At 45.8% G+C, this 534,706-nt stretch overlaps 17 protein-coding genes, 1 long non-coding RNA gene, 2 other non-coding genes and 2 pseudogenes across 49 annotated transcripts; 11 read left to right on the forward strand and 11 right to left on the reverse strand.

Annotated features, from left to right (window-relative positions):
- Nucleotides 1-3,983: 3,983 nt before the first annotated feature.
- On the reverse strand, nt 3,984-4,056 carry TRNAK-UUU (transfer RNA lysine (anticodon UUU)). The gene has a single exon. It is a non-coding gene; the product is annotated as a tRNA-Lys (tRNA).
- Nucleotides 4,057-8,903: 4,847 nt separating this feature from the next.
- LOC137211656 (transcription factor CP2-like protein 1) lies at nt 8,904-17,213 on the forward strand. Its single transcript, XM_067714218.1, has 15 exons — nt 8,904-8,986; nt 9,480-9,631; nt 9,767-9,840; nt 10,586-10,691; nt 10,800-10,906; nt 12,998-13,150; nt 13,389-13,499; nt 13,976-14,070; nt 14,286-14,340; nt 14,624-14,717; nt 15,111-15,201; nt 15,657-15,739; nt 16,191-16,336; nt 16,481-16,532; nt 17,176-17,213. The coding sequence occupies exons 1-15, from the start codon at nt 8,904-8,906 to the stop codon at nt 17,211-17,213; spliced, it is 1,440 nt and encodes a 479-aa protein (XP_067570319.1).
- A 2,132-nt stretch (nt 17,214-19,345) lies between these two features.
- Nucleotides 19,346-132,146, reverse strand: FBXL20 (F-box and leucine rich repeat protein 20). Of its 5 annotated transcripts, none has more exons than XM_067716533.1 (15): nt 131,900-132,146; nt 84,513-84,574; nt 55,344-55,398; nt 52,647-52,721; nt 50,857-50,951; nt 50,294-50,362; nt 40,573-40,668; nt 38,810-38,936; nt 37,452-37,526; nt 33,942-34,072; nt 31,951-32,011; nt 30,776-30,820; nt 28,959-29,015; nt 27,742-27,954; nt 19,346-26,273 (listed from the first exon to the last, which is right to left on the reverse strand). In XM_067716533.1, the coding sequence occupies exons 2-15, from the start codon at nt 84,572-84,574 to the stop codon at nt 26,166-26,168; spliced, it is 1,269 nt and encodes a 422-aa protein (XP_067572634.1). In that variant the 5' UTR covers nt 131,900-132,146; the 3' UTR covers nt 19,346-26,165. The 5 variants fall into 5 exon arrangements, with proteins under 5 accessions (XP_067572634.1, XP_067572632.1, XP_067572635.1 ...); XM_067716531.1 differs by lacking the exon at nt 131,900-132,146 and adding an exon at nt 131,754-131,887; XM_067716534.1 differs by lacking the exon at nt 131,900-132,146 and adding an exon at nt 131,199-131,275.
- On the forward strand, nt 96,286-96,604 carry LOC137212749 (small ribosomal subunit protein eS27-like; annotated as a pseudogene).
- Nucleotides 132,147-135,784: 3,638 nt separating the features above from the next.
- MED1 (mediator complex subunit 1) lies at nt 135,785-166,218 on the reverse strand. 2 transcript variants are annotated; one of them, XM_067716520.1, is made up of 18 exons: nt 166,090-166,218; nt 158,616-158,868; nt 156,533-156,639; nt 154,004-154,082; nt 152,462-152,516; nt 152,225-152,357; nt 151,489-151,517; nt 148,762-148,833; nt 148,169-148,243; nt 147,297-147,370; nt 146,602-146,691; nt 144,976-145,087; nt 144,328-144,452; nt 143,957-144,075; nt 142,978-143,179; nt 141,417-141,512; nt 141,188-141,293; nt 135,785-139,545 (listed from the first exon to the last, which is right to left on the reverse strand). In XM_067716520.1, the coding sequence occupies exons 2-18, from the start codon at nt 158,638-158,640 to the stop codon at nt 136,305-136,307; spliced, it is 4,740 nt and encodes a 1,579-aa protein (XP_067572621.1). In that variant the 5' UTR covers nt 158,641-158,868; nt 166,090-166,218; the 3' UTR covers nt 135,785-136,304. The 2 variants fall into 2 exon arrangements, with proteins under 2 accessions (XP_067572621.1, XP_067572622.1); XM_067716521.1 differs by lacking the exon at nt 156,533-156,639.
- On the forward strand, nt 165,232-229,630 carry CDK12 (cyclin dependent kinase 12). Of its 8 annotated transcripts, none has more exons than XM_067716525.1 (18): nt 165,232-166,893; nt 171,010-171,891; nt 177,848-178,024; nt 178,963-179,102; nt 180,095-180,265; nt 183,584-183,773; nt 188,984-189,040; nt 189,462-189,563; nt 195,428-195,505; nt 196,753-196,869; nt 197,348-197,479; nt 199,504-199,715; nt 200,782-201,234; nt 205,106-205,523; nt 216,963-217,073; nt 218,610-218,754; nt 222,593-222,691; nt 224,476-229,630. In XM_067716525.1, the coding sequence occupies exons 1-15, from the start codon at nt 165,845-165,847 to the stop codon at nt 216,976-216,978; spliced, it is 4,194 nt and encodes a 1,397-aa protein (XP_067572626.1). In that variant the 5' UTR covers nt 165,232-165,844; the 3' UTR covers nt 216,979-217,073; nt 218,610-218,754; nt 222,593-222,691; nt 224,476-229,630. The 8 variants fall into 8 exon arrangements, with proteins under 8 accessions (XP_067572626.1, XP_067572627.1, XP_067572623.1 ...); XM_067716526.1 differs by having other exon boundaries at nt 216,963-217,002; XM_067716528.1 differs by lacking the exon at nt 205,106-205,523 and having other exon boundaries at nt 165,233-166,893.
- Nucleotides 173,869-173,941, reverse strand: TRNAW-CCA (transfer RNA tryptophan (anticodon CCA)). The gene has a single exon. It is a non-coding gene; the product is annotated as a tRNA-Trp (tRNA).
- Nucleotides 229,631-230,385: 755 nt separating the features above from the next.
- Nucleotides 230,386-231,107, forward strand: LOC137212748 (large ribosomal subunit protein eL19-like; annotated as a pseudogene).
- A 19,581-nt stretch (nt 231,108-250,688) lies between these two features.
- LOC137211870 (uncharacterized) lies at nt 250,689-261,943 on the reverse strand. The gene is made up of 3 exons (XR_010937249.1): nt 261,489-261,943; nt 252,140-252,238; nt 250,689-251,076 (listed from the first exon to the last, which is right to left on the reverse strand). It is a non-coding gene; the product is annotated as an uncharacterized lncRNA (long non-coding RNA).
- Nucleotides 261,944-268,476: 6,533 nt separating this feature from the next.
- On the reverse strand, nt 268,477-272,722 carry NEUROD2 (neuronal differentiation 2). Of its 3 annotated transcripts, none has more exons than XM_067714458.1 (2): nt 272,395-272,722; nt 268,477-271,264 (listed from the first exon to the last, which is right to left on the reverse strand). In XM_067714458.1, the coding sequence occupies exon 2, from the start codon at nt 271,257-271,259 to the stop codon at nt 270,111-270,113; it is 1,149 nt and encodes a 382-aa protein (XP_067570559.1). In that variant the 5' UTR covers nt 271,260-271,264; nt 272,395-272,722; the 3' UTR covers nt 268,477-270,110. The 3 variants fall into 3 exon arrangements, with proteins under 3 accessions (XP_067570559.1, XP_067570560.1, XP_067570561.1); XM_067714459.1 differs by lacking the exon at nt 272,395-272,722 and adding an exon at nt 271,737-272,269; XM_067714460.1 differs by lacking the exon at nt 272,395-272,722 and adding an exon at nt 271,498-271,715.
- Nucleotides 272,723-290,548: 17,826 nt separating this feature from the next.
- On the forward strand, nt 290,549-299,244 carry PPP1R1B (protein phosphatase 1 regulatory inhibitor subunit 1B). 2 transcript variants are annotated; one of them, XM_067715467.1, is made up of 7 exons: nt 290,549-291,091; nt 292,729-292,789; nt 293,075-293,097; nt 293,550-293,628; nt 296,756-296,953; nt 298,238-298,357; nt 298,448-299,244. In XM_067715467.1, the coding sequence occupies exons 1-7, from the start codon at nt 291,011-291,013 to the stop codon at nt 298,495-298,497; spliced, it is 612 nt and encodes a 203-aa protein (XP_067571568.1). In that variant the 5' UTR covers nt 290,549-291,010; the 3' UTR covers nt 298,498-299,244. The 2 variants fall into 2 exon arrangements, with proteins under 2 accessions (XP_067571568.1, XP_067571569.1); XM_067715468.1 differs by having other exon boundaries at nt 290,551-291,091; nt 293,553-293,628.
- A 200-nt stretch (nt 299,245-299,444) lies between these two features.
- Nucleotides 299,445-321,300, forward strand: STARD3 (StAR related lipid transfer domain containing 3). 7 transcript variants are annotated; one of them, XM_067715460.1, is made up of 14 exons: nt 310,768-311,039; nt 313,942-314,019; nt 314,404-314,481; nt 314,605-314,658; nt 315,056-315,173; nt 315,364-315,462; nt 315,679-315,734; nt 316,102-316,194; nt 317,922-317,984; nt 318,144-318,239; nt 318,621-318,700; nt 318,802-318,906; nt 320,035-320,128; nt 320,577-320,824. In XM_067715460.1, the coding sequence occupies exons 1-14, from the start codon at nt 310,818-310,820 to the stop codon at nt 320,679-320,681; spliced, it is 1,341 nt and encodes a 446-aa protein (XP_067571561.1). In that variant the 5' UTR covers nt 310,768-310,817; the 3' UTR covers nt 320,682-320,824. The 7 variants fall into 7 exon arrangements, with proteins under 7 accessions (XP_067571558.1, XP_067571557.1, XP_067571556.1 ...); XM_067715461.1 differs by having other exon boundaries at nt 314,404-314,468; nt 315,056-315,172; nt 315,350-315,462; XM_067715457.1 differs by lacking the exon at nt 320,035-320,128 and adding an exon at nt 299,445-299,870 and having other exon boundaries at nt 314,404-314,658; nt 320,577-321,300.
- A 1,792-nt stretch (nt 321,301-323,092) lies between these two features.
- Nucleotides 323,093-324,344, forward strand: TCAP (titin-cap). The gene is made up of 2 exons (XM_067715469.1): nt 323,093-323,252; nt 323,499-324,344. The coding sequence occupies exons 1-2, from the start codon at nt 323,143-323,145 to the stop codon at nt 323,890-323,892; spliced, it is 504 nt and encodes a 167-aa protein (XP_067571570.1). The 5' UTR covers nt 323,093-323,142; the 3' UTR covers nt 323,893-324,344.
- A 466-nt stretch (nt 324,345-324,810) lies between these two features.
- On the forward strand, nt 324,811-327,701 carry PNMT (phenylethanolamine N-methyltransferase). 2 transcript variants are annotated; one of them, XM_067715466.1, is made up of 3 exons: nt 324,811-324,937; nt 326,842-327,049; nt 327,174-327,701. In XM_067715466.1, the coding sequence occupies exons 1-3, from the start codon at nt 324,883-324,885 to the stop codon at nt 327,613-327,615; spliced, it is 705 nt and encodes a 234-aa protein (XP_067571567.1). In that variant the 5' UTR covers nt 324,811-324,882; the 3' UTR covers nt 327,616-327,701. The 2 variants fall into 2 exon arrangements, with proteins under 2 accessions (XP_067571567.1, XP_067571566.1); XM_067715465.1 differs by lacking the exon at nt 324,811-324,937 and adding an exon at nt 325,635-326,326.
- A 618-nt stretch (nt 327,702-328,319) lies between these two features.
- On the reverse strand, nt 328,320-342,253 carry PGAP3 (post-GPI attachment to proteins phospholipase 3). 3 transcript variants are annotated; one of them, XM_067715462.1, is made up of 8 exons: nt 342,010-342,251; nt 340,693-340,790; nt 339,743-339,895; nt 331,886-331,948; nt 331,112-331,173; nt 330,662-330,798; nt 330,183-330,387; nt 328,320-330,033 (listed from the first exon to the last, which is right to left on the reverse strand). In XM_067715462.1, exons 1-8 carry the CDS (start codon nt 342,188-342,190, stop codon nt 329,970-329,972), a joined length of 963 nt encoding a protein of 320 aa, XP_067571563.1. In that variant the 5' UTR covers nt 342,191-342,251; the 3' UTR covers nt 328,320-329,969. The 3 variants fall into 3 exon arrangements, with proteins under 3 accessions (XP_067571563.1, XP_067571564.1, XP_067571565.1); XM_067715463.1 differs by lacking the exon at nt 339,743-339,895 and having other exon boundaries at nt 342,010-342,253; XM_067715464.1 differs by lacking the exon at nt 330,662-330,798 and having other exon boundaries at nt 342,010-342,253.
- A 9,400-nt stretch (nt 342,254-351,653) lies between these two features.
- On the forward strand, nt 351,654-374,286 carry ERBB2 (erb-b2 receptor tyrosine kinase 2). 2 transcript variants are annotated; one of them, XM_067716489.1, is made up of 27 exons: nt 351,654-351,980; nt 358,027-358,178; nt 359,092-359,305; nt 360,066-360,200; nt 360,486-360,554; nt 360,739-360,854; nt 360,980-361,121; nt 361,989-362,108; nt 362,373-362,499; nt 364,540-364,613; nt 364,703-364,793; nt 365,033-365,232; nt 365,584-365,716; nt 365,803-365,893; nt 366,584-366,744; nt 368,218-368,265; nt 369,596-369,734; nt 369,817-369,939; nt 370,227-370,325; nt 370,607-370,792; nt 370,927-371,082; nt 371,199-371,274; nt 371,574-371,720; nt 372,096-372,193; nt 372,392-372,580; nt 372,863-373,115; nt 373,257-374,286. In XM_067716489.1, the coding sequence occupies exons 1-27, from the start codon at nt 351,908-351,910 to the stop codon at nt 373,610-373,612; spliced, it is 3,768 nt and encodes a 1,255-aa protein (XP_067572590.1). In that variant the 5' UTR covers nt 351,654-351,907; the 3' UTR covers nt 373,613-374,286. The 2 variants fall into 2 exon arrangements, with proteins under 2 accessions (XP_067572590.1, XP_067572591.1); XM_067716490.1 differs by having other exon boundaries at nt 369,817-369,903.
- A 489-nt stretch (nt 374,287-374,775) lies between these two features.
- MIEN1 (migration and invasion enhancer 1) lies at nt 374,776-376,112 on the reverse strand. The gene is made up of 4 exons (XM_067716491.1): nt 375,954-376,112; nt 375,753-375,850; nt 375,313-375,389; nt 374,776-375,225 (listed from the first exon to the last, which is right to left on the reverse strand). Exons 1-4 carry the CDS (start codon nt 376,040-376,042, stop codon nt 375,142-375,144), a joined length of 348 nt encoding a protein of 115 aa, XP_067572592.1. The 5' UTR covers nt 376,043-376,112; the 3' UTR covers nt 374,776-375,141.
- A 5,351-nt stretch (nt 376,113-381,463) lies between these two features.
- GRB7 (growth factor receptor bound protein 7) lies at nt 381,464-390,416 on the forward strand. Of its 3 annotated transcripts, XM_067714505.1 has the most exons (15): nt 381,466-381,661; nt 385,770-385,926; nt 386,041-386,194; nt 386,378-386,534; nt 386,661-386,782; nt 386,875-386,952; nt 387,348-387,485; nt 387,823-387,933; nt 388,129-388,227; nt 388,526-388,606; nt 388,719-388,835; nt 389,001-389,061; nt 389,188-389,275; nt 389,380-389,473; nt 389,695-390,416. In XM_067714505.1, the coding sequence occupies exons 1-15, from the start codon at nt 381,598-381,600 to the stop codon at nt 389,839-389,841; spliced, it is 1,668 nt and encodes a 555-aa protein (XP_067570606.1). In that variant the 5' UTR covers nt 381,466-381,597; the 3' UTR covers nt 389,842-390,416. The 3 variants fall into 3 exon arrangements, with proteins under 3 accessions (XP_067570605.1, XP_067570607.1, XP_067570606.1); XM_067714504.1 differs by having other exon boundaries at nt 381,464-381,661; nt 388,719-389,061; XM_067714506.1 differs by lacking the exon at nt 388,719-388,835 and having other exon boundaries at nt 381,465-381,661.
- A 9,111-nt stretch (nt 390,417-399,527) lies between these two features.
- IKZF3 (IKAROS family zinc finger 3) lies at nt 399,528-488,355 on the reverse strand. The gene is made up of 8 exons (XM_067714569.1): nt 488,264-488,355; nt 466,875-466,928; nt 464,391-464,492; nt 429,899-430,159; nt 428,594-428,761; nt 425,772-425,888; nt 416,267-416,383; nt 399,528-406,453 (listed from the first exon to the last, which is right to left on the reverse strand). Exons 1-8 carry the CDS (start codon nt 488,268-488,270, stop codon nt 405,750-405,752), a joined length of 1,530 nt encoding a protein of 509 aa, XP_067570670.1. The 5' UTR covers nt 488,271-488,355; the 3' UTR covers nt 399,528-405,749.
- A 3,831-nt stretch (nt 488,356-492,186) lies between these two features.
- ZPBP2 (zona pellucida binding protein 2) lies at nt 492,187-499,938 on the forward strand. Of its 2 annotated transcripts, XM_067717597.1 has the most exons (8): nt 492,187-492,431; nt 492,563-492,628; nt 493,868-493,993; nt 494,649-494,810; nt 495,475-495,693; nt 496,259-496,341; nt 497,553-497,733; nt 498,774-499,938. In XM_067717597.1, the coding sequence occupies exons 1-8, from the start codon at nt 492,383-492,385 to the stop codon at nt 498,866-498,868; spliced, it is 981 nt and encodes a 326-aa protein (XP_067573698.1). In that variant the 5' UTR covers nt 492,187-492,382; the 3' UTR covers nt 498,869-499,938. The 2 variants fall into 2 exon arrangements, with proteins under 2 accessions (XP_067573698.1, XP_067573699.1); XM_067717598.1 differs by lacking the exons at nt 495,475-495,693; nt 496,259-496,341 and having other exon boundaries at nt 498,774-498,908.
- A 1,829-nt stretch (nt 499,939-501,767) lies between these two features.
- Nucleotides 501,768-517,965, reverse strand: GSDMB (gasdermin B). Its single transcript, XM_067714219.1, is given in 10 exon segments — nt 501,768-504,970; nt 504,972-505,039; nt 505,476-505,548; nt 505,909-505,990; nt 506,315-506,715; nt 506,913-506,997; nt 509,390-509,474; nt 510,137-510,361; nt 512,181-512,362; nt 515,689-517,965. Coding segments are annotated over 10 exon segments (1,545 nt in total). The 5' UTR covers nt 515,960-517,965; the 3' UTR covers nt 501,768-504,897.
- Nucleotides 517,966-518,077: 112 nt separating this feature from the next.
- Nucleotides 518,078-525,494, reverse strand: ORMDL3 (ORMDL sphingolipid biosynthesis regulator 3). Of its 2 annotated transcripts, none has more exons than XM_067717600.1 (4): nt 525,342-525,494; nt 520,966-521,165; nt 520,100-520,251; nt 518,078-519,674 (listed from the first exon to the last, which is right to left on the reverse strand). In XM_067717600.1, the coding sequence occupies exons 2-4, from the start codon at nt 521,137-521,139 to the stop codon at nt 519,539-519,541; spliced, it is 462 nt and encodes a 153-aa protein (XP_067573701.1). In that variant the 5' UTR covers nt 521,140-521,165; nt 525,342-525,494; the 3' UTR covers nt 518,078-519,538. The 2 variants fall into 2 exon arrangements, with proteins under 2 accessions (XP_067573701.1, XP_067573700.1); XM_067717599.1 differs by lacking the exon at nt 525,342-525,494 and adding an exon at nt 524,457-524,612.
- Between the last annotated feature and the right edge of the window lie 9,212 nt (nt 525,495-534,706).

The following is a 534,706-nucleotide window of genomic DNA, read 5'->3' on the forward strand; positions in this document are numbered from 1 at the left end:
GATCTCAGCCTGAGTCACTGTCTCAGTGCCAACAGTTCCCACTGCAGTGGCTCAGAGATGGGGCAGGAGCAACTGGGCTAGCTTCTCTGGGAGGAACATCTTAGATTTGGAGGGCAGAAAGGAGGGGTTGTCAGAGCAAGTGGCAAGGTGGTCCAGGAGGATGAGTGGCAGCCGTAGTCTCAGAAGGGCTCTCAGACCAGACGTCATGATAGAACTACCAGGGGGCCTCTTACTAGGAGAGCTGAGTGAATGAGCATGGGCGCTGGGCTCTCGGGAGCCTGGGGACAGAGGAATGGATGGAGGGATGGACAGATGGCTTCAAATCTGCATATGGCACAATGTCCAGCACATTAAGAGCACCTGGTCCTCATCCTGGTCTGCCCTTTTTTCCTGCTCTGTGACCTTGGGCAGAGAGCTATCCGCCTCTGGAGGGTCTTTGGTTTCCTTGTCTTCTGATTGGCAGAACTGGACTAGATTAGTTTGAAATGGAGTTGGATTAAATGGGGGCAATAATTGTATATCTCTTAGTGTTCTTTTGAGGATTAAATGAGTTAATATATGTAAAGAGCTGGACAGAGTAAGTGCATGATAAATAGTTATTATTATTATTTTATTTTTAAAAAATATTAAGGATTCTTAGGACTTCCCTGGTGGTCCAGTGGGTAAGACTCTGCACTCCCAATGCAGGGGGCCGGGGTTCGATCCCTGGTTGGGGAACTAGATCCCACATGCATGCCGCAACTAAGAGCCTGCGTGCTGCAACGAGGATCCCTCGTTCTGCAACTAAGACCCGGTGCAGCCAAAATAAATATATAAATAAATAAATATTTAAAAATTTTTTTTTAAGGATTCTTAACCTTGGGCTTGTAGGTAAGTTTCAGGGAGTTCGTGAACTGCTTGAAGCTGTATCAAATTTTGGAGGATAAGCATTTTCTGGGGGAGAGTCCAGAGCGATCATCTGCTCCTCAGAGAATCTTAGATCCCCAAAAGATTAAGAACCACTGGCCTAAATGACCCAGGGCCCCTCCACTAAGGTGTTGAGATTCTCTAACGTGAGGGATTGCCTCTGCCGTAAGGACTGACCTATTTTCTCCCACAAACACCTTCAGTTCAAGTCCCTCCCTGCTGTGGCCTCTGCCCCCATGGGATACCAAGGACAGCCCAAGCTGAGCACATGAGTGGCTGGCCTCTCCCTCCAGCTTTAGAATCGGGGCTCCTAGGGTAGGGGGGTTCATCACGGTTGAGGTCAAGTCTGGGTTCTCATCTCCCAGTTGGGGAGAGGAAGAGGACCCAGCCTCAGTGGGGCTGGGGATGCTGAGAACACAGTGAAAGGTCTGGCCTTGCCCAGTCTCCCCTATGTCCCTCTGCCAGCCCACCCCAGGGCCTCAGAGGCAGATACCGCTCTAATGAGCTAAGGCCCACAGCAGGCATCGGTAATTACGATTTTACAGAAATATAGAAGGCTCTTATGCAAGTGCCTGACATACTTCCTGGCTGTGGCATCTGCGACAGCTAGGTCCCCAGAGGCTGGAGAAGGGCCCCTCCACCCGCTGCTGCCAACAACCCTTGGAGCTTGGGACACTGGCATAGAGCCGCCTTCCCACTGCCTGTGGCGCTGTCCCTAACACGCCCTGGGTGAGCTGTTCCCTCTCTCTGTGCCCCAGGCTCCCTGGAGCGGAACAACATGGGCTCCAGTGTGTGCACCCCTCTCCCTACCCTGCCAAGTCGAGGCTGTCCAGGAGACTTGTTTCCATGGGAGGGGGATAATGGTTTTGGGGATGTTTCCCTTTCTCTCAGTAAGAAAACCTCTCTTTCCACAAAGATGTCCCCTTCTATTCTATTTCTTTTCCCCTTGAGGCTGGGGACATAGGGATGACAGCAGCCTGTGGTGGGGGTCACAGCCCCTGGCTGCCCCTCCCCAGGCCCTATGCCAGTTTGCCCACCCCCATCTCCCATGCCTCTGATAGTGTCCTGAAGCCACCCCTTTCTTTCCCTGGTCCATTCCCCATACCCACCCACAAAGCATCTGTTACCAAGGTAACAGCAATGTCATCACTTTGGGGTGAGCAAGGAGGTGGAGCCCAGTGGATGGGATGGGGCTGTTAGGGGTTAGAATTTTAGAGATATGAGCACTGAGGGCCCCCAAACTCTTAAAGGAGGATCTTTGGCTGCAGAGGGGCCCTGGGCACAGACTGGGCTGCAGGGTGCTGCTGAGAGCTGGTGGAAAAGAGGGAGGATGAAGCCTGGAAGCAACTGGATCTGGGTGTTAGGGGTGAGGGTGACTGGCTTACTAAGTGGGAGAAGCGTGAGGGTGATGATGCCAAAGAGATGTCGAGGCAGGGAGGATGGAGCCTGCCTGTAACTCCTCCTTTGGGATTCAGCTTGTTAACTCCTCCTGGGGAGAGGTTTTCTGGCTGGGAGAGTCTAGACCCAGTGGAAACAGCAGCTGGGGATCCTGGGGCCAGCCTGGGTCCACACTGCCCCCTGCAGACTACACAGAAAACAACGTTGCATGTCTTCCAGGGAGGAGTGTGTAGGTGGGGCCTTTGAGGGTCTACATTTGAGACATCTAAACCATGTGGTCCTACTAAGTGCCTAGAGAGGCTCTGGGCACCCGGGGTGCCAGTTTCCTGCATTTGAGGCCCTCCTGTAAATCCTGACCCAGAGAGTGCCCTCCTGCCCAGAGGATCCCTCTGAGCAGACTTGGGGGTAGGAAGCAGCGGGGACAGAGATGCGCCTTCAGCTGAGTTGACAGAGGCCATCAAGAGGACTAGAAGGCAGAGGGGCCAGAGTATTCTAGGCAGATGCAACAGCCTGGGCAAAGGCACCGAGGTATGAAACAGAAAAGACTGTTCTGGAAGTTGCCGGTAAGCAAGGGAGAGAGGGAGTGGTGACAGGGAAAGGCAGAAAAAGGTGGACAAACAGCCTTGGATGCTGGGCCAGGAAGATGCGTTTTCCTGCACAAACGGGCTTCTCAGACTTGCTCATTGGAACCCAGGTGAACCATCCAGGGGTACCATGGAGGCATGCGGGGCGGGGGGCAGGTAGGCAAAGTGGTTCACTCAGAAATTGAAAGGAATTTAAAAACATGTCTCTAGGGCTTCCCTGGTGGCGCAGTGGTTGAGAGTCCACCTGCCGAGGCAGGGGACACGGGTTCGTGCCCCGGTCCGGGAAGATCCCACATGCCGCGGAGCGGCTGGGCCCGTGAGTCATGGCCGCTGAGCCTGCGCGTCCGGAGGCTGTGCCCCGCAACGGGAGAGGCCACGACAGTGAGAGGCCCGCGTACTGCAAAAAATAATAATAATAAATAAAATAAATAAATAAAAACAAGTCTCTATATTAAATGTTTGTGCAAGCCTTGCGTTTGAGTCCAAGAATATCTATACTCATATCTTTGAGTCCAAGGACTGTAACCCGGTGGCCTGGGTTCAAACCCTGGCTGTGTCTTCTCTTAGCTGTGTGACCTTGAGATAGTTACTTAACCTCTCTGTTATATAAATAAACCAACAAATGATTTTAAGCACTAACTATGGTGTGCCACAGATGCCCTGGAATATGGGCATGGTTACCCAGGTGTTTCCAGAGCCCAGCTTGAGAATAGCGCTGCGAGTGATTATGGAATGGTCATTCCTGTGTCTTAGGAAGATCCCTCTGGCTCCCAAGGGCAGCCACGTGGAAACAGAGCCAGAGTAGTGGGCTCAGGGTCTTCTGGCCAAAGGCTTCATTGCAGGGATGGCCTGGAAGGAGTCCTGTGTCTTGGTCTGGGTGCATGGCAGTGAGGTGACTCAGGTTCCAGCCCACCCTCACTAGCTAATAACCTTGGACAAATTGCATAGACTGTAACTGGGGACCTTCTTACTTCAAGGGGTGGTTGTAACATGCAGTGGGACCTGGAGGATCACATACCCCTGAAAAGCTGCTTCCCTTGCCTGCAATGCCTTTTTTTTTTTTTTTTTTTTGCCACGCGGCTTGTGGGATCTTATTTCCCCGACCAGGGATTGAACCCGGGACCTCGGCAGTAAAAGTGCAGAGTCCTAACCACTGGACCGCCAGGGAATTCCCTCCTGCAGCCTCCACTGCTGCTTATCCCAAGGGAATTGTCAAGCCATAGCCATCCTTGAGGAGACAAAAATCCCGTTTCCTGCTCCTCCTGCCGTTATTAATACCCCCCCCCGCCCCCATCTATCAAAACCACAGCAGACCAGCCACTGTCATTCATATTTACTCATCCTCAGGGCTCACAGCCCAGGACTGGAACAGAAAGTATTTTTCTCCATTTTGCAGTTGAAGAGGCTGTAGCTCAGAAAGACCAGGGGTCCCTGCCATCCAGGTTCCGGGGTCTGATACTTCTTTGGGAGCCGTTAAATAAATGAATGCATGAACGATGAACACTGCCCCCCATCAGCCCCTCTTTCTTTGGGGGAGGGGTGGTAGACCTCATTCTCCAGCTCCCCAGGTTGGACTGTTGCCTGGTTAATTTCAGAATTCCACACACATTTGTCCAGCAGAGTGGTCATAGTACAGTCATTAGGAGCAATGTAACCTGGTGGCCTTGGTTCAAACCCTGGCTGTGTCTTCTCTTAGCTGTGTGACCTTGAGATAGTTACTTAACCTCTCGGAGCCTCAGTTTCACCATCTGTATAATGAGGGGGGCGGTGATAATAGAATAATAGAAAAAAAATAGCATCTGTCTTAGAAGATAGACTGAAAAGCACTCTGGAGTCATACTGAGCACTGAAGAACTGCTTGCTAAATAAGAAGACCCTCTACATTTATAAGTGTTATATAAATAAACCTACACTTTTAAGTGTTAAATAAATAAACCTGTATGATATACTAGGCACTGGAGATATGTAGAGAAAAAGACACCTACATTTACTGAGGGCTCATTATCTCATTCATTATTATCCAGCCCTGTGGGGCAGAGGTTCTCACCATCCCCCCCCCCTTTTTTTTTTTTTTTGCAGTACGGGCCTCTCACTGTTGTGGCCTCTCCTGTTGCGGGGCACAGCCTCCGGACGCGCAGGCTCAGCGGCCATGGCTCACAGGCCCAGCCGCTCCACGGCACGTGGGATCCTCCCGGACCGGGGCACAAACCCGCGTCCCCTGCATCGGCAGGCGGACTCTCAACCACTGCGCCACCGGGGAAGCCCACCATCCCCTTTTTATAGTTGCAGCACGAAGCTCAGAAAGGCTAAGTTACTTGCCTAAATCCACCTAGTTGCGCTTGCACTCAGGGTCTATCGAGAGGTATGTTTACCTCTTAGTCCCTACCTTCAAGGGGCTTCCACTCTGATGGGAAAACAAACATTAGACAAAGTACATTAAGAATAAACTGCACATCAGACGACTGCTGTGAAGGAATTTGGTGAAGGGCAGAGGAGGGACATGGGGAACATAAATGCCAGCTGGCTGGGTTGCAGGAAGGGTTTTAAGAAGGAAGCAGTAAGTTTGAAGTGTGAACAGAGTACCTTTCCAAGGTGAGACTTACTGGTGGTGAGAGGGACTCTCAGGAATAAAAGATTGGAGACTTAGAGCCAGGCCTGTGCATCCTCGAACTCTAGGGGTGCGCTGTTTAGTGTGGTGCCCTGTGGAGCTGCACACCCAGAGGCCTCGGAGACAGTTTGCTGGAAAAAAGGACCCCCCTCCTAGGGTGGGGGCATTCGTGTACACAGACACACAGAGCACACAGGGATTGCCATATGGTATTGCCAGCTTCCTGTGTGTGTGCATGTGTGTCTGAAAAATTGTGCTCTCATCCATTCCTTTTAGGGAAGGGGAGGGTGGGACGAATTGGGAGATTAGGATTGGCCTGTATACACTACCATGTGTGAAATAGATAGCTAGTGGGAACCTGCTATATAGCACAGAGAGCCCAGCTCGGTGCTCTGTGATGACCTAGATGGGTGGGAAGGGCCGGGGGTGGGGTGGGAGGGAGATCCAAGAGGTAGGGGATATATGTATACATATAGTAGCTGATTCACTTCATTGTACAGCAGAAACTAACACAACATTGTAAAGCAATTATACTCCAATTTAAAAAAGATAAAAAAATAAAAATCATTTCCCTGGAACTCAGTGCCCAGACCTTTTGACCACGAATGTAGGGGTAACAGCGGTGCCTGAGCCCTGGATAGGTTAGGATTCCACCCACCCAGGTACCCTGCCCCAGGTCCCACACACCAGGGAGGGAGGGAGGGAGGGAGAGAGAGCCTGGTACATAGTAGGCACTCAATAACATTTTGTTGAATGAATGAATGAATGAGGAACACTCCCCTCAGCCTCTGTTTCTCTGTGGGAGTGGTAGGCTTCACTCTCCAACTCTCCGGGTTGGAATGTTGCCTGGGATAGAAGACAAAACAAAACGATACATTTTGGTTAGAGGAGAAAGACACTGACTTATTTCTCAGCAATTTTGACAGATAAAAACTTACTTCCTTGGCTCAGGGAACCCCGAGGGTATTATTAGGATCGTGTTATGCCGTGGCCTAGAAAATGATAGAGCATTTGGGGTATGAAATTCATCTGTGTTGGGGGAAGTTTCTGGGACAGTCATGTCTGTACCTCCAGAACTAGCGAGGGACACCGCCAAGGAGGCTGGGGCCCTCAGTGGTGTCCTCGCTACCCCAAGGGAAGCTCCTGAGGGTTAAACACTGGGATAAGGTGCAACTCCACAGAACTTCCTTGGATCCTCACGGCCACACTGAGTGGGAGGGAGGCCTTGATCCTATTTTACCGATGAGGAAAGTAGGTTCAGAAATGTGTCCCTGCCTCGTGGGGGCCTCAGACCACCCAGAGGCTGAGACTCCTCTGAGAGTGGGGAGCCTGGACCAGAAATTTCCTGAGGCCTCTCTGGGCCTTGGATGGGCTGTTTATACCCTGTGCTGTGCTGGCCCGGGAGGTACAGCGAATGGGTCTGGTGGGGGCTCTCAGTGACCAGGTTCTGTCTGCCTCAAGCCTGGCTGCTTTCCTTGGAGAGACAGAGCCAAGGAAAACCAGCAACAGGCCCAGGGACACCTCTTTGGGGACAGAAGCCCAGAGACTCTGAGATGGGCGGAAGGAGGGAGTAGCAGCAGGAGTAAGGGAGAGGTGGGCCTTCCCTGGTGGTCCAGTGGCTAAGATTCTGCGATCCCAGTGTAGCAGGCCCGGGTTCGGTCCCTGGTCAGGGAACTAGATCCCACGTGCCGCAAGTAAGAGTTCGCATGCCGCAGCTAAAGATCCCTCCTGCCAGCAAAGAAGATCCCGCACGCCACAGCTAAGACTCGGTGCAGCCAAATAAATAAGTAAATATTTTTTTAAAATATGAGTAGGAGAGAGGGGGTGCTCAGAGGGGGAGGTAGAGGACAGGCTGGGGGGCGGTGCAGGGGGTGGGACTGGCTTATGGAGCAGGAGTCCCCTCCACTGGTGTCCTCGAAGGGGGCCCGCGCCAGCCTCCACCTTTCCCACCTCCATCCCCCATAGCAAGCATAACAAGCCCCGCCCCCCCACCTACCCCCATCCCCTCTGCCCCACTGCCACCCTTACACCCTGCTCCCCCGAGGCCAGGGCCAAGCCCTCCCTCTGGACCCCTCCTACTCCCCTTCCCCTGGCCTTCCTGGGATCTTGCTCTGTCCAACCTTGCAGGGTCCCATGGGGGGCCTCCTGACCTTGGATCCAGCTTTGGGCAATGGGTGAGTCTTGAAGTCTTGGGGGTCTTACTGCAGATCTTGGGGACTCAGGTTTCTTTGGCCCCCATTGTCAGGAATGTTCCCATCCCCTTTTCCTCCTTTTGTCCGGCTTCATGAGAGAAGACCAAGGGCCAAGGTACCTGGAGGTACCCTGCCTGCCCATTGTGTGTGTGGGCATACTCTTTGGTTTTCCCTCTCCCTGCAAGGGAGGCCCCCCAGAATCACAAAGCCTAGATAGTTAGGGTCACATGAGGTCAAGCCGCATCTTTAGAGCCCCATCTGTGCTCTCTGCAAGGCCCTTATCTATTTACACCCAACACAGTAGTGGGGGGTGGGGGCAGGGGGGCCCCTGAGCTGACTGTGTACAGTGACAACAGGGGCTGAGCCTGGGGAAGGGGGTCGTCCCCCAGGCAAACTGTATTTGTCCATAAACACAGTGCACCCCGAGCCCCAGGGCAGAGGAGGGGCAGAGAAACCAGCCCAGCTGGAGCGCCTCTCCTTCTACCTCCCTGGGAGGGGGGGCTCTCCCGGGCCCACCCCCTCCTCCTCACAGGCACGCTCTCTCTCCCAGCACCACCCCCCGAGTTGTTTCCACAGCAAGCTGGACTATGTTCTGTAAACTCCAGTCCCCTAGCCAGGTAGCCCCCAGCGACAGGACAGGTGTCAGGCCATCACTGCACCTGTGTGTATGGGGGCGGGGTAGAGACAAGGAAGGAGGCCAGGGGGAGCAAAGGCCCTTTGTTGGTCCATGTGATGTTGTTTGTCGCTCTTCCCGTCCCCTGGAGCGGTCAGGCTCCACCCTCCCCCCATGGGGTCCTGTGAGGGGTCTGGGCCCATAGGTCTCCAGGACTCTCTACGTGGCTTATGGATCCGGGGCCAATCTTTTAGCCTGAGGGTGCCCCTCGTTGTTCTGGGCCTCTGGGGGAATGGTGGGGCAGTGGATGTCCGTCCCGGTGACTTGTTTTGCTGCACCACCACTTCCCCTTTGAGTTAATGATTGGTGGGGAGCCCTAGGGATGCCATTTCTTGATTCCTCTCAGCTTGGGCTGCCTAATAGGTCCTGAGTTTCCTAGAGCCCCGGTTGCTCAGCCAATAAGAGGCTGAGGCCTTGCCCCACCCTTTTGGGGCTATGCTCTTGTATATAAAGCCCGAGGCCCCGGGTGGATGGCCCAGTGGGTCCAGCCCAACCCGGTGCTGAGCCTTCTGTGACACAGCTGGTCCTGCTCTTTTTCCAAGATGCTGCTTTGGCACAGCCAGCCGGAGCACCTGTGGCCCAGCCCCGGGGAACTGTACCCCGGGCCACCAAGCAGCTTGCTCAGGTAAGGGCCACATGCCCTTCCCACAGTCCCTGCGGAAGGCCCTGCTCTGAGTTGAGATGGACACGTCAGGGCCCCCTGTTTCAAGCGAAAGCTTATGGGCCTCCTGATCTTGAGTTCCTCTGGGGGTGGGGAAGTGGTCAAATGTACCTGGAGTTCAGTGGGTCCCAGGACGTCTCAAAACATCCTGACCACCCACCCACTCAGGACACTTGCGGTGGGCATTCACTGGGTGTCAGGCAAGCCCTGAGGGTGCAAACGAGTGATTAATAGCAGATGTTTGCAAAGGTAGTATCTGGGATCTGTACCTTGAGGGAGGCCTGCCGGAGGCCAGAGGAGCTGAACAGGGGCCCCTTAGGCGCCGGCTGCTGCAGCGGTGCCTGCTGCAGCACACTGTGGGCTCCCTGAAGGGAGGACCTGGCAGGAAGAGTCAAGGCCTCTTAGAGGATGGGGTGGACAGGGCAGAAAGCCAGCAGTGCCCTCCTCTCCCTGGCAGGGAGGCCTTGCCCTTGCCCTACCTGAAGCAGGAAGAGCCGCCCAACATCCCCCGTGCGGAACCGCCCTGCCCCACCTTCCAGTACGTGCTCTGTGCAGCTACCTCGCCAGCTGTGAAGCAGCAGGAGGAGACCCTCACCTACCTGAACCAGGGTGAGCTGGGCCTGGGGAAGGAGAGGGGCTAGCGAGGCAGCAAGCTCTGGAGGCTGGGCCCAGGGCAGGCTGGGGGTGGCAGGCAGCATCTCTGCCCCTCAGAGTGGGTCTCACACATCCCTTAATCTCTCCCAGGCCAGTCCTATGAGGTGAGGATGCTCTGCAACCCCAAACTGGGCGATGCCACCCAGGGGCCCCGGCTGCTGAAGGTAGGTGCATTCCTTCCAGAATTGGCAAAAGCTGGCTATGACTATCCCTCTGGGCAGGAAGCCAGTGTCATCACTATGATGTCATTGTCAAGTAGAACCCTCTCAAGTCCACCTTTCAATCTGACCTTCACTATAGCTCAGTGGTGGGCAGGAATTGTTGAGGAAACAGGCACAGCGAGGTTAAGTATTTTCTCAAGGACACAGAGCCAGTAAGTAGCAGAACCAGGACTTAGAAATACATTTACATAGCATTACTCACACACATGATTCCTTCTTTCTCAAAAAAAAAAAAAAAAGTATTTAGCTCCCATTCTTTGCCAGAAACTGTTCGATGAGCTAGAGATTCAGGGGTAAAGAGACAGATGCAGTTTCCTTCCTCAGGGGGCTTGCATTCTGCTGAGTGAGACAAACATGTAATTACACAAATTATTAATATATGCAATTACAAATTGATTTACAAATCGCAAACTGATAAGTGCAGCGAAGAAAAGAAATGGGTAGAGTGACTACGAGTGGGAAGGGATTAACTCCTCCATTTTACAGATGAGGAAACTGAGGCTCTAGGTTACTTCCTCAGTTTCACAGCTTGTGAGTGGCAGGTGGCATCTGGACACGGATCTAGTGATTCTAAGTCCTTCTGCCCCTGGAGGGTGGGAAGCAAGGTGGGGGAGAGGCTGGAAAGGTTGGCCTGCCCCAGGTGTGGGAACTGGTTCCCAAATGCCCAGGCGCCCTCCTGTGCCCGCAGAGTGTGGTGCGTGTGGTTTTCCACGACCGGCGCCTGCAGTACACGGAGCAGCAGCAGCTGGATGGGTGGAGGTGGAGCCGGCCTGGGGACCGCATCCTGGACATAGGTGAATGGGGAGGGACCAGGGACCCTTTAGGGCTGCTTTCTGTCTTAGAGGCCCTTGTGGATGGGGAGGGCTGAGCCCGACTCCCTGCCTGCAACCCTGTGCCTGCAGATGTGCCACTGTCCGTGGGGGTGATAGAACCCCAAGTGCTACCCTCACAACTCAACACGGTGGAGTTTTATTGGGACCCGGCCAAGAGGACCTCCCTCTTTCTGCAGGTGAGTCTGAAGCTGAGACAGGGAGGAGGCTGGAGCTCAGATGTGGGTGGCAGCAGCCTAAGTGGGAAAGGAAGGTGATTTTGGGTGGTGGTGGGGGGCGTGATAAGAATGAACCACTTCTAGAAACACCTTGAGGAAAAAAAGACGGATAAATGTTGATCGAATCTCACCAAAGGCAAGGACTTGTTAAACATTAAGGCAATGGAAGAAATGAAAAAACATAGGACAGAATTTAGCTTCATAAAAAGTAACGGTCTGCAATACACAGGCAAAATTAAAAGGAGACATCAAATGGGAAAAATAGTTGCCACATATGACATATAATGTGTTATATAAAATGCTAATAATGCTAATAAAATTATATATGTGTGTGTGTGTGTATATATATATATATATATAACTGGCAAAGACTTTTTAAAAACTGTTATTGGTAAGGTTTGGAGAAACAGACACCCTCATATCCTGAGAATGCAAATTGGTGCACCCATTCTGTAGGTATGTGGCACGTGGGCAAATTTTATTAAATTTAATGTTCATACTCATTTACCCAGTAGTTCCGCTATCGCAGTGTTCAATAAGTACACAGAAATATATTTACCAGCTATTCATGCCAGTGTCGCTTTATATATTAAAAGATTTTAAATAATCAGATGTCCATCAGAAGAGGATTGACTTTGATATAAGTGTTTAGTACAGGTTTATAATGGACATTGTGTAGCCATTAAAATGATGTCTCTGAGAAATATTTCATGACAAGAGAAACTGCTTTCCCATAAGTAAAGGCGGAATATAGACTTGTATTTAAAGTTTGATTTCTATTTTGTAAAAATAAAAGTGTGTGTGTATACAAAAGTTGTGGGGTTTTTTTCCTTGCCCAGAGAAAAGATAGGAAGAGACAATACTTGAATGTTAACAGTATTATCTCTGAGAGGTGGGGTGATGGGAAATGCTTGTATTCTTCTTTATACTTTTTCAGTGTTCTCCATATTTTCTATGCTGGAAGATTTCCTTTTATAATCGAAAAATATTGTCAAAACTCACCTGTAAGTCCCTTTTCTGAGTGTCCACTATAGTCTAAGCATCTGGATTTGGAGTCAGGTGGATGTGGCACAATTTCAGTTCCACCACTTCCTGGCATGGACCTTGCCCAGGTCACATGATCTCTGTGAGCCTCAGCTTCCCTACCTTTACCTGTTCTTCACAAGATTTGGGGAGGGCTACAGTGGGTGTGCAGGTCAGGAAGGCTTCCTGGAGTAGACTGCTAGATTTAGCAAATAAAATACAGGACACTCAGTTAAATTTGAATTTTAGCTAAAGAATTTTTTTTTTTTTTTAGTATCAGTATGTCCCATGCAATACTTGGGAATACTGATGCTAAAAAATTATTTGTTTCTTATCAGAAATTCAGATTTAACTGGGCATCCTGTATCTTAACTGGCAACCCTACTCTGGAATGGGATGTATTGGCTCAGATGTGAGCAGAGAGAGCTTTCCCGGTAGAGAAAAAGCTATGCAGGTGTATTGAGGTGATGATTAGGCTGGATCGGTAGGTCAGCGGGTTCATTGATGGGGGAGAGAGAGCAGCCGGGCAGAAAAGCTTGACTTGACTCTTTAAGATGCTTGAATGCCAGCCAGGGTCAGGGACTTTGCTTCTCATCTCATAACCCTGGGGAGCTGCTGAGGGATTTTGAACAAGGGAAAGAACCTAATAAAGTTATATTTTAAGAAGAAAGTAGATCTTAAATGATCTCACCACCAAAAAAAGGGTAATTATGTGATGGGGTGTTTCTGTGATGGAGGTGTTAGCAGCTAATGCTATGGTGGGTGGTAATCATTTTCCAATATATAAACGTACCATATCAACACACTGCAAACTTTAAACATACACAATGTTATATGTCAAGTATATCTCAGTAAAGCTGGAAAAAATTGTTCCCCTTAAAAAAAAAGTTATGCTTCAAGAATAGACACTGGTTGGGGGTGGGAAGTTGCTGTGATTAATGGCTGACAGGTGACAGACAGGTAACAGCTTTCAGGTGAGATCCCTTGAATGTGGGTGGGACCTGGAGTCACCCTTCTTTTCCACCTCAGGTTCACTGCATCAGCACTGAGTTCACTCCTAGGAAAAAAGGTGGAGAGAAAGGTGTTCCCTTCCGCCTTCAGATCGACACTTTCAAGCCCTGTGACAAGGAGCTTTCGCCGGAGCACCTGCATTCAGCTGGCTGCCTCATCAAGGTGTTTAAGGTACATGCAGCACGGGGGCCCTGTCCCCTCCCTCTCAGGGCTGTCACCCTGCCTTGCTGGCTGTGTGGATCTGGCTCTGCTTTGCAGCGGACCCTCAGCCTGCGGTTCCCCTCTCTGGGACTGTTTCATTCTCCGTGCACAGAGGGATGGGGCTTGGTCTCTTTCTCAGAGCCCCTCCTGTAATGAGAAGTGGGCAGGTGAAGAAGGCCTCTGAGGTTTTCTTGTCACCCTCCTGCAGCCCAAAGGAGCTGACCGGAAACTGAAAACTGACCGGGAGAAGATTGAGAAACAGCCCGTGCATGAGAGAGACAAGTATCAGACAGCCTGTGAGAGCACAGTCTTCATGGAGGTGTGTGTACTGGGTGCGGGGGCGGGAGGGGAGGTCTGGAGAAAAGATCCTCGTTGTATACGCTGGGAAACTGAGGCCTCAGGGGCTGCGACTGCTCCAGGATCATCACAGCCTCCCAGTGATTCCACCTGTTTCCTGCGAGGACAAACTGCACTGCCTGTTGTTCAAGACTCCCAGGAGATGACGCCTTGCCGGCTGCCTCTCCTTGCCCTGCCGTGGCCGCCCCTCACTTCTGCTCCCTCTGCCTGGAGCACCTCCTTTCCTGCTGTAGCTCCTCCAGGAAGCCTTCCCCAAATCCCCCAAACAGAGCTGCAGGCTAGTTTACTCTCTTCTTTGTGTGGAAACTTGATCTACTTGTCAGGGACTCCTGGGGCAGGGGCCAAGTTTGGCCCAAGGCAGGCCAACAGCCACCACTGCCCACCGCCCCCACACACACCCGAATGTCCAGGCTAACCTCACTGCTTGTCTACCTGCAGTGTTCACCGTGGCCAGAGCCCAGTTCGGGACCCCACCCGCCTCTGAGCCCTCTTGCTCTGACCTCCCCCAACTCCTGCAAGCTCCCCCCGGAGAGGTGAGGCAGGACGAGCACCTTCTGTCAGCCCTTGGGGGTGAGAATGAAGAGAAGAGCCCCTCAGCCTAGGCAGCGGGGGAGGGGCCGGCCTGAGGGTGCAGCTGAGGCAGCTTCTGGGGAACACGTGGGTGACACCGGGACAGGCCTGGGGAAGGATGAGGGGGCAGGAGACTGGCCGCACTGTTTCCCTGAGCCTGACTCCCTGCTCCCCACAGGCTCTGCTCCTCACCACCATTCGCCTTGGACACCTTGGGGGGCAGCCCAGCTCAGGTGAGTCTTTCCTTTCCACACTCCCACACCCCCTATTGCAAAGCCTTCTCAGCAGTGTCATCTCACTCTCCAGAATAGGGTGGCCCTGCCCCCTGGTGGGGAGATGTGGTATGGCCACAGATAGTCAAATGGTTCGCGGATGGCGCTGGGCACTTGCCTCCGGCAGGACGAGCCTCCCGTCTCAGACTTGGGACCTCCAAGGGCAGGGGCCATGTTTCCCCTCCACCTTGTTCTCAGTCCGTGGGTCCACGGTGTTATCTGGACCGCTCTCTTTATACCTCAGGATCTGAACCCTGGAGCCTCCATCCTAGAGACACAGCAGTGGTTGCATCGGCACCGGTTCTCCAACTACTGTCGGTCGCTGGCCAATTTCACTGGTGAGGCTGGGGTCTGGTAGGGACCTGACCTGTAGGGGACTGAGGGCAGACAGTCGGGCAGGAAGCCTGTCTCTGTCCTGGCTTGCTGTGTGACCTTCAACTAACTTCTAGGTAGAACTAAGAGTTGGCAAGCACACTATGCTGGCTAGGCTCTCTTCTCGTGTATTATCCCATACAATTTATACACTACCCCTGAGGACAGGGCTCAGAGAGGTTAAATAACTTACCCAAGGACACACAGCTAGCAAGTGGCAGAGGTGGGATTTGAATCCAAGTCTGGTTCCCATGTCTGGGCATACCAGGGCTATTTGTAGACTAATGTTGGATTGTATCCCTTGCCACCCTTGATCCCAGTGCTCTCTTCCCCTAATCTAGCCCTGTCTGACTCTGCAGGCACTGATCTGCTGAAGCTTACCCGCCAGGACCTTATCCAGATCTGTGGAGCTGCCGACGGGATCCGCCTTTTCAATACTCTAAGAGCCAGGTGCTGGGCACTGCCAACCAGGGTCCCCTTCCCACTGTAGTGGCACTTACCAACTCAGCTGACACTCACGTTTCATAGACTGTTCAAGCCAAAGGCTCCCAAAAGACCACTTAGCCCCACTTCTCTCTTTTTACAAAGGAAGAAACTCAGGCCCAAAGGACAGCGACCTGCCTGAGGTCACAGAGCAACAAGGCTAGCAGAATTGGGCTTAAAAGTTAGGCTCCTGTGACTTCTTCCTGTGGCCAGCCCATCTGCATCACTCAGTTTCTGGGGACAGAGATGGATTCTTCTCATCTTCTCTCCCCTAGGGTCCAGCATTCACTAAATACCTAAGAAAAGTTTGGTGACCCCCTATCCGTAGAGACCTGGGAGGACGCAGGGTTTCTCCCAGGGATGGGGGCTAAAACTGGAACCTGTTAGTTCAGGTATGAATGTAGACTATTTTCCTGGCCCAGGCCCATGCGTCACCGGCTGACCTTATATGTCGCTCAGGAGGCCTCTAGGCAAGAGAACGAGGTTCCTAAGAACCCTGACTCAGGTGAGGTTCTGGCCTCTTCAGAAGACAAGAAACTCAGGTGTGGTTGCATGAAACCTCTTCTGGGCTGGGGAAGGGGTGATGCTCCACCATTCCTGGGACCCAGGATGCCCTTGGCATTCTCATCTTCCATGACTAGATTAGTCTTCTTTCAGGATGACTCCCTGGGTTTATTCCTCCATGCTCTATACTCTGACTCCATCTGATTCTGTCATTCTATCATTCGGTGTCCCATCTCTTCCTTAAACTGGGGGTTCCTCTCAGCCTAGGCCTCCCCAAAGGTGAGGAATAGGAGGTGAAAGTGAAGAGGATTTGTAAGGTTTTTTCCTTCTTCCCTGACCCGGGCCCTCCCAATGAGCCTGTCGCCTTGTCTTCTCCTTTCTCCTGATATCTGGGGCTCCCTCTGGGCCGCAGCCCCCACTGACTCCTGCCCCTGTGCTGCCCACACCCCCAGGCTTTTATCAAGAGATCTCTCTGGATGAACTCAGTGCTGTAGAGCTCATGGGGAAACTGGCTGAACTGCTGGCCCTCCCAGCCAATCAGATCCATCGGCTCTTCCACCAGGGCCCTGGGGGCATCCTCATTCTCCTCAGTGACCAGGTAAATCGGGAGCGGTTCCCTGCAAGGCCCCACAAAGGCCTGGATCATTCTCCCAACACCAGGCCCAGTCTCCCTCTCCCTGTCCTAGCTTATTCCGTTTGGTTCTAAGAACAGAATCATCTTAGTGACCCCTCTCCCTTGCAGGTGGTTCAGAATCTTGAGGATGAGTCGTACTTTGTGGCTGTGGTGAAGAAAGGTAGGGCTTTGAGAGGGAGAGGCGTGTGTCTCACAGGCCCTAGAAAGGGTAAGACTGTTTATAATACTGTCTCCTAAATGAGATTAAAAGGTTCCTTGAAGGTGTGTTGCGGGTGCTGTGTCCCAATCAAGGGGTAAACATCTGCTCAACACCAGCTTTGTGTCAAAGGGACAGGGTCATACAGCTAAGAGACAGCCATTTATTGCTCAGGAAGAAGGAACTGAATAAACGCATTCTCATGAGGGAGACATGCCCTAGTTTCAGGGAGCTTATCAGAAGGGAAGGAAAGGCCCCTACCCCTCTTCCCGCACTCCCCCCCCCCCCCCCCCCCGTCATACAAGTCAGAAGGGCAGGTGCTTGCTGGACACCACCTGGAGCAGAGCACTTCTGATCAGCATTTCCGATCAGCTGGCTCGTGGTCCTGGTTATTCAGATGCCTGCCCTCTATCCCTCCTCTGTGCTCCGGTCCCCAGGGAGGCTTCCTAAAGCGCTGGATCCAGGGTGGGGCTGGAAGAACACTCAGGTGTGGCAGAGGCGCTGCAGGCCGCTTGGAGGTTCAGAAGCAGCACAGTAGTTAGTGGTGGTTGGGGCCCGTCTCATCCCGGTGGTGCCCTTTCTTTTTTTTTTTTTTTACTGCTTTCAGTGCAGAATCCAGATGGCTACTACCTGGTTCTGACCTAGGCCCAGGGGTGCCCTGCTGCAAGAGGAGGAGACTGGTGCCAGCCTGGTTCTCTGGGGTCCTGTGCTCACCAGAAGCCTTGTTAACATCCTCAGCTGCTTCACCAGGCTTCAGGTGAAGAGCCAAATCGTCATGTGTCCTCCTACCCCTGGGGAGGAGCCAAGCAGCCCCCAGGCTCACGTTTCTTTCTGCTCAACAGCAAGTTGTTGGAATCCCTGAGACACAGCCTTCCCTGCTGAGCTGAGCTGGCCAATCCTGTGAGGCAAAAAAACCCTGGCAATATGGATAAGGAGCTTTTGCCCCAAGCAGTGCTGCTGAACAGAGTGCATTAATTCATGTTTATTTAAAATTTTATTCATCCCCTTTAAAAGTAAAGATACATATATATATATATATATATATATATATATATATATATATATATATATATATATATTCAATGTGTTGTCCAATTCTCTTGGTGTTATGGTCCTCTCGGGGATATGTCCCCTGCTTAAAGAGACCAGGGCAAGGGACGGAGTCTGGGACAGAAATATAAATAAATCCGACTGGACTCTTTTCCCAATTAGTTTGGGCAAAAACTAACCACTAAAGCCTCCAAAAGATTATTCAACTATTAAATCACTTATTTAAAACTTCAGTTCTAGAGACTTGGGAATTACTATAGCTCTCTTCTTGAACAATGAGGCTATAGGGCTTTATTATTTTTTATTTAAATGTAGTTGAATTAAAATTAATCTTTTAATTTTTAGGTCTTAACAAATCTTTCCGTACATTAAGGTAAATATAATTTCCTATGAATGTCTTCCAAAGTTCAAACTTTAATTTTGTGTTTCACTTTTAGGCCTATAATCTACCTGAAAGTGATATTCTCTGTGTATTTTTTTCTGTGTAGAAAACCAATTTTATATTAAAGTACTTTAAAAAAAGATAAGTGATTTGGGGCCATATTTTATTCCACTCCTCTTTTTTCATCCCCTTCCCTCAAAATTTTTATTATGGAAAATTTCAAACATACTGAAAAGAGAAAACCCATTTGCATGCACTGGGAGATAGGCCAAGATGCCATTATTAATCATTTACCCCATTTATCACTTACTGATCATCTTTGTTGAGTCCTAAACCTGGTGGCCTCTGGCTAGGGAAGGTAGGAAGGAGGAAGGCTCTACACTGGCTGCATTAACAGGATTAAAGCACAGGGGAAGGGAAAGTCTGCTTACTGAAGTTCAAAGACCTCGAACTTGCCTCCCTCAAAAGCCAAGGCTGTCTCAATATGGACAAGGAAGCAGGCTTGCTTCCTTGCACCCCTGGAAGGGACTGTGGGACCCCGCTGGCCCCAGATGACCAATCCAGATTAGGCATTTAACTCATGCAGGATGAGCGGATTTCGAGTGAGGCCTCCGATTCCACAGGGCTCCCCAAAGGTGTTTCAGGGCACGGCAGATACCCTGAGATTTAAATCGAGGTTGCTGGTTTGGCTCCACTGCTCGTCTCCACCAAAAGGATAGGGACCAAAGGCATCAGCCCTTGTGCATCTCTCAACCTAGGAGCCTCTGGCACAGATTAGATACTGAAATATACTGAAATGAAGCGAATAAAAGCAGGTAACATGTGAGCGTTTACTATGTGCCACTCTTATCACTTTTAATCTTCACAACTCTAAAGCAGGTACTGTTATCCCCACTTTACCAACAAAGAACTGAGATAGAGGGGTTAACTGGCCAAGGTCACGTGCAGTGAGTTTGTTTAACCATTACACAGCTCCCTCACTCCTTCCTAGTCCAGGTAAGGGCAATGCTTTGCACAGATAAGGGACTCAGGTTGAATTGTTATTATCCAATTAAGACAAAAGCTTTTTAGAAACTCTGATTTATATTATGTCTTCTGTTTTTCTTAGAAGCAAGTGGAGTGCAGGGTATTAAATAAAGGCTACTGAAAAGGTACTAAGTAAAGATTATTAAACAATTAATAAATAAATAAATAAAGGGTACTCACTAAAGGATATTAAAAAAAAATAAAGATGCCAAAAAGAAGTCCCTTCATTCAGCCTCAGGAGCCTTTACAGATCAAGGGTTCAAGGAAGTTAAGAATCACAGCTCCAAGTCAGGCTATTTCCACAGTAAAACGAAAAGTCTTCACAGCTTATTTCCTTTAATTACATCATAAACCAAAAATTAGAACATACAGGAAACAATAATAGTTACATAACAATTTACTTTATATATTCATATATAAAAAAACATTTTTTTAATTTTTTTTATTTTTTTAGTCCAAAGATTTTTAAAGCAAAAGGAATCCTCTACTGCCACCTTGGATTTTATTTATTTTAAATAACCCTCCCTCCCTCCCCCCATCCTCAAGCGCCAAAAGTACTGGGTGGAAACGCAGTCGCTTGGACAGCTAATGGAGGCTGGTGTTAAGTCACCATGTAGGGAACTGTGTTGGCCCCAGGGACCGGCTAAGTGTTGGGGCAGGCCTGGTGGAGAAACAAGCAAGCAGCAGCTCCCACACACTGAAGCTCTCACTCCAGAGCAGGCCGAATGGCTGGACAAGGCTTAGGCCAGACAGCAATGTTGGGGATCAGACCCTGCTAGTCAACCATCCTCTGCACTTTACCCCTTCCTCAGGGGAGTGGGGATGGAGGCGGGGCAGTGCAAAGGGCGAAACAGCCTGGTTTGAAGATAAAAATTGCTCCCGCAGCACCATTTACCCATCCATCTCTGTCCCCAAGTAGAGTCTGAAAGGCAGGGGTAGTCCTCACAGTTCTCTGAGCTCTGCACAGGCCCCGTCTCTCAGGTCTGTGCTCTCAGGGTCACTGGAAGGTGGGCAAAGGTGAGGAGAGCAGTTGGGAAATGACAGAGGCAGGTTACTTGGAAACAATTCCTGGGAGGAAAAAGGAGGCCGCCAGAATGGGAGGCATCTGAAGGGTGATCACAAAACAGGAATGGAGAAAGGCAAAATTAAGAAAGCCTTTCTCTGCCTGTAGTAACCCTTCGGACTGGGTAGTCACAGATCCTCAGGGGCCAGCTCTGAGAGCTGCAGCATGATGAGAAAAAAACCCCACAAGCATCTTATGATGGGCCCCATCTCATGGATCTTATATATGTTAGAGGTTAGTGTGTAACTTGGGGGTAGCGTGAGGAGGGGGGTAAGAGGAGAAATCTCGGGTTCACCTCTTCCTGTACTTACTAGAAATTAACAGTCATAAGAGAAGCGCAGATAAGACATTATTTTTAAGGGAAGGAAAAAACTGACGTAAACCCAGAAAAGTAGCAGCAAAGGTTTCACTTATTACAGATCTATTATATAGCACTAGGGAAGAAAATCATTCAAGTCTTTAGGGGGAAAAGGTAAAGTAATTAATCAAACCATGCCAGTTAGAGACTCCTTTTCAAGTTAGGATTTTCTAAGACTTTAGGTTCTCATTCGCTAGTGCCATAAAAAAAAGAAAACACAAAACAGAAAAATGACTTCAGGGGCTGAGAAGGGTTAGGCTAAGGTAAGAAACACATACATGTATGTGAGCAGCAGTGTAGTACAGATTTGAATGAATAACAACAAGTAGTATAAGAGACAGTGACAAGCTAAAACTTAGTGGGGTAAATCTTTCTTCATCCACTTTAATTAAAAAAGAGAAAAAAAATCACTTCAAAGATTTCCCTGGGTTCTTGGGGATATGGCAGAAGAGAACAGGTATGTGTCTGAACACCTCTCTTCTCTTATCTCTCCCTGGGGTGGGGATTCTCATTTACTGCCTACTTGCTCTTGCCCTGGTGAAAATCATGCCCAGAAGCCGATGGGAAGCACTGGTGGTGTTCAGTGGTGCCAATCCCCACCTGGATGACACTGGTTAGGTGTGTAGAAAGTAGAAGCCCTCCTTGCCACTAAGAAGGGCATGGAGTTCATTACACGGAGAGGAAAGTAAACCTACTCACATGTGAGGCAGCCGTTTCTACATATTCAGGACAGATGCTTGCACCTGAAGCAAAGTACCCCAGTTCCAGAACCGATTCTCTCCTCTACTTTGAATGTCAACTACCATTTCCCCACCCCAATTCTTCAAAACAAGACACTGAAAAACACAGAAAATAAACAATGTCAATTGATACAGTTTTGGTTGTTCATGGTTCTTTTTCCTAAAAGGGCAGTGAACTACCCTGGCTGAGGAAGCACTAGGTCTCAACACCTATGAACCAACCTCTACTAAGGGGTTACTCAACAAACACAGAAGGCAGAGACGGAGGAAGCACATTATGGAATTTTCTTAACACACACATGATTTTGTCCAACAATTTTTTTCTCTGCTGAAAATTAAGGGTAACTCTCTTGGGCTCCAAAGATTCACTCAGACTCAGCTGAGAAGGTCTTACTGACTTTCCAAAGGATCAAAGGCTTCAGAGATGCAGAACTGATGTTTTTAAGAATAAAAATGGGCAAAATAGGTAGACTTGCCTTGGGAGGGCACGGGGCGGGGGGTGGTGGTGGCAGGGGCGGTGCCGCAGAAGCCCTTCATGCAGAAAACTCACTTGCCTCAAATGGTAGTTTCTGGTAGGTAGAAAGTTTGTCACAAGTGAGAGGGCAAGGTTAGAGCAGCACGTTCTTTGCTGGAGAACCAAGATGTTAAGTCTGGGCATCTGGATATAGCAAATATAAGCCAAATTTTATTCCCAAATTACCTGGGTTAATTATACCCTATCGACATGGTTGTGTACAGCTCTCTGTAACTTCCAATCTTACAATTAAAATTTATGAGAGAAATAAAGGTGAGGAGAGGCTGAGACTATTAATTCCCCTCACCCTCCTGACACTTTAGCATTCTTTGGTCCAAGATCATTGTAAGCGGGAGGGTTCTGCCTCAAGACCTCCAATGAAACATCCTACATGTCTTCTCAAACAAGATTTGACTAATTCACATGGCCTGGATTTGAGGTGGTTAAAAATCCTAGAACTGGTGGGCAGACAGAGAAGGCAATCTTTGTATAAAATGTTCCGGAAGCTCAGAGCATACCACTGAAAGAGTCTGTCAGCCAGGATGCACAACAAGGATAGAAATCTAACCTTAAATCATGTACACAAGGAGGGAAAAAGCAGAACAGTCCAATTTTCTTTAAACCCTTCCTCTCTCACTAGTGGCAACTGTCATAAGCAATCTGACTTTCAATAAACATTAAATGGACAAGGGTCCACCATGATCAAGTGTTCCTCCCCTCTAAACAATACAGTCACCAAGGATACGCTGCCCACAGGCAGGCAGGAAACCACCTCTTCTTTCCAGGGACACTCTCACACTTCCTAACAACTTCAAACCAAGACAGGTTCCAACTCATACTTTGTTTAGCCCCCCCATGGCATTAGTGGGTTATCAGACCAGTAACAATGCATTTTACAAGGCAATTAGAAGAAATAAAAGAACTTGACTGCTATATAGCATTGTAGCTATACTGAACCATTCAAACAGTTTGGAAAGCCCCAAATAAAGCATTATAAAAATATTTACCAGGTTGCCCTCTAAAATGTGATATAAGGCATATGAAAAATTTCTGACTTGTATGTCTGCTAAATCAACTTAATGGATGTGGAAATTTATAAAAACCACTTAATCTGAAATACTTTTACATCCACTAAAGAGCAGAATAGGAGGAGAAAACATTTTTTTACATAAAGCACGATGTGCTTTCACATTCCAAATATTGGAAAAAGGATGAGGGCAGATTCTCTTACTCCTCATGTCTAACAGTTTGATTTCAAATCCAGTAAGCAAACATCAAAGATCACCCAGTGAAAAATGGCCTGAGCTACCTGACAGTTACTGAATTCAAGGCTGCCCAGGATAGTTTGCCCAGATCAGGACAAGGATCCAAAGAGGAAGCTAAACTGAAGACACGAGAATAAATTAGCAGCATTGCTGGGAGTGAGATGGAAGCTTTCCAAATAGAGGGCAAGGATGGGTATAGAAAGGACATATGAGAAGTCAATGCAAAAAAAAAAAAAAAAAAAAGCTGGAATCATCACCTTGCTGGGGCCAATGAAGGTGTAAAAGATACTGATGATGCTAAAACATGTAAGGGGAAAAGGCTGCTTAGGAAAGAGATGATCCGGATGCATAATAACTTTGAGGGCACCTTCTTACTTATCCCAAATCTCTTCTCTCCGTTCCCTCTGTATTTTTTTTTTATTATTGAAGGCATATTGTGGAGTGGCTCTGGAGTCAGACAAATGGACCAATAAGCTTTTCCTATGGAAGAGTTTCTCCTACATCAGTAAAGCCTTATTGGATTTTCAAGAGTGTCCCTGAAGATGAGACAGGAAATACTATGTTCAGATGGCAGGGCCCTTCCACCTGACCAAAACTTACCATGTTCTGCGTTCTCGAAGTCCTGGTACATTTCATCAGCTGACATCGGTTTTAGATTGGCATAAAAAATACATGCCCTTCCAAGCTTGGTGGGCCAGAAGTTTGCTTCAGAAAGGAGCAAGGTTCCTGCCTGACCACATACATGCCAGTGCTGCACACTCCAGGGCCTTTATTCCCTCTCTTGACTCTGTTCTTGGCCCAGACAGGCAGGGCTCGCCTCCACATGGACCTGCACATGGGTACACTCTTTGAGAACAGAAACAGCATTTCTAAGATCTTCATGTACTGGTGAATAGGGTTTTTTAAATAAAGAAGTACCTCAAGAGCTTCAACTATTGGGAAATCCGAATCCACACTCACTAATAAATCAGGGTTTTGTTCAGACACTATTTTTTTTTTAAACTTGTACGTTAAAGCACCTGCACCCTAAATATTCTTCTTTTTAGTTTTATTTGAGTGAGGACCCAGGGATCTGAATATTATCAACCACATCTGGAAGTGTGTGTGCACATGTGTGTATCTGTATATGTGGGGTATAGCCAGGAGAGTGGGTCTCACTTTAAAAAGTATATTCCTTATATGGTAATCTGAAAAGAGGATAAGGGAAGGGAAATGAAAAACACACATAATCTGAGCTTAAAAGGGCACAATGGGATTTAAAATAAATTAAGCGCTAAATAATGGTGGATAGTACAGATTCCTAGGACCTTTTCAACTGATCGCTTGTGGAAAAACAAATCACACTTTATTCTTACATATGCTGGTAGAACCAGCACCTACAAGCATTAAAACAAGCCTGATAACAGCCTGGATCATGCAGAAGATGACCTAAGATTATAGTGGACTGGACATTAATGTCCTAAAAGACAAAAAGTCACCCTACTAAAAATCACACAAGGTCTCTAACCTTGATATTTAGAAGTCTACTTCTCGTACTTCAGAAACTCATTATATTTCCCTCATCCTCCATGATTTTTCTTTTTTCTTTTTTTAGTGGGGGGAGCTTCTTCTTTGACTCTGAGTCACGGGCACTAAATTCCCTGCCCTCAGCTCTGGTGACCAGGCTGGGAAGAGACACTGAACCCCCTACTTCCTCTCAATGTTCTCTTTCTGCTGCCCCAATGCCTTCACCTGGCTACTACAGTATTTCATTCACAGAAACTCTGGAGCACAAGAGAGATATGGCTGACAGGTTCTGGTCCTTTGAGGCTCCAACATTAGATATGATACCATCAACAATGACATACAGTTGACCAGCTGTGATAGGGTCATTCTTGAACCCCTGATAGGCTGAAATGGGGGGGGAAAAAGAGAAACTACCCGGCTCAACCGCACAACTCCTCTAGCAGCATTCCTGCTAACGCAGAACAAACCTCAGAGACACAAATCTTAGATGCCACTGATCACACCTAGATTTCGGTGAACACACAACACATCTGAGCTTGGGTGGCGGCAGCTTTCAGGTTCAGTTTTGGGATTTGCCATTCCACCGTTTCCTAATAATGCATTTCTCTCTCCTTATTAAGTTAGATGGAAGGAAAAATGTGCAGGGGGAATACCGGGCGTATCATGCATATTATCATTTATCACAAGATATAACAGAAACCAAAAGGCAAAGTTTGTTTTCATCAAAATAGTCTTAGCTCAGTTTCTTCTCAGAATTTTTCTTGCTTTTGTTATAGTTTCCCTTTAGACTGGCAAAGATTCAGGCAGGGTCCCCTAACGGTAAAATTTAGAATTAAAAAAATATTTATTGATAATGTCTCTCTTAAAAATGTTTGGTAACCCCAACTAATCATCCAAAATGCAAACTGTAAACATAACAACAGTGAAGGAGTAACAAGTGTGAGTAAGCAGACTGTGCACAGACGACAGACTGAGCAAGAGTGCAGGAGGGAGCAACAGAGAGTGAAAGACAGGTACACAGTGTGCTACAGAGAGTGACAATTTGAGTGAATACGTCATCACTTTTGGACCACAGCGATTTCAATGCAACCATTTAGGAAACCTCTGGGCCAAATACTAAAACACAGGAGGAGGAATGGACAAGCCTTCTTTGTGAGCACGCTCGGCATGTTGGCATGGGAACAAGGAAGCACAGAAGCTCTGCAGTCATCTTACAATGGATGGCTACCATTGATAGGATGCAAAGAAATCTTCTCTCTGGTCCCTGGATACAACATGTATTGTTTTTCTATGCTTTCCTTGACCCTGGAGGACTGCAGCTGCTGTTCCAAAACTGCCAAAGAAACCCCTTAACAAAATAAAGAAACCACAGTAGCAGTAACACTGGGTTTGCTGGAATGCCCCCTTCCGTCTACCTTGCTTCTGATTTTCTTCTGGGCACATCCGACAGGAATGGTGAAGTTTTACCAATCCGCATGATAAAGCCAGCACAAACCCAATCCCCTGGTCACAGAGACAGAGTGGGTGGGGGTGAGAGTGGGTATGCGTATGTATGTGTGGCTCTGGGGATCTGGACGCTGCCCTCACTTTGTAACCTTTGCCCGGAACACTGGGGTCGCTTCCAATGGAGATCCATGGTAACTCTAGAAGTGTCATTAAATACTCAGTTCACCAAGGTTGACCACCTCCATTGTCATAGGATGATGCAGCATCTGCAGAAGCGCTGTCTGCTGCCCCCTACTGATGGGGGTGGAGTGACAGGTGCGAAGTAGGCGTGGACTTTAATATTGGGTAAATGGGTCTGAAACAAGACAGAAACATTACTAAGAGAGAGGGCTTAAACAGAAAGAGCGATCTTGCTTTTCAGAAAAACCACTGAGGGACTGAGTGTACATGAGGGCAGGGCAGAAGCTGAGCACAGACGGGATGTTGAGAGACCTGGGTTCTACTTTGTACCATCCCATGTTATTCTAAAAGACCAAAAAAGCTCACATAACTGCTTCCATAATAATAAAACTGGGGAAAAAATTCATGCTAATCTCTTAACCTGTCCCAAAGGGGTTCCCAGAGCTGGAAGAAATTATATAAGCTTAAAAACTCAATTTTTTCCAAGCCATTATGGACAATGTTTCTTCTGATATTTAAAAAAAACCTCATTATCCTCTTTTAACAACATGCTTCTAATTTTTACTACATAGTTTCTAAATTCCTACTATGTTCAAGGCACTGTGCTAGTTATGTAAAAGGGCTGCAAAGATGGTCAAGATGGAGATCCTGCTTTTAGGGGACTTATAGTCTAGACATGCACATAAATAGCTAAATTAAGAGTGTCAAAGTGCTAAGTGACTCTTGAGGATTCAGAGGTGGAAGAGACTCCTGACAGCCAGGCAGGTCCAAAAACCCTAATGTACGTAGGCCATAGAAGACGCTCTGGTTGACCTGTGGCTCTCTTCCTCTTTTGGTGTTGAAGACATATGGGTACAAGGCCTCCCCATTGCAGTTATGTTCTCAGTCCTCTAGGTCTGAAGGGAGAGGCGGAACTGAGGTCAACTGGAACTCAAGATGAAGTGTGCTGCTCCTTTATGCACTCAGATGCCATAAGGCCAACATGGATATTTTTAAAGGTTGATTGTAAGGGCCAAATTAACACAGTGCCTTTCCCACAACAGGCGTCAGGCAGATGTTCCAATAAATGTCTGTTGAGCTGAATAATTCAACATATAGATTCATCCAGTCTTTTATAAGCTCCTTGCTGGCGATCTGTCTTTTAGTCATTTGGCTATACATGGGTCTCTCTATTATGAAGGATGGGGCAAAAGGAAAAGGTAAAAAACTACGTGATCCATTTGTTGCCTTAAAAAAATATGAACCGCAGCAAAACACTTTGATATGAAAGGAAATACAAATTAAAAATTTAAATCCCATTTAACTAAATATTTTCTTTATGTTACTCCTTTTTTTCCTTTAGAACCAAAATCTGACATTTGCTTTTCTGACTCTGGGCATGTTATCAGAGAGACTCTGCTGGGAGGAGATCTACTTTTCGTCCCTTCAGTGGGTATTTTCCTACCAAATATCCGGAACAACAGGTAAGAACTATCTACCCTTAGGTTTGCTCTCCATCTTTTTTTCTCTTTGCTGAATGTCCACATAAATATAAATAATCACAGGAATCTAAATCTAAAAAAAGGAAATGGAGGGAAAAAATAAAGAAAGAAGGAAAGCGTGCTGAGAACACTAGAGCCAGAGGGTGATGCCACCATCTTTACCCTGAGTCTCTTGATTCCAGCCCGTGTGATTTGCTGGCAGTCATAGAGTTCTATCCGTTCAAGGCTGTGACAGCTCTTCAAGTGCTCCAGGGATGCATCTGTAATTAGGGGGCAGTTGTCCAGTTCAATCACCTCCAGCTGGTCATGGGCGCAGGCCCCGTTCCCCAGGTGACGAATTCCATCGTCTGTGATCAGCTCACAGTGAGACAGACTCTGCAGCCAAACAGAGCAAGGAAGGACACTGAAATATTTAATGGCATTCTTCTACCCAGAGGCCTGTGTGCAACCAAAAAGGAGAATTTTCTCGTTTGAGTCTGAAGTATACGGAGCCATCACTGGAGCCATGTGGTGAAATAAAGAACGCATACTGGAGTTGCTTGGGTTCTGCTTTTGACAATCAATGATCAACATTTCTCTGTGTGATTCTAAATATATTTTGTGAATTCCTATAATGACTGTGAAATAGTTGATAAACAAAATATCTCCCCCCACGCTCTCCACACACAAATTATTGATACTTTTCTTCTCTACAGGGACAAGTGGGGCTTAAGCTTTTCCTGTAAAAAATTTTCTGGAATTTGGACTAAATGTTGAATACCTGGTGCAGGGGCATGCCCAAATAGTTAATTAACCTAAGATAACTCTTACAGCTGTAAGATGTGGTCATCTCTTCACTTTACGAGTTTTCCTTAAATCCCTGGTTCCTCCGTGTGAAACTCAGAACCCTCGACCGAAACATAGTTTAATGTGCCACAAAACACCAAAATAAGCCTAGGTACAGAACAGTCAACCAGAATGCTTTCCCACAGTGTTACTGGAAGCAGTAGCAGAGAACGACCCCTAGTAAAGCCTTGATTGGTTCTATTTTATAGGAACACTTGGTCCCAATGGGAAGCAAACCGTATTTCAGGCCATCTCATCTCCTGGATCTCTGGAAATTTAAGCACTGTTCAGGCTGGAGTGTAATTCATGTGGGAGCGAGAACTCATACTCTCCATGTCAGTTTTCAAGCTCCAAGCATTGATACAGAAAATGTTTAACTTTTCCAGTTTCTATCTCAGTTTCTCCCTTCACGCAGGTCCTCCCTTGGTCCTCTGTAAGTTGACAATTTGGAGAAATATGCTTTCCCCAAATGGTAGCCAGGCACCAAGATGAAAGTAAGAGCTGGGTTTTGATTAAATCCAATAGATACATAAAACTTCCACAGTGAAACTCACCAATACTTGAAGTCGAGGACAGTGTATAGAAAGTTGGATTAATGTGCTATCTGTTATCTGAAAGAAACATATAAGTTTATTTTAGGTATTAATCCCAAAAAACTCATAGGTCATACGTCATTCTTGACTACACTAGTATTTTAGACTGATATCCTGATATCACTCATCAAATAACAGAATCGTAAGGTTGAAATCCCATCAGCTACCAGAACCTGTTCTTCTTCTTTTTTTTTTTTATAAATTTATTTATTTCATCTATTTTATTTTTGGCTGAATTGGGTCTTCGTTGCTGCATGCGGGCTTTCTCTAGTTGCAGCAAGCAGGGGCTACTCTTCATTGCGGTGCACAGGCTTCTCATTGCAGTGGCTTCTCTTGTTGTGGAGCACGGGCTCTAGGTGCACGGGCTTCAGTAGTTGTGGCTCGTGGGCTCCATAACACAGGCTCAGCAGTTGGGGCGCATGGGCTTAGCTGCTCCGCAGCATGTGGGATCTTCCCGGACCAGGGCTCGAACCCGTGTCCCCTGCATTGGCAGGCAGATTCTTAACCACTGCGCCACCAGGGAAGCCCCAGAACCTGTTCTTTGAGAACCTATCCAGGCTGGGCTTAAACTCATCTAGTCATCTTTGAACAGGTCTGTCGAAATTGTTTGTTTTTGAAACAAATGAAAATGTGTTCCCTCATAACTTCCACCCACTGGACTTTGACCTCCTTAGAACCATCACAAAAGTGAATCAGAAGACACTGCTCCATGAAAAAAATTAATGTAGGAACATCCTCAAATTTTTAGATATCTGGCCCATATTTTTATAAGCCATGTCATAACTCAGGATTGATAATTGGCATGTCAGTTATTTTCCCTAAGGGTGGCAGAAAGAGGCTGCTGCTGGGTTAACTACGAACATTCGGTAGGAAGAACTCCTGAAGGAAGAACAGTATTTTATAGTTATCTTAGGATGGAGAGTAAATCAGCATTTCTTTTCAAATTTCTCTCCAATTCTGAGATTGTTGTTATAATACACATAATTTCACAGGGGCTAAGAAATGGCAGAGGTGGGGGACTGGAGTGGGCAGGCGTGTGCACATCACTCAGAAGGACTAACACTGGAAAGGACACACAGGACATTTAGGCATGTGCAAGAAACAGATGGATGTGAGTAAGTTTTACTTTAATAAGAACTAATAGGGACTTAGTGTCCGGATAACAAGTAATTTAGAAAAATTGGCGTCTATAGTTATTGAAGTATGTTCTCTTCTTTATTTTTACCATTAAAAAAATTCACTGTTCTATCTTCTTTTTAGGAGTCCCTCTTTAAAATTTCTCCCCAGCCAACTAATAAGCTGAAAGCTCTTAAAATTGGTAATAAAAAAAAACTGTTGATAAGAAGCTAAGTCTGCCTGCCTGAAGGGCAGGGTTCCATACAGAGTTGGGTCTCCAGGGTTAATGATGTAAGGGGCACTGGGTCCAGTTAAGCTAAAAAGGGGCAGTGATATCTATCAGTGTGCTGGGCCTTTAATTGTTTATTAGCATCATAACCCTGTAGGTCTAAGGAAATGTCTTAGTATCTTTATGGTCTAAATGCCTGAGCCATCTTTCTTTCCAATGGCAATCTTACTGATGGCATGTGTTTTCCTAGTTCCTTAGCAAAAATACCATGAGCACCTCTGCTGGTATGCCTGGAGGACACCTCAATAAATGGAGAGTCAGCAGTGCTGCAGGCTCCCCACTATACTAGGGTAGGGAATTGAACGTTCTGACGTGCATGTATTGTGTAAGTCTCTACCGTACTATATTTCTGAGTAAAAATCCACAATCTTACCTGAACACACTCTTCCAGGTCCATCTTTTCAAGCTCATGGCAATTCTATAAGATATAAACCCAAACATTACAGTACAAACATTTAAAATTGGGAAAAAATTAAGGTCAGAAAACTAAGAAGTCGTATTAAATAGACTGATGAAATCTTAAGAGCTTCAGTGTTGGTATCATTCTTACATCACTTCCTGCCTTATTCCATTAATTACACATTTTTTTAAAAATTTATTTTTATTTATTTATTTTTGGCTGCATTGGGTTTTCATTGCTGTGTGCGGGCTTTCTCTAGTTATGGCGAGCGGGGGTTGCTCAGCAGTTGTGGCGCAGGGGCTTAGCTGCTCTGCAGCATGTGGGATCTTCCCGGGCCAGGGCTTGAACCCGTGTCCCCCGCACTGGCGCTGCGCCACCAGGGAGGTCCCTAATTACACATTTTTAAAAGGCCTTTATCACCGTGAAATTTCTCAACTATTCCACACTTAAAAGTATCTAACACCTTAAAAGTCCAAGGGAATAAATTTCCTGAACATGGATACTGAACTAATACAGAGATCCTTTCAACCAAAAATAATTTAATGAAAATGATTTCTTTGTAAGCACAGAAGGGGAATTTGTATGTCCTCATCTAGTTATGCCATGGGCTGCCCCCGCCCCCATTAGTATTCCACTGACCTGCCTGAAAGCAAATGCCCTTCCCATGTTCCATTACACTGGTCAAAGACGGTATAATTTTAAATACTATTATTATACAGTGATTTACAAACCACTCCATGTATTAAAATCTTGTGGAGAATACAGAAAATCTCTTAAAACCTCTCCATTTAAATCAGGCTTATATGTTTCTTTCAACATTACTCTCATCCACCAGTTGCATACCAAATAACCAAATAAGCTTCTTTCAAAAGCACTAGGAAATTCCCACTTAGTTTAACATAATCTTATGAGGAGGCGGAAAATCAAGTCTCACGAAGGAATGTCATGGTCTCCAACGCACGTCTGCCTTTCCAGAGCAGCTGCCTGTAGCTGCAGCCCAAGGACGCTCAGGAACACCAGCCACAGAGACGTCCCCCCACATCCTACACCCTCAATTCTGCTGCCATCCCACATTTCCCTCATTGCTCATTCTTCTGAAATAAAACAAACCCTGAACAAAACCTACAGAACCTGAAGAAAACACTTACCCTGGCCAGAGTGGTAAAGCCTACATCTGTTAGTTGAGAACACCTTGCCACTTCTAATATTCTGTTAAAAAAACAAAGTGAAAGTCAACCCATTGGTCCCTGAAAACTGGGTTTATTAAAACAGCCAGAATTTAAGAAAACAACCTCTTATTCCCTAAGGACTATATAACACGGAGTTACATTCACAGCTAAGCAAGTCTGTATACAGATCTTGCTATTCATTTTCATGGAGTCATCATAAAGTGGTCCTGTAAATACCACATTTTAGGGTGATGCAATCAGAAGAATATAATAGAAGCTTGTAGTTAATGCCAAAATGCATGAGAAACGCATTTAAAAGCCTTCTTGATGGCATACTGCTTACCCCCAGAGGGCAGCCTGCTCCTAGAAAACAAAGGAGATGGAGATAAATACTCTGTCTCAGTTAATCTGTTGCTAAAGTAAATTATTCTCTTTCCCTATTTTACATGTAGGCTCACTAAGATTTAAATAGCTTTTCGAAATACTATGAAGGGACTGGTTAATCATAGACCTGTCCCAAATATGAAATTCCATACTTATGAAAAAATACCCTTAAGCTTCCTGCCTCCTCCCACAGGCTCCCAGGGAGGCCCAGTGGAGAGGGCAGCTGAGCCCCTGTCGGAACTGCTGAACACCACCCTAAATATCAACCACAGGGCTGGGGAATCAAAAATAGTAGCTCTTCTTTGTGAAAAGTCTGGTGGTGCCTGCACAACAGTACCAAAGAACACTGTATGTTTGCTTACAAATTACTATAGAAGTTGAAAAAAAACATAAAGCTAAAGTACAAGGAATCATTATCAACTGACAATCAATTAAAATACTGTATCTAATGGGAAAGTATGATCTGACTGAACCCAACTTTTAAGTATCACATTTGAGAGCCTTTCTTTTCTAACAATAAAATAAACCATGAAGGAGAATGGAGCTGAACATCCCTGTCTTTAAAACAGAAAAAGGTAATACGTAATGTTTTTTAGAGAGAAGACTGGCTACCTCCTCAGCTCCTGGCGCGTATTCTACTCTAGGCTTCCGAGATTACGAAGGCCCGTGGCCAGGTGATTACAAAAAAGTTTTAAGAAAGTTTTTATTGGTTTACAATGATTCTTATGTGTAAGACAAGTGGTTTCATAGGTTCTGGAGCTAGACTGCCTGAGATGGAACACTTGCTCCTGCACTTACTAACTGTGAGACCTTGAACAGGTTACTTGACCTGTGCTTCGGTTTTCTCACCTATAACACAGAGATAATAACAGTGCTTGTATGGTGTTATGATGATTAAATGAAGTAATATTTGTAAATAATTTAAAACAGTGGCTGACATGTTTACTATATAGTAAATACAATGTAAGTTTTGTTTTAAAGAACAAAAAAGGTATACGGGGATTATCCCTATTTATTACAAATAGTGTGCTGTGTGCTCTTACAAAATCAATACGGGCTTGATACCATGTGCATGCTAACACTGCATTCTTAGTGAATAGTCAGCCAATCCTGTATTTAGGTAGAGAAGAGGAGCCACAGAGAAATAAAGCTTGCTTTAAAAGACCATCAGCACAAAGGAAGAGCTGTTTTTTCTCTTTAAATACTCCCTGCTATGTACCTGGCATCATTACTACAATATAAATGATCACAGGGTGGGCTTCTCAAAACTTTCTTCAGAAAGGAATTATATGAAAGCATTAATAAGAGAAAATGCCTTTATTTCTTTTCTCAAGTAATGTGATAAAATGTTGATATTTTTCTAGTATGGATAGCCAAGAAGCAGAAAATGAGGACTATTACCCCCTGGTTCAGGCCAATTACATGGAATCAAATGAGGTACAAAGCAAGTAGGTGCGCATCTGAAAGGGTAGTAGTGGCCTTGTAGTGTCTACCTTAAAAAATTCAAGGTTCCAAGGAATAAATATGAGTGAAGGAGGCCACTGCTCCTTTCCCCTGATTTTTTGAGATAAGCAAGAAATGTTTACCTAAGCCGTGGGCAGTTCTGACCTAAAGCGTTCAGGATGGCATCTGTGATGTTGGAGCAGCCAGAGGCACAGAGGGACTGTAACTTATGGCACCCTCTGCATATAGTAATGAGACCTTCATCTGTGATTTGCTAAAAAAAAAACAAGAGGGAAAAACCCATAGTTATTAGTAACTTGGCAGAAGATAAAGACAGAAAAAAGTTACCTCTGTGAAACAAGTGCCAAAAAGAAATAAAAGCAGATTTGATATTAACCATGTAGCAGACCTAAAAGAAAATGAATACACTTTGTTTCTTCCTTCCAGTTCCTTTTGATTTAGCTTTCAAGAGAATCTGTGCTCATTTCTGGTGCAAAGGGAAGAAGCTATAACAGGGTTCTTTTAACCTAATGGGACTGACAAGACTGGGAACAGATGGGGTGCATCATGGTGTAGGTTCAATTAAATGATTTTAAAACCTAGAAAACAGATAAAAACAGCAGTATTTTAATAGTATAAATGCATTTACAAGTTCAAAATTGATACTGATATTAAGGTACTTTAAAAAAATGAAACAACCTGTGGATCACAGCTGTAATCTCATATCAACCATAAATCCATTTATTTCTAAATTTTAGTTTTATAATATAAAGACTATCCTACCTGGAAACAACCTAAATGTGCATTGACAGACGAATGGATAAAGAAGATGTGGCACATATATACAATGGAATATTACTCAGCGATAAAAAGGAACAAAATTGAGTTATTTGTAGTGAGGTGGATGGACCTAGAGTCTGTCATACAGAGTGAAGTAAGTCAGAAAGAGAAAAATAAATACTGTATGCTAATGCATATATATGGAATCTAGAAAATTGGTACTCATGAGCCTAGTGGTAGGGCAGGAATAAAGATGCAGATGTTGAGAATGGACTTGAGGACACAGTGGGGGAAGGGGAGGCTGGGACATAGTGAGAGAGTGGTACTGACATATATACACTACCAAACGTAAAATAGGTGGCTAGTGGGAAGCTGCTGCATAGCACAGGGAGATCAGCTCAGTGCTTTATGACCACCTAGAGGGGTGGGATAGGGAGGGTGGGAGGGAGGCTCAAGAGGGAGGGTATATGGGGATATATGTATGCATACAGCTGATTCACTTTGTTGTACAGCAGAAACTAACACAACATTGTAAAGCAATTATACTCCAATAAAGATGTATTAAAAAAAAAGACTATCTTAATTTAATGGAGATAAATAGTTGTATCCAACTCAAATATAATTTTGTATGTTTTAAATTATTATTTTATATTATTTTAAAATGAAAAAACACAAAAGATGTTACATTGAAAAAAAGATGTCATATATAAAAATCTTAACATGTTGGATATGATCAGCATTTTAATTTGTCCTGATAGATTTGCTAATTTTGTGTAAGCCTCAGAATAAAGCTCTCCTGTCATTTCTGTTTAATCAAACAGTATTCTTAGGTTACAAGGACAACTGAAACAGAAATCAAACTTTAAATATTCACTGCCTAAATCAGTATGTTCTCAGTATTATAGAACTGAAACAACATACAGATGAAAAATGGATGCTAAGGCAGATGCAAGATCTGTCATGAGAATAAACCGATGAGGCATATACACATGTAGAAGTACCTTAAAAAGGTGCCACACAGGGGCTTCCCTGGTGGCGCAGTGGTTGAGAGTCCGCCTGCCGATGCAGGGGACGCGGGTTCGTGCCCCGGTCCGGGAAGATCCCACGTGCCGCGGAGCGGCTGGGCCCGTGAGCCACGGCTGCTGAGCCTGCGCGTCTGGAGCCTGTGCTCCGCAACGGGAGAGGCCACAACAGTGTGAGGCCCGTGTACCGCAAAAAAAAAAAAAAAAAAGTGCCACACAAATGTGACGTATAGTTATTACTAAACAAGGATAACTGAAAGAAATGTAAATAAAGAGAGAAGCAGCAATCCATAAACCTGCATATTTAGCAGGCCAATGGAGTTTGCGTCACACATTATTAACAAAATACTGGGAGGGCTGTGCTGCCTTTTCTTTCTTAATGTTTTGAAATCTACAAGGGATTACTGAGGAAGAAAGTCATATTACCAATACTTTAAATTGTTAAAAGAGCAAAATCTACTAAACTTTTGTGTTTTCAAATTAGTCAAGAAAAAGAGACTACATTAAGTGTGTACTTTGGTCCCTTCAATAGTTCTGGGCAGACACTTCAAGAAGTGTCACGAATGCTGAGAATCATTTCATCACATTGTACAGAATGACAGAAGGAATGACTCATGCCCTATGATCTGGGTGAAGGTAAACAGTAAAATAAACATGACAGAGCTGGTTCTTTATGCTTACTAATTGGTTTCTGTCTGCTGGAAGGGTAAAGGAAATGAAACTAAAATGGCAAACGGTAGGTATGGTATACATGTATTTATATGTATGTATGTGTGTACGTACGTAACATACACACACACATATACAGAGTGCACGTGTGTATATTTATGTATGTATATAAATAAAATCTGAAGATGTGCAAGAACAGTTTTTCCTGCCACTGTAAGATGACGGTTTCGTGTTTACAATAGCTGTGTAAGATCTTTCTTTCAGGCCAAATATTTGTTTCATAAATGAAAGTAGGCAAATTCTGGTAGTTAGCAACTATGGAAATCAAAATATCATTCCTTTAACTCAGTCTCTAGGAGCCTCTGAAACAGATCGCTATCAGCACCATCCCTTAAGGGCTGGGAGGCCAGGGTGCTTAAATTGCACAAAACGTGGCCCTATATGTGTCACCTTTAAACTAAACAACCACTATGCTCTAAAGTTTCAGGTGACCAAACAAGAAGGAGAGAGTATTATTATACACAGAAGGCTTAGCAAAAACAAAGAAAACCCTCACCAACTTTTTTCATTGCTATGAGAGGCTCTCACTCCAAGGCAACACATATATGCAATTTTCAAGGCAAGAGGCAAAAGCTAAAGGTGTATTGTCAATGTTCTAGGATCCTGAATAGTTTCAGCAAATTCTCTGGACAAAATTCAGGGGGTTTGGGATAGACACAAAAAAGCTGATAGTCTAAACAAGCCAAATGTGAACTACAAATACTACTTGAAAATAATTTAAAGGGTACATTTTGCTTGTCATCTGCTTATATCAATGATTCCCAATAGTCATTACTCCCTGATAAATGTTAGTCGGTGTGACTGCAATTAATTTACCAAAAATATTTTAAATGCCGTAGTCTGTGAAAAATTTACTTCTAAAAAGTAGAGTTTTCTTAAGTAGAAGAGAAAGGGGTGGAGCTACAGTTTAGCTTATTTGGAATTCTGTATAAGCTACCCTCTATCTCATCTACGTCAAAGCCCCTAGGGGCGAGCACTGTTGAGCATTTAAAAAGTCATCTATGATTACTGCATCCCCAGGGTTGAAGCAGACAAACTGCTGGTCTTTATGACTGAAACTCTTACAATAATATTATTGAAATGAATTACTAATACAGAAGAGTTGTGGGAAGGACTGCTTACTAAGCAAGTCTGCAAGTTCAAAGTCACCAGTTCAGGACAGTGTGCACCTATGTACTTGAGAGCTTCATCTTCTAGCTAGAAAGATTAAAAAGAGAGAAGAAATTATTACTGACATTGTTTAAAATATTAAAACCTTAAATCTTAAAGATTTAAGAGTGTACACATTCATCAACACATTCTAAGTATAGCCAACCAACTTTCAAAGGAACAAATGAACCAGAAACAATGAACTATGATCATATAAACGTGTAATTCAAATGATTAGTACAGTTATCAGTATTTGTTATCAGTTCTGACCACGTCAAATTCATATTATCACCAAATCAAGGGAAAGATAAAATAAACATTGCCTAATGTTTATGGATTTTTCTTCTGATAAATTAAAGATGCCTTGCAGCATTTTGCTGAGGGATTTTGAAACTAAAATAACTTTCACATTGCTACACTCCCTGTAAAGTTTCTTAACAACAAACTTTTGGGAACAGGAGCTGAGAAAAATCTGTAGTTTATCTGCTGCTAGAAGATCAGTGCTATGCGTACAGTGCGGAGAACAGATCACAAGTAATTGACTATAATGACGCACCCCAATCAATATTTTTCAGGATTCCATAAATAACCAGGAGCTCAAGTTGTTGTTTTAAGGTGGTCATACTTTCAAAGCTCTGTTTCAAACCGTGGAAATCCTCCCATCATGGTGAAAGAATGAGGGCATTTTTGAATAGAATACAAGGCATGGTTTTAGCAACCATTAATAAAATAAGGTAATAAGAGCCTAGCCCTACTTTGTCAGTCACTTCTAAACTCACTCTTGATCATTTCCTTCCAGGTGTTGTTACCATGTCAACTCCTTTTTTTTTCCCACTGTAAAACACTGTGATATTAAAAATTTTAATGACAAAATATGTTGGATTTGTGATGTGACTGGCAGGAAATTAGCATCAATACTATAAAATGTAGCTTGCTGTATACTTGGCACATTTAAGAAAAGCTCTTGGTAGTTAAACTAGTGGAAACTGCCAAGACTGTCTTCCTTGCCTATCCAGTTCAAGGTCTCAGGCAGTGACAACATGACAAGTTGTCTTTTCAGATTAAATTACATGAAACCCTTCTTGCCTGTGGCACCTGTTCCGTATTATGGTTTTGTCTTCCCATCTTGCCTCCCCTCAAAAATTTATCTTTGGTCAGGCAGATGTTAATTCTTCTATTTTTTCACTCTAGGGAAAACCCTTTAATTTTTGGTAAGCATGGGTCTTTGGTCAGTAATACACAACTACTACGTATCTCTCAAGCCAACATCTTGGGCTGCCCACCAAGTTCATGGTGCCTCTATCATTCACAAGTAAGACAGGGAGTATTACCTGTGTGCAGCCTTTTAAGAATAAGGCTTTAAGACCTCCACAGCCTCTCACTAGTGCTTGGATACCATCCTTGGTTACTTGGTCACACCAGGAAATGTTTAATTGCTCCAACAGTGGACATCCCTCACTTAGGATAAAACAAAATGAAACAAACATATGACTAAATCCAATTCCAAAGGCACCAAAGTCTCATTTTATTGGCCATCTAGTTGGGGACATATTTACTTAATGTAGATTTAGAATACAGGCAATTCTGTAACAAAAGGGGCATTTATCAACGCTCATGGTGTTCATGTCCTACATCACTAGGAGGGCTAGCTCAAATCCACCTTAACTAACAAGCGCAGGCACAATGCTGTTTTTCAGATACATCAGATTTTTATGGAGGTTTATACTTTTCAAAGTATATTCTTTTTGCACTTATCACAAATGTAACGGTCTCTATATAGGAAATGGAAATTAAGCGACTGGTTCAAGTTAACAGAGTAATTAATGAAGAGTCAGATTCAAACTCAAATTCTCTATCAAATAATTCAAGTACTTATCAAAGTAATAATGAGGCCATTTAAACTGTTATTTAAAAACTTACAAAGGATCTGTAAATTCTCTCTCTTGGGAAGTATCTAGGGTACAGTTTCCACAGGCTGAATTTAGGATATATTGTATTATGAGATCTCTGCCTTCTATCAAACACTAGCTTCATCTTTGATCTTTGATTTCACATTTAAACTATGGAAGAATCCCAAGCTCTGTGGCATTCTTTGGAAAATACTGCTTTAATTGTTTTATAAAATAAAGCCAGGGGATCTTAGTTCAAGTTTATTCTTCAACATTAATAGTGTGACTTCAGGCAAGTCACTTCGGGAAGCCTGACAGAACCTCTCTTAAACCAAGATTAGCAGTAGCCCTTCTATGTTCTCCCCAAACTAATGCACTCATTTCTACCATAGCACTTATCCCGCTGTAATATGACAACACATTTAGTTTTTTTTTTTCTTCTACGAGACTCTGAGCAACTTAAGGGCAGCAACAATATCTTATTCAGTTACCTCCCATGGTGGAATCACAGTACCCGGCATTCAAAAATGTTTTAGATTTTCTTATCTGTAAAGTGTCTGTCCTATCTACCTCACAAGATTTCAAAATAAATGAGATCATTTATGTGAATTACTTATGAACTATAAACACTGTTATACTATCTTATTTACTATCCTACACCAGCCTTAGATACATGTGTTCAGTGCTCATACGGAAGGTATAGAAGGAGACACAGTTTCAGATTACTTACACTCTACTTAACTAAATTTACATTTCATCTTTTAATGGCTTAATTCTTACTATTCATAAATGTAACTAATACATGGCACCATGATCTTTTATAAAAGGCTGATAAAAAAGTAAAAGTACAAAGACATTGGGCATTTCACCCTCCTTTTAAGATATACCTTTTTGTAATGCACTTTTAAAAAATACAGTAACATTAAAACAATGAAAACTTACTGAGCACTTACTATATATACAGAATCCTGCTAAGCACTTCATTCATGTACAAACTGTACTATTCTGTTCAGAAATCCTAGTTACCTCTATCATTTCACCTGAATGTGTCCTGTAATTTGGGCAAGTAGTAAAACAAAAGATCTATTTTGAACTACAGTACGTATCTATAAAACATAGTTTCCTTCAATTCCAACTTTATTTTAGTTAATAAAAAAATAAGTATCTGTTCTGATTATTGGACATTCTTGTTGTAAGAAATTTACCTCAGAGCTTTTAGAGACATGTTTGTTATTGATGTACAGGAAGCCAAGTCAAGGTGCCTGAGTTTGGAACAGAACTTGCTAAGGCTAGTACATGTACTGAAAAATGGAAAAAGGAGAAAATAATGAATAAACAAATAAGAACACATCCTACTAAGGATATTAGTATGATATACCAATATCATACACAATTCTCAATAAACAAATACGAACACATCCTTGGAATATCATACATGACTCTCACATGTTACAAGAACTGTAAAATTTCCACACCCCAAATAAAAGCAGTTATAAATCCAGGGACCTTTCATGCTGAGGAAGAGGCAGGTTTACGAAGGATAAAAAAAGCTGTGCTGTTTATGAGAATGTGCATGAGGGGAAGATGGTGCCTGATTCACATTTGGAAATGTTAGTAGCTACTGACAGCAAACTACATTTGTGCTGATAAGAGATCTACATGCATTTTGTAAATTCTGGAACACCAGAAAGATAGCTAGTACCTGCCAGCAAGTGGTGAAACATGAAGCCCAAAACCTCTGTCTCTGCTCTTTCACTTAAATCTCTTTCTGCTCAGATAACCTTTTGCATGGCAGTAATGAAAAAATAGGATTTTTGCAAGGTATACAGAGGATGGACCAGTGTCCGGCTGAAACAAACTAAGTTATGTAAATTACTGCCTGCTTTCCTCTATGAATTCCTTAAAGGCTCTTTTCCCACAGTGGTCAAGTTCCTCATTTAAAATTTTTTTTAATTACAGACAATCTCAAATATACTCAAGGATGAATAACAGAGAATGCACATGTACCATCATTAAGCTTTGACATTTATCAATATTCTACTATTGCTATTTCATCTATTTTTCTCCTTTGTTTGTTTCAGTATTTTAGAGCGAATCCCAGACATATTATTTTACCTGTAAATATTTCAGGACATATTTCTAAATAAGGATTTTAATTCCTTAATGTCTGACACCCAGTCTGTGTTCAAGTTTCCTCAATTGCCTCATAAATGCCTTTGTCAAATTGCCTCTTGTGGTTTTATTTTGCAATTTTGTAATGAACACTCTTTCTTGTGTTTGTTAGCCATTCATCTCTTTCCTTGGTGAAATGTCTAAATGCTCAGGCTTTTTTTTTAATTAATTTATTTTTTGGCCATGCAGCACGGCATGCAGAAAGAACCTTAATTCCCCAACCAGGGATTGAACCCATGCTCCCTGCAGTGGAAGCATGGAGTCTTGACTACTGGACCACCAGGGAAGTCCCAGGCCTATTTTTAATTGGATTGCCTTGTTATTGATTGTAAGAATTCTCTATATATTCTTGATACACATCTTCTTTAATTTCTCTCAGTAATGTTTTATGGTTTTCAGAGTCGAAATCTGGCATTTCTTTTGGATTTATGTTATCTCCAAAAGAGACAGTCTTCCTTCCTTCCTATTGGTATGCTCTTTTTTTTTTTTTTTTTTTTGTAAACTTATTGCATTGGCTAGAATCCCCAGCAGAATGTTGAATAGAAACGCACTTTGCTCCTGACTTTAAGGTAAGGCATTCAGTCTCTCACCATTAAGTACATTGTTAGCAGTAGGTTTTTCATGGAAGCTTTTGATCAGATTAAGGAAACTCCCTTCTATTCCTAGTTTGTTGATTTTTTTTTTGGCTGCGCCTGGAGGCTTACAGGATCTTACTTCCCCAACCAGGGACTGAACCCGGGCCCTGTCAGTGAAACTGCTGAGTCCTAACCACTGCACCTCCAGGGAATTCCCTGTTTAAAATTCTGATCACGAATGAATGTTGCATTTTGTCATGTGCTTTTACTGTATCTAAAGATGTATTAGTTAGCTACTGTTGCACAGCAAATTACATCAGAAATGAGCAGCTTAAAACAATAATTATTTATTATCTCATGGTTTTCATGGATCACGAAAATAGGCACAGGCAGCTTAGCAGGGCGACTCTGACGCCACGTCTCTCACAAGGCTACCATCAAGGTACTACTGGCCACAGCTGCAATCATCTCAAAGGTAACTAGGTACAGATTCCCTTCCAAGCTCATTTAGGCGGATGTTGGCAGACCTTAGACGATCTAATTCCAAGCTTACTCATTTGGTTTTTGATAGAATTCAGGTTCTTGCTGGCTGCTGGCCAGAGACCTCAGTTTCTTGCCACATGGACCTCTCCACAGAGCTACTCACAACAGGGCAGCTTGCTTCCCCAGAGCTGGAGAAGAAAGTAGAGCAAGATAGAAGTCACAGTCTTTTTGTAACCTAATCTCCAAAGAGATATCCAATCTCTTTTGCAGTATTCTATTGTTAGAAATGAGTCACTAGGTCCAGTCCACGCTCAAGGGGAAAAGATTACACAAAGGTGCAAATATGAGGAGGTAGGGATTATTTGGGGGTCATTTTAGAGGCTGCCTATCATAGTGAGATGATCATGTGGTTTCTGTCCTTTATTCCAGAGGGCAGTAAATCTCACCAGCTGCCTATTTTTATATGGCCACAAGTCAAGAATGGTTTTGGCATTTTTAAATGGTTGAAAGAAGATACTATTTTGTGACATGTGAAAATTAAATGAAATTAAAATCTCAGCACCATGCAATAAAGTTTTATTGGAGCACAGCCATGCTCATTTGTTTATGTATTGTCTGTGGCCACTTTGTAAAACATTGGCAATGTTTGTAAAACACTGGCAGAGTTGAGTAGCTGTGACAGAGACCATATGGCCAACAAAGCCTTAAATATTTCCTTATCCAGCCCCATACAGAAAAAGTTTGTTGATCTCTGCTTTATTCTACTAATTATGATGAACTATTACATTAACTGATTTTCAGATGTTATACCACACTTGTATTTCTGGGATAAATCCCAGTTGGTTAAGATCCAATCCTTTTATATGTTGCTGGATTCAGTTTGCTAAAATTTTGTTAAGTATTTCTGCATCTCTGTTCCTGAGGAATACAGTAGATTTCCTTTTATTGTGAAATCTTTGTTTGGCTTTGACATCAGATATTTTTGGTATCAGAAAAATATTGGCCGGAGAAAACAAGTTATGAAGTATTTCTTCTTTTACTTTATGAGTGAGTTTGAGTATTGGTGTTATTTTTTCTTTAAATATTTGATGGACTCACCAGTGAAGTCATCTGGGCTTGGGCTTTTTTTGTGGGACAATTTTGAATTACTGAATGTACTTGCTATCGATCTATACAGATTGTCTATTTTTCTGTTGAGTCAAATTTGGTAATCTGTGCCTTCCCAGGAATTTGTCCATTTCACCTAGGTTGTCTGATTTGTTAGTATGAGGTTATTTATGGTATTACCTGATAAACATTTCATCTGTCTTTTGGCTACTTAGTTCTCTCCTTTATTCGTGCTTTTGATAATCTGAGTCTTCTCTCTTATTTTCTCAGTCTAGGTTTGTCAATTTAAAAAACTTTTTTCAATGAACCAGCTCTTGGTTTCATTGATTTTATTACTGTTTTTGTTTCCTATTTCTCTGATATCCAATCTAATCTTTATTTTTTCCTTCTTTTTGCTTTGGGCTTTGCCCTTCTATTTTCTTAAAGTTGAAGGTTGTTACTGATTTGAGCTTTCTTTCTTTCCTCTTTTGTGATATAGGAATGCAGAGTTGTATCATTACCTTGGCTGAATCACGTAAATTTTGGTAGCTTTTCATTTTCATTCAGTTCAAAATTATTTAGAAGCATGATGCTGAATTTCCAAATACTTGAGCATTCCCCACATTTTGTTCTGTCATGAATCTCTAGTTTAATTCTCTAGTTCTGGTCAGAGAACATATTTTGAATGATTTTAATCTTCTTAAATTGATTAAGACTTGTTTAGTGGCCCAATCTATGCTCTATCCTGGAGAATGTTCCAGTATGTATGTGAAGAATGTCTATTCTGTAATCATTGGGTGGAGTGCTCTATCTGCATAGTATGCATTTTTCCATCTGTTTACTTTCAACCTATTTGCGGCTTTGAATCTAAAGCATGTCTCTTGTAGACAGCACACAGTTGCGTCTTGCTTTTTGTTTTTGGCTACATTGGGTCTTCGTTGCTGTGTGCAGGCTTCTCTAGTCGTGGCAAGCGGGGTCTACTCTTCGTTGCAGCGCATGGGCTTCTCATTGTGGTGGCTTCTCTAGTTGTGGGCCACCGGCTCTAGGCACATGGGCTTCAGTAGTTATGGCACGTGGGCTCAGTAGTTGTGTTGTGGGCTCTAGAGCGCAGGCTAAATAGTTGCGGTGCACGGGCTTAGTTGCTCCGTGGCATGTGGGATCTTCCCGGATCAGGGCTCGAACCCACATCCCCTGCATTGGCAGGTGGATTCTTAACCACCACACCACCAGGCAAGCCCCGGGTGTTGCTTTTTAATCCATATTGATAATCTGTCTTTTGGGTGAAGAGTTCAGTCTGTCTACATTTAATAAAATTATTGATATGGTTGGATTTTCCCTCCCATTTTGCAATCCTTTTCTGTTTGCTTCATGCTTTTTCTGAGTTTGTTTTTCTGTGTCTCCTTTACTGTTTTCTTGTTTTTAAGTGTACTGTTTCAATTCCTCTGTTGACTTTTTACTTTTTCTTTCTCTAATTATTTTCTTATAGTCTGCTCATGGAATACCATATGTATCTTAATTTACCACAATCTATTTCAAAACAATAACTTAGGGACTTCCCTGGTGGTCCAGTGGTAAAGAATCTGCCTTCTAATGCAGGGGATACAGGTTCGATCCCTGGTCAGGGAACTAAGATCCCACATGCCATGGGGCAACTAAGCCCACGCGCCACAAGTACTGAGCCCATGAGCCTCAACTAGATAGCCCGTGTGCTGCAAACTACAGAGCCCATGTGCTATGGAACCCACACTCCACAACTAGAGAGAGAAAAAAACAACCCGCACACCACAACTAGAGAGAAGCCGGCGCACCACAACTAAAGATCCTGCACACCTTAACAAAGATCCCACATGCCACAACTAAGACCCAACACAGCCAAAAAAATAAAATAAATTAAACCAAGCATAAAGCACAAGCATGTTGCTTCAATACATAATGGTTCCCTCCTCTCTCCTTTGTGCTATTATTTTCATATGTTCAAATGTATTTCATATATTACCTCTCTATATATATTATAGACCTAACAGTACAATGTTATAATGATTGCTTTATACAATCTTCTATTTTCTAAAGAAGTTAGGAGAAGATATGAAAAAATCAGAGTCTTAGATTTACCCACATATTTACCGTTTCCGATGCTTTTCATTTACCAATTCCTATGGATCCGAGTTACTGTCTGGTATTTATTTCCTTTCATCCTGAAGGGCTTCCTTTACTATTTCTTGCCAGGCATATTTACTAGGGACAAATTCTCTCCCTTTTTGTTTATCTGGGAATGTCATTATTTTGCCTACATTTACAGAGGACAGTTTTGCTAGATACAGAATTCTTGTTTTGTTCCTTTCAGCACACTGAGTATGTCACATGGCTCTGGTTTCCATTATTTCTGATTAGGTCACCCATTAACCAAATATTCTTTTTGTATACATGAATTATTTTCCTTTTGCTGCTTTCAAAAATTTCTGTGTTCAATTTTCAACAGTTTGGCCCTCACATGTCTAGGTATGGATATTTTTATCCTTCTTGGGGTTCACTGAACTTCTTAGATCTGTAGATTAACGTTTTTCATCAAATTTGGGAGGTTTTCTGCCATTAATTTCTCACTTTTTTTTTTCTTCCTGCCTCTTTCTATCTTGTCTGGGATTCATTCACATTCTACTCTTGATGTTGTTCCACAGGTCTCTGAGGCTCTGTCCATTTTTCTTTAATCTTTCTGTTCTTTAGACTGGATGGATAATTGCTACAGATCTCTAAATTTATTACTTTTTAATATTTGTTTATTTTTGGCTGCATGGGACTTCATTGCTGCGCAAGGGCTTTTCTCTAGTTGCGACGAGTGGGGGCTACTCTTTGTTGCAGTATGCAGGCTTCTCATTGCGGTGGCCTTTCTTGTTGCGGAGCACAGGCTCTAGGCGCGTGGGCTTCAGTAGTTGTGGCACATGGGCTCAGTAGTTGTGGCTCACGGGCTTAGCTGCTCCGCGGCATGTGGGCTCTTCCCAGACCAGGGATTGAACCCGTGTCCCCTGCATTGGCAGGCGGATTCTTAACCACTGTGCCACCAGGGAAGCCCTACAGATCTCTAAATTTATTGATTGATTACCTGTTTTTCTGGGGGGTTTTTCCCCCTAGCTTTACTGACATGTAATTGACATATAACATTATGTAAGTTTAAGGTATACAATGCGATGATTTGATACACATATATGTTGTGGAATGTTTACCACAAGAAGGTTAGTTAACACACTGTTTACCTCACATAAATACCATTTTGTTGTTGCTACAGTGAAAACATTTAAAATCTACTCTCAAGTATACAATACAGTACTGTTAACTATAGCCATCATGCTATGTATGTTTTAGATACTGTATTTCCAATTCCAGAGTTTCCATTTGGCTCATATTTTACAATTTCTTTTAATTGATATTGTCTATTTAACAAGTTATTATTACCATACTTTGCTTTTGAAAATTGGGTATATAATTAACATGTAACATTATATTAGTTTTAGGTGTACAACAAAATGATTCAATATACACATATATTGCAAAATGATTACCACAATAAGTCCATCCATTACTACGCACGGCTCCAATTTTTTTTCTTGTGATGAAAACTTAAATTTCTTTCTTTCTTTCTGGCTGCGTTGGTTCTTCATTGCTGCGCACAGGCTTCTCATTGCAGTGGTTTCTCTTGTTGTGGAGCACAGGCTCTAGGCGCACAGGCTTCGTAGTTGTGACACTCAGGCTCAGTAGTTGTGGCTCTCAGGGTCTAGGGCTCAAGCTCAGTAGTTGTGGCACACAGGCTTAGTTGCTCTGCGGCATGTGGGATCTTCCTGGAGCAGGGCTCGAACCTGTGTCCCCTGCATTGGCAGGCGGATTCTTAACCACTGCGCCACCAGGGAAGTCCATGAAAACTTTTAAGACCTACTTTCCTTTAATTTTTAGAAATCTGATTTCAGTGTATGTAACGTGCACATATTTTTATTAAGTTTATCCTTAAGTATTTTATGTTCTTGGATGTTACCATGAATGTTGCTATATTTAAAATTTCATTTTCCATTTGTTCGTTGATGGTTTACGGATACAGAATTAATTTTTGCATATTGGCCATGTTTCCTGTGAACTTGCTAGAACCCTATCATGCCATTTAAAAATTATTTTCTAATCTGTATGACCCCACTTTTTCTTCCCTTATTGTACTAGGTGGACTTCCAGTACAATGTTGAATAGATGTAGTAGACCTAATATCCATGCTTTGACCTTAGGGGGAAATGTTCAGTATTTTATGACTAAATACAATGTTAAAATTAGGTTTTTCATATATACAAGTTATCAGGTTGAGGAAGTTACCTTCTCCTAGTTTGTTTAGAGATTTTATCCTTAATGGGTGTTTAATTTTGTAAAATGCTTTTTCTGGATCTATTGAGATGATCATGTGATTTTTCTTCTTTGATCTGTTATTAAGTTGGAACTTAATAACACTGACTGATTTTGCATGTTAAAACAACCTTACATTTCTGAGATAAATCCAAACTGATTATGATTTATTACCCTTTTCATATGTTGCTGGGTTCAATTTGATAATATTTTGTTACGGATTTTTACAAGTGCATGTGGGATATTGGCCAGTAGTTTCATTTTCCTGTAATTTTTATTTTATTTTTGATATCATGGTAATGATGATCTCATATAATGAATTAGAAAGTTTTCCCTCGTCCTCTATTTTTTTGAAAGATTATTCCTTTCTAAAATATTCGATAGAATTCAGTACTGTCCAAGCCTAGAGGTTTTTGTTTTTATTTTTTGGTGGTACGGTTTTTAATCACCAATCCAGTTTATAAAGATATAAGGCTATTCAGATTTTCTATTTCTTTATAGTTTTGGTAATTTGTGTCTTTCAAGGAAATTATCTATTTCATCTAAGCTGTCAAATTTATTGGCATAAAATTGCTCACAACATCCTCTAATTAACTTTTGAATCTGTGTAGAAACTTTAGTGATATTTCTTTTTACAGTCTTGGTACTGGTGATTTGTGTCTTCTTTTTTTTTTTTTTTTTTTTTGCAGTACGCGGGCCTCTCACTGTTGTGGCCTCTCCCGCTGAGAAGCACAGGCTCCGGACGCGCAGGCTCAGCGGCCACGGCTCACGGGCCCAGCCGCTCCATGGCATGTGGGATCTTCCCAGACCGGGGCGCGAACCCGTGTCCCCTGCATCAGCAGGCAGACTCTCAACCACTGCGCCACCAGGGAAGCCCCTGTGTCTTCTTTCTTGACTAATTTCGACAGAGGTGGATCAAGCTTATTGATTTTATTTCAAAGAAACAGCTTCTGGTTTCATGGATTTTTCTCTACTCTATGCCCATTTTTTATTTCATTGATTTCCACCATTATCTTTTTTATTTCCTTCCTTTTACTTATTGTAGATTTACTTTTCTTTCTCTAGTTTTCAAAGGTGGAAGATTTGATTTTAAACCTTTCTTTTAAGATAAGCATCTACAGGACTTCACTGGTGGTACAGTGGTTAAGAATCCGCCTGCCAATGCAGGGGACACGGGTTCGATTCCTGGTCCGGGAAGAGCCCACATGCTGCAGAACAACTAAGCCCGTGTGCCACAACTACTGAGCCTGCGCTCTAGAGCCCGCGAGCCACAACTACTGAGCCCGTTTGCCACAACTACTGAAGCTGGGGCGCCTAGAGCCCGTGCTCCGTAACAAGAGAAGCCACCAAAATGGGAAGCCCGCACACTGCAACGGAGAGTCGCCCCTGCTCGCTGCAACTAGAGAAAGCCCGCGTGCAGCAACAAAACCCAACGCAGCCAAAAATAAATTAAATAAAATAATTAAAAAACAAAAAAGTTAACCAGTTGTAACCTCAAAGAAAGCAATAAAATAAACAATGTGTACCCTGTGCTTGGACTGTCTTCTACTTTCCCTCATTCAAGCAATTCTAAAGAGCCCATCTCTTTCATGAGGCCTTTTTGAAAAACAGGAGGATCCACTGACTAACCCTGGCCACTCCCTGTGTAAACATCTTCTTCACCTTCCAATAGGCAACAATTTCCCTACATAATATTTAAATGTTATTTGATACATGTTATTACCAATAGATCCTTAGGCTGAATGTTTTTTATGTCTACCTTCTTATGTCTATTGGGTCTGTGACAGTAAACTCTGAAGGATGGAGGATTATGCTTTCTTTCTTTTATATTGTGACTGACACAAGACACTGTACTTTTAAAGAGTCATTTAATAAACACTCTCTATATTGATTACTCTAAGCTATGTTTAAGATTTTACATCTTTTTATAGCATCACCTGTTTATGTGTCTTTTGAATGATAGCTACTAGTGTCTTTTTGAAATATAAGTAGTCCTATATTAGTATTCCCTACTGCACATTCACTGACTACAATTTTAAGTTTTCTTTTAAAAATCAAAACAGAATTTGAGCCGAATTCTAAAATAAGTATCTTATTCTATTTCTAAATTTAAACATCTTTCCTCTATAAAACCAAAATGAAATTTGCTAAATATATTTAGTAGTCTGCATTAAAGCTAGTATAGGCAGGACACAAGAGGCTAATGACTTACCCTTCTAAAACATAAAATACTTACGCATCTGTAGTCTTTGTACACCCATTGAGATTCAGTACTTCAATGTTCCTACAGTTTTGTGCAAAGGTCCTTTACAGGAAAGAAAGTAAAGGGTTTGAGGTAAAACGGGCACAATTCTCGGCATTAAAAAAATAATAGAATATACCAATAGTGGTAATAATGGATATTACTGGTACAAAATGGTACAAAAAGTTGTTCACAATTACGAATAAATTACTTTTCAACCATAAACTTTTAAATATCAATCTTTTTGTCAACCAAAGTTAAAATTATCCTAACTTCGAGTAAACAAACTTAAAACAATTTACTCAAAGCTCCAAACGAACCATTTATAATATGGGGAATCTGGCTTTTTGGGGGGAGCACTTGTTCTTGTTTTATTCTCAAAACCACACATCCCACTACTGGATATTTGTGTTGTAAGCAGTGAACGTGTATTTGGGTTCAGAATAGCTTAGGAATATGAAAACTATTCCAGCCTTTTCTGGGTGAGACAGTGCTGTGTTAGGTGTTGTTCTTCACTTCAGTCAAGAAGATGAGTTAATCGATAGCTATGTTTTTACCTTAACGCATTGTCTCCTACTCCGAGACACCCACGAAGACTTAACTTTCGTAAAAAGCCCCCACACCTTTTTGAAATATTCTCCACTACCCGGCCCTGTAAAAAAAGAAGACAGGTATACAAAGGTAAGCCACCACATCGTTTTTGAAAAGACCACATCCTCGTTTTTAAGAGACTTCTACTCGTTTTAAAGACCTAATTAAATCAATATGAAAATTTCAACTTACTGGGAGAAAGCTTTCCTGATTAACCCATCTACTTGAAACATACCTAAACCCTATATTGTTATTTACTTTGTTCCTCTTGTAAGATACCCTGCATTTGAGGAAATGGTGCTCTGTAGTTCTCTTATGCCACTACATCAATGTAGATTCCCCTCCTGCAGCCACAGGACATTAACTCTCTCTATTATTTCTGTGTATTTACTATAGTACTCTAAATACAGCAGAGACTCAATGAACACTTCACAAAAGCTTGCTGAATGGTTTTGTAGGCCAGGCTGCTTTAAATATTTACATCCATGAAGATCAGAGAATTGTGAAAAACAGAAAAATCCAGCACGTCGGTGGGTATCATTTTAAAAGTACTTTATGGGACTTCCCTGGCAGTCCAATGGTTAAGACTTCGCTTTCCAATGCAAGGGGTGTGGGTTTGATCCCTGGTTGGGGAGCTAAGATCCCATATGCCTCGTGGCCAAAAAACCAAAACATAAAACAGAAGCAATATGGTAATAAATTCAATAAAGACTTTAAAAATGGTCCACATCAAAAAAAAAGTCTTTAAAAAAATATTAAAAAATAAAAGTACTGGGCTTCCCTGGTGGCGCAGTGGTTGAGAGTCCGCCTGCTGATGCAGGGGACACGGGTTCGCGCCCCGGTCCGGGAAGATCCCACATGCCGCGGAGCGGCTGGGCCCGTGAGCCGTGGCCGCTGAGCCTGCGCGTCCGGAGCCTGTGCTCCGCAACGGGAGAAGCCACAACAGTGAGAGGCCCGCGTACCGCAAAAAAAAAATAATAATAAAATAAAATAAAAGTACTTTATGAAGATAATATAAAGTTCATGTGAGGTTTTTTTAACTTCTTACATGGATTCTCAAGACCACTAAGTTCCACTAGAACTCAAAAAAAAAACAAACCCAACAGAAAAAATAGCTACATCTAAATCTAATTTAATCCTTATAACACAGTGAGGAAGCTATTACTTCCACTCTCCAGATGAGAAAACCAAGGACTACAGAGCTCAAATTCAGGTTAAAATAATTTAAGCTTAAGCCATTCTTCTGCATTTTAGAGAAAATAGGCAATACTAAGAGATAAAATATGGGGGAGAAGTGAGAAGGGAAAAAATCTCTCCCCAATAAAAGTAATCCAATTCATTCTGTACAAAAACTATCTGTAGGCTCCCCCAGAACCCAGAATGCTCATCAAGAAGAATTTATGCAGATATCATGCTCCAGTAAATTAACTCCACTTATTTTTAAATAAACAAATATGAAAAGACTTCCTTAAAAAGAGCAAACAAAGGTTCACATTTCCACCACAAAAATAAAAACAAAAATGAGTCCTATTAAAACTAAATAACTCAGTATTATTTCAGTAAAATAATTCTCCTCATTCTCAAAAACTGAACCAGTTCTTGGGAAAACTGCAAGCTCCCATGAAGTTCAGATGCGCTGAAATGAACAGTCTCTCTCTCCAGGGAAAGGAGATTTATGTGGTTGGGGCTAATCTGTCCTATATGCTGCAATTACATTCTAACGAGAGAGATGGGGCCACACACCATGCAGTCATACCTCGATATCCCTCTGGAAATCAAACAGGTCAATTCGCTGCCAGTTACTGCCATCCAGAGCCAGAACATTCCAGGCCTATTTTGAAGAAGAAGAGACAGAATGAACAGAAGCTGAAATGAAGGGGAAAAGCTAGCAAAATTCAAGTTCACAATTCAACCTACTAATGATTGAAATTGACCAAAAAATTTCTTAGCACCTCCACCATTAACTCCCCAAAAGTCAGTCTTATTTCTGATTTATACTTTATTCTCCAAGTAGATTATCTCATAAATGAGTGGGTACAGAAATTAGTAGCTACGAAAGATCTTACATTAGCGGGCTGGGGAAAGAACAGGTTGTGATAAGTATCACAGCCGGAAACTGTTTTCTAACTTGAGTTTCCAATCTCAAAATGAGATAATCCAGCTAATGAAAAGCAAGTCTGTTACTCTATCCCTCAACTAGGAACGAGGTGAGTGTGAAACCAAAGAAAGAAGATGGCACTCTGAATGTAGTGTGTTCAATACATATGCCATGTTCAATAAAAATATGCTATTCATAGCATCACTTGTTTGGACCCAAAACTGTGATATGGTGACCTGGGATTTACAAAAGACACTATCATTTCTCAGTATACATGACAGAGACTTAATGCTTTCCTCATTACCAATTTGCTCACTCAGGCATGTTTTTCAATTGGTCATCTTTTCCTTCAACTTGATTCAGTGGTAATTTTAAACACTGAAAGTTTTAAGACTTCTCATACATTTCTTTAATTACCTAAAGGGAGGCAAGAAAGCTTCCAAGATTTTCAACCTTTCAGGATAAGGTGAAAAATGACTCCACTAAGAGTTAACCTTTTGCGGATCGTTCTGTATTTTAATCAGAAAGCCTTTAAACGTTTTCCCTACTAAATTTAAAGTGTAAACAAAAGTCTTAACACTGTTAAGTTATAAACTTAGAATATTATCTCTTACTACAACAATTCAAAACACAGATTCGATACTGAAATTCTAAAACGGAAATTAAAGATACCCTTATAAGCCCCAGGTAACTATCACACAATCAGTAAGAAAGATGTCAGGGGTATGAGGGTTAACAAAGTTATTATTATAGAAATCTTTAAGGTTTTCTCAGGATTTCGATGTTACTTTTCTTTTTGTGGCTTCATATTTTTCCAACAGTTTCTTAAATGGCTCCATGGGAGACAAGAGATAAAACCTTTAAAGATCATATGTTTACTAGATTCTTAGGCTAACTCTATCTCTGATTTGATACTTCTCATTTCCTTATACTATTTTCTTCAGCAAGCAGGACACATGCTAAAGTGAGACTAAAATTAGGAATGACAGGTTCCTCTCTAGAGTTTTTGTTGTTGTTGTTGTTTTTTAAAGCAAATTAACTAAATACTTCAAGTACAGAGAATAACAGGCTAACTACCGATGTTCCAATTGTACAGATGTAATGAAAATTGGCATTCTGCTTCCTTTTAAGTTAAAACACATTAAGAAGGAAGAGGAACCTGAACATGAAAACAACAATTAAAACTCACTCAAATCAACATTCTTGAGATGAGACTCTGCAACCAAACAGGTTAAGACACTGGTCTGGGAATTTTGTTTCTCAATGATGACCTCAGCTTCATATGGAGACAAAAAAGAAACCCCACTCATTTGTACCAGCCATGACTAAGGCAACCACTCAGGTACCAGGAACAGAACTGTCATGAATAGAAATCATCAAAATATGCCTGATTGTTTCTTAAATAGCTGAGATACAGATTTAGTATGGCTTTTAGGATGTAGAAATTACATTAAAGTTAGCAAGATGAGGTGGATTTTCTATGGCAAGTTTTGTGGGGGTTTTTTTTGAAGGAAATTGGTGATGGAAATTTGAAGGAAAACCTGGGTCCACTTAACAGAGGTAAACACAATACTCTGATGCTGAGTATTGTGATATAACCATATTACATACTCAGCACCTAGGACTATACCTGGTACATAGTAGGTTCTCAATAAGTATTTGTTAAACATCAAAAAGCCATTGTCCAGTTTATAAAAAGATGATAACTGTATGTACTCATTCATTTTATTAATTATTATATATCTGTATTACAAAAGAGACTATGAATGATTCATAAAGCAATTTTCCCACAACAGAGATTCTATTCTTAATATTAATGGCAGCAATAAGATTATGTCTCACTGTTTTGTCATAGTAATGTCAATTGACAAAAATGGATAAGTAAGAGTAATGCAGAAACTGACTTTGAGAATGGAATTTGGTTTGCTCTACAATTTCTTAAAAATTAAATTCTAGCTATAACCTTTTGAGAAAAAAATATAGGGAGATATCAAGAGCCTTCCATGTATGTACATAAAATGAATAAGGGAAACATAATGAAATACTATATTATTACAGTTCTGAGTAAAGCCTATTCTTTTAATTTGCATGTTTAGTGCTTTTTCCTTGAAAATGTTTCTTCTGTTTATATTACACAAATAGTCAAGAATTTCAAAAAATTAAAGTTAGAGATAGTACATATAGTAGAATTCCACTGTAGAATTAACATGGGTTTGGGTATCCCATGGGTGAAACCACAACCTTGGAAACATAACATACAACTACCATCTGAAGTAAATAGTCGGCCTACTACAGAAGCTGATTATCATTAATGTCAGGAAGGGATGCTCTTGTAATCATGTCAGCCATTCTTACCCTGGAGACCTGAGCACAGCGACACAAGGTTACAACATCCAGAAAAGAAAATATCCTAAAAAGAGACGGAGGAAAACTTTATTATATGATGAATTACTTTCTCTTGATTTTTCCTTATAAATAATTGGCGATGTTAACACATGCACAAAAGGGCAGATGTTCTTTAAACAATAACACAAAAAGCTCTGGCAATTTACAATACTGCCCATAAAAATGTAGGGGGAAAAGGTAATCTTTTACTTGATAATGTACGTGTAAGTACCATGACGAGTTCATTTATTCACATCAAGGGATGATAAAATATTTCTGATACTTTTTAAAGTAAAAAACCAATTTCCACATTCTGGTTATCAAAAGAAACAGGCTAGGGGATGGTTATGTTTATAAAGAATTTTACAGCTATGAAGGAAAAAAGATAAAATATTGGTAAAACCTAAAACTGAGCAACTATAAAATGTTAAATCTCTATATATTTAATTCCAATTTGGGAAATTATAAAACTCAGTTAACACATCAATGTCAGGACACACCACCTAAAATTCTTCTCAGTCTTAGAGAGGCTAAATATTTATTTTGTAGCGTTATTACTTGAAATAATTAATTTGCCTAAAGGACGATAACTCTCTATACCATAAACCACCTGTAAAAACAGCTCAGGGCATCCTGGGAATAAAGTGAACGGGTTACTTGTGCCTACAGTTCTCCTTACTCATGAATGCCCTTAAAGATCATTTTGATCTGAATAACAAGTAAAGCTCTTGTGCAGGTGGCAAAAGGTACAACATAGCGTATACTTTAAAGATGATATTCCTTGAGATAGCTGGAGTGTTACAAAATGGAGGTCAGGAAGCATTAATCTGGAGACGAATGAAAGCTACACTTTCTTTTCCGTTATTACTCTGAGTTAGCTTAATAGAGCAAAATTTTGTTATTTAGTGATTAGAGGCTGTCAATCACATTTTAGAACTTGGAATAAACTGAGTTAATAATTACATCAGACAAAGTTATATGCATTTTGTAAATAAAGTTTTTTGAAACTCTTTAAAATTTGGGTAATATACATAACATTAAACTTACCATTTAACCACTTTTAAGGGTATAGTTCAGGAGCATTTAAGTACATTCACACTGTTGTGCCACCACCACCACCATCCATCTCTAGAACTTTCTCATCTTCCCAAACTGAAACTCTGGACACAGTAAACAATGACTCCCCGTTTCCCTCTCCCCCAGCCGCTGGCAACCACCACTCTACTTTCATTCTTTACGAATTTGGCTACTCTAGGTACTTCATATGAGTGGAATCATGGTATTTGCCCTTTTGTGACGGGCTTATTTCATTTAGCACCAATGTCTTCAAGGTCCATCCATGTTGTAGCATGCAGTATCAGAATTTCCTTCCTTTTTAAAGCTGTATACCACATTTTCTACATCTGTCCATAGACGGAAACGTTGAAACTTTCTTGTTCCCCTGAGGCGGACTTGCTACCACCCTGATGGCTCTCTTTAATAAAATAAATTTCAAATGGCGGAGGAGGAACCAAGTTGGTGGAGTAGAAGGACGTGCTCTCACTCCCTCTTGCAAGAACACCAGAATCACAACTAGCTGCTGGACAATCATCAACAGGAAGACACTGGAACTCACCAAAAAAGATACCCCATATGCAAAGACAAAGGAGAAGCTACAATGAGACGGTAGGAGGGGTGCAATCACAGTAAAATCAAATCCCATAACTGCTGGGTGGGTGACTCACAGACTGGAGAACACTTATACCACAGAAATCCACCCAGTGGACTGAAGGTTCTGAGCCCCACGTCAGGCTTCCCAACCTCGGGGTCCGGCAACGGGAGGAGGAATTCCTAGAGAATCAGACTTTGAAGGCTAGTGGGAATTGATTGCAGGACTTCGACAGGACTGGGAGAAACAGAGACTCCACTCTTGGAGGGCACATACAAAGTAGTGTGCGCACTGGGACCTAGGGGAAGGAGCAGTGACCCCAGGGGAGACTGAACCTGACCTACCTGCTAGTGTTGGAGGGTCTCCTGCAGAGGCAAGGGGGTGGCTGTGGCTCACCGCGGGGACAAGGACACTGGCAGCAGAAGTTCTGGTAAGTACTCCTTGGCGTGAGCCCTCCCGGAGTCCGCCATTAGCCCCACCAAACAGCCCAGGTAGGCTCCAGTGTTGGGTTGCCTCAGGCCAAACAAGCAACAGGGAGGGAACCCAGCCCCACCCATCAACAGTCAAGTGGATTAAAGCTTTACTGAGCTCTGCCCACCAGAGCAACAGTCAGCTCTACCCACCACCAGTCCCTCCCATCAGGGAACCTGCACAAGCCTCTTAGATAGCCTCATCCACCAGAGGGCAGACAGCAGAAGCAAGAAGACTACAATCCTGCAGCCTGTGGAACAAAAACCACATTCACAGAAAGAAAGACAAGATGAAAAGGCAGGGAGCTATGTACCAGATGAAGGAACAAGATAAAACCCCAGAAAAACAACTAAATGAAGTGGAGATAGGCAAACCTTCCAGAAAAAGAATTCAGAAAAATGACAGTGAAGATGATCCAGGACCTCGGAAAAAGAATGGAGGCAAAGATCAAGAAGATGCAAGAAATGTTTAACAAAGACCTAGAAGAAGTAAAGAACAAACAAACAGAGATGAACAATACAATAACTGATATGAAAACTACACTAGAAGGAATCAATAGCAGAATAACTGAGGCAGAAGAACAGATAAGTGACCTGGAAGACAGAATGGTGGAATTCACTGCTGCAGAACAGAATAAAGAAAAAAGCATTAAAAGAAATGAAGACAGCCTAAGAGACCTCTGGGACAACATTAAACGTCAACAACATTTACATTATAGGGGTCCCAGAAGGAGAAGAGAGAGAGAAAGGACCCGAGAAAATATTTGAAGAGATTATAGTCAAAAACTTCCTTAACATGGGAAAGGAAATAGCCACCCAAGTCCAGGAAGCGCAGCGAGTCCCATATAGGATAAACCCAAGGAGAAACACGCCAAGACACGTAGTAATCAAATTGGCAAAAATTAAAGACAAAGAAAAATTACTGAAAGCAGCGAGGGAAAAATGACAAATAACATACAAGGGAACTCCCATAAGGTTAACAGCTGATTTCTCAGCAGAAACTCTACAAGCCAGAAGGGAGTGGCAAGATATACTTAAACTGATGAAAGGGAAGAACCTACAACCAAGATTACTCTACCCAGCAAGGATCTCATTCAGGTTCGATGGAGAAATCAAAAGCTTTACAGACAAGCAAAAGCTAAGAGAATTCAGCACCACCAAACCAGCTCTACAACAAATTTGCTAAAGGAACTTCTCTAAGCGGGAAACACAAGAGAAGAAAAGGACCTACAAAAACAAACCCAAAACAATTAAGAAAATGGTCATAGGAACATACATATCGATAATTACCTTAAACGTGAATAGATTAAATGCTCCAACCAAAAGACACAGGCTTGCTGAATGGATACAAAAACAAGACCCATATATATGCTGTCTACAAGAGACCCACTTCAGACTTAGGGACACATACAGAAAAAGTGAGGGGATGGAAAAAGATATTCCATGCAAATGGAAATCAAAAGAAAGCTGGAGTAGCTATATTCATATCAAATAAAATAGACTTTAAAATAAAGAATGTTACAAGAGACAAGGAAGGACACTACCTAATGATCAAGGGATCAATCCAAGAAGAAGATATAACAATTATAAAAATATATGCACCCAACATAGGAGCACCTCAATACATAAGGCAACTGCTAACAGCTATAAAAGAGGAAATCGAAAGTAACACAATAATAGTGGGGGACTTTAACACCTCACTTACACCAATGGACAGATCATCCAAAATGAAAATAAATAAGGAAACACAAGCTTTAAATGACCCAATAGATCAGATAGATTTAACTGATATTTATAGGACATTCCATCCAAAAACAGCAGATTACACTTTCTTCTCAAGTGCGCACGGAACATTCTCCAGGATAGATCACATCTTGGGTCACAAATCAAGCCTCAGTAAATTTAAGAAAACTGAAATCATATCAAGCATCTTTTCTGACCACAATGCTATGAGATTAGAAATGAATTACAGGGAAAAAAATGTAAACAACACAAACACATGGAGGCTAAACAATACATTACTAAATAACCAAGAAATCACTGAAGAAATCAAAGAGGAAATCAAAAAATACCTAGAGACAAATGACAACGAAAACACGACGATCCAAAACCTATGAGATGCAGCAAAAGCAGTTCTAAGAGGGAAGTTTATAGCTATACAAGCCTACCTCAAGAAACAAGAAAAATCTCAAATACACAATCTAACCTTACACCTAAAGGAACTAGAGAAAGAAGAACAAACAGGACCCAAAGTTAGCAGAAGGAAAGAAATCAAAGATCAGAGCAGAAATAAATGAAATACAAACAAAGGAAACAATAGCAAAGATCAATAAAACTAAAAGCTGGTTCTTTGAGAAGATAAACAAAATTGATAAACCATTAGCCAGACTCATCAAGAGGGAGAGGACTCAAATCAATAAAATTAGAAATGAAAAAGGAGAAGTTATAACAGACACTGAAGAAATACAAAGCATCCTAAGAGACTACTACAAGCAACTCTATGCCAATAAAATGGACAACCTGGAAGAAATGGACAAGTTCTTAGAAAGGTATAACCTTCCAAGACTGAACCAGGAAGAAATAGAAAATATGAACAGACCAATCACAAGTAATGAAATTGAAACTGTGATTAAAAATCTTCTAACAAGCAGAAAGTCCAGGACGAGATGGCTTCACAGGTGAATTCTATCAAACATTTAGAGAAGAGCTAACACCCATCCTTCTCAAACTCTTCCAAAAAATTGCAGAGGAAGGGGCTTCCCTGGTGGCACAGTGGTTGAGAGTCCGCCTGCCGATGCAGGGGACACGGGTTCGTGCCCCGGTCCGGGAAGATCCCACATGTCGCAAAGCAGCTGGGCCCGTGAGCCATGGCCGCTGAGCCTATGCGTCCAGAGCCTGTGCTCCGCAACGGGAGAGGCCACAACAGTGAGAGGCCCGTGTACCGCAAAAAAAAAAAAAGTTGCAGAGGAAGGAACACTCCCAAACTCATTCTCTGAGGCCATCATCACCCTGATACCAAAACGAGACAAAGGTACTACAAAAAAAGAAAATTACAGACCAATATCACTGATGAATATAGATACAAAAATCCTCAAAATACTAGCAAACAGAATCCAGCAACACATTAAAAGGATCATACACCATGACCAAGTGGGATTTATCCCAGGAATGCAAGGATTCTTCAATATATGCAAATCAATCAATGTGATACACCATATTAACAAACTGAAGAATAAAAACCATATGATCATCTCAATAGATGCAGAAAAAGCTTTTGACAAAATTCAACACCCATTTATGATAAAAACTCTCCAGAAAGTGGCCATAGAGGGAACCTACCTCAACATAATAAAGGCCATATATGACAAACCCACAGCAAACATCATTCTCAATGGTGAAAAACTGAAAGCATTTCCTCTAAGATCAGGAACAAGACAAGGATGTCCACTCTCACCACTATTATTCAACATAGTTTTGGAAGTCCTAGCCACGGAAACCAGAGGAAAAAAGAAATAAAAGGAATACAAATTGGAAAAGAAGAAGTAAAACTGTCACTGTTTGCAGATGACATGATACTATACATAGAGAATCCTAAAGATGCCACCAGAAAACTAATAGAGGTAATCAATGAATTTGGTAAAGTTGCAGGATACAAAATTAATGCACAGAAATCTCTTGCATTCCTATACACTAATCATGAAAAATCTGAAAGAGAAATTAAACACTCCCATTTACCACTGCAACAAAAAGAATAAAATACCTAGAAATAAACCTACCTAGGGAGACAAAAGACCTGTATGCAGAAAACTATAAGACACTGATGAAAGAAATTGAAGATGATACCAACAGATGGAGAGATATACCATGTTCTTGTATTAAAAGAATCAATATTGTGAAAATGACTATACTACCCAAAGCAATCTACAGATTCAATGCAATCCCTGTCAAATTACCAATGGCATTTTTTACAGACCTAGAACAAAAAATCTTAAAATTTGTATGGAGATACAAAAGACCCCGAATAGCCAAAGCAGTCTTGAGGGAAAAAAAACGGAGCTGGAGGAATCAGACTCCCTGACTTCAGACTATGCTACAAAGCTACAGTAATCAAGACAATATGGTACTGGCACAAAAAGAGAAACATAGATCAATGGAACAAGATAGAAAGCCCAGAGATAAACCCATGCACCTATGGTCAACAAATCTATGACAAAGGAGGCAAGAATATACAATGGAGAAAAGACAGTCTCTTCAATAAGTGGTGATGGGAAAACTGGACAGCTACATGTAAAAGAATTAAATTAGAACACTCCCTAACACCATACACAAAAATAAACTCAAAATGGATTCGAGACCTAAATTTAAGACCAGATACTATAAAACTCTTAGAGGAAAACATAGGAAGAACACTCTGACATAAATCACAGGAAGATCTTTTTTGATCCACCTCCTAGAGTAATGGAAATAAAAACAAAAATAAACAAATGAAACCTAATGAAACTTCAAAGCTTTTGCACAGCAAAGGAAACCACAAACAAGACAAAAAGACAACCCTCAGAATGGGAGAAAATATTTGCAAACGAATCAACGGACAAAGGATTAATATCCAAAATATATAAACAGCTCATCCAGCTCAATATTAAAGAAACAAACAACCCAATCCAACAATGGATTTAGGCAGAAGACCTAAACAGACATTTCTCCAAAGAAGATATACAGATGGCCAAGAAGAACATGAAAAGCTGCTCAACATCACTAATTATTAGAGAATTGCAAATCAAAACTACAATGAGGTATCAATTCACACCAGTTAGAATTGGCATCATCGGAAAATCTACAAACAACAAATGCTGGAGAGGGTGTGGAGAAAAGGGAAGCCTCTTGCACTGTTGGTGGGAATGTAAATTGATACAGCCACTATGGAGAACAGTATGGAGGTTCCTTAAAAAACTAAAAATAGAATTAACATATGATCCAGCAATCCCACTACTGGGCATATACCCAGTGAAAACCATAATTCAAAAAGACACATGCACCCCAATGTTCACTGCAGCACTATTTACAATAGCCAGGTCATGGAAGCAACCTAAATGCCCATCGACAGACGAATGGATAAAGAAGTCGTGGTACATATATACAATGGAATATTACTCAGCCATAAAAAGGAACGAAATTGAGTCATTTGTTGAGACGTGGATGGATCTAGAGACTGTCATACAGAGTGAAGTAAGTCAGAAAGAGAAAAACAAATATTATATATTAACGCATGTATGTGGAACCTAGAAAAATGGTACAGATGAACCAGTTTGCAGGGCAGAAGTTGAGACACAGATGTAGAGAACAAACGTATGGACACCAAGAGGGGAAAACCACGGCGGGGAGGGGGGTGGGTGGGTATGGTGGTGTGCTGAACTGGGCGATTGGGATTGACATGTATACACAGATGTGTATAAAATTGATGACTAATAAGAACCTGTTGTATAAAAAAATAAAATAAAATTCAATAAATAAATAAAATAAATTTCCCACCTTTTAAAATACTGATTACAAATCATTCCCAAATAAATATATATACCCCCAGGTACCTCAATTCCTAAAACAGTAAGTTTATCTAATGCAACAAACCTTCTTACACTGCTTAAATGTTGCTGCTTTTTCCTGTCATCCACTATATACTGCCTTTATGTGGAGCTTCATGGTCTAAAGATCCTGTTTCTGCCAAATTACCACTAATCCCTGAGCAATCTGTATAAATATAGTATTACACATGGCGGGGGCACAGGAGAGAAATTTTAGATAACGATCCTAGTTAGACTTTAGTAAACTTTCAACAGATAGATTCTTTACAAAATAAAGATGGACATGAAACCTCAGGCTATAGATCAAATGCAGACCTAGGAGACTCTCTGAAGCACATGCCCCAACAATCATAATTTCATTCTTAGAATGTACTGCCTGGGGTACTTAATGTCAAAATTCCCATAAGTTGGCTTTTCACCTGGATTTGACATTATGATACATTAAAAAGAGAGAGAGAAGACAAATACAGTCGCTGTGCTCCTCTATCAAGCAATAAGAGCTTGGACTCTCCACTCCTGATTTGGCTCCCTGGTATGTGATAAGCCTCTGTGCTTAAATCCCTTCTACCACTCCACAAGCAGTCTGTCTAAATGTCTGCTATTATTTAGTAGCTTCTGACTTCTATTTATTCTACGTACTTGACAATAGAGACAATTACCTTTAGAAACCTAAATATAAGGATTGACGGGATAAGTTGCCAGAGTTTTAGTTACAGTGATTGGGGGGGTGGGGGTGGGGATGGAGGATGGAGAGGAGGAGGTTCACAGTGACCATTTATTCTTCTAAATATGGTAACATTAACTTAAATAAAAAACATCACTATAAGTATGTATTTGTAGGATAAATCAAGGGGGAACGACAGTGACATTTCTATATGATAGGCCAGAACAATAAAACATTATACTTAGAACGTTCCTGCTTTTCATCATCTTCAGGCTTGGTACCTTACACTTTAACCCTTTACATAATTCCTTCTTGAGGACACCTATTATCCATAACCAGAATGGTTATGATCAAAGAGATAAGAAAACTGACGCAGAATGAAAGGTCTGTTATTGTTGAAGGATCCTGCTTGACTGCTTCAATAAAAGTCCTCCTCCTTCTCTTATCAATAGATTGTTGAAAAACCGGCCTAGCTTTGAGGCAAAGTGGGCCTCACCTTCCCCACTCACACAAAAAGACTTTGGCCAGGTCTCTGAGACATTATGTGGAAGAAGACGGGGTCTGGTTATAAATAAATCTATTGCTGTATAAAGAAAGAAAGAAAGAAAGAAAGAAAGAAAGAAAGAAAAAAAAAAACCAAACCCTTAATACTAGATTCTTGGAGAACATGGAGCTGGCTGCTAAAGTAAATACCGAGAGTAGATTTGGGGATATGGTTACCCATGGTATGGTTCTGCAAAAGAAGATTTACTCCCAACTTCCTTTGGCTTGACAGTCTTATGACAAAAGTCCCAAACCTTCTTGAGCAATACCTCTTAATATAGTTCTGTTTATTAAATAAATTTAAAAAGCATAGCATGATCCTGGAGAAGGTATAACAAAATCAGTAACTCCATTCATATCATGGGGATATCTATGGGTACGACTCTTTTGGAGAGTAGTTCAATAGTACCCATTAAAATAAAAAACACAGGGCTTCGCTGGGGGTGCAGAGGTTAAGAATCCGCCTGCCAGGGCTTCCCTGGCGGCGCAGTGGTTGAGAATCTGCCGGCCAATGCAGGCGACATGGGTTCGAGCCCTGGTCTGGGAAGATCCCCTATGCCGCGGAGCAACTGGGCCTGTGAGCCACAACTACTGAGCCTGCGCGTCTGGAGCCTGTGCTCCGCAACAAGAGAGGCCGCGACAGTGAGAGGCCCACGCACCACGATGAAGAGTGGCCCCCGCTCGCTGCAACTAGAGAAAGCCCTCGCACAGAAACGAAGATCCAACACAGCCATAAATAAATAAATAGGTAAAGAAGTAAAGAAAGAAAGAAAGAATCCGCCTGCCAATGCAGGGGACACAGGTTTGAGCCCTGGTTTGGGAAGATCCCACGTGCCGCGGAGCAACTAAGCCCGTGCACCACAACTACTGAGCCTGCGCTCTAGAGCCCGCGAGCCACAACTACCGAACCCGCACGATACAACTACTGAAGCCCATGTGCCTAGAGCCCGTGCTCCGCAATAGAGAAGCCACCACGATAAGAAGCCCGCGCACTGCAACGAATAGTAGCCCCTGCTAGCCGCAACTTGAGAAAGCCCGCGCACAGCAACGAAGACCCAACACAGCCAAAAATAAAATAAAATTTAAAAATAAATAAAATAAAAAACACAGACACTACATCCTGTAGAAGCAAAAGTATGAGTAAAGATAGTTATCAGAATGTTTATGGCAGCATTATTTGAAATATCAAAAAGTTCGAAAATGACCTTAACATACATCAATTAAAAAATGCTTAAATATATTATGGTACAAAAAAAAATTTGCACTTTGCAGCCATTTAAAAGAATGAGACAGAGCTACATGAACGGACCTAAAAAGATGTCAATGATTATTAAATGACAGAAACAAAAACAAGTTGTAGAACAGTTATTATATGTTTTCATTTTTGAAAAATATAATAGGTACACATGAACACATGCATGTAAGCATTGTGCATATTATATATCTAAATATAAGAGGATATATGTTAGCTTTGTGGGGAAAAGAGGCTTTTTGTGGGGGGGGGGTGTTGAGAAAGCAGGAACAAGGAAGCCATTTTTTAAAAAGTGCTGGGCTCATGAGTGATTTATATTTTATTTGTTAAAAAAAAATTTTAAGGCACTGGATGCAGATCTTTGGCCACATGAGTGTTAAAGCCTGCTCCGAATGTAGAATTCTGATACTTGTCTACTGTCTGACAGAAACTATACTATATTTTCAAAGTTGCAAACCTATTCCTCATGAGACCATCGGTTTGCAGGACTTGTTCATTAAAACTATACGCTAGGGCTTCCCTGGTGGCGCAGTGGTTGAGAGTCCGCCGGCTTATGCAGGGGACACGGGTTCGTGCCCCGGTCCGGGAAGATCCCACATGCCGCGGAGCGGTTGGGCCCGTGAGCCATGACCGCTGAGCCTGCGCGTCCGGAGCCTGTGCTCCGCAATGGGGGAGGCCACAACAGAGAGAGGCCCGCGTACCGCAAAAAAAAACAACAACAACGATATGCTAGTGTCTTTATTAGCAGACTACAGATGTAGGTTTGCTACGCTCCTGTTTTACTGGGATGTATCATCTTAGTTGTAGTGGCTGGACACTCAACTAAAAATGGGTGGTCTACTACTATGGGAGGGAAATGGAACATGAGTAAAGTCTCTGCCTCTAAAGAAGCAAAAATGCAGATATGCCACGTGGGAAAAAAAAAAAAGAATCCTGTGGAATATAATTTACATTCTAGGAAAGGGAAAATGTGTTTCTCATCATTGGCATTCTTGAAAATGCTCCTGACATATGGATGAGTGAAAAACACAGGTTGAATAAGAGCATGATGCCATTTAAGACAACTGATAAGAGGACTTCAGGTATAATTATGACATTATTGTAATTAACCATGATCTTGTGAAGAATTCTGCCAAAAGCAACGTATGCTACCTGTAGCTATAATGCACTTATTTGAGTTTGACTCTTTAGACAAGAATGAGTTGGTATATATTAAGTTATAAAAGCTCTCTGTACTTGCTTAGTTATTAATGTGAACACAAAGATGACATCTTCCATATTACTAACTGAATCAAAGCTGGTACACATAATCTGCTACATCAGATAATCTTCAACCTCCTACTGTGCTTTGGTCCCCCATTCCTTTTAAACTTGAACATCAATGCAAAATCACTCTTAAATAAACCAGATGCACAACCCTGGCCATAAAGGAGAGAAAACTACGTCTCCTACTCATTTTTGAAATGACCTTATTTCAAATAAGAAAATACGAAGAGGAGACACATCAGACAATTGGTCTTGTTATCCAGTTACTTACAGTTAACTATTTTTTTTAATTTTAATTTATTTATTTCATTTTATTTTTGACTGTGTTGGGTCTTCGTTGCTGGGTGCAGGCTCTCTCTAGTTGCGGCGAGGCAGGGCTACTCTTCGTTGCCGTGCGTGGGCTTCTCATCTTGGTGGCTTCTCTTGTTGCGGAGCACGGGCTCTAGGAGCACAGGCTTCAGTAGTTGCGGCACGTGGGCTCAGCAGTTGTGGCTCATGGCCTCTAGAGCGCAGGCTCAGTAGTTGTGGCACACAGGCTTAGTTGCTCCACAGCACGTGGGATCTTCCTGGACCAGGGCTCGCACCCCTGTCCCCTGCGTTGGCAGGCGGATTCTTAACCACTGTGCCACCAGGGAAGTCCTTAACTATTATTTTAACCAAGGTTATACTCAGCAGAAATTATGCAAACCTAATCTCTCCATATCTGGTAATCCCACGTACAAGATGTGACCATATGAAATCTGTGACTGATTTAGCCATGGAATTTTAACTACCAAATCTAAGTAAACTCCCATTTGAGAAATTTCTCTTAGAAACCAGTGCTAGGAAGCACTCTGTTTTTATGGAATAATATGTATTTTTCTTCTTTTCTGTTAAGAATGACATTTCATTTATGCTATCAAGAAGTTTAAAGCTAAATTTGAGACCCATCTATAGCAACTATGTAGGCTCGTACAAGGGTGCATCTGTTTACTTTCTGGCTTTGGTTTTCTACTTTTCTTTACATTTCTCATGATTCTGATTATTTATTTGTATTTATTATATTTGCTCCTGATCTAAGTTACCCCAGATGCTCTGGAGACAAATTAAATAAAGTAAATAAAAATCAAATAGGTTTCAGTTATAGCTGACATACTGATTTACATATATTAGATTAAGATACACATGAAATATTGCTAACTCATAAGACATCAATCACCTTAATATAAAATATTTAAGCCAAGAGAGAATATGTAAGAGTACAATTGTCTGGACGTATGGCCAAACCTCAACATCTACCATGTACAGCTCTTTTCTAAAGAGTTCCACATCAACTACCAGGTGATGATGCCAAGCTGGTATCTGGCTGAACCTGGCTGGACACCTGACCCAAAGGCTGCCCATCTACAGGACAACCACTAGGCTATATATGATGTTTTGGCCCCAAAGCTCTTTATTTCAGTGTCTGAGAGGCCTTGTGTTTCCTTCTGGTTTCCTTATTTCCCATGGGTACTGGTAAATCCAAAAGAGCTAAATATAATACAGTGTCTCATGGCTTTAGTTACTATACATATGTTGATGACTTCTAAATCATGCTGCTAAGCTTTAGACTTGTATATACATCTGCCTTTTGACAGCTCTACTTTGATATTTTCAATTATCAAAACTGAACTATTTTCATTGTTTTCCTCCCATTAGTCCTGTTTCTCCGCCTACTTTCTTTATCTTAGTGAGTATTCCCACTATCTACTTAGTAGAAGGAAAAAAACTTGCGCATCATCTTTCACTCCTTTCCAATACATACCCCCACTGACAATGCATCAAATCAACCAGCAAATATGTCGCCAAACGTTAACTCTTAAAAATCTCTTGATTGAGTCTATTTTCTCTCTAGCCTATTACTATCATGAGGTTCAGGCCATCACTTTCTCCCAATAAAGGGCAGAATTTTTTGTTTCAAATTTTATATAAGTAAAAATTTATTATGTAATTGTATATTTTACCACAACTATATTTATTATTACACATTTATTATAAATTATATTACTTACTATAAATTAAGTTTATATACAAGTTATATACACATGAGGAAATTCACAAACCATAAAATTTACCATTTTAAAGCACACAATCCAGTGAGTTTTAGTGTGTCCACAATGGTGTGCAATCATCACTACCATCTAATTTCAGAACATTCTCATCGCCCCTAAAAGAAACCTTGTACACATTAGCAGTCACTCCCCATTGCCCCTTTACTGCAGCCCCTGACAACTCCTATCTCCATGGATTTATCTATTCTGGACATTTAATATAAATAGGCTAATACAGTATGTGGCCTTTGTGTCTGGCTTCTTTCACTTACTGTGTTTTTAATCATACATTTATGTTGTAGCACACATCTGTACTTCATTCCTTTTTATGGCTGAATAATATTCCATTATATAGATATATCATACTTTGTTTATCCATTCTTCAGTTGATGGACATTTGGATGGTTTCCACTTTTTGGTTACTATGAACTGCTATGAACTTTCACATGTGTAAGTTTTTGTGTGAATATATTTGAGTATAGGAGTAGAATGCTGAGTTATATGAGGAAGGACAGCATCCACAAAGAGGGTGACCTACTGAGATATTGGACAAGCAGGGTGAAGGGGAAGCCTGGTGTGGGGTGTCACAGGTTGAGGGGGCTGAGAAGGATGTCCGTGTAGGTGATTCACATGACGAGTTGAAGCCCAAAAGAAGTGAGGGCATCCATACACTGGGGTGACCTACCATAATGTGTCAGTGCCTGGGCCATATGAAGAGGGCAACCACATGGAGCAGAAATCCACCATGGGTTTTGGAACCCAAGCAGAGTAGAAGGGTGTCCGTGCAAGAGGAGGGGAGTGGTCTGGCACGAGTTGTGTGAACCCAGTGGGGTGAAGATGGAATCCTTGTGAAAGGGAGCAGCCGCAGTCGGAGATTGGTTACAATCAGGAAGTCTGAGTAAATAACAAAATACATTAAGGATAACGACAGTCAGGTTTGTCACGGAAGGGAATTCAAATCTGGAAAGGGAGGAAACTAGACTTATATGGTGCTGGATTGGAAAATACAAAATAAAATATTAAGGACCTACTCATGGGGTATCAGGTTTGCGATTTATTCTAATGGCTCAGGAAGAAAAGATTTTTGTACCATAATGCAACTTTTCTGTAAATTTGAGACTGTCAAGGAAAATACTCTTCACCTTAATAATCCACGTCTAGGATTTTATCCTAATGAAATCATAAAGGATGGTTTCAAATACTCAAAAGAAGAAAGATCATTATAGCTGTGCTATGATAGCAGATAACTGGGGAAACACCTAGAGTCTAACAAGGAATGGATTTTGAAAACTATGGTAAGGTTAGGAACAAGACAAGAATGATAGCATCACCTTCATTCAACATTTATTTTGGAGGTTGTGGCTAAAGCAATGATGAAAAAAATTACTATAAATAATTGGAAGAGTTTTTTTTTTTTTGGCAGGAGACACAAATATATAGAAAATCTAAGAAACAACTAAAAATTACTAGAACTAATATTAAAGGTGTGGCTAAAAGATGAAAAATTGATAGCTTTCCCTACAACTAGCAATAATAGAAACAGAATGAAATTTATTAAGAAACTGTATCATTAAGGACATGAATCAAGACAAAAATAATTAATAACACACAATGTTCTTGGATAGCAAAACAAACAAAAAAAGTTAATCTTGTTAATTCACAGTCACACAAGAAAAAAGGTTAAGTCATTAAGTGTTCACAGAGTTCTTAGTTATATCCAGCACTCTATTAGGCAGAGAGGAAATTCAATAATATAAAACAACATATTTGCCTTCCAGAAGCATATAGCCTTTGTAAAAAGAAACATGTAGACACAGGGCAGCTTATGATTAACCAATATAATGTGTGACCTGAAAATATAAGTGCTGCTGAAAGTAAAAAAACAATGGGGTCAATATGGGTGGAGATAGTCAAAGAGAAAAGGGTTTTTTGTCATCACTCCTTTTTTCTCACTTTACAATCTAATTTCTATCTTTACTACTCAATTGCAGTTGTACCTTGAAGAACACTAATGGTTTTCTTGTGCTATCCAAAGGCCGTTATCAGTCTTCAATAAGCCTTATCCCTCCAAACATATTGACCATTCCCTTATTAAGAACCTCCTCTTCTGGCTTCTCAGATACCATCTTGTAATTGCCACTTACTATACTTCTGTTTTCAAATGAAGGCATTTCCCAAGGTTTAGTTCGTATTCTTTTGCTTTACTGTTTACTAAAGTGCGGTTCATGGATCACTTGCACCAATGTATTGAGTGGGCCAAAAGGTCTGTTCATTTTTTTCCGTAAGGTGGCTCTAGTAGCACTTAGTTGTCTTTAACTTCATTTGAAAGAATTTTGTTAGACTGTATGTGATAGCTGTCATATCAGTGTGTGTTTAAAAAAAGACTTATCGGGCTTCCCTGGTGGCGCAGTGGTTGAGAGTCCGCCTGCCGATGCAGGGGACACGGGTTCGTGCCCAGGTCCAGGATCTCACATGCCGCGGAGCGGCGGGGCCCGTGAGCCATGGCCGCTGAGCCTGCGCGTCCGGAGCCTGTGCTTTGCAACGGGAGAGGCCACAACAGTGAGAGGCCCGTGTACCGCCAAAAAAAAAAAAAAAAAAAAGGCATCAAAATTGGTGAATTTTTGTGTAGCCATTTTAATATTGAAGATGGAAGAAAAAACCCAACATTTTTGGCATATTATGCTTTATTATTTCAAGAAAGGTAAAAACGCAACTGAAACGCAAAGAAAGATTTGTGCAGCGAATGGAAAGGTGCTGTGACTGATCGAACATGTCAAAAGTGCTTACGAAGTTTCGTGCTGGAGATTTCTCGCTGGACGATACTCCATGGTTAGGTAGACCAGTTAAAGTTGACAGCGATCAAATCAAAACAATAACAGAACAATCAATGTTATACCCCGCAGGAGATGGCCGACATACTCAAAATATCCAAATCAAGTGCTGAAAATCATTTGCACCAGCTCAGTTATGTGAATCGCTTTGATGTTTGGGTTCCACATAAATTAAGCGAAAAAACCCTTCCTGACCGTATTTCCACATGCGATTCTCTACTGAAACATAATGAAAACGTTCCATTTTTCTTTTTCTTTCTTTTTTTTTTTTGCGGTACTCGGGCCTCTCACTGTCGTGGCCTCTCCCGTTGAGGAGCACAGGCTCCGGACGCGCAGGCTCAGCGGCCATGGCTCACGGGCCCAGCCGCTCCGCGGCATGTGGGATCTTCCCGGACCGGGGCACGAACCCGTGTCCCCTGCACCGGAAGGCGGATTCTCAACCACTGTGCCACGAGGGAAGCCCCGAAAACGTTCCATTTTTAAAACAAATTGTGATGGGTGATGAAAAGTGGATACTGTACAACAATGTGGAGCAGGGGAGATCAGGCGGCAAGTGAAATGAACCACCATCAACCACACCAAAGACCGGTCTTCATCCAAAGAAGGTGATGTTGTGCATATGGTGGGATTGGAAGGGAGTTCTCTATCATGACCTCCTTCCAGAAAACCAAACGATAAATTCCAACAAGTACTGCTCCCAGTTACACCAACTGAAAGCAGCACTCGACAAAAAGCATCCAGAATTAGTCAAAAGAAAACGCAAAATCTTCTATCCGAATAACGGAAGACCGCATGTTTCTTTGATGACCAGGCAAAAACTGTTTCAGCTTGGCTGGGAAGTTCTGATTCATCCGGCACATTCACCAGACATTGCACCTTCGAATTTCCGTTTATTTCCGTCTTTACAAAATTCTCTTAATGGAAAAAATTTCAATTCCATGGAAGACTGTAAAAGGCAACCGGAACAGTTCTTTGCTCAAAAAGATAAAAAGTTTTGGGAAGATGGAATTATGAAGTTGCCTGAAAAATGGCAGAAGGTAGTGGAACAAAAGGGTGAATACGCTGTTCAATAAAGTTCTTGGTAAAAATGAAAAATGTGTCTTTTATTTTTACTTAAAAAACCAAAGGCACTTTTTGGCCCACCCAATACCTAGAGTGTTTAATAGAAATATAAATTCCTGGTTCCTAGCCCAAACCTACGGATTCAGAATTTCTGAGTGTGGAGCCCAGATATCTGCAGAATATTTTTTTAAAACCACTCTCCAGGTGATTCTTACTAACATTATAAAGGTTACTAATTTATCACTCTCAAAAACATTTATAAAAGATGTGAATTTTGAGGTCAACAATTCATATATTTTTAAAGCAAACTGCAAAACAAGTACACCTTCATGTTTTTAACCCCCTGATCACAGACTGAAATATACCAGGCTAGAGAGATGACAATAGTGCATGGCAGCAAAGTTTTATCATTAATTTACAAATTCACGTCTCTAGGTGAAGATCAATCTTTTAGTTAATCCATAACCACTGACAAAAAAAATGGATGTCAAAGATGGCATCTGCCTCAGTTTGAAATCTAACACTCAAGAGAAGTGAAGGTCAAGAATCATTCTTCAGGTACTTCCCTGGTGGTGTGGGTAAGACTCCACACTCCCAGTGCAGGGGGCCTGGGTTTGATCCCTGGTCAGGGAACTAGATCCCACATGCATGCTACAACTGAAGAGTCTGCATGCCGCAACTAAAGGTCCCACATGCCGCAACTAAGACCCAGCATAGCCAAAATAAAATAAATAAATACTAAAAAAAAGAATCGTTCTTCCGTCAGAACTCTTCTTAAATGATTCAAAATGGAGGATGGGGATGGGGTAGAAAGGTGGGGGTGGAGGAACATATCTCCTGTTGTACAGATCTGACTTCTGAAACCATGTCTGTTTTATATAGTCAGAAATAAACAAAATCGGTTCTATTTCTGGTCACGGCTGAGTAAATTTTCACTGTTCTAATCTTCTAACTTCAAACTCTGAACAAAATATAAAAACAACCATCTGGGGCTTCCCTGGTGGCGCAGTGGTTAAGAATCTGCCTGCCAATGCAGGAGACATGGATTCGAGCCCTGGTCCAGGAAGATCCCACATGCCGCGGAGCAACTAAGCCTGTGCTCTAGAGCCCACGAGCCATGGCTACTGAGCCCACATGCTACAACTACTGAAGCCCGTGTGCCTACAGCCCATGCTCCACAGCAAGAGAAGTCACCACAATGAGAAGCCCGCGCACCACGACGAAGAGTAGCCCCCGCTCGCCTCAACTAGAGAAAAGCCCGTGCATAGCAATGAAGACCAAATGCAGCCATAAATTAATTAATTAATTAATTTAAAAAAACAAAACAACCATCTGAAGGCAATGGAGAGTGAACAAATGCAGGTAGCTACTAAAGAGGAAAAGGGAAGAACAAGCGACTTTCCAGTTGTTTTGTTTTGTTTTTTCATGGGTTTTATCCTGAGGGCAGGTTATACTTGGGGCCCTTAGAACTTGGATAGAAATCTGTGAAGGAGAACCAGAGAACAAAGTTTGGAGCAACCACAGGCAATGGGAAGCGAGGAGAGAAGGGAGAGAGCCAGAGTGAGGTGAGGGGAACACAAATCCTGTCCAAACCTCTGAGTGACCTCTGAATACTACGTGTGTGGGGCAGACTCCAAGCTGCTAAAGTTAGAAGAACTGAACTTACATTTCAGGGGCCAACCACCACAGGGGACACAAAGTTTGTAGGTTGGTAACTGCCAAGTTACCTATCTGCTAAAAACAAACAAATAAATCCATTGAATAAGGATGGAAAGGAAAACCCCAAACTGAATACAAACAGAGATGAATAAAATGAACTATTTTTATTTAATTTATTTATTTATTTATTTTTGGTACGTGGGCCTCTCACTGTTGTGGCCTCTCCCCTTGTGGAGCACAGGCTCCGGACACGCAGGCTCAGCAGCCATGGCTCACGGGCCCAACCGCTCCGCGGCATGTGGGATCTTCCCGGACCGGGGCACGAACCCGTGTCCCCTGCATCGGCAGGCGGACTCTCAACCACTGCGCCACCAGGGAAGCCCTGTACTATATTTTAAATGAATAATGTAAAAAAAGAGAATTAACCAATGTAACTTTTTTTTCCAATGTAACTTTTGAACTCAGTATTTTCTGTATATCACCAGGCAAAAGACCAAAACAAACAAAAGTCACACCAAAAAACTATAAATAATGAATGAACTTTAATTAGATTTTTTTCACAACGTTATGGGTTAATTATTTCATGTGCATTCTAAGATTGAGTAAATAAGTAAACATATTGTGGATAGAGTCATATTTCTCCCTTAGAGAAGACAGTTATAAATATGGAAAGGATGAGAGCTAAAATGAGCCCTATAGTATTAGACTGGGATTGGGGGTGTTAGTATAAACTAGTTATGTAAAAGTATTGTCATTTTTAATCTATCTATCCACCTATATATAGATACAGACAGACATAAAATTGCATAAAGATATGTTTACGTACCACACACCCCCAAACATGTATTTAGCTCTACCTGATGAGAAGATCTACGAGCAATGATGCTCCAGTAGCAATAAGCATAGCTAGGGTAGAGATCTTAGCTTCTAAATACCATTCTCCACTAAAAAACATCCCTGAGCTCCTTGCAAAAATGTCTGATTCCAGGACTGGGTCAGGAGAAGTACAAGAAGGTCCTAGAATATCTTGTGTCAAAAAACAAGGATAGTGGAGCGGCTGGGCCCGTGAGCCATGGCCGCTGAGCCTGCACGTCCGCAGCCTGTGCTCTGCAACGGGAGAGGCCACAACAGTGAGAGGCCCGCATACCGCAAAAAACAAAACAAAAACAAACAAAAAAACGAGGATATATTCAAACAATGATGGGGCATATTCCAAGAACACAGAATATAATTGTAGGGGCTCCCACTGGCTAAGTCTGAAACATTCTGAGCAGAAAACAAGGATAACCCAAATGGGATTAAAACACACTGAATAAAGTAGGAATCCATGAGTCTATATTGACATTAAAAAATAAAGGAAAAAATGGGATAGGACAAATACTGAAGTCTGCGCACCTATAGCCCGTGCTCCACAACAAAGAGAAGCCATCGTAAAGACCCAATGCAGCCAAAAAAAACTCCCAAAAAACAAAAACTAGCTTCACAATATCAAGCTGAGCCTGGTGGGAGTTCACAGTATTAGGATGTTTAATGATAGGAAGACAAAAAGGACTTAGAAAAAAAATAGTATCTTCGCATGGCCAGGTGGCTCTTAGTCTCAAAACACAAACAGCTCTGTGTGTCCACATATATACACGACCTAAACAAAGGCAGTGTGTCTAATCTTATTAATAGTCCATCACTAACATGCTATCAAGGCAGCACAGGAGTTGCTACTGGCTAAGAAAATCTGGAGCCAAACAAGAGCTGAAGTCTCTCCCTGACAGACCTAAAATAAAACATCCAATTTACTCCTCAGAATATTTTGTTGTTGTTGCTCCTCCAGGCAATGAAGTGTAAGGCTTGGAAATATTAAAATAGCAAATTGTGGGACTTCCCTGGCGGCCCAGTGGTTAGGACTCCACGCTTCCACTGAAGGGGGCACAGGTTCGATCCCTGGTTGGGGAACTAAGATCCTGTATGCCGTGTGGCACAGCCAAAAAAAAAAAGCAAATGGCAATTATGAAGAAACATGCAAACCAGGGAGGAGATGAAGTTCTATACACAGGCAGCATCCAATTTACTAATGGACTGTATGTGCAAAGTTTGTAAATTCTCCAATATAAACAGTATCACAAATGACAGTTTGCTTGCCAGGCAAACCTTAGGAGAAAAAAATCCTAAACTACAATACTGTGTATTATGCAGAAGAGATTGAGCCTCAAATCTTGTAGTATAGCTGAATCAAAGACCCTTTGTCTCTGTCCACAAAGGGGAAACAATAATCTCACATTTGAAATGTTCTTCTCCCTCACTCTTCTTCTCTGTCCAGTTAATCACTACTTACCCCTTTACGACTCAACTCATGTTTCATTTCCTTGAAAGCATCTTCTGAACTCTCCAAGGTTGGTTGTAAAGTCCTACATGTGAGCTTGCTGTAATGGTCTAGGCAAACCTCCATTATAGCTTTATATTGATTATTTTCTTGTTGGTGTTTTCTACTACTCGCTGAGCTTCTGAGGACAACGACTCCTGTTTATTTCTATATCTAACATAATGCCTGGTACACTGCATGTTTGCTCCTATAGTAAGGTTGAAAGAAATTCCAACTATGTAACATTTTGGAAAAAGCAAAACTATGGAGATCAAAAGGGAGAGAGATGAATAGGCAGAGCGTGAAGGATTTTTAGGGCAGTAAAAATACTACGTATGATATTGTAATGATGGATATATTATTACACATTTGTACAAACCCATGGAATCTACAACACCAAGAGTGAACCCTAAGGTAAACTATGGACTTTAGATAATTATGACATGTTAACATAGGTTCATCCTCGGCAAAAAAAAAAATGCCATTCTGGTGGGTTATGTTGATACTGGGGGTGGGGGGTTTATGCACGTGTGAGGCTGGGGGTACGTGAGAAATCTCAGCTCCTTCTTCTCATTTTATTGTAAACCTAAAACCACTCTACAAATACAAATTCTTTAAAAGAAAGAAAGTTGAAGGAATACAAAGTACAAGAATGAGGTCTGTAGTAATTTTTAAACTGTGCCATTCTGCTAATGCAAAATTCTCTCACCAAGAAAACATATCGATTAATTGCAGTAGTAAGCTCAAATGAAAATGCATCATTCATACATGGTATAGGAAAAAACCAGCCTAAATATACGTTTATAGTCATATATGTAACTACTGTGTTAAAAATCAGTAAAGAACAAGATGTACTGACTTATTTTTCTTGGTATTTAATTAAATTTATCACTTGAGCCACTTCCTCCCCAAAAGGTTTAAGGGAATATAATTTAATTATTTCTTGATATTGCATAGCTTTCATAAAGAAAATCACTTGTCATCCTATACAGTGAAATCCTCATGGGTAACTAAGCGACTAAAACGTCTCCTCATTAAATAAGCAACCCTGTACTGTATTGGTTTTGAATGTTACTATTTATTTTTAATTGAAATAACACTGATTTATAACACTGTATAAGCTTCATGTGTACAACATTATATTTCTACTTCTGTATACCCTATAACAAGCTCACCACCAAAAATTTATTTTCCATCCATCCACCATACAGCTGACCCCCTTTACACCTTTCGCCCTCCCCACCACCCCTTCCCACCTGGGATCCACTGCTCTGTTCTCAATCCTACTTGTTTGTTGGTTTGTTTTTTTTCTTTTTCTCCTTTCTCTTTTTTTTGTTAGCAGCACCATGGGGCATGCAGGATCTTAGATCCCCGACCAGGTGCCCCCTGCACTGGAAGCGTGCAGTCTTAACCACTGGACCACCAGGGAAATCCCCTGCTTTTGTTTTTAAAATTAGTTTTTATATATTCTCCCTTACTATCAGATTGCTACTTCTTAAAACTCAGTGGACCCTCTATTAACATAACTCTTCTGATCCCATTTTTACGTACTGCTATTTATAATCAAATTCGTAATAACTGTGTCTAAAGAAAAAAAAAAGAAAAGGAGTACATAGGGCCTGAGAAGTGGCTGGCATGCATCCGCTGAGTAAAATGCACATTTGTTCTTCCAGCTTGCTTCCTGTTTCTTTGATTTGTTCTGGACAATTGAGAAGGCTAGAAAACTAAATGCTCAGTAAGAGCAATATTGGTTTTCTGTTCTTTCATTCAGGAACATCTGCCAATGCACCTTAAAGTTGACAGATGATCACTTTTGGTAGTCTTAGCATCTAATCACATCATTTTATGGTCTATGAGTAAAAAATAGAAATCAATAGTAATATACATAACATTTTTATTGCACTTCCTATGTGCCAGGCACTCTTCTAATAAGCACTTTACGTTTATCAACCCTTTTGATCCTTAGGATAACTCTAAGAGGTAGGCACTAAAATCCTCAATTTACAGCTAGTAAATGACAGAATCCAGGTGTTCAGATTCCAGAGTCCATGTTCTTCATCATTATGTGCCTTTAAAAGTAAGAAAACACACAAACCCCTATCTGCCCTAAATTCCTGGCAAATACACTGAATGAAAATCTACTAGATAGCATCAATGTTGTAAGCTTCCTGGAAGAGAATATAAGATAGCATGTGTACAGAAAAGAGTTCACATAGCAGGCCTATCCTTATTAGAAAGGCCTGCTTGCAGTGCTGACCCTTGGATGGCATTTGAGAATTTGGATTGGGGAGGGTTCCCACTATTCCCTGATAAGCTTCCCTGGTAGACAACATTTTATTTTTTTTGTTATAACTTATTTCTGGAGGAATTAAGCACATCCTGTGTGACTCCACTGGGAAAGGACTCATAAGCCTACACCGGGTTTCCTCTCTATTTCACTCCATGTGCCTTTTCCTTTTGCTAATTTTACTCTGTATCTTTTCCCTGTAATAAATCATACCCATGAGTATGACTATATGCTCATAGCCTTGAGTCCTCCCAGTAAATCTCCAAACCTAGGAGTAGTCTTGGGGACCCCCAACACAGCAATGATTATCTCTTTTAGACAAAAAATCCCAGCCAATTCATTCTTTCCATCTAAGTTCAGAAAGTTCATCTACCAACTCACACGTACGTATTACATATTGCATGACAATTATGACCCAACACCCCAAGAGTTGAAAAATTAATGAAAAAAGTTTCAGATTCTTATAAGCAATGATAATCCTCATTCTGAAACTGCACTTTGTTTTATAGCCAAAAGGGCATGTGTGGGCTCAAGCAGTCTTACCACTCACATTATTATCACAGTTATCAATATCATCCTCAGAAGGAATCTTCGAGAAACAAAGATTCACTTTGCATTTCACTTTAATGAATGTAATGTAATTTCACTTTACATTAGCTCTTGGAAAACACATAAGAGTCTCTATCTTATAAACACTGACATTCATTTTTCAAGAGGTACTTCTAAATAAATGCATATGATTCTTCTCTCAAAGGAAGTACTGTCAATCCTGCTAACTGAATTTCACATTATGCAAGCAGTGGATTCCAGCTTGCTAGAGCATTACTAATAAACTTTGTTTCAAAAAGGAAGGAGGAAAATTAGTAAGGTAAAGTAAGTTACAGTTAAGAAAAAATAAGAACACTTCCTTAATTCATTGGTAACTTGGTTGTGGCTCTGGATTTGCAAGAAAATAGTACACAACTTTTCTCCTTGTAGATTGATACATGGTGGATCAAATAATGTTAACATGTAACTTAAAATCTAATCAAACCAAATATTCTATGCTACTTATTAATCTATATTTTTAAAAATAGCTAATACAGGGACTTCCCTGGTGGCACAGTGAATAAGACTCCATGCTCCCAATGCAGGGGGGCCCGGGTTCAATCCCTGGTCAAGGAACTAGATCCCACATGCATGCCACAACTAATAAGGCGGTGAGCCGCAACTAAGGAGCCCACGTGCTGCAACTAAGGAGCCCATGAGCCACAACTAAGACCCGGTGCAACCAAATAAATAAATAAATACATAGTTTTAAAAAGTCTTTATTGAATTTGTTACAATATTAAAAAAAATAAAATAAAATAGCTAATACACAGACATGGTATGAAATTCCAAACACACAGACACACACAGACACACAGACACACACACACACACACACAAATTCAGAAGACATAAAAAGGCTGAACAATAAGTCATGATAGTAACAATATAATTCATAAAATAAAACAAATATCCATGAGTTTATACTGTTATAAATAACTGAATAAATAAGTAAATGTAATTGAAGTGAAGGCTCTTCCTTACAGTAGAAGTCTAATTATTATTAGTTAGAATAATAGAAATAGAATTTATATGCACGAAGAATTATAGAAATATAAAACTTTGGCAAACATAACAGTGGTAACTGTTTCAGGTAACAGCAATGAATGCTAAAATTAGTGGACAAAAATGAGTAACAACACATAGTCTTGTAACAACACATATCTCCCCACAAGATAACACAGGTCTAACAACACATATCTCCCCACAAGATATTTATCAAGGTATTCAAAGTTCTTAAGGAAATATTACATTCAACGAATTTCAAAAAATTACAAATGCCCTGGATAGAATTTATTAATATTTATACTAATCTATTGTTACCTGTTTAGTGTAATTTCAAAGATACCACAAAAGCCTCTTTTCTATTTGGCTTAAATGGTTTAAACAAAAAGTTGACCCATTGCCTGAAAGAGAGCCTCAGCTAACCCATAGCTTCATGTAATGGTAAGAAAAGGCCACTGAGATTTAGGAGTTGTTTGTGGTAACAAAAACTGGTTGATACAGAAATTCCTCTTTATCCAATCTTCCCCAAAATACCACCTGTTTTGGCAACTATAGACCTTACAGCTCATCAACAGGTACTAGAGTAAAGTCAAAACAGCAACTAAATCAAAACCATAATGACATATCACCTCATTCCAGTCAGAATGAATGGCAATTATCAAAAAGACAAGAAATAACAAGTGTTGGTGAGGATGTGGAGAAAAGAGAACCCTCATACACTGTTGGTGGGAATGTAAATTGGTATAGCCATTACTGAAAACAGTATGAGGTTCTTTAAAAAAGTAAAGATAGAACTACCATATAATCCAGCAATTCTACTTCTGGGTATTTATCTGAAGGAAACAAAAACCCTAATTTGAGAAGATATCTGCATCCCCCATATTCGTTGCAGCATTATTTATAATAGTCAAGACATGGAAGCAACCTAAGTGTCCACTGGTGGATGAATGGATTAAAAAAATGTGAGATATGTGTGTGAATGTATATGTGTGTATATATATACGTATACATACACACAATGGAATATTATTCAGCTCTAAAAAAGAAAGAAATCTTGCCATATGCCACAACATGAATGAACCTTGAAGGCATTATGCTACATGAAGTAAGTCAGAGAGAGAAAGACACATACTGTATGATCCCATTTTATGTGGGATCTTAAAAACAACAAAAAAACAAAAAATGGAACTCACAGATACAGAGAACATACTGGTGGTTTCCAGAGGTGGGGGGTGGGTGAAATAGGTAAAGGTGGCCAAAGGTTACACATAACTTCCAGTTATTTATAAATAAGTCCTCAGGATGTAATATACAGCTTTGTGACTATAGTTAATACTGTAACATATGTTTGGAAAGTTGCTAAGAGAATAGATCTTAAAAGTTCCCATCACAAGAAAAAAAATTTTATAACTATGTGTGGTGATAGATATTTTTCTTTTCTTTTCATAAATTTTTGTTTCTTTCTTTATTTTTTTGGCTGCATTGGGTCTTCATTGCTGTGTGCAGGCTTTCTCTAGTTGCGGTGAGCGGGGGCGACTCTTCATCGCGGCGCACAGGCTTCTCATTGCGGTGGCTTCTCTTATTGCGGAGCATGGGCTTTAGGTGCATGGGCTTCAGTAGTTGTGGCATGCAGGCTCAGTAGCTGTGGCTCACGGGCTCTAGAGCGCAGGCTCCATAGTTGTGGCGCACGGGGTTAGCTACTCCACTGCATGTGGGATCTTCCTGGGCCAGGGCTTGAACCCGTGTCCCCTGCATTGGCAGGTGGATTCTTTTTTTTTTTGCGGTACGCGGGCCTCTCCCTGTTGTGGCCTCTCCCCCTGTGGAGCACAGGGTCCAGACGCGCAGGCTCAACGGCCATGGCTCATGGGCCCAGCCGCTCCATGGCATGTGGGATCTTCCTGGACCGGGGCACGAACCCTTGTCCCCTGCATCGGCAGGCGGACTCTCAACCTCTGCGCCACCGGGGAAGCCCGGCAGGTGGATTCTTAATCACTGTGCCACCAGGGAAGTCCCTTTCTTTTTTTTTTAGATTTCTTTTTTTGATGTGGACCAATTTTAAAGTCATTATTGAATTTATTATAATGTTGCTTCTGTTTTATGTTTTGGTTTTTTTGGCCACGAGGCATGTGGGATCTTAGCTCCCCGACAGGGATCGAACCCACACCCCCTGCATTGGAAGGCGAAGTCTTAACCACTGGACTGCCAGGGAAGTCCTGTGGTGATGGATATTAACTAGATTTATTGTTGTGATCATTTTGCAATATATCTTTTTTTTTTCTTTTTTTTTTGGCTGCACCACATGGCATACAGGATCTTAGTTGCCCGACCAGGGATCAAACCCGTGCCCCCTGCAGTAGAAGCATGGAGTCTTAACCACTGGACTGCCAGGGAAGCCCCCATTTTGCAATATATACAAATATTGAATCATTACGTTGTATACCTGAAACTAATAGATTATACGTCAATTTATATCTCAAAAAGGAAGGAAGGAGGGGAAGGGAGGGGAAAAGAGAAAGAAACAGTGACTAAAGCTAGAAATGGCCAGGGCAGGCAATGCAGTGTAAAAAATTACAGAAAATGTTATCTGTGTTACTCTCATCTCTTGCCTGGATTTCTTTAAAAGTTTTCTTGTTGCTTTCCATTCCAATCCCCCAATCTGGTTGGAACAGAGTACCCAGACTAATTCTTTAAAAATATACACCAGATCATGTTATTCCCCTGCCATATCATGAGAGGTCTTGTAGGCCACAGTAAGGAATTTGAGTTTCATGGCAAAAACAGAAAAACTCTAATAAAATATAAAAATATAACCACAACAGGATGCAGCCAGTTACCAAAGAGTCAAATAACTTCCATATATCTTTCTGAGTCTCAAGGTAAACTACTGCAGTACAAAATAACGCTTAATATTGAAAATAAGTGTGTCTTAGTCTTAGTGTACTCAGTTTATGGTAACAGTGAAGAACATAACCTGTTTTAAAAATATCTTTCTTTAAGATGGCTAAAATTTCGCTGAAATTTGAGGGATACCCAAGATATTCAGGATACATTTTTCCAATGGTTCTGGGTAGTCTAGGAGGTTCTTTACACTATAGTCAACCAGCACATATGTATGTTTTGCTTTCACAGAAAACATTCATTCCAAGTTCAATTCAGTTCCTTTTTCTTAGCATCTTCAAAGTGTAAGTCCTACGTAAAGATTTATAGGATTTTGTCCCTGCTTCCATGGATCTTGCAATCTAGTGGAGGACTCAGCATGCAAATACTTAGGAATGCCAGGAATACTCTTTACCAGCACTAGTGCAGAATTTTTCACCCTGAAGCAGGGACTGGGCTGGTTATGGGCTAGACTGCAGTAGCAGCTATGAGCAAGAAAAAAATGTCCCGAGCACAGTATCTTGTTAACTTCTAACATTTGCAAAGAGAATGTGCCTTTCTCAGTCATGATATTCTACAAAAGTGAACAAAGAATGGTATGATTATGTGCCCAAATAATGGGCACTGAAAATAACTTCCCTGGATGCCTGTTTCTTCCCAGGTGATTCCTAAGTCAGAGGTATATAAATTGGGAGCTGTGTGTTTTATGTTACAAGTGATCCCAAATGTAGTTTCTACACATTAAAAATAAGGATGGTAAAATCATAAGTCTAACAGAGCAAAGTGTCAAATAACTTGTCTTTTTAATTTTTAAAAGGCTATAACCCCTAGAATAAGATTGTTTAACAAAAGAATCAATAAATTTTAAAATCTACATAATCCAGATCCTATACATATATGAAAATTAGCAACAAGTCTAAAATTTTTTTAAACAGGCAAATATGATACACACACACACAAAAAAAACAGCATAAAGTTAGACTTACCGTAATAGGAGTTCTTTGGGAAGTTTTTTATTAATTACAGCTTCATCACTATTTGAGAACATCTGCAAAAACAAAATCATTGTGTCAAGTGTCACTTAACATTTTATTATGTTCAACTCAACAGTTTAGAGGTAATCCTCTTAGGAGAGAGGTGAATAAGTACAGTGGGTGTTATAAGCCAAAGTCATATTTTCAGAAACTCTTTAGGCTAAAAAATGTCTGAGACATTTAATTTGTTCCCTGTCTTTAGAAAAAAATGAACTAATAGCAGTCAGAAGGATGACATTATGTGCCAGATGCTATTTTAAGTGTATTTTATGTATTAGTGTACTGAATCTTCATACTACCCTTAATCTTCATTGTACATATAAGGAAACTGAGTTACAAAAGGTTTATTTGCATATCAGTACAGAGTGACCATTTAAAAATGCCATTAAGGTAAGGTTATTCTCCAAATCTAACTCACATTTATTTGTTCACAGAGATGTTCAGAAACCTAGGATAGGAAATGTTCTCTTTCAAGTTTTATATATCATGCAGAAGAGTAATAATGCCTCATAACCACCACCACATGCATTCTGGATGAATGCAGGATCATTTAACAAATTAATGAAATAACTCATAATGGGTACTTTTAACAGAGCCGTCTAGTAAGCTACATAAAAAAACCAAATATCTATATATCCAATAAAAAGCAACTAAAAACAATACACATGTCACTGAAGCTGAGAGGAATATGTTCAGTCCCTGCTATTAGGTATTACATAGATGCCTCTTGACTTCATACAATGAACATTTACTGAACACCCTGTGTTAGGCACTTTTCTAGGCAATGAAATACAAAAACAGTAAGATGTTATCTCTGTACTTAAGGAGCCCCTGCTCTACAATGAAGAACACAGAAATAAGCAAATACTAATTTTGGACTGGCATCAAGGAGATAAGCTAGAAATATATTAAAATTATAGTTCAAGTAAAAGATGATGCAGGTAAGATTACAGGGGTGGTGGAAGTGGAAAATAAAAGTAGACAAAAGGATTTTTAAAGAAGCTACAGGATTTGCTGATGGAAAGTTGGATCATCTACCAAGTTTCAGTGCAACAAACACACTATGTTAAAATAAAAGTAATGCTGCCTGACAACTACATGTTTTTGGAAATTGCCTGACATCAAAGAATAATCTGCTTCCCTAAATTCTCTACCCATTAATGGAAGGTATTAAGAAAAAATCATATCCCTTTTCTGTAAGGCAGACTTTCAAAATGAAGCCATCACATTTCCTCCTAAACAAGTTCTCAAATTCCACGGTTTCTAAGACTCTACACCATTAAGATCATTCTTCTTCAGGTACACTTATAGGAAAGAATGCATGAAGTAGTTATAAAGTATACCCTGAATAATCTAGGGTTGATGACATAAATAACAATGTTATTTGTTGATAACATTATAACATTATGTTATTTATGATGACATAAATAACATTAGCAAAGACAGCTAATGTATCCAAAATTGAGACCTGCCTGGGGGACTTCTTAGCACACAACATATATCTTAAGCTTGAGATCTTGGGGAAAAATCAAGTTAGTAAGTATAAAACAATATCACTAAGCTAAGCACCCAATATACTAGACTATGCCCAACTCAAATCCACAAAATATAAAAGATAATCATTTTTATACTAGAAATACTAAGCTCTTTATCTTGTATATTCAAAGTATTTAATTGAATGCTACGTACCTCACCCACCAAGGCACTTTGCTCACTTGAATATACAGGGTAATTAAATTGATAAAAAATATAAACCTGTTATGTGTTGTTCACATGATTTGTGCAATTCTAGATACAAAAAGGAACAAAAGTCACATCCAGGGGCTTCCCTGGTGGTGCAGTGGTTAAGAATCCGCCTGCCAATGCAGGAGATATGGGTTCGAGCCCTGGTCCGGGAAGATCCCACATGCCGCAGAGCAAATAAGCCCATGCACCACCAACTACTGAGCCCACGTGCCACAACTACTGAAGCCCACATGCCTACAGCCCCTGTTCCGCAACGAGAAGCCACTGCAATGAGAAGCCTGCGCACCGCAACGAAGAGTAGCCCCCACTCACCACAACTAGAGAAAGCCCACGCACAGCAACAAAGACCCATCTCAGCCAAAAATAAATAAATAAATTTATTTATTTATTAAAAAAAAAAGTCACACCCAGCAGCAATTTTTTCCCCTAAGTCACTCTAAATAGACCAAATGTTGTCTCTGTAAGAACACGAGGTATATGAAAAGAGAAAAGAAAAAAAGGAATAGACAGTGTCCTGGGAGTATCTGGGAAACATCATGTGTATGGGATATCTGTCCAGACTTATATTTCCCTCCAATTCCTTCTGCACATATGTATCCTACTCCAAGTCTGCAAGAAAAAGATCAGTGGTTCACAAACCATGGTCACCTGACTAACAGCATCAGCATCAAACAGAACCTTGTTAGAAATGCAAATTCTTGGGCTGTACTCCAGACCTATAGCATCAGAAACAGGATGCCAGGGGTGGTGGAGGGAAAGACGGGCAATTTGTAGTTTAACAAGACCTCCAGGTGATACTGATGCTTCCTAAAGTTTGAGAACCAATGGAACAGATAAAATAGATTGAGAATCTCAGGACTTAAGAAATTACAGTTATAACACATAATCAGAATATTTTATTATTTGAAGTAACATAGCAATGGAGCTTAGAAAATAATCCTAGAGGTAGACACACATTAATTTTAGATGTTTTCTAGGAAACCCAAATGGTTTCTGCTCCAGTTCACGGTATTGGGTTTTTTTTTTGTTGTTGTTTAATTTTTTGGCTACATTGGGTCTTTGTTGCTGCGCATGGGCTTTTCTCTTGTTGTGACGAGTGGGGGCTACCCTTCATTGCGGTGCATGGCCTTCTCACTGCGGTGTCTTCTCTTGTTGCGGAGCAAGGGCTCTGGGTGTGCAGGCTTCAGTAGTTGTAGCACGTGGGCTCAGTACTTGTGGCACACAGGCTTAGTTGCTCCAGGGCATGTGGGATCTTCCTGGACCAGGGGTTGAACCTGTGTCCCCTGCACTGGCAGGCGGATTCTTAACCACTGTGCCACCAAGGAAGTCCCCATGGTATTGTTTGTAAAATAAATGTTTCACAGAAGCAATAGAATACATGTTTTAGATATCTTACTATTTCAGCTGAATCCAAACTCTAGGTTTCTCATACAAAATATAAAGGGTGTCAAATCCAATTATATCAAGGATATAATGAATTATAACCAATTTGTGAAGGTTTTAGATATAATCGTAGAGAAAGTCACTGTTCAAACATTTGACATTCTTAGGTTATCTGGTTTCATATTAATGTGTGGATAGATTATTATATATTTTAATAATCTATCCACAAAAAATTACAAGGATATTGTGGGGGGGAACATGAGAACAACTACATTGTTCTCTCTCGATTATTTCTTTCAAGGTAGGACATCATCCCCTAAACAAACAAAAACAGACACTGAAACAGCCCCCCTGTCTTACAGGGATAGGACATTCTTAAATATTCAGGTTTTTAAAAAACTAAGTGATTTGTTTTGTCATACATTAGCATTTATTGTTGTTTTGTATAAAACTGTAATCGTTTTTCTATAAATAACCTAGCTGAGAAATATAACTGTGAAACCACTTGTTGCAAACTGTAATTACAACATAGAGTTCCTGAAGAGTAAGAAGCATTTTTTTTTTGGCTATTATTTTAGCCTTTCTGATCAGTTTTTAAATCTTTGGCACATTCTGGGTATTAGTTTACTAACATAGTAAACTTAAATGCTTAGCACACAAAAAAGACACAGGAAACCAATTCAAGAGGCTTTAAATACAGGATCTGGGTGGGAAATGCAGATGGGTTGAACAAAGGAAACAGGAAAAGAAATACTTTCGCAACAGTGACCCCTGCTGATTAAAGTATAGCTACCAACTCCAAAAACGGAAATTAAAAGGTCTGACCTATGTTATTCAAGCATTATGGAAGAAATACAAAAGTTAATATATGTATTTTGGCATAGAATACTAGTATCCCCTCATATCCTCTCTACTCATCTAGAGTAACAGAATTCCCAATGTTTAGCTAGCACATGGCTGTGTGGAAAGAAGACTTTATTTCTCATTACGTTCTGGCCAATGGAATGTAAGAAAAAGTGATGTGTGTGGTATCAGGAGGATCCTTAATGAGAGAGAGTGTGCCCCTTCTTTACTCCTTCCTCTAGGATGATGTGTCCATTACATCAGAGTGTAAACTCTGAGAGGAAAGGGGCCTTGTCTGTTTAGTTCAACCCAGTATAGTCGGTAAGCAACACAATGCCTAGAAATTCCTCAACCAATGAATGTCATTTTTACTAAATAGATCAGGAAATACTTTTTGACTGTAAATTCCCAGCAGGTTTCCATGGTTTTTTCACTTTGTATCTCAGGAGGGGAGGGAAGAGGAGGGGAGGGGAGGAAGAAAGAAATTTAATAAACTGAATGTTACTCTAAATTCAGCAAATAACATGCAAATGACATCAACACAGCAACAGACTGACTACATTACAAAAATAACGATTAAAATACCTGAGGAAAAAAGTTTGAAGATTCAACTTATGGCCCATTTATTTCAAGGGATATGATACATTTCTTGTTTAAAAAAAAAAAAGTTGTAATAATTCCTAAGTTTTCACCATCACGGGATTTCATCTGTATACAGCAATTTTAGCAGCTTTATTATGGCATAATCCAAATATCGTAAAATTCACTGGTTTTAATTATACGCTTCAATAATTTTTAGTAAATTTATAAAGCTGTGTAACCATCACTACGATTCAGTTTTGATGAATTTCCATCACCCCAAAAATATCCTTTATGCCCATTTATAATCAATCCCTGTGCTGATCCCCAACCTCAAGCAACCACTTATCTGCTTTCTGTCTCTGTAGATTTTCCCTTCTGGGCATTAAAAAAAAATGGAATCATAAAATATGTCATCTTTTGCATCTTTTTTTATTCTGCATGTTTTTGTTTTGTTTTGTTTTGTTTTTTGCGGTATGCGGGCCTCTCACTGCTGTGGCCTCTCCCGTTGCGGAGCACAGGCTCCGGACGCGCAGGCTCAGCGGCCATGGCTCACGGGCCCAGCCGCTCCGCGGCATGTGGGATCTTCCCGGACCGGGGCACGAACCCGTGTCCCCTGCATCGGCAGGCGGACTCTCAACCACTGAGCCACCAGGGAAGCCCTCTGCATGTTTTTAAGTTCACCTATGTTATAACATGTACCAGTTGTTCATTCTATTTTATTGTTGAATAGTATTCCAGTGTATGGAATTCTATATTTTGTTTATTCATTCCTAGCAGACAGACATTTGGATTGTTACAATTTTTTTTACTATTATGAATAATGTTGCTATGATCATTCTCATACAAGTCTTTGGGTTGAAATATGTTCTCATTTCTCTTGGATAAATTCTAAGGTGGATATTTTCTGGGTTGTATCATATGGTTAAGTGTTTTTTGGTTTTTTTAAAAATAAATTTATTTATTTATTTATGGCTGCGTTGGGTCTTCGTTGCTGCGCATGGGCTTTCTCTAGTTGCGGCGAGTGGGGGCTACTCTTCATTGTGGCGCGCGGGTTTCTCATTGCAGTGGCTTCTCTTGTTGTGGGGCATGGGCTCTACGTATGTGAGCTTCAGTAGTTGTGGCACGTGGGCTCAGTAGTTGTGGCTCGCGGGCTCTAGAGCTCAGGCTCAGTAGTTGTGGCACACGAGCTTAGTTGCTCCGCGGCATGTGGGATCTTCCCGGACCAGGGCTCGAACCCGTATCCCCTGCATTGGCAGGCGGATTCTTAACCACTGCGCCACCAGGGAAGTCCTATGGTTAAGTTTATTTAAAACTTTTAAATTGTTTTCCAGAGTAGCTGCACCATTTTACATTCCCACCCAATGTACAATTCCCAATGTACGAGGTTTCCAGTCTGTCCCCATCGTACCGTTCCTTGTTGTTGCCTTTTTTATTTCAGTCAGTCTAATGGGGTGGTATCTCATTGTGGTTTCAATTTGCACTTCCCTAATTACTAATGCTGTTGAGCATCTTTTCATGTGCTTTTCAGCCATTCAAAAGACTTCTCTGGTGAAATGTGTATTCAAATCATTTTCCCTTTTGAGTTGTTTATCTTCTTACTATTGAGATTTAGGGGCTCCTTATATATTTTGAATACACATTCATTATCTACTCTATGACTTGCAAATAGTTTCTCCCATTCTGTGTGTCATGACTTCTATTTCTTAATGGTGTCTTTTGAAGAACAAGTATTTTTAATTTTGATATAGTCCAATTTATCCTTTTTTAACACATCATGCTTCTAAATATCATACATGTGAACTCTGCCTAACGAAAGGTTATACAATTGTCTTTTAATTCAGAAACTTTTAAAGCCATACCTAGCTGACTCTCTTGACTAGACATAATGGCCTCTAAGAAGCTAAAGGGAACTTATGCCACAGCAGATAGACACAACCAAAGTCAGGAGAGGACTGTCTTTAAAGAGTTATAATGATGTAGCTTTTGGGACATGGAATAACACAAACCAGATTCACAGAAAATTTCAGAAATTTTAAAGGAAGTTGTACCTGCTGGGTACAACAAGGGACAGAAACTATTTAAAATGAAAAAAAGGCCACTGGGTTCCCAACTTTCTATAGGGAGGAAGTACCCTGAGAAAGCTATTTAGCTTCTTAAGATATTTCTTATGTAAAAGGAGAGACCTCTCAGAAAGCAGTGTTAAGAGCTCATAATGCAGTACCAAGAATCACAGAGAACAATGGATTAGGGAACCATTCCCAGGAAGCAGAAATGGGCCCCAATCAAGGCACGTTTCCTGCTTCTGGGTTACCAAAAGTAGGGTCCAGCTGCTTGCTGCTCGAAAGCCAATACTTGAGAGGCAAGGTTGGTGGAAAGTAAAATTTGCTTTATTTCAGAGGCCGGCAACGAGGGGAGAGGGTGGACTCATGCCCAAAGGCCAACTCCCCACTGACAATCAGTGGGCAAGAGCTTTTAAAGGGGAGTTTCAGGTGTGTATAGGCGGAGGTAGGGGGCTACATGCAGGAACCAAATAGTCAGCTCTGACAGTCATCTTGAAATTGGTCATGTGGTGGTCTGATCAGCGTCATCCTGATTTTAAGTACAGTTAATCTTCAGTTCCAGGGTCGGTTTGTTCCCACTTCCTTGAGGCCAGTTCTCAGAATTATGGCAGCTCATGCCATGGCTACAGTCTGGTCATCATGTAGCAAACTTCTTCCACCTGGTGGGGGTTGCAATATCTACAAAACAGCTCAAAGGACAGAATATTACCTACAGCCCATGAGAAGGAACTAAAGGTCCTTGAATTTGTTTAATAACTGAACTATCAATATTTGGTCTTGTTTGACTGTTTTCCTTTGCTTCTGCATTTTCTCAATTCTCTGATTAAACTCTTTAGCTAAAGTTTTTCTACAGACAAAAGGAGGCAGAGGACATGGTGGGGAAGGACCATAGGGTCCTGTTCCATTTCACCTGGAGTAGGTGACCTGACAATGCGTCTGCTATATTTCAGAATTGATATATGCTATATTTCAGAATTGATATATGCTATATGCCTCCTGTTACTTCCCCTTTTTAGGGTGAATGTATACTGCCGTTATTCTATCTCTGTGAATAACGGTATATGTTGAGTGTATGGGGCAGATAACTTTTTAGTTCATAGGTCTCTGGATCAAGAGGAACTGCAGGTGAGGACCCTCATCTACCTCTAAATCAAATGCAGATAACAAGTTACAGGTTTTCACCATTATTTATTTGTGTATTTATACAGGTTGTTTTTGGATATAAGACTTTCAGATGTCTTGGGAGGGAATGATTTGCATGAGACAAGAATGCGAACCATTGGAGCCAGAGGGCAGACCATGGTAGAACCTTATAATAAGGGCCTCTGAAGAATCTTATCTCCTTGCTACAATACCCTTTTGCAGTGGGCTTTTGCTGCACCTCCCTTCAATAGGTGGAGTCTGTTTTCCCACCCTTTGCATTTGAGTTCACATGATGACTTGATCTGACCAAAAGAATGTGGTGAAAATAACACTGCAATTTCCAAGCTAAGCCTTAACCAAAACTTTACCTTCTTCAAACATTCCTGCCGCCATGTAAGAAAGCCCAGGCTAAACTTGTGAACGATGACAGGCCTTGTGGAAAAAGAGTACCAGCTGACAGTGCCACCAAGGTCTCAGACTGTAAATGAGGCCATCTTAGACACTCAAGTCCCAGTCAAGCCACCAGAGGACTGCAGCCTCACGGGCAACCTTTTTGGGTGACTAGAAGAAGTGCCAGACTGAATAACTGTTTCAAGCCACTAGGTTTTAGAGCGGTTGTTAGACAGCAAAAGCTATGAAAACACATTCTACATTTTAAAAGTTCATGACTCGTGATCTAAATTTCATAGATTTGAATAAAATTTGAGACATACTGAAGCAGCCCAACACAGGTAAAATCTTTGGTGGGAAGAAAATTTCTGAGAGAGATTAAGAATGAACCATCATAAAGAAATCCAGAGTTGAAGCTGCAGAGATTTTTTTAAAACGATTTTTTCCTATAAGTAGTTTTTACTGATTATGCCATTCCCTCACTCAACCAACACCAGATGTTTTTCCAACTGATTTCTCGCCAAAATCTAAGAGGAAAACATTTTTGTATGCCTAAATAAACCTAAAACAAAGTAAGTTTGTCATTCCTCCACCCAACATCTTGTCCCTAGTAGAAATATAATTGCTTTTTAGAAGCAAACTGCTGTCAGTGCATTACCATATCATGACTAAATTTATCTTAAGAAAGAAATCCCTAGATAAAAACACCAAGGAAGGGATACATTTAGAAAACAGATACATTACTTAATAGATCAAACTTTCTGCTATGGACACTTTCTAATATCTGACTCAATATTACAAGCTTTCTTTTATCCTGACTTCTGTTTCTTTAACCGAAATCAATATCCACTACCAATTCATTGCTCTCAGTCTAAAATAAGTATACACTTTTATTCTGTTTTCTGTTGAGAATTTCTTCCACTTAATCAGTTTTAACTATCCACAGCAACAATCCAGAGCACCAACGACTCCATGAACTTTGATGAACTACTGGATATGACTGGGACTCATTTTGGGTACTGCTCAATCCTGGAAATCTTCCATGCCCTACTGAAAACTTCTTTTGAAGTTATGAAGTGAAAGGAAAGAATTTTAAAGTCAAGGTGGCAATATAATTATATGTCCTCCCCTTTTCTCCTCCACTTACCCCAGCTCCACCACACTATATACACACAAAAGAACTACTAGTAGATACAACAAGGCCATGATGGGATCTGACTCAGGATTAGCAAGCATTTAACTGAATCTCATATTCCAAAATGCCAGAGCGGGTGGTAAATCAGAGGAAAGTAGGGTTTGACTTCCTCATGTACAAATTCTAGTCGATGTGCCAGAAACTGAAAACTGGCAGAATCTGTGGAATTTTCCAAGACATATGTCAGATAGTAATTTTACAACTCACTCACAAACACACATTCTAAATCATCTTACTGCTATGGAAATATTTCCAAAGCAATGGTATTTTAATACAGCCATGCTACTTATTTGTAGAAAAAGCATTCCCCTGTTTTAGATAATGTAAGAAACAAAGTACACAGTACCCTAGATACCCTAACTGCATGCCAGAAATTATATTTTAGATTTAAAAGGAACCAAAAGAAACAATATGTTAAATCAGAACAAAGATTCTTTAAAAAGGAAGGGAAGATATAACTTTGTAAGAAAGTCATTAAGGAAAAGTGATACCAAATTAACAAAGGAAATCTATTAGACTTCCTAGGCCATGATATGAATAAGACAGTGGCTATTATGAACAAGAGAGCTAAACAAAGGATGCATGATATAGCTAAATATTTGGCTGTTATTAATTGATATATATATATCTAGAAAGAGGTCTCTATAATATACCATATAACTTAACTGAATTTTTATATAAAAATTCAACCAAGACAAAAGGACATTGGAAAAACAGTAGGGTCCGCCCTACCCCTATACCCCATCGAATCTTCTAGGGAGTTCTTTTGATATTTACCTCTGTTTTTCTAAATATGCTTGATTTATCAAATTTAGATATTACCTATTGACATACTGCCAAGGAATATAAGTATTTAGTTTCAACCTCTACCTCTAGCCTCCATACCCTATGTAATTTTATGACAATCTTTGTTTAAATAAAGAGTGAGTGTGAATGTAATACTGGACAGATACTACTGAGTGCTGAGCCAGCAGAACAATAGGACCATGTACTCTTTGTCCCTACAAATTAATGACAACCTCATTTTTCCTACTTTCTATATATTTTTAACTTTTCCTCAAATGCTCCAGCATCTGTCACATGTCTATCAATATTTTCCATATGCTCAAACACACCAGATATTGCTTTTTCCCGGAGCCATAACTTCCCAGAACCCTTTGGTCTTTCTTCTTTTTCCCTCTGTGGGGGGACTCTCTAGACTAGGTACAGAGCTGTCACCTTGGGCTCTCCCTTGGCTCTTCTCTTTGACTGAATTCTGAGTCTTGGACCCGATTTCTTTTCCCTTCCTATTTAAGAGTACATTCACTAGTAACTTACGGGGGAAAAAAGGCTCATGAGAACTGAAATCCTGGTCACTTGCATGTCTAAAAATATCTTTATCCTAGACTCACATTTGATTGATAATATGACTGAATAAAATTATAGGTTGGAAATCCTTTCCACTGAAGATATCTGAAGATACTGCTTAATGCATTCTGTCTTCCTATGTTACTACTGTGATATGTAATGCTATTCTGATTAGTCCTTTGAATGTAACCTCTAGCTACTCTTGCTGGAAGCTTTTAGTACAGCCTCTGTATCCCCAGTTTACTGAAATTTCATAATCAGTCCTCTTGGTCTGTGTCTTTTTTATTATTCTATCAGATCTTTCAACTTGCAAATCTATGATTCAGTTTGGAAAATGCTTTGGAAATCTGTTGGTATCATCTCCCACTATTTTCTCTGTCCTCTCTTGCTCAAATTCCTATTAGTCAAATATTGGACCTTCTGGTCTATCTTTAATTTTTTAAATTATTTGTCTCCTATTTTCCTCATTTAATATTTTCTTTCTAATTCCTAGGAAATTGCTTCAACTTTACTTCCAATCTTTACACTAATTTTTTTTTGGGGGGGGTATCATTTTTTATTTCCAAGAGTTATTTCTTATTTATTGAAAGAGTTTCAAAAGACCATTCTGTTTTTTGAAGATGCAACATTTCATTTCTTAGAGATTAATATTTAATCTCTTAATTTAATATTTATTAATATTAATAATTTCCCCTCTGCCCTACCCGCGGTTTTTTCCTCTCTGCTCTCTACCTTATTTCTTTTATGTGTTTGTCTGGCCTCTCATTTTGGAGGCTTTCCTCAACTATCAGGTTATCCTTGGCTGTCCACTCCTTTTCATGGCATTAAGAAGCTATTGTAAGTTCATTCTTTGGCTCCACATCCCTATCCTTTTCATACATCTGATATTCCTGGATCCAGAACCCTCAGCCTCCATTTTCTTGAAGAAAAAAATGCCCAGTTTCCTAGAGGGGGAAGAAGTAGTTTACATAGGATTCAACCACTTAATTTAAGATTTCTTCAGCCTTTCCGACGGTGACGACCTCCCCATGAGAGCATGCCTCTCTCAAAGGATCTCCTTCGTCCCTCTCCAGAAGAGGAGAAGAGGAAACACAGAAGAAGAGCCTGGTGCAGTGCCCTAATTCCTATTTCATGGATGTGAAATGCTCAGGATGCTATAAAACCACCACTGTCTTTGGCCATGCACAAACAGTAGTTCTGTGTGTTGGCTGCTCTACTGTCCTCTGCCAGCCCACAGGAGGAAAAGCAAGGCTTACCGAAGGATGCTCCTTCAGACGGAAGCAGCACTAAAAGCCCCCAGAATCAAGATGAACGGGAAACCATCCCAATAAACACATTTTGGATTAAAAAAAAAAGACTTTCTTCAACCAGTACCTACTTTTAATCTCAAGCCTCATTCTTATATTTTCACTTTTTACTACCAAGTGTTGAGTCTTTTTGGAGGTTTTGTAAACTTGCTTGCTAGTCTCTGCAGACAACCCAGAGTGTACCTCCCTCTACTTGGCTAAATTATTTAATACTATTCTACTAATTTTTTTATCTTCTAAATTTTTTTTGTCATTCTTGTGCCTGTGATCTTATACTCCTTTTTATTCTTTTATTATAATGTTAGTGCTATTTGAAAAGAAAGGAAATAAATGTATTAAAGTCAAACTCCCATGGTTAGCCAAAACACCCATGCAATAGTTTTAGATATCTTGAATACAGTCATAAGCATATTTACTAAACTTCTGGATACCATGAAACTCATTAGGATAAATAATAACGTTGGATAACAGAATCAGGGTTCAACATGATTTTAAAAGGACAGTATCAAGAGGAAACTAGGGACCTCCCTGGTGGCGCAGTGGTTAAGAATCCGCCTGCCAATGCAGGGGACATGGGTTCGAGCCCTGGTCCGGGAAGATCCCACATGCCACGGAGCAACTAAGCCTGTGTGCCACAACTACTGAGTCTGCACTCTAGAGCCTGCAAGCAACAACTACTGAAGCCCGTGCACCTAGAGCCCGTGCTCCGCAACAAGAGAAGCCACCACAATGAGAATCACGTGCACCACAATGAAGAGTAGCCCTCGCTCGCCGCAACTAGAGAAAGCCCGCGCACAGCAACGAAGACCCAACACAGCCAAAAATGAATAAATAAATTAATTAATTTAAAAAAATGAGGAAACTAAACAGGGTAAATTTTTTTTAAATCTCTCACTAAAATTAAGCAATTACCAGTTATATAAATATGAAACTAGAAACCTAGTTTCACAAAAAACAGAGTTTTAGTTTATCATGAGTTACTTATGTGACTTCCTGTAACAAATTTTAAAAGAAAAGAAAAACTGTATCTTAGGATACACTAATGGAAAGCAGACCAGACCAAGGGACAAAACTACTGTATATTCTGAGTGGTTGTCAATAACTCTAACGTCACATTTGAGAAAGGAAATCAACTAAATATCATTTAGAAAATGGATCCCAGGATACTGAGAGGTTCTAAAGCTAAGTTTTGTGGAAGATGGTAAAGATAAGAGGAATACTCAAAATGTTCAATGGAAGAACATTATAGCTGCTATTGAATAGCTGAAGAATTGTCCTTTACAATCAAGTAGCTCTATACTGTTCAAGATAACCAACCTAGGAGAAGCGGAGACAATGTGTTTAAGACAGATTTGGCTTAACTAACTGTGTAAAGCTGTGAGCTCTCCCCATTACTGGTCAGCCAGTCTCTCCAATATCAGCGATGTCATAGAGTAGATTGTTCCATTGAAGGAGCTTTAACTAGATGACATTAAGCCTGGTTCCACTAAAGGAAGACAGAAATAAAGAAACCAAGAGTCAAAGAAGGTCATTGTATAATGATAAAGGGGGTCAATTCATCAAGAAGATACAACAAGTGTAAATATTTATGCACCCAACACTGGAGCACCTAAATATATAAAGCACATATAACAGAACTAAAAGGAGAAACGAACAGCAATACAATAGTAGCAGGGGATTTTAACACCTCACTCTCAATAACAGATCTTCCAGAGAATTAATAAGCAAACAGAAGATTTTAACAACATCACAGACTAAATGATCTAATAAACATACACAGAACAGTCCATCCAGTGGCAGCAAAATACACATTCTTCTCAAGCATACACAGAACATTCTCCGAGACAGAACATATGTTAGGCCACAATACAAATTTCAACAAGATCAGTAAGACAGAAACCATATCAAGTATCTTTCCTGATCACAATGGTATTCAGACGTGTGTTTTCCAACACCCAAGCAATACCCGATTTCTTAGCAGACACTGAATGGGTGTCCTACAAATTTAACTCAATTCTGACACTATCTACCAGGAGATAGCATAAGATCTCACAGGTGAAAGGCCCAGTCCCACAAGACTACCCCCACTTCAGACACCAATTGCAAGTCCAGGGTGTTTCTTTGTGCTTCTGACCAACTGGCTATAAATTAAAGGTTCCTGCAACCCACTTCTCAGGTTCAATTAATTTGCTAGAAGTGGTACACAGAACTCAGAGAAACATTAACGTATGTCTCTCAGTTTATTATTTTTTTTTAATTTACTTAATTTAATTTTTATTTATTTTTGGCCACGTTGGGTCTTTGTTGCTGCGTGCGGGCTTTCTCTAGTTGCGGTGAGCGGGTCTACTCTTCGTCCTCAGGTTACAGGCTAAGGGGTTCAGCAGTTCTGGCTCGCGGGCTGTAGAGCACAGGTTCAGTAGTTGTGGCGCACAGGCTTAGTTGCTCCGCGGCATCTTCCTCGACCAGGGCTCAAACCCGTGTCCCCTGCATTGGCAGGCGGATTCTTAACCACTGCGCCACCAGGGAAGCCCTCTCAGCTTATTTAAAGGATTCAGATGAACAGCCAGATAAAGAGGTAACACAGGGTGAGGTCTGGAAGGGTCCTGAGTGCAGGAGCTTCTGTCGCCATAAGAACTGGGGTGCACCACCCCTCTGGCATGCAGATGCTACCAACATGGAAGATCTCTGAACCTCATCCTTTTGGGTTTTTTTAATGGAGGCTCCAATACATTGACATAATTGATTATACCACAGGCCATTGGTGACTGCTTCAACCTTCAGCTCCTCTCTCCTCCCCAGAGGCAGGGAAGGGGGAAATGGGGAGTGGAACTGAAAGTTCCAACCCTCTAATCATAGTTGGCTCCCCTGGCAACTGGTCTCCATCATTCAGTTACCTAGGGGCCTTCAAAAATTCACCTTATTAACAAACTCAGGTGTGGTTGAAAGGGGCTTGTTGTAAACAAAAAGACACCCATTTCACCTTTATGGCTTTGAACTGAGAACAAAAGATGTTCCTACTGCTTGCTTAGGAAATTACAAGGGTTTTTGGGAGTTGTGAGTCAGGAACCAAGAACAAAGACCAAAATATATGTGTTATAAATCACAATATCATGAAACTAGGCATGAAACTAGAAATCAGTAACAGAAGGAAAATTGGAAAATTCACAAATACGTGGAACTCAATCAACACACTACTGAACAACCAATAGATCAAAGAAGAAATCAAAAGGGAAATCAAAAAATATCTTGAGACAAACAAAAACGGAAACACAACAAACCAAAACTTATGGGATGCAGCAAAAACAGTTTTAAGAGGAATGTTTATAGCTATAAATGTCTACATTAAGAAAAAAGAAAGATCCCAAATAAACAGCCAACATTTCACCTCAAGGAACTAGAAAAAGAACAAACTAAGCCCAATGTCCGCAAAAAGCAATAATAATGATTAGAGCAGAAATAACCGAAATGGAGAAAGGAAACCAATATAAAAGATTAATGAAACTAACACTTGGTTCTTTAAAAAGGTAAACAAAATTGACAAACCTATAGCTAGACTAACCAAGGGAAAAGAGAGGACTCAAGTAAAATTATAAATGAAAAAAGAAAGAAAAAAATTGTAAATGAAAGAGGAGACATTACAACGGATACCACAGAAATATAAAGGATCATAAGAGACTACTATGAACAATCATACCCCAATAAAATGGACAACCTACGAGAAATGGATAAATTCCTAGAAGCATGACCACTTACTGTTAAGGTAATTAAACAAGGAGGCAATTGGGGTTTAATTGTCTGAGGTGGTTCTAATGCCTTGGTAGCCCACATTGCAAACCAAAACCTAAGCCAGCATAAATGCACTGGAATCTGAGAAAATGAAACTTAAGAACAATCCCAAGTAAGGCAACTCCTTAAGATACAGCCAATCAAATAACTATTTTGCTTCGGTGTCTTGTCTATAAAAACCTTGCCCGTAGCTCCTGTGCATGGAGCACTTCTAAAATCACTTCTGGACTGGTGCTATGCAATTGAAATTAATGTCTGCTCAAATAAACTCTTCAACATTTTAATGTGCAACAGGTTTTGTTTTTCTTTTTTAACACTTCCAAGACTGAATCATGAAGATGTAGATAATTTGAATAGATAAATAATGAGTATGGAGACTGAATCGGTAATCAAAACCTCCCAACAAAGAAAAGCACAAGACTAGATGGTTTCACTGAGAAATTCTAGGAAGCATATAAGAAAGAATTAATGTCAATCCTACTCAAACTCTTCCCCAAAAATTGAAGAGGAGAAATCACTCCCAAACTCATTTTATGAAGCCAGCATTACCCAAAGCCAGAGAAGGAAACTGTAAGAAAACTATAAGCCAATATCCCTGATGAATTTAGATGCAAAAATTCTCAGTAAAATAACAGCAAACCACATTCAACAGCACATTAAAAGAATCATACACCATGATCAAATGGGATTTATCCCTGTGACACAAGGATGGTTCAATGCACACAAATTAATCAATGTGATAAACCACATTAACAGAATGAAAGACCAAAATGATATGATCTGAATAGATAGAAAAAAAAACACTGGACAAAAGTCAACATCATTTCCTGATAAAAAACCATCTACAAGCTGGATATAGAAGGAATGTACCTCAACATAATAAAGGCCATATATGACAAGCCCACAGCTGACTTCACAATGGTGAAAGGCTGACAGCTTTTCCCCTAAGATCGGAAACAAGACAAAGGTAATCTAAACACTCCTAGTCAACACAGTACTGGAAGTCCCAACCACAGCAATTAGGTAGGAAAGACATAAAAGGCATCCAAATCAGAAGGAAGAAGTAAAAGTATCTCTGTTCGCAGATGACATGATTTTATACAGAAAAATCTTAAAGACTACACCATAAAACCATGAGAACTAATAATTCATTAAAGCTGCAGGTTACAAAATCAGCATACAAAAATCAGTTGCACTTCTATATACTAAGAACAAACTAGATGAAATATACAATCTCATTTAAAATAATATAAAAAAATAAAATACCTAATAACTCTCCCAGACTTCAGACAATACTACAAAGCAACAGTGATCAAAACAGTCTGGTACCGGTACAAAAACAGACATATGGATCAATGGAACAAAATAGAAAGCCCAGAAATAAATCCACATACCTATGGTCAATTAATCTTTGACAAAGGAGGCAAGAATATAAAATGGGAAAAAGACAGTCTCTTCATCAAGTGGTGCTGGGAAAGTTGGACAGCTGCGTGTAAATCAATGAACACCCTCACACCATGCACAAAAGTAAACTCAAAATGGCTTAAGGATAAGACATGAAACCATAAAACTCCTAGAAGAGAGCATAGGCAAAACATTCTCTGACATAAATAGTACCAATGTTTTTTTAGGTCAGTCTCCCAAGGCAATAGAAATAAAAACAAAAATAAACAAATGGGACCTAAGCAAACTTACAAGCTTTTGCACAGCAAGGGAAACCATTTTAAAAAAAAAAAAGACAACCTATGGAATGGGAGAAAATATTTGCAAATGATGCAACCAACAAGGGCTTAATTTCTAAAATATAGAAACAGTTCATACAACTCAACAACAGAAAAGCAAACAATCCAATCAAAAAATGGGCAAAAGACCTTAACAGACATTTCTCCAAAGAAGACATACAGATGGCCAGTAGGCACATGGAAAGATGCTCAACATCACTAATTATTAGAGAAATGCAAATCAAATATACAATGAGGTACCACCTCACACCAGTCAGAATGGCCACCATTAAAAAGTCTACAAATAACAAATGCTGGAGAGGGTGTGGAGAAAAGGGAACCCTCCTACACTGTTGGTGGGAATATAAATTGGTGCAGCCACTATGGAAAACAGTATGGAGGTTCCTCAGGAAACTAAAAATAGAATTCCCATATGATCCAGCAATCCCACTTCCTGGTCATATACCCAGACAAAACTATAGCTCTAAAAGATACATGCACCCCTATGTTCATAGCAGCACTATTCACAATAGCTAAGACATGGAAACAACCTAAATGTCCATCAACAGATGAATGGATAAAGAAGATGTAGTATATATATACAATGAAATATTACTCAGCCATAAAAAAGAATGAAATAATGGCATCTACAGCAACATGGATGCAGCAAGAGATTATCATACTAAGTGAAGTAAGTCAGAAAGAGAAAGACAAATACCGTATGATATCACTTGTATGTGGAATCTAAAATATGGCATAAATGAACCTATCTACAAAACAGAAACAGACTCACAGACATAGAGATCAGACCTGTGGTTGCCAAGGGGGAGGGGGGAAGGGAGAGGGATGGACTGGGAATTTGGCATTGGTAGATACAAACTATTACATTTAGAATGGATAAACAACAAGGTCCTACTGTATAGCACAGGGAACTATACCCAATCCCCTGGGATAAGCCATAATGGAAAAGAATATTTTAAAAAGAATGTCTATATGTATAAAACTGAGTCACTTTGCTGTACAACAGAGATTGCCACAACACTGTAAATCAACTATACTGCAATTAAAAAAATTAAAAATGAAATAAAATACCTAGCAATAAATTTAAGCAAGGAGATGAAAGATCTGTACATAAAAACTGTAAGGCATTGATGAGAAAAATTGAAGACACAAATAAATGGAAATATATCCATGTTTATGGACTGGAAACCAAATCACCCAAAGTGATCTACATATGCAATGCAATCTCTATCAAAATTCCAATGCATTTTTCACAGAAATAGAAAATCAATCCTAAAGTTTACATGGAACCACAAAAGATCCTGAATAGCCAAAGTAATCTTGAGAGGGAAGAACAAAGCTGGAGGCATCACACTTCCTGACCTGAAACTACATTACAAAGCTTTAGTAATCAAAACATTATGTACTGGCAGAAAAACAGACACACAGACCAATGGAACAGAATCAAGAGCCCAGACATAAACCCATGAATATACGGTCAACTAATATTTGAAAAGGGAGCCAAGAAGACTCAATGGGGAAAAGATAGTCTCTTCAACAGTAGGTACCGGGAAAACTATATATTCACATGCAGAAGAATAAAATTAGACCTCTATATTACATCACTCACAAAAATTAACTCAAAATGGATTAAAGACTTAAATAAATGTAAGGCCTAAAACTCCTAGAAGAAAATATAGTGAAAATGCTCCTTAACATTGGTCTTGGCAATGATTTTTTTGGATATAACACCAAAAGCACAAGAAGTAAAGCAAAAAACAAGTGGAACTACATCAAACTAAAAAGCTTCTGCACAGCAAAAGAAACAATCAACAAAATGAAAAGGCAACCTATAAAATGGGAGAAAACATTTGTAAACTATATATCTGATAAGGGATTATTATCCAAAATATATAAGAAACTCATATAATAATAACGAAATAAAATAAATAAATAAATAAAAATGGGCAAAGGATCTGAACAGAAATTTTTCCAAAGTATATGAAAAGGTGTTCAACATCATCAGGGAAACGCAAGTCAAAACCACAATGAGGGGGGCTTCCCTGGTGGCGCAGTGGTTAAGAATCCACCTGCCAATGCGGGAGACACGGGTTTGAGCCCTGGTCCAGGAAGATCCCACATGCCGCAGAGCAACTAAGCCCGTGTGCCACAACTACTGAGCCTGCGCTCTAGAGCCTGTGGGCCACAACTACTGAGCCTCCATGCCACAGCTACTGAAGCCCGCGCACCTAGAGCCCGTGCTCTGCAACAACAGAAGCCACCGCAATGAGAAGCCCGCGCACCCCAACAGAGTAGCCCCTGCTCACCGCAACTAGAGAAAGCCCAGGCACAGCAACGAAGACCCAACACAGCCAGAAATAAACAAATAGTTATTTTTTAAAAATTATTAAAAAAACAACAACAATGAGATATCACCTCACATTTGTTAGAATCACTATAATCAAAGAGACATGAGGGGGCTTCCCTGGTGGCGCAGTGGTTGAGAGTCCGCCTGCCGATGCAGGGGACACGGGTTCGTGCCCAGGTCCGGGAAGATCCCACATGCCGCGGAGCGGCTAGGCCCGTGAGCCATGGCCGCTGAGCCTGCGCGTCCGGAGCCTGTGCTCCGCAACGGGAGAGGCCACAACAGTGAGAGGCCCGCGTACCGCAAAAATAAAAGACATGAGATAATAAGTATTGGTGAGGTGGAGAAACGCGAACCCTTGAGCAGTGTTAGTGTGAATGTAAATTGGTACAGCCACTATGGAAAACACTATGGAGGTTCCTCATAAAATTAAAGACAAAACTGCCATATAATTCAGCAGTCCCACTTGAGGTATATATCCAAGGAAATGAAATTACTATTTCAAAGAGATATCTGCACCTCCATGTTCACTGCAGCATTATTTACAACAGCCAAGATATGGAAACAATCTAAGTGTCTGTCAACAGATTAATGGATGAAGAAAACATTGGTATATATATACAATGGAATATTATTCAGCCTCAAAAAAGAAGGAAATCCTGCCTTTTACAACAAAATGGATGAACCTAGAAGGCATGGTGCTAAGTCAAATAAATCAGAGAAAGACAAATACTGTATAATCTCATAAGCGGTGGTTGCCAGGATCTGAGAAGTGGGGGAAATGAGAGAAGGTGGTTAAAGGGTACAAATATCCAGTTACAAGCTGAAGAAATTCTGTAAATCTAATCTACAGCATGGTGACTATAGTGAACATTAATTACTATACTGTATACTTGAAAGTTGCTGAGAGTAGATCTTTTTTTTTTTTTTTTTGCGGTACACGGGCCTCTCACTGTTGTGGCCTCTCCCCTTGCGGAGCACAGGCTCCGGACGCGCAGGCTCAGCAGCCATGGCTCACGGGCCTAGCCGCTCTGCAGCATGTGGGATCTTCCCGGACCAGGGCACGAACCCGCGTCCCCTGCATCGGCAGGCAGACTCTCAACCACTGTGCCACCAGGGAAGCCCACTGAGAGTAGATCTTAAATGTTCTCCCACAAAACAAACATCACTGGAACTTCCCTGGCAGTCCCGTGGTTAAGACTCTACTTCCACTGCAGGGGGCACAGGTTTGATCCCTGGTCAGGGAACAAAGATCCCACATGCCATGCAGCATGGCCAAAATAAAATAAAATAAAAACACATTCAAAACAAACATCATTAACTATGTGAGATGACAGATGTGTTAACTAACTTTACTGTGGTAGTCGCAAAATACACGTATGTCAAATCATCATGCTGTGCACCTTAAACTCACACAATGTTATATGTCAATTATATCTCAGTAAAGCTGGATACAAAAAAAGAAAGAAACCAAAGAGGGAACCAACATAAATAAAGAAATGTAATTTACATAGGCATACAGAATATACTAAAATAGGTTTACATTTAGTTATTTTTCTTAAACATTAAAAAAGAATCAAAATTAGGACTTCCCTGGTGGTCCAGTGGTAAAGAATCTGCCTTACAATGCAGGGAACGCAGGTTCGATCCCTGGTCAGGGAACTACGATCCCACATGCTGCAGGGCAACTAACCACTGAGCTCACGCGCCTCAACTAGAGAGTCCATGTGCCGCAAACTACAGAGCCCACGCGCTCTGGAAGCAGAGCGCCACAACTACAGAGCCCATGCGCCCTGGAGCCTGTGCGCCACAACTAGAGAAGAGAAAACCCACACACCACAACTAGAGAGAAGCCCGCGCGCCGCAACGTGGTATCTCACATGCCTCAACGAAGATCCCACCTGCCACAAGTAAGACCCGATGCAGCCAAAAATAAATAAATAATGAATAAATCTTTTTAAAAAATCAAAATTAAAATCAACACAGACTGAGAAAAAGCAAGCCAGTGTCATTACCGGATGTACAAACAAATTAGGACTTAGCCTAGAACACAGGCTTGATAACTCTGTTCTTTGGCAGTATGCTTGACCCTATCTCCCCAAACCAGTGGTGACCCAAGACAAAACAAAAACTATTAGGACAATGATATTTTTCATAAATCTACATGCATTCCATTTTTAAATGCTGGGATTATACCCTTTAGAGTTGGTTTAAATTAATCTGTATTTTGTTTTAAAATATCAATGGTATATGACACATTTAAGAAAATGTTGGCAATCTTTTATTAGTTAGCCCCCCTCCCTTTTTTTCTCTCCATTTTACTAATCCAAGGCTTTTGAAGATTTCCTAGAATGTATGTTTTATGGGACAGTTCTATAAAGAGTTTGGTCATGAATAACTTTACAAGGTTGTCTGCCAACAGCCATAAAAAATAAACAAAAACATGTTTACAGATTTTTTTTTAAAAAATCAACACTGATAGGCACAAGCCTATTGATACATAAGCAGAATTTTAAATTCAGCTACCTTTTCTCTGGAGCCTTCTCTTACTAGAAGGAAGACTCTAATCCCTTACCTGCCTGATGGAATTCTGGAACTACGTGAGGGAAGGAGACTAGCAGGTTCCACTGTTCACTGTGGCATCTTAGCCTCATTCGCCTCTGGGCTTAGTGTCCTAGGTCCTGAACTTCTCATGTTCAATTCCTCCAAAGAATAATGTCCTGACTTCTGTAAGTCTGATGGCAGTCATTCAACTGATCAGGGTGCATGGGGTGAGTATGGGGGTGGGGTGGTGGCAGAGAGGGGTCCATCCCCCATTATAGATTTTTCAGACAATGCTCCCTGTTCTCAGCCTCCATCTGTGGTACATGGTACTTCCATGTACTGAGCTTTTCAGGGGTCTTGCAGAGAAATCATGATCTGTCTCTTGCCAGTATTCTCCTCTATAGAGTTTGACCTTCCTCTCCTCTGTTAGGTCACTTACTACTTCTTTTTGCTTTCCTTCTTCCTATACAAGTAGGATTACAGATGTCTTGTCCTTTCAAAATGGAGTTTATTCCTGTCTTTAGGTGATTTTCAAAAAAGCCTGGAAATAATTTTACTTTGCTGTCTTAAAACCTGAAAGGGATAGTTTTTGTAATCTTTTAAGTCAAATAACCTTGAAATAGAGCCAACTACTGTTCAAGAGCTAAATGTTTATGTTTGATAATAACCCCCAAAGGATAACACTATTGAAACCAAGAACTCAAATGCTCGGTTAAATTAGACTACTACCTCTTTTTCAAACAAAGCCTATACTTTCTCATCTCTATGGCTTTATGTCTTCTACCTAGAAATCAATCCATTTTTTAAATGCTCTGCTCCAATTTCATATCCTCCATGAAAGCTTCACTGATTCTCTCTCCTAGGAGGGAATGCCTTTTTCCCACTTCAGGTTTTCATAAGGAAGGACTTGCACTAAACACACTCCTGACTTCTCTGTACTTCTTTACTTACAGAGACAGAGTGACTTATCTGAACCTGTCTGACTAGTTAATCTTAGAAGAGTGAAGAGCAAACTTGGCCCATCTCTGTGCTTCTACCTTTCCAAGGTGTGGAGCAAGCATTCGCCGCTTATTTAGGGCCAGACGCTCCCTTGCATAGGGAGGCTTGAGTCAATATAGCACTGCTTGGAGGCAGGTTGGTCTACCTAAAGGACTTCAGTTAAAAGGCACAATTTGGCTCACGTACTGAAAGCTGTATCTTCCAACCTGGTCTCTGTTAGTAATAAAAGTGGTATTTTGACCCCTACCTGCCCCTCTTGTTTTCTTTATTTGTTCAGAACTTCAGAAAGGATAAGGGATGCTTTACCTGAAACCTCTTCAGAAATCCCAATCTCTAGGTGGAAATGTTTTCCTACTTTCCTATAATCCAGAACTTTGCTTATAGTTCTATTATAGATCTTAAATTTTTTCTTACTGTGTTGACAATCTTCTAACCTACTAGGCTGTAAGCTTTTAGAAAGTGGATTAACCACAGTGCCTTACACATGACAAATCATAATATAAATATTTGTTGCACTGACTGACTGAAGGGCTAAATGTTTCTTTAAAGTAAAAGTAAAGAGAATTTTATGGTTTCTAGCTATTTCAGGTTCTACTCATTCTAAAGTCACAGCAAGTGCATATCAAAGACTGCCAGATTATAATTAATCTTATAACTAAGATGTTGTTTTCCCTTGTCAAATTTCCTCTGCAATACATTGGGTCATTATCACCAGTTCTGTTTTTTTGTCTGCATGCTCTAGGAATTTTAAAAGCTAATTAGGGGCTTCCCTGGTGGCACAGTGGTTAAGAATCCACCTGCCAATGAAGGAGACACGGGTTCGAGCCCTGGTCCGGGAAGATCCCACATGCCATGAAGCAACTAAGCCCGTGTGCCACAACTACTGAGCCCGTGCTCTAGAGCCTGCGAGCCATGACTACTGAGCCCACGTGCCACAACTACTGAAGCCCACACGCCTAGAGCCCGTGCTCCACAAGAGAAGCCACCACAATGAGAAGCCTGCACACCGCAACAAAGAGTAGCCCCCGCTCGCCGCAACTAGAGAAAGCCTGCACAGCAACGAAGACCCAATGCAGCCAAAAATAACTAAATAAATTTATTAAAAAAATAAAAGCTAATTATACATCCTATAAACCTAAAATTGAAAATAATTCAGTTTACACTGAGGAGATGAATTCAAATGAAATGGATAGAATCTAAGCTGCTATCTCAAGATACCTTTCTATAATATAGGACAAAGACAATAACCACTCAAATTCACTGTATTAATTAATCATCATCAGTAACTGTAGTGGTTAAAAATAAGTAGTATGTAAAAATGATTAGGAGACGACATGGCCAAACTAGTGGTTGTGGTCACTCTTCTGCAGAATAAAAATTAGAAATTGAGAAAGTACACTTTTAGTATAATTGGAGTATTTCAAAATTAGGGAGCCAGAATTGGGTTTCTTCTAAAACCTCAGATCAAAAGCGTACTCAGAGGTGACATCAGCAAAAATGGTGGAATAAGGAATTTTGAAATCCCACCTCCCCATAAAAGTAACCAAAAAACTGACAAAATCAAATATTTTTGAACTTCAGAAACTAACCGAAGGCTTGCAACAGTCCACGGAGTGTATATTCAAGAACAAAGGCTGAATCTCAGTAAGAACAGAGAGCTTTGAGGCATTTTAAGTTACCCCAATCCCCACATTTGCAGTAGCACTATCTTGAAAATAACAGCCCGCACTGCTGGTAACTGAGGAACCAGAACATATCTCATTTTCAAAGTATTGTAATGATTTGTCTTGACCTGTCTGGTTGCTCCCTGGAAGATCAGCTCAAAAGGCTTGTCTTTATTTTGCCCAACTCAAAAGGGGCCTAGTGCTAAAGAAATTACTCCACTTTGTTCAAAACATTTACAGGCAAATGTTTTAGTCACTGCTGCCTAAGGAACAGATAACAATTGGGGCAAACAATAGACTAACCAAAGAGGTTGAGGGGAAAGGGCTAGAGAATGAGATGTCCATAACGGTACTGAAAAGCTCCTATATCCTGGGAATCTAGAAGGCCACATGCATGCCCAAGGTTGTGCACACACTCAGGAAAAACCTGAGAAGACCCTAAGCTGTCACTTCTGGTTGATCTTGAGGCGTTGCAGAAACAGGAAGTGAAGGCTAAGGCATAATTGTAAACTGCCTGGCTGAGTGCTGAAGGCATGCCCTAACATGTACAAGAAGCCCCTCAGCAAAGACTGAGAGAATTTCTGGTTCCAGATGTTTAAGGAAATCTCTGTACAATCATTAGCTGACTACTAAGCTAATAGAACAGAGATTTCAGTGGCCACACACAACAAAGAATAGAGTTTATAGAACTAGTTCAGAAAAAGACACTAAACAAACAAACAATACTACTACAATAAGCAGCATCAACAAACCCAGGAGGGGAGGGAATGTGATTTCTAGAGTTGCTATATTTTAATATTCAAAATGTTCAGCTTTCAGCAAAAAATTACAAAGCATGCAATGAAGTCATTTGCAAATTATATGATACGGGTCTAGTATTCAAAATAAAGAACTTTCACAACTGAACAATAAAAATACAAATAACCCAATTTAAAAATGTACAAAGAATATAAATAAACACTTCTCCAAAGAAGATATACAAATGGCCAACAAGCACATGAAATGCTCAACATCATTAGTCATTAGGGAAATACAAAGCTAAACCACAATGAGATACCACCTCATACCCACTAGGATATTATAATTTGAGAAAAAGAAAAAAGAAGGGAAAAGAATAACTGTAAGAATATGGAGAAATCTGAACCATTGTACATTGCTGGTGGGAATGCAAAATGGGCAGCTGCTGTGGAAAATAGTTTGGCACTTCCTCAAAACATTAAACATAGAATTACAACATGACCCAGCAATTCCACTCCTAAGTACATACCCAAAAGAACTGAAAAAAGGTTTCAAACACATACTTATTCATAAGAATATTCATAGCAGCTCTATACGCAACAGCCGCAAGGTGGAAACAATCAAAATACCTGTTAATAAATGAATGGATAAACAAAATGTGGTATAGCCATACAACGCATTATTCAGCCATAAAAAGGTAAACATGCTAAAACATGGATGAACCTTGAAAACATTATGCAAAGTCCAGAAGCCAGTCACAAAAAACCACATACTATATGATTCCATTCATATGAAAGTCAGAAAAGAGAAATCTACAGAGACTGAAAGCAGATGAGTGGTTGCTTAGAACAAGGGAGTGATAGGGGATAAGGAGTGATGGATAAAGGGTACAAGTTTCTTTCTGAAGTGCAGAAAATGTTCCAGAATTGACTCTGGTGATAGTCTGCACATATCTGTGAATATACTAAAAGCCACTGGATTGTATACTATAAAAAAGAGAACTTTCTTGTAATGTGAATTATATCTCAATAAAAAATATAATTTAAAAATGTGTACTCAACAAGCTCTTTGAAGAAGAAAGATAAAAATAAATTCACAGGAAACTTCTCCTCAGTAACAACAGAACTTGGAAGATGATAGAGAAATATCTTTAGAGTACTCAGGGGAAATAACTGCAACTGAGAACTTTGTACCCAGCCCACCCTAGATGACCCTAGCAATGAGGAGGAAAAAAAGATGTTTCCACACATAAGTAATTAGGTAAGTTCACCACTTAGGTCCACGGTAAAAGAACCTTTTTAAAAGGATCTACTTTCAGAAGAAGAAAAGTGAACCAGGTACTTCTCCTGCTTTTGGGAGTAATGGACCAGATTATTTTCATGAACCTTTTAAGAACCACTAAAAACTCTGGTGAAATATTAAAAATAATGACAACAATAATAGTAGATTTTTTTAAAGCACGGATGAGCAAAAAATAGTATAAAGAACTACCAGTCCAAAATCTAGAATGTGAGAACCCAAAGTAAGCCCAATACTCAAAAATAAAATGACTTTACAGCAATATTATTAGATAAAATTAATTCAAGGAAAAAATCATTAAGAGTTGAAGGAGAGGGCTTCTCTGGTGGTGCAGTGGTTGAGGGTCCGCCTGCAGATGCAGGGGACGCGGGTTCGTGCCCCGGTCCAGGAAGATCCCACATGCCGCGGAGCGGCTGGGCCCGTGAGCCATGGCCGCTGAGCCTGCGCGTCCGGAGACTGTGCTCCGCAACGGGAGAGGCTACAACAGTGAGAGGCCCGCGTACCGCAAAAAAAAAAAAATAAATAAAATAAGGGTAGTTATAAGGTAGAGAGCTAAAATTATCTATAGGGACTTCCCTGGTGGCACAGTGATTAAGAATCCGCCTGCCAATGCAGGGGACAGGGGTTCGATCCCTGGTCCTGGAAGATCACATATGCTGTGGAGCAACTAAGCCCGTGCACCACAACTACTGAGTCTGAACTCTAGAGCCCGCGAGCCACAACTACTGAAGCCCGCATGCCTAGAGCCTGTGCTCCACAACAAGAGGAGCCACTGCAATGAAAAACCCACACACGGCAACGAACAGTAGCCTCTGCTCACCACAGCTAGAGAAAGCCAGTGCGCAGCAACAGAGACCCAACGCAGCCAAAATTAATTAATTAATTAGGGGACAAAAGAGAGACAAAATAGACGAAAAGTTAATAAAAACCTAGAGGATTTGAATACCACATATTACAAGTTTGATCTAAGAGATATGTGTAATGAATTGAGTCAAATAATAACAATAAACTTACTGAATGTATATTGTATACCTTGCGGCCTTGTAAACACTTTATATATCATGTAACTCTTACAACGACCCTGGATAGAAAGATTCTATTTTGTCTCCATTTCCTAAATTAAAAAATTGAGGTGCAGAGATTAAATGTATTCCAAAGTCACACAGCTTTAAATAGCAATCTCAGCCAAAATATGAACTGATAAAAATTTAGCTTTGCCATAATTCGACAGTACTGCATGTCAGTAATTAGGGATCGGTAAGACTCTAATAAAATAATAAATCCTTAATGTTTTATTGGACAAACAGTATGATCCCTTTCAAAAGTGTCATCAGCCCTTTTGAAGTTTTCCAAGTTTAAACTGACTTTTTAAAATGTTGTAAGTCAGAAATATGAGGTCCCCTTTGTATTTAGGGTTCATCATTAGGCTTTTCCCTCTTCTACCTAAGAGTCTTCTTAAGGGTTCTGAGGCTTGCCTCCTCTGTTGATCCATCACAATTTCATATTTAGATATAAATAGAAAAACCATAATTTTAAGAAATGTTAAGAAAACGGGGTATTCTGGTCTCCAGTCTCTGACTGGTAAGTACTTCTCTTCTTCCTTCCTACAATGCACCCTTTAAAAAGGCAGTCTAATTTTAAAATTTTGTGTCTGTGATTTTTTTTTTCCCCACATCAAACCCAAGCATTCAATAAACAAAATCTTACTTTGTTCCAACACAGAACACTTACAAAAACTGATGATGTACTTGGCCACAAAGAAACTTTCAAAAACCAGTTATCACGGGACTTCCCTGGTGGCACAGTGGTTAAGAATCCACCTGCCTGCCTGCAGTGGTTAAGAATCCACCTGCCAACACAGGGGACACGGGTTCGAGCCCTGTTCCGGGAAGATCCCACATGCTGCAGAGCAACTAAGCCCGTGCGCTACAACTACTGAGCCTGCGCTCTAGAGCCTGCGAGCCACAACTACTGAGCCCGCGAGCCACAACTACTGAGCCTGCGTGCCACACCTACTGAAGCCCAAGCGCCCAGAGCCCATGCATCACAACAAAGAGTAGCCCCTGCTCGCTGCAACTAGAGAAAGCCCACGCACAGCAAGGAAGACCCAACGCAGCCAAATAAATAAATAAATAAAATTAAAAAAAAAAAACACCTGTTATCATAAACCACTAATACACTTATATGTAACACAATAAAATTAGAAAAGAACAACAAAATAGCCCCTTGAGATCAATATACCTGAAATTTTAAAATAGATAGGAAATAGCAGAGCTAAGATTTGAACCCAGTCAGTATGGTTCCATTGTTTTGCTCAAACCCTCAAGTCCTCCTAATTATTAGGCTCCAAGTCTGTGTTACCCAAAGTGTGGTACTCATTTAGGCATCACCTTTATATATCTTAGAAATGCAAGTTCATGGGCCCAGGTGATTTGCCAGTTTTCCAGATGACTGTCAAGCAAATTGAAGTTTGAAAACCACCTCTCTGAACCAAGGCTCTTAATCCTGGTAAAAGCTCTGCTTTTGACTCCTTATAATGTGAGATAAGGAACACCTTATTCTTTAAGCCACTAAAAGGGTTTTCTACTATTTGCAGCTCGGAGCATGCTAACTGGATACAAAAATGAATACACAAAAATCAATACACCAACTTTATAGGTTCCTAATGACAGTAAATCCTATCATTTCTACCTTTAAAATATATCCAGGATCCAATTACTTCTTACACCTCCATCACAATCAACTTCATACAAGATACCACTATTACTTTTCTGAATTACTCCAAGAACCCTTAACACCAGTTATATATATACTACTTCTCTACAAAGCAAGAGTGATCCTTTCAAAGCCTGAATGTTCCTCTTCTGTTCAAAAATCCCTATGGCTTCCCTTGTCAGAATAAAATCCAGAGCGCAAAACGGCCAATAAGTCCATTTATGACCTGCCCTGCTCTCCCATGCTCCCCACTCCCCACCCCACCCCGACCCCCGACTTAAAACATTAAGACTAAAACAAGAAGATACTCAACTTCAGTAGTAATGAGGGAAATACAAAATACAATAAAACACAATTTTCCTTCTATCACTGAAAAACTTTAAAGTTGGGAAACATCACATGTTGGTAAAGATGTGGAGAAACAAGTTCACTCACACACTATGGGCCAAAACATAAATTAGGAAGGCAATTTGACAATATCTGATAAACTTAATAATCATATATTCCCTATGACCCAGAAAACCCTCTTCTTGGTATTTAACATAAAGGAACACTTGCACATATATAAGAACATTCATTGCATTTGTGTTTGTGATGCAAAGGAGAAAACCTAAAGGTTAATTAATAGCTAGCTATACAAACTAGAATATTCATATAATAGAATATTATGTAACTGTGAAAAGAAATATATCTAACAGACCTCTAAGACATATCGTAGTTAAAATTTCCGAATGCCAGATACAGTATGAGGCAACTTACATAAACACACACACAGAAAACTAAGGCTATGTAAAAGCACAGAAAAAGACTTGCAAGGACACTCATCAAATTTAAAATTGGTCCTTATCTCTCTTTTTTTTTGGTTTCCCCTTTTTTAAATTAATTAATTTTTTACTGAAGTATAGTTGATTTACAATGTTGTGTTAGCTACTGCTGTACAGCAATGTGTATATGTTATACATATACATACATTCTTTTTTTTTAATTCTTTTCCATTTTGGTTTATCATAGGATATTGAATATAGTTCTCTGTGCTACACAGTAGGATCTTGTTGTTTATCTGGCCCTTATCTCTTTAGGTGGAGAGGATCAGGATTATCAGCAGTATAAAAAGGAATTATCATACTCAAAATGTTTTAATTTTTAAATAAAAATGTATCCACATATTTCTTATATAAATTAAAACTTACTATAATTTTTTAAAAGAAGAAAAAAGCGAGTTTCTAAACTGTATGTCCAGCATAATTTTGCTTGATCATAAAATGTGAACATATCCATACATATTAAATAGATAAATAATTTTTAAAAGGATACATATTAAACAGTTAACAATTGTTCTTCTAGAGAACAGAGAGATGGAGGAATTGCTTTTCACTTGAAACTCACTTTAAGGTGCATAGTAAATGATAATTTAACTTCTCTTCCAAGAACAAATACTAAAGCAACAACTTAATTTAACCCCCATTACCAGTCCCAAATTAAATCATAGGCCTATAACTGTCTTATTTTTGCAAAATACAAGTGGGCAGAAGAAAGACACGTCCCTGAAACACATTAAACTGAGAGATCTGAGGCTACTTTAGGACGGCCAAAGCAGATGATGCTAAAACTGACTTTGTCTAAAATAATGGTACACTTCACGGAGACTGCATGCCATTTAATAAGCCATAGTCCAACCCAGCCACAGTAAATAAAAGCTACAAGAAAGTTTACTAGGCTAATTCTTGGTTAAGTTTTACTTAGATTTCAATTTGATCATTTCCTTTTTAGTACCACTGGCGTTAAGCAAAACAACTACTTACAAATACTATTTGGCTGGCTATGCACCTTCAACTTGAATGCGTATCCAGGCCTAATTCCACAAGAGAAAAACATTATTTCCAATTAAGATAATGTGGAGTGGCATGGACATATATACACTACCAAATGTAAAATAGATAGCTAGTGGGGAAGCAACCGCATAGCACAGGGAGACCAGCTCGGTGCTTTGTGACCACCTAGAGGGGTGGGATAGGGAGGGTGGGAGGGAGATGCCAAGAGGGAGGAGATATGGGGATATATGTACATGTATAGCTGATTCACTCTGCTATAAAGCAGAAACTAACACACCACTGCAAAGCATTTATATCCCAATAAAGATGTTAAAAAAATAAAAAGGATAATGTGGAGCATATATATTCTCCCCTGGTTCCCAGCCTAATGTTGAATTGAATCCTGTAGTTTTTCATTTTGTTAATTCATCTCTGAAACAATATCGTTACTGGAAATACCGACAAGACCCCAGTCACTTGACAACAGCCAGAACATGTAAAGTATAGAAAAATAAAACTGGATCCTAGGTAGGTATATAGTATAGACAAGACTAAAAAGGTAATGTAGTGAATTATCACACATTTCATATAAATATATATTTGATAGCTGTTAGAAGGGTCAGATAGATCTTGGCCATAACTCCAGAACAGCTTGAATTTCATGGATGGGATCATTTTTAATGCAAATTTCAGATTATTTAAATAATTTAAACACTCTAGAAGATGATAATATTGCTTCTTGGTATTCTTTCTGATATTAAACTTTTTTTATTCTACTAAACCTACTTGATCTTTATCTAGACATGTCTGTTTATTCATAAAATACTATATCCTAAATGTTTACTATTTTTCACTCAACAGTGGTATACTGCTACCTTTCATCTTTAATAATATATTATGATAAATTGAGTAAAATGCTGCCCAGACTTTATACATCAAGCCTAAGAGCAAAACTTGCAAAGAAGCTGAACATGAAGCCTTATAAACTTATATTCAAGATTCTACAAATACTTATTATAAAACTTTTAGTATCTCACTCCTAGTTCTCATGAGGAAGAATTATAGTAAAGAAGGTAATCAAATCAGTTTTATTCAACATATGAATGATACACTAACAGCTTTTGCTACAAATGTAATTTATTACATAGGTATCTGAAAGGAATTTACAACTTAGCATGATTTATCCAGAATATTTGTTCATGGCTGTTTAAGAGTTACTTAAGTTGGCTAGTAAGCCAAAGTACAGGTTCAATGCCCATGTTTTGCAGTCCCCACAAAATTAACTTTGCTCAATTCTTTCGCCACAAACTCAAGTGTTAATCAACCCTAACCAAACATCTTATAAATACTTGCTATAGATCAAAAGAATAACAATGGGTAAACTGTTCACAACAACCCATTCTCGGGGCTTCCCTGGTGGTGCAGTGGTTAAGAATCCGCCTGCCAATGCAGGGGACATGGGTTCGAGCCCTGGCCTGGGATGATCCCACATGCCAGGAAGCAACTAAGCCAATGAGCCACAACCACTGAGCCTGCGCTCCAGGGCTCGCGAGCCACAACTACTGAGCCCATGTGCCACAACTACTGAAGCCTGTGCGCCTAGAGCCCGTGCTCCACAACAAGAAAAGCCACTGCAATGAGAAGCCCGCGCACTGCAATGAAGAGTAGCCCCTGCTCGTTGCAACCAGAGAAAGCCCGTGCACAGCAACAAAGACCCAACAAAGCCAAAAATAAAAATAAAAAAAAATAATAATTATTATTATTTTTTTGCAGTATGCGGGCCTCTTACTGCTGTGGCCTCTCCCGTTGCGGAGCACAGGCTCCGGACGCGCAGGCTCAGCGGCCATGGCTCACGGGCCCAGCCACTCCACACCATGTGGGATCTTCCAGGACTGGGGCACGAACCCGTGTCCCCTGCATCGGCAGGCGGACTCTCAACCACTGCACCACCAGGAAAGCCCAAAAAAATTTTTTTAATAAAATTAAAAAAACAACCCATTCTCAGCTGATTCACTTCACTGTACAGCAGAAACTAACACAACATTGTAAAGCAATTATACTCCAATGAATGAAAAAAAGAAAGAAAGAAAGAAAGAAAGAAAGAAAGAAAGAAAGAAAGAAAGAAAGAAAGAAAAAAAAAGAAAGAAAGAAAAAAAGAAAGAAAGAAAGAAAGAAAAAGAAAGCAAGCAAGCAAAAAAAAAAATTCTCAGTCAGCATGCCCTAGAGGCAAGTATAAGAAACTTCAAGTCAACTGGATTAAAGTTCCGGCTTTTATACTCAGCTATTTAATGTTGGTAAAATAACAGCCTTCCAGAGTATCTGCTTTCCTACCTATAAAATAGCAGAAAAATATCCCCTACCTAACATACAAGATTTTTTTTTAAGTTCAAATGAAATCATAAATGGGAACATGCTCTTTAATGTGTAAAACACTATATTAAGTGGTTATTTAAGGCAGTTCAAAATATCTGCCCTACTAAAGGAAGGTTAGCAGGATGCCCTCCATAAATGAGGGTCAGTATTATTCAGTCATTCATAAATTCCTTAACAAAATTTATTCTTTGCTTTAAAAACAAATGGAACAATATGTGTATAACTACCTACTATATAATTAATTCCCGGAATTACTGGTGAAAGTGTTACTTTCCTGTTACTCTTCTTCTAACCCTGTTTAATTTCTGCTTACATCTCTGAGAAATGTCCAGCTTTAGAGAAGAGCAGTTACTCTGATTAGCTCTATCATTAGTAGTCCCACTGTTTTGTTTCCCTAAAGATGTACCAGTAAAACCAAAGAAATTACTAATGAAAACATACCTCTTTTCCCTTGGTTGTCCCTGGTACAGATAAGTATAAGTAATTCATACCTGTACTTTTTAAAATAAATTTTGGACTTCCCTGGTGGCACAGTGGTTGAGAGTCCACCTGCCAATGCAGGGGACACGGGTTCGAGCCCTGGTCTGGGAAGATCCCACATGCCGCGGAGCAACTAAGCTGGTGCGCCACAACTGCTAAGCCTGTGCTCTAGAGCCCGCAAGCCACAGCTGCTGAGCCCATGTGCCACAACTACTGACGCCCACGCACATAAAGCCCATGCTCTGCAACAAGAGAAGCCACTGCAAGGAGAAGCCCACATGTCACAACGAAGAGTAGCCCCCACTCGCCCCAACTAGTGAAAGCCTGCGTGCAGCAAACGAAGACCCAATGCAGCCAAAAATAAATAAATAAAAAATAAATTTATTAAAAAAATAAATTCTTACACCTGACAGTATAGTGCTAATATTTTTTAAAAGCAGCCTCAATGGATTTTTTCTTTTAAAAGCACTAAGTAAAATGTAATGCGTCTCATATAAGCAGTATGAGGATAACAGAAAGTGTGAATGCTTTTCATGAAATTGGTTCTTATCACGCTCCCATATAGCTATCTCTGCATTTACCAGAACCCACTAAATTATTTTTCTCATGCAGTTTTCTTCTTAACTAGACAACAAACTCCCTGAGGAAAAGACAATGCTTTGGAGCAGCTTCGTACCTCTAACACCTATCAATATCTGACACATATTGGTGCTAAATAAAATCTGAACAGAACTGAACTATCAATACCATGCCCTGGTTTTCTTTTTCTTTTTAATTTATTTATTTTATTTATTTATTTTTAGCTGTGTTGGGTATTCGTTGCTGCGCGGGGGCTTTCTCTAGTTGCAGCGAGCAGGGGCTACTCTTTGTTGAGGTGCGAGGGCTTCTCACTGCAGTGGCTTCTCTTGTTGCAGAGTACGGGCTCTAGGCATGCAGGCTTCAGTAGTTGTGGCACGCGGGCTCAGTAGTTGTGGCTCACGGGCTCTAGAGCTCAGGCTCAGTAGTTGTGGCACATGGGCTTAGTTGCTCCACGGCATGTGGGATCTTCCCGGACCAGGGCTCGAACCCGTGTCCCCTGCATTGGCAGGCGGATTCTTAACCACTGCACCACCAGGGAAGCCCGCCCTGGTTTTCTATAATGAGATTTTCTGTGCCCCGGACAAGGTCAGATAAGCTTTGCTGAGTTCCCAGACATATTTGTTCTTGGTAGTTTGAGAGGCTGTAGTGTGGTGTGGTGGTTTCATTAGTAAAACTGAACGTATCTGATTCATGTAAAATGTACAAGTTGTAAAAGAACTGTATTTTAGGTGCTATACATTAAATATTGCTCCTGTTTCTAGGGCTGAAACATCTAGGATAGGATATAAACTTACGAAGAGATATTGGTTTTATAATGGCAAATCTATGGTATGTAAATTGATTTCCCAGCTTGCAAATACAAGTTAACTTTGTACTCTTTATCCCAGTGTTTCAAGGGATTAGTACTGTACAACAAACTTCACTGGTGATTCTGATTAGACATTCAGGTTGTTACTTATTAATCTCTACTATGGAATTCAGTTGCCATAAATTAAATTTAGTTTCATTTATTTCTCCTTAATAATACCCATTTAACTCAGGGAGTACTAGAGGTTTTAGGTTTAATCTTTTTTGTTTCTATTGAGGTATAATTGGCATACAACATTATATTAGGTTTAATCTTTAACATTAATCCAGTTTGTATTAAGACAGGGAAATAGATATTGGAAATCTTATTTTAGAGCTGTAAAGACAGAGAAGTAAGTGGTTTTCCCCAGCGTTCAGTTTGAGTTCACCGTACTGTCAACATTAGGCCCCTTGAGTTCTTGATTCCTATAGGCCAAACTTTTCTGTCTGGACCATTTAGGGCCTATAATCCACCTTCTGAGGCAAAAAATCTAAATACAATTTTTCTTTCTTAAGGAACGTGTTGACCTCAGTAAAACTGCATTTTTTGTTGTTGTGTAGATCTAGATTTGGGAAGCTGTTTTTGTATAACTCCAGTCAGCTGTGACTAAGAACACTGAATATAAAGTCCTTTATCTTCCTGAAGTTACCATTCATGATAATGTTAGGAAAGTTACATTATTAAATAAATGCTTTAACTTATCCAAGGATACTTCCAAAATATATCATGTTTCCTTCCTACAAACGGGTTGCAGAAGTAAGTTATGATGTGATTTTTGCAACGTGAGTGTCTTCAAATGAAGGACATGTAAATAATTTTCCAAATAAACTGATAAGGATGAGTGTGGGGAAAGGGTATTAGCAATGCGGTGCTCTTTTAAAAAAATAAATGCATCCCTACTTACTTGTCCATGTTCAGTCATGCCATAGCTTTATTTTCTACAAATCAGAGATGGAAGAATGACCAGTTTCTGGGGTAAAAGCTGACTGTTTTAAATGTCAACTTACAATTTAGTTCCAGATTCTCATCTTAGGAGACATATATCCACATTTGCCTAACAATGAATGCAATAATGGTTACAGTATAAACTCCAAATTGAAACACTGTTAATTACTGTTCAACTACATTGGTTAAAATTCATAGATGTTCCTGTTCAATAAACCTGATATATAAAATTGAATCAGATGAAAAGAGATCATTAGTTACATTCTTTCCTTTTAATACACTTTTTCCCAGCCAGGGTTCAAACTCAGACTTCAAAGCTAATGCTCTTAAATAGGTTCTCTATATATAAATACATAAATTCCATAAATATTAAAAACTGAATCATAACACCCTAAACTCCAGGATATCACACAATCATATCCATTCCTCACTCCCTTGGCAAAGGTCATTTGGACAGATACACCATAGTTGTATATACATATACATGTACATATGGTTTACACGTACTTGTGGTATATACACATACCATACTTTTTGTCTTTTTCTTTTGCCAGTGCCCACCTCCATTTTTATCAAAATTCAGGGCAAAAACAAGCAGGAATCCAAAGCAGAATATAGGTTCAGGTCACAAAGGCTAAGTAAGTGTTTTGTGTTTAACAGCAGTTAAAAACAAAGAAATGTAAGAACACTGGCAATAAATTGAATATCTAATATCTAACTCACAGCAAGTTGGGGGATTTATTTACAGAGAATCACAGAATTTCCATGTGAGAAGGAACCTTAGAGTTCAGATAGTGGGGTCCAGAAGGCAATTAACCCAAGGTCACATAGATACACATGTGTATGTGTATGTAATATACATACACGTGTATTTCATAGTTCAGAAGTTACTTCCCCCTGTAAAATCCTAAAGACATCATCTTAACGTTTTCATTTTCTTTTTTTTTAAATTAATTGATTTATTTTATCTTATTTTTTGTCTGCATTGCATCTTTGTTGCTGTACATGGGCTTTCCCTAGTCGCAGTGAGCAGGGCTACTCTATCTATCTATCTATCTATCTATCTATTTATTTATTTATGGCTGTGTTGGGTCTTCGTTTCCGTGCGAGGGCTTTCTCTAGTTGTGGCAAGCGGGGGCCACTCTTCATCGCGGTGCGCAGGCCTCTCACTATCGTGGCCTCTATTGTTGTGGAGCACGGGCTCCAGACGTGCAGGCTCAGTAATTGTGCCTCACGGGCCCAGCCACTCTGCGGCATGTGGGATCCTCCCAGACCAGGGCTCGAACCCGTGTCCCCTGCATTGGCAGGCAGATTCTCAACCACTGAGCCACCAGGGAAGCCCCAGGGATACTCTTCATTGCGGTGCGCAGGATACTCATCGTGGTGGCTTCTCTTGTTGCGGAGCACAGACTCCAGGGGCGTGGGCTTCAGTGGTTGTGGCACGTGGGCTCAGTAGTAGCTGTGGCTCACGGGCTCTAGAGCACAGGCTCAGTAGTTGTGGCACACGGGTTTAGTTGCTCTGCATCATGTGGGATCTTCCCAGACCAGGGCTCGAACCCATGTCCCCTGCACTGGCAGGAGGATTCTTAACCACTGCGCCACCAGGGAAGTCCCATCTTAATGTTTCCGTCCTCTCCTTACTCAAATTAATTTCAAAATTAGAACATTAAAGTACATAGATGATCTAGTTCAAAAAATAAGATGACAAAAAAATGGATAACGTATTCTAACAAAAAACTCTGGAAAACCTTGCAGCTAACATTTATAGTTAATATTAAATTGTTAATTTTCTCTTTTTTTAACATCTTTATTGGAGTATAATTGCTTTACACTGTTACGTTAGTTTCTGCTTTATAACAAAGTGAATCAGCTATACGTATACATATATCCCCATATCCCCTCCCTCTTGTATCTCCCTCCCACCCTCCCTATCCCACCCCTCTAGGTGCTCTCAGGGAGCTGGTCTTCCTGTGCTATGCGGCTGCTTCCTATTAGCTATCTATTTTACATTTGGTAGTATGTATATGTCAATGCCATTCTCTCACTTCGTCCCAGCTTACCCTTCCCCCTCCCTGTGTCCTCAAGTCCATTCTCTATGTCTGCATCTTTATTCCTGTCCTGCCCCTAGGTTCTTCAGAAATATATTTTTTTAACTGTTAATTTTCAAGGAACTGCAAATCCCTTCTCTTTTTTTTCCTTTCACCCCACCCACCTCAAAAAAGGAAAAAAGAAAACAAAGAACAAAACAAATCTGGCTCTTCGCTGGTAACTGCAATTCAGGACACAGGCAGTTGGCGATGACCTTTCCAGGGCCTAAACTGTCAACCAAGGATGACAGAAAGAAAGCATAAAAGAAGAGGTACTCTACATTTAAAAACCTGCCCTAATCTAGAAATTTACTGCTTTCTTTTGGCCTGTCCCTCCTGCCACATAAATACCTTCATACTGCATATAGTAAAAAAAAAAAAAAAGTACTCAGAATAGCTATACCTATGGCATATTCTTATTATTGTAAATTGTAGTAAAACTGAGAATGTTTTTCCATTTTTTACTTTTGAATGATCATGAAGAGTTAGTATATGCACCCCTTGTTGTTCTAACCCATTCTGAAAGTACAACTCTTTTCGTGTCAGCAAAGATCTCCCACTTTCTCAGTTCCCGAGATATCTATTTCTTCTTGGTGGGAAAAAAAAAACAAAGAAACCCTTAGCTACAAATTCTAAGATAGGGAATAAACCACAGTCTGACTCTGAATTCTTGAGTTTTGTCTGTGCATGTACCCATAATTATCCACTCTTGTTAAAATATAATTAATTTATAACTCTTTAAGTCATGTAGGAAATATTATATAAAAATAAAGTAGCAGAATAAATCAAAAATAAATAAATAAATGATCGTGAAATTATATCTGCCTGCATCCTTCAGTTAATCAGAAAGTTACACTCACCAACAAATATCACAATAGCTTTTACATTTGATTATATAAAACTGGGCAGGCATTCGATATATTGCCAACCTTCACCTCCTTGTTACTAGATATGATTTCTGTCTTAGCACCAAAGTAATGCATAAAATCAATTTACTATTTACATTCAGTGTTCTATTTCCCTTTTTTTACTTTTTACTAGAAATTCCTGGGATCAAGGATAAAAATGACAGAAGACATTGCCAATATATGTTTCATAACTGACTAAACCCTTGCCTACCATGTTTTAATAGGTGACTTTTACCTCAGAGCAACTTAGAAGACAGCAAAATGGATTAAATTACTTACATTTCCACCTGATTACAACTGTCAGATATGAGGCTTATTAAAGCCAACAGAATATCATAAAATCAAATTGGAGGAAATATGATTCGGGAATAAATAGGTTACTTACCTATAGCTTTAAATCACATGCCTGCTAAATCATTACTCGATACGTGCTGAAAATAACTAGCCAGCAAAGCCATTCTTTTAACAGAAATAGTCTTCAAAAGCTAATGCAAATCTGTTTTGGATTTATTACCTTTGAATACATACCTTTCTTTTTAAAGTTATATAATAAAGCAACATGAATCAAGCATAAATACTACTGCATAGTTCAATACCACCACCTACTGTAGTTGCTATTAAGTTAAAATCTTTTTATCAAATGGGTTCAAGTGCATTAAGACATAAAACTATAAAACCACAGGTGGATGCCTTCATTTTTCTGAGGCAATTTTTGGGTAGGGGTCTGATCTAAGAATTCACTAAGTCTGGGATATTAAATAGGAAAACAGTGTAAAGACAACTGCACAAGCAGCTAAATTTGGTCAGTTTAAGGGCATTCTTTCTTCTTCCTCCCTCCCTTGGATTTTCCTGGTGTAACGGAATATTTTATTTTGGACATCTAAAAATACCCTTGCAAGACCACAGTATTAGTTAGATTACTGAAATTTTTAATTTAGTTTCCAATCTGTCACCAGTTGGGAATCTAAGGGCTAGCAATAACAAAAGTACTCATTAATTTAGAAGAAATATGAGACCAAAATTTCAAAAAAGGCAACTCTGAGGATGAAAATTGAAGGATTTTTTAATTAAGATTAAAAAACAACACCAATACTAACAGCTAAAACTGACAAAAGGCCTAGAACATGAAGACATGACTTTAAAAGTGTGGATACTTCTAACAGAAATACTGCTTTAATGAATGAAAATCTTCAATGTAGAAACAGATTACATCGGGGCTTCCCTGGTGGCACAGTGCTTGAGAATCCGCCTGCCAATGCAGGGGACACGGGTTTGAGCCCTGGTCCGGGAAGATCCCACACGCCGCAGAGCAACTAAGCCCGTGTGCCACAACTGCTGAGCCTGTGCTCTAGAGCCCGTGAGCCACAACTACTGAGCCCACGTGCCACAACTACTGAAGCCCGTGCGCCTAGAGCCCATGCTCCGCAATGAGAAGCCACCGCAATGAGAAGCCCGCGCACCACAACGAAGAGTAGCCCCTGCCCGCCGCAACTAGGGAAAGCCCGCACGCAGCAGCGAAGACCCAACACAGCCAAAAATGAATAAATAAGATAAATAAATTTATTTTTTAAAAAAGAAATAGATCACATCTTATAACTAGGATTAAATATCAACAATACATCTTGTGAAGTTTTTGCCAAGTTAAAAAAATTTAATGACTTAATGGAAAGCATAATTTTCAATACATAACTGTTTATCTTATATATACTATAGCAAGACACAAACATATGTTTATTTTAAATAATGAATGACTACAATATAAGTACATGATGCAGTGTACTGTGCTTCAAAAGGACCCATGATTATACAATAAAGAAATATCAGTAACATTATTCAAAAAAGGACAGATTGTCTGAATGGGCCTAAAAAGCCCAGACTTTTAATTTGGATTTTCTATAGTAATGTTAGATAATTGCTTTCAAACCAATCTCTAAAGCATTAAAAACAAAATTCCTTAGTTTTACTAGTACTCTTTCCCATTGCAAGGCCTTTCAAACAGAGTGACACAAATGACTCTCACCCACTGGAAAATATAACATTTTCCACATGCACCAACTTGGAAAATATGGTTATTTACTATGCAGAATGTTCTTTAGGTTAGAAGATAAAACCTTAAGGGAGAAAAAGGGTCATTACTGCAGTCTTAACTGTACTGTGTGACTGAGCCTACAAACTTTGACAAAATACTGGAGTGGCTATTTCAGAAGAAAGGACCAAGGTCGGCTTTTATTCAAAAATTACAGATTCATAGGATCTGGAACAAAAGGAACCTTAATAATTGATTCTAACTCCCTTTTCTTACAGAAGAGGTAAATGACCAAACCAGAGAAGTGAAAAGAGATGACCAAAGCTACAGTTAGTTGGTGACAAAAATCAAGGTTATCTAATATCCAGTTCTCTTAACTCCCAAAGCAGTATTTTCTTTCTGCCACAGAACAGTTTATGATTTTTCTTATTTTGGACAAATTGAAGCAATAAAATGAAGCAGGTAAAGAAATATTACAACCTAATCATACAAACTGTAGTATTACAGATTTATCAGAGAGGCAGTGAGGTATAATGAAAAACAATAATGAACAGGGATTCAAAATACCCAAATTGGAACTCATCACTTCCTAGCTATGTGAGTCTTAACATCTCCGGGGACTGATTAAACTGTAAAATGGTATGTGAATGTCAGTGAATGTTACCACTATAACTTTTTTTTTTAAGTTATACTTTTTAATAAACCCAAATAAGAATTTTTTCCTCCAATAATACTACATTCTCATAATGGAGCTACTAAGAGTATGACAAGTGGAGAGTCCTAACTGAAAAAAATCTAAACTTGGATTCAAGGGCTAGCTTAGATATTTACACATGTCTGTCATTAATTTCACTATGTTAAGATAGCATTGGCTACAGCACTTAAAAAGAAGGATAGCTGTATTCTCTCGATAGCAAAAGCAAAATAAAATATACTGGATGAAGAACTTTAGGAAAGCTCTTTTCCACACATTTTATGGGCTTTTATACTATGTTATGCTAAAAACAGAGCAGAATGATAGAGTGGAGTAAAAAAAAAATTGCAGATTGGAATCTTGGCTCCCAAAAATACTAGCTGTGCAACTTGAATACTTCTTGGGCCCTAGCTTTCCTCAAAAGAGAATTGTGAGAATTAGAAGTAACCAAGGTAAGACATCTAGCTCAGTGCACCTGGCATACAGGACATATTTAATAATCATTATTAAATTTGAAAGGAAATTATCAAAATTTGCCACAAAACAAAGTGTACTGCAAGTAATATAAAAGTATTTGGGGCTTCCCTGGTGGCGCAGTGGTTGAGAGTCCACCTGCCGATGCAGGGGACACGGGTTCGTGCCCTGGTCCTGGAGGATCCCACATGCCGTGGAGCGGCTGGGCCTGTGAGCCATGGCTGCTGAGCCTGCGCGTCCGGAGCCTGTGCTCCGCAACGGAAGAGGCCACAACAGTGAGAGGCCCGCGTACCGAAGAAAAAAAAAAAAAGGATTTTAATGAATTTCAATTAGAAGACTAAGACAATTCAGTACGCATGATGTTAACTTATAAGGGTTATTATAGTACAGATTTAATGCCAAAGTGATACAGCAAAGAACAACAATAATTTTCACACCTCCATATCTTTTTTTAAACTCTTTTATCCAACAGTCATCTACTTGGCTATTCTACAGGATACTACATAGCTGCCTAACAGATACTCTTCTCCCTTGATTTTAACTTAAAATTTTTTTTTTCTACAACTCTACCACTGAGTGTGAGATTTAAAGTGTGTGGCCTTCACTTACAACATCCAAAAGCATAATACACAGAATATTCCCTAAAAAAGGTTTTAAAGAATTAAATAAAAAACAATAAGCTTTAGTTATCTTCTGCCCAGAAAAAAAAAATGTGGCCAAGAAAACAATCTTTCACTTTTTGTATTAACCATAACTAATTTGAAATTAGTTGTTATATATTTGCTATAGAAATTTCCCGCACTCACAAAAATTTTCAGAGCTATCTGCTTACAATCATAAAATTATCAGTCCTTTAAAAACCTGTGATTTTTGAGAATTAAAAAAATAATGTAAATATTTTAGATATGAAAAGGCTGCTTCATCTTATCTACATCTTTTATCCATTGAAAGTAAACATTTAAAATGTTTTCAACGAATTAGCAAGGTTTATTACTTCATGAGAGACCAAAGTTTATTGCTTTATTACCTGTAAATTAGGTCATTAAGGGGTAAATGACTTTAAGAAACATCAGACAATGAAACTCATTAACACATATCATTTCCAGTCCCTTCTCATTTTTATTTCAGCATGAACACTTCACTTCATAATAAGAGTAGCCTTTTGTTTACAAATAAACACTGCAGAAGAAGGAGTTTTCCCTCCCTTTTTATCTTAGACATGTTAAGAAAACTTTAGTTGTACCAATCAAGGTAAACAGACATGCTTGCAGGACTTCCCAGGCAGCACAGCAGTTAAGAACCCGCCTGCCAATTCAGGGGACATGGGTTCAAGCCCTGGTCCAGGAAAATCCCACATGCTGCGGAGCAACTAAGCCTGTGCGCCAGAACTAGCCGGTGTGCTGCAACTACTGAAGCCCACGTGCCTAGACCCCGTGCTCTGCAACAAGACAAGAAACCACAATGAGAAGCCTGCGCAGCACAATGAAGAGTAGCCCCCGCTCGCCACAACTAGAGAAAGCCCGCGCACAGCAACTAAGACCCAGCGCAGGCAAAAATAAAAATAAATTAAAAATAAATAAATTTATTTTAAAGACCCAGACATGCTCAAGAAAGCAATACATTCTCTTATTATTTTAGTACCACCAGTACAGATAAACTACAAATTAAAATATAAGATAATTACAAAAACAGGATATAGCAATGCATTTTTAAAGCACAAACTACAAAGAACTCTTTCCAACAATTACTCACACAACCTAAAAGTGAATAGCAAAATGATAAAGAGCTGACTGTAATGGCAAAAGGCCACCCTCCACTCAATTCTTCAGCATTTGGGTTTCCCTTTGAAGATTTCTGTTAAGTGCTAAATATCTATTCAGTAATTTTAATGGCAGTCTGGACTTTTACAGTAGTACTGAATAGGAAACCATCATAAATTAAGTTTACTGGGTCTCTCTACACTAGGGCAACATAAAATTCTATTAAACACCAAAACATATCTACTATAATAATTCCTTCCCATGATGAAGGTAAATATGAAGACTCTAAGGAGACCAATTCCTTGATTTTTCTCCACTCCTGGCCTGCAACAGTAACACTGTAGCTCTGCAGTTAAACTCTCCCCAACACTCCCTGTCTTGATCTTTATGGGCAAATTAAAATATTTTTCCCATAAGCATAAAAAGAAATCAAGGAATAGACTAAACTGAAGACCTTGGGTAACAATTTCATCCTCTGCAACTAGTTGGCAAGCTTCCTGAAACTTCTGTCTCACCGTCTTACAATTTCATCCTTCAAATGGAAATGAAGAAAAACACCAAGTGAGATGTACACTGAGCTGTGAGTGATCCCAGGTCAGCCTGATTCTCTGCCAAAAAAGGCCAGGCAACATTTACTCTTCTTGCTGTAGTTTCTTTCTCTTTCTTATCCCCTCAAAACACCTTCCCGTATATTACTATACTACTGTAATTCACCTGTAGCTACGATACTTCACTTCCCAAAGGAACCACTTCCTGACACTGACTACCCTCTAAAGACGTTTTCGGATGTTTTATTTCCTCACCCATTCTTTAATTCCATTACTATAAACCTCTCTCGCCAGAGGTGGAGTTCTTAGAGACAAAGAGACTTGAATGGATTTTAAGTCTCTCAGACCTTCGTCCCAACCTCAAAGCCTGTACACGTCTAAGAGTTCCCAGAAACAATGAGCTACAAAAGTACAGACTAAACGGGAAAGAAGAGGAAGTATCAGAACAATACCCAAAGCAAACAGCACCGAAAACTCGTGGTCGTCTCTATCATCTCAGTCTACCACCCCCACTTCCCTAGTTTAACCAAGGTCTCTCAAACTCAGAGAAAAGTCCCCTAGCCCATAATTTCCCCCTCGCTTCACGAAGAAAGTGGCAGAAAGAAAAGAAGCTAGCTCCCTCCGGTCGATCGGAGCTGTGATGCTCTTTCTGCCGGGTGAAGGGAGGCAAGCCAAGGGTTGTGTAAAGAATGGAAAGCTGAGTGATACTGGGGGGAGGAGGAATTAGGGCGCCAGAGCTAATCCCCCGCCGGGGCCCCGCTGGTGGAAGAGGCAGGAGGCGACCGGTCGGGAGGAAGAGGGAAGCCGGGCTGCACTGGGCTTTCGGGTCGCGAAAAGGGGGAGAGAAGTCTGGCAGTCCTAGAGGCCGGGGGGTGACGGCGCCAGACAAGGGAGGAGGCTCAGTGCGGAGCGAATTTTTCGGGGCACGAGAGAGGGAATCGCCTTCCTCCCGCCACCCTAGCCCCCTCCAAGCGCACACCTCAAACCTGCTCTTGGTCACTCCGTTCACGTCCCTCCTCATGGGGCCGGCGGGTGCGGCCGGGGCCGGGCGCTGCGGCGTGCGGAGTGCAAAGACTGGGGGCCCCGGGCAGGCCCGTGAGTTCCGGCACCGAGAGGAGGCAGAGGAGCTGCGGGCAGGGGCCGTCGGCGGGGAGGAGAGACCTCTCGACTCCGGCAGGGCCTCCTCCACCTCCCGCGGTGTGGCGACGACTGCTCGTCGCTAGCTCTTCTCTCTCCTCAGCCTCAACTTCAACCCAAAACAAAAACACTCCCCACCTACCAGCAACGCCGCTCCTCATTGGGCAGAGCCGCCCGGGCCTCGGAACTGCGTGGGGAGGGGGAGGAGGAGGAGCGCGCGGCGGCGGCGGCGGCGGTGGCGGCGGCGGCGGCGGCGGCGCAGGACCACCCCTCCCCCACCCCCGGGTGCAGCCGGCGACCATCAGCCTGGGAGCAGCCGGAGCGCGGCGGCGGCGGCGGCGGCGGCGGCGGCGGCACGAGCCCGCTCTCGCCTCCAAGGCAGGAAAGCCCACCGCGAGAAGGAGAGGCAGGGAAGTGCCTATGTGTCTGTGTGTATTTATGTATGGGAGGGGCTGTGGGGCGGATGCGAGTGCGCGCGTGCTCGCCGACCGGTGAGAGAAGAGAAAGCAGGACAACTGCACACAGCACCCGAGCCCACTCTCCTCTCCTCCGCGGGCAAACAGCACGCACCAACTCACTAAGCACTTGAGCTGTCTGTCTTGTCCTCCCAGCCCCCTAAGTCTTGTCGCTTCCCCGATAGCCTGTGCTGGCGCACATGTCCTTCCCAGCCACCCAACTCCCTTCCCCTATCACTCACTGTCGCCTTGAACCCAAAGTGCAGCAGGCGGTCCCTACTCGGAGCCATTTTCCTCGTCTCTGGTTGTCTCTAGATTGGGGCAGTGCTGCTGCCGCCGCCGCCGCCGCCGTTGCTGCCGCCTCCCCCGCCCCCGTGAATTGCATTACCGGGTGTTGCAGGGAGGCTTGGGGGGCCGCTGCGGAGCGTGGATCTTCCTGTGCATGGATCAGGAGGACAGAGGGACAATTGTGCTGCCCTCTGCTCCGGGGACGTGCGGCAAGGCGCACCTCGTGCCTTGGGGTCAGGGGGTGCAGTGCAGGAGCTGGGCGACCATTCCTTTTGCCGGGGGAGGGGCGCGCTTTGGTGGAGGTGGGGGCGGGTGAGGCAGAAAGGCCTCGGCTTCACCCGCTCCTCCGCCGCCCGACCGCCGCAGGCACCCAATGGGCTCTATTGCCTACCCGCCCTCCAATCAGGGCTCTGGTTGGTGAGAACCTGATCCTGACGCCACTTTGGCGGGAGAAACAAGCGTGTCTGAAGGAGCAGGCGGGGGCGCTTGCCCCGCCGTAACATTCATTATGACTCTTTCTATAGAAGCTAGATTGTGTCATATTTTAGCAACCCCAGCCCTCAAGGTCTCAAAACTTATGATCTAATTTCTATGAATTAACGAATAAGAGTTTACCCTTAGAGCGACAAACTACAGAATTGTATCCCAAAGATAAAATATTAGAAACTAACATAAATTCTAGCAGTCCTGGCTGGACCACTTCTAACTGTATTACAAAGTAGATGAGTTTGTCTTCTTACCTCTTTTCACTTGCACATTCAGTGACTGGCTTATTAGGAATGTCTGATTAAGAGATGAGCTTATTTAAGAGCAACTAGTGCTGGAGATCTTTTAAAATAGGCATATTTTTGCTGGAAGGCTTATGAACCAACTCTTCAAGAACTTTTTAAAATTTTTTTATCCTAGAAAGGGCTTCCTAAGCAAGGAACCCAGCTTCAGAAACTCATTCTCAGGCCCACAAAGCCAGGTCTAGATGTTACAGCCTCCTCCCGTCCCAGATACTTTTACTGTTATTGCTTCAGTTCAGTCAAATAAGAACAGCATTTTAGTTGCATCTCATCTAAGAGCAGTTTTCTCCCAGCAAGCACTGCTGATGAATTTAGTGACGAAGGCCTGCAAAAGTTAGTAAAACTGGCTTGAGCAGATAAATCAGATGAAAACTTTCACGGGTCTGTTTCCCTAATTTCAATTATACTTTCCAGTTAATTTCAAGTAATACTCAGCAAAGACTTTTACTTTGTTAGTTAAAATTTTTTGACTGGACTTTTAAAAAGCTGAATAAACAAAAATTATTCAAAGGTTAAAAATTTATTACACATAGGCATGTTGCTTTTTATCAAAGAAATTTATTCGCATGTAAATAAACACGTTTTTGTAATGTTTGGGGGGAAAAAATCCCACAGATTTTTATCTACTTTCAAAAAAATGAAAAACCCCCAAGTATTTACAGAACGGCCATATGCACAGAAAATCAAATTTGAAAAGATTTTAGAAAAGACCCTCCCCATCTGCTCCTGATGTACATTTTTGAAACAAAATTTAAAGCTCAGCTTTTGCAACTGAGCATGTTTCCCAACCTAGCTTCTGATATGTTAAGTACTTCCTACCCCTCAAAAAACTAACTCAAGGGTAGAAATCAGGGGGGAGGGAGATTGGGGGGGGGGAAAAAAAAGGTAAAAGAAGATGAGATTGCTTAGGGATTGTGAATAATGAGTTTCCTATACTGGAATCTGCTTTAAGTGACTCAGCTGGATACTATGACTCACTGGCTCCCTGGAAGGTTTCTTTTGAGAATTCATAATAGTGCTGCCCTAAATTTTCAAACCTAGGCCTTAAGGAAAATCCTTCCAAGAGCCACCAACCTCAAGCCTAGTTTTGGCAATTATATCCTGCTTCATTCCCACCGCCTCCCCCCCCCAATACTTGTTTTAAAAGAAATTGATTTTTGAACCTGGAATCTTCATGTACATCAGAGCAGGTTTTGACCAAGAACCCCTAACATGAAGCCAAAAGACAGAAGAGGAATCAGGTCAAACTAAGAATACATAAAGACTCCAGCAGCAGAAGATAGGTAGAAGTTGACTTCATGTCCTTGCCGTCTTTTGAAACAGGAGAATGAGTACACCTAGACAGGAGGGAGGTGTCCCAGGCTTGGTTTATTCTGCCTCTTCTCCTCCACCCTGTGGAGAAATGCAGTGCTCCCTGGTTCTCAGGCAGGGTGAAGCAGTTTAGCCCCGGCTCCCTGTTAAGCAAGTTCAGATGCTGGGTCAGTGTGTGGGGTGTGCCCATCGACAAGTCAGGGGCTTATCCTTCATCCAGATCCTAACTCGGGATTCTTTGATCTGGGATGAAGACAGAAAGAGAGAAAAAGCTTCCCAGTTTACTCATTTTGGTATTTGTTGGCTCTGCTTGGGGGAGCTGAGCCCCTGATACTATGCAGTACATTCCCCATAAGATTTTCCCCACCCAGACCAACTTAAAAACCATTTTTTTTTTCCTGCAGAAACCAATGGGATAGGATTCAAAACTAGGTGAGAAATCCAACCTGGTTGTGTGTCTGAGAGGCTGCTACTGTATCAGCATCACAAGATAAAGCACTCTGGTATCACCTTGCCCATGTCCTCCTTAGTGTCACCCAAGACATTTGACTCTGATACGGTAACCGATAACTTTTCTTGCTCCACTTTGCAATGTTTCGTTTCCTACTTCTTATTACCTTGGGACACAAAAGTGGCAGAGTTGTTGTGAGCTGATGACCAGAAAAGGGAGAACACTAAAGGAAATCAGAGACAGTCAGGAAAGAAAGCCAAAGCTGATTTTCCAACTCTATGCTAACTCCAACCTGCAGAAAGGGATGAATATAGAAATCTTCAATATCTGATGAAGTCACTCCATTTATCTCACACACATACATCACACACACACACACACACACACACACAAATGAATCACCTGGCTTTTTTTTTTTTTTTTAATCCAGAAGAGTTGTGCTGGGGATCATGCCCCGTCCTGCTGACACAGAACCTGAATGGAATCATCAGGAATGGCACAGTGCAGGTGTCAAAATCAAAGTAAGGCCGCAGAATTTTGAGAGGACCCTCCAAATACTGAGAACTTGTGTTGCACTCAAATGGTCTCCTGGATTTCTATATTTATGAGAAGGGCTTCTTATTGATGTCCCCCAGAATCCAGACTCAGACCTGTTCCTCCAAAAAGGTCCAATTGTGTTGCTACATAGTAGCAAGGGTTTATCTTCATACCCACCTAGCATTCCAGGCCCCCCCCGCATTACTTCAAGTGAGCTTGGAACTGTTTTAAGTGAACTATGGCTGCAAATTTTTTACTGTTTTATCTAAGGGAGCATACAATGGAATAATTAAAGTCTGGACTCCTTATCCTTGTGATGAAGGGAAACAAGGAGCCCAGCTCTCAGGAATGGCATCAGTTCTCCTACTAACAAAATGCTGGGATGTGGACTTTTGGCACATTGTAGAAATAGGAGAACTATTAATTCTGTACTGGTTTTCATGCCACTGGATCAAAGAGGCTGTCCCACTTTTAAACCTCACTGCATCTGAAAACACGTTTACATCCCAAAAAGCCAGCCCAGCTTTCTTTAAAGGAAAAAGAAACTATAAATCAATACCTCCACAGAAAGATATCTCTTAATATTCCTATGATGTCTGAACCATATGAAAAACCTCCTAAAACAAAAATACCATTTTGGTTTTCTACGTAACTCCAAAGGTGGACTCTGACTAATCTGCTTCAGCTTGATACTGCAGTACCAGCACAAGCTCCAAGCTCCCTACCACCAAATAAGCCTCGTTCTTCCACCTCCCATCATTTTGAACCCTGAACCTCATAGAATTAGAAAAAAACACTGTATAAAAGCAAACAGATAAAGGATTGAAATATTACAAATAAATAGCTAAAATCATCTTCCCTCCCCAATCACTCCTAAGAAACAGACACCAAACATTACTTAAGTGTCCAAAATGACCAAAGTCCTTCATTTGCCCACGCCTCAAATGGACAACTACCCAAACAAAGGTGAACAACCTTCATGCAAATGCATCAAGGAATGTATTGCTTTTTCATTTTCTGCCCAGCCCTTCATATACATGCACTAAAATGTGTTTAAAACATGGCCTAAAAATGGAAAAAGGGAGAAAAAATATATATGAATATTTCCCACAAAACTGGTTCCCACCCTTCCCTCTCCCTAAGCCCTTCCCACCCCCTCCCTTTCATAAACAAGTATTTTAACTTTTTTTTTTTTTTTCTGGCAAAGGAACAAGTGATTCGTGGTAACCAGAATCAAACCCTATGGTCTCTTTAGTAGGGTCTGGCTATGCCTTTCTAAATTCACCCCACTTGGTGTCAAAGCCATGCCATTTAAGATTCTTAAAACACAAAATCAGACCTGTCTCACTCCTTATGGTGATTTGCCTATACACTTAGTTTTTCTCTGGCCATGGTTTTTGCTTTAAAAAGTAAGGTTCCTAGTTGCCAATCAGGGCCACATCCATAAGATCGTCATCTTCCTCCCCAATCATAAAGTCAGGGCTAAGCCTTGAGGGCCTGTCTGTAGATAAGATTGTGTTACTTGTCATAGACAAGGACTGGTCTGAAGAGATGGGTGATTTAGACCAACTCTCTGGCTTGATGCTATGAGATTTTTTCTTGTCTCGGTCTTTGTCCCGGTCCCGGTCCCTATCTTTGTCTTTTACTTTCTTCTTTTCTTTTTTGTGCTTCTTATGCTTCTCTGTGCTGTACTCTGGAAGAGGTCGGATGCCATCATCTGAGCTGGGACTGTTCTGATAAGACTTCTCTGCTATGGAGGAGCCTGACTCACTCTCACTGTCCAGATTCTGGGGGGTATATGCTGGTGACTTACTATGACTGGGAGAGCCACGCTCATGCTTTGGAGTGGAACCACTGATGAGTGGAGAGCCATAGTTTTTGGAGGAGGCCATCTGAGGCCTCAGCCCTTCTCCACTACTTTCCCCAGGTTTCTGCAAAGTCACTTTGGCTTTAATGCTGGGGGATCCCCCATCATGCTTGCTGATGATAATTTTTGCCACACCCGTGCTCCCCACATTTTTTGACTCTGAGGTCTTCTTAGATGAATCCACCGAGCCCCCCAAGGTGGAAACCTTTGATTTGTCTTTATCACTTTTCTCACGCTTGCCCTGGAACTCTCCTCCTGACATGTTATGTTTGGAGGACACAGGATGGCTAGAAGAATTTGTGCTCACCCCCACCTGGCCGTCCATTGGGTCTTCACCCCCAGGGCCACTGGTGACAACCCCATGCTTCAGTTTATCTATGACAGCTGTTAAGGACGGCTTCTTATTTCTGCTGGGAGATTTCCCTTTGGAACTCCCATGCTGGTTCTGAGAGGATGACATGGAAGAGCCACTTGAGGAAAAGGAAGAGGAAGATGCTGTACAAGAGTTAGATGATGGGGGAGTTTTCTGAGACAATGAGCCTGAAGATCCTAACCCTGAAGATGACTTCATGCCAGTGCTTGAACTAGTTCCAGACATGTGAGAACCACCAGAACCTGAACTGATAGGAGACTTGGCTTTAGAGGATGGGGGAGTCCCAGGAACAGGCTTCATTGGAGAGGCAAGCTTATCAGAGCCTCCAGGTGGCCTTGAATGGGAAGGGGATATGTTTGGTTTACTCAAAGAAGGATTCATAAGTGATGATGGCTTCCCTTGAGGTTTCATCTTGGTGCTGCTGGAGCCACTGCTCAGTCCATGCTTGGTAATAGGAGAGGAGCCAGGCTTCCCCCCAGACTGGGATGAATTTTTGGACTGGCTAGATCCCGAAGACCCCTGGCTAGAATATATACTGCTACTTAACTTGGAACTTGATGAACCTTCTGATTTACTGCTTTTCATCTTGCCTGAGTTGGAAGCAGAAGACGAGGAAGAATGGCTATGGTGGCTTTTACTTCCTGAGGAAGACACAGAACCACTGCTGGTATACTGACTGTGAGAGGAGGGCTTGCCCACCATCACGGTTCCCTTAGGAATCTGAATAGTGATTTTGGGAATGGGTGGTGTGGCAACACCTGGGGGAGTCTGAGATCTTCCTGAACTGCCTGGAGATTTGGATCCACCTGTACTAGTAGGTGGGGTGAAAGGTCGGTTAGAACAACTGTGAGATGGAGACTTCCCCTCAGTGTCTGCCTTCTTCCGTTTTGGAGGCTTATCTTTGCTTTTGCCATCATTAGAAGGGGTTCGACTGCGCTTCCCTGGTTTGCTGTCTAATCCTGGCCCTGATAGACTACTGTTACTGGTGCCATTGCCTTCCTTTACTCTCTTTTGAGTCTTTTCTTTCCCTAAGTCCCCAGTGGTCAATAAAGGACTCTGGCTACCACTGTGATGCTCCATAAGATCTGTAGGACCCAAAGCCTTACCAGCCACTGCTATTATACTGAAATCAACTGTGTCAGCTTGGCTATTGCCTTTAAACTTAGTCTCCCCATTATCACCTCCAAGCATTGGCACCCCCAAAGTATTTAGTGCCTGAGATGTAAATCCTTTGAAATCATCATTATCTCCACTTTGGCTGCTTTCATCAAAATATTCTTCTCCAAAACCACTTTGGCTCTGGCTGTTCAACAAATCAGGATTGAAATCTACTCCATCAGGAAAAAAATGATTGGTAGGAGAGTCACTACTGGGGCTTCCAGCAGCATCTGCAATAAGGTCAGCTGGATCAGTGTATGGATTTTCATTATTATTGGCTTGAAAGACATCAGGGTCAAAGAGGGCACTCTGAGAATGCCCAGAGCTTGAAGAATCTCGAACAGGGGTGCCAATGGGTGGACAATCGTCACTAGTGCTGGGAAGCTTAGAAGCTTCTTCTGCAATGTCTGAAAGGATATCAGTTACATCCGGGCCAATGCTGTCTGAACTGGATAGTCGGACCATCCTTTGAATACTGGATTGGGGATGAGGTACTGGTTGTGGGTAAGTTGTTGGGGGAGTGCTACACTGGCTTGGAGCTGGAGTGATGTGTGGCGTATCCAGCGTGTCAGCTGTCATGTTGACATCAAAGATAGGGTTCTGTGAGTCAACATCCATTGAAAATAGCTCCCTCTGAAAGTCATCTTCAGTCTGGTGCTTGGGTTTGTCAGGTGGTAATCTTGATGACTTCTTCTTCTTTGCCTTGTTGCTTCCCGAGCACATTTCCATCCGGGGTGAGCCGGAAGAGGAGTTCTGCCTTTCTAAAGGGCTGCTTCCATAAAGGGTTGAGAAATCCTGGGCAGGATTATCTTTAAGAAGGTTCATGAGCATCGGGTGGTTCTTGGTGTTGCCGGCCATCGAAGAGACAGGTGGCGGCGTGTGATGAGGAGGGGTCGGACTCGAGCCAATGGTAGACCCCCCGTTCCCTGTGATTTGCAACAAACTGGTAAGAATTGGGTTCTGAGATACCTTGCTGAAGTCCTCCCCATGGCCCACCGACTCATGCCGATCTTTGATGCTCATGCTCATATTAAACAAGGTGGTAATGGGACCCCCCGGAAAGGTGTTGGTTGGTGTAGTGGTACCACTCATTGGGTTGTTGCCTGTGGTCATGCCATACCCTGGGCTGCTAGCCGGGGGCAGGTTCTTTTTCACCATGTCTTCAACTGTCTCTGCAATGAGGGACAGTGCTGGAGTGTCGGCCTGAATGGTTTCAGCTTTCCTCCGAATAGCCCTCATCGTCACAGGGATGGACATACATCTGTAAAATAAGATGGAAAAAACAAAGTTAATATTGCACTAGCTGCTAATGAAACCAATTTTTTATTTGGGAAAACAGGCTTTAATTTTGCCTGAGACTTACATATGCCAAAAGGTTTACAATAAGCAGCTTTCAGGCAAGGCAAATAACCCGCAAGGCAGGAGCAGTTCTATGAAATGCCAGAGCTTTGGGTAAACTCATTCTAAAAGAATCTGGGGGCTTCCCTGGTGGCGCAGTGGTTAAGAATCCACCTGCCAATGCAGGGGACACGGGTTCAAGCCCTGGTCCGGGAAGATCCCACATGTCGCAGAGCAACTAAGCCCGTGTGCCACAACTACCGAGCCTGTGCTCTGGAGCCCATGTGCCGCAACTACTGAAGCCCGTGCGCCTAGAGCCCATGCTCCGCAACAGGAGAAGCCACCGCAATGAGAAGCCCACGCACCGCAACGAAGAGTGGCCCCCGCTCACTGCAACTAGAGAGAGTCCGCGTGCAGTGACAAAGACCCAACGCAGCCAAAAAAAAATTAAAAATAAAAAGAATCTGGATGGAATTCCATGGTGGTCCAGTGGTTAGGACTCCATGCTTCCACTGCAGGGGGCACGGATTCAATCCCTAGTTGGGGAACTGAGATCCCGCAAGCCTCACAGCACAGCCCCCCAAAAAAAAACAAAACAATCTGGACCAGAGGCAATCATCAACCTCTTTTGAAGTGCCACCAAATAAACCAACCATAAACAAGAGTCCAAATAATTAGACATCATACTGAACTAAAATAAAACTGGTAATAATGAACTTAGTAAGAAAATGCCGTCCTTTTGGGCTTTACATGTGATTAATGGTATATATAATTTATCTTAATTGATGAATCATTAGAAAAACCTCTTGACCCATCAAGTTCTAAACTTTAATGGCTTAGATCACCCCAAAGCTATACTGTGAAAAGTGCTACCACTGGCAGTAAACCTTTTTTATTTTAAAGCAAAGCACTTTTGATGTTACAGATAAATTTATGTTTATAAACATGTTTGAAAATATTTTGCTCTAGAATATGTCAGCAACCTTTCTTAAAGGACCAGATAGTAATGTTTTAGACTTTCAAAGATCATATGGTTTCTGTCCCACTACTCTGCCATCTTAGCTCAAAAGCCACCATAAACAATATGTAAATGAAAAGATGTGTTCACTTACAGGTATGTTTTATTGTGTTCCAATAAAATTTATTTACTAAACAGACCACTGGTACCTACTCCAAAAAAATCTTGAAATTACATATTAATGTTTATGGAAAGCTGACTGGCTTAAGGATCTTCCCACATACTGCCATGTGACACATTGTATGTGTTTAAAAAAAAATGACACAGAGGAAAAAGTGGAAAAAGATCTACATCTTATTTCAGCTCTCTCCCTCATAAAAGAACCCTAATGCGGGGCCTGAAGTTACCTACCTTACTTCCTATTACTCTCATAATGAGATTTATAAAACCAAAAGCTCATATTGCTTCTGATGCAAAAGCAGAGAAGGGTGAATTCAAAGCAGTGACTAAATGCTTTCCTACTAAATTTCCAATTCACTCTAATACTGAAAACAACATTCCTTATACACCTCTTAATGGGACTCTGATGGAAAAGGGCCAGTGCTACCTTTGAACAACTTTGGCAATGAAGTCATCTGTGCAGATGAGTGCATCTGACAGCCCCTTGTAGAGTTTACAGCTCACATGTGTTGAGTCCTGCACATCCATTACCACTGAAAGACAAAATATATAGGAGGCATTTAAGATAGAGTCAGCTTCAGTTTCTGACTTTCCAAAAAAGATAAAGGGACCAAACTGCTGCCCTGAGAGAGGTGCTAGCCACCCACATAACTCACCACACACCAGGGAGTCATTCACAGGGTGCTGAAAAGATACGCTGAAACGGGATTCTGAGAGGGGACACACTTCAAATTGGAGTAGCCCAGGAGAATCTAAAAGGCAAAGAAAAGGATCATAAAATAATCAACCAAATAAAAGACTTGAGACATGTAAATGGTAATTATTAACTATGAAATTTTCTCTCCCTCATTGGAAACTAAATCCCACACACATTTTTTTAATACACAAAACCTACTATGTCACCCACAGGTGACTAAAGGTATCAGATTCCAAGGAATCTACCAGTGTATGTTACGAATACTCCAAAACAAATAAGTAACTAAACTTCAGTTTTCTAAAATGAAGGCACTTAATCCCAATTGATGAAGTCCTTGGCAGATATAAACACCCTGCCTTGAAAGTGAATTCTGAAAATAAATGTGGCCAAGAGGAGCTTCTCATTCTATTTGATAAGCAGACATTAGAACCACTACCATAAACCCTGCTTTCTACCAGTATACAGCTGTTAGCTATACACTCCATAGTTTGGTAAGCACAGATGTAGGGGCTACAATCTAAAATGATACATTTATGCCAAATTCTCTCTCTCTCTCTCTCTCTCTCTCTCTCTCTCTCTCTCTCTCTCTATCATTGGTTTCTAAGCCAAACAGGCTGACAGCCCAGAGACAAGGATTATATACTTTCTTGGGAAAAAGCATGCATCTCTGTAGGACTAACTTCATAACTACCTCACAAAAACTCATTTTTAAATACCATGAAGCTATGTGGAAAATTCTCCTAGGATTGAAATATGTGAAATAGAAGGGTCATAAGGACACTTGCACATGCTCTGTGTCATTACTCCAACTTTCTAAAATTTCTCATTTCTAAAGCAATTCTTATTCCCATAAAAGATGTCTCCTGATTTACCTTCCATTTCTTCTTGCCTACCATTTGTGCTGATACAGCTCTATCACTGAAGTGCTTTACAACTAAAGTAAAAAATTAACTATGGTTAACTAGAGAAGCCAAAATTCGTATCAAGATTTCTAATAGCAAACTGTTTGAAAAACATCAGCATTCCAGCATCCTGGGAGAAAAAAGAGAAGGGCACAGGTCTCATCCCTTTTTAAGCTATATGATTAAGTTCTCCAAAGAATGGGGAGAGGAAATATACTCAGGACTAAAATGTGGGAACCACTGTCCTAACAACCTAAAATTTAGATATCAAGAACTCCTCTCTTCCTGCAGAATCCCAAATTCTACCTTATATATCTGTTGCAAGGTTCAGGCCCTTAGGTACCCAATTATATTGCTGCATGCAGAACAAGAGTAAGTCCATTGCAACAAAATCCAGTGGTTTCCAAATGCCAATTTACAGACTGGTTCCATCAAAATTATTCATGGAGCTTGAACTAGATTCCCAACTTCTCCCACATTAAGTTCATTTGAGTATGAAAACCAAATGTATGTAGTTTTAAAAGCTCCACAGGTGATATGATGGGCCACAAAATTAGAGAACTACTAGAGTAATCAGTTTCCATTTACCAGTAAGTATATCAAAAGGAAAGGCAGTACCTTCTTTCAGAATAGTTCTTTTGACACAGCTTCCAATTAGGGTGTTATAGGCCACTTGGTGTCTGATCAGATTCAGGATAAGAGGAACCCGGCCAGGGTGCTGAAAGGTGATTTTGCTAACAAGGGTTCCCTGTAGACTTCTACCATCTGGAAGAGGAGCATCTTTGTTGAGGAAATAGCAATGCTGCTGACCTGGAAGAGCCTGGGCAAAAAGAACAAAGGAAACGAATGCTATTTACTCACCCACTGTACTCCAACCACAAACTATCCTTAAAAAAACCCTACTCCTCAAAAATCAGCAATTTCTTGCTGAATATTAAAGCTCCACAGTCAGTTCTTTGGTCAGCTAATGTTAAATGCCAAATACTCGCTTGGCTGAAAAGACCCCTTCTTTGTAAATGTTCCGCTAATGGTTTCCTAATCTAGCTAATATAAAAATTACCTCAGAAATCTGTATAAGAGAGGTCCCTGGACCACAAGTGCAAAATCTATATTTTTAATAACACCCTATATAGTTATAACAGAGCCAGAATTTGGGAACTATTACTTACTCCAGACTACTGTCAAACATTCAAATAAATTCAAGTCCAGATGTGGTTTTAAAACGCTCCTTAATTTATTCATTCCAGTACTTTCTTCTCCATTAAATACTTTGCAGATTATAAGCTCATGGCACTTGAAAGAATTAAACAGCAATAACTCTTAATACCTACTTATGTGCTTGTAAAAGTTCAGAATACCATTAAGACACTTTCACCTGAAATTTCAACAATGAAATGTACGTTGTTTCCTGACTTGGAAACTCATGCTTTTCCTTCAGTATGTTTCACAGATTTCTGTAATTTCCTGCCTGACTGAGGAAACAGGACATGATCCAGCGGTCCAAAAGAACATCATCTGACCTCAGTTATCCTATAAAAGGAAGATTCTGATCTTGGGTCCAAACATAATCTACAACAATTCATAAGGACTTACTTACAGCATAAAATCGCATGTTGTGATTCAAAGGTATAGGGTCAGGGTCCTTTGACAGCTCAAATTGAGTGATCAGTTCATAAAGGGGTACATAAGTTGGTTGGGTTTCAAACAATGGAATTCCTAGAAAAACAGAGATCAATACAATGATCACAGTGAGATGCAAACGTTGACAGCTCAGTTTTCCCTTCATGAGTTCTACTTCATACGCCCATTTATTCAAAAAGTACTTACTAATAAGCAAAAGCACCATGACATCTATACCCATCAGTGGTTTTTTGAGGCCAAGACTGAAAGGTCTAAGATAATCTGAATGTGAAGTTTGCTTTTCACTTTTATAACAATTATTAGCTCCTGATGCTTCCTAAAACTCACCTGTGCAGTTCTGAAGTTTCTGAACAAATGCTCTAGATACTGGGATTGGCTGGGGAAATTTCAAGAAGAAACAGGCAGGAAGATCAACACTGTTGGCACTGGTGATTGAGGAGAAGGAGGGAGTCCTTCAAAAAAAAAGAAAAGGTGGAGGATTGGGATTTTGAATGATGTGAAAATGAAAAATCTAAACACTCATTCTTAGACATGTCTGTATCATATAACCACCTACTCACAAAACCTATCAAAAGTTCACTCTTTGAACTTCCTTCCCCCAATTCCAAAATATCCTGTTTGTTAACCCTAGAGTATCTTACCAAACATCTATCCTGAGGCACGTTCTCTAGTTATTACTCCAGTATAGCTCTAAATCAACATAAAGTCCCATAGGAAAATCCCATAGAGCAATCATTAAACCAGTGCAAGTAGCACAGTTCTCTTCTTTCTCTCTCAGGATAAGAATGTGTTCTATGAGCAGACTTCAAAGAGGAACATGCAGATATTAAAAAGAGAAATTAAATGGGTAAAACAAAAAGCCCATCTCTAGAAAGTCCACTGGGGGAAGAGCCAAGTCAAAGTAATACCCGTTTCTTACTGGGCTTAAGGTTGAAATAAATGGACATTGCTAACCTACAATTATATTTAACTTACCATTTGTTGTCAACTGGATGTGACCCCATAATTAATGGTGCAATTGGGAGTTTATACATAGCAGATGTTCCTTCGATTGTCACTGATGCATTCATGCCCAAAGATCGAGGAACTGAGAAAAGGAAAGAAAAATGGTATTCTCCAAAGTAACACGAATTATAAGGATCTTGAGTTTCCCTGGTGGCGCAGTGGTTAAGAATCCGCCTGCCAATGCAGGGAACATGGGTTCGATCCCTGGCCCTGGAAGATCCCACATGCTGCGGAGCAACTAAGCCCATGTGCCCCAACTACTGAGCCTGTGCTCTAGAGCCTGTGAGCCACAACTACTGAGCCCATGTGCCACAACTACTGAAGCCCGTGTGCCTAGAGCCCGTGCTCCGCAACAAGAGAAGCCATGACAATGAGAAGCCCACACAGCACAACAAAGAGTTGCCCCGGCTCACCGCAACTAGAGAAAGCCTGCGCACAGCAATGAAGACCCAACACAGCCAAAAATAAAAGCAAATAAAAAAATAAATTTATTTTTTAAAAAAAAGAAAAAATTATAAGTATCTTAACATTAAAAAAAAAAGCTAAAAGCTAACTTCTGTAAAATTTGTCAGCCCTAATTTGTTTGTCAGATACTATAATACCTATATAACTCAGAAACACTACAAGTTATCTTTCTAACCAACCAATATTTCTGTCAGTAAATAAAACAAAATACAGGAAACAATGCAGTCAAAGGAAAAAAAAATTTTAAAGGCTCATTACCAATATTTACTTATTTTCTCCAACTTCAGAAAGCATTTAAGTAGAATTATGATTATAGGATAGTCAATGATTGAAGTTAAAAGGGGACCAAATGAGGTATTAGGCCATTTCTCATTATGTTTTAGTCTATTAACGTGCAAATATAGGGAATTCTCTGGTGGTCCAGTTGTTAGGACTTCGGGCTTTCACTGCCAAGGGCAAGGGTTCAATCCCTGGTCTAAGATCCCATCAAGCCGTGCTGTGCAGCCAAAAAAAAAGTACAAATTCAAAGTAAGATCCATTATTTTAGTTCTTTAGTAAGTTGGCTAATTTCTTTACCTTTAAAGTAATGATTAAAGGGAATTATTTCAAGTCAGATGGTTTACATTTTTTTATTCACTCATTTACTTATTCAAAAGGAATTATTAAGTTTTTATTATTATGTATGTATGTGTACATATAGATATGTATATCTGTAGGAGTGTATGTGTATGTATCAGATGCAAACTCTGGTAGAAATGGAAAACTTTGGTAGGGATGGCAGATTTATTTGGGAGTAGCAAACCAGAAAGTACAGGCAGGCCTGGGCATTCAAATTTTTTTTTTTTTTTTAATTTTTTTTATTTTTTGCAGTACGCGGGCCTCTCACTGCTGTGTCCTCTCCCGTTGCGGAGCACAGGCTCCGGACGCGCAGGCTCAGAGGCCATGGCTCACGGACCCAGCCTCTCCGCGGCATGTGGGATCTTCCCGGACCGGGGCGCGAACCCATGTCCCCTGCATCGGCAGGCGGACTTTCAACCACTGCGCCACCAGGGAAGCCCGGCATTCAAATTTTTGAAAATATTTTTTAAACACTGAGCAAAACCTTCAGTTAATTTACAGTGAAAGTCTTACCATTATTCTCATGCAAAATGATAGGGGTTGTAGTCTTATCATCCAGCAGGTCAGAAGGAGAAGCATAATACTTCAAGTTCATCAAATGACCTATGCAAAATAAAACTTATCACTACTTTTTTATCAGGTAAATTACAAATAAAGAAAAACATTCCCATTCCTATAAACCTATATACAAGAAAAGAGTTTCAGATATGAGGACTAATGATCCAAAACAGCTTATGAAATATGACAGAAGCATAAATATTGATTCTAGCAGCAACAATTTACTTCACAATTTTAAAAAAAAAACTAGGGGAGGGCAGGTGTTGACACCTTAGAAACCATTAAAAAAAATACACAAATGAGAGAGGGATAAATTGGTAGTTTGGAATTGGCATATACAAACTACTATAAATAAAATAAACAACAGGGTCCTACTGTTGTACCATACATAATATCTTGTAATAAACTATTATAGAAAAGAATGTGCAAAAGAAAAAAAAACATATACACACATATATATAACTGAATCACTTTGCTCTATACCAGAAACCAATATAACACTGTAAATCAACTATATTTCAATTAAAAAAAACCAGAAACACAAATGACTGGTAATTTTCACCTTCTGCTTATAAACCCAAGGTGAAATTGTAATAACCCCTCAACTAAAATTAGACATTTTTCTAAACAGGTAAAATAGAATCACATACCCCCACTTCTTGGAGTGAGATAGCCAACACTTCCATGAAGAATCTTATCCAAGGGACCAGCATTGGTTGCTTTCCTGCAAGACAAATGATCTATGTTTGCTTATATTTAAGCCCTGAAGGTATTAGTGTACAATGTGATAATGAGTTCAGCTCTTAAACATATTATAATTCTATCCTAATGACTCTATGTTGTACCTGGGCATTTAACAATTGTATTTCAACTTCAAAGTGAAGGGATTATTTCTAAGAATACATGTATGTATTATGTAATACATGTATTGTATGTAATATGTATGTAATATGGTGAACAAAAATTACAACTATACTATTATTTATCAGAAGGGAAGCCAGGGCTTCCCTGGTGGTGCAGTGGTTGAGAGTCCGCCTGTTGATGCAGGGGACACGGGTTCGTGCCCCAGTCCGGGAAGATCCCACATGCCGCGGAGCAGCTGGGCCCGTGAGCCATGGCTGCTGAGCCTGCGCATCTGGAGCCTGTGCTCCGCAATGGGAGAGGCCACGACAGTGAGAGGCCCGCATACCGCAAAAAAAAAAAAAAAAAAAAAAAAAAAGGGAGGCCAGGTTTGACAAGTCTTCTGATAAAACCTAAGAAATAAAAATTTTTAAAAAATTAAAAAAAATAAAAAACCTAAGGAATACCAACCAACAACTTAGGGATACTGATACTCAGAAAATGGAATGCAATCATTTGGGAACTGAAAGGATATGGACAAGATGTACAATACAGGTAAAACACAGATGCATAGTAACATACATCTATAATATATATTTAAAAAAATAAGAGCCTAGTAACCCCATAGACGAAAAACTTTAAGAACAAGGTCAAACAGAATTGACACTTTAGCCAGTCTTACCAATACATAACTGCCATTTTAGATAGATCCTGTTCTAAGGATTGGAGAGCCAAGTACATTTTAGTCTTTAGTTTGCTAGAAAGTAAATAAAGAAAACAAGAATTAAATAGTTGACAAATATATGTACACACACACACAAACATGAAAGCCTAGAGAGCAAGTCTACCTTGGAGGCAACTAAGATATCTATTTAAAAAACAAAATAAAACTTTAAAATGTTAAAAAATCATTACTGATCTACCAAAGCTAACTTTTATCTCTACTTAAAAGAGCCAAGCAGGTATACAGAATCCCAGGTAGGTTAAAAATAAAAGTGGCAACCCAGTTCCATAACAATTTCTTTCAGCCTAGAAATCAGTATGTTGAAGACATCTCAAGGATTATCTTCTAGCACTATAATCCATTAATGCAGATATTTGTTTATTTAATATACCTTTAAAAGACATTAAGCTGGAAGCTGAGCTATACATTGTCAGTATGAGTAGAAATCACAAATGAGCTAGGGCCGAAGACTTGGCAAATTTCTAAGTACAAAATGGTTTATAGATTTATACTAATTTTTCCAAAAAAAGCAAAAAAATAAAAATACTTACTTGTCCCCTGGAAGGTTATAAAGATTAACAAGACCCTTAAGGTGCTTAGAAAATTCATCAAAATTTTTTTCCCTATAAGAAGTTCGGGGGAGAGGGAAGAGAATAAAACATACAATTACTATTCAGTCTTATCAGCAAAGTGCCAAAAATCATGGCTATATAAAACTAATCTTAATAATTTACTTTACTCTTTTTCCCCCAAAGTTTTCTAGAATCAATCAAAAGTAGGAAAAGAAAATGCAGTGTATCCCTTTCTCTGCCCCATTTTTCTGAAGGAGGTGCTAATAAGCAGTATAAAAGATAGTCAAAAAGACCCGATAACTCATATAGTAATTCGCTCTTAAGTAATGAGACTTGGTTTAAATAAATCACTTCTTCTCCTCTTAATCTGTAAGTGAGATGATTGGATGTCATGAGGAAAAAAAACTTTTGGAGAGAAAATGGAAATAAATAAATTGGGAAGATAGAACACTTTTCATGTATACAGATAGAACACTTTTCATGTATACGGCAACATAAGAGCAAAGAAGGAAAATGAACACTAGGAGAGAGATGGGAGACCTAAGGAAAAGGGGAATGGGTACTGTGGAGGCAAACCACATATTCCAAAATGTTCCTATGACTAGCTTTACCCCAGGAAAAAGTAACTACTACCATGAACCCCTGGCTTCCTAGAACCTAATATTCAGGCATGGTTTCTTAGTCGAATAAGGTTTTGTGGACAGGAATCCAACATAACTCGACAATTCTAACTCTCTACATCTATTTCAAACTTAAAAACAAAAAAAATGTCCCTTGAAAGCTGTACTGCTCTGACAACGTCAGATACTTGGTCGGGCATTTATTGACCACTTACTGCCCAAAGTGCCATGAAGACATTAAAAGGAAGCAAGAGCAGCAGCAAAATATATTCCCTACCTTAAAATTACCATCTATACAAAGTGATCAAAAATACCAGGTAGGACTTCCCTGGTGGCGCAGTGGTTAAGAATCCACCTGCCAATGCAGGGGACATGGGTTTGAGCCCTGGTTCAGGAAGATCCCACATGCAGCGGAGCAACTAAGCCCTTGCACCACAACTACTGAGCCTGAACTCTAGATCCCACGAGCCACAACTACTGAAGCCTGGGCACCTAGGGCCCATGCTCCACAACAAGAGAAGCCATCGCAACAAGAAGCCCGTACACCACAACGAAGAGTAGCCCCCGCTGGCCGCAACTAGAGAAAGCCCACGCGCAGCAACGAAGACCCAATGCAGCCAAAAATAAATTAATTAAAAAAAAAAAATACCAGGTAAAGACCAATATTCTTCCTAAGGTTCCCACTTTAAAACATGCCTACAAATTAACTTTAGAACACCATCAGTTCATAAATTGGTATGGTCTCCTACTCCACATCAGAGCCAGACATATTTTTTTCCTGGACTATTCTGGTAATACAACTTTGCTAGACTTATTGAGTTAATGAAATCATAAAATGTTATTTTTTATGTTACACTGCAATTTTTCAAAGCTCGTTCAAATCTGGTGTATTTGGCTATAAGGACATTAAACTGATCATTGAGAAGACTGAGTGTAAAACTTATTTCCTCAATATTAACACCCTTTCTAAGACGCCTCCATGTGATATCTGATAACTTCACTATAATTTAAAATATAAAATAGATGTAATGACTTTCTCAAATTCCCAGAGAGTTAACTCTGGGTTTAAATTTAAGCATGAAAATTTCCACTCAATTCAAAGAGAAAAGATAAGCCAATGGCAAAAAACATCAATTACTAAAAGAGACTGTCTTCAAGCCTAGCACTTTACTATAATGGGACCCATATACCTTAAATAGAAAATAATTTTTCTCAAAGTTGAAGTGAAAAAAAGTTCTTTTCATGGTATAGACTCATATTTCTCAAGCTTTCTTTGATTCAATAATTAGGTTCTATTTATTTTTGTTCCACACAGAATTCCTAAGGTTAGCTCAGTAGTTCTCAACCAGGAGTGATTTTGCCCTCCAGAGGACACCTGACAATACCTGGAGATATTTTTGATTATCATAATTCAGGAGATATTGCAACTAGTTGGGAGAGACCAGGGATGCTGTTAAACATCCAACAATGATCTGGGCATCCCCCTACAGCAATGAATTTCCCAAACCAAATTTCAATACTGTCAAGGTTGAGAAACCCTGGGATAGACGGAATAGGGTAAAAAAAAATCAAGCTAAGTCAATTCTGAAAGTGAACAAGTACAGACTGTGAAAAATCTTGACCCAAGAAAATAAATTTGTTCCTCAGGAAAGTAACTTCTGACCATCCTCAAAACTTAGCTATAAAGAATAGCACTGTCGGGCTTCCCTGGTGGCGCAGTGGTTGAGAGTCCGCCTGCCAATGCAGGGGACACGGGTTCATGCCCCAGTCCGGGAGGATCGCACATGCCGCGAAGCAACTAAGCCCGTGTGCCACAACTACTGAGCCCGCGAGCTACAACTACTGAGAATGCATGCCACAACTACTGAAGCCCGCGCACCTAGACCCCATGCTCCACAACGAGAGAAGCCACCGCAATAGAAGCCCGCACACCACAACAAGAGTAGACCCTGCTCGCCGCAACTAGAGAAAGCCCACGCGCAGCAACAAGGACCCAACACAGCCAAAAATTTAAAAAAGGAATTAAAAAAAAAAAAAGAATAGCACTGTCTGCCAGTATCAGGGAATATAAATGTCATCTGCTCACCTTAGCTGCTGTACAAGCTCTGGACAGCTCTGAAATTAAAGAAATTATGTTAAAACTTTAAACTACTTTAAGACAGTTGAAGACATCAAAAGTTTTTCTCTTTTATTAATAACACATGCTTTATTAAAAAAACATTAAAACTATAGAAGATTCTTATATTAAGATATCAAAAATATCTTCTTCCTACTTGGTAAACCATGGGTTGGGTCAGGAAATTAAAGATTAAAATATATATGAAATAGCTTATAAAGGAATCAACTTTCAGCTGCTTGTTTAAAACATTAGGACCTCTCTTTAAAGCCATCCTTGGAATCCATATTCAACTGTCTGGTTATACACATTTTACATTCCTCTCTATTACAGGGTTTTTCAGAGACATTAGTTATGTACAAGATTATCTGTCCTTCTTGATTATAAATTCTTTGAGGTAGGAACTTTAAATTATTTGTATCCCCAGAAACTATTGTTCAATTGCGGCTCATGTTTGTTGATATGAAATGGAAAGGGTTCCTCTGGTGTTTCCTTTTGTCAAAGCCTCTGGATGATGTCAGAGATGGACCCAGATTATACTAAATTCCACTCTACAGCTACTGATGTTGTAGCCCATCACATCATCTCTATAGTGGCTCATGAAAAAAACCTAAACCCAAGCTATTTCAAACCCCAACAATTCCTTTTAAAATTAATGTCCCTAAGTAAACCCCACAGATTCCAGTGAAATATCAACAACACATACCACAGGATTCTCCCCATGGTGAGCCACTTTTACATCACAAAGCTGTCCTGCAGGATCTAACTGCACTTCCACATAGAACATATCTGACGTGATGTAACATTCAGTGCCACTGGCACTGAGATGAGAGCCCAGTCTAGCAGGAACAAATCAAAACAAAAATTAATAGAAGACACATAAATAAAGCCACCCAAAGTCAACACTAAGTTAAACATTTCTGCCTACAGATAGACTACTTACCCGTTCTGTCTTGCTATAGACTCCAAACGGTCAGTCATTGCTGGTAAAGATGTTACTACAAAAGGGTGAAAAAAGGAAATCACAAAAGATGTTCCAAATAAATTGTATTCTTCAGAGTCAGAAACATCTCAAGAGTATATCTATCCTTCCAAAGCCAGAAACATATTCAATAGTTCAAATGCTTATAATGCGCATAAAGTTCATTGGTAAGGCTTAGCTGTGGCCTAAGCAGTAATAAGGATCATAAAAAAGATCTATTTGAAAAAAATGATTGCACCTTTCTCCTCTCTCTTTTTCATTACTCATTTGGGACAAGTTATCTTTAATTTAAAGAAGACACACTTAGGGACTTCCCTGGAGGTCCAGTGGTTAAGACTACGCGCTTCCACTGAAGGGGTCGCAGGTTCAATTGCTGGTCAGGGATCTAAGATCCTACATGCCGATCAGTGCGGCTAAAAAAAAGACACATTTATCTGCTAATGCTAGAATAAGGAAGATTAACATCAAAACCAGCATAGAAACAAATATTCTATGTTCACAGTGGCATTATTTACAATAGCCAAAAGATAGAAACAACCTAAGTGTCCATCAATGAATGAATGTATAAACAAAATGTTATTTTGTTTACATATAATGTATACATACAATAAAATATTATTCAGCTTTCCTAAAAAGGAAGGAAATTCTGATATATGCTATAAAATGGATGAACCTTGAAGATATTATGCTAAGTGAAATAAGCCAATCACAAAAGAACAAATACTGTATGATTACACTTATATGAGGTATCTAGAGTAGTCAAATTGTTAGAGTCAGAATATAGAATGGTGGTTACCAGGAGCTGGGAAGAGGGGAAATGACAAGTTACTGTTTAATGCGTTCAGAGTTCCAGTTGGGAAGATGAAAAAGTTCTGGAGATGGATGGTGGTGATGGTTACACAACAATGTGAATGCACTTAATGCCACTGAACTGTACAATTAAAAATGGTTAAAATGGTAAATTTTGTTATATACATTTTACCACAATTTAAAAAAAACAATATTCAGCTGAATCAGGTTCATTTGTGATAATCAGAGTAAAATCTGTTTTTACTTTCATTTTCCTTCAAAAACAGACAGAAGTACTAATTATAAGCTTGAATAATCAAGTTCATGATTTGAATTTTATGTTTGCTTGCCTGAAAACATTCTTTATAAACACTGTAAAAATCTCTTAGAGTCAAAAAGTCCATCTTCTTATTGAGTTAATTAGGAGAGAACATGTGAAGGAAAAAAACTTTCCCCTGCTATCTGCAATCTTATAGCTACCCTCCATCAATTACCTTTTGAGTTTCTACCAACCTCCAAAATGGGATAAAAAATAAATGTTTCAAAAGTTCAGGTAAGAGCTCATCTCAACTCCATAATGAAAGCAAGAACAACACCTAGCATAGAACGGTTGACCTATCTCAAATTTATATTTCTAGTGTAAGTATAAAATAGTCTTTCCTAAACTGGGTTTTTTTTTAAAGAAATTAGCATATTTCAAAGATGTTTACAAACCTTTGAGAGCTTTCTGCAGCGTCTCCAAGCAGCTGACCAAATGTTGGTGCCCTCCAGAACTCATCACAACCCTCTTCTCCTGTATTAAGAAGGAAAACATTTCAGGTAAAAACTAACAAAGCCAACAGTGTTTTGGGTAAACATACACATTATCCCAGAAATAACATTTCAGGATAGTCTATATATTATGGTATAGTTTATATACTCTATATTTTCTATATATTCTAGATAATCTATAGATTTTTAACTGTTAGTCTGTCCATCCATCCAAAAGAGGAAAGGTTAATATACATGGATACAGGCATATCCATATCCATGAAAGCAGAAAAAGGTATTTCCAGATCTAGGACTTCCCTGGCAGTCCAGCGGTTAAGACTCTGCACTTCCAACGCCGGGGACGTGGGTTCGATCTCTAAGATCCCACATGCTGCATAGCATGGCCAAAAAAAAAAAAAAGCCTATACCAAAGGTATTTCCAGATCTAAAGTAAGATAACTTTCAGGGAAAAATTAGGAAGAATCAAAATGTAATAAATGAGATCAGCCTCCTGTAGAAGTGACTACATCCTAAGATTCAGTAACTTAAATGGGGTGGCTCAGATGGGACAATTCCCAAATCTAATAAGGTGATATGCATGTAATCTAAGAAATACAGCCAGACCTTAGTCAAACTAGATTGACTCTAAGAAACAGGATACGTAGTCCAGAAAAAGCCAAAGAGCAAAAAATTTAGCATAGTTTTTCTAAACATATCCAGGGAAGAAGTTTCTCTTTGCACAACATTCTAGTCCCCAGAAGTATGAACAGTTTTATGATACAAGGATAGTTTTTCAGACTTTTCCACGCCCGAAATCCATCTCTCTTGGCTCTAATTCCACCCTCACAAATATCTGACTAATTAATAATCTAGCTCCCTTTGTACCTTGAATATACAAGGACCTTGTCCATTGCAAGGACAATGGATACCAGTACTTTGGTAGCTGGAAAGACAAACACTCTGCTGTAAATTAATAAACTGGCATTCTGATTTCCCCGTTAATCTACTGAAATTTTGTTAGTATGTCAGTTGTTGAAAACTCTTCAAAATCTTTTACGTACCAATAAAAGTAGGTTTCTGAATCTGCAAAAGTGAGAAGTAGACAATGGAAGCTATGGTGACCAAACCAAGAACTGGTAACCCAAAAGAGGGTCTTAGTAGCCACCTGGAATCCCTCTATGTCATAATGTCTCCCTAATGACAATATCACTTATAGACCATATTTCAAACTAGAATATGGCTGCCTTATAGTATAAAAATGACAACCTCTGAATTCCCAGACTGGAAAAATTGCCATTCTTTAAGACTTCTAAAAGAAAACAAAAAACCTTTTTTATGTACACAATCCTGAGCCAGAAGATATCTGTAGAACTTAGTTATAGAAATCTTTTAGCAGCATGACACTTTGGTGTCCATTATCTCATTTGATCCCTACAGCAAAAAACTGGTGTTGTGTGTCTCTACTTTCCAGATGAGGAAACTGAGGATCAGAAAGAACAAATAATCTGTCCAAGGTCACTTAGGTAGAAGTACTGGAGTCAAGACTAAAATACAGGTTTTTTGACAGCAAATTCAGTTTTTTTACTAGGCTATATACTGATATGATCATTTTAAGCTCTAATAAATCTACTAAACTGAACTTACACTGGACCCGGTGTAAGGTTTGGTAGAGGGGTACTTTCACTGAGTATAACATGTATACAGAAAAGTATATGAATCTGAAGTGAAGAGATCGTTAATTATTACAAAGTGAACACAGACATATAACCATTGCCCAGGTCAAGTCATAAAAAAGTACTCCTGTAACATTTTACTACCACTGGATTCATATGGATGAACTTTTAACATCCAGCCTCTACCCTCACCCCACTCCCTGTATTCCACCTAACTAAGGGCTCCCCATACTGGTGAATGACTCAGAAAGGAGAAGTAGTACTGTAGAGAAAGAGGGCCACAGAGTAAACAGGTGAAGTTAATTAAAAATGAATTGCAAACTCAACTAGCAGAAGAGATACAGTGACAGTATTAGCACATTAGAATCAAGGAGCTTGACAGGAAGTGAAAAATAAATGTCTCTCTATATCAGTCTGTCATGTGTATCTTTTTTTTTTTTTTGGCGGCACTGTGGTCCTTGTGGAATCTCAGTTCCCCAACCAGGGACTGAACCTGGGCCACGGTAGTGAAAGCCAGGAATCCTAACCACTAGGCCACCAGGGAACTCCCTATCAGGTGTATCTTTTATAGGTGTATTTCTTAGCACTTTGCCTAAAGTACCCCAGTGTACTATAACTCACAATTAACACAATTCTATAAATATACCTCCTTCTTAGGTAGACTCTTAAAAGTTGAAAGCCATCATGTGCTTATGATTTTATGAGAAATAAAACTGAAGACACACCATAATAACTAGTTAGAAAAAGTCTACACAGGGAGCTTAGCTTATTAAATAATTATCTAAGCACAACACTTTATCCACTTCACCACAATCCTCACCATGACTTGACGCACAAGCTTAATGGTTTCACTCCAAGGTCTATTTTGGTTAAATTTTGCATGGAGCCGTTCCAAGAGAGAACTCATCTTACTCAGCTTTTCCGACTCTAAGATATAAATCAGAAAACATCATTAGCAACTGTTCTTTCAAGACCTTCCACAGTTTTTCTTGCAAACAAAACTCCCATACTTCATCCTGGTAAGAGCTCAGTTAAAATATTTTCCAATATGATTTACTTCAAAACATATGAAGAATTTGTTTTTAATGACAAGAAGACACACACAATTGTGGGTCTAGTCTAACAAACACCATAGAAGGGGACTGCTTTCTATTAAAACTTAATGAGAACCAAAAAAAGAACCATCTCTAATGCTGTTTAAGGATCAAGACTACCATTTAGTGACAAAATAATTTCATGGTATTCGTGAAATCCCTTATATGATATATGCAGAGCACACATTTGAACATGGCCTAACTACGGTTAGTTGGTTTTCAAAGTGAAAATACAGACTTTCTTAATTTTTTCACATAATTTTAAGAGATCAATTTATAAGTATTATCAAGAAAACAGGCTTTATTTGCCATTCAGATTTTTCCTATTTAAACTCAAACTATATGAACAAGGAAGATGTCAATGACTAAAGGATGAGTTTCCAGAAAAGTTAAGAGAAAGGCAGAAAAGAATGGCTCCTGGATAGTGTGTGAAGGAACCTCCTACACCCTCCAACACTCCTGTAATTCTTGTAACTGCTTAGCACGAGCAAGGACCTGTGCTGGAGACCACCGGCAGTGTAAAAATACAATATGCCTGAGATGACACCTGTGAGGGGGTGTGGGTAAGTTACGTGAAAATAACCGTCACACAAAGCAAAATGAGATTTGTTCTTAAAAACAGAGACACATTACTACTGAAATTCAAAGGAGGAAAAGTTTGTAATTAGTTGTGGGGATGTTACAGAAAAGGTGCCATTGAAAGATGTACAGAATGTCAGCAATCTGAGTTGAGGTAGTGACATCTTCTAAATCAAGATTCAACTCCTCCCTCCAATGCCTTCATCTTCTGGAAAACTGTTTTTTGGTTTGTTTCAGCCAATTTATAGTTCTGGAGAAATGTCTGACAATTCCCACTTTCAAGACTCATTCACTCAGGCACTATTTTACATGATGGAGATACAGCAGTGAGCAAACTAGACAAAACTGCCTCATCTAGTTTCCATTTTACACTTGTCATTCCTCTGCACCAAGAAGTATACCTTTTTTCTTCCTCCCCTTCAAAACACACCCCCCCTTCTTTCCCTTAAGAAGCCTGATAATAAATATCTTTACAAAAATGCTCTAATGAAACATTTTTTGAGCAACTATTATGTGCCAGGGACTGTATAATGATGAGTAAGGCAAGATCCTGATCTACATAGCTCAGAGCACATTGGAGAAGACAAGTATATAATAGTGAGCTGTATCAACAGAACTATGTCCAAAATGCTAAGGAAGCATTTAAACTGTAAAGTGGAACGTCAGAGAATCTATGTAAGGTTACACAGAAAGTTGTTTTTCAGCAGTTCTGAATTAGTTCAGACATTGAAAGATTGAAATTCAACGCATTTTTAGACTATACAATAGCACAAGATGTGAACACTGTGACATTCTTGAGAACTGCTGGCTTTTAATACCATAAGTACCTAATCATTTCATTCACGCGAAAACATTCTCCAGTACTTTGACATACAGCGCTGTATTACTGTTTTTATGTCATCATTCACACTTCTCTTCTGGAAGGAGCAAGTTTTACATTCACTCGCCGCGTCTCCCATCCCTTTAGGCTAAAAATGCCCTGAGGCCCAAATGATTGCCCCTAGCTAAGCAGGAAACCTTAACATAAGTTGGGAGCCCCCATCTCCCCAAAGTCAAAGCTCTCCATCACCAAGGAAGGCAGTCGGAATCTAAAACTCACACACATCCCGCCTCCTAGACTCTGAGCCCTCGGGAGAGTGGCCCCCGCGGAAGCATCTGCCCCCCAGCTCCTCTCAGAGATTGGCTCCCCCAGCTGTGTCCCGCCCCCTGCTTTTCCCCTCAGTCACTCACCCTCGGTTTCCCCCTGAGCCTTCATCCTGACAGCGGGAAGGGCCTGAGTCCTACACAAGAGGATATGCCCCTCCTCACCACTAACAGAGGAACCAAGTTGGTTCGGGCTCCCGGGACGCAGGGCGCCTGCAGTCCCCACTCTTCCCGGGAAGGCTCAGTCTGAAGTCCCCGGCGGCAAGAAGAGAAGGGTGCTCGCGGCCGCCGCCATCTTCCGCAACAGAACTTCCGAAAGATCGCGAGATTAACCGTGATCCTGCGAGAGAGAGGAAAAGGGTTGGGCACCAAATATCGCGAAAAATGGTTAATACGTTGCTACTCGCGAGATTCTCCCCACCCTTCCTTCTCTCTCAATTGTCTTAGGCTTCTCGGCCGTAGGTATGGAGTTTGCTAGTTGGAAGTGTTCGGCTCCTCTGCGAAAATTGGCACTTTCGTTTTGGCTTTTAAGCAGTTTGCAAATTTAAATCCCCAGCTCTCTTTACTAAAAGACTAGCTCTTCGAAAATACTGTTATCGGGAATATTTTATTAAAATACTCGCTTTCTTGAGATACTAGGTGGAAAAAAATGTTGGGTATTTGTAACAATGTCCCAAGCTAGCCCGGTACACTTAATTTACATGTCCTAATTTTCTTTTTAATTTCAGAAATATTTTTCTTGAGCAATTCCAATATTTTTGAAGATCTGGGAGATTCTGGATTAAGAAAAACTTGTTTGCAGCAGTCAGATCATCGGATGCTGTTAATTATCTTTAGGATCCCAAAGGTGTTCACAATTGATTGTATCTTTTTTGTAATCATAGTGAAAACAAGCAGTTTAGCTAATACTCTACACTACAAATCACAAAGAATGTGTAGTCATATCTCTTGTATCAGTAAATCCTCCCAAAGAGAAAGCTGGAGTAATGCCGATAAGTTCGTGGCCACTGGAACAAGAGCCAGGCTAAAATACAATTGTGCTAGCATTGGGTGGAAGTTCTTAAAATAGTTAAGGCTGCATTTTTTTTTTCAATGTTCTTTTTTTCCATACACACCCTTGAGAATAACTGCTGAAAAGTTGGATTTTACCTAGTTTGCTGTAAGGATATTAAGCAATGGATTTCCACTGGTTCTTTAGTCTCAGACTTTCCCCATATTTCAAAAATGATATGCAAACATCCTCCAAAGCCATTCCAGCAGGTAACTGCAGTTCAGATGAGCAGGCACAGCAGTGTAAATTTAATAAGAATAAATCTTTATTTGCCACATGCTTATTGCCACAAAGATATAAACCATGCTCCTTGAAAGTAGAACTTAAATTTTACTTCTTGTCTATTCCTCGTGCCCTCATTCCTTTCAGTCACTACACAGTGAGTTTCTCGGGGCAGGAATTGCCTCTCATTTCTGAATCCCCACTACCTAGCACTGTACCTGGGCTTAGTAGACAAATGTTTTACTGGGCCTAAAAAGCTTCTCTAGACCCAGCTCTTCTCCCCTTGCCAAACCCCAGCCACACTGACCTTCCACCTGCAGACAATTCCTTCACTCCTTCCTCTCCCAAGGTCCTTGAACATGCCTTTTTAACTGCTGGGAGGTCTTTCCCTACCCCACCCCCCTCTCCTCACTGAGGCCGACTTATTCAGATCTCAATGTAAATGTCTCTTGCTCTAGACTAGAGAAGCAAGGCTTCTCTAACCCGTCACTTGATCAGGTCCTCCGTTATATTATTTCAAATTTCTCTTTAATACCACTTTCACCATCAAAATTAATTAAGTACATGATGATGCATTCAATGCCTGTCTTCCCTGCTAAACTATCAAATCCAGGAAGGGCGGCTGCTTTCACTACTGTCTAGTGATACTGCCTAGCCTAGCTCCTGACACATGTCAGAGACTCAATACATATTGTTGGGATAAACTGATAGTGTTGTCAGATAAAATACAGAACACTCAATTAAATTTGAATTTCAGATAATCAACAAATTTTTTTTAGTGTAAAAGTATGTTCATGTAAATCTAGCAAAAGCATTTATCCAAATGAGAATTTCCAAAGACAGTTCATATTTAAAATGCTGTGGGAATTCCCCGGCAGTCCAGTTGTTAAGAGTCCATGCTTTCACTGCCAAGGGCCTGGGTTTGATCTCTGGTTGAGGAACTAAGATCCCACAAGCCGTGTGGCACAGCCAAAAAATAAATAAATAGAAACAAAAAATAAAATAAAATGCTGTTTCCTTTCCTGTTGTCAAAGTACTCTTCATCCAACAAATATCTGTGGAGTCCTAATACTTGTGTATTAGGAGCTGGTAATATAAACTTGAAAGCACAGTCCCAGCCCTTGATGGGCTCACCTGATTTAGAGTTCTGAAAATATGACTGGTCACTGTAATTGTAGGCACCGAAAAATTTTTTGTTAATTTATTCTTACGCCCAAAGCATCACTGTTGGATACACAGTTACATTTCCCCATGAAAGCTCTCTGTACAAATAAACAATAATGTCTGTACTAAGTGTGGCTAGGAAATGTTAAATCATATAAAACTTGAAAACAGAATAAACTTTACCAAATTTTAGTCACAGAATAGAATAAGTTATTATTTCTCATCCGAAAATGCAGCTGAAATGACATTGTGGAAAAATTTGTACTCTAAAAGTAAAGATAGGAGAGACGTGTCATTAAATAAGAAAAGCATTTAAGGTACACATAGGAGTAATCTTATATGCCAAGAAGAGGAGGATGGACAAATTTTAAATGACTAAGCTTTGTGGGAGACTCCAGAGGACTCTTTAAACCAAAATCTAAACTAACAAATTGGCCTTGGGGTGAGGGAAAATTATTATAACTTTAGTTAAATATTTCCCCTTGTGTACAGCCTAAGGAGAAGCTTTCTGACCTGCTTTGGGGGATTTACAGGGAAACTACAGTCATCACCTGACTGATCACCTTGGGCTTCCCAGAGTTGCCCTGACTCCCTGCCCTGGGAGGTCATGCAAATAAAGCAAATCATGCAGTCCTGGAATTTCAGAGTTCAAAGTTTTTCTGTAGAGGGAAGCAACCCTTGTTTTACAAAGGCACAATTCTCACCAGTTTTGGCCAATCTCAGCAGTTGTATTTAAAAATTTAGACACACTCAAAATGGCTTGAAGGCTTAAAGACATAACACCATAAAACTCCTAGAAGAGAACATAGGCAAAACATTCTCTGACAATAAATCATACCGATGTTTTCTTAGGTCAGTCTCCCAGGGCAATAGAAATAAAAGCAAAATTAAACAGGGGACTTCCCTGGTGGTCCAGTGGATAAGACTCCACACTCCCAGTGCAGGAGGCCTGGGTTCGATCCCTGGTCAGGGAACTAGATCCCACATGCGTGCCTCAACTAAGAGTCTGCATGCGGCAACTAAGATCCCATGAGCCACAACTAAGACCAAGCACAGCCTAAATAAATAAATAAATATTTTTAAAAATGTACCATATCTTTTAAAAAATAATAATAATAAACAAATGGGACCTAATCAAACGTATAAGCTTTTGTACAGCAAAGGAAACCATAAAACGAAAAGACAAGCTGCAGACTGGGAGAAAAATATTTGCAAATGATGAGACTGACAAGGGCTTAATTTCCAAAATATACAAACAGTTCATGCAACTCAATAACCAAAAAAAAAAAAAAAAATCGAAAAATGGACAGAAGATCTAAATAGACATTTCTCCAAAGAAGACATACAGATGGCCAACAGGCACATAAAGAGATGTTCAACATTGCTAATTATTAGAGAAATGTGGAAATCAAAACTACAGTGAGGTACCAGCTCACACTGGTCAGAATGGCCATCATTAAAATGTCTACAAATAATAAATGCTGGAGAGGTTGTGGAGTAAAGGGAACCCTCCTACACTGTTGATGGGAATGTAAATTGGTGCAGCCACTGTGGAAAACAGTATGGAGGTTGCCCCCCAAAATAAAAATGGAGTTGCCATATGATCCAGCAATCCCACTCCTGGGCATGTATCTGGACAAAACTATAACTCAAAAAGATACATGGGGCTCCCCTGGTGGCGCAGTCGTTGAGAGTCTGCCTGCCGATGCAAGGGACACGGGTTCGTGCCCCGGTCTGAGAAGATCTCACATGCCGCAGAGCGGCTGGGCCCGTGAGCCATGGCCGCTGAGCCTGCGCATCTGGAGCCTGTGCTCCGCAACAGGACAGGCCACAACAGTAAGAGGCCTGCGTACCACAAAAAAAAAAAAAGAAAAAATCAGAGTAATTTTGATGAACTCATGCCAACGCTTAATAAGGTGGACCAGTCACTTCATCTAATCGGCTCATTAAGTCTCATGTCATCTGCCATCATGTTAGACACTGGTGGAGACCTTTACATCCAGGCCTCTTGCAGCAATGAATGAGGAGTTACCACACCTGAGTTCAAGTACTTAATTCTATCCTCTTTTATTCTTTTTTCTTGATAGTATTAATTTTACTTCTGTAGATGATTAAAAAGTTGTCATGAAAAACTTGGTCTTTTTCTTTTTTTTTTTTTTTTTTTGGCTGAGCTGCATAGCGTGTGGGACCCTAGTTCCCCCATCAGGGATGGAAACGGGGCCCCTGGCAGTGAGAGCACAGAGTCCTAACCACTGGACAGCCAGGAATTCCCTGTCTTTTTCATTTTTTTTTAATGAAGATTTATGGGCTCAAACATTTAAGTAAAAAACTTTTTTTGTACCCATGTGACCCAAAGCAACAAGAACATTTTCAGGGAGTGATTTGGAGAGTAGATTTTTCTGCCTTCATTCAGAATGTTTTCTGGCTCCTAATTTACTGGATGCTCTTTTCATATACAAATCCTTATCTACGTTTTCTGGTCCAACTCAAATGTCATACTTTTTAAAAAATTTTTATTTGTTTATTTTTGGCTGTGTTGGGTCTTCGCTGCTGCGCGCGGGCTTTCTCTAGTTGCAGCAAGTGGGGGCTACTCTTCGTTGCATTGCACGGGCTTCTCATTGCGGTGGCTTCTCATTGCGGAGCACGGGCTCTAGGTGTGCGGGCTTCAGTAGTTGTGGCACGCGGGCTCAGTAGTTGTGGCACACAGGCTTAGTTGCTCCGCGGCATGTGGGATCTTCCCAGACCAGGGGTCGAACCTGTGTCCCCTGCATTGGCAGGTGGATTCTTAACCACTGGGCCACCAGGGAAGCCCCTCAAATGTCATACTTTTATAAAGCTTGCTCTTACCACTCCCAACCTTCTTTTGAACCTCCACACTGCTCTGTATCATTCTTATGACATTTATTACCTTATGTTTTGAGGTATGAATATATTGTCTATATCCTTCTTGAGGGGTCTCAGTGGGCACTAGTACACGGAGAAGGACCTTAAAGTCCCACACACATATTTATTGAAGAAAAGAATGGGGAAGCTTGGACAAGCCACTTAGCTTCTCTGTTCCTTAGTCGCCTCACTAATGCAACCTATTTCAGGGGTAAGTTGTGAAGAGGTAAGTTGTGAATGGAATGAGTTAACATGTGCCAAGGAATTTTGAAAGATAAAAAATGAGGGGCAGTGTAAGATACTTTTTCCTGTTCATGAATACTATGCTTTGCTTGTTCATAACTATAATCTTCTGTGTGAAGATAAATGGCTAAATGATTCCAAAAGAGCCAGAAGATGATCTCAAGAGGTGATGAGCTTTCAAGATTCTTAAGATTTTAAGCAGACTGGAGAGTGGTAGTGCCACACAATGAAAGAGATTGTAGCTTAAGGTCAGACATGAATTTTTTTTTTTTTGGCTGTGTTGGGTCTTCATTGCTGTGCCCGGGACTTCTCTCTAGTTGTGGCGAGCAGGGGGTACTCTTCACTGTGGTGTGTGGGCTTCTCATTGCTGTGGCTTCTCTTGTTGCAGAGCACAGGCTCTAGGTGCGCGAGCTTCAGTAGTCGTAGCATGCAGGCTCAGTAGTTGTGGCTCATGGGCTCTAGAGCGCAGGCTCAGTAGTTGTGGTGCACTGGCTTAATTGCTCCACGGCATGTGGGATATTCCCGGACCTACGCACCCTGCATTGGCAGGCAGATTCTTAACCACTGCACCACCAGGGAAGTCCCCAGACGTGAATTTTTATCTCTTCTTTGGCCCTTGCTGGGTTAGCTTTGTTACCCTAAGTAACTTACTCAACTTTTCTGAGTCCGGGTTTCCTTATTTGTAAAATAGGGATGAGGAAATTGTGTTATTGCAGGGCAGTACGAGAATTAGTAATAATGCACGTAGTAGTATATGCTACCTAAGTGGGAAGAATCGTTAATACTTAGGGACTTGGGTTGAAATAGCCCCACATTTGCTCTTTATTCTGTTGACAATATTTTCATCGTGGTATTTAAAGGAGCTGTTACAGAGTATGCAAAAATTAGTTTGCGCCGGAACTTGGGAATATGTATTTGTTCAATGAGTTATTAATAAAGTCTTGAATTTAAAAATTCCTCCTAAGTCCGTTTCAATAAAGTTTTGCTCAAACGCGGAGCTGGGATCTTATCGCGAGAATCTGGCGGAATGCGTTTCTGGCCCGGGACTTGCTCTCGCGTTGTTTGAACAGGCAGTGGGGAGAGGTGAAAGGAAGCACGAAATACCGCGAGAGTACTGCAGATTCTCGCGATATTTCCTGGGATTACCCCCTCCCCCTTCCTCCCAGTGCTGTTTCGGTTTAACCTAGTGTGTGACTGTGAGCCTCTGTGAGGGAGCGAGTGAGTGTGAGGTACTGAGGTGAGGCGGAAGCTAGAAAAGGGACTCTTTCAGTAGCGAGGGACAAAGGGGGCGTGAGGCACCTAGGCCGCGGGACCCCAGCGACAGGAAGCCGCCCCGAGCCGGGCTACCGGGAAGGGGAAGGGCCCGCGCAGTCCTCACAGGGCCCCAGAGCCGGAGTCGGCCCCACAGCCCCGTGCCGTCGGCTTCCTACTTCCTCGACCTCCCCGGCGCCTGGGCCTGAGGATTGGCTCGGCGTGGGGAGGAGGGGAAACAGACTCGAGCGGCTACCCGTTGTCTCGCAACTCCACTGCTGAGGAACTCTCATTTCTTCCCTGGCTCCTTCACCCCCCACCTCATGTAGGAGGGTGCTGAGGAGTCGGGAGGGAGGAGGAGCCTGGGCTACCGTCCCTTCCCTCCCCACCCCCTTGTAGGGGCGCTTTGGTAGGCGTGGGGCTGGGGCTGGGGGGGAGGGTGGGGGTTACTTTTTGGAGTGCTGGGGAACTTTTTCCCCATTTTGAGGCCAGGGGAAAGGGAATGCCCAATCCAGAGAGACATGGGGGCAAGAAGGACGGGAGTGGAGGAGCTTCTGGAACTTTGCAGCCGTCATCGGGAGGTGGCAGCTCCAACAGCAGGGAGCGTCACCGCTTGGTGTCGAAGCACAAGCGGCATAGGTCCAAGCACTCCAAAGACATGGGGTTGGTGACCCCCGAAGCAGCACCTTTGGGTACAATTATCAAACCTTTGGTGGAGTATGATGACATTAGCTCTGATTCCGATACCTTCTCTGACGACATGGCCTTCAAACTGGACCGGAGGGAGAATGATGAACGTCGCGGGACTGATCGGAGTGACCGCCTGCACAAACACCGTCACCACCAGCACAGACGTTCCCGGGACTTACTAAAAACTAAACAGTCAGAGAAAGAAAAAAACCTGGAAGCCTCCAGCAAGTCGGGATCGATGAAGGACCGGATATCAGGAAGTTCAAAGCGTTCAAATGAGGAGAATGATGACCATGGAAAGACGCAGGTCTCCAAAAGCAGCAGCAACAAGGAATCCAGGTCATCCAAACTCCATAAGGAGAAGACCCGGAAAGAACGCGAGTTGAAGTCCGGGCACAAAGACCGGAGTAAAAGTCATCGGAAAAGGGAAACACCCAAAAGTTACAAAACCGTGGACAGCCCCAAACGGAGGTCCAGGAGTCCCCACCGGAAGTGGTCGGACAGCCCCAAGCAAGATGATAGCCCCTCAGGAGCTTCTTACGGCCAAGATTATGACCTTAGTCCCCCGAGATCTCACACCTCTAGCAATTACGACTCCTACAAGAAGAGTCCGGGAAGTACCTCAAGAAGGCAGTCAATCAGCCCACCTTACAAGGAGCCTTCTGCCTACCAGTCCAGCACACGGTCACCCAGTCCCTACAGTAGACGACAGAGGTCTGTGAGTCCCTATAGCCGGCGACGTTCTTCCAGCTATGAAAGGAGTGGCTCTTACAGTGGGAGATCACCCAGTCCCTACGGCCGAAGGCGGTCCAGCAGCCCTTTCCTGAGCAAGCGCTCTCTGAGCCGGAGTCCGCTCCCCAGGTGAGCTATTTGTCTAACAGCCCGTTTCTTCTTTCGGTGGCTTATGAGGAACAGGTGATTAGACATGTTAACATTTTGTTGAAGCCCCCAGTGTTCATCATTGACTGGAACACTTTGCTATTGGCTAGTCATCATGTAGGTGAGTCTGGTCTCCTCTTAACCCAGAATTGGAGAAGTGCAGAGTTCACATGCCTACAGCTGCTAAAGGTAGGTACTTCCAGTGGTGGGATCTTCAGTTGTAAGCTCCCACGTGAGAAAAATCATAGGCTTCTGCTTACTGACTGCATAGGATTGATACTGGTGCCCAGAGTTTATCCAGCTATTTCAGTTGCTTTGTCTTAACTTTTTAAAAATCACTTTGGTATTAGTGCCTTAGGCTTCATTGGACCTGATTGGAGATGTAAGAAATTAAAATTTTTCATTTGTATTATCTCGGGGCTATTTGCCTAAGTCATCTACCATTTGTGCTGTCCACTGAGTCTCCAAACTTGTAAGTTTATTTCCTAATTGACAATTTTTTGATAACTTACAAGAGACTCCTGTCTTTTTTACGGTATGCGGGCCTCTCACTGTTGTGGCCTCTCCCGCTGCGGAGCACAGGCTCCGGACGCGCAGGCTCAGCGGCCATGGCTCACGGGCCCAGCCGCTCTGCAGCATGTGGGATCTTCCCGGACCGGGGCACGAACCCACGTCCCCTGCATCGGCAGGTGGACTCTCAACCACTGCGCTACCAGGGAAGCCCGAGACACCTGTCTTTTATGTGATGTTTCTAGTGGAAATTCAGCCAATTAGTTCTTTTTCCCTTTTATGGTATAACCTAGCAGAAATTGTTTCCAAGGATAATTTGATTTTATTTACAGCATCACCATTGACTTATTTGTGACCACAGGTTAATTTCAAAATCTTTCTCTTAAAAATTGGTAATAGTACCTTCACTGTGATATTTTTGGTGAGAAAGTCATGTTAGTTTGAAATTTAATTGTTGAAGTGAATTGTCTACAGAAAACTGTTCTTGTTCCTAGGTGGTGAGATGTACCTTCCTCTTTGCTTTTCTTCAAAAGCAGAACTTGGGCTTTGGAGTTATACCTGAGTGGAATCCTAATCTTGCTTTTGTGACCTTTGGCGTATAATTTAATTTCTCTGTGTGTGAAATGAGAATAATAACTACCTACTTCTAGAGTTGTTGTGAGGATTAATTAGTAAATATGAGTGCATAGCCAGGTACAGTGCCTGGTACTTGGAGCCAGTCAGTAAATTCTATCAATGAATGAGGGAAATGTTGTTGAACACTAGTAGAGAAATTATGCGAATTTGAAAAAATCCATGCATGTCTTTTATATGTCAGTGTGAGTAATTTTTGCTGACTTAAAGTTATAATTATTCGTAAACTAGTTTGAATTCATCAAGCTACAGGAGTTCCTAGCTGTTAGAGTCTGAAGTTCCTTAGGCTTTTCCCCTCCATTTTATTACAATTTTTCAAGCACAGAAAAGTTGAAAGAATTGTAGTGAGGACTCAAGTATGTACCACCTAGATTCTGCAATTAATATTTGCTATACATTTTATCATCTCTATCCATCTCTCCACCTTCATTTGTTTTGATTCATCTGAAAGTAAGTTGCATACTTACTTGAAGTTTATAGTGAAGTTCCATTCCGTATACTTCACTATAAACACTTTAGCATGTACACCATTAGCTAGAGTTCACTTTTTTTTTTTTGGAGGGATGAGGGGTAAATTTATATACAGTGAAATGGATGTCTTAACTGTACCATTTGTAAAATTGCTTAGTTTTTTAAGGATGCCTTAGAAATATTCTCAGAATATTTGTTTTCTTGAGGGAGTAGTTTCATTAAGCCTGTTCTGAGAATTTTTGATTGTTATGGGGTTTGGGAATACAGAATTACATTGAGGCTAAAACACTAAAACAAGTTTCAGTAAAAACTGCTACTTTGCAGTGATTCCTTTTGGATTCAAATCTCAAGTTCTCTCTTCCTCTACTCACTTAGTTGGAACTAGTGCAGTGATGGTAAAAATAAATCAAGAAAGAATTGGAGACACAGTATTATAGGACACAAATATAAACACTACATAATAATTCTGGAGTCACATGCACATTTTTAGTTGGCTTGAAAAGAGCATTATGTGTTTGTGTGTGTGCGTTATGTATGTAGTTTTCCTCATTCAATTTCTTAGAGTCAGGGTGGAGAAACATACAGATCCCTTTTATAGTATTCTCTTTTTTTTTCCTTGAGAGACAGTCAAGATTAAACAAAAGATTTCATTTTTAAAGACTGAAAATGCTTTGGCAGAAACGCAAGGTCTTTGCATCCACCAAATTATTAGTGATTAATAGTAGAAATTTCATTTCAAATGGTGGGACCTAACTTAATTTAGGGAAAAAATACATTTGTTTTTGAAGACAATTTTTTTTGTTGCCTGCATTTACCTATTTGTTGTTCCCTATACCCCCTTTTTTCCTTGAAGAGTGGACCTGGACCTCAAATGTAACGTTTATATAACTTATGGCCATCCAAACGTCCTATTAATTGTAGGCTTCTGTTCAGAAGTTTAAGGTTTGTAGCAGAGTTCCTTAGGAAGATTTAGTCATGCTGAAAGATGAAAGAAACAGTGGTTTGTAGAGCACGGTCTCTGACATTACTTAGTGTTTTTCTGAGATAATGTTAGTTTTAGACCAGCCTATAATTCAATCAGAGAAAACCTCTTGTTTTAGCCACTTATTTATAAGAGAAGTATTAGTTTTCTGAAGGGTAAGTGGATACTTGGTAAATTCACTTAACTACTTTCAGTATTTTATATTCTCATGTTCATATATACATTGTTGTTATTGTTGTTTTGAGCACTTTGATTCCAGTGATAACTTTACATTTTAATAAACGTGGAAGAAAGTTTCCAAAAAGCATTATAGGTATAAGAAAATCATGACTAACATCATGTGAGTTGTTTCACCTACCATGTATATGCTATTTGTTTTGAAACATTTTGAATCACATCAGCCTTACCAATGATCAACGATAAAGGGAGATATTGAAGATCTGGAATGGGAACAATTTGTTTTACACTACTGCGCAAATTATCTTTTGTCCAGTCACATTTTTTGTGCTGATTTTTTTTCCTCCTCACACTGAGGCCTGAGCACATTAGGCTTTATGAAAAAGCAAAAAAGAATTAATGAGGGTTTGGGTTTTAATTTAGAATAATCTGCCTTATAGATTCCCAGATTTTACTTTCCAATCCTTCCTTAATAATGGAGAAGATAAGTTGAACATGCAATAATACCTTGCTTTATGAATTCCTAAAAAGTTTATTGGAAATCATTTTATATTTGAAAGTACTAGAAGCCATCATAGTTTTAATAACTTCTAATAAATTATTTTGGTAAGACAGTTTCTCTGGTTTATCTAGTTTTTGTAAATCCTAACTCTTGTAATTGGGGGTTTGTTTAGTATAGGTGCAACTTAATTATAAAGTGAGGATACAAGGAACAGAAACTTTTCCTGGGATTTCTCAATAAAATAGCTGTCTAGTTTAAAAAATTTAGGTTTTGGTGAAGTGTGCTAGTTACTTTTAACTTCCTAATTGATATAACCCACGTTTAGCATTAAGTATGACTTTTTAAAATCATGTTTTCAGTTTATCAGATATTTAAACCAAAGTGCTAAAAGTAATCATTGTGAATATGGGTATTTTCTAACATGGGAAAAAAGTATCCATCCATCTTCCTTCAGTTGAATAAGTAGTGGATAATTTTTAGATTATATGATTGAAGTATGTTGCCATGCAGGATTTATTTCCTTCTAATCTATTTTTTAAAGTAAAGAACAGTTTTAAATTTACAGAAAAATTGTAAAGATAGTACAAAGAATTATTTTATGTCCTCAAACTCAGTTTCCCCTATTGTTAACATCTTACATTTGTTACAATTAATGAACCAATATTGATACATTATTATTATTATTTGATGGTACCTAATCTATTTTTAAGATTGCTAAATACTCAGTGGGTTTTTTAAGTTACAGTTCTTCATAGTTTGTTTAACTGATCTATTCCACATTGCTGTAGTCTATCCATTTTAAACTGCTTTTTTCTTTTTCCAGTAGAAAATCCATGAAGTCTAGAAGTAGAAGTCCCGCATATTCAAGACACTCATCTTCTCATAGTAAAAAGAAGAGATCCGGATCACGCAGTCGACATTCCAGTATCTCACCTGTCAGGCTTCCACTGAACTCCAGCTTGGGAGCTGAACTCAGTAGGAAAAAGAAGGAAAGAGCAGCAGCCGCTGCAGCAAAAATGGATGGAAAGGAATCCAAGGGTTCACCTATATTTTTGCCTAGAAAAGAGAACAGTTCAGTAGAGGCTAAGGATTCAGGCTTGGAGTCTAAAAAGTTACCCAGAGGTGTAAAATTGGAAAAATCTGCCCCAGATACCGAACTGGTGAATGTAACACATCTAAATACAGAGGTCAAAAATTCTTTAGATACAGGGAAAATAAAGTTGGATGAAAACTCTGAGAAGCATCCTGTTCTTAAAGATTCAAAAGGACAGGGAACAAGAGACTCTAAACCTGTAGCACTGAAAGAGGAGATTGCTACTCCAAAAGAGACAGAGACATCTGAAAAGGAGACCCTTCCACCTCTTCCCACAGTTACTTCTCCACCTCCTTTACCAACTACTACCCCTCCACCTCAGACACCCCCCTTGCCACCTTTGCCTCCACTACCAGCTCTTCCACAGCAACCACCTCTGCCTCCTCCCCAACCAACATTTAGTCAGGTTCTTTCTTCTAGTACTTCAACTTTGCCCCCTTCTATTCACCCAAGGACATCAACTCTGTCCTCTCAGGCAAATTCTCAGCCCCCTGTACAGGTTTCTGTGAAGACTCAAGTGTCTGTAACAGCTGCTATTCCACACCTAAAAACTTCAACGTTGCCTCCTCTGCCCCTCCCACCCTTATTACTGGGAGATGATGACATGGATAGGTAAGTCCTGTGGTTAACTGGGAAATTTTAACCCTCTTGTTCTAAGTGTAATGTATTTTTTGTTCTCAAGCTTTGTCAAAATTGATCTAATGAATGGCTGTTTAGAATGCTTTCATGAATAGGAAATGCCTTTGATGTTTGGTTTTCAGTGGAAAAGTCCTTATATATGACATTTATTAGGAAAAGAGAATTACAGTTTGAGGTCTACGTAACCCTTTTTCTCATAAGTGTATTTATTGATAATTTTGATTCAAATTTTTAAAAATCATGTGTTTTTCTCCTTAAATTTTTATGTTGAAAATTTTAATATTAAATAGCTGCAGAAAAGTTAAAAGAATATAATTAACACCTGTATACTCTTCACCTTGATTCACCAGTTGTTAATTTTCTGCCATATTTGTTTTAACTGTAGATATCATGACACTTCTGAATACTTTAGCATGTCTCTCCTAACAAGAACATTTTCCTATATAATCACAATACCTTTATCACCCTAAAAAACTTATCATTCATTTATTAAATAATATCAGTAGCATATCAATAATAATAATATCCTCAGTGGTCCCAAAAATGTCTTTTATAGCTACTTTTTTTTCCCTCCTGATGCTTTAAAAAAATTAATTATCCTGTAAGAAGAAAAGAACAATATATAGAATCTTTGCTAATTAGAATATAAATTCACAGTGGGGTGATGGGAAGAGCTCTAATTTTAATGAGTCCTCTGAGTGTTGAAAACTGAAATAATTTGAAGCATGAATCTGATTTCATGGAAGGCATTAGGAAATATATTTGTTTAATTTCTTGACAGGCCTAGCCAGGCAAGTACCACCAAACAAACATGATTTAGCAGTGACATATGCCATGGCAATCTTTGTATTATTCTTTTTCCTGTGGAGATTCTGCCCTCTTGTTCTGGAGGATGAGTTTCACTTATTGCAACAAACTTCCACTGTAAGCACAAAAATAAGTATTATTGGTCTTGCATCCCAGACCAATTCCCAAGCTTCCCTTACTTTCCAGGTGACATCAGTAGTTTGAACAGTGATACATTTCAGCCCTTTAGATCTATATTTTTTCAGATTACACTCTGCACTTTTTTTAGAAGGTGCAAGTGCAATAAATGAGAGGGAAAGAGATTATTTAAGAGAATGGCTCCATTACTATACATAGCTGTAAATCTGATTTTAAAGAAAAATTTCACATGCTCTTTCTAATATTAATAGGTATTTATGAATTCTGCCACATCCTGAGAACTGCAAAGGAGAACAGAACCTGAAATTTATGTAGAAAAATTTGTTTGAGGTACACAATATACTTCTCATAGATACAAGCGATATATTTTTACAGTTTTTGTTGGAAAATAGTCAATTGAGTATCATCCAAAGGGAACCTAGGCCACTGTCTATCCGCAGGAACCTTGTTTAAATCTTAGTTTACGTAGTGGCTAGGACAATATCAGTGTGGCTAAGGATCTTGCTTTTGAAATGTTTACTTGGCTAACCAAATAGCTGTTGAACCTACCTACCATGCGTCAGCATGGAGTGCAGGTTTCCAGAGGTGGAACAATTTTGATAGAAAGCACATAGGAATTTTTATCTTTCAGATTGCAGATGAGGGGTAAAATAAGACCATTCAGTGCTTATTTGAGTATGTGTAGCTATCTTTAAAAATGTGTAAGAGAGAGAATGAAGTGAGAAAACTTATTTTTGTTATATATTTATTCTGATTCCAAAAGTGTAACTATTTTATTTTATAGTCCTTACTAAAGGTAGAAAAATGGAAGTGAAGATTTCTTCCACTATCAGTTTTATTTTTTCACTATAAAACTATAAATTCAAGATAGTTTTTCTGTTCTTGTTTTTATTTACTTATTTGGTGCCACCCTATCCATGTACCAGCTGCACCTATCTTTCACATGAAAAATATTTATTTATTTAAAAAATTTTTGGCCACACCGCGCAGCATGCAAAACCCTAGTTCCCTGAGCAGGGATTGAACCTGCCCACCTTGCATTGGAAGCGTGGAGTCCTAACCACTGGACCACCAGGGATGTCCCGAAAAATAATTTTCTGTAAGAAAACTTTTTAGGAAGGAATCTGAAAGTTGCACATGGGACTCATATTCCTCCTACTTTCTCTCATGTGAGGCTTCAGGAGCTTAAATGTTGAGAATGTGACTTACACATCTTTTTATTGCCTACAGTGTTTTAAACATAGAACACAGAATGCAGTCATTAAATATTGATTATTTGAATAAGTAAAACTGCTGAAGGAGCCAGAGTCAGGGCTTGTGTGAAATGACATCGGGCATGTAGTTAAATTATTTGCCACCTGGATGACATAAGGCTTGTATTAGAGGATTTGTCCTTTTGGGAAAAGATTGAAATTTTTCTTTCAAACATATATATTGGGCAGGAGTGTATTAACCCAGGTATCAAATGCAGGAGTGAATTTAATTAATGGTACTGCAAAAACCTTTATGATTCATGGTGTACAATTCTTGGTTTCAAGAAGCAAAGGCTGCCAAACATCCACCGTGATATGGTACATTCTTCATGAACATAGCTATTCATGGGGATCTGCTGCTTTTTAAAAATTTTCAGTTAACCACATAGGGTTTTTTTAATATTGTTTTCTTTATTTTTTTGAAAGCCTTGTTCATTTGGAGTTTTATCAGACTTGAATAGAGTCTACGTTATTCTCAAAGGCTGTATTTTTAAAGTACTGAGCTCGTGTAGAATAGGCCTGGGTAAACATTCAGATTAGATTTTAGGATTTTTGTAATAGAATGCTTGTTTTTTACTAGAATGCTAATACAATGTTTTTAATGTATTCACTCAAATTTTTAATAGAAGTTTGTAAAAATAAATCACTTTTTAAACAACCTGCTTTAAGGGGAAGGAGATAAATGATCTATTTAAAGTAGTTTATTTTACATTTTGAAAATTAATAAGAATTAATTTTGGGGAATTCCCTGATGGTCCAGTGGTTAGGACTCTGTGCTTCCACTGCAGGGGGCTCGGGTTCTATCCCTGGTCGGGGAACTAAGAGCCCTGAAGCCACGTGGTACGGCCACCCCCCCCCAAAAAAATTAATTTCTTTTCACATAGTTCATATGTAAATTCATATTTTTTTTCTTTATTAACAATAAAGACTTATTAGAGGTGTTACATTGTACCTACAGATTAAATCCAGCATCGTAAATTCCAAGAGACTATCCGGATTCTAAAATTTCAGCATCTTGGAGCTTGGCAACTTTTTTTTTTTTTTTAATTATATACAAGCATTATGCAACCTTGTCACTACATGTGAACCCATCTGCAGGTATAAATGGAGAACCAGGAAATACTGATATTGGTAGGGTAGATCAGCACTTCCTGGTACTGAATCTTCAAGTAATGACTTAGATGTTCAGTATCTGCTCCAATATGTTAGGCTCTCTGCATCTACTGTATGCCCTCAGAACTATATAGAGCTTTATTTTAGTGAGTGCCCTACACTAAAGGCTAAAGAGCATAATGTTGTTAAGCACTGCAATTTTATAGGTCATCATTATTCCAAGGTTTTTGGTACATTTGGAATTTATTGAAACAGAATTTGATCTCTATTAACTTGTGCCCTGAACTGGTAGTACATATCCCATCAAACACTCATTCTTTCTTGACATAAACATACTAAAAATATAATTTTTCAGAAGTAATGTACATTTTCACAGTAGCAAACAATATTTGAACCCATAAAGTAAATTTTGGATAAAACAAGTGTAAATATAAAATATAGACTGAACGTAAATGATGGTGAAAGAATTCAGATAATTTGATTCTAGTGACACAGAACCAAGATGGAATCTATTTCTGAGTCATGAGGAATTGAAATTTATAAAAAATATTTTGACATTAGTTGAAAAATTAGGAATTTTCTTTCCCAAATGTCTTAAAAATTGGGGAAATTTAAAAAATCTATATGGCACCCTGACTCAAGAGTTTTCTGGTAACAGGCTTTGTTCCCAGGGCAGAAAAATCTTAGTGCAAATTATAATAATGTTGTGTGTTCATCTCTATCAGTAATTTAACAGAAAGTTTCAGGTGATTGTTTTGCTCTCCATTGACTACCCCAGTTCTGGTTGATATGGTACAAACTAGATTCTATTGTTCTGTCTGATTTATAAGAGATTAAAATGATGAAAATTGGTAGGAAGTAGTAGCTTTTGAGATTGTGTTTCACACACAGAGGGCAGCAGTATGCTTTAAAAAGATACATTGTGGGGCTTCCTTGCTGGCGCAGTGGTTAAGAATCCACCTGCCAATGCAGGGGACACGGGTTCGAGCCCTGTCCCAGGAAGATCCCACATGCTGCAGAGCAACTAAGCCCGTGAGCCACAACTACTGAGCCTGTGCTCTAGAGCCCATGAGCCACAACTACTGAGCCCGAGTGCCACAACTACTGAAGCCCACGCGCCTAGAGCCCGTGCTCTGCAATGAGAGTAGCCACCCAATGAGAAGCCCGTGCACCGCAACGAACAGTAGACCCCGCTCTCCGCAACTAGAGAAAAGCCCGCGCCCAGCAACAAAGACAACGCAGCCAAAACAAACAAACAAACAAACATACATTGCAAGGGGTAGATCTGTTCTTTATGGTTCTGTGGAAGTATTCATGAAAGAATTCTTTTTTAAATAACCACTTGTTGAAAACGTAGAGGAGGTTTGTACTGTGGTTAGGATTCTCAGATTCTTTTTAATCTTCTGATACTGTGATGGAATACAAAAGACTATCTAGCATGGTTTTATTTGTAGGCATGAATTAGTATGCTGCACTATCTTTTCTGAGGACATGCATGGCACAAAATCCTTCCTTTACTCATAAATAGAGGTGGTTAAAAATTGGATCTGAAAACTGAATTTTCTAGTCTATTCCAGGAAAGCCATCCCTTCTGTTTCCCCCACTGACTATTAAAATTTGTTGATTATCATGAGAGACCTTCTGCTATCAGTGTTTTAATGATTCTGAAATAGTCTCTTGGACGCTTCTCCTTAGATTTTTAGTTTGAAGGTTATTTATCCATTTTGGATGGTCAGATATGGTTGCCTTTTGCTTCCCAGCCAGTAGAATAAATAAGTATATTTTTCACTTATTTTGATTTTCAGCTTAGCTGTATTTCTTACAAAACACTGTAAAATACTATTTGCTTTTTCCAAGTTTCTCGCCACATCTTTAGTAACATAATAGTATTGGCTTGGCCAAAAAGTTCGTTCAGGCTTTTCTGGAACATGGAAAAACTCGAACAAACTTTTTGGCCAACCCAATATTACATTGCTGGGCTTTCAGTCATTTAAATCTTTGCTGGTTAAAATATGGAGCAGGTTTGGTGACTTCATGAGTTGCATTGGTGCTTTGCAAATTTAAGATTATAACTTCCTGCATTTTATTTCATCTCAATAAAAATCCACATAGAATCTTAGGAAGGACATTAAAGAAGTTTATTAAAGTTGCTACAGGGGCTTCCCTGGTGGCGCAGTGGTTGAGGGTCCGCCTGCCGATGCAGGGGACGCGGGTTCATGCCCCGGTCCGGGGGGATCCCGCATGCCACGGAGCGGCTGGGCCCGTGAGCCATGGCCGCTGGGCCTGCGCGTACGGAGCCTGTGCTCCGCAATGGGGGAGGCCACAGCAGTGAGAGGCCCGCGTACCGCAAAAAAAAAAAAAAAAAAAGTTGCTACAAATAATATGCCAAATTTTTTATTAGTTTTTTTAATATAGTATAGATTTCTTTTTGCAAAATCCAAGTCTCTTTAACTGTGATAAACTCCATTTCATTACGTTATATTACTGGGGTTTTTTCCCCTTAAAAGTAAAATCTTTGTAATCTTTTAACAGCCAGACATTATAATCTTTGAAAAGGTTTATTTGCACATCCTTTAAGTAATTGTGATCTTTTTCATTTTTTCCTCTCTGTTGTTTAGTCCGAAAGAAACTCTACCTTCAAAACCTGTAAAGAAGGAGAAGGAACAAAGGCCACGTCACCTACTCACAGACCTCCCTCTCCCTCCAGAGCTCCCTGGTGGGGATCCATCTCCCCCAGACTCTCCAGAACCAAAGGCAATCACACCACCTCAGCAACCATACAAAAAGAGACCAAAGTGAGTTTTTGGAGGGACCCTTCCTTAATTACAGCTTTCTTCCTTACCTTTGGACCACAACCTACACCAGTAGGCTTATAGAGGATTGGGCGTAATGTAGATCTTATTTTATTTTAATGGATAAAATCCTTTCATCTACACTCATAGATACCATGTTGTGTTTTTTAGAAAAACAATAATTTCCCAAATCCAAGTATACCATGAACATTGATCCCAGTGTATCTTTTGAATTCATAATACTTAGCGTATTGAAGAAGAAAAAAATCCTTTAATTCAGAGGGTGTCAACCATGTACACATTAATGAAGAATTAACAGATGGGGGATTTTTTTTCCCCGAACTACATAAATTGCCATGCCATAAATGTAGTAGAATCTGAGTTTGATCTTCAGATTGTTAGCATTCTTCTCTTGGTAGTAAAAATAGTTGCCATTTATTGAGCACATATTATTGCCAAAGTTTTATATTTTACTTTCATAGTAACCCTATGATGTAGGGATTATTTTCCCATTCTATGGCTGAGGAGGCCAGTACTCAATAAAGTAGCAAATCTATTGTTATTTGATCTTATGTCTTCCTGAAGCAAAAAACAAAAATCTGTGAGAGATTAGCCACTGTGAGAAACTGTTTAAACTATTTATTTCATATCATTTGAGTCCTGCTTTTTTAATAAAGAAACTGATAAAAGACTCAGGAGCCAGAGAAATCATCATAAAAGAATTCTGTTTTGTTCTTTGAATACACTTAGGTAATTCCTTGGCGTGGTTAGGACTCCATGCTTCTACTGCAGAGGGCACGGTTTTGATCCCTGATCGGGATCCCTCAAGCCGTGTGATGCAGCCAAAAAAATAAATAAAAAAGAAAAAGAAAAAAAGGAATGCACTTAATTTTTTTAAATAACTTTTTTGTTCGTTTTTATTTTTGTTTTGCCTTTTTTAGAATTTGTTGTCCTCGTTATGGAGAAAGAAGACAAACAGAAAGTGACTGGGGGAAACGCTGTGTGGACAAGTTTGACATTATTGGGATTATTGGAGAGGGAACCTATGGCCAAGTATATAAAGCCAAGGACAAAGACACAGGTAAATATTGCCACAAAATTTTAGATGTCAGAAGGTTAAAAATTTAGCAGTACTGATGTCTTAGGTGGATTTAGCAAAAGTAAACTTTGAGTTCTTATTTGATCTCCAAAAGTTATGAAATAGACTAAAATTTTCCAAAAGAATAGTATAATTATTACTGTCTAAAAACCTTCCTCCTTCTGTCCGTTGTAAATGTTTTATAATAAACTTGCTGGGAATTTAAGAGAAGGTAAAAATAAACTTTGTCAGTTGCTCTTTGGTAAGGGGCTAGTCCTTGAAGATAAAATGAAGTAGCTGGATTATTGATATATTTTAATAATACAGAATTTTTAGGCTTAACAGAATATTGAATTAAAATTTTAAGGGCTTCCCTGGTGGCGCAGTGGTTGAGAGTCCGCCTGTCAATGCAGGGGACACGGGTTCGTGCCCCGGTCCGGGAAGATCCCACATGCTGCGGAGCAGCTAGGCCCGTGAGCCATGGCCACTGAGCCTGTGCATCCGGAGCCTGTGCTCCGCAATGGGAGAGGCCACAACAGTGAGAGGCCCGTGTGCCGCAAAGAAAAAAAAAATTTTTTTTTAAATCTTTAAAAAGACAAAGATAAGAAAGGGAACATGGGGATTTTTTTTTTTTTAACAGTATAAAAGTATCTGCCATGTAGCATTAAAGTAGGCATTAAGGGGCTTCCCTGGTGGCGCAGTGGTTGAGAGTCCACCTGCCGATACAAGGGACATGGGTTTGTGCCCCGGTCTGGGAAGATCCCACGTGCCGCGGCGTGGCTAGGCCCGTGAGCCGTGGCCGCTGAGCCTGTGCGTCTGGAGCTTGTGCTCCGCAACGGGATAGGCCACAACAATGAGAGGCCCGCGTACCGCAAAAAAAAAAAAAAAAAAGTAGGCATTAAGTCTGTTTCAGAGCAAGAGCATATATTGGTTGATTCATGATGGTGGCCAAAAAATGCTAATTGTAATATAACAGTTTGAATTTGTTGTAACAGGAGAGCTAGTGGCCCTGAAGAAGGTGAGACTGGACAATGAGAAAGAGGGCTTCCCAATCACAGCCATTCGTGAGATCAAAATCCTTCGTCAGCTAATCCACCGAAGTGTTGTTAACATGAAGGAAATTGTCACAGATAAACAAGACGCGCTGGATTTCAAGAAGGACAAAGGTACTAGCAAAGAATCATGTTTCTGCATGGGAGATTGGTACATTTTATTTCCCTTTCTTAGCTTGTTTGCCTGTTTGCATTTTTTAACAAGTTGTACTGAAGTCCGGCTTCTTTCTTTAATCCACATCAGAATTAAGATGTTAACAGATTGTTCTTGTGCTGAACAGTGCTTATTTTATAAAATGTCCATTCGTCATTATTGTACTCATACTTTTAGAAATCATTGTTAATCATTAAAATTAGAGTCTGCTGTTAACACCTAATAAGGCCAGCACACGAACAATATAAGATTCTCCTCCAACCAACGTTTTGAAGTCGGTTTTTTTTGTTTCTGTTTTTTACAAATGGTAATAACAATAATGGAAATTAAAACCCAGATTTGACAGTTACTCTCATTTTTACATCCTTCATTTATATGCATCCTTTTTTTTTTTTTTTTTTTTTTTTTTTTTGCGGTTCGTGGGCCTCTCACTGTTGTGGCCTCTCCCGTTGCGGAGCATAAGCTCCGGACGCTCAGGCTCAGTGGCCATGGCTCACGGGCCCAGCCGCTCCGCGGCATGTGGGATCTTCCGGGACCGGGGCACAAACCCGTGTCCCCTGCATCAGCAGGCGGACTCTCAACCACTGCGCCACCAGGGAAGTCCACATCCTTTTTTTTAATGTAGTTTTGTACTTATACAGTTTCGAATCCAAAGCAGGTATTTCTAAAACAGTTTTCAGGTCACATAGTGGTTTGTTTTCCTGGATTTGTAACTTTTGTCTATGGGGATACATTTGTTTATTGTTTTCATACTTATGTTTGAAGTAGTCTATATATGACATCCAGCCTACTTTTATTAAAGTAAATCTGAAGGTTTAGAGAGGGGCAGCTGTGAAGAGGTGGCATCTGTGAATATAGCCTGAGATGTTAACAGAGAATATGATTGAAATACATAAAATTAGGAGGGTAATGGATAAAGTTAAGTTGGACTTCTTTACAGAGCCTCAAATATATTAGCTCTAGGGGGGTAATACCTCTTGAGTTTAGTAGAAGTAGTTTTAAAGAAAAGAGGAAATCCTGCTTAGATAAATTTATGAAAGTTAGATTGGAATAGAATTAAGTATACTAGGTATATTTCTGGGTGTGTTTTTTTAACCTTTTCTGATTATAAAAATAATACAGTGTAGGGGCTTCCCTGGTGGCGCAGTGGTTGAGAGTCCGCCTGCCGATGCAGGGGACACGGGTTCGTGCCCCGGTCCGGGAAGATCCCACATGCCACGGAGTGGCTAGGCCTGTGAGCCATGGCCGCTGAGCCTGCGCGTCTGGAGCCTATGCTCCGCAACGGGAGAGGCCTCAACAGTGAGAGGCCGACGTACCGCCAAAAAAAAAAAAAAAAATACAGTGTATAGCTAGTTTCTGTGAAGATGCGTAAGAAAGTGTTAATCGGTTGCTTCTGGAGAGGTGCTTGCTTTTCATCCATGCCCTTCTGTACTGTTTAAATAATTTACCTCGTACTGTTTAAATTCTTTTTTAAAAAATCGTAAAATAATGGGTGGTTAAGACTCTGTGCTTCCACTGCAGGGTTCATGGTTCGATCCCTGGTCAGGGAACTAAGATCCCACATGCTGTGTGGCACAGCCAAAAACTTAAAAAAAATTTCTTTAATCATAAAATATTAAATGAATGAATGGATGTGATGCATGCCCCTTGTGGAAAAATTGAAAACATAGGCGAGTAAGAAAAGGAAAATGGCAATCATTTCTCTCCCACTCCCAGTATATGAGCATCCATAGAAGATCACTGTAGTATTAGCATGTTGGCATTTTTTTTCTAGTACTTTATATTTTATATATATTGTATTTATTTTAACATAACCAAGAGCAAAGTGTATTTAGTGTTTTATAACTTGTCATAAGCAATTTCTTGTATCATTAACATGTTTTAATGACTGTGCATAAAGATAGATGAATCCAAATTTATTTCACCAGTCCTTGTTGAACAATTAGTTGTCAGTTTAAAAAAATATAATAGCACTGCATTGAGCATCTTTGTGCATAAATATTTGTATTTTGATTTATTTCTTAATATAGTTTCCTAGAAGTAGAATTATTTGGTCAAAGGAATTTTCATATTTAATGTTAGATTGCTTTTAAGAAAGATAGTAATAATTTATGTCCCACCAGTGAGTCGCATCCCACTTTATCCTCCCTAACATTGAGTTTATCTTTTTAAAAAATTGTCATCTTACCTGATAGGTGAAGTATGAATGATATCATTATTTTGGATTGCATTCTTTATATTCTGAGTTTTTTTCCATGTCTATCAATTTTACTTATTTCCTCTTTTTTTGAGTTGTCCGTTTGTGTCCTTTATCCACTCTCTTCTGCAGTTTTAGTGTTTTCTTAATTCATACGAGGGCTTAGCTAAAGCTAAGATATTCCTTTAATGCAGTGGTTCTTAACTTTTTGGGAGTCATGAACCTTTTAAAATATCTTATGGATTCACTCTTCAAAAATATACATTTAAAATGTTGCATACACATGTGTTTAAAATGTTGTATGCTATTTAGAGAGTTCAAAGAGTCCTTGAAGCCTATCCCGTAGACGAAGAATCCTTGCCTTTATGCTACTGAGAGAAGAATTTTAGACTGGATGGATCATTGTCTAACTAGGTCTAGTATTTCGTATGTTACAGTGTTTGCTTCTATCATGCACCTGTTGAAAGTGGAAAGATAATGTGGATTTCAAATCTTTCATAATTCTCTTAGCCTTTTATCTACTTTTAAATTTAGGGAGTTGAATTAGATGATTCATTTTTCTTTCAATTCTTAAATACTATAAATTTCATTAATAATTCGTACTAAATGTACCCCTGGCGTTATTACGTGAGTGCTGTTAACTAGGGTAAAGATTTCTACAAAATAGTCTTAGACAATGTGTAACAAATGGACATGTTTGTATATTACAAATAAAACTTTATTTACAGCAATAGACAGGCCGGATTTGGCCCAAGGAGTCTGTAATTTGCCAACTGATTTAGATCATAAAAGACTAGTTATACAATCTAATTGGGGCAGTTGTCCCTTTAGAGAAGTAAGTAGTCCAAAGAGCACTGGACTATGAGTCAGAAGATTAATTCAAAAAATAGTTCTGTTATTTATTGTTAGAATGGGCAAGTTATTCAACTGCTTGAGTTTTAGTTTCTTCATGTGTAAAATTAAGTGGTTTTTCCAGAAAGCTTATGGTCAACTCCAAAATTACGTTAAAATTTGACGCATTGTCATTTTGGCATCCTTTTTTTTTTCTCTTGTTTTTAATTTTTTCCTTCGTCCTATGTAGGAGCCTTTTACCTTGTATTTGAGTATATGGACCATGACTTAATGGGACTGTTGGAATCTGGTTTGGTGCACTTTTCTGAGGATCATATCAAGTCATTTATGAAACAGCTAATGGAAGGACTGGATTACTGTCACAAAAAGAATTTCCTGCATCGGGATATTAAGTGTTCTAACATTTTGCTGAACAACAGGTAACACAGTAACCATATGAGGTTAAGCATTTTCTTCATCTCTTCTGACACCCTTAGTTTCAGCTAGTTAATTGGGGTTATAGGTAAACCCAGTAATGCACTTTTTTGCATTTACGTACATCTGATGTCTGTACCTTAGGAACAACTTGTGATAGGGGTACTCTGATCAGCAGAGTCTCCAGACTCAGTGTTGATAAGGACTAAAAGAGGTAGGATTGTAAAGGTTTTTTTAAATGCAGACATTTTAGAGAATTACTTACATCCTATAGGAATATTCAAAGAGCTTTTGCCATAGTTAGTAAATAATACTTTTGTGGTCTTAGGCAAATTCAAACACACATTGAGTTCTTAATGACATTCTCCTTTGTTTAGTGGGGAGAGACATACCTGCTCTTTTAAGTGCTCTTGAGACTTTCTCAGTTATCGAATTTCAGAGTAAACACAGATGTAGTTGGTGACTGACCTTGCTGCCCAGCACTTACTCCTGGGTTTTAATAGTATAGACAGACAGGAATTTGGTGAAGAACAGTGTTAATTCTTCAGAAGTTTTTATCATCTGCTTTCTTCCTCTCTGGCTATTTGCCTAAATTGCGTTGGTGATATCAGTTGCGTTACAGTAGTCTTTGGTGATAGCCCTACATACTGAGGAATAAAAAGCAAGTCTGGTACCATTGAAATAAGGCCAGTGTTTTGTTCTGTAGGTAGTGGGCTGTTTATAGCCATCTTTGTCTGATGCACCCTTTGTTTTAAATATTTCGGATCAGTTCTATTTAACAAACATTATCTAGATGGGAATATGGAATGGTTATGACATATTTCCTGTCTTTGTGGAGTAGGGTGACCAACTCTCCAGTGTTGCCCGAGACTGTCCTGGTTTTAGCACTAAAAGTCCCACATGGGATGGTTGGTCCCTGAAGATTTCAGAGTTTAGTAGGGAAGCTAAACAAATAAGTTGCTCAATTCAATAAACATTTATTAAGCTTTTTTTTTTCCCCCCTTGAATTTGGGAGCATCTGGGAAGATGCAGTCTTGAGGAATGAACAGGAATTTATCAGAAAGACTGACAACAGAGGTTCACATTTCTAGGCAAAAGAAGAGTGCATGTACAGAAGCACATAAATGTGAAGATAACATAACACATTATGTTTGGAAAACTGTAAAGGAGTCAGTATTGCTAGGGCAAGAAGAGTGAAGCACATAATGGCAAGAGATGAAGCTGGACAGTTGCAAGGAGCCAATTTAAAGATCTTGTACATCTTGCTAAGGAGCTTAAATTTTATTTACAGGTAACAGCCATTGAAGGGTGCTGGTTAATTTTTTGTTTTTAAATTATACAATTAATGCATTATTAATTGTACAAATTACTGTAAAATTGTTATTTGTAGTTAAATACCTTTTTTTTTTTTTTTTTTTTAATTTTTTTATTTTTGCAGTACGTGGGCCCCTCACTGTTGTGGCCTCTCCCGTTGTGGAGCACAGGCTCCAGACGCGCAGGCTCAGCGGCCATGGCTCACGGGCCCAGCCGCTCCGCGGCATGTGGGATCTTCGCAGACCGGGGCATGAACCCGTGTCCTCTGCATTGGCAGGCGGACTCTCAACCACTGCGCCGCCAGGGAAGCCCTTAAATACCTTTTTGAGACAAAACACGATATTAAAAATGTCATTCTTTTCTGGAGACTTCCCTGGTGGTCCAGTGGTTAAGACTTTGCCTTCCAATGCAAGGGTTGCGGGTTCCATCCTTGGTCAGGGAGCTAAGATCCCACATGCCTCACGGCCAAAAAAAACAAAACATAAAACAGAAGCAATATGGTAACAAGTTCAATAAAGACTTTAAAAATGGTCCACAACAACAACAAAAAAGTCTTTGGGGAAAAAAAAAAAAAAAATATATATATATATATATATATATATATATATATGTATGTATATGTCATTCCTTTCTGTCACTATCCCTGTGATCCACCACAATTCTCATTAAAGCTGGGCTTGGTTAATCTGTATCCACAGTAATAGTGCTTCAGAAATTTGATGATGGCTATCATCTTGCAGCTTTCTGGACTGTAGTATTAATATACTTTTTTCTGTTCCTTTTGCTCCTCTATTGGGGGATATTTCAGGCCAGGGAATAACTGCAGTCCTGCTTGGTGTCCTTTCTGGTGGGTCAGGCCCCTTTCTGTCCCTGACTTCCCATATTCAGGAAGTTGATAAGGTTTTAGACTAAAGTGAATTTCCTTCTCAGGTTGCTAAGCAGGATGCAAGAGTCTCATGGTGTAGTCTGATCCAGCCAGCTTCTGCTCTTGCCCATTTAGTTCTGTCTGCACAGAGACTTCTTGGTGAGATGGCCTAGAGAGGAGTCCTCAGGTGGACAAAGAAGAGAAAGCATTGACGAGAGAGGGAGGAGAGCAGCGTTGGGCTCCATGATGTTTATTTTATCTTAATTACACAAGTATAAATGACACCAAATTATTTTAGATATAGGAGAGACATAATTAGTCTTCTGTTTTAGAAACATCACTAAATGGTCACCATATAGCATGTGGACTGGAGGCAGAGAGACTTATTAAGAACAATGTAAGAAATGGTCAGTGCTTGAACTAACCAAGGCATTGCTAGAAGAGGATGGGCAGGATAGACTTGGTAGATCAGTAGACTTTGATGAGTGAGTGAATGGTGGCGAATGAATCAAAGTACTTTAACTCAAAGATTTCTGACCTGAGAAACTATCTAGATGGGTGGCACAGTGGTCAATATAGGGAATACAGAAGGAACAGCAGGATGCGTCGGGGGAAGAGTAAACCCCTTTTGGATATGTCTGTTATATATCCAGGGTAGTGATATCAAATAGGCATATGGTCACATGGGAGTTTCAAACTAGCATTGTAGATTTAGGAGTTATCAAGCATAGAAAAGATGTGAGAAGATGGAACCCCAGGGGCTGATTAGACAGAGAGGAAGAAAATAAGGAAATATGAATGCAAAATAGGCAGGTTTAAGAAATGAGTGGTCATAGATGTCAGGTGATGCAGGTAGATTTTAAGGCCCAAAGAGAGAATCTGAAAATTAAAAGGTCAGTGGTGAAAGTGTGGGGTAAGTGGGTGGGTAGCACAATTAATGGGAAGGTGATTGTAGGTGTGACTTCAGTTTTTTGTTTTTATTAATTTTTTTATTAAAGAAGCAGAGGTTTGAGCTTATTTAAATGCTAAGCAAAAAGAAAATCAGTAGAGAGGGGGAAGTTGAAGATTCAAGAAAGAACCAAAGTAATTTAAAGAAATGAGTTTCTAAAGGAGATGGGGGTCAAGGCCAGAGGTGGTAATACTGATTATCCTTGAATAAGAAAAGAGATTGACGCACTTTTCTGTAATTGAAGGGAAAGGAGAAAGCAAGGTTAGAGGTGTAAATAAGTTTATAGGTAAAAGTATGTTAAATAGGTCCCACCTGATGGCTTCTGTCTCCAATGAAGAAGGTTATTTACTGAGAGTGAGAGGGGGGAGGGAGGGGATGGATTAGGAAATACGCTAGGTGCTGGTGATGTTTAGGTCTAGCCTCATTTTCCATAACTGTATATCTATTGCCATTTCAACTTTCAGTCCTACCATAGTAGGACTTACTTTGAGTCTTGGGATCAAAGTAAGGATACCAAGAAATTTGAGGAACGCTTTTTGTCTCAATATAGGGCTCAAGTCAGCTATTTCTTTCCTTTTTGCTTCTCTTAGAATTTGCTTATAAATCGAACTTAAAATGTGATGATGTCTGGGACAGGTGGGTAAGGTGCCCGTAATCTTTACGAGGAATGGTAAGAGTTGATTTAATGTAAAATTTCGTTGCTAGTAGCTTTTTTGTTTTAATATTTTGTCCCATTGCTCAGACTTTGAAGAGCACCTCCTAGAAGAGCCCTTTTTTTTCTCTTCTATCTCACTTTTCTGCTTGATCTGAGCTATCAGGCACCTGAGATCTCCCCAGTCCTTTAAAAAAGGTGAATTGGCTTTTCATTCCGCAAGATGTAAGGCAAACTGTAAATGTGAATAAATAGACTACACAAGAATTTAGATAAATATGATTAATCCAGAATAGTTAATGATGGTTTTTAAATAGTTTCCCAACATTTTGTGTTGCATTTTATTAAAATATTGCTTGACATCACTGTCAAAGACAGAATATTTAGCAGAGTGAAATGTGGATGTGATCCCTTTAAGGGAGTGGTTCTCAAAGTGTGGTTCTCGGATTAGCACCATTGGCATCACCTGTGGGCTTGTTGGAAATGCCGATTCATGGACCATGACCTACTGAATCAGCATCTCTGGGAATGGGGCCCAGAAAACATTTAACAAGCTTTCCAGGTGATTCTTATTTCGTATTAACGTTTGAGAACCCCTCTGAAGTCATAATTGTGTATCTTTATGGTATAGGAAGTGATGGCAGTTTGTTGGTAGAAGGGGCCTTGTTCATCATAAAAATTGTTTGTTCAGATCAAAGGTATGTTCTCTGTTTGAAAAATCTGTTATAGCCACAGAATTGTTGCAGTTTACTTTTTGTTATGAAAAATGTCAAATTATAAGAAAAACTTGAGACACTAATATAATTAATAATACATATACAATTAACATTTTGCTATATTTGCTCCCTTTTTATTTTTCTGCCTGACGTATTTTAAAGTAAATTACAGATATCATTACGTTTGATCCAGTGGTTAGGACTCGGCACTTTTACTGCTGGGGCCCAGGTTCAATCCCTGGCTGGGGAACTAAGATCCCGAATGCCCTGTGGCATTGCCAAAAAAAAAAAAAAAGCCTTTTGTATAGCTAGTTTATTCAAACCAGAATCAGTCAAGGATTATGAATTGGATTTAGTTGTTAGGCCTCTTAAATCTCTCTTAATCTAAAACAGCCCATTCCGTTTTCCCCCAACAGTAGGTATTTAATCTAGCAGGTTCTAGCCACTGTTGTTTGCCAAGAAATAAAAGAAATATTTAGTTAAGGAGTCAGATCCAAAAATACAGTAGTAGTCCAAAAAAAACTCTCTAAGGCTTTGTATAGTGGAGTCCTCAAAAGAGGCTTAATCTGGCAGAGTGACCATTAAGAGTAGAACTGAAAGCAGAGGTTAAAAATTCATTTTTGTAATTCCTTTAACTCCTAAATTAGCACTTGACTTTTTAGGTGTAATTTGGAGGCTGCTGTTGTTACTTATGAAAATAATTAATTTTTGTTTTACAGTGGGCAAATCAAACTAGCAGATTTTGGACTTGCTCGGCTCTATAATTCTGAGGAGAGGTGAGTCATTCAACAAAATTACATGCGGGAAATAGAAAAGAGTCTTTTTCATTCTTGGATATGCTAGTATTCTGCAAATTGCAATAACTCTCTGAGTTCCTAACTTTTTTCTAAATGTGTTAGAAAAAAGTTCCCTAATTTTCTAAATGTGTTACCACCTAGATTTTAGACAGTAAATTATATCTAAATTCTTGAATCTGCCTTAGACTGAAATAAATCAACCCAAATTGGAATGGAAGTTATTTCTTCATCACCTTCTGTCCAGTTTACTTTTGAACTCTTAGGTTGCTATGGAGCTGTTTTGATGATCCCGTCTCCAGTTGGCAGCTATTTTAATTTGCATTTATTTGTACAAGTATTTTTCATCAGAAACCATTGTAACCATTGTAAATTTATGTCATGGTTATGATTTACATTTCAGCCGCCCTTATACAAACAAAGTCATTACTCTGTGGTACCGACCTCCAGAACTTCTGCTGGGAGAGGAGCGTTATACACCAGCAATAGATGTTTGGAGCTGTGGGTAAGGCTTTTTTCACCTTTTCTTTTGTTTGTAACTCACATACTGTTGAATTTGTAACCTGTTTTATCTCTACTTTGGCTTTTTGCCGCTCTTATTTAAGTTCAAAAGGATGGGGATCAACTTTTAGCCAGATTTCAAAGAAATCTGTTGAATATTTCTTAATATCAGACACATATTTTTTTTTAACATTTCCCCAATTTTCTTTTTTTTTTTTAAGCTTACTTTGAATTTGGATCCAAATACATTCAAATAAGGCTCATAGATTGTAATTGATTATCTCAAGTCTTTTAATTATAGATTCCCCCTCCATCACTCTTAGGATTTTTTCCCCCCTCTTATAATGTTTTTTAGAAGAAACTGGGTCATTTGTCCTACAGAATTTCCCATAATCTGGACTTTGCTGGTTGCATTCTCATGGTGATCTTTTAGCATTGTTCTCTATTTTTTTTATTTCCTGTAAATTGTAGGTGAATTCAGGTTTGATTCCCAATACCCACTGACCCTGAAACTATTTTACAGGTGGTTTTGAGTACTTCTGACAGATTACATAGTCACTTGTACATCAGAGTTGGGGGTAGGTAGCAGTGGGAGCCTCTGCCCATAGTACAGGCAATAACTGGATACATTATCTGTAGAGAACTTAAAAACAATTTAAAAATGCATTACAAATTAGTCTACTTTTTATTATCCTCTTATACAAGCAGTTCTAAACAATGTCTAATAAAATATTCATCCCTATGGGAGCAGATTTACACATACACACACCACTTTATATAATATGTAATTGTCTCTTTTTGAAATGTTATTAGCTATTAATGATCCACATCCATCAATCCATTTGTGGTTGTTTTGTGATACAATAGTCTAATCATTTTATTCTTTCTTGAAATAAAGACAGTTTATCTATTTGGGTACAGATGATACAGAAAAGGTTTAATTAGGGAATTCCCTGGTGGTGCAGTGGTTAGGACCCCATGCTTTCACTCCTGAGGGCCTTGGTTTGATCCCTGGAAGGGGAACTAAGATTCCACAACCTTCATGGCACAGCCAAAAAAAAAAAAAAAAAAAAGTTGAAAAGGTTTAATTAAAGGTTGAATTATTTCATTTTATTTACCAGTTTTCAAAATAATGAGGTGGCTTACTATTATCCTCCAAAGATGACCAAAGAGAAGTTATTTGGGGTTTTTTTTTTTTTTTTTTTTTTGGGGGGGGGGTTTGTTTTTTAGTTTCATTATGAACTCATGGATTTAAACAAATTTGACATGTTTTAATTCGTTGTAGTTATCATCTTTATTCCTCTTCAAACTGTCCAGTCTTTGGTCAGTGGGAGTTTATGCAGGTTAATTCTTGGGACCTTTTGACTCAACCATATTAGTCTTTGATAGCCTTCATTGTTTTCTGGTTCTAGGCTCATCCTGTTCATTTCCTGCTACAGACCTGGAATTGGCCATTTCTCTAAGGAGTCTTAGTTCCTTTTAGTACAAAATGATACTTAGAGGCCACAATTTGTATGTTAGGGGCATAGACATTTAAATGGGCTGTGTTTGTTGTTTCATTTTTTTTAATATATAAATTTATTTATTTTTGGCTGCGTTGGGTCTTCGTTGCTACACGTGGGCTTTCTCTAGTTGAGGCAAGCAGGGGCTACTCTTTGTTGCTGTGCGCAGGCTTCTCATTGCGGTGGCTTCTCTTGTCGTGGAGCACGGGCTCTAGGCACGTGGGCTTCAGTAGTTGTGGATTGCAGTCTCTAGAGCACAGGCTTAGTAGTTGTGGCACATGGGCTTAGTGACTCCGTGGCATGTGGGATCTTCCCGGACCAGGACTTGAACCCGTGTCCCCTGCATTGGCAGGCGGATTCTTAACCACTGCGCCACCAGGGAAGTCCCCTAGTTAATTGTTTTCTTACACTGTATGATTTATGTATGCACACTGACCTTGACCTCCGTACTTTAGGATTCTGACACACATACTTCCCAGTGGAGCGTATCACTTTTTTTCCATTTTCTCTCCTCTGTTAATGTCATTCTTTAAAAGGAGCAGTATAGGGCTTTTATTTCAAAATTCAAAAGGGTGATGGAGAAAGAGCATAATTTCTGTAGTAGCCTACCCAATTCAAATGAAGCTTTAGTTAAATTTTACTGACTCAAGCTGGGTGTGTTTGTGTTCTGGACTATTTGCTCTAACAGTATTAGCATTTAAATTTGTCACAACTAGGCTCTAAAGTTAATGCCCCATTAAGATGCACAGGGCAAGTTCATAGCTCTGTTGGTACTATTTCTGTGCAACCTGCTACATTAGTGCAGTAGCAAAGTGTTGATTACATAATGATGTCTTCCCCACCAAAGGACTGGAAACTGAAATAAAACACAATTGGAAATTAAAATTATAGAAAATTATACTTTCTTTAAAGCTCAGTGACTCATTGAATTGAGATTTTGCTTGACTTTTGATGTGCACTTACTGCTTTGGTGATCCATGGTAGTCTCTCAGAGGATACTTTTGTGGGATGTTCTTGACAGAATTAATTGATGGAGCAGTTCAGTTTGAAAATCCGGGGAGAAACCAGAAAGACTAGTACAACACATTATACCTAGAGTGTGAAAACTCATCTGGGTTTGTTCTTTTTGCGTTTTATTTTACATGTTGTGATAACACTATATTTGGAATTTGATTTGGCAGTTAATATTAGAAACAGAATTAAATTTTACTTATACTTTTCTTTCTTTGGATAAGGTTTGTGAGAATATTGGAAATAAGAATTTGAGGTTAACAAATACTAAAAGAAAGGTGCTAATAACTTTAAAAGCTGGGTTTGTTTGCTTTCTCAAATTTTGTCAAGCTGAAAAATTTCAAAGTTAAAATATATACAGTTGTCCCTCTGTATCCACCGGAGGATTGGTTCCGGGACCCCCTGCATCCAAAACGCGGGGATGCTCAAGTCTGTTATATTAAATGGTGTAGTGTTTGCATATAACCTACACACACCCTCCCACATATCCTCCAGTATACGCTCAATCATCTCTGATTACGTATAATACCTAATACAATGTAAATGCTGCATAAATAGTTGTAAATACAATGTAATTGCTGTGTAAATAGTTGCCAGTGTGGCAAATTTAAGTTTTGCTTTTTGGAACTTTCTGGAATTTTTTTTCTAAATATTTTCAATCCATGGTTGGTTGAATCTATGGATAGGAACCTATGGATACGGAGGGCTGACTGAAAACGTTGGTTTTGGGAATATTTGTAAATTAATCTCATTTCAGAGCACAGGTTAGAAGAGATGCGTTCACTCTTTTGTTCCCCACTTTTTGAAAAAAAAATATTTCAGGCACACAAAAAAGTATAGAGTATTCATGTAATTTTTTTCATGTTTTAAATTTATTTTGAAATAATTTTAAATGTACAGAAAAGATGCTAGAATAGTACAAAGAACTTTAGTATAACCTTTATCCAGATTCACTGATTTTTTTTAACCTTTCAATTGAGATTTACAATAAACTGCATATATTCAAAGTGTATAATTTTTTTGACATATTATTTATATACACCAGTGAAACCATCACCAAGGTCACCTCCAAAATTTTCCATGTGCTCCTTTGTAGTCCCTCTTTACTGTCCATACCATCCCATTCCCAGGCAACCACTGTTCTGCTCTCTATCACTTTAGATTGATTTCCATTTCTAGAATTTTATGTAAACAGAATCATACTATATATGCTCTTTTTTCCCTATGGCATCTTTTTTTTTTTTTTTTTTGCAGTACGCGGTCCTCTCACTATTGTGGCCTCTCCCGTTGCGGAGCACAGGCTCCGGACGCGCAGGCTCAGCGGCCATGGCTCACGGGCCTAGCCGCTCCGTGGCATGTGGGATCTTCCCGGACTGGGGCACGAACCCGTGTCCCCTGCATCGACAGGCGGACTCTCAACCACTGCGCCACCAGGGAAGCCCTGCCCCTATGGCATCTTTTACTCAGCATTAATTATTTTGAGATCATTTGTGTTAGATTCACTAATTTTTTGTTTGTTTGTTTGTGGTACGCGGGCCTCTCACTGTTGTGGCCTCTCCCGTTGCGTAGCACAGGCTCTGGACGCGCAGGCTCAGCGGCCATGGCTCACGGGCCTAGCCGCTCCGCAGCATGTGGGATCTTCCCGGACCGGGGCCCGAACCCGTGTCCCCTGCATCAGCAGGCGGACTCTTAACCACTGCGCCACCAGGGAAGCCCAGATTCACTAATTTTTAACATCTTGCCACATTTCCTTTTATATTCACATATGTATATATTATGTGGTATGTATATGTATTATATATATGTACTTACATATAATACAACGTACAGTATATACATAGAATAAAATGTGCGTTTATATATGTATACCATATATGTTTTTCCAGAACTATTTGAAAGTAGTTCTATGTATCATGCTCCTTTCCCTCTTAATATTTAGTGTACGTTTCCTAAAAACAAAAATATTCTCTTACAATCACAGTATAATTATCAAATACAGGGAATTTAACATTGATACAATATATTTAATAGAGTACTTTAACCTACATTCCATACTCTGATTTTGTCGGTACCCTCATAATGTCCTGGAAACAATACTTCACCTGATAGAGGATCCAGTCCTTTATCATATACTACATTTAGTTTTCTTTCTTTAATCTGGAACAGTTCCTTAGCCTTTTTTTGGTTTTGATTTTGGCTGGAATATTCCATAAGTGTTCTTTTTTAAGTTTAGTTGATTTATAATATTAGTTTCAGGTGTACAACATAGGGATTCAGAATTTTTGTACATTATGTTTCATTTAAAGTTACTATAAAATATTGACTATATTCCCTGTACTGTACAATGTATGCTTGTAGCTTATTTGTTTTATACATAGTAGTTTGTAGCTCTTAATCCCCTACCCCTATCTTGACCTTCTCCAAGTCCCTCTCCCCATAACCACTAGTTTTTTCCCTCTATCTGTGAGTCTATTTCTGTTTTGTTATATTCATTCATTTGTTTTATTTTTTAGATTCTACATATTAATGATAATATACAGTATTTGTCTTTCTCTAGCTGACTTATTGCACTAAGCATAATACCCTCTAGGTCCATCCATGTTGTTGCAAATGGCAGAATTTCATTTTTTTTTTATTTCATAAATGTTTTTTTTTAGGGTATTACATTTGTATTTACATGAACCCTGTTTGCCTCTTACTGATGATGTTAATTTTGGTTACTTGGTTAAGGTGTTGTCTTTTTTCCACACTAAATAGTTATCAGTTTTCCTTTTGTAATTAAGTAATTTGTGGAGAGATACTTGGAGACTGTGTAAATATGTCAATATAGTTTTGAAAGGCCTTTTCAAAATGGTAAGAGTGTTTAAGCATAATGTGTTTGAAAGTCCTATTGAAACTGATCCTGACTGATGACAATAAACTTTTCTTTACAAATACAGTGCCAAGAGGGCTGTACATGTACATAGTGCACATTCTGTAGAGCAGATGAACGAAAAAGGCTAATATTCTTTTTGCTGAAACTGCTGAGCATCTTTGTAAAATTGAAGTGTGTGTTTTTCAGTGTTTAGTTATTTCCTAAATTTACAGTGGAATTGATAGAAAAGGCTTCTTGACTCCTTTTTTCTGCTTATAGACTGTCCTTTATAGGTGGCAAAAGTTTGATCTACCAGCAAATCTAAATCTTTTGTACTATTTTCACTGCAAGAAATATTTTCTTTTATGAAACTCAGACCCTGAGTTTTGGGCTTATTTAGTATATCAGATACAGTCTGATATACTATAAAAGTTTATTGAGACACACTTTAAATAGGCTCCAGGGATTTCTCTTCTGACCTCTCATTTTTATTCTTTCTAGATGCATCCTTGGGGAACTGTTCACAAAGAAGCCAATTTTTCAAGCCAATCTGGAACTGGCTCAGCTAGAACTGATCAGGTACAGCTGTGCATGTGCTCTGAGTGCCCAGGGGTGATAGGTAATCTCATCCTCTAATTTCTAACACTTTTCAGTCATTCTACTAAGTGAGTTTATGCTCCTTATGTCTACGTAAGTTTCTCTTCACTCAGTCAGGTTTACCATATATTTTGTCATGGGTTGTATATGGAAAGAAGTTGTATTCCACTTACTTCTTAGGTCTTTCTTGGCATTTTTTTTATTAGTTCTTCATATAAAAACATGCTGTTTTCAGGATGGCTGTTGCATTCTTATTTAGGTTAGATTAAGATCAACTTTATCCAGCAAACATTCGTTGAGCCTGTTCCTAGAGCCTGAGATAAATTCCTATCTCTTAAACTTTAGGATTCAGAGATAAATAAGATAGGTCCCTGCTCAGAGAACTCAGAGTTTAGTAAGTGATGCATCAGGTAAACAGATAATTATAAAAGGGAGTCTGTAATAGAGGATTTGGGGAAGGTCTGGGGTTGGGATGGAACTTGAGTTTTGTTTTCTGTTTTGTTTTATTTCTTTTCAATAAGATTAAGGGGAAGAATACGACAGGCTAATATAGACCTTTTTTTTTTTTTTTTGTGGTACACTGGCCTCTCACTGTTGTGGCCTCTCCCATTGCGGAGCACAGGCTCCGGACGCGCAGGCGCAGCGGCCATGGCTCATTGGCCTAGCCACTCCGTGCCATGTGGGATCTTCCTGGACCCAGGCACGAACCCGTGTCCCCTGCATCGGCAGGCGGACTCTCAACCACTGCGCCACCAGGGAAGCCCTAATGTAGACTTTTTTTAAAAGGTGGTGTGTAACTCATGTGTTATGCAGTAAATTCAGTTTTCCATCAAAATTCCAGACTTAGGCTCTCTTCTGCTAGTTTTCCCTTTTAGGGACATTATAGGACCAGCTCAGCGCTTTGAAATTATTATTAACTGAACAGAACAAAATTGGTAGTTGAAACCTATGTGGAGGATTAAGAACATGTTTTACAAAACCAAATCTGTGGATCATTTTGGACTATTGTGCCAGTATTATCTCTTCACTATCATGTAACCAGTCTTTCTGTCCTGTTCCTTCTGTCCTTAAAGCAGTGCGGTCAGGTTTTATCTCTCTGCATGCCTTTTAACTTAATAAGCCAAGATCCCCCAGACCTGAGGAGGTAATAATTTCTGCTTCTAGAATCTCCAGAATTTATGATGCTGACTCACTGACTTCCTTGTTCTTGCTTTTTGCTTTGTTTTCAGTCGACTCTGTGGTAGCCCTTGTCCAGCTGTGTGGCCTGATGTTATCAAGCTGCCCTACTTCAATACAATGAAACCGAAGAAGCAATATAGAAGGCGCCTACGAGAAGAATTCTCTTTGTGAGTTTGACAAATGTGTACATCTAGTTTCTGTGTTTGGCTGTTGTTTGGACTTGACTTTTTCCTGTCCTAGGGAGTTAGTGCTGTCCCAATTTATTATGAAAACACACCATAGGAAAACATTTTATTTTTGAGCAGTATGAGTTTTATCATAGCCCTTTTGTAATTTTCTCATATGAAGGCTTTAGCTGATAGAAAACCATTTTATTTTGAATGATATACAAGTTTTCTCATAGTCCTTTTGATCTTCCTAAAACAAAAAGAATAAAACTGCTGGCTTCATGTTTTCTACCTGTATTACTATTGCATTTCTTGAATCCTTTGTGGAAGTAAATCTGCTTGCTTGTTTAGCCAGGTTCCAACTCCCTTCCCATAGTTTTACATGGAGCTGGAAATTCAGAGACCTTTGACATAAGGTTACCGGTTTAAGAACTGTGGGGTCATTGTGAACTCATTCTTTCTCTCTTCCTTTTCACAGCATTCCTTCAGCAGCACTTGATTTACTGGACCACATGCTGACGTTAGATCCTAGCAAACGTTGTACAGCTGAACAGACCCTGCAGAGTGACTTCCTTAAAGATGTCGAGCTCAGCAAAATGGATCCTCCAGAGTAAGTGCTGGTGGCCATGTAGTGACCCTAAACCTTCCCGAGGCTTCAGGAGATGAGAAACTCAAAATAATAGGTTTTTTAAAAAAGGAACTGCAGTGGCCAACCAAATAGAGAGGTGTCCTTGAGTATTATGGTTGATAAGTTTATTGCTTTATGTTTTTTTCTTAAACAAGGAATAGATTTAGATATGATATTTGTTCTAACTGGACTCATGCTATCTTCTTTTGTCCCTGGATCCCCAGCATATTGCTCTATATAACCTCTTTGAAAGTATTCCTTCTAATTTTTGCTTTTAACCATTTCATCTTTCTTAATTCCCTATATCTGTGGTGACCATGTTATCCCACACGTGCAAGGACAGTCCTAATTTTAAATAGTTTGTCTCACTATCAAGCCATATGTCCTGAATTTTGATATAGAAAATATGGTCTATGAATGTGTCTTTCTTCCATCAGAATCTTATTAATTTCCTGTATTGTATGAGATCCTCAGAGGTTCTACACTCACATCTCACATTCTGATAGATAAAAATCTTTGACTCTCACTGACAGCATTATAGCTTTCATGTCAGAGTTTTTGGGCATTTCTTTCTTATAGAAATACTGTGTATCTTAAATGTATGAGATGTTAGTACACGAACAGGTAATATCTACAAATCTGATAATCCAAAGAAATGTTCGAATTCATTTATTGTGTTTGAATTTTGATACACTGAATGTGATTGAAATATGTAAGCTTTTTAGTAAAAATTGGAAACTTGTTATAGAGAAATTTTGGCTATGATAATCTTTATTGTGGTAAGGTTTGACTTACTGGAATTTATTGAGTATAGGAAAGTCTGGAAATATGTTAAAATATACTAATAAACCTCACAAATGAAAATATCCAGTCATGAAATTCAGTGGGCAGAAAGAAGAAAGAACCAGTTTTTTGGTCCTTACAGACCAAGTAATACATAAATCGATTTTACACAGAGGTGATTTAATCATGATATTCTCACGTGGTTCCAAGATTTAAATTACCTTGCCTGGACTTTTTGTAGATATTAACAAGGCAGTCACCTCTGTTCTATTTATTCCCAACTGAAACTTGACCAGTAAAGGTCTCCTTTATTTTTGTTATGCCAAGCAAGAACAGTTATAAAACTTAACTGTTTGACTGGAATATGGGCATTTATATAGCAAGTGTGTCTGTGGTATTAGCAACATCTTCATTTCTCACTGTAGAAAGAAATTCTTTGGGCTTTTGGATTTTTAGTTTCTCAGACTACAATATGCCATGATTCTATTTACACTGCTACTATCTGTTTACTAACTTTTCTGGTTAGTTTTATATTTTCCTTATCCTTTCTATTTCCCCTTGCTCTTTGCCTTCCCATTTTATTTTATTTATTTTTTAAAATTTATTTATTTATTTTTGGCTGCGTTGGGTCTTCATTGCTGTGCGCAGGCTTTCTTTAGTTGCGGGGAGCGGGGGCTACTCTTTGTTGCGGTGTGTGGGCTGCTCATTGTTGTGGCTCCTCTTGTTGCAGAGCACAGGCTCTAGGCGCATGGACTTCAGTAGTTGTGGCTTGTGGGTTCTACACGCGGGCTCAGTAGTTGTGTCACATGGGCTTAGTTGCTTCATGGCATGTGGGATCTTCCCGGACCAGGGATCGAACCCAGCGTGTCCCCTGCATTGGCAGGCAGATTCTTTTTTTTTTTTTTTCCCCCCGGTATGCGGGCCTCTCACTGTTGTGGCCTCTCCCGCTGCGGAGCACAGGCTCCGGATGCGCAGGCTCAGCGGCCATGGCTCACGGGCCCAGCCACTCCGCGGCATGTGGGATCTTCCCGGACTGGGGCACGAACCCATGTCGCCTGCATTGGCAGGCAGACTCCCAACCACTGCGCCACCAGGGAAGCCCAGGCAGGCGGATTCTTAACCACTGCACCACCAGGGAAGCCGCTGCCTTCCCATTTTAATCTCTTGTTCCTCCATTCACTCACTACTGCATTCCCACACACATTTCTTTTGTCTTTTTCCAGCCTCCCCCACTGGCAGGATTGCCATGAATTATGGAGTAAGAAACGGCGACGGCAGCGACAAAGTGGTGTTTTGGTAGAGGAGCCACCTCCACCCAAAGCCTCTCGAAAAGAAACTATCTCAGGGACAAGTGCTGAGCCTGTGAAGAACAGCAGCCCAGCACCACCTCAGCCTGCTCCTGGCAGGGTGGAGCCTGGGGCTGGGGATGCAATAGGTCAGTGCTGGCAGTGCTGGGATAGAGCCTTTGTGCTTTTACTAAGCACTTGGCAGATTTTGAAGGTCAAGTGCAAGGGTGTGTGTGTGTGTGTTTTGTTTTGTTTTTTTGTGGTACGCGGGCCTCTCACTGTTTTGGCCTCTCCCGTTGCGGAGCACAGGCTCCGGATGCGCAGGCTCAGCGGCCATGGCTCACGGGCCCAGCCGCTCCACGGCATGTGGGATCTTCCCGGACCAGGGCACGAACCTGTGTCCCCTGCATCGGCAGGCGGACTCTCAACCACTGCGCCACCAGGGAAGCCCTGTGTGTGTATGTGTGTTTTAATTTAAGATTAGATTACCCATGGCTCTCTAACATAACTGGAGCCCTGTTTTATGTTAGATTTGATAAGATCTTCTTAGAATTTAATCATGTTAAGTCACAATTGCTAAATGTAGTTAGTTCTGTAGCCTGTTATTTGATCTAAATATATCAAAAACTGTGTAATAATGAATTATTATAAACAACAAAGTAGCTCTCCTGTGGTGCAACCATTTTTTCTGAACTACAGCTATTCCTTCCTTGGCTCATTTTTCCTTCCTTGTCCACTTAAAACAGTGGTTTTCAATTCTGGCTGCACATTAGAATCATCTAAAAAGCTTTAAATGTAAACACCTCCAAACAATTGCCAGATCTCTAGGGATGGGACCTGAGGCTTCTGAATTTTAAAATCTCTCCTATTCTCATTGTAAAGCAATTATACTCTAATAAAGATATTAAAAAAACAAACAAAAAACCTCTCCTATTCTGATGTACAGTAAGGGTTGAAAATCACTGACCTTGAAGAATATAGATAAAATGAAGTCACTTTTACTCACAATACAGAGATGTTTTAATTAGTCCCTGTATTTTTAAGTGAAAATATAAAGAATAACAAATGTGTCATGACAGTTGGAGGCATGAAAAATGAGACATTCAAAGTGAAACTTCATTCATTGGGTATTGTAAGTTGCTATTGCCAATTGAAGAAGGCAGAGGTCCTTGCCTTGCCTCATCCTCTTATATTGGCTCAACTGTCTCTCCACAGGCCTCGGTGACATCACACAGCAGTTGAATCAAAGTGAATTGGCAGTGTTATTGAACCTGCTCCAGAGCCAAACCGACCTGAGTATTCCTCAAATGGCGCAGCTGCTTAACATCCACTCCAATCCAGAGATACAGCAGCAGCTGGAGGCCCTGAACCAATCCATCAGTGCCCTAACAGAAGCCACTTCCCACCAGCAGGACTCAGAGCCCACGGCCCCAGAGGAATCTTTGAAGGAGGCACCCCCTGCCCCAGTGGTCCAACCTTCCGCAGAACAGACAACCCCTGAAGCTTCAAGCACACCAGCTGACATGCAGAATATGTTGGCAGTTCTCTTGAGTCAACTAATGAAAACCCAGGAGCCAGCAGGCAACCTGGAGGAAAACAACAGTGACAAGAACAGTGGGCCACAGGGGCCCCGAAGAACTCCCACAATGCCACAGGAGGAGGCAGCAGGTAAACAGACCGGTCATGAATCTCATTGAGCTCAGGTGCTGTTGATCCTCTTAAAAATCTCTTAACATTTTCTTTTTCACATCAGTGGCCTCGGTTTCAGTCTTTCTGTCACCTAGTCTACAGGAGAACATAGCACCAAGTGCTGTATTTCTTGCCCAGCTTCTTTTATTTAAGTCTCAAAGCTTCTTAAAGCACCTTTCATGTACTGATTGTTTTTCCATCTTTCCATTTCCTAGGAAGTAGGTAAGTAAAGTCCCTGTGTTCTCACACAAGGAAACCACAACTGTAGCTAGTGATGCATCTTGAACCACTGTGTGTGTGGTGGCCAGCTAGTATTGGCACTTGAAAATCTGCCTTCCAAACAAACCATTATCAGATTGTACAAATAGTCAATTGTACTCTAGTATAGTGGATGCTAGATACCAGAGTCTCGCCAGAAACATACAGTCAAGAAAGCCCTAATAAGATATCATTGTTAATCTCCTGAAGAATAATTTGAGATTTCTAAGTAGATAATTAACAAAGTACATTTCCTTTCCAAAAAATAGCATATAAAAATGATTCCTTTAAATCTGTGTTCCTGAAAGAGATAATTAAATGGACCCCAGATTAGGAATTGAGCATTATATTAAAAAAAAAAAATCTGAAAAAAGGAAATATGTATACCTTGATCTCAGATGACCACAGCATACAATTTATTCGAGGGAAAAGAAGTTTAAATTTTCTAATGAATTCTGATTCACAGTCTTTACTTGCAAAATCTTTACTTATCTGAAAGTGATTCCAACTCCTTGGAAATTTTTGCTGTCCATGAAGACCCCATGAATTGGGGAATGAGAAGATGTACAAGGTCTGATGGGGTACACTAACCTTCAACTTTTAGGCTGTTGCATTCACATTTCATATGGGTTGGTATGGAGAATATATGCCTTATTTCCACTAGCACAAGGTCAAATATATAAACTATTTATCATATGTAAAGTTAAAAAAAAAACAGAAGGTAACATAAATAAAATTACCCGCTTACTTTATAGATAGGGAAACTGCAATCCAGGGAGTTTAAATAAGCCTGCCTATGGTCCCACTGCTGAAATCATATTATTGGCAGAGGCAGAACTAGAATTCCTATACTTTGTTAATGTGTTTCTTTTTAATGTGTTTCTTAATTCACTTTGCTATTATGCCATAACAATTCTAGTTGTTTTTAAGAGACTCCAGGACGTGGAATAACAGAGAAAGCAAATCTAGAATTAAAGTAGGCCTTTTTGTCTTATCTCTCATACCTTCCTTCCTTGCACCACCACCCACCCCCCAACCAAAAAAAAAAAAAATTCAGCTATAATCAAAATACCTGAAAGAAGTTGTTCAAGTTCAATGGCATAGTGATTGAAAGAAATTCACCCAGTAATTGAGTCAACAAGCTATCAGCCAAATGGTGAAATTGAACTAAAATTAAGGCCTGGCTCATGGCCAGAAATTGTTGGATTTACTTTTCAGAGGAGAGTAGAAATGCCATTCCTAATGATTACAGTCACTTTTGGATTATCCCGTTGGTGTCTCTCCAATGTCTCTATGTTCTTGTTTCTCCCCTGCTACCTCTCATTTGGCCATTTTAGTGTTCATTAGCACTTCCACCAGAGGGCAGACTGAGTTAGCCAGAGAAGGTAAAAATCTATCACTTTGGCTACTGTTTAGCTATTCTGTACTCGTTGGGAAAGGGTTTTGGTTGAAATCTAATGAGTAAAATGAAGTTTTAAGTTATTTGTGTATTTCATTAATCCCTCCCGCCATCGGTACAGGCTGTTAAGGATTGGCATTATTGTTAATACTTTGAATCTTATAACAGTATGTTTTTTTAATGTGATCTTTACTTTTAATTCTCTTAAGATGTTTTATTAACCTTTAATAGTTCTTTACAATCCATCTGCCTTTGCTATTTTGAAATAGTCTTCATCCTCTCATACATGTGAAAGAATGTGAGCTCAAGAATTAGTTCTGTTGAAACACAACTAGGCTATTTACATAAAAGGCAAATATGAAAAGTAGTATAGATGGAAGAAAATAAGTGTAGCTTTGTCCATTTTTGCAGTTAGGCATTTTTAAAGTTGTTTGCCCTTAGTATTAAAAAAACAAACAAACAAAAAAAAACCAAAAAAACTGGTGTTCCATTTCATGTACAGACCAAAAATACTTTAAAAAATAACTGGTACTGTGATTGATGTTCTTATGTAGTGAGATATGTAGTGTTCATGGCAAAAAGCTCTGAAATCTATAGATGTTTGTAGTCCAGTTAGCTCTCCTTTTTCTGGATGTCTACTTTTCAAGTTGTGAGTTTTCTATAGCTAATTCTTTTGTCCTTTAATTCAGTTTTCTCTACCACCTAGTCAACCAGCCAGTCTGTTAACAAGTAGCTTGGGTGCGTATTGTATATTGGATGACCACCTTGTCCCTGTACTGTCCTGGTTTTAAAACTGAAAGCAACCTGGGAACCCCCTCAGTCCCAGGCAAATTGGGACTCTTGGTCACCCTACTTGTATGTTACACACCGACCTTATCCTCCTACTGCTCAACAGTTTTGTAGTGTTTTCAGAGTACTTTCATCTGCACGCTAAGGGCATGCTTACTTTCCTGATTGTTTTTGCAAAATATAATTGTGATAAATATACAACCAAAATACCTAATGATAACTATAAAAACTACTTTTGGCTTGCCTGAGTAATGACTTTATATCACAATCTCAGATAATAATAAAGAATTGATTATATGGACATTTAAAAATATGCTTCCATAGGGAACAGAAAAATCAATCATTTGGAAGATATCCCAAAACTTTAAGTCTTTTCTTCAGCAGGATGACTCCCAACTCTCTAAAGTCACAGTTCTGATTGTACTTGGTTTTGTGTGTCCTCAAACTCACGCCATTGTACATGTCTAGTCTCTTGCCTTGGCAGGAGTTCATTATCAGACAATGATTGCCATGGTTAGGCAAAGTAATCCAGCAGTGGGTGACAAAAACTTTAGGGAGTGGTTCTAGTAAGATCTTTGGAAAGACAAAGTGTAGTATTAGTTCAATACATTTCTAAATACTCGTTTCTTGTCACTGTCTCCAAGATAAACAGATGTTTATCAACATCCCATTCTGCATGACATTGCTATAGTGATTTTTTATAATTACTGTAACAAAGGAAACTGAATGACAGTATGGTGGTTAATATCCTATTCTTCAGAATGTGATTATGGGGAAAAGGGACTCAAGTTGGGAGAAGCAAGTGTATAATTTATACATGACGGTAATGGAAGGTTTTTACTTTATTTCAGCTCTCCTGTATATTCTTTTAGTTCTGTTTTACGTGTTAACCTTATATCATCAAACGTTCTGTAAAATGTGTTAGCTAAGTCCATATAAGGTCTCCTATTGTACAGCAAGATTATGTCCTAGATATGTGACCACAGCATTTGTATTGTTCCCTCTCATCTTCCTTCTTTCTAATTTTCATTAATGTTTTGATCCAACAGCAAAAAAGGGGCGGGGAGGCTACCAACAGCCTACATATTAGGACAATTCCTTAAGGAAGGAAATGGAGGAAATCTCAGACAAAAATCAGGACAATCATTTGAAATATATGATCTTTTTACACCAGCTGTTAGATCCAGAATGCAACTGTTTTACTTTTAATCACTTGATTTTATTTATAAATTGCGATTTCCTGATCCCAAGGTTTTATTCTTTATATATATTTGGTTACTTGTATTGATATTTGTTTATGTCGGGCAGTGTGTGTGTGTGTGTGTCTGTGTGTGTCTGTGTGTTTGTGTTTATAGTCACATGTGATTTTTAAGATGGTGTTTAAAAGAAGTAACCCTTCCACAGCATGTCCTCCTCACATTCTTCCACCAGAGAAGAGGCCCCCTGAGCCCCCCGGACCTCCACCGCCGCCACCTCCACCCCCTCTGGTTGAAGGCGATCTTTCCAGCGCCCCCCAGGAGTTGAACCCAGCCGTGACAGCCGCCTTGCTGCAACTTTTATCCCAGCCTGAAGCAGAGCCTCCTGGCCACCTGCCACATGAGCACCAGGCCTTGAGACCAATGGATTACTCCACCCGACCCCATCCCAACAGGACTTACGGAAACAATGATGGGCCTGAAACAGGGTTCAGTGCCACTGACACTGATGAACGCCACTCTGGTCCAGCCTTGACAGAATCCTTGGCCCAGACCCTGGTGAAGAACAGGACCTTCTCGGGCTCTGTGAGCCACCTTGGGGAGTCTAGCAGTTACCAGGGCACAGGGTCAGTGCAGTTCCCAGGGGACCAGGACCTCCGTTTTGCCAGGGTCCCCTTAGCATTACACTCAGTGGTCGGGCAACCATTCCTGAAGGCTGAGGGAAGCAGCAACTCTGTGGTACATGCAGAGACCAAATTGCAAAACTATGGGGAGCTGGGGCCAGGAACCACTGGGGCCAGCAGCTCAGGAGCAGGCCTTAACTGGGGGGCCCCAGCTCAGTCTTCTGCTTATGGAAAACTCTATCGGGGGCCTACAAGAGTCCCTCCAAGAGGGGGAAGAGGGAGAGGAGTTCCTTACTAACCCAGAGACTTCAGAGTCCTGAACGATTCCTTCCCTATCCATCCTTCCACCCAGTCCTCTGAACCTTTAATGAAATCATTTGCCAGAGTGAGGTAATCATCTGCATTTGGCTACTGCAAAGCTGTCTGTTGTATTTCTTGCTCACTTGCCACTAGCAAGCGACTTATAAAATAGTGATGTTGGCACCAGTTCCCCCTGGATGGGCTATAGCCAGAACATTTACTTCAGCTCTACCTAGTAAATATAAGTAGAGAATACGGAGAGGGTCATTAAATTGAAAAGTAAATGTTTAATTAGTTCATTGCCTGTACTTCTTGAGCAGAAGAAAAAGGAAACAGTTTCAATTCTGAGATGGTTCAGGAGAGGCTCTCTTTAGGTTTTTAAAGTTTTGTGGGTTTTTTGTTTTTGTTTTTTTAAGAGAATAGTGTTCACAAAATTTGAGCTGCTCTTAGGCTTTTGCTATAAGGGAAACAGAGTGACTGGCTGATTTAAATAAATGTTTCCTTCCTCTCCACCATCTCACATTTTTGCTTTCAAGTGAACTCTTTTTTTACCCCATTGAGCATCTTGAACATACCTTTTTTCCAAATAAATTGCTTGTCCTTAAAGTTTGCTCCACTTTGAGAAAAGACATGCCCTATCTCTCCCTGCACATGAAGCAGGTTGTAGAAAGTGGCATTCTTGGGCAAGTAGGTAGACTTTACCCCATCTCTTACCTTTTTTACCCCATCTTTATAGTTTTTCTTTCGCTCGCTCTCTCTGTCCTCTCTTTTTTGAGGCATTTGTTTGGAAAAAAATAATTGTTGAGATGCCCAAAAACCTGGGATAATTCTTTACTTTTTTTGAAATAAAGGAAAGGAAATTCAAACTCCTATATTGTTCTCTGTAAATCTTCAATTCTAAAATGTTTTTTGGTTTTTTTAAAACCACGTTCTGATGGTGAAGTTGATTTGTAGATGCAACCAGCCTAGGACATTGCTGCTGAGCTAGGATAGGAGATGATGCCTCCATACATGGAGGGCTACTAAGATCAGTTAGCATACATATTGTTTACGCATATATTTTTATGTCAAGAAAAACCTTTGAAACAGAGCATTGTAATATTGTCAAAGAGAAAAAAATACATCCTGAAAATACATGGAAATGTAACTTAGTTTAGGGTGGATATTTTTCTGAAGATGTATCACTACCTGAGACCTTTTTTTAAAAAATAATTTTAAAAGAGCAGACCATAAGAAAGAACAGTATTGACATATACACATCTCAGCATGTATATCCTGCCAATTCTTTTAGGGATTTTCCTCCAGAGAGGTTTGATTTTGGTTTTGGTAAAAGGGGTTAAATTATGACTTCATGGCAAGAATTTTGCCTTATTATAAACAAAATGGAAGAGGGAAAGGCTTTCAGGGTGGGATAACCTGGGAGGTTTCTCATTCTGGCTTCCAGTTTTGTGTGAGTACCAGCATATAATGTGTTTTAAAAACATAAACATTTAAATAAATTATCTGCACAGACCTAGACCTTTGTGAAACGTAGGTTAGTCCCGTTTTACAAAGAAAAGGCAAATACGTTTCAACATCTTGGAGAATAGTTTACAGACCTCAACTCAAAGTTTCATGTTTCAATGCCAAGTTCTTATATTAAAAAATAAACACTACTTGTAAGAGAGAGGTGCGTTAATTAAAAAATAAAACAAAAACAACAACAAAAAAAAACTTTAAAGAAATGAAAGAAGAACCCTCTTCTGATACTTACATGAAGACTATTTTCCCCTGTTACTGAAATAGGCAGATATTCGGTGTGTGCATTTCTTTATTATTCTCTGGGTTTTGGTCTGGCCTTGCCCTCAGGGCCAAACACTGATTAAAAAGAGAACCTTCTAGCCATTTTGGCATTGATGGCTTTTTATACCAGTGTGTCCGATTAGATTTGCTAGGCTCACTGACATGCTATTGGTAAATTGCATTAAAGTTCATCTGAACCTTTTGTCTGTTGACTTCTTAGTCCTCAGACATGGGCCTTTATATTTTAGAATATTTGAATTAGAGTCATTGAGCCCTGCTCTCCCATTTTTGATTAAAGAACTTAAGCCTTGGATACTTTCAAAAGTATCCAGTGAGAAAAATCGGTTTCCCGTCAAATATGAATAAAATTCTCTATATATTTTAATTGTATTTTGGTTATCAGCAGTCATCAATAGTGTTTTTCCCTCTCCACCCCTTATTTTTAATTATGCCAAATACTCTAAATAATATACTTAAGTCTCCATTCCCCCATCCCTACTACTAGGGATGGGGATGAGTATGTGTGTGTGTGTGTTTGTGTATGTATGATCCCATCTCAACCCCCACCCCCATTTTGGGAGTCTAACCTTTAAAAAGAAAAAAAATATTTTGGACTATTTCTAAAGGCGGAGGGACAAAGAAACAACCTGTAATCTGTCTGGAGGAAGAAGAGGTATTTGCTAATTTTTCAGCTATGTTATCTATAAACGTGATGGAAGTACAGGTTTGGCAGAATTTCTGCTTGGCTATTAGAAAATTACAAACCCAATTATATTCAAAAGTGGTTTTGGTTTTAGTTACTGAACCATGGGAGATATTGTCCATTAAATACATTATTTTGAACAGATGAGAAGTCTGATTCTGTTCACGAATGAGAGGCAAAACTGGTTTGACCATGATCATTTTTGTGTTTTGAAAACAAATTTGCCTGACCCAGTTTCTTTAGTTTTTTCCTTCAACTGTCCATGGGAACAATAAGGATTTGAAAACATCAGATCTATATGTTTAAAAGCAGGGCAGTTAGCACAGATTTGTAAGTAGGATTTCTGTTAGCTTATTCCATAGACATCACCCAACCGTGTGTGTGTGTGTGTGTGTGTGTGTGTGTGTGTAATATGCATATATAGTTACAGTACTAAAATGGTTACCAGCAGGTTTTGAGAGAGAATGCTGCATCAGAAAAGTGTCAGTTGCCACCTCTCTCCCTGATTTAGGTTCCTGACACTGTATGCCTTTCTCTCTCTTGTTTTTGCCCCCCATCGGGTTTACCTTGTCTATGTATAGATATTTTGTAATATATTAAATTTTTTCTTTCAGTTTATAAAAATGGAAAGTGGAGATTGGAAAATTAAATATTTCCTGTTACTATACCACTTTTGCTCCATTGCATTTACTTCTTAATCTGTACCCTTTGAGCAGATCTAATTATATGTATAAAGGGCATTTCTCCTCCACTTTATCCTAGGGGTTCTTTGTCTCAGAATCTCTGTAGACTCATAAATTATCACAAAAAAAAAGTTCTCAGGATTTGAAGAGGTGCTTCAAAACACTAGACTAGGAACTAGAGAATAAAGAATTGGGGGAAATCATAAGATGTGATTTTCTAAAGTAAAAAACAGTTGTACAAAAGTAATGATGGTGCTAGGCCATCAAAAGAGTTGAGCTTCATGTACCCTGACTCCTCCTGAAAGGAGAGGTAAGTGGGTTTGAGCTCAACTGTCATCAAGAGAAGTTGGTAAGAAGCTGTTTAGACCAAAAAAAAATAGTCTCTTAAATCAGAAACTCTCACCCTCACGCCAGTTCCTGTGTTGCCTTGAGTAGGGCCAGCATGGGGATGGATTAGTGTTGCTAGTTCTGTTGAGATTTCCTGATACATTGCCAATCCAGGAAGTAAATAGAAGTTATTTATAAGGGTAAAATTCCTATTATTTCCAAAATCTTTTCCTGTCTCCACATGAGAAAATTGCTTTCCCTTCCCTTTCATGGTTTAGGACACTGGGGACTAAACGTTCCCTTGTAATATGTGCTACAGTCCTGCTAGTTATGACATAAGTAGGCAGAGGACAGGAAAAAAAAAAGCATCAGGAGACAGGAAGAGGGGAGAACAGGTATCAGGAAGTTGTGAGTGGGGTAAGCAATCATACAAGGTTAAGGGGTACACCAGCACAAGGAAATTGGGAAGAAATCTGATTCAAAAACGTGATGATGAGGGTTGCCAGCTTGTTTTTGAATCCCCACAGTTTAAGTAAGATGTTTCCTTGCCTGTGGGCTGTCATGTCTTTACCCAGAAGGAGAATGGAGGGCTCAAGATTGTTCCACTTCCTGGAGTCCTGTGTTCCTTGTTACCCTCCAGAGAAAAGGAATTCGTTTTTGGTCTTTATGTACTGCAAGTTCATGACTAGGAGTGTGAACTTCAACCTAGTAGAGAATATTGTTTCCACTTCATAGCAATGGCTGTCTTCAATTCTGGGCCTGAAAGTTGAGGACCTAACTAACCTGGACTTTTTTCTCTATCACACTCAAGGCTATTTCTAAGTAGAAGCCATACTGTTCAGTACCTAAATTTCTTGGGCACTATCTTTTCCTAGACAGGCATCCTTAACTGTGTGGTAAGGTTAATGCCTCAAGGAAGTTAACAGTTAATATTCTTTGTGCTGAACTGGGATTTACATTGTTACTAAAGACTGCCCAATAGCTTGCCTTTTTTTTTTTTTTTTTTTTTTGGTATTGAGTTACTTCTCTGTTCACAACTTAGTCATCCTGAACGGCTAGGTGGAATGGAAGTGGGGAGTTCCTCAAGTGAGTAAATATTCAAACATTCCAAGGGAAAAATGGAACTGCTGAGTCTTCTGGTTGTCCTGAGAGGAAAGGTGAGCATTCCTGGACACTTTGGTTAATTTTACTGTCCAGGTGTGGCATTTCTAGTGTTCCTATATAGCCTTAGGAATACTCTCAAGTGAGAGTATACTCCAAGCCAGTTGGGGGAGGTATGACACCTAAAGGAATTACTGGTGGTACTCTACCACTCCTCACCATGTGCAGCTATCTCTCCATCTCCTGTCCACCCACTTCCTTTCATTTCCTATTTTTCTCTCTTCTCCCAACTCACTACCCAACTCACATGCTTTAGTCCTGCCAGAAATATTGATTGATTAACCCTGCAGGGTATTTAGAGTTATTGCTGCTTAGTAGTTTTGAAGGGTAGTGAGAAGCAATTCAGGAGACAAATGTCTATTCCAAATCCTCAACTTAATGGGGTGAGAGGTGAAGGAGAAAGTAAGATAACTTTCTTATTGCTAAAAGCTATGAAAGGAGCTTTTAATATATGTTGTGTGGGGTACAAGAGATTCTTTAACTGGTTAACCTTTGCTTCTTCATTCTCTTCCCTCATATCCTGAGACTGTTGCTTTTGCTGATAACATTTCGAAGCTCGGTTGCAGATGGTGTCTATAGGAAGTAAAGCTTGATTGAAAAGAGGGCCCTGCTATCCTTGAGAAAGCAGATGAGGGTTGCTTTGATGTCCTGGTGATTTAATCACTAGGTTGCCAAAACACTGGACCACTGGGTTGCTCTCATATCTCTGTCTCAAGAATTGCTAGTCCAAGGCTGAGAGAAAGAGGCTGATATGCAGTTAGTCTTTAATACTCCCTAGGTGGGTAGTTGTTAGCCAAGCCTTCTCAACATGCAGCCTTCAGCCACATCATACTTCTCTGGAATGAGAGGGTATAGCCATAAAGTAAATTCATTCAGACATATGTTCCCTAGGACCTGGAAATAGATGGATTTGGGGATGTTTTGCTCTGGCATAGTTGTAACCTGAAGATAATATTGATAGCTCTAAAAGAATGAAGGACATTGTATCCGAGCCAAACCATCCCTGACGCCGTCAACATGGAGAAACCTTAAAAAGGCTATAATGTAGCAAAGCGAAGTGAAGAGCAGAGCCTGGGTCTTTGAGAGCGTCTTGTCTTTAGTTGAAGGCGCCTGCCTGATGGGTTGTCTCAAGGAGAGGATCTTTCTTCCTCTTATGTTTGATGAGGGACACCCTTGGTGAGGATCAGCTTGTAGACAGATAGCCCTCCCTACCAAGGCTAACGCAGTTTTGAATGCTTTTGGCCCTGGAGAAAGGAGGCTGAATTCAGAGACCTAGAAAAGCCTAGGAGTCTGATCCCTTTTATAAATTCAGGAACTTCTAGGTTTGGCCTTGTATCAGTATTTGCAATTTCTGTTAGGGGACCAAAGACCTCATATAAAATGAAGCAATATGAGAAGGAGATGGAAATAAGGGAAAGAAGGGAGAACCAGAGGAGTCTGGGGGTGGGGCTGCAGAAAGAAACAGTGTATCATTGCTTATAAAGAAGAGATACAGATATGAGGATGGAAGGAAAAATTGTTGTTGGGGTACTGAAAGGGGATAAGTGCCTTAAAGGTTCACAATTCATTTCAAGGAAGCCCCATTAAAGAGTAAAGTGTCCCCTTGATTACAGTAGTGTTACCTTTATGGTTGGAGGATGAGCCTGGAACCCTTAAGCTGGGGGATGCTCTGCAGACAGTTTCACAAGGGAAGCTAGATTATATTAAGCAAATAATTTATATCAAGGACATTTTTCTTAGCACTGCTATCTATGTAGTTCAAGAGAGTATTTCAGGAATAAGAAGGAAATGATATGGATGCATCAAGCTAAAAATTATTTGTATTTTTGGAGTTCTAAAACTCTCCTGCAAGTGGTTCTGTATGTTTTAGGTCAACCTGCAAGCTAATTATTCCTCTCCCCTTCATTTTAGACCCAAGTGAGGATGATGCATAGAAGAGCAAACAAACCAGAAGATGTGAATTAGAGTCACAGAATGTTAGAGCTACAAAAGGACATTAGTTTGTCTAGTTCAGTGCCGTCGTTAGCCAGTGAAAAAACAGACCCAAAACGGTTGAGAAAGTGTTGGGAGGAAGAAGGGAAAGAATGGGGAACTAACGTTGTCTGGAACCTACTGTGTCAGATACCATAGTACCTTTGCTTTTATTATCTGGATTATTAAGCACCTTGAGGCCAAGGGATGGAAAGAATAAAAGGCAAATCCTTATTGTCCTGAGCAATATGTAGGAGATAAAGGGGGGTGGCAGATAATTTTTGCCTGTCTAAGCACACAGGGCTAACCTAGAGGAAGTGGAGTCAACATTTGAGAGTGAGGTTAATCTAAGGAAGTACTTGCTAAGTAGTTGAGAGAGACTCATGAATAACTTCTCTATTCCTAGGTACCTTCCAAAAATGTGATGGGTCAGAGGCAGGCTAGAGACAAGGCTGGTAGGAAACAAGATTACTATTGCCTCTGGGATTGATTTCATTCTAGAAAATCAGGTCATGACCTGAGAACATAGTTTTAATCTTAGAAATAGGGAACAAAATGGGGCTTCTCATCCTAAGGGGTCTTAAAAAAATAGTATATATACTATGAATTAAGAAGATAAACAAAATCCTATGGTTACTGTATATATATATATATTTTAGGTTTTTGTTTTGTTTTGCAACACACTTTGAAGTCATGTTCAATGTTGGTAAGGGTAGGTGGCAGCCTGAAAACTGACATTGAGAATAAGATTGTATTTCTTGTAGTTGTTTGATATGATATCCCGAATTATACCATGAGGGCTGCTTCTATGGGGAGCAGTAATATCATTAGCTGGATCATGTCCTGAGTACAGGGCAACTTCTGGGGAAGATGATGAGAGGGTCCCAACTTTAGGAAGCTTCTGGGTCTAGTGAGAGATGAGGCTTATACCTGGTGGGAAGTAGGGAAATAAGTACATTAATGCAGGTTATAAAATAAAATAGTAACATAGTACAGAAGGAACCAAAGCAAAGAAGTAATCAGAAAAACTGGAGTTAACCAGAAAAGATTCCTCGAAGGTAATGAGGATAGAGGACATGAAACAGAAGAGAGGAAGGTGATCAGAGGGAGAAAACTTATGGAAAGCTTATGTGTTTTGTGCAGAGGGCTATGAGTGGAGTAGTCAGGGTAGTACGGGAAAGGAATATTAGGAACCGAAGTTGGAGGAGCAATCTTGTTGGCCTGAATGAGGAATTTGAATTTGATTTGGTAAGCAGTAACACAGCAGAGCATGATGAGATGAATATGACGTTGAGGCCTTTTGCAGCTATACTAGGTCATGGAAGCAGGAAAGCTTGCTAGGATATTATTGTTCTTAACCAGATGTAAGGCCCCAAGAGCCAGGACTAGAGTAGGACAAGGGGAAGGAGATGAAAGAGAGGGGGCAGTAGAATTAGCAAGACTTGATGATAGTTTGGATGTGAGGGGAGGAATAGAAGATAGGCTGAAGATGATAACCCCAGGATGTATTTATGCTGTTGATGGTGATGAGAACTTGGAAAGAGGTAGCTGGTTTGTTTTTAATAAGTAGAAAGTGTTTACTTTATTAACCAATTGATGGACTATGTCTATGTTCATTATTGCGGAGTCTAGGAGGAGGCACAGCCCCTGGAAAATAGTTGAGCACATGCTATGTGCCCAGATGATCACCTGCACTCTGCGTTTTTCAGGTTGGAGAACCAAGTGAAAGAGAGTTTATTCCTGGGGTGTACCCGCAGACTTCAGGAATGCTATCCCACTCTGGATCTGGGAAAGAAAATACAGTTTTTTTGCCAGTTTCTTCCCCTTTAATGCTTTGAAAATGGGATAGGACTAGCCTGTGGCAGCATGTGCCTGTGGATGCACAATTCTCTGGCTTGATTCTTGGAAGGCCTTTTTCTCTCCCTCCCTGGGGGTCATTTGTATCTCTGGTTCCTGCTCCCAGAGCCATAAAGTGGGAGCCCCCATTTATTAATTGGGTTGGGACTGGGGAAGGGGTCGGCAGGGGACTCTTTAGTGCAGCCGGCGGGGGTCTTCCCGAATGAGCCCATTAGGCAGCCCCAATGGCAGCTGAAACGGGGCCGCAGCCAAGTCCTCTCGGTTTCAAAAACCCTCTGTTGCCTGCAGCAGATCAGAACAAGGCCTGCGGGAGCCCTTAGCTTCTGATTGCAGCTGTGAGGAAGGACAAAACAATTTATAGGAAGCCAAGTATCTCCTGTCTCACTGTCTCTTCCTTTCTGACTTTGGGGAGGGAGAAGACTGGGATGTGGTGTCCCCTCCCACTATAGCTTCTTACAAGGCATGTATAGGCCTAAGTAGGAGAGAACAGGAGTGAGTGTATATGCATTGATCGGACATTTACGTCTATGCTCCTGAAGTGTTTACACATGTCCTCGCTTTCTTCTTCCATCCACACACAGTTGTGTTGGCTAAGCAGTCACTGGTTATACGGGGCTCCCTAGGGTGAGTGTGCTTAGTGTGTTAGGGGGGCATGCTTGTCATACTCTTTCCTGCCACATACCTGCCTTTTCTCCGATCTGCTTTCAAGATTCAAGGTTAGAATTAGATCACCTTTTTAACATCTTTTCTTCATAATCAGAGGAGTTTGGCCTCCTGCTGGAACTCACTTGTTTGTCCCTTTAGTTAAGCCAGCATGAGAAAGGCAGGCATCTACAGGGGAGCTTCTTTATGCAGTGGCCCTGAGAGAAAGGTGTGAAGGGCAGGAATATCTCACTTCCTGATGGAAGGACACTTGTGTCTTCTTCCTGATAGAATCATAGATGGCCAGAGCTAGAAAGGGAACTAGAGACCACCTAATTCAACTTCTCAGTTTACAGAGCAAGAAACTGAGGCTTAGGGAAGGGAAATGCCTTGTCCACAGTCTCACAGTGAGTTAGTGGCAGCCAGCCAAGATTAGAATCCAAGAGCATCAATTCCTGACAGCCCTGTGCTTCCTCCAGAAAGGAAGGTAGGGCTGTGAGATTTTGAGGGGGGAAGGGCAGATTGAGGGGGAAAGTTAGGTTTAAAAAAATTAGTAGAAAAACTGAGAAGCTTTATATATTTTTACCTCAAAGATTAATCTTTCAATGACATGAAAATTGTACAACTGTAATTTTTATTTAGAGTCAAGAACTCTGGTTCGTTGGGAAGCAAGTGGCAAGCCACAGCCAAATATCCTGATGCCTCAGAGTTACACCATAGTTCTAGGAGCTCGTTGCCAACTATCTCTGGGGGTTGGATAGTAGGGAAAAGATCCTCAGAGGCATTGTGAGGAATTTACCCCAAAGCTCAACTCAGGCTCCTTTGCATTATAATACAGCTATATTGAAAAATAAAATCAGAAGGAAAGGAGAAAGAAAACACCTCACTTGCTGGGAAACTAAGGGGAATTGCTGAATGAGAGAAGGGATTATAGAACTCTGAGTAAAATAAAATATTCTCTGAGATTACAGGCAAATGGGGGTGGGGCTGTACTCCTCCCCCCTGTTATTTAGCTTTGGGTTGGTTTTCTCCTTTGTTGGGGTGGAAGGAGGGTGGTGTGCTCCACAATGACCTAAGCCCTGAATAGTGTGCTCAATGGACTGACATGCACAGCAGGTTCTAAAGTCATCTCACTCTGGTACTGAGACTCCCCTCGCCTCTTTGGACCTCTCCCAGATGTTTCTACAGTCCCTTCCAATGCTTATGTTCTGAGCATGAGTCTGGGAGCTACTGACGTGCAGGGAGGGGAATGCTAACGAGTTCCTAAAGTGGAAGCAGTATCTTGGAGGGAGTAAGGCAGTTTAGAGATAGAAAGAATTATAGGTCTGGGTCAGAGGGGCCGGGAGGCTGCAAAATGAGTATTGACTGCTCTTGACATATAGATCCCAGTACATATCTTTACGTTTTCTCCATCACACCCTGGTTGATAGCACAGGAGGAATGTGGAGTTGGTCCCGGTGCAGATTAATCCCTACACAGGGAGTGTATAGACCTACCTGCCCAAATTGCATCAAATCTGCTGTCCCACAAACCTCCTTTCTATCTCATAGGACCTTTTTCTGGCCTCTGAGCCTTTCTTCAAGAAGCTGTTTTGGACAAGAGAGGCTTCAAATACAATCTGATTATCTGATCTAAAACTAGATGCCCTCCTTTGAGTCACTTTCTTGCATTAACTTTCCATTAGCCTTGAACCTTCGTTGCCCTTTATAATTCTGGGTTTCACAGCTTCTATTTCTGTTGAATTCCTAACTTTTAAGTATAGGAACCATGGTTTTTTACTTTATCAGACTGGGAGCTAGTTCCCTGGAGCGAGGAATCTTAGAACACTTACAACTCTCTTTGGGAGCATACTTAAGGTTCACCAGAATCCTTCTCAGCTCTGTGAATTAGAAGAGTGGTGACCATCGCCATCACTTTACCTACCAAGGCCATGCTCCCTGGGTGAAAGCCCATAGACCCTTTTTGGTGTCTAATCCCTTATCTCATTTCTAATATAACCTGAATTTTCTTTTACAGGTGGCAGCAGCAGTAGGAGTGATGGCCCCTGAGGAATTTGGTAATGTCCATCAATTACCTGACATCCGGACCCCTGCAAAATTCAGTCTCTTTCACAGACTTTAAGGCCAGGTAGGGACCTTAAGCCAATCAGAGGCCACTGGCCTGCTTTTGTAAGGGATTAATACACACACACACACACACACACACACACACACACAGTCTCAGGGAAGTTCTTATACCCAAAGATGTCCAGAGGAGTTTCCTTAGCTTTTTTTTTTTTTTTTTAAATTCTTTTCCATTATGGTTTATTACAGGATATTGAACATAGTTCCCTGTGCTATGCAATAGGACGTTATTTAATCCATTCTATATATTATATAATAGTTTGCATCTGCTAGTCCCAAACTCCCAATCCAACCCTCCCCCCAACCCCCTTCCCCATTGGCAGCCACAAGTCTGTTCTCTATGTCTGGGAGTCTGTTTCTGTTACATAGATAAATTCATTTGTGTCATATTTTAGATTCCATATATAAGTGATATCCTATGGTATTTGTCTTTCTCTTTCTGACTTACATTGCTTAATATGATAATCTCTAGGTCTATCCATGTAGCTGCAAATGGCATTATTTCATTCTTTTTTATGGCTGAGTAATATTCCATTGTATATATGTGCCACATCTTTATCCATTCATCTATCGATGGACATTTAGGTTGTTTCCATGTCTTGGCTATTGTAAAAAGTGCTGCTACGAACATAGGGGTGCATGTATCTTTTCAAATTATAGTTTTATCTGGATATGTTATGCCCAGTAGTGGGATTGCTGGATTATATGGTAACTCTATTTTTAGTTTTTTAAGGAACCTCCATACTGTTTTCCCTAGTGGCTGCACCAATTTACATTCCCACCAACAATGTAGGGAGGGTTCCCTTTTCTCCATACCCTCTCCAGCATTTGTTATTTGTAGACTTTTTAATGATGCCCATTTTAACTGGTGTGAGGTGATACTTAGTGATGTTGAGCATCTTTTCACGTGTCTACTGCCCATCTATATGTCTTCTTTGGAGAAATGTCTGTTTAGGTCTTCTGCCCATTTTTTCATTGGGTACTTTGATTTTTTGTTATCGAGTTGTATGAGCTGTTTGTATATTTTGTAAATTAAGCCCTCATCGGTGACATCATTCACAAATATTTTCTCCCAGTCCATAGACTGCCTTTTTGTTTTGTTTATAGTTTCCTTTGCTGTGCAAAAGCTTATAAGCTTGATTAGGTCCCATTTGTTTATTTTTGCTTTTATTTCTATTGCCTTGGGAGATCCTTAGCTTTTTACTTGACCCTATGATGGTGTCCTGTCTTCTGATTAGCAATTCCTCCCTCCTGGCTGGAGTGGGTAACCCTGTCAATTGGCATTGTGGTCATTTCATTCCTGTCCTTTTCTCTTGGCCACAGCTGTGCTAATGAATATTCCTCAATAGTGTGATGCTGATATTGGCTACTCTCAGCCTCTCTACAGCACCTGCCCCACTCACCCACCACCTCATACGTACACATAGTCCTGCTTTCTTCTTCCCCAAGAAGCTATTTTCTCTTTCTTTCTTTTGCGTGAGGGTAGGGTATTGATATCCCTTCTTACTACCTCTCATCAGCTTCTCCACATCATTTCCAGGTTTGATGGGAGATCCCCCCTGTCCAAACACTGTGCAAAGACACGAGAAGTAGAGGTCTGCCAGCCTGCTTATTTCCATCCTCAATGCCTAGACCTGGGCAGGTCACCAACCTACTATGCCTACCCCTACCCTTCTTGCTGCCAGGTAGGTGTGCTCCTCTCCCTACCCACCAACCCTAAACAGGGTCATATTTCTCCCTGGGACTATTTCTCTCTGTTGTTAAATATCTCCAACAAGGGGAAGGCCTCTGTGACTCAGCTCTCCACCTTGGTGACTTCCAGCCCTAAATTTTAGAGAGCCCTTCCTAATGTTAACTCTCTACCCCCTTTTCTGTAGTTTAAAACCATTTCCCCGGGCTTCCCTGGTGCAGTGGTTGAGAATCTGCCTACGGACGCAGGGGACATGGGTTCGTGCCCCGGTCCAGGAAGATCCCACATGCCGTGGAGCGGCTAGGCCTGTGAGCCATGGCCGCTGGGCCTGCGCGTCCAGAGCCTGTGCTCCGCAAAGGGAGAGGCCACAACAGTGAGAGGCCCGCGTACCGCAAAAAAACAAAACAAAACAAAAAAAATACATTTCCCCCATTTAGTTCATGTGGAAAGAAGGGAACAGTAAACAGTAAGTGGTTGGTATTTGACACTGGAGGGGAAGGGTCTAATGACAGGCAACCCTTCTCTTCGAGCTGAAAGCCTGAAGTCCAGATGTGCATTCTGTCCAGTGGCCTGGCATCCTTGGGGAATACTTGAATCTTTTGAGGGAAAGGTTTTATCTGGTGTCCATTCCTGAGGACAAGGATCTCAGACTCTAAGAGTCTCTCCATATTCATTCCCAGACCCCTCCAGGGGGTAGCAAACGGATTGCTACAGGGAAGAACCCAGCAATAGGTAATACTCTGTCTTGAGCTCGGGTGGCATCTCTTGTCTGGCACGTATAGGGAGTTGGCAGGGGTGCCAGAGCCTCTCCTGCCACTGGAGTTGACATCAGCTTACCCTTTTGACCTTAGGTCTCGTCTCTCAGCAATGCCCCTCTCACCCCTGCAATCCAGACAGCACAAGCAGCAGGCCTAAATAAGCGCCAGGTCTGGGTGAGGTGCTCCCTCCCCCGGCAGGCACATACCTTGAGTTGGAGGTGAAGCAGGATGGGATGGATGGAGGGACAGAGTAGGTGTTAGAAAGTAGGAAATGTCTCTGGAAGTGGTTGAGCAGTAAGTAAGCTTTGGGCACCTGGGGTACCCTGCCTACCTCTCTGTCAACCTAGATGTCTGATCCCTCAAAGCTGCTGGTCCACTTGGGCGGCTGCAGTCTTGGTTTCTGCCACACGAGGGCACTGCTGACCAATTAAAACTCCTGCCCCTCCGCAGACAGAGTTTGGGTGAGGGGAGAGGGGGACTCTGCGATCTTTCTCCAAGATAGGGGTCAGAAACACCCCCCAGAGAGCCTGAGACCAGGGGCCCAAGGAGCCAGAAGAATAATTAGTTGTTCTTTCACTTCTTCTTCCTTAAAAATGGCCTGAGACCCTGAATGCTCTTCCCTAGTGGACTGACATGTCACTATATTCCCAGCTGAACCTGGGAAGCCCCCTAGCTCTAGTCACAAAACACCTTGCACATGTGTTTCTCTCCTTCAAGGTGTAGCAGGCTCCAGCTGTCCACCCCACTGTCCCCAGCCTCTAAGACAGTCTCTTTCTGGCCCAGAGGGTGGAGGTATCTGGTTTTTCAGAGAGAAAAAAAAAAAAATTCTTACAATTGTTTTAAGAGAAGTAGCTCTTAAAGAACTAGCTCTCTTAGGAAAGAGTTTTGGGGAGAGGACTCTCTCAGAGAGACTGAGAGACTAGGAAAGTTCAGTCTTCTATGCCCCCATCACCTCCCCCAGCACAAACCCGCAGAGCTCAAGATGGTCTGGAGGATGTTTACCACCTGAATGGCTGGAGGACACCCAGGCCACTCTGGGGCGCTGCGACGACAGTAGTTTCAGAAAGCAGGATGGGGAGGGCGGCTGCTCTGACCCTTGATCCTCATGCCGCCTGCCCCCGTACTGTGTAATGTCTCTGCTAGGGATCCAAGTGGCCGTGGAGCCCTTATGGGGATGAGGTATCCCATATTTGACCCTCAGTCTCCATGAAGCCCTTCCAGGCTGAACAGGCTAAGGGAGGTGACAGAGGTTCTCCTCCTCCCTCCTACCCCCATGATCGAGGGCCCCTCCCCAGGAGGACAGCTTGATTAAACAGTCGGTGCTGCTGGAATTGCCGCACAGCTGGCGCTCCCCCCAGCACCCTGAGCAGCGCAGCAGTGCAGATTAAAATCTCCAATTAGCGTTAAAGTGAAGTGAGGAGGTACTGAGGCTGCCAAGGAGGCCAGACGGGGGCCCTCGGTCGGCAGATACCCCCACTACTGCCTGGATTCTGAGTACCACCCTTTTTTTCCTAGCTCCTCTCCCAACATCTCTCAGTGCCTACTAGCTTTGCATTGCTTGGGGCCAGAGGGCTTTAGAGGGGTGGAGGGTGGAGCTGATGCCTTACCTGACAAAATGCTGGGGACACCATAAATGTGGAGGAGCAGAGATGCCCTACTCACAGGCTGCCAGTTTGAGGTGACTTCACACTACTGCTGCTTCTTTTTGCCTAGAGAAAGGGCAAATAGGACAAGTCCCTCCAGATCCTCTTACCTATAAGGTGCTGCCCACACAAATGTACATGCTTGTATATTTTATCCTATTTGACCCATCTGCTCCCACCCAAATTATGGCTCCTTCCTTCATCGCTCCGTTTTTTCCTCAGCTTTCCTGTGGGCAGGGGTAGGTACAGCCTGGCTTGGGAGCACAGCCATGCCCTGCCACCTGGGTCCCAAACGGCTTCTCGTTATCTTCTTTGCAGTTCAGGGAAGAGCAGGGATATGCCAAGAACAGAAGCCTCAGATTCTCCCAACCCCTGAACATCACACCCCCTCTTAAGGGCCCTCTACCATTTATACTTCTACTCCTTCCTTCACCAAGCCCAGAAGGAGGGCAGTATAGCTAGACACACCCTTTGACTTACCTCTGCCCCTTTAAGGGAAATGGAAGTGGGTACCCAGCTGACTGAACCTACTCACACCTCCAGAAATTAGACACCAGGGCACAGTGCCACCCTCCCAGGCTGGCACATGCTACCCTGGCAGAAGTTCAAATAGCTCCCCCGCCGAATACCCCCACCTCTATGTCTTCCTCTTCTCTCTCCCTCTTTCTTCCTCTCTCTCTCTTTTTTTTCTCAGCTCAAAGCACAGCTGAGCCTTAAAATGGGGGTGGGGAGGACCAAGCTGGGGCAGGGGGGTGGAGAGTTCCAATAGCACGTTTTCACCTGCCATTTAATTGGATGTATTTTTAATTAATGGGACCTCAGGGACCAACATGAGACAATCTGATCTCTGAATAGGGACAGGGGAGGGATTGGGTAAGGGAGGAGGATTGGGCCACTGGGTGCGGTTACCAGGAACCCAGGCCCATCAATCACTGGCCACTTTGCGTTCTGGCATGGAGAATAGCAAGGTGGAGGAGGAGGGGAGGCACTGGGGAGAGGTACCAGGATTTCCCCCCAATGGCCAGGACCTCCAAAAAGGATGGAACTGTACCAGCTGACTCAGTTTGGGGCCCCAAAATTGCAGCCAGGATATTAGGTAAGGCTGTTTTCTTGTTCCCGAGGTTTTGTTTGGTTGAGCTTGTCCCACTGAGTGCTGTAAAATTGTGAAAGGAAGGTGGGGACAGAGCTTTGAGGTCCTTGAAGGGGAGGACAGGAACTAGGGACCGTAGAACCAGAGACTGTGGTGACAGGGAGGAGAAGGGCAGGGTTCAGAGATATTTCTGTGTGTTTAGACATAAAATAAGTGCCGTTGAGATTACATGCAAAACAGCATGCAAATGAGGGCTGGTGCCTCTGGGGTATGAATCATAGACCCTTACTGTTGCAAGGAAGAGAAGCTGGAGCTCATCTTGCCAAACGATTCATTTTACAGATGTGAAAACAGAGACCCAGAGAAGGGAAATCAGTTGAATCCTGCCCTGGAGTTGCTTTTGTTCCTGGATTTGGAGAGTTCCTGGGAACACAGGGAAATGTAAGTAGGTAGGGTGTGGGGAGGAAAGTCAAGGGAAGAGGGTAGGCAGAATATTATTCTCTATTGCTTGGAGTCTCGCGTCTCTGGCTCCTAAGTCTTGGAAGCAACTCAGGGGAGTCAGGTGGGTGCATTACTGGGGGAACATTTCCCTTGTATAGCCTGTTCCAGAGGTCATCTCATCCATTCCCTTGCTTCCAAGTAGACAGATCCCCCATAACCTCCCACTCCCATGAGATTTTACCATATTCTAAAAGGTCCACAGGGAAGGAAATACACTAACTTCCCCAGTTCCTTAACCAAGAAATAAATCCCCCAATGGTGACTAAATATTGAGCTTTTTCTGAGATCTTATCACAAGTTTCTCTGCTGCAGTATAAGCTGCTAGAGAAAATTATGCCAAAAAATGTAGCGAGGAGTGGTCTTGTCCCATGTCTAAGCCAAGAAGAGAGACAGAATTAAAACTCAAGCCTCTGAAAGCTGAGTCAGAAATGCCCCTGTATTCACACGGTGCCATGGCCCAGAGCTCTTAGTCAAGCCCCATCTGGCTCTATGCGGTGTTGGTGCACACTGGAGAGAGGGGCACATTTCCAGCTGTCCCCATCTCCCACCCCCACCTCCTTCACTATTCAGACACTAGAGTTAAGAAAGAATGATGGAGAGAAGTGGCTTGCCCACCAAGTTGCCAAAGATGGCATTTCCTGGCATCTCCTTCCTTCCTCAAAAAATTCAACATTCTTTTTTCTGTGCTTCCTGAGACTAAGTTGCGAAAAGCAGTATGGGTAGAAACTTCGTCACAGCCTCCAAACCCCCAACACTTATCCTTTACTCCCAGAATTGTCTTCTCCTCTATCTTGGTACACCATTTAATATCCCCAGAGTCCCTAGGGAAGAGCAAGATGCACCTCTCTAAGTGCCCCCAGACTCACCCTGCCCTGTCTTAGACACTCAGGGTCATCTCCTTGGCTACCTAATTCTCTGCCTTTTCTACTACCAACAAGATGAGAAGGGCCCCCTTGCATTGCCTCAGGACAGTCTGGATAGACTCCATCTAGCTCCTCCCCTGTTTCCAAGGGCCTGCAGAAGTGGGGGTGGGGGAGGAAAACTGTGCCAGGGAGTTGAAAAGGAAGATTCTTTTGTGGGGGGAGATGGGGGAGAAGCCTGAAAGAGGAGAGAAGTTAGAGAGGGGAAATTTGGAAACTGAGGCCTGTAGTCCCGCCTGTGGGGCTGGCTGCATAACATAAGGCAGGCCGTTCATACTGAGTATTGTTCAGGGGGGTTATTAGATGGCTCCTGTTTCAGAGCTGCTGCTTCTCCTCCGAAACAGAGAGCAGCAGAGGAGGAGCACGCAGTGAAGAAAGAGAGGAGGTGCCAGGCTTTCTCTAGGCCCTCTTTCTCACCCCTTGTCCACCCCTACTCCAAGATTAGAGGTATATTGGAGGGGCTAAAAGGCCCTTAAAGCATTCAATCTAGATTCTTGATGTTTCTCTAAGGAACAAGATCTCCCTCCCCTCAATCCCCACCAGCCCTGTCTCATACTCCCAAGGTTTAGCCAAGGGTATGAGATCTACAGCCCTGGAGTCAGAGCCTGGAGCCTACTCTGGAATCCAGAAGAAACCCTGAGCTTTTGCAGGGAAGGAGGGATAGATTTGAAGTAAGTAGAAGGCAGAGGTAGCGGTACCCAGAATCCCCTGCGCTCTAGAGAAGAGGGAATTGTTGAGGAGCTCATTGCTGGCCCAGGGTTTAGCTTTTACTCTGATGGGACTCCTTTCCTCCTTCTCCCTCAGTGTGTCCCATTGGTTGGTGAGAGAGCTGGATGTCTGAACCTCCCACCTCAGCACCTCGAAGGTTATCATGCAGATCCCCTCTCTAGCTCCCAGAGCCATGGAAGAAGTGAAGGAAGATATTTCAGAGGTGGCAGCGCCATGATGTCCATCAGTACCCAGGGAGAGAAGCCAAGGAGAAGAAACAGTGCCCAGAGAGGGAGCCAGGAGGAGATGTGTGCTCCTGAAACAGCCTTCTTACCCCATCCCCTCCCCTGCCCCCTCCAACATGCCAACAAGGCTCTGTGCCCAAGTTGTGCCGGCTCTCCTGGCTGGTGATCCTGCTCTGCTGTACAGGCAGCTGGCCCTCTGCTCCAGCACAGAGCGCGTGGTGGGGTCTGTCGCACTTCTTTCTAACTCATCCCAGTGTGTCTGTGGTGCAGATTCCTAGGGATGCAGGAGGGGGCTGTGGCCCTGCGAGTAGGAAGACAGTGGGCTCTGGGGCCCTTTAGGTGCATATCTTCCTGGCTGGAGTGGCTGTGGGGAGGGAGAAGGCTGCTGGCAGCTCACCTGAGTTCAAGGTTCTGGTGGCTCATAGCAACAGGGGTGGCTCATGGAAACAACCGAGGGGAAGGGGGTCCAGGCCTGTTAGAGCTCTCTTTTACCCCATTTTTCCCCCACTCTGAGCCGTGGATAGAGGTCTCTCATCTGGATTGTGGGGCAAGGAGAGGCCCCAGCTAAGAAAGAAGAGAGGGAAATGGGAGAGAAGATAGCAGGGAAGCTGAGCATTCCCAGGGAGAGGCTTCCCAGTGAGGAAAGGATAGGAGAGGCTAGTTACTCTTGCCCCAGTGTATCCATGGGCTGCACAGAGGGTTCTGTGCTGAGGCAGCTCAGTGCTGCTAGGCACCTTTCAGGAAAGGGGCTTTCCAGGCAGACACAGCTACTCCTCCCTACTCTCACTTACCTGCCCAGAGGTCTGGGTACCCAGCTGACACCGCACGACTTAGAAATTAAAAAAAAAGAAAAGAAAAGAAAAAGGCACTATTACAGAACCAGAACCTGGAAGGATTACCACTACTTGGTCTCAGTACTCTTTTGCTGGAAACAGAAACCATGATCTTCAAAGGTGCTGATTTTCTCTTCCCTTACAGGTCAGGTGGGCAATGTGCATCTTCTCCTGACTTTCTGAATCAAGGGGATGATAGACTACTGTGTTTGAGGTCATATCAGCAGAACAGGGCCAGAAAGTGGACCAGGAGAATCAGCTGTGCTTCTGACCACAGTCCCAAGGGCCTCCCTGTTTCAGCAAAAGGAAACAGGGATCTCGGATACCAGTGTATCCAGACACATAATAGATATCCTCCTTCTAACCTCAGAGGAGAATAGGAGGGGAGTTCTCGGACAGAGCCTAAGGTTCCATTTGCCTATTTCTATTGCTTTCACCGATGACGGCTCTGCTGTCCAGCTGGGATGAGGGGCCCTCTGCGGGATGCTCCTGGGGATCCAGAGACAGTTCTGATTGGAGGAAGGGACAGACCAGCTGCTCTTCGTGCAGGGAGATGGGATCAGCTCCACTCCCCCAGCTCTCCCTGGCAGCATCAGGAGCCCAGGGGCCCCTGCTGGAACACCCATAATAAAGCCCAATCCTGAACTGAACTGACATATCACCTGGCTCTGGTATAAAAGTGCTGAGGGGGAGCCTGGGTGCACCAGGTGGGGTGTAGGCAGGTGTAGGGAGTTCAGCCCCAGGAGATACAAGGATCACTCCTCAATACCACGTGTTCCTCCTCTTAAACCTTCTCCTCAGTCCCCCTTTTCTTCCACCTCCCTTCAGCTGACTCCACTCCTGGCTACCTCATGCCCTCCAATCTGAGAAGACATGGTAAGTAGTTGTCTGTTCCCTATACTTTTCTCTTTCTCATTCTCCTCCCCTCCTCCCAACTCCCAGCCAAGAGTTACCCCATTTGACCTCTTCCTACCAGTGAATGCCATCAGGATCTGAACCTGGAATCACCCCCTTCCTCTGAGAATGCCACTCTGGCTCTGAGACTGACTCACCAGTCCTCATCCTCCACATAAGTATAGCCAGGCCAAGACAGGTACGTCCACTGGCACCAAGGCCCCTGACCTGGAGCGAAGGGCAGCCCTAGGGGTACAGTGGGGCTTGGCCCTAAATGCATATATCTCTGTGTATTGGGCACACTGGTTTATTAGTGTTATTTCAGCATTGTGATGCAGAGAGAGTAAGTGTAACAGCTGCTCCTTGCTTGCAGTGTTTATTGTTACCTAGAGACAACCTCCTGGCTTTTTCCCAGCTCCCCCTCCCCCCCCAGCCCAACCCCCTCCCTGCCAACAGTCCTCCTCTCCCCACACTGATGGGAAATTTATAGCTTGCCCATACCATGCCTTTAACTCTCTCCTGTCCATAAGGTAGATGGGCCAAGGGAAGCCAAAGTGAGCTGTGAGCATGCTTAGGCCCTGGCAGGGTAGAATAGTGCGTGGAGGAGGGAAGGAAGGATGGAGGGAGGGAAGACACCTCTTGTTCCCAATCTATGTCTAGACTCAGGCCCCAGTTTCCCTCCTGGCTCTCATGTTGAGAGAAAAGAGCTTTGGACCTAGTCTTGGGATCCCAGCCTCCTCCTCATAAGATTATTCTTCTTCCTCAGATTATTCTCTAAGCTCCTCCCGTTAGGCTGGCTGGTCCTGAGCAAGTACTGCAAGGTAGTATTGAGACGGGAGGAATAAATGCAGAGTGGCAGAAGCCCCAGATCCCTCCTTTCTATAGAGATGTCACATTGCGACAAACAAGAGGCTCTGGTGTGAGGGATGCTGGCCAGACCTCCACAGCTGGGTAGATGTCAAACATGAAGCTGGCTGCTGAGCCTGGTGGGGAAAACTGACCACCTTAACTTCACCCTGAGCCCAGGACTTAGGTCCTGAAAGAGTCCCAGGCCGTCCTCCAAGTTGGTCTCCTTGGTCTGGGTAGGCTACTCTCTCTGCTTTTCTTCCTGGTCCATTTTCTGCTCCTCATCTTTTGGTTTGATACCTTGGGGAAGATCCAAGAGACCAAGGGAACTGAGGCCTCAGTAGTCCTGGGGAAAGAGAAATTCCTCGATCCCCTCCTGACTCAGAACCTTTCATGGAGGGGCACCATGTCATATATTCACCATCCCCACTGGAAACAAGAGAGGAAAAGGGATTGGATTTTAGCAGAAAGGATAGAGTTTAGACACATGGAAAAACTTACTCATGGGATATAAGACTTCAGAATGGACATACTTCTCTTCAGAGATTTTTCTTTTGCCTGGTATGAGTTTAAGTCTGTGTCCACCCAAGGGGCATTGGAAGAACAAAGGGTATTTTTCTGGGGCTCCTCCAGTTGGGGGCCTCAGTGCAGTTTCCTCCTCATTTCTTCTAAATGTAGTATGTGTGGCCGTTAGAGTGTAATGCCAGTGCTGCCGTTTACGAGCTGTGCCACCTAGGTAAGTCGCTTAACCTCTTTTAGCCCTAGTGTCCTTGTCTGTGAAATGCAGATAAACAACCTTTTAAGGTGGTGAAGAGAGTTTAGTGAAATAATGTGTGTAAAGTACCTAGGACAGTGCCTGATACTGAGTAGGTGCTCAGTCAACAGTGGTTGATACAATAGAGTCTATTAATTTTATGGAATCATCAGGGCTGACACCGTGTCAAAGACTCTATGAGTCCCCTGGAATTATAGGCCAAATGTGAGCATGTGCGTGTGGTGGGGAGAATGTCCATAGTTTTACTGATGATTTGGAGCAGGGGGTGGCAGTCTCCTGGAACAGAAGTAGCCCCAATCCTTTGACTCATACTCCCAAAGAAGTCAGTTTCCCCATTCCCATGCCTCCAGCTAGGAGTTCCTTAGGTAGTGTTCTGCCTGGAAGTACAGCTTCATCTAGGGTGGAGCTGGGAGAGACAGCCATTAAGATAGCAACACAGAGGAATTCCCTGGCTGTCCAGTGGTTAGGACTCTGTGCTTCCACTGCAGGGGGCATGGGTTTGATCCCTGGTCAGAGAACTAAGAGCCTACATGCCACATGGTGCAGCCAAAAAAGAAAAAAAACAAAAGATAGCAACACAGAGCACTTGCCAAGCACTTTACAGTTTGTCAAGTGCATTTACCTATATTAGCCTTTTAATACCCAGAACATCCCAGTAAAGTGAACTACCATTTATTGACTGCCAGGCGTTGTGCTCAGTGTATATATTTTTTTAAGTATGTTTAAAGTCTATAGAGTATTTCATCACCTAGATCTGCTATGATGTATAAAGCTCATCCACTATTTTAATCATTTAGACATATTTACTGTTATAAATAATACCATGATGTACATCCTATCCTAAAACTTCATGCATTTTTTTATAGTAAATTCCAAGAAGTGAAATTATTGGGTCAACAGATACAAATATCCCCCCTCCCCATAGGTATGATCACTTTATTGATGTACCATAATAAGAATAATATTTTTTAATCTTCCTCTTTGGAATTCTTCAATGGAAACACATGGGCAGCCCCTTCTTTCTCCTAAACCCAGCAGAAACATTAATAATCTATCATATCCTTTTTAAAAAATTGAGGTAATTGTAGATTCACATGCAGTTGTAAGAAATAATACAGAGAGATCCCTTGTACATTTTGCCCACATTTACCCAGTAGTAACATTTTGTAAAACTATAGTATGACATCACAACCAGAATACTGACATTAGTTCGATCCATATTTCCCCAGTTTTACCTGTGTATGTGTGTATAGTAAGTTCTACGCAATATTGTTACCTGTGTAAGTTCTTACATCTGCCACTACAGTCAAGATACTGAACAGTTCCAACACCACAAGGATTCTTCATGTTGCTCTTTTATAATCACGCCTACATCACCCCCTTCTTAACCCTTGGCAACCACTAATCTATCCTCCACTTCTAAAATTTTTTCTTTCGAAAAATGGAGTCATACACTATGTAACTTTTTAGGATTGGATTTTTTCACTCAGCATAAGTCTCTGGATATCCACTCAAGTTTTTGAATGTATCAGTAGTTTGTTTCTTTTATTTATTTCATGATATGGATGTACCACAGTTTAACCATTCACCTGTTAAAGAACACTTTGTACACAACATTGTAAGTCAAGTATACGCCAATAAAAATTTTTTTTATAAAAGGAACGCTTTGTGCTCCCACTTTGTACTCGCTAGCAATTAATGAAAGAGCCTGTTTTACTTGGTGTCCTGAGTGTTTCTTAACCCTTCAGGCATGGTACCTATTATTATTTCCATTTCATAGACAGGGAAAATTGAGGCTTATCGTAAATGATTTTCCCACAATCACATGCTGTTAAATGGCAAAGAAGAGCTTGGAACTCAAGACAGTAGGGCTCTTTCTACTACACCAGGCTTTCTCAGACCTTGACGAAGGTTGCTGGGAAGAGGGTATAGGCAGAACCAGAAGAGAGATGTCGGAGGCAGGAAGAGCACTGGAGCAGCCTGGACCACTTCAGGTCCTCACAGCTAACTTTGGTTCATAGGTTAGAAGATCAGTGTCATGAAGCAGGGGCAATACGGCTTATGCCCTTCAAATTGTTTCCCCTTTGCTGCTTCAAGACTGAAGTGGATGGAGCCCATGAGCAATCTGCCCACAGACCTGGGGCCTAGAATAGGAAAGGGAGGACTCAGCCTTTGGGTGTCCATCAGAGCATAAATGGTCAAGGGTCTCCTTGGAAATGTGAAATTGAGTGTATCTCTGTTGAGGTCTGAGGAAGTTGAGTCCCATGACAAGTGAGCTCTCTATTCTGGGGCGGGGGGCAGTAAGGGAGAAATAGCATTTTAATTTTATTTTAGTGTGGTGGGGAACTATAGGTCATTTACACACACACACACACACACACACACACACACATACACACACCCCTTGGGCAGGCTCAGTGTCTGGGACATGGTTCGGGGAAAGCAAAGTGGAATCAAAAATGGTTTTGCTGCTGCGGCCGCAGGCATGAGTATGCTCAGGCTTCAGAAAAGGCTTGGCTTCGGTGTCCTCCGCTGTGGCAAAAAGAAGGTCTGGTTGGACCCCAATGAGACTAATGAAATTACCAATGCCAACTCCCATCAGCAGATCCGGAAGCTGATCAAAGGTGGGCTGATCATCTGGAAGCCTGTGACAGTCCATTCCTTGAAATACACCTTGGCCCACCGGCAGGGCAGGCACATGGGCATAGGTAAGAGAAAGGGTGCTACCAATGCTCGAATGCCCGAGAAGGTAACCTGGTTGAGGAGGACGAGAATTCTGCGCCCGCTGCTCAGAAAATACCGTCACTCTAAGAAGATTGACTGCCACGTGATCACAGCCTGTACCTGAAAGTGAAGGGTAAAGTGTTCAAAAACAAGCGGATTATCATGGAACATATCCACAAGCTGAAGGCAGACAAGGCTCGCAAGAAGCTGCTGGCGGACCAGGCTGAGGCCTGCAGGTCTAAGACCAAGGAAGCCCAAAAGCGCGAAGAGCGGCTCCAGGCCAAGAAGGAGGAAATCGTCAAGGCTCTGTCCAAGGAGGAAGAGACCAAGACATAAAGTTCTCTCCCTCTTCTCTGTTCAGAGTGGCCTCGGCAATTACACAGATCACTCATTCAATAAAAAACAAGCCTTTATCTGCTTAAAAAAAAAGAAAAATGCCAGTTCACACTTAGTCCTCACTTTACCACTGCTCTTTCTCTCCAAATCATGGACAGCTAAGTCAGAAGGAGCTAGAGAAATCATTTGGTCTATCCCCCAGCCTCTGGGCACTGGTAGAAGCTGACAGGTGGAAACCTAGAGTCAGCCCAAACGCTGCCTCTTCCCACCTCCTGCTGGAACTGGATTTTTTACAGTTGATGTTACCATTGCTCCCTTGGCCTATTCTAGTAGCTGTGGTGGACTTATAACAACTTTCTCTGTCTACTTAAAGCTCCAGAACCAGGCTGAGAGCGCATATCACTCTTCTCCATCTTCCATGGCCCATCAGAAATGGTACATCTTCTTCCAATGGTGCCCTCCATCCTTATCCAGTAATTCCAGCCATGGGGGATAAACACTGAGGGCTTCAGAATGTATAGGGAGTACTTTGCATTGTTGAAGCAACCAGAGATGTCCATTCTAAACCTCTTTTTTGGGTGGACTTATTTTTTTTTTTTTTTCTGCTGTGCCTAGGGGCTTGCAGGATCTTAGTTTCCTGACCAGGGATTGAACTAGTGCCCTTGTTTGTGAAAGCATGGAGTCCTAACCACTGGACCGTCAGGAAATTCCCTGGGTGGAAGTTCTTAGACAAAAGGAGATCACTATTTACTGGCTTTTATCCCCTCTGAGATTTCCTGATTGTCAGAGGTCCTGAATGTGGAGACAGCTACCTGCCCTTGAAGCCAAGATGGCGCCTTATCAGGAAACTTCAGGGCCCCTGCCTCTTCCCTTCCCTTGGCTGCCCCTCTACTCCAGGTACCCTCCTCTCCTGCCACCACTCCCTTCCCATCCCTCCTTTCTCTCTCTCTCTCTCAGCAAGTTTTTTATGTGATTACAGGCACTGCATGGTAATTAGTGCTAAACTCATTTGCACAACTACAGTTAATTGGCTACAACAATTAATTAATGTGTTGGAAATTTGGCACTGGAAAAAAAAAGTTTGTCATCAAAAAAAGGGCAAAAATTGTAGAGTGAGATACCCATAAAAATCGAGGGCAGGCTTCAAAAGCCCAGCTGGGCCTCAAACTTCAGGCTGGCCTCAGATGCCTTCCGACTCTCAACTTCAACACATTTTCCTCTTTCATTTTTTCCCTCTTCCTTTCTCTATTTCTCTTCTTGCTCTCTTTTTTTTTTTTTTACAACTTAAGCAAACTCATTTCCCTGATAAAATATAGCATGACTAATGGCTAGAGCATGTAAAAATCATTGGGAAAATGTCCTTGGAAGACGAATGCATTTTCAGCAGAATAATTAACTTAATTAACAAATTCACATGCATATTCATCAGGCTATTAATGTCTTCTCGGCTCAGCTTGATGAACATTGCGGTAATAACCATCTCATTTACATACTGCATTCTACTGCGATCCAAAACAGACAACATACAGGCGTATACACACACACACACACACACACACACACACACACACACACACACACACACTTGCACCACTACACACAACATGCCTCCGCCTATTTGACTTCCAGGTTGGCTGGGGGAGAGAGAAGGAGAGAGAGAGTGGGGGCTGGGAACCCCCACTGGGTGGTGTGATCTTTAGAGGGTCATGAGTGAGGTGTGCTAAGGATACCGACATGTGAATGTCTGAGAGAACTTTAATTCTCTCCGTCTGCCTCTGTCACTCTCCCTCTGCCTCTTTTTCCTCATTTCCTTTTCTCTGTGTCATTTTCTCCCTTCTTCTCTACCGCCCCCCCCAAACCATGTCTCTCTAGGGAAAAACTTGGTATCCGTGCCAACTTTTTCCCCCCTCCCTTCCTCCTTCTCTCTCCTCCTTCCCCTCTCCCAACTGCTGCCAGCCGGCATCAGCGCCGAATTGCCATCTCCTTCAGCTCTCTGTGGAGCAATCTCAGAGAGCAGTAAGGTGTGACGCGGAGTTCTGCCGGTTTCGCAGCACCGCCTGCGGAAAGAGCGCAGGATGGTGGAGGAAGATTAAGAGAAATCGCGAGCAGGGCTCGGCTGCCATTGGTGTGTGCAAACGCCGAGGAGCAAGGGAGAGGGAGAGCGAGGAGGGGGGGTAGAAAGGGAGGGGGAACCCAGCAGCTGTCGGCCTAATTCTTCTAACACTCTGCTTGTGGTCATATTAGAAAAACAGATTATGCCCCTCGGTGCCACTCACTTATACTTGACATACGTTAATGTTCTATATCTCCATTCTCGGGGCTTGATGACAGAGGACTTCAGGTCTAGGAGGATGGGGGTCTGGGCGGCCAAGGGGCAAAAAAAAGACCCTGCCTCCTCATTCTTCCTGACCCCCAGCCCCAGCCTGTACCTGATCTTTAGAAAGGAGGCCTGGGCCCAGAATTTGCTTCTGATGCCACCACTTGCCCCTGCTTTTTTCAGCCCTTAGGAGGTGCAGAGGTCAGAGGACACCTGGAAGTCCTTTCCCCTAAAAGTCACTCCCCCTTTAGAGTCTTAACAGGTCACTTTAGAGCCAAGTGTACCAGCTTTGTGGCATCCCCACCCCTAACCTTTCTGTGGGCTCTGCCCCTCAAATCAGAAGATGGGGGTCAGAGAAAGGGCTCTATGAAAGCTGGTGCTCCTTGAGGGGGTTACAGAGAAGCCATGAGCAAAACAAGGCCAGGTTTGTTTCTGGGTTGCTATGGAAACCAGGTTGCCTCCCGGCAGGAAGGGAGGAGTGCCTGAGGCCTTCCTCCTTCCACCAATCCTGAAGGCTATAAAGGCGGAGTTTGCTAAGGCCTGGGTAATAGGGCTGGTCTTGGAGGACACACCAACCATTCCCCAGAAGCCCAGCCTGCCAGTCTATAGCCCTTCGACCCCCACCCTCCCTACTCTCTCACCCCAATATTCAGTCAAAGGAGGCTTTTCCTCTAGGTGCCTTGTCATCTATGGAGACCTGTTGCTTAGCAACCACTAGTGCCTTCTTCCTAATAACTCGCAGAGACTGAGAGATATAATATCTGTCTCTATATTCAGTTTCCCTCCCTTGTCTATTTATATTTAATAGCCGAAGCCCTGTCTTGGGTTCCCTTGGCATCTGTTTTAGAAGGAATAAGCTGCAGCCTTATAAAGTTACACCCTAGGAAGAATTTCCAAACAGGGAAGAGTTGGAGAAAAGACTGGAGTAGGTAGGGAAGCTGTGGAATCATATTCTCTTAAGTATAGGTAGAGGAAAAAAACTAGTATTTAGAACTTGGAATGTGGGGAAGGATTCCCCAAAGGGATTCCCAAGGGTCCACTCAGGACCTGGAATGGATGCCAACAGAGCTGCTTCCTGGCCTGGCATTTTCCTCTCCCCACACCCTGCCCCGTCCCTCCGTCCTCACCACTTCCGGTCTAGGGCGCTCTCATATTTCCGTATATGGTAGGCTCACCCCTCTGGGGATGTCCAGTTTTCTAATGTCTGGATGAGACTTTAGAAAGGGGGGTTCTGTGTCGATGTGTGTTCAACAAGGCCTGGGTTTTTCAGGGAAGGAGTTCTGAGCTCTCTACTAGAAAACCTCAGACTTGACCTGGCAGTGGAGGTGGTACAATAATCAACAAAAATGAGGAGCAAGGAAGGCCCAAGAGTAGCCTAATGGCTGCGCGTAGAGTCAGGAGACCTGGGTTCCGGTCCCCTCTCCTTACTCTCCTGTGATCCAAGTTATTCACTTAATCTTTGAAACTCCTTGTTGCTTTATTTACAGGTGAATAATAATAATGTTTACCTCCCTGGACTTTAGCAGGATCAATTAAAGTAATATGTGAAAGAAAACACCTTGGAAGCCATCCAATTTAACTAAAATATTATTTTAAGGTTTGGCAAAGGTCTGACTGCTGGGAAGAGGGAAGCATCACGAATCCAGCCTGGCCCCGGGCTTAGGAACGTCATTAGTTTGTTAGCCAGAAAAGTGTGATTCTTTGCCCTCTTGTCAGTGGGGTAGGGAACTTTAAATCAAAATCAAACACAAAGCTATATGGGAGAGTAGCATGCAGTGCCCCTACCCTCCCCACCTCCATTCCCAGCCTCTGACCTCTAGTTCTTCCTGCCGATTCCCCGTCCTGACCCTCCACCTTCTCCCCAGTCAGCACCTTCACTGCCATTGTACTCACTTTCAGACTGTACAGTTTCACCCTCTGTACCCCCCTCCTCGGCACCTCCTCCAACCCGAGCCTTCTGTGGGAGACAGATGGGGTGTCTGCAATGGAAAAGGCTCTGGGCTCTACGCCGCCTTGGGTGGGCAGCCCCCCTCCTCATCTCCCCACTGCTCCCTCTCACTACCTAAGACCCTCAGATTCACCCCAGGCAGCTTTGAGAGCTGCTGAGGATTCCAACTGCCTTCTCAGACGCAGCCCCAGAAGCACAGCCAGAATGCCATCTTTTTCCAAGACCTAACCCCAGCCCCTCTTCATGGAAGACCAATGCAAAGGAAGAAGGAGTTTGGGGGATGGTAGAGCTCTATGTAAAGGGACTAAAGTGGAGAGGCCCAGAGTCCCTCACTGACCACTGGAAGGCTGGGGTTTGGGGCCTGAGGTGACAGAGGAGGCTAAGCCTAGGCAGTTCCTTTGTTCCAGAAATCTGGGGTCCCTGGAGGGAGGCTCAGCTTAGGGAGGGGGAAAAGGGAGCTAACATTACAGAGCACCAACTGTGAGCCAGGCACAATGCCAGAGCCTTTCCATACCTGTACTCACAGCTAGCAGGTGAAGAGTCAGGGCAAATAGGTGTCTCACCAGCTCGCAGCATCTCCCAGCACAGTTGACCACCTCGTCCTTTGGTTCTGTGATGTCACTGCCAGTTCTCCTACCACTCTAGCTGCTCTTTCTCTGTCTCCTTTGCAAGCTCATCCTCAGCTCCCTAGACTCAGCCAAGTCCCCTGATTATATACTTTCATGGTACTATATAGTCTTCTTTCATAACATTTAGTGCAGTTATTTCATACTTATTTGTGCAGTCATTTGAATAATGATCCTATTTCCCTCACCAGATGGAAAGTTCCACAAGGACAGTGACCATGTCTGTCTGTGTTCACCAGTGTGCTCCCAGTGCCCAGCACAGTGCCTAGTATAAAGCAGCTCTTTGGAAAATATTTGTTGAGTGAATGAAAAAATGACAGAAGGACATCTCTCTGGCCTAAACTCAGCTTAGTAGCCACACCCTCACCCCAGTGTTGACTCATCTGCAATGTGTGGAACAGGGAACAAGGTGCCTGGGAGGCCAGGCCACTTCATTTTCCCTGGAAAAAGCTATCAGGACAGGACAGGCCAAGTCCCAGGATATGGGGCCCTTGCCCTGCCCAAGCCTGGTCCTGCCTGTCTGCCCTCCAGCTTCTCCAGGGATTGAGAGAATTCAAAGTCCCAACAATGTCTCCCCATGTTGGGGCCTGAAATCACTCGTGAGCTGGAAGGGAGGAGTTCCACTGGGGAAGGGTGCTCTGCATAAAACCCCCCTTTTCTGCCTTACTGCCTTAGCTGAGACTGCAGAGACTATCTGCTATCACCCCTCTGTTTCCTTCTGTCTCTTCCCCTGGGCTTCAAGGAAGAAGATGGTTTGACCAAGTGGGAGGGCTGGATGGTAAGAGCAGGATAGTCCGCTTGTTCCTTGAAATCTCTTGGGGGCTGGTGATGAGCTTCGGCCAGGTGATTGGAGCAGAGGAACACAGAATCCAGCGGCCTCAAGTCCTTTGGAGCTGAACTCTCTAGACCCTGGGAAGCAGGGGTGGACAAAATGACCTCTAGGAGTGGCCAGGCTTCAGTCCAGCGCTTTATCTGACCTCTTTGCTGCCCTTGCCATCTAACCTCAAATAACATTCCCAAGTCTGCAGAAAGTTCGAGTTAGGCCAGGCCCAGCCGCCCTTTGCTCTCCCTGGCCACTCCTCATTCTAGCCAACCACCCAGCCCAGAGCATCTCTCCCACCCAGCTCAGGACCAATACCCAGTGCTCATGGCAGCCTCTCACCCAGCCCCCTTATCCTGACAGTGCCCCTCAGCACCTAGGCACCCGGGGTCATGGATCTGGAAGCCATTCTAGGCAGTGTTGTTCTCTCTGACCCCACCTGTTCTCTGGGCCCCTAATGAAGTAGGACAACTCAGGCTATGGGCCAAGTCCTTGTGTCCTCATCAAAAGCAACATCTGTCCCCTCCAGGAAGATAACCCTGTGGAGAGGGGGGTGAGACAGGCACAGGGTAGGAACCACCATCCTTCCCGGGCCCTCCCTCCAGATTCCACTGCAGGCACAGATTGAGGGTGAGGGCCAAGACAGCCGCAGAGTATTACACTCACATGTGCCCTGCACAGGCCTTCATTTCTCTGAGCCTCTGCATATGAGGGCCCCTCCTTGACTCACCCAGCTACCTGGGCTGCCGCTGCCGCCAAGCCAGCCTTCTTTTATTCATGCGTTGTTTTATTGCTGGCAAGTGCTGCTGTTGGAGGCGTTCTTGCCAAATCCATCCCAACATCTTGGCCTGGCATCAGGGCAGCATGCTAATGTGGAAATTTAAAGAGCCGCTCGGCTTTAAATCAGAATTTTAAATGAGCAGCAGTGATCCAGAGGGACCCGGGCAAAATCGAACAGTATCTGATCCACCCTTCCTACACCCACGCCCATAGCATCACCCCACTTCCTCCCACCTCTCCCCTTGACTTGGACACTAGGTGTGGGAGTGGCATGGGACACACTAGGGGAAGAAGGAATTGGTGCAGGATGGAGTCATCCAGGCCAGTAAGCAACTAGAACCCCCCACTCAGGATCAGGGAGGGATCCACTGCTTGCTGTCATGGGCAAATGGAGGCAGGGGACCTCTACACAAGGGAGCAGGGCTGGGGACGGTGAAACTGACATTCCCACTTCCCGTTTTACCAGAAAACAAGAAAAGAAGTCCCAGAGCAGAGAAAAGGTAGAATTCCATGAAGACACTCACATGCCACATATACTTGTGCACACTGGGATATGTACACACAGCTGTGTATGCAGGTCAGAATGCTTCCTGAGTCCCCCTGTAGCATGTATACACGCACCTTGTACATCACTCATACATGGAGAAGAATTATTCACATGTGCAGGTCAGTCTTTCTTCTCATATCCAGACCACTGTCCTAACCAGAGCAAGTTGGTTTCTGCAAGGTGCTAGCCAGAGCTGTGCCTCAGGTTTTTCCACGAATCCTAATGCACCAACGTTCCCCAGCTCCTGGCAGCTACCTTGAGTCAGCCCAGATCAACTCTGCCAGGATGGCGTAGGGGGCACCTGAGCTCATCCTGTGTACCTGTCATGGCTACAGTGTGGTGCCTTCTCCAGTGGCCATCAGGTGACAGGCTCAGACATCTCATCTGAGAGAGGTTCTGGGCATAGCCTTGGTTTCAGAGAGAAGAGGGGGCTAATGGCAGGTGAGAGAGGCAGAGCCTGTGCCTTTCTGTGACTCGCCTTCCTCCTTACCTGTTTCCCCTCATTATCAGAAAAACTCGATTGAGCGTCTACCCTCAGGGAGACACTGGGCTTAGTTTAGCACAGTGCCTCATAATTTTCTGGACGGGGTTGATGACAGCCCCAGAATCTGGATGTGCTGTCCCCATTGGAGGATCCATAAGGACTCGCATGGTAACCTCAACCTTATCCATCTTAGGCTGCTAGGCCAAGTGATGCTCCCTGACCTTCCCCAGGATTCCCCCTCCCTAAAAGAAGGAGGCAGCTCTTCTGTGGGCTGGTGTGGCTGCCAGCCAAGAGGCTTGGGGCAGGCCTGGGGCATGCAGCTGGCACCTGCCCCCCAGATCCCCAAGGAGCACCCTCCTCCCTCACTCCATAGCCCCATTTAGATGGCCCCTGGGCTAACGGGAGACAGAGCTCACCGCTCCCCATTCTCAGAGAAAACCTCGAGCTGGAAAGCCCATCAACTCCCTTTCCACTACAACATGCTCCAAGAACCTCCATCCAGATTAGATATACTAAAGACACACCAGGTACTTTTTCCAGACAGAACCAAACAATACAGTAGGGGTTGGGCTGGGGCTAGGTAAGGGGCTTTGAGGGGTGAGGCCTGGGCTGGAATTATGGGAGAAGTTGCTGAGGGCAAGAGATGGTTGAGGAAGAAGAACTCAATGGGAGTGAGATAGGACAGGGGCACATGAAGGGAAGGGGCTGAGTGAATCTGCCTCCCTCATCTAATTAACAACATGTAAATAATATGCAAATAATCCCCTCTTTGTTTAGAGACCACAGGGCCTGTGCTTTTTGGAAGTGGGCTACTGAGGAACCACCAGGCAGTGTCTCTGAGACCCTCAGATATGGGACACCCAGGCTCAAGAGAGGCCAGAGTGTGGCCATCTGGTTCTAGCTTATTCCCCGGATGGACTCTCTCTATGGGCCTCAATTTTCCTATGTGTGAAATGGCAGGACTGGACAGGATGGTCTCTAAGGCTTCTGTCCATAAATGACAGTCTAGGATTCTCTGATTGGGGACCCAGTGCCAGCCCAGGGCAGACAGCTTGATTCCATTCAGGGGTGGAAGCTACTCGGCTCTCTTGCCCCTGCCTCCCACCTCAGCAGTTCTGTCATGCCACCCCCCACATCCCCATGCACCTGCCATTCCAAATGTGGGGAGTTTCCTGAAGACAGTGTTTTCTCTTACTCTGTGCCTTTACCCACACTGTTTCCTCTGTTTGGAATGCCCTTCCTGCTTTAGCCACTCACCTGGCTAACTTCTTCTCCAACTACAACAGCCTTACCTACCTTACCCTTCCACCCTCTGGGCATCCCTATGCACTGTCTACTTCTCTCATTTCCCACTAGACTGTGAACTCCTAGAGGGCAGGCACTGGGTTTTGTTCAAGATGGAATTTCCAATGTAAATGTATTGGTTTCCCCAGGTTGCTGTAACAAATTCCCCCAACCTTGGTGACATAACAGAAATTTATTGTCTCACATTTCTGGAGGCCAGTAGTTCATCAGTTTCACTGGGCCCAAATCAAGGTGTCAGCAGGACTGTGCTCCCTCTAGAGGCTCTAAGGGAGAATCTGTTCTTTCAGCTTCTAGTGGCTGCTGGGCATTCTTTGGTTGTGGGCACATCACTCCAATTTCTGCCTCTGTCTTCACGTCGCCTTCTCCTCTTCTGTGTGTGTATAATCTCCCCTGCCTCTCTCTTATAATGACACCTGTGGCATTTAGAGCCCACCCAGATGATCCAGGATATTCTATCTCAAGATTCTTAACTTAATCACATCTGCAAAGGCCCTTTTTGCAGATAAGGTAACATTCACAGGTTCCAGGGATCAGGATGTGGACATTTAGACTACCAAAATAAGCAAAGACATCTTTAAATTTACCTTTTGATAAGCATTTGCCATGTGCCAAACACCATATATACATTTTTCTCATTGCATTTAAGTCTCACAATAAAGGTATTATGAAAGGTAGATATTAATGCCTCTACTCTACAGATAAAGAAACTGAATAAGGCTCAGGGAGATTGAGCCACCTGCCCAAACTCACATAGCTGATGAGTGTCAGAGCAGGATTTAAAACCAGATGAGCTTGGTTCCAAAGCCAGCATGATTTTTGCCTCACCAACAGCCTCAGAGCCTACCTCAGGCCCTGGCACAAATTTCTTACCTGAATAGATGTGCCGAAAGAGAAAGATAGGTGGACAAGAGACAGGAAGATGAGGCCCAGCCTGCCTAATGATATTGACTCAGGTTTTCTTTTGCCAAAGACCCCTTACCACTTCTTTAATCCTCCCCCATCACCCTTGACCCCCTTTTTCAGAAGACTGGAATCTCCCCCAGTTTGTAGCCCCCTGCCAACTACTACTGCCCAGAGGAGTGGCACAGTGCCTGGACTTCAGGCAGGAGATATCAAATCACAGAACCAGAGGGAACTCTGGAGGTCACCGCTTCTAGCCCTCTGCCCACATACAGGCCTGCACATGAGGACAGGACAGACAGGGTCAGGGTAGTGGGCAGCAGAAGGGAGAAGTAGCCATCTCTTATCTCAGCTACCCTTTCTCCCCACTTCTTACACGATTTGTGTTGGGAAGTCCTCACTCAAGCCTAACCTTCCAAACATCATGCTGTAATGAAAACTGGCCAGCGTAAGAAGTCATGTAAATCGGTCCTAGATTGTCCAAAACATAACACGAGATTTTGGCTAAGTCCCTTCACCTCTCTGGGCCTCTAATTCTTCATCTTTAAAATGGGATCGATAATGATAATAATACCATCTCACAGGGCTGGTGGGGGTATAATAACAGGAAAGAAGCAGCTAACCCATAGCCTGGAGCAAGGCAGGTGCTGTGAGACTATTTTGTAACAGCCCCTCAGCCCTCCAGCCGAAGCCCTTCATCCTGGGTAACACCGGGCTTTCTTTGCTCACCTCAGCCAGTCTGGTCTGCCTTGCGCGCTAGACTGTGAACTCCTCTTGGCAGGACCTCGCTCAATTTTTAATCACTGCCCATTCCCCTCCCCAGTCTAGCCCTTGCTTGGGCGCGTAGGCTCAATCTACATTTGATAAACAAACGAGTGAGGGTATGAGTCAGACCCCCAAATCCCGAGAGGCACAGAGCCTGACTCCCACCACTAAGGGCACGCCCCTTTCCCCTGGGGTCCAGGAGGCGGTGGCGGCGGCAAGGAAAGAGGCGCTGCAGCTTTAAGATTTCTCTTGGGCGTCCCGGTTGCCAAGGCGCGGTTGCCAGGGGCCTGCGCGGTGCTGCGTTCGGCCTCCGCGCGCCGACTCCGGGCTTCCGCCGCCGCCGCCGCCGCCGCCGCCGCCGCCGCCGCCGCCGCCGCCGCCGCCGCCGCCACCGCCACCGCCACCACGGGTTCGGCTCCTCCGAACCGTCTGGCGGACTTGGCACCGGCCCCGGCTCTTCAGTGCCCCCGCGGTGCGTGGCAGGCTGCGGCTTCATTATCCTGATTGATTCCTCCTGCTCCCCGACACCGTGGGGGCCCCGGCCAAGGAAGGGGGGGGCCGAGGCCGCATCTGCGGGCCCCTTCCCCGGCCTTTGCCCCCAGTCGCTCCTCGGGCTGCCGGGTGTTCGGTGCCGTGCTGCGGCAGGCCAGGCAGAGCGGGTAGGGAGAGCCGGCCGGCCTTTGCCCCCGGTGGGCGGGGAGGGCCCCAAGGAGGAGCGGAGCTGAGTCCGGCTCTGAACTCCGTCCCAAGGGCCCAAGATGCCCTCCCTGGGCCAAGAACACCGCCGGCCTCGGGCCTGCCTTCAGCAAAAGTTTTGCCCCTTCCACAGGAGGGTACGGATGGTTTGGGGTGGGGAGGGAGCACAGCGATGGACTGAGAAATTCGGTGCAACAAGCCTTGGCAAAATGGGAAATGTGACATCTTTGAGGAGAACTGATCACATGGACCAAGACAGGGTGGCACATGTCTTATCAGATGCTTCCCTGGGTGCCTTAAGTACAGTTCTTAGGGGAAGTAGGGACAGGGTCTGCTCAAACAACACAGGACATGGCAAGGATCTGCGCTCAAAGGAAGGCCAGGGACCTCTAGAGAACCTGTCCCCACATCTAGCAGGGGTGGTCTGGCCATGAAATCCTGGCCCCCAGGAAACCAAGTGCTGAGGGGAGGCCTCAGTGGAAAGAGCATCTGGGGCCAGACCTGAGATTAGAGGCTCTTCTTAGGTCAGTTACTTGGTTTGTGACTTGGGCAAGTGACTTTACCTTTCTTAGCCTTGGTTTATTCATCTGTCAAATGGGGTTAAGACTCCCCTGACAGTTGTCAATAGCTGAATAGGATAATATGTTGATGGCAGGACCCTGCCTAAATTCCGGCAAGAAAGAGAAAGGGAGATGAGGGGCTGGCTTCCATCCCTGCTGCTGTGCTGGGTGGATCCCTGCTCTCTCCTTGAAGGAGGTAAGTCTCCATATGCTTACATCCCTTTTTAATTGGAGGAAGACCTGGAACCTTCCAGCCAGAGCTGCTTCCTTGTCAGGGTAAAGGGACAAAACTCTCCACCTCATTGGTATGGCATGGACTTAACTTCTACCCTCCTTCCTTCCTTCCTTCCTTCCTTCCTCCCTGCCTCCCTCCCTCCCTTCCTTCCTTCCTTCTTTCCTTCCTTTTTCTTTTCTTTTTTCTTTTTTACATTTGCCAGTTTATTATAAAGATTGCAAAAGAACAGCAGACAGCAGATGAAGGGGTACACAGGGCAAGGTCCAGAAGGGTACCCATGGAACTGGGGTGCACCACCTTCCCAGCACATGATACATTCACCAGCCCAGAAGCTTATCAAATCTTGTTGTTCAAGAGTTCTCATAGGCCTTCCCTGGTGGCGCAGTGGTTGAGAGTCCACCTGCTGATGCAGGGGACGCAGGTTCGTGCCCCGGTCCGGGAGGATCTCACATGCCACGAAGCGGCTGGGCCTGTGAGCCATGGCCGCTGAACCTGCGCGTCTGGAGCCTGCGCTCCGCGACGGGAGAGGCCACAACAGTGAGAGGCCCGCGTACCGCAAAAAAAAAAAAAAAAAAAAAAAAAAAAGAGTTCTCATAGAGCTTAATCTGGCATAGATTTAATTTCCAATTCACATCAGGTTCTCCATGCCTCTCTCCATGGGGCCTCTCTTCCTACAAGCCATGACAGTCTCCCTCTAGTGCCTGGGCCCTGTCCTTTCCAAGGGCCAAACCTGGACTATTTCTTATATACGCTTAGGCTTTTTGGCTAACTCCAACATTTAGCTTTCCTCAGCCCTGGGAGAGAGAAAGCTGGTGAAGGATTTGAGGCCAGTTTTTCCAGTGATAGTGGGGTTTGCGAACCTGATCTGGGCCACTCTGGCAACTCAGTGTCTTATCTCTGGGCGTGTTTCCTCATGGGTGAGTTCATTCATTTATTCTTCCAGTCTGTATTTCCTGGGTGACCACACTGGTGCACCCAGCAGGTGGGAGTTTGGGAATAACACAGAGTGGGTGGGAAGACCTTTACTCTGAAGCCACTGATCTGGGGGCAAAACAGACAGACACACATGTCAGCCTCTCTAATACAAGGGTATTTACTTCAGGAGGATCCCAGATTATAGAACGTTCCACAGTGTCGTGATGCTTCCGCCTTCCTTCCTGAACACAGCAGCCTCTTGCCCTGGACTCTTGAGCCAGAAGCTAATTGCTTTCCTGTGGGAAAAGGCAGATCCTAGAATTTGAGCCTGGAGCTTTTGTTTATTCTGTTTTGTTGGAATTATCTGTTTCTGTAACAATCATGCATTACTTTCATATTCAAGGTAAAAACACAATAAAAACATTCCCAATTTGGGAAAAAAGATGTCAGGGAGGGAGGATTTCTTTCCCCTCTGGTCACCAGACGTATCTAGGCATGCCAGGCCGCCCAGGGCCCTTGATCAATGTGGCCCTGTGAGCAGCTGCCTGAGTCTACCTACTGACCCTGCTTCCCACCTGCTCCTGGCTGGCCTGCTCCATCCTCAGCGTTTATAGGCCTGGGCTCCACTTCCTATTAATACAAACCACGTGAGACCCTTGCTGTGGTGTCTCTAGGCAGAAGAGGGAGCCACAGCCGCCTAGTGGCTACCAGGGAGACTGGCAGGAAGGGGCATCTCCACTAGGCGTCTCCTGGGAAACAGCAAGCTCCCCAGAGCAGGGACACTGGGAAGTAGAATCCTGCCTCTGTGTGTTTGTATGTGTGTTGGGGCCGGAGGTGGAGTTAAGAAACCCTCACCCAACACCCTCTGCTCTTCACTCTTCAGGGAAAGCATCTCTCAGCATCTCTCCTTACTCCCTCCCCAAACTCCAGCCCCTCCCCAGAAACATGTGGGTTCTGCTGGACAAGCGACCCAGAAAACACCCCTTCAGACTCATGATGCGGGTGGGGAAATCAGGGGACTGAGAGCCTCGGCTGCCTGCCTCACCCTGTGGCCCCGGTCAGTTGCACTCCCTTTCTGAGTCCTGGGTTCCTCCTCTGTAAAATGAGGGCGCTAGGTGAGACTTCCCCATCATTCTTAGCCCCCCGCATTGGAGCTCCTCCACAAGGCCCGAGAATGCAGTGAGGACATTCTAGGCCGTTCTTTCCTGCCTTTGGAGCAGGTACCTGATAGGAGCTAATGATTCCTTGTGTGACCTTGACTGGTCACTTAAACCAGCCTGGGCCCTTCATCGGCACGTTTATTTATTCTAGTATTTGTGGGTGCTTAACGAGAGTAGTCTACACTGAGACGGTCCAGAAATGGCCCAGATTTTCATGAAAAGGCATCTCAGCTTCCCATGGCATCCTGCACCAGAGACCAGCTGCATGCTATATTCCTTCCATGATTTCCCCCTTGACACGGAGCTGGAGGGCGCTGGAACCTTCTCCTTCCTTAGTGCCCGAAGTCAGCCAAGGGGAGAATCCATGGTACCCCCTGGGGAATAGAGATGGTGGCAGTGTCCCTGCACCCTTCCCCTCTCTCACACCCACCTGGTTCCCTTTGCCCTCCCATGCTCTTGAGGGACCAAGCCCCCCTCCCAGCCCAGTCTACCCCTCGCCAATAAAAGATGGGATGCCCGGATTGAGGACAGGAGCCCTTTGGAATCCGCAGGCAGAGGTCAGAGATGCTGCAATAGAAGCAGGTGTCTCTCTCCCAGCTGGATTGCCGCTCCTCCTGGCCTCGCTTCCGGGAGATCCCCTTCCTCAAGAGACCTTACCTTCCGGGCAGGGAGGGGAGTGCTGAGAGAGAACTCCATGCAGGCGATAACTCCCACAACTCTTGAAAGAGACAGAGGAGCTCCAGGAAGGAAGAGGGCTGGGGGCACTGCAGAGACCCAGGGGCCCAGGCCTCCTTTGGGTGTCCTCTTAGGAGGAGATTCTGACTGGCCCTCCTGGCCTGACCTGACCCTGTGGCTTCTCAGCCCTGTGTCTGCCCTGAGGGTGGGGCCAGGGAGTTGGAGGGGGGAGAGAAGAATGGGGTTGGGGGCAGGGGAGCGAGGAGGGGAAGCAGCAGAAGTGGGGAGGGAGGGTGTTGGTCTGGATTCTGACTGTCGCCTTTATTGGGCACCTACTGTGTGCCAGGCGACGGGCTCTGTCCCAGTTTTACCTGGATAGTCTCATCCAGTTCTCACCCTCACAGAAAGCTCTGTGCCACAGGAGGAAACTGAGACTCAGAGGTGTTATGTAACTTGCCCAAGGTCACACAGCTCATCAGCAGTGAAGCCAAGATCCTAGCCCAGGTCTGTCGGCCTCCAGTGGGCTCTCCCTGCTGCCAGAAAGTCCTCCTCCTGGAAAAGCAGGTCTGGGGTTGGGGTTTTCAGTCAGAGCTCATCAGGATCCCCAGAGGCAAATCTATTGTCATCTGCCCTCCTCCGTCTCACCCATCTGCCAGGCAAGTCGCAGGTGAGCCCCCTGCCACGGCCCCTGCCCCAGCCCCAGGTGCTAGCTCAGCTTTGACTGGCTCCCTGCCTCTCCCTGGTGCCCCCAAGGTGGCTCTGAGGTCACCCCACACCCCAATGCCTTCCATTCTGTGCTTCCAGATCTCAGGATGCACAGGAAAAAGGAGGCAGAGAGAGGAGGTCACGTGAAGGTTGGAAGCTGGGGCTCTGGTTTTGGGCACAAGATTGGGGGCCTGCTTATCTCCTTTGATTCAAATGAACCCTTTCCCTAACTCCCACCCCTCACCCCCAGAGACAGCCAGAGCTTTGCTTAGTTAATGAAATACAAAAGAAGGAGTCAGGGGGTGGGAGCGGCTGGAGAACACTGGAAAGCAAGGGAGAGAGGAGAAGTTGGGCCTCTTCCAAAGAGTTAATGTTCCACAGTATGATCGATTAGGTGTCAGATGTAATTTCAAACCAATACAAGATGAATGGCATAATTTTCCCTCTCTCATTTTAGACAGAATTAAGAATCCATTAGCTAACACAAATTTTTGGCAAGTTTAATAGGAGCTCAAATCTACATTCGGAGGAAAAGCTCCCCAAAGCCTGTTTCAAGCTTTTATTCCTCAGGCTTCTGGCCTCCCACGTCCTCCCATCCCTCACAGACCCTCTGCTGTCTGTCCCCACTAGCCGTCCTCTCTCCTCCCTTCCCCTGGTCCCCTTATGCGCCCCTCCCCAGCCCAGCCCAAGATGAACTGGCCTGACCTCTCTCACAAAGGCTGGGCCTGCCCACCATTGTCTTCCAGTGGCAATGGGTGGCGGGTGAAGGGGCAGAGGGGCTGGCAGTGGGTCCAGGAAAGGAGGGAGGTTGTTGAATTGGCCCCAGGCTCCAGACAAACCCTAAGGAGAGGGGTGAATTGGGGCTTTGGGGCCTTTTGGGTCTCAGTTACTCCTCAGTTTCACCCCTAGAAAAGTTCTTGTTTTTATCCTAGACAAAGCATTACCCAGTTCATAAGGGGAACTCCAACCTCATTCTTCCTCAAGATCTCTTACATTTACATAAATTAATCCACACTGTAGACCTGAGACAGGGGAAGAATAGCTATTGTCCCATTTTATAGATGAGGAAATTGAGGCTCAGGAGTGGGAGGAGGAGGGGTTGATTGGAGTCATCTGGGTCCAAGAGTAGCCCTTGGTTCTGCTACTTGCTCGCTTACTCGGACCCCAAGGCATTTACCTCTGGGCCTCAGTTTCCTCATCTGTAAAATGGAAAGAACATTAGTACCCAGCTCATAGAATCACCCTAAGGGACAGACGAGAAAGATCTTGATAAAGGAGAGCCTTCGTGACTGTCCATCCAGGTGGAGGTGCCAAGTGTCTACTCTGCAGCAGCCTATGATTCAGCTCCTGCCCTTAACCTCTGAGCTCACAGCCTAGTGAGGAAGACACACATGTAGACCAAACCTTGCCCTGGAAGGCAAGCGAGGCTTGAATAATAATTATGGCAGCTTACCCTTACTTACCCTGTGCCAAGTGGGAGCAAATTCTTTACACGTAGTAACTCATTTACTCCTCACACCCTTATCGCATAGATACGATTATCATTACCCCCCCTTTCCAGATCAGGAAACTGAGGCACAGACAGGTGAAGTAACTTGCCTGAGGTCACCCAGCTAGGAAGTGGCAGAACTAGAATTCAAACCCAGGCTGCCTGGTCCTGAAATATGTGGCTCTTAACCCGATGCTGAGCAGAGGTCAGGGCTGGGCTGGTGAAGGACCAGAACGCGACTGAGCCTGCTCAGGGGTCTGGGAAATCTTTGAAGAGGACAGTAGGCTTGAATGAGGTCTTAACTGATGAGTAGGAATTTACCAGGAGGGCAAGGAAAGAGCATTCAAGGCAGCAAGAACAACATGTGCAAAGGCGCTGAAAGAAGTCTCAGCGTGGGGGATGGTGAGTAACACACTTGCCAACCACAACGTGGGGTTCAGTGGAGGATGGGGAGAAACAAGGTTGGACAGGCAGGCCAGCTGCTTCATCATGACAATCCTGCTCTAAAAACTGGGAAGTCTGGGGCTTCCCTGGTGGCACAGTGGTTGAGAGTCCGCCTGCCGATGCAGGGGATGCGGGTTCGTGCCCCGGTCCGGAGCCTGTGTTCCGCAACGGGAGAAGCCCGCGTACCGCAAAAAACCCCCCCAAAACCTGGGAAGTCTTTCCTATTGTCTAACTGGTATAGACAGCCTTGCATGCCATTCTCAGGAGTTACAACTTTTGCATATTGTTATAATAGGTAGAGCTAGCATCTTCCACGTGTCAGACACTTTATATTGATTGCCTTGTGTCTTCATTCAATAACCACACTAAGCAGATACTGTTATTTTATGTTTAAGATGAGTGAACTGAGGCTCAGGGGTATTATGTAACTTGTCCAAGAGACATAGCTAGAAAGCAACGGAACTGAGCATCAAACCTAGGTCTGACCCCAGAGGCCACACTCTTAATCCACTATGCTTCCTGTGTCCTGGTAGGCAGTGGGGAACTTGGGAGGAATTTTCAGAAGGGAGTGATGTGTTTGTATTGAGTTTTAGAAGAAGAATTCTGGCAGGGTGTAGAGGTTGGATTGGAACAGAGTGAGACTAGAGGCAGGGAATCCAGTAAGGAAACCGTTGCACTGGTCTAACAGGAGAACAAGGCGCGGAAAAGGTCCTCCATCATCCATGGGGATGAAAGAGAGGGCCTCCTGGAGCCTAAGTAATAATAATCATAATAATTAAGTGTCTACCCTGTGCCAGGAACTTCCCATGAGCCATTTCCAACTCGTATAATGCTGTAGGGCAGATACTGTTAGTCCCATTTTACAGATGAGAAAGCTGAGGCTCAGAGAGGTTGACCAGCTTCTCTGGACAACACAGCTATGATCCGGAAGAGCTGGGACTGACCTGAAGCCCTAGCCTTTCCTCCCATCTCACTGCCAGAAGGTGGTTGGGCCACACATCAGAAGTCAGCTCTTCCCTCTTGGTGTGGCTTAATATTCCCTGGGATACCTAGGGAGTTGGCCCCCCTCCCCTTTGGCCCCAGCAAGTGGCCTTGAGCTGAGGGATGTGGGAAAAGGGGTGCGGAGGAGTGGAAAAGAGAAATTGGAGAAGGACGAGCTCTGGAGCTCTGAGGGGAGAGCCGGCAGTCATTTTTACCTGTGATTGACCATTCAGGAAGATGTACAAGAAACTGTACAGGAAAGTGAGTGCATTTAATTCTCTTAACCCTTAAGTTGGGAAGAGGCTTCATACCTTTACTTCATTTCCGAACTTTTGGGAAGTCCTTCCTGCTATCTAACTCTCATCTCTCCTAATGGAGTCATGAATAACCCAGTTGCCAGTTTCAAGGAAGAGCCCCTGCCGCTCCACCCAGCCATGAGGACATACCTCATCACCTTCCTCATGGGGTGGGACTCAGGGGATGGGGGAGGATTCTACCTACTTACCTTCATGTCACTGCATCCCCAGAGGTGTCCCTCTGAAAGGAAGAAATGACCAGGCCACCTGGCCCAGCCCCTCCTCAGCAGAGAGGGGAAGGAATAGCAGTGTCTGAGGTGGGAAGAGAACCAAGGAGGAGGGGGAGACCTCCTGGGGCCACAGCCTGAAAAACAGACCCAGGGCTCCTGCCTTGAAGGCAGGAGGATCTCTGAGTTTTGGTAAAATTAATAAAATTCATGAGCATCATAGCCAAGGTCATATAAAAGAAGCCATATCTCTGCCTGGGCTAGAAATTGCAGGAGCAGGGAACTCCTGGGTCAGGCCAGGGTCACCAAGGAAGAGAACTTGGGGAGGGAGCTGGGGAGACTACTTAAGAGAAAATGGCTTCAAGGGAAAGAACTCAGGCTTTGGAAGCAAAGGGACTCAGGTTAGAATCCAGCCCTCCTGCTGCAAAGGCAGAAGTACCTTGAGCATGTGTGTTCATTTATTCAACAGAATTTCATTGATATCCTACCATGTGCCAGGCACTGTTTGAGGCTCTGGGATGTTTCAAAGATTCTTGCCTTCAGAGAACTTATATTTTGGCTGAGGAGACAGGCATAGTACATCAGTAAATTATATTAGAAGGCAGTAAATGCTATGGTGCGGGGGAAGTCATGAAAAGGTGATCTAGATTGGAGGGTGGTCCCATTTTTAGCCACTCTTCTTCATTTGTAAAATGGGGGCAATCATACTTACTTCTCAAGATAATTGTAAAGATTAAATAAAATAACATGTTTAAACCTGCATTGCTCAATCGGAAGCCACTAGCCACATGTGACTATTTTAATTTAAATTGATTTAAATTAAATTAAAATTTTTAAATGATGTTTTTAATATAAATTTATTTATTTTCGGCTGCGTTGGGTCTTCGTTGCTGCATGCGGGCTTTCTCTAGTTGCGGCGAGTGGGGCCACTCTGTTGCAGTGCACGGGCTTCTCATTGCTGTGGCTTCTCTTGTTGTGGAGCACAGACTCTAGGCGCACAGGCTTCAGTAGTCATGGCTTGCGGGCTCTAGAGCGCAGGCTCAGTAGTTGTGGCGCACGGGCTTAGTTGCTCCGCAGCATGTGGGATCTTCCCGGACCCGGGCTCGAACCCGCGTCCCCTCCATTGGCAGGCAGATTCTTCACCACTGCACCATCAGGGAAGTCCAAAACTTAAATAAAATTTAAAATTCATTTCCTTGGTCATATTTAGCCACATTTAAAGCACTTGATAACCTCATATTGGCTAGTGACTACTGTATTGAACAGAACAGAAATAGAGCATTTCCTAATAAATGCTGGAGAGGGTGAGGAGAAAAGGGAACCCTCCTACACTGTTGGTGGGAATGTAAATTGGTGCAGCCACTATGGAGAACAGTATGGAGGTTCCTTAAAAAACTAAAAATAGACTTACCATGTGATCCAGCAATCTCACTCCTGGGCATATATCCAGACAAAACTATAATTCGAAAAGATACATGCACCCCTATGTTCATAGCAACACTATTCACAATAGCCAAAACATGGAAACAACCTAAATGTCCATCAACAGATGAATGGATAAAGAAGTTGTGGTACATATATACAATGGAATATTACTCAGCCATAAAAAAGAACAACTCTGCAACGGGAGAGGCCACAACAGTGAGAGGCCCACATACCGCAAAAAAAAAAAAAAAAGAACAAAACAATGCCATTTGCAGCAACATGGATGCAACTAGAGATTACCATGCTAAGTGAAGTAAGTCAGAAAGAGAAAGACAAATACCATATGATATCGTTTATACGTGGAATCTAAAATATGGCACAAATGAACCTATCTACAAAACAGAAACAGACTCACAGACATAGAGAACAGACTTGTGGTTGTCAAGGTGGGGGGTGGGGAGGGAGAGGGATGGACTGGGAGTTTGGGGTTGGTAGACGCAAACTATTCCATTTAGAATGGATAAACGACAATGTCCTACTGTATAGCACAGGGAAACTGTATTCAATATCCTGTGATAAACCATAATGGTAAAGAATATGAAAAAGAATATATATAACTGAATCACTTTGCTGCACAGAAGAAATTAACACAACATTGTAAATCAAATATACTTGAATAAAATAAAATTTAAGAAAAAGAAATAGAGCATTTCCATAATTGTAGAAAGTTCTATCTGACAGCGCTAGTCCAAAGCACTCAACTCAGGGCCTGGCCAAAGCTGTATGCACAGTAATGTGAACGCTTACTGGAGGGCTCATCACTCTTGAAGGACTCAAGCAGTGAAACCGACAATTCTTCCAATAGCCTGCCGAAGACCGCCCGCTTGATGTTCTCCAGGGTTGAGTCTGAAAACAGAATGGGGAAGAGCCAGGGATCGGTCAGGGCAGAAGGAGAGTAGGAGGAGGGTCAAGTCTACAGGTTAAGGAGTTTGTGATAAGGATTGCCCAGAGGGTGGAGGTGAGGGGAATATGTGCCTGAAGCAGGAAAGAAAAGAAGACCAAGAGGGAAGAGTAAGGAGAAAGAGAAATCCAGGCACCAGAGAGCTGGCCCCAGGATGGGTCTTCATTGCCAGCCCCTAGAGAATGGATGCCACTTTTGAGGTCCTTGATCTCAATACCTTTATTATTGAGTTCATTCATTCATGCAACATTTGTTTACTGAGCACCTACTATGTACCTGTTCCTGTCCTAGGTGCTGGGAGTGCTACTATAAATAAAGCGCCCCTCTCAGGAACCTTGTTGAGTATGATGTGGGGATGGGGAAACTAGACAGTGAACATAATAAATGTGCAACAGACATAGTATTTTAGGTGGTGATACGTACTAACAACAACAGCAAAAGCAAGAAGGGGGAAAGGGAAACAAGGCGCAGTTTTGGATGGGGTAGTCTGGAAAACTTCTTAGAGAAGGTGATGTTTAATCTTGTTTGCCTACCGGGGAAATGGGGAGTGAGTGCTAAGGGGTATGGGTTTCTTTGGGGGGTGGTGAAAATGTTCAAAATTGACTGTGGTGTTGGTCACACAGCTCCATTCATATACTAAAAAGCCATTGACTTGTACACCTAAATAGGTGAATTATATCTTAATAAAGCTGTTATTTTTGTGGGTTTGTTTGTTTTGGCCATGCGGCTGGCAGGATCTTAGTTCCCCCACCAGGGATGGAACTGGTGCCCCTGCAGTGGAAGTGCAGAGTCCTAACCACTGGACCACCAGTGAATTCCCTAAAGCTGTTATTTTTAAAAAAGTTACTCTTCGAAACTAATGTAATATTGTATGCAACTATATTTCAAATAAATATATAAATAAATAGGGGCTTCCCTGGTGGTGCAGTCATTAAGCGTCCGCCTGCCAATGCAGGGGACACGGGTTTGAGCCCTGGTCCTGGAAGATCCCACACGCTGCGGAGCAACTAAGCCCGTGCGCCACAACTACTGAAGCCTGCATGCCTAGAGCCCGTGCTCTGCGATAAGAGAAGCCACTGCAATAAGAAGCCTGCATGCCACGACCAAGAGTAGCCCCTGCTCTCCGCAACTAGAGAAAGCCTGTGCGCAGCAACAGAGACCCAATGCAGCCAAAAATTAAATAAATAAATAATCACTCTGGCTGCTACAACAAAAAGAGACTGAAGCAGACCAAGGACAGAAGCTGTGGGCATCCAGGAGCTAGAATATGGCAGCTTGCACCAGGGTGGTAGCAGTGGGGAGATGAGAAGTGCTCTGATTCTGGATTTATTTTGAAGGCCGAGCAGACAGATTTGCTTTTCAATCAGGTGCGGGTGTTAAAGAGCATTATCAAGAATGACTCCGGGGGCTTCCCTGGTGGCGCAGTGGTTGGGAGTCCGCCTGCCGATGCAGGGCACATGGGTTCATGCCCCGGTCCGGGAAGATCCCACATGCCGCGGAGCGGCTGGGCCCGCGAGCCGTGGCCGCTGAGCCTGCGGTCTGGAGCCTGTGCTCCGCAATGGGAGAGGCCACAGCGGTGAGGGGCCCGCGTACTGCAAAAAAAAAAAAAAAAAAGAATGACTCCGGAGTTTTGGGCTTAGGGAACCAGAACAGTTGAGGAACTAGAGTCCTGGAAAGGGAGAGGGGCTAGCCTGAGGGCACCAGTCACCAAGGGCAGCACCAGGACTCTGAAAGGGGCAATATTATGAGTTAGGTTCTAAGAGCCTGGCCTTTCAATTTGGACTGTATCCCTACGTATTGCAGAGACCCTCACAGCATCAGTTTCCTCAGCCTGTTTTTAGCGAGCTGCAAAGACTGATTGGGACAGACTTGACTCATCTGAGGTGCTGGGAGAGCTTTTATTCATCCTCTTTCCCCTTACTCCCTGACTTTCCACCTGAGACAGCTCTGAGCCAGAGCCCAGGAGAGAATGAGGAGGGGGGATCTTGCAGACCTCAGGTCCCAGAGAGAGTGCTGGCCTGGGGTCTGAGCACTGCTCTCAGCTGTCTGAGTCCTGCAGCGGGGAGAGAACAGGGAAAATATACTCGACCCCCTGAACCTGAACTGTGGGCAGCGTGTGTCCTGTGCTTCCACCTTCTCTGAGGCGGGAAGGCTGCTGCTGACACGTTTGGGATTGACAGGGGATGATCTCTGAGCCAGTTCTTCCCAAGCCAGTGGGAGATTCTAGGAAGTCTTTAATTACAGCCTCAGAGTGGATGCTAGGTTAATGTGATGATTGGAAAGGTGTATTTTTCAATTACATTTAACGAAAAGATTTATAGTCAAGTAAGATATAATTAGGAGGCTGCCAGTAGACAGGCCCCCTGAGAGGAAGAAAGAGAGATGAGACAGACCCCTAATGGGGCAGGCTGGAGCCCAGGCTACAGGACCTGCTTACCCTTCCCCCACTCCTCTTCGAATATATCAAAGTACTCATCAATTCAACCATACAAACACATTGGCTAAGTACCTATTGCATGCTGCGCCCAGAGTTTACCGTGGGAACAGAACAAATACTACAGTCCCTACCCTCAGAGAGCTTACAGACCAGCAGGAGAGACAGACAGACACCAAGTCAAGAGTTAATAAAGGACTTCTCTGGTGGCACGGTGGTTAAGAATCCGCCTGCCAATGCAGGGAACATGGGTTCTATCCCTGATCTGGGAAGATCGCACATGCCACGGAGCAACTAAGCCCACGAACCACAACTACTGAGCCCGCATGCCACAACTACTGAAGCCTGCAAGCCTAGAGCCCGTGCTCCACAGCAAGAGATGCCACCATGACGAGAAGCACACACACCGCAACGAAGAGTAGCTAGCCCCTGCTCGCCCCAACTAGGGGAAGGCGGGGCACAGCAACGAAGACCCAATGCAGCCAAAAAGAAATAAATAAAATAAATTTACAAAAATAAAATGAAGAGTTAAGTAAAGTGCTGCAAAGGAAATAACAGAATGCTGAACTAGAGAATAACCAGGGCACCACTTTGGATAAAGACATCAGGAAAGGTTTCTCATGGGGGTGAGGGGACAACTGAGACTTGAAGGGTGAAAAGGAGCTGGTCACAAAAAGAGTGAGAGGGAGGCGAGGGGATTGATTTGGGCCAAGAAAGCAGCTCAGTCCCTAGGGTGGGAAGGTGATCTTTCCAATGTTTGCAGAGTGGAAAGAAAGGCCAGTGAAGCTGGAGTATGAAGAGGGAGAGGCAGAAAATGACACTGGGGAGGGAAGCAGGGACCAGACCCAGCAGGTAAGGAGTTTGGATTTTATTCTACGTGCTAAGGAAGCCACTGCAGAATTTTAAGACAGGGAGCGAAAGGCCCAGCTTATATTTTTAAAAGATTACCCTAGGGCTTCCCTGGTGGCGCAGTGGTTGAGAGTCCGCCTGCCGATGCAGGGGACGCGGGTTTGTGCCCCGGTCCGGGAAGATCCCACATGCCGCAGAGCGGCTGGGCCCGTGAGCCATGGCTGCTGAGCCTGTGCGTCCGGAGCCTGTGCTCCGCAACGGGAGAGGCCACAACAGTGAGAGGCCCGCGTACCACAAAAAAAAAAAAAAAAAGATTACCCTAGCTGCTGTGGGAGATTGGATTGCAGGGGGGCAAGGTGGGAGGTAGAGCAGAGACTGAGATGAGAAGTGACATGAGCTGGCTTAGGGGGGAAGCATTGAGGAAGGAGAGAGGTGTCTGGACTCGGGGTACATCAGTGGTTTTTGGTGAGAGTCTATGTGGAGAGTGAGGTAGGGAGAACTTGAGGATGACTCCCAGGTTTCTGGCTTGAGCAACTAACCAGTGGTACCATTTATTGATGGGGAAGCCAAGAGAAGAAACAAGAGGGAAGACATGTGGACGATGGGTTCAGACTTTGAATGGAGACCCTCTAGAGGCTTCTGAAGGACAGAGATCTGACTGCCCCACAACAGTGGGGTTCCCTCTCACCTCCCCAATCCTTTGCTTCCTCGCTTGCCCTTCAGCTTTTCTGCAAGTCTAACTTCCACTCCCGCTGTGCTTGGGAGTGCATGCCGGTCAAGTTCGGAGAGAGAATACTGTCATTCATTCTCAATTCCCTTTAACTGCCTAAATTCCTGAAATTCTACCACTAAATTTATACTATCCTCCTATGCATTGAGCACCCACTATGGGTCAGACACTGTGCTGGAAGCTTAACTACATTATTTCATCCAATCTGGCTAACCACTCTTTCCATAGTATTAATGTCACAATACAGATAGTGAGCACTTAATGACAACTCTCTTGAGCTAAGTCCTTTACATGAACTGTCATATTTAAATTACACTGAGAAATAACCTGCCCAGGGTCGCACAGCCACTTAGTATTGAAACTGGGATGAGTAATCTAGGATTGTCTCCAGTACGCCAGGCTCTGTGAGGGGGATGAGCACTTCACGAGGAGCGCGTGACTGATGGAGAGGACAGCCATCCGGATGCCTGTCCCCTCTCCCTCACTCATTCTGTCCCAGATGAAGCATAGAAACAGCAGTATCCCCCCAGATTTACCTGGGTGCAGAGGGCAGGCGCTCCTGATGAAAACCCCAGGGCCTGCACCGCCCGTTTGTCGGGCAATGAACAGTTGTTATAGGAGCTACCAGACCCTTACCGTGGTTGCCTGGTATCATTGGAGGGAAGGGCCCACTCACATGATGATGTCCTGTTCTGTGACACAAAGCCTCCCCCACACTCTAAGAATGGCTTGGGCGTTTGTGTATGTGTGTGTGCATTTGTGCAGGAACTGGTACAAAAAGGGCCAGGTGACTTGCACACACGTGCAAGCCGGAATAGACCTGCCTCCCATGCATTTCCCTCAGGATGTGTGTGTGTGTGTGTGTGTGTGTGTGTGTGTGTGTGAGTGAGGTATCTGGCTGTCTAGGCCCTCACAAAGGCAAATAATCTGTATATTTCTTCATGCCCGTGACTGTGAGTGGAGTTCATGCAGGATGGAAAGGGCCTGGCCCCAGAGTTGAGTTCTGAGCTCAGTTCCCACCTCTTCCTGCCTGTCTCCAGCTGCCTGCATCCCCCTCCACCTCCCCCCTTGCCGGGGCAGAATGCCCTCAGCCTGTGCCGGCTGGCACACATGCCACATGGTGACTGGAGCACGTCTGGGCAAGGAAGACGCCCCCCAGGCCTGGCTGGGATACTAAGCCACCCGCTCCCTCCCCCACCTCCAGAACGGAGCGTCCCCATCCCGTCCCCTTTCTCAGCCAGGGACACAGGCAGCAGGCGGGGACACAGCACAGACAGATACAAACACACAGATGCACCCGGAAATGCCCACAGGCGTGTGCCCCAGAGAGGCACAGACACGGGCTTCACACAGGCTTGGGTACACTCACATACACACACACACGCACAATCACACACGCCGAAAGTAACTCGTGGGCAGTCACCACTTGCACAGATCCCGGCAGGCAGAAGTAGACCCGCTAGGGTCCGGCCCCGCCGGTCAGGCAAACCCACCCAGTGCCTCTGTCCGTGGTGCTGAAATCAGACAGACCTCTTTACAGAAGGAAGAGCTGGAAAGAGACTTAGGATAGGTAATGGACAAGAAAGAAGGAATGGAGGAGAGAGAAGAGAAGGGAGGGGGAAATCCACAGATAAAGGGGAGAGAGAGAGAGAGAGAGAGAGAGAGAGAGAGAGAGAGTTTAGAAGATACCAGGAGAAACAAAATATTGTGAACACTGGGACAAGGAGAGGGAGATGATAATGGAAGGTGATCTCAGTCCCCCATTCCTGCCCAAGTGCAGTATCAGGCTCAAGGATTTACCTATCTTTGCCTTTCAGGGCCAAGAATGAAAAGAGTTTGGTAAGGGTACAATGGCATGTGAGGGACCCTGGATGTGTGCTTTCTGTTGACCCCCAGTTGTCTTTTTCAGGGTGTCTTCTTGCCCTGGAGGATCTTAAAACAGTATAGTAAGGAGAGAGACACCAGGGAAACCCAATAATGACCCTGCAAATAGCTCCTCACATGATGTCTTATCCCAAATGGTGTTGGGCAAGTGGACAACAGTGTTGATCTGGATTTGTTCTGGGGATTGCAGGGATTTAGTGATTGCTTAATTTTATCCACAAGATTGGATTATGGTTTACTATCTCCCTCTCTTGAGATAAAAGCTTCCCTCTGGTAGGATTGCCTAGTAAGAATGGATCTCCCACCAACAGCCTCTTAGTTGTGAAATTTATGGAACACGAGTAATGCCCACTTTCCTGATTGGGAGGGGAGGATTTCAAGGACCAAAATGTTTACCATATAACTAGGCAAGAGAGAATGAAGGGGGAAATGAGAGAGAGAAAAAAGAGGAAAGGGGAAGAGAAAGAATTGTGAAGATAGACAGAGGATGAAAGAAGGAAGGGAAGAGGAAAGAGATTGGAGAATGAGGAAGGGGGAGGGTGGAGATGCAGATGGCAGGAGTGAGAGAGGGCATGAATGACCCAGACAGACTACAGTGTCCAGGGAAAGGGCAGAGGAAGAACGCCAGGTGGAGCAAATTGCTTCTCTCGAGCTTCCCAGAGGCCCAGATTAGACTGGAAGTCCTGGAGCTGTTCACAGTGGCATCGTTCACCCAGAGCTTCAAGCAAAAGACCCCATGGGCCAAGACTATGGATGTGAGGAGAAGCTGCCCTAGCAAACAGGGTGGGTGAGGCCAGATGCAATCAAATCTGCCTGTGTGGTTTCCCCGTGGGTGGGATGGGAAGAGTGGGTGCCCCCTTGGGGGTATTTCCACCTATTTACACCAGTGGCAGGAAGAGAAAACAACATGTGTGGATGGTCACTGGAGAGTGGATATTTGACTTAGGATGAGAAGCAGGCAGAGGAAGAAGAGAAGCAGAAGAAGAAGAGTAAGTGGAAGAGAAAGGATACTGGATCTCCTAAAGTTTTTTTTTGTTTGTTTGTTTTTCCTGAAGTTTTTTTGACCTCGTAATTATTCTTTCTTTTTTTCCTATCAAGAGGGAAGAAGCCAAGCCTAGGATACAAGCTGGGCAAAATGTGTGTCCTTACCTATAGTATAGGTATAACCAGAGTCCCAAATTCATAAGGTGGTTGAGGTGCTCATCAGGTCATGTATAATGCTTGTCAGTTACTGATACATAATAAACTCCAAACATATGCTAGTTTCCATGTTGTTGCTGCATCTTGGTCTTGCACTAGGATCAGCTGAGAAATCTTTCATCTATGACTAGACCTTCTTGCTACAGTCTCAGGTCCACCTTTGGGCACTGTGATTTTCCCGGCTTTTCAAATTTACTCCTGAAGAGAAGGAGCCAGGAGGTTTGCTGGGGTACAGAGGGGGAACCTCATGGTCCAGGGAACAGGGTGCCTCAGGGACCATTAAGGATGTTTTCCTGGATTCCTGAAAGAGCTGGACCCTGGACCTACAACAGTGTTTCTCTGCCAAGACTGGAGCCTCAGCACCCCACCCTATTCAGTGCTGGTGCCTCGGTCCTGCTCAAGCCTGTACGGATGTGGACATGTGGGGCATTTCTTCCAGACTGCTCTCCCAACCTCGATTCCTTTGCCTTTTTTCTACCTACCCCTCACCTTCTTTCTTCTCAGGAATCTAGTTGGGAGAAAAGGAATTCCCCCACTATTTAGAGGTGAGGGATTTCCCCACCCTTCACAGGCCAAACGGATGGCCTCATTCTGGAGGTCAAGGAAGCATGTGGGGGCTGGCACAAGGAGGGGTGAGGGGTGGCAGGGCAGCTCCCTTGTCCTCCCATTCCCCCCAGCTCCTGTCTCATCACTGTCACTATTCAATCATAGCAGATGGGCTGCAGCTGTGAGCGCCAGCCCGGCACACAGGCTGGTCCGTGCCACTTGGGAGAGAAGGAAGAGAAAGGGAGGGAGGGAGGGAAGGAGGAGGGATGAAAGGAGGAGGGAGAGAGGAAAGGGAAGAAGAGGAGGAGGAGGAAAAGGAAGAGAGTGGAGGAGGAGAGAGATGACTTGAAGAGAAAGAAGACTTGGTACCTTTTATGCCTCTCCCATCCCAACAGGAGAGCAGAGGCCAGGGCTGGGCTCACAAGCTGGGCAGTGCCAGGCGAGATGGGCATATGCCCTTGATTACTACCAGGACCGCAGGCCAAGCCTCCGCAGCCGCCACGGCCTCATAAATCAGTTTTTAAGTAGCAACCACATGGACATTTCCCAGCTGAGAGGCCTGGCCTCTGTTAGCCCAGCTAGGGCAGCCCAGGTGGAGGGGCAGGTGCCAGGTCAAGGCAGGGAGAGAGAGAGGTTGTCATTAAGACTTGATGGGCAATGGGGTTGGAACTTGTTCAGGGAAAACCTGGGGGCAGGGGCTCCCACCAATAAGGAGTAGGTAAGCAAGTGAGAAGTGCCTGGCAGTGGGTCCAGAGCCCCCCGTTGGGGCTCCTAGACCCTGCCCTGGGCTCCCCTGGGGGAAGCTGCTTATGATGAGGAGGAGGGTGCTGCCACTGGAACCTCCTCCCTCCAGGTCCCCCTCCCACTAGGATCTATGTGAGTGTCAGGGCAGTGTGAGGGCCCGTGCACTTGGGTGTCTGAATGTGCTCACAGCTCCTGTTGGGTAAGAAGGTATGTCCCCACTATCTAGCCCAGGCCCAGCACAGACCGAGTATCTGTAAAACTGCTTGAATGAATAAGTGATTGAGTGTGAAGGGGGCCAGTTATGCATGTTTACAAGAAGGGGAGCATTCATATCTGAGTGTGTATGATCTCTGAGTTGTGTGTTTGTGGAGGGTGTCTGTGGGTGCTCTGAGGAGATCTAGCCTGACAGACATCCTTCCACATCCTCCTTTGCAGGATCTCCACCCCACACAGCCCTCCTGGGCCCTGATTCTCCCCTTCTGAGGACCCACCAGTAGCACAGCAGCTCCTGAATTTCACACCCCCAGTCCGATCCCCAGATCGGCGCCCCCCTCCTCCTCCCTGTGCAGGCCAGCGTTGGTGGCTGGGGGTGGGGGCTTGGCTGAGGTCGGGGGGGTCGGGAGTCCCGCCCCTGGAACCGCGGGCAGAACCGCGGGTGGGGCGCCCAACCTTCCTGCGCCCGGTGCCTCTTCCCTGGGTGAACAGATGTCTCGGAATTTTAGATGTGCTCTCCGCCCCTCCTCGCAATAACCCCCACCCCCACCCCAAGCTGGCACCGGCTGTGGTGTGGCGCCCTCCCTTCCCCCACCTCCGACAGCAGAACCGGCTGATGGATCGGGGAGCGCGGCCGGAGGCCTGGGCCGAGGGGCGGCGGAGGCCCGCGGGGTCGCGGCTGCGGGCTGGGCCGAGTCTCGGAGGCTCCTGGCGCGGAGGGAACCGGGGACGGTGCGGCTCGGCCTCTTGCCTTCTCTCGTTCCTTCCCTTCTGCCGCAGCTCCTCAGCCCCGTCTCTCTTCGGTCTTCTGTCCGCGATCTACGGTCTCTCTGCCCCACCCCACAGCCCAGCCGCGTCTATGCAGACCCCCTCCGCACAGAGCCTGCCGCTTCGAGACAGAAACACCTCCTGGCAACTTCGGCGGAATTCTTCCCTCCAGAGACCCCTTTCCCTGCATTCCGCGAGCCACCCCATCCCCAGCTGGCCGCCCGCCCGCCCTCAGTAGAAACCCGGAGCTTATCCGGAGAACATGGAGGGAGGGGAGGAGGGGAGGAGGCTCCGGATTAGGGAGGCTGACGAGGCCGGTCGGCCCGGGCTGAGAGACACCCAAATTCTCTAACCGCTGCTAATTAACGAGCAATCCAATTCCGTGGACCCCCAACTCGGGGAAGGCGGGCGGGACCCGCTGAGGGCAGGCGGGGGCCTTGGCAGGGCTCGGCAGCCGGGTGGTGCCAGGCGCCCTCCCCCACCCCACCCCCACCCGCCAGCATTCCGAGGTAACAGGCATTTGTTACCCAGCTCGTGCCAGGAGCGATTGGCAGGTTCGAGGAGGCACAGTCATTCCGCACACAGATGTCCCTGTGCTCACTCTTCTGATATGAATTCTGTCAGCTCCAAATCTGAGGGAGATGAGCAGACAGCCACACAGACAGTTACAGACACAGACACAGACACAGACAGTGCAATTGTCTGGAGGACACAGAACTCCACAGATATTTTTCTTCCCTGAAAAAAAAAATTGAATGAAAGAAAAATAAGAAAGGCTCCCACTAATTTGGGGAGACGTGTCTGAACCCCTGAGAGTGGCCCTCACTCCTTCCATCCTCCCTGGGTTGCCTGCCCAGACTCTTCCAGCCTCCCCCAGCACCCTACAACAGCATCCCTGAACTTCAAATCATTGCAACTAGAGTTGTTGCAACCAGAGCTCCAGAGTTGGAGCCTGGGAGGTCTGCTCCCTGACCCAGAACTCAGAATTTCTGAACCCCTGCAAAGCCCTAGACTATCACCAAGGTGTAGGTTCCAGTCGTCTAGAATCTCTGAAATTAAAAATTCCACAACTCCCAGTCCAGGGCAAATTGTGCCCAGTGCCCAATCTTTGGATCACCTTCTCCATTAGAGAGGGGGACCTGGGCACTGTCTGGTGCCCTGGATTGGAGGGCCCCGCATGCCTGGTACTCACCGGCTGTCCCCAGCCTTGGCAACCAACCCCAAATGCAGCCTGCCCTTTGACTTAGGAATGTGGAAAGGTCAGGCCCCCTGACTCCTTCCCCTTTCTGGCACTCTTTTCCCAGCTCCAGTTCCCATCCTGACCCTCCACACCAAGGTGGACTTGGCTATTCCACCTCTGCCTGCCCGCCCCGCCCCCCCTCCCCGCGGCTGTGGGAGCGACCTGGTTGGTCACTGGGCATCTGTGAGCAGAGCGGGCATGAAGAGCCACTGGGGTTTTGTTCTCCCTGGGCAGCCCATGCTGGTGGAAGAAGGGGAGGCAGGCAAAGGGGGCAAAGAAACTCCACAATGTCGGAGGAGAGGGCACAGAAGGGTTTGGGTTGTGGTTTGTTGGATTGTTTTTTAAATTTTTTCTTTCTTTCTTTTTTAAAGCAAAAGCCCCCATCCTGTGTCATCATTTTTATGGGATCTGCAATTCTGGCAAAAATCTGTCTTTAATTTAGCTGTCCATATAAAACTCCTCACTGTATAATAATGAACAGATGCCATGGAATTTAAGCTGGAGCCTCAGCTCCTCCCCGCTTTCCCCCCGCGCCTGGCACCGGGCACCGGGCACCGGCTGAGTGGCACAGACTGGCACCAACGCGCGAGCGAAGGGTGGGCAGGGGGCGACCTGGGCTCAGCGCCAGGGCGCTGGGGTGGTGAAGAGGTGTCCAGGCGCCGGGCTTAGCCAGCCGGGAGCTTTTCTCGTGGAGGCACCAAGGGAGAAGTGTTTGAGGAATTTTTCTGTCTTTTGCTACAAAGAGATCAGTAGTTAAGGATTTTGTTTTGGTTTTGCTTAGGGGCTGTGTGGTTCTTCTCAGATTTTTTAAAAAAGCACCGCCCTCCCCCCGATATAAACCCAAGTGTTTTCGCTGTTTTAACTGAGTTGTTTTGAACCCACCCCCTGCGCGGCGCCCCGGCCTCTGCCTCCGAGCCCAGCCGAGCGCTCGTTCGCTGCAAGCGGGATCCGTTCCACAGCCGGCCGGCCCACGGTATCCTGGGCGCCGGCGCCCCCGGGGACTCCTGGGCACCTCCCGCAGGGCAGGAGTACCCTGTTGCCCTCCAGGAGTGAGGCCGGATGTGGCATCTGATTAAGCAGCAGGAGAGATGAAGGCAAGAGAGAAATCCCTACTTGCCCCACACGATTCGCTCGCTTTTCCCAAGGGGAAAGAAAAAACTCTGCGAGTCCAGTGTCCCCTGCTGCCTCCGCCTGTGGTCGAGAAAGCAGGCATCGACTCGGGATTGAGGGGTTGGTTCTGAGCACCACCACCACCACCCCCGCCCACCTCTCGCCTTTAATGCGACTCTGGCGAGAACAGATGTCCCAAGCCGGGCGGACTGCCCAGACCCCGCCCAGCTGTGCCCTTGGCGAAGACTTGGCTGAGGGTAGGAACTGGCACGCGGGTCCCCAAAGGGGTTTGGGGGCTCCCTCGGCCCTGGCGGACCTGACTTCGCAGCCTTGGCCTCCTGGCTAGCACAGCCTCGGGCGGGAAGTGGAAGCGCCCCAGAAAGACCTGTTCCTAATTCAATTAATTCCGAAAAGAGGAATGAGACGCAGACAGAAGTGGAGAGAAGCCCAGAGAAAGGTTCGAATAACGGAAAACCGGGCACACGCTCTCGGCTCTGGAACCCTGCAACCGCAGTCCGCCTGGGAGGCTGCGCTGGGCTCCTGCGCTGGAGTGGGCAGGCAAGTGGGCAGCAGCAGAGCACACTCAGGCACACATCTGGGCAGCGTCTCCACCCAACGCAGTGCCCAAGCTCCTTTGGCACAGGCAGCATCTAGGGGTTCCCTCGCCCTCTCACCTGCCCCGAGTGCCCCAGCTTCCCCTCCCCGCACTGGGGCTGAAGTTCCCATTCATTGGCATCTGCCCCCAGAAACAGGTTGCCCGCCTGCTTGTGAGCCCAGGCTTGGTCTGGGCGTTCTCATGCTGGCACTCCTGAGCGGGTGGGGTGCTCCTACCCCATTACTTTAGGGTGGAGAAAATGTCAGAGAGCAATAACGACCCTCCCAAGGTGTCTGTGCCCTTTCCTACCACTTCTCAACCAGGAAAACTTAGTCCAGAATTTTAAAAGAATGAGGAATAGAAAGGCAGAAGCCACCTCAGGATTTGGAAAAGGAACAGGCTTTCAAGACTTTTCACCACTCAGGTCGTCACCTCCCCTCTGGGCCTGTGGCCAGTGCCTGGGCACCCAGCCCTGAAGAAAGAAAAGTGACAGTGTCTTGGGCTGTGAGCTGAGAAGCCTGTTGTGACAGCCAAGGCCCGTCTGCCCCCTCCTACATCATCTCACCAAAAGAAAAAGCTTTCTCCTTTGAGCACATATGGGCAAGTCAGGTGTGGAATCCTGTGCTCACCCTGGTTGTCACACGGGGGGCCTGGGAGTGGATGTCAAGGCCAGGGCTGGTCAGGCCTGGCCTCCACTTTCTCTTTCTTCCTGCCTTCCTTGAGAATTAAACTGTGGAATCTAGAACTATCCCTCCGTCTCAATGTTCCCTCAAATCAACAGATTCCTCCAAGGAGCAGGCAACTTCAGGTTAAAGATTTTGGGGAAGAGGAGGAAGAAAATGTTGCCCAAGAGGGAATGAAACCTCTAACCTCTGAGGGGGAAACCTTGCATCTCCCATCTTGTGGACTTTCCCATAAAAGGGAAAAAGAGAGAAGTAAACACAAGACAGTAGAGTGTAGGGTGTGTCAGGACTTCCCTGTCGTTGACTCCAATGGGGCTCAGTTTCCCTGGATTGTACTCAGTGATTTATGGAGCTGTTCCCCTGGGTGACGAAATCAGAGCTGAGGGTTCACTGGAGGTTCACTGGGGGGTCAGAGTCCAGATCCTGGCTGAAATAGGGTTAAACGGAGAGGGGAGAATCAGTAGTGCTTTCCCTCTCTTTCCCCTGATGTACAAATGGCCTGGACTAAGAGACATCTCTATTTCCCAGTCATTTCCAAACGCTGGACTTTGAACGGGGGTGGGAAAGTCAAGAGGAGGATGCCCTCCGGATTGATCTCAGCTCCAGCCTTCGGTTTGGCAGCCCAGGGGTTGAGCTGAGACGGGCTGGTTCCTGCTTGGAGATGCCGTTGCTCAGGCTCGGGCAAGAAGGGCATGCGACGTCTCCCCTTGCCCTCTCCCTCCCACCGCTCTGGCCCCTTTTTTCCTCCCCGCCCCCCCAAACACACCTCCTTCTGTTCCTGGAGCTTCTCCGTGTGTGCGCGCAGAAGTGGGAGAGCAGCGAGAGAAAAAGACCTGCGAGGGGGAGTTTGGGGCCGTGTGTCCACACGCATCTTCTTCTCCTGCTCATCTCGCCATCTCGCCAGGGAAGTTGAGTGTTGGGGAGGGGGGCGATGGGAGAATAGAGCGCAGCCGGAGTGCAGAGAGGTGGAGGAAGGGTCAGGAATTGGGAAAAGGGCGGCTCACGAGGACGCCGGTTTCACAAGATACAGAGGCGCTAGGGATCCCCGCCCCAAAAGGGGCCCCGGGCACTCCGTCCGCCCGAAGTGACCACAGACGCAGCGGCCCAAGAGTCGTCAGCATCCTTGGAAAGGGCTGGGATCCGGCTTCAAAAACAGAATCGAGCCGCGTGGAAGAGCAAAGCTCAGGAGTCTATGGTTTGGCCCGGGGAGCCACGTGGAGGGGTCTTTTGCGTCGGGCCCCAAGCCACTTGGATGCCACCCAGCTCGGGACTTCAGAGGGCGTTCTGGGAAGCCAGCTGAATGGGAGGGAATCCCAATTAACCTTGCTCTTAGGGCAGGAAAAGACTCAGGCCTCGGGATGTGTACCGAGTTCCTTTTCTCTCCAGTTGCCCCTGCCAGGCCATGACCCTTGCCATGAGCAGAACTGACTCCTTCAGATTTGGGTCTGAGGTTCTCACCTTGGTCCATACTCCATGCAAGAAGTGAGGGAGATTGAAGGTGGGCCGACTTCTTTCTCCTAAGAATAGGGGTGATTTAGAGGTCTATAAGAGCCCCCGTCTTAGACCACCGACAGGGGCGAATCCCCAGAACGAAAGGCCCAGTTCTAAATCTCACGCTAGAGAAGCGATCCTACGAGAATTCCAGAGAACGCGGTGAAATTTGGAAAGGATTCCAGTGAAATTCTCCGAAAACTGTAGGAGAGTTCCGCCCAGAATTCCGGCAGGCCAGGCATTGGGAAGGGCCTCACGCTGCGCGGCACTCCTTGGAGCCAGGGAAGCTCGGCCTCCCTCTGGGGCAGGAAGAAAGCGCGAGGCTGGAAGAGCGTCAGCACCCGGGAGCGGACAGCTCCCGGCCCGGTCCCTGCTCCGCGCCATCCATCCCGGGGTGAAGGAAGGAGAGCCACGTCTCTACTGGGATGGTCATTTAGGGGAGCCGCCGCGCTCAGGGTCAGAGAGTATAATCCGATCTTCCCTTTTGCACCTAGGGAGTCCTTCTTCAACTACCTTTCCCTTTCCCCCTTTGTCAGGGTGCTCTCGTTTTGGGGTCTTGGATCCAACCTGTAAAAGCTTCAGCGTGCCTGACCTCAAACCGCAAACTCAACACTACAACGCCCATTTCTGCTCTGAAACGGGCAGAAATATTTATGAAAAAATAATTTAAATAAGCAGACTCAGAAACAGTCTGGTCCTGGTACTCCTAAGTGTATTCAGGCTTTGGGATGGGGGGGCCTTTGGGACTTAGACCCCTCTCCAAATATTCCAGGGGGCACTGATGTCTGGAGGGGGGGAGTTCTTTCCGGGAAGTCAGTTCAGAGCAGCCTCTGTCCCTGAGGATCGGAGAAAGAACTCTGGGGCTATCTTGCCTGAGAGGGGGAAGCGGCTTGGGCCGAAGGCTCCTCCGAGGCGCCCTTCCTCCTTCTGCCTAAGTTGAGGGCGTCCTTCTACCGGGAGCTGCACCAGGCAGGAAGGGGGTTGTCCCTGTGTAGACCACAGGGCTTCTCGAGGCCCTGTCAGGGGAAGCCTGTGGCTAGGTCAAGCTCCACTCTGCCTACCTGGTGGACTCCTAGACTCAGGTCCCCTCATAGAACTCTGGGGTGTTCCTCCAACTTCATCAACACCCCTACAAATTTCAGCATTCCTGAGCCTGAAAAAGGCTGATTCCCTTGAGTCCACTGAAATTGCAAATTTAAGACTGAAAAGACTTCTCCCATTAATATTTCATCCTCATAACTTTATAGTTTTTTGATTTTTATTTTAAAACACGCTTGTCTGGCTCAAATGGTTGTCTCTTCATTTCTACACACTTGTTTTTTGCAGCAGTGAGCAGAGGCTTGTAAAATGACCGACTGCTCCCAACTCGGTCATTTGTCAGTGATGGAAAGATATTTTGTTTTCGAAAGAGGTGCGTGTGCATGTTTGGGAACTGAAGGAGTGTAATGAGATTAGTGCAATGCTTTGTGCTGGGGGCGTGTGTGAGTCTGTGTAAGGTCTGGGAGGGGCAGAAGTATAGCTGTTTCGGTGCCCAGTGGGTGGGTGGGAGGGGGTTTAGTGTGGGAATCCTACCCAGGAATGCCCAGGGTCCCTCTACATGGCCACTGCACAGTCACTTGACTCTGTTTCTCCATCACCCGGAGTCCCAGCTCAATCCCCCGAATGAAATGAGGCCACCGTGAGAAACCGGTCCGGCTTTGCATCTCATTTACATAAATATTTATTAATCGTCATTAAACTGAACAGAAACACGCAATGCACTTCGGGTGTCCGACGGGAGTTTCATCTTCACTACAAGAGGAAGGTAAAATTGCGTGTGAGTGTGTGGGTGAGTGTGTGGGTGTGTGGCCTGTGGGTTTGCATCTTTGCAGAGTGTGTTTGGATGCCTGATCTCCTGCCTCCGGTGGGAAGAGGTTCTCCTTTTGCCCCCTTTTTTGGGAAATCTCCAGAAGGAGCCCTCAGCCCTCTCCCTGCCCACCTGCCAACCAGAGCCAAGAGGATGTCTCGGACAAAAACCCCCTCTCCAGACACTGGAAATCGCTGGGCTTCTGGCGCCCACCGAGGCACAGTCGGGCAGGGGTGGGGCTGCCTCCAGTTCTCGGTCTCCTCCCTCGTCCCGGGAAAGGACAGAGTTGCCTGCGGGGAGGGGGTGTGTGCGGTGAGCTCTCCTCTCTCTGTCCCCGGACGCCCGCGCCGGGGCTGCGTGTGCGTGCGGTGTGGTGTGCGTGTGTGTCTTCCATGCAAACCCTCCCTCCCCAAACCGACCCCCCCAACAGTTTGCCATTCCATACAAATTTGGAAACAGATTTTTAAAAAACAGCAGGACGCACAGCGGGGACGGGGCGGGGGAGGGCAGTGGCACTGGGGCCCCAAATCTCCGAGTCACTGATTGTAAGAACCTGGGGAGGGGAGGGGGCAGCGCCGGCCCCCACTTCACCAAAGTGCACAGATCCGCGCTTGGGCGGCGCGGCCCGCGGGCCGGGGGGGTGGGGAGCATCCCGGGGCCGGGCCGGGCCGCTAGGCTCAGTCAGAACCTCCTTGCATAGATATTTGTGTCTTTTTATTATTGGTAGTAGTATTTTTTGCCTTTTATTGCTTCTAAAAGTTCTTACTGCGTTTTCTCTCCGATCCGGACTCTGCGTTCGGCCTCCGTCGCCTCTTAGCTTTTTTTTTTTTTTTGTATGTTTGTTTGTTTAAAAAAGGGAAAAGGGAAAAATGGATTCTAGTTACAAATTGTCTTGGCCTCTCTCTTTCCTTCAATCCACATTCCCTCCCGCCAAAATTAAAATCACAAAACGCTTAGACTAGGGGTTGGGGATGATGAGGGCTTCCAGGTCCAGGCTCCGTGCCCTGACTTCTGCCCTCTTCAAGAAAGAGGGGGCGCCCGGCAGCTCGGTGTCTGTTCTAGTAATAATAATAATAATAGGGGAAGAACAGTATCCCACAGCTCAGCTGCCCCCTTACCAAAGCCTTTGGGCCTGCAGGGGGAAAGGGGAAGAGAAAACCTAACTAAGTGCAGGGATTGGGAATTGGTGGTGGTGGGGGGATCTCCAGGGAGTGCCCAAAGAGGGGTCCCTGTAGAAGTACTCCCTGGGAAAGAGGAGGAGGGAACCCCTTGGGGAGAGAGAAGGCAGTCCCCTGGGGGAAGCGAGGCCCCTGGGACGGGCCACCCACAGGTAAGGGGACCGCGCTGCCTAGGAGAGCGGCACGACTGGCAGCCCGCTCCCCGCGCCCCGCGCCGGAGTAGGTGGGGTGCCCCTGCGCTCGAGGGGCCTAGGGGCAGGGGTGCGGGCAAAGGCAAAAGAAAAAGAAAGGGGCGGGCGCGAGGTCTCAGTTATGGAAAAACGCATTGAGCTCCTCGTACACGGGGCCCCGGTCGTGGTGAAGGTGCATATCGTAAGACAAGAGATTCTCCGAGTGGACGCCCCCGCGCACAGCCGACGAGCCGAAGACCAGCCCGTGGCCCGTGGGCCGCGAGCCGGGCAGCGCCGAGTAGTGCATAGAGTAATGGTAGCTCTTCTCGTGGTCGGGCGACGAGTCCTGCTTGAGCGAGAAGTTGCCATTGAGACAGAGCGGGGGGCTGAGCGGGCCCTCGTACTCGGAGCTGTTATAGTCCGGGCTCGCACCGCCGCCGCCAGCCGCCGCGTACAGCGTCTCGTAGGCGGCGCAGTAGCCGTGGGTCCGCAGGGCGTGCGCCGCGCCGCTGCCCAGGCCGCCCGCCGCCTGGCACTGTGCGCCCGCCAGGCGCGAGCACGGGTACGGGTAGGGGTGCATGGCGAATGGGCCGCCGGAGCCGTGGAAGCGGCCCGTGCCGTCGGCGCCCTGCTCAGTGAGGAAGTTGCGCGAGTTGAGCTGCAGGCAGCCGGCCACCAGGTTGGTGGTGGGCTGCGACAGGCCCTTGCACAGCGTCTGCACGTAGGACACCAGGTCGGGTCGCTTGCCCGAGCGCAGAATCTCAGAGAGCGCCCAGATGTAGTTCTTGGCGAGGCGCAGCGTCTCGATCTTGGACAGCTTCTGCGTCTTGGAGTAGCAGGGCACCACCTTCCGCAGGTTGTCCAGCGCCGCGTTCAGGTCGTGCATGCGGTTGCGCTCCCGAGCGTTCGCCTTCTGCCGCCGCAGCTTGGAGCGCTCCAGGCGCGCCTTGGTCATCTTGCGCTTCTTGGGCCCGCGCTTCTTGGGCCGCTCGCCCTCTGCCTCGTCCAGCCCTTCCTCTTCCTCCTCTTCCTCCTCCTCCTCGCCCCCCAGCTCGCCTTCCTCCTTGACCTCGGCCAGCGCGGCCTCCGGCACCTCGTCAGCACGGAGAGGGACGGGCTTGGCGGCCCGGGCGGGCCCCGGAGCCCCGGGCCCCGGCGGAGGCGGAGGTGGCGGCGGCGCCTCGCCCTTGTCGCTTCTCGGCTCGTCGTCGTCGCCGTCGCCCCAGCTGGCGAACTTGGGCACATCCGAGAGGAGACCGGGCTCGCTGAACAGGCGGGTCAGCATGGTGCCTGAGGGCGCCCGGCGGGCGGGAAGAGGAGAGAGCACAGAGTTAGGGGAGCGCTGGGGTCATCCCGACCCCCGTAACCCGCCTCCACCCCCGAGTCCGGTGCGGGTTCCCGCCGGGGGGCCCTGGGTGCCCACCTCCTCCGCTTGCCCCACCCCGAGCCAGCCCAGCCCAGCCCCGCCGCCCGCCCGGGGTCTCGGCACAGGCCCTTTCTCCGGCGCTGGGCCCCGGCTCCACCCCTCGCCTGAACGAGGGGCCGCTCCCCGCGCCGGTCCTCTCCGGGTGTGGTCGGGGACAGAACAGGGGCTTTAGGGAGCAGATCTTTCGCCGGGGGGAGGCGGCGCGATCGCCAGGAAGCCTCTTCTCTCCCGGCGGTGGAGGAAGGCTGGCGGCCGCGGTGGGGCAGCTGCCCCGCTCGGCGGCTCCGGCGGCCCGGGCCCCGCCGCCCGGCTCCCCCGCCCTCCCGTGGCTCTCACCCCCACACTCCCTAATCCAATTTGCAACTTGGCCGCGCGCCGCCCTCGGCTCGGCCCCCACCCCCGCAGCCCCAGTTCCAGAGGCGGGAGGATCGTCTCCTCCAGCCGGGCGTCCCCAGCTCCCGGAGCCGGCTCGGGGCGGCGAGGACTGAGAAAGCCGGGCGTGGGGAGGAGACTGAGAGAAGCGAGCCCCGTCCGTCTCCCCTGCGGTCAGGGACCCCCTTCCCCCCTTTAAACTGCCTCCCTCCCACACGGCTCTTCAGATCTCGTTGTATTTCGGGATTGATGGGAAAAAATCCAAATTTGTTTGTTTCCTTCTCTCTCTCTCTCTCTCTCTCTTTTTTCGGTGGTAGGGAAAGGTCGAAGGTTCCTCCGGGACAACCATGGGTGGGGGGTTCCCATCTCAGCCTCTTCACGCCCCCCCATGACCCTGCTTTCCCCCTCCTCCCCAAGCCCATCGCAGGCAGAGACGCCTCCCTCCGCAGCCCACTGAGCTGCAGCCCCTAGGGGAGAGGGAACCCTGGGCGCCCCGATGCCCACCCCATTAGGGGGCATCGTCCCGGGAAGGGGGGATTTAGGGACCCTCCTGTCGGCCGAAGACGCTGCCCCCCACCCCCCAAGCGGCGGGTCAGATCTAGCTGCCTTTCGGACAACTTACCTCGGAGAGGAGTCAAGGGGAGAGGGGAGGGGAGGGGGGGGAGGGGGGCAAGAGAGAGAGGGGGGAGAAGAGGAATCTTCTTGCTTATTTCATTGTTCCCCCATCTTCAGGGAGCGGGGGCAGCGGCTCCTCAAGGCGGCAGGCGCCGGCGTCTTCAGAGCGCCATGCGAACCGCGGAGCGAGTGTGGCATCTCTACCAGGCGGGGTACCAGCCTCTATGCCAGGCCATATGGGCTTGGCACGTCACGGGCAGCAGCTATCACATGAGAGACGGTGATTGGCATGCGTCTGCATTGGGGGAGAGCCGGCTCCCCCGGGACCCGCCGCCATCTGTCACTCTCTACTCCAAAAAAAAAAAAAAAAAAATTAAATAAATAAAGGAAATAAATAAATATCTCTGCCTCCCTCCCCTCCCCGCCCAACGCAGGGAAAGCAGGGATTGAGAGGGAGGTAGGAGGAGTTGCCCCCCTTGGATATAGAGTCCCCCACAAGGGAACAATGGGGTGGCAAGGCTGGAACTTGGGGGGTTTTGATGTCCCCAATTCTATGCTCCCTCCAGGTCCCTGTTCTGTCCACTTCCTCCCTTGCAGGCCCCCAAAGGTGGGTCAGGGACCAGACCCTCGGCTCTGGAGGAGGGACCTCTATGTTTGCCTCCACCCCACCCCCCCGACCCCCAGGAGGATCCCCTTGGTCACAAAGGGACAGCTGAGGCCCCCTCCCAGGGTGGGCGTGGGGGGCGTTCCTGGCCTAAGCCCCATAGGTAGATGTTGGCACCGTGCCATCCCTCATCCCTGTCTGCCCCTCCCCCACCCACCCTCACGCACACACAACATATGTGGCTGAACGCAATTCAAACCAAGGGAAAGACAGAGGAAAGGAAAGACTTGCCTGGATGTCTGTGCCTTTGCATGGGCGTGTGTGTGTCTGTGGGGACATGTGTGTGTATCAGTGGCGTCAGCTGATGGGAAAGATTTCCTTGGGTGTTTAGGGGTATATGTAGGTTGGGATGGGAATGGAAAGGAACCCTTGGGATGAGCCAATGCACCCACCATCTGGGGGTGTGGGAGAGGGCTCAGTCTGGATTCCTAACCCAAAAACTTCTCCCTCCTCTCCCCCCCTTCCCTGCCTAACATACTTTCCCCCTGCTAGACAAGTGACCATCCCACCAGTGGCTTTGTCTCCCGGCCTCTGACTTGCTTATTTGAGGGAGGAGGGGGCTGAGCTGGGAATTGCCTAAAGTTCCTGGAAGAGGCTCAAGCATTCTCCTCCCCCTGCAAAAAAATACTGCAGGTACTGAAGCCAACTCCAGCAGTCTTGAGAGTGACCAGGCGGAGGTAGGTCAGACAGGTGTCTTGATAAGGAAGGTAGGAAATTGCTGTTTTATCTTACAGCTCACCTTTCAACCCTCTCCCTGGGCCAGACACAGATGGAAATGGCACGAGTTGAGGGAGGTAGCTTTAGACACACACACTTGCGTGCACACACACACACACACACACACACACACACGTGTTCCTCACTCTGTGGTGCAGAAAATGGATACACACCCCGACTCCGACAGATTCACGTGTGTAAGCAGGTAATCACAGCCAGGTGTAGGGGGACCCTTGCCTACACCTTTATTCAGGAATTCGTGTGTTTCAGACCTACGTTTCCTATCCCTCCCCACCCTCCAGCGTCCATATGCTTAGACAACTTCAATAATACTTTAACCACGTGCACTTTGGTGGCAACCACGTGCTAAGCACTGGGTGGTACCAAGACGGGGGTTTCACCCTCAATCTGGACAGGAGCAGTTTTCTCCCTCTAGGACCTCCAGAAGGGGTCTCGGGCTGGTAAGACACTGATCTGATGCCTGGTAGAATGAATTAGGTTCTAAACAGAGGTACGCATGATGGCCAAGGAGGCCTTGGAGAAGGGGGGCTGGCACTGTGTAAGCCAGGACCAGGTACCGAAAGGCACCTCAAATATTCCTCCTACAGAGGCCCATAGAGGGGAACTGACTTGCCCAGGACCACACAGTGGAGAGCAGAACTTGGTCTAGAACCCAGGAACTTGACTCCCAGCTCAGTGCTCCTTCTACAGTCACACAGTCTGCCTCAGGGGTCTCCAAGGATGAGAAACCAATGGTAAGTTTTCCTCCACTCATACATCCTGGTTCTGGGAAGGTAGGCTCCCACCCATGGTCTGGCAGATGGTCTGGGGCACTCTGGGCATGGCAGAGAGAGGGGCCAAAGGATAGGCCTCAGGTGGGGCAGAGACTCAGGGGTGCTGGCCAGGCCTTTGTCCATGTTTGGGCACAGCTCAAAGGCTTTCCTGTCCCTTTACAGAGGGTGGGGTCTTCAATCCTGATACATGGCCCTTCTTGAGCCCCCCAGTCACATGGTATTTTGATTACATGCACATGCTTTGGGCTCTGATTCCTGGCCACCCTACTTACCAGCTTTAAAGAATGCTGAATGCCTTGAGCAAGTTACATAACAGCTCTCAGTCTTGATTTTCCCATCTGTAAAATGGGGACAATTATCCTACACCTCATAGGGTTGTTGTTAGTACTAAATGGGATAGTACATGTATTGAGTTTAGCACAGGGCTGGCAATAGAGTGCGCCTTCAATAAACGTCCACTCTCCTTTTTATTAAAGCACTTTGTAAACGGTAACATACTGTATGCTATTGGTTTCTTGCACATACCCCCGGCACATACACGTTCAGAATGCTTTGTCTATATGAGAACTGAGTTTTTGTTGAATTAATGGGTGAATGAATGGATGAGTAAGTGAATTAATGCTTCCTTGGGGTCGAAAGATACCCCCTGCCCTCTCCTTTGGACACTGGGGCCTGGGTTAAGCCTCACAGGTCCCTACCAGCTCTGCTTTCTGCTCCAGGCAGGAGACAGACCTCCTCAGCATAGGGGAGCCCTTCAGAGGCTCTTCCATCCCTGCCCTGTCTCCTGTCAGGAATGACCTCAGCTCCTTTCAGACCCCCGGAGAAAGAGGCCTGAGGGGCCAGGGGGATATACCTTGGGGTATGGAGAACTTCACCCCTCTCAGTCTGTTTGCTGCCCCTGTCTTTTCTTCCTTCAGAAAAATGGAACAAGTTTTTCTCACTCGACACATTTCAACTTTTTTTTAGAAGATACAATAAAAAAAAAAAAAAAACAGGGGAAAATTGGAACAGAGGGAGGTGTGGGATGGGCCCGCCTTAGACATGGGCTTGAAAGAGGTATAACACACACGTGTCCACATACACATGCACAAGCATGAACATACAGGGACGTCTGTGCTCCTCTCTGTGCATCCAGAGATGCAGAGATGCAGTGATGGAGAGACAGAAAGAGCCAGAAATGGAAGGAAGGAGACGGAAGGAGAAGGACACCCAGAGATGCCATCTGTTCCTCCCCCTGGCATTGGGGGAAGGGAGGTGGTGAGGGGCCTGGTCCCCTCTGGGTCTCTGAGAGGGAAAGGGGAAGGCTGGGCACCTCAGCCAGGTCGGAAAGACTCCCATTTCTGCTGCCCACTCCCATCCAGGGAGCTGGGAGCTCAGGGTCTGAGGTTCCCATGGAGACATAGCCCCATCCCAGGGGAGGCCACAGTCTGGGCACCTAAAATGGCTGCCTCAGAGGGGTGGCAGCCATTTTGTGCGGGCGTAGGTCCTGGGGGGGGAGCATTGGGGGTGTAGAGGGGAGAAGGAGGGAAGCGGTAGGTCATTCCTGAGCAGTCTAGGTAATCTTGCTCAGAGGACAGGAGAATGTTCTATAAAACTGCTCTCACCAAAAAAAAACCCCAAAACAGAACCAAAAACCAAAAAAAAAAAAAAAAAACCAAAAAAAAACCACACCACACACACACAAATCTGTGAACCCGCGTTCCGTTCTGACACCCAGAAAGGACACCTAGCCAGACGCCACCACCACCACCACCACCACCACCAGCACCATGCTCCAAATAAGACTGCTGGGGGCAACTGTGCCGGAGAAGGAGATTTCATTTCCCACCAGAGTGTCAGACCACGAGGGGCGGGTGGATCAGAACCCAGGCGTCCATTCCCCGGCCGCCGCCCTCTAACTCCGTCTCCCGGGGCCTCCCCGGCTGAGGTGGGCAGGCGGGTGAAGTACGAGGACAGGAGCAGGGCGAGGGGGCGGCGGTCTGCTCTGCTCGCCCCCACCTCTGGTTAGAGGGGAAGGGCAGGAATGTGGGGATCCTCTGAAGGCCGGTGCTCCGGGCATCGGCTGTGCTGTGGGGAAGGAGGGAGGGGAGGGGGCCGACTGGCGCTGCTCAGACGGCGACTCTTCCATCAATTCGGATGCTCGAAGCTTCCTCCTGAAGTATCAGAGCACCTGCCGCCCTCTTCCCCAGCCCCCTGCCCACCTCAAGTCCGAAAGGACGTTGGGGGAGGGGACCTGCCGCTTCTTCCTGGCTCTGGGGTGGGCACCTGCCCCGCTGCCCCCTCCCCCCACCCGCTGCAGTGTTCTGGGGAGCGGCGGGCACGCCAGATGGCGTGGCTGAGAATGCGGCGACGTTGCCGGGAGGTGAGGGCTGGCACGGGTGATATGCGGCTGCGTGCCTTGTGGTGCCACCGGGGAGGGGGAGGGGGGAGGACCAGTGAGGTGTAGCCCGCCTCCTCTGTGCTGACCTCCCGGCCTGCCCCCCAGAGCTCACTACCAGGATTCTCTTCGACTTCCTTTGCCTGCGCCCTGGGCTCCCGCTCTGGGCCTAGGCGCCACGCAAAGATAGGTGGGCACATGCCCGCCGCTCCAGGTGTGAGCTGAGAGTCCCGGGTCAGACCCCCCTAACCTGGGACAAAGGCCGATGGAGGAGGCCCACTAATCCTCCAGCAAAGCCAGCACCCTTGGGATTGGTCCTTTGCTCCAAAGTACAGTGACCTCTGCCCCATAACCTTTGACTTCCCGCTTCTGAGCCCTGTTCTTCTGAAAAGAGCTCCTTCCCTGACAGGCTCTGGACTCTGAGTCCTTTTTTTCATCAAACTCATTCTCATTCCTCACCAAGAGGTGTTCCTGGTTGGACATCTCCTCCTGGCAGCCTTCCCTGATCTCCCCAGGCAGCTTCAGTACTTACCACCCTCTGTTAGGAGAAACCATTTACCCGTGTCTAGCTGACTTGACTGTGGTGGCTACTTACCTTATAGCTCAGTAGTCCGGGGCTTCAAATAGGTTGTATAGCGTTGGTGCTCAATAAATGCTCCTTGCATTAATGCCTGGCTGATTTATAGGGTTTGGGGTACTGGAGCCTTTCTCCAGAGACTCTTCTAAAGCAGTCAGGTCCAAGGCCCCAGGTCAATCCCTGAGCCCCCAGACTCCCCCTCCTGCCTTTTTTTTTTTTTTTTACCAATTTCAGTGTGGGGAGGAGGACTTGGGATGCAGGGGTCACAGGTTCCCCTCAAAGTAGCTTTCAGAGAGAGGGCTCAGGGCATGGAGGCTGAGCCTGGGAGTGCCCGACCCCCATTCCCTGGGCACCAAGCTCAGATTCTGAGGCCACGTGAGGCCCAAAATGCCTCCCCTTCCAGGGTGGTTCCTGCCCAGCTGTAGACCCCCTTCTTGGACCTCACACCTCTCAGCAGGCTTAGAGCCCCTCTCCTTCCTCTCCCTACCCCACACCTTCCCTGCATGGGGTAAAGGCAACTCCCCGAGGGGAGGGGAGATGAGGTCCAGAGACACAGCTGAGTCCCACTCCCACTGCCATTTCTTCTTTGCTGATGCTACTCCCCAAAGCCACCCCCCAATATCTCAACCCTTCTGACTTATGGATCTGGCCCAGGCTCTGTTCCCCTGGGAAGCTCTGACTTCCCACAGGCCCTTGCTCCTCTGGCTTCCCGCATAGGACAGAGGCCGTTCATCCTGTTGAAAAGTCAAATCTGAACGTGACATTCCCCTACTCAGGCACCTTCAGTGGCTCCCCATCACCCCTAGGATTAGGCCATGCTCCTTAGGGACACCCTGGTCTGGCTGCTATGCAGCTCTCTCTCGACGCTTGTCCCCGCCTTGAACTCTGCCCCTCAGCCACTCTAAACTCCTTCAGCTTTCACGAACCTCATGCCTATGAGCCCTTGCTCAGGCTGTCCCCTCTGCTTGGAGCACCCTCTCCACTTTCTTCACCTTTTAAGCCTAAGCATCACCTCCTCCAGGAAGTCTCTCTGGGTTAGATGCCCTCCCCAGACTTCCCTAATGCCTTCTGCACACCTCTACGGAGGCACAGGCCATGACCTTTGCCTCATGGGTCTCTCCCACCTGGAAGGCAGGAACTGGTCCCAGAGCCTGGCACATACAATATCTGCAATAAGTGCTCGTGATGACAAAGGTCCGTCCTGCCACTGCCCAGAAACTGGAGGCTGCAGCCAGGGCAGGACACCCGCCTAGAGGAAGCTCCTCCTCCTTTCCCCTCAGCCTCCCTACCAATCCCCGCACTGACATGGAACCTCAACCTTCCCCCCTGTAAAATGGGCGTGATAATTACAATAACATGCCTGCTAAGCATTAAATGAGCTAACAAATGTGGAAGTGCTGCCTCAGCAACTGCCCCATCCAGGTATGGCTGGTTTTGCCTCAGGCCCCTGATCAACTTAAAAAAAAAAAAACCCACCACCACCACCAACAACAACAAAAAAGCCTTTGGGACTTCTCTGATGGCGCAGTGGTTAAGAATCTGCCTGCCAATGCAGGGGACACGTGTTCGAGCCCTGGTCCGGGAAAATCCTACATGCCGCGGAGCAACTAATCCCCTGCACCACAACTACTGAGCCTGCGCTCTAGAGCCCACGTGCCACAACTACTGAATGCCGCGTGCCTAGAGCCTGTGCTCCGCAGCAAGAGAAGATATTGCAATGAGAAGCCCGTGCACCGCAACGAAGAGTAGCCCCCACCTGCCGCAACTAGAGAAAGCCTGCACGCAGCAACGAAGACCCAACGTAGCCAAAGGTATATAAATAAATAAATAATTAATTAAAAACAAAACTTTGTTTCTGAAGCTCTGTTCATCACTGCATCTTTGTTCTGCCTTTCTTGTCAGTTTTCCAAGTGAGCAGTTGGGATGTCCTGCCCCTGCCCCTCCACGGGTCTGCAGAGGAGGGCGGTCAGTGGAAGAGGGAGCTCGAGCTGGTCAAAAGAACACCAGACTTAGCAGGGTCTCAACCTTTGTCAAATCATGTAAACTTCTGCTTCCTCATCTGTAAAATGGGACTACTGCCACTTGTCCACCTGCTGTCTCTCTCAGCACTGATGGGAGGACCAAAAGGACAGTGATTATGAAGTGTGCTTGGAGTGGTTAAGTCCTGATTGATGGCAGAAAGTGGGCACCTGATGGGGCAGTGCAGGGCAGTGGGAAGAGCACAGGACGGGTGTGCATCCCAGGTTTCTTTCCTCCAGGCAGGCTCTGCTTTGAACTTGCCCATGACTTGGGCATGTCCTGATTTCCTCCCCTGGAAATCAGCACCAGTGATCTGGGCTGGGGACTTCTGGGTACCTGGTACCGGACATTTCTCTGATGCCTCCCTTGAGCCCAGTATCAGAGCATGGGGCACCTGAGGCTGGCAGTGGGCACAGAGGACCCACAGCTGCAGTGGTGCTGGTGTTCACAGGAGGACAGCCTTAAAGGGCTGTGCATGGGGGTGGGGGCAGGGGTGTGCATGTGGGGCAGGAGGTCACAATTTAACCAGAGACCTCTTGACTTAGTCCCTAGGAGACTGGAGCCCAAGACAGTGTGAATGAGACTTAGCCTTTACTTCCCTGGTTCAGTACCCTGTGGCGTCAGGGGGGCACGGGGAGGGAAGGGAACAGGGGTAGGAGCCTCATGGCCCAATGCCCCGTCTTACAGATAAGGAAACCACAGCACAGAGAGGAGAAGCAACATTCCTTGTTTCACACAATAAGTGGTGACAGAGCTGGGACTAGAAACTAGGACCCTGATTACTGCTTTGGGGTCCTCCCGTCCCTGGGGCCTCAGAGCTCTCTGTAATACTTTAATGTTTTGTAATCCATAATAGTGAAATGACAGTGGCAGTGTTATCTGTGCCAGGCCCTGACCTCACACACACAATCTTATTTCATTCTCACCATGACCTCGGATGTGGGATCACTGTTACCTCCACTTAAAGACTAGATGCTGAAGCACAGAGAGGTTGAGGCTAAGGTTGCTGTGTCAGACTTCCCTGTAGTTAAGTAGTTAAGAATCTGTCTGCCAAGGCAGGGGACGTGGGTTCGAACCCTGGTCCGGGAAGATTCCCATATGCCGTGGAGTAAGCCACAACTAAGTGAACCCGTGCACCTAGAGCGCGTGCTCCGCAAAAAAGAAGCCACCGCAATGAGAAGCCCGCACGCCACAACTAAGAGTAGCCCCTGCTCTCCGCAACTGGAGAAAGCCCGCAGGCAGCAACAAAGACCCAACGCAGCCCAAAATAAATAAATTTATTTTTAAAAAAATGTTGCTGTGTCAGGGTCACATGGCTGGTAAGTGGCAGAGCCTGGATTTGAACCAAGCTCTGCCTTACTCTGAGTCCAATCTCTTACTCACTTTTACAAAGTGTTCCCTTCTCTGAAACCTGGGTTTATCTCCACACTGTGGGACCAGCAGACGCTACAATAGAGAGGGAAAGGAGGGCACCCTGGGAGGATCTGGGGCCAAGGGTTTGCCTGTTATCCAGGCCCCCACGTAATGGGAGTCAGTGCCCTGGCCTGGGTCTCTGCAGTTCTACTCATGGTAGGTGGCGGGGCGGGGGGGGTGTCTCTCTACACAAGGAAAGGGGCAGTCACATCAAACATGGGTTTTCTCCACCCTGTATCCCTCTTCCCTCAGCTCCTTCAGGAGGTGCCTTCCTCGCCCCTGCAAGCTCAGTGAGGTGCTTCCTTCACCAGGAAGTCCTCCCTGATGCCCGCTGAGGAAATGTCACTCTTTCCCCTGGCCCTTGGCTCCACGTTGAGCACTTGAGGATGGACCGACCTGCTGGAAACCTAGCTTTACTACTTGCTCACTAGCGGGGGCCCACCCATTCTGTTTTTCGGTCTGTAAAATGGGAATAAGGAGCCCTGTCTCACGGAATCTTTGTGAAGATTGGAAGCAAAGCGGTGTCCTATGAAGAAGCACCTGGCACCCAGTGGGCCCCTGCCACTCCTTCTCCTTGTCCTTCCCACCCTGGCTTTCTCCCGGCTCTCTCCTCATCACCCGTGCCGCGTGCCGGGCAGAGGGCCTGGAGCTCCCCGGCCGCTGGGTCCCGGCTCACAGCCTGCCTTCCGGCCTGCCAGGCTCCCTCGGCACGTGCCCCGCGCCCCCTGGGGCCGCGCCACCTCCTGGGCGGCCTCGGCGCGCGCCCTCTGGCCTCTAGCCCGGCTCGGGCCGCCGGTCGCCTCCCGGAAGGGTGTTCAACTGGGGCTGGGGGGTGGGGGCGGCGAGGGTGGGGGCGGCCGGGCGGCGGCGGGAAGCGGACGCTGCCCCTTTAAGGTGCCACCGCCGCGTGGCAGGGAAACAGCTTGTGCCAGCCCCATTCCGCCAGGCTCCGCTCGCAACAAGAAACACAATGCATAACAATCAGGCGCGCTCTTGGAGCTGTGCCACGCGGCGGGGGCGGGGCGGGGCCTCGGGCGGGGTGGGGGCGCCCAGGTCACGACCCCGACCGGCGTCCGGTGGCCGCGGGTCGGCCCGGAACCCGCGCTGCCCCGCGCAGCCGCTCCGCGCCTCGCGAGGTGGCCCAGCGCCCCGGCGCCCCCGGCCTCGCCCCGCTCGCCTCCCCCTCCCTCCCCGCCTTCGCGCTCCCTACAAAGTTCATTCCCACTAACTCTTTTCCAGGCCACTTCCTCCTCACAGCTGACAATCCAGGGCCCCTCATTCTCCCAGTAATCACTCCACTGCACTAATTGCACATGCAAATATGCAAATGCGTATTAATTAATTACTATACTAATTAGTTCTGTGGTATTTGCGAGTAATAAATCATTGGATGGGAGCGAGGAAGCTGGAGACCTGGCCCATTTTCATTCTGCATAAAATTTTAATGGTCTCTCTGGCTGATCCGGGACGGCGGCGCGCGGAGAGGCTCTTAAAGGGCCAGTGGCGGCGGGAAGGGGCAGGGGCGCGGGGCGCGGGGCGACCCCGGCCCTGGGCGGGCTTGGAGGTCCAGCCCCACGTCCTGCAGAGGCGATCTCCAGCACAGGGTTGGCTCTTCCCCTCCCCTCCCGGGCTAAGGGTCCTCCTGGGTGGCTTCTAAGGAGAGAATCCGGGCCGGGTGGAGGAGGCTGAGCTCGGTTTCTTTAAGAAAGGAAAGAGGGCAAGGAGCTGCGAGAGGCCAATGCCAAGGCCTTTGGCGCCCCGGGGAGACAGAAATGAAGACTCCATCTCCAGGATGGCTGAGTAAACTGAGGCACCAGACAAGACAAGCTTAGCTCTCACCCCAGCCTGTCCCCAGGGGAAGGAAGCCTCCAGGATGTCCTGGGTGCCCCAGTCTCATCTCTGGTGGGGGCCACCACGGCTGGGGGTACCTCCAAGCTTTCCCTTTCCACATGATCAAACTGCAGCACCGCCTCCATGGGCACCAGCTGGCACCCTGGCAGAGAAGTCCTAGGCTTGAGTGGGCCCCCGGGACCTGGGTTTTTTCTTCCAGGAGGTCGTCAGGACCTAGGCATAGGGAGGGGGCTGGAGAGTTTGCAGGAGCATTGACTCAGGGAGGTAGAGGGTTGTGCCTCCTGACTGAGCCCAAGCCAGGGTCTAGGGGGATGTCAGAGGTGGGAAAACTGAGGAAGTGGAGCCTGCGGGTCTGTCCTGAGCCAGGAACCCCAATACTAGGGTCTCCAGTCTGGTTCTGCTCACCCTGCAACCTTCTGCCATCAACAAGCCCCTAGTGGGGCAAGGCCTATAGGGGGTCAGTGCTCTAGTGGGCCCATGATAGTAACAGCAGCTCACAATACTGTTAATTCAGGGAGACATTTATTTAGCTGGAGACCTGTTCCGAGAATTCTAGATGGCTCACAATCCCCCAGTGACGTAGCTTCTATCACAGGCCCTTTTATGGATGGAGAAACACGGGCACTAGACAGTTAAGCCACCTGCCCAAGGTCACTCAGCTGCGAGGAGTGGAGTGGGATTTGAACCAAGACAGTCCAGTTCTGGCATCTGGGTTCTTTCCACCACACTCTGCCACCTCTCTCTCCACCACTATGTCCTCAGCAACTGCTGAGAGCCGGGCCCTACGCTAAGGATAAGAACTTCATGGGTAGTGTCTCATTCAACCCTCATGACAACCCAGGAGGTAGGTTCTGGGATTCTCCCCATTCTAGAGCTGGGGAACCCAAGGCTCAGAGAGGTTGACTAAGTTGCTCTGGGCACACAGGGAGGAGGTAGCAGAGTCAGGCTCGGCCTGAATGACGGTAGAGGCCAGCAGGTCTCGGGGTGTGGGGCAGGAAAGGGTCATGACAGCTAATAGAACAAGAGAAGAAATGGAAGGGAATTCAATTAGACAGAATGTGGGGAGAACTTTCTTCTTGAGAGGTGGGGCTCCGAGGAGCTGGAGTCAGGTGGAAGCTTTTCCTTCTTTTCCAAGAAGCAGGCTGGGGAAAGGCCATGGCTACCTGAGTCAGGAGGAGGTTGGGGGTTTGAGGAATGGGAGGAAACAGAAGGGCCCAGAATGAGAGAACCCAGTCAGAACCATAACTCAGAAATCCGGGTTGGTTTTGTCCCCAGAACACCTACCTGCCCCCACCCGTGGAAATCTCCTGAGCAACCCCACCCCAAGATTTGCTACTTGTGGGGAGCTAGGAGATCCAGTCTCTGCTCTTCCCAGCAGGGAGATGAGAAAGATAATACTGTCACATTACCGTAAGCACCTACGATGTGCCAGGCACTTCGTGTGCCTCAGCTTGTCTAATTTTCATAGCAGTTCTGTAATTATTATCCCTATTTTATAAATGGAGTCACTGAGGAAGGAAAGAGAAGTTAAGTTACTTGCCCAAGGTCACACAGCTAGTAGATGGGAGACTGGGATTTGAACTTCTGACCTGGTGTGCTTTACCACACTGTTCCCTGTTTCCTACTGAGCTCCTTGTGTCTACAGGGGCATGGCTGGATTTTTCTTTAAAAATAAATAAATTATTTACTTATTTTTGGCTGTATTGGGTCTTCATCGCTGCACGCAGTCTTCCTCTAGTTGCAGCGAGCAGGGGCTGCTCTTCAGTGGCCATGGCTCACGGGCCTAGCTGCTCCGCGGCATGTGGGATCTTCCCGGGCCGGGGCACGAACCCGTGTCCCCTGCATCGGCAGGCGGACTCCCAACCACTGTTCCACCAGGGAAGCCCGGGGCTGCTCTTCATTTTGGTGCAAGGGCTTCTCATTATGGTGGCTTCTCTTGTTGCGGAGCACGGGATCTAGGCGCGTAGGCTTCAGTAGTTGTGGCTCGCGGGCTCAGTAGTTATGGCTCGCGGGCTCTAGAGCGCAGGTTCAGTAGTTGTGGCACACGGGCTTACTTACTCCGCAGCATGTAGGATCTTCCCGGACCAGGTATCGAACCTGTGTCCCCTGCATTGCAGGCGTATTCTTAACCACTGTGCCACTAGGGAAGTCCAGCATGGCTGGATTGACTCTTGCCCAGCAGAGTCAGGGAACACAGTAGCAGCAGGCCTTTCACCCTGGGTGCCTTTGGAACTTGCAGATGCAAAGAACATGTCTCATGTCTGCCATTCACAAGACCCCCACCCCGCGTGGATTTTCATGGTGCCTTTTATATGCTAGTGGATGTTAGGCAAAGTGAATGTTCTGGAGGCCCAGATCCCTCCTCTCACTATCCTGGGGATGAGTGTGTGTGGGCATCTCCCCAGAGCGGGGATGTTATCCCAGCATTCCTTGCCGCCTCCCAGCCCCTCCCCCCCCCCTTGAGAGAACAGCAGGGTCAGTGAGTCTGTTAGCATCTGTCAGGGGGACCACCCTGATATGCGAATTGAGATTCCAGTGCGCTCAGGGATGAGTCCAGGTTCCCTTTGCCTCCCAGTTGCTCAGGGGAACTTCTCTAGGGAATCTGAACACCTCATCTCCCCCAGGACTAAGAAAACCTTTGACACCTACCCTCTGGGCCTGGGAGTCCTGGGTTGGGGGTTTTAGGGCGTTGGGAGGGATGGGCTTTGGGCTGTAGAAAAATCATCCTCCCCTCTCCACTCCACGAAGCCCACAGAAGCTGGGTTTCATTGGGGTTTCCCCCACACATGTCCAGTTCTTGGGAGATTGGGGGCAAGCTGGGGAGTTGGGGGAAGGAGGCAGGAGGGGCAGGCTGGCGGCTCTGAGCTTCTCCGTGCAGCCCTCGGGGCCGGGTGCCTGGGCAGGAGGGGGGCAGAGCAGCTGTTGGCGATTTATTAAGCAGTCACGGAAAAATTGGTTTATAAATTAACAGCTGTTTTAACTTTAGGGCCTCTTCTTCAGGGAATGGAAGCAGCCGACTGGACCGGGATTGGAGTGTGTGTGAGGCTGGTGGAGGGGGTGGGAGGCGGCAGGCTCCGGCAGCTGGCGTTCTTCGGGGGCAGCCTCAGCTGGCACCTCGGGGGGCACCAGGCAGTGGCCAGAGCAGGGGGTCTCCAGGTACCCGGGGCTGAGGCTGCCCCCGCCGTGGGCTGCCGGCCTGCTCATTCTTCTCAACAGAATCCCACCTGGGGGCGCCAGAGGGAACAGATACCGCTGTACTCATGTCTGCCACCAGAGGGCAGCCTCCGCACATTGATTTTTGCTTCCCACCCAGGTTGGTCCAAACTGGGCTGAGAGAGAAACCCGGTCCAATTCTGAGCAAGAGAGAAGCCCAGTTCTGTGTATGCAAGCGATCTTGTACTTAACTCTGAAGTCAGACGGTTTGCCTTTGAACGCAGGCTCTGGGCAGAAGTTCTGAGCCTCATTTGCCCCAACTATAAAACAGAGTGAATCTAACGAGGATTAAATGAGACAATACATATAAAAGGCCTAGCCCCGTGTCCAGCACAGAGTAAATGCTCCATATACGTCACGCGTTGCCGATTTCTATGACTCATGTATTTATCTATTCATTCATTCCTCAATCCATCCCCTCTACAGCATGTAGTGCGACTGTATTCTGGGCACTATGGCAGGCAGGTGATGATGCAAAGACAGATAGTGGGTAGGACATGTCTCAAAATAGTGTGCTAAGAGTTATGATACTCCCAGTGAGGGGGGAAGGGAGATTGACTTGGATGGGGCAAAAGAACATTTGGGGGTGATGAGAACGTTCTATATCTGTATTGATAGTGGTCACATGTTGTATGGAAATGTTTCATAGAAATTTATATTTAAACTTGGTACATTTTATTGTATATAAACTCTAACTCAATAGAGTTGATTTTTAAAAAAGCACCCAATGTGAATTTACTGAATGGGCAAAGGGTTGAATGATGGATGAATGAATGAATGTGTGTCAATGAGTGTCTTAGATGATTGCCCACCTGTCCTGGTGTCACCAGTGTCCCTACTGAGGGTGCCTTTGCCCTCTTCTCTCGGTGTCCACGGGTTTTCCCAAAGGCGGGCCTTGGAATCCCCAGTCTCTCCCTCCCGCTCTCCATCCTGCCCCCCCGCCCGCCCCCCACCAGCAGTGGCAGGGAAAGATGCCCCAGAGAGCCCAGCTAATGCTCCCTGGCTTCTCTAAGGTTGCTTCCAGGGGCTTCCGGGGGCCTCCCTTCCAGCTGCCACATGCCAACACAGCCAGCTTGACTCAGCTCCGTGGTGCCAAGGTCAGGGTTGTGATGCCCAGCTACAGACACGCAGTGCCAGCAGCGCAGCAGCCCAAACACTGGCCGACTCCGCCACCTTCTGGCTATTTTCGGAACTGCACTCCTGGCGCTCTAGAGAAGCTGGAACCTTTATTGAATACTGACCGGGGAGCCCTGCACTGGGCTGGGGACTTCATTAGTTTCACTTTTTCGAATCGTCACAGGTACCATGTAAGGTGGGCTTTGAGACACGAGGAACCTGAGGCACGGTGAGGCTAAGAATTTGTCTAAGGTCACACAGTAAGTTACAGAGCTAAGATTCCTACCCAGGTCTGTCCAATCTACCCAGTTTATGTTGTCCACTAGACTATACCTTGCTTGGAAGAAAGGAGGGAAAATTCACGATTGAACTCTTTCCCTACCTCCCCAAAAGAGAACAAAGGCTTCACACTTCCAGAGAAGGTGAATGTAGTGCCTCCTGTATGCCGGACAATGTGGCAGGCAAGAGGCAATGATGTGAGGAGAAACGGTGTGCTCAAAATAGTGTGCTCAGACCTACTGTACATTAATAGACACTGTGACAAACTTTGTCAGTCCAAGCAGAAAGACCCATAGTTCAATGGGAGTTAAGTCAAACAAGGTCTTGAATTTGTTCCTTGGACCCAAACGCCTGTGTTTCTAACTCAAGAATAATAACCGAGGAGTGGCATATTATTTTTACATCTCATTTGCATATGATTAATTCTAAGTCAGAGAAAATGGAGGTCACCCTGGCCCCTTGCTTCTCAACCCCTCTGGGATGGGCCTGACGCTGGCCACCTCCCCCAGCCCCTGCTGGGCTCCTCCATCCTCACCAGCCCCTCCCCACTCCTTGCCCCTGCCCACACCTCCCTCCCCCCAGAAGTCCCTTTCCCTTCCTCCTCTGTCACCCACGCAGCCCCTGCCACCTGGCCGCCCACCTGAAAAACTTTTCCCCAAGTTCTTGAGAAGTCGCGTAGGATCCAGGAGAGAAAAATCAAAGTAATAAAACCTCATTTAATTCCTAACGGAGGGCAGAGCTGTGAGCTGCAATTATCTTAATGCTGAGCTATTTTTACTCTCTCTCCATCTCTGTCTCCTGCCTCTCTCTGTCGTGAGGCTTTCTCTCTCCCCCTTTGTCTCTCCATCTCTCACATGTGTTTTCTCGCTCTTTCTTTCCGATGTTTCCTACCTCCCCCTCCTCTCTTTCTCTCACCTCCTGTCTCTGTCATCCTTCCTTCCCTTCCTCCTCCTTCCTGTCTGTCCCTTGTGACTGTTCCTCTGTCAGTGAGGTTCCCCCGTCCCTCTTGGCTCCAGGGTTTAGCAGCCAGAGCTGTGGGTGCCTGGGCAAACAAAGGTTGGGGGAAGAGGGCAAAGACCCTCCCCTCTATCCCTGAAGACCCCATCTTCCAAGCTTAGCCAAGAGAGGAGAGTCTCCGTTCCCAGCTGCCCCAGCCTGGGTCAGGGGAACTTTTCCTGATTCAGGGCCACCCAGAGCTCCAATCCTTTTGGCAGAAGCTCTATGAACAAGCCTCCCTGGTCAAAGGAGCCTCAGCCGCTGTGTTCCCCAAGGCCCTCTCAGCTCGGATGGGCTGTGAGGTTCCACTGGTAGTGATGCCTCCTTGTCCCTGTCCTCTCATTACCCATCCAGCTGTCCTCTGTCCCCTTCATCCCAACCAGGACCTTCCCACCTCCCCAGCACTGGAAGCCACAGGCCTTTCAGCCTCATCTTAGCCCAGTGGCCACTCAGGTTACTGCCTGAGCCACGCCTTTCCTGTGCCCCTTCCGACTCCCAGGACCTCCTCATGTGCACTGCCAAATTGGTCGTTACCGCCCCCCACCGTAACCCAGCTGAAGGAGGGGTCTGGGCCAAGCCAGGGGCTGCCAGAGATGCCCACACCCCTGGGCCAGCAACCTGGCATCTGGCTGTTTCCCCACAAGCATAAAAGTCAACAAACACAGCGGGACTTGAGCCAGGCCTGGGGGTTGGGGGGAGTGGCACTGAGCAGCCAGGGCTTCCAGTGCCCATGGGCAAAGCTCTGCCCTCCTGCTACCCTCTCCTCACCCCCAGAGTGGGCGCTGACTCTGGGGCACTGCATTGTGCCCCTGACCCCATTTTCACAAGACTCCTCTGGCCTCTTGCTCCTTCTCGCTCTGCCAAGGACCCAGCACACTGGGGCTGGGAGTGGAAAAGTTGCTGGGTGGGGGGAGGGGGACGCCTGACTGTTCCAGGCCCAAGGGTGACCAGGAGAAAAGAGAGCCAACACAAACAGAGCCCCAAGAAGACACATGCCTATGTACACGTCTACACACACACCCTCTCGTCACCGCAGAAGGGCGTTCAGTCCCTCGCCCCTAGGTCCACAGAGGGAAACACCGGTTCCTGCAAAGATACCCAGGACCTGGACAGATAAACAGGGACACTCCAAACCACAGGGCCATCTCCTCCCCTTTCTCCCCTCCAGAGATACACACAAACGCCTCTGCAGAGAGAGAGAGGTTCACACCTCAGAAACGAGCACACACACACCTCTCCCCCCTGCTCTATTCCTGCACCAAACTCACACACGTGATGGCACGTGTACTGGTACAGGCTGGCCCCCCAACACCCCCAAATCTATCTCCCCCAGGCTGGTTCTGTCTCCCCCACGTTAGATCTGGGGAGGCACTTGAATCCAGGATATTTCATGGCAGGGACACATTCCCCGCCCCCCACGGGAGTGCTCCCAGGATCACAGCCTCATCCCCTTCTACTGTACAGGCTGGAGCTGTGGATACAGTACCCACCCCCCCCACCCCCACCCCCACCCCCCGCAAGCTGGCACAGCCTGCCCATCACCTTGACAGCCTCTGACATCCTCCCCCACCTCACCCCCTCCCCCGCACACACACAGTCTTCCCACACCCTGCCACTCACACCCGCATCCTTGACACTCTGACACACTTACATAGACTCGCACACACTCTCACCACACCGACACCCCCCCACCCCCCCCACACACACACTCCCTAGCTATAGGCACTACAGGGCCCCTGGCACTCACTTTCACACACTCCCTGCCATGATGACTGACACGTGTCCCCCCACGCACAACCCGCTCCACGCTCACTCGCTTTCTAGGACACCCCCATTCACAGCGTGGCAGGCTGGTGGTATTCTCTCCACGACCTCACAGGCCTCCCCGTGAAACTCCAAGCATCCACGCCAGGAAGGGGTTAAAGCCAGAGTCCCCGCTGCTGCTCTCCCCTCGGCCTGCCCGCATTATCCTCCCTGCTGGACTCCATCAATAATGCAGCTTCAAGTTCTGGGGAGACGGCAGGGGGCTCCCAGCCCGCTCCCCGCGTCCTGGCTCACACTCCCCGCCCTCCTCCAGGCCCCGGGAGAACACGCTCCTCGGCGCTCATTGGCCCCTGTCTCCTGAGTCCTCCCACCAAGCTCCCGGGCGCCAGTCCCAGGCTGAGGGGACGGGCTGGGCACCCCAAGGCTGGGGCCGGAGGGTGAGACCCGGAGAGACGGAGCGAGGCAGAGGCAGAGGCAGAGACAGACATGCGGAGAGGGAGCAAGGGAGATAGAGGAAGGGCGGAGAGACACTGAGAGAGAGCGAGGGAAGGAGGGGAGCGACAGGGACCCAGACCCGCGAGCCGGGGAGCCCGGGGTGAGGGCGCGAAGGCACCGAGGCACGGGCGAGCCCCGGAGCCCGGCGGGGTAGGCGAGCAGGCGGCCGCCCCCCGCCCCCGCGCCCCCTCCCCTCGCCGGCGCGGTATTTTTATCTGTGCATGAACAGCCCTCCTGCTCCTCCCCGCCGCACTCGGCCCGCTGTCGCCGCGGCGCCCTGAGCAGCGCGCCTGGACCGCAGCCCCGGACCCCGCGGCGCGCGCCCCGCCCACCGACCACCCGCCCGCCATGGACCCCAAGGACCGCAAGAAGATCCAGTTCTCCGTGCCCGCGCCCCCCAGCCAGCTCGACCCCCGCCAGGTGGAGATGGTAAGGGGGCTGCGCCCCAGCCCCGGCGGCGCCCCCCTCACCCCCGCTAAACACCCAGGCTCCTCTGCGCTCCGGGGTCTGAACTGGCCTGGGAGACGGGGGCGAAGGAGTCCCGGGCCCGCCTCGGACGCGGCGGGGACGTGGGGCAGCGCGTGAAGTTCGCTGGAGACTCGTGCAACTTTTTCCCCCGGGGCCTCGGTCCTGATCCCGGGGCGGGAGAATCCCAGGCGGCCCCAGGGAGGGCAGACGGTCCTCCGGACCCTGCACAGTGTCCTCCTTCCCAAACTCCCACGCGGACCACTGGTGCCGCTCAGATGTGAGAAACATGGTACACTGACCTATTACACAGAGCAGGCCTCCGCCCAGCTGCCCCACGCTCTGGCTTTCTGTCTAGTTCCACCCTGTGTGCCTGGGCTGGGGTCGCCAGAACCTTGTTCTGACCTCTAGACAGAGCCACAACATGGCAACAAGGGTGGGGGGGATGATGACCAGTCATCACAGAAGCCAGAAGTCCTCCCACCGACAACTGAGTTCTCTGGACAGCCTTTCTGGGGACTGGAGGCCTCCAACGGCTTGAGGTGGGGGTGAGGGGTGGGATGTGATGGAGGGAGAGAAGAGGGTTCTGCCCCCCACCCCGCAACTTAGCCATTCACTTGTTGCTGAGATGCAGCTGGCCCCCCACAGTGCAGTGAGAGTGGAGCCAAGTCATTTTGAGGAGAGCTAGGCGGCCATGGGGGCGGGTTGGGTCCCCGGCCCAAGCAGCTTTTGGTCTGGAGGGCAGTGTTGGGAGCTTGGCAGAGGGAGGTGGCAGTTTCAGCTTAATTCACCTGGTTCTCTTTGTGCATTTCCCTGGAGCTCAGAGGGGACCTAATTAACTGACAGTTGGTCTGATTGCCAAGCTGGGGGGAAGGCGGGGGAGTCACTAGGAGTGCTCAGTGCACCCCCCACCCCCCGGTGCAGCTTGGCTCATGTACCAAGGAGGGCAACTTTTTGTTTTTTATGAGGACTGGGTGAAGAGTTCTGGGACCCAGAGCCAGGCCCCCAGAGACCACACCCAGGCCCCTGTGGGTCTGAGGGTCAGACCCACACCTGAGCCTCAGTGTGAGGTTGGAGGTGCCTGCAGTACCAGGCTCAGCCTCCCTCTGCAACTGGACCCACTTTCCCTGGAGCCCTTGAGCTGACCTTAGGTAGGCAGGGCCATGTGTGTGCCATGGCCCATGGGGCATCTTCCACAGCCAGCTTCAGGTCCTGAGGTCTGATGTCTTCAAAAATGAGAGAGGAAGGGCCTTGGTAGGGGAAGACAGAAAGGGAGGTGGCAGTTCTGGAGTAGCCATGGAGTGGGATGGGCGTCAGCTGGGAGCCAGTGATGCATTTTTCTTGTCCCTTCCCTGCCTTGGCATGCTGTGTGACTTTGAGCTCTTTGCTGAACCTCTCTGAGCCTTGGGTTTCACCTTGGTAAAATGAGGGGGTTGGGTGAGCTATGGAGTTCCTTACAGCTCTGACAGGCTTTGATTCAAAGGTTCCCTGGGGACTCCAAAGCACTGTTTGTTCCCTGCTGCCTGGGTAGGGGGTGGGGAGTGGGCTGCAGGTGTCTGTCCTGCCCCACCTCCTCCCCATCTCTTTCTCTATCTTCTTAGATCCGGCGCAGGAGACCAACCCCTGCCATGCTGTTCCGGCTCTCAGAGCACTCCTCGCCAGGTGGGCCCCTACCCTGCCCCCTAGTCCTGGCCTCATCCTAACCCTGATGCCTTCTTGGGGCCCCTGCCAAAGTCCCATGAGTAGGAGACTGAGCAGAAGATGCGGGGGTTAAGGTCTGGGAGCCCAACTCCATTGGGTTCATTTATTGACCAGGCACCTCCCAACACCAGGAGGGAAAGGGCACAGAGACTGAGCCTTTGGGGAAAGTAATTCAGATTCTTTCTCTCTTCTCTCTCTCCCTCTTCTCTCTTCTTCCTGGCTCGGTTCACTGGTGGCCTGCCTCAGAGGAGGAGGCCTCACCCCACCAGGTGAGTTTCCAGGGGCAGCTGGAAGGAGGGATGCCAGGGCCCTTTGTGATGGGCTGGAGGGGATTACTTCCCAGCTAACACACAGTGCCACCCAGGAGGACATTAGCATATCAATTGGCACCTCGGTGAGAGTGCCTGGTGCCAGGGTGCCACCCACACCCTGCCCTTGTCTTTCCTCTGCCCTTGTCTTTCCTCTGCTCAGACTCAGGCTGGGCCTCCAGAACACAGGGTCCTGATCTGAGCCAGGCCGTGTCTATGGAGCCCCTCCCAAAGCCACCAGTTAGCCTCAGCCTCGGTGCAGGAGGTGCAGGACCCGAGGGGCAGCAGCGCCTGGGCCTGGACCTGAGAACAGAGGCTAGCCCAGTCTGCCTGGGTTGCCTTGGTGGGATGGAATGGAGGGAGGGTGAAGGACAGGGGCCTCTGTAAGCCCATTTAACCTGGTACTTCCCCAGCAGAGAGCCTCAGGAGAGGGGCACCACCTCAAGTCGAAGAGACCCAACCCCTGTGCCTACACACCCCCCTCGCTGAAAGGTACTGTCTCCCACCCATCAGTTGGGCTGTCCCCTTGACCCCTGCAACTGGGCTGACATTGGGTGTGTGTGTGACATGTTGAGCTTTTGTTGGTGGGGACGGATAGTCTTGTGTACCCACCCCAAGCCCTACTTAGAGACCAATTCTTTCTTAATTTGGCCTTGTAAAAGGAAGGAGTCCAGGGGCTGAAAAGGTGGCATGGGTCTTAAAATTAGGTTGTGGGGTTGAGAGAAAAGAGGTACGTAACAAGTAGGCATCGGCTCTGCACCTCCTTTGCAAGCATGCACTGGACCACCTCCCCCTCCTTCTCCCCGAAGGGCACCTTCTTTGGGCTGCACCCCTTGCTCTCCTCTCCCATTCCCGTGCCGTTTGCACAGGTCTGCACACCGATGTTCCTGCTTCTCCTTTCTATACCAAAAGGCAAGTCATTCCTATAGCACTCACTTATCAAACACCTAGTGTATGCCAGGCCCCCCTGGTGGGTGCTGGGCAAAAATAAGAGTAAGATTTGGCCTCAGCCCTCCTGGGGCCCTTCACCTCAAAGGGTCAGGGAGAGTTACAGAGGAGAGGGTGTTTAAGCTTGGATGGGAAGGCTGAATGAGAATTCAACAGGCAGGCCAGGCGTGGAGGGGCATTCCAGGGAGAGGGAGGAAGGTGTGCAAAGGGAAGCTGGTGTGGAATCACAGGGGGCTTCAGGGCCGGCCTGGAGACTTGGCTTCCAGCGGGGAGCTGGGGGAGATACACCTGGAGGAGAAGGTGGCACAGGTCGGGGTGTGAGGAGGGTCTCTTCCTAACTAAGCCTTAGGATGCCTTCCTACACCCACCTCAGCTCCCACCTGAGGCTCTTCCTGCCTGGCCAGCCCCTCCTCCCACGGAGGCTGGGAGGGAGGGAACCAGAAGGGTGTGCGGAGAGCTCCCTCCGGGGTGGGTTTAATGAGTTCCCAGTGACCAGCCAAGTCAACAGGTGCACCTGTCAGCCTGCCGGCCAAGGTTGGGAGCAGAGAGACTGGGAGGAGAGGCCAGAAGGGCAGGAGCCCTTTCTCTTCCTCAAGGACAGGACGAGGCAGGGACAGCAAGCGGGCAGTGGGTTCAGCTTTTGGAAGGCCTTCCTACCTGTAGGGATGTGGGGAAGGCCAGCCCCTGAAGCAGGCATGAGGGAGGAGGTGGCATCTTCCCAGGAGAGAATATGAGAAATCTCTCCCCTCCCCATCCTGGGCTGGGCTGGGGGCAAGTGCGTGTGAGAGGGAAGAATCACCCTTGGACTCTTGATTGTGAGCGAGGGGCAGAGGGCTGGGGTGAAAAAGATGCCAGAAATGTGCCCCCGCCCCCGTGGCCCCTTTGGGCTGCAACTTAAGGAGTGTCTGAGTGGGGAGAGGCAGGGCGGTGGAAAGGGGCCAGGAGAGGGGTGCGGGGGCTGTGCTGGGGACCTTGGAGCTTAAAAAGGGCCACTTGGGTCGGGGGAACTCAGGTTCCCAGAGCTGGAGACAGAGGGATTAGGAGACAGTTGGGAGGATGAGGGGGAGACCCCAGAGAGCCCTGCGAGGCACGAGGCAGGCGAGGCACACGGGAGGCGCACGGGCGCCAGCACAGGGCTGCGCACACCTATTGTTGATGCTGTGGCTCACGAACTGAAGAACTGAACTCTCCACCCCCGGCTGCTCGAGCTGCCACCTCCTCTCCTCCCTTCCTCCCTTCCCCAACGCTCAGAGGACCCTTCTGAACCTGCAGGGCACTGTGTTATAGGCTTTGGCTCCTTTCTGGGCAGGGAAAGCATCTGGCAGGGTGGGGGACTTGTAGGTGGAGAAGCTCAGGGCCCCCAAGGAAGGGTGGACACTGAGTCTTGGCTTGAGGGGGTTCTCCAAGGCCGAGCTCTCACACTTGGCTCAAGGTGAAACTTTCCCCAAGGACAGGGTGGGGTAATTTATCGCACTTTTATTGCCTGGGTAGCTTGCCCAGAGCCAGCAGGAGGCACCGGGTGGAGCTCGGGGCAAGGCAGGGCAGCGGGCAGGCACAATGCACCCTCTGTGCCTGGCCCTGAGTTGGCAGGAGAGCGGTGCCCTGCTCCCTACACTGGAGGTTTCCAGCCTGGATCTGCCCCCTCTGGGCTTTCTGAGGGGAGGGGCTGCCTGCGGAGCAAGGAGGAGCTGCAGCAACTGCAGGGCCCAGCTTGTCAGTACCTGGTCTCTGGGCCTTGACTTTTGTGACCCAAATGCTCTAAAATATCACCAGCTCCTGGCGCCCCTGCTGCCTCTGTCCCAGCCACTCCTCCCAGGGTCCCCTCAACCCCTGTCGTTCTCCCAGAGTCCCCCAGCCCTGGCCCCTTTCTCCTAACCCCCTAGTCCTTTCCATCTTTTGGAAACTTCTCTCCAGCTGCCCACACTGTTCCCTTGCTAGGTCCTATCCCAGCAGGCCTTGGTGGCGTTGGGGGGGTGGGTGGTGTTCACTGCTTTCTAGGTCACCGCAGAGGGAGATGAAGCTTGGGGATGTGGGTCAAGATTGTGGGGGCCGCGTCTGAGCACGCCGCATCCCCAGGCACGGACTTCACTGGCTGCAGACTATTATGTCTTCAGCCTCAGAACTGTTCCTACCTCTCAGAGCCTAGGGCAGGGGTGTGTGGAGTAGCATCTACGATGGGGCAGTGCCGGGGAGTGGGGACCCAGCCCAGCATGGGGTGGTGGGCAGGATCGGGGTAGCAGTGAGCCCTAAGCAGGCTGGGCACTCCCCTAGAAATTGAAAGGGACACATCCCCCAGGGCCTGGCCCACGGGCCCTGCGCCTTCTCCAGGGGCTGTAGCTGGTGGACAAGCTCCCCAGCCAGGGACTGTTAAGCTGCTGCTGTACCCGCCTGGTCTTGTCCGGCTTGGCAGGAGCTGCCTGGTGCCGGCCTCTGGGACAGCAGCACCTTTGGACAGCTTAGGAGCCAGACGTGATCAGGAGGCTACCCCCTGCTGCTTCTGCCCTGGTCTGGCCCCCAGCAGGCTGGCCTGCAGCTTTTAGCTTTTAAACTAGACCCCTGTGGGGGATTAGCTCTGCCCCAGGCCCACAGGAAGGGGGCTGGGGACTGGCCACATGCCTCTCCCGCTTCTGGGGCCCGGCTGAGCCCTGCCTTCCCGGCCCCCCTGTGCCAGCTGTGCAGCGTATTGCTGAGTCTCACCTGCAGTCCATCAGCAACCTGGGTGAGAGCCAGGCCTCAGAGGAGGAGGATGAGCTGGGGGAGCTGCGGGAGCTGGGCTACCCAAGAGAGGAGGACGAGGAGGAGGAGGACGAAGAAGAGGAGGAGGACGAGGACAGCCAGGCTGAAATCCTGAAGGGCGGCAGGGGGTCTGGTAAGCTGAACGGGCTGTGAAGCCTGGGCTCCACCACCACAGATTATGTGGGATCCTCCCTGAGTGTCCTGGAACACCCCCTCCCGGTTCACATTTTCTCACACATGTAAAGGGCCTCCCCACTCTCTCATCCCACAGGATGCCTTGCACTCAGCCTTACCTGACACCTGGGCTGTTCCTATCCTTGACTCAGTCCTTCTCCCAATCAGGTTTCCTCCAATAATTCCTCTCTTCCCTAAGAATTAAGGCAAGGCCACCTGAGGTTTGAGGCTAGACCCAAGAAAGGACTTCCCATCCACAGCAGTTGGGAGGTGCAAGGAGATGGGGGATAGTGGGGTAAGAGTATCCAGTGCCCCATCGCCTGCATTTCTGAACACAGGATGTGGTCTCTGCAGGGGGGCACAGGGCTGGTCGATAAGTCCTCTCCAGGAACCTGTGGCTCTTTTCCCCTTTTTTATTTCCTAGGCTGGAGGTGAGAGGGTGCCCTCTAGTGTCTAGATGGAGAATGTAGGATTCAAGAACCAACTGCGTTGGCTGCAGCTCCAACCCCAGCTGCCTGGGAAGAGAGGGGCCAGGGAGGGGCATGAAACCTACACAGAAGGCCTCAGAGCTAGAGACCTCAGATCCCCAAATCTCCACAGGGAGTCCCAAGGCCCAGAGAATTCCTAGGCAGGAAGATCTCAGCCCTCCCAGGACTGTTCTTTCTAGGCCCAGGCCATCCACATCTATCCCTCCCAGTGCACCTTAAACGTTTTGGTGCCATTATTTATGGAGATGAAAACTAGCCAACCACTCCTGCTTGACGTGTCCATCCCTTGCACCTCCCCCCAAAATGGCGTGGGCCTCCTCTCTGCCTTGGCAGCGGGGGCAACGGTCATGGGAGCAAAATCTCCAGCTGGAACAGGTGAAGAGGAGGTGAGAGGAGACTTCCCTTAGGAAAGCATCAGGGCAGTGGGTCAAATGACAGGATGACCAAGGAGCAATATCCATTGGCACCAGTCTTGGAGCAGCTCCTAAGTGCCGGCGCTGGGCTGCAGGGTATGAACTATTATCTTATGTAAGGCAGTCTACACAATTTCCCTCTTACCATCCCCTTCAAAGAGGTAACAACGGACCTATCTAAGTCATATGGCTAGTCATTGCAAGAGCTGTCTTAGTCCAGTGCTCTCTTCACTATACCACGATACCCTCCGAAGGAGCCAGCTGAGAGACTCGGCTCCTGTTCCAGGACAGCCAGATGGATACTCAGAGCCTGTGCTTTTATCCCTTCTTTCCCGTCCCCAGCTGGGCAGAAGACTACTTTTGGTCAAGGTCTGGAGGGTCCCTGGGAGCGTCCGCCTCCTCTGGATGAGCCCCAGAGAGACGGAAGCTCTGAGGACCAAGTGGAAAATCCGGCATTAAATGGTGAGGTTTGGGGGTGGGTGGGGCTGGGGAGGCGGGGCTGGGATATTGGTGGGCGTGGCCAGACCCTAAGTCCTTCTGCTTGCCTTGCAGAACCTGGGGAGGAGCCACAGCGCCCTGCTCACCCTGAACCTGGCACATAGGCACCAGCCCTGCATCTCCCAGAAGTGGCGAGGGCATTGCTGTTCCCCAGAAACCCACTCTGTCCCCACCCTATTTTGTACCCTTCCCCTCACTTGCTAGGGCTGCGGCTTCTGACTTAGAAGACTAGGGCTGGTCTGTGTTTGCTTGTCTGCCCACCTTTGGCTGATGCCCAGAGTCCCTGGGCACTTGCTGCCTGATGCCTACCCCTGCCAGTCATTCCCCCATTCACCCAGTGGGTGGTGGGATGTGAGAGCGCTTGCATTGGGAAATCCAGTAAATGGGGGACAAAGGTTCATCCTTCACAAGTCTACTCCCCAGACCCTCTCCCCTGGGCACAGGAAACCCACAGGGCAGGACCCTAAGATCTGGGGAAAGAGGGTACTGAGAACTTTAAGTGCCCACAGATCCTTCTCCATCCCCTGGGGAATTCCAAGTCACCACCCCTCTCACTGGCTTCTACCAGGGCCCAGGATTCAGGCATCCTTTCCACAGCCTCAACATTTTGGAAATCTTCCCCTTATCAACTGCTCCCCAGCCTGGGTGCCTGGAAGATGGACTGGCAGAGGCTGCTTTGTTGCATTTTGTTTGTGCTTTGATGCCAGGAATGCCGCCTAGTATAAGTCCTTAGGGGGGCACATGGTGGGGGAGCCAGGCTCTCCTTGTCCTCCAGCTGCTCTGCCCCCTTCCCTCCTTCCCTGACTCCAGGACTGAACCGCTCCCATGCTGTAATAAATCTTTGTAAATAACTGCTGAGACTTCTCTTTCAGGGGGAAAGGAGAGGGAGGAGGTAACAGGTTTCCCTGTTACCCTGTGGTGGTCATCCAAGGGTCAGGTCCTCGACCCTAGCGTCCAGTCCTCTAGTTTGGAGGCTTGACTGCTGACAAGCTCCGAGCCATCTTGGGAAGGACCACAGGAGTTCTAGATCCTGCTGGGGATGGCTGAAAGAGGCAGAGGGGGAAGGAAGAGTCCTTCAAGAGTAACTGGATTCCTCCAAAGGGCCTGTCCCCCAGCCCCACAGGCCTCCCCTCAGGAAGATCCCTTTTTCTCCACAGTGCCAGGCCTGTGTGGCCCAATAAGGATGATGCCCCTGGGCTTCTTTCCAACACCCCTACCGTTAGGAATATCCTTTCAGGCCTAACTTTAGCTGCAGCCCCCACTTCCGCCCCTTGGGGGTGGGGCCCGAGGGCTTGGGGGCGGGGCTGCAGTCCTACGCACGTTCGCTCTCGGGGGCGGACTCAGTGGCGGAAGTGAGAGATCTCTCGGGAGATCCCCTTCCTCTCCGAGGCGCTGCTGGGGCCGCGGAGACTGGCTGCGGCTGGGGCTAAGAAGAACTGGGGCCGTGGCTGACATGGAGCAGGTGGGTCCGCGAGAGGTCAGTGGGACCGGGTGGTGGTACGAGGGCTACGTCTTGCCAGCAGATCCCGCCTCTCTAGCCGGTGTCCGTTCATAGTTCCGTCCGACCCTTCCCACACCCCCTGCGCCCCAGGTTCCGCCCCCTTCCTCTGCTTGGCCTTGCTCCACCCCGCGCCGGGTTCGAGGGTCTCGGGCGTCGACCGTCCGCGGCCCCGCCCACTCGAGAGAGCCCGGGAAGGGCGTCCCGGATCGGCCTCCAAAGCCTATCTCTTCTTTGTGAGCGGAGAAGCGAGGGGGCGGTATCAGGGTATTAAAGGACAGGAGTTGGATATGGGGAGGGGTCAGGGCCTGAGAATGAGGAGGAATATATCTACAAGTTACTGTAGGTCTGCGTCTGTCATCCGGTCTCCCTCAGCTTCCTTTGGAAATGGCAGTGAATGACATCCTAATTGACATCAGAAGGGCCCTTTAGTATCTTTCTTGAGTTCTTAGAGGTGCATACTAACTCGTAATTGAAGTAGTTGATACGTGCCTCTCTCCGCCTTTTTTGGCTTCCTCCGCGTCAGCATCCCCTTATTTTCTTCCTACTTCTCTGACGGTAGAAATACCGTTTCACATTCTCCTCTCGCCCAGTCCCTTACTCTGTACACTGAATTTGCGTGGTCTCGTCAACTCTCATGGCTTCAGCTTTACACCACCTAAATACCCGAAACGCGCCCAGATGTACATCTTCAGCGGAGTGCCCCGCCCTGGAGCCTCAGACTTGGCCATCCAGCTACCAGTTGTACAGCTCCACTCCAGCTGCCACTCACTTCGTCTGAACTTGAACTGCTGCCTTCTCCCCTGCAGCTTCATTCTTTCTCTACCACCTCATCCCAGCCAGAAACCTGAGAATTATACTTCCTCTTCCTTCTCAATTCCCATATCTAAGAGGTGACCTGAACATGCTTCACACTTGGCCCTGTGCCTCTCTTTTGTTACCACCCTTGTTGATGTGTTTCTCACCAGGATGACTGCAGTGACTTCCCAGCAACTTCCAGTCATGGCTGCCTGCAACCCAGCCTCCAAACTGTAACTCTTGTGATCCTTTTATTTTTTTTAATTAATTAATTAATTAATTTATGGCTGCATTGGGTCTTCGTTGCTGCACGCGGGCCTTCTCTAGTTGCGGTGAGTGGGGGCTACTCTTCGTTGCGGTACGAGGGCTTCGCATTGCCGTGGCTTCTCTTGTTGCAGAGTACCGGCTCTAGGTGCACAGGCTCTAGAGCGCAGGCCTAGTAGCTGTGGTGCACCGGCTCAGCTCCTCTGCAGTATGTGGGATCTTCCCGGACCAGGGATCAAACCCGTGTCCCCTGCATTGGCAGGCGAATTCTCAACCACTGCGCCACAAGGAAGTGCCTCTTATGATCCTTTAGAAACACATCTCATAATGTCACTTCCTTGCTTAAAACCCTTTGATGGTTTCCCATTGCCTATGGGAAAGACTGAATCTTTAGCACAATTTACAGAGCTCTCAATGACCTTACCTCTTCCCTACCCTGTGTGTACCCTAAGGTCCAATAATACGGCATTGCAGGATGCGCTTGTCCACACCTTTTGTGTCTCCATGCCTTTGCATGCTCCAGCCCCGTTGCCTGAAAGCCCCTTCTCCTCTTACCTGCTGGGCTACCTTCTGCTTGTCCTTCAGTGCTCTGCTCAGGCAGCATCACCTCTGGACCACCTTCCCCCCACCACCCCCAAGGCTAAATATTGCCCCGAGTCCCTGCAGCACCTGTCCGTAATAGCATGATGATTGACAATACAGACTCCTGAATCAGACTTCCTGCGTTCTTATACTGTTTTGTGATCTTGATGAAGTCACTGCCTCGGTTTCCTCATTTGTCAAATGGAGATAGTCATGTGCCTACCTGACAGTTATTGTGAGTATTAAATGAAATAGTGTATGTTTAGGGCTTAAAACAGTGAGCACATGAGTGCTCAATAAATGTTAGCTATTACTCTTTTTTTTTTTTTTTTTTGCGGTACGCGGGCCCCTCACTGTTGTGGCCTCTCCCGTTGCGGAGCACAGGCTCCGGACGCGCAGGCTCAGCGGCCACGGCTCACGGGCCCAGCCGCTCCACGGCATGTGGGATCATTTCCAGACCAGGGCACGAACCTGCGTCCCCTGCATCGGCAGGCGGACTCTCAACCACTGTGCCACCACGGAAGCCCAGCTATTACTCTTTACATAAGAATAATATAGAACAGTGGGTATAACTTTTTAAAATATTTTATTTATTTATTTTATTTGGTTGGGCCCCGTCTTAGTTGTGGGAGGTGGGTTCCTTAGTTGCAGCATGCGAACTCCTAGGTGCAGCATGCATGTGGGATCTAGTTCCCTGACCAGGGATCAAACTCCGGCCCCCTGCCTTGGGAGCGTGGAGTTTTAACCACTGTGCCACCAGGGAAGTCCCAATGGGTATAACTTTTTTTTTTTTTTTTGTGGTACGCGAGCCTCTCACTGTTGTGGCCTCTCCCGCTGCGGAGCACAGGCTTTGGACGCGCAGGCTCGGCGGCCATGGCTCACGGGCCTAGCCGCTCCGCGGCATGTGGGATCTTCCTGGACCAGGGCACGAACCCATGTCCCCTGCACCGGCAGGCGGACTCTCAACCACTGCGCCACCAGGGAAGCCTATAACTTTTAATTTTATAAAGTGCTTGAGGACAGTTGACGTGGCTTACTTCTCATTCTGTCCCAGAGCCCCAAAGCCTGACTCTTTGTCAATGAATATGACTCTTTGTCATTTCTCAATGACTCTTTGTCATTTCTGCTCAAGAAATGAATCTGGAAATGAATAAATGTTACATGGCAAGCATTAATTCTAGAGAAATGTACACAGAGCTCTGGGAACCCAAGCAAGAAAAAGGCCAAGGATGGCTTTCCAGAGGAGCTGACAATTAGTGAGGGGCCTTAGAGCGAGAAAATGAGTTTACCAGAAGGAGGTAGAGACCAGGGTGGGCTCAGAGAATGGAGAGCTCTTGCAGGGGAGGGGGCTGAGGTGGGCAGGAGGGCAGAGGCAGTCTCCGCTGCCAAGGCTGGGGATTCTTTCCCTCACCTGGCCATGAAGTGTGCCCTGCAGGGACCATGCCCTGGGGAGGTCTGGAGGCCTGGTACCCGTGTTTGGGGACAGGTCCCTGGGGTAAGGTCAGCATGCACTCCTGTGGGCTGGGCCTGTGCTTTAAACCTGAATCTGGGCTTTTGTTAGTGCCTGGAATGCCCATCTTCCTTACGTCCAGCTGGTAGATGTGGAGACCCGAGGCAAATGGCTTCTCCTTCCTGTGGCTTTCCTGACCTCACCCACTCTAGCCTGGGTCAGATGCTCCCTTCTCTGGGAGCCCACAGTCCTTTGTTCGTTCCTCCCTGAAAGTGCTGATCACAGCATGGCACTGTACATTTATCTGTCAGCCTCCCTCAGCAGACCCGGAGCCCCTGAATATCCCCAGGGAGCAGCACAGCGTCTGGCACCCTGTACGCTCTCAGTTCTCGTGCTGCGGTAAACTGAGCTCTCCCACACCTAGACTTGTTTGGAGGAGGGGGGCGTGGGTGAGACCAAAAATCCTGTACGTTTGACAGCTCACACTTATTGCACTGAACGGTAGAGATGGTTGGCCCCATTTTACAGACAAGGAAGCTGAGACTTGGGAGGTGTCTCAGCAGGAACTTAAGGAACCATCCTCTGACTCCAGGTCCACAGCTGTCTCCCAGAAACTGCCTCGGACTCCCAGCCCTCAAAGGGGCAGCTACCACATCAGTGGGATAACCGACAAGGAAGGCATCCCATCCGGCCGTTGTGTGTCCCTCTGAACTTTTGCTGCCTGGGAAGAGGCTGATCCTGGCTTTTGTCTGGTCAGAGCTGGTGCTGGGAGGAGTCTGTGCTGAATCACCCCCACCCCTGCAGAGCCCTTCCCTCAAGTAGGCTGATAGGACTGAGATCGCCCTGGAAGATGACAGGCTGTTTCCAGACTGACCTTGAGAACTTGACCTCATTAGCCCCCATTTGTATCCAACAGCACCAAGGGGTCGGGTGGGGCCTGACTCACCAGCCCTTGAGTAGGCCAGGGGTCAGAGAATCACAGAGCAGGGGGCATCTCCAACATTAACAGGGCCTGGCATGTAGAGGGAGCTGAAGGGCTGAGTAGATCTCAGTTCGTTAGGATTTTCCAATACACTGTACCGTCAGAGCCTTCTGGGCTGGGGAGGGGTAGGGAGTGTACAGTGATCAATATGGTATCTTGGCTTGACTGTACCCTCTCCACTTCCCCAAAAGGAAGGGAGAAACAGAGCCTGGCTTGGGCTTTGATATCTTATTTGTCACTGCTGCCGTGTCCTCCTCTCCTTAAATTCCTACCTCTCCAGGGAACTTCCCAAGTCCTCTGGGTAGAGCAGAGTAGGTGCCAGTAAGCCAACTTTGTCGAGGCTGATGGCATGGGCCACTGAGCCCTGAACTACAGGAGAGCCTAATGTGTACCATCCTGGGCGAGCAGCTCCCTGAGGTCAGGGCCCATCCTACCACCTAGCAGTACTGATGGACCCTCAGTTTGGGCAGAGTGCCATGCTACACATGTCCGGCCCAGGGCCCTGCCTCTAACACTGTGGCCCCTAATATTAGTAATAGCTACTGTTATTTAAACACAGGCACTTTGCAGGTGTTATTTCTAATCCTTTCAATAGTTCTGTGAAGTGAGCACTCTACCATCCCCATTTTACAGGTGAGAGACTCAGTGATTCGGTCAAGGGCACACAGCCTAATAAAGAACGGCCTTGGGCTTTCAACTCCAGGTCTGCTGACCAACCCCCAAACCCACACCCTTTCCCTTGTTCCAGGGTAGGCATTACAGATCCACAGCCCAGTGAACCTACTAGGTATGTGCCATGTATGGCCAGACACTGGGCCTCAGGGGCTTAAGGAGAGAGGACTTTGAGGCTCAGGTCTAGCGTGTTGGGAAGGAAGTGCTGAGGCAGAGTCCCGAGACCTGGGCTTGGGGAATCCTGAGGCTGAGGGTGAGGTTTGCCCAGGAGGTGCCTTGTGAACTGGTCTCTGAAGAGTTGGAGCTCCCCCCAGGGGCCGGAGGTCATTCCAAAATGGGGAAACAGAGGCACTGGAGGCACAGAAGGGAGACCAGCTGGCCATGGTGTGTCCTGGGAGCAGCCAGTGATCTGGACAGTATTGGAGGAGGGGTATCAACCCCATAGCAAGAGAAGAGTGCCGGGGACCCTTCTGCTATCTGAGGGATTTAGCTCCTCACCCGGTCTTCTCTCTGTGAGTTGGGGCTCAGGGAAGAGGGGAGCTGCTGCCCTGCCTGAGGGTGCCCAGGAAACCAGTCCCCCTTGCCCGTTAGTAGTGGAGGTGCCGGGTCTCTGGGCAGCACGAAACACCAAGAGAGGGTGGAGTCCAGCTCCAGGAGAGGCTGGACAGGTGGGGCTGCTCCTCCAGGGCTGGGTGTGAACGTACACCTGTGCATGTGATGCTGCAGGAGAGGGTGGAAGTAGTCGTTCAGCGCATTTCGTGAATATTTACCAGGTGAGCCTGGTACCGTTCTGGTCACGTTAGCTCACCGTTCTGCAGCGATCGCTCTGCGTCAGGGACTATTCGGGGCCATTATGTGTAATAAGTCGCTTAGTCCTTATAATGCCTCCAAGAAGTAGGTACTACTGTTACCCCCATTTTACAGGGAGAAAACTGAGGCACAGAGAGGTTCAATGACTAGTAAGGTGGGAATCCAGGCTTTGAATCTTCTCCTGGCTTGACATCCAGTCCTTTCTTGGCTTCACCGATTCCTCCTGATTTGTGCTGAGTTAGGGACCCGTCAGGGAAACCCCCGTGGCTAGTGCCAGCATTTCCTGAGCAGTGCAGCGTGGAGGATGTGTTTTGAGCCCGCGTCTCCTGTCCCCTCAGCCTGGGGAGAGGGTTTGGAGGAGCCGCACTGCTCCGAAGTGAGAATCATTTCTGGATGTGGATGAGACTTGTTCCGTCCCCTCGGGGTCACAGAGCGCAGCTGGTGGAGGGAACACTAGCTAGAACTCGCGCGGCTCGGCCCAGCCCTCTGTGGGAAGCTGGGCAGAGGAGAGGGTGAGAGGACCTCAGAGGGAGCCGTGGTGGCCTGGTGGCCGTGGTTGACGCCTATGGCACGCTGACTCTGTGGTGCCGCGCTCCCCACGCACCGCTGTCTCCTGTGATCCGCCAGGTGGCCCAGGCTCAGTACAGGTCTCCCCCGTTTCCAGGTGCAGCCTTGGAGGCTTGCTGAGTGAGGGAGGGACATCGCTCACATTGCAGACTTGCCTTGGCCAGGAAACGCCGGCCGGAGCTTCTGGCCTCGGGTGTGACTGAGGCCTGGGAAGGACCCTGTCTGTGCCCCTGCCACCTAAGAACCGTGGAGATTGGACCCTGGGGGAGGCGGGAGTGGGGGGAGCAGGCACCAGTGGGAAGGGGTAGTATCAGAGATCAGTCCCAGGCCCCACGCTCCAGAGCCTGTGCCGGGAGCCAGGGCAGCCCCCCACCTCCCGCCGCAGCCCCTCCCTGGGGAGACACATTTGCCTGGAGCTGCAGTAGCTGGGCCCTTAGTGCACAAGGTGAGAGAACCTGGGCTGAAGGCTTGGACAGCTTGCTCTGGGTCACCAGGCGGGTGAACTGTGGAGCTCACATTTGAACTCAGGCCTTTGGGGGTGACTTTACTACTGTGGTGTAAGCCCCACCCCCTCCCACACCCCACTTAATCTCCCTCTCACCTGGACGGCCTTGCCAGTTGCTGGTTCCATCCAAGCACGTGCCATCCTTCTCCCGACCCGTACGTAAATGCCAGCCTGAGGCGGTAGCAATCATTGCTGCCTTTGTTATCGTGGTAAAGCATACACAGCGTCACATTTACCGTTTCAGCCATTTTCAGGTGGACAGTTCTATGGCATTAAGTATATTAGCGTCCCCTTTACTTAATGCAGCTGGAGAAACCGAGTCTCAGAACGGTTCCCTTTGCCCCGGCTCGCACGGCTGGTGAGGGCAGACTGAGACTTGAGCCCTGGCCGCAGAGTCCAGTCCTCTTTGCACAGTACAGCTGCCTGCTGCTGTCCGCTGAGTCGGGCCCCACCCAAAGCTCCTGCTGCGCTCGGGCTAGTGTTTCCTGGGGCGAGTAAGAGAAGGCCTGGGCGGGGGCGTGAGGGCCCACCCCTCCCCTTTGCCCGCTGAGCTTTCCCTGGGCCCAGAGACCTGCCTTGCCCACTCCTCCCCACGCCTCTTTCCCTTCAGACCCAGGATGATAAAACCTCCAGTTTCCCCTCCCTCCCCGCCACCCTCCCCAAGCCTCAGCCGCTCAGCTTCCGCAAACACATCAAGGGTCAAGTCTGCAGGCAGCCCAGGCGGACTCCTTCATGCCACACGTGCTGCTCCACTCCCGACGCCTCTGAAGGCGCTTGGGAAGGGCCGGTGACAGCAGGTGGTGGGCTTGGCAGGAGGCGCTGCTCCCAGGGGGCTGCGCGGCAGCCCTGGCGGGGGCGGTGGGCGGAGGCCAGGCCAAGCTGCTCTGCCGGCAGCTGCCACCTTCCATCCTCCAGGGTCAGGGCAGTTCCAGGCCAAGGTGGCTTTCACCTTTTAGACTGGCAGGTGGTCGGAGGGAGCTCAAAAGCCTTTTGAAGTCGTCTGAATGAGTTATTTTCAAACCACACCCAAGGAGGCGCCTCAGAGGTGACCATGGATGGAGTCTGAGGAGAGGCTGACCGGTGGGGCCCTCTGTGGCCGCGTCTTGTGGCAGGACCCACACAGTCCTGCTTTTATCTGTTTTCTATGTTGAGGTTCTTTTTTTTGGCGGCACCCAGGGAGTGAACCCAGGCCCTCGGCAGTGAAAGCACAGAGTCCTAACCACTGGACCACCAGGGAATTCCCGTATATTGAGATTCTAAGTAAGGTTTTCTTGTTGCTGTTTCGTTTTAAGTTAAACCATGGACCTTTTTCCCACATAGAGAAACGGAGGTTTGCTAAGAAGGACTTGCCCAAAGTTATTCAGGATTAGTGGCTGCCCTCAAACTGGGGCTCAGGTCTTAACTCCTGACCGGTGCCCATTCTACCCTACCAGCTCTTGCTTATTTGGACCCGGAGTTTCTTTCCTGGGGGAGGGTAATGTAGAACCCTTCTCTCTCTGCCTCTTGGCCAGGCGCCCCCACCCCTGCTTCAGAGCTCCCGGGGTTGGCTCCTTCACATCCCTTTGTCCACAGCTCACCCGGGCTCCCCCAACACCTCTGCTCTCAGCCCCTGTCTGTCTCTCGCTTCCACAGGGATATCTAGGTGTGTGAGTGTCAGTGCTATTGCCACTCTGAGTGTGTCTCACACCCAAGCTGTTGCCACCCAAGTCCTGTCCCCAGAAAGGAAGGGGAAAGCCAGGGGGAAAGACAGACAGACCCTGGAGCAGACTGGGAGTGGGGAAGTCACAGCACCCTGCCATGAGATAGGGAAGAGGGAGAGGGGGAAGGCAGGTAGAAAAGAGGAGAGAGAGGGAAACATGAGAGAGACTGATCTGATGGGGGTGGAGAGAGACTCACAGATGGGAGAGAGATGGAGAGGAAGAACCAGAGAGGGGGCGAAATAAAGATGGACGTGGGAGAGGGTACAGAGACACTTCTAAAGAAAGGTAGAGAGGTAGCTTGTGAGAGAGACAGAAAGGGGGAGGAGAGATGGAGACAGGTCTGGCAGGAGACAAGAGGGCTATTAGAGACAAGCGAATGTCACCTGCCCTGGGGCTGCGGCCCTGTCTCAGTGAGGGATGCGCTGAGTGTGCGGTCTGGCACCAGATCCAGCTGATGGATGTTGGGGGGTCCCATTGCCTGCGGCCTGTCACATCCCCTCCTCTGACTGCCGCCTTCCAGAGCTGGGCCCAGCCTTCCTTCAATACCCTCCAGGTGAGCTTGTCACAGGGATCCCAAGAGTGTGGTAGTGGGGGGATGGCCTTGGGCTGGTGCCTCTGCTGAGAACAGTCAGCTCTGTGTCCACTGGCACAGAGGCAGAGGGATGGGCGATCCGGCTTGCTCGGAACCCCCTGCTGGCCACATATGGGGGGCTTGTTTTGGACTTAGTAGATGGAGTGGGGCGTGGAAGGTAGCAGACATAGCAAACGTATGGAGGGGACGGTGAATCTGGAGGGGAGACTGGTTAGATCTTGCCTTCCCAGGATCAAGCACAAAGATCTAGGGCTCCCCTTCCACTGGCCCCCAAACCTGCCCCCTGGTGCTGGCGTGTGAGAACACTCAGGGAGACCCTTGATGGGCTCCCAGAAACTCAGGCCCCACTACACTGCATCAGCTCTTCTCTGTCTCTAGACTAAACCTTTCCTCCCCCCGCGCAGGGGACAGGGCCTCTGAGGGCCCCTGCCAGCAAGCTGGTAGAGCAGAGACCTTAGGCCTGGGGCTGAGGGCCCCCGCCAGCAAACTGGTAGAGCAGAGACCTTAGGCCTGGGGCCTGCACGGCAGGGAGGGGGTGCTCCAGGGCCCCTTTTGTCTCTAGGGTTCATGAGGATTTCAGCCTCGTGATTGCACAGGCAGGTAAGGGATGGGTAAGTCCATTCACCCTTTCGGAACCTTGGCTGTCTTATCTGAAGAATAGGAGGAACCATCCTGCCCTGTGTGGGCATGAAACACGGCCGTGGGCACTGGAGCTCTGGGCGAGCCTTGGGTAGTGGCTGGGTTTGCCCTGGTCCTCTCTACCATGTAGCATGGAGCTGAGGGCCATCCATTTATTCAGCATTGTGCTAGGTCCTAGGAGACAGCAGGGACCAAGTCAGATAAAGGCCTGCACCATGGCGTTTGCAGAACGATCAGTAAGATGGTTTCAGATTGTGAGAGTTCACTGAAGAAGGTAAAGCCCCGTAAATTAACTGGGACTGGGGACAGGAGGGTGGGAGGCTCTGAGGAGAGGGCTTTGGAGCTGCCCGTTGAAAGGACTGGGGAGAACATTCCACCCAGCCCGGAGAGCTAGGTCTAAGGCCCCCGAGGCAGGACCGGGCTGCCACGTGTAGGGACCTAGAAGGCCCGAGTGGCCGTCATAGTGAGACGGGGCCCGTGCCTTGTGCGAGGAGTGGTGCGAGGAGCCAGGCAGAGCCACGCCCTGCGAGGGCATCACGAGGAGGGTGCTGTTATCCTCAGACCCGGGGGGCGCCCTTGAAGGGCTGTAAGTGGGGAACGGCAGGATCTGATTCATGTTCTGAAAAGCTTTCTCTGGCTGTTGTGTGGAGAGGTGGTTGCTGCGGGGTGGAGAGAGGAAGCCTGGAGACGCGCCCATTAGGAGCAAGTTGGAGCGCTGGGAGAGAGCCGTGCTGGGTGGGCCTGAGGTGGCAGTGATGGGGACATAGCTGGAGATGAAGATGTCATCCCGCCATCCCGCCCCCAGCGCAGAGCACTCTGCTCTAGGAAGTCCCTCCCAGTCGCCATGGATTAGGGGGTGGGAGGGTAGGGCTGGCTGCTGGGAGGGAATGTGGCTTTGTGCTTGGAAAACAAAGAACAGAGCTTGGGACTGACTTCTCCTGGGGGTGGGGGCAGGCCCAGAGGCTGAACCACAGGGCAGCGCTTGGCAGGAGCAGGCTGTGCCCCCAGACATCGGGGAGGATCCCAGAGGCCTCCAGGGCTGACCGTGGGGCTGCAAGACTTTGCCGGGGATGGCGGGTGTAGCAGCACGACAGAGTGAGAGGGATGCTCAGACCCCTCCAGCCTGAACGGCCGGCCACAGTGGGAAATTAGGCAGAGGGCCCCGGGCCACCGGGCTAGGCTGGGGCTGAGGGGCAGATGTGTTTGGGAGCAAACGGGGTCCCCGGGGGCTGCGTGGGAAGGGATGAGGGAGGTGACCAGGACCTCCAGGACCCTGACATGCAGGACCTGAGCCAGCCGCCCTGTCTTCCCGCAGCCGTGCCGCTGAGGCCCGGCCCTCTCTGCCTGGAGGTGGGGGCCGCCAGGATGAGCAAGCTGTCTGGGGAGCCGGCCCGTGACCTAGAGCGCAGCCTGCCAGCCGTGGCCTCCCTCGGCTCGTCGCTGTCCCACAGCCAGAGCCTCTCCTCGCGTTTCCTCCCGCCGCCTCGCGAGAAGCGCCGGTCCATCTCCGACGTCCGCCGCACCTTCTGCCTCTTTGTCACCTTCGACCTGCTTTTCATCTCCCTGCTCTGGATCATTGAGCTGAACGTGAGTGGGGGCAAGGCACAGGCCGCACTGTGGGGGTTGCCTGGGCCTCAGTTATTCCATCTGCGGTATGGGAGGGTTGCCTCCGGCGGCAGGGGGCGGGGGGGGGGGGAACTGTTGATTTCCAGGTAAAAGGAAGAATGAGATGATAAGAATAGCTGTTCTCATCTTCCAGAGAAAGAAACTCAGAGAGGCTGAGTCGTTTATCTGAAGTCTTTCAGCAAGTATGTGAAGGCGGCAGGGTTTGAACCCAGACTCTGGCTCCAGAGCTTGCAGTCTTGACCTCTGCGCCATACTGCCCCCTAGCGGACACTCTTGAGGAGGGAGCCCAGAGGACTCTGGTTGAGCTGTTGAAAGCTTTGTCTTCTTTCTGCTCTACATTACTCTCTGGCTCAATTCATTCATTCATTCATTCAACAAACATTTTTGAGCCCCTGCTGTGTCCCAGATACTGTGCTAAAAGCAGAGGGTACAGTGGGGAGCAACCAGTAAAAACTCCCAGTTCCCCGTGGCACCCAGCTCTCCTTCCCCACTTGGGGCATTCTTCCAGTGCCCCCCAGTTTGGCCTCTTGGGTTTGGTGAGATGCCACCTAGCAGTCTGGAGGCGGAGCTGCCTGTCGGGGCAGGGTCTGCCCCCTTCTCCCCCTGTGCAGTGCTTGGCCAGCTGGTGGTGGGACCTAATCCCCTGGTGCTAACAGGGCAGAGCAAGACCTGATATAGAGGCAGGAGCTGTGGAACAGGGCATCCCAGGCTTGGTCCCGTGCCAGCTTCTCCTCTGTAGTAACTGTGTGACCTCAGCAAGGGACTCAGCCTCTTTGAGACCCCCTGTTCTCCTTGTGCAAAGTGGGTCAGAGTTCTGCATGGCAGGTGCCCTTCCTCCAGATCGCAAGCTCAGGTGTCAGGAGAATGGTGCTAGAAATGAATTTGGAGAAGGGGCTGCTTTAGGGGTGAAGAGGGTAAGTTTGATTCCAGGCGTGTTGAGCTGGAAAGCAAGGCAGGGCTCTGAGGGTGACTGTCCTTTGTGCACAGGGATGAGCTGGCACCTTCAGCGAGGAGCCACAGCCATGGGGCCTTTGGGACCATCTTACCGATGAGAGAGCTGAGGCCCAACAAGGTTCAGGGCCGCTTGAAGAGCTTCCGAGGTCCTAGACATTCTTGCTTTTGAAGGTCCCGTGCAGCATCTCAAAGCAGGCACTAAAATTCACCCCCATCCTTCATTCAGTATATATATTTACTTGCCAGAAAAGAGCTGAAAAAAATTTTTGATAATTTTACTTTTGAAACTCTCTGGCTGTATTGGCTGTAATAGCTTAGCAGTCATCATGCAGACTTGGGAATTCTTGCAAAGTGCGCAAATCTAACCTCCAAATTGTTTTCAAATGTGATGAAAAATTTCAGAGTGCTGGATTTAATAGTTCATAGAATCAACATAATGTTTCACTCAGTAGACACTTAATTGAAATTTTATTAATTTTCAGTTCTGTCATCTTATTTTCATATTTTGGAGCATATATTTTTTAAATTTTCTAACAGACTGTGTGTTGCCCAGTGGATGCAACGACCCTGGCCGGGTTATAAGACCTGTGCCAAAGTCTTGTAGTCCCTGGCAAAGCAGGGGCTGGAACTCCACTGTCCTGGGTCCTCATGCAGTGGGCAGGCGGGTACCCAGGCAGAGGGAGAGTTCTCTGTAAAGAGAAAAATGGTGGAAGACAGAGCTTGAGGGACAGGGGCTGTTAGGGGTGGGAGGGGCCGTGGAGCCCAAGAGGGAGCAGTCAGGAGGAAGAGGTGGACCAAGCTGGGGCGGGGTGCGGTGTCAGACCAGGGGCAGCGAGGCGTCAGACTCCACGGGGCTCAGAGCGGTCTTGAGGTTGAGGCATTCAGTGGGGATGTGCCGGGGCTCGAAGTTCAGTGAGGGGCTGTCCACATTGCTGGCTCCTGCCCCGAGCATCAGAATCACCTGGGAGTTTTATAACCATTCTAGATGCTCAGCTCAGCCTGAGATTCAGACCCAGTGTCTGAACATCTGTATCTTTAACAAGCCCCCTCAAGCCCCACTGCCCCAGTTCATATCATCTGCCGGAGATCAGAAGCCCCGGTCCAGGTGTGAAGGCTCTTCCCCTTCAGGGCTCCCAGGCCCCATTCCTGAGAGTCCCCTTGCGCCCCCCTTCTCCGGGGGCTGGCGCCCCACCTGCAGAGGCGTAAGCCTGCCACCCCATTCCTCCTGAAGCCTCAGGCTGCTCTAGCTCTCAGTGTCCATCCAGACCCCTCACTCCCCAGCCAGGGTCTCAGGGGTCCCATTGAAAATGTGTGGGTGGCTAGGGCAGGGTCAAGGACCAGTCTGCTCACTCTGAATGCCATCCCCTCTAGCAGCATGATGGATTTTGCCCATTTAAGCACAAACCTAATCAATTGATTTGCCACCTGGGGCTCCGTCTGACACCACTGCCCACCCCTGGCCCCCATCACCCCAGATGGATGCTTGGCTGGGAAGATAGAGCACCGCAGTGGTGGGAGGGAGATGAAATTATGTGAGAGGCATGCTCCCAGCACCCTGTGTGCCAGCGCTGCCTACCTGCATAGGGCTCATCGCCTCTCCTGCACAGCCCCAAGGCCCTCCAGGCCTGCCTCTTCCTGGGCAGTGTGCCCGCAAGTGTCTGAGCCTCAGCTTAGCCCCGCCTGTCTGGGCTGCCTGGATCCTTAGAGAAACAGTAATAGTGCTGGGGTCTCAGGTCCCTGGCTGGGCTCCCCTGCTGCCTCAGGGGCTTCTTGGGTGGTAGCTGAGCATTTACAGCCTCTCCTCCTGGTTCTACTCTCTCCCCCTCCCGCCCCCTCCCCCCTGGGAGAACAAGGGGCAGCCCTGGGGACTTGGTTCCGCTTGCAGAGCTGTCCACATCTCTCTCTTCAGACCAACACAGGCATCCAGAAGAACCTGGAGCAGGAGATCGTCCACTACAGCTTTAAAACTTCCTTCTTTGACATCTTGGTGAGTGGCCTTGGAGATCCTGGGGACAGAGGGCCTAGGAGCGTGACTCTTTCGCTGGATTCTCTTCTCGCAACACACATCCTAATCTGATCAGGGGGACTTGCTCCTATCTTCAGGGAGCCCTCAGTATTCAAACGGGTTCCTACATGAGGCCCCACCTTCAGAGAGCCCCAAGTGGGAGGGGAAGACGAGAGACCCCTATCCAAGAAGGTCACATCCAGATCGTCCCCAAAGAAACGCTGACTTGGCCTCGGCCATCCTCTCCTGGGGTGTGCACACCATGTGGAGGGAACCTCAGGCAGCAGGACTGGAGGGGGAGGCCAGCCTTCAGCAGGGGTAGGGCCGTTGGCTTGCCCGTGATGGTTCCCCGGCTCCCCACACCAGGTCCTGGCCGCCTTCCGCTTCTCCGGACTGCTCCTGGGCTATGCTGTGCTGCGGCTCCGGCACTGGTGGGTGATTGCGGTAAGATGCCACTTTCCTGGCAGCTCTCAGGCCCTGGCGGGGCTGGCGCAAGAGATGGGATGGAGAAGGCCTCACTCCCCAGCCTCTGTGTTCGCTCTCTTCCTCCTTCCCTCCCCTGGGCAGGTCACCACGCTGGTGTCCAGTGCATTCCTCATTGTCAAGGTCATCCTCTCTGAGGTCAGTGGCTCAGGGTCTGGCTGGTCTGGTGGGCATCTGGCCTGAGGGGTGGGCTTCTCCCAAGAAGGGGCCGCTCCTCTGAGTTTGGGTGTCTGACCCTGTTGTCGGGGTTGGGGTGAGGGGGAATCCTGTCCTTTGAGATTTCTAAGGGGTCATCTCCACTGGCTTTCCGCACTCGCCCTGCTGCAGCCCCAAGGACGGAAAGTTCCTCCTCTAGCCTAACCTGAGTTTATCCTGCTGCAGAACCCATTAATCCATCCATCTCAAAGGCGTGTGCCCCAGAGGGTCCCCACAGCTGGTACCAGGAGTGGGGTGTAGGCCAGAGTTGGTAGCCCAGGGTGGGGCTCTGGGTTTGAGGTGACTCCCTGCCGTGGAGCCCAGCCCCCTCCCTCCACAGCTGCTCAGCAAAGGGGCCTTCGGCTACTTGCTCCCTATCGTCTCCTTCGTCCTCGCCTGGTTGGAGACCTGGTTCCTTGACTTCAAAGTCCTACCTCAGGAGGCTGAGGAGGAGCGATGTGAGTGCTGGGGGGTGAGGGGGTGCAGTGAGGGTCGGCCCCACCCAGGAGAGGAGAGTTTCGGGCCTGAGAGCCAGTTCTGAGCTCTCTTGCCAGCTCTGCCTCTAGGAGCCTTAGGGTGAGCCTGGGCTGGGGGACCCCAGGCTGACTGTCCTTGGTCTGGGGCGATGGCTGCCCACATCTCCCCCAGGGTATCTCGCTGCCCAGGCTGCTGTCGCCCGAGGACCCTTGCTCTTCTCCGGCACCCTGTCCGAGGGCCAGTTCTATTCACCCCCAGAATCCTTTGCAGGTGAGGGCTGGTGGGTGGGAGAACTGCCTTCGGGGAGGGGCGTTGGCTGGGTCTGTTCTTTCTGTTCGTGTCAGCTCCCCAGGGAAAGCGAGCAGCCCTCTGCCACACCTGCTTTCATACCCCTACACCATTGCCCTTGTACCCCGACCCCCGCCCCGACCCCCGCCGCCCCGCTCTCTCCGCCTCTTCCCATTGTCCTCTGCTTGTTTTCTGCAGGGTCTGACAATGAATCAGATGAAGAAGTTGTTGGGAAGAAAGGCTTCTCTGCCCAGGTATCTGGCTGCCTACCCCGCCCCGGGTGGGCACCCTGGACGAGGGGCCAGTGGTGCGCTCAGCCAGGTGGGCAGGGGCTTCCCAGCAGAGGGTAGACCTTAGGCAGCCTGAATGCCAGTCCGTGTCCATCTGGGTGTGTGCCCCACTGTCGGTCAGGCCCACTGGTCTGCTTCCTGCCTGGGGCCTGGGGGTAGCAACCGCAGCCACGGCACCTGGTCCCAGGAAGCCCGCAGGGCCCGGGAGACCAGCCCAGACCCGGCATCTGGACATCTGGCTGAGTCAGGCTTCCCACCCAGCCCGGTGCAGAAAGAGCAGGTGGGGTGCAGACCCCAGGCTGACCCCTTCCTGACTCCCATCCCTGGCCAGGAACGGGAGTACATCCTCCAGGGGAAGGAGGCTATGGCGGTGGTGGACCAGATCTTGGCCCAGGAGGAGAACTGGAAGTTTGAGAAGAATAATGTAAGAAACCTGTCTCCCACCTGATCCTGAGGGTTTTCCTGTGGGGAGTTTTCCCTCCCTTTTCTGAGGCCTGAGAAATAAGCCCAAAGATTGCACGGGTTGGAACCATATTCCTAACCCCGGGAGAGGGGGCTGAGCCCTGGGGTCAGCCACTTGGTTGGGCTGCATTGGACATTCCCACCGCCCCTCTCCCTGCTTCCCGCCCCCCACCCCCCCGCCCCTGCTGCTCTGCTCCCTCGGCTCCAGCTTTGAAGGGGAAGCCAGGCTTCGGCCCTGTGTCTGGTGTTTTGTTTCAGGGTCAAAACAGTATTATCTAAAAAGATGGCAGAGAGCTTGGAAAACAGAGGGAAAACATCGTCATCCCTTTCTCTGGCCAGTTCCTCTGGCAGCCCTTGTCGGCCTGGAGACACGGTCCTTCGTGGTTGCAGCCGCAGCTGTGCTCCTGCCTTTAAACTTGATATCAAAAGCCTTTCTCTCCTCATTGCAGAACATTTGTCGGAACCACTGTTGTTTTTTTTTATTGAAGTGTAGTTGATTTACAATGTTGTGTTAATCTCTGCTGTACAGCAGGGTGACTCAGTTATACACATATGCACATTCTTTTTTTATATTCTTTTCCATTATGGTTTATCTCAGGATATTGGAGATAGCTCCCTGTGCTATACAGTAGGACCTTGGTGTTTATCCATTCTAAATGTAATAGTTTGCATCTACCAACCCCAAACTCCCCGTCCATCCCTCTCCCTCCCCCTCCCCCCCTTGGCAACCACAAGTCTGTTCTCTATGTCTGTGAGTCTGTTTCTGTTTTGTAGATAGGTTCATCTGTGCCATATTTTAGATTCCACGTATAAGTGATATCATATGGTATTTGTCTTTCTCTTTCTGACTTACTTCACTTATATGATAATCTCTAGTTGCATCCATGTCGCTGCAAATGGCATTATTTCGTTCTTTTTTATGGCCGAGTAGTATTCCATTGTATATATGTACCACATCTTCTATATCCATTCATCTGTTGATGGACATTTAGGTTGTTTCCATGTCTTGACTATTGTGAACAGTGCTGCTATGAACATAGGGACTTTTTGAATTCTTTTTGAATTATAGTTTTGTCCAGGTATATTCCCAGGAGTGGGATTGCTGGATCGTATGGTAATTCTACTTTTAGTTTTCTGAGGAATCTCCATACTGTTTTCCATAGTGGCTGCACCAATTTACATTCCCACCAACAGTGAAGGAGGCAAGGAGGCAGAACCACTTTTTTATTTTTTGGCTGCGTTGGGTCTTTGTAGATAACTTCGCGCAGGCTCTCTAGTTGCAGCGAGCGGGGGCTACTCTTCGTTGCAGTGCATGGGCTTCTCATTGCAGTGGCTTCTCTTGTTGTGGAGCATGGGCCCTAGGCGTGTGGGCATGTGGGCTTCAATAGTTGTGACGTGTGGGCTCAGTAGTTGTGGCTCGCAGGCTTAGTGGCTCTGCAGCATGTGGGATCTTCCTGGACCAGGGATCAAACCCGTGTCCCCTGCATTGGCAGGCGGATTCTTAATCACTGTGCCACCAGGGAGGTCCCAGAACCACTGTTCTTTAATGGCTGCTCAGATATCCCAAAACTCCTGGAGTTTTCTACCCTGAGCTGTTAAAAACCTGCCCTGCCTGTCACCCATTCCTGCCCCCCAGGCTCCCCTCTGCCCTACGCTCACCTCCCTGCCACCCTTCTGTCCCTGCCACAGGAATATGGGGACACTGTGTACACCATCGAGGTTCCCTTTCATGGCAAGACCTTCATCCTGAAGGTGAGTGAGGGAAGAGGTGTTCTGGCGCCTCCTGCTCTGCCTGGGACTCGAGCCCGGGGGTAGGGGGACCCTCCGGCAGGTTTCTCCCAACCAGGAGGGAAGGGCTGGTGTGCCCGAGTACATCTGGCACCACCCAGCCCTCTGCCCGCCCTGCTCCAGACCTTCCTGCCCTGCCCCGCGGAGCTGGTGTACCAGGAGGTGATCCTGCAGCCCGAGAGGATGGTGCTGTGGAACAAGACGGTGACAGCCTGCCAGGTGAGCCGAGCCAGGGGGCCAGGCCTGGTCACCCCTCAGGGCAGAGGCAGAGCGACATGGCAGATGAGGGCGCAGTTGTACCCCAGCATGGCCAATGACCCCCAGGGGACCCAGGTCATGTCATTGGACTGCCCTGTGCCTCAGCTTCCCCATCTGTAAAATGGGGATGGTGGTACTAGTGCCTTCTGGAGAGGGTGGGGAAGATGGAAAGAGGAAAAGCTCAAAGCGCCTGGCCCAGCCAGTGCCCATGAATGGGAATGGCTCTTAATTAAGGGACCTGAGCGGAGAGCAGGCTGGCCTGGGGCTTTCCTGAGATGCTGGGACCCTTCCCTGGGGTTTTCCTGGGGTGGATACACCTCACGTCTGCCCTGACGCCCGCAGATCCTGCAGCGAGTAGAAGACAACACCCTCATCTCCTACGATGTGTCTTCGGGGGCCGCGGGCGGTGTGGTCTCCCCCAGGTGAGTGGCCCCCAAGCTCCCTCCTCTCAGCCAGGCCGCCTGGACCTGGCTGGACCGCCTGGACCTTCTCGGCACCCCCTGACCTAACCCAACCCCTCCAGGGACTTCGTGAACGTCCGACGCATTGAGCGGCGCAGAGACCGATACCTGTCATCGGGCATCGCCACCACCCACTGCGCCAAGCCCCCGACACACAAATATGTCAGGTGAGCTGAGCCTTGCCTGGGGTCGTCTGCGCTGGCCCCTCCCCTGGTAGCTGTGGGGACAGGGCAGGGTCGGTGTGTACAGTTGGGCACTTTCTCCTGCCGAGGCTGCCTTCCTGTCCCCAGTCCTGCTGCCCCTAATCCTGCTTATCTGCTGGAGGCTGGACCCACCACCAGGCTGGAGGGCAGCTCCAGGATAGACTGTGAATGGGGATGAATAGGGGCCAGCCCGGGAAAGGGGGCTGGGAGCCATGAGGTTGCACTGGTCTGGGGGACCTGAGCAGGAGGCTCTGTGTTCTGAACCATCAACTTCCTGCCTGAGGAGACTCAGGCCCCTTTCATCCCCTCTGCCTGCCCCGCGGCCTTGCCTTCTTCCTGCAGCGCTTGGAAGTACCTCCAAAGGAGAGGCCTTACTCTCTGCTGCCTGTTCCAGGGCCTCCTCCAATTCTCCTGCTGTCTAATCCTAGACCTGCAGGTGACCTCCTCCCAGATACCCCACTCTTCCCCTTCTGTCCTGGGGTTCCTCAGAGAGCACTGTTCTTTGAGTGTCAGCTTGGGGCTCTGGTCTCGCCATCACCGCAGACTTGCTGGGTGATGGGCAAGCTCATTTCCCCTCTGGGTGCCAGCTTCCTTATATGGAGTCAGGGGAGCTGTAGGCGAATTAAATGGAGATGGGATGTGCACCATACAGCTCAGGCCTGACGCCGCCTGACAAGGCGCCCCCTCCTGGAGACCAGTGGCACTGCACCGCTCCCAGAGCTGGGCCCTGGTGAGAAGTGCCCGCCCAGCCCACCTCCTCAGGACTAGAGCAGACCTAGAATCCCTGGACCGACTAGATGAGGGCTGGGAAGGCGGTGAGCTGGGGCTTCCCTGCCACTGGGGGTATGCAAACATCGGCAGGCGGTTGTAGGAGGATTCGAGCGTCACATGGCAGGTGGGGGTGGAGGGCTGTATGCTGTGGCCTCTGGGACACCCGTCCTGGGCCCTGCTCAGGCAGCGAGGGGGTTGCTGGACCAGCAGCTCCCTTCCCTCTCCCACCCCAGTCCAGGGTGGGCCAAGAATGGGGCGGTGGGGGGGGAGTCAGGGGTTCTGCCTGGTTCCAAGGTCCCCCACTGGTGCCTCTCTCCTCAGGGGGGAGAATGGTCCTGGCGGCTTCATTGTGCTCAAGTCAGCCAGTAACCCTGGAGTCTGCACCTTCATCTGGATCCTTAATGCAGATCTGAAGGTGGGCGCGCCGGGGCTGCGAGGCAGGTTCTGTGGAGCGGAGGGGCCTCTGCTGTGTGACCTTGGGCGCTCCCTGCTCTGCTCAGAGCCTCCCCTACTCTCTGCCTCCTTTCTTACTCTAAAACTGGGGGCAGGGTCCAGGTGGTCTTCTCACCCTGAGTTGCCGGCGGGCTTGTGCCTCCCCTTTTTACCTCTGACTCCCGAGGACCCCAGGAAGGGTGGCTGGCTGCCAGCCCAGCCCCTCCCAGGTCTTTCTGTGTGACTCACGCCAAACCCGGGGCACGGCATGTTCTTCCTGCCAGGGGGGAGGGGGGAGGGGGGAGGGCGGCCTAGGCTGCATTCCAGAGCTGCACCTGTGTTCTGGCCCAGAGCAGCCCCTGCTGGAGCCAGTTGTTGAGGGGGAGCCCCTGCCCAGGGCAAGCCTTCCTGGAACTTCTCGCCTCCCCCAGGGCCGCCTGCCCCGGTACCTTATCCACCAGAGCCTCGCAGCCACCATGTTTGAATTTGCCTTTCATCTGCGGCAGCGCATCGGAGAGCTGGGTGCACGGGCATGAGCGTGCCCCCTCACCACCCTGCGGGCCAGGGTCCTGTCGCCACGGCCTCCAGAGCCAGAGGAGGGGCCGGTTGGGCCTCCCGCTGCCCACAGAGGACCTGGCCTCAAACAGTGGGGAGGAAGGGGCTTCCTCCCACAGCAGCCCCTCGGCCCCAAGCTGCCACCCTCCACGCGCTTCACTGTGCCTGGAAGCCCTGGCCGTGGGCAGGTCGAGAGCTCAAGCGTCTGACTCTGCCGCTGAGGCCAGTGGGGTCCATCCTGCCGACGTTTACATGGCGTCCCTGCCTCCTGGAAGAGGAGATCCGCTGTCCCCACCTGGCCAGGCCGGGGTCTGGAATGGGAACCTCGGACTTGGTTGGGGAGGACCCTGGGCAGGACAGAAGTCAGGGCAGCCTTGTCACCATCGTGAAGGCGCAGGACCCCCTTCTTCCGCCTGCTCTCTCATCACGGTGTTTTAGGATTACTTAAAGGGTCTGGGACCTTTTTCCACTTGCACTTGTGGGGGTGTAGGTTGCAGGTGGGAGTGGTGGGTGCTGGCAGGGAGCCTGCCTCTCCCAGGTTCTCTTCAGGTTGCCTCCCCCTACCCCACCCCCACCCCGCCCAGGGCCTCGTTGGGGACCTTTGTAATTTGAGCCGATTAAAGACATGAACTCAAAAAAAAAAAGCAGTCCTTCCAGCCTGGCCTCTTGAGGGAAGAGAAGGGCAGCACCGCACGGAGGCTGCAGCCGTCACATGACACACCCTCTCAGAGCCTCGCAGAGCCGGGATGGAGCCAGTGGAGCCCCAGTTCCTGGAACCACCCCCAACTTTCTTGAATGGTTCATCTGGGCAGATGACTGCTCAGAGAAAAATTCCCCACCTCCCTGCCGGGTCTCTGGGTCTCCGGTGAGGGAAGGTCAGGTTAAGGTCTCCAGCCCAGGATTGGGAGGAGGGAGGTAGGGAGAGACCTGGCAGTACCCACAGCAGGCCTTGGTTGCCACTGGGGTCCCAAGGCTGGGGTCCGGGGGGAGCCTGGACGTGGGGCCTGGCCTTCCAGGTCACTGATGCACCTCCGGGATCCGGGCCTCTGGGCTCCACTTAACCTCCCGTCTCTGCCCCATCACACTGGGGCCACCAGAAAACCTGCCCTCCCCCCTCCCTGCCTTCAGGCTTCCGGAGGAGCTGACTTGCTTAGAGCCAGGGGTGGGGGCGGGGTCTCCTCTTGGTCCTGGCTAGGTGTGCGACCCTGGGCAAATCTACCTCTCTGAGCCTCCATTTCCTACTTTATAAAAGCTTTTGTAAGGTTAAAAGATACCAAGAATCAGGTGTAGTGCTCAGTAGTCAAGAGGATGCAGTTCTGCCCCAGGTGGGTGCCCACAGGCCTTACCACTAAGTTCTCATCTCAGCTCCTGTCCCTGCCTCTCTTGGTGCCCTTTGCTTTGTCCACTCAGCGTTGCCCTTATTCCTCCTCCCCCATGCCCTCCACCCTGCGTGCCAGCTTCCAGCAGCACGCGCCGCTGCTCTCAGTGCTGGGCTGTCCTGGCACCCCTCCTACTGGCCTTCTCCCTGGGGATGAGAGCCAGGTCCTGCCCAGTGGCACCCTGGAGCTGACAGGACCCAGAACTCCTCTGGTACGGCCATTGTGAACAGAAAGGGGGCAAAATGAGGCCCAGAGAGGGGCAGACGCTGACCCATAGTCACGTAGCCCATTTATGGCTGCTTTGGGGCTAGAGCCAGCTCTGGCTGCCACTCCCTGGAGCCCCTGGATTCCCACCTCACCCCACCTGAGGTGTTGGGGTAGAGCTGGGGCCACCTCCCACATCTGCTCCCCCCACCCTACTGGCCCGACGGCAAAGGAAGACACCTGGCAAAGGTTGGCGTCCAGGATCCCACGTGTGGAATTAACTTCCGTTGCCCCTGCTGGTGAGGTGGTGGTCAGGGGCCAGGCCTTCAGGGGCGGATGCCCAAGGACGTGGCGGCACTGTCCCTTCTTGCTGAGGGGATAGTCAGGGGATGTGCCCTTGAGCCCAGGCAGTGGGGAAGGACACGATGGCCTGGTACAGAGCCCAGAGGGGGCCTCGGTTCCTGCTGTTTCCTGCTCTGTTTACAGACAAGCCGCTGTCCTCCCTGGGTTAGGGAAAGGGGTGGGGCAGAGGGCAAGTGCCAAGGTGGCACGAGGCTGGGCACGTGCCTGGTCCCAGATGGTGTCTGAGGAGTGTCAGACACCTGGAGGTTCACGCTGAGGACCCCCGCCCCCACAGGAGCACCTTGAGCTCTTCAAAAGCTGACCTCTGACCTGGGGGCAGCCAGAGTCCAGGTACCCCAAGCCCCGCCCTGGGCCCGGAATCCCCCAGCAGTGAGTCTTGGCTCTGCTTGTAGCATCTGACGCCAGAGGGCCTGAAAATAGCCCCTGGAGGAGGGGGAGGGTGGGGCTATTTAAAGGGCATGGGAGGAACAGAGCCCAGAGGGAGTGAGCGGTCATCATGGCCACTTCAGAGCTGAGCTGCCAGGTGTCCGAGCAGGACTGTGAGCGCCGAGAGGCCTTCTGGGCTGAGTGGAAGGATCTGACGCTGTCCACACGGCCTGAGGAGGGGTGAGTGCTGGCCAGCTGGGGGTCCCTCCTCCCCTCCCCTAGAGCACCCTTCCTGAGCCTTATGAAGCCAGAGCGCAAAGGCCAGGAGAAGTTTCGGGGGGTGGGGGCCAGGAGAGTTCCCGCTGGGGGGAGCGAAGTGGAGTCACCCCTCCAGCACCCCAGGTCCTGGCACCCCAGGTCCTCAGCGTGTGACTGGAGGGCAACAGATCACAGGAGTTCAGTGTCCCCTTCCCCTCTCCTTCCCAGTTGCTCCCTGCATGAGGAGGATGCCCAGCGGCGGGAGACCTACCACCGGCAGGGGCGGTGCCAGGCGCTGGTGCAGCGTTCCCCCTGGCTGGTGATGCGGATGGGCATCCTGGGCCGCGGGCTGCAGGAGTACCAGCTGCCCTACCAGCGGATGCTGCCGCTGCCCATCTTCACCCCTGCCAAGGTGGGCTCCACCAAGGAGGAGCACGAGGACACCCCCATCCAGCTGCAGGAGCTGCTGGCACTGGAAGCAGCCCTGGGTGGCCAGTGTGTGGACCGCCAGGACGTGGCCGAGATCACCAAGCAGCTGCCCCCTGTGGTGCCTGTCAGCAAGCCCGGCGCCCTGTGTCGCACCCTGTCTCGCTCCACGTCCCAGGAAGCACAGAGAGGCTGAGAGGGACGGTGACTTGGGCTCCACAGTGCCTGCCCTGGGCTGGGCCCTTCCTGGCTAGGACCACGGAGGGGAGCTGCTGGCCATGGAAGCTTTGTAGTTTGCCCAGAATTGGGGGCTAGGGGAGGTGGGAGCCAGAGGCCAGGATGCCTGGGTCTCCTGAGTTCCCACAGGGAGGGAGCAAAGACGGTGGGCACTAAGGGTGGAGTGCTGGGGGCCAGCACAGCTGAGTACCCCCAGGAGGAAAGGCAGAAAATGCTGGTGAGGGTAAGAGGTCCCTGAGAGGAGTGACCCCAGTCCGGATTTCAGCTTCAGAGAAGGATGAAGAAAAAGCATAAGGAATGCTCAGGGAAGGAGGCCTGGAGAAGAGCGGAGGGAGGGGGACGTGAAGAGGGCCGAGGCAGGGTGGAGCTCCCAGCACCCTCTGTTAGCGCTGCAATAAATGCTCAATCACATGCCAGAGTTTCGTCTCTTTCCTGGTGGTTGAGGGGCCCACCTGTTGGTGTCCCCCCCATGCTCACTTCTGGGAACAGGCCCTGCATCTGAGCTAAATATGGCAGAGTTAGTGGGTCACCCCATGCTCCTGGGCGGGGGGGGCGGGGAGGGTTGCAGGGACAGAGCTATAAACAGGGTGGCTGTCTGTCCAGTCCCCCTGACTCTGCTCTGCAGTCCTGGCCTCTGTGTGAGTCCCCTGGCACTGGGCAGTGCCCAGGAGGCCAGTTGGCATCCAGGGTTTGTTTAAATGACCTCATGAAGAATATGGAAGGGGCTGGCACCGGGACTGTCCTCAGCTGTGCCTCAGGGTGTGGATGGGGTCAGTGACCCCAAGGCTGACCTCTCTCTTGGTTCTGAATCCAGACAGAATCAATCCTTGGCTGGGGTCAGGTGTTCTACCCTCCCTGCCCTGGGAGCCCAAGGTGGGTTCTTGGGGGTAGGGTGTGTAGGGGGTGGTCAGGTTCCTGTGTGTGACCCCTGCAGCTGTTGTGGTGACTCATGTCCCAACCTGGCTGCCTGGTCCAACAAGAAGACACTTTCCCTTTGGGACAAGGTGAGGGTAAGGGTGTGGCGCAGAGGCGGCCAGGGGCTGGCAGCCCACCCAGGGCCGAGAGGCACTAGACTTAGCCAGAGGAGGGCTCCACTCCAGGAAGACCACGGAGACGGCCCCGCAGAATCCACTTCCCATTTGGGAGGATAGGAAGGGGGACACTGGCATCTCGACAGCCTGGTACCTGGAGTGCCAAGCAATCTGCAGGGCTGGCCTGGCCCTGCTCCCCCAGAGGGGGCTGGAGTGTGGGCTGGGAGATGAGCGGGGTCAGACTCCAGACCAGGCGACACACCTAATCCCTTGGCACCCGAAGGCTCGGATCGCGTCCCCTGGTACCCCTGGCAGCCTGGAGAACGCACCCCGCGTCCTTCCGTCCTCACCTGGGTCCCTCGCCCCGGACGTGACAGAACGTCCCGAGCCTTCCGCCCTCGGCAGCCCCCAGATACGCGGCTGGGAGCCTGCAGGGCCCGCAGGGGAGGCCCGGGCAGTTCCGTCCGCTAAGTGCTTTATCCCTGCTCGCCTGCCCTATCGTCGCTGCCATCTGACGGGCGGGGCCGGAGCTCCGCTCTGGGGCCCCGGGGCGACCGTGGCGGAGGCCAGAACGGACTGTCCTTTCTGGAGTCGGGGCGGGGGGCGGGGGCAACGCTGGAGGACAGGGACGAAAGAGGCCTAGAGGAGAGGCGGAGAAGGGGAGTTGGGGTGACCTCACTAAGGAAGGGGGGGTGGCTGTTGGACAGGGTGTCCCAAGAGATGTCCCTGGCGCTGGGAGCTGGGAATGGGGGAAAGGGCTAGCTTGAACCCTGGCAAAAAAGAAGGGAAGGGATGCCAGGCAAAAGGGGTGAATGGAGAAGAGCTACAGGGAGGAGCTGGGGCTGGTGGACGCAGGGGTCTAAGGAGTCTGGGGGCACGAAGCTGAGGGGCAGGGCGCGGGAGCTGGCCTTGGACCAGGGCAGGTGAGGCAAGGGGTGGAGGGCAGAGGGGAGCAACCATGGAGCAGGGGCGGGGACGGATGCTCCCCCCGTGTGTCTGCTGCTCCGACACTAAAGGAGATGGATGGGGTAAGGGAAACGCAGCGCGCGTGGCCCCGGGCGGCTCATCGCTCAGCCGCCGCCCCCGCAGCGGAGAGGTCGGGGCGGGGGTCCGGCCGCAGATAAAGGCGAGCGGGGGACAAGGGCAGCCGCGGCAGCAGCATGAGCGGGACAGACCTGAGTCACGCTGCGGGCGCGGCCCCCGACTTAGACCCGGGCCGGGCGGCAGTCGCCTCGGCCTACCAGCGCTTCGAGCCCCGCGCCTACCTCCGCAACAACTACGCGCCCCCTCGGGGGGACCTGAGCGGCCCCGACGGCGTCGGGCCTTGGAAGCTGCGCTGCTTGGCGCAGACCTTCGCCACCGGTGAGCGCTGGGAAACAGGACAAGGAGTCATCAGGGAGCCAAAGGGGCGCGCACGCGACAGCCAGATGGGGATAGGTAGTTAAGGGGTGAAAACAGAAGAGGAGCAAGCATCCCTCACGTGAGGGGGGGCTCGGGAGGGAGAGCACTCAGAATTGAGAAGTGAGGTGGGGAATGCAGAATGAGGGGCAAAGGCGGAGGAGAGAAGCTGCCAGGCACCTGAGAGTTCCCCCACTTAATCCTCACTGGTAGGTGACTAGAGTGTATAGTTGCGGAACCTGAGTCACAGAGAGGTTAGGTTCATTTCCCAAGGTAAAAGTCAGCGGACGTTAGAGCCAGACTCAGACCCTGGTTAGTCTAACTCCAGAGCTAATGCTTCTTCCAGACAGAGACACACTTCCAGGGGGAGAAGGAACGGAGAGAGGGGGAAGAAGCCCCAGGTAAGGGAGGCCGTGACTGAGGCTGGGGGCTGCAGGCACAGGCCTAGCACCAGGACCTGCTTCCTCTGCCCCACCCAGGTGAGGTGTCTGGACGCACCCTCATTGACATTGGTTCAGGCCCCACTATCTACCAGCTGCTCAGCGCCTGCGCCCACTTTGAGGACATCACGATGACAGATTTCTTGGAGGTGAACCGCCAGGAGCTGGGGCTCTGGCTGCGAGACGAGCCTGGGGCCTTCGACTGGAGCGTGTACAGCCAGCATGTCTGTCTCATCGAGGGCAAGGGGTAAGGGCTGGGGGGTACGGGTTGGGCAGCGGGTTTCCCACGGAGTGGCTGGTGGGAGGCAACAGAGAACTGGGTGTGGGCAGTCCAGAGCCCTGGTCCTGACTCTGCCTTCTGAGTCAAACAGTGAATCCTGCCAAGAGAAGGAGTGCCAGCTGAGAGCCAGGGTGAAGCGGATCCTGCCCATCGATGTGCACCAGCCCCAGCCCCTGGGCGCTGGGAGCCTGGCGCCCCTGCCTGCCGATGCCCTGGTCTCCGCCTTCTGCCTAGAGGCTGTGAGTCCGGACCTTGCCAGCTTCCAGCGGGCCCTGGACCACATCACTACACTGCTGAGGCCTGGGGGGCACCTCCTCCTCATCGGGGCCCTGGAGGAGTCATGGTACCTGGCTGGGGAGGCCAGGCTGGCAGTGGTGCCAGTGCGTGAGGAGGAGGTGAGGGAGGCCCTGGTGCGTAGCGGCTATGAGGTGAGGGATCTGCGTACCTACATCATGCCTTCCCACCTTCGGACTGGCGTAGATGATGTCAAGGGCATCTTCTTCGCCTGGGCCCAGAAGAAGGTGGGGGTGTGAGGCCCCAGTGCATACAGTGTCGGCGGCCCTCACCCACCTAGATTCCCTGTTATCTGAGGTGGCACCTAATAAAGAAATAAGTCCGTGCTGGTTGGTGTTAAGTGCAGTCTGCGGCTCTCCTGGGGAGCAACAAGGGCCCAGAGCTCTCTCTTGTGTTGTGGGCATATGGGAGGCATCAACCCTGGCCTTTTTCCCAGAAGCTTCCATGAAGGAAGGTTTCCGTACACTCATTCTTCCCAAACTAAGGAAAGCCAGGGTCAGAGGAAACTCATTCAGCATCTGCTGTGTGCCAGGCACCTGCTAGGTCCATTCAGTCCTCACACTCGGCAGCAGGTCCTGTTATCCTGTTTGCAGGTGAAGCTCAGAAAGGTTAGGAACAAATAAATAATAGAGGAGCTTAGCAGAGCCCAGAAGGGGAGGTGAAGGGGGATAATTAGGAGAACTTGCAGGCGGTGGTGCTACAACCCAGGCACAAAGGCCAAGGGAAGTCAAAGGGGAAGAACAGGCACCAGCTCCCTCTCCCAGTCCCCACTACGAGCGGGACGGGAGCTCCATCCAGATCTGCTGTTGCCCTGAATCTGGTCCTTGCCATCCCCACTCCCATGGGCCTAGGTAGAGACGCCATCTGCCTGTTGCCTCCAGCCAGCTCTGTCTTCTTCCCTCCAGCCCACCCTACTTACACAAATGAGCCGGAAAAGGGTAGGTGAGTCTGAGAATTGGTTTATTAAGAATGTCCCTTGCCACCCTCCTACCTTAAAATAGTTCTTAGTATCAAAAGAAGTTACAGGTCACCCAAGTCCCTGAGGTTGGAGTCCTAGCTCAGCGCCCTTACCCCCAGGGAGAGGCAAGAGGGCAGAGAATCCCGACTCCTTGCTCCAGTCACAGACACTGCCTTTGGATGGAAAGTTTCTGCAGCTCCATATTCTGTCCTTGTGGAGCAGGAATGTGCTATGGCTGCTGGCAACTGGCAGGGGTCACCTTTGCCAGGGTGTAGGTACAGCACGGCCCCTGCCTGCCTCTGGGAAGACCAGAAACCAGACCCAGCCAAAGCCTTCTCCCCTCCTCCCTCAGATTGCCCCCTCCCTCCCCTGGGTCAGGCAGTGGCAAAGGGGCTTAGCAGGCAGGACACTGGGGTAGGGGCTGGCCAACCACGTCCAGGCAAGGAGGATCCCCAGTTTTCTTCCTCCCTCTGCCTCCCAAGGGGCTGATTCTGGGGGAGATCTTGGGTTGTGCAGAAGCCCAACGAGGTTCATAAAGAGGGCGGCAAAAGAAAGGAACACATATACACACATGCAGCCTGGACACCCTTACCCCTGCCAGATCTTGGGGACACCCTGGCTTTCTGCCTGGCCTGGGGCTGTGTATAGGGTTGGTGCTCAGTAAATGGCTGTGGACGTGATTTGATTCCCCCCCGCCCACTGTGTGGCATTCCCACTCCCCTGCACCTCCACTCAGTCTCTACACGTTCCCCTAACCCACACGAACCCGCCTGCCCCCCAACACCACACTTCAAAACCACTCACATACACCCCCGCTTTCCACACTGCACAAGGCCAATGCTCACACACACTGCCCCACCCGGCATCCCACACACCCAGGCCCGTGCCCACCAGCCCGTCACCTACACACTTGGTCTCCCTTACGCACTCACGTGCGAGCTCCCAACCAGAAGAGCAGCACAGGGGCCAGAGGGATTCCTGTCCTGGGTTCTCTGGGGTCCTGGCCCCGAAGAGGGAGTGTGGTGAGGCCTCTGGGGGTCTGACTGGGACAACAGTCTGGGTGAGGCTGCTCCCCGATCCCAACAGCTTGGTCCCTCTAGATCCCATGGGGAGAATGAGACCTGCCTTGAAACCTGGGCAAAGAGCAAGCATCTAGTGCCACCTAGTGGTGCCCCGGAGGAGGGCATGGGGGTAACAGAAGGGGACCCCACTATATCCCCAAAGGCCTGTGGTACCTGGTCTCCCAGCTAGACAGATGGCTCTGGGAACCACCCAGGCAGTGAGGGGATGGGAGGAGGAAGATGATGGGGAGGGAGAGGCAGCCCTCCTCTCGGTGGAGCTAAGAACACAGTTCCAGCCCTGTTCAGCTCCAGGGAGCAGAGGGGTTGCCCATTTTCCTGCCCCAGATGTTATGAGGCCAGGTCTGAACTGACGCCAAAAACTGTGAGGGCCATGTGGGGGTGAGCAAGGGGCTGGGCAGGTTACATGATTCTGGTCCCACACCCTCCATGTCCAAGTACAAGATGCTGAAAGGAAAAAAAGGCATCTCAAGGATTGGGGCAGGGATGGGGGGAAGAAGGGGAGCCAGCAGGGAGGGACAGAGTCCCCAAGAGGGCAGACCCGCTTCCAGGGCCTTCAGTCCAGTTTGAACTTGGCCTCTGATTCTTTCAGCAGGTAGAGGCTGTCATCTTCCAGAAAGCTGTGGGCCAAGGGAGGAGCCCACTGAGGCACAGCTCTGAGAGCGTTCCCTGGGGGCAGGGTGGGGTGTTGCAGGCGAGCGGGCAGTGGGTGACCAGCGCGCAGAGGACTCTAAGAGGCAGGCAAAGACGGGCAGGGAGGAGCACCCACCTGAAGAAGAGGACGTGGACAGGGATGGTGCTGACGTGCCAGATGGCGTGGGCATCCAGAACCCAGAAGAGAGGCGGGAAGTCTAGCAGCTCGAGCAGGGACAGCCCCTGCAGCAGCAGGACCACCACGATGCACTTGTGCACGTGGGGCAGCCGCTGCCGATTCCGCAGGCACCAGGTCAGCCACCACGCCGCGTTCACCAGGCCTGGGGGCGGGTGGGGGCGGGGAGAGGCTCATTCCCCGACCTCCTTCTCTCCTCCCAAAGTCTCTCCTAGCCCCCATGCTCTGTGACCCCAGGGCCCCCCTCAGGGGCTCCTCCCAACCTCCCCCCTCTCCCACCCCCAATTCTTTTCCCTTCCCTCCCCCTAAGGGTCTTTCTAGAAGCTCCTTCTCTGGGAACAGCACCAATGCCCACCTCCACCCCAAGCCAGCAGCTCTGCAGATGGTCCAGCCCCCCCAGAGACCCTGTCCCACCTCACCGATCGCCACATTGGCCGCCAGGTTGTAGCCATAGTCGAAGCGGACGAGGCTCAGGTAGGAGACGTGCGCCGTCAGCATTAGCAGAAGGAGGGCCCGGAAGGCACTGGCCACGGCCGGGCGCTGCAGCCCCACGGTCCTGCCCCGCCACCCAGAGCCGCTCAGATGCAGGGTGACCCGTCCCGCAGCAGCAGCAGCGTGAGGGAGCCACTGCCCCCTCCCCCATCAAAACAGGCTAGCAGGGCAGGCCTCCAATTCCTGTGGACTTTGCCAACCTCCTTGGAAAGAGCCAGGGCCCCTGGTCCCACCACAGAGTCCCTCTCCAGAGCCATCTGGAGCGTATGCACGTGCGAGATGAAAGCCCTGGGACAGCACCCCCAGCGGAGAGACTGGCGACCCCTTTCTGCCCCCAGGGTCTGATTTTGCTCCCCCAGCAGCCAAGGCGGGCTCACCTGACACAGCACAGATAGACTGAGTGTAGGATGACAGTGGAGGCACAGAAGTAGTCCATTTTCTGAGGACAAGGAGAGCTGGATGAAGGACCAGTGTGTGGGCAACAGGTGGTGGACAAGGCTTCATGCAGGGCAGGCTCCAGAGGGGACCCACTAGGGATGGGGGCAGGGAGGGGTGGCAGAGGCCCAGCCAGAGTCTAATGTGGGAGTCCTAGGCCTATGGCTGGTGGGGACGTGTCTCGTGCTCCTTTTGTCTATCGCTGTCTCATGCCTGAATTCAATAGACTGACCCTTGTATTCACATACAATTTAAAAAAAAACGTGTGCTCAGCAGCGAGGCTTTAGAGGTATTGGTAGAGGGTGCCCGCCAAGACTCCAGAACGTAAGAGCATGCGCAGAGTTCAGAGCGTGGTCTGGAGCTCAGCAGCTGTGGGCTCAAGTCTGGACTGCACCCCTTCACTGGCTGCATGATGCTGGGCAAGTGATTTCACCCCGTCCAAGGCTCAGCTGCCGCATCGGTTAAGAAGAGCCAATAATCACACCTGCCTCACAGGGGTCAAGTGAGGCTCAAGTGCACGAATAGGTTTAAAACGCCCAGCACAGAGCAAGTGCTCCGTGAACCGAGTCAGCACGAGAACTAAGAGAGAACTAAGCCAGCTCTGCCCCACCGCTCCTGGCTCCTCAGCTCTGCCCCACCGCTCCTAGCTCTGCCCCACCGCTCCTGGCTCCGCTGGGGACTGTCTCCAGCAGAAACGGGAGTGGGAGGGCGCTCACCTCTGTGACGTCGGTGTCCCTGGTGTGGAAGACTGTGGACCAGAACCAAGCATTGAGGGAGACCTGAGGAGGGAAGTGGCTGGTGAGTGTGGTGCCCCAAGGTGGGGAAGACCCCCCAGAGGGCTCACATCCATCTCACTTTGGGGAAAAGGATCTACAGAGCTGAGAAGCATGCTTCCCCTGGGCCCTGGAGCCCATGGACTGGACAAACCCGTGTCCCTCCACCCCCACCCAGCCCGGGGCCGTCAGGCTCAGCTTCCCACCACCCTGAACCCCCAAGGCCACGGGGGCTGCAGCCGCCACAGGTTCCGGCCTGGCCCGGGAACCAGTTCCAGCACAGTCAAGTTCCCTAGTTACTCAGTGGCTAAGACAACAGCCCCCGGGGGAACCTCACCTCCTCCCCCAACTGGCAGGTGCTGATGACAGCCCCACCCGGGCCAGGTGAACCAGTGACCTCAGCCTCTGGTGGTGGGAATGAAGTGGGTGGGGTGGAGGGGCTCGAGCCAGCATGAGGTGTGTCCAGAGCAAGCAAGCAAGGGAGGGAGATCAAGTAGGTCCCACTGGGGCCAGTCTCTGAGGAGGAGCCTGGCCAACGGAGCCCAGCCTCCTCCCGGCTGGGCCGGCCCAACCCTCCAGGCCCAGGCCAGTGGCTGCTGCTCCAAGCTCTGGGAGGAGTAGAGGAGCAGGGCTGGAGGGGCAGCGGTGGGCAAGGGCCCAAGGGAACGCTGGAGGCCTTTCTCCTGGAAATTAACCGCGGGGAGAGTGCACAGATCATCTTGCAAATGAGGCCTGCCTCTTGTGGGAGTTGGTGCTGACATTTTTTCGAGGGACTGCTGTGTCCACAGCAGAAGCCCAACGTACTGAAAGAAGGGTGGGCTGGGGTGGAGATACACACACTGGAGGGCTGGGAAAGCAGCCAAAGGGAGAAACAGCCAAGGTCTGGCCTGGAACGCCCTGGAGGTGGGGGTGGATGCACTAGGGTGGTACAGGCCTGCCGGAGATGGGTAAAGGCCGGAGCTGCTCAGTGGGGTCCAGTATACCAGGAGAACTGGACAGGCAGGGGACAGAGGGAGCAGGGTAAAAAGCCACTCTCCAGCCGGTATGCAGCAGGAAGGTCAGAGGGTAGGATGAGTTCCCTAATGCAGGCTCGAGGGGGCTTATGAGGAAACGGGAAGAGCAATGGGGTGGAGGCCTGGGCTCTGCTGCAAAGCTGGAAGTCTCTGGAGGCTCGGGGAGTCCGGTGTAAGCCTGTCTGGCCTGGGTCCAGGGCTAACTCCTGCTGCGTATGCTTCTCATGACCTGGGCACAGGCTTTGTCCTTCTGGGCCCGAGCTTCCCCCTGGGACAAATCAGGGGCTGGCCAAAGTGATCCTTTGTCCCCTTTCCAGCCCTGATGTCAGGTGATCAGTCCAGGTCAGGCTGCTTCCTCCTTTGAGGACAGCCATCCTGTCCCATCCCTGGTGCTATCCCTTCCCCAGAGACAGCAATGGAGGCATGGTCCGGAGGCTGGAAAACGGGTCATTTTCCAGAGCAGAGTCGTTTCTCAGACTCTGCTTCTGCAGAGTCTGTGGTACTCAGGGTCAGCGTGGGGAGAGAAGCAGGCCCGGGGCTGGAGACGGGGCCCAGGCGATCACATGGGCCAGGTCTCCTGGGCAGGAGAGGAACAGGGACACCCTTGGGGAAGAGTAGCCCTGGAGCCAACGTGAGGGGGAGGTGGTGGGGAAGGCAGCAGGGAATGGCGGCCAGCCAGGCCTCCTTGTCACCCATGGCAGGAAGGGGGAGGTGACAGGAGGACTGAACTAAGTGGTGGCTGGGGGTTGGGGGGGATGCACAGGGCTAGGGCTTAGCTCTATGGGATGGGGCTGGGGGCGGCTTGGTTCCCTGCCCAACTGCCTCCCCAGGGGGCCTTCCACTTACAGAGACCCACCTGAAGCCTGGACTCTGCACCCCTGAAAAGTCCCCTCTCCCCTTGGGAGTTTCCCATTATGGAGGGCTCCTCTTCTGACCCTCTCCACAGATTTGGGAGATAGTGTCATTAACAATGCAGGCCCTAGGGCCAGACTGCCAGGGTTCAAATCCTGCCTCTGCATTTCCTGTGTGTCCTTGGGCAAGTTATTTAGCCTTGCTGTGCCTCAGTTTTCTCATCTGTAAAATGGGAATAATCATAGTATTGATAAGGATTTAATGAGCAATACAAGTACAGTGTACAGCACAGCGCCCAGGAACAGGGTTAAACATTAGGAGTTACTTCTCCCCACCTAGTTGACCAGTGTGGGATCCTCACACCACTTCACAGACTTGAGGCCAAAGAGCCCAAGTCTGCCTCCCATTCTCCCTGCCGGCCAGGGAGGTCTAGGCCAAGAAGGGGTGGTCTCCCCACAACTGCCTAGGCTCATCCCATAGTTCCAGGCTGGGGGCAGGATGTCTGCAGCCTCCATAAGGAGATGGACTCTGGGTTCAAGTTCTGCCTCGGCCCCTAAAGAGCTGTGTGATCTTGAACAAATAACAGCTTCTCTGAGCCTCAGCTGCCTCACCTACAAAACGGGGTTCATAATAGCATCCACTGCGTAAGAGGGTTGTGAGGACGATGTCTGCAAAATACAGGGCGCAAAGAAGCCATTCAGTAAGTGGTGGCTGTTACTGTGGCCTGGCACACGCTAGGTGACCCAGAAATGTCAGTTTCCTTCATCATGTCCAGGGACTGACCCCCTACCACTTCCCTTCACCTGACACCCCCCCCCCCCCGCAAAGGTCACAATGTTCCAGGGCAAACCACAGGGCCCCAGGGTCTCTTGATTCCAGAACGCAGATGCCTCAGCTGTAGGAAGAGGCCCCTCCTCCCTGCTCCTGAGCCACTACCCCACCAGGATGCACCGAAGAGATGCTACTTCTCTTCACTTGAGTTTGTCATCAAGACTCAAGCGAAGGGACAGAGGGCCGTGGAGGGAAGGGACAGCCCAAGTGTACGGCTGCTCCCAGCCTCCTCAGCCAAGCCTGAGTAGCATGAGGGGGCGGGGGGATAACTGGTCAATCAGACAGGCCAGGAGGGCGATGGACGCCAAGAACTTTGCATAAACACTGAGGAAAGGGGGAGGCGGGGCAGGTTGCCAACGAGGGTGGAACTGGTGGGGGACAAGGAAGGCTGGGCGGAGGGAGAGCAGGAGGCTGTTTCAGTCTGTTGGAAAATAGGAAAATTGAGACAAAAATATCACAGCCGTGAAACTGGTTGGATGCCAAGTGAGCCAGATCTGTCAGGAATTCGACCCCAGTACTAAGCCCCAGTGCTCGGGGCTGTCATTGACACCACTGAGGTGGGGACAAGTGGGTCTTTAAATAGCTCGGTGTCTCAGAAGTGGGGGAGGCAGAATGTTAAATATGATGCCTGCTGCCATCCTGGGCCCCCCCAGAGGCCTCAGGCAGGGCAAGCCGGCCCCAGTTCACTCCTGAGAAAGGAATGGGCAAGAAGTGGATGGAGACTAGAGAAGGGGGGCTTTTTCCACCATCAAAAAGGATCCCTTGGGCTTCCCTGGTGGCACAGTGGTTGGGATTCCGCCTGCCGATGCAGGGGACGCGGGTTCGTGCCCCGGTCCGGGAAGATCCCACATGCCACAGAGCGGCTGGGCCCGTGAGCCATGGCCGCTGAGTCTGCGCGTCCGGAGCCTGTGCTCCGTGGTGGGAGAGGCCGCAGCAGTGAGAGGCCCGCGTACCGAAAAAAAAAAAAAAATCCCTTGATTTCTTGCCATTGCCTGTTCCACTGGCTCTTGTCTGACCGTAGGGATGTCCTTCCTGAAGTCTAGCCACCATTCTGCTGTAGGCTTAACCTGTCTCTTCTCACAGTTCCCTCAGCAGAGGTAGGGTACAGTTAGTCCCCACCTCCCTGAATCATCCTGCAGAGACAGTCTGGGACTTCCCGGCACCCTCAGCCTCACCTCTACCCCTGAGGACCTTTCCTTGTTGGATGAAGGGGCAGAGCACTGGTCTGGCCTGGCAGCTTCGGCAGAGAGCAGGGGCCCCTGATTCCACGAAGTCAAAGGTCTGTGGAGGGCCGAGTTTTCAAGGCTCCTCCAAAGCCTGGCTGCTGCCCAGCCTACGTCCAGGTCTAAATGCCAAGGCAGGGGTTGACTTCTCGTGCCAAAGCTTCATTAGCTCTGCTAATTCCCGGAGAAAAAGACTGAGACCCACTCCCCTTCCCAAGACCTAAGCTGGAGCAGGTTGGGGGGCCTTCCCACCCCACCCCACCAGAAATCAGGAGCCCCACTTGTTCCAGAAAACCCAGCCCAGGACAAAGTCCACTGCCACACCCTCCACAGAGCCTGGGATCCTTCGCGCGTGCAAACATACACAGGACTAAGATCAAGTGTAAAATCCGAACCGGATCATCAAAGGGGGTGGGGGCACTGAGACTGCCCCTCGAGGGCCTGTGGGTGGCGGGAAGGGGGTCCCGTGTCCCAGGACACCACATCCCACAGGGTGCCCTGTGACACAGGCCCCAGGCATCTGTCCCCTCTCAACCTAACATCTCCTGATCTGTCCCTAAGGGTCCTTGGTCACGCTGGACTGCAGGGTACACCTGGGAAGTATGATCCTCACCAAGAAGGAAGCTGAGTGGCAGATGCCAGTGAGATGAAAGACCCAAGAAACAGGGAGATCAAGGCAAGAGCTGTGAAGTGACCACTGGCCTCTGGCGCGTGTCGTGAAGACAAACGCTGGGACCCTCAGACCAGCACGTCCACCCAGGGAGGCTCTGAGTTTAGTTCGGAGAGATCAGGCCGGGCTGTCCTGTGCTAACAGGGGCAGGGGCGAGGGGGCGGTAAAGCGGTGAGCCAGGCGGCAGTGTCCCTGGAAGAACCCCAAGGGAAAGGGGACGGGTGTACTGTCCTCAGTTTCCCCACCCTTCCTGCTTTCTTGGCCAGGACCAAATTCCCTTCTCTGTGCGAGGCCTAAAACAGGAAGTGGTAGCTCTATCCCACCCATGCCTGTGACAGGCTGGGCTGAGGCCAGGCCCTTGCCTACACAAGAGTCCTTGCCTCTCGGCCTGGCACTTGGGGCCTCTCTGCTTCATCTTACCCCGCTTCGACTCCCTTTCACCCAGCCACGCTGTGGTCAGGCTGACCTTCCCAAGGATGCCTGTCCAGGCCCCACACTGACCAGCTTCTGCACCTTTGCTCCTGCTGTGCCCCCAGCCTGGAATGCTGGAATCTAACCTCCTCTCCTGCCACGTGCACACGTCTAAGCCTGACCAGGCCTACGAATCCCGGATGAAGCCTCTCCTCCTCTCTGCGCTTCCCTGAAAGACTTCTCCCCCAGACGATATGATCTCCCCACCTCACAGCTCCCAAAGCTCTCTCCCTGAGCCCTCCTCACCTCTGCCTCCATCCTGCCGCCCAGATTGGCAGGACCTGGACCTCCCACTTGGCTTAGCTCCTTGGGGCGGGGACTTCAGCTACCACAAGTGCTAACCTCTTTCTCCACCCACGGCAGATGCTCCATAAGCATTTCGCACAGCACGTGGAGAGAGCCCAGAGAGGGACTAGGTGCTCAGGCCCTGGAGCCAGACAGCCCTGGGTGCCAGCCTGTCTCCACTATTCACTACCCTGTTAGCTGTTAACTTGGGGCAGGTTTTCCCCTCTCTGAGCCTTCCACAAAGCTCACAGTGGTATCACAAGGATTAAGTGAGAAAATGTATGTACAGAACTGAGGACCATGCCCGTCACGTAATCTGTGTTCTGTAACTGATAAAAGTTATTAACGTCTATTGAATGGGAAGTGTTAGGGAGGAGCTGCATCACCCAGAGGCTCGGCAGCCTCCTTGCTGCCCTGCTTCCGATCCCCATCCCTCAAGTCTGAGGTTTGGCCTGGACTTCCGGCACCCCAACACTATCAGTTTCCCCAAGGTCCTCAGAGATCTAGGGGCGGCCTTCAGTCTCTTTTTATTTGACTGAAGCAGAACTCAGGAGTATGGCCTACTCTCTCCTTCCTGTCCTTGTCCCAGGGCTCCCCCAACCACACGATGGATCATTTCCCACCTCCCCCTCTGGCCACTCCTTTTGTCTCTGTTGCTGGCTCATCCTCCTCTATTCAGCCATTAAGTTTTGGGGTTCCTCGAGGCTCCATCCTAGACCCCTTCTCTTCTCACCAAGTTCTCCCCTGGTGACCGCATCCACAGTTTCTATCACTGTCTCCTAAGCAGAAGCACAGGGGTCATCCTTGATTCCTCTCTTCCCATCTTAGGTTATCCACACAGCCAAGAAGGTAAGAGTGTAGACTCTGGAGCCAGATGCCTAGATTCAAACCCTGGCTCCGGGGCAGATTACTTAAACTTTCCAGTCCTTGGTTTCCTCATCTGTAAACTGGGGACAATAATACTACCTACCTCATAAACTTGTTATGGTATTAACAAGGTTAACATTTATAAAACGCTTAGAAGGGTGCCTGGCACACAGTAACAGCTATGTAGTTGTTTGTAAAATAAATACATTTAAAAAATTTTAATGTCACCTCCAAAACATAGCTCAAACATATTCTCTTTAATACTTTCCTTCCCAAGACCCAGGCCACCTCTCTAGTCTCGCTACTGTGCCCCATGCTAAAATTACCAACTAGGCCCCGCATCCACTCCTGCCCGCTCCAACCTGGTCTCTACACAGTAGCCAGGATAGCAGATCTATTCACCAAGCCCCTTCTCTCCAACCCTCATTGCTTCATGAGGCTTTGACTGTCGAGATCTAAAGTGTTACTGTGCCTTCCAGGCTCTCCATCCCCATCCATCTCCAGGCTCCACCTGCTGCCCACCTGCCCACCTGCCTCACACCCCCTCCCAGCTTCCTGCCTGGTCGGTCTCCTGGCCTTTCAGGTCCTCATATAACCTGCACTCTGTCCTGCCAGTGCACATTCACTCATCATTCTGATTTGACCTCACACACCCCTTCCTCAGGGAAGGCCTCCCTGGACTGCCCTGTACTGGTCTAGACCCCATCACACACCCCGACAGCAGCACACATCTATCCTCCACTGCACTTGTTCACAGCTGTCCTTTTACATTCAATTGTGTGCTTATGTGATTAGTACCAGAGGGCAGGGACCTGTCTGTTTTTATATCCTTGTGGCTCTCCTGCACCCAACAAAGTGCCTGGCACAGAGCAGGCGCTCAATATATGAACAAGAGGCTGCTTTGATGGCAGGAAGGTGAGTGAGGGTGGGCTGTTTCCCTAAGGCTTCCAGTGGTAGCTCTGGTCTAGAGACATCCACCGCCACCTCCTCCTCCCACACCCCCCCTCCAAGGTTGCTGTGGCTCCTGCACCACGGTCCCTGCTTCTCACACAGCTCCACGCTCTGGATGCTGGCTCTTCTGACCAGCCATTCTGTGAAGCTCACAGCCCTCTCTGGATACTCAGATGGAACATATTTCAGCTTCTCCAGGGATGGTCTAAGACCAGACTGAACTCTAGATGGAATGCTGTGGCTGCTACTGCCTCCAGGCCTCAGCTAGGGTTGACAGTGCTTTGAACCTTCCAGAGGGGTCCTTGGAAAGACCTGTGGTCCCCGCATGCTCCCTACCGCCCATCTCCCTTCTGTGGTTGTAAATTGCCCTGCTGGGTGTTTCAGCAGCTTCCTGCTTCAGGACAAGAACAATGTTTCTTTCCTCTCTCCCACTCTCTCAAACAGCCTGACCTAGGACTCTGCTAGAAACGGAAGGCCTAATTCAGTACCTTCCATGTTCTCCCCAGGCTCGACCATCCCATAGCTGCAACTTTAACCCTGGAAAACAGAGGGGAAGCTAGGTGGGTGATAATGGGGATCTAAGAGTTCCTCATTCCTGGGTGAGGGTGTTGAGCAGGAATCCTGCCAGGTTACCTACCCAAGCGAAGGCCACGCAGGTAGGGTACATAGGGGATGAGGCTGGCACGGAGGTGCGGTAGCGACAGAGCATAACCAGGCTGGCCAGGCCATTGAGGAAAGAGGCCACAGCAGAAGCTGGTTCTTGGAAGCACAGGAACCGGAAGAAGGGCCACTGAAAAAGGAGCACAGGGAGGGGTCTGAGGAGCAAGCAATGCCCAGTTGGTCCAACCTACCGCTGCTTGACCTGCTGCATCACCAGGCCCCCGGCCGGCTCCGCAGCTCTGGACCTTGGCCAAAGCCTCAGGGGCAGTCCCTCTTCAGCTCCGCAAACTCCCCTGCAGTCCCTGGGTGAGCGTTACCCCTCTATCCTGGCCAGCACTCACAGCACTGGGAAGACCAGGCCGGGCAGTGTGGATGGCTCAGTATGGCCTGGTGGAAATAGCACAGACCTGCCATCTAGAAGACACAGGTCCTAATCCCTCCTCTACCACTAACCACAGCCCTCTGAGCCTCAGCTTACTCTGTGACAAACTGGGAAGAATAATTCTTGCCAACCTCAACACTCTAGAACAGGATCATACTGGATCAAAAGGCATCAGCAATCTGTCTCGCTGGGCAATCTGAGGGGGTATTATTATTTTAATCCAGACTCCTACTGAAGAAGCAACAGAAAGTGTGCCGGGGGATGCTCAGGGAATTGGTCTTTGTAGCAAGGTGGGCATCTCAACCACCCTAAGCAGCCCAGGACCACTCCCTGAGGAGACTCCAAAGCCTCCCAGATCCTGTTACCTCAAATCCAGAGGCAGGACACACTGTTCCCATCTGATGATAACCAGCATGTTTTGAGAAAAACAGGTACCTGCCCCAAACACACACTCATCACCCCACACCCTGGCCTGCTTGGACAGCGTGGTCCAACTAGAGGCATCTTACTCCCATCATCTACCTAACCCTGACCCTCCAACTCACCTTGCCATGGAACTGAGGCACTTTGTGACCTTCCTGGAGGTAGAGGCCAACGGTGACCCACATACACTCATACTTACAGTCATCCTGACAGGTCCAGCCTGAAACAGATAAATATGGCCTGGTGAACTCCCCAGCATAGGGAGGCACAGAGCGAGCTCGAATGGGGCCCAAACTCAAACAGGCCAAGAGGTCCTGCAGGTTGGAGAGAACCAGAAGAAATCGGAAAATTCTAGCTTCCTGCTTGGATGGATGAGAGATGGTGTAAAATATAAATAAGGGAAAGGCATGTGTGTGTGTGTTTTAGCGGGTAGGAGTGTACAGTGAGCAAGTGGAGATGTTTCTTCTCTCTTCCTTTCACCCAAGACGGAGACTTTGCCATCTGATGGACTCATCTGTGGATACCTGGGTTTACGTTTGCCTTTCCTGAACACAGGATTTTCTCTCACTCACCAGGGAGAAACCCTTGCCGTTTTACACCCCATCTATGAAAATGAAGCCCAGATTCTTCAGTCTGACTTTTAAGGCCCCATATTCCCTTTCTAACTTTATTTCCCACTACTCCTTTTCATGCACCCCGCTCGCTGAGTAAACCAAGCTGCTGGATGTGTCCATATCTGTCCAGGGCCTCCACTCTCTGTTTTCTGTCTGGTATGCAAAGGGATAGTAAAGAGAAGAAACGTGTAGTCAAACAGGCCAGAACTAAAAACTCCACTTTACCACTTACTGGCTGTGTGATTTTGGGCAGGACACTTAACCTCTCTGAGTCTCCCCATCTGCAAAAATCAGGTTAAGAGAATTGACCTCAAAGGGTTGTTGTGAAAAATAACTATTTTGACACCTGCCACAAAGGAAGTGCCCACTATGGCCACAGGCCTAGATTTAATGCATCCATCCAGAAGCCCTTCCTCTCGAATGTTCCAAGATAATCACTGCCCCCACCTCCTCAAAGCCAGAAACGATTCCTTCCTCCCTATTACTTAATCTAAGAGTCCTTTGGGGCTCAAATCATCCTCTCCCTTGCCCTTGAGAAGGCTAAAGTCCCCTTGGGGACTGTGAGCCCCGAAGTCAGGACCCTGGTCTGATTTCAGTGTCCTTCCAGGTCTTTGTACCCAGGAGGTAGTAAATGCCCATTTGACTAAATAAAAAGTAAATGAAGCTCCTGGTTGACAGACTATCTAATCACTCTGGGGTTCCACTCACTCACACTCACAATGGACCCGGGAGAGGAACTAAGGTACATATTGCAGAGTGGTCTTCGGGGGGCGAAAGGGGCAGGGCAAGCCCAATGGGCGGGGCCTATCGCGGGGTGGGGCTTACCTGCTAGGCTCATGTAGATTGGCTGGCGGGAGCGGAAGTGCTTCAGTGCGCCCCCCGAACAGTTCCGCTCCTCGCACCGCAGCACGCAGTCGCGGTACACCGGCTCGCGATCGCCCTGGGAGCCGCTTGCTAGTGCGGCTGCCCCAACCAGCAGCACCAGCCGCACCGTTCGCCCGGCCATCCCTTCACCCTGGCCCTCCGCCGGCGGAGGAGCTTAGGAGTCTTCACTTCCGGAGTAACCGGAAGTGCCTTGTGTTCTTTCATCTACTCTCCGCTGAAGTCCACCCCAGTTTAAATAAACGTTCCCGGAATTTTTTGGGCGCCTGCCCCGCCCCTCGCCTTAATGTTATTTGCATGTAACAGACGTCAGGGTTAGGGGAGGGGAGACACCAGGTGGGTTAAGAAGCAAAATAAAGTGGTATCTTATCAACATCCGTCTTCTTTCTTTTCCAGGGCTTCTTTATTTCAGGTAGGGCAAGTTTTCTGTCCCCAGCCCTGTCGGGTTTCCACTCCCTAATGTACCCGGAACTGTCCATTTATCTCCATCTTCACTGGCACCGCCACCCTAGTTAAAGACATCATCGTCTGTCGCCGAGGCAGCCGCATTAGCCTCTTAACACATCCCCCTACTTCTACTTATACCCCTCCAGCCCATGCTCTATTTCCAAAAATTCAAATTTGACCATGTCATCCTTCTTCATAAAATACTGGCTCCCACTTGCCTCAAGATAAAATCATAACTCCACAAGCCCTGCACGATCCAGCCCCTGCCTACTGGTCTCCCTCACGCGTCTGCCCCAGACTCCCCTCAAGGGGTCATGTCTCTCAAGCCCCGTGGCTCTACCTCGTCTGTATCACTCTTGCTATCACTCCTGCTGATTCTTTTAGTCTCAACTTAAACACTACTTCTGGAGGTGATAACACCTGGAGGGTGCTATAACATACAGTGGTCTCTTTGTCTTGTTTACCACTCTACTACCAGCACTAGTACAGAATTTACCTCAGGGTAGGCACTCGCTAAGAACGCGTTGTTTTTTTGTTTGTTTTTGTTTTTGCTTTTGTGTTTGTTGTTGTTTTTTTAAGTAAATGAACAACGTAATTCATCGTAAGAATTTGGGCGCCAAACCAGGGCTGTCAAATCACCAGTGTGATTCAGACCACGCTGAGATAGGAGAGGTGTCCTGTTTCAAGAAAAATTAACAGGAGGATCTTTGGGAATAGAACACTCGCTTTATATCACCCCTCCTCCCCACACTACCACCAGCACAAACACACACACCCGTCTCATTGGCGCATTGACGCCTTGTAGCTAGATGCATAATTAGTGTGTGTGTAGATTAATGACTGCCTTTCCTCCTCTCCACTCTCTTCACCCCTGGTCAGCTTTTTATCTTGGGAGGTGGAATGAGCTGGAAGTAAAATTGGATTTGGATTCTGTTCATTCACTCGTTTGGCAAACATTTCCTGAGCACTTAGCCCTAGCACCAAGGTGGCAAGGCACAACTCCAGGAGGCACCATTCATATTGTATGTTCTGTGAATGGCGCTCAGGGGTGCTTCATTCACATTCTATTTTCTGTGAATGGTGTCTCTTCCAGTTAAATATAACATGAATAGTGTCCCCTGGAGTTGGGCACCCAGTTGATACTGATTGGGAAGCTGAAATGAACAAAACAACCACTCAGCCCTCCAGGAGCTGATGGAAAACAATAGAGTGCTAATACTACTTTGCATCTGATGGATCGTTTCATTTTTTTTTTTTTTAATCTTAAAATTTTATTTTTTAGTTTTTAATTGAAGTATAGTTTATTTACAATTTTGTGTGATAGATCAGTCCTTTTATAATACATTATTTTATTTTGTCCTTACTATAACGCTTGGATGAACCTTTTTATGAGGATCCCCATTTAAAGATGAGGAAATTTAGAATTAAAGAGGGTGAAATATGGACAAAGCAGGAATTCTCCCTTTGAGAGAACACCAAGGTAGAAATAGAGCTCTTTTAAAACTTTTAAGGTTCCAATTTTGGAAGCCTCATCCTATATTATATCAAACATGTTAAAATGTGGCAACACCCACATTAAAGAAATTTATAAGTAAATATATATAGTTGAATTGAGTTGCTGTAAATAATTGACGTAGTGTTACATTTCGTACATTTTTAATAAATATTAATTTTTTTGTAGTTTTCTTATCGTATTTTGGAGCTAACATTGAAAATCTGTTCATGTCTCAAACATTTCATAGGTCCTTGAAAACTCATGGCTACCTGATGGAGAAAACAATCCTATGTTAAAGGTGGAGAGGGCGGTGGAGACATCTGTCATGTTGTCCTGGTGGGAGATGAGGTGTTGTTTCTCTGGGACATCTCTTGAGAGTTTTGCCTGCCAGAAGAGCCCTACACAATTACCAGGCTTCTCCATCTCCCCACTTTTCAACACAGAGACCCTCCTATCCTTCCCCACAGAGCCCCCTCAGCTTAATCTGCTTCCTACCTTGCATTTGGTTTCTTATGTGAGCACAGCCTGCAAAGTCATTGATTCATTCCTTCAACTCAGGCTTATTGAACCCTACTGGGTGTCAGCCATTGCACTAGGAAAAAAATAGGTGAATCAGAAATACTTCCCAGTCCAGGGAGGAGAAAGACAAAGCAAACATTATAGTGTGCTGAGGGCTCATAGGCAAACTGACCGTATTCTTAGAATAAAAATGGGAGGATAGTCTACAATGAGGGTTCCTAATTCGTCACATATGTATTGCAGTTTACCATGTGCAAGTCTCTGGGGACAGTGATGAACTAGGTGTCATCCTTCTCATGGTCAGAGGAGGGAGACAGACAACAAATGAGTATCAAATAAAAGACTAAGATAATTTCACTGCTAATGTAAGAGCACATTGGTATGATCACTATGTAGGATCATTTAGCACTGTGTAAAATATACATACCCTGTAACCCAGTAATTTACATAGACTTTCTAACCAGCAATTTCTCTCCTAGGTATATCTACACAATCTCTAGGTATACCTACACAAGTGCAAAATGGGGTAAGTACAAAGCTGTCCATAGTAGCATTGTTCATTATTTTCAATAGCAAAAAAAAAAAAAAAAAAAAAGAATGGGGCAGATTTATAATGTCCTGACATAGAAAAGCTTTCATGATAGTTTTGGTAAGTATAAGAACAGTGTGTGTGTTTGTGTGTGTGTGTGTGTGTGTTTACACATCACCTCATGTGAGGAAAAATAAGAGTATATATTATGTTTGTTATTTTAGAGACTGTATCTAGAAAGATATATAAGAAAGTGGAAATAATTGTTGCCTCTGCGGAGAAGGGGAATTGTGTGTCTGGGTGACAGGGAAGTGAGGGACATTTTTTATTCTTGTACTTTGAAAAATTTGTGCCATCTGTGTATGTCATCAGTTAAAAAGAAAGAGAAAATGTAAAAAAAAAATTTCATGTAGTCACAAGCATTGAGTTATATAATTGGATAACGTAAGTGAGGGAGGGAGGGCAAGGGAGTGGGGAGGGAGGTGGAGGCTACATTGGATTGGGTGGTCAGAGACTTTTTGAGAAAGTGACAGTTGAACTGAAACTCTCTTGACCAGAAGGAACCAGCCCTGCTAACACCTGGGGGCAGATTGTTCTAGGCTGAGGGAACAGCCAGTGCAAAGGCCCTAAGGCAGGAACAAGTTTGTCATCTTTGAAAAATAGAAAAGAAGGCTGCATGGGTGGAAGGCTGTGAGACTGAAACAAAGACCAGAGACCAGATTCTAGAAGGTCTCAGGTCACAGGGAAGAGTTTAGGCAATGGGAAGCCATTAGGAGGTGTTTTAGCACCAAAGCGAATGAAACGATCTGATTTATGTTTAAAACATTTACTTTTTAAAAAAAATTATTTTTATTTATTTATTATTATTTTTTTAATTGAAGTGTAGTTGATTTACAGTGTTGTGGCAATCTCTGCTGTACAGCAAAGCGACTCAGTTATACACAGAGACACATTCTTTTTTTACTATTCTTTTCCATTATGGTCTATCTCAGGGTATTGAATATAGCTCCCTGTGCTACACAGTAGGACCTTGGTGTTTATCCATTCTAAATGTAATAGTTTGCATCTACCAACCCCAAACTCCCCGTCCATCCCTCTCCCTCCTCTCCCCCTCCCCCTTGACAACCACAAGTCTGATCTCTATGTCTATGAGTCTGTTTCTGTTTTGTAGATAGGTTCATTTGTGCCATATTTTAGATTCCACATATACGTGATATCATATGGTATTTGTCTTTCTCTTTCTGACTTACTTCACTTAGCATGATCATCTGTAGTTGCATCCATGTTGCTGCAAATGACATTATTTCGTTCTTTTTTATGGCCGAGTAGAATTCCATTATATATACGTACCACATCTTTTTTTTTTTTTTAATTTTATTATTTATTTATTTTTGGCTGTGTTGGGTCTTCGTTTCTATGCAAGGGCTTTCTCTAGTTGAGGCAAGCGGGGGCCACTCTTCATCGCGGTGCGTGGGCCTCTCACTGTCGCGTCTTCTCTTGTTGCGGAGCACAGGCTCCAGGCGCGCAGGCTCAGTAGTTGTGGCTTACGGGCATAGTTGCTCCACGGCATGTGGGATCTTACCAGACCAGGACTCGAACCCGTGTCCCCTGCATTGGCAGGCAGACTCTCAACCACTGCGCCACCAGGGAAGCCCAACCACATCTTCTTTATCCATTCATCTGTTGATGGACATTTAGGTTGTTTCCATGCCTTGGCTATTGTGAACAGTGCTGCTATGAACATGGGGTGCATGTAACTTTTTGAATTATAGTAAAACATTTACTTTGGTATTGTGGGGGAAAAGGGGGCAGGTTGAAAGGGGGCAAGAGCTGTAGAGCGAAGATCAAAGGCCAGCGCTTTCGCCTAGAGAACTGACAGAGGCTTAGACTGGTAGGGGGAAAAGCTTAGATGTATTAGAACGGGAATTGATAGATCTTAAAGATGACTGGATGGAAAGGGCAAAGAAAGGGAGGCATAAACAATGTGGGTTCCATGAATGAAATCATCTGAAACTGGAATTGTCCTCCCAAATCAGGATTTCATGATTGCCCTAGCTTTATGCTTCTGGAAGCTTCCTAGCCTCCTCTTCCCCAAACCAAAAGCCAGAGGCAAGAGTGTCCTCATTCACACCCCAGTGGTCTGTATCTACAGCAGCAAGTGGGGTGAGCTTGGGGTCCTGAAGGCTTGAATGGAGCAGGAAGACCCAGTGATTGTGAAACAAGGAATCTGGAATCTGCCTAACAGATGACTCAATGGGGCTTTCGAGGGACAAGCATAGGGGTTGAAAGGGTCACGACCCCCACACCAAATCCTAAAACACTGTGACCAGGGACCATTCAGTCCAACTCTCTCATATTTCAGATGGCAAGGTGAAGCCTTATTGAAGGCCACACGGCCCAGCTAGTCTGAGGACAGACCCCCAGATAAAGTAAGGACACATGGCGAGCAGCCAGCACAAACACACCGACGGCACAGGACATGGGATCACAGACCGTGACAGCTGTGTGTGCACAGGCCAGGATGGACGGCCCCGGTGCTTCCTGCACGTGCATTAAAGCCAGGTGAGGCGAGAGCACAAGCGGCCTAGGGAGGGAGGAAGGCAAACTACGCAGGCCTTGGGCCTGCATTCCTGAGATGAGGGTGACGGGCTGAGGGGGGCAACCAGCGTGCTCAGGGTCTAACGTGTCTGGTGTGCCCTTTGGGCTCTGCTCCTTTGCTAACCTAGGGACTGGGGCTAATCCTGGGCCCACAGAGGGGCCTCCCAGAGGTTAGGCTGCAAGTGTTCTGAAAAGGCCACCTTTAGGAAGGACAGATTTTCTTATCAGAAACTTCTAGATTACTCTACGGTGGCCCCAGAGAGGCCTTGTGCCTACTTTCAGGGTATTCCTTCCAACTAACTAATTAATACAGACACTTCCCCAACAAACTATGCCCCAGACTAGAGGGCTTGTGGGGTAGGCCCCAGTTTGTGGCCTGGACCTTGGACTGTGGACCTCATCTCCTCCCTTTTTCTGTTTGTTTTCAATCCTCTGACCGCAGGCTGGCTGGTGAGGTAGGCAGAGAGGAGGAGACTCTGGTGCCAACACACACACACACACACACACACACACACACACACACACACACACACACACGGCCTCCTGGGCCCCCAGTCTCAGGGGTTGGTCAATGATTGACTGGTATTTCACAGGCCGCTGGTTCCAGACCCCAGCCTGTTGACCCCTTGAGGTCACCTCCCTAAGCCAGAGCCCCTTCCTGCCTCTTCAGTGCCAGTAGTCACTTCCACTGCCCGCAGACCCAGTACCTGCCACCCAAAGACCGTCTCAGGCAGTTCTGGGGGGCTGCCCTCTGTCCTGCCACCCCTTTCCTCTGCAGTTGTCTCTGTCTCCCTGGGTCCCTCACCGGACCCTTCAGGCAAACTCTTAGGCTCCTCCAGCAACCCTGGCAGTCCCCTGGCCCCCTCCCTTCTCCTCCTGAGAGCACCCCCCCCCCCCACCGCCTTTGTCCCTCAGATATCCCCTTTCCTTGGCTTCTCCTGGCAGGCCCTGCTGGAGGGGCAGTTGAGGGGAGAAGCGAATCAGCAACTCCCACCCCTGCCCCCCTTCCTCTCCTCTTGTCAAATGCCAGACAAGGTTTTTTCCCCTTCCTTCCTGGCTCTGAATGGGTTCATTCTCTTTGGGAAACTCAGCTCCGCTGGAGCCTCCTCCAGGGGCGTGAGTTCTGACCCCGCTCCTCCCCCATCCCCACTCCAGCCCCCACACCCACTGGCTCCGCCCTCCCTAAGCAGCCATCTAGGACTGAGCATTGTCTCCAGACCAAGTTGCCTGCTGGGATCTGGGATGCGGGAGAGGGTGGGCTTGTCTGCCCAAGGCGGGAGTAGGGGGTGGGGAGGCGGGATCCTTGTGGAGGGAGGGACCAGCAGTTGCCCCGATTTCTTGGAGGACCCCCCCTCTGACTCCTGTGCAGGGACCCGCAGGGAGGGTGCGTTCATGCACCCTTGATTCCGGGCTCTGGAGCCAAATGGATAAAGCCAAAGTCTCATGGCTCAGTTACCTCGGGATCCAAGGGTTCCTCTTCTGCAAGATGGGGAAAGATAACACCCCGCCAGAGGACTCAGTGAGATGAGGAGTGTGGCTCTAGGACAGACGGTGGCACCGAGTAAGGGACTCAGGAAAGGATGCCATCACAGCAGCTTTCCCGACAGGACAAGCCCTCCCAACACAATGGCAGGGAGCATGGGGCCCAGGGGAGACAGGACATCTCTAACCCTGACTCTAAGACCCTGATGGTCTCTTGAAGCCTCAAGCTTGGGCGCCCGGTGCAAGTCCTTCAGTGTGCGACCAGCAAGTGACTCTTGGAGCCAGAGCGCGTCTCCTCTCCCTGAAGGGCTGAGAGGCTACGCGTCTGAGCAGCACCTTGACTAGGTCCTGGGCTGGGTGATGGGGTGAGGGTGAGGGGCTGGCTTTGCTGGCTGTTCACCTATTTCCCTCATTAGCTCTGGGAATGTCTTGGGCAAATTGTTTAACGTGTTTGAGCCTCCGTTTCCTTGCCCCTCACCCTCATCCTAACTCTAACTCTAACCCTAGAGAAAGTAGTGATATTGATGCCCATCCTGAAGGGCCACTGTGTCCCCATACACAGCAGTATTTCTTGAACGTTTATGACTATAATCCAAAGAATAAATCCATTGTACCTCATCACCCAGGACACACATGCCCTTATCCCACTTGTAGTCAATCTTCAATTCCATTCTATTTCTCAAAAACTAACTGGGACTTCCCTGGTGGCACAGTGGTTAAGAATCCGCCTGCCAATGCAGGGGACATGGGTTCGAGCCCTGGTCCGGGAAGATCCCACATACCGTGGAGCAACTAACCCATGTGCCATACTACTGAGAGCCACAACTACTGAGCCCGCGTGCCACAATTACTGAAGCCCACGCGCCTAGAGCCCGTGCACCGCAACAAAGAGTAGCCCCTGCTCACCGCAACTAGAGAAAGCTTGCGTGCAGCAACGAAGACCCAACACAGACAAAAATTAAAAATAAAAATAAATTTATTTAAAAAACAGAAAAAACTAAATAAAATAAAAAAGAAAGACAGACTTGTCCTGATCATTGAAATTGGTTTCACAACCAACCTTCTAATGGATACTGACCTGCAGTTTGATCATCACTGATTAGAGCCAGAGGTGGACTTACCATGGTGTTAAAGAGGGGTAAGCTTCAGGCCCCTCATTTGCATTTATGTGTCTAATTTTGTATTTATAACTTTGTTTTCCTTTTCTTAAAGAGAGTCCCCCAAATTTCATAAGCTTCAGGTCTCACAAAACCTGGATCTGTCCCGGTATAACTAAACCTGAGACCACTTTTCCAGCAATTACTGTGTGCTAAGTACTGTGCTTAGAGCTTCAGGAGTATTCTCTCCTTTAACCCCTAGCACAGTGTGCCAGATGCTGTTTTACAAGTGAGCCAACTGAGACCCAGAGAGGTTCAGTCGCTTGTGTAAGGTCACACAGCTAACGCGTGGTGGAGTTGAGATTTGAACCGAGGTCATTCTGATCCCAGAGTGCCGTGTTCTCAAGTTCCCTACTGTGAAAGTGCCTGCCTAGAGCCACGCTAGGAATAAGGAAGCAGTTTAAGAGATGCTAATGTCCTTCATTCTGCAGCCCCCAGTAGGTGCCTCTGATCCCCTCTTGACCAGCACAGACATGCTCAGGGCTGAGCATTCCAACTAGAGTTGCCAGATTTAGCAAATAAAAATGAGGATGCCCAGTTAAATTTGAATTTCAGATAAACAACAGATAATTTGTTAGGATAAGTGTATCTCGTGCAATATTTTGTTGGCATTTCCAACAAAAACATGCCTTCCTTCCATCCCCACCCGCACGAGACCCCCGACCGGGTCTTAGTAACTGGGTCAGGGGCTCCAGGTGGAATGCAGGGTGGGGAGGTGGAATTAAGCAGACTAATAAAAGGCCAGGGACAGAGAAGGAACCTTGGATGAATTGGGTGCTGAGTGCCCCGTAAAGAAACAAGGATGTTCTTTGAAGGATTGAGATGTAGGTTTCTACATCTCTCCCCAATTTGACTCCCCAAACTTGTAGACCCCCCTTAAAAGCATGCTTTTCAGACTGGAAAAGATATCTAGAAGATTCGAGAAGGTATGCCAGGGAGTCCTGGAAGCCACAGGTTAAACGCAACACATCCCCCTACTTGACTAACATTTTTACCTGAGGATGCAGTAGGAAAACCATTATTTGATATTAAAACAAATAGGCATGGGATGGAGTAGGATGCAAACGGCCAGGAATGTTTAAGATAAAACCTGCGACTTAAAAGAAAGTTAAGAATGGCAGGCTAAAGCGTTTGCCCCGGACTCCCGGGGGAGGGGCGCCATCACCCTCCTCTGCTTTGGGGGGTTCTCCATGGAAACGGGTGAGAACTGCTGCGGGCAACCCTGGAGTCCGCGCGCTGGCAGCAACGCCACCCAGGCCTGCGCGGAGAGAGGGAGAAAGTGAAGCTGGGAGTTGCCACTCCCCGGGACTTGCTGGAATGCGGTTGGAGGGGGTGGGGGTGGGGGGGACGAGCTGCGAGCGCGCTGGCTCCCAATCACCGGAGGAGGAGGGGGTGGAGGAGGAGGGCTGCCTTGAGGAAGTACAGGAATGAAGTTGTGGAGCTGAGATTCCTCTCCATCGTGCCCACAGAGCCGAGAAGACCCCCGAGGCCGCCGGCCGCCCCTGCACTGGGTGCTCTTTCCGGCGCGAGCGCCCGGCCCCCTCCCCTCGCCCGCCCGGCGCCCTCGCCGCCTGGTCTAGCCGGAGCCATGGGGACGGAGCCGCAGTGAGCACCATGGAGCTGGCGGCCTGGTGCCGCTGGGGGCTCCTCCTCGCCCTCCTGCCCCCCGGAGCCGCGGGCACCCAAGGTGGGTCTGGGGTGGGGAGGGCAGGAAGCGGCGACGGGCCCGTGCAGCCTGGGACCCCCGTCTAAATCCCTGGTCAGACGGGAACAGAGGGGCCATCGGAGCTTCCCGACCCGAAGTTTCGGACAGTCCGGGGGCTCAGAGCCGCCAGCCCTCGGGCTCGGAGGGACCAGAGGAGGTGGGGCAGGGGGGCGATTACACCGGAGCGGCTCTAGACGTCCCATTCGAGGGACTTGTGCTTTGCAGACCCCGCGACGGCTCCGGAACTTGTCAAAAGAGGTCTCTGCAATTGTTCAGAAAGTTTCCCTCAAAGGGTGTATAGCAGGGTGTGTGTGTGTGTGTGTGTGTGTGTGTGTGTGTGTTTCCCCTTTCTTGAGCCCCCTCAAGCGCCTCTCTCAAAGCCTTTCCAGTTGGCAGCCTCCGCCTCCAGACTGGACTGGGCTGGATTCCTGGGGGTCCCTTCTGCCCGGCCCCCTCCCCGCCTCCTTTCGGCCGACTGGGTTGAGTTACTCCAGCTTCTGGCACGATCGGGGTGTGGAGGGGGGAGGTGGGGAAAGCAACCTGTCCAGCCAGAGCCGGGGAGCAGAGGGTGGCCAGTCCGACTGCAGAGTTGCCTCACGCCGGAGACTGGCGTGGGGGAAGGGGGAGACGTTTGTTTTGAACAAGTCTCGTTAGGGCCGACTTAGGGCTCTGTGCTTTGTGACTTGGAGAGCGTGGGTCACGGAGGGGTGGCGGTGGGCTTCCTGGTCTGGGGCATAAAGTGGGAGGGTTCTGAGGGATTCCTGGGCACTTGGAGGGAGGGGGAGGGTAAGGAACGGGGCCAGATGCGGGTATGCCGAGGGCCGGGTTGTCCTGCCTTTTCCTTTGGGCTGTGTATCGGGAAGGGTGCTGGGGTGGGGTGCAGTGTGTGTCTTGCCCTATCTGTCCGTCTGGGTGCGATAACGGTGAAAGCTAACGTGTACTGGAAATACACTGTGTACCAGGTGCTGTGCGTGTTTTGTCTGGGTTCCCTGCTTTCATCCTCAGAACAACCCTGTAAGAGAAGTCCTAACTAGTGTGCCCATTTTCCAGACTTGAAGACCCGGGCTTCAAGAGGTGAAGTAAGCAGCAAGTAATTGGTGGGTCCCAGATTGGACCCCAGGCAGTGCAACCCCCAACCACAGCTTCAAAATCACTATATTCATCTGCCCTGAACATTGGGGGGCCGCTGCTGCTCCCTACATCGCCTGGTTGTGAGAAGACAGAATGAGAATGTTCTAGGAGTAGTGGGTGGTCTTCATGGATCAGGGAGTCTGGAGAAGGGGTGGGTGTCGGGCTGTCTGTGTGTTGCCCAAGGGCCCCCTCTGTCAGAGCTCTGCTGTGTTATCTGAGGGATGTCTATACTAGGGTGTTCTTGAGTTGTGTGGTCTGTGTGTTTGTGTGTCTGGCCTTTGTGTGACCAAACGGCAGTCTCCCTGCTGAACTCTGCCCTCTCAAGGAACTCCCTCAAGAGCTGCTGTGAATAGCGGGAGGTGCCCCCGCGCAGCCTTCTCTCTGAGGAAGGAGACTCCTCTTTCCCAGGAGCCTCCCCTTCCCCTCCGTGTTTCCCAGGCAGGCGTCTTCTCCCCTGACCTTCTGAGAAGCGTGAGGTGAGGCAGGCGAGGCTGGGCTGTCAGGCTGAGCCGCAGCCCTCCTCACCTGGGCCTGGGAGTCGAGCAGGGGGAGGGCGGCCGGGTTGTTGCAGTGCTGGGATCTGAGGGGTCGGTTCTCCCGCCATTGACAGGGAGCTTCTCAGGTCTTCCTCACCCCTCCGCCTGCAGTGCTGGGTGCAGAGAGAGGTGTTGGGTGTGTTGTGCAGGGGAATGGCTAAAAGCAGAGCCCCACTCAGCTGCCTCTAGCACGCCCGGTATATGCCAGGGCTGAGGGCTGGCGCAGGCATGTGGGGGAAAGGGAGGTGGGGAAGGCCGAGAGGGTTGGGATTTTCTTTTCTTAGAGGTCAAGGTTTTGTAAAGCGCAGCAAACACATCTTGCAGAGCTCATAGTTTAATTCCTGAATGATTCTCCCAACAGCATCCTTCTTTTTGCTATACTCAGGGAAAGTAACCTCATTTTAATATTCAAGAAAAAAAATAATTGAAAGATAGGATCAAATGCCGAAAGAGAAAATGCATTGTATTACAAAGTCAAACACAGAGCACTGTTAATTTTCTCTGGGTTTGGAATTACCCGGACTCCTGCTATATGAACTTCTCTTGCCTTAACTTTTAGAAAAGTACAGCGTGCTTCCTATTTGCCTGGTTCTCATCCATTACAGTTTCATTTCATCTCTGCAACAATCCTGTGAAGTAGGTGCACAGATGAGGAAACTGAAGTTCAAAGAAACGAAGTGACTTAGCCAAGGCTTCCCAGCGACCCAATCATGTCCAGGGCATTTTTAGACTCTGACGAGGAGGCATTAAGAGTTGACCAAAGTCTTATTCCCTTCGACAGGAATGGGTTAAGCAAAGCCTCAGGGGCATTCAGGTGGTCAGACTCCGGTAGAGGTGCTATTTTGTTATTTAGGTGAATGACCTCCCTTATCTAGGCTTTAGAAAATGAGGGTGAAGAAAATGAGGGTGAGCTGCTCCTCGCCCCCCACCAGGTTCCCTCTTGGCTTTGGAGTCCTCTCCTTCCCTGTACCAGCCGATGTCTGCCTTCCTCTTGGGCCCTCCTGGCATGGCAGGGGACTGAGGGTAGGACCAGGCCAGAGGCCAGTGGGACCTACAGGGCTACGGGTGAGGGAGGGACCAGTGTCGGGCTGGGGCTGGGGAGCTGGTGTAGGGCCAGGCTGGTAGTGCCTGGCCCTGGGTGCTGGGATGACCTGGAAAGAGATCCCCCTCCCTGCCCTGTGGGAAACCCCTCTGGGGTGACACCCCTATCTCTTAATAGACCACCTCTCCTCCCCACCCCTGGGAAGAGAGCCGAGACGGGGTGAGGGGTGCGTGCTCTCTTAAGGAGTGGGAGAATTATTATAGCCGATGTTGTGTTGCCCCAGCTCTGTTTACAAAGCCTTGTCACATTTACAGACTGTTTCTTGATTCGTTACCTCATTTAACTCTCATGTAATTTCTCTGCAGAGAGTAAGAGTTGTCATCATCCCCCACTCACAGTCAAGGTCAGGTCAGTAAATATTCACTGAGTGCCTGCTAAGTCACAGGCACTGCTGGACGTAGAGGTGAATCTGATTTGACCTCTGCCCTCGAGATCCAGGGACTTGATCAAGGTCACACCGTGAGTGGCCCAGCTAGGGTTGTGGCCTAATGACCTGAGCCCTGGCCCCAGGCGTGTGTGGTGGGTGAGTCCTGGTGTCACTGGAATGGGCTCTGGCCCCACGGGTCTGGGGGAGGTGAGCTTTGGGGATGCAGGTAGTGTTCATGGAAACCAAAGGAAGTGTTGGCTTTCATGCTGGTGAGCGAGAGAGGCAGCTGGGGCTGAAGGCTGGTGGGGAAGAAAGAACCCACTTGAGAGCCCCCCCAGAGCTGGGACCTGACCACTAACACCCCGCTAGAGGGACATGGCGGCCGTGACCAGCCTCTGAAGAGAGGGCTGGACATGGTGACCTCAACTGGTCCCTTTTGGTTTGGAGAGTCTTGATTGGAGTTCATTTATTTATTCATTCATTCATTCATCCCGCAAACACTTATCCAGGGCCCACTGTGTCCCTGGCTCCGGTCACACTGACTGCCCCAGAGATCTGGAGGGCAAGGCTCCCGAGGGACAGGTGCTCCGGAGACAAAGCGCTCCCCTGTGTGGAACAGGACCTCCTACCCCCGCCCCAGAAAATCAGTGGGGGGCAGAGTGGATATGGGGACCATGGCGAGGACTGGGGAGGGGGAGATGAATGAGGAGATGGGAGGGGGAGGGAAGTGTGGAGGTAGAGGAGGTGTCAGGTTGGAGGATATTAGCCCCCAAGCCTCCAGCTCCCTGGGAGTAGGTCTCAGGGTCCCAACTTTACCACCTGTTGCAAACGTTTAGTCTGAATCAGACTCAAAAATGGACACAAACAAACTCGTGGGGCGGGGCTGCTGCTCCTTCTGGTCCTCCTACCCAGCTCAGCCGCTCGGCCCTGCCCGAAGCCTATAATGTAATCAGTGGCATCAACAGAGCTGGTGTGTATTTACCTTTGAACAGGGTGTGGGGAGGGGTGTGTGTGCAGTTAGGTCTAGTGGAAGGAATGTGGGATTTGAAGTCGGCGCAGACTCGAGTTCAAATCCTCCCTCTATTGCTCACAGGCTTTCTGATCTTGGGAGAATAACCCCTGGCAACCTCAGTTTCCTTCTTTGCAAGACCGAGGTTGTAGGCAGCCTCTGGAGGATGAGGCTCCACCCGGAGTGCCTGCCGAGCGTTCCCTTGTTGTTTTCCTATTGCCTGGCTACCGCAGCTGGTGTCCCTTCGAGGCGGCAGAGGGCACAGGGCGTGGAGACGGGCCCCTGCCCCGGGCTTGGGCCAGGGCCTTGGGGTCTGGGCCTGGAGACAGCTGTGCCTGCAAAGCAGCTGAAGCTGCTGAGGCTGGGGGAGGTCCTGGCAGCGGGCGTTATTTTGGGCCTGGCCTGCCATCCCCGGCTCCTGTTTCTCTTGGGAGTCTGGGGGGAGGGACCCTTGAGTTCTATTTCTGGGTCCTCCCATTCCTCCCTCTTTGCTTCCTTCCCTATCTGGCCAGAGGGGTGGGAACAGAGACCACTCTAGGTGCTTCTGGGAGGCTGCCAGCTAGTGGCCATTGGCCCAGGCCAGAACCCTGGGGACTTGTCCCACCAGCCTTTCCCCCGATTTCTGGAGGCAGGGGGTATCTCTGATTACCCCCCAGGATTTGACCCTAGGCTCCAAGCTGCTGGGAGAGCAGGGGATCAGACCTCAAAGTCAGCCACTGTGCTGTCCCCCTGAGTCTGCACGTAGTCCCTGGGAGGTGGAGTGGGGACCAACAGGAATTCAGGGCAGCTGAGGCACCTGTGGATCTGGGGGTGCACCCCACCCACCTCCCCCTGGCACACCCTCCTGGGCAAGATGTGCCAGGTGATTCATCTTCTCACCAGAGCAGAAAAACGGGTTTAACTGGGCACTTTAATCGCCCCCACTGCTGGCAAGCATGGTGCCAGCTGTTGCCCAGAGCGCCCCCTTACCCGGGCTAGTGTACCCCTTTTAGTATCCCTGGGCTTAGTGAGTACTTCTGGTCTCAGGGACACTGGGCTGGGGTCCAGGTGGACTGGGCGGCAGTTCATCTTGACGCTCCTTGGCCGGTGGTTGGCACCAGGCAGGTACACAGGGCTGACGTAATGCCCTTGTGGCAGGAGTTTCGTGGCGTAGATTCTGCCAGCTGGTTCTGAAGTCTTGCGCTGAGGAGGTGGCAAGGGTGAGGTACCAGCTTAGGAGCCTTTGGAGTAGGCAGCACTCTGGCTCAGCATCTGCAGCTCGGGTCCGGATGCCCATAGTTGGGATCTGATGTTCCTTTTCTCTGCCTCGGGGAATTCCAGAAGTCCCTGCAGTGACCAGGACCCTGGTGGTCCCCATGCCCCAGCTATGACTCCAGCTGACCCTCCTTCCCCACTTTCTGGGTGGCATTGTGGGGGTGGGTACCCCTTGCCAGGAGGTTGGCACGTGGGTGGCGTTGTTTGTTCGGGAGAGGGTCAAGGGGTATCCAGAGGATTCATGATTCATCATCGCGTCTCTTGGGGGATTTTTACCCGTTGGCCCTGAGTTGTGCCTTTGGGACAAAGGGAGGCTTTCTTTGCCAGCCAACACTCTGGATCAAACGGGCAAGTCCCTAAGGCTGGCACAGCGAGACGCCCTCTGGACGCTCAGGATGGGCCGAGTCAGGGGAGCTTCTCCCCTGATGTCCCTCCTCTTCCCAAATTTGCAAACTTTCTTTTGCTGTTGCACGTTCTGTGGGTACAAGCGACACAGGAGGAGGGATCCTTCCATTGTGCTTTCTCGCTGTCTGTGGTGGCATGACTCTGGCGAGTAGGTTGGCAGAGGTGGCCAGGTTGGCAAAGCTCACTGGGCAGTGCCCTCTGACCCATCTTCTCTCTCCTGCCAGTGTGCACCGGCACAGACATGAAGCTGCGGCCGCTGGCCAGTCCCGAGACCCACCTGGACATGCTCCGCCACCTCTACCAGGGCTGTCAGGTGGTGCAGGGTAACCTGGAGCTCACCTACCTGCCCGCTAATGCCAGCCTCTCCTTCCTGCAGGTGAGGCCCATGGGCAAAACCCAGCCAGGCCCTGTTTCCTGCTGGGCTGAGCCCTCTGCTTGCAGATGGGTGGTAGAAGAGTGTTCCCCACCCTGTATTTCCTCTTTTGTTGTGGCTCCTCAACTGGGAAGTCCTTTCTGTTGTCTAACCCCCATCCATCCTACTGCAAGACCAGTTGACTCCTTCTCTACAACGTGGCTGGCCGTGGACATCTCTGGGTGGAATGCACCCGTTCCTCTGCTAAATTTTTTGCTCTCTTGCCAGCATGATCACCTTCCATTGTCCAACTGCCCCAGCCACTGTACCCCTCCTACCCGGAGTAATGCAAGGGCTGGCCGGTTCCCGGTCCAGTTCTGCCACTGACAAGCCATGTGAATGTGATCTAGGCCCTTGGCTTCACTGGATCTCAGTTTCCCTATCTGTATATTGGGAGCAACAGACATGCTTGAACTCCCTGGGGGGCCCATTTTGAAATCACATGGAAAATGTATGTGAAAGGGTCAGGAGCAGGAGAGAGAATGGAAACCAGCCTCTGCGTTGTGTCCATGGTGCCCTGGAGTGGGGCCTCAGGTGCGATGCTTAGTCTGTCAGATCACAAACATCACCTCGTCCAGGCCTTTCCTTTACAGATGAAGAAACTGAGATGCAGAGAGGGTGGGGTGCTTGCTTACAGTTTACAGAGTGTGCCCCCGCCCTTTTCTTTCTTGATCGTACTAGAATCTGGTTCGGGGATGTGGGGAGTGGCCTTGATCTCCATTTTATGCCTGAGGGAGCAGGACTGGTCAGCGGCTGGGGGCCTTGCCCAAGATCCCCGAGCACAGGGTAACCTGGAGGAGGCCTTGTGCGGGGGGGCGGTGGTAGTGGTCCAGGGCCTGGACCTGCCTTAGCCCTACCCTACCCTGTCCCCTCCCAGGAGATCCAGGAGGTGCAGGGCTACGTGCTCATCGCCAAGAACCGAGTGAGTCAGGTCCCCCTGCAGAGGCTGCGGATCGTACGAGGCACCCAGCTGTTTGAGGACAACTATGCCCTGGCCGTGCTGGACAACGGAGGCCTTCTGGAAGGTGCCCCCCCTGCTGCACGCGCTGCTCCGGGAGGGCTGCAGGAGCTGCAGCTGCGAAGCCTCACAGGTGCTCATCCTTATCGTTGAAACTCCCTGCTGGTCATTGAGAACTGACCAGGGCCCCTGTCAGCCATGGGGATGCTTCATGTGAATAAGAACTGGGGTCCCTTCCGGATGGATGCAAGTGGAGCTAGGGGAGGCGCCCTTGTGAGGATTCGAAAAAGATTTCCCTTCTTCCCAGGAAGTCACAGCTTGTGGCAGCCCACATAGCTTGATAGGATGCAGGCTGGGGTTTTGCCCACTTCCTGGCTCAATGCACACGTACAGTGAACAACCTCTGTAACTGTACGCGGCAGCCTTGGAGCTGACAGCGTCCCAGACTCTGAGTGCCTGGTGCTTTACCTGCATAACCCCATTTCAGTCGTGCTTTAATCTTGCAAGGGAAGCATCAGTGTTATTCTCGTTTTACAGATGAGAAAACTGAGGTTTACAGAGGATGAGTGACTTGCTTGAGGTTACACAGCGAGTTAGTGGTGGTGAGGCTGGATTTCACACTCTCTTTTAACTGCTAAGCAATGTGCCCAGAGTAGAGGTGGAGGAGAGGAGACAGTGACACGGACAGCTCACTCCGCCCCGGATCTCCGTTTGTTCACGTGTGGGGTGGTGTTGGCAGGGCTAAGAGATGCCGAAGGAGTCTCCTCTGCTCCCTGAGGAACCTGGGGCGTGTTTAAGAGCCCCATTCCCCTTTTAGAAGGCAGGCAGGCCCCGAGGGAGGTCAGAAGAGGACAGATGAGGGAAGAAGCACCTGATTATTGCCCGCCCCACAGAGATCCTGAAGGGAGGGGTCTTGATCCAGCGGAACCCCCAGCTCTGCCACCAGGACACGATTGTGTGGAAGGACATCTTCCACAGGAACAACCAGCTGGCCCTCATGCTGATAGACACCAACCGCTCACGGGCCTGTAAGCCACGCCCCTCGCCACCTGCAGCCGCCTCTCTCTCTCACGCAGCCCACCGACCCCAGACTCCTGGCTTACTCCACGCCCCCCGCTGCCGCTGCACTAATACCACCCATTTCCTCTTTCTCTGTGTCTCTTCATCTCTGCGGTTCTCTGCCCTGTCTCCCTCTGCTTCCAGATCATGCCTCCGGTTTCGGAGTCCTCTCCTCCTGCCTGCATCTCTCCCTCACTGTGCATTCTGTCTCCTGGTCTCTGTCTCTCTCACTGCCGTTCTGTGTCTCTCCCCAGGCCCACCCTGTTCTCCAGCTTGTAAAGCTCCCCACTGCTGGGGAGAAAGTTCCAAGGACTGTCAGAGCTGTGAGTTATAGGGAGGCCCAGAATCTGGGGGCAGGGGCTGGGTGGGAATAAAGGTGACATGGCGGGTGGGTGCCAGGCCTCGGCATCTTCCCTGAGGCAGGAAGTCTCCCCAGAAGGTGATGCTGGTGAAGGGGCCCGGTGCCTAGGCTGCCGCCCAGCCCTCATCCTGCCCTTTGCCCAACAGTGACGCGAACCGTCTGTGCCAGCGGCTGTGCCCGCTGTAAGGGCCCGCAGCCCACCGACTGCTGCCACGAGCAGTGTGCTGCCGGCTGCACGGGCCCCAAGCACTCTGACTGTCTGGTACGTGCCCCCGGCGCCCCAGCCCTCGGGGTGCAAGGGGAGGGGCGTCCCGCCTGGTGCTGCCCTTAACCCTCTGGCACACCAGGGCCAAACAGCCCAGTGCCCACCAGCTGCCTGTCCCCCAGGCCTGCCTCCACTTCAACCACAGTGGCATCTGTGAGCTGCACTGCCCAGCTCTGGTCACCTACAACACGGACACCTTCGAGTCCATGCCCAACCCCGAGGGCCGTTATACCTTCGGCGCCAGCTGCGTGACCACCTGTCCTTGTGAGTGCCGGGGAGAGACGTACTTTTAGTAATTTTGCTGGGGACTTTGGTTTATGTAAATGCAAGCATGTTGTGAGTACTGTCCGCCCCTGGCTTTGGAGAGCTGGTCACGGCAGTTCGTACTGAGCTGCCTCGTTCTTTCAACAGCAGTGGAGCAGGTGGCAGCACAGAATAGCAGCTAAGAGCCCACGCACAGAAGCCAGACTGCCTGGGTCTGAGACCTGGCTCTGCCCCTTATTAGTCACGTGACCTTCTTGCTGTGTCTTGGTTTCCTTATCTGTTAAGTGGGGGCCAAAATAGTCCCATCCTCACCAGGTGGTTATAAAGTTTGAATGAGTTAATATTTGCAAAGCTCTTATAACTGTGCCCAGACAATACTAAGCACCCCTAAATGTTGATTTTTAGATAGATCAGAGTTTTATTTACTAGCTCCCCTATTTACTGATGGGCATTTAGGGACTGGCCTCAGACCTGGGGACCTCTTTCCTCCTGTCACAGGAGACAGCAGTGGGCTCTTGGGTCCTGGTCGTACCCTCCCCATGGTGGGTGAGAGTACGGAGTGTGGAGCTAGATCATTTGGGTTCACATCCTGGCTCCTCCACTTAACTAGCACAGGGACCTTGAGTAATTTAAACAGAAAACTCTGTGCTTTGGTTTCCCTTTTGGCAAAATGGGAATCTAACGGTGCCTACCGCACAGGGTTGTCGTGAGGAGTGGACGAGTGTCCAGGGCTCAGATATGGTGTAAGGGCATTTCGGTATCGGTTGATATCATTCTTATTGCACTACCTGGGCATGGTCACACAGCTCATGGTGGGGCAGTGCTAAAAGGCCAGGGCATGTGGACAGACGATCTTGATCTCCTCAGACAACTACCTGTCCACGGACGTGGGATCCTGCACCCTGGTTTGTCCCCTGAACAACCAAGAGGTGACAGCTGAGGATGGAACCCAGCGGTGTGAGAAATGCAGCAAGCCCTGTGCCCGAGGTACCCAGTGGCCGCCCCCTGCACACCCAGCCTGGCCTAGCCCGCTGTGCCACCCTCCCTCAGACCCTCCTGGGACCCAGTCCTGTTCTCCCACTGACTCTGCCCCTGGCCCTCCCCTGAGCACTCCCACAAGCTCCCCCATGTCTCTGCCAATGTGAGGAGGGGGCATGTGGCCCCAGGAGGGGACTGTGGACAGGACCCAGGAGGTTGAATTCCTGGTGCTCCATGTGGAGGCTGAGGTGCCCCCTGTCCCCCTCCCCACAGTGTGCTATGGTCTGGGCATGGAACACCTGCGGGAGGTGAGGGCGGTCACCAGTGCCAACATCCAGGAGTTTGCTGGCTGCAAGAAGATCTTTGGGAGCCTGGCGTTTGTGCCGGAGAGCTTTGAGGGGTAAGGATACTCAGAGTTAAGGGTGGGCACGTGGCCTGAGGCAGCATCAGGGCAGTCACCGAATCCTGAGGCCCCAGAAGTGGAAGCATTTCTCGGGGATGGCGGGAGACAGAGGTGGGAGGCCAGGGATGCAAAGGAAGCAGGTGGAAGACCAGCAGGGCCTTTGGAGGGGGGAGTTTTTCTTTTTTGTTTGCTTGTCTTTGGCCGCGCCGCGCAACTTGCTGACCTTAGTTCACCAACCCGGGATTGAACCCAGGCCCTTGACAATGAAAGCGAGGAGTCCTAACCCCTGGACTGCCAGGGAATTCCTGGGATTTTTCTCATAAATGACACGTTATCTATGAACATGCACTTGTATGGAGGTCACACCATCCAGATAAAGTAAAATTCTCTTTGAGTTCGTAGTAGCTTTATTCATAATGGCCCCGAACTGGAAATAATGCAAATGTATATCAGTAGCTGAAGGAATCAATAAAGCTGACCCTTGGACATCACGGGTTTGAACTGCGTGGGTCCACTCAAATGTGAACTTTTTTCAATAAATCCGTACGGCAGTACTACACAGTCCGGGGTTGCTTGAATCCGGAACCATGGATGCAGAGGGCTGACTGTAAAGTTATACTTGGATTTTCGACTTTGTGGGGGGTTGGTGCCGTAACCCAGGCGTTGTTCAAGGGTCAACCGTAAAAGGTGGTATATCCGTACAGTGAAATTCTCAGCAGTAAAAGAAATGGCCTACTGATACGTGAAACAACATGAATGTGTCTCAGAAACGTTATGTTAAGCAAAATAAGTCAGACAAGAGAGAGTCCGCACTGTATGATTCCCTTTGCTCTAGAATAGGCAAAACCACTGTGCGGTGAGAGAAATCAGAACAGTGATTGCGCCAGGGTGAGGGCCTGGAAAGGGACACAAAGGAAATTTCTGGGGTGATGGAAATGTTCTGTATACCAGTTGGGGTAGTGGATAGGTGAGTGAATGCATTTGACAAAACTCATTAAACTGCACACTAAAAATCTGCAATTTATTGTATGTGAATTATACTTCAATAAAAATATGTATTAAAAAAGGAGAAAATTCCCTTCAACACTTTCTCCACCTTTACTCCCCTTTCTAGAGGAGACCACTCTTAACAGTTTGTGTGTGTTCTTCTAGACCGTTCATACGTATATGGATACACACGCACAGAGAAACGTAGTGTTAGTAATTTGGGGGGAAAGGTTGATTTAAAATGGGAGCCTGTTGTGAATATTGTCTGCCCCTGGCTTTGGAGAGCTGGTTATGACAGTTAGTTCATGTCCAGCTGCCTTGTTCTTTCCACAGCTGCGGAAGAGGTGGCAGCAAAGAGTAGCAGCTAAGAGCCCAGGCTGCCTGGGTTTGAGACCTGGCTTCTACCACTTACTAATCGTGTGACCTTCTTGATGAGTCTCAGTTTCCTCATCTGTTAAATGGGGGCAAAAATAGTCCCGCTCTCATAAGGTGTTATAAAGTTTAAATGAGTTAATATTTGTAAAGCTCCTGTAACCGTGCCCAGCAGATACTACACGCTCCTGAATGTTAGTTTTTCGTGTGTAGTCTGGATAGATCAGGATTATATTTAATAGCTCCCATTTACTGATGTTTAGGTATTTAATTTAAAATTTTTTAATTTAATTAATAAAATAAATTATTAATAAATTAATTAAAAATTTAATTAAATTTTTTTAAGTTTAAATTTTAAAAAAAATTTAATTTTTAATTTCCTTAGTTTTTTTATTTTCCCTCTAACAAACAGTTCTCCTTTGCACATGCCTTTGGGAACAGGGGCCGGTGTCTCTCTAGGCCACATTCCTAGAAGTAGAATTTCTAGATCAAAGGATATAAATATTGTTTTGATATTTGCCAAGCCAGGGCCTGGGCTTTGAAATTCAGGATGGGAACAGCCGGGCTCGATGGGCAATGGGTTTAAGTGGAGGGGAGGTTGGGGAGGATGGCAGGGCCAGCTCGTGGAGGGGGGTCTTACCCACCCCCTTCTTGGCCCTCTCCTAATCCTCCTTCTAGGGACCGAGCCTCCAACACTGCCCCCCTACAGCCTGAGCACCTCAGAGTATTTGAGTCTCTGGAGGAGATCACAGGTGAGCTCTGTCTCTCTGAATCCTGCTTCGATGGGGCTGGGAGGTCTTCGTCCTGTCCCCGCACCCCTAGCCTCACCCTGTGTCTGCAGGTTACCTGTACATCTCAGCGTGGCCAGACAGCCTGCCGGACCTCCACGTCTTCCAGAATCTGCGAGTAATCCGGGGACGAGTTCTGCATGAGTGAGCACCAGGGGAGGGAGGCCTGACGGAGGAGGAGCTGCCCCGGGAGGCCCGGGAGAAGCTCTGAGTGTGTAGGGGGGGAATGGGGGTTCTTATTCCCCGGGCACTCCAGCAGCAGCATTCCCATGGAAGTTTGCAGAGTGTGCTGGGGACAGGAGGAAGGCGAGGGCAGCCCTTGCTGAGGGGGGAGGGTCAGTGGTGCGTTGCCCCCCTGCATTTGAGCACTCCCCCTCCCACAGTGGTGCCTACTCGCTGACCCTGCAAGGGCTGGGCATCCGCTGGCTGGGGCTGCGCTCTCTGCGGGAACTGGGCAGTGGGCTGGCCCTCATCCACCGCAACGCCCGCCTCTGCTTTGTACACACGGTGCCCTGGGACCAGCTCTTCCGGAACCCCCACCAGGCCCTGCTCCACAGTGCCAACCGGCCAGAGGTCGAGTGCGGTAAGACAGGGAGCCCAGCACTGCTGCTCAGGCGTGCCCACGGGCCTCTGGCAGCAGCAGTCTAGGACTTACTTGTGCGTGTGCACTGCCCGTCCCTGGTGCACCATCCTTGACATAGCTCTGGTTGGCCTGGCCTCTTGGCATGGCTTCTAGCAGGGTCCTGCCACACTGCCTTGCCATCCCTCCCTTCCCTTTCCTCTCTGTTCCTGGAACCTCAGAACTCTTTCTCTCCCTGCTTTGCGCGGCACCTATCCCCACCTCTCCAGCTCAGAGCCATGCCCACAGACTCTTCCCCCAGCTCCCTGGAGTCTCCCTTGAGAGTCCCCTCTGACCCCTTCCTCCTCACTGCAGTGGGCGAGGGCCTGGCCTGCTACCCGCTGTGTGCCCACGGGCACTGCTGGGGTCCAGGGCCCACCCAGTGCGTCAACTGCAGCCAGTTCCTCCGGGGCCAGCAGTGCGTGGAAGAATGCCGAGTACTGCAGGGGTATGCGGGGCAGAGGAGGGGGCAGCCGGGCTGGGGGGTGCACAGGGGCTCCTTCCAGACCCCTTCACCGGCCGTCCTCTCCTCAGGCTCCCCCGGGAGTACGTGAAGGACAGGTACTGTCTGCCGTGCCACCCCGAGTGTCAGCCCCAGAACGGCTCAGTGACCTGCTTTGGCTCGGTGAGGTGCTGGTGCGCTCAGAGCTGGGTGGAGGGAAGCAGGGCAGGGTTGGGGGTGCTGCCAGGGACCTGGCCAAGTCCAGTAAAATACCCCTGGGGAGGACTCCAAGCCCAGACCTGAACAGTAGGAGGGTGGTAGGAGGGTGGAAGGTGGCTGGGATGCTGGGGACAGCAAGAGTTGCGGACGCTGAGGCCCTTCAGACCATGCAAAGGGCCCAGGGAAGCCTGTGCCCTTGGCCGTGGCTGTGCTAAGGTGGTTAGACCTGGGGGCTTAGACATCAGGTGACCTGGATTCAAATCCAGGCCCCACTTGCACTGGCTCATTCGTAAAATGAACGTTATACTAGTACCTACCCCATTGGGATGCAGTGAGAATTAACTCAAAATAGGGTTTGGCACAGTGCCCGAGCACAGGAAAAAGGCTTCACAAGTTAGTTACTATTATTACTTGCTGTTATACCTTAGGTAATACACTCCCCCCACCCCACCAGGCCTGGGGATCAAGCTTTGAAGGTGGGGAGCTGGGTGCAGAACAGGGGCATCAGACACAGCAGGTATGGGGCTGTCCCAGGAGCAAGGTGGACAGTGCTGCTGAGTGACTGAGGGAAGCACAGAGGGGACCCAAGGGCCTGATCCTGCTGCCCTGGGGGTGTCGGTGCCAGCCCCCCACAAACCCTTCCTCCCCTCCCAGGAGGCTGACCAGTGTGTGGCTTGCACCCACTACAAGGATCCTCCCTTCTGCGTGGCTCGCTGCCCCAGTGGTGTGAAGCCTGACCTCTCCTTCATGCCCATCTGGAAGTTCCCAGATGAGGAGGGCATGTGCCAGCCATGCCCCATCAACTGCACCCACTCGTGAGTCTGAGGGCCTTTTCCACGGAAAGAAAGGCTTTGTTCCAGAACCCTCTCTGGGGCTCTTATTCTAAAAGTGGGACAACTCTGCCTTTGCTTACCCCGAGACCCTTAATTTTTCATATCCTTTTTTTCTGATCACAAAAGTAACACGTGGTTAAAAATTTTTTAATTAAAGCATGAAAGTGAATAGTATTAGCAATTCTATCCCACTGTTAATAATTTGCAATATTTTTCCTCCAGTTTTTTTAATCTATGCACACACTAACATACGGATTACTATTATAACATAAAGTATATGTTTATATGTTATTATTATTCTTCTCCAGTTTTTATCTGTGCACACTCTAGTATATACTTCTTTTTACCAAAATGGGATCATAGACCATACATATTGTTTGGAAATTGCTTTTTCTCACTCAGCATTGCAATTTTGCTTGCAATGTTTTTCCATGTCCTAACACGGTGATCTGCCCTGTTCTCTTTATGTTTTTCACTTCGTTGTTAATTACACACGGAGTACATGCATACATTCTTGTGATACACATTGTCAGCAGTCTCAGAGTATAAACACTGTAAAGCAGAAGTGCCCTTTCGCCCACTCCCCCACCCACCCAGTCCCCCACCCTCCCCTCCCTGGGGAGAACCACCAGCTCACTCTGCTGTGCTCTACACGTTTCCATAAATGCATTTTACATTTATGTTAGGTTGAAGATTGCTGTTTTGGGAAGCCAACAATGATCAAGAAACAGCAATTTCGTCTGACTCACATATAGTCAGTTTTGGTTTCTGTGTGTGTGCATTTTTTAATGTAAACAGGATAGTACTCTACATATAGTTCTGCACTTTGCTTCCCCTCCGTCCCAGCACTTTATGTATCTTGGAGGTGCTTTCTTGTGAGCGCACATGAACCTACCTCCTTTTTTTTTTTTTTAACTACTCAATCTGCTGTATGGACGTAGTCTTATTTAACCATGTCCCTGTTCGAGGGATATTCATTGAACTTGTCTCCTTTTTTTGGGGGGGCGTGCAGTTTATTGCACTTGAGCTCCATGTACAAGTGAGCATTTTGTACATGCCCCCTAGTGTACAGGTGTTGGCATTTTTAGGGTCTATCCTGAGAGGTGGAACTGCTGGGTCACAGTATCGTCAGACTGTCCTCGGTGCAGGTTGTGCCCAGCTACTACCCTGGCATCCTCTACAGAGGGGATAGCCAAGCTTTTGGACTTGATGGTCTTCTGGGTGCCCCCCACTTCCTACCCAAGACAGGGAGGTGCAGGGGATGCAGGTTTGCAGATTGGAGAAGGCCTCCCCTGTGGGGTGGTAGAAAGAGCCCTGGTGACCTTGAGCCCAGTTTCTGCCTTTGTCAATTAGGGATCATAACTCAGCTACACCCACCTCTGGGGATATTGTGAGGCTGAGTGAGTGCAAGAGGTGGTTCCCAGCCTTGTTGACAGGACTCTCTCTCTTCTGCAGCTGTGTGGACCTGGATGACAAGGGCTGCCCCGCTGAGCAGAGAGCCAGGTCAGCCTGGTCCCCAGGACACATCCCATGTTGCCCCTCAGTCCCCCTCCGGCCCCTGAGTGGTCACTGCTGTAGGGAGGGGGTCTCCTGACATGACACATGTCCCTCCCCCAGCCCACTCTTCCACTAAGGACCCTCCTTTCAATTAGCTTCAACCAGTGGACGGAGGACCTGCTCGGGATGCTTGGGGGGCAGGGAACAGGAAAAGATGGCGAAGACACCCAGCACCTCCCCACCCTCGAGTAGGTAGGGGTCTCCTAAGGGACACAGGCAGCCTGCAACTCCCTGGGACTCAAGGCACGTTGAGAAGAGAACGCAACGACAGCACTGAGGATGGGACAATGAATTCTTACCTGGGGTCAGTGGGAGGCTTCAAGGAGGAGGTGGCATGGGAGCCAGGTCTTGAAAGAGGGGCAGGTATGTCACTTGCATTAGGAGGAAAGCAACCAGGCAGCATGGTGAGAGGGGTCAGGACAATCTAGGACGTGTTTGCTGAAGGTTCTGCTGTGGTGGGCCACTGAGTAAGCTCAGAGGAGGGAGTAAGTCTGAATCAGGTTAGGGCAGGATCTTGGAGGGCATAGGCTCTCCCTCACCATGAGGCCACAAGCCCTGTGATGTCCATCACTGCCATCACTGGACTTGATTTCTAGGCAGTGGGGTGTTTGGGGAGAAAAACAGATTGGAGTATGTCCTAGGTAAGCACTTGTCCATGACACAAGCGTTCAGTAGAGGTCTGTGATGTGCCAGCCCTTGGCTAAGCAAGGGAAGGGGGCAAGGATGACAGTGATGTAGGGTCAGCACCCAGGAGATCCTTCTATCCCAGGATGAGCTGAGTCTTGAAAGATGACCTCATGCAGAAATGATGGTCCAGGTAGAATTAACAAAGGCTGGGAGGTGTGGAAATCATGACCTATGGGTGGAAAATGTGGCTAGAATATCAGAATCACTGGGCGCACGTTCCCCACCTCATACCACAGTCAGACTCTCTGGAGGGTAGGGCTCCAGACTCTTGCATACTGACAAGCTCCCTGGTGATTTTTTGTCAGCAAGTTTGAGAATCCTGGGCTAGAGCCCTGGGCAAGAGCATAGACAATTTGGAGATGTGGGTGGAGAGGGTTTTGAATGCCCAGCAAGGAGTCTGGACTTCATCCTGGAGGCAGTAAGGAGCCGAGGGAGGTTTCTGAGTAGGTGAAACAGGACGGGAGCCTGCACGTCACCCTTCCAACTTCCCTTTCCAAACGCCAGCGACCTTCATGCCCCTCCATGGGACCCCTTCATCCCTCCTGCCCCAGACTGGTCCCCAATCCCTGACCCTGGCTCCTGCCCCCAGCCCTGTGACGTCCATCATTGCCGCTGTGGTGGGCATTCTGCTGGTCGTCGTCGTGGGGCTGGTCTTCGGCATCCTCGTCAAGCGGCGGCGGCAGAAGATCCGGAAGTACACGATGCGGCGGCTGCTGCAGGAGACAGAGGTGAGGCGGTCCGAGGGCCTGTCGCGTGGCCTGTGGTCTGCAGCCCGGCCCGCAGCACTGACGCACCACCCCTTCACCCCAGCTGGTGGAGCCCCTGACACCGAGCGGAGCGATGCCAAATCAGGCTCAGATGCGGATCCTGAAAGAGACAGAGCTGAGGAAGGTGAAGGTGCTTGGATCCGGAGCTTTTGGTACCGTCTACAAGGTCAGGGGTGGGGCCAAAGTCCTGGGTGGGCGGTCCCAGAGGATGCGGTCAGGGCGGGGACGAGGGTTCTGTCTGGGAGACAGCCAGGGGCTGGGGGCGATTCTGTTGGGTGGGGCAGTTATGTGTAAGGGGATAGGGAGTGGGCTGAAATGGCGAGGTTGTTGCTAAATAATGAGGTTGGCCCAAGGGTGGGGAAGGATTGGGAGCACAAGTAGTGACCCCTTGGACGACTGCAGGTTGGATCTGGCCCACCCTCCTCCTGCTCACATCCTCCTCTCTCTGCCCAGGGCATCTGGATCCCCGATGGGGAAAATGTGAAAATCCCAGTGGCCATCAAAGTGTTGAGGGAAAACACATCCCCCAAAGCCAACAAAGAAATCTTGGACGTAAGCCCTTCCACCCTCTCCAGCTGGGAGTACAGTGGGGACCCCCGGCTGCAGGTGTGGGCTGTGGGCTCTGTTTTCACTGGGGCTTTAGGAGACACTTTGTGATCCCCCAGATCTCTACTCTTAACCTCCTGAGTCTGTGGGCCATGGTTCTGGTTTGTGACGAATGGGGTTGGATTGAGTGAGGGTCCCCAGTCATGGCTCAGCCCTCGGGAGGGGTGTGTGGTGGTTTGGGGGCTAGTGGTTTCCCATACCCTCTCAGTGTGTACCCTTGCTCCCAGGAAGCATATGTGATGGCTGGTGTAGGGTCCCCATACGTGTCCCGCCTTCTGGGCATCTGCCTGACATCCACGGTGCAGCTGGTGACACAGCTTATGCCCTATGGCTGCCTCCTAGACCACGTCCGGGAGCACCGCGGGCGCCTGGGCTCCCAGGACCTGCTGAACTGGTGTGTGCAGATTGCCAAGGTATGCACTTTGGGGGCCGGGGCTCTGCGGGTGCCCTCGGGAGCAAGCCTCTGTCTCCACTCAGAGCTAGGATGAGGAGGTTTCCTGGGAGAGCTCTGGCAGAGCGAGGTCCACACAGATGCCTCTGACCCCAGGGGATGAGCTACTTGGAGGATGTGCGGCTCGTGCACAGGGACCTGGCTGCCCGGAATGTGCTGGTCAAGAGTCCCAACCATGTCAAGATTACAGACTTCGGGCTGGCTCGGCTGCTGGACATTGATGAGACGGAGTACCATGCGGATGGGGGCAAGGTCAGAGGAGGGGGCAGAGTGAAGCAAGGGGGGGTGGGGTCTGGCCCCTGGGAGAACTCAGAACGGCCACCTCCCCACCACACCTGGTTGGAGCACTTCCTTCTCTGCTCTCCCAGGTGCCCATCAAGTGGATGGCGTTGGAGTCCATTCTCCGCCGGCGGTTCACCCACCAGAGTGATGTGTGGAGCTATGGTGTGTGATGGGGTGGGTCGGAAGGGTGGACACAGAGCCGTGGCCCTGGGGGGGATGTGGGTGGAAGGATGAGAGCTGGGATGGAGCGAATTAATGGACACTTTAGCATGAAGGAAGGAAGGGGCTGCCAGTGCCTCAGTCTGCCAGGGACTGCGGAAAGACTGGGTATCTCCTGCCCTTGACCCTGCGTCCCTCCCCTCCTTCCCCCATGGTGCCAGGCTCTTGGATAGAGCCTCTGGGGCTCAGTGCACTAACGCTCCCTCTGGTCCCCCCACCTCTTGACCCCATCTCTGCCCCAGGTGTGACTGTGTGGGAGCTGATGACTTTTGGGGCCAAACCTTACGATGGGATCCCAGCCCGGGAGATCCCTGACCTCCTGGAGAAGGGGGAGCGGCTGCCCCAGCCCCCCATCTGCACCATTGATGTCTACATGATCATGGTCAAATGTGCGTGGTTGAGCTGGGTCGGCTGCTTGGAGGAGCGGGAGGGCCTGGGTGGAGGGGCCTACAAGGGGCAAGGGAGGGGGCCAAGAGCAGGGTATGTTTAATGCAGCCTCAAAAGGGTCTCACTTCCCTTTACAGTACCGGTCCAGAGGAGCTATCAAGGACCAGCTAGAAAGAAACTTAATGCAAAATAAAAAGGGGAAACTAGTAGAGATTCTCAAAGGTTCTCTCTCAGGATCCGAGTCTGGTACCTCTTCTCTACCACCTGAGGGCTTTGGACTCTAGTAACTGGGGTTGTCTAGGCTGGGGGTGGGGGTGAGGGGCTCTGCACACAGGCTGCAGCCAGAACTGAGATGCTGGACTCCTGCCCACCCCCAGGTTGGATGATCGACTCTGAATGTCGGCCAAGGTTCCGGGAGTTGGTGGCCGAATTCTCCCGCATGGCCAGGGACCCCCAGCGCTTTGTGGTCATCCAGGTACTGGGCCTTTCCACGCCGTCCCTGCCTATGGCTAAGCTCACTCTCCCTTAGAGGGAGGAAAGGGAGATGATTCCTGGGTCCCAGGCTTCCAAGCCCAGCCCTTGCCTGACTCGTCAGAACTCTGGTACTCCCTGAGCCTCCCTCGGGAGGCTGGACTGGGGAGAGGCTGCCACGCTCTGTCTCCCGCCTCCCCAGAATGAAGACCTGGGCCCTCCCAGCCCCTTGGACAGCACCTTCTACCGCTCGCTGCTGGAGGATGATGACATGGGGGACCTGGTGGATGCTGAGGAGTACCTGGTACCCCAGCAAGGCTTCTTCTGCCCAGACCCTGCCCCGGGCTCTGGGGGCACAGCCCACCGCAGGCACCGCAGCACATCCACCAGGGTCAGTGCCCCCTGTCACAGTGTGGTGTGTGTGTCTGGTTACTTCCCCCGACCCCAGTGGACTAGAGTCCCTTTCTCCAATGTCCCCCAACCATCACCTCTCACGGAGGAGACCCCAATATCCCCAAGGATTCCTACTGCTTTCCAACTGTGACCCCACTCTTGCCACAGTGACTGTGTCAAACCCCGAAGGCAACTTCCTTTTATCTCTTGTGACCCTGTCACCTCCCGTGGAGTCTCCATCATGAATGACCCCCATCATGACTTTCTCGCTCATCCTCAGAGTGGCGGTGGTGAGCTGACGCTGGGTCTGGAGCCCTCGGAGGAGGAGCCCCCCAGGTCTCCACTGGCACCTTCCGAAGGGGCTGGCTCTGATGTGTTTGACGGCGACTTGGGAATGGGGGCAACCAAGGGGCTGCAGAACCTCCCCCAACATGACTCCAGCCCTCTACAGCGGTACAGCGAGGACCCCACAGTACCGCTTCCTCCCGAGACCGATGGCTACGTTGCCCCCTTGACCTACAGCCCCCAGCCCGGTATGGAGTCCAGGCCCGAGCTGAGAGGTTGGGAGGTGGGGATTGGGGGTGCTCAGCCCAGGGCCCACTATGGGGGCAGGGGCAGCAGCCAGAACACACGGGCTCCTCCCCCTAACAAGCCTCCTTCTCTTGTCCTTTCAGAATACGTGAACCAGCCAGAGGTTCGGCCACAGCCCCCCTCACCCCTAGAGGGTCCTCGGCCTCCTCCTCGACCTGCCGGTTCCACTCTGGAAAGGCCCAAGACTCTCTCCCCTGGGAAGAATGGGGTTGTCAAAGACATTTTTGCCTTTGGGGCTGCCGTGGAGAACCCCGAGTACTTGGCACCCCGGGGCAGGGCTGCCCCTCAGTCCCACTCTTCTCCGGCCTTCAGCCCAGCCTTTGACAACCTCTATTACTGGGACCAGGACCCATCAGAGCGGGGCTCTCCACCCAGCACCTTTGAAGGGACCCCTACAGCAGAGAACCCTGAGTACCTGGGTCTGGACATGCCAGTATGAGCCAAAAGGCCCGGGCCGCTGAGGCCCTGCTGGCCCTTCAGGGAGTGTGGAAGGCCTGACTTATGGCCCGCGTCGGGACGAGGCAGGGAGAGGGCCCTTGGATCACATCCAGGGCGGCCTGCCATGCCAGCAATCTTCCTTCCTCTTCCAACTCGTAGGTGGCTGAGAGCCGCCCAGCCTGGCTGGAAGAGGGGGCAGCACCGGGGAGTCCTGACTGATGCTGGAGCCCTGGCCCAGCCACTAGGGTCCACTGGATGCCACAGCCAGTCTCCTTACCTGCGGGAGCAGCCCAGCCTGACTTCTTCCAGAACCTGACACTGAAGGACAGGGAAGCTGAGCCTAGGAAGGGAAGAGGCCCCAAGAGGGTGTCTAAGAACCAGAGCAGAGACTCCCTGAGACCTAGCTCTGCCCCTAAGAAGAAGGGGACAGCAGGGGACGGCAGCAGCGCCCAGATCCGGTCCCTGTACAGAGTGCTTTTCTGGTTTTGTTTTTACTTATGTTTTTTTGGTTGTTTTATTTTATTATTTTTTTTAAGATGAAATAAGGACTCGGTGGAGAGTGGGTATTGTGGAAGCGGGGTGGGGGGGCAGTCCCTGGGGTTGCGGGAGGAATGTCCCTTCTCCATACCCACTTTCTCCATTTGCAAATATATTTTGGAAAACAGCTGGACACAAGCCTATGTCTGGGGTGGCTCTGAGCCATCCCTTTACTGCTCACCTCTTAACCTACATTCAGTTCATCTTGCCTGGAGGGACTGGCTAGGAATCTTCGGAAAGCTTGAATGAGGAGCCTACTGCCAGTTTCCTGGCTCCTGGGTTGGGGGAAAACTGGTTGGGATTCTGACCTGAGAGCCCTTTGATGACCAGATCATTCTTGCTTAGAAAAAAAGAAACTCCTAAGGCCACCCACCAGAATGGGGTAATTTCCTCCCTGTAGGTAGGGGTAGTCGGGGAAGGATGGAGGAAAGAAGAGGCAGTGCCTACTGTGTGACTCATTTTCCTTGCCTTGGCAAGGAAATCGTTGAATTAGAAGTAGCTATCCAGAAAAAACCCACCCAGACAGCACGATCACGTTGGTGGTATAAAGGTTGGGCTGGCCTCTGTCTCCCTCTCCTCCCTTCCCACAGTCCCAAATTGGACAGAAAAACACACACTAGTGGGCACTGGTGTTTGCAGTGCCACTTTATTGCCAATAGCTGACATTGCCTGGGGTTAGTGGAAAATAAATTAGAACTATGGTAGCATCTGACAGGTATGGCTAAGCTGGAGAGGGGAGCAGGTTTTTGTGGGCACTGATCCTGGGAAAGGGGTATAAGGTGGCTGTAGAAATGTCCATGGAGAGGGTCTTCTCTTTCACCCCTAAGACCGCAGAACCCTCCTGGTACCCAAAGGGGCAAAGTGGAGGCCAGGGTCTCTTAGCTACGGGGAGCTAAGTGAGGTGAAAGAGGCAGTAGGGAGCCCTCAGCAGAACCAAAGGGGTGACCAAGGCTTGGATCCCAGAAGAGAACAGGAGCCCAGAATCACATGTAGTCACAGGATGACGCAGGGAGGGCGGCTATTGGTGATCTTTTCTAGGGGTTCTCCGTTACTGGCTCTTCGGATGGCCTCAATGAGCTAGAAGGCAGAGATGTGGAATGGGATGATGCGTTCATTGTAGGGTCAGGGTGAACCAGGGGTCTTCCCAGCATGGCAAGTACTCACATCTTTCTCATAAGGAAAGCCTCCATTCTCCAGCTTGGAGAACACCAGCTGTCCGTTGATTTCGATCTCAAAGGCCCCTGGTATTAAATAAACGGATGAATGAACTGTATGCTGAGAACAGGCAAAAGTCAGGGGAGGCCCTCCACACTCCTTAGACTTAACACAGGCTCCTCCTTCATGTCCTTCACGGGCCCCATCCGCTTCCTTTGAACTCGGCTTCCTAACTCAATAGAGGGTTCCCTCCCCTCCAACCCTACACTTCAGTCTCACCCATTTTTCCCAACAGGCTTCATCTGTAACCCCCCCTCACTCAAGTTGCATGGACATTTTACTATGTGCCAGACACTGCTGGACACTATATAAAACAGCCAGTGCCAGAGCTAGAAAGTGGTAGAGCTGGGATTTAGAACACTGACTCAGCAGGTGCTCTGCGGCCTCACCTGTGCCCCCCAGGCGCGACTCGATCTCGATGCCAGGATACTGCTCCTTCACGGCACTCGCCAGCTCCAGGTAGGTCGCCTCGAAGCCGCAGGGTTCACTAGGGAGAAGATACCTGAGGTCCGCTTGGGTTTCCGGGACGGTACCTCCGGTGGACCCACCCTCCTCCGGCCCGGATTCCCCCACTGGCCGGAGCCCCTCACCAGTACTCAACCACGATGCGGACCCCACTGCCCGGTTCGACCTCCCCGGGAGGGGGCGCTGAGGACGCCGGCCCTGTCTCCCCGCTCATTACTGCCGGCTCCCCACAGCAGCTGCTTCCGGGTGTGACGCGACGCCGCAGGCACGTGACGGGGCGGGGCCGCGCGTTACATCCGGGCGCCCCCTTCAGGCGGCTGCTGCTGCTTTGTTTTGACACTGTCACCAGCTAGAGAGCTGGGCTGCGAGGACGGGAGCAGACCAACTTTTCCTGGCCTGCGTTCTCAGCGCCCGACTTGCCCCGCACCTAGTGTCCGCTGGACTTCACGGTCTTATTTAATCTAATGACGTGTCTTAGACTGCAAAGCGCTTTCCAGTTTACGAAAGGAAGAGAAAGTGGGGCAAGCGGACCCAGGGCCTGGGGTGGGCTGATGGTATGGAGCAGTTGCCATTTCACACTAGTTGATGGCATTTTAGTTTATTTTATTTTTAATTAATTATTTTGGCTGCGTCGGGTCTTCGTTGCTGCCCGCTGGCTTTCTCTAGTTGCAGCGAGCGGGGGCTACTCTTTGTTGCAGTAAGTGGGCTTCTCATTGCAGTGGCTTCTCTTGTTGCGGAGCACAGGCTGTAGGCGCGTGGGCGTCAGTAGTTGTGGCACGTGGGCGCAGTAGTTGTGGCCCAAGGACTCTAGAGCGCAGGCTCAGTAGTTGTGGCGCATGGGCTTAGCTGCTTCTCGGCAGGTGGGATCTTCCCAGACCAGGGCTCGAACCTGTGTTCCCTGCATTGGCGGGCGGATTTTTAACCACTGCACCACCAGGGAAGTCCCACTGATGGTATTTTAAACCACTCCACAGTTACACACTCAGGTGCTTCTCCTAAGCTCTAAACTGCAGGCACAGTCTGGGCAGTCGCCGCCGGCCTTCCGCCTTCTGGAACCTTAGGCTTTGATGCTTCGATTTCGCAGGCTCTATGCTGCCATCGCATGCATCCAGTCCCTGCACCTCCCCGTCTCATCCTAGCCCCGCTACAGAGCTGGTTTCTTTATTCCCGTCTTGTAACTCTAGAAATGGAGGCTGTCTCCCTGCCTCTACTCTCCTTGGAGTCTCACCATAATATCCTCACATTCATTTTTAAACAATTCGATGACTTATAGAGTTGTGCAGCCATCGTTGCACATTTCCACCAACATGAAAAAGTCCCACCTGTGTACTTGCAGTCAATCCAGCGCCCGGCTCCAGCCCTAAGCCACCACTGATCTGATTTCTGTCTATAAACTTGCCTCTTCTGGATATTCTTATACATGAACTAATATGCAGTCTTTTGCTTCTGACTTCTTCCACTCCGTTTAAAGTTTTTGAGGTTCATCCATGCTGTAGCATGTACCAGTAGTCTGTTCCTTTCAGTGCTGAGTAATATCCCAATGCATGGATGTACTGTTTTATTTATCTGTTCAATACCAGTTGATGGACATTTTGAGTTTCCAGTTTGGGGCTGTCTTGAGTAATGCTGCTATGAATGTTCATGTAAGTGTCTTTGTATGTGCACGTGTCTTTACTTGGGTAGATTCCTACGAGTAGACTTGCTAGGTTGTATGGAAAGTTTATGTTTATCTTAAGCAATGGTCAAACTGTTTTTCAAAGTGGCTGCACCATTTTACATTCCTACCAGCAATATATGACAATTTGTTTCCTCATATCCTTGTCAAGACTTGTTGTCTGTCTCTTTCGTTATAGCCATCCTGACGGGAGTGAGGTGGTTTTAATTTGCATCGCTCTAATAATTAATGATCTTGAGCACCTTTTCATGTGCTTATTAGCCACTCATATATCTTATTTGGAAAAACACTTATTCAAATCTTTTTTTTTTTTTTTTGTGGTACGCGGGCCTCTCACTGTTGTGGCCTCTCCCGTTGCGGAGCACAGGCTCCGGATGCGCAGGCTCGGCGACCATGGCTCACGGGCCCAGCCACGGCATGTGGGATCTTCCCGGACCGGGGCACGAACCCGTGTCCCCTGCATCGGCAGGCGGACTTTCAACCACTGCGCCACCGGGGAAGCCCTATATGTGGATTTTTAAAAGTACGTTATACAGTACTACATGATCCAAGGTTGATTGAATCTGTAGATGGAAACTGGATAGGGAGGGCCGGCTGTAAAGTTATACTCAGATTTTCAACTGCTCAGGGGTCGTCGGTGCCCCTAACCCCTGTATTGTTCAGGGGTCAACCCTATTCTGGATACAAAGTCCCTAATCAAACATACGACTTGCAATTATTTTCCTCCAGTCTTCCAGAGGTTTGTTTTTTTTTTCTTTTTTTAAAAATTTTCTTAATGATGTCTTTTGAAGTGCACAATTTAAAAATTTTGGTAAAGTATAATTTATAAATTTTTTCTTTTGTCATTTGTGCTTTTGCTGTTGCATCTGAGATCTCTGCCTAACACAAGGTAGGAAGATTTTCCTGCATAATTTCTTCTAGAAGTTTTATAGTTTTAGCTCTTACATTTAGGTCTATGGCCTATTTTGAGTTAGTATTTGTACATCGTATAAAGGAAGGATCTAAACACATCTTTTGGCATGTGGATATTCAGTTGTCCCAGAACCATTTATCAAAAAGACTATCCTTTTCCCCATTGAATTGTCTTGGCACCTTTGTCAAAAATCAATTGACCAGCGCTTCCCTGGTGGTGCAGTGGTTAAGAGTCCGCCTGCCGATGCCAGGAACACGGGTTCGTGCCCCGGTCTGGGAAGATCCCACATGCCGCGGAGCAGCTGGGCCCGTGAGCCATGGCCCCTGAGCCTGCGCGTCCGGAGTCTGTGCTCCGCAAGGGAGAGGCCAGAACAGTGAGAGGCCCGCTTACCACAAAAAAAAAAAAAAAAAAATCAATTGACCAGGGACTTCCCTGGTGGTCCCGTGGTTAAGAAGCCACCTTCCAAACCACGGGACTTGGGTTCGATCCCTGGTCGGGAAACTAACATCCCACGTGCTGCAGGGCAACTGAGCCTGCGCGCCACAACTAGAGAGAAGCCCATGCTCTACCAGGAAGAGCACGCGTGCCGCAACTAAGACCCAACGCAGGCAAAAATAAATAAATAAATAAATAAAGAGTTGATATTAAGAAAAAAAAATCAATTGACCAGAAATGTAAGGGGTTTTATTTGGACTCTTGATTCTGTTCTACTGATCTATAAATCTATTCCTTTTTGTTTCTTTTGTTATTTAAGAAATTCAGATATAATTTATACACAGTAATACACATCCTCTTGAGTGTACAGTTCTGTGAGTCCTGTTGTACGTCCACCCGAGATATACACATCTCCATTACCTCCTCATAAGCTCCTCTGCTGTCAACCCCTCTCCCTCCTCCCCAACTCCAGATCTGCTTTCTGTCCTTAGCATTCTGCCCCCTCCAGAAAGTCATATAAATGGAATCCTATAGCCCTCAGCCCTCCAAGTCTGAGTTGGCTTCCCTCTCCAACCTATCCTTCAACATCCAGAGTGATTTTTCCAAAATATAAATCTGCCTGCTCCTCTGTGCCTCTACTTCAGCCCAGATGGACCCTGCAGGGTCTGGCCTCTGCCCATAGTTCCTGCTGGTCTGGACAGACAGGATAGATGGCTCGTAAACCCGGTTTACAGAACAACCACCCAAGGGCTTGTCAGTACCACACATTCCTGGGTCTTGGCCCCAGAGACCGAGATTCAGTAGTTGGGGAGGGGCCCAGGGATCTGTTTTTTTATACAAGCCTAGGGAGATTTGGAGGCCATGGTCACAGGCCACGCTTTGAGAAACAGAGCTGAGTACAAAGCCTTTCCCCACACCTTCCACACCTGCTCAACTGCACCTGTGTGGCCTCCTCTCTTTCCTTCTCCACCCCACTCTGCCTACGCATGCTCTGTCCCGTTTAGTCAAGGGCTTTGACGTTTGTTCCATCATCATGAAAGGTGCCCCCCCCCCACTTCCCATCCACCAATCCAAATCTCTCTGCCCCATACAACTTCCCCTCTGCTCAACTGTCACTTCTACAGAGAAGTCTTCCCTAACTCCCTGGGTAAGCCATTCTCCCAGCATAGTTGTCTCCTGTCATTTCTTTCTTTCTTTTTTTTAAGTTAATTAATTAATTTATTTTTGGCTGCGTTGGGTCTTTGTTGCTGCGAATGGGCTTTCTCTAGTTGCGGCGAGCAGGGGCTACTCTTTGCTGCTGTGCGTGGGGTTCTCATTGCAGTGGTTTCTCTTGTTGCGGAGCACAGGCTCTACGTGCACAGGCTTCAGTAGTCGTGGCTCGTGGGCTCTAGAGCGCAGGCTCAGTAGTTGTGGCTCGCGGGCTCTAGAGTGCAGGCTCAGTAGTTGTGGCGCACGGGCTTAGTTGCTCCGCGGCATGGGGGATCTTCCCGGACCAGGGCTCGAACCCGTGTCTCCTGCATTGGAAGGCGGATTCTTAACGACTGTGCCACCAGGGAAGCCCTCTCCTGTCATTTCTTATTATTTGTGTGATTCTTTGATTAACACCAGTCTCCCTGATTGGGCTGCATGAAGATAAGGGTGGGGTCTGTTTTGTTGCTCACTGTATCCCCAGTGCTAAGCATGGGGTTGGCATATACTAGGTACTTAACAAATATTAGTTGAGTGGATGAAGGAATGATTGAGTGAGTTGTCTACTATGTTTTGCACAAGCTGTCTAGTGGCCCGGGTGACCCTGCCCCCTCCCCCACATCTTTGCTTAGTCCGCTCGTACTGGTTTTTCCAAGGAAAACACAGTTTGGAGAAAGTTGAGCCTGGAGCCACTCCTTCTTGGTCCCCCAGGGCAGACCTCTTATCACCCCTATGAATTGTTGGTTAACCCACTGTCACCCACTTGGGCTGGAAGGCGGCTGCTGCCTTTGATCTCAGCCTTCCAGGCCCTCTCTCCACCCTTGAGTTTGCCTAGTGCAGAAGGAGAGCGCTAAGGGGAGTCCCCTGGCACCTGGCCAGACCTTTCCCCAAATCACTCCTCCTGCTATGAGACCTTGCCTAACCCCTTCGATTTTAGAAGGGGAAGCTGAGACCCTGGACTTTGCTTGGAAGGGAAGATATATGCTGGGTGCCTCTGAGGGGCCAGGGTGCAGTCTGGGTGGCCAGACTGTGGCTGGAGGTCAAGGGGCAGGCCATGTTGCTGGACTCCCTCTGGCTGGCTTCCCTCTTTCACAGAGTGCCCTTTGCTCCAGGGGGGTAGGACCCTGAGCAGCAGACAGGCCCCCTAAATTGGCCAATGAACAGACCAGGTCTGGGGAGGGGCATGGGGAAGAGTGGGCTGGGCCATTTTCCCTGACTTTCCAGGCCCCAGCCTCTCCCTCCCAGGTCATGAGGATACTAGATCTTCGCTCTCGAGGCAGTTCAGTTCGACTGTCTCTCCCCTGGCACCTGCTAAGAAGGACAAAAACAATCCCAGCCAGCGTAGAGTGTCAGGGAGTCCCCGCCCCTCCTCCTGTGCTTCCTCCTCCCCTGCCCCTCCTTCAGGCCCCGCCCCCACCTGCCCAGGATAATTTGTTTCCTTGGGCCAGGAGCCTGGACAACAGAGCTCAGCCTGCCCCCACTTCTGCGTCCAGTCAGGACACCCTCATGCCACCCGTAGAGAAGAGGGAGCAGATTTGAAGTCAAGTCCAGGCATCTGATGTTCCTAGATAGAGCCGGACTTCGAACGCTGTGTCCTGCTACTCCTGCTGGGGCTTCTCCAGGTAAGGGGACCGAGATCGGTCCCAGACGACAACCTGCTCCCACCCCGCAGCCGCACCAGGGCCCCAGGCTGTGCCAGTCTCAGGGCCAGGAGCTGGCTGGCCGGATGCCCAGGTGGACAGGACGGGCGGCCGCCTGGCTCCCCCTCCCCTTCCCCCCTCAGTGATGTCAGGCCAAGGGCGGGGACAGGAGGGGGACAGGTAATTAAGGGCTTGGAGTCTCCCTCCCTAAACCGGTGGCCCCAGCCAGGTGTACCAACACCCAGGGTCCAGGTAAGGACCAGAGCGGGCATTTCATCTTGGGGTCGGGGAGCACCGGCAGATGCAGGATCAATAAGGAAAAAGATCTGGCCTCCTGCTGTGTTGCTCTAGCGGCCTCGCTTTCTCTTTCTCTCCAGTCTCCCATGCCGCCCCCTCCTCACCGTCTACCCCCAGTCTCTCCCTATGCTCACTTCCCGTTCTGCCTGGTCCTTCGTCCTTCTCCGCATCTCCCCCTCCCTAACCTCCCCTACCCCAGACACACTCAGGAACCAGCTGATGGGGTCGGGGAAGCAAGATACCCCGTGGAGACGTGGCTTTCCCGCTGAAACTAGCCCTTCCCCACATTCCCAGAGAGCTAGGAGAGGAGTCCGAATACCGAGGGAGCTGCCCCAAGTCTCTCCCTAGCTCAGTCTGACTTGACCCCAGTTTGAGTTCCCCCAAGTCTTTATTAAAGACAGACGTCTCCGCGGGGGCAGCGGGGCACCCACCAATTTGGAGGGCAGTAAAGGAGAGGGATTCTCTTAATTGCTAGAGCTCCGTCTCTCTGGATTGTATCCTGACTCAGGAACACAGGGTCCTGCCCTCGGGTGGGAAGGTGGGGGTGGGGCAGGCCCGGGGGACGTGGGGTGGTCTCTTCTGGCTTCAGAAAGAAGTGGTCTCGGCAGGCTGGAGGGCTAGATGTTGGGGGATCTGCAGCTCGGGGGGGCCTGGGAAGAGTGTGTGTGCGTGCGGGGCGGGGAGGGCTGCCTCGTCTGTCTGAATAGGCTGAGGAAAGACCCGGTCCGAGTCTGGGTCTCCCTGGCACGTTGGGGATGGAGAATGCACCTGCCCGCCATTGTCAGGCCTTGCAACCCCACTGCCCCTCAAGAATGCCCCCTCTTGGTCTGCCTGTCCTGGACTCTGCTCTCCCCTCTCCCCCTGATATCCTGCTGGGGAGGCCCCCCGTGAAGGCTAGCAGCCTGTAATGATTAACTCCACAGACACTCCAGCATTCTTCCCAAATTAAACTTTAAAAGAGCTGCCCCCCGGACTCCCATTGGGCGTTTTTTCCCTAGCTAGGGAGTGGGCGGGGCCTCAGGGTCCGTGGCCCTCCCCCCAGCTCCGGGTCATCTAGGGGTTTCCCGCCTCCTCACCTGGGCCCTCACCCTAAGGGCTCCCCCACGGGTAGAGCCTTTCCCCCCCCTCACACACTAAAACCCGATGGGGGCGGGGCGTGGGGTCCTGGGCCAGGCCGGGGCCTTCCCGCCACCTCCCGGCGCTTCCAGCCCCTCCCCCTCCCCTGGGAGGTACCGAAGGTGGCCTTGTTTTCTACGGGCCTCTAACTGGGCCCTGCCACCCGCCCTCGGGGCCAGCCAGGTGGGGCAGGATTCTGGAAGTAAACAAGGAGGCTGAAGGCCTGGAGGACGGGAAGGAGGGTGGGGCCGGAGCCGCCGGGGCCGGAGAGGCTGCTGGGGAAGCCAGCGCTGGGATTCGCAGTAATGAGGGGACAGATTGATTTGGGGGGTCGATTTCTTCAATATAACCTTCCCAGGGCCCCAGTTTGAAAGCTTCAGCTCTCTTGGCGATGGGGGTGGAGGCTGCCCAAGCCGGGCAGCTAGGACCCCGTTTCTGCTCCCTTTTCTCTTTGGTCCCCACTGCCCCATGCCTGTCTTGCCTTAGAAGGGTCTGGAGAGCAGGGTGGAGGAATCTGAAGGCTAAACCCATCCTGAGTCAGCCTTCCTGCCCACAGAGGCCAGACTCTAGTCTGACTTAAATCTACCCTCTTCCCTTCCAAATGCTGCCCAGATTCCTCTTCCCTCTGGGATGGGGGAGGACCCAGTCCTCTGGGCCCCAGACCACCGCACTGTTGGTCTCTGGCTTCCCGGTGGAGGTAGCCCCTGCAGCCCCTCCCCTAGTCCTCCTCGGAACGAAGTCACCAGGGCTGGCTGCCAGAGGTTAGACGGGTGCGAGTGGAGTGTTGATGTGCCGGTGTCTCTGGATGTTCGATGGTGGGTGTGTCTTCCCCTTCCCGGCAGGACCCCCCTGGCTCTCTCTCTCCTGGCCTTCCCCTGTCTGCCTGTCTGTGTCTGTCCTCTTGTGTGTCTTGACTTTCTACTCCTGTTCCTGAGTACACGTCTGGCCAGGACAGCCAGGAGAGTGTATTAATTAGAAGGACCCTCATCCCCCAGGGGTGATGAGGATGAGCCCCATGGGCCAGCTGAGTCCTGGGTGCTAAGGGTGGGCAGCGGCAGCAGAATGAAAGTCTTGAGGGCCCCAGACAGGAGAGGGAGCACTGCATGTTTCTTTGGGTTACTTTGGGTGCACTAGGGGCACCCCTGAGAGGTCAGCTCCACTCCAGATGGGCTTCTGAATCCAGGCCAGGCCTTTCTTCTCTTCCTCCTGGGTGAGGGGGCTCCTGGGCTGGGTGGTGGCTACTGGGGCCCATTGCAGGTGCCACCTGTGCTGGAAGAGTCGGAGCTAGGCCAAGGGTGGGAGGAGGAGATGATGTCAGAGGAGCCTCAGCGCCCCCCTCCCCACATCCTCCTCCTCCCCCGTCCTGTTCCCGGCCCCTCCCCCATTCCTCCCAGGCCAGTAGGTTGGGGGGGGAGTGGAGGGGGTGGGTAGAGGCAGGGTTGTTTGTTTCTCCTAAGCCAGGAAGTTGTGCAGATGAGTCAAGTTTGAATGGAGAGCCCCAGGCAGTGCTGTCCCACCCCACCCTGACTCACCTGTCCCCCAGATCTCCTAAATGCCCTCACTTAAGGGTTGGGGACCTGCCTCATCCTGGGGGGGCGGGGGTCAATCCCAGGTACCTTAGGCACCGAACAGCACCGGCCCAGTGTCTGGAGAGCAAGTAGGGGGCTGAACTGTGAGTCTTCCCAGGTCCTCCCAGGTCTCAGCCCAGCCAAAAGTGTCTTGGTTCCTGTGGGGGAGGGGCCTGCAATGCCTCTACCCGCTAGTGGGCACCTTTGCCTCGTCTCTTCTCTCCTTACTCGTCCTGGATGCCTGTGGGTGATAAGACAGGGTAAGACCCTGGCCTTGCCTGGGGTGGCCGGGCATCTTCAGACCAGTGGGTGGATAAGACAGGTGCACAGTAATTGGCGCAGAGGGCCCAGCACAGTGTGGAGAGGGAGCCCTTCAGTCTGAATGTGGAAAATCCAGGAAGGCTTCTCAGAGGAAGTGGCTCGGCATTGAGGCCTTAAGAAATTTAGGCAGGAGGAGGAGCCTGGGGAAGGCACACAAGGTTTGGGGGCTGCTAGGGCGAGGGCCCCCAGGCTAGCTTCCTCCCTCCCACAGCAGCTGAGCCCGCCTCCTGCCCTCCTGGCTCCTGTCCTTCCGCACCTCCTTCTCCCCTTCTGTGCATCACTCCGCACTTGGGAAGGCGTTGCCACAACAGGCTCTGACAGCAAAGCGCTGGAAAAACCTGGGGCAGAGCCCAGAGGAGTGAATGCCCCACGTTCAGAAAGGGTGACACCGACACGCTGAGCCCCAGACCGTCCGTGCGTCATGGAGTCTGTTGCCGCTGCCTGTCTTGTGGTGGGGGACCCTCACAGCTCTTCCCCTGGACAACCTGGGCCTAAGGAAGAGCACTGGACTTGGAGCCCAAACACCGGGTTCCACTCCCTGGCTCACCTGTGGTGGGGCAACGATGCTTCCTTCTCAGGAACTCAGTGTCCCCTGTGTTAAAATGGGCACAATCTACCCTTCCTCAAAGGCTCCAGGGAATGCCAGTTAGGGGGGAGCAAGGAGGTGCTGTGTAAACTCTGGGGGCACCTTGACAGCAGGGTGAAGTCAGGAGGTCTGGGTCCTCTTGGCCCCTCTCCCCAGGACAAGGGCACAGGAGCAGCTGTGTCAGCCCCCTCTTCTCCCTCAGATGTCATGGAGCTGGGTCTGTCTCCACCTCATCTCAGCAGCTCCCCAGAAGACCTGTACCTGGCCCCCGGGACCCCTCCTGGGACTCCCCCACCTCCTGATGTTCCTCTGTCTGGGGAGGTGAAGAGGTCCCAGCCTCTGCCCATTCCGACCAGCAGGTAAAATGGGGTGACGGCTGAGGGGGGCCAGGGGGGAGTGGTCAGCGCTGGGGTAATGCACAGAAGCTTGCAGTCAACTCCTCACTCCCCCCTCCTTCCCCCCACACCGCCCAGGAAACTTCTTCGACAGGAGGAGCTGCGGTCAACCTCTCTACCCTCCATCCCCAACCCCTTCCCCGAGCTCTGCAGTCCTCCTTCACAGACCCCCATTCTTGGGGGGCCCTCCAGTGCAAGGGGGCTGCTCCCTCGAGACACCAGCTGCCCCCATGTGAGTTGTCCTGGGAAAAAGAAGGCAGGGAGCGTGGGGTGCTATGGGACAGGGCTGGACACAGTGCCGCCCCGGAGGAGGTGGGGGGATTTGGTCAGGGATCCCTGAGGGTAGAGCAGACGGGGGACGGGAGAGAACCATCCTTTGCCCTTCCCCGAGTCTTCTGCCATTCCTGGGGCACAGGTCATAAAGGTGTACAGTGAAGATGGGGCCTGCCGGTCAGTGGAGGTGGCAGCGGGCGCCACGGCTCGCTACGTGTGTGAGATGCTGGTGCAGCGATCTCATGCCTTGAGTGACGAGAACTGGGGGCTGGTGGAGGGCCACCCCCACCTAGCACTGGGTGAGTTGGGGTGCAGGGGGCTGCCTGGCCCGGGAGTCAATGCTTCACACCTTGGGCTAGGCCGGTGGCCCATCCGGGAGGCCTCGTTGGTCTCCACTGACCCCTGCTCTTTGCCCTTGACCCTAGAGCGGGTCTTGGAGGACCATGAATCGGTGGCGGAAGTGCAGGCTGCCTGGCCCATCGGCGGAGACAGCCGCTTTCTCTTCCGGAAGAACTTTGCCAAGTACGAGCTGTTCAAGAACACCCCAGTGAGTGTGTGTGTGTGGGGTCTGGGCACTGGGACACCCCAATCCCCACCCTGGACCCTCAGTCCCTGACTCCTGGCTCCTTTTTCCCCCAGCACTCCCTGTTCCCAGAAAAGATGGTCTCCAGCTGTCTGGACGCACACACGGGCATATCCCACGAAGACCTCATCCAGGTGAGGGGACACCCCCATTTCACGGCATGTCCATGACTCCGCAGGAATGCCCAGTGCTTCTTGGCCCTTAAGCCTGTGCCTTCCGTCTTTGGGGTGGAAAACCCAGCGCAGCCCTAAGTGACCGTGGACAAGTCACTTTCTCTGCCTGACCATCAGTTTCTTTGTTAAATGAAGACAATAAATGCATGTGAAGCACCTCCTGCCATAAAGGAAGGGCCTGGGAAGCCCTGTGTGTGTGTGTGTGTGTGTGTGTGTGTGCGCGCGCGCGCGTGTGTGCGTGTGTGTGTGTGTCTGTGTGTGTGTGTGTGTCTGTGTCTGTGTCTGTGTGTCTGTGTCTGTGTGTCTGTGTGTCTGTCCATTTCTAGGCCTCTCACCCTGCTCTCCTCTGGCCTCAGAACTTCCTGAATGCAGGCAGCTTCCCAGAGATCCAGGGCTTCCTGCAGCTCCGGGGGTCAGGACGCAAGCTTTGGAAACGCTTCTTCTGCTTCCTACGCCGGTCTGGCCTCTATTACTCCACCAAGGGCACCTCCAAGGTGAGGTCTTGAGGGTGACAGCCCCAGCCCCTCAGATACCCCATCCCTGGTCCTTCTAGGAGCTGCCCCTTCTCTGTTGGAACTCCTGGACCTTCCCCCCTCTAGGCCCTGAGACCCACAGCTGCTCTTCTTTCCCTCCCAACTTACCTGCCTCAGGAGTTAGCAGTGGGAGAGGCAGTGAACTGAGTTCAAGTCCTGGCTCTACTTCTGTGTGCTGTGTGACTTGGGGCACCTCTCTGCTCCTCTCTGGGCCTGAATTCTCCCCAGCTGGCTTAGGGGGGCAGTGGTGGGGGATGGGGTCTGCCTTTACCGAGTGTTGCTCCCTTGTGCTGTGCAGGACCCGAGGCACCTGCAGTATGTAGCGGATGTGAACGAGTCCAACGTGTACGTGGTGACCCAGGGCCGCAAGCTCTACGGCATGCCCACGGACTTTGGCTTCTGTATCAAGGTGAAGAGCCTGGCCTGGTCTGGGAGACAGCAGGAGCTTCTAAGCACCAGGATCCTACCTGGGGCTTCTAAGCTCCCTCTGGGACCCCCAGACTCCTCTCCCTGCACCCTGCCCTGCCCCACGGAGACGGGAGACGGGAGATGATCTCTGGTCCTAAAGGCAGATATAGGACCAGCCGGTTTCCTCTCCCCGCAGCCAAACAAGCTTCGAAATGGCCACAAGGGGCTTCGCATCTTCTGCAGTGAGGATGAACAGAGCCGCACCTGCTGGTTAGCCGCCTTCCGCCTCTTCAAGGTGAGGTCCTGGCACTGGCTTGGGGGGCTGGCCCAGCCCTGGGGATCCCTGGGGTGAGGGAGGAGTTATAGCTCTGCCCTCAGGAAGGCTCCAGAATGAGGGGGCATCACAACCTTGCTCTCTCAGAATCCTTGGTCCAAGGCTGGAGTCTCAGCTCTGGCTTCAGGAAAGGCCCTTATCCAGGGGCAGAGATGTAGCCCTGCTCTTGGGGAGCTCTGGTCTGGGTAGGGGGCGGTGCCACCGCCCAGCTCCCAGCACCTGCTTGACCTCCGGCCTTTTTTCTCTCTCCACCTCCCAGTATGGGGTGCAGCTGTATAAGAATTATCAGCAGGCACTGTGCCGCCACCTGCGCCCACCCTGTGTGGGTTCCCCGCCCTTGGTGAGTGTGCCCAGAGGTGTTAGTGTGGGGAGACGGGGGAGGCACCCAGGCCCCGTGCCGGGGATACTTGGGTCCTGCTTTGACCCATCCCCCCACCCTGTCCAATCTGCAGAGGAGTGTCTCAGACAACACCCTGGTGGCCATGGACTTCTCTGGCCACGCCGGGCGTGTCATCGAGAACCCCCGGGAAGCTCTGAGTGCCGCCTTGGAGGAGGCCCAGGCCTGGAGGGTTTGTTCTGGGGACCTACTCTCCACATGGGTTTCCATGGAGTGGGAAGAGGAAAGCGAGGGGAGAGGGGAGGCCCCCAGCTGCGGAAAGAGGCTCTGTATTCTTCAGGGGCTGGTAATACCCCAGCCACGCCCTGACCCCCCGTGTCCCTCACTTGCTCTGCAGAAGAAGACGAACCACCGACTAAGCCTGCCCACCCCGAGCTCCGGCACGAGCCTCAGTGCAGGTGGGTGAGGGCCCGCCGTCCCCAGGAGTGGGGACTGCCATGGCTTCTCTGCGCGTTCCTCACGGGGGGGTTAGAACGAGGGTCCCCGCCCTGGAGTGACCGCCCCTCTGCCTCTCCTCACCCCAGCCATCCACTGCACCCAACCCTGGTTCCACGGACGCATTTCCCGCGAGGAGAGCCAGCGGCTCATCGGGCAGCAGGGCCTGGTAGACGGGTAAGGGGCAGGGCTGGGCAGGGCAGCAGCGCCGGGGACAAGAGAGACGTGGGTCAAGGTGGCAGCCGTGTGTCCTCGGGTAATGTTGCCCTGTCTCCTGGCAGCGTGTTCCTCGTGCGAGAGAGCCAGCGGAACCCGCAGGGCTTTGTCCTCTCGCTGTGCCATGTGCAGAAAGTCAAACATTACCTCATCATGCCGGTGAGTAGTCCCAGGTTCCTGCTGCAGTGGAGATGCAGGAGTCCCAGCAACCTGCCCTCCTCGCCAGGCCCCCTCCCCACGCTGGCCCCCAGTGTGCCTGGGGTCTCCCGCTCTTTCCTTCCTCCTGCTCAAGCTGTGGGGACCTCAGCCCTGACCCAGGAGGGAGCTCATTCGGCCCCGGGCCCCTCCCTGACCTCCCACCCCCTATGGCCACACCCCAGAGCGAAGAGGAGGGGCGCCTGTACTTCAGCATGGACGAGGGCCAGACTCGCTTCACCGACCTGCTGCAGCTTGTGGAATTCCACCAGCTGAACCGCGGCATCCTGCCCTGCTTGCTGCGCCACTGCTGCACCCGCGTGGCCCTCTGACCACCACACAGGCAGGCCTGCGTCTCAGCCCACTCTGCGCTGCTCCTAGGGTGGACGCGGAGGGGGCAGGAAGTGGGGCCAGGGTCATCATGAATGGCTGGGGGCTCCCCCACCCCGGTTTCCTCCTCTGCTCCTGGCCTCCCTCAGGCCGAAAGTGCTCCCCGCCTGGTCCACCTTAACTTCTCCTTAAGGGAAGGCACTTGGGTGGGCATCTCCCCTTCGTGGCGCTGCTCTGGGGCAGGGCATTATGGGAGAAATGGGGGCAGCCCCGGTGGTCTTTTGTTTGTTTGTTTGTTTGTGGGTTTTTTTGCGGTTATGCGGGCCTCTCACTGTTGTGGCCTCTCCCATTGCGGAGCACAGGCTCCGAACGCGCAGGCTCAGAGGCCATGGCTCATGTGGGATCTTCCCGGACTGGGGCACGAACCCGTGTCCCCTGCATCGGCAGGCGGACTCTCAACCACTGCGCCACCAGGGAAGCCCAGCCCCGGTGGTCTTTACACTCCACACTTTGTACAGACTGAGAGGCCAGTTGATCTCTGTTTTATACTAGTGACAATAAAGATTATTTTTTGGTACTCACAGGCGTGAGTTCTGTCTGGCAAGGCACGGTTAGGTGGAGTAGAGAGGAGGGGTGGGCACCCGTCAAGGCCTTGAGAATGTGTCGGATGGATCGAGGCCACATGCTGGCCAAGCCTGGATGTTTCTTTTTTTTTTTGTATATCCCATCTCCCCACTAATCCCCCAGTCATTTCTTAGAAACCTGGATGTTTCTTGAGGTCCTCTTTTGGTCATCTGAGAGTTTCCAGTGCCCAACATGGAGCCTGGCCCATAGTGGGTGCCCAAGGATTGCTTGTTAAATGAATGAATGGACAGGGGACTGTCATCCAGGTGAGGTTTCCTGACAGGACCTAAAGCTATGGAGGTCACTCTGACAGGGCCTGGGAGCTGGAGATGAGTCAGACAGCATCCGTGTCCTTGGCAAGTCCTGGGCTACCTGGCGAGATAAGGAGTCCTGAGAAACGCACGATCTACCACCACCAAGTCACACAATGGCTCTGTTACCTTACCTCCAACAGGTCCCTGTGACGCACCCCCCACCCCCCGCCCTGTCAACCCTCTCCGTCCTCCCCAACCCCAGGTCTGCTCCCTGTCCTTACAGTTGGTTCTACGCCCTCCAGAAAGTCCTATAAATGGAACCCCACAGCACTCAGCCCTGTGGGTCTGGCTTCCCTCTCCAGTCTGTCCTTCAGCATCCAGAGTGATCTTTCCAGAATATCACTCCGCCTGTTCCCCCGTGCCTCCACTTCAGCCCCGATGCACCCTGCAGGGTCTGGCCTCTGCCCACTGCCCATACCAGCCCATGTTTTTGTCGAAGAGCTTTATAGTTTCAGCTCTTACATGATGGGGGAGCTTTATAAGAAAGGTATCAGACTGGTAACACCTGAACTCCTGCTCAATCTTCAGATCGCAGAGATAGACCCTCCCTCCACACGTGTGAACCTCAACGGGTCATTATTTTTGCCAAGAAATCAAGCTCCCTGAATCCAATGACTAGTTTATCGGAAATAAAAGGAACAGAGGAACATGTGAAATGACACATGGGGATACAATTACCAAAATCCAGATTGGGGAACTACAGAACAGATAACCCAGTTTCTTCTTCAACAACAAAAAATTACAAGAGAAAAGACGGGGTTTCAAGAAATTTAGACATCTATCAAGCAGATGTAATGTGTTGACCTATTTGATTCAAATCCAAACTAGAGAACTGGAAGAAGCATTTATGAGCAATTGGGGGAAATTTGAACTCTGATGAGATATTTGGTAATATTAAGGAACTATGGTTAACTTTTTAAGGGGTGATAGTGGTATTGTGGTTTTTTTTTTTTTAAGTCTATACGTTTAAGAGATTCATTCTGAAGTATTGATGGGTGAAATGATGTCTCAGCTTTGTTTTTTAAATAACCCAGAGGTTAGGGGAGAGAGTGAGTATAGTCATAGGTTGACCATGAGTTGACATTGAAGCCGGGTAATTATTCTTTAATTTTGTATAAGCTTGAAAATCTAGAATAATTTAAAAAAAAATTAATGTAGGATCTCTCCCCAAATCTTTGAGATTGGCTGGGCACGAGGTGGTGGGATCCCATTTTGCAGGTGAGGAAACTGACTCCTCGTCGAGGAGAACTGCCCCAAATCAGTGGGAGAGCCAGGTCTGGCCCGTTCCCCTGCCCCTGCCAGGCTGACTTCCAGGTGGAATTCCCAAGTGGCCTGTAGGGGGGTCCTCCCCTGGAGAGCCCCCTCCCTTCTCTGCAGCCCTCTGGCTGATGGGAGGTGTTGTCCTGAGGTGACCTTGAGAAGGACCGACCTCTACAGCCAGCCCTCGGGCCAGGCTTGGCAGCTCCAGCAGCCACTCGTGACCGAAGCATCCCCAACCCTGGCTAATCCCAGGCTGGGGAGCCAGGCCTGTCAGACAGAGGTGGGCAGAAAGGCCTCATCCATCCTCAGCCTGGAACCTTCCGGGGTTTACCCTGAAGAACTTACTGCAGCCCAGGTGTGAGAGGGGTGCAGATTTTGTTTCTTTTTTAGCAGGGTTTAAGGAGGCAGGGACCAGTGCAACCTGCTGCCTGCCACCTGCTACCTGCCACGGTTCCCAGAACCATCCTACCAGTGGCTGCCCCTCGGGCTCGAGCTGGCTGGTACTGGCTGTGTGCTGGCCATGGATGCCCAGGGCCACTTCCGAAGCATGGGTGCAAGGGGTCCAGGCCGGGGTGAGAGTAAAGGGGTTACAATGAGTCACCTCTTAAGCATGTCCAGGGATTTAGGCTGCATAAAAACAGGACACAGGACTTCCCTGGTGGCGCGGTGGTTAAGAATCCGCCTGCCAATGCAGGGGACACGGATTCGATCCCTGGTCTGGGAAGATCCTACATGCCACGAAGCAACTAAGTCCGTGTGCCACAACTACTGAGCCTGCGCTCTAGAGCCCTCGAGCCACAACTACTGAAGCCCGCATGCCTAGAGTCTGTGCTCCGCGACAAGAGAAGCCACTGCAACTAGAAGCCCGCGCACCACAATGAAGAGTAGCCCCCACTCACTGCAACTAGACAAAGCCCAGTGCAGCAATGAAGACCCAGCACAGCCAAAAAATAAATAAATGTTAAAAAAAAAAAAAAAGCTCTATTTAAAAACAAACAAACAAAAAACAGGACAGTGTCCCCTCACAGCCTAAGACACAGGGCAGGAGACAAAGCCCTTCTATGTCAATCAGCTAATTGGAGGATGTGAGACAGAGATCATTCCCATTTTATAAATGGGAAACTGAGGTTCAAAGAGAGTCCCCCCCGAGGTCATAGATGCAGTTAGGGACAGAGGTCAGACTCACCCCATCTTGCGAGTGGTGAACACAGTCCTTCCTCGCCCTGTCCTTTTTCTCTGCCCCCTTCCTTCTCAGGGCCACCATGAGGGACCTGGACTGCTGGGGGCCTTTCGAGGCAGCAGCTGGCTCAGCCCTGAGCTGGATACTGGAAATCGGCAGCTGGACATCCTTGGTGAGTGGCTGAGACTGCTGGCTTCCTGGAGGAGAGGCAGCAGTTGAGAATGCGGGAGACAAGGGCCCCTCAGCTCACAGAGAGACCAGGGCAAGATTCCCCAGCTCTGAGGATGCAGCATGACCCCCAGAGGCCAGACAGCAGAAGGGACTCCCAAGGAGAGCTGCAGTGCTAGATAGCGGAGGCCTGTGGTTATGAGGAAATCTGGGCTGGTGGGAGGAGGCGGGGCAGGTAGAGGCTAGTGCCTCAGATATTGTCTTTTCAATATTAAGTTATTGGGTTTGGTTATCTTAAAAAATGTCCTTGTTAAAGAACATTTCAGAAACCGGTAAAAGACTTTGGGAAAGAAAAGGAAATTCCCCATATCTCCCCCTGCTGAGGACGCAAGCATTGAGAGAGGGTGGTGCAGGGCCACACGCAGGGAGCTGGCCCTAAAAGGCCTGTAGTACGTCACGGACACCGGCTCCTGGGGCTAGTGTGGGTGCTGTGAGCCTGGCGCCAAGGCGCAGAGCTGTCCTTGGCAGCAACTGGGCCTGTAGGAGAGTGTGGCCACAGGGTTGGCCTCCCTGCCTGCTCAGGTATGGAGGGCAGGGAGGGCTGGTGCCAACTTTCTGGACTCTGGGAAAAGGTGGGCATGATTCTAGGGGAGCCCATCTCTCCTAGGATGTCCTGGGAGGGTCATCCAGACAGACAAAACTCTGGCCAGTTCATTCTCTCCCTGCTCCCCAGACATCCTGGTCAATGAAATCTATGCAGCCTCCAAGTTCATGAGCGGAGGACCTCCTGGTGCAGGCCTGAGGGTTCCACCTCAGGTCAGTGACCCTGTCTGGCTCCTTCCTCTTGCTCCGGTGCCAGACACACCAAGGAGGGAGGGAGGGAGGAAAGGAGAGAGGCAGGGGAGCCCAAGGACACTCAGAAAGATCCTTTCTTCTGAACTGTCTACATGAGCACTTTTCAAGTGTTCCAGCAGGGGTTTGGGGGCAGGTTGGGGAGCTCTGGAGGGAGCACTGCCTTTATATCTGGGAGTTCGGCTTCATGGTGTATTTGGGAAAAAAAAAAAAAAAAAAAAAGGCTTCCACTACTGAACCACCTCTCTGGTCCAGCAGGCAGAAGAGAGGAGCCAGAGAGGTCAGGGGTTGGTCCAACTTGCACAGAGGTTGGGGAGTGGTGGGGGTCTGTAGCAGAACCTCAGCTTTGGGGCGTGGGCGTGAGGTGTGCAGTAGTCTCTTCAGACAGAGCTTTCAGCTGGGGTAGGGAGTTGGGAGAGGAGGCAAAAGAGAGAATCGTATGTTGGGGGAGTTTTATGTTGCAGACTGGCATCAAGAACCACAGGGGAAAAAAATAAAATTAAAAAAAAAAAAAAAAAAAGAACCACAGGGGAGTGGGTGATCCTGGGGGCTGAGGCTGGTGCTCGGGGGTCCCTCATGATGTCCATACAGGAAGGGGTGTTGGGAAGCGGTAGCATTTGGGCTGAGAAGGGTCGTGCTGTACCAGGCCCTAATGAGGCCTGAAATTCAATCTCATGTGGGTTGAGCTATGATGGCTTCTAGCGTCCTCTTGCAGGGCCGCGTCTACCCCAAGGAAAGGGCAGGTTTTTCTTTCCCAGGCACCTGGAGGGCTGTTTAGTCGGAGCTGTGTTTTCATGGTAAGCAGTTTGTTTTTACTCGGATTGGGTTTATCTTGTGGTTCTGGGGAGACTGAGGGAGAGTGGTAAGCCAATGCCACTCTGTTAGGGCCGCCACGTGGATCCCTCTAAGGTCTCTGTAGTGGCGCTGGGCCCTGTGACCTTGGAGTGTGAGGGGAAGCTGTACACGGGGACAGAACGGGCCACCTGTACCCCCACAGACCCGCAGCCGATGGACGTGTTCCTCTGCATTTACTTGCCCAACGCACGCCCTGAGTTAGATCCAAGACAGTGTAGAAGTGCACATTCCTACCAGGCATTCCAGGGTATCTCCTTTCTTCCCTCTCCTCTTACATCCATCAGCCCGATACAGGTTCCCACCTTTTGGTTCCCTTCTCCCAAGCTGAGCCATCCGTCCCAGACATCTAAGGGATGAGCTGGGGGTGGGAAGGGGCGGCTGGGTGAGTAGGAGTGAGGATGCAGCCGGGGACCCATCCCACAGTCGCTCTGGCTCCGCAACACGTGCGCAAGATGATCTGCACCTTCCGCAAGCCCTTCCTTTCTCCTCTCCCCCCAGGAACAACCCGGCCTGCACGCGGTCGCCGGCGCCGACGGGCTCGAGCTGTCGCGGACCTGCGGGCACCTGTCTGGACAGAGCCCCCTCCGCCTCTGAGGCTGAAAGGCCCGCCGGCTTCGCCAGCGGGTGCGCTTAGGGGGGCGGTGCCTGACTTTCAGCTGACCCGGCCCCGCCGAAGCCGCCGAAGATGCGCCGTCGATCCCCGGGCCAGAGGGAGTAGGGTCGCGCGGCGCCACAGCAACGAGCCCATCCGTCGCGGGGCAAGGGGATTAGTTTGCTCTTCATTGCGAGTCGGTGGGCTGGGTGAAGGCCTCTAGAGACCAGGCGGGTGGAGGGAGGTCTGAGCGCCTCATCCAAGCACCGCGGGGCCTCCGGGGGCGAAGGCCAGGGAAGACCTCGCGGGCGCGGCGGTCCAGCTCCCTGGGACCCTCTCCCCCGCCTCCCGGCCGCCCCGAGCCGGCTCAGCCGCGCGGCTGCAGTGACACCCAGTGGCGGTGGCGGGAAGTGCAAGCGCCTCTCCCTCGGCTCCCGTTGTTAAGGTCCGCGCCTCTCCAGGTTCCCACTCGTGGTTACGAGCGGGCACCCCCAGGGGAGAAGGCCTCGCTTTGCAGACTGCCCGGCGGGGCACTTCCCCTTCCCCTCCCCCAGTTTCCTCCCCTGCAGTCGCCCGAGCGCTAGGAGATCCTGCAAGGCTTCAGTGCCCGGAAGGGCGGGGCGGGGCGCAGCGGCGGCGCTGGGCTGTGACCCTGAGCAGTTTCACTTCTGGATCCTGCTCGGGGTGTGAAGGGAGAGTACCTGGGCTGGGGGAGGAGGGGGGACACACGGCTCGCCGAGGTCCAGCGCTCAGGACCCCGAGTAAAGGATGGGTTTTTACTCCTGGGGTGTCACGCGACCCACGCCTTCCTTCATTTTCCGTCCCCCCTCCCCGCCCCATGGGTTCCACTCCGCTGTCCCCGGAGCTACCGCTCCTCCCCAGCAGCAGCCGCCTCCGCGGGGGCTGCCGACCCCCGGAGAGGCCCCGAGCGGCGTGGGCGGCAGGAGGAGCGAGCTGTGAAGCCGCAGGCAGGGGGTTAGGCTGCGGGCTGCTGAGACGCCGAGCTGTTTCTCAGAAGTGCCGCTGCCCCTCCCCTCACACACCCCTCAACTCCCACCTCGCACCGCACTCCTTCCCCCACTCCACCCGGCCTTCTCTTTCCTCTCCCAGGCACCCCCAACCAGGGAATCTGGCGTCTGAGTCCACGAAGAGCTAAGAGGACGTCCTGACAGAGGACAGGGGCCCGGGGCTCAGACCCAACCTCACTGCCCATATTCAGAGTCTCCCACCATTCCACTGTCCGTCCCTGTCCCCACTCCCCACCCCCAGCTTGTGGGCCGGGATTGGAATTTTATAGAACGGTTTTCTACGACCACTTGGGACAATCATAGGCCGCCATCACCCTGGCTCCAGCGCCCCACCTCCCTCCCAAAGAGGGAAGGAAGAGGGGACAGAACCTTCTTTCTCTCCTATTCTTGTTTCTGGATGATGGGAAAGGTCTGGCTGGAGCAGTGGGGTTGAGGCCAGGCTGTCTCTGGTGGAAAGAACTTCAGAAATCGTGACTCCAAGGAAAAAATCAAGGCGCAGAGAGGGAAAGCAGAGTGCCCAGGGTCACCCAGAGAGTGGCAGGGCTGGGACTGGCACCCAGGAGTCCAAGTACTCAGCTGGAGTCTGCACAAGGCCAGCATTTGCTTTACGGAGACTACAGAGCTTTGCTGGATTCACTGACTCTGCCTGTTTTCCCCCAATGCACAGACACACAGACACACAGACACTCACACAGACACACACACACACACACACACACACACACACACACACACGAGTCTAGGGGAGGGCAGGTAAGGTTTGTGAGAGGGAGGTGGAGGTGCTGAGAATGTGATTCCAGTGGGGGCAACACAGGGACTGAGACAACGGAAGGATGAGCCTGGGGGAGGAGGCGGCATCTGCCCCCCTAGTTCCCATCCACCCCCGGGGCTGTGGTTTATTTGACTAGGCAGTTCTTCTGGGCCAGGGGGCCTGGGGGGCTGGGGGTTGAGGGGAAAGGCGAGGTGATGGGAAAAGGCTGCTCTGGGGCTTCCTGCCCCCTCAGTCCTGGGGAAGGGGGGCAATTTACATCACCCGCAGGCCCTCTAACCTCCATTCTTTCCACTGCAGGCTCTTTCCCTGGGTATGTTCCTGTTATTCTGGGGGAAGCTCTGTTATTTGGGGGGAAGGGAGGCAGCTGCCTACTTCACAGGTCAAGACAGAGTTAAAAACAAAACCGCAGCAAATTCAACACCCCGTGTCCTTCAGGGACTTTCCATGACACCTTCCTTCCCCCCTCTCCCCCAAGCCAGGGAGTACCTCCCCAGAGGGCCTCCCCACCCCAGGTGCAGTGGCTTTTGGCTTTTATGCAAACAACTGTCTGACTGGGAATGCTCTGCAGCCCGACCTTGTGTCTGTCCTGGCTGCAGGACCTCCTCTACCAGTCCTCAGCGTTCCTGGCCTTCCCAGAACATTCCCCCCCACCCCCCCCAACCCCCACCCACCCACCCCCACCCCCCCAACCCCCCCACCCCCCCCCACCCCCCCGCCACTCTTCCTTAGACTCTGGATTCTAGGGGATGGGAGGGAGGGAAGGGAGCTAGGTCTTGTCCCCCTGCCTGCCATCGGGTGGAAGTTGCCTGCAGGTGGAGGTTTGCACCGCAGCCTGGGTGAATGGCCTGCTTGTGTTGAGGGATGGGGGAGGAGAAGGGTGCAGGTGTAGGGAGGCCTCCAACGCCAGCCCCACCCCCACCCCCAAAGCATCCACTTAGTTGCCAAGAACTAGTAAAGGAAGCTGTCGTCAAGCTGGAAGGAAGTCCATTCAGCCCCAATCCCAGACCCAGCCAGCTGCCGAGCTCTCTCCTCAGCAGAGGAGTCTCCCCGCTTCCCTCTTCTGAGCTGCTTCTGCTTTGGGAAGGGAGTGAGGACGGGGAAGGCCACAGACCATCCTCTCCAAGGCTGAAAATCAGCTCCTGAGGGGCTATTTTTGAATGTACTGAATGCTCCAGTACACAGGCAGGCTGCAGAGCCATTCCTCTCTCCCTGGCCTTAGCGCTGAGACTGGAAAACCTGCTGGAGAGTCTCAGGGCCGTCTAGTGGTGCTGAAGGGAGGGGATGGAGCTGAAGACAGAGCCAGTGAAAGCTGCCACCGACCCGGCCCCGCATTTGCTAGCCCCTAACTTCAGGAACGTCTTCCTCCTGCCTCTTCCACAGAGCAGGGGAAGGTAAGGTGTTCTGGATGAGGCTAAGCAGAAGGCCAGACCACCCCTCACACTCTTTTCCGACCTCTTCTCAGAGAGAACAGAGGATATCAAGACAGGAAGAGAGCCACGTGATCCCGAGGCCATTCTCCTAGGAGTTTCCCCCAGCGCCTGAGGCTCGGGCCTCCAAGTATCTACAGACTACATTTCAATGTGGCCGAGTTCTCCTGCCAGTTGAGTTTCCCAGCGTGGATGTTTCTGAGAACCCAGAGATGGAAAAATCAGGACTTGCCTGTCTTTCAGGAAGGATCCCTGCTGGGAGGGAGGGCGGGCTGGTGTCTTGGAACTGGGAGACACCGTGCCAAACCTGTCGAGCTTGTCACGTCCAGGCCCCGACCTCCTCAGATCCCCTTAGTGAACTAAGGGCCAGTGGAACCAGAACCCCACCATGGGGACATGGGGGCCAGCGGCAGGATACCGACGGCAGGTTCAGCAAGGTATCAGGCAAGATGTTTTATTTCAATGATAATTCTCTTTATCTAGGTATCTGAACTTTAAGAAAGAGCCGGAGGGGCTAAATTAAGAAACTATTCCTAGGGGCAGAATTAATTCCATTTTCTGACAGCAGCAACGACAAATGATAGGCATGCACAATGACTAATTTTAAACACACCAGTATTTTTTTTTTTATTTTTCAGTGTAAAAACCAGACATAATAAAGAAACTTTGAAAACTATCAGCAGGGTTGTTTGTGACGCGGGAATGCATTCATTACGGTTCTGGCGAGGCGAGCATTGCTACATTTCAGAAGCTGCTTCTTTACACAGTCTTTACAGAGGAGTAGGGCACTACAGGGGTCCAAGGGGTCAGACTCCAGGTAAAATCCGAGAGGAGTCAAGAGAGAAGGTCACTGCTGGGCAGGGAGGGCATTTCTGAGAAACCCAGATGAGCATGCTGTGAGCACAGCCTGTGTCAAAACCACTCGGCAAGTTGTCTCTCCCTCACTCCTGGTGGGAAGGCCACCCTGAGCCCCAAACCATGTTCCCTTCTCTGCCCTGCCCCCACCCCGTCATTCTGCAGACAAGGGTCATCCACAGACCACACGTGTGGTGGCTTTGGCAACCAGAAATTTAAAATAAACTATGGTTTTTCCAGTAGCCAAAAGGATCCCTCACCAAAGCTCACAGACTGAGAACCTGAGCATGCAAAACCACAGTCTGGGTGAAGGGATGTCTGCTTTTCAAATGACCTGCTAATTCTTTGCAACCCACAGTAATTTGGTTTCTGTGAACCCACAGAAGCAGGCCCACCGAAAAGGACCTTGTCTGCTAACCTGGAAAAGTCCTTGTGTAAATGAGTCATTGGCAATGGGATCAGTCATTTTTAAGGCTGCCCCATTTTCCTAACGTCAAAATGTCTGTTCTCAGTCTTTTTAGGAGAGGGTGAAGCAAAGCTGCACCCGTATTCAGAAAATGAACTAGGCCCCCCAGATGCATGGCATGGGCTTGGGAGAAGGCGGGTGGCATCATGGGACTGCTCTCCAGGCTTCTAGAGTGGGGTGGATGGAGAGATGGACAGCGAGAACCATTTGAGGAAACTCTAAATCGCTTGAAGAATTAACGGTTGAGGGCTCGTAAGACGGTGAGGGAGCAAAGCTAGGCTACTTCCCTGGCTTCAAAGCCATGAAGTATCTGTACCATGTGGTTCACACACATTGGTTCTAAGGCTCAGCATATTCTTTACTCTTAGGCATTAAAACAACATGAAGGAAACATGTGTGTTAGCGATCAGTTGCCTTCATTGGCAAGTGAATTACTATCACAGTCCTAGTATGGTCTTTGAATATTTTCCATGTCTTTAAATCCAGATACAGTACATATAGTGGAAAATTTGCAACCATCCAACAAAATCTGCCCCCACGCACACAAAAAACAGAGTAACTTTACCTAATAGACAAAATTACATGAAACCTCACAACGTCCTTGGGAGGTAGATGTTGTTATGTCCTTACATTTTAAACAATCAAAACATTAACATTCCAGTTTCAAATAACAACTCAATATCAGCATATAAGACACTCCAATATTGTAATATTCAGAGGAAACTTGCCTCCAGCTTCTTCAAAGTGCAAAGACCTGTTTCTCATGTTTTTTTTTTTTAATTTTTAAAACTTCATTATTTATAAATTTATTTATTTTATTTATTTATTTTTGGCTGCATTGGGTCTTCGTTGCTGCGTGCGGGCTTCCTCTAGTTGCAGCGAGTGGGGGCTACTCTTCCTTGTGGTGCGCAGGCTTCTCATTGCAGTGGCTTCTCTTGTTGTGGAACACGGGCTGTAGGCGCACGGGCTTTGGTAGTTGTGGCACGCAGGCTCAGTAGTTGTGGCGTGCGGACTCAGTAGTTGTGGCACATGGGCTGAGTTGCTCCGCGGCATGTGGGATCTTCCCGGACCAGGGCTCAAGCCCATGTCCCCTGCATTGGCAGGCGGATCCTCAATGACTGCGCCACCAGGGAAGCCCCTGTTTCTCATGTTGCTGGCATGATGTGGGACACGCTATATACAGCTTGGGTAAACAGAGGTACAGTCTTGTGCTTTGAGCTCATACAAGTCGAAAGCCTACACCTCTCTTCTAGGCTCTTCCAAGTCCACAGTCTCCGGCCCTGGGTTCACTCATCATTCTCAGAACTGTTCAGTCTGTTAGGCTTAGAGAACAGAGTCCTTTCCCTGGGATGACCCAGGTTTAGCATTTGGTTTCAGGTCAAAATTGTCCTCTTTACAGGCACTTAAATCCCAAATCATTCTGCTTTTCTGAACTCTGCCTATAGAGATTCTCTGAGCTATACTTTCTATCTGAGCACAAAAATAGCTCCTAATTCTTTAAAAGATAAGAGAGATCACTGTGTATCTCTTGTCTTCTGCACAGCCTAATTCTATTTTCTAGGACAGAAGTTTCATCACTCCACTTTCTTTTCTCTTCTTGAGCTCAAACTCCTAATTCTGAGTCTTTGTCAAAGAGCCTGGACACTCTGAGAACTCAAATCTTAAGTATCACAGAGTTCCCAAATCTCCACTAGAGACCAACGTACCTACTCATAGTGGAGTACACTTTAAAGTTAGGACTTCAAACACTAAACATTTAACATTTCCATTACAGTCTTACTGGCTGTCCTGGGATATATATCAGAAGTACTGCTTTTTTCCCCTGAAAACATTCTAAATCTCACATTTAGCAGGAGGAAAAAAAAGCAGAGGATAAGAACAGTGATACAGAGGCTACCTGGAAAAAATGTTATGTTGACATGAGATTTGTTAATAACACAGCGTTTCAACTGAGTAAAATTTTGTGCTTTTAAACATTTATCTTTGCAAAAGAAATCTGAGGCTGCTTTACTTCTGGGTCTGGCAAAATGTTAAGCCTTGCATTTAAAAGGTGAGACATTTTGTCACTGACAAAGTCAGAAGCTGAGTCAGGAACAGTTCAGAATGGGTAACAAAGCATATGATTAGCTAGCTTCTCTGTGTCAAGGCTAATACATCTTTTTGGGAGAATGACTTAGGGAATCTAAAGCCTGGTGGATTTATTAACAACTCTCTTTTTCCTGGTGGTGTTGGTGGAGGGTAATGGGGGAGACACCTCTGTTTGGTTCTCTGCCAGGAGGAACACCTATGCAACAACTCAAATAGCGATAAGGAACATTTGGAGAGCCAGCTCTCGGTCTTTTCCGCACTCATCCCAATTCTGCCACCTTGGCTGTAAGGGAACTTTTCACGGGTTTGGTTGTTCCTCAGATTTCGGTCTCCTGGGTGTGTGGTGGGGGCCTGGCTAATAAGAGGGTTGGTGGGAAATGGAGAGAGAAGACCTATGAGGCTCACGTTCACAGGGACTCTGGCTGAGAAAGGAAACGTGCTGTCGGAAGCTGCCAGGGGACCTCACCGTCCAGCAGGGTCAGATGTGAATCCTCCTCGGTCCTCCTTTCTAGGCATCTTGCTAAGGTTCTCCTTTACCTTCTTTCCCACCCCCAGCAAGGGAGGGGGTTAAGTAGAATAAGGATTGCCTGCAGAAGTAAGTGTTTACCTGTGTTGTGGGAACGACTACATACCACCTGTTTCAACTTCAAGATTTAAGAATGTGGAGTTTCCACATATACATTTTCTCTGGACTTGACATGTCCCAGTCCAGGCTCAGAATGCGACAACGAAAGTGCAGCCTGTGTGAGTGGTCGCCCCACTCAGAAAACTGACCTCAGAAGAATGGAAATCATTCAGAAAATCCATTACTCACAGAGGAAATGAAGGTTATACTTACAGAGTTCCCAGGTTGGTGGGATGGGCCTTAGTTTCACTATCTTAAGGTGCAGGAGTTGGTCTCTTCACTAAAGACTTTCCCACTAAGCTGGTAGAAATGCTCGCTTTCCCTAGCTTTCTCTCCTACTAATCCTTGCTTTCAAACGCTCTTTCTTTTGTCCCCTGAAGAGTCAACATGACGTGTGATATTTCAAGAATATAATAAGCAGCTCTTCTTTCACAATGGGTATAAGCAACCTGGTGTAGCTTGGAGTCCAGGATTATGGAAATACAGTGAGGTACTGAAGACTACACACCGAAATACATCTAGTCTTTTAGCTGAAATCTCAAACGTGTTGGGACTGTTGCCATGGAATTTCACAAGATCTTTTTTCCTGAGACAGACGCCATGCTACAAAGAAGGATAAACCATTTGTGCAGTCTGTGGTGGAACATTTTAATTACTGGCAGCACATAAACGAGTTGAGTTTGAGCCTAATGCATAAAGCCCTTTCGAAATATCAAGGCAGATACATAAAACGCTAATCCACCAGGAATTGCGGGTTCTTGGCTCCGGTAGAAATGTTCACACAGCTGACTCTTAATTTGTAAACAGGCTCCATGAAGTTGTTCCTGGAAGCGGATTTATTTTCCCTAACATAGGTTCTTTAAAAGGAGAGAAAAAAAAAAAAAAAAAAAAAAGGCTTTGGCAAGCAGCTGCAGGTGCCCGTTTGTGTGTACACTCTGGGGCAAGATCAAAATCCCTTCCTGTTTTTTGTTCCTCTCCACCATCCTCTTCACACCACAACTCAGTGGTTAAAGGAAAAACTTAACAATACTTCCATTTTCACACCAAAGAAATGTGAAACGTATATTCATATACATACTCTTCTGCTTAATACCCATACATTAAGAGGTTTAAAAAAATAATTGTGGTTCCTGCATAATCACATAAATTTAAAGCTGTAAAGGACCTTCGAGAACATCTGAATCCAATTCCTAGTTCTATGGTTGAGGAAGCTTAGTTTTAAGAGTTAAGTGATTTGCCCAAAGTCACTTGGCTAAGTAGTGGCAAATATGGAATCAGCAGATTTTGTGACCCTCAGTCCAGTGCTACTTCTACATTTTTTTTTAATTTTTTTTATTTATTTATTTTTTGCAGTACGCGGGCCTCTCCCGTTGCGGAGCACAGGCTCCGGACGCACAGGCTCAGCGGCCATGGCTCACGGGCCCAGCCGCTCCGCGGCATGTGGGATCCTCCCAGACCGGGGCACGAACCCGTGTCCCCTGCATCAGCAGGCGGACTCTCAACCACTGCGCCACCAGGGAAGCCCTACTTTTACGCTTATTACATCACTTTTCCTTGATAGCATGTCTCCCATAATTAATGATAAAGATGACCGACACATCTGCAGAACCAAGGTCAGACTTCCGGGAATCTTTGTGGAATACAACAGCTCCATTTAAAATGGGGGTTGGGAACCCTCCCCCCAACTCCGACCTGCCTGATCGAGGATATCCTGCCAGCAGAGGTGCTCCCCTCTCACTCCATCCTGAAGTTCAGCTCTGATCCTGGTCATCCTCGGTTCCTTTCCTGTGGGGAGGGGGAGGCTAAGTCATACTTTCAGGATTCTTTGGTATTTTTTTGGTCAAAAAATCATTGGCCAGTGTGCTTTGGGTTTGTCCACCAATATTCCATGAAGGAGATGAAAAACTTTCAGGTGGTTGTTCCTCCTTCCCTCCATCCCTGGGTGCTGCTGCTAAACAACTCCCCGCCTCAGAACCAAGCCTGCCACTCGAGATAGCAGGAAATGGATGCCATCACCCATGGTGGACAACCTCCTGGAGTTCCCATGACAGTCTATATTGAAACCATTAGTTCCTCTGAGAGAGAGTTTCTCCTGTGCATGAATGGTTTGACTCAAAGCAGCTTTTAATTGGAGACGGGAGGGTAAAGAGTAGAAGCAGAAGTACCATCAGAAAACTTGGGTTATTTTTGCTTGTGTGGTAAGAAGTGGATCTGATGCTTGGAGACTAGGGACTTCAGTTATTGGTAACATTTTATGGCTGTTCTTTTCCTTATTGTTAGACTATAATTTGTGATGGAAGGTTTATATCCTAACCCTTTAGTCTTGTGTGAAGTGCAGAAGGGCAAGCCTTCCCAGCAAGGTCAGCTGGTCAGCAGTTCTTCTCTGTGGACCTGGGCATATGGCTAAAAGTCTTTTCCACATATGGCTGATGTGTCTCAGAAACAATGTCTCATGCAGCACAACCAGGGGACTCTTCTGGTTGGCAACAGACTCCAAAGAATGCCTGTCTATTGCTGCAAAAGATAATGACCAAATGCTCCATTGGCTTTTAAATATCATAAAATTCAAGTCCCTGAAAGGAAAACAAAGGTTTCACAAAAGTAGTAACATGATATATCTGCAAACAATTTCTGAATGGGGACAGCATTTCTCTGCTGCCCGTGTGAACGTGATCCTTTGGACACTAAAATGGCATGAAAAGGGGATTGGAACTGAGTTTGTTTTGAGAGTGATTTGTTAGGCGAGGGGTATTTTAAAAATGATGTTGAATGCTCAGGTGCAAATCATCTCTGGGCCCAGATCTTCACTTCAGCATGGCTCTGTGTTCTCCTCTGGCTATGTGAGATGAGAACTCATAGCGATCGTGGCTTCGATAGCCACACATGTTACACTCAAAAGGGTCACGAAAGCCGTGGCAACCCATGTGAATAGTGAACATCACGTAATCCAGGAAGAGGACTCGACAGTGGTCACACCGGTACACATCCATCACCTCCCCTTCTTTGTTGATCACTTTGATGGAGTCTCTTGGGCAGATGGGTGGGGGCTTGAGGAGTTCATAAGAGCGGGGGACCTCCTTCAGAAGCGGCATCCCATTGCGGGCCCGAGAAGGGACCATGTGATTTTGCTGGTAGATGTGATTCTGGCGTTCCTCATGGTTGCTGTCAGTGTCCGTGGAGTCATGGCCACTGTTGTTGGGGGAGAGGCCTCTTTCAGAAGGCAGACTCTTCTCTGGCAGCTGGACATTCTTCTTTTCCAGGTCCTGGGGGGCACCATTCGGCATCTCGGCACGGGTGAGGGCTATGGGGTACATGCTGCTGATAACTGGGACCATCTCTGAGGTGGGAGCAGGCGGTGTCTGGACCAAGGGGCGCAGGGCTTCGGCACCAAGATAGCTGATGGCGTTATTGATGGCCTGGTCCATCATTCGGGTCTGGATTATCTCACTCTCTTTCTCATACACATAGCTGGGATTATAGCTGACGTCAAAGCAGTGGCGCTTCTCACCTAGAACAAGGGAAGGAAAGAGTGACAAAAGGAACAACACAAAGGCAGAGAGTTTGTAAAATTATTTTCTGGAGTCCTTGGAAAGTGAGGAAGGACAAGTGGCCTGTTCAAGAACACTCAGCCCAGGCAGAATGGTCCCACACGGGTGTTGAAGCCTCAGGGGACAGTGATTGACAGCACATGCTTGGACAGTCAAAATAACTGAAACCAGCGGGCAAAAGGGAGAGTCAGAGATGTCACTAAGTTGAGGCTACAATGTGAGTTGTTTCCACTGCTCATGTCAGAGGGAACCCTGGAGAAAAGAAGCAAGAGAACACCAGGAGGGGGCTTAAGAGGGGGCAAGGCAGCCGCCAGTGTGCAGGAGCATGGGGACCTCTGCACTTCTATTGTCCATGAACTCTGAAGACGCAGTCAATCCCCGAACTCTTAGTTTGCTTGTTCTTTTCTGCTTGTAACACTAGGGAGCCGGGGGCCGGAAGTGCTGCAAAAAGTGGGGATGCTCTGGCCTCGGCAGCTTTTTAAATAGCTGCAGAGGCAGAAAAAATAGCCCCCCAAACTCCAGCTTACCACTTCCCAGACACGTCAGTTATCAGACTGACTGAGATTTAAATAAAAGAGCTTCAAATGTAGAGAGTTTTAGAAAAGGCTTTTTCTTGATGAAAGATCATCATGATCTTCGCCCTCTTCATAAAGTGTGTTATTCTTCTTTTGCTTGAAAAGATGTATCATTGATACATGTGTGATCATTAGTACTTATCTCACACTTAACTGAAAAATTTACTTGTGGTCACCCTCTCCTACTTCTCATGTCAAACTGCTGAGAAATTTTGAAAACAGAGTTTAGCCACCTTCAGGGCGTGTGGGTGTTGTGTGTTAGAAAACAGAGGCTCTCTGGCCACAGGGAAGGCAGGAGCGGGATCTTCAATGATGGCAGATGTGCTCAATGGTGAGTGGCTGGTAGAGGCAAGAGAAAGTGGGGAAGATGTGTCAAGGGCTGGAGGTGAGGCTAACATTATTGCTGATGCTTTTTCATTCTGTAGACATTGGATTCTGAGAGATTTGCTAAACCGTAGCCTCTCTTCCCTAACATCTCCTAGGCATGTTGTGGTTCCAGAACGTGCCACTGCCATACAGTAAAGGCTTCTGGGAAGACAAAACAGAAGAAAACAAAAAGGATTGGAAGAACCAGTTTCTGTTCTTGAGGTATCTCCAACCTAGTGGGAGAGAAATAAGACTTGGCTAGATGGAATTGGAGAAAAATAAATGTTAAAAGTTGAGAAAGGGCTGCCTTGCTCTATGGAAGCTTTTGATTTTATTTTAAATGCCATGTTTGAGGCGTTTAAGCAGGGTGGGTGACGTGTCTTCTGTAAAAAGAATGAAAAGGGAAGGGCAGGGTGGTCTGTAAATATACGAACTGTATACTTAAGTGTTATGGGAATGCGAAAAATTCAGGAGTACTTGTGGAAGGGAAAGCATTCTTGGAAAACCTAAATTTTGAGAAGGGTCTTGATGAACTGGTAGGATTTAGATTTTCAGAGACGTAGAAGAGATATCCTAATTGAGGGATGAGCATGAATCAAGACAGACACGTGGGACCGTCCAAGACGTGGGCTGGGAGGGGTAAGAGAGTCTGGTTAGAGCAAAATATCAAGAAGTGTGGAAGAAAGTATTTCTCCAACTTCACTCAGCCCTCCACATTCCGCAATATTCATACCCCAGGGTGGTGTGGTGGTTGGGAGCACGAACTCTAGAGTCAGATGGTGTGGATTCGATGCTGCCTAGTTGTGTGACCTTGGGTAAGTCACTTAACCTGTCAATGGCTCCATGTCCTCACGTAAAATGGGGGTAATAATTGTACCTACCTCAATTGGTAAGCGCTTAGAACAGTGCCTGGCACATAGAAAGCACGTGGTAAATGTTAGGGTTTTTAATTTTGTTTGAATCAGCTCGCATTTCCTTCCTTTCTTTTTTTGCTGAAGAAATTTGTTTTTTAAGGAAACTTTATATCACTAACATAAACAGAAAACCAGAATCACTTGCCACAAATATAAGGTAACTATGAAAAATAAAGACAACGAAACAGCAATTTATTAAAGTTTGATCAGATACTGTAAGTACCTGGAGACAAAGATCCCCTCTCTCTTTGCTAAAAATAGAGATTACCAAGTGTGTGATTAGTGTTGAAGACAATTAACATCTAATTACGTCTAAATCTTTCTCCTTGGTATAATCAGGAAGATTGAAAGAGAACTAAAAAGAAAATAACTTTCTTGCCATGTGGATCAAGGTTTTCAAATGCTCTGTGAGCCTCCTGGCACTTTGCTGCCAACATTTTAGGAGATACTGAAAAAAGATAACACGTGGTGGGACCAAATGATGGGCATTCTGAATAACCAACCGTAGGGTTTAGATTTGGACAAACGGCAAACCTCTATAAACCGCATTGAGCAAGAGATGCTTGTGGTCAAAATGTTATTTTCAGGATATTAATGTAACAGCAATGTGTAAGATGGACCAGAACAGTGAGAAACTGGAGACAAAAAGACCTGCTAAAAGATCCAATCTAATCAGATAGATTTGTCCTGTATCCCCACTACCTTAAGGCCAACCTGACAGTTTCCAGACAAATACCTGAGAGAAAAAGTATGCACAGAAAATCACCGTACCTTGGCAACTCCATAAAAAGGAACAGAAACGTAGACCTTTGCCAAAGTAATCAACGGTTCTTCTTTTCAACTGCCAGATTGGATAAGTCTCTGATTAGAGCTGTTTGGAAGAACGAGACTGAGGACATGAAAGCTGTCTAAAGTCACAAATATTCATTCCCCTGAAAGTGACACAGAAATGATGAACTTTGTTTCCTGGCCTTTTCAAGGTTACTGATGATTTTCCAGTGTGGTTGGATCTACTCAGTTCCCCAAATACCGGGGGTCCCTGGAAATCTTTTTAATCTTTTCGCCTAACAGAGAGGCTCCAGAAAGTTTCCGAGGTGGGGCAGGCACATCACAAACTCTGCTTTTATCTCTTCTCCCAAGAGTTGGTTTTACTTAACTAGGCCTACAATGTCATAATCTATACCACCTGCAGCACATGTCAGAAAACAGCTGAGTGCTGAAGTTGTAAGAGGCAAAACAATAAGAGGAAAATCAACCCCTGGATGAGTGGAAATATGTGACTGAGTTCTGTGGTTAACGCAGACCATTGTTCATTGTTAAGAAGATGGGAGAGCCTCAGATCTTCACGTGCATGCAACCTGCACTCATCAGGTCCCCTCATCTCCGAGTTACGGTAACTTGATTAGTGCAGATGATTATCAGTCACCTGTAGACACGATGACTCAATGTGTATGAAACTCAGCAGGGGTAAGCTACAGTAATTGAAAAGCCAACAGCTCACGTTTCTTTAGTAATACACTCATAAAAAAGGTTACTCAAACCACAAGAGTGTAACTGCTTCCAAACCTGCACAGAGCTTCTAGTCCAGCTTCTAGTCAAAATCGTACCACACACGTTTGAGTGATTAATGAGAGAAGCTTCGTGCTGAATTACAGGTTTTCTCCCAATGATAGTACAAATGGCAACAACAAGTCCTAAGTTTAGAAACCAAGGCTACTTGGTTGGGCCGTTCCCTACCTGTGATCCCTTTTAAAGGTGTCAATCCCTACCATCTAGGCTTTGGTAACTCTGAACTGAGCAACTGCCTGACCTGAATTGCTGCAATGTGGTGAGGGCATATGGTTGTTGGCTTCTAAGTGCCAACCTGAAAGTACAGAATCATAGCCTAAAGCTAAAAGGGACCTTAGCTGAGCATGTGGATTTAGACCTCTGCCTTTGGGATGGAGGGACAAGATCCACTACTCTAACCTGTTTACTTCTCTACTTCACAGTACCGAGCACTGTGCCTTATATATAATACCAAGAAGAATAGCTACTATTTATTGAGCCACTACTATATACTCAGTGCTGTCCTAGGTACTTTGCATATTGTCTCACTTTACCTAAGATGAATTATCATCTCTTAGTCAGATGAAGGACCTAAAGCACAAACGGGTTGATTATCTTGCTCAGGTTGCTCAGCTGGTAAATGGAGAACCAGGATGTGATCCAAGGGCCCATATACCTCAGGATATGGTTGAGCATTAACTGCTGTTTCCTGGCTGCTACCTCGCCCATGGCTGCACAACCCCACCACTAGCAATGACTTCAGATTCTCTGCTGGGATGGTTCCCATAGGCAGTAGAAAAGCAACTGTGCTTTGTTCCATATGGACCAGTAGCATGCATTCAAGAAATTTCTATGATGAACAGAGTTGTCATGATGTCCATAAAGTGCTTAACAGAGTACTGGCACATGTAAGCACTCAGTAAGTGGTAGATCTATTATTATTGTTATTATTATTGTTATTTGCCTCACACCATGTTAAGTGTTTTGAAGAATACAAACTTAATTGCAATCCAGGAGGAGATGTAGTATGTACACAATTTCATTACAAATTAGTATCCTGAATACTATGTGGTGGAACAAAGTATAGAGTAGCCAAGAGAGTGGAGAGAGAAAAAGACGGACCGTGTCTCAAATATGCCACGTAACATGGGACAAATATTAATCTATTCTCTCCTCTAAAGTCTCCGTGAAATCTGAGGTGGTAATAGTGGTGGTGCTGGAGACAGTTACACAGATCACAAAAAGCAGACTGTTAAACTCGCCTTGAGTGCAGAGGGAGAACAGAGAAGAGAGAGAATTCAGGCAAGTATGGGAATGGAGACCACGTGGAGGTTTAGGGGGCAGATGGGAGGGAGGGCATTCCAGACAGTGAGCATGGAAAGAAGGATTACAAAGAAGTGGGACTAGTTCATTATTGGCTGAATTAAAAGATTAGTCGGCTGAAATGATACATTCAGAAAAGATAACTTGGAGACAGATTGTGAAAGACTCAGAACGCCTGGGTGGTTTGGATTTTATTCTGATGGGGAGCCATTGAAAGATTTTTTGAAGAGGAGGAGAAATTATTTGAACATGAGAAAAATAACAATTCTGAGGTTACAGTCATCATGATGGGATAATGTGAAATACTGGGGTTTTCTTTAAGCCTTTAAATTTCTTCAAGTCATTTAACTGTATCTGCTGATGCCTTCATACAATTTCCCATGTATCATCGATTGCTCGTACTCCAAGCACATATCCTCCCCCCGAAAAAGGGCAGGTAAGCAGGGTAAATGGAATATCTGATGATGATGATGGCTGATCTCAATCTAAATGAGACTGAAGTGGCTATAACACCTCTTCCAGGAGGAGGAAGGCAGAGGGTAGGAAGCCACAGAACGAGAAGCAGGAAGGAGGAGAGAGAACAGAGAGAGCCATGGGGGTGGCAGAGAGGAAAACTGAGCTGGAAACCACATTTTGTTGCTGCAGAAGCCTTTGTCCTCTGTGAGTCACCGTGAAGTGCTATTTGGTTGTCATCTGCCCAGATGGAGTCACCACAGATCTTTTCTCAAGAAAACACACCCTTAAGAGAGAATGACTGCCCTTCTTCAAGGCTTTTTCTTCCACCAGCTCTCAATGACTAGACCCTTCCCTTTCCAAAGCTCCTGTGTAGCACACATGACATGCACTGCTCTGGGTGACTTTCTGGGGGAGGAGGGCCTCGGACTGCAGCACTTTATAGACCCAGGCTCTGGCCCTGCTCTGTCACCTACTAGCTGCATCTCTCCATCTTTCCCTTCCCCCTTCCCTCCTTAGTAAAAGAACTTCACTGGGTGGTTCCTAATATCCCTTCAAGCTCAAAAACGTTATGACTTTTGATGCTTATAGGATTAGGGATTTTGGCTCTTTGGGAAGGGATGGGAGAAGATACTTTTTGCTTTTAGAAACAGGTATTAAAACTGCTTCCTGTTGCTCTGTTAACCAAAGCAGACAATTTCTCATTAGTTACTTCACAGGGAGAACCGACAGTGTTTGCTGAAGTGTCAAAACCTCACAACATGTTTACCGGGGGGGTGAGTGAGATCTTTTTTCATGTTCTTTTCAACATGAAAACTTCCTTTAATAAAGTAATACATGAAATTTTAAAAAATAGGGAGATGCTATGGTAACCACTTTGGTCTAAATAACACATCTGTTTTTGGAGAAAGAATGAAAATCAGAGAAAGAAATATGCAGAAATGTAGTCATTTTCCTCCTCCCTTCAGGAGAGAAATCTGGCCTCTATTTTGAGCCAAGTATTTGAAGATGGCCTAGTTAGAAGCATAGTCAAGCAAGTTTGTAACAGGAGAATAAGATTCAGAAAAAAGACAATCCCTAAAGGGCTTAGGTGCTAAAAGTAAGGTCTTCTTGTCCTTTGGAAAGAACAACTAAAAAGAATTATTTTGATGACGTAAAGATGCTGATTTCTAATGAATGTGTGTCAATTTATTTCCTATTTTATAGAAAGCGATTCAAAATTTCTTGGAGAACTAGGGAAAAAGTGATTTCATTTTTCTCCTCCTCTTCAACAGAGGCATGTTTTTGTGTTTCTAAATGCATTTAGACTTAATCCAATCCTTCCCTCTTCCTCAGTTCATCTCTAATGGATGAAAAATGCTATCTACTGGTAATTATCTCAAGCCTGTTAGGAAAGTAACAGGCTGACCTGATGGTATAATTTCACCTTTACCCTCATAGTTCAAGAGGTCAGGGAAGCCAAGCTGTGCAACTGTCAACAAGGATTAAAGGGAGTGACTCATTCTTCCTTCATACTTTACCCATTGCCATTTCCCTAGCAGCTGAATCTTTTCAGAAAATGATGCCTTGGAGAGGAAATATAGGAGAGAGAAGAGAAGGAGGGGAGACATTAGCCCCATATGTTTTATATCACTTCATCCCATATACTGCACAGTGTCATAATGTTCCTTTATTTTCCCCTTGATATTACTATTTTCTATCAAAAGGTGGATTCAGTTAAATGATTGAAGGGGTTTCTTTTGGTTTTAAAAAAATCTCTTAAGGTTCAGGGAATAAGCTAATGCTAGAGGATTAGAACAGTGCTCAGGAACAGAATATCACGTATATGGCAGGAGCTCTGTAACCATTTGCATGATAAATGAATGGACGAAAGAGCAAATGAATAAGTAGTAATGTACTAAGTAAAATATATAAATGTTGAACTAATGCAGCTGTTTTATAGATTCTCAGATTAAATGACATCTTCCTAAAAAAAACCTCCTAAATTATATACCATGGTTTATAACATAAAATAACATACCGTATCTGTACAACCTTGAGAAAAAAGTTATCTGAAGTTATACATATGGGTTTATAAACAAAAAGTGGTGCTCATTATTGCGGCCTTTTATAATTCATCTTGCAGACTTACAGAATGGTAGAGCTGCGAGGGACCTTCTCGATCACTTCAACACCTGTTCAGTCTACTCATTTCACAGGTGAGTAAACAGAGGCCCAGAAAGGTTACGTGATTTGTCTAAACATACACAGTTAAGAAATGACTGAACTGGAATCACAACCTCAGTCTTTTGGCTTCTAATCCAGTGCTCTTCCTACTGCACCTTACCACAATTTATAAAAAAATCAAAAATTCCCCCAGCTATTCAGGGCCCCAAAGTCCAGAAGTTGCTACCTCAGCTCAAATCAAGAGCTAACTCTACTGGGTTTCCTGATTCCATCTCAGAGAGAACATGATGGTTCAGAAGATGACAGAGATCAGTACCTACAAGATCAGCACCTCTCCTGAGTCTGGAAATGGAAGAGTGAAAATCCTCTGGTCACAATGGTAATAAACAAATGGAATGGATCCCCTATGCAATAAGCAAAATGGCATGGACTTGGACATGTGAAACATGTGTTTTTAAACCCATGAAGATACCGAAGCAACTTTTATCTTATTAAGTAGGGCTTTAGCTCAAGGACAGGTTTAGGGCAACTATGTGGACTAAGTACCTTCTCTCATATTTTAGTTCTCTTAGACCAACATGCATTGACCATAACTGGATTGAAATTAAGTTACTTTACATTTTTTTTCTTTCCCATTTCTCCCCATGTTTCTCCCCACCCATATCAGCTGCAGCCATTTCTACAGCCAAAACATCCACCAAATTAAATTATACTCATGGCATAGAATAACAATCCAAGTTTCCTTTTGTACGCCAGTCAGAACCTCTTCACATAAGTACAGCTCAAAAGAGGTATGAGCAATGCTCTAAGATAACGTCTTGGAATCACAATTGGTCCACTGTGCCTAAACCCCATATAGAAGTCACTACACGCCCCCTGACATTTCTCACCAAGGAGAGGGAAGATGGTAAAGAGGATAGGGTCTCTCTGAAATGAAATTCACCAACTTTAGTCTGACACAGTTTATTCTTAAAGTGACTAAAAGAATACAATAACTTCTCAGTCAAACAACATAAAGTAAATAAGTATAAATACCAAGCTAGGAGGACAGGAATAAAGACGCAGACGTAGAGAATGGACTGGAGGACACGGGGAGGGGGAAGGGTAAGCTGGGACGAAGTGAGAGAGTGGCATGGACTTATAAATACTACCAAATGTAAAATAGATAGCTAGTGGGAAGCAGCCGCATAGCACAGGGAGATCAGCTCAGTGCTTTGTGACCACCTAGAGGGGTGGGATAGGGAGGGTGGGAGGGAGACGCAAGAGGGAGGAGATATGGGGATATATGTATATGTATAGCTGATTCACTTTGTTATACAGCAGAAACTAACACACCATTGTAAAGCAATTATACTCCAATAAAGATGTTAAAAAAAAAACAAAAACAAGCTAGGTAGCTTTGAAATATATGGGTTCTTTCAATATATCTCTATAATTCACATAAAATTAAAAAACTAATTAGACCAGAATAAAGTTTAACCAGATTTAAAAACCAGGCAGGCACTTGATATCTGTAAAAGCTATTGAAAAGAATAAACACAAAAGGACTGAAGTAAGAAATCAACAGCAGCAGCAAGTAGCTTTGGAAAAACAGACTGACAGGTTTCTAAAATATTACTGGTGTTGAGGGAGGTCTGTTTTCGTGTGATAACTATTTTTGTTCAATATCACCGACTTTCAATTTATAGCAAAACCAATACGTTCAATTCAGCTGCCTACTTCACAAATACAAATCTATTTAAAATATCATAGTCACATTTATGTAAACATCTGGGAGAATTCAACACAATATTTCTGCCATTTGGCAGTCCTAACACTTTAATGGACATAATTATTTCTTAGCCATCTCATTCTTGCTGTATTTTTTGACAATGTGAAAACCAATGGTATAAAAATTAACTCCAGTAAGACAAATGATTAAATCAAACCTTGTTATTTAAATCTATGCATTCCCAACCACTTTCTCTTAAAACCAATTCTCAATCAAATTCAAGAAAATATGGCAATACATTTTAGGGCATGAAAAAAGTTTGAGCCTGATAAGGGAACCAAGTTGTAAAACATAGTTGCAAAAGATTACAAAAATGCTATCTTGAACATCTTACTGGTATCAATTGCACAAACTCTCTCATGGAACATATGTCATTCGGAATAAAGAGGAAGGAACAGCATTTTTAACACCAACTTCATTTAAGAAATTGGATACCAAATAATCCCATCTTCAGTAGTTAAGATTCTTTAGTTAAAATATTTTATCATTTGCTCTAGTTACCAAAATGAATCCTGAAGAATAAAAGTTGTACAATGGAAAATCAATTACCTTATTTTAACAGAGATTAAACTAGGAAGGGCCTGTGTAGTAAGCATCCTATGTTATCTCATTCAAACTATCTGCTAACAACAGCAGGAAAATGGGTTGTATTCTTACCAATGAATTTCTGAGGCATTGAGCTTTTTCGCTTTGCCACATTGCTTGCTAATCTGTCCAGAACGAGAGCTCTTTCACTTCCCATCTCTGCTTTGATGTGTCTTGCCTCCGCACTTGCTGGTTTGGAAAAATGAAAAAAGAAGAGAGAAAAGAACACGTTGACAAATGGAGAGAAAAAGAAATAAACTGGAAGGAAAAGTGTCAGAGGTCTGATGCAAACTCTGTTGTTACCTGTTATTACTGCTCAGATTCTTGCCTGGGTTACCTGCTGTGGTCAGTGAAGCCAACACCAGGGCACATTCAAATCTTGCAGTCTTATGCCGACATGGGAAAGCCCAACCCATCCCCAACCAGTACCTTCATTAGCAAGAGGAAGTATTAAATAAACAGCCTGGACGTGGTTGGTTGCAAAAAGATAGATAGATGGAGATCTTCTAACCCCCGATCAGCCTTCTTTCTGATTCTGAGTAACTGCATGTGACACCTGCAGACTGATATAATTCTTCTTAACAACTTTGAAAAAAAAAAGGCCGGTGCCCCAGATTTACTGCTATGTTTATGTTAATAGCACTTTTGAAAATAGATACACTTACCCAGACAGCGAGAAATCTACTCAGTGATTTGTGTATTGAAATTCTGAGTGTTTTTTTCTTTTTCTTTTTTTTCCAGCATGCTCCTTTCAGTTCCTGTCTTTTAAATTATATTTTTCTGGTCTCTGCATTATCTGTTTCATATGCTCTTCACATTTCAAAACTGTCTCAGTTAAAATCTCCCTGAGCAACACTTCTGTCTTGAAATTAAAGAACAATTTGTATAATGCATCTTTATTATATTTCTAATGAAAAGTGTGAATAAAAACTGCCTAAGAATATGGTCCAATTGTCAATCCACAAATAGACCTTTAAGTGGTATAGGTCTGTTGTTCTCAGACCTGCCTGAACATTAGAATCACCTTAAGAGCATAGAAGACACACATGCCCAGGCCCCCCTTCAGATCAATTAAATCAGGATCTCTGGTGTAGGGGCCTAGGCAACAGCATTTTTTTTTTTTTTTTTTTTTTTTTTTTTTAGCGTTACGCGGACCTCTCACTGTTGTGGCCTCTCCCATTGCGGAGCACAGGCTCCAGACGCGCAGGCTCAGCGGCTATGGCTCACGGGCCCAGCCGCTCCGCTGCATGTGGGATCTTCCCGGACCGGGGCACGAACCCGCGTCCCCTGCATCGGCAGGCGGACTCTCAACCACTGCGCCACCGGGGAAGGCCGGCAACAGCACTTTTAAAGCTCTCCAGATGATTTTTTTTTTTTTTTGCGGTACGCGGGCCTCTCACTGTTGTGGCCTCTCCCCTTGCGGAGCACAGGCTCCGGACGTGCAGGCTCAGCAACCATGGCTCACGGGCCTAGCCGCTCCACGGCATGTGGGATCTTCCCGAACCGGGGCACGAACCGGTGTCCCCTGCATCGGCAGGCGAACTCTCAACCACTGCGCCACCAGGAAAGCCCCTCTCCAGATGATTTTTAAGATGCAGCAAGAATTGAGAACCGCTAGAAGAATATATAAATAGTGCCAACATCGAATCAACTAAATAGTAAATTGGAATAAATATAGTACAATTTAGTCTGGTACATCAGGCAATACCCAATGAGAGTTTATGTCTGAAGTTCAAAGAGATACCAGCTGCTCTAAATACAAGGCTTTAAATGTTAACACATGATGCTAGCCAAAGCTAGGGATCAGTAAACTTTTTCTGTAAAGGGTCAGATAGATAGTAAGTATTTTAAACTTTGTGGGACACGTACAGTCTCTGTTCCATATTCTTTGGTTCTTCTTTGACCTTTAAAAATGTAAAAACCCCTGTGCACAAATAGGCCGCTGGCTACATTTGGCCTGAGGGTCATAGTTTTGCTCACCCCTGCCCTAAGCAAACATGTTGTGATGCTACAAACATTTCCCTCTGTTTTATCATAAGCATTTCAGGGTGTCCAAGCTAAAATGAAGTATCTGTACATTCTTAATGTCTCTAAGGAAGAAGAAACTGAAATCAGCTTAAGTGACTAGAGTAAAAAGCAAGTGATGATTTTTACAGAATGGACTTTTTTTCCCCCAAATACATACACAGATTTAGGAATTGTCAGTGCTCATTCTGTAGCTGAAGAGTTTGCTGTGTGAAGAGATTCTGATATACAGAAAAAATGTCACAAGTTCCATGGTCTCTCAGATATTCAGTATCGTAAATGGACATGCCCAGAGAGAATAAAACTGGCCATCTCTGAAGTAAATGAAAGACAAAAAAAGACCTCAAGGAAGGGACTTCCCTGGTGGCACACTGGTTAAGAATCCACCTGTCAATGCAGGGGACAGGGGTTCAATCCCTGGTCCAGGAAGATCCCACATGCCGCGGAGCAACTAAGCCCGTGTGCCACAACTACTGAGACTACGCTCTAAAGCCTGTGAGTCACAACTACTGAGCCCACGTGTCTGGAGCCTGTACTTTGCAACAAGAGAAGCCACCACAATGAGAAGCCCGCGCACTGCAACGAAGAGTAGCCCCCACTCGCCACAACTAGAGAAAGCTCATGAGCAGCAACGAAGACCCAACGCAGCCAAAAATAAATAAATAAATAGATAGAAAGAAAGACCTCAAGGGCAAGACTATCAAGAATGGCCAGGGTGGGAGACCAAAGCCAAATGAGAAAGAGAGAATTCAAAGTATTAAATATTTTTCATTTTATTATTGGCATGGTTTTGGTTCTGTTTTTTTAAAACTCCTTGACAGTCATTACACAATAAATTATAAAGCTCAGTGTTTTAAAAATTCAAGAATAATGGCTCCAAAAATGAATAAGAGAAGAGAATGATGACAATGACCATATTTACTAGACTTCGTGAGTTTCTTATCAAAAATAATTCTATGCTCTAAAGAAATAAATCCCAGCCTCCAGTTTAAGCTATAACAACACTATTTGTGTAAATGAAAACAATAAGGGTCCGAATAAGGGAACTGGGCAGCTTTGGGGCCAGTGGTAAAGCACTGCGACTTTAGCTGACCGATCGTTGTAAATAACGGGCACTTTAGTGACAGAACACTGCTGTTGAGTGAAGTGGGTTAAATTCTGTCCAGCACAGGGATAGGTTTAAATGACCAAACAGGAAACTATTATACATATTATTTCCTTTCACACAAACCACCACCAGATGTGGCACTACCCAGAGCCCCAAGAGCAGAGAGATGAAAGACAAAGGCCTGGGATTTGAAATAAGTTCCTGAGGCTGTTAGAAGGAGGCTTTTTCTTAGAAGCATCAGAGAGGCAGCTAAGTTTGTGCTTTGACTAGGAACATTCATTCTGGTTCCAGCAACTCTGAGAGCATTAAAGCCAGGTAAGGTCCTCCCCCACCCCCATGCCTACCCCATGTAGTTATTATCAAAAAAGATTTATAGTAAAACAAGAATGAAAAACAGTACTTTGGGAATTTTTAACTTTATCCCCATTTTACCACTACTCTTATTAAGTCTTTTAGTTACTCCTCTAACGGCCCCATCATTACCCAGAGATCTGTTTGTCAGTCCCAGTACTTACTGCAAGCATTATGCTGCCAGTCTAGTTTTCCCATTCGGCTCTCAGCATCTCCCTACATTTCACCAAAGCCACCATCAATTACCACAAGCATCTTTCCAAGGACACACACTCCATATACTCTATATTTGGAAGGAGGCTAAAGCGGGGATACGCTGACCTAAATAACATAATTGGGGCATGTCACTAAATGGCAACCTTCAGAGATAACATCATCTTTTATCCCTGGTTACTCACCAAGCTTGTCATGACAGTCATTTCTAGGTAAATCTTACTCTGGAAATCAGTGACCAAATGTCTGACATTTAAAAAGATAAAATTCTGGAGTGTTTACGGAGAGACTGATAATTTGAGGCAAGGGTGGAGACTTTCCCATATTCCACAACTCTGGTTGGATTGAAAGGAATCCTCTGAAACTGCTAATGTAGAGGGCTGCCATCTACCCACACCCACCTGCAGGGTCATTCACTCAAAATATCAGCTCCAAGATCCCAGTCCTCACTGTACATGTGAACACACTCTAGAGATTAAGTTCATCTTTACTGAGTTAACTGTGTTTTCTAATTGGCAAGTTAGGCAAAGGCTAAAGTTTCAACTGACTATGGTATACTCTCATTTTCTTTCCCAAACTCTCAGTCTTGTGCCTTGCAGTTGTTGGACAGCTGCTGTACTAAACGAACACCCTTTAAAACACAAAGAAATGCTTTGGAGTCAAGCCAATCTCTTTGGGATTACAAGGAGTTTAGGCAGTACACTGAAAGGGGGAAAAGAAAAAAGAGGACTTGGCGTTTGGTCCTCTGCTTCAACTTTAAGACCCAACTGTCTATTTATACAAATAGTCTAGACTTGTTATCTTGCCACATCACATCTCAGAATGTAAGTGGAGGGAAACCAGTTTGGCAAGATAGTAAGGGAACAAGATAATGGGTTTAAACGACGAAATAGGAAATCCGTTCCTGGGTGGTGTTTGGCAGTTTAGTGTTGCAAGGGGTGGGTGTGGGGAATATGGGACGGTGGCAAGGGACAATTTGCACACTTGGTTCATGAGTGAGCACAGTGGGAGTAGGACTATAATTCGGGGTCAACTCCCCTTCATGTTACTTGCCTACTAGTATATAGTGGATATACCCATTTTCATTAGCAAAATGATTTTAATGACATGTTGAAAAAAAAAATAATAAAACTCATACGAAGTCAAAATTACAGAATAGGTTACTACCTTTAATCTCTGCAAAAATATTAATAGTTTGTCTGGGTTTTAGCTAACTGTTTGCATGATGCCATTTCTATTTCAAAGTGATTGCAGATTTAACTATATAATTCGTTGTGGTTTTGTTTTTGTTCAAAATCCTTCATTAGATCTTGACGTGTTAAATGGATCTCAAATAAGAGGCATTTCTTCCTGTCTCTTCTATGGTGTGGTCAGCCAGTAACTGATGGAGAGTGGAACAAAGGGGTGTTATTATGCAATAAGAATTGTCTAACAAGAGACTGCTATCAAAGAGCAAGGCAGGTTCTAACAAAAAAGTTACATAAAACTGTTGCCTTTTTGAGCAAGTAGAATGAATACTACTTGTTGAGTTAGTATTGATTTTCTAATAATCTGTTGGGAAAAGAGACATTTAAAACACTTTAAGCTTTTTCTTTGGACTGCTATTTGGTAAAAATATAAATTTATTCTGAAACTCTCATGCTTGTATTATCTCAACCGCAACAATGAGAATGAAGATAAAAGGTTTTGACTCCTAGATTCATAAATAAATATAATTATTCAATTAGTCTAAAAATCTTGTTATTACTAGAACTCATTGTCATACAAAAATATGTCCCACTCCAAGTATTCATAATTTGTGTGAAATGAGGCTAAATGAATCTCTATACCAGCTGTTAGTCCCTTTCTGGAATAAGGATCAAGCTAATGAGAAAATGAAATCTGTGATCGTCTATATTCATTCTTCTTTTCATATATACTCCATTAAGACAGGATTAGAGTATCCTGATGATGTCTGGTATAAAAACTTGGACTGAAGTAACACTATCACATGTATCTCTATTAGACCTTTATATTAACAGATCAAGTACCTGGTCCCTTGTTGGACTGTGAATACTTTAAGGGTAGGGGCTTAACCTTCACTCCTCTTTATAAACAGCTCTGACACACAGCCTGGCACGTGAGAATCCAGCGCATGCTATCTGAACAAAAGAAAATGATTAGCAAGGCCAGAAGTCCTGTTGCCCAACACGACCTTCATTTGCAGATTGGTCTCCAGTCCAAGGCCTTTTCATTTGTTCTGCTTCCATAAAGACCTGCTTCCTGACTGGGGCAGGTTTGTCCCAAGGCTTGGCTCTCACTCTAGGCTGCACTTCAATTTACAATAAGCCCTTGATGAATAAGTGCCACATCCACAGTGCAGCATCATCACTTTAAAAGCTAGGGATGGGGCTTCCCTGGTGGTGCAGTGGTTAGGAATCCGCCTGCCAATGCAGGGGACACCGGTTCGAGCCCTGGTCCAGGGAGATCCCACATGCCTTGGAGCAATTAAGCCCGTGTGCCACAACTACTGAGCCTGCGCTCTAGAGCCCGTGAGCCACAACTACTAAGCCCACATGCCACAACTACTGAAGGCTGCACACCTAGAGCCCGTGCTCTGCAACAAGAGAAGCCACCGCAATGAGAAGCCCACGCACTGCAACGAAGAGTGGGCCCCACTCGCTGCAACTAGAGAAAGCCCGGGCACAGCAACGAAGAACCAACGCAGCTAAAAATAAATAAATAAAATAAATAAATTTAAAAATAAAATAAAAGCTAGGGAGGTACCGCTGGTGACACTATATTGGTCAGGCTCAAAATGGAACACTGTGTCCAGACTGGGACTCCCAATTTTAAGAAGGAAACAGAAATGGAAACCATGTAGGGAGCTGTGGCAATAATTAAAGGATTGGCTTGTGTTTGAGTAAACATTCTTTATATTTTGGATTTCAGGAAAAATCATGAGAACTATTTGAAATATCAAAGATAGACAGGACATGCAGTATTTATTATATTTGATTAAGCTGTGACTTTATACACTTTCTAACCTGAAACCACCATAACGACATATTTGTTTTTTTAAAAAATCAAAAGTTGCTGACTTAGTTGACCCTTTATTTTTTTGCTGAGACTTAAAGTGTGTTGCATGGATCCATCAAACCAGCCTATGAAATGCAAATTAACTCAACCTCCGTATTTCAGTATTTCCTGAATCACCGTATACCACTGAAGATAGTGAAAACATTTCTTTTGATACTTTTCTAATATGAAATTCCTAAAAAAGGTCATGGGAATGGGAAGTAAGGTGGTAACCTTACTTCAAAATCAGTAATTTTGAACTTACTGGTCATAGAGGATGTTTTACTCAATTTTTTCCCCTGCTTCCAGGACAATCAAGACATATGCATACGTATGTGCCTATTAGTATGTGTGTTACTCTACTCTTGCTAACTAGATAATACATAACCTTTAAAATATATATAGCTAATTAAGCCATTTTTCCAAAAGTGGGAAAAAAACCAAATGTCCATTAACTGATAAATGGACAGATAAAATGCAATGAATCCATATAATGGAATATTATTCAGCCATAAAAAGGAATGAAGTACTACCACGTGGATGAACCCTGAAAACATTATGCTGAGTGAAAGAAGGCAGACATAAAAGGCTACACATTATATGATTCTATTCACGTGACATGTTCAGAATAGGCAAATCCACAGAGACAGAAAGTAGATTAATGGTTGCTGGGGGCTGGAGAGAGGGGGAACAGGAGTGACTGCTAATAGGTACAGGGCTTCTTTTGGGAGTGACAAAAATGTTATGAAATTAGAGTGGTGATGGTTGTATAACTTTGTGAATATGTTTAAAACTACTGAATTGTACACTTTAAAAGGGTGAGTTTAATGGTATGTGAATTATGTCCCAATATGTCTTTGAAAATAAAAAAATAGCTAATCATGAAAACAACAAAAGTTCTAGTGATTTTTAAGTAAGTCACTGAATTTTTGATGAGTCTCAATATCCTCACCTCTAAAATGAACAGGTGATAGGGAGGGTGGGAGGGAGGCACAAGACGGAGGGGATATGGGGATATATGTATACATACAGCTGATTCACTTTGTTATACAGCAGAAATTAACACAACATAGTAAAGCAATTATACTCCAATAAAGATGTCAAAAAATAAAATAAAATGAACAGGTGGGATTAGATGCTCTCTTTAATCCTTCTTGCTTTAAATACCAATGATTCTATTTGGAATATAATAGATTTTCATAACTTGAGAATTTCTCACAGTAAGAGCTTTGTCTATTGTCTGAAATGGAACGTCAAGTAAAGATGCCCAGGTATTGCCTGACTAACCTTAAGCATGTTGCTTTAAGATGTCAAAACCCAAGTTTTAGGTGCCTTTTTTTTTTTAAGAGTAAACATTTCTTTTTAGAAATAAGGAGGAAATCCAACTCCTTGATAAAACTAAAGATGCCATCAGGATAAAAAGCAGAAGCAGTGCAAACCAACAGAATTCAGTTGGCCAGCTCCTAACACCATAAAATAGGCTTTATCTAAAACAAAAGTTTCCTCTCACTCAAAACGGGTACAGTTAAACTCCTCAAGATTTGCACTGCATTTTTCCTGAGTTTCACATTGTTTCTGTCACTTTTTTGTAATCTTTCTGTTTTAGAATGTTCAAACGATTCAACTGCAACTACTGCTGTCAAACACCAAATCCCACGAGGGTTTATACCTACTCTAAATAAGCAACTGGTTCAAGTAAACAAATAAAAATATCAGGCAATCCAAGCTGCAGAACCAGGCTGATGGTCAACTATATGGGTCAACTGCAGAGATGTGACACAAAAAAGTTTCAGGTTATTTCAACTCAAGAATGAAAGGAAATAAAACCACAACTGATACATGGAAAGACATCCAGTGTTTCAATCAATTGTCACTAGGCATGTAATTCAAAACACTGAATAAAATATGAAATTCCCAGAACCAAACATAAGCATCACAATAAATCATATGAGTTGACAAGTACATGATCTGGTGGCCTTGCGCAAAGAAAATCCTTTTGGTTTTAATGGACTCTGCCTTTGCCACCCCTCACACTGCCTTTACCCTCAATCTTTACCATTTCAGTTAATGGCAACTGCATTCTTCATCACATCCCACAACAATCTGTTAAGAAATCCTGTTGGTTCTATCTTTAAACTATACTGTATAGAGTTAAAACACTTTGTACCACCTCTACCATTACCAAGACATAATTTTTTCTTGCTTGAATTATTGCAATGGCCTTCTAACTGGACTCCCCAATTTCTAATCTTATCCCAAATACAACCTATCCTCAGTAGCAAGTAGAGTGATTTTTTTTTCAAATGAGAAGTCCAATCACGTCACCTCTCTGTTCAAAATCCTCTGAAGATTTTTAATTTCACTCAGAGAAAAATCCAAGTCTTTACAATGGCCTACAAGGCCTGATAAGAGCTGGTTTCCTATTTCCTCTCTGGCCTCATGTCCCACTACTCACTCTGTTCCAGCCACAAAGGGCTAGCTATACTTCTTCAAATTCAAGGCCCAGGTCCTTTTCACTTGCTATTTCCAAGTTATCTGCAGGGCTCTCTCCTTATGCTTTTAAGTCTGTTAAAATGTCAGCTCCTTGATGTTTTTCCTGATTTACCATCAGCCCCCAGTACCTGCATTATTTTTCTCAATAGCAATTACTACCTTCTCTTGTGTAAGGTACTTATTCTCTTTGTTTCTAGTCTGTCTTTCCCGATGAAAATATAAACTCCAGGAGGGCAGGATTTTTTTGTATTTTTGTCTACTATTGTATCCTACCACCTAGAACAGCGGATGCTCACTAAATATGTGCAGAACGGTGTCGCATGAACTCACCAGTCTCAGCCAGGTCAGTGCTCTGAAGAAATGTACGGCAGCGCTCCTTGTGCTCCTCAAGGGAACTTCTCTGCTTGTAACTCCTGCCGCAAAACTCACATTTATAGGGTTTCTCAACTATAAGGAGAGCACAAGGGGTACTCAGTGACCCTCAGGGGTTATAGAACAAATGGTGTATTGGGGCCCTGTGAAAACTGTCCACTAGGAATGAGACTGCTGACAGAAGCCAGAGTATTTGGATACTTGTGCACTTACAATTACTTTTAAATTTAGTCAACTGAAATAAGGTTATGGCCTATGATTGACTATCATGTTATTCTTTGAAAGGATAGGGTCTTTTCACAAATGAAAGGATTTGGATTTAATGACTATCATGGAGCATAGTGTTTTGGCTCCCGATCCAATCTTGCTTCTTCAGGAAAAAAATAAAAATAGGAACTTTTTATTTTTCAAGGAGGTTAGTGTGGTTTAAGAATGAAGTAGGGGGCTTCCCTGGTGGCGCAGTGGTTGAGAGTCTGCCTGCTAGTGCAGGGGACACGGGTTCGAGCCCTGGTCTGGGAGGATCCCACATGCCGCGGAGCAACTGGGCCCGTGAGCCACAACTACTGAGCCTGCGCGTCTGGAGCCTCTGCTCTGCAACAAGAGAGGCCGCGACAGTGAGAGGCCCGCGCACCACAATGAAGAGTAGCCCCCGCTTGCCGCAACTGGAGAAAGCCCTCGCACAGAAGTGAAGACCCAACACAGCCAAAAATAAATAAATAAAATTAAAAAAAAAAAAGAATGAAGTAGGAAGAAATCCCATATTCTGCGACATCCAGCTGGCTGTAAGTAAAGAATGCTGCAGTTTGTGGGAGTTAGTCATTCAGTCTTTTTAGAGCATTGACATATTTCGATAAATGTAGCTTGTCCTTGCTCAGCGGCTATAGCAAAGTCTGGGCTCAATCAATAAAAACTGACCTAACCAACTAAGGATAGTTTTTGTTTTCTTTTTTTTAATTAATTAATTTATTTTTGGCTGTGTTGCGTCTTCGTTGCTGCGCACGGGCTTTCTCTAATTGCGGCGAGCAGGGGCTACTCTTTGTTGCGGTGCGCGGGCTTCTCATTGTGGTGGCTTCTCTTGTTGCGGAGCACGGGCTCTAGGCACGCGGGCTTCAGCAGTTGCAGCACGTGGGCTCAGCTGCTGTGGCTCACGGGCTCTAGAGTACAGGCTCAGTAGTTGTGGCGCATGGGCTTAGTTGCTCCGCGGCATGTGGGATCTTCCCGGACCAGGGCTCGAACCCGTGTCCCCTGCATTGGCAGGCGGATTCTCAACCACTGTGCCACCAGGGAAGCCCCTGAGGATAGTTTTGAATAATAGAAATAAGAAGGAATTGCCAAAATGACTTCATCTTAACTTCTAAGATAAAGCAAAAGTTTCCTCAAAAGTTCATCCATACAATTCAGGCCACCTTTAACCTCCTAACTCCTCCAAATGAGTTATTTTTTAAATTATGTAAGTAATAACTTCAATTCTGTGTGCGGGGCTAGCCTTTCTGACTTGTCAATGAAATATACCCCATGAATTTTTCAGTTTTAGGGACTGAGATTTTTTTATTTTCTAATCCTCTTGCTCGGTTTAAAACAGTGCCTTTGGGACTTAAAGCACTAAAAGATCCTTATGGAATCCCAAGTTAAAATAAATGCAGCTCTGTTAGGGCTAAGAATGTTAAGTTTCTGCATAAATTGGGGTCCTCTAGAATCTGTCTTAAAAATGACTATTATTGTTGGATCTTACTTGGAAAAAGCAACAGAAAAGAACTCCTCTAATTTTTTGGACCAAACTCAGTCGTAATTCATTACTTTGAACAATGAGCTGTAAAAGAAACCCTTCTTTTGCCACTTATGATCTCTCATGGTGGGTTTCGTTGGGGCTGATTTGTTTAATCCTTAGTCTCTGCATTGTGACCAGTTGCGGGTTTGGGGCTGGGTTTTCATCAAAGCAGAATGTGAATTGACATAAAAACAAAGCTCTTCAATTAAAATTTTGTCAGATAACATCAAGAACATGAGGTCCCAAATTTGAAAATAAACTCAGTTTTATTTTTCTAGGAGGGAAATTCTAAATGTTGAAAAAAATGTATCTTCCGTGGTTAAAATAGGAGCGAAAACATCAAGACAGAACATAGCTTTTTATGAATTCTTACTGCTGCTCATCTTTTAGAGACTAAAAATAAATAGGCTGATGAAGAAGAGAGTTGGGTTTAAGAAATTTAGCTCATATATACCTAAAACTAATACTATGTTATATTGTCAATTATATCTCAATGCAAAAAAAGAAATTTAGACCAGAATGGCCAAAACTCCCCAATTTAGTCCAGACTAGCCAAAACTAACCCCCAACAATGAGTCATACCCAGTTTACAGTTTTACATAATTTACAAACAGTACATCATTTGCTTTATCCAGACTTTTGAATGAAAAGTATGTGTGTATATTTTTAGGAAAATAATCTTTTAATAAAGTTTACCATAAAAATACTGATGGCTATAATTTTTTTTGCAAAAATTAAAAAAGCATTTTTATAGGGCAGGCTTTTCCTGTCTGACTGTGATGTTCTCTAGGGGCGCAAAGATGGTACGGAGATGATCAACCCCATTGAGCCAGACGGAGAGCAATTAATGCCTTAATGGAAGTGCAATTAGCCCTAGAGGTCTCTGCTGTTGTAACCCTTCAGAACCGGAGTGACAGATTAAAACCTCCACACTTAACTCTTTCTAGTTTCCGCAATGGGCACTGAGGAACACACATTTACTAGATATGGAATGCTCATTGCTCTCACTTACCAGAATGTGTCCTAAGATGACCTGTGAGTGCATCTCTTCTCTGGCATGCATAGTTGCAGAGGTGACACTTAAAAGGTTTTTCCCCTGTGTGCAGTTTAATGTGGCGGAGGAGGTTACCTTTCTGAGTAAAAGATGCCCCACACTGATTACACTGGAATGGGCGTTCACCTTTAAAAAGGACAAAAAAGAGATTTCTGATCACCCAGCAAGTGGCGAAACATATGCACAGATTAGATGCCTATGGCAAAAGCTCATTTTTTAGATAGTTTCTGTTCGTATTGGGATCAGATGGGAGCTGTATTTCAAGGCAAGCCTAAGACTCACTTATGGAATCTTCCCTCCAGAAGAGAAAAAGCCTCACCTAGCAAGGCTACTTGAGGCATCTTGTCTTGGATCAGAGCAAAAAAATAAGAGCAGCTTTAGAAGTGCTTTCTAGATTTAAGTTTTTACATTACTTAGCATTCCTTTTGAATGTAATCTCAATCTGTAAAAAGAGTCACAGACTGAAGTCCTAACAAGGTATAAAGAGCCAGAAGTGTTTTTTTTCTTTAATTCAAGAAATGCTTTTTAAAGTCGTCATATCCGATGTCAGATGAAATCTATTGGGCTCACTGGGAGTGTTATGTTTGTATGCATTTCTATTGACTGCCTTTTTGTTGTCCGAAAATAAATTTTTTAAAATTGTTAATAAAAGCTATGTCCTGGGCTTCCCTGGTGGCGCAGTGGTTGAGAGTCCGCCTGCCGATGCAGGGGACACGGGTTCGTGCCCCGGTCTGGGAAGATCCCACATGCCGCGGAGCGGTTGGGCCTGTGAGCCGTGGCCACTGAGCCTGCGCATCCGGAGCCTGTGCTCCGCGACGTAAGAGGCCACAGCAGTGAGAGGCCCGCGTACAGCAAAAAAAAAAAAAAAAAAGCTATGTCCTTTCATCTACCAAATTTGAACTCAATACAATGAGATCTGCTTTTTTAAAAGTTATGCAAAAATATATGAAAGACGCCTAAAAAGCATATCACACAATTTAACTCCCACTTATTAACTGAAGAAAAATATGTGGCTGACCTAGAACACTGTGCTCTCTACAGTCTTCTTTTATTCATAGCATTTGCAATATGTTTGCCAAATGCACCATGAAGCAGGAATAAAAATCACTGGGTAAATGGAAATACAGAGAGGGAGAGATACATCAGAATTTTAGCAAAAATCAATGAAAGTAATCAAAAGTAAGTCTTAAATACCACAACTTCTTTTCTCCTGTGGTTGAATTAGGACAGTTTTCAGAACAATGGATAAAGGAGACTATTTACCAGTATGGCTCCGCTTATGAACCATTAAGACATTGAAGCTAATGCAGGATAATCCACACACATCGCAGTTCATCTTGCCACTGGTTGGCCTGCTGCTATCGTATGAGACAACGTGTCTCTCCAACTTAATGTTTTCATATTCATTATATTCTCTTGAATAGCTGTAAGGAACTTCAGGCTCTTCTGCATTTCCCAAGGGTTCTGGCTTTAAAACATTCTCATCCCCTTCACTGTATTCATCTTTCACTTTCATTGAATCATCTGCAGGGAGGAAAATGCAAGAAATGAACAATGATTGGTTTTGGAGCTATCAAAGCAGCTCAAAGAGCAGAGACCCACAACTGACAATTAAATACCAAATGAAGCTAACAATATTGTACATCCACAAAACAAGAAAATACCATTAGGATGATCACGCCGTTATTTGAATTCAGAACCATAGTCAGGGGAAAACACAGACACGTGCACGCGCCTGTGCACACGCGCGCGCACGCACACAAAGAGATGACAGCGTTTTAGGCCATCCAGAAAATTAGAGAGAATAGATTTTAGCTATGACTGTTCAAAGCGACTATGAAGAAAACATTTTGAGCAATTCTTCTCCAGTACCGGGGGAGGAGAAAGGTTCTCAGATTTAGTACTTCTTTGGTGGTTGCAGTTACAAGGCAAGGTGATGTTCTCCTTGGCTTCAAGAAGAAAATGCTGCTTTAATTCTTCAATTGCATCCAATTTATGCCACTAAGACTGAGAGTTGAATAGTTAACATGTTTTTTTCTGATTTTAAGCCATGCTCTGCCTCTTCCCCTTCCATGTATACCAACTGCTAAAATGAGTCTTATCTCTCTCTCTCTCGGAACCAATAAAGAGAGAACACTGAATGTAGAGGAAGCTGGCAGTACTAGTGAAATAGTGTTGAGAAAGATAAAAGGAGAAGTAATCCTTTAACATAACCTGCTAAGGAGTCATTTTCATTGACACAGGTAAATGAAGCTCAACCTAAGCAAGGGGAAGGGCACCTATACCCAAGTTAGGGAGGACTAAACTCGAGGTCCTAGAGTTGTAGGACTGGATAGGAGAGGTGGGGCTGGCCAAAGTGAGTTGGCTGATCAGGTACTATCTCAAAAAGAGGTGCAGCACTCTTAAGCTGAAGAACATAAGAAATGAAGAAGGTAAATTTATGTACTGATACTAAGAAAACCTAAATATTTGCCTGATATAATAACAATAAATATTTACAAGGGATTTTTTCATATATGTATAAGGCTGCATAAATGCTTACTTAAAAAAAATTCATTCTTAGAAACTGGAAATTGTAAAGCTCCATGAGGAATCACAAATCAATGGAATTTCAGGGCTCGAAGGGAGTTTAGAGATCATCTAATCCAACCCTTGATTTTCAGGTAAGGAAATCCAGGATCAGAGACGTTTTTGGTGAGTAGTCCAAAGTTATACAGCCAGTTAATAGCAGATTAACTGTGCTTAGAACACTGAGCTTGGATTTGGCCTCACATTCTGACACATCAAGTCTAATATGCCCCTTACTATCATATTCCACACTCCCCCATCGATGGGGTAGACTTTAAAAACCAAAACACGCTGAAGAAAATATATTTTAAAAAACGACATCCCTTCCAAACAACACCAGTAAGTGCAGCTCCTGTTGCCACATAGGAGGAAGTATAACTGCAGCTGTGCCTGGCTTGCTACCTTCCACTCAAGTTTCAATTTTCACTTCTATCAGGGTTACCTTTCATCTATATTAACTGTGTTTGCTTAATAGAGCAAGACAGGGCCTAACCACCAACAGAGGAGCCATTGCTGCAACACTGTTCCACTGCTTCTCATCACGGTTCATGGTTCACAATCTTTCACTCCGTGATTAGAAGAAATGTAGGGCTACAGGAAACATCCAACGTGTTTCAAATTTGCCCATCCTGTGCATCTGGATTATACATGAATTGATATACGTTTCCTACGGGAAACGGATGAGAAGGGAATGGAGAGAGATTCATTCCCTTCTTTCTCTGGACACATCTTGCCTGCTTTCAGATGGAATTTGTTTTCTTAAGTGGTTTTTGCTTTAAAAAAAATTTTTTTTTTGAAAGAGAAGGATGCACCTGAGGCTTGTACCCTCCTCTCTTCCTCCATCACTCCAGCTGTGGGTGACATCCCACCAAAGCTTGAATGCTCTTTAGTTTGCATGTAGGCGTTTAAAAGAAACTCAACGGAAAACTTCAGCTACTGAAAACCAGAAACAGCATACAGAAAGGGCCGGCAGAGAAGGATCCTTTTCAATTTCGTTGTAAATGTTAATATGAACAGACTCAGGCCATTCTGTGGTCAGTGACAATTAAAAACTAGTAAGATCAATGTTTCAGGTCTTTCTGAAAACACAGGACATGAGAGGGTTGCTCCTTCTCTCAGGATTTTGGCTTTAATGGGCTTGACCTAGAACTCAATACTACCCCGACCTGGCTCAAAACAAATTCTTGGCTTTTGTCATTTGGGACTTAGCCATAGAACAAGGAAGACAGTATTTGAGACCCAGGGCTCTAAGGGAACGCATACAGACACATGGACAGGGCATTAAGGAAGTCCCTGGGACTTAGCAGACCAAAAGAGCTCCTGGTATAGTTATTGGTTTGCCCTTGGAGTCCTACCAGTTTTAGATAAAAGAACTGGATGTCCTCTCTGCATGGTTACTGGGGATCAACAATTCATTATGTGAAAATAAACAGAAAATAAACCATGTGAAAATAAACAGAGCTGAACATTAGAATACATTAGTATCTAAGATAAAAAAGGGATTCCTGAGAGATTATTGGGCTTAGCACCCAGTCTCCAAATATAGTCCACCAAAACTACCAGAAACGACACTAGTCTGCTCTAAGGACTGAGAGGTTCATTCTCTTCCTTGGGAGGAAAATTTATTGGAGCAGAGGAAAGGTGGGGGCATTCTACTTAGTATCCCTTGAAAACATTAAGAAACATATCTAAAATCAAATTGTCATCTCTGAACCCAAAATTGCTGCTAACTTATGATGCCTTTATAGTCACACATGGCATCTTCCTTCTTGCATTCTCCAAGTCTTGAAACTGGAATCCTTTTCCGTTCAATCTCCACATCAAGTCAGTCTCCAAGTCCTATAGATTCTACGTCCTCAGGTTCTCTAGATGCCAACTCCTCTTTTCTATTCCTTTTCTATTTCTATTTGCAATTTAGTTTAGCCTCTCATCCCATCATACCTAAACTCATCCTCTCTCAACATTCCTTTCTAGATAGATTTCATACAGAAGTAATCTGTGCTTACTGTCTCTACGATCTCAAAACTGATATAAAATTCCCTGTAATCTGGCTTCTGCCTCCATAATTCACTGAATCTGCTCCCTTGAAGATCATCAATAAACTCTTGATTCTTAAATCTAATGGCCTTTTGTGTGCCATTCTCCCCAGCTCCTCTGTAGCCCTTGATACTGTTGACCTCCACTCCTTGTTCTTCTGTATTTCTACTTCTTCAGTGAAACTGTACCTTCTTTCCTCACCTTTCTGATTGCCTCTTTCTAGCTCTTCCCCCAGCTCTGCCTCCCAAATACTGTCCTTAACCCCCTTTTTTCTTCCCTCTATACCCCCTCCCCTATGGCAATTTCATCCACTCTTAAGGCTTCAACTAGCATTTTACATGATTAATCACCAAATATGTATCTCCAGGTGTAATCTCTCTCCCCTTCTTCAGTCCTCTGTTCCCAAAGGCCTCCTAGGTATCTTCATAGTTATTCAGGTTGGAATCTTTACAGTCATCTTTCCTTCCTCTCGTTTGCACCCCACGTTTAATCACCCATTGGTTTTATTTTTGTACCCTCTCTCCAATCTGCTTCTCCTCCCCACTCTTTTACACACTCCTTATCCCAAATCTCAGACCCTGGTTGCTCTCCTATTGTGGTAGCCTCTACATTGTTCTCCCGTCTCCTTTCTCTTTCCTTTCCAGCTCATGCTATACTCTGCCACCAGATGGTTCTTGTAAACTGTAGCTCTGGTCATATCATGACCCTGTCCAAATTCTCCAATATCCTCTGCTGCCTACAAAATAAAATCCAAACTCAGAAACAAAGAATTTAAAAGACCTTTCAATATCTGGCCCCAGCAATTTTTGTAATGTTGATTCTGAATACTGAGATATCTTTAACCAAACTAAACAACTTCTAAGTATCCTTCCTTTTATTATTTCCACTGCCCTAAAGGTCTTTCCCCAACAATACCACGGGTCCAAATCCTACACATCTTTTAAGGCAAAACTAATATGCCATTTCCCCCTACTATGCCTTCCCTGATCCCCCGGCTGCAAAATAATCTGTTCCTTCCTTCTTTGAGTTACTTGTAAGCTCACCTCATCTCCCATATGGACATGTAAGCTATCTGAGGTCAGAAGCTACACAGGTTTGTTATTTGTTTTGTTTTCAACTCAGTATCCCCTATGACACTGCTTCACCTGTATCTGTAAGACGAGAGGTTGTGGGGTTTTAAAATAGAAATTTTGGGGGTCCCAAAATTGGGGGTGTGGGGGCTGGAAACATGCATTAAAAATATGTTTTCTACTCAAAATGGATTAAAGACCTAAATGTAAGGCCAGACACTATAAAACTCTTAGAGGAAAACATAGGCAGAACACTCTATGACATAAATCACAGCGAGATCCTTTTTGACCCACCTCCTAGAGAAATGGAAATAAAAACAAAAATAAACAAATGGACCCAATGAAGCTTAAAAGCTTTTGCACAGCAAAGGAAACCATAAACAAGACAAAAAGACAACCCTCAGAATGGGAGAAAATATTTGCAAATGAAGCAACTGACAAAGGATTGATCTCCAAAATTTACAAGCAGCTCAATATCAAAAAAACAAACAAGCCAATCCAAAAATGGGCAGAAGACCTAAATAGACATTTCTCCAAGGAAGATATACAGATTGCCAACAAACACATGAAAGGATGCTCAACGTCACTAATCATTAGAGAAATGCAATAAGGTGTCACCTCACACCAGTCAGAACGGCCGTCATCAAAAAATCTACAAACAATAAATGCTGGAGAGGGTGTGGAGAAAAGGGAACCCTCTTGCACTGCTGGTGGGAATGTAAATTGATACAGCTACTATGGAGAACAGTATGGAGGTTCCTTAAAAAACTAAAAATAGAACTACATACGACCCAGCAATCCCACTACTGGGCATATACCCCGAGAAAACCATAATTTAAAAGAGTCATGTACAACAACGTTCATTGCAGCTCTATTTACAATAGCAAGGACATGGAAGAAACCCAAGTGTCCATCAACAGATGAATGGATAAAGATGTGGCATGTATATACAATGGAATATTACTCAGCCATAAAAAGAAACGAAATTGAGTTATTTGTAGTGAGGTGGATGGACCTAGAGTTTGTCATACAGAGTGAAGTAAGTCAGAAAGAGAAAGAGAAAAACAAATACCGTATGCTAACACATATATATGGAATCTAAAAAAAAAAAAGGTTCTGAAGAACCTAGGGGCAGGACAGGAATAAAGACGCAGACGTAGAGAATGGACTGGAGGACACGGGGAGGGGGAAGGGTAAGCTGGGACGAAGTGAGAGAGTGGCATGGACTTATATATACACTACCAAATGTAAAATAGATAGCTAGTGGGAAGCAGCTGCATAGCACGGGGAGATCAGCTCGGTGCTTTGTGACCACCTAGAGGGGTGGGATAGGGAGGGTGGGAGGGAGACGCAAGAGGGAGGAGATATGGGGATATATGTATATGTATAGCTGATTCACTTTGTTATAAAGCGGAAACTAACACACCATTGTAAAGCAATTATACTCCAATAAAGATGTTAAAAAATATATATGTTTTCTAGGCAAATCTTATGCACAATGGAGTTTGAGAACTGCTGCTCTAGAATCTGACACAGTGCTCTGCATAAAGTACATACACAATAAATACTTAATACATGAATATACCACTACATTAACTTCCTAACTGGTCCACGGTATATGTGACCTCTCTTTTAGATTATATCCTATTGCCAGATTAATCATCCTGTAGTACTAAAACTCTTGTTCAGAAACTTACAAGGATTTCATTTTGTTTACAGAATAAAGTCCAAACTCCTTAGTGAGACATTCAAGGACCTGTCTAGAATCTGCCCCAAGCCGACCTGATCATCTCATTTCTCACTAGACTCCTTGAATCATCCTTCTCTCTAGACTAGAACCTTGCTACTCAAAGTGAGGTCCTTGAATCAGCAGTTCCAGCATCCCCTGGGAGCTTGTTAGGAATGCAGACTCTCAGGCCTCACCCTAGACTTACTGGATCAGATTTTGCATTTCAACAAATCCTCAAGGATTCTTATACACATTAAAGTTTGAGAAGCACAGTAGCCATCTTACTAACTGCAGTTTTCCAAACCTCTTCTCCAGTCTTTCCTTTACCTAAAATGCCCTTCCCCACATCAACATTCTATTCAAACTTCCAGATGCTGTTTAAATGCCATTTCTTCCATGAAGTCTTCCTAGATACCTTAAACTAGCAAAAAATTCTCCTGTTTCTGTCTTCATAAAACATTACATGTAAAACCAATAATATTGTTCCACAGATTTACATTATACATTCAGAGATGTTTATCTTCATTCTTCCTCAATTTTTCAGTTGTCAGTGACTGGCAACACCTGAACTGTTACTAAAGGCAGAAAGTCTTAAAGATCTGGCAAGAAATACTTGAATATACTTGAGGAGAGGCCCCCACAGCATCCTGAAGTCTTCCGTACAGTGAACAGACCTTTTGTAATGTGAATAATCTCCCATTTCAGTTTTGTAAATTCCAGTCTCTTATTAAATATATTAGGTTCCTTAGACACATGGCTTAAATTGCCACTTGACTCTCAAGAATCTTCACAGGCACTAGCAATATTTTATTTCTTAAGCCAGGTGGTGGGCCCATGGATGCTTGTTTTGCTATTATTCTTTATACATGTAATTATATTTGCCTTTTTTATGTGTGATATACTTCATAACAAAAAATGTTAAAGGCTTCCTGAGTAAATTTTTTATAACTGAGTTTGTGGAGAAAAGAACATACCAAACCACAAATTGCTGATAAAGGTAATTGCTAAACATTCCCAGAGGGGGGAAAAGATGTCTAAATTGAATCTAACCCACAGAAAATTAGATTAAGCTGAACTTCTTTCTAAAGGAGCTACTCTGGGGTACAATTGCTCCCATCTTTGTCTATGTTCTGGAGGCCTCTTAGGAAGATGACACACACTAACACACACACACCCCCCAGAGAGAATTTTGTAGGCTGAAAAGAACAAAGGCTTGGCTCACCGGGGCTGAGGCACATGGTCTCATTTCCTGGGGTGATGCTTATCACATGAAAGGTTTGCACTCCAGAGTAGACATTTTTGGTTTCACCTGAGACATTGCAAAAACAATGGGTCTTGGAAAGGATCCAACAGCTAAATCCTTCAGGGGCAATAGCAGTCTCAGCCAACCGTGCCTCAGTTTGTTTTACAGGCACATAAAATGCTCAGTTGGAGAGAAGAACCTATCAAAGATGGCAAACAGAACAGGCAACTTGGGTGTCTTGGATAACATGTTTTTAGTATGAACTTCCCAGTGTAAAAAGCAGGTTCTGAATTTCCAGTCTGAACTATGAGATCTCAGAATCCAGTTTAAATCAGGACAAAGTCTGGAGTAATAGCTTCAAGTTTGCCAAAGATACTGTGAGAAGGGACAAAACCAGATAGCGACTGTGAGACAGGGAAGACACAAAACGGTGATGTTGTTTAAGTGTTTTACAAGGATTGGGGGTCATAACCATGAAATCCTCAGCACATGCAAAAGTCAACTGGATAACAAAGAAGCTTAATCATCTTAATGTGGCATTTTAATGATGCCACTGATTTGCTATGCCAATTCAGAGATAATGAGGCCCTAATGCTACAGATGTTCAGCCAGGCTAAAAGAAAGGGTGGGGGAATGGGCTTTTCTAGCATGTCATTTTCTAAGTAACCAATTAAACAAATTGTGAAAGCATCTAAATAGTTTACCAAGTTTTGACAGCTGTTAATAGGATTTAGAAGCTTGAAGCACTAAAGAGCAAAATGGGAGATATATGTATTGTAGGTATTTAGTCTACAGAGTTTGTTGCTATCACCCAATATAGCACAGACAGATTAACTAGAACAGTTTTCCTTATAAAATTGATGTCTGTACTCCTTTCCCACAATGGCTTCTTTGTATTACGAACAAGAACACTGAAATTATGGGTCATTTTCATTTTCTAATTTACATTTTTCTGTGTAAAGTGAGAAGGGAGAAAAACCAATGATATTTTGAGAACTAAAGAATATGAAGTTTTAGTATTTTCTAATCAGTAAAATTATAAAGTTTCAATGAAAACAAAACTTTTGGTCATTGATTTATAGTATCCATTATGTTTTCATTTTTCTCTTCTTTTAAAATTTAAAATGATAGATATCTAGTAACTTTAAAACAACTATTTTAAAATTAGGAAAAAATTGGAAAATGTGAATCAGACTAATAAGAGATAAAATACTGATATCTCAATAGCGATAAAATATGACGTAGCAGTTTGGACAATATTTGATTTGGTTTAAGTTCTCATTAAAACGTATTCTTATCAGACTTTTAAACTTGCCCTTAAAGAAGCTAAACTGGTAATCAGTAAATCATGTCACTTCAAATTCAAGAGCATTAGCATGAAAACATGAAGAAAGTTTCAGCTGCAAAGGAACCACCCTCAATTTTACTGACATTAATCTTTGTCTTATTATCTGACTATCAAATAGCTCATTCATTGCCATAATAGTAAAAATAATTTTGCTTAATAATTTCAGTGCGATTCTTTGCTTCTCCATTAGAACAAGAGGAGATTTATTACTTTTAACAACAGGAATACACTACATATCAGCAGTAGGTATGGTTACAGCTGATCAGTTGGGCTAAGCTCTTCAGCTATCATCAGGCCAGGTGAATTCTTTGAGTTGTGAGGACTGAAAAGCATGATGTGTGGAAGTTCCTTCTAAACTATAAAAAAGTATACAAGTATATTTTTTCATTTTTGTCCATTATAGCTATGAATTTTTCTATTGATCGACCTGTGTATTTATTATTTTATATTTATATTTCTGAGAAAGAACTGTTATCCATTGAAAAATATTGACTGAAAATACGTTTAAAGAGGTTAAGGTTTTGGATGTTGCCTAAACATACTAGAGATAGACTAAAATATGCACCTGGTAGATATTTCATTTATAAATCTAGAAGAAAAAACTTTCTTCTCATTCATAATTTTCTTGTATAGAATATTCACTCTATCTTTCTCTTAACAGAGTTCAATTTTAAAAATTTAAGGCATAGGGCTTCCCTGGTGGCGCAGTGGTTAAGAATCCGCCTGCCAATGCAGGGGCCATGGGTTCGATCCCTGGTCCGGGAAGATCCCACATGCCGCGGAGCAAATAAGCCTGTGCACCACAACTACTGAGCCCGTGAGCCACAACTACTGAAGCCCGCGCACCTAGAGTCCGTGCTCTGCAACAAGACAAGCCACCGCAATGAGAAGCCCACGTGCCGCAACAAAGAGTAGCCCCCACTTGCCTCAACTAGAGAGAAAGCCCATGGGCAGCAACGAAGACCCAATGCAGCCAAAAATAAAATAAATAAAATTTTTAAAAAATTTCAGGCATATCAAAACATAATTCTCAGAAAAATTCAAAAATTGTCATCCAAATACAGTTAAATTGGTTGAAAACATTCTGACTGTCACAACACCAAACTCAGGATGATGGGTAAGGGAAGGAATGAAAATGTCTTCTATATATATGCAGAGCATAAGTAGTTCTTGGTATACATAGTACACGTATGTGTTATGTCAACTGTACAACAGTAACATGTTTATTTCCCATATAGATCAGAAGCATCATCAAGGCAGGGGCCAGAACCTAGAACTTTTGTGTTCCCTAGAACCTTCCAGAGGGCCCACTTATCGTAGGTATTGAATGAATAAATGAATGAATGAATGAACTCCTTGGGCAGCCTGAACCAATTTAATGATAACAAGAAGGCCAGCCAAGGAAGAAGTCAGTCAGTTTGCTGTATCACCCCCCAACTTGTCTACAGCAGTCTGAAGATGAGCTGTAGTATGTAGAGTTTCTCCTCATGATTCATTAGAGAAAGTCCCAAGCCCTACAGTGATGATCAGTTTTCCAGATGATTTCTTTGCCTGGCGTGGTCTGGCTTCAGCCCCTCCTACTCTGCCCTTTAGAACAGGATGCCACTGACCAGTCCCTGCTTCTTGAACCTCTTCCCTCACTCTATTCATTCCTGGTTCTATTCCTACCTAATTTATTTTCCATGTTTACTCCTCTTTCTCTGCCTCCTAGGTGTGAATGGTCTCCAGGGGTCTGTTTCTTGAACCTTTTGTTTTTTCACTTTACATATTCTCCTGATCCAACTTTTTGTTGCTAATGACTCCCAAATCTTTATTTCCAGCCAGTTCTCCCTGCTGAGCCCAACAGATACTTCCAATCACCTCTTGGATTTCTTATACTTGTTTCATACTCAACTTGGCTCACTGTTTCTATCTTCTGTACTTCCTTTCCACGTCTGCTCCTCCTATGGTAGTCCCCATTTTCTTCTCTGTGTAGCCACTCCTTGATGTCAATGTCTGTATATCATTCCACTAGCACCCTTAATATTTAGCACTCTGTTGGGCACATAGTTCAGCGACTGCTTACCAAATGAACAGAAGGAAGGAAAGAAAGAAGGCAAGGAGGAAGGAAGGAGTAAACAATTATTTGTTCTTTGCTTCAAGTACAAAATTAAGGTTGGAGATGTTTCCAAAATATTGCACAGGTTGTAATTTTGCCTAAGGCTAGCATCTTAGGCCACAGCAGAAGAAAATAATAAATTGTATTTCTAACTTAAAGTATATCAACCAGACTCAAAGGGTATAAAGGATTCTTGGAAGAGAGAAAAATGAATATAAGGCTTAAGAATTAGAAGATTCTTGCTCTTTTAAACATTAAATTAATTAAAACAAAATATGTACAAAATAATATAAAATTTACCATCTGCTATATATTCTTTGGACCTTTCTTCTTCTCTGCTTCCTCCATTCCCCTCTCTCTGTTTTTCAAATAATGGAATTAGAGCACTAAGAAACAATGGAAGGAACTCAGCACTGACTTGTCCTAGGTGAATGTACAACGTTAAAAGCACATAAGGGAATGAGCTATCTTGTCACTGGAACATGCTCGTCCCTGGGGGTAAAGTGTAACTGCTTAACAGCTGCCCAGTGACACACTTCAAGAATGCAAGCAAAACTGCATCTTAGCTCCACCAGAAACTGTGGAGGGAATATTGTCTGGCAGAATGAAACGAGGATGGAATCTAGGCAACAAACTGCAGTACATGCCCCTTTCTATTTAAAAAGGCAACTTCCAATGATCACAAATAGAGGTTTCTAATAACAGTATTCAAATAGCACCAGAATGGGCCCTAATAATTATAAGGAAGGAACAATACCATATTTCACTCTTATTTTGCCCACAGAAAATAGGTTTGAATATCTTTTTTAAAAAAAGTTCTGATGAAAGAGCATGAACTTTGGAGTATAAGACAGAATCTAGGTTCAAGCTGTGCTAACTAGTTGTGTGATCTCAGCAAGTCACTTGACTTCTGTGAATTTTCTTATTTGTGCAACAGTGATAACATCTACGCCTAACAAGGTTGTTACTGTAATTAAATTAGGCAAAATAATGTATATAAAGGCCTAGCATATTAGCTGAGACATAATATCTTTGTGACCTTGGAATCTAGATTCGATACCAAAAGCATGATTCATAAATGAAAATTTCTTACAACTCAATAATGAGACAAATAACCTAAACTGAAAATGTTAAAAAGATCTGAATTGACATTTCACCAAAGAAATTAACCAAATGAACAACAGGCAAAGATATTCAACCTCATTAGTTATTAGAGAAATGTAAATTAAAACCACAGTGAGATACTGCTTCACACCCCCTAGAATGGCTATCAGCAAAAAGACAGACAATAATGAGTGTTGGCGAGTACGTGGAAAAAATGGAGCTCTACCTAATACATGGCTGGTGGAAATGAAAAATGGTACAGTCATTTGGAAGAAAAGTTTGGCAATACAGTAGGCAGCCTTCTGAAATGGCTCCCAATAATCCCTGACTCCTAGTATTCATATCCTTGTGTAATCTCCCCTTGCATGTGGGTTGGACCTAGGTGATTTGCTTCTAATTAAAAGAACATGGCAAAAGTGATGGGAAATCACTTCTGTTATTATACTATAAAAGAATATGACTTCCATCTTGTTCTCTTTCTCTCGCGTGCACGCTCATGCTTCTCATGAGCTTCTCTGATGAAGTAAGCTAGACAGTTCACATGGCAAGGAACTGAAGGCAGTTTCTGGCCAAGCTACAGTGAGGAAATGAGTCCCTCAGTCCAAAAACCTTCAAGGAACTGAATTCTGACAAGCACATGAGTGAATTTGGTAGTTGATCCTTCCCTACTAAAGCCTTCAGATGAGACCACAGTCTGGGTCAATACATTGATTGCAGCCTATGAGAGACTCTGAAGCAGAGGACCAAGATAAGCTGTGCGTCTATTCTTGAGATAATAGCTTTGTAATGTTTTAAGCTGTTATGTTTTGGGGTAATTTGTTATATTGCAATCAATAACTAATATAGACTGTTTCTTATAAAACTAAACATAAATTTACCATACAACCCAGCAATCCCACTCTTAGGCATCTACCCAAAAGAAATGAAAACCTATGTCCACACAAAGATTTGTACACAGGGCTTCCCTGGTGGCGCAGTGGTTGAGAGTCCGTCTGCCGATGCAGGGGACGCGGGTTCGTGCCCCGGTCCAGGAAGATCCCACATGCCGCGGAGCAGCTGGGCCCATGAGCCATGGCCGCTGAGCCTGCGCGTCGGAGCCTGTGCTCCACAATGGGAGAGGCCACAACAGTGAGAGGCCCGCGTACCGCAAAAAAAAAAAAAGATTTGTACACAAATTCTCATAGCAGGATTATTCATAAAAGCCAAAAAAAATGGAAATAATCAGACCATCCATCAATTGGTGAACTAATAAACAAAATGTACTTTATCAATACAATAGAATACTATCCAGAAATAAAGAGGAACAAAGTAATGGTACATGCAACAATATAGATAAACTTAAACAAAAACATTATGCTAAGTGAAAGAAGCCAGAACAAAAGAGTACATATTGTATTACTCCTTTTATATGAGATGTCCAGAAATGGTAAGTCTATAGAGACAAAAATCAAATTAGTGGTTGCCTGGTGCTGGGAGTAATAACGGGGAGTGACTGCAAACAGGTACAAGGAATTTTCTTAGGGTGACAGAAATGTTCTAAAACACGGTGCTAGTTGCCCAACTCTGTAAATTTACTAAAAATCGTTGAATTGGACACTTAAAGGTATGTAAATTATAACCACACTAAAGCTGTTTTTTTTTTTTAAAGAACACTATAAGGATTAAAAAAAAAAACCCAACAACTGATAGCCAGCTACACTGATACTGACTGTCTCAAGAGGGGAGAGTTTAGCAGCTCATTCACCAACTATTACAAGAAGCATCGTGACAAGTGTAGCTTTTGAGCTATGATTAAACTCATATGACGAATCCTCATAAGACTATCTTTAACTCCTTTTGTTCTTATGTAACTAATTCCATGCCCTTTTCAAAGAATTAAATAAATTTTTTGTTAAAAACACAAGTTGTATCTGCTACTTGGCAGTAGGAAAGAGGCTAAAACAATAAATGTAAGAGTTGGCCTCACAGGACATCTCCTATAGTTATCCACTTCAGAGAATACCTAAGTAACTACTGATTTTTGCTCTCTTTCTAAATTGTACTAAAATCCATAAAGATCCAGATTTTCTAATTATATTAGTTCTTTGCCACATTTTGTGCTTTTATGTCTTTTTATGTCTCACTTTCTGTTCTGTTAATGGTTTAGTGTGCTTTACTAGGCTATGACTATTACTTAATTAATGAGCACTGTCCCTGATCTACAAGTTAGCAGTGGTACAAAGCACATGGGGAAGCTCTCTGAGGGTTCACTCAAGAATGTGAGAGTTTAGTTCTCCCATAAGAAAAGAAGAAAATAAAGAGTTATCTTTTCTATATAATCTAAGAGAGAGAACTAGTACAACCTGAAGGACTAGAACCGGAAAATCAAGTTAATGGTGAGTAAGAGTTCATACAAAAATGCCAGAAATAGTTCTGGGCTCCAAGCAACGAAAAAAGGTAATAAAGGTACATTAAAGTGGGTGAGAAGTATGGCCAGAAGCCTAGAGTGACTTAAGAGAAGCTAATAAAGAGCCTTTCCTATTTTCTCTAGGACTGCTATGAACTTCTTTGAGGAGTAACAAAGGGTAACAAAGGCATGACTGGGAATTCTGCCTCTGCAGACGCAGGTGCAGAAAAGCCTGGTTCTAACAAATCCCGCCAACGTTTTTAAAATGCCACCAGACTGACTAATATAGTGAACTATCTAGTGCGATCCCATTTTTACTTATTCAGTTGACATAATTAACAAATCTATTAAGGGTAAGGTCGCAAATTATTTTTAATTATTAAAACATGGATTTCCATATGTTACTGTTTAGACAGCATCACTCACTGAAGAATATACTTTTCAAGACTGTCATTTCTGCAACCTCGAATCTAGATTGAAATGCAGTCGGTTAAAAAGCAGATTTCAACCAGGCAGCTGAATGAGAAAACATCTGGACCTACCAGTCAGAATGAGAAAGGTCACATGTTAAATACAGACAATCTTGCTTATTGGTGTTTGAAGGTTATACACCAAGGGCTGGATTACCAGAGTCCTCCTTTAGCCCTGGCTCTGACATCTTCGTTCATCTGCTGTGTGTGATACTTTAAAATCCAAAGCTTTAAAACTACTGCGTTGTCAGTCACTTCCAAATGTAATTTTCCTAATTCTAAGCCTGAATACTATGTCAACCTATTTGCTAGACTGCTGGGTATCAAATGCTGGAAGAAACCACATAGAATTGTCAGGGGCAGATGATGTCTATTCTTTTAAAAACTGTTTTCCAAATTGCCACCCAGCATTTTTCTATGGATGAAGCACTTCCAACATTCCCTATCAAAATTAAGAAAAAAGGAAAGGCTTTTGAATCAACAAGGAATACAATTAAAAGGTTGCCTAGGATAGGGTTCAGGCTGGTGATGAAGTAAGGGGGATTGTGCCTATTTCATGATTTTTCATAATTAGTATATATTATTTTATACACATACAGAAATGAACCAAAATTGTTTATGTTAAAAGCATAGAGACCATTACAAATAAACTATAACAAAAACAGCGAAGTCAAGAAGCCTTAAGACTTTATACACTTTGGTCAGGGCTTTTTCATCTTTTCTGGGTTGTGGACCTACCTCTTTGAGAACTATACTGTACGTAGAAAAATGTACACATAACAATAAACACAAAATTTCACATAGTTTTGAGAGGTTTCTCAAACCTTGAAGTATCAAGTTTAACGGCCTAATAAGGCCGTTAAATAGGTTCAGGCTTAAATTGAAGGCTCCTTATGTTACATTTTATATACTGTACATGACAGTGGCTGGTCTTCAAACTTTTTGCTTGAGTACTTTCAAAAGAATTTTGAAAAATTATGTTTCTCCCTTGTATATAGTGGAAATTAAGTGGATATTAAGTTGACATCTATAATTTCTTATCATAAGTTAAAAGTTTTTAAAACAAAAACACATTTTTGTTCATTGTAAATAATGATGGTGAAAACTGTTATTGCACCCTTTCAAATGGGTGCATATGGAATATAAATAATAGTGATTTGATTTACTCCCTCATAAATTTAAAAATACATAAATAAGCTTTAAAAAATGAGAAAATTTGGGCTTCCCTGGTGGCGCAGTGGTTGAGAGTCCACCTGCTGATGCAGGAGACACAGGTTCATGGCCCAGTCTGGGAGGATCCCACATGCCGCGGAGCAGCTGGGCCCGTGAGCCATGGCCGCTGAGCCTGCGCGTCCGGAGCCTGTGCTCCGCAACGGGAGAGGCCACAACAGTGAGAGGCCCGCGTACCGCAAAAAAAAAAAAAAAAAAAAGAGAAAATTTCTCCTTGAACTTCTATTTCCATTTCTCTTTTCCCATAGAATTTTACCTTTATGTGCTAGTCTTTTATGCTTGAGTCTTCTCTTGCTCATCCTATCATATGTCTCTACAAGGAAAACAACTATAAATAAAAATATTTTTATGAAGTGCTATGTTAAAAATTCTTTGGGATTGAGTTATCATTACAATTATTAGCATACAATTGATGAAAACAATATATGTATGCTATAAATCTGGATCAATAATTATTAAATATAAAAAGTAAAACTTGCTGGGAATGCACCTCTAAATGAGATGGATGGAGGGGGGCAAGCATTTATGAAACTTTGATAAGAGGAATTATCTAATTGACCCTTTATTTGGCATCCTGGAAATATTTACACTTTAGGGCAAAGAAGTAAAATTTGGGATGGGAGAGAGAGGTCCCTTTCTTTTACAAAGTGGAAAAGGATCACTGTGAAAAGGGAGGTGGGAAAGAAGAACATCAAAGACAACAGCCTTATAGGGGAGACCTGCTTCAGGAAAGGGAACATAATGAAGGTGAAGACCTGGAGATTGATTCTCTTAAAATTATCCACATCCATGTAATCCTTGGAAAGTCTCCCCATATCCCAGTTCGAAGAACACTGCTAAAGAAGACCTCAAGGCCAAAATGTACTCACATGTTCTTTTTCACTTTACTTAATCAATTGACAATTATTTAGTGAGCACTTGGGAACAGTGCAGGGGATGAATGGATAAATGGATGGTTGGATGGAAAGGCAGAAAGAAAAATGGGTAAATATTTAGCATTTACCGTATACCTCAAACTTCAGCATAAAAGAAGAATGAGATTAAAAAAGACTGTCCTTGCCACGTCATCAACTCTTTGGGATCAATGAAGTAGAGTAAGACTTCACCGCAATGCAATATGTATTGATATCAATTTGAATATAACAGGATTGGTGATTGCCTCCAGCTGTTCACTCTTCTTCCCTTCTCTGATAGGAGCAAGCTAAAATTCTTATGTTATGGGATTAGGTAGGAAGTAACTGCCTCATGATTATTTGAGACTTTTAAAGTTTAATGTGTGGTCAGTTGTGTCTAGTCTAAATTTCACTGTTGTTGCTTTGTGCTTTTTGTAACAGTAGCTACCAAAAACCTCCTATATTTCATTAACTTTGTAATAATGTGACTCCCATACCTTAAGAATAAAATTTCTGGATTGTGCCTACTATGTTGTGGAGATCTCTCACTTACTCTTCTCCAACACTATTCTCCTTTGTGCAAATTACCAAAAAAAAAAACCCTCTGACGAATCATGAAAAATGGTGACCTAGTGAGCCAGAACAGGATTTCATTCAGTCTTCAGTCCAGTGGTATGCTGGTAAATGCTTAAAAACCCACTCAGAAGCGGGGAAGGGCTTCTTCGTAGCATTTGCTAATGTCAGTGGTATAAATACCATGGCCCGTTCCAAGCCATCAATGTGAAGTCAGCCAGCTCACTGAAAATTTAACAAGTGGTTATGAGCTGACTCTGGCACACGACTGGGACTGCTCATTTACCCCTCAGCAGGGTGCATTCACGTGGTTACCAAACTGTACCAGGGTACACAATGGCCCGGTTCACCATACTGGGTGCCAAACTTAGTTTGAGTGGCCAAACTCACTGGGCAAGAGTAGATGCTATGAGAGTTAGCGGGCACAAATGGGTGTTTCACACGTACTGCTAACCAACTGGACTAGAATCTACATTTTTTTAAATTTCATTCAACTTGCTTCCACCCCAAGGAAGCACCAGTACTATTGCTCCATGGTTAAAAGAAAGCCAAAGGAAAGGGAAAGAATCTTGGAGGACCCACTAAGTACAGTAGGCAGACCTATTTTTCTGTCAACTGTTACAACTGTACATTCCTTTTTCGCAGATGCCAAATATCTTCCTATAAGTTCCTTTTAGTTCACTGTGCCACTTAGCTTGGTTTAAAAAAAAAAAGAATCCGGGTGTTTTTCGTTTAAAAAAAAAAAAGTCAAGGAGAGGTGTCTGGGTTTCATCACCAACAGAACTTACCCGTTTGACACAGTATGAGCCGTGAAGCCTCTCTGCCCATTGTGAGCACTTACAGAAATCCCCTGTGAGTGAACTTCTGCAGCAAAGCACTGCTGATTTTGTAAGATAACCCCTGCATCCCATGAGCGACAGGTCTTGATCTGGGCTTGAGAGATGTAATATTTTGATAAAAAGCGGCACTTCCTTTTGAAGCATGTATTTGCGTGTGTTGAGCAGTACCGCTGGAACCTCAGTGAGCGCCTAGGCGAGGCTGACAGTCTCTCCCAGCTCCCTCCAGACATAGACCCTCCTTCACATATCTAAATGTAGCAGTAATTAGCATCCATAAACCACAAATGTGGCTTGGTTTTTTTCCTCCCACTTTCAGAAGCATCAAAATAGTTTGTATTTCTCATGAGTGCAAAAAAGTTGTACACCTCAAAAGATATTGAGACCCTGACACGGAAAACTACTGGGGATGGGGGCTCTAGCTCCTGAGGGGGGGAGAATTATTTTTTCAGCAAACTTTCTAATTAAAGTTCTCATCTTTGACCTAAGCATCACACAAGGTATCAGCATAGAGAAAATTTAAGGCCTTCCTTTCAAAAAATTATCAGATTCAACTTTTTTCATGGAATCAGTCACAATCCTAACTCTTACACAAGGAGTAATTAAATAAATACACTAATTGATCACCACTGTACAATTAAAAAGAAATCTATTTCACATTGAGAATCAGGTATATCTGATATTCGATTGTAAAGATGTTGAAGATGAAGGGTGCAGTGCGCTGAACGTATCCCCAAAGTTCACATCTGTCAGGAACTTCAGAATGTGACTTATTTGTAAATCAGATCATTGTAGATGTAATTAGTTAAGAGGAGGTCACCCTGGATGAGGGTGGGCCTTTAACCCAATGACTAGTGCTCTTATAAGAAGAGGAGAAGACATGCAGAGATATACTCAGGGAAGAAGGCCACGTGTTGACAGAGGCAGAGATTAGAGTTGTGCTGTTACAAACCAAGGAACACCCAGGATTGCTGGGGGCCACCAGAAGCTAGAAAGAGGCAAAGGAGGATTCTTTCCTAGAGCCTTTTAGAGGGAGCATGGTGGTGCTGACACCTTGCTTTGGGACTTCTACGCTCCCAAACTGTGAAAGAATAAATTTCTGCTGCTTAAGTCACCCGGTTTGTGGTAATTTGTTATAGAAGCCCTAGAAAACTAATACAAAGGGTAAATGTGCAACTTAAGCAGGGTAAACAGCTGAAGCTGATGGATATTGAGATATATTGTGTACTTTTTGCCCAGTAGTAGCTCCAGAAAAAACTGCCAGTGTAAGTAGAAAAAGATGGTGTTTGGTTGTTAGGAATGCTGAAAGATGGAAGCCAGTATCATGTTAAACGCAGGGTGTTGATAGCCAAATTCATATTCCCTAGTTATTCAAAGAAGAAAAGCAATGCCATCAGCATATTCATGGCGAATCAAAAACTCAAAACATACATGCAAATGACAGAATCTTTCCTTCCTTATTCTAAGTGGGAAATGGCAAAGATGGGGATCCAATTTCAGAGGAAGAAGGACTGAAACAAAAAGCTGTGAGGTTCTACCTCAGTCATTCTGCCTTTAACGGCATTTCTTTTTCACAGGGCCCCGCTGGGATGATATTCCACCATCTGGTGTGTCATCTCTATCTAGTTATATCCCTGGGTACACTACTGTTAAAACACATCTTACCTCTAACCCTGATCTCCAGAGGCTTTATTTTAGTCTATTCCTCTGTGAACACAGGCCAGATACAAGCCATAAAGATATTCTCTCTCATGATATGTTTTATAATTGCTTTAACACCTGCTTTTGACATTACAGTATCTCAGTGACATTTTACATCCCACAGGAAAGTCCCAATATCCTCCGTATTCAGTGAAGTGCCTATGATACTCTCAGCACTCACTCAATATTAAACAAACATAAAGACTTGGGGAACCCTGGGTTATCTCCTACTGCTCAAGACCCGTCTGACAACAGTTAAGAGTTGGTCGTTACTAAGAAGAGAAATAATAATTGTTCATAGGAGTCAATGACCAGGCTGGAAAAAGAACTCTCAACCTCTTCAAAAATCTAGGTGGGTTATATCACTTCTTAGGTAGGTATTTTTAGAAAGATGTAAATGTGGGCTACTAGGGCTCTTTTTTTCAAAAAGTTTGTAATGTAATGGGGTGAAAGTTTGTCATGCACAAACAATTCCAGATGGATAGAGTATAATTAGGCTTAAATAAGTATTAATTAAACACACTCCAAAAACTCAGCTCTAATACCACACTTGGGGGAGCTGGGACAGTGCAAGCAGGCCTCATGGAGGAAACAAACTGGAGTTGATTTAAATATCTCCAGTGCATCAGTCTACTAGGTTTAAATTTTCAGGAAGAAAGGAGGAACCAACTAAGTGGTAAACACAACATTGAATCCACATATGGTTTTATTTGTGACCAATTAATTTATATGTTATAGTGGCACAGAGATATACCCACAGTATATGTGTATGATAAACAGGGCTGTTAGTGATGTATATTTTTCTAATTTTAAAAATAACAGTGTTAGGGACTTCCCCGGTGGTCCAGTGTAAAGAATCCGCTTTCCAATGCAGGGGACGCGGGTTCGATCCCTGGTCAAGGAACTAAGATCCCACATGCCGTGGGGCAACTAAGCCCCTGCGCCACAACTACTGGGCTGGCATACCTCAACTAGAGAGCCTGCGTGCCACAAACTACAGAGCCCACGTGCTCTGGAGTCTGCCCGTCACAACTAGAGTGAAGTCCATGCGCCGCAATGAAGAGCCTGCATGCTGCAACTAAGACCCAATGCAGCTAAAAATAAATAAATCTTAAAAAAATAATAATAATGTTAGACTCCCCATTGATGCCCTTTTGATATGCTTACATGAACTTTGTTCCTTTCAAGGACCAAAAGCTCTCTTAAGTCATCACACAATAAATGTATACTCTAGGCCAGGAGTCGGCAAACTACGGTTTGCAGGCCAAATCTGACCCACTTACTGCCAGTCTTTTTTTTTTTTTCTGCTTTTTTCACCCCCCTCAAGATTTTATTATGAAATTTTCAGAAATACAGAGAAGTTGAAAGAATTTTACAGTGAACAACCATTTAACCACCCCTGCATTCTATCACTAATGCGGTCTCTATAAATAAAGTTATTGAATGCCATATGCATTAATTTCTGGATCTGCTACAGCTGCTTTACATTACAACAGCAGAGTTGAGAAGCTGCAACAGAGATCGTGTTGCCTGCAAAGTCCAAGATATTTACTACCTGGCGCTTTGCAAAAAAAGTTGCCAACTCCTGCACTAGGTTCCTAGGAATATATTGTTAAAAAAAAAAGATAAAAATATCTTTTAAAAAAAATTAATTAATTATTTATTTATGGCTGCACTGGGTCTTCATTGCTGCACGTGGGCTTTCTCTAGTTGCAGCGAGCAGGGGCTACTCTTCACTGTGGTGTGTGGGCTTCTCATTGCCGTGGCTTCTCTTGTTGTGGAGCACGGGCTCTAGGCACACGGGCTTCAGTAGTTGCAGCATGCGGGCTCAGTAGTTGTGGCTCGCGGGCTCTAGAGCTCAGGCTCAGTAACTGTGGCACACTGACTAAGTTGCCCTGCGGCATGTGGGATCTTCCCGGACCAGGGCTCGAATCCATGTCCCCTGCATTGGCAGGCAGATTCTTAACCACTGTGCCACCAGGGAAGTCCAAAAATATCTTTTTATCTTATGCGAAACAAGTAAATTTAACTTAAATGTTTATACCTTTAAAATGTTTTTTTCCAAATATTTTATTTTGCTTCTCAAACAACAATTCTAGTTGGGTAAAGACTTTTCCCTCTAAAAAGTTAGTCTGCCTTTCCACTAGAGAAAAATTAAGTGAGTGTTTCTAATTTTTCTATAAGATAATTTTCTAAGAGTTGGAAAATTACAAAGATGCACATAATATGTTTAAATATGTAAATTAAACATGACGGCATTATTCTGAATTCAAAACATTCCAAGACTGGTCTTAGTTTCTAAAACGTTTTAGAGGACATTAAAAAATGCTTCCATTAGGGCTTCCCTGGTGGCGCAGTGGTTGGGAGTCCGCCTGCCGATGCAGGGGACACGGGTTTGTGCCCCGGTCTGGGAAGATCCCACATGCCGCGGAGCGGCTGGGCCCGTGAGCCATGGCTGCTGGGCCTGCGCGTCCAGAGCCTGTGCTCCACAACGGGAGAGGCCACAACAGTGAGAGGCCCACGTACCGCAAAAAAAAAAAAAAAAAAAAATGCTTCCATTAAATTTAAACAGACTAAGATCCTCTAAAGCATACTTTAAAGTTACTTATAATCATTATTATATTATAGCTAAATTTCCCTAACTACCTTTAAAAGTATAATCCTAATTCTAGTCTTAATGTTTCCCTATGCTGAATATGGCAGAAGTGCCTTAATACATATTAAGATACATTATTATATAACTTTTACCAGGTAATGCTACTTTTCAGTTCTGTTATTTTATAATTTAGCATATACAATTTGTATATACTGATCATATTATATCTTTTGAAAAAGCAGGGGCCTGGTAACAACCTTTCCCCAGATATATGACCCAGATTAAGTGCCAGCATTACAGTACAGTACAGTAATCAGTTTGGAGCTTAATCATGAAATGATGAATTAATCTTTCAATGCTAAAGTTAGCCTATTCACTTTTTTCTAAGTCAGGCTTAGCAGAAAGAACTGTTTCTTCTCTTTTCCAAATTATTTAGGATGATTGATTGTATCGTCTAGTCTCTACCAGGAACTACATGACACTCCCAGACCCCTAACAACTGAGAAAAATACACAGGTATCCCATTAATCCACTGACATGTAGTTGGAGGTAAGGTGATAGAAGCGGCATAGGCATCACAGCAGTTGAAGATGACCTTTGGAAGCACTTCTGGAGCAGGGTCAAAACACAGAGGCCAGGAATTTATTGTATGGATTCCTAGAGAAGTGCTGTACCACATGGCTTTTAATAATATCTGTTTCAAATTCCTATTGTTGAGTGTAATTATTTGGTTTCTTGTTTATACTTGAGTATTTCATCTGTTTTTTCCCCCGACTACCTGAAAACATAAAACTCATAGGCTACTTCTGAACTCAGAACAAATTCTAACATAAATTATAAATTCCCAGACCAAAAGTTGTATAGGGATCATCATTTCAAACCTAAACTTCATGGTGTTTACTAGTAGAACTCAGAAACCCTAACTCAGAAGAATGCCAGCCAAAGGCACAGTTATCTTTTGCCTCTTTCTGAGTGTGACTCCATGGATGTCACTTTCAAAAAGTTTCACGAAGCTGGTAGAACACCATATGCCTTTCCTCAGCACAAATGACCACATCCTGTGCCAGGCAGCATTTTTCAGTCTCTGTGGTTGAGAACTGGTACAAATTAATGTATAGCTAGGCAGAGTTGGAATATTAGTTGAAGCTGTGATTTCAGTCTCAGAAGTTTTAGACATAGAACTCCGTTTCTTGGTTCTTAAGGATCTAAGACAAAAGAAGAAGATCTGGAGAAACAATTTTTGTCTTCTTTTCTTCCTTTAAGGAAAAAAATGTTTGTGTGTGTGTGTGTGTGTGTATTTTTTTTTAATGAAACACATATTTACTGCACATCTACCATGGGCCAAGTACTATTCTAGGTGTTGCAAATACCTAGAGAGAAAAAGAAAACTCAAGATCCTGGCTCATGAAGGGTGGAGGGAGAGACACAATAAACAAATAAAACTCCAGAATTATCTGTTGCAAAGTGCCATGCAGAGAATTACAATAGCCTACTGCATTAAAATAACTGGGTTGTCAAGGAAAGTCTCTCTGAAGAAATGACATTAAGATGAGATCTGAGTGACATTCACAAAGCAATAGTGATAAGTTTTAGCAACATAAATATTAGTATAAAATGTTTGCAATGCTAATATAAATATAGTGCTCAAAATTCCAAAAAAAAGCCTGGAAGTATTCCATAATGCTAATATATTTGGGTGGTAGGATAGAAGTGGGTTTTTCTTTTTTCTTTCTACTTCTATGAACTTTCCAAGCTGTGGTAAAACACAAAAATGTATTTAGTCTTTGTCCCCAATTCCTTACACAGAGTTCCTAAAACCCTTGAAATTTCCTGAGTTATAAGAGTGTCTTCTGCTATTCATAACAAGCCCCTTTCAATCACACCTGAGTTTATGCTACTGAGGTGACTTAGGGTGCAGCCCCTAGAAAGCCTCAGGATGGGTTGGTCACCAGAAAGACCAAGTGATTAGAGGGTTGGAACTTTCAGCCCCACCCACCAACCTCCAGGAAAGGGATTAGAGATTGAGCTCTATAAAAACTCTTGAACTGTAAGATTCAGAGAGCTTCTAGTGAAGACACCAAGCTGCTGAAAATGTGGTGTGCCCAGAGAGGACATGGAAGCTCTGCACCCTCCCATCCCATAGCTTGCCCAATGCACCTCTTCCATTTGCCTGTTCCTGAGTTGTGTCCTTTATGATAAACCAGTAATAATATGTAAAGTGCTTTCCTAAGTTCTGTGAGTCATTCTAGCAAATTATCAAACCTGAGTGGGGGTTGTGTGAAAACCTGAATTTGTAGTCAAGGTGGACAGAAGTACAGGAAACCTGGGGACCTGGTACTTTCAAGTGGTGTCTGAAGTGAGGGCAGTCTTGTGGGACTGAGCCCTTAACCTGTGGGTTCTGCGCTAACTCCAGAAGTTAGCAGCAGAATTGAATTGATGGTGAATTGGTGTCTGAAGAATCAGTTGTTGGTGTTGGAAACATCCCACAATAGGTGTCATGAGTGGGATTTGCTAGAACAGTCCTGGCTCATGGAAACATATGGTTTGGGAAGAAAAAGGAAGAAAAAGCAAGGGATGAAGAACCTCTGATTCCTGGCTACATGGTCACCCGTGTTATGGAGCAGCAGTTGTGCTTTGATCAGTTACTAAAAGTAAAATTACCAAGGGTATTCAGAGGTGGATCCAACTCTTGGGAAGTTGACTCACTGGATATGTGTAGAAATGCAAACTAATAAGAGAAAAGCAAAATGTACAATTCCTTGGTTACTATTATCTGCAAATCCAAAATGAAATGAAAAGAGAGTTCTGAGTCAGACCTTGATGATAAACCAAGGTCAGATTTCAGTTGGTTTGTGCTTCAGATACTAGGCTCAAAGATTCCCCCAAAGGGAACAATTATGTGAGAACAGTAGAGAGTATCTCTAAGACTTCTGGTCACCAAGAAGGTGGTTCATGTGGAGGGAAGGCAAAACCAAGAAACTACTGAAACCAGGGGGTAGGGTGTGAAGGAGTTGTCTTATTTTTTCAATCAGTATCATCAGCTTCCTGAAGAACCTTTACTAAAATGGATTGTGAGAGTGACTAACTTAGGGGCATTGTCTTTAGTTTGGGATGCTGCAGAGTGGAAGAGCATGTCTGGGTTGATCCAGGACCCACAGCTCACTACGGAACAATGGCAGATGATTATACATGATCCACAAACACAGCACGTTTTTCCTGAGGGAATGGCCAGCCTAGTTGACTGGATAAAAGCCACTGTAAGGTCTGTTTACCCTGAGAAAGAGGACTGTCCAACTCCCACTGTAAGTGCCAAGTAGAACAACCCAGATGAAGCAGCTGATATGTTTCATATGTAAGCCATATGGACTGACTTTATGATAACCAAGATAGTCACTCACTAAATATGCCTATTACCCAGGTCTTGGTAAATGCTGTGGATTAAGGGGGTGTTCTAAGCATGTACATATTGTATATAGTATGGTAAAGTTGGTGCAGCCACAGGAGGAAATGGGAACAAGGTCTGGAAGGAAGAAGTTTATTATACTCACAGGGTCCATAGAGGGGGTCACCACACAGGTGGTATAAGAACTTTATTATACCACACAGGGCCACGGGAGGAAGCACCAATGTCAGTCAGGATGCAGAAAAGAGGATGGAAAATCCTAGGCTAGAGCCTTCACTGGAGTTTCCAAGAAAAGGCAAGGCAGGCAGGATAAACAGTTTAGGACTGCCTGGTTTGAATAATTCCAGCAGGCTTTGGGACACAGGAGTGGTCTCTAGTTGTCTGCTACTTGGCCCTGGATTGATTTCAGACAGGGGAAATATTAGTTCAGTTCATGAGATTTAGATAAGGAGATGGTTGGGGGGTATGGACTCTGGATTGGTTGGTTTATATAGGAAAAGCATGCTCCTGGCCAAGTTCTTTGCTGTCTCTAAGAACTGGCTATCCCTGGGAAGGACAGTCTTTCCCTGGTTCTGTAAGGTCCCCAAACATCAAAGCATCAAATATAGATGAATGAATAGATGCCAAAAAGACAAATACGGAATCTAAGAAAACACAGAACAGGGGACCTCTTTTGCATGGGCATCCCATTTAATATTACTGCTTCAAAATCAAGCAACAGTCTGAGAAGTCTTATTGAATCTGCTGTCTCAGCTTCCTCTCTTGGGTCTTCCAGATGCTAATAAAAACATTAGGTTAATTAACAAGAAAATGAGGAGAGGCAGAAGGGAGAGTCAAGGGACTTGTCCCATCAAGGTGGAAAACTGTAAATGGTTATCAAGAAGTAAGATGAATAAGGAAACATTGATAGGGCCAAAATAAAGAAGAAAAAGAATGGGGAGAGTTAAGGCACTCATTTCAGCAGGATGAAAATCTTTAGATAGTTATCAAGAAATGGGATAAATAAAATGGACATTGATAGAGTTGAAACAACGGTCTTAATACAGCACTATAGAAAGTTGGGTGGACCATATAGAAAGTTGGGTGGACCAAAAGGACTCCCTGCTAGTTCCTCTACTTTTTTTTTTTTTTCACGGGCCCAGCCGCTCCGTGGCATGTGGGATCCTCCCGGACTGGGGCACGAACCCGTGTCCCCTACATCGGCAGGCGGACTCTCAACCACTGCACCACCAAGGAAGCCCAGTTCCTCTACTTTAAAGGGCCCCAAACAAGTCCACTCTATTCACTCCAGTGTAAAAACTAGAAGGCAAAGACTGCAATGAGAAATCGGACCTGAAATCACCTAGGGCAACGGGCAGGTTAATCTTTGTCATAACAAAAGAGCCAGGGTCCCCTGGCTCAACCTCTCAATAGGGACCCAAATTCTTTTGCACATGAAGAGATAAAATAGTCAGTGGGGTGGAGAAGAAAAGTTTCTGGAACTCTCTGACATGGGTACCTCATGCACTGTGCTACCAGAACATGTTAGTGAAGCCCTAAAGGGGGCTCCGATTAGATTGAGAGAATATAGAAATGTAAGGGTTGATAGGATTAAGGTGGTAGTTTGGATGAAAACTTGGATGTTTTAAACAAGCTTTACATGGAGAAATTGTGTCTCCTTTACCTGAATGTTTTATGAGAATGGATATTATGTCCAATTGGGGAACATCTCTCTTACCTAATATTGTAAAACCAAAACCTGTTGATGAGTCCTATGGAGGTTAGTTAGGAATATAAGGGTTGCAATGAAAAAAAAATGGGCCGAAGACCTAAATAAACATTTCTCCAAAAAAGACATACAGATGGCCAACAGGCACATGAAAAGATGCTCAACATAGATAATTATTAGAGAAATACAAATCAAAATTACAGTGAGGTACCACCTCACACTGGTCAGAATGGCCATCATAAAAAGTCTACAAATAACAAATGCTGGAGAGGGTGTGGAGAAAAAGGAACCCTCCAACACTGTTGGTGGGAATGTAAATTGGTGCAGTCACTATGGAAAACAGTATGGAGTTTCCTCAAAAAACTAAAAATAGAGTTCCCATATGATCCAGCAATCCCACCCGTGGGCATATATCCAGACAAAACTGTAATTCGAAGAGATACATGCACCCCAATGTTCATAGCAGCACTATTTACAATAGCCAAGACATGGAAGCAACCTAAATGTCCATCAACAGATGAATGGACAAAGAAGATGTGGTATATATACGCAATGGAATACTACTCAGCCATAAAATAGAATGAAATAATGCCATTTGCAGCAACATGGATGGGCCTACAGATTGTCATACTAAGTGAAGTCAGACAGAGAAAGACAAATACATATGATATCACTTATATGTGGAAGCTAAAATATGACACAAATGAACTTATTTATGAAATGGAAACAGATTCACAGATATAGAAAACAAACTTATGGTTACCAAAGGGGAAAGGGGGTGGGGGAGGGATAAATTAGGAATTTGGGATTAGCAGATACAAGCTACTATAAATAAAATAGATAAACAACAAAGTCCTACTGTATGGCACAGGGAACTATATTCAATATCTGTTTTGTAACAAATCAAAATGGAAAAGAACATTAAAAAGAATATATATATGTATAACTGAATCAATTTGCTGTATACCAGAAACTAATAGAACATTGTAAATCAACTATACTTCAATTTTTTTTTTTTTTTTTTTTTTTTTTTTTGTGGTACGCGGGCCTCTCACTGTTGTGGCCTCTCCTGTTGCGGAGCACAGGCTCAGCGGCCATGGCTCACGGGCCCAGCTGCTCCGCGGCATGTGGGATCTTCCCGGACCAGGGCACGAACCCATGTCCCCTGCATCGGCAGGCGGACTTTCAACCACTGTGCCACCAGGGAAGCCCTATACTTCAATTTTTTACAAAAGGAATATAAGGGTTGGTTGATTAAGGTGAAAGTTTGGAGGAAAACTGGTACGTGCGAAGTGGTTGTACCCCTTTTACCTGAATGTATTATGGGTATGGATATTGTGTCTGACTGGGGAACTACTTTGTAAAACAGGAGGCATGTAAATCTATCCTTCAAGCGATACTCATTGGACATGCTAAATGAGGATGGATAAGATTGCCCAAGTCCACACAGTGTAGAAGAGAAGCTGGAGTGCTGGTGCGGACAAATTCTGTGTGATAGCTCTATGTAGGACATAGGTTGGGGCTTACGGCAAAAGCCTGGGAGTGCTTCCCAGTGACAACTATGGGGAGGATGGAATAGAGAGTTTCTATTTGAGGGACAATTAGTAGGCTGATATCAGACATTAATTGAAACTGCCCCTATGATTGCAGGACAAAAAACAATCTTAATATCTGAAACACCCATGACGTCTTAGGAGATGTCAGAAAAATGCTCTAATGGGGAGGGTAATGCCCAGAAGAGTTCCATAATAAAATGCAATGGTTTATACAGGATTGTGCTACAAGGGGAATGTAAGCAGGAGATACTCACAAGCAGGGAGCCTCTTTTCTCCTAGGACTGACTTTTGAACTGTAAGGAGTTGCCGGATTCTATTGTCACTTGGACAGTGCCCTATAAACAGCTCTTGACTGACCTACAAAACGCTGCTTGGTTTATGGATGGCAGTTCCAAGGTAAATGGCCAATATCCTGTTTGGAAGACTACCACTCTGATTGAAGAAGGTAAAAACAAATCAGTTTGGTGGGATGAATTACATGCTGTTTACCTAACAGGGATGGAAGAATCGAACAACAATGAAAGCCTCTATGTTTTGTTTTTTTACCTGACTCATAAGTGATGGCCAATGGTCTGGCCATACCGATAAGCAGAGGACTATGGAAGTCTGGTCTATTAAAAGGATGTCCATATGGACCATAGCCCTATGGAAATCACTATGGGAATTGGATGGGTACATTAAAGTAGGACAGGTTGATGCCTAACAGAAGAAACCCCTTCCAGGATTAGATGATGACCAATCATCCATGGATATTATGGGGTACTAGCTTGAGGCAGCCACTTGGGTCCATGAAATAAGTGGACATTTGGGGACCAAAGCAGTGCAGAGGGCTGAATCTGCACATATTCCTTTTGTACCCTCTGAGGCTCAAAATGCCAACAAGAACTGTTCAGTATGCCAACAAGAAAAACAGAGGGTGCAGATGGCTCTGGGGGAGATTCCTCAGGGGGAAGACCCCACACACAGCTTGCAAGTGGATTACTCTGAACCAATGTCAGTAGCCCCAGTGGGGCTACAAATGGGTTTTGATAGAATAGGCGTTGACTCTGGACTGGGCTTTGCTTATGTGGTGGTAGATGCAAATGGTCTAACTACTATAAAAGAACCAGAACAGAAGATATTGCACCATCTGGACCACCAAATCACATTTATTCAGAGCAAGGAACACACTTTACAGCTAATAATATCAAATAATGAGTAGGCAGAGAGATATTCTCCTCAGAATAATAGTTTCATAGAGAATTGGAACAAGCAGTTGAAACATTGGTTGTTCAAAACAGGGGGAGATGTAGGCATGAAAGGTTGGTTTATATGTCTTCAAGAGTGTGTGTTCAGGGACTTCCCTGGTGGCGCAGTGGTTAAGAATCCGCATGCCGATGCAGGGGACACAGGTTCGAGCCCTGGTCTGAGAAGATCCCACATGCCACGGAGCAACTAAGCCCATGTGCCACAACTACTGAGCCCGCACGCCTAGAACCGGTGCTCCACAACAGGAGAAGCCACCGCAATGAGAAGCCCACGCACAGCAACGCAACTAGAGATAGCCCACGCACAGCAACGAAGACCCAACGCAGCCAAAAATAAATTAATTAATTAATTTAAAAACAAAAAAGAAAAAGAGTGTGTGTTCACACTCAACATTAGAGGAGCTAAGGCAGTGTTGTCCCCACTAGATAGACTCCTCTGTTTTTCTGGTGGCTCTGGGGAAGAGACGGTGGGGAGAGGCTGCTAGTATGACTATGCAATTTTTTCCATGGGAGGAAGATCATAGTATGATTATATGATTCTTTCCAAGGAGAGAGGACACTGGTAGGATAACTATACTTTTTTTTTCTTCTCCACATACCTCAACTTTCTCTTTCCTATCTGATGCCCTGTAGTCACAGGACCAGGGATACAACTACAAGTGCAATAAACAGGGATGATTTCTAAGCAAGAAACTGTAACTATAGTTTTAAACCTTTATATCAGAATTCCTAAAGGCCTGATAAGGCAGGTTATGTCTTCATTCCATTTAGCAAAATCAAGGTTAACACTGAAAGTAGCCACTGTCTGGTGGTAAAAATAGCCCACTAGTTCCGTACCTAAGTAACTCTACCCTATATGAATAGAAGTGAACTGAAGGGGAGGCACTTACTAGACTAGTATTGTTGCCTGAAATCTAGAACATCACAGTAGCTGAATCTAAAGTTCCTTCCAAAGGTGGAAAAGTTTAAGTATAAATAAATGGAGAGAAGGAGGAATAGTAGTTAAGGACAAAGGAATGAATCAATGGGCTATGCAATGAAGGAAATCCAATATTATATTACAATCTCAATAGAGACTCAGAGCAAGGGAATAATATTGTGTTTTAGCTTAGTTATACCAGATGCTTGAAAAGATGAAGCCATGTATTGCTGAGACACTCCTGCATTTGGAACCTGACAAGATCAAATGGAAGCCTGCAAATCTGAGTGGTCTCACCCTAGAAGACATTTCCATATGCTATGATGATGGACTGGACTAATTAATGACTGAGTGTGACTCTAGTAATGTGCCAGTATGTTTTGACTTCTATGATGCATTTGCTATAAGAGATTCATGGTCAAAGACTACATTTGGTTTTTGTCCCAGGTTCCTGGTACGAAGTTCCTAAAACCCTTGAAATTTCCTGAGTGATAAGAGTGTCTTTTGCTATTCATAACAAGCCCCTTTCAATCACACCTGAGTTTATGCTACTGAGGTGACTTAGGGTGCAGCCCTTAGATAGCCTCAGGATGGGTTGGTCACCAGAGAGACCAAGTGATTAGAGGGTTGGAACTTTCACCCACCAACCTCCAGGAAAGGGACTGGAGATTGAGCTCTATAAAAACTCTTGAACTGTAAGATTCAGAGAGTGTCTGGTGAAGACATCAAGCTGCTTAGAAGGTGGTATGCCCAGAAAGGGCATTGAAGCTCTGCACCCTTCCATCCCATAGCTTGCCCAATGCACCTCTTCCATTTGTCTGTTCCTGAGTTGTGTCCTTTATGATAAACCAGTAATAGTATGTAAAGTGCTTTCCTAAGTTCTGTGAGTCATTCTAGGCAATTATCAAACCTGAGGGCGGGGGTGGTTGTGGGAAATCCCAAATTTGGAGTCTAGTTGGACAGAAGTTCAGGTAACCTGGGGACCTGGTACTTTTAAGTGGTGTCTGAAGTGAGGGAAGTCTTAGGGGACTGAGCCCTTAACCTGTGGGTTCTGCACTAATTCTAGAAGTTAGCATAAGAATTGAATTGAATTGAATTGCTGGATGCCCAGTTTGTGTCTGGAGAATTGGAGAATTGGTGGAAAATATCCCAGACAAATTTTCTATCATGAACATGTATTACTTTTATGATGGAAGTAAAATAAACATATTATTTAAAAAATGAAATACAAAAAGACAACCCACAGAATGGGAGAAAATATTTGCAAATGAAGCGACCTACAAGAGATTAATCTCCAAAATATACAAACAGTTCATGCAGCTCAATACCAAAACAACAAACAACCCAATCAAAAAATGGGCAGAAGATTGAAATAGACATTTCCCCAAAGAAGACATAAAGATGGTCAAAAAGCACATGAAAAGATGCTCAACATCACTAATTATTAGAGAAACGCAAATCAAAATTATGATGAAGTACCACTTCACACTGGTCAGAATGGCCATCATGAAAAAGTCTACAAACAATAAATGCTGGAGAGGGTGTGGAGAAAAGGGAACCCTCCTACACTGTTGGTGCGAGTGTTAATTGGTACAGTCACTATGGAGAACAGTATGGTGGTTCCTTAAAAAACTAAAAATAGAGCTACCATATGATCCAGCAACCCCACTCCTGGGCATATATCCAGAGAAAATCATAATTCGAAAAGATACATGCACCCCAATGTTCATTGCAGCATTATTTACAATAGCCAGGACATGGAAATGACCTAAATGTCCATCAACAGATGAATGGATAAAGAAGATGTGGCACATATATACAATGGAATATTATTCACCCATAAAGGAACAAAATTGAGTTATTTGTAATGAGGTGGATGGACCTAGAGTCTGTCATACAGAGTGAAGTAAGTCAGAAAGAGAAAAATACCATATGCTGACGAATGTATGTGGAATCTAAAAAAAGGTACTGATGAACCTAGTGGTAGGGCAGGAATGGAGATGCAGACATAGAGAATGGACTTGAGGACACAGTGGGGGAAGGGGAAGCTGGGACAAAGTGGGAGAATGCCATTGACGTGTATGCACTACCAAATGTAAAATGGATGGCTGGTGGGAAGGTGCTGCACAGCACAGGGTGATCAGCTCGATGCTTTGTGATGACCTAGAGGGGTGGGATAGGGAGGGTAGGAGGGAGGCTCAAGAGGGAGGGGATATGGGGATATATGTGTACAAATAGCTGATTCACTTTGTTGTGCAGCGGAAACTAACACAGCATTGTAGAGCAATTATACTCCAATAAGGATGAAGAAAAAAAAAAGATGTGGTACGTATATACAATGGAATACTAGCCATAAAAATGAATGAAATAATGCCATTTGCAGCAACATGGATGGGCCTAGAGATTGTCATACTGAGTGAAGTAAGTCAGACAGAGAAAAACAAATATCATATGATATCACTTATATGTGGAACCTAAAAAAGAATGGTACAAATGAACTTATTTACAAAACAGAAATAGAGTCACAAATGTAGAAAACAAACTTATCGTTACCGAGGAGGAAGGGGGGGAGGGATAAACTGGGAGATTGGGATTGACATATACACACTACTATATATAAAATAGATAATAAGAAGCTACTGTATAACACAGGGAACTCTACTCAGTAATCTGTAATGACCTATATAGGAAAAGAATCTAAAAAAGAGTGGATATATGTATATGTATAACTGATTCACTTTGCCGTACAGCAGAAACTAACACAACATTGTAAATCAACTATACTCCAATAAAAATTAATTTTAAAAAATTAAAAAAAAGAAGTTAGTATAACTTGAACACTGAATAAGCACCTTAAATTCTCAAAGTTTGCTGACATCCTGTAGCAAATTATTAAATGTAAATATTTGTAAAGTGAACAAAACTGAATTCCTTCCAACTCAACCCACAAATGCAAGTTTTCCTCGGAGATTTCCTGATTTCTTCTCCATGTTGAGCCTGAACGATATCTTTAGTTTCTGGTCTATACACTACGGCTCACCTCCTATGTCTTCATCTTGATTGGCTGGGCCTTCTGTACCATCCACATTTTCTGTTTCATGAGGTTTGGTTAAATCGTAGTCATGCAAAAGCACCGAACCTTCTAGGAGATAAGAAGAATTTTAACTATGCAGTCAACTTTAAAGGATTTTTATAAACATGTATTAAGTAAGACTCCTATTTCAGCTTCACCCAATCCCTTAGAGATAGACAATATCGCTTTCACATACACCCAAGTAAGATATATGTGAAAACTCTTGAGGTTTAGAAAGATGCCCAAGGTTCATGTGCCTTTCCATTAGACATCATTTTCTTGACTATTTCTTTCACCTGAGTTAAAATGCACTCAAGTTCCTTTGGATTGAAATTCTCTCTCCTTTGGTATATCTCAGATTATTCAGTAGGATGCTATTGCTAGTTAAGACCAAGAAATATTAACATATAGTGATGAGAAATACTGAGTCTGAAACTACTGGCATAACTCAATTTGGGAAAGATGCTTTCCTGAGAGGAAGCCTGTAAGCTTCTGTATCAAATCCTATTTTCCCTTTCTGTTCACATTATAAATGTGATTCTGTGGAAAGCATATTGGCCCCCAAATTCCTGTATCTCATCAAACATTTACTAAATGTTGACAAGGCTACAGATATGAATAGGTTATAATTCCTGTCTTCAAGGAGCTTATACTTTACAGATGTAGATAAAACAAACGCACAACTATAATGCAAGACTCAGGCCTATAATGTAGACTCGGACATGAGATTAAGGGAAAAAAAAATTGTTATGGGAGTTCCTACGTAAAAGGCAGTAGACATAATAAAAGCATGGTTAAATAAACAGCAAACTTACTAAAAATCAAGTTTAACAAAAATATAATTTTGTACAATAAATATTGATAATATTAGAAGTAAGGAAGAAGGCATGACGTAGCTGGAATTATTTCACATGTAAGCATAGTAGCTTAACAAAAAGATGATAAAAGAAATGAACAGAAAAGATACCTGCTTGCTATCAAACTCCTTCCCAATTTTCAGTAAAATATTTGCTGAGAATCTATTACACGCAACAAATAAAGACACTGAATCCTGTGGGACTAAGGAGGGGCTGAAATAAGAGAGGTGATTAGAAACTGCAGGGGCTTCCTTTCAGCTGCAGGCATGACTGAACACATGGAGCAGGACATTTTTCTGGCATGTAGGAGTAAAATGGAAACATATCACATAAAATCCATGACTAAGAGGACCTGAAAATGTGGCCATCATGGACTCAGGTTTTGATTTATAGGTAAAGTTTATCTTTTCTGCATATTATAACATATACTCTTAGGCAGTAAGACTCTAAATAGTTTACTTTTCTCAATCCTGAAATAATGGACGTAAAGTGCACGCCTGAACAACTAATGTGAGGTACAGGTTCCATTAAAACATAAGGTTAGGGCTTCCCTGGTGGTGCAGTGGTTAAGAATCCACCTGCCAATGCAGGGGAAACGGGTTCAAGCCCTGGTCCGGGAAGATCCTACATGCCACAGAGCAACTAAGCCCATGCGCCACAACTACTGAGCCTGCGCTCTAGAGCCCGCAAGCCATAACTACTGAGCCCACGTGCCACAACTACCGAGCCCACGTGCCTAGAGCCCGTGCTCCACAACAAGAGAAGCCTCTGCAATGAGAAGCCCGCACACCACAACGAAGAGTAGCCCCTGCTCGCCGCAGCTAGAGAAAGCCCGCGCGCAGCAACAAAGACCCGATGCAGCCAAAAATAAGTAAATAAATAAATAAATTTTAAAAAGCCAAAACCCCAAAAACATAAGGTTACAACTCACAGTAATGTAACAAGGCACTTAAGTGGTAAATTTTGTAATATAGCAAAAGCTTTGATTCAAACAAAGTGAGTTAATCAATGGAGAAAACACAGAAGTTATTGTTAGGAAATAGATTACTTTAAATGTTTAGAGTTTATTCTGGAGCAGGGGTCAGCAAACTGTGGCCTGAGGCCAAATCTAGCCATGGTCTGTTTTTGTATGGACCCAGGAGGTAAGAATGGTTTTTACAGTTTTAAAGGATTGTAAATAACATAAAGAGGAATAGGCAACAGAGGCCATATATGGCCCACAAAGTCTAAAATATTTACTCTCCGGCCCTTTACAAAAAGTTTGCTGACCACTGTTCCTGAGTGAAAAGCACAAGTTGTTCAAATAACAGCTACTATATTGTTCAACAAAAACTGTCTTTATTCAAACCAATCAGTTGAAGAAATGTGAAAAGAAAATAAAAAACCAGTGATTAACATTAGGTAGATGGTTTGGCTCTGTGATGCCAAAGAACTTATATGATCTAAATGGATTTGTTATTTTTGTATCAGGAAGAGACAACCACATTTTTTCCCCAACACATTTCCATAGCATTTTTATTGCAATCAGAATATTCCTCTTCCTTTGGTCTATTCAGTCACGGTATATTATCAGAGTGGAAAGACCTGATGTTACCTGTGGGCACAGACTGCTCTTGAGTGCTTTTCAGTTCCACATTTGGTTTTATATCTGAAAAGAAAAGGATTACAAATATTAGCTACTTAGAGTAAATTTTTTCAAATTTGAGCACTCTAAATTTAATAAGGGTACTATTTTGGAAGACTTAATTGTTGATTTCCTCTTCAGAGCAGGACTAATTCTTTCTCTATATCCTCCCTAAAATATGCCTCAAGGAGAATAAAAGGAATCCATGCAGCAATTATACTTTAAAGAGATTAAGTGGAACAAATTAGTACTTTGTATTTACCCACATACTTACCATTTCTGGTGCTTTTCATTTTTTCATAAAGACCTGAGGTCCTTTCTGGTATTGTCTCTCTTCAGTCTAAAGAGCTTCCTTTAGCATTTCTAGTAGGGCAGCTGTATGAATGACAACTTTTCTTAGTTTTCATTTATTTGGAAATATCTCTATTTTGCCTTCAACTTTAAAGGTTGTTTTTACTTGACATAGAATTATGGGTTGACAGTTTTCTTCTGGCACTTTAAAGATGGCATTCCACTATCTTCTATCCTCTGTTGTTTCTGATGAGAAGTCAGTGATATTTTGTATTGTCGTCTTCCTATATATATGTATTCTTTTTCTCTGAATGCGTTCAAGATTTTCTCCTGACTTTTGGTTTTTAGCAGTTTGACTATGATATGTCTAGGTGTGGTTTTATCCACATTTATCCCACTTGGGTCCACTGAACTTTTTATGTGTAAAATTATGTTTTTCACTAAACCTGAGAAATTTTCAGCCATTATTTCTTCAAATACTTTTTCTCCTCCATTCTCTTGCCCCTTTTCTTCTAGGACTTCATTTACATGTATGTTAGACTTTTTCATATTTTCCCACAGTTCCCTGAGGTTCTATTCTTTCCCTCCCCCAAATTCTTTCCTCTGTTGCTCAGATTGAATATTTTTATTGATAAATCTTCGAGTTCACTTACTCTTTCTTATCTCATCTTAATGTGCTGTCAAGCCTATCCAGTGAGTTTTCTATTTCAGATATTGTAATTTTTAGTTCTAGAATTTCCATTTTGTTCTTTTTTCTAGTCTCTCTGCTAGATTTCCTTTTTGTTAATTCATTACAAGCATATTTTCCTTTGCATCTTTTTTTTTTTTTTTTTTTTTTTTTTGTGGTACGCAGGCCTCTCCCCACTGTGGCCTCTCCCATTGCGGAGCACAGGCTCCAGATGCGCAGGCTCAGCGGCCATGGCTCATGGGCCTAGCCGCTCCGCGGCATGTGGGATCCTCCCAGACAGGAGCACGACCCCGCGTCCCCTGCATCGGCAGGCGGACTCTCAACCACTGCGCCACCAGGGAAGCCCTCCTTTGCATCTTTGAGTATAAGTATTATACTTGTTTAAGATCCTTGTCCAATACCTGTCACTTTGGGCTCAGTCATCTTTGGTTTCCTTTTCTCTTGAGTATGGGTCACATTTTCTTGTTTCTTCATATAACCTAATAATTTTGGATTGTACCCTGGACATTATAAAGATATTACAGAATTTCTGGAGTCTGTTATGTTCTTTTGAAACATATAGGATCTTTTCTTTGTTTATTTTATTTTTTAAAGCATGTAGTTAAACTCAAATTCTGTTTCATTTGTGGTGGGCAGCAGCTAGCATAACCAATTGTCCCAGTATACTTGGGATTGAGGATTTTCCCAGACCCCAGAACTTTCACAGCCTCAGGGAACCTGGGACAAGTTGGTCGCTCTTGCAGAAGTGTAAATCTCTATTCAGTTACTTTCACCTCTGATGGATTGCTCAGGGTATGACCCATACATATATAGTTCAAGGATTAGCTAAAGATTTGGTCCAGCCAGAGAATTTATACACAAAAAGCCCTCTCTGCCCTCTCCATTCTAGAATTTCCCCCTTTGCCTCCCAACTGTTGTGATTGCTATCGTTTTTTAAGCTAGTAAAACTGTGGATTATCTACTCAAGTTTTGGTCACCCTGATGCTAAAACTGGGGCCTGCCCTTGTGCAAAAAAGCCATAAAAACAAGTTGGTAACAGGTAACAGATTTTTTTCATATTTTGTCCAGAACCTATAATTGTTATCTGTTGGAAGTTTGGTTCAATAGGAGGTACTCTTCTATTACTAGAAATTGAAACTCTTGGGACTTCCCTGGTGGCACAGTGGTTTAGAATCCACCTTCCAATTCAAGGGATATGGGTTCAATCCCTGGTCAGGGAACTAAGATCCCACATGCCACGGGGCAACTGAGCCCATGCACTGCAACTACTGACCCTAGTGCAGCCAAAAGAAAGAAAGAAAGAAAGAAGTTGAAACTCTCCTTTGTTCTTCTTTTTTTTTTTTAATATTTATTTATTTATTTGGCTGCACCAGGTCTTTAGTTGCGGCATGCAGGACCTTCATTGCCACGTGCAGGTTCTTTGTTGCAGGGTGCAGGATCTTTAGCTGTGATATGCGGAATCTTTGGTTGCGGCATGCAGGATTTAGTTCCCTGACCAGGGATCGAACCTGGGCTCCCTGCATTGGGAGCCCGGAGTCTTAACCTCTGGACCATCAGGGAAGTCCCTGCTCTTTATTTTAATGGTGATCATATACCCAAAACTGCTCCGGATAGCACTGATTTCAAATATTCTATACTATATTTCAGACATATTCCAATTATTGTTTTGAAAAATGTAGTCACTGTACTTACATTCTATCCTAATTTTAAAAGTTTAACACACCACCCATTAAATGTTAGCAGCAAAGCATAAAGGCAGGGAAAATACAAATATTTTTAAAGTAAGCAAAGGGGCAGCCTGCTATGTGGGGTCAAAACCCAAGATGGGTGAAAGAAACATCTATACAAGGAATGGGGACAGGCTAGGCAGGCTGCTGGAGACCAACCAGCATGAAGAGTGTGCCTGTGTGTGGTGGGTATTCAGAATGAAATGAGGAGGGATTCTATATGAAGGGCAGACAGCATGGGAAGTCAGAGCCTGAGATAGATAAGAAGGGCGGGAGAATTACGTGGCCTGGAGTGTTACAGTCTGAGAGGCATGAAGAGGATATCCAAGTAAGTGATGGCCTAGCATGAAGAGTCAGAGCCTGAGCATAGTGAAGGGGACATCTATGCCTGGGGGTGCTCCGGTTTCAGAGAGTAAACAGGGTGAGCAAGGTACCTGCACAGGGACAGTGGGGGCTGGCACCAAGGAGCCCAAATGGAGTGAGGAGAGTTTGTGTGCATGGATGCGGTCCAGTGCAAAGTGTCCAAACTTGAGTGGGGTGAAGAGGGCATCCACATATTAGGCGCAGCCTTGCACTGGGATGTCAGATACCAACAGCTGAAAAGAGTGTCCACATAGATCAGTGGCTGTAGGACAGAATGTCAAAACCCAAATGAGGCAAGGAAAGCATCTTCAGTGAAGAGGAGATGGCAGTGGCGATGGATGACTGGTTAAATAAAGGAGGATTGATCAAATAAGGAAAATATAATAACAGATAATGAGACCCAGGTTTTCTCTGTCAGAGAAGGGAGTTACAAATATGGAAACCTGTGGTCCTATATTGGAAATGCAAGTATTGGCAGGAACACATGGCTTCTACTGTATATCAATTGATACAAAATATAGATGTAAATGTGTGTATATGTATGGCATACATACACATAGTCTCTAGCCCTGTCCACTGAGAGCACCTGGGAGCAGTGACACCACAACAGCTTCTAGCATATAGATATTAACTTCTAAATATCATTCTCAACTTAAAGGAACCAGATTCCTTGGAAAAATGGCTGACTCCAAGCCTGGGGCAGGGAAAGTACAGGTGAGACTGGAACATTTTGTTGTGCCAGAAAGCAAGGAAGTGCTCACAGAATGAAGAGGATATGTTAAAAGGATATAGAAATCATTCTGAAGGGGTTTCCACTCGCCAAATCTGAGACAAGGGAGCATCAAAATTATTATGATAGTACTAGATTATAACTCATTGAAAAAAAACAGAAATTCATGAGTCCATATTGACATTAATAAGAAAGTTAATAAGTTGAAAGCCTAGTAACAAATGGAATATTTATATAGATTCAAAGTGCTTCTCCTCAAAATACTTATTATTACAAACATGAAAAGAGAAACTATATAGTGGAGAGCCCTGTAGACACCACTGTAACTGAGCAAAGTGATCATCATCAGTAGTGGGACAAATGAAAATTATGTGCCCACTGATAATGAAAAGAACACAGCATCATACTTCCCTGGTAGTGCAGTGGTTAAGAATCTGCCTGCCAATGCAGGGGACACGGGTTCAAGCCCTGGTCCGGGAAGATCTCACATGCTGCAGAGCAACTAAGCCCCTGCACCACAACTACTGAGCCTGCGCTCTACAGCCCGCGAGCCACAACTACTGAGCCCGCACGCCTAGAGCCCGTGCTCCTCAACAAGAGAAGCCACCGCAATGAGAAGCCCGCGCACCACAACGAAGAGTTGCCCCTGCTCGCCGCAACGAAGCCCGCGTGCAGCAACGAAGCCGCAACACAGCCTAAAATAAATAAATAAATTTATATATAAAAAAACCCCACAGCATCACTTCTGTGATATTCCTGTCAAATATGCACAACATGAATCTAAACGTGAGAAAACAAACTAACTGAGGGTAATTTACAAAATAACTGGCTTGTAATCCTCAAAAGTGTCAAGATCGTGACAGACTAAGAAACTATTCCAGACTGAAGGAGAGTGAAGAGACGTGGCAACTAAATGCAATGTATGATTCTGAGCTGAATCCTCCTGAAGTAAAGGACGTTATAGAAGTAACTGGAGAAATCTGAATGGGGTCTGAGGATTAAATGGTAGTCATGGGGACTTCCCTGGTAGTCCAACGGCTAAGACTCCGTGCTCCCAATGCAAGGGGTCCAGGTTCAGTCCCTGGTCAGGGAACTAGATCCCACATGCCGCAGCTAAGATTTCACATGCCACAACTAAAAGATCCCGCACCCAGCAACGAAGATCCCCCATTCCACAACTAAGATCCGGCACAGCCAAATAAATAAATAAATATATTTTTAAAATATTAGTCATAGATCAATGTTAATTTCCTGATTTTGATGGTTGTTTTGTGGTTATGTGGGAGAAGGTAGAAGACACACTAAAGTATTCAAGGGTAACAGAGCTTCATGTCAGCAACTTACTCTCAAAATTTCCGGAAAAAAATAGTTTTTTGTACAGTGTTGCAACTTTTCTGTAAGTTTGATAGTGGGTTTTTTTAAGTTTTTTTTTTTTTTAAAGCTAACTGTGAAACTTTTAACTGCACACTAAAGGGATTCTGAACAGAAAAAAAAAAAAAAAGAAAGAAAACTAGCTCAAAAGTTTCACATGAACAACCTTCATGTGAAAACACCTTTTAGTTACTACAGAGCAAGATGGCTTTTGATTTGGTGACCTAAAGGAAAAAGGTCCTGGTCCCCTGAACCTTTTAAACTCTGACAGTGACATTTAAATATCTCTCAATATTTTTTCAAGCAGCCTTTGTGTGCTGTAAATAACACCAGAAGGAACTGAGTACAGTTTCCAAGAGAAAAAGATTTGACTATCTGAGTATTCAGAACTTGAAGGAGACATTAAAGCCATCTATAATCAGGCTACATGGATGTTCTTCTTAGGTGCTAAAAAATACTTAAAAGACAAGGACAAAATAGACTGAAGTGCATTTCCCCCCTTGAACTCAAAGGTCTTTATAAACATATGAAGTCCAGTAGTGAACAGATGGTAAAGGAATTCCCATCTGAAGACCAGAAACCTGTTAAACATTTCTAAGTGCAGCAAAAGTTTTACAGTTTTTAATGGATCATTTTGTAATTCCTTCATACTTCAGTCCAAAAAAGACTTCAAAAAGTTTCCATGATGGGGTCTACTGGGGTCTTTTTTAATGTGTTGGCAGTCTACATAGTTTTAAACTATTTTCCAAAAAGAATGCTCTAGAAAGCTAAGAAGGAAAGGTCCCTATATTGCTTTTGATAGAAATATAGTTCCCTTTACTGATATTTATACATATCTGATGCAAATGATGGGAGAATTCCAAAGTGGGTTAATTTTGTTGAAATACAATTCTTGTCAATTTTCTACATCTCTCCTTTTACATGAATTGGTAAAGCATGCTCCTGCCTCAGGACCTTTGGTTTTACTCTTCCCTCTGACCAAAATGTTCTTCCCTTAGATAGCCACGTGGCCCACTTCCTTTCTTCATTCAGGTGTGTGCTCAAAAGTCACCTTATTGAACAAGCTTTACCTAACTACCCTATAATAAAATGTCATCCTCCATTGGCACTTTCTTTTCTCTTTATTTTTCTTCATAAAATTTCATTTTCGGACTTCCCTGATGGCGCAGTCGTTGGGAATCCACCTGCCAGTGCAGGGGACACGGGTTCAAGGCCTGGTCAAGGAAGATCCCACATGCCGCGGAGCAACTAAGCCCGTGCACCACAGCTACTGAGCCTGCGCTCTGGAGCCTGTGACCCAAAACTACTGAGCCCACATGCCACAACTACTGAAGCCCGCACGCCTAGAGCCCGTGCTCCGCAACAGGAGAAGCCACCACAATGAGAAGCCCGTGCATTTCAATGAGGAGTAGCCCCCACTCACTGCACCTAGAGAAAGCCCCTGCGCAGCAACGAAGACCAAAGGCAACCAAAAATAAAAATGAACAAACAAATAAATTTATTTTTAAAAAATTTCATTTTCACCACCTGACATACATTTGTTCATTTTTAAAATCTGTCTCCCCCCACCAGAATGTAAACTCCATGAAAACATGGATGTTGACTGTAATTTTTATTGCTATTTTGCTGTATCTTCAGCTCTCAAAATAGTGCCCAGTTGTGATAGCCACTCAATAAGTTTGTTGAATTAACACATGAATTTTTATATCTCTATCCTTGCTACTTATTAACACTCTAGGTCAATGTTCTGCAAACTATAGCTTATCACCTGCTTTTGTATGGCCTGTGAACTAAGAATGATTTTTACATTTTTTAATGGTTGAAAAAAATCAGAAGAATACTGTTTCATGTGACTTGAAAATTAGATGGAATTCAAATTTCAGTGTTAATAAAGTTTTATTGGAACACAGCTAAATCCGTTCATTTACCCGTTGTCTATGACTGCTTTTGTATTCCAACAGCAGAGTTGAGTACTTGTAACAGAGACTATATGACTTGCAAAGCCTAAAACATTCACTATCTGGTACTTTACAGAAAAAGTTTACCAAGACCTGCTCTAAATCTATTAATACTAGCACAAATACTGAACTGTCCAATATAATAGCCTCTAGCTACATGTGCCAATTTGAGTTTAAATTTAAGTTAATAAAAATTAAAAATTTAGTTTCTCAGTTACCCAACCACATTTTTTTTTTAAGATTTTTCTTTTTTAAAGGTCAAGTCTTTTACTTATTTATTTTTGGCTGCGTTGGGTCTTCATTGCTATGCACGGGCTTTCTCTAGTTGCAGCAAGCGGGGGCTACTCTTCCTTGCAGTGCGTGGGCTTCTCATTGTGGTGGCTTCTCTTTTTGCAGAGCACGGGCTCTAGGCGTGCGGGCTTCAGTAGTTGTGGCACACGAGCTCAGTAGTTGTGGCTCGCATGCTCTAGGGCGCAGGCTCGGTAGTTGTGGCTCATGGGCCTGGTTGCTCTGCGGCATGTGGGATCTTCCCGTACCAGGGCTCGAACCCGGCTCCCCTGCATTGGCATGCGGATTCTTAACCACTGCGCCACTAGGGAAGTCCCCCCAACCATATTTTAAGTACTCAACAGAACACGTAGCTAGGGGCTTTCATATTGGACAGCACAGATAAAGAATATTTCCATCACTGTAGAAAGTTCTACTAAATAGCACAGCTCTAGATTTTAGAATATCTCATTGCTGCTTGGGGTACCACTCACTGCAAAGCTATTTATTTAAAACAAACATTAAAACTCTGGGTCAGGAAAAAACAAGTAGATCAAACCATGTATAAAAACTAAATATCAACCAAAATTCTAAAGATATTATACTAGGAAACAGCTTAACAATGACCATCTTCTATCAATATTTCCAAAACTCCTGCAATTGGAATTTCAGGCAAAAGCATTTTCCATTAATGCAGTAATCAAAAAGATAAAGGATCTAAACAGCACCCTTCATACGAAGCATTGTACAAATTTCACTGATTAAAAAATTAATGTGACTTTTCAGAGGGTTAAAAAAAAACCCACATGATGCCAAACATCCAGATAAAATATTTTAAAATGTACCTTTGTATGTGTACAAATATAAACTCAGCATATACATTGGTATTTTTTGATATCATTAGGTAAAATCATTTTTCTTACCTCATTTAAAAGCCAACATCACAATCAAGCGGAAAACCCTAGTTAACACTCTTTCATATCAATTGCCCCCCTGCTCTTCCCGTAACTAAATAACTAACTCCTGATATATTTTTGGTTTAATTAAATCATTAGTGTTTTCCACTGACACTCTACCTCTTAAATAACAAATCTCGTGAAAGGTATAACTAGGCTCTTACTGACACAGTTCACAAATATATTAGACTGTAAAAGTTAAAGGTTATTTCTTTTGTTGTATCCCAAGCACTCTATAAATTCAAAGCTTTACTAGCAATCTCAAATTGTTTTCTTCCAGAATTGAAAACAATCTCATCACATGCTTACTGAGAGATGACAATTACAAATTTGTTTTTATTCCTTCAGATTCTCTTTCCGTCAACAAAGATGCTATTTTAAAAAATTCACTAGTTAGAATTCTTTTTAAAAGATACCAAGATTTTTCTCTGAGATCCTAGTATTTTATGTATTGCAAAATGAAAAGGGGTAGATTACGAACAAAATTTAAACTTGGAAATGGCAGGAGTCTGGTTAATTGAGATTTTGTCAAAATTCACATGTGAATAATATGTTATCTACCAACAAAATCAAATATTTACATTAGCAACAAAATTGGCAACCATATTTTTAATTCAAATGGTTATAAACTTGTCTTTATTTTGATACTTTAAGAAATCATCATTCAATTAAGAATACCAGCTAATACAATTCTACTCTTAATTTCAGAGATCAGATTTCCACTTGTGGGTCTGTTTTCCCAGTAGGAAGTGTAGATGCTAAAGGAGAGCAAAATGTCAATCTCAGAAAGAATCATGTACTGAGTTTGCCAGCTGTCAGCAGCACTGGTGCCTGACAGCTGCCAGAAAGCCGTCTCTGAACGTTGACATTCTCCTTTACCTTCATAACAATAAACTGATTCCTCTCTCCCCATATCTCTTTTTAAAATCTAAAATGTCCACTTTTACTTTTTAATAAAAAGCTTTGGAAACTGAGTCGCTGACTACAAAAATGTATTCATAATTGAAACATTCACATTCAGGACGACAAATGTGGCACAGAAGTGTTAGCTACTATTTCTGAAAGATCCTTCATGAGTTCCCTTTATTACTACCACATACAATCATACCTGGAATCTTACCGTCACAAGAACAGTTCTGTATAATAATTTAAAAAAATGATCCCTATAACCAATGAAATTAGAATATTAGAATGGGAGTAGGTATCTTAACTACCTTACCTCTCCTTCCCCTGCCATTTGATACTTGAATTTCCTCCAATATCTCCCTATTTGGGTTGTAAAGTCTCTGCTTAGACACTTCCAAGTGTACAGAAGTTATACCTTTCCATTTCAGAAAAACTCTAATGGTTTAAAAAGTTCCTCCTTAAATGTAGTGAAACTCAAATTTCTTAAACTGTCCATTTCAGGTCCTAGTTCAGCTTTCTGGGAACATCCAGAATAAGTTATTACACAAATGCTACCATTCAGTTCCCTAACCATGGTGACAGCTTTCTTCTGAACCCGGTTTTGTTTGCCTGTGGTCCTCCAAAAATGTGGCATCAAGCACTTAGCCCAGGAGTGCAAATGAGATTTCGTATTATCTCATAGCATCTCTGGAAGATAAACACGTGCAATGGCATTTATTATTCTCCCCATTTTACAAACAAAATTTAAGACACAAAGAATGAAAAAAAATATAAAATCATGTAAATGTCCAAAGGTACAATGTCAGTGGCACATTATGAAGAGAAGCAGGATTCCTTTCTTGAGTTTCACCTTTGTTTCAAAGAATTTAAATAATGTTTTAAGGTGCTTTCCTATACAGATTATAAATCTTAGAAGAAAGTCAGAACTAGAAGAAATTTTAGACCCAATTAATTTCAAACACCTCAAGTGACTATGTCTGAGAGGAAAGGAAGATATTAAAAAGGGGGGCTAAATAAATAAATAATTTTAAAAAGAAAAAGGGGGGCATGCCTTAAAATGAGAGTAGTCTCTCCAGCCATGAAATACTTCCTTCCCTTCCTTTTTGGATTAAGGTAAAGGTTAAGAAACATCAAGACTACTTGTCTAAGAACAACAAATCAAATACAGCCCACGTTACCATTTCAATACTTCCTACCTTACCCTTTTTTACAAAATATTCCATTTTTTCCCTAGATTAAATTCTAGTGAAGAAATTATAGACTGTGGGGCACAGGTCTAAAACAGCAAATTCAATATCTAGTGTTATTTTCCTTGAAAGGTCAGTTACTCTAAAGTTGTAGAAAAATAAGTATATTTATATTTTAGCATGGATATCACATGCCAGCAAATGAACATGTAGAGAGAAAAGGAAGAATGGGCATTTCATGTCATTGATACTTTGAAAAACTGTGCATAAGTGGTTGAATCCAACATATTCCAAGTAAGATTTTCATTTTGTAACTGTAAAATGCCTAGTTTCTGATAAAAAATAACTGATGTCAAAAACAGTTATGATGTTCTTATGATGTCAAGAATCATCAATTTGAAGTGGGTAATAGACTTAAATGTGAAACTTAAAACAATTTTCTAGAGGAAAATACAAGAGAATATTTTCATGGCTTTGGATAGGCAAAGATCTCTTAAGCAGGACATAAAGTACACTTAATCCCAAAAGAAAAAAAAGTGATAAGTTAGTCTTCATTAAAATCAAGGATTCTGGGCTTCCCTGGTGGCACAGTGGTTGAGAGTCCGCCTGCCGATGCAGGGGACGCGGGTTCGTGCCCCGGTCTGGGAAGATCCCACGTGTGCGGAGTGGCTGGGCCCGTGAGCCATGGCCGCTGAGCCTGCGTGTCCAGAGCCTGTGCTCCGCAACGGGAGAAGCCACAGCAGTGAGAGACCCGTGTACCGCAAAAAAAAAAAAAAATCAAGAATTCTATTTATCAAATAGATTGAGTAAATAAATAAGCAAGTTACAGACTCAGAGAAAATATCTGCAATACACATCTGATAAAGTCTACGTTTCTAAAATTTTAAAAAAATGCCCACAAAATCAGTATGAAAAATACAAACAATCCAACTTTTTAAAAAATGTACAGAAGACTTACAGCACTTCAGGAAAGAGAATATCTAAATAGCCAATAAACATACGAAGAGGTACTCAACATCATTATTCACCAGGAAACTACAAATTAAAACAATGAAATACCACCAGAATGGCTAAAATTAAAAAGACTGACAATAGCAAGTGTTGACAAGATGTGGAACAACTGGAACTCTCAGACAGTGCCAGTGGGGGGGTAAACTGTCTCTAACCACTTTGGAAACTGTTTGGCAGTATGTATCAAAGCTAAATACACACCTACCCTATGACCCAGAAATGCTAGTCCTAGATACACATCCAAGAGAAATGAATGTATATGTCCACCAAAAGGCATGTATAAGAGTGTTCATCATATAGACAAACACTGGAAACAGTCGAATGGCCATCAACAGTACTATGTATAAACAAATTGTGGTATATTCATACTATTCAATAATAAAAGAGAATGAACTACTAATAAATGTAACAATATGGATGGATCTCAAAGGTATCTTGAGCAAAAGAAGCCGGACACCAAAAAAGTACCTACTGTATGATTTATATGGAATTCAAGAACAGGAAAACTGATCTATGACGACATTAGTGTGAATAGGGTTTTACTTGGGGAAAACGGAGGGTTTTTTGTTTTTTTTATGTGTGTGTGGTACGCAGGTTTCTCACTGCTGTGGCTTCTCCCGCTGCGGAGCACAGGCTCCGGATGCGCAGGCCCAGCGGCCATGGCCCACGGGCCCAGCTGCTCTCCGGCACGTGGAATCCTCCCAGACCGGGGCACGAACCTGCGTCCCCTGCATCGGCAGGCGGACTCCCAACCACTGCGCCACCAGGGAAGCCCAAGGGAGGTTTTATAAATGGGCACAAGGGAATCTTCTGGGGTGATGCAAAAGTTCCATAGCTTTTTAAAAAATTTATTTTATTGGAGTACAGTTGATTCACAATGCTGTGTTAGTTTCTGGTGCAAAATGTTTCATATCTTGACCTAGAAGGAGTATAGGTAAAAATATATATAGGTAAAAATTAATCAACCTATATATGTAAGAAAGGTATACTTCATCGTATGTTACTCCTTAATTTAAAAATATCTATTGAACGCAAACATTTTCAAATATCTAAAATCCCAGGGGAGTTCCTTGGTAGTCCAGTGGTTAGGACTCGGTGCTTTCACTGCTGACGCCCGGGGTTCAATCCCTGATCGGGGAGCTAAGATTCTGCAAGCCACACAGCACGGCCAAAAAAAAAAAAAAAATCCCAAACCTTAGAAATGCAATTATAGCAGTATCTTCCCACTTTAAAAAAAAAGTCTGAATTTCAAGGGTTTCTCATGAGTCTTCTATAGCGTCTTTATACCGTATATCTATACCAACCATCCACTGAATGGATGCCATATAAAAATTCTGACACGAAATTTATTTACATGTTATGTACCAAATAAATATGAAGATATTTTCAGTGATAGATAATTCTTCAATCAAATTTTCCTGATAATTGAGATTTCAAGATCTGTTTCAGGACTTCCCTGGTGGCGCAGTGGTTAAGAATTTGCCTGCCAATGCAGGAGACACGGGTTCGAGCCCTGGTCTGGAAAGATCCCACATGCCGCGGAGTAACTAAGCCCGTGCGCCACAACTACTGAGACTGTGATCTAGAGCCCGCAAGCCACAACTAGTGAGCCCACGTGCCACAACTACTGAAGCCTGTGCGCCTAGAGCTCATACTCTGCAACAAGAGAAGACACCGCAATGAGAAGCCCGTGCACCGCAACGAAGAGTAGCCCCCACTCGCCGCAACTAGAGAAAGCCCACGCGAGGCAACAAGGACCCAACACAGCCAAAAAATAAATAAATAAATAAATTTATTTATTTAAAAAAAGATGTTTCAATTTTGATCTTTGATTTTTTTTTTCACTAAACTTAAGCTACAGATAGTTTGTGCCATTCATCTTTGGAAAACAAAAACAAACAAACAAAATCTCTCGATCCACATCCACATTTCTCTCCAGCAACAGCCCCACTTATTTCTCCGCTTTACTTTCTAGCTAAACTTCTGGGGAAATGGTCTGTAACAATGTTTCTACTTCCTCTATTCCCATTCCCACTTTCAATTAGGTTTCCATCCCCACAACTACACAAAAAAACTTTTGTTAAGGTCACTAGCAAGTTTTATGTTGCCAAAACCAACCCCCACTTTTTGTCCTCACCTTACTTGATTTTCCAGCAACATTCAACATAGCTAACCACCCACTCCTTCATGAAACACTCTCCTCTCCTGAATTTCTGTTACACCACACTCTGCTGGTTTTTCACCGGTCTTGCTATGCTGTTTCTCTCATGCTAGCCCCTCCTCCTCTATCTGACCACCTAAGTAAGATGCTTCTCAGGGCTCAAACCCGAGCCCCCTTCTCACAATACATTCTCTCTTTAGGTGATCCTAATCATTCCCATGGCACTAAATATCATCTATGGGCTGAGGATAACCAAATTTCTATCTCTAGCCAGACCTTTTATTCAGAGGAGAGGTTCACCAACCCTGCACCAACCATTATTCTCCATTTTAGCACTTTTTAATTTCCTTCATAGCACTTCAAATAATTTTAATTATTTCATTGGAGATTTATTTGTTTGGGAACCTATCTTCTTCAACTGACTGTAAATTCCATGAGGGCAAAAGCACTGCTGTCTTGTTCACCATTGTATTGCCAGTATTTTGCATACATGACACATAACAGGCATTCAATAAATATTTTTGAATGAGGAATGAATGAATAAAGATTTCTGGCTTTTGAATTATATTGTGTTATAAATGTTGTATTACAAGGTAAGTCAAAATTGAATGTTCTAAAACTTCATTGCTCAGCTATCTTTTAAAACCAGCATTTAAACAATAAAAAATATATTCTAAATACATATATAAAGATGATGCACTACTAATCCAACATGTGCTATGAGAGTGATAATAAGTTTCACTAATACTTTTCAAACTGTGGGCAATGCTTATCAGACTTCAGTGTGCACAAGAATGCCCTAGGAATCTTGTTAAAATGCAGATTCTGATTCAGCAAGTCTGGCCTGAGATTCTGCATTTGTAACATGTTCCAGATGTTGCCAATGCTGCTGGTCCATAGACCATACTTACAGATTAGCAAGGGTCTAAAGGATTCTTGTAAATAAGTTATGAATTAAACAGACCCTAACTTTGTGTCTAGTAGATACAAGGTGATTTTCCTACACATTATCTTATTCAGGCTGTGGCTGGCTCTCGTAGTATAATAAACTTAGAGTAGTTCTCAGCCTTACCAAGACCAAGTGCCCCCTCTTTTAGAAAAAATACTTTATAATACCTCTTTACTATCGTAAATTAAATATAACCTATCCAAGTTTTCTAAAAATAAAGCCCTAACTGTAACATAAAGGTGAAATAAATAATAATAAAATAATCTGTATTTTAATATGTAAATGTACCAGAACAATTATTCTAGAAGACATAATAAGAAGGTGGTCAGATATGTTTATAGAATCATCATGAATGCAAGAGACAAAAAATGCAAGATACAGGCAGCATCAATAATGGCAAAAGTCTCGGCTCCGAACTAAAGAAAGAATCAGCTTCTCTTAATTTATATAGTAGTTGCATTCTTAAATAATTTAGATTGTATTAAAACCATGCAAGAATACTTTATGTTTGTACATAGAATGCAGTTAGGTTCTAGCAGTCATTAGATGACATAAAATATTATTAAGTTTCAGAAAAGAGAGAGATTCCAACCTAGAATGAGGAACAGCTTCCTAAAAGGCTGCCAGGTACTGATCTGAGGCAAAGGAAGGAAAGGGTCCACAGCTAGGTAGACCTAGCAGTGGTCTCTCTAGCGATATTCTTTTTTTTTTTTTTTTAACATCTTTATTGGGGTATAATTGCTTTACAATGGTGTGTTAGTTTCTGCTTTATAACAAAGTGAATCAGTTATACATATGTTGCCATATCTCTTCCTCTTGTGTCTCTCTAGTGATATTCTTACCTAAATAATTTTACATGAGCAAATATGCACAGGAAAAAAATAGACTCTGTGGACAGGAAAAAAAGATCATGCTCACCAACCTATAAATATTTTTTATAGACGTGGAGTTGTATCATAGCTGATGTAAAATATAATAGCTACAGTCTGAAAAACTAATTTTTCTAATATTTAACAACTAATCATTTTTCCCATCATCTGCCTTTATTTCTGTAATTAAAGAACCATTTGTTAATGCTCATTAATAGTTGATTATATGCTTGTATACAGTGTAGATAGCACCACAAATGTTCATCAGGGGCTTGATTTAAATTACATTTGACTTTCATGCGTATCATTTACGCATTACGTATCAGTGCAAATATTAATGCACCGGTCCGGGAAGATCCCGCATGCCGCGGAGCGGCTAGGCCCGTGAGCCATGGACGCTGAGCCTGCGCGTCCGGAGCCTGTGCTCCGCAATGGGAGAGGCCACAACAGTGAGAGGCCCGCGTACCGCGAAAAAATAAAAAATAAAAAAAAAATAAAAAAATTTATATTCTGACCTAAAAATAAAACTTTTTAACCAAGGCTTTGAAAATACTAAAAATTTATAAGTGTGACATGAGTAAGGTTGTGGCTCTGCACTGGTATATTTTTTCCTGTGCTTACTTGCCCTTGTAAAATTGTTCAGATGTGCCAAATATTCTGTTATGTCAATAGTCTCTCAAATAGATAATACTTTGCAAATAAACTGATAGTGCTGTGATACAGAACTCCAGTTAAGTAAAATATGTTATGCTCAACTTTAAGAAGCAACACATTTGTTGTGAAGAAATAGTTTACTGTAGGAATTGCAGTGCTCCACTGTAACACTGCAAAGAATGTAGCAACATTTTTAAACAAACCCAAAAGTTAGATTTCACTACATCATTTTGCCCAGAGTAGAGCCAATATTGGATTAGAAAAAGATAACAGTGTTCATCCTGTGGGATTTATCCAACATTCCAAACTCTTCTATCAAACCTTTAACAGCACCTCTGACGAATTAACCAGCAAAATTAACTAGGTTCCATGTCACTATTTTCTTCACTATCTTTACCATAAAAGCTGAACAAATAAATAGTCAAATGACCAAACACACAGGCAACTCATTCATTAATTTATTCAATAAATATGACTACAGTCCTACTATGTGCTAGGGACCAGGCTGGGTACTAGTTATCACTGGTGATAAAAAGATCCCTACACTTTGTAACTTCACAGTCTAGATGGGGCTACAGGTGTACTAATGACCAAAATAAGCAAGAAATCTAGATAAATAATCCTTAGATAATTAAGAGTTAAGAGTAGAAAATACTGTTACGTGCTATTTCATCAGTGATGCTATTGAAATGTTTTCCATTTCTCTTATTTTACAAAAGTTTCTTTTATAAACCTACAAATAACCTGATGTGCCAAAAATGTTATCTCTAAGAACACTTGTTAATAAATACAATTTGTGATATGCTGCCAGGTAAGCTGATTTTGAATTTTTGACAATGAGTAAAAAGTACTGCTCCAAAAATGCTTTTATTCTGTTTCATATCCCTTATTAAACACTTAGTTTTTTATATTTCCTAGATGGGACACATATCCAATATAATATGGTATCAACTCCAAATTATTTCAATTTACCCTACACCACTCTGGTGTAGAACTTTAATTTTGGATGCAAAAAGCAGATTTCAATTAAGGCTGAAAAAATGATCTCATTCAGGATCACTGGGGATTAAAATATTTTGATAGATTATATAGCAATAATAATTAATAGAGTTATATATAGATCACTTTTCAAATAATCCACATATAACAGAAATATGATTATTGTTTCATCATTTCATCCTTTTTAAAAAGTGATTCAAAAGGCCTTAGGGTCATCCTTATGATTTCTAATTACTATGAATGTACCAGTTAATGAGAGAGTTGTATTTTTAAAAGGCTTGATAGCAGAGTGTACTCTATGTCCTTGTGATGTTTAGAGTCTCTTTTCACAATAATTAATGAATATTTAGCACACCCAAGAAGCATTTCTTGGGCACTTACTACAGGCCGGTTTCTGTGTTAATCACTCAGCTCTTCCCATACATGGTCTAGAACTACAGCTTGAGTCAGCAGCCTATTAATATTGGGTGTCTGATAAAAGATCTACCAATAATCTTTTAGTCCTAAGTAAGTGTAAATATATACATTTATACACTGATGACAAGCTTATAACAATGTATTAAAAAAGGTATCACTGGAAAAGTGTATGCTAATTTTATAGCACCATCTATATATCTTATTGATTGAGAAAGAAAGTTTCCCCTCATATTTGATCCATATTTTAATGGACTAATATGTGATCCTGAAATCGGTTGATGTAAAGATTTAGCATTAAGTGATATTCTAGCCTAAAAACCAATAACATTTTTTTTCTAAGTTTTCTCTTTTTGTTGTACCACTTAGTATTTTAAAATTTTTCTGAGTTCTAACAAAGAATTGCTAGCACCAATCCCTTACTCACAAAAATTAATTAAATAAAAGGCATCACAATAAACATGAAAATTACTTTTCAGCACCATTTTAAAACCTGAATGCAACAAACTCTGAAGGTCTTTTATGAACCAGAAACTGTTCTTAGCACTGAGCATACAAAAATAAGACACAGTTTCTGCCCTCAGAAGCTTAAAGACCAGTGGAGGAATAAACACTTAAATTAATAAATAATTTCAATACAATTGGCAGAAGTATGCACAGTAAGGAAAGGTCCTTAGCCTAGCTGGAGGGAGGTGACAGGACTGAGTCGAATGACCACCAGAAGAAGTGGTGACCACTTTTCAAAAAAATGACCACCAGGGAAAGTCATGAGAAGGAAGTCCTTCACAGTGATAATGGCTCAGAAGAGTCTCGAAAGATGAGTAGGCATAACTAGGTAAAGAATGGGGTGAAATTTTTAGCAAAGACATGGAAGTGTGAAACAGCATATTGGATTATAGGAAGCACAAATGGGAATTTTCTAAAATTATGTTCTACGTGGACCCCATGGCCTTTCTGGGGCTTTTGTTCCTTTGAATTTTACCATTTCAACGTTCACATGTTCATAATACAGGGCTAGTAAACTCTACCATCTGGAGGCTATATCTCTGTAAACCCCAACCATCCAGAGCGTAGAAAGAAACCCAGAAATGAAAAATGGCTACCACGAAAGTCATGTGGTGAGAAGCTGACATCAAGAAGGAAACAAAAGTTACACAATAACCTGGGAATATTTAGTGTAGGGGCATTCGGCTCTACACAGTTCAAAACCCCGTGAGAAAATACTATAGAACAATACATTACCTGATGGTCAAAATAGTGAGCCTGGGTCACCAAGATAAAGTTTTCTCTTGTGGACCTTGTTTACAAAGCAGGGGGCTGTGTAATAAATACTCTTAGAAAGATTTCTATCCAATATTGTTGAAATAAAAGGTCACATATTAAATGAGAAATATGCCAATACCTGTAAAATTCATTATTTGTGAACCACCCATTTCTCAACCATATCAGACAGAAGGGATATTATTACAGCACAAATAACAAAATTTAGTAACATAAAGAATCTCTGGATAGAAAATATTTAGGATCACAAATTGTGAGAAAAGAAAAAAATTATAGTTTTTGATTTATTATATGCATTGTCTTTTCATTTTTACATGACAAGCTTTCTATTTCAAAAGCTTATTTCATCTGACATCTTCACACATAGAAGCTCTCAATAAATGTCTGGTAATGAATGAAAAAATGAATGAATTTTTAAAAAAGATTTTATATGCTGAAGGAATGACTGACTATATAGCCTCACATTTCACAATAAACTATAGCATATTAATTTGACCCCCAAATTAGGCAGAAAATAAAAGTATTCCATAAAGTGCTCTACTTGCTTATATTGCCAAGAAATGAGAGGTATACACTATAGGTCAAATTCTAGATTAAGACCAAAATATCAAGATAATATGAAAGTACTTTATTTAAGTATCAAATACATGAGCCAGATTAGCCAATCTTGGGTGGCTATAATGAACCAGATATTTTGCTACATCAAATACTCTGGTCCTCAAGGACCTGATGTTAGAATAGCCAAATTCACATCACTAACCTTTTTGTTAATTTTATTTTTTGATTTGTGTTGAAGTTTTTGCATTAAGCATACCATATAACATCTATCTGTATGGACCTATTAATATAATCTCCTCATCTAAACTCACAACTTATCACTGATCCAATTCTATATTCTACTTTCCATTTATAGTCTGTTCGTTTCAAATCAAATTCTACACAAGTTTTCACTCCCTTCTTATTCAGACTTATCTAAAAGCCTTTGTTAGGGCTTTAATATCTTAAATTATGCTATTTAGTTAATAATTTCTTTATTTCACATTAAATAAATGAATTCGGAAGTCTTAACATTTACAGAGAAACATTCCAGTTTCCACTGTCTTACAGTATTCTGTATGTTATTCTTGAGAAGTGAAATGATTAAGACTAGGAAAAAATAGTGTTAAAGTATTGATCTATAACTTCACAAAAACAAATTCAGCAATTCATTGGTAATAATTAAAGCATGAGAATTTTTTAAATTATTTTTTCATACTGTACAGCAACCTAATTTTTTTCCTGTTCTGGCCAATGAAATCTTTACAGGTTAAAAATTACACATCATAAACCATTTTTCAAATAGTCAAAGTGCAAATTTTTCAGAGTTATTTTTAAACCTTGATAATTTTTAAAAACTTAAAACAGAGAGAGTTTTGCATAAGAGAAAACACGAAGTATTATTCAATAATGGTCATTTAAAATTTTCTACATACATACTGTTCATTGACTTATCATTTGGCATTCTACTTAGAGGGAAAAAAAATGTACATAAGGGCCAAGCCAGTTTTAAAAAATTATAAACATACCCATGTGCAAATTGAGGATTTAAGACCACAGTATTGCACTCAGTTATACTGTGAAACAAAATTTATCTCATGTACTAAAGTATTCAGTCAAGTTTTAATAACTTCATACATCCTAGACCTAAAGCCGCCAAAGATCAAGGTTCATTGGCAATAAGAGAGCCTTCGATTATTATGAAGAAAATGTCCATGCTATTTGTAATATTTATCAAGTTAACATTTTAATCACGTGTCAGTATCTCATTTATTAATAGAATGAATACATTTCTCACAAATTCTGATTTTCTGTCACCACCTCCCCCCAACTTGAGATGCGTCTGCCATTTTCAAGGTTTTAGAAACACTTGTTGAAAAGACCACTGGAAAGTTTACAATAGTAGTGTGAAATTTTAATTAGCCCAAGGAGGTACATAGTGAATAATTTTTAAGAAGCGAGGATAGTTTTATGACTTTCAAAATTAATTCAAATGAAACAATGTCAGCCTGATTTTTGCTTTGAGTAAAGAAGTTATCATTAGAAGATCGAGTTCCAAGGGAACCACAAGCGCCAACACTAAAATTTACCTTCCCATATGACAGCCTTTACCCTTAGAAGAAAAAAGTCACCTTTCATTCTAAAGAAGTTACTCAGGTTAGCCTAGTTCCAATAGACAGTGAAACCATGGACGAAAAAATCATGCAAAAGGATTAGTTTTTCCAACTCAGGTTTGCTGCCATTTCAGGGACACCCCATAAGTACTCTTCCTCTGCAGACTTAGAGTTGACCCCTGACAACCCCTAAGAAATAAAATTGTGGAGAACTTATCACTGTCCAAAGCTGGGGCGTGGGGGGAAGGGGAGCAAATGAGAGATGTATGAGAACCGACACGCTTTGCCCTCCGAAATGCCTCATATTTACTTTTGACAAAAGAAATAAATAGAAGCAAAACCGAGATTCAGAAGAAAGTCTCTCTGCTGCGTGCACCGGTAGAGCATTTTAAAGACCCTTTAGAAAAGAAGCAGGCTGGAGGCTCACCTTCCATCTCGCCGCGGGGCTGGGCTGGAGCTGCCGGTCTGGCTACCCGGCCTCTCCACGTGCTCCTGCAGTCGCCGGGACGCAGCGCGCAGCTGGCGGGAGATTCCCAGCGCGGGGAGTCCCCGGGATCCGGCCGCCGCTTCGGCGCAGATTGAAAGGGACAGGAGCCGGCCACCGGCCGGTGCGCGGGGTTACAGCGGCGCTGGCTGGCGGCGGCTTTAAAGGACGCTCACCGCGGAGCGCCGGAGGTACCTACCGCGCCTCCAGCCTCCTTTTGAATGTCAAAGCCAAGAACCCCGATAGGATGGAAACGGTGCGACTGTAAATTGTCTCAGAATGTCTATTTTGGAAGGATAATGCATGGGAGAGTAATATCACATGGCGGGAGGGAGGATCTGGATTGATTCCTTTCAAGTATAAGTTAAAAGAGGTTTGTCTTAAATTGAGCAAAATCTGGAACTTTGGGTCTAGATTCAGGGATGACAGCCATGAGTGCCATCGATGAGAATTCACTTCATTCGATGTATTATGTTTTACTTCTTCAGTTTTTCATTTCACATAATAAAAGTTCTTGGTCCAAGTTTTCAGAAACTTCTGAGACAGTTCCAGAGTATTTTGGCACTTTCATCAGCTCAACGTTTTCATTTTTGGAAGCAATTCTCTCACTTTGTTTTCCCTTCTGGGAACTGCTTGGTTTATTTGCCACCACTCACAAAATACTACACACTCTATTTATGTGTGTTTATTTTCTGCTACCTTGCCCTCCTCCAAATAGGATCTGAAACAGCTTACAAAACTACGTATATAATGTATCAGTGCTAAGGGGTTGGGGTTGGGGAGACACAATAAGAGTAAAATTAACTCAAAGATGTTAGTACACAGAGTCAACATCTTTTCCCAACATCCTTCCCACTTTATAGAGGTCAAGCACGCACTTGACTATAGGGAGAGGAAAGGGGAAGTGACCACATAATTTTTTTCAAAAACAGAATTTTTCTTCACACTGAGGTTGAAGGGACATTGTTCAGGTGAGTCCTCAAAGTTACACAGTGTGCTGAACTGGACAACATGTAAATGATCCTCAGAAAGACCACTTTCACCCTTGTTAGAAACTTACGTTGTTGATATATATAAATACACTGGAGACTTAAGGTTGGGAGTTTGTGCATCAGCAGGCCACATCAGAATAAACCCACACTTACCAGTTAAAGAACGCATGTTGTAATTTTATGAATTTTAGTTTATTTTAAATATGCCTTGGTATAGGAGATATGTATAGATATAGATATAGGTATATAATTTTTAAATGAGTTAATAACTTGTATTGGCTTTGTTTTAAGATCATGGCACTACGATAGCATCTCTATAGCTTGTATGGGTTGGAGTTCTACAGGATAATATCAATTTCAGAGAAATACTCTAAACACTAGGTCTAATTTTAGTATTGAAAGGGGAAATTTGTTGTTTGTTAGTTTCTAAAAGCAAAAATAGCACATCAAAAGTAGCAGAAGAGGAACTGTAAATTTTCACAGGGATGGTGTAAGGATGAATAGTTATTTGGTTATTAAAGAGTTTTAGAAAACGTTTAGCTTCCATTACAATGTTCTTTATGCTTAGCAATGGAATGTGTTACTACTTGGTAAATAATTAGTTCAGTAGTGAGTATTTCAGACTCAAGAGAATGACACTTAACGGGATAGATAAAACGTAAACAGGTAAAATAATTTATGCAGCTATTTTGCCCTCAAGGAGGTGGAGCATAAATCCCCACTCCTCAAGTGTGGGATTCGCGTCTGGGAGTTCCCTGGTGGCCTAGTGGTTAGGATTCTGGGCTTTCACTGCTGTGGCCCGGATTCAATCCCTGGTCAGGGAAATGAAATCCTGCAAGTCACGTGGCGTGGCCAAAAAAAAAAGATTAAAAAAAGTGGGATTCACACAGTGACATCCTTCCAAAGAGTACAGTATGAAAAGGGAGAGGGAGGAGAGTAACTTTATATTACAGAGACCAGACAAACACTACCTCAGCCAGGTGATCAAGGTAACATCCACAATGATATAAGGCAATGCTGATAGTTTGTACCTTGATACAGTGTGGTGAGTATGGTACTTCACCTCTGTAGTTTTCCACCCATAAACCTGTAGCCCCAGTCTAATAATGAAAAAAGAAAAGCAGAAAAAGTCCAATAGACAGGCATTCTGCAAAGTGTCTGACCAGTTAAGGTCAGGTCAATGTCATAAAAACTGTAATTAACGGTCAAGGTCATCAAAACTAAGAAATGTCTGAGGAACTGTCACAGCCAAGAGGAACCTAAGGAGACTTGATGACTAAATGTAATGTGGGATCCTGACTGGGATCCTGGAGCAGGAAAAGGCCATTAGGTAAAAACTAAGGAAATCTGAATCAAGTATGGACTTTATTTAGTAAGGTATCAGTATAGGTTCATTAACTGTGAGAAATGTACAATAACTAATGTAAGATGTTAATAGCAAGGAAATAGGTGGGTGTACGTGAGAACTCTTTGTACTATCTTCACAGTTTTCCTTAAATCTAAAACTATTCTAAAAGAGTGGATGGACACTTTGAACAAGTAACTACTACTCACTTGGTTAGGTGTCTTCGCATAGTATTCAAAGTTGATCACACAGCGTTTACAAGGATCAATTACCTATAACTGGGAAGGTAATAAAACACTGTGGATTTATAATGTACTTTGACTAAAACTGAAATGATAAACTTCCAGGGAATCAGAGATGATGCCTAAATTTGTCTTCATTATCATCACTTTAAGAAGGGTACAGTTGAGACTAAACCATGAATCTAGACACGGTAACTGACATGGGTGGATCTGACTCACCGAATCACATTTCATGGCTTATGCTATGTAGGTAAAATTAACAGTGACTAAAACTGAAATCACTGACAAAGGTTGCTCCCAGACCATCTGAGATAGCCCAACTACTGACTCGGCTCAAAGGAAATAAAACTGAAAACTCTTGATCTCACCCCAAATAATCATTCTGCACCCTGTCTGAACTTTGGGCTCTCTACCCACCAGCCTACTCAAAACCACAACTGAGGGTGTCCCGCTGCTAAGAAACAGACAACACACAGGGCATTCCAGGCCATCAAATTAGTAGCCAAGAAGGAACCATCAAAGACGCTGGCATGGTCCCCTTCGGAGCTCGCTCATCTTGACTTAGCAACCCTCCCCTCAGGAAAAGCATTTGGGGATCTCGCCTTTCAATTGGGCCCTTTCTTTAAAACAGTCTTACTTCACAACCCTGGACACATTTGCAAGTGGGGTCTCTCAATGCCGTGTGATACTCGAAGTTGAAGATGAAGATTAAACGTTCCTCTAGAGTGTGAAGGCCTGGAGACACCTTATTGGTGCACTAGCGGTTCTTCATTTTATGGGTAGAACACAGTTGGGTAAAAATTGGGTGTTAAGAGTTTGAAAAAGATTGTGCACACAGTTTCAGACAGTTCATGAGAAGAAAGGCATAGGAAATTACCACGTGGGGCTCTCTGCTTCCTGTGAAGTGTAAATTTTCACAAGCTTCTCCCTCCTCAGGTCCTCATGTAATCGCATTCCTACCTGCCCTATCCCACTGGGACCACCATGTTCCTCTCGTCGATCTCTTCAGCCCCTAGACTAAGGAAGTGACCGAAACGCGAAGCCTTACGTTCTTTCTTCTTCTACTCTTTTCTTCTCTCAGGGACTGCTCAGAGAAAACCGAGCCACCGACAGCGCGGGGGAACGGCGCCAGACTCGAGGCGCGAAGCATCAGAACCATCCGCACGACGGCAGCCGCGTGCGCGCGAGGGGGCGGGGCGCTCGCTTCCCGCGCACCTGCCCAAGGCCTTGCCCTCTGCCCGCGCCCCGCCCCCAGCCCCGCCCAGGCGCCCAGCTCGGCCCACGCGCGCGAGGCCCCGGTTCACGCGAGCGTTCTCCTGCGCGTCCGCTCCCGCTGTAGCGTCGGACAGTTAGGGGAGTCGACCCCCGTCGGTTTGCTCCTCTCGGTGGAGGAGAGATGGGGAGGCGTTGCGCTGGGGCTGAGGTAGGAAGGAGCCCGATCCTCGACGCCTAACCCTCCCACGACGCTAGCCCCTGAGCCGTGATGCGAGCGTGGGTCCTGCTCTCCGCGGTGCTCTGGTACCTCACAAGAGGTGGGGATCCTCCCGCCAGGTCCCCTGGCCTCTCCCATCTTCTCCGTCCTGCCTCCTCCGCCCCGCCCCGCCCCACTCTGAGCCCTGGCTTCTCTTCTACGTAAAAAGTCAGTGGTTTCTTTCCTCCGCAGTTGGATGGCAGCGTAATTCCGAGCGCACTGAGAAAGGCTTCATTTATGGCAACCCGGGACACCCAGGTAATAAGAACCTTTTCACCCGCAGAGTCTGCCCGAAGAGCCGGGGTTCCGTGGCTCTGCTAAGGTTCTTCCCGAGGAGGGAAACGGAACATTTATTGAACGTATACTGTGTGCTCTGCACTTCCCGAAGGTTGTTGCATCGTTTCATCCTTAGAGCGACGCCACTACGCCTCAGTTGAATCACCTTACCTAAAGCTGCATAGCTCGGTAGGAGCTAAGACTCCATTCAGATCTCTTTCTCTGATGCCACCTCACTTCCAGGTGTCCCCGCTGCTTTGCAACATGCGAGGCCCCCTCAGAGGAGTGATTTCCGGGGCTGGAAGTCCCTCTGTTTGGAATGCCCTTATCCCTTCCCTTGTTAACTAGAACTCCTACATATCCTTTACGGCTCAGCTCAAATGTCATTTGTCACTGTGATGAAACTTTCTCACACTCGCCAAGGAAAATTAGTCACAAGGCTAATTTTAGATAACTTTGGGCCGGTTCATAGCATTGGTCTGCTTTGGAATCTCTCCGTGTTTGGCGGCCCTCCCCTTCCCTGCCACCACCAAATTGTAGGACACTGTCTTCTTTATATGTTCAGAGCCTGGCATTCAGTAGGCTTTAAAATTAATATCTTGTGGGACTGTATTGGTTCCAAGCACATTGTTGCTGCTTCCATCAAATCCGAAACAGAATAGGTATTGCAGAAAATCTTCTTTGTCTGTCCCATTTAATTATTGTTCCTAACAGAGGAAATTTATAGTTAAATATCATGTTTGCCTTGCGGATGACAATGATCATCTTTAAAATAGTTTTGCAACCAAAAGATCCTTTTCTGATCTTTAATTTGATTCCACTAACCCTTCAAATTTTTTTTATTCTGGTTAGTTCTGAATCCGTACATCAAGATGTATTATGTACATTTTAGCAACTAAGACGTGGCACAGCCAAAATAAATAAATAAATAGATAAATAAATATTAAAAAAAATAAAATGTATTATGTACATTTTTATAAACAACACTATAATATCACAGAAAAAAAAATATTGACTCTGTAGCAGTCTAGAGTTTTAAGATCTATGAGAAGCAGAACGGACTTTAGCATTCCAAATGTTATAATGATATGCTCATTTTTAAAATAGTGAAATCCAAAAAGAACTAATCAAAGTAACTTTGGGAAAAAATGGTAGGAAGTGTGTTTCTTAATTTAATTTTGCTATATAATGTAGTTATATATTGTTTTATTTTTGTCACAGTGAAATTATATGTAAAATTACATCACAATAGCCCAATCCTTGTCTGTATGGATTTGAAACGCGCTGAAAAAGAAACAGTGGACCCCACCTACTTATGGGTTGGGCCTAATGAAAAGCCATTAACAGGTAAGTTATTCGATTTTAATATCTTCTTTTCTTAATGATGCGAACATTTTTTAAGAAAAGCACTGTCATTTATTGGAATGAACAAATTGAAATTTAATTTTAACTACAGATTCACTTACTCCATATTTAGACAATCATATTATATCTTGGTCTGTGCCTTATTTTCTCCTTAGGCAAAAACTGAAGCAGTAATTTTTGTACCTTACTTCCCAAAGCTGTATTAGTTCAGAAGTTCTTATAAAACCTAAAATTTATCCTTGCAGCACCTGTGATAGGAGATGAGGTAACTAATAATGTAATTTTTCACGATGTTAGGAGGGTGTCTTATAATATGAGCATTGTTAATTTCTGTCTTATGTGAAGAAATTGCATAGAACTATAAGGCAGTGTGATCTCACAGAATTACTGGCATAAATCAATTGAAATTAGATACCAAGAAATGAATTAAAGAAAACCAAAATATATTTCAAAAGTGTACTTATCTCATGTGGTTTTCCATTGAGTAATATGACAGAGTTACGATTTTGTTGAATTCTTGAAGTTAAAATAGTCCATTAATTTTTAAATTTTTATATTTATTTGTAACCCCAAGTTTACTAAATAAGGTTTGAACTGTTACATGTTAAATACCAAGCAATTTACTCTTTCTGTTTAGGAAATAATAAAATAAATATAACCAAAACAGGAAAGCTGATGGTGAAAGACTTTCTGGAGCCTTTGTCTGGACTTTACACATGCACTCTTTCTTATAAGACTGTCAAAGCAGAAACCCAAGAAGAAAAGGTAGTAAAGCAGAGATATGACTTTATGATCTTTGGTAAGAATATAGGCACATTTTAACTTAAACATTTAATATGGATCAGAATTAAGTATATGGTTTCTTCATTTAGTGAAAATGAGTCTTATATATAATCATTATGACTTATAGAGTATTTTGGGTGTATTTGACTAGGCAAACTCTTAAACTGACATCAAAATAGTGTGTCCTAAATAATCCTTTTTCAGCCTCCCACTTCCCACTCTAGGTATGCAGGCACAATCTACATTATCACAACTTTGCCAGGTAATTTAAAAACTGATGTTTAATTCCATAAAAGCAAATTAATGATCCTTTTCACTGGACTGTGCTGACAGCAACACTTCTGTAAATTAAGACCCTCACCATCAAAATCTTATTTTTTTCTTGATACTTTTAACTTACATATATAGCCAGCCCACAGAAACCATACAATCTCTTGTACTGAGTGGGTAATATATCAGATGAAAATAACCTTTTTCATTAAAGTTATTCGTTTTATATGTTTTTGTGAGGACAAACTGTTAAAACATTTTATTAGAAAAAATAAAATACCCAAAAAAACCCCATTTTATTAGATAAATTAAGTTTCTGTGCTGGTTTGCAAGATTGATGGGATTAACTATTACATGTTATTTGGAAATTAATGCTAGGCACAATTGTTTTATTCTCATCTTTTTTAAAGCCTACCGGGAACCTGACTATTCATATCAGATGGCTGTACGTTTTACCACAAAATCTTGTGTAGGAAAGTATAATGATCTGCTTTTTAGACTGCTGAAGAAAATCTTGCATAATTTAATCGCTGATTTGTCATGCCATATCATACAACCATCATATAAATGCCATTTTGTTAAAGTCCCAAAACATGGCCTCATTCCTGAGCTATTTATAGCCTTTCAAGGTAAAAAAAGTTTTAATATTTCTTTAATTTTATGTGTTTAATCTTAATTACAAAATTAATTGCCATATTATTATAGAAAGCTTATAAATAGTAGGCCTTAAATGTTCATTAAGCACTAAAGTATGTTGTTGGTCTTAACCTGGTTGTGGTTTTAAAAATTAACACATTATTTGCCTTCAACTATGATATATTGTTGCCTGTCTTTTAGAACTTAATATCATTTTATAAATATGGGCTTTAACTATGCAGCTAATATTTAACTTATAACTTCTTATAGAATTTTAAATTGTATTTTTGAGAACTTAACAAAAGGGAGAAACCAAACCAAACCAACCCAGAATTATTACTATTCATTTTAAAGCCTTGTAGTTACCTCCATTAGCCCCCAGATGGAGTGAAATCATAATGTATAAATCATTCAAATTGTGCACCTTTACTTTATTACTAGAATTACATAGATTAAACACATGCACACATGCATACTGAATTCAGCATTTGGAGCTTTATTGGAATGTTTGGAACTTTTTGGAATCTTTCTGTGAAAATGTTATTTTTCCCCCTCCAGTTAATCCTTTTGCACCAGGGTGGAAAGGTAAATGCAATGAGTCTGTTGACTGTCAAGATAACACTAACCATAATATCCTCCAGGTGAGAATTTCAGTGTAAGGGGAAAGTATTTGAATAGTATACAAAGCTATTTAAAAACTGAAATTTGAAGTATTATTGATTTTTGGTTTCAGTTTTATAAACTGAGATTGTTGCGATCTTGGCTATTTAAAAATGTTTTGTTGTGGAAGAGTACATCTGGAATGTTATATAGCTCCCCAGGTTAATATTACGTATTTTTCCTATGACAGAAGGATGGATCACTGTTCTTTGTTCTCCAAATGTAACTAAGCAGCAGCTTGAAGAACAACCTTACAATCATGTCAACCTAGGTTAAAACAGTGGTTCTTCCAAAATTGTATCTGTACTGATCAAAATAGTTGCTCTCTCCTCTGCCTCCTTAGAGGCTAAGGACATAGTCTAAAAACTCCCTTCACTCTCCTCCTCTATATCCCTGAGCGCATACCCTTAATATTTTGCATGGTTTATGGGTTATTATTAATTATTTAAGCCCCATGCTCAAAAAATAAAACAAAATTTACACCATTAGTCTGTAATGCTGATTAGAGAAAAGTTTTGGTTTCCATTTTGCTTGGCTTTTTTTTTTTTTAATTTTATTTATTTATTTATTTATTTTTGGTTGTGTTGGGTCCTAATTGCTGCGCGTGGTCTTTCTTTAGTTGCAATGAGTGGGGGCTACTCTTTGTTGCAGTGTGCGGGCTTAGCATTGCGGTGGCTTCTCTTGCTGCGGAGCACAGGCTCTAGGTGCGTGGGCTTCAGTAGTTGGGGCACGCGGGCTCTAGAGCACAGGCTCAGTAGACGTGGCACACGGGCTTAGTTGCTCCGCGGCATGTGGGATCTTCCCAGACCAGGGCTCGAACCCGTGTCCCCTGCATTGGCAGGTGGATTCTTAAGCACTGCGCCACCAGGGAAGCCCCTTGCTTGGCTTTTTGGAATTAGAAATAATGAACTCCCGGTTATCTACATATAGAATAGACATGATGCAAATAATTCAAAACAAGTGCTTTTTAACCTCAATTTAGTTTTTCTTAAATGTTGTGCATAAAAATTGACCATAATTGATAAGGTCAAGGCTAAACTAATTTTAGTATTAACATGCAACTTTTCGGGAATTCATCTGTTGTGTAAAGCAATGGCATGTTTGTATTACGTTTCATTGCCTCTGATACAGGAGGAGAAATTTGGTTCATAGTTTAGTAATTGTACTTCTCTCTGGTGTTTTTAAATCTTAGGCAAGAAATCGAATAGAAGAATTTTTCCGGAGCCAAGCATATATTTTCAACCATGATTTTAATAAAACTCTACCAGCTATGCATTTTGTGGACCACAGTTTTCAGATAGTACGCATAGATAGCTGTCGTCCAGGCTTTGGAAAAAATGAAGGTCTCCACAGCAATTGTGCTACCTGTTGTGGTAATTATAAAATATAAATATCTAATTATTTAGGTTATATAGTCAGAATTCACTTAGCATAATTCAGTTGAATATTTATAGTGGTTCTCTTTACCAAAAAAATATGTTTAGTTAAAGGGAAGTAAAAATTCAAAGCCCAAATTTCTAAATATAATTATCTTCATGTATATGAATTCTGCTAATGTAATCTTTTGTATTACAAAATATTTCTGTAGTTTTTTTTTTTTTTTTGGCTGCGTTGGGTCTTCGTTGCTGCGTGCAGGCTTTCTCTAGTTGTGGTGAGTGGGGGCTACTCTTTGTTGCGGTGCGCGGACTTCTCATTGCAGTGGCTTCTCTTGTTGTGGAGCATGGGCTCTAGGCGTGGGCTTCAGTAGTTGTGGTGCACAGGCTCAGTAGTTGTGGCTCGCGGGCTCTAGAGCGCGGGCTCAGTAGTTGTGGTGCACGGACTTAGTTGCTCCGCAGCATGTGGGATCTTCCCAGACCAGGGCTCGAACCCGTGTCCCCTGTATTGGCAGGTGGATTCTTAACCACTGCACCACCAAGGAAGCCCTTTGACTTAAGCTACTATACTATGAAAGAAAACAAAATGGTCCTGCCTAGAAATTGTAAATAGGAACTAGAAAACAAGAAATAGGAACTCATAAATGAAGCAATGCAGAAGATACTGTAAAATGCTGATGCTAAAGGAAAAAGATAAGATTCTAACTCTTTTCTGTCTTTAAGATGATCAGATAACAATGTTTAAAACTTATAAATGGGGAGTTCCCTGGCGGTCCTGTGGTTAGGACTCTGCACTTTCACTTCCGTGAAATCCCGGGTTCAATCCCTGGTTAGGGAACTAAGATCCTGCAACATACTCAGTGCAGCCAAGAAAAAAACCTCATAATAATCTTCCACACCTTAACTGGCTGAACATTACTCATAGTATAACATAGATATAGAATGTCAATGGTGTGACATTAATGGCAATTTGTATTATTGGTATAAGATACCTCTAACTGAAATTATAATAATCTACTCCATTGTGTTTTCCTCTGCAGTGGTTTGTGGTCCTGAGACTTTTAGTCCTGATGTTGATGTTACGTGTCAGACCTGCGTTTCTATCCAAATCTACGGAGCTATATCTTGCCCATAAAACTTCAAACAAAAACTGCAACGTGAAGACTAGAGGTGAAAGCATTGTTACTTGCTTGTGGAGGTGGCGAACATAAGATGATTTGTTCACATCCCAGAGTGTCATAGATAGTTCCAGTAAGTAAGATCAGTACGACCAAAACATTGGAAAACATACCTTTTAGAAACCCTAAAAAGATAGTTGACATGGCATTTCTAAGAAGGCATTTAATATCTCCAGTGTGCAAAGGAAAGTGTAAGTATGAGTGGATGAGTTTTATTGAAATATGTTTTGTTGTTTACAATCTGTTTCTATGTTCCTAAGACTATATTAAAGTAAAGAAAAGTAGCAAAGTATAATATAATAAAAACGTTGTACTTTCCATGTATTATTTTGTTTGATATCACTCTTATATAAAGGCATATATATTACCTTTATAATTAGAACCAAAAAAGTTATTTCTTTTGGTGTCTTTGCTTTCAGTTTGTTTTTAGAATAATAGAATATATTAGTATAGTTTTAGGTTTACAGAATAATTGAGCAGATATTATACAGAATTCCATATACCCACTCCAGCCCACACCCTCATCCCTCCCCAGTTTCCCCTATTATTAACATCTTGCATTAGTGTGATGCATTTGTTACAATTAATGAACCAATGTTGATACATTATTATCAACTATAGTTCATAGTTTATATTAAGGTTCATTCTTTGTGTTCTGCAGTTCTATGGGTTTTGACAACTGCATAATGACATGTGTCCACCCTTAAAGTTTCATACAGAATAGTTTCACCACCCTTAAAATGCCCTATGCTTCACCTATTCATCTCTCTCCCTTACCCCAGAGCCATTGACAACCAGTAATCTTTTTACTGCCTCTATAGTTTTGCCTTTTCCAAAGTGTCATAAACTTGGAATTGTACAGTATGTAGACTTTCCAGACTGGCTTCTTTCACTTACCAATATTCATTTAAGGTTCCTCCATGTCTTTTTGTGACTTAATAGATCTTTTTTATTGCTGACTAATATTCCATCATATGGGTGTGTAAAGGACATCTTGGTTGCTTCCAGTTTTTGGTGATTATGAATAAAGTTGCTATAAATATTTGTGTACAGGTTTTTGTATGGGCCTAAGTTTTCAAATCAATTGCGTAAATACGAAGGAGCATGTCTGCTGGATTGTATAGTAAAATTATGTTTAGTTTTGTAAGAAATTGCCAAACCGTGTCCCCAGTTGGTCTCCCATTTTATATTTCCACCAGCAATGGATGTGTTTCTTGTTGTTCCTCATCCTCACCAGCTTTTGGTATTTTCAGTGTTTTTGATTTTGGCCGTTCTAACAGGTATATAGTGATATTTCATTGTCATTTTAGTTTTAAATCCCCTAATGACATCTGGTCTGAGCATCTTTTCATATGTTATTTGTCATGTGTATATCTACTGTTCAGATCTTTCTCCATTTTTTTTTATTGGATTAGTCATTCTTATTGTTGAGTTCTAAGAGTTCTTTGTATATTTTAGATACAAGTTCTTTATCGGATATGTGTTTTGCAAATATTTTCCCCCATTTTGTGGCTTGTCTCCTCATTCTTCTCACAGTGTCTTTCACTAAGCAGAAGTTTTTAATTTTAGTAAAATTCAATTTACCAATTTTTTTCCCATGGATCATGCTTTTGGTGTCATACCTAAAAACTCATTACCAAGCCCAAGGTCATCGAGGTTTGCTCCTGTTGTATTCTAGAAATTATATAGTTTCATGTTCTTTGCATATGGATGGCTCCAGCACCATTTGTTGAAAAGACTATCCTTCCTCCATTGAATTGCCTTTGCTCCTTTGTCAAAAATCAGTTGACCGGGCTCCCCTGGTGGCGCAGTGGTTGAGAGTCCGCCTGTCGATGCAGGGGACGCGGGTTCGTGCCCCGGTCCGGGAAGATCCCACATGCCGCGGAGCAGCTGGGCCCGTGAGCCATGGCCGCTGAGCCTGCACGTCCGGAGCCTGTGCTCCGCAACAGGAGAGGCCGCAACAGTGAGAGGCCCGCGTACCACAAAAAAAAAAAAAAAAAAAAAGTCCACATCAAAAAAAAAAAAATCTTAAAAAAAACAATAAATAAAATAAAATTAATAAATCAAGGGACTTCCCTCGTGGTCCAGTGGTAAAGATCCACCTTCCAATGCAGGGGACTCAGGTTCTATCCCTGCTCGGGGAACTAAGATCCCACATGCCGTGGGGCAACTAAGCCCGTGTGCCACAACTACAGAGCCCACGTGCCCTGGAGCCCACACACCACAACTAGATAGAGAAAACCTGCACACCACAACTAGAGAGAAGCCCGCACGACACAACGAAAGATCCCGCATGCCTCAAGGAAGATCCTGCATGCCACAACTAAGACCTGATGCAGGGAATTTCCTGATGGTGCAGTGGTTAAGAATCCGCCTGCTAATGCAGGGGACACGGGTTTGATCCCTGGTCCAGGAAGATCCCACATGCCGTGGAGCAACTAAGCCCGCGAGCCACAACTACTGAGCCTGCACGCCACAACTACTGGAGCCCGCACGCTGCAACTGCTGAGCCTGCGTGCCACAACTACTGAAGCCCACACACCTAGAGCCTGTGCTCCGCAACAAGAGAAGCCATGGCAAGGAGAAGCCTGCACACCACAACGAAGAGTAGCCCCCACTCGCTGCAACTAGAGAAAGCCCACGTGCAGCAACAAAGACCCAACACAGCCAAAAAACAAAATTTTTGTTTTACATCTTTATTGGAGTATAATTGCTTTACAATGGTGTGTTAGTTTCTGCTTTACAACAAAATGAATCAGTTATATATATGCATATGTTCCCATATCTCTTCCCTCTTGCGTCTCCCTCCCTCCCACCCCTCCAGGCGGTCACAAAGCACCGAGTTGATCTCCCTGTGCTGTGCGGCTGCTTCCCACTAGCTATCTACCTTACGTCAAAAAACAAATTTTTAAAAATTAAAGGGCTTCCCTGGTGGCGCAGTGGTTGAGAGTCCGCCTGCCAATGCAGGGGACACGGGTTCGTGCCCTGGTCCGGGAAGATCCCACATGCCGCGGAGCGGCTGGGCCTGTGAGCCATGGCCGCTGGGCCTGCGCGTCCGGAGCCTGTGCTCCGCGGCAGGAGGGGCCACAACAGTGAGAGGCCCGCGTACCGCAAAAAATAAAAAAAAAAATAAAAAAATAAAAATAAAGACCCAATGCAACCAAAAAAAGAAGAAAAAACCTTTAAAAAATAAATAAAATTAATAAATCAAGAATAAATATAAGAATATCATGTTTAGTTGTAATAAAAACTAGAACTGTTAATATGGGTGTCTCAAGGAAGTGGGACTAGGTTATAGGGTTCAGGGGTTTGAAAGGAAACTTTTACTTAATTTGTTTATATTCTTCTGTACTGTTCAAATATGTCCTCATGTGCACATATTATGTTTTTAAAGTTTTTATTGAGCTAAAAACTCACAGTAAAGTGTGCAGATCTTAAGTGTTTAGCTTAATAAATGTTTACACATGTAAACATGGTTACACATCCATGTAACCACTATCCAGATCAAGATATAAAATATGTCCAGTGCCCCAGAAAATTCCCTCATGCCCCTTGCCAGGCAATACTGCACCCACTGAGATAACCACTATTTTTTTTCTTTTTTTTTTGGCTGCACTGGGTCTTAGTTGTGGCAGGCAGGCTCCTTAGTTGCGGCTCGAGGGCTCCTTAGTTACGGCATGTGGACTCCTTATTTGTGGCATGTGAACTCTTGGCTGCAGCATGCATGTGGGATCTAGTTCCCTGACCAGGGATCAAACCCGGGCCCCCAGCATTGGGAGCACAGAGTCTTAACTACTGTGCCACCAGGGAAGCCCCAGAGATAACCACTATTCTGACATCTACCACCATCATGTAGTTTTGCTTGTTTTTCACTTCATTTATATGGAGTTATATACTGTGTGTTTTTTTAAGACTTTTATTGATGTATTGAATATAATACACTTACAGTAACATATACTGATCTTAAATGTTAGCTCAGTGAATCTTGATATATTTCCAGCCAGAAGATTCCCTCATGCCCCTTCCCAGTCACTACTGTCCCCACTAAGATAACCACTATTGTGACTTTCTACCCCTATTGCTTGGTTTTGCCTGTTCTTGGGCCTCATATAAATGGAATCATACAGTATTGTGGTGGCCATGGAGGGTACCACCCAGATTTTCTTTAGGAGAACCTGCTGTGGGAAGCAGAGTTGACCAAGAACCTCTAGCCTACCCCGCTGTAGATCTGTCTTCTGAGCCCCAGCTCCCCGGGGCTACATCCAGCCAAAAGCTGAGTATGAGGTACTGGAGCCTGGCCCTTCTGCCTGATGGGGAGCCCTCCGGCAGACCACCTTTGCTCGGGTCGGCTTGGCTGAGACCCTCAGACTGTGCTGCCACCCGAGACCCTTCCTACTGAGTCCTTCCCTCCTCCTCTCCATTCCCAAGTTTTAGACCTTCATTGTGATTTGAAGGTTTGCCATGCCGATTCCTGCTCCCTCCCTTTATTCTTCATGGGCTTTCCCCCTATTAAGTCCCTTGCATATCTGATTCCATTTTGGCACCTACTTCTCGGAAGACCCATGTGTTTTTGTGTTGGCTTCACTGGCTCAGCATTCTGTCTGTGAGAACCATCCATGTTGTTATGTGTAGCAGTAATTTGTTCCCTTTTATTGCATAAGTGTACCTCAATATATGTATCCATACTAATATTATTGGACATTTGAATAGTTTTCAGCTTAGGGCTCTTATTTTAACGTTTCTGTACATGCAATCTTATGGTGAACACGTGCATTCATTTCTCTTGGGTATATGCCAAGGAAGTGGAGTTGCTGAGTCATAGGTATATGTTTAGCTTTAGTAGATACTGGTAAACAGTTTTCCAAAGTGGTGGACCAAGCTACCCTCTGACAGCACTTATGAGAGTTCCTGTTGCATATAATATTTTTACAAATTTAAATGTAAAAGTGACTAGTTCAAAAGATAGATACAAAACAAATGTATGCTATAGCATTCCTAGTTTAATGTTTAAGTTACCATTTTTAAAACTGCTCCATAGAAAAAATGTTCACATACCCCAAAATGTTAATAGTGGTTATATTAAAGGGAGAAGGGAGATCACGGGGTACCTTTACCTTTGACTTTGAGAAATATCTGAAATGCTTTACAACAAATATATATTTCTTTTGCTTTTAATTACATTGTCTTGAAAAATGTTACATAGAACTAAAAGGCTTATGACGAAAACCAGCAGTCTCCTCCTACACTCCTACGCATCCCTCAGTCCCATGCCTCCTAGCTTGCACTCCTATAATTGCTTCCTTGCTTCCAAAGATGTGTTGAAATCCCTTATCTGCTGCCTAATTCTCTTTATTCTTGTGGGTTTCTATCTTTTCCATCGCTTTATTGTGAGATTTCAAGAGGGAGAGGAAATTAATATGATCAATCTGCCACTTTTAATCATACAATCCAGGCTGATTTTTGGACATTATCATGGTGAATGGGATGTATCAAAAAATAGCGGCTTGTTTTAAAGACATCATTCTGGTGATTGGGAATAGGGATGGTGAGAATGGACTGGGGAGGGGAGCACCCAGAGGCTTGTGGGGAGAATGTTAAAGAGCTGACAGGAGGGACTTCCCTGGTGGCGCAGTGGTTAAGAATCCGCCTGCCAATGCAGGGGACACGGGTTCGAGCCCTGGTCTGGAAAGATCCCACATGCCGCAGAGCAACTAAGCCCGTGTGCCACAACTACTGAGCCTGCGCCCTAGAGCCCGCGAGCCACAACTACTGAGCCCATGTGCCACAACTACTGAAGCCTGCACGTCTAGAGCCCGTGCTTCGCAACAAGAGAAGCCACCGCAGTGAGAAGCTCGCGCACCGCAACTAAGAGTAGCCCCCGCTCGCCCCAACTAAAGAAAGCCCGCGCACAGCAACGAAGACCCAACGTAGCCAAAAATAAATAATAAATAAATAAAGTTATTTTTAAAAAAGAGCTGACACGGTATTAGGAAGACACAGAGGTAGAATTCTCACCCAGCTGCAGCAGGATGGAGACAACAACGTAGAGGGCACAGAGTCCGTGCCTCAGGGTCACAGCCCACGTCACGGGGCTGCTCACCCTGGTTCTGCTCCAGGATAGGCTCCACCTGGAAGGAAACCCACCAGACTGTAAAATCTAGAAACAAGGAAATATGCCAGAAATGGCAAATATTTGGCCGCACTCCTTCATCCTGAGCCCATGGCAGACGTAGCAATCCACCACGGCACTCTTGCCTGGAGACCCTCAAACTCTCAACATAGTGACAGGCGCTGCTGATCCGTCACGATGGGGCCAGCTGCCCTCCTGGGACTAACAGTTCTCCAACCCCCTTTCTTGCCCGTAGGCAAGCAACAGAGCCTAAAAAGCCCATCCTAAATTGTCCTGGAAACTATATATCCGGGGAATTGCCACAAACCAGCTGCATAGACAGCTGGCAGAGGACTATGAAGTAGGAAGGGACTGGTCACTGGGACTTCTGGATCCTTGAGAGCACAGGCATTCACTTCCACTAGGACCTGGGCCCTCAGCCCAAGCTGTCTTACCTTGTCCTTCAAAAGGGGCAGGGTCCCCTTAACTAGGGCCTCAGCAACAAGCTGCCCCTCCTCAGACAGCTCAGGGGGCAAAAAGGAGGGTGGCTGGTAGAGAGGCGAGGCACATAGTGGGACGGGACTTCACTGTCTGGTGAGAGCTGGGACAAGCATCAGAAGTTCCAGAGAGCCCCAAGGAGCGCTAGATGGAGGGTCTTCCAAAGGGCTCCTGCTTTCCTCTTAGCCTGCAGGAGGTCGTAGGGGAAGAGGAGGCTGTCCCTCAATCCCTGGCCTGGGAAAGATGGCTAGTGTCTGAAGTGGGAAGTTCTATGCCTCACAAAATGTAAAAGGCAGTGTATACCCCCTTCCTCCCAAGATTTGATTCCCCACAGGCCCCTCTGCTCAGCATTTCCTCCACACCAGCTTACATCCAAACCCCTCCTCACCCATCAAGTCATCCAAGAAATCCGAAATGGCTCCTGTGTGCTCCTCTATCAAGATCCCAGCAGCGTATATACAATGGAATATTACTCAGCCATAAAAAGGAACGAAATTGGGTCATTTGTAGAGACGTGGATGGACCTAGAGACTGTCATACAGAGTGAAGTAAGTCAGAAAGAGAAAAACAAATATCGTATATTAACGCATAAATGTGGAATCTAGAAAAATGGTACAGATGAACGTGTTTGCAAGGCAGAAATCGAGACACAGATGTAGAGAACAAACATATGGACACCAAGAGGGGAAAGCAGGGGGGGGGGGATGAATTGGGAGATCGGGATTGACATGTATACACTAATATGTATAAAGTAGATAACCAATAAGAAACCGCTGTATAAAAAAAAATAAAATTCATTGTTTCAAAAAAAAAAAAAAGATTCCAGCAGCGTTAAAAAGGCTGCATGACAGAACCTGCTGGGCCTTCCATCTGTAGCTCCCCGGAGCGCCGGACCTCAGACACCTAGGACCAGGAGATGGGGGAGATAAGCCCAGTCCCATTATAGCAGGTTGTCTCCCCACTGGCTCCTCCCTCTCTCTGCCCCAGTTCTTCCTTGGGCCTCTTATTCTTCGCTCTAGATCCTGCAGCTCTTCATCCTTGCTGAGGCACTTGGTGAAGCAGCTTAGCACCTCTTTTCGCTCCTCAGTCAGATTCTGGAGGACTCGCACCATGTCCTGCATCCTCTCCTTCACGCTTGGGAAATCCTCCAAACTCAAGGACTTCCCAGTAGAGGCAGAAATTAAGAACCCCACCCACCTAGCCTAGCAATCTCCATTACCAAGGCCCCCGAGACCCCATTCTTTATCTATCTTTCTTCTGGAGACCACCTCTCTGTATATTCCCTTCTTCTACTCTTTTCCTGTTAAAGCATCCTTCTTCCCAGACGCCCACCAGCATTGCCTCCCGCTGACCCCACTTCCACCTCCCCAACTCACCCTCAGTCTTATACCAACCCCCAATTCTTCTCCATCTGCAGGAAATCAAAGCTTATGTCGTCCTTTCCATTCAAAGTGCAAGCTTTGGGCCCCAGCAGGAGTACTGAGGATTTAGAGGAAGTTAGAGCAGTGGTTCTCAGCCTTGACTGTGCATGAGAATCCCCTGGGGAGTGCCCAGACCCGATGCCCAGACCAGGCCACACCCCCAGATCACTTAAGTCAGAATTTCTAGAGGTGGGACTCAGGTATCACTACTTTTAAAGTTCCCCCCAGGTGATGTCTACAACCCATGAGAATCACTGTGTTTAGAGGAGACAGATGCACTCTCCAGACTGAAGTTGAAACCTGCTTTGGGCACTGTCCTACCCTTCTCCTCCCAACGAGCTCCACTGCCACACACACATATGCACACACACTCACACACACTCAGCTGCCCCACCTGAGCTGCACTTCTTGAGGGCAGAGGGCTCAAGAGTGAGGAGTGTAGCTACCCTGAACACAGCTGGCTTCCATCCTTACCTAACCAAGATGAACCGCCATCTTTCTCTGCAGAGGAAGAATAATCTCAGAGAGTTTTCAGGTCACCTCCACCCACCTGCGGACCTTCTTGTCCCAGTGGTGGAAGTTTTCAATTCTGGACTCTGAGCCCTCACTGCCCATGCCAGGGAGCCTGCATCCTCATCATTGTGTGTAAATGACAAAGCACTATATTTACAGACCCCTTCCTACACCCTCAGAGATAGGCAGGCATAGGGTTATGCCTGGATGATTGAAGGAGAAATGGAAGCCCAGAGAGGGCCGCTCAGCAAATCTGGATCAGGGCAGGAACTGGAATCTATCCCCTGACTCCTCTGTTATGGCACTGTAGTCTCTTTTGAGCTAGCAAGACCTTGCCAGGACTGAAACTGCAACTTTTACAACTTCCAGAAATTTTTCTTGAATTTTCTGCTCCATCTAGACTTCTCGCTACTCCTTCACAAGGCCTTTTAGGTAGTAACAACCCTTATTGGATAAAGGGAAAGACTCTGAAATTCCAGAGGAAGCCACATTCAGAATCATAGGGATCTCCTGGTCTAATCCTAGTTTTTTTTTTTTGCGGTACGCGGGCCTCTCACCGTTGTGGCCTCTCCCGTTGCGAAGCACAGGCTCCGGACGCGCAGGCTCAGCGGCCATGGCTCACGGGCCCAGCTGCTCCGCGGCATGTGGGATCTTCCCGGACCAGGGCACGAACCCGTGTCCCCTGCATCGGCAGGCGGACTCTCAACCACTGCGCCACCAGGGAAACCCCCTAGTTCATTTTAACGTCAGCATAACCATGGCTCAGGAGGCTGTAGAGCTAGTGAGCGGCAGAGCCAGGACTAGGCCCTGAGACCGTCTGACTCCTAGTCCAGTGCTCCTTTCAGTTCTAGTGCTATTGTGTGAGAACTGGCCAGACAATTCAAGTGTGCTTCCTAGGCCAGTAACCCTTCAGTAAGGGCTGTGAGCCCAGGATCCAGCACACTGACCTGCACAGAGCAAGTCAAAGTTGGCGGAGCCTGGAAACCCTAGGTCAACATGCAATCCAACCTACTTCTCCAACAGGCAGATTTTTCTCCTGCCTTTACCACAGTTCCCACCTGGGTGCATCCTATTACATTCTTAGCACTAAGAACTCTATAATCCCAGGCCATTTGTTATCCTCTTTTTAAAAATAGTATCCTTGCCCATTCTGGAATGATGAACAGGAGGCCCAGAAGCTCACTCACCTTCTGGAAAGGATTTTTCTTTTCTGCCCGAGAAAACCTAATACCTAAACCAGTTTGTAAAAAGAGAAAGAGAGAAAGACCAGTTATCAAAAAGCTCCGTTCTGGGACTTCCCTGGTGGCACAGTGGTTAAGAATCCACCTGCCAATGCAGGGGACACGGGTTCGTAACACTGGTCCGGGAGGATCCCACCTGCCGCAGAGCAACTAAGCCCCATGCACCACAACTACTGAGCCTGCGCTCTAGAGCCACGAGCCACAACTACTGGGGCCCCCATGCCTAGAGCCTGTGCTCTGTAATAAGAAGCTCACGCACCGCAACGAAGAGCAGCCCCCGCTCTCAGCAACTAGAGAGGGCCCGCGTGCAGCAATGAAGACCCAATGCAGCCAAAAATAATTTTAAAAATTAAATTAAAAAATAAAAAATTGATTTTAAAAAAGAAAGCTCAGTTCTCTCTCTGTAAGGTCCTCTTTCTCCCCAACCTTCCCACCCTGCCCTCCAACAGAAAAAAAAATACTGGGAGAGAGATGGGAGTTAAGGGAAGAATTAGTGTCATGCTGGGGCAAACCCTGGGTCAGTGGTGTCTGAGCAAGGACCCTTCATCACCCTTCTTCTCATTCCCTGGAACTTCCCCCCACCTTCCAGCTCACCAGGGCCCCTCCAGGCTGACACAGATCCCAGCTGAATCAACCCCCACCCTACTCATGTGTTCAGGCTCCCCCATCCACCCCGCCCCACCAGGCCTTGCTTACCCATACTTTCTGCGTTGGGGAAGACTAGCTGCTTTACTCGATAGCCCAGGACCTTCTGAGGGGTGATGCTCACTTCCGTTTGGTGCTAGGAAAAAGGAGCTCAGGTTGATTGATCCCTAAGTGCTTGACATAGTTATCTTGCCTGATCTCCCAAACAATCCTGGGAGGTAATTTTTATCCTCATTTTACAGATGAGAGAACCGAGGCTCTGAGAGGGTCAGCAGATGAGCCCGTTTCACAGCAGTAGAGCTGAAATTTGAACGGGCATCTGACCCCAAAACTCATGTTGTTTCCACTTCATTCAACAAATATTTATGGGGAATTCCCTGGCCATCCAGTGGTTAGGACCTGGCGCTTTCACTGCCAGGGGCCCGGGTTCGATCCCTGGTCAGAGAACTAAGATCCTGCAAGCCGCGTGGCGTGGCCAAAAAAAAAAAAATTATAGAGGACAAAACATGCCCGTTTTGTTCCAGGCATCGTGGCTCCTGCCCTCCTGCCTCCTGGAAAGGGAGGAAGGCAACGAACAATCAAAAAACACCCGAGTAACTATGAACCGTGGGAAGCGCTATGAAGCAAATGAAGACAGAGCACCACTAGAGAGTAACAGGGGAGAGGCTGAGTGATGCCACACAGACTTTTTTGGGGCAAGAGGAGAAGTCGTAAGAAGGCCAAGGAGCAGGCAAGACTGCTCAGAGAGGTCTAAAGGAAGAGCTGAAGAGTGCGGCGGCTGGGCTGGCAGCCCCTGACCTGCAGTGGGTGAGCCGAGCTGGCTCTCCCACAGTCCCCACCTCCCAGGATCCTAATCTTGTGTTCATATCGGAGGCCAAAACATTTCATCGGGTCCCAAAAAATATATTGCTTTTCACTTTTCAGGATTACAGTCTTTGTCGTCTTCAGAGTTTCCGTCACTAGATAAAGGTCTTCTCTCATTGCCTGGATTGATTGGAACATAGGGGTCAGTTTCCTCTTCAGCTTTCTGGAGGGAGTAAAGGGGCAATGAGAGGGGCCCCACCTCCCAGGGACATTTCTCCCTCTCCAGCAGCTCGTTTCTATTTGAGATTAAGTGCCTCTGAGGCCGGAAGACCACAGCACCCCTGTCCCAGTTCACTTTACCCACCGTGGGCGGGAACGGCGTGCAAATGGGAAGGGAACCCGCTAGCATTTCTGAAAGATTACAGTGTACCAGCGCTGTGAGATACTTCACGCGTCATTTCATTTAACCCTCACTGCCCCACTATGATGTAGGCAGAATTGCATCCATTTTTCATATGACGAAATTGAGGCTTAGAGACAGGTCGTGAATGGTTCAAGTTCACACAGCTAATAAGTGTATAACTGGGATACAAACCCCAGTCTGTATGAGTCCAAAGCTTGTGCCCTTCCCACGGCACTGCGATAGGTATCTGCCCAGTCCACAATACCCGCTTCTCTGAGAAGGGGCTCCAGCTCCCTGCACTGGTCTCTGGGGCCTGGTTGAATTGTCCACCCTTGGGGGTCCATGAGGCATCTCTGATTCCATAAAGAAATTCATTTGGTGACTTAAAACAGCCTGATGGGGGACTTCCCTGGTGGTCCAGCAGTTAAGACTCCACGCTCCCAATGCAGGGGGCCTGGGTTCAATCCCTGGTCAGGGAACTAGATCCCGCATGCATGCCACAACTAAGACCCCAAGCAGCCAAATATAAATGTATGTATAAACCTCCCTCCCTCCCTACCTGATGGAACTTCTGGTATTTGCAACCAAAAGACCCCCAAGAAAGTCCTACATCCTTGCCTGAGCAGATCTTCCTCTACCTACCCTCCCCCCAACAACTCTATTTACACATTCCACATAGCTTCACTCTAGAAACAACAGGCATGCTAGAAAAATGGAGTTCCCTCAGAAAAACTGCAGAAGCCCCCTCCCCAGCAATACCATGGTGGGTAGGGGTAGATCAAAGGACCAGTACAATTTCACTGCAAGGCTTTCAGTTTTTAATTAAAAAGGAAAAACAAAAGGCATCCACCGTGCTCAGGGAGGGCTAGCCCAGCAGAGTGGTGGGGCCCCTTCCCCCGACCCATCCACACTTTCCAACAATTGCAGCTAGGGAAGAAGACACCAATACCGACCACAACATGACTGCCGAGGAGGAAGGCTGGTGATATCCCTCTAAGTCCCTTGGAAGGACCATGCCCTCAGCTATCAGAACTTCTGTGGCACTTGATTGGTGCCACCCTGGTGGGGTGGGCCGGTGGTACTTCCTGTGCAGGAAATGTTCGACGGGGGTGCTTTGATTTCATTGGGCTTCACTTCAGCTCTCTTACCAAGTACTTACCATGTGCTGGGGATAAACAGAGAGGTTAGTAAAGTCAGTCCCTGGTCACAAGTTGTTCTGAGTGCAGTGAGGGGAGGGAACATGGAAACCACTGGCTTGCCGCAAGGCAGAGTGAAACAGGCACAAAACACAGATTTGAGCAGCACAGTATAGGAAAACAGAGGAGAGTGTGGCCTCTTGAAACCAGCCAGTTTTGGTCCAAGCCCAAGTAATCAATCACCCCGGAGGACAGCAGGGAAATGAGTGAATTGAGGACCTCAGAAGAAGGGCTCCTGGAGGTGATCCTGGAAGAATGAGAAGGCTTCCTGAGGGTGGAGAAGAGGAGGGCATGCTTGAGTGAAGGAGTGGGGCGGGGAGAGCTGGGAGTAGGGAGTGGGAGGCTGCACCAGCCAGGGGCCCCCCACCTCAGATGCCCTTGGTGCCCAAAATGGGCTTCTCCCTCTCTCCCTCCCTCCCCCTTGCTGCCCGAAACCAGCCTCACTGTTCTTAAGGGAATCCAGGAATTTCTGGAGTATCCAGGTCTTTGATAACTCGATGCCCTGCTCTGGGGACCTGGAGAATGTTATTCCCACGTCAAGTGTTTTTTCTTTGGGTAATTTCACTGTCAAACTTCCCTTTGAGTCTACGCTGTCCATAACTTGGGACTTAACCTTTTGACCTGGAAAGAGAAAGGTAAACGTCACATTGAGGCTGACCCCAAAAGATCTCTCTCTAGAAACAAACACACCATTGTAAAGCAATTATACCCCAATAAAGATGTTAAAAAAAAAAAAAAAAAATCTCTCTCTAGAAAATCCTCCCTGGTGCACCCCGTCCTGGGCTCCCCTCCACGATCCCCTTCCCTTCTGAGGAATTCTTCCAGTTGTGGCTCTCCAGCCAATGCTGTTCTCACCAGAAGTCATCATGCCTGGAGCCCACTCTGCCACCTTCTTACCAAATGACCTTGGATAAGTCACATCACCTCTGAATCTGTTTCCTCATCTATAGAAGGAGAATTTTTTTTTTTTTTTGGCTACGGCCTGCGGCATGTGGGACCTTAGTTCCCCGACCAGGGATCGAACCCATGACCCCTGCAATGGAAGCTCGTTGTCTTAACCACTGCACCACCAGGGAAGTCTCTATAGAAGGAGAAATATTAATAGTACCTACTTCCCGTGCTTGAGGAAATTAATAAACTAATGCAGTTAAGCACTTAACAAAGTGCCTGGCACACATACTAAATGTTCAGTAAATGTGAGCTAGTCCTATATAACTATTTGAGAGGCTGAAATGAGACAAGGAAAAGTAAAGTGAAAGAATTAGGAGGCCCTGAACTTTAGGAAATAAAAGTTAAGCAGAGTTCAGTCTCTGTGTTTGTGTGCACTGTGCATGTGTAAAGTGAGGCAAGTCTGGAAAGTTGCCCACCCAAGTGGACTCTGCCCGGCCTTGCATAAGGGCGTGGACTCCAAGTCAGTTGCTGCCCTGGAGTTAGTGGAGCATATGTGGAGATGCTGCCAGGCTGAGTGCCCTTCTCTCAGACCTCCCAGTTCTGAGCCTACAGAGCAGGGAGAACTTCTACTGCTGGATTTGGGGGGCAGGGCCAGATTTACAGAGAAGAAATGCATTTTGAAACTGGTGGAAATATGACAGACCTAGAAATAGTGCCTGAAATCAGTCCTGTGTGTGGGATGCTAATGTCTCAGGGCCCAATTGTTTCTTGAGTAACGTAAAAGTTCGTGGGTACTTTATCAGAGAGAAAGAAAAATCAAACCTTATGCACACAAAGAATACAGTATGGGGGAATTCCCTGGCGGTCCAGTTGTTAGGACTCTGGGCTTCCACTGCAGGGGGCATGGGTTCAATCCTTGGGTCAGGGAACTAAGATCCTGCAAGCCACACGGTGTAGCAATCAATCAACCAATCAATAAAACGGTATGGAGGAGGGGCAGGGGGAAAGAGTAACTTGACAGTGGAGAAACCTGACAGGCAGTACCTCAGCCAGCTGACCAAGGTCAACATCAACAGTGATAAGTCATGTTGATAGTACATAACCTTGATATGATGTGATGGGGACAGCACTTTACCTCTGCAGTCTTCCTCCCCCAAACCCATTACCTAGGTCTATCCATAAGAAAAAAATCAGACAAATTCCAATCAGAGGGGTGTCCTACAATATGCCTGACCACTACTGCTCAAAACTGTCAAGGCGGCTTCCCTGGTGGCGCAGTGGTTGAGAGTCCGCCTGCCGATGCAGGGGACACGGGTTCGTGCCCCGGTCCGGGAGGATCCCACATGCCGCGGAGCGGCTGGGCCCGTGAGCCATGGCCGCTGAGCCTGCGCATCCGGAGCCTGTGCCCCGCAACGGGAGAGGCCACAACAGTGAGAGCCCTGCGTACCACAAAAAAAAAAAAAAATGTCAAGGCCATCAAAAACAAGGCAAGTCAAAGAGGAGCCAAAGGAGACGTGACAACTACATGTAACATGATGTCCTGGATGGGATCCTGGAACAGAAATGGGACACTAGATAAAAACCAAGGAAATCTGAATAAAGTATGGACTTTAGTTAATTAAAAAAAAAAAAAAACGATGTACACCATCTAGTTAAAAAAATAATAATCTGTTTGAAAAGGGAGCAGGCCAAGTTGCTGAAAATCAATTTAAATGACCAGTTCACCTCATTCTTAAGGACTTTTTTAGTTTGGTTTCATCTCTCCCTCTGAATTTTTTTATGCAAACAGATAGACTTTCCCTTAAAGCAAGTTAACTGACTTAGTCAAATTTTTTTTTCCATAATTAAACTTGCCCCTGCCCCCTGGGGAGTAAGATGATCATTGCAAAACATTCTAGTCTTGCTTTAAAGTTTTCTTCTGCTTCCAGTGAACTTGTCTTTTTTTTTTTTTTTTTTGAGAATTAGCTTTTAGTAAATTGACTCTTGGCAATTCTCGTTTCAGAGAATTGACTCAGAGTCTTTGAAAAATACTAATCTGAAAATTTCCCAAAGTCCCTTGCTTACTTAAACCCCACTTGTGGAAAAGCCCACCACCTCAGAGCATTCTGTGCACTGCACTTGGTCACATAACAGCAGTACCAGGCACGTGGCAGGTGCTCTAAAACTATACAGTGGTGTTGTTAGAACTCTTTTCCATCTCTCGGTGAGACCCAAATGGGCTTTGGCAGAGATGTCGGAGCTGTAAAACTCCTCACCATGAGGCGTGAGATGCTGCAATAATTCTCCAAGTGAGGGTTCATCAACACCTATCCTGGGGCTTCTGAAACCCAAGAAACCCCAGGAGTCGCTGAGCGTGGAAGCAGGGGGATGGAACAGACTTCTCTACTGAGGCCTTTGAGCCCTTAAGGGAGCTCTGCTCACCAGCGACTTCCCATTCAGCCATGATCTCCAGGAACAGGAAGGGATAATAATAATAACCGCCACCAGTAGAATGACTGAGGCGAACTTTTATTGAATGCTCCTTCTTGCATGCACTGTGGTAAATGATTTATGTAATTTATCTCTTTTGATTCTTGCAACAGTCTTCTTCAGTTGATAGACGAGGAAACAAACTTAGATGAAACCACTTGTCCAGAGGTCACCCAGCTGGTAAGTGTGGCAGAGCCAGGTTTCGAAGGCAGATGCCCCCAGTTCTAAAGCCTGAGTCCTTTCCTAACCACTAAGCTAACTGCCTCCATTTAATTATCCATTTAAATGATAAACATTATAAACACATGAGAAGACCTCAGCTAATTTAAAAGCGAATTGTTTACAAAGGAAAAAAATAGGAAAGACGACTATTAAAGAAGAGTTTCCAATAAAAATAAACTTCCATTTCCCCTATTCCCTTCTCCCCATGCAGCTCTCCCGTACATTTCTTTAATTGAGGTGTATGGACGTGTACATACAAATACCACGGTTCCTTTTTTGACTGGCTGACCTCATTGATAGCAATGGGGTGTTGACAGTGGGGTAGCGTAGGCGTAGACAAAGTCCCTCACCCACCTCATGCGGACCTTGGAGCCCAGGAACCAGCTTATCAAACAGCCCTTCACCCTTGTCCATCTCCAGGATGTCCTACAGGGTGAGGTCTCTCTTATCATATTGGTATCCAAAGAAACGTCTCCTCTCCTTCACCAGATAGAAGCAGTGGAATCTGTCAGCATCAATGAGGCTTCTGACAGCGATCATATCCCCACCAGCGTCCACGTGTTGGACCACAGCTCTTGCAATTTTCTCAAATACCGCGAGCATGGTGCCCGGACCAACTGGGAAAAGGAAGCCCATTGCAGTTTGGGGGAGGGAAATATTAGTTCAGGTTTTGAAATCTTCTACCTTTGGCAGCTTGGGGTCAAGAAAGATCCAAAAGTTCTAGGCCAACCAGAACGGTTTGCCTTCCCTGTTCCCAGAAGGTGTGGTGGTCACTACACACTAAGGTGGGATGGCCATCACAAATGCTGGATTCTCCTCTGCCCCTTGTGGAAACTTTCTGGAGGAAAGCTGGAGTAGTGATTGCCCAGAAGGAAAGCGAGATCTGTTTTCTGCATCTCCCACAGCAGAGTTGCCCCTTGCTCAGAGGGGCCTGATGGGTGGGAAGGTAGGCTCACCATCCCCAGCCAGACCCTCACCAGTGCTGATGAAGAGGACCCAGGAAGAGATGAGGGGCATGACTGCCGGACCTCACATTACCAACCCCAACAGATGACTCGCTTCGCTCTGACCCCTGGGCCACCCCCCCTTTCCTGTTCTGCAAGGCAGTTGGATGTTGCCCCTACCAACCATTTCCCAGTGAGATGGTCATAAACTGGCCTCAGAAGGAAACAAAAGAGAAAAAGTAGTGCTCTACCTTTGTACTCAAGAGTGGCTTGGAGCTAGGTGCTCTGGACAGCCCCCCACCCCCAAGTCCTGTCTCCTCAGTTTCTGGTCAACTTCTGAAGGGTCCCCTTATAATTGGTAAAATAAAATGAGTCCCAAAACCCCGCCTGGGGCATCTCCCTCCACCCACTCTCCCCTTCACCCTCTCCTGGTCTACTTTTGTCTCCGTCTTGCCTGCCCTGCGGGACGCTCCACGGGCCCACCACGGGGCCAGCCTGACACAGCTGCTCCTCCCCCATTTCTGTTCAGCAGCAGCTCTTGTGTCCCCACCACGTTGGACCCTTCGGGCTCTCTTTCCTCCAAATCCTTCTTACTCTTTCCCCTTCCGTCAATCATTCCGCATCTCCTTCCCTTTCTTCAGGCTCCTCTGTCACCCTCCTGAGGCAGATCACCCCTCACAGTCTTCCTGGCCAACTTCCCCTAAGTCCCTTCTGGCTAGCCCAGGCACCTACTCACCCATGCTCCCTTCTCTGCCCCTGCCCCCATCATGGTGGCCAACTCTCCACTCATTCCCCACCTAGGAATTCATCTGGGTATATGGAAAGGCTGTGCCCAGGGCCCACAGTCCATCTCAGGGGCCACCCTCTTTTTTTGTCCTCAGCTACTCACCAAAAATGGAGGTTGAAAGAGTCCCCTCTGTGTAAGATCTCTGCATAGTTCCTGGCCACTGTGTCTCAGGAAATTATAATACGGGAATTGAAAAAAAAACAAAAAAAACTGGAAAGCTAAGTGCCCCACCTGTCAGGCTTTTAGATAAGCCACATTATAGCTGGGGTGGAGGCAGACAGGCCAAAGGTAAGAAACCAACCCTTCCCTCCTCCTGGACCCAGGGAGCAGGTGGGAGATAGATGATAGACATACACAGATGATATACACAGATGATAGATATACACAGGTGACAGATATACACAGATGACAGATATACAGATGACAGATATACACAGATGACAGATATACACAGATGATAGATATACACAGATGACACTGCACTGAACGCGCTGTAAAGACTCCTCCCTCTCCTGGCCATGTGAGCCTCAGTAAGTCCTATTCCGTCCCACTCACGCTTATGGTGGGGAGAAGGAAGCAGGAAGATTCCTCTGAAGACACAAAGGCCAGGAGGAGATGCAGCCCTCCAAGCCAAGGAAGACAAGTGAAACAGGGCAGGAATTCAGAGGAAAGGACTGGGCACCCCTTGGGGCTCTGCCTTCTACATGAAGCCATTGCTGAACTGACCTCCTCCCTGGCCGTGTCACAAGCTATCCCTCTGCCAGCCCAGCCTGGCTGAAGCCCAGAGGTGTAAGTTCTGTCTGAGGACCAGCCAGGCGAAGTCCCAGAGCAAAATGCTGCTCTCTGGCCGGCTTACTGCCTCTGCCAGTTCCCCGCCAGCCCCTCCAGCTTGCTCTGCTGGAGGCAGCAGGAAAAGCAGAGGTCCCAGGGGCCCTCCCACCATCCAGGCAGAGGGTCAGACTGATGCTCCACACTGCCCCGTCTCCGCCCCCTCCAGGAAGCAGAGGCCAAACTCAGGGGAAATAGGAACACACTGTCCTTTATTTGTGTTTCTCAGAATACTGTACAAAGGGAGTAAAAATCCTATTCACACTTTGCTTAGAAAGATTTTGAGGTCAAAGTTCCTTATGATACGTGGGGCGGGGGTTGGGGGGACCAGGATGCAGAAAACAGGGCCAGTGACGCCACCACCGCCGCTGCCACCGCTCCCTCAGCGCCCTGGCACCCACACCTTCTCAGAAGTAACACGGACCCCAGTCAGGCTGGGGAGGGGAGAAGGCGGCTCCTTCCCGCCCCTGCAGGTCACTCCCTGCGCCTGCCACTGTCCCGCTTGAGAGGGACCATGCGGGACTCTGAAGCCCACCAAACCCCTTTGGAGGTGGCCTGATGGCCCCAAAGGTGCATGCCACACGAGAGGCCCTGCCCCAGCGCAGTCTGCACAAGGAGGTTACCGGGTGAAGGGCTGCAGGAGGGCCCCACCATTCATCATGTCTGTCCCATGTCCCCGCGGCCCTCACACCACTGCAGAGACGGGCGTCAAACTGGACCTGTGCTTACGATGACGCACAGGCCCCTTCCACCCATCTCCACCCCCTCATGCCAACCCCGGAGCTTCAAACCCATAGCCGCCTCCCTTCCCATTACCCCCACCATGCTGTGGGTAAGTGACCCTCCAAGACTGCCCCCTTCCCTGACCACTTCCCAAAGAATGAGGTTGGGTCTGTTCCCCCCACCACCCCGCATCTTACACGAAACCCCGCTGCTCTGCGGCCCCGTTGTTTTCAGTCTCAATTCACCCTCCCCACCCCTGCCCCCAGCCCCCTCCCCACCTCCACCAGGGCCAGAAGGCTGCAGCCCTGGCCCCCCACCTCTGGGACCAGGCCATGCACACTCAGCCCCATCCCCCCACGTCTCCTTACCCTCCCCACCCGCACCTAGTACCCTGGGGGGTGCTGTACGGGAGCTGTCTGACTTGAATTAGACAATTCTCTACCCAGAGGGATGAGGCACGCTCACATAACTGCTTTCGTATAGATAAGCACACACTAAGTGTCATCCTAAAGACTTAAGAATTAAAGTGAAACAAACTAGAAGCTGTACCGTTCCCTCTGCCCTGCTCGCGGGGGTTAAAGTGCTTTAGCAGGCCAAGGAGGCGCAAGCGAGCAGGGGGCTTCCCTGGCCTCTCGTCCGAACCTCATAGGTCTGTGTTCAGCCCAGGAGCCCAGCCCATTCCAGGAGCACCCCCATGAGGCAAAAGGAAAAGATCAAAAGAATCAGGAGGGGTCAGAGCCCCGGGGGGGGGGCCCGGGGGGGCCCACCCCAAACTACTTCAAGTCTGCTACTGTGGGAAGTGAGGGGGAAACTAGGGCCCAGAGGCTCAACCCCCAGCTCCGGCGGTACCCGGCGGCTCCTTCTGTCTTCAGCGTCACAGCACAGGCTTCTACCCCTCCCCTGCCATCCCACGCAGGGGAAGGGGCTGCACCCTCAGTACTTATTGATTCCAAAAATCCGGACTCCATGGAGCTGCGGCAGCTTGGGGATGAGCACGCTCATCAAGGACACAGTGTTGAGGATGAAATGGATCTGGTCGTACTTGGTGTAGAAGCTGGTGAGGAAGTACCTGGGTGGGGAAGGTGGGGGGCAGGTATAAGACGCTGTTTGGAAGACGCCTTTCTCCCTCACTCCCTGGTCGGGGGAGGCAGATTCCTGACAGCCGAGGAGTTATGGGAAAGACCCCCCCAGAACAGAAGTAGGGTGGCAAGATCTGTGCAGCTAAAGAAGCCCCTGCTGACCCAGTCCCCTTGCTCTACCCCAAGCCCATGGGCCAAACTCACTGGCAGGAAGGAAGCCCCAACCGAGGAAAGACAGGACCAGGGAGGCACAGCCTGAGCCCAGTGTAAGACCCAGGCACACCCCAACCTTCCTTCCCTTGCTCATTCCTATGCCAAGAGCCACAGCTGGCGAGGGGTTTAAGCCTTGCAGGGCCCCAGGGTCCCCCAGGCCTCGGTCTTCCTGCTGGCGTCCCCCTCTCCCTAAGGCACTCACAGCACGATGGGTGTGATGGTCAGGAATTTCCGAGATGCCGTGAACTGCACTCCATAGTCCATCTGCTCCCAGTGGGTTAGCAGCCTCGCCTTGCCCTGGTCTGGGGTCTCAAAGGGGGTCCCCTTCACCGTGTGCAGGAAGATGTACATGCCCTGGAGGGAGGGGCCTTTGTTAGAGGACGCACAAGGCCGAAGGCCCTCCAGCTCAGCTCCTCCGCCCCAGCCACAGACGTGGGCTCCTGGCGATCTGCAGCCCCCTCCGCTGGGCAGGGGGATGCGGGCTGGAGGTCAGGTGGGAGGAGCTGGGAGCCTGGCCAGAAAATAAGGGGACCCACCGGGTGAGAGGGCAGGCCTGGCATGAGGAGAACTCCCGGGGAGGTGTCAGCCACAGAACCAGCATGGAGACGCCACCCTTCCAGCCCAGGGCTAGGCTCCCTGTGCCTGCCAGCTGGCAGGGGGCAAGCAGATGGGAAGGAACGAGGCCCCTGCTTGCCCACCAAAAGAATACCAGGGAGCAAGCAGGCAGCGAGGGAGCAGAGAGGGGCAAGAGGAAAAGATGCTCTGAGATCCTAACTCGGAAAAGAGGCATTTCTGCCCCAGGCTAGGACCTGGGTCCTCTGGACTCTTTAGGGCCCTTAGTTCAGCTCTCCGTGGCCCATCTTCCAGGTCCACAAGTCACCCCATCCTAGAGGTGTGGACCTATCTGCAGATTTTATTCCAATAAAGAGGAGTGGGGCAGAAAGAAGAGGGTGGGGTCCGGGCTCTGCTGACACGTGCCGTCAGCAGGTCACCCTGACGTCTGGCCCAGGTCTGGCGGGCTCCCATCCTCCCCAGCCCCAGCAAAGGCAGGCAGCAACAGGTCCTCACCATGTTGTGGATGAGGTTGGTGAGGGTCCAGACGACGGGGACGCTCACAAAGGGAATGCTGAGCAGCACGACGTGGAGGAGCCCAATGGCCAGCACGTAGGACAGCCAGATGCCACGGCTGTTCATCACCCGCGTGTTGGGGTTCACCTCGCTGTGTGCTGTTCCCACATTCATCCTGCTGCCCCTCTCCTGCCACCGTTCTGCAAACAAGCAGCACAGGTGAGACAGGTCACACCACTTTCCCTGCCCTCTCACACCCTCCAAATCCTGCAGGGAAGGAGGCTCTGCTCTCCCCGAGAACTCCAAGCAGGTCTACCATTTTGATTCTCAAGCGAGGAGGCCAGAGAAAGTCCATGTAGACTTAACTCTATTCATTTCTCACTGCTGGGTTGGGATGAACACCAGGCTGCTCCGCACATAGTCCGATCAGGACAGTGCCCTTCCAGGCACTGGGACTGCCTGGGTGGATAGGTCATCAAGAGGCATGGAGCCCCAGAGTCAAGAAACCACTGCCCATCCCGCAATCTCACCCTCCAGAGGGTCCTCTTCCCACGAAGCCCAGGGGAGGGGAGAAGAGGCCTGTGCCCTTAGAATCACTCGGCATAACCCCTGCTGGACTCCGTCTTGCTGAGGGTCTGATATAAGACACCTCCACCCCTGAGCCCCCCCCCTCCCGTTACAAGGAATAAAAGGAGATGAGAACAGTCAGTAGTGGATAAAATATTTAGGGGGTCATTGCTTCTACCCATCTCCCCTAATTCTCCAATCCTGGGTATGACTGGCAGCGTAGAAAGAAAGGGAAAGGGAAGAAAAGAGAAAACACACTAGAGACGAACTTTGCCCAGACCTGGAAGCTGCCTTCTTGGTGACACAAAACAACCCATCCAGATGTTTCATCCATTTGGCAGCCACTCAGGCTACCCCTTCGTGATGCCACCCATTTTGCTGCCAAACTACCAGGGCCCTTTTCCCCACCAGAGGAGAGGCAAGGATAGAGAACACAGCCAACACCTACAGCTCCCACGGGTGGCTGGAGCCCACATCAACATACCTCTCCCAGGGACACAAAACCACACCTGTGGCCTCTCTCCTACCCCCCCCTTTTCTCTCTGCCCACCCATCGTCACCTGGGCCTCCTTTCCCAGCACCTGTTTCCAGGTGTAAGTTAGCACCATGCCTTCCCCTGCCCAGCTCTAAGGGCAGAAGCCCTGCAGCAGGAGGAACCAGGAGGGCTGCCCTTGATGCCCATGAAACAACGCAGCCCAGCTGCATTCCTGGATGCAGGTAAGGAGGGGAACGAGCAGCCCCATGTCCAGAGCTGAGCTGTCCCCAGATCCCTGAGGGCCCTGAGGGCCCTGTGACCAGCAGGAGGTGGGGACAGATGGCACCTTTGTACTGGCTCTCCTCCCTAGCTGAGGGAAGATCCTGCCTGATAAAGACCCTAAGGTCATCACCATGATAACAGCCCCATCTTTCCTGGGGATACAGATGAGGGCATCCTGGAAGTGCCCAGAAGGTCACCTCCCTCACCCTGCTGCAACAAACCCCCTCAGAATCGGTTGCCCTCTATCTCTGGCTAGGATCACAGAGTCTGCAAAGGAGCCGATTCTCAAGAATCAGTTCCCTACTTCCAGGATAATGGGAACAAGTTTCCTCCTTTCAGATGGCTCCAAGCTTAAAGACCTCAGGGGAAATGTGACCCACAACACACTTTCCCAACATACAAACACATGAGATGGTCCAGGGTGCATCCAAAAGTAGCGATGCTCCTGGGACCCACCAGCTCGACCCATCAGGCTGGATCACTGGGCCTAAGAGAAACCCAAGGAACCAGAAAACCAGGAGTGGCTCAGGTGTTTACCTTCCGAGGGCCTTAGGGCTTCAGTTACCCTACCAGAGCTCCTGGGACACCTACTGCACAAAAGCCTCCACCTGGTGGACAGGGTGGTCGGGGAGACTTGGCTAGGAAGTGAGGGCTCTGAAGGACTTCATTACTGACGAAGGAGAGAGAAAGAATTCCCCAAGTTGACCAGACACTGCTGCCCCTCCCCACTTCTCCCTAACCTAGACCCTCAAGGGTGTAGGAGTAGCTAGACCTCTAGTCCTCCCTAGTGTTTTGTCCAGGAGTGCTAAGAGCCTTGCTGAGTTCCAGATCATCCTACACTCCTTTCTGGCTGTATCAGGGCATCCAAAGAAGCCTGATGAGTCTAGGAGGGGCCCAGACCTATGACTTAAATGACACCCTGGGAAGCTTCTTCCTGAAACCTGAACACTAAGTGCCCTGAGAACAAAACATCTCAGGAGCCCACCCCCCCAAAAGAGCCCCCCCCCAAAAAAAGAAAAAAACAGAAGAGGTCAATAAACTAAGAAAAAGACTGGAAGCAAGAAGCACTCTTGAGACTTTTGTGTGACTAAGGGTACATATCACCACTGCTAGTGAAATAACCAACTCCCCTGGCCCAGAAGGGGAGAAATGGAGAGAAGCTGTTGGAGAGAGAGTAGGCGCACAGCAGCTGAGCCTGAAAAGTTCTGCTGCCACCGCTGGCAGCGGGCAGGTGGCTGCCTGTGTCAGTCCCTGATGTGGTTTCACAACCTGCCTCAAACCAGAGCCTGCAGCAACTTTGTTCTGTTAACTACTTTCTTGCTGGTAACTCTTTCCTACTAATTCCCTCCCTTCCTCTCTGGCTCCGTATACAAATATCTCTGCCTAGCCAGTCTGTCAGACACCTAAGCCGAGGCCACAGTGCCAGCAGCCAGGTGAGCGCTTCCTAATCTCTCCCCCAAGTAAGGGCAGCAAATCTTTCGCCTTCTGGGGTGAGAAGCACAAAGCCTGCAACCTGGACCCCAACGGGGAGTCCCTGGCAGCACGCCACAGTGCCATTTTCATTCCGCCCACCCCACAACCCGCAGGGCCACAGTCGTTCACCTCGCAGCTCCGGCTCTGCCTCCCGGACTCGGGGTGGCGGTGGGAATGGAAAAACGGCGAGTACAGGAGGGAACCCACACTAGCACGGGGAGAGGGTGAAGCGAGGAGGCGGAGTTTTCACTATTGTTGGGGTTTTCTGAGTGGGACTTCAAGCCGAAGTGGGGAGCCTCCGCTCCGTTCCCCAGCCTGGGACCTCGCACTCGGAGCCTGGCCCGGTCCGGAGCCCCACCCCCACCCCCACGCGTTCACCCAGCCCTAGAAGCGAACAAACCTTTATCCCCGAAGCCCAGCCTCTCCCCGCCCCCCACCCCCAGACCGAGCACTCCTCTTCTACGCCCCATCCCGGGCCTCCGCCCGCACTTTCCCCTTTGGGCATCCCTTCGACTGATGCACGCCCCCCCCGCCCCCCGCTCGGCTGACGCACCCCCTCCACCTCCGCTCACCCTGTCCCGGTCCCCTCCAGCCACGGGCGCCTCCCCAGCAGCCCCCACCTCCTTTCCCGTCCCGCCTCTAGCCCCAGGAGGCTCCCGGTTTGGCCACTCCGAAGCCGCCCGTCCGAACTCACCGTGCGCGGCCGGAGCTCGAGGCCCGGGAGGGGTGCCCGGGGGCGAGGGCCGCGGCTGCTCCAGCAGCTGTAATAAGCCGCGGCGGCAGCCACCCCGCTGGCAGCTCCGGCCGAATCAACGACCCGCGCCGGCCCCCATTACGTCACCGCCCAGCGCCGGCCCGCCCGCCGCCTCCTGGGAGTTGTAGTTTTTTTTTTAACCCCTGCTCCAGCCCAGGCCTCGCTGGGGCCGCACGGAGCTTTCAATAGCAAGAGAAACAAAGATCAGATGGTATCGCTTTGGCGCATGGCAATGCCTGTTTCGGCGTCTGCGCGCTGCTTGTGGGGTTTACTCTTGCCCGATTTTGCTGGCGAGGAAACTTGGAGTTTTAAGTAGCTTGCACAGCCCCTGGCTGGGTCCCCCCAGAAATTCTGACTTCAAGTCAGAGTTTTTCATCTACACCTCGCTGCCTCTGCCCTGGCCCTCCAGAAATCGACTGGCTCAGCCGGTGCTGGGCGCTCCTGGAAGCGGGCTTTTCACAACGTTGCTTAGGATGAGAGTCTGCAGGGCAGAGAACGCAGTCCACAGCCTGTCTGCTCCTCAGTTACACCTGACCCAGGCTGGCCTGGGCCAGGTCCCATCCTCGGCCTCCCCACATTAGAAGTTGGAAGAGGACTTGGGAAGACGACCTGATGAATAGCCAAGACCCTGAGTCCCAGCCCCTGGTCAGCTGTTTGGCTTTGGGTGGGAGGCTCTCGGATCTGCACTTTTCACCTCTGCATTCTCTAAAGGCAAGGGCCCAGATTTTCCTGTCAGGTAGACTTAGCAGGCACTGCTTCACCAGCAGTGTCACCCTGGGCAAATAACTTGTCTTAATCTCCAATTCCATGCCTGTGAAAACCTACCTCCGAGGTTGTGGGAATTCAGAAGAATGTATGTATAGCAGCTGTTGCGTGGTAGGAAGCTGTTGCTCTAGGAGGTTGAACTAAACGACTCTTGAGGTCTCCTGGGTCACTCCCACTCTCCATGTCACCAAGAGTGCCTTGTTTGAGGAGTTTCCAATCCCCCGACCCAGGTTCTAAGTCCACTCTATGCACAACAGGGCTGGAATAGCAGGGTCAGGTGATGTCATGACACGCCAATCTGACTGGCTGTAAACACACACTGAAGGTGAGGGGACAAAAAGGAGAATGCTGGCCCAGCGAACCTGGGGAGCACTCCTCTGGTGACCTCACCCACCCCTCCCCAAGGGGGCTTCCAGGGAACAGCTGTCACAAAGCAGGAGTGGGGCCCCCAGAGGCACCTAGTGGGCACCAAGCAGGTGGATATCTGAAACACTCAGAGCAGGACAGGCAGCTTCTCGAATATTTCCAGGGACAGTAGCCCAAGAGCACTCAGCCCAAGACCTAAATGGTCACCCCAGAGTCTGAAAAATTTTTGCTGTGTCTTACAGAAGTTCCTACTGGTAGGGAGAGGCCCCTTTCCTTACAGTCAGCCTTGTGAAGAAATAAGCAAAAACTGAGTGTTGTCCTTTCCTTAGAAGCCTCCCCAGTATTGAGGCAAAAAAAAAAAATCTCTTGGGCTTCCCTGGTGGTGCAGTGGTTGAGAGTTTGCCTGCCGATGTAGGAGACTCGGGTTTGTGCCCCGGTCCGGGAAGATCCCACATGCCATGGAGCGGCTGGGCCTGTGAGCCATGGCCGCTGAGCCTGCGCGTCTGGAGCCTGTGCTCTGCAACGGCAGAGGCCACAATAGTGAGGCCCGCGTACAGCAAAAAAAAAAAAAGTCTCTTATTTTTCCCAAAGTGAGCCTACTTGTCTCCTTCGACTTTTCTCTGGGATTCTTCCGTCTTCCCCGAAGTTGATCAAGCTCTCTGATCTTTGCCAGTTTCCTCACTCTCTGTGAAGTTCAGTGACCCAGACTGGATCCATGTCTCAAATAAGGGTCTGACTAATGCATAGTCTTAACAGAAAGATTATTGGACATGCCATGCCCTATTAATAGCTCCTGTTATCAAGGGTTTGTTGTTTTTTATCTTTCACAACAGGAATGAACAGAGTACTGACTCACTCTAGGTTTGTGGTAAATTGTGGATCACTTTCTGCTTAATTTAGCCTGAGTCCCGGTCATCATCTTTCTCCTCTAGCTCTCTGCCTTCATAATTATCACGTCTTCACCAAACATCCTTCAGCCTTGAATAGGCCTAAGTACTTAGAATGCACTCTTGTGTGGTGCTGGGCATGCATAACCCCTTGGACAGACACTTGGTGATCTGTGCCAAGAGGCTGAACGATTGTTCAGGCCTCAGAGCCATGATTCCATTTCTGGTAGCATATTCTAAGGAAGTACATACCATGCACTATGTGCGAAGATCTTTATTCCAACGTTAGTTATAACAATGGAAAACTGAAAGCAACCCAAATGCCCAAGAAAAAAATAATCGTACTATATCCATTCGGTGACATAGTAGGAAGCCATATAATAAGCAGTATAGGAAAATGTTTGCTAAGTTAGATGAAAAGATCAGGATACAAAATAGCATGAGCTGGGAGTTCCCTGGCGGCCCAGTGTTTAGGACTTGGGGCTGTCACTGCCATGGGCCCGGGTTCAATCCCTGGTCAGGGAACTAAGATCCCACAAGCCCTGCCCCACAGGACGGCCAAAAAAATATATATGTATATAGCCTGAGCATTCTCCAGGGGTGCAGTCAGCAAAACAAACACAATTCCCTTATTAACAAATAAATTGGAAGAAAAAAAGGAAAGGGAGAGACTTACACTTAAAAGAAATTAAGCAATCTGTCAACCAAAAACCTTATCTGGGTCCTCATTCAAGCAAACCAACTTTTAAAAATATATATATTTTATTAAATTATTGAGGAAATTTGAACACTAACTATTCAAATTGATGATCTTAATGAAATATACATTTTAAGGCATGATATGGTGCTGTGGTAATTTTTTCAATAAAAAACCTCGGGCTTCCCTGGTGGCGTAGTGGTTAAGAGTCCGCCTGCCAGTGCACGGGACATGGGTTTGAGCCCTGGTCCGGGAAGATCCCACATGCCGCGGAGCAACTAAGCCCGTGAGCCACAACTACTGAGTCCGCGAGCCACAGCTACTGAGCCCGCGTGCCACACTACTGAAGCCCCTGTGCTTAGAGCCCGTGCTCCGCAACAAGGGAAGCCACCACGATGAGCAGCCTGCGCACCACAACGAAGAGCGGCGCCCGCTCGCCACAACTGGAGAGAGCCTGCGCACAGCAGCAAAGACCCAATGCAGTCAAAAATAAAATAAATACATTAAAAAATAATAATAATAAAATAAATAAATAACCTCCTTATCTTTTGGAGATAAATACTAAAATATGTGTGGATGAAATGATATGATGACTGGATTTGCTTCAAAATCATCGGGGCTGGGAATGGGGGAAGGGATTAAAAGAAACAAGTTGGGCCATGAGGTGATAATTATTGAAACTGGGGGAGGGGAACATGAGATTCTGTTTGAAATTGTCCATAATAAGTTTTTATAAACCTGCATATGCATTAACGATTCTGATGAGACAAAATAGAGTAACACTGGTAAGATCCTGGCCCCAGACTGCCAGGGTTCAACTCCCATCTCCTGTAGTTACCAGCTGTGTGACCTTAGGCAAGTCACCGAACCTCTCTGTGCTGCCGTTCCTAAAAATGAAGGATGTTGATGATCATGGTGATACCCACCTCATGTTGTTGTGAAGATTAAATGGGTCATTAAGTGTGAAGCATTTAGAACAATTCCTGGCACACAGTGAGTACTCTATATATGTATCAACTTTTGTTAATCCGTTCCACATTTGAGTGATATTTGAGCATCTACTTTACTAGGCTGTGGAAATTCAATAAAATAAAAACAGATCTTGTGTTAGGATGGAGGGTTTGGGGGTGATCTTTTTCATTCTCTAGTTTCAAACTTTGTGTAATGTGAGATTATTCGTTTTAAATTTTTTATGAAAACTGTTTGTGTTTTTAAAACAGAGTGAGTCACCTTTGCAGGCTCTCCCAGCCCTCTGGGAGCTCCTTAGTCTGCTCAAGTAGACGTGTTCCCAGCCTTGGGGTATTTCCATCTGGCAGGGTGGTGTGGCCTCTGCTTGCCATAGATACACTGTGTGGGCCAAGATAACAAACACGGGCAGGGTAATAAGCTGGGAGTACATTCCTGGGGTGATGGTAGTGGTGGGAGGTGAGGAGGTGGGGCATCAAGAAACAGAGCCCCTTCTTCTGACCCCTGGGGGAATGAATGGCACCCCTCCATTCTTACCACCTCCTACTCCGCTCCAATTCACTCTTGCTACCCTCCGGCTCCCCCCACCTCACCTCCCCCCTTCCCAAAGGGGAGGTTTTGAGGTCACACCCAGAGCAAGTGCGACGAAGCAAGGAGCTGTTTATTTCGTTGGCAGTTGTTTTTATTTGGGTGGGGGTACCATGGGCGTGTAGTGGCAGCGGAAGGGAGGGGGCAGTGATTCTGAGCAGACAGAGCACTGAGAGCTACCAAGCTGATGAGAAACAGGAGGAGGTGCCGGGACGGGCAGCATCGCCAGTGGGCACTCCGCTCTCCTCCCCTCGCCCAGCCCTGTGGTTAGCTATTTTGGGCTGCAGAGGGAAAGAGTCAAGCCTGCCAGGGCCTCCAGGGCCAGAGCCAAGGCCAGAGAACCAGAACCTCCCTCTGGGAACCAAGAGCAGCCTGTTCTTTAGGAACCCCTCAATCTGCATATTCTCTGATACAGACAATTGAGATTTTCTCTCATGAAATAAAAACAGTTTAGAAAACTGTAAATATTACAGATCAAAAGGGCAATGGATATAAAAACAGTAGCTTCAGGAAAAGCTCCCCTCACATCCTTCCAGTCGCATTACTACCCTTAGCAGGCCTCACCTCTTTAGAAATTCTGGGCGGTCACTGCCCCAGATCAGCTTCCTCCTCTTCCTAACACAGCTCCTCCTTCAGTGACAATCACAGCCAACATTATGAGCGTTTGCTGTGTTCCAGGCACTGGGCAAAGGCTTTTACGTACATAAGCTCTCTTAATCTTTAAAACGGCCCTGCAAAGTAAGTATTTTTATTATCTCCACTTTACAAATGAGGAAACTGCCGTACAGTGAGTTTAAATATTTTGCCGAGGGTCACACAACTAGGAGTGGCATTTCTCCCAAAAGTCAATCCTGGACACAAACACACTCCTCCAACCATGAGTCCCTCATGTTTCCACAGGTGCCCCGTAAAGACTTCTCTCCCGGGCTTCCCTGGTGGCGCAGTGGTTGAGAGTCTGCCTGCTAATGCAGGGGACACGGGTTCGAGCCCTGGTCTGGGAGGATCCCACATGCCGCGGAGCAACTGGGCCCGTGAGCCACAACTAGTGAGCCTGTGCGTCTGGAGCCTGGGCTCCGCAACAAGAGAGGCCGCAATAGTGAGAGGCCCGCACACCGCGATAAAGAGTGGCCCCCGCTCGCCCCAACTAGAGAAAGCCCTCACGCAGAATGGAAGACCCAACACAGTCAAAAATAAAAAAAAAATAAGTAAATAAATAAATAATATTAAAAAAAAAAAAAGACTTCTCTCCTATACTGAGGGTGCTGTATTTAAGTTACCTTTTACACATCCGCTTCCCCTGGAGGCTGCCTGCTTCATATTTCTTACTCATATTTGCACTTCCTGCATATACTGAGTCCTCAGTGAACATTAGCTGAGGGAGGTAATAGACCCATACATCCCAAACTACAGTCACACCAAGCCCCTAACCATTCTCAGAACACACCTTACTCTTTCTTGCTCGTGTCTCAGCCTACAATGCCTTCGTCCATCTGGTAGACTCCTACTTGTCCCGCAAGGCCACCCCTCACCTGTCACCTTCTCTGTGAAGCCTTCCCCAACTGTCCAAACAGAATCCACTGCTTCTCCTCTAGGCTCCTCCGACGCCTGCAAACACCTCAACTAGAGCCCACCCTAGGCTATCAGGGGGCTGTGTTTGTGCTCACATCCATCTTCACCATTGTCTGGGGGCTGTTCTACTTCTCTCTGCATCCCCAAGGCCTAAGGAGCCCAGGAGGTGTGCGTTGAACAAATGAGAGAGTACATCGGAGGATGGGAGCAGGAGATGTATACACCCTTGTCAGTTTCCGCGAGGAACAGGAATGGCAGAGGCCTTTGCTGCCCCTCCAGCCCACACTGCCTAGGAGACTGGCGTTAGATGGGTCCCTGGCTGACATGATGGGTAAAGTAGCCAGCCCTCCTGCTTTCCTTTTGACCCCCTTCTACCCATGCTGGATCTGGGAGCTTCCAACATCAGGCAGATAGGGTCCTAGAAGCCTGCTGAACTTCCTTCCAAGGTCACATCTTTGGGGCATGGAGTTACTCCCCTTGGAGGAAGGAGTTGTGACTCAGTCGGCCCAGGGTGGGGGCCTGAAGGACCTACTTTCTGGGACCCTGAACTTGGGAGCCAGGCCCTGACGTGCCTCAGCCTCTTCCCTGTCCCACCATCATAGACACATTGAACATCAGGCTGGCAGGGATCTCAGAGGCCATGAGGTCCAGAGAACAGAAGGCCCAAGGGGATTGGGAAGGGATGTGCCCAGTGGCACAAATGTCTGATGATCTTGGGCTCCTCCAGGCATAGCTCCTTCAGTCCCATGCTCTGGCGTCCACCCAGGCCCTCATCACCTCCCACCTGGACTGTTGCAGTAACTGGTCTCATCACCTCCCACCTGGACTGACCCCTGGGGGATCAGTCACCTGCATATGCCCTCATCACCTCCCACCTGGACTGTTGCAGTAACTGGTCCCTCTTCCACCAATACATCCCTCACAGAGCCAGCAACGTGATCCAAATATCAAAGGTAATTTTAAAACCCTTCAATCGGGCTTCCCTGGTGGCGCAGAACCCATGCTCCGCAACGGGAGAAGCCACTGCAGTGAGAAGCCTGCACGCAGCAACAAAGACCAAAAGCAGTCAAAAATAAATAAATAAATTTATTAAAAAAAAATAACCGTCAATCCATCAGCCATAGAACCAAGTCCTAAATCTTACATGGTGTATAAGACCACAGGGATCTGGTCCCTTTCCACTTTAACTGCAGCCTTTGACACCACCCCTTCTGCTCTACTGTCTAGGAGAAGCCAAGCCTTCTCGTGCTCCCTTGACCCTGCACATACTCTGCTGCTTCACCTGATGAACCGAGCCTTAAAGACCCAGCTCAAATGCTACTCCTTGGTAAAGCCTTCCCTAACATCCTGGAAAAGTTAGTGTATCAGGTAGGAATGCTCTCAGTTAAAAGCAACAGAAAACCCAAGCAAAGGAATTTTTGTGACCCTAGGTTGCCATCAGAATCTCTTAAGGATCTTTAAAAAGTCCCATCACTGTACACATGCCAGATCAATTTAATCAGAATCTCTGAGGTGGACCCAGGCATCCGTAATTTTCAAAACCTCCCACATTCGAATGTGCGGCCAAGTTGAGAAGCACTGAAAGAAGCAGGAGATTATTTTTCTCACATAGTGAGTCCAGAGGTGGGCAGCTGCCTGTGTCGCTTGAGCGGCTCAGCAATATCCAGGCCGATGTCTCAGTGATACGCTTCACCTTTCCTTTTGGCTTTGCTGCCTCGAGGTCACAAAAGACTGTGGTTGACCCTTCATGTTCAAAGCCTAAAGAAAGCTGTACAGAGAAGGGGAGGGCCCAAACCACCCTCTTTTATGAGCAAATCAAAGACTGTCCTAGAAACCCCTTTAGCAGACTTCTGTTTAGACGTCATTGATCACAGTGGACCACGCCCAGCTGCCAAGGTGTCTGGGAAAGTGGACGAGATTTCTGACAAACTGAGAGGACCAGTCAGCTCTGTCATGAGGGTCGGAGCACATCGCTACTCCCAAAACACTGTGTGTTATCAAGGAAGGAGCTTAGGAATGGATACTGAAGGGTGGCAGAAGACACCACCCCAGGGGCTTCCCTGGCTGTGCAGTGGTTAAGAAGCCGCCTGCCAATGCAGGGGACACGGGTTCGAGCCCTGGTCGGGGAAGATCCCATACCCCGTGGAGCAACTAAACCCGTGCGCTACAACTACTGCAAGCCCATGTACCTAGAGCCCGTGCTCCACAACAAGAGAAGCCACTGCAGTGAGAAGCCCACGCGCAGCAACAAAGAGTAGCCCCCGCTCGCCGTAACTAGAGAAAAGCCCACGCGCAGCAACGAAGACCCAACACAGCCAAAAATAAAATAAATTTATAAAAAAAAAATACACCACCTCAAAATATGCCACTTGGGCTTAAGGATTATTTTGAGCAGATGCAAGAAGAGCATTCTAATCTCCCCTTTTCTTTCAGAAAACAGGAGACCAAACTCCCATGTGAAAGATGCCCTCCCTGTATGGGGAGAAAAGAAACGTTCTTCAATGGAGAATCAAAGCCAAGAGAATTCTGTACAAACAGGCCTTGTTAAAATAGTTTTTCCCTTCCTTTAAGCTCCCCGTATATTTTAGTCACTTCGCTACAATCACTGCTCTTTATTCAACCTAGTATAAAAGTATTAATGTTTTGCCACTTCCCTAGGTCTCCATTTCCTTATGAGGGCTCCCGTGTCATTAATATAAATTTTTTAAAAAAATTTTTAATTGAAGTATAGTTGATTTTTTTTTTTTTTTTTTGGCCGCACCACACACCTTGCAGCATCTTAGTTCCCCGACCAGGGATGGAACCCGCGGCCCCCTGCAGTGGAAACGCAGAGTCCTAACCACTGGACCGCCAGGGAAGCCCCATTGAAGTCAAGTTGATTTACAGTGTTTCAGGTGCACAGCAAAGTGAATCAGTTACACACACAGTAGGACTTTACAGTAGGACCTTGTTGTTTATCTTTTTTGTATATAGTAGTGCGTATCTGTTAATCCCAAATCCCCAATTTATCCCTCCCCCTCCAAGACATAGAAATGTGTACGCTTTTCTACTGTTCATCTGTTTTATGGTACTTTAATTCCCAAGCCCACCTGAAAAGCCCTAACTGGGTAGAGGTTAAAATGTCGCCCCCCCCGTCCCCCAACAACACCAGCAGAGTCTGCCACAGTGACTTAACCTCTCTCTGGGCTTCACAGCTCTGGGCTTCACACATTGGTTCTGGCAGACATCACATTAAAGGCACTGTGCGGACGTGTGTCCACACGTCCACGTCTCCCTCTAGACCGGCAGTTCTTTTTTTTTTATTCTTTCAAAATGGCCCCACACTGTTTTATTTCAGCCCTCAAACAACATAAAGAGGTAACACCTTCTGATGCCATGCAACTAACAATAAAGGAACAAAAAAATATTTTATTTTATTTTTTTATTGGAGTATAATTGCTTTACAATGTTGTGTTGGTTTCTGCTGTGGAACAAAGTGAATCAGCTATATGTATATATATATCCCCTCCCTCTTGGACCTCCCTCCTCCCCTCCCACCCCTCTAGGTCATCACAGAACATCGAGCTGATCTCCCTGTGCTATACAGCAGTTTCCCACTAGCTATCTTTTTTACACATGGTAGTGTATATATGTCAATGCTACTCCTTCAATTCATCCCACCCTCACCATCACCCCCTGTGTCCACAAGTCCGTTCTCTACATCTGCATCTCTTTTCCTGTCCCGCAAATATGTTCATCGGTACCATTTTTCTAGGTTCCACATCTATGCGTTAATAGACGATATTTGTTTTTCTCTTTCTGACTTACTGCACTCTGTATGACAGACTCTAGATTCATCCACATCGCTACAAATGACCCAACTTCGTTCCTTTCTATGGCTGAGTAATAAGGGAACGAAAAACATATTAAAAACACAGTCTTTGAAAGGCTGCTCACAGCAGTAGGTTGGCAGCAGTGGTAAGTATTTCTGGCCAATGGCTTGCAACAAGAGGGGTCTGAACGAACCCCCTCATCTCAGCAAAAGAGCTCCCACACTTTCCCTCGATAGTTTACACACTCTGCGTCACGAGTGCCACGCCACTACACTCACCAGACTTTTGGAGTTCACATCTTAAAACATGTTGTGCATAATCGCAACAAAAACTGAAAACAAAACTGTGGCAGAAAAGTAAACAAATCCAGTGTTTCCAGTAAGGCATCAGGGAATCACTGCTGGCTGCGCCCTTCATTTCACCAGTTTAAAGAAAAGTTTGATTTACGCCTCTCAGCAAACCCAATATTCAGAAGCTTAACCAGCAGCCTCAAGTTAAAAGTTTAAAAGACAGTCCTCCTTTCTTTTGGTAAATGGTTCA

Source organism: Pseudorca crassidens, chromosome 19 (genome assembly GCF_039906515.1).
Source record: "Pseudorca crassidens isolate mPseCra1 chromosome 19, mPseCra1.hap1, whole genome shotgun sequence".
Lineage (NCBI taxonomy): Eukaryota > Metazoa > Chordata > Mammalia > Artiodactyla > Delphinidae > Pseudorca > Pseudorca crassidens.

Bases quoted from the DNA above. Each gene is read 5' to 3' on its own strand.
- LOC137211656 (XM_067714218.1), top strand. From the start codon at position 8,904: ATGCTGCTTTGGCACAGCCAGCCGGAGCACCTGTGGCCCAGCCCCGGG. The intron at 8,987-9,479 runs GTAAGGGCCACA...TCTCCCTGGCAG, and splicing joins CCACCAAGCAGCTTGCTCAG to GGAGGCCTTGCCCTTGCCCT. The intron at 14,341-14,623 runs GTGAGTCTTTCC...TTTATACCTCAG, and splicing joins TGGGGGGCAGCCCAGCTCAG to GATCTGAACCCTGGAGCCTC.
- FBXL20 (XM_067716531.1), bottom strand. From the start codon at position 131,801: ATGGCTCCGAGTAGGGACCGCCTGCTGCACTTTGGGTTCAAGGCGACA. The intron at 40,669-50,293 runs GTAAGTATTTTA...TCCATTTTTCAG, and splicing joins TGTACAAAGACTACAGATGC to TACATGTACTAGCCTTAGCA. The intron at 29,016-30,775 runs GTAAGATTGTGG...TGTTTCTTTCAG, and splicing joins ACCTGGAAGAGTGTGTTCAG to ATAACAGATAGCACATTAAT.
- MED1 (XM_067716520.1), bottom strand. From the start codon at position 158,640: ATGAAGGCTCAGGGGGAAACCGAGG. The intron at 146,692-147,296 runs GTATGTGATTCT...TATTTTGCATAG, and splicing joins TCTCACTCCAAGAAGTGGGG to GTCATTTGATGAACTTGAAG. The intron at 143,180-143,956 runs GTAAGTAAGTCC...CTTTTTGCCCAG, and splicing joins ACAACATGCGATTTTATGCT to GCTCTTCCAGGTCAGCAGCA.
- CDK12 (XM_067716522.1), top strand. From the start codon at position 165,845: ATGCCCAATCCAGAGAGACATGGGGGCAAGAAGGACGGGAGTGGAGGA. The intron at 166,894-171,009 runs GTGAGCTATTTG...TTCTTTTTCCAG, and splicing joins AGCCGGAGTCCGCTCCCCAG to TAGAAAATCCATGAAGTCTA. The intron at 189,564-195,427 runs GTAAGGCTTTTT...TATTCTTTCTAG, and splicing joins ATAGATGTTTGGAGCTGTGG to ATGCATCCTTGGGGAACTGT.
- NEUROD2 (XM_067714458.1), bottom strand. From the start codon at position 271,259: ATGCTGACCCGCCTGTTCAGCGAGCCCGGTCTCCTCTCGGATGTGCCC.
- PPP1R1B (XM_067715467.1), top strand. From the start codon at position 291,011: ATGGACCCCAAGGACCGCAAGAAGATCCAGTTCTCCGTGCCCGCGCCC. The intron at 292,790-293,074 runs GTGGGCCCCTAC...GGCCTGCCTCAG, and splicing joins CTCAGAGCACTCCTCGCCAG to AGGAGGAGGCCTCACCCCAC. The intron at 293,098-293,549 runs GTGAGTTTCCAG...GTACTTCCCCAG, and splicing joins AGGAGGCCTCACCCCACCAG to CAGAGAGCCTCAGGAGAGGG.
- STARD3 (XM_067715455.1), top strand. From the start codon at position 310,523: ATGGCGGGTGTAGCAGCACGACAGA. The intron at 314,659-315,055 runs GTCAGTGGCTCA...CTCCCTCCACAG, and splicing joins TCAAGGTCATCCTCTCTGAG to CTGCTCAGCAAAGGGGCCTT. The intron at 317,985-318,143 runs GTGAGTGAGGGA...GCCCTGCTCCAG, and splicing joins GCAAGACCTTCATCCTGAAG to ACCTTCCTGCCCTGCCCCGC.
- TCAP (XM_067715469.1), top strand. From the start codon at position 323,143: ATGGCCACTTCAGAGCTGAGCTGCCAGGTGTCCGAGCAGGACTGTGAG. The intron at 323,253-323,498 runs GTGAGTGCTGGC...TCTCCTTCCCAG, and splicing joins TCCACACGGCCTGAGGAGGG to TTGCTCCCTGCATGAGGAGG.
- PNMT (XM_067715465.1), top strand. From the start codon at position 326,125: ATGAGCGGGACAGACCTGAGTCACGCTGCGGGCGCGGCCCCCGACTTA. The intron at 326,327-326,841 runs GTGAGCGCTGGG...TGCCCCACCCAG, and splicing joins GGCGCAGACCTTCGCCACCG to GTGAGGTGTCTGGACGCACC. The intron at 327,050-327,173 runs GTAAGGGCTGGG...TGAGTCAAACAG, and splicing joins TGTCTCATCGAGGGCAAGGG to TGAATCCTGCCAAGAGAAGG.
- PGAP3 (XM_067715462.1), bottom strand. From the start codon at position 342,190: ATGGCCGGGCGAACGGTGCGGCTGGTGCTGCTGGTTGGGGCAGCCGCA. The intron at 331,174-331,885 runs GTGAGCGCCCTC...CCTTGTCCTCAG, and splicing joins GGGACACCGACGTCACAGAG to AAAATGGACTACTTCTGTGC. The intron at 330,388-330,661 runs GTGAGGTGGGAC...ACCCGCCCCCAG, and splicing joins GGCGGCCAATGTGGCGATCG to GCCTGGTGAACGCGGCGTGG.
- ERBB2 (XM_067716489.1), top strand. From the start codon at position 351,908: ATGGAGCTGGCGGCCTGGTGCCGCTGGGGGCTCCTCCTCGCCCTCCTG. The intron at 368,266-369,595 runs GTCAGCCTGGTC...TCCTGCCCCCAG, and splicing joins CCCGCTGAGCAGAGAGCCAG to CCCTGTGACGTCCATCATTG. The intron at 370,326-370,606 runs GTAAGCCCTTCC...CCTTGCTCCCAG, and splicing joins CCAACAAAGAAATCTTGGAC to GAAGCATATGTGATGGCTGG.
- MIEN1 (XM_067716491.1), bottom strand. From the start codon at position 376,042: ATGAGCGGGGAGACAGGGCCGGCGTCCTCAGCGCCCCCTCCCGGGGAG. The intron at 375,851-375,953 runs GTGAGGGGCTCC...TCTTCTCCCTAG, and splicing joins CGCATCGTGGTTGAGTACTG to TGAACCCTGCGGCTTCGAGG. The intron at 375,226-375,312 runs GTGAGTACTTGC...TCTGCCTTCTAG, and splicing joins GCTTTCCTTATGAGAAAGAT to CTCATTGAGGCCATCCGAAG.
- GRB7 (XM_067714504.1), top strand. From the start codon at position 381,598: ATGTTCCTAGATAGAGCCGGACTTCGAACGCTGTGTCCTGCTACTCCT. The intron at 389,062-389,187 runs GTGGGTGAGGGC...TCCTCACCCCAG, and splicing joins CGGCACGAGCCTCAGTGCAG to CCATCCACTGCACCCAACCC. The intron at 389,474-389,694 runs GTGAGTAGTCCC...GCCACACCCCAG, and splicing joins AACATTACCTCATCATGCCG to AGCGAAGAGGAGGGGCGCCT.
- IKZF3 (XM_067714569.1), bottom strand. The intron at 464,493-466,874 runs GTAACATCAGGT...CTTATCTCCTAG, and splicing joins AGAGCAGTCTGTGCCCACAG to AAGGTTCGGTGCTTTTGCAT. The intron at 416,384-425,771 runs GTGAGTTCATGC...TTTCCAAACCAG, and splicing joins CACTGACCTGGCTGAGACTG to CAAGTGCGGAGGCAAGACAC.
- ZPBP2 (XM_067717597.1), top strand. From the start codon at position 492,383: ATGCGAGCGTGGGTCCTGCTCTCCGCGGTGCTCTGGTACCTCACAAGA. The intron at 494,811-495,474 runs GTAAGAATATAG...TCTTTTTTAAAG, and splicing joins ATATGACTTTATGATCTTTG to CCTACCGGGAACCTGACTAT. The intron at 497,734-498,773 runs GTAATTATAAAA...TTTCCTCTGCAG, and splicing joins CAATTGTGCTACCTGTTGTG to TGGTTTGTGGTCCTGAGACT.
- ORMDL3 (XM_067717600.1), bottom strand. From the start codon at position 521,139: ATGAATGTGGGAACAGCACACAGCGAGGTGAACCCCAACACGCGGGTG. The intron at 520,252-520,965 runs GTGAGGACCTGT...CCCTCCCTCCAG, and splicing joins CCAACCTCATCCACAACATG to GGCATGTACATCTTCCTGCA. The intron at 519,675-520,099 runs GTGAGTGCCTTA...TTCCCCACCCAG, and splicing joins ACCATCACACCCATCGTGCT to GTACTTCCTCACCAGCTTCT.